Genomic DNA, 448,714 nt, shown 5'->3' with positions numbered 1-448,714 from the left:
CAACTATAGTTTAGCTAGATTTTTTCAGTACTTATTTTACATAAAGCAACAAATGGGTTATGTATTATTAATTTGAAATGTTTAAAGAAGCTTTATAAACTTTTCAGAATTTAAGATAACAAGTATGTATTAATAAAGACATAGGTTGGCAGGACCAGGAATTGGAGAATCCTCTTTTTTTTTTTTTAATTTTTTTTTTTTAACGTTTATTTATTATTTTTGAGACAGAGACAGAGCATGAACAGGGGAGGGTCAGAGAGAGGGAGACACAGAATCTGAAACAGGCTCCAGGCTCTGAGCTGTCAGCACAGAGCCCGACGCGGGGCTCGAGCTCACGGACCGCGAGATCATGACCTGAGCCGAAGTCGGCCGCTTAACCGACTGAACCACCCAGGCGCCCCTGGAGAATCCTCTTTTTAATGTTTACTTATTTTTGAGAAAGTGCAAGCAGGGGAGGGGCAGAGAGAGAGGGCAACACAGAATTTGAAGCAAGCTCCAGGCTCCAGAACTGTCAGCACAGAGCCCGATGCAGGGCTCAAACTCAGACCATGAGATCATAACCTGAGCTGAATTTAGACACAACCGAGCCACCCAGGCGCTCCAAAGGATCCTCTTTGTAACTGACAGCTTATTCCTAGGTTCCGGGTGGAAACAATAGGGCACAACCCTCTAAGAGCTTGTAGAACTGGGCTTATCCCATCAAAGCTCTTAAAGTCTGTAGTTCCTTTTGTTTTGTTCTTTCCTGGAGTGCAGAGACTGTTCTATTCACTGTTACCCATCTGTTCTGGTCTGGTATTTGAAGAATTGAAATAGCTGAGTTGCTAAGCTTTTATCAAGCATTTAGTCTATTTAGAGTTAGATGATCTTGGTAATCAAATATGCAGGAACAATTTTAGAATAGTGACAGCACAGTTGGCAACTACCATGTAACTAACTCTGTAAAGACCAATTTTTTGAAGTAAACTAGGTACCCCAAACAAAATAGGTACCAAAATGTGTTAAAATTGGGGCACCTATACTCCTTAAGTCAGGAGTCCTGAGGAGGCAGGTTAGGGAGGCAGAGGCAAGTGGAAAGGGCCAAGGAACTAGAGTGGCGGACTGAGTTCACATACACTGATGACTCGTGTGCCCGATGAGTCCTTTTGCCTCACTTCCCCCTTGTTATAGAAAGGGACCCCCGCATCTCACTTCAGGCTTTGCACCATGACAGATAGACCAGCACTTGTCAAGACTGCTGGCCTGTAAGTCTCCGGACGTGGCATAAAATAAAGACTCATTCTGTAACCCTGTGCTGGGTTCTGAGATATTGCACCTCACAAGCCCCCCACTGGTTCTGGGAAGTACACTTAGAGGAGAAAGCTCCCACTTCCCATTCTGAACAGTCTTAATTCTACCTTAAAAAAAAAAAAAAAAGGCAAACAAATAAAAGGCTTATAAGGAAACCAGCCTCTTGTCCCTTTGACCCTTGCCTGTTCCCATGCCCCCAGGTAGCCACTCTTAGCCCCCGTTCCTGTCTGTAAGGACTGCTGCTCTCTCATTGTTCATCACTTTTAGAACCCTTCTATTGATTTCCTATTTCAAAAGATGAGGATTTTAGTTCATATTCCTTCATTTTCTCCCTCCACCCTTCTCATACCTCAACTTTTTGTGAAATCCATTATTAGGTGTTACTATGTTCATAAATGCTATTTATTGCTCTAATAGACCAAATAGTCTTCTATGCTTACATTTTTCTTCTTGTACAATTATTTTGATTGTTTTATTGGAGTTTTATCTCTTTTAAAATATTTTCTTTGAGTATCCAACCAGCTCTGTTTTGTTCTTTCACTACTGTTTTCCCAAAAGCCAAAAATTTTTTCAGCTTTATTGAGATATTATTGACTTTTAATAGATGTAACTTTGAGGAGTACAATGTCGTGATTTGATACACATATATAGTGCAAAATGATTATCACAGTAAGGTTAGTTTACACCTTCATCCATCCCCTCACGTAATTACCATCTAAAAGCCAAATGTGACAGACAATTCACAGCTTCCATTTATCTTCTGAGACAAATCCCTTCTAGAATCCTGTCTCCTGCTCCAGTCTGGGCTCATGGCAGCCCTTCCTGTGTCAGCTCCCACCTCTCCACCATGTTTGGTCTTCTTTCCTGGATTCCGTGTCTTCTTTTATCTGGGTTAACAACTGTTAACCTGTTAGTGAACAGGATTTTCCAGTTGCTTTTCAAAGAAGAATGCATAGGATTCTTGATCGAAAATAATCTTATTTTTCTCTCAGAACTGGGAAGACCTTGATCCCATTTTCTTCTGCCTTCTAGTGTTTCTATAAGGAATCCATTCCTAGTCCCATTTCTTTGTATGTCACCTGTCATTTTCTCTGAAATGTTTTAGTCTTTATTTTTAGCCTTATTCTGAAATTTCATGGTAGTGAGTGGCCTTTTCATTCTGGAGATTTGTATCCTTCAGTTCTGGGAAATGATTTTTGGGTTTTCTTTGATGGTTTTCTCCCCTATTTTCTGTTTTTAATGGACCATCTACTATTTTATTATTTAGTTGTTGGGTTTTTTTTTTTTTTCCAAGAGTTCTTTCTTGTTCTTATGTTATTCCTTATATTAAGGCATCCTATTCTTGTTCCTTGGATTCAGTTTCTTATCATAGGGTATTTGTTTAGCACACTGTATTATCTGTACTTTCTTCTAAGTTTACATGTTTATATTTTGGTCTCTGTAATATTGGGATCATGCCTAACTACCAGAGATCCTACTGAAGAGTGAAGCACTAAATATATCAGAAGTACGTGCATGTGTGTGTTCATGCGTGTGTGTGTGTGTGTGTGTGTGTGTACAGGAGGTGGTTATAGGCTGGAAGATTCTACTGAATTAATTTGGTGGACAAATTATTTTCTCATTCTGTTCTGTTCTTAGTGGAACTTCTATTATTTAGATGATCGGCTAAGAGTTCTTTCTTCTTAACTTTATTTTCCCATTCATTCTACTGATTTTTTAAAAAATATTTCAATTGTCACTTTTTAAGTTGTTAAGTTCTACCTTCTTCTTATTCTATTTCCTTATATTGTAGTATCCTGTAGAGGGCATTAAGTTTCTTCAGAGAACTTTCTTCCAATCTTCCTGCAAGGTAAGCCTTGTCTTTTTGGTGTTGCATTTAGGAAGGGGGCTGGGAAGAAATAGTCTTCTCAGCCAGTATGCAGACTTTCACTTACTCCCTTGTGTTCAGAACAGTTCAGAGTTATCAGGAATCAAGGTTGAGACTTCATCATAGTCCTCCCCTGACTCTGCTGTCCCTGCAGTTTCTCTGGTTCTCTAAGGAATAAACCCAACAGTCTTCTGGGCAGGATGAAACAGTTATCTGACTGCATAAGTGAAGATGTAAACAGCAGTCTAACCACTCTCTATGCACTTTCAAACAATGCCTTTATATTTAGTCTGCTTTCTTCCCTTGTACCTGATGCCTCTAATTCCTAAACCTTCTGGGTTCAAATAGCCTTGCTACTCCTACCCTTTTCAAGTACTTAAATTTCACCTTTCTTTTCCCTGCTGCATAATTTTCCAATGTTCCATTTAGCCTCCATCTTCAGATGTTGGGTTTAGGTTTCAGATGTCTCCCCCTAGGTCAGACTGCTAATTTCCTGTCCAACTTCACACTTCTGAACTCAGATTTTGTTGAAGTCAGTGTGCCGTCTTTAAGATGCTTAGCTTTCCAGAGTTTTGTTTTGTTTTGTTTTTCACTAGGAATACTCATGAGATAGATCTGGTCCCTGCGATAAGAATGGAAGTCCTGGGTGGGTGTTCTTGGGAGCTTACTAAAGAAGACAATATTTTGCCCTTTCCTGCCCTTCTCATAAGTTCCTTCTTTCCTCTTTCTTCTTGAAAAGCAAAATGGCAGCTATCTTGCACAGACAAGGTGACCATGAGAATGAAAACCACATGTTCATAGTGAAGAACAGAATGATAGAAGGAGCTCAGCTCATTGGTGACATGGTGGATCTGCTGATATGTGTGTTTAATCAAATAGACATTGCATTAAATTACTGTGGTCACATTTCTGGTTCATTATAGCCAAAGTAATCTCCAACGCATACACTTCCTTTCGTCAAAGACGGACATGTGTTTCAATCTTCGTTTCAAGGTCATTATTTGAGTTAACAGGATTGAAAATCCTCCGTCATTTCTTTTTTTTTTTTTTTCAATATATGAAGTTTATTGTCAAATTGGTTTCCATACAACACCCAGTGCTCATCACAAAAGGTGTCCTCCTCAATACCCATCACCCACCCTCCATCAACCCTCAGTTTTTCTCAGTTTTTAAGAGTCTCTTATGCTTTGGCTCTCTCCCACTCTAACCTCTTTTTTTTTTCCTTCTGCTCCCCCATGGGTTTCTGTTAAGTTTCTCAGGATCCACATAAGAGTGAAAACATATGGTATCTGTCTTTCTCTGTATGGCTTATTTCACTTAGCATAACACTCTCCAGTTCCATCCATGTTGCTACAAAGAGCCGTATTTCATTCTTTCTCATTGCCACGTAGTACTCCAAAGTACTTCCAAAGAAACCACAATTTCTTTATCCATTCATCAGTTGATGGACATTTAGGCTCTTTCCACAATTTGGCTATTGTTGAGAGTGCTGCTATAAACATTGGGGTACAAGTGCCCCTATGCATCAGTACTCCTGTATCCCTTGGGTAAATTCCTAGCAGTGCTATTGCTGGGTCATAGGGTAGGTCTGTTTTTAATTTTTTGAGGAACCTCCACACTGTTTTCCAGAGTGGCTGCCCCAGTTTGCATTCCCACCAACAGTGCAAGAGGGTTCCCATTTCTCCACATCCTCTCCAGCATGTATAGTCTCCTGATCTGTTCATTTTGGCCACTCTGACTGGCGTGAATCCTCCGTCATTTCTATCTGCTTTAGGATCTCACAAAAGTCTAGTCTTCCAATTCCTTTTTTAACCCTCTGTCCCAGGCTGCCTTTTGCTATTTTTCTCACCAAGGCTTGACTTCCATGGCTGATCAGTCGAATTTCTTTTTCACTACACTCTCAACTTTCAAGCATCCTTATTCACTTCGCCCGTTGGACAAATACTTAACATTTCTCCATTCCTACAGCCAAAAGACTGAGCACTGTTAGAAAAAACTATAGAAGTGTAAGAACTGGTGTTTCTTCCAGTTCATGATCTTCAACTCAGATGCACAATCATTTATCCTCATGAGTAGTTTCTTTATTCAATCCATCCATAACTGTCACTACTTTCTTCAAATCGGCTACATCTCTCTACATCATCTACATCTCATCTACATCAGACTAAATCTATCTAACAGACTGTGGAAATCATATGACTATGTTTTCAAATGTCACTTCACACTTCATCTACTGCCCTCACTCTCAGGAGGCTACTAGCTCTCTTCCTACTTCATGAAATCTGGAAACCTATATCAGTGCTTCCCTCCTTCTCTCCAGTGAATGAGGTCTTCTTCCTCTTATTTTGAGGCCAACCATTCTATTGGAGATCTTGATCCCGTGGGAGAAAGTATGGTATAGAGGCAAAGGTGTGAGCTTTGGAGCCAGACAGTTGGTTAATATCCTAATTCTGTCACTTACCAGTTAGGCAAATTTGTTTAATTACTCTGAGCTTCTTTTCTTATCTATAAAATGTAGATGATGCCTCTTTCATGAAATTGTTATAAGGAGTCAGTAAGTTTTATATGTAGTATAAGAAAAGTAATGTTATTCTCATATCCTCCAGTACTTTGCTGCAACAACTCTCTCTGGAGGAATTCATGTGTTCAGGGGGAAAAGCCATTGGGATCCAGCTATGGAGCTGGGGCTTCATTAGGCAGTTATCAAGGAGGACAAGCTCCCTGTCCTCATGGAGTTTACAGTCCAGCAGGAGAGGAAGAAATCAAGTACTTACAGTCCTGATGTATAGTGCGGTGGAGGAAACATCAGGATGAGGGAAACAGGAATAATCTGCAGAGTCATGGAAGGCAGATCAAGAATGAAGGCCTGAATGAAATCAGGGGCTGTGGAGAATAAGAGGGAGGAATTGACAGAAAAGTTATCAAGAATGAAGAGACTGGGCTTGGGAGGAGGATGGGGAGAAAAGTAGCAGGGAATACGAGGCGGGGGTTCTGCAGAATTGAGGGCGGAATGACTGAAGGATGGAATGGATGTTGAGTGAGTGAGAGGTGGTGTTGTCCCAGGAGGGAGAGATCATTATATATAGATTTACAATGGCCTGCTTGAAGTGATGTTTATTTGTCGACTTTGAAACTATAAAGTCATGTGCTTTCTCTAGGCTCTTACAATATTCAATCTGGGAGAGACTTAGGTAAAGCAGTTTCTTCATGGCATGACTTCTCAGAGTGCATTATAAATCTCCAGTGATGCCAGAACTCCTTTTATCAAAGGGGACTCTCCTCTGGCTACTAGAGTAAGGAATTCAATTCCCTCTGGGAAAGCCCCATCTAGGAGTCCGGGTAGTTATGAAAAATGAAGGCTATTTTAATTCCAGGCAGCAGAGGGCAACGTTGGCCTCCTTATCCAGATTGATAGGTGCTTCAGACAAGGTGAAAGTTAAAATCCCATTAAAATGACCTTAGGGCAGGCCAGTTTGAACTTTAAAGGAAGATTCTTCTGTTTCCTCCATGGTTACATCCCAAGTTCATCTCCATTATTGCTGAAAATTAGCCTTGAGAATTGTTGAAATGAGGTGTCCATCGAGGTGCCAAAACAAACTCAGGTGGAGATACCTTTCTGAGTTGCCTGCTTACCGGGGAAGGGTAATGGAATCAAACAGCATTCTCTGATTGTTTACATCTTAAAACGGGACCTTGCACTGGTCATTCTCAGATGCTCCTTATTATAACCATATAAGATTATGTTTCATATTTGTAAATATTTATTATTGTAAGTTAAATGCAAGCTCATTTAGAAAAACTAGAAAACACATGGGGTGCCTGGGCAGCTCAGTCTGTTAAGTGTCCACTTCACTTCAGCTCAGGTCATGATCTCACAGTTTGTGGGTTCCAGCCCCGCATCCGACTCTGTGCTCACAGCTCAAAGCCTGGAGCCTGCTTCGGATTCTGTCTCCGTCTTTCTCTGCCCCTCCCCTACTTGTGGGCTCTCTCTCATGCACACCCTCACTCTCTCTCTCAAAATTAAATAAACTTAAAAAAAATAAAAAAAGAAAAACTGCAAAATACAAATAAGGAATAAAAGACTCATAATTTCATAGCGTAGATGATTACTATTATACTTTCTTGTATATCCATCCACACGATAGACTTATAGATAGGGATTATATGTTACCAGTTTAATTACCTGATTTTCACTTTCGATTTATATCCCAAACATCATTTTGATGTCTACAGAATGGACCGATAAATAACTGTAACATGTTAATTTGATCAAATTCCTATACTTTATAATTTAGCTTTCCAGATCTCTAAAATTATGTACAGGGATTTTGAACCAACTTGTAATGCAGTCTTCTAATTTATTTTTTAAAAGCTTTTTTTTTTCATTACTTCCCTATTCATAGATAGTCTACTTTTGTGATGGTTATGTTTCTCTCCATACCTTCCTCCAAATTCATACAGTAATGTACAACCATCTATGCACTTACATACATTTTTTTAGATAAACAAAAAATAGCATTATAGGATACACATCCTGCCATCCTGCTTTTCTTGACTAACAGTATACAGTGGCTACACCTCCAGTTCGATGGGTATAGATCCATTTTATCCTTTAAAAAAACTATACACAATTCCATTATATGTCTTTCTTACAGCTTTATCAGAGATTCTCTTACTGATGGAAACTTCAAGTTGTTGTTTTTTATTTGTCTGTTTTTGGTTTTTTGCCACACAAACTATGCTGCAAATGTCTTTTACATACACTCCTATATAAAGGCCCTCTTATTTCTGTAGAGTAGTTTCTCAGAAGTGGGGTTGCAAGGTCAGAGGATCTGTGTGTTTTTGTGTTGTAAGCTCTGTTTAGATGGCCTAAAATCTAAGAGATCCTTGTTCCACATAATCACTCACCTAACAAAGAAAGACAACTTTGCCAATGTGAAAGGCAAAAAGTGCTAACTCATTATTCAATGATTTTGTTTCTCCTAGAACTAAGATATAAAATTAACCCGTTGAATGACAGAGATGCGTGCATTACCTCCAATCTGAAGACAAGAGATGGCAGAGCCACGGCTGTGCCTGGGGTTTGGTGAAGTGTCAAATGGATTTGCTGACAGGCAGGGCAGCAGTGGATTGTGCTGTGCACCATGTCTGTCCCCACCTGGCTGTGACTCCAGAGTCATGCTTCCCATCCTGCTGCCTTGCACTGGTGTGCACGGTTGCACAGGCAGCTTCGCCTCACGGGAGCTCCTTCCTCTTGTCCAAACTTGGAAAAGGAGCAGCGCAGACAAAGAGGCCCAGCTGATGCTCAACTGTGGCCAGACAATATGAAATGACACAAAAGTTTATGATACATGGAGTTCCTGTTATAATAACTAACCGGAAGGAAACACTCTTTTTCTATGGCGTTATTCCCTAAAGAGGATCAGGAAGCCCTGTTGCTAAGAGACCTTGCAGGGACATTTTAACGTGCTCATTTTAGTTAAATGAGGGGATCAGTGACTGGGGATTAGCTACATAGGAATGGAAGTAGAGAGAGGGAGATATGAGAATATAAGGGCTTTAGGGTTTGGGAAACAATGCCCCTTTCTACCTCTCCTGGGTGTTGAACCAACTGAGAGAAACAGAGAGAGAGAGAGAAAGAGAGAGACAAAGTCTAGCAGCTGGAGAGTCCATTGTTACCTTTATCACTGATAAACTGTTCAGAGCACAGCCACATATCTGTCATGGCAGTGGGCTGGCTGTCCCTTCTCTACAGAGGTAGAAGTAAATTCCTCCATCCAGTCCAGGCAGAGCTGCAAAACCCTCTCCTGATAAAATGTGAGGCAAAGCATTTTCTGGACTCGTTGGTTCACAGTTGGTTAACTAGTTAGTTAACAGGAGGTGGCTCTTCCTCCTACCCACCCACCAGATTACTCCCTGCCTCCCCCTTAGAGAAGGGAAATGAAGATAGGTGAAGAGAGGAAGCAAGGGATTGAGTCTAAATAGGAGGAGGGAATTAACATTCTATCAACAGTTGTTGTTTAGACTCTCTTATTCAGAAATGCTCCAGCCACTCAGAATGCCCAGGTAAGTAATAGAATGCCCAGGGTGGGTGTTTAGGCTCCAAAGTCAAAGCTTCAGACTGGATCTCTTCTCTGAAATGTATATGGGACTCTGAATTTTTTTCTGTAGCCACTGTTTTCGAAAGTACCTCCTGTTTGGAACCCCACCTGCTCATAACTGACTGCATAGACCCATGGGCTTTGTTTATGTGATCTGGAATGAATAGTTTCCATACACCAGCAATTTTCAGCAACTGCTCATACTTTAACAGAAGAAACAGTGCTTCTGTTCTAAAATTTCCATCTGGGGAGGGGAGCCACTGCTGCCAAGTCCGGACCCAACACCATGCGCCTTGGACGCCCACCCGCCGATGTGCATTCCTGATTCCTCTTGGCTCTAAATCCAATATGGCAACTCTCAAGGATCAGCTGATTCAGAAACTTCTTAAGGAAGATCATAACCCCCAGAATAAGATTACCATTGTTGGGGTTCATGCTGTTGGCACGGCTTGTGCCATCAGTATCTTAATGAAGGATTTGGCAGGTTGAACTTGCTCTTGTTGATGTCATGGAAGACAAACTGGAGAGATGATGGATCTCCAGCATGGCAACCTATTCCCTAGAACACCAAAAATTGTCTCCGGCAAAGACTATCATGTGACTGCAAACTCCAAGCTGGTTATTATCACAGCTGGGGCACGTCAGCAAGAGGGAGAAAGCCATCTTAATTTGGTCCAGCATAATGTGAACATCTTTAAGTTCATCATTTCTAATATGGGTTGTAAAATACAACCTAAATTGCAAGTTGCTTATTGTTTCCAATCCAGTGGATATCTTGACCTATGAGGCTTGGAAGATAAGTGGCTTTCCCAAAAACCATGTTATTAGAAGTGGTTGCAATCTGGATTCAGTCTGGTTCCATTACCTAATGGGGGAAAGGCTGGGACTTCACCCATTAAGCTGTCATGGGTGCGTCTTGGGGAGCATGGAGACTCTAGTGTGCCTGTATGGAATGGAATAAATGTTGCTGGTGCCTTCCTGAAGAATCTGCACCCTGACTTAGGCACAGATGCAGAAGGAACAGTGGAAAGAGGTTCACAAACAGGTGGCTGACAGTGCCTATGAGATGATCAAACTGAAAGCCTATACTTCCTGGGCCATTGGACTGTCTGTGGCAGATTTGGCAGAAAGTATAATGAAGAATCTTAGGTGGGTGCCTCCAATTTCCACCACGATTAAGGGTCTCTATGGAATAAAAGATGATGTCTTCCTTAGTGTTCCTTGCATCTTGGGACAGAATGGAACCTCACATGTTGTGACAGCGACTCTGACTCCTGAGGAAGAGGCCCGTTTGAGGAAGAGTACAGATACACCTTGGGGGATCCAAAAAGAGCCGCAGTTTTCAAGTTTTCTGATGTTGTACCACTTCACTGTCCAGACTACAACCGGATTTTAGTTGGAGGTTGTGTATATTACCCTTCTTACCTGATCTGTTTCTCAAGTAGTAATATTAAAATAGCCTAGGAAAAACCTGTTTCCTAAAGTTACAAATAGGCATGGTTCACAAAACCCTGAAGCTACATCCTGATGCTGCATGAGACCCCTCTTGTCCTAAGTTGGTTAATGTAAACTAGCCCTACCACCTCAGAGGCACCACTGCCAACGCTGTGTATGCTGCTGTTGCTTTTCAAACCAGATGTGTATTTACTGTGTGTTATATTACTTCTGGTTCCTTCACCCAACATGCCCAGTCCACCTTTTTTTTTCTCCAGTCAATCACATCCTGGGATCCAATGTATAAATCAGTATTGCGTGTATAGTGCATAACTGTTCTAAAGGATCTAAAGGATCTTATTATGTGTACTATATATGTCAGAATATAGTGTACATTGCCTTATAATGTAAAAAGAAACATCTACATATAAACAGTGCAACCAACAATGTATCTAAGTGTCATACCAACCAACTAAACTACCAAATAAACTTGGAACAGTGAAAAATAAAATAAAATAAAAATCTCCATCTGGGATCATCCTGGGCGATGTGGAAGCTGGACGTGGGAAGGGGTGTCCACGGGAGCGGGAAGCTGAGGATCTGGGTTCCAAAATCCAGCTCTGCCCCAACTAGGAGTGCTTGCATCCATCCTCCCTGTGGGCTTCAGTTCCATTTCCTGCACAGGATGAGGGCCTCGAATATGGTGGCAACCTTTCCAACTTAACACGGGTTCATTTTTTTTTTTAAGTTTATTTTTTTAGCTGAGATAGAGAGAAAGAGGAGGAGAGAGAGAGCATGAGTGCACACGAAAGCAGGGGGAGGGGCAGAGAGATAGGAGAGAGGGAGAACCCCAAACAGGCTCTACACTGTTAGTACAGAGCCAGATATGAACTCAGGAACCGTGAGATCATGACCCGAGTCGAAGTTGGACACTTAGCCAACTGAGCCACCCAGGTGACCCTAAACACAGGTTCATTTTAAATATATAAAGGGAACACTCTTTACTAATGATACACCTATGTTTGTTTTTTAATTTTTTAAAAAAACTTTTTTAGGGGCTTCTGGGTGGCTCAGTTGGTTAAACGACTGACTTCGGCTCAGGTCATGATCTCACAGTTCATGAGTTCAAGCCCCCACATTGGGCTCTGCACTGACAGTGTAGAGCCTGCTTGGGATCCTCTGTCTACACTCTCTGTACCTCCCCAGCATGCTCTTTCTCTGTCTCTCTCTCTCTTCTGTCTGTCTAAAAATAAAGGGGCAGAGAGAATCCCAAGCAAGCTCCATGCTGTCAGTGCAAAGCCTGACTTGGGGTTCGAACTCGTAACCTGAGCCAAAATCAAGAGCAGGGAGCTTAACCGACTAAGCTCACCCAGTGATATGCCTATGTTTAAAAACAAAAACAAGAACAAAAAAACCTGGGCAAAGTGGATGTGATGACATATCAGATAAAGAATAAATGTTTGTAGATTACAGGATTGACAATTACTATTCTCCACCAGGATTCTTAGTAGAAAACCACAGAATTCCCTCCAGCTAGTTCAAGTGGAGAGGAGTTTATTAAAAGGATACTAAGTGGTTCACAGAGCCTGCTCTGGGGAGGGAGTCTACCCTCACATCTCCTTGAAGGTTACCTTGTAAAGCTGGGCATCCCTCCCCCACAATCCTCCGGCCTCTCTTCGGCAGCTGGATTCTCTTGGTGCTACCTTCTTCCCTGTGAAAATCTTGCTCCTTGTGCTCTAGCTTCGGGGGAGAGGGGTGGCTAGTGGAAGGCTTCCACCTTGAGGACGTAGCAGAGGGGAGAGGGGAAATTGTCCAGTGGTCGTAGGAACAGAATTCAAAAAGTATTGAGTGACAAAAAACACGGCAAATGTGCATGCCCACTGTTGCTATATTGTCCCACAGGAGACAGAAGACTGAAGACTAGAATTTTATGCATCACAAAGCATTTGATTTTCATGTGTGCCCACACATCAAAGAACCAGAGAACCATCCTATATTAACTTGGCATCACAGTTCTTGTAATAAGGACTTAAAAAAAAATTCAGTTCTGGCAAATGGAAATCATTACTTGTTCATGGCTCTGAAAAAGGACACGTTATGTTAAAGTAGCCATTGACATTAATTCAGTGTGAAGCTAAATGGAAAAGTTGAATTACCCTGTCTTCAAGAGGGTTTTTTGTGGGGAGAGGAAGTGGTCAAGTAAAGAAGTTAGCCAAAGAAGTTGTAGCAGGGATATATCTAGTGCCTTAACTTCAAGATAGGAGAGAACTAATTCTAGGCATTCTTGGGCCTGAATTAGAAAGACCACAAAACCCCACACAGCATCATTTGGCTAGGTCTTCTTTCTCTCCCTCCTTTGATCCCTCCCTTCCTTTCCTGAAAAACTCAGCCCAAATATTACTTCATGGGATTGAGCAAAATAGGCATCTATTGCAGGGGGTGAGGGGCAGAATTAAGGCTGGGTGTCAGAGCCTAAATGGGGTGAGGAGAGATGAGGTTTGTGGGGTAATGGGGAGGTTCATGGGGTCCGGAGTCGACGACCAAGAAAGAATTCTTGAAGACATCTGTGGTGCAAAAAGGTGATTTTATTAAAGCACGGGGACAGGGCCCATGGACAGAAAGAGCTGCCCTGGGACCATGAAGAGACACTGGTTATATACTTGGGAGGTGGGGGAGGTAAAGTCAAGGGTAAGTTTCCAATGGGATTTTCATATACTAAAGAAGACTCAGAATACTGGAGGCCTAGCTATTGTCAAGCCAAGGTTCTTTTTCCCCTCTAGCAAAGCATTAATAATACTAAGAAGGTAGGGAGTTCCTGGAGAAACATTTTGCTCTGCCTGCCTCGAGTATCTGCCAATGGGCTGCAAATTATAAGGAAATTTAATTTTATCTGCCATTTCCTTCTGTCTTTGTTTCCCACATGAAGGAAGATACCTGTGTGGGTGAGTGACAGGGCTGAGGCAGAGGCCCAACAACCCTTGTTGAAGATGGCATCCAGTAGGGGTGGTGACGGTGGCTCAGAGCAGGAGGTCTGAACACATGCGAAGTAAAGAGGCATCTGTGAAGGTGGGGGTGGGGTGACGGGAGATAATCCAAGAAGTAAATCCATGGAGGATGGTGGGAGCCAGGTTTCTCACAGTCCAAGAAGTGAGAAAACTCACATAAGCCCTGTGATATTCGTTTGGAATTGGAGATATCAGTGTGGATTCATGATTTTCAGTAAACATAGACAGAATAATGAATATAGATATAGAAGTTTATGTATACACACATACTCACACAGACGCCACCTTAAACAAATGATCAAAATAACATTACTAGTGAGGGGACACTTTGAAATTGTGTGCCACTTGATGAGATTTACCGAGAAGAACATAGCATCACTTCTGTGATACTCCTGTCCCAAACAATGACCTGAATCTAATCATGGAAAGTATCAGACAAATCCAAACTCAGAGATGTTCTACAAAACAACTGGCCTGTAATCCCCAAACATGTCAAGGCCATAAAAGTCAAGGGAGGACTGAGGAACTGTTTTAGACAGAAGGAGAATAGGACGACGAAATGCCATGTGTGATTCTGTGTTTTATCCTTTTTCTATAAAGGATATTATTGGAACAACTGGTGAAACTTGGTGTCTTTGGATGGGAGGCTGGATATGTATCAGTGTTGATTTCTTGACTTTGATGGTTGTTTTGCAGTAGGAGAATGTCCTTATTTATAGGAAATAAGTATTCAGGGAGAATGGGGCAATGGGTTGAGGGGGAAAAGTTCTTTGTACTATTCCTGAGAGTTTTCTGTAAGATTAATATTATTTTAAAAAAAATCTATTAAAAGATTTATGTATTTCCTTCAAACTGCTTTCGGGATTTAAGAAATTACTAACTTTTTAAAAAACTAAGTTACATACTGAAAATTCAGTCTTTTTGGTGGTTTAGTTCAATGAATTTTGATGAACATATACAGTAATGTAATCACTACAAACAGCATTTGGAACGTTCAGTGTGGAAAAAAAAAGGAAGCCTTAACTGTGGATGTTTCTTACTTTTAAAAGTGTTCAGGAATTAGTTGGGTTTTTAGAGATGCTTTTATTTTACAGGTATAAATATTAAACCTGTTCTTACACTTCTTTTTCAAATATTTAGATATCAACAGGTGATATGAAGCGATTTAAAAAACACTTTAAAAAAAAGGTTTGACTTAAAAAAAAAGGTTTAAAATCTTATAAACAAGCGAAGAGACGCGAAATAAGATCTTTCACTGAAGAAAGTGCTTACATTTCCTCTTTGCCTCCCCTGAAAGGTAGAATTAAGCACAATGTGCTTCTGCCAGGAAAAGCCTCATTAGTCCCAAGAAGGCCCACCCACCTGCCCCACTGCCTGCACTGCTCTCATGCTTCCCAGCCCGTGAAATACACCTACGTGCTCCGCGGTGGGCGATGGCACTTAACTTCCCTCGCCCTCAAGTTTGGCTGATGGGCTGTGAAGAGCCGGCTCACACTTGCTCTCATGAGACTGGGGTGCTGTGTGCTGGGGCTCAGATCTCACAGGGCCTTGGAGGGAAGGGGTCAGGAATGGATCACTGATCACAGGGGTCAGAGATCTCTTAATTCATTCTCTAGCTTTCCCCTGAGGTCCTTGAAGCAGGACAGAAAAATTCAAGTCTTGTCACAACTCAGAGGTGCAGGGCAAAGGAGATTTGCTCTACAGCAGTTTCTCGTGGGATACTAGGTGAAAATCAATTACAGCTCCACTCCAATTTAAAGCTTACTCCCTGTAAGTGGGGTTCAGCTTCTGTTAAGAAGATACAGTCCCTCAAAGAGCATCTCTTCCTTCACCCCTTTCCCTAAGATTGTGTCTGATATCGAAGGATAAGAGCTGACTTGTCCTTGTGGCTTTGGGGAGAAGTTGGGGTCCCCAGGGACCTCTAGAGATCTGGTGTTGCCCAGTGGATCTGGTTTCTGGATACTTCTTTTCCACCAAGTTACTATGTACCTTGCTGGTCCCCTGTGCCAACATCTGGGTGGGTAGTACTCAGGGTTGTTACTATTCCTTGGGCAATGCACCCAGAGGTGCTTACTGGGTAATCCGATTTCAACTTGGCTATTGTCGGCACCGTCAACTTGCTGACAGGCTCTCATTTGGCTCCTGTTTTTTGTCCTGCAGGAGTTTCTCCCAGTTGAGACAAGACCTGGCAATTTCCCTTAGGCAGACAGGCAGATAATTCCAGGTGCTGTGGACCTAGGACGCTGGTCAAAATGCTAAACCTCTCTCTGCCTGAGATTCTTCATGTATAAAATGACAATAATGATAAGTAATGTTAACTGAACACTTACTCTTTGGCACTTTTTAATGTGCTGTACACTGAAGGGTACCAGATAATTTCAGGAGAGCTTCAGTGCTCCTCAAGCTCTCTGTGACAAGTGATTACTTTTTTCTTTAATTCCCAGTTTTTCACAAGCTAGTGTTTTTGCAAGATACATAAAAAGGAATGAATGGAAAATTACATAAGAAAAAGGAAAAAAACTACAAAACTTGTACTACTTGCCCTATTGAAAGGGTATGTATGATTATTATAGACAAATATTATTATACTAATAATTTGCTATTTCACAATTAAAAGTTCACAAATAGTTATGAGTGAAATAGCAACTCTTACATTAAGGTTCTTTATGCATATCTTGAATAAATACATATACATCAATATTTAAAGTTTGTAATGTGACAAATGAGCTTTCTTTTTGTTTTTTAAACTCACTGATCCAATGAGATTTGCTTGACAAATTTCAAAATAAGTTCTGCCATACGTCATATTGATCTAGTTGCAGACTGGGACCAAGCAATCTGTGGACTGTATCGGTCCATAAAATACACATAGAACAGCCTTTTCCTACATGTTTCTACACGTATGAACTGATTTCATTCTCACAATAACTCTATAAGGACAGTATTATTATTATACAACTAGTGAAGGCAACTAGTAAGTGTCAGAGTTTTGGGACCCAGGTTCTGAGACTCCAAGGCCATAGCATGTTGTAGAGGGAAGGAGAGATGTGCCAGGTAGGTTTTCCTCATCTTGTAGACCCAGAGTGGAGTGAGCTAATGATCAGTAGGCTGTGGAAAGGGCATGGGATGGAATTAAAGTGAGCTGGAGGAGTCTGTGTCATCTAGGAATGGGTAAAATGGATGAAAAGGCTAAAATCAAATGACTTTAATGAAACATAAATAACGGGTAGGGGTAAAACTAACGAACTAATGGTGGGGTCCCAGCCTCTAGTCCTGGGGTTGAGGGGAGGCCTGAGAATCAACAGGCCCCTGTTGCTCAGTGTTTACTATACCCTTTAACCAGAAGATACAGAGTAAAGTGTGCAAAGTATTGCCTTTTATTCTGTGAACCAAACGGATGATATGGACAGTTGAATGTAGCTAGCAGAACAATGGGGCTAATTAACCACATGTAGTTGAAAGAGATGCTTGACCCAGTTCTTCGTCAAGAAGTGACATCAGCACTTTGTCAAGAAGTGCTGCCAATGTCATTTAGAAGGGGGGCTTGGCTCCTAATAAGTATTTCTAGAACTTTCTAGAAATTTCTTCTTTTACTGTAGTGTTTTAACGAAAAGAGGATAAAATTTTCCTAACATTTTATTTTACTCTTGTGACTTAAATAAGACCTTAAGGGTTTGGAAACATCTTCTTTATGATAAAGCAGATAAATAGGTGAAAGGGTGTATTTACTGAATTGTCTTATCAAAAAGGAGTCTGATTTAGAAACAGGTGATGCTATTCAAGCTATTCCTGCCAAATGTAGGGAGGTGAAGGAAACCAAGATGAGGGTAAGACGTGTGTGTGTGTGTGTTTCCCCACTTTGGCTGGCAGCTCTCTGGCTTCCTCACAAATATGCTCTCTGACCCAGGCTGGCTCCATAAAGAGGTAGAGGTGACTGTGGGGTAGCAGTATCTCAGTTACAGTAGACTCTCAAGGTATTAGGCATAGACTTGGTGAGGATATGGTTTGAGAGCTGGGCTACAGGTATCCACAAGTGTAGCCTACAAGTGGGCTATAATTTCTCCTCTGTTTCCTGGATGGGTCTTTCTCCAAGACCTAGTATCAGGCCATTTTAGGCCTGGAGTTCCTTTGGTCCAGTCCCTGTTCCCAACTACAGATAAAAAAAAAGAATACAACTGTTTAGCCTACAACACAGTGTCATCATATTATTCACTTGACTGAAACCCTTTGATGATCCCCTTCTATCCTTAGGCCAAAGTAAAGACTCCTCCACAAGGTGGCAAGGCCCTTTGTGATGTTACCCTTTACAGTTGGCATAGTAATGTCCCCCCAAAGCTTCCCATGTCCTATTCCCTAGAATTTGTGGATGGGTTAGTTTCATGGCAAAGGGGAATTAACATTGCAGAGGGAACTAAGGTTGCTAATCAGCTCACACTAAAACAGGGAGAGCATCCTGGATTATGCTGGTGGGTCCAATGTAATCACAAGGCTCATCGAAAGTCAAAGAAGGAGATGAAAGAACAGCCAGGGGGATGCCATGTGAGGAGAACTTGACCAGCTGGTGCTGGCTTTGAAGACAGGATAGGAACCATGAGTGAAGGAATGCTGGAAGCTTCCAGAAGCTGGAAGAGAGGCAAGAAAGTAAATTCCCTGATGTAGCTCCACAGGGGGTCCAGTTCTGCCAACACCTTGATTTTAACCCTATGAGGCCTGTACTGGACGTCTAACCTACAGAATTACACAATAATAAACATGTGTTGTTTTAAGCCATCATGTTTGTGGCAGTTTGTTGGAGGACTTAAGCTCAGCTTCCAGCAGGAAAGCCAGCAACATCGTTCTCTTTTTCCTCCCTCTTCTTGTGTCACTCTGTCCTGTTTCAGCGCTCTCGAGCACAGTCACATGAGAGAGACACCCTATAGCATGTTCTCCCTAGTACTAGTTGGGAGAGTTATCATGAGAATTATTCAAGATTATGAATGTAAGATGATTCCTTCCGGAATGCCTCAGTTACATGCAGCAGATGCTGTAGCAAAGGGCAGTTCTCTCCATTTAGAATTCCTTGCTATCCTGTAACCCTTTGGAGTTACAAGCCCTGGGTGTGGGTCCTGGTTTGAAATGCCTCAAATAGACTGACTGTAGAACCAGGGGTAAACATCAAATATGTGTTCATGTTTTGTTTTTGTTATTTACACAACAGATATACACAGGGCAGAGGAACCTTTGGATCTGAGGATGTGTGAGAGCAGGCTGAGGACATGGAATCACAGCCTAGACCCAAGGAAACCAGGCAGATCGTGGCTTGTCCTGCCTGAAGATGGCCACCACAAAGCCCCTAAGGCAAGTGCGCAGGGGTGCTGGGCAGAGCGCATTTCCCAGATAACTGTGTTCTCCCCTTCCTCTGCCTGGGACATGTGGTTTGGGAAGGTGTTCAGGACTGCCTGCAGATTTTGAGCTGGAAAAGGGAGGCATGGGGGAGGGGAACCTTCCTGACCTGGGGAGCTTGGCCAGGTCATTCTCCATCAGGGACTTGGGTTCAGTCCTGGGTCTGGGCCACGTTCTCAGGAGGCAGGGCCAGCTCAGGGATGATTCATCAGTCACAAGCTTCTCAGTCACAAGGAGAGAGGGCCATCCGACGCTGGATAGAAATCCAGACTGGGCTGAAGATGTAGCTTGTTTGATAACCTTTATGCATTGAAACATTTGGGATGTGGACCCTCAACTGTTCTGTTACTCCAGACCTCACAGGGGGGCAAGGCTAAAGCAAGCATCTCTTGGGGCCCAGAATGGGCAGGATAGGGTGGGTACTAACATTCACCTGGTGGAAAAACCCTCTGCAGCTTTAGAGAAAGCCTGCATGTGTTCCCCTCAGTTGCCGGGGCTGCAGCAGGCTGGGTCTGGTCCGGACTGGAGGAGGCTTCAGGTTAGTCTGAAGATCAGGAGGAAAGTCCAGTCCCCTCGGAGATGGCCCGGCTGTGCCCTTGGTCTCCCGCCGAGGTGGGTGAATAGGGCAGGATATGGTCTCTGCGGTTCAACCTCTTGTGCACTCCACTCCTCATCTCCCCTCCTGGATGCCCACAGACTCACACGCTGCTCCATCCCCGCCGGAGACAGGCTGCTTTCATGTCACAGAGTGTGACCTGTGTCTTTTCACCTCTGCCTCCCTCCTCTTCTCCTGCCTATTTGCTGCCTCCTCCCCCCCACCCCGCCCCGCCCCAGTTCCAACTTCTTGACCACACAGCCCTCCTAGAAATCAACGAACAAAAGAAAAGATGATTTCCACAAGTTGTTAAGCTCTCACTAGCTGGCAGACACCATGCCAGACGCTGCAATTCTCAGAACATATTGCCTCTATCACTCCCTTGCTTAGTGAGATCAGGAAGAGCAGAGGTTTAGATGCCACAGTGAGTGGTCAGCTGGCTACTGACACTGGACCTCAAAAGGTAGCATTTTGAGGGGATGGCTCAATCCTAATCTGAGTTCTGACCTTCCAGTTTGGCAGCTTTAGAAACTGAATTTTATCTGATTTAGAGGAATTGACTTATATTAACCAAGCTCACAGGAAATTAATGGTAAACCAGAATGTCAATTTATTATATTTCCAGGGGTACTTTATCAGTTAATGGTGATAGTTGTATCAGGTGGTGAATGACTTTCTATTTTGGAAAGTGGTGGGAAAGCACATGCAAACTTTTATCTTATGCTCTGTGAAGAGCCACTGACTTTTTTCTCCATGTTTTTCCCTGGAATAGATCAATGGTGTCAGTTGAGCCTCAGCTGACTTTCACACGTTGGCGTAACTAGACAAGATTTCCAGTTCCAACTCTTACTGCTTTGATTAGGGGAATGACAGCAAACTTTGTCAGTGTTCCATGAACTCACACCAAAAATTAGATACCAGTGAGCCTTTCTCCAATTAAAAGTAAGTGAAAGTAGGAAAATTTTAGAAATTTTTTTTCCAACACTTTTTCCTTGAGACATTGGTGACCACTATCCCTTCTTTGCAAGGAAAGGTTGGCAGAAGCCAAGACAAATGAATATGGAGCAAATACAGATGATCCTTCTGTTTCACTCAGACATGTGTGTGTAATTGGTATAACATATGTTGCAGAGTATGCATTGAATTGATTAACATTCCTATGACTGTTAAATAAATATAAGTAGACTTAGGGTAGTTTGGCTAAATCACAGTTCAAATGTTGGAATGAAATATTAATATCTCATGATATTCCTCTAAGAGTCACCACTGCCAACGTCTTGTCTCCGATATTCCACACCGGATATTCCAAAGCCTGAGGCGACTTCTACAGGTGGCAATTTCCATTCATCTGGCAATCTTACTAGTGGTGGGAACAAAGTTTATTAGTCCTGCTGTGCAACCTCTTCCTTATTACACCCCCAAACCAATGGCCTGCTGGAGGCAATTTGTGTTTTTTTCTTGCCTCTCAGCTTGCCTTCAGTCCTGACCCTCTGAGGATGGTCCTGTCATCGACAAGCCCATTCCTGGGTTTTATGTTGCCAGTTGAGGAGAGTGGTTAGCTAGACTCTGGCCTGGAGAAGCTGGACAAGTAGGGGAGGATTGGGACTTCCTGACAACTGTGGGAAGAATTAGGGTTGGACAAAATTAGCCTCTAAATGTGGGACTAGAAGGGAGAAGAAAAAATGGAAAGAAATATAGATGTAGGTTTGGAATTGCATTCCTTCATGTTTTTTGGGAGAAGCTAGCAAAGTTTGGAAATACTTTCCACTCGCTTTTTGGTTGTGGGACCATATTTCTTTCAGTGAGTCATTGTACTTAGACTGGGCTACTCAGATGACTTCTCCCTGTGGGTGATTTTTCTAAACTCTGATGGCTGGCTATTCTGATTCCCTATACACTAACGATTCTGCTTTGTGGAATCTTTTGATTTATTCCCTTTTGCTGTATTTTGATTTTTAAATTTTTTTAGATGCTTAGTTTAGCTCTCTGCTGGATGGCAAACTCCTTTAAGGTGGAGACTTAATACTTCTTTGAATTGATCATAAGTTAAAGCACAGTGCTCATTGCCTAATGGGCAGTCAATAATTAAAATCCTTAATGAACAAGTGAATGCTGCAATTATGCTGACACTAGGTCTCTACTTTCTTACCTGTACAGCCTTTAATGTCAGGAGGACCCCTCTTATTCACCAAAGACCCTAGACAAGATCATGCCAAATAGACACAGCCCAGAGGCATATCTGCTAAGTAACCTGCCAAGGAGCCCCAGAATATCCTTGTTTACTTGGCAAGAGTGGTATTTTTTCTACCTTGGACCTCAGAGGTCATGCATGATAGCCTAGCAATGCATCTTTGGGGAAGCTGGCCTGTGGAATTGTGTTGTGAAAATGTATTAGGAATACTATGGTACAAATGAGTTGTCAGTGAGATTTCAGCTTGGTAAGTATCTTGAAAAAAAAATTCCTACAATGGAGCTCACAGCTGCACCACCTCCCTTTCTGATCTCCCTGCTCCCAGTAATCTGACAATTAATTTTAATTGACAATTTAATTTTAATATGACAACAATTTTAATTTAAATGTAACCCTCTTGCTCCCAGGTTGTAATTCCCTAAGGAAGAAGGAGAGAAGAAATGTTTGTCAGCCTGCATCTTCCTTCCTTAGCTTCTGAGGTTCAGATGCCCATTCAGATGGCTTCAGATGCCCATGTGCCCGAACACAAGTGAAGGAGTGTTTTCTTAATATCCTGCTCTTTGGTGGATCATAGAGTCAATAAAGGGCAATTGTTACGTACCAGCAATACGTAACAAATTCATTTCCCAACCCATGAGGGTCAAGGAGAGCTAATTTAATCTCATGCTTCATTAGTTTATCCGTTGTCTGAAATCAAAAACAGATGCAAGGACAGTCAGCTGAAAACAAATTGCCATTTTGTGTGGCTATAGTTTTAAGCTGGTCCCCTGAGGTTCCACCCATTGGAATCCATTAACAATTATTTCCGCCGAGTTGGAGAAAGGTGTTCCTGTTTATTAGCTGATTGGCACCACCACTGTCTACCACTCTAATTTCTTCTCACAAGGGGATTTCTTTCCTGTTGAGAATCGGTGATTTTAAATGGGAAATACCAGCTTTGACTGTTGGCCAGGGAGGTTTGTGCAAATTTTCTCTTCATGAAGATAGCCACCAGGGGGCAGCCCATGCATGGCTAAGCCCAGGTTTGTGCCAGAGGCAGTAAGGATGACCTAGGACCATGGATGTGCAGGTCCGAGATGAGGCAACACTGGGAGAGGTTTGGGAGAGAAAATCAATTAGGAGACCAGGGAAATTACCCTTGCCCTGGAGAGCTCTAGAATCAGTCTCCAGAGATGCATCATGAAGAGGCTGTGTGGGAGTGGAGAAGCAAGCTCATTAGGCTGGCCGCCTGGGACATGAGAGAATGGAGGACACCCATGGCTGGCCTGGCTGTCCCCAAATACCTCCTCATTATGGGATAATAATGTCTCATTCCCTGGATTCCAGAGAGTTGCTGTTCTTGTTCCTGCCAATATTGATTGTCTCCAAGTATAATATTTTGGGTCTGGGGGCTCTAAGTATGCCCGAGTGTCATAGTAGCCAGACCTGTCATGTTTGGATGCTGGTGGCCTCACAGTTTACTGCACTGGGCCATGCATATACGACCATCTTTCTGTGTTTCATTCATGCTGTTCTAACTAATGCTTCCCCTGACAGATAAGGATCAAGCCAAAGTGACCTAATAAGGAAGCAGAATCCAATGATGAAGTGTGAGGCATTAACTTTGTGATCAGGAGACTCTCAAGGGGCTCAGAGATCAGGCAGGACATCTGGGGACCTAGAGGTCAGAATCTAGGGAGTGTCCTGAGAAACAGGCATTACTGACCAGCAGGAAAAATGGTGTTTTATATTGAGCCACTTGTACTCAGCCCTGTGACACCAAGCCACCATCCTGGGTTCTGCCCCAGCCAAGGCCAAACTGTGAGAGCAGATAGATCTTTGCAGAAGAATGGAATAGGCACTGGAGGTTCAAATGGGAAATGTGGAACGCTAGATTTGGTAAGGAAGCAGCACATTCAAAGTAATGGACACCATCCACCATCTTTCTTTTCTATGGTAATGTCAGGTGCCACCCTTGTGATCATTTCAGCCTTGTTTCATCTCCCAATATTCACCAGTTATCTTTGTTTGGGTTCCCCTAGAACCTGAGACAAGGACTTGGATAGAATAGCTTATATGGAGGGTGGTCTCAGGAAACAGAAGTGAGGGAGCTGGGAAGATGGAAAAGCGAACTTCAGGGTGTGCTATAGAAGTTGCTGCTAAAAAGGAAAAAAAAATGCTGGTTAAAAAAAAAGAGGTTGCTGCTGTGGGCAACAATGCTAGCCCCTCCTGCGAAGCATGGAGGGTCCTCCAGATTTGTCTTGAACATTTATCCACGATGTCCACCCCCACTGGTTGAGAGTTGCCCCCAGCAGTCTTAGCTCCTCTGCCTTTCAGAGCTGCATGTACGTGAGTGCTCTGGAGCAGAAAGCAACCAGATGTACAGCATGTGCTTGAAGCAAGATGACTCTAGGCTCATACAGAAAGAAAAGAAGGCTTTGGAAATGTGACATGGACAGCAGGGGTGTCTGCTGTATCAATCAATCAAGGTTAGATTGGAGCACTGGTTCTCAAAGTATGATTTCCAAGACTAGCTGCTGGAAACTTATTAGAAATGCAGATTCTTGGTCCTGAATCAGAAATTCTGGGCTCAGAGCCCAACAATATTTCATATGGCCCTTTCTAGTCAATTCCCGCTTTCGCCCAACCCCTAGAGGCAGCTATTACTCTGATTTTTTCCACTGTATATTTGTTGGGCTTGTTTTCAAATTTTATTTTAAGAAAGAATTATATAGTATGTCTTCTTTTGGGTACAGATTCTCATACTCAGCGTATGTCTTGAGGCCCTTGCATATTGTTGCATATATCTATAGTTTTTCCTTTTTATTGTCGAGAAGTGTTTCATGATATATCACAGCTTGCTTATCATTTCTGCTGTTGACAGACACCAGGATAGCTTCCAGTGTTGGCTTGGCTATTTTGAATAAAGCTGTATCCACATTCTTGTGCAAGATTTTAGGACTGGTAGTGTAGTTCTTGCAGATTAATGACAATGGAACACCACATGAATGCTTTACCTTGACTCTCATGGTCATGGAATGCCATGACCTGTGGAGGTCATTCTAACCCAATGTTCTCTCAGACTTCAGAATGTCCGTCACAGCCTTCTCGCACCTAGAAGCACCAGACGGCACTTCAGCACTATACTCAGAGGCCATTTTAGCCAGTGAAATCAACAAAAAGCACTAAACTGTAAACAAACAAGCATGGCACTAAATAGACCACGAAAAGAACACTTGTTTACTATACGAGAGCTGAAACAAGAAGGCAGAGCATCGCTTTGTGCAACTTTAGCTGAGACCATGCATGCAGGTGGCACGTATCCGTGACAGCATTGCTACCATTGACTTTAGAGTTGTGACTCCAAAATAGCCAATTCTCAAATACAGAATCTGTGAATGGTGAAGTTCTATTGTACAGGGAACTTGGGACTTGGTGCGTGAGGTGGTTTCAGAGCAAAGCCCCAGTTATTTGGCACCTGCTCCATTGAGAGGTGGGATTATGTCCTCTGCCCTTGAATGTAGGAAGAGACCTCACTAATGTGAGCTCAGCTCCAGTTTGTGCAGTAGTGATGGTGTTTTCAAGGGAGAGTGAGAGACGGGGAGAAGGAGTGAGTGGGGGCTTGAGCAGAGTAATAAAGTGAAAAATTACTAAAATTGGGTTAGTCAATGTCAATGTCATTAGGTCATCTCTCTCAAAGTGAGGTTTCTATCCTCCCACAGAGACTGAAAAACAGGCACCGTTCCATTCCTGATGATTGTATTTCAAAGGAATGGCTTTCAGTCCCAGAGAAAGACACTCCTAGGTTGTAGGAGATACATACATGTCTCAAATGGATGGAGAAAGGATTTATAGCAAGTTTTTAATAAATACTCTAAGAAAAGGGAAGTCAGGGGCCTATCCTCAAATGTTGGCTGGAACAAATGCTAAATTCTTTCCACACATTTAAGCTTTTCCAGACAGAAACTCAACTGGGGTGGGATGAGAGGTGAGGGTAGGGTGGGGTGTCCCAGGGACAAGGCCTTAAGCTGCTAGAATCCAGGCTAACATTTGGTCTATTTGGTCAAGTCCCTAAATGTAGAGCTTTGGACAGAGTCATTCATGCAAAGTTTTTGCAGTTCTCAACATCATGGAGCAGAGACGAATTATCTCTCTGTGAGCCTGCGTGCTGAGTCTCTGACCCGCAGAATCTGTGAGCACAATAAAATGATGGTTGTTCTTACACCACTAAATTTGGGGGAAGTTTGGGATGTGGCAATCGTAACTAGAAGATTGCAGCTGGTCCCCTCTGGCAGGAGCGGCCCCCAGCCTTCTGCCCCTGACCAGGGTAAACAAACCAGCTGGATGAAGTGCCCTGGATGGATTGCTCATCCCATCCTCAGAGTCATGGTCTCAGCCGTTGGCTGCCATGGGTTGAAACTGGAAGAATACTGCTGTTTTCCTTGGCATCCTGCCCATGACTGGTTCCAGGATAGTGCAGGGTGATGGGGTGAAGGGTGGAGTGGAAAAAGGAAGTCAGCTGCCACCAAAGCTTTTTTGACTGCCAGGAAAATTGGATTATCAAATAAAGAGCCTTGTGGGTGGGATTGCAGTGAGGAACTGTGTCGCACTGGAGGGACAGAGGGGGATGTCCAGGGGGATTTTGACAGTGGCCAGATTGTAAGGAATCATCATGTCACAGAATATCAGAGCAGATCTGACTTCAAAGAGCACTGAATTCAGCCTTAAACATTTCCACAAAGAACGCTGAGGCAGGAGAGAGAGGCCCAGGGGGGCTGACTGAAGTAGCCCCCACAATTGAGGAAATGCCCTTGAAGTTTCTTATTTTATTTTAAAGACTTATATTTCATACTATCCAATATGTGTTTTACTTTATTTAATAAAATTCATGTATTTTTTTGAGTGAGAGAGAGGGGCAGAGAGGGAGAGAGAATCCCAAGCAGGCTCCATGCTGTCTGCACAGCAGGGCTTGATCCCATGAACCACGAGATCATGACCTGAGCTGAAATCAAGAGTCTGATGCTTAACTGAGCCACCCAGGCACCTCGTACATATTTTATTTTAAAAAAAAAAAGCTTCTCTTCTCCCCACTTTGCATCAAATTGATAATTCAGAAGCTGCATCGTTTTCCCTGTGTTTTTTTAAAAATTATTTTGAGAGAAAGAGAGAGCATGCGAGTAGGAGGAGGGGCAGAGAGAGAGAGGGAGAGAGAGAATCCCAAGCAGGCTCCATGCTCTCAGTTCGAAGCCCTACATGGGGCTCAATCTTCTGGACCTTGAGATCACGAACTGAGCTGAAATGAAAAATTGACGCTTAACTGAACCATCCAGGCACCCCTTTCCTGTGGCTTTAACAGCCCTCACACACCCAGACTTGTTTCACAAGTAGAGCTGTCCAGGCAACTGTTTGTTGCACTTGACCAGGTATCCTTTCCATGTCAGGCATGGTGTTGAGAACTGGGGTGTTAATGACAAATGCAAAAATGACTATTGCCGTAAGGGAGCTGATCACACATCAGGAGACAGAAATGTAGGTGAATGCCGAAGACTTGCCCAAAGTCCACAACTTGGTGGTGGTGGAACAGACAGCACCCAGTTCTTCTGCTCCCAGTTTCGTATGTTTGGTTCCCACCACACTGCCTCTCTTTCAAACACTGGGAAGACCTCAGAAAGAGGATGAGTATCAGACACTAGTAAAGTGGAAACACTGGGCTCCTTAGCTTCAGCCCCTGGATCCTGCATGAAAGGGTGTTTCATGGGACACATCATGTTCCCAAATACCGCTACTGAAAATTGCTGGAATGTTTCAAGTCCCTGTAATTAATTGTTGATTACTAGCTAAGATGGTTAGTTTAGCTCTCTGTGTTGGTTCTGAATGGATTATCAACTTCCAGAATAATCTTTCATCTCTCAGCTGCTAAAAGACTTTCATGTGTCTTCCCAGATCCTTCACTTGGCATCAACACATTTTTGTTGAACACACACTGTGTGCTAGACAGTGAGCTAGGTTCCAGGAATAGAAATAACAAAAAATATTTTCCCTCCCTTCAAAGGGCTGCATCTAGAGGAGTGGTATGTTGGTAAAAGAATTGTAAGTAGATCCTAGTTAGCCTGGAATTAAGAATATAGTTAGTGATGGTTAAGAGTTTTTCCCTGGATCTGTTCCAACCTGCTCTGAGGGATTTCCAGACCCTGCAAATTCCTCTCTGATAGTTTGGGAGCAACAAGAGAATGTCTCCTGTGGACTAATTCTCTTAATGACTCTCTCCCACAGCTTATTATTTTCCTGTCCTGCCACAACACAGCTGGCTATGGGGATGTTTCCTAGTTGTCATAGCAGCCAAAGAGGATGCTGTGCAGGGATGGTGTCAGAGGCACCACCGTAGATGGCATTTGGGCAGAGGACCCCACCCCCCACCCCCCACCCCCGGCTGGCTGATGTCTGATGCCCAGCTCCAGGCAGACTGTGCTGCTTCTTTGGGAATCCTTTGATATTATGCTGGTGCCAGGCACCATATGCAGAAGCTGCAGCACTGTCACTGAACACCTCTGGTCCTGGCAACATCCCACAAAGCTGGTGATGGAGGTGTGCCAGGCTCTTCCACTAAAAAGAAGGGGACTGGGGTTGTCCAGTGAAGGTGTGGGCAATGCTTGGTTGGGGAGTGGGCACAGAAGGCAGGATCTCTCTCATTAACTTCTGGTCTTGTTTTTCTACTCTTCCTGACAAGTCTTTTCCTTATGATCTTAAAAAAAATATCTTCATGCCTGGGTGGCTCAGTCAGTTAAGTGTCCGAATTTGGCTCAGGTCATGATCTTGAGGTCTGTGAGGTCAAGCCCTGTGTCGGGCTCTGTGTTGACAGCTCAGAGCCTGGAGCCTGCTTCGGATTCTGTGTCTCCCTCTCTCTGTTCCCCTCCCCTAGTCGTGCTCTGTCTTTCTCTCTTAAAAATAAACAGATGTTAAAATAATTTTTTAATTAAAAAAAAATCTATCTTCAATTAGGATTTCTGGAAAAGGGACCATTTTTAGATAATACCTTCTCTGTTCCCCCACCACCACATCTCTTCCCTTCATGCTTTTACCTCTCTCCCATAGAAACAAGAGGACTCAGTGTTGGTAGTGTTGGGATATGCTTCTGGACCTTTATGACACCCTTGTGAAGAGCTCCTCCCAGTACAGGAGCGAATGCTGCCATTGGTGAACATTTAAAGGCCATGGATACTTTTATTAACAGGTTAATGGGTTGAGAGATCCACCTCTCTCTTTCTCTCCCTCTCTAGCCCCCATCCTTCTTGAGCCTGAAACCTGGAGATGTAGAGAAGAATAGGAAAACTCTTTTCCATCTGCATCTACGGTATGCTCTCTAAACCAGCTTTACCCTTAGTAAAGGTGTTAATTTGATCTGATTACGTCTGTTCTGTTTGGGTAGAAACCTCAGTTGGAGGAGGTTATTCCAAGTCCCCAAGATATCATTTTTCAATTTTATTTGCTTTTAGTTTACTGCCCCCAGCACTAGGATCAAACACCTGAACCCCCAGGGGCTGATTCAAGACTCTTGGAAATATGCTCACCATCCTTTCTCCCCTCCAACATTAAGATGCTTTTTCAAGCTAATGTGCTTTGAATCCTGATAATTTTTTTTTCTTTGAAGGTTTTCTGACTCACCTCATCGGTCCTTTTATGAGTTCTAAATTTTAGGGTGGGCTCAGTTTTACGCAACCCAGAAATGCTTCTACTCACTCCAGGGTGATATTGTTGTAGTACAGCTTTTCAACTTCAAAACTATTCACACTTTGAACCAGACAAATATTTATTGGTCAGGGGGCTGTCATGTAGAATGTTTAGCAGCATCCTTGGCCTCTACTCACTAGATTCTTATAGCACTTCCTCCCCTCCCAATGTTTCCAGTCATTGTCAAATGTCTCCTAGGAACAAAATCACCCCTGATTAAGAACTAGTGTTCCAGAGGGGAGCCTGGGTGGCTCAGTCAGTTAAGCATCCGATTTTGGCTCGTCATGATCTCACAGTTCATGAGTTTGAGCCCAGCATCAGGCTCTCTGCTGTCAACAAGGATCCTCTGTCCCCCTCTGTCTGTGCCTCCCCCACTCATGCTTGTGTACTCCCATGCTCTCTCTCTCTTTCTCTCATGGTGAAGGAGGAACAGAAAAGTGCCTCAGTCTTTCTGGCAGGGTTAGTGTAGGCTTCTTTGGTGAAATAGCATTTGAGCTGAGTTTTGTAGGATAAGAGTTACCCAGTGATTACAGAAAGAAAAGTTGTGTTTTTTTTAAATTTTTTTTTTAACGTTTATTTATTTTTGAGACAGAGAGAGACAGAGCATGAACAGGGGAGGGGCAGAGAGAGAGGGAGACACAGAATCTGAAACAGGCTCCAGGCTCTGAGCTGTCAGCACAGAGCCCGACGCGGGGCTCGAACTCACGGACCGTGAGATCATGACCTGAGCCGAAGTCGGACACTTAACCGACCGAGCCACCCAGGCGCCCCACAGAAAGAAAAGTTTTTAAGGTACAAACAAGGAGGTGTTCATGGCCCTCTGTGATGTCTTCTTGACCAAAAATGATTCCTACTGCTCCTATGCATGCCCTCAAACATCGTAGGCCTACAGATGCTTGGCTCTTGCCAGCCTCATTTTTACTCATTCCATTTGAATAAATTCCATGTCCCTATGTCCAAATTCTACTTTTGCTGGTTACACTTGCTATGCTAGGTACCATTTTGGAAAAAGGATTGGATTTCCAGAGCAAGATCCTCTAGAGGTGGGTTAGTTTCTCTTAAACGTTATGTCAACATGCTGGATAGATTGAGGGAATAGGTTATGCTGTGAACTGCAAGTCTGCATACACTGAGGACCTCTAGCTCTGGCAACATCCCACAAAGCTGGTGATGGAGGTGTGACCTCCATCAGTACTGAACCTGGTACTGAGGAGAATTTTAGGCATCACTTTGGATCATCATATGGTGGATTGTGTCAGCTGCATCAACATTCACAAGAAGGGACCTATGTTCTACGTCACCGGGGAGGTGACTCATCTGATGACATAATGATCTAGGGGTGGAGTAGGAAGAAATTTGCAAAGGAGTGTGGGAGGAAGAAGTTGACAGCATCCTCCTCCAGTTGTTAAATTCCAGGGTAATACTGGTGGGTGGTGGGACTCTCACGGCAGGAGTAAATGTATCACATGGAAACATCAATGAGTTTAGCGATTTTATTAATGCTACACGATAGCAGGCTATGATTACACTCTGGCTTTAAATACTGAGGTACCCACCAAGGTACCCCTAAAGGAGGCTGGGCCTGGCAAAACAGCATAGCATAGAGATGCAGGGAGAGCACATGGGTTGGGCCATATACATCATACAACCACTGTGGAGGACAGTCATGGGTAGAACTGTGCTTTGCCAATGATTTTTTTAATGACATAACTTAAAATAATGCTAACACTAACAATATTTGAATTTTCAATACAACAAAATAGGAGTAGCATCAAATATGTTGGCTAAGTTGTAGCACCAGGCAGTTCACGTCATGTGGTCTCTCCCCTGAGAGTGAATCACTGTGCACCGAGCAGCAAATACACTGTCCCAGGACTTCATCTTAAAGTCAGAGGGAGAAGAGCTAAGATTGGCAGTCTCTGGGGTAGCAGGGTGTAGATTTTAGAATTTGAAGGATTTCAGCCAATTGATTGGGAAATTATAGCCTGAAACAGCATAAATCTCTCACATTGGTTTCAGAAACTTGATGAAGTAAACATTCATTAAATATCTGAAAGCACCGCATTGGGATGACTGCACCAGGAAAACCCATTGTAAAACAAGTCATTTCCATGAAGAGGCAATTGTTTGTATCCACAAAATTATTTCTTTTTTTTGAAAAGTCTTCGCTGGTCTCTTGGAATATTTTCTCTTGGTGTGTTAAACTATGTTTCAATGTTCAAGAATTCAATTCACCCACAACTTTCCAGAGAACAGTGAACTCTATCACTATGAAAGACAATGGAAATAAACCAAACTGGGTTTGAGAACCTCACTGTATTTAAGCACCAGACCCTGCGGTGGCCCCTCTGGCTCATGGCAGATGTGTATACAGCATGTCTTGCCACACTTCTCACTTGCCTGTTCAAGGTGGGAAGAAAGGAGGACGTGCACTCAATAAATCAACAATGCTGTTTGATGTTGTCCCCTGTGAACATCCAAGGAATGGTGAAGGTACCATCTAGGTTCTCGTCTTTAGAGCCTTCCTGTTAAATCTGAGGCCTCTTTATGACTGCAAGCAGGGGGACCTGTCAAAACCCTGATGATCCAAAGCTGAGTGACTGTCAAGGTAACAACTGTGTCAGATGACTCTATCCTGGAGTACAGACTGACAGATGCCACACAACTATCTCACGACACAGCCTCCACACAGGCAGTGAACGTCTGTGATACATGATTAGGGGCTCATTTCCTGCCTTTAAGAAACTGGAGAAAGGCCTAGAATGGAATATCTGGCCAAACCCTCCCCACATGTCTATCATCTTCTCTGCCATGTGGGTCATAAATAACATGGTCCATTTCGTGTATTGAGAAATCTGGCCTAGTTGAGTTTGCTGAGGTCAGTAGGAATCCAGGTTTGTTCCTGAGTTCTGGAAGACTGGTCATACCCGGGTCTCTGATGGCATGCATAAACTGATGCTAGATAGTACAGTACCGGGTGAAGTTAAATCAACCCAGCTTGCTAAATTCGGCCCCCTGAAAGCCCACACTACACTTCGGGGACGGTCTCTGCAAACGGCCTCATTAGAAAAAATCAGGTTCTCCTCCACTCCTGTCACTAACCATTTAAGCCTCTTCTCTCTAAAACGTATTTCACCAATGATTGTCATCTACCAGCAGTGTTTGAATTCAAAGAGAGAGAACACAAGGCCGTTATTATTGAGAAATAACCTCCCTGGCTTTAGGTAAATGTTTCTGCTTTCCTCCTGTTTCTGCTCCTTCTTAAATTTCATCCCAACCCCAGTGTTCTATTTTCCACAGGAATTTATCAGAATAATAGACATTAATGGCTTGAAAGAAAATGAAAAAGCACATAATATAAAAATTTTAAGCTTCTAGTATCCAAGCAATAGAACTGGCATTGGCCAGCAACACCATCACACATTCAATAGATGTATATGGACTCGCCCACCTGTACATCTATCTATATGTTTATATTAGTTCTGCCACCATCTAGATATTAGCACCATTATTCAATAGCACCATTCTGCTGAACGGATAGGTAATCCACCAGAGCTATGGGACACTACACTACCTGTGCATGAGTCTGGAATGTGCTACCCATTACCTGAAGTCCACATCCCTGCTTCCCGCTCTGTCAAGAACTGGTTCTGAGGGCTGCTTCCCTTTGAGGCCCTCCCTACCCATCCACCCAGGAAACTTGCCTTGTATTTGAGACCACAGCCTCCTGATTGGTGGTGAGAATGTCCAGAATAAACATTCCAACATTCATTTCACTTTTTGGGTCTCTCCTGACTTGCCTGTTCCATCCCAGGAAACAGACCTTAAAACTAACTACTGGGTATACTGGGAAGTAGATCATCTTAACCTCACTTTTGAGTTTTTTTTTTTTTTTTTCAAGACTAGAGGTGCTTTCCAAGTTCTTGTACTTAATACAGTTTACCTGGTTCTTTGAAATATTTTAATCTTGAGCACCATTTTCTGTCCTGGGGGTAGGCAGGGGTGCGTTGCAGCCACAGACCTGTCTAGAGTAGCTGTTGTGTGTAAACCCCCAGCAGTGGAAACACAGCTGGACCTGAATTGATGACTCAGGCAGGGAAAGTGCTAGAGAGGAAACGCCAGACAGGAAGACTCATCTATTCTTCTGCAAAGGAAATGTATTTGCCAGGAAAGGGGGAAGAATAAAGACCCATGTTTCTTTTCTTATACTAGCAAGAATTTGATTTCTGCTCGTTTGCTTTTTAAGAGTTTTCATAGAAATTATCCTTGAGTCAGAAATGTCTTCTGTATAATGAAGCTAAATCTTTTACCTTTACAAATCTTATAGTTTCTGCCCATTTTCTCTTCTTCTTATATCTCCAGGCATGCAAGGGAGTCTAAACAGTCCAGATATGGAGTCTACAGTGATGTAGACGGAGTGATATAGCCAGCACTTTCTCTCCCTGACTCCAGTGAGTACTGGCTGAAAAAAGTGGTCCTCTGCCTGGGTGAAGTAAAGGAATGTTCCTGAAAGCTCTCTCCCATGACGTATTCAACAACAGCTTCCCCAAGCAGGAAGGAAAAAAAGGATGGTTTCACCTAAGTAAATTAACAAGATTATTTGTTACCTGGATACATCTGGTTCTGTTTCTTGATACTCCTGAGGTAGTCTGGGAAAATCCTGGTGTCTTTGTTTTTATTTTTAAGGAGGGGAAAGACATCATGTCACTGACTTAGCTAATCTGGCACCTTTCCTGGGAGCCAATCCCAGGAGATGCCTGACTCTCCTGGATATCTCACCTGCCTGTCAGGGAACAGCAAGCTATCACAGTCCCACGCCTTTTGCAAGGATGTTTTGTGGCTAAAAAACACAGTGGATTTTGTTTTGAGCCAAAGTTGGGCCTGAAAAACCTCAGTGCAGTGGTCCCTGGGTCTAGAAAGTATACCATCAGCAGGTTGCTGCAGTCTGTGGTGGAGGGTGGCTTCCTTCTGGACTAGAATGCTTTGGGGTTTTTGAGCGACTGTGGCTTTCTTGGCCTTTGGGTGCGGACGATGTGCGTCTGGGGACATGAAAGGCAGCACTGAGCCCTCACAGTGGGCACAGAACATTTCTTCATGGTTTTTAGTGTTTGGCAGAAACTGGCTGATAACTTGTCCTTGGTGCAAAGTAAATCTGTGGAAGGAGAGAAAAATAAGAAAAAGCAAAGATTATCCTTTGTAAGTGAATGAACACAACTTCTATTAATGGAAGATGTTATGCATCTACCAAGAAAGGTTTCATAATAATTCATAATAGTTGACATCCACAGAACACTGATTATGTATCAGACACTCTGCAAAGTATTTGTGTTAAACTGAACTATCAGCCACAATTCTTCACTCCTGCGTAGCAGTGTCATATACATTCCCACCCTTGCCATGGCTGCCTGGTGGGTGTGAATACTTCTCCATTGCTTAACTTTGGGTTTAGCCCTATGACTTGCTTTGGACAATGTGACCTAAGTGCGCATTCCCTGCAGGGCTTTGGGGGGTGCAGGAGGAGGAGCCTGCCCTGATGAACTTCTGCTATCACTGTGAGAAGGACATGGTTCATGCACCTAGTGGACCAAGGAGGATGAAAGATACATGGAACAAACCTAGACCGGACCTACAGCTTGCAGCCAAGACCAGCCAACCACAAGCTAGATCATCTGACCCTCCACTGATCTGTAGATGCTGAGCAAAATACACATGATTGTAGTCCCCAAGTTTAGAGATGTTTTGCTCTGCAGTATTGTTTTGCAACAGTTGAATGCAATGTTTCACATGCATTGCCTCATTTAATCATCCCAGCAGTACTGTCGGGTAAAAATGACTCTTTCCATTACACAAATGAAGATGGTAAAGCCTACAGGAGTTAAAAACCTGCACAATGTTCCCTGGCTAGTAAGTGGCACAGCCAGATCTAAACAGAGACAGTTTTGACCCCAGAGCTTATGCTCTTATCAGTCATATTACTCAGAGCACCAAGCAATCACCCAGCTAGCCAACTAACCAATGTGTTCTGAGCATAGCTCAGCACAGCAAAGGATACAGGTATACAGAATGTGGTCGCTGCCCTCCAGAAATGTACCCGGTAGATGAAGCCATAAGACATACACAAATAATTCCCCTGGATTCTAATCCTTGTTCTACTCTAACAGCTCTAGGTAATTAAGTTTCTCAATTTGTTTTTTCCTTTGGCCCTGCTCTCCTCATCCATGAAGCGGGGAATTTCTCAGCGACCATCAACACCACACACATTCTAGGAGCAGTATTCAGACTGGACTGGTCCATGCAGTCCTGGGCTGGAAGAAATTCAGTGAGGCCCCAAATAGCAGATTTTTCTTCTACAAAGTGAAATTGTTTCAAACTTTGCATGGGTGCCTCTCAGAGCTCTGGCTGCTTTTCCTTCTTCTTTCCAGAAGAGATTCGAATCATCTTGAAGAAAAACATTTTCACAAAGAGGCTGTTGTCCTTTGTAAATAGGACTGTCAGTAGAAATAAAAATTGAGGTAACATTGTCTTTACCCAAAATCTGTGACAGTATGTTTTCCTCTTTATACTGTGTTTCACCTTCAGGTCATGAAGGCAAAAAATGCTTTGTATCTCCTCATAACTCATCATTCCCTTGAATGCACCTTGTGTTTTTTTTCTTCTTGTGAAGAAATAAATGTCTTCTATTCGCTGTCAGAATCCTATTTTGTTTGCAAGTTTTAACAGCACTTGGGAATAGGCAACACACAATGTGCCTAGATCCCCCCAAAATCTTCACTGTTGATTCTTTTCTTCTTCAGGCCCCTTCCCTAAGCCTATTATAAAATTCCACAGGAAACTTTCTTAGGTGCGTTCACGTTTCAGGAAAGGCACACATTTCAGCCAGGGATTCCTACTGTGGAATAGGAATTGGAGGTCCTCGTCTCCCTCATCTCTGCTAGAGCGGCCAGTATTCTCCTTGAGGGCTGGCCCTCCATCATGTGGACAGCTGTTCAGAATGAGACAAAGATTCTTCTCTAGGCTGCTGGCTTTGGAACAGGGCCAGCATGGAAGCCTGGGTGTCCCAGGTCTGCTCCAATTTCTCAGTCAGTATCTCCTGAAGCCCTTGTGGACGGTGGATGGAAGAGGTGCATCTGGTGTAGCTCTCGGCCCCACGTTCTCCCTGCCACGGAAATGTGAGCACGGAGGTCACCTCGGGAAAGGAAGAAGACAGAGGAAGTGCGAAGGCTCAGCTTGCATCCCCTTTCTCCACAAAGCCTCTTTTGGCCATGCTGCCCCACGTGGATCCCTTCTGTCTCAGTCTCCGAACTTGTATTACTATTGCAATATTTGCTCCAACGTGCTACTACATTCCATCTTGAACTCTTCTATAGTGATGTGAGTCTTTTTTGTGAGGGCTAAAGTGTGACCTCTCAAGCATGTCTACCATTATAGAACAGGCTTCCTAGAGGCTCCCAAATCCCTTAACCTATTGTGGGCTGAATTGCGTCCTCCGAAGTTTTAGTGTCTCCCAAAGTTGGAGTCCTAACCATTGGTACGTGTGAATGTGACTTTGTGTGGAAATATTTCTTTGATGATGTAATAATGACATATATGAAGATGAGGTCACATCAGAATAGGGTAGACCCTTAATGACTGGTGTCCTTAGAAGAAGAGGAGACAGGTACACATAGTGAAGAGAAAACCACATGAAGACACTGACATCAGAGGGAATTGGCCATGTGATGATGGGGGCAGAGACTGAAGTTATGCAGCTACAAGCCAGGGAAAGCCAGGGATTGCCAGCAACCACCAGAAGCTTAGACAGAGAGCATGGCCCTGTTAAGACTTTGATTTTGAACATCTGGCCTCCAGAACTGTGAGAATACATTTCTGTTGTTTTAAGCTATTTAGCTCCTGGTAGTCTTTTATGGTGGCCCTAGGAAAGTAATACACCCCCCCCCCTCCTATGACAATAATAATAACAGAAATACAATTTATTAAGCACTTACCAGATTACCAGACAATATACTTCACATATACTGCCTTATTTGAGGCACGTAGAAATTTACTTGTAGGTATAGCTATTCTTCTTTTAAAAACAGAAGCTTCCAGAGAGGCTTGGTAACTAGCCCAACATTGCATAGCTGGTATGTAGATGGTGGCTGGAATTTGAATGTTGTTTCATTACTTCTAAAACTCGGACACCGAGGGAATGAATCTCTTGTACTGGTGATAGGGGAGGAGGAGGACACATGGACAGATCTTCCTTGAAAAGAACATCCTCATTTGCTCACACGGGGCCCCCTGTTGTCAGGTTAGGTCACCTATGTGACTGACAGAGGCTCAACCATGCCTGGTGTTCTTGCCTGATCTTGGGAATCAAGAGATCACAAAGTCTGCTTTTCAATGGTCTTCAGAACACTGGGAGCATGCTGGATCCTGGGGTGCTCCTGTTTGAGAGTGGGGAACTTGAAAGACGAGTGGAGGATAGAGGTGGCCTATATTGGGAGTGTGTTCCAGGCCTGTGTTTAGCAGCTCATTTAGATAATGACCATGAGCCCAACATCATGGCACGGCTTAACTGCACAGTTCTCTTTATTATAATAAAACAATGAAGGCTTGTTGTATTCATCAGCAAACTGGATCCTGGCCGAAGCACACACAATGCTTATAATTAGGGGCGGCTTGGAGAGGAGATCTCAATTTGCCTCTGCCTGTTCAAAAGAAACCATGCTTGGAAATTTAAAGGGACACGTATAAGCTTGTTTCTTTGTTGTCAGCTGTGTCTAGGTTGAAAGGATAATATTTTTCCCATAGAAGAAAGTTTAAAACGATTTCAGTATTGCTGACAAATTCAGTTTCTGTCAGAGTTTGGGTTCCTTGAGGCCAGGGGCTGTATTGTACTCATTTCTGTCCCCTCAGTTTTTAGCATTTGTCTGAGACATATGTTGTGATCAGTAATACTTGCTGAATAAATGAAAACACAAAATTCTATTCATCTGGAAGAATATTCTTGAGTAGAAAGTTTGCTGATTCAAATGTTCATTTGTAGCAACTCTGGGTCCAAGTACTGTCTTCATTACTTTCCTTATTCTTTTTCTTGCCTTCTCTACCCCTCATTCCCTCATTAAAAAACAACCCAGGAATGGTGCACATAAGAGCTTTGCTTTTGTTTTATAATCATTATGAATATAATGCCTAGAATATACTTGATAGTACATATTTCTGGATAAATTTTTAAAAATTTGTTAAATCTTTAATTTTTTTTTTATCTTCTAGATATTTAGAAAGGGTTTAATAGTCTCTACTATGGAAATGGTAGTTCTGATTTAGAATTTAAATCATTAACAATTTTGATGGCATCTAAAGGAAGTAAAATGGCCTGGAGGAAAGCAAACCTTATGTGGAATTCATACCTGATTCTACAGGATGGACACAGGGTGTATGTTTATTGTGATGGCTGGCTGACTGACAAGAATCCAGGCACCGAATGACTTATTTTCAAAGCATTTTAGAAGGCTCAGGGGTCAGGGTTGGTGGTAGATTCTTTAAATCAAGGAATTTCTTGAAGCTGCTCTTCATGTTGTTTCTGTATGAGTAAGCATGGCTCTGCCTTCAGGAGAAGCTAGTAATTATCTTTTGTTGCCCTGATAATTGTTGAGGTGAGTGGAATTCATTGCTATTTGCATCCACTGACACCCAACTATTAGTCACCATCTTCTCAGTGTGAGATTTCAAGATAAAAATACCATGTATGCATTTCACCTAGTTTTGATTATTGAAGATTGCGTTGTCCAGTGATAAGACAGTTAAAGACTATCTACATAGAGTTTAAAAATAACAGCCCACAACACTGAGCATGGTCAATCAAGCCTTTTTGCTGCTTCAATTATATAAAAATCAACACAATACAGACAGATACTATATCGCCTTAACATTTGAAAAACACGGTACCATAGAAGGTGATGAGATGACACAAAGGGAAGAGGGTCTCAAATTGGCTCCTTGATCTAGAACAGGGTGCTTCTCAAACTTTAATGTACATCCAAATCACCTGGGGATCTTGTTTAAGTGCAGATTCTGATTTAAATGCAGTAGATCTGAGGTGAGGCCTGAGACCCTGCATTTCTAACAAGCTCCCAGGTGATGCTGAGGCAGCCAGTCCAGGGACCAATAACACCTCTGAAAATGAGCGTTAGGTAGTAGCTTCTTTCGGAGTTTCAAATAAAGTCAATGATAGCCACCCCCAAATGCAAGTTAGTCAGAAAGAAGTTGCGCGTGACAATCACATCTAAAGCATTTTCTCCCTCAGTGTATTACATTCAGAATTTCCAGCTCAGATCTCCCTCTTGGCTCTGCATCTGTGTAGAAAACCAATCACAGGACACTCCTACCCAAATGATTCATAGTCACCTCAACAAACATGTCCTAAACAGAACTCATTTCCTTTCCTCATTCTCAAACCCACTCCTGGGGGGGCCTGTCTCAGTGAATGGCAGCCTCCTCTACTCAGCTGCCCAGGTTGGAAATCTGGGCTTATCTTCCCTGTTATTCCCCCAGGAACAGAGACTTGCCAAATCTTCCTGTCAAGTAGTTCCTGAATCCACTTACTTCTCCCTACCTGCACACCACCCTAGTTCATGCCACATACGTCTATGGCTTGGGGGACAGCTGCAGTCTCCTGAATGGTCTTATCTTCCACATGGCAGCTGGCATGACTTTCTCATCTCCATGTCCCTGCTTGGAATACTTCAATGCTCCTTCTGCTCTAGGATAAAGTCCACACTCATCCGCATGCATCGCAAGCTCCAGCTTTGCTTTCTACAGTTCCTAACTTCCCATGACCTTCATACTTGAGTTAGACTCCTGTGCCATGACATTGTATTCTTCCTGGTTACTGCAGAAACAGAAAGCCCCTCAGGAGCCTCTTGCGTGACCTGTCTACACATCGTTCACTTCCTCTACAGGTCTTCCCTGCTCTCCCCAGGTCCCAGTCCATGCCCTTTCCAAGAACTCCTGCAACATTCTTACCTCCCTTATCAGGGTCACTGGGTTGCAGCTTTGTTCCTTGTTTGACATTATGTTTAGCATGGAGTCAGTCAGGGCCCAACAAATATTTGCTGAATACCTGCATGATTTGTAAACACGCAACCTCTAAGGAAAATCTCAGGGTATGAATTCTAATGGCAGTCTCCATTGAATGCCAGTCCCCTCAGTACTTGGAAGGAGGCAAGGAACAGATGAACAGAACACAGGCTCCACTACCACTAATCTCTAACAATCTTTAGAAAAATACCACCACTGTGTCTGACCCACATGCTGGTTTTTCACTTAGCTAATGACGTCTAATAGTCAGTTCTATAAATAGGGACAGAGTAAATTCAGTCTGACCATCTAAATCACAATTTCAGGACTACATCTACAGGAGGTACCCTCCGCTTTGTAATGGATGTAAGTAGACTATCAAAAAATCCTCTCTTTGCCTGAAAATCTCCTCCCTAGGTTTTTAACTTAATTTTAAAATCTCACATATTAATGAAGCCTCAAATACCAATGAAACGGACATTAGAGTTCATGCTTATGCTTGAAGCCATTCATTCATAAGTGGATAGAAGAAAGCGTAGTCTATTGAAATGAAGTAAGTTGCCCAAGGGAGGTAACTGAACTGGTTTGTTGATGGAATTTTTTCTCTTTTTGAAGGCACTTAATACCTGCTGTTTAAAATCTTCACAACAACTTCAGAAAGCTTGTATTATTATTCTCTTTATATCCAAAAGGAAACAGACTCAGAGTGTTAAATAATTTGCCAAGGTCACAGGTAGAAAGAGGCTGCTACTGGATGCAAACCCATTGCTGTCTGATTCCAAAGCTGGATTCTTTTCACCCCGAGGAAGTGACGCATGTGAGGAGAAGACCTGGCTTGGTGCTCTGGCTCTGAAGTCAGCCCACTGGGTCTTCATGAACGGGCCACTTAACCTTGCCGGGCTGCAGCTCAGTGGACTTAAATGACGAAGGTGACCATACGTTATTCAGATCAGGATGCTTTCGGAAAGTGGAAGTTGAATGTAGCAGGTAACAGTGATCTTCCTCTGTTCAGGTGTCCCTCCTAATGTTTTTTGGTCCATTTTCATGTGTCACCCCAACCCCCTACGCTGCTAAGTCCCAGCATCCCTGTTCTGTAGCCTCTAATACCCAGTGATTCTTGCTCTTTTGGAGGACTGCCCACAGACCCTCCTGGAGTTGCTTTGTCTCTCCACGTAGAGAGCTTTTAAGACCTGCGAATTCACTTTCCCCAGTGTAGCCATTGGCCAATGTGAAGAGTGTGGGAGTGTGAAAGTCCAGCTCACAGGCCTCAGGAACAGACAGATCTGACACATAGCTTATACCCTAGAGCTTCCCTGTGGGACCAGTCTGAAACAGCAGCCTGGCTGTGCTTTAGCCCTCTTTTGTCTTGCTTCTCCTATTCCCTTAATGGTTTTCCTCGGGAGCACTTCCTAAATGAATCCCTTGCACACAAATTTGTACCTCAGAGCTGTTTCTGTGGAACCTGACCTAAGCCAGTGGTGCTGGATTGATAGAGACAGCCGTTCACCACTTGACTGGTTTCCTGAGAAAGGCTGGAGCATCTCTCAGAAATTTCTGAAAAAACAGAAGTGATTCTCATCTGTGTGGGATGACATCAGTGTGAACGTGCTTTGAGACGGGAAAATGAAAGAGATAATCCCTCAAGGACCACCAGATCAACAGACAGCTTGCTCTGAGTGGAGCTGGCTGGCCTCTTCAGCATTAAGATTCTTCGCTCAATAAAGGGGACTAAAATTATCCACAACCAATTCATACAGGACACCTTATTGATGAAATGTTCTCTCCCCCCTGGGCAAAGGCGTTCACCCACCAGCACTCTTCTTGCAGGCCTGCAGGCTGCACTTCTGGACTTCTGGAGGTCTGGCTTCGTGATCACACACGCATCGGTCTTCAGTTGTGTTGTCTTCTGAGGAGACACAATGCACAGTCCTCTTCTGAAAGCCCCCTCCACAGGAAGCAGTGCACTGAAAAAGAGGGGTGCACAGAGAGTCACGGTTCTTCCCTGGGACCACCAGGGGGACTCTAGCAGAGCACCTCTAGCCCCACCATACTCAAGGAGGGGACAGTCTCGATTATCAGAAATCGTTCTGAAGGAGTCAGAGAATAAGGCACTACAAATTTGGAGATGTGAATTTAGGCAGAGTCTATACTACTGACTGTGTGGATTGAATTTAACTTAATTGACTGTTGGGTTCTCTGAGGAATGTGGACAAAGTTTGAAATACAAGCAAAATAGAAAAAGATTTCATTTCTAAGCCCTGGTGCCTCAGAAATCCAGTTTCTCTGAACTAGATTTGACTTGGGGCTGGGAATCAGACATGAAGAAAGAGAAGTAGGAGAGGAAACCATGAAAGAATGGAGAGAGAATCTGGAATGGGTCCAGCTGGACCACGTATGGCCTCAAGCCACTCACAAGATTTTATCGCAGTGTCATCCAGTGGCTGCCTGGAAGCAGAAAAAATTTTTTATTTTGCCTATATATTATGAAAATATATAATATAAATGTATGTAATATATTAAAATATAATATATAAAATATTCATATTATATATATTAAAATATATATATAATATATACTATAATATAATATATTATACACACACACACACACATACACAACATAAAATTCATGATTTTAACCATTTTTAAGTATACAATCCAGTGCCCTAAGTGTATTCTCATGGTTGTGCAATCATCACTTCTATCCAGCTCTAGAACTTTTTTGTATTTCCAAATTGAAACTCTGTACTCATTAAATAAGAGTTCCCCATCTTCCACCCCCACCACTAGCCCCTGGCAACCACCAATCTATTTTTCATCTTTATGAATTTGACTACTGTATGTACCTCATATAAGTAGAGTTGTCCCTGGATTACTTCAGTTAGCATAATGTCTTCAAGTTTCCTCTGCAATATAGCATGTACCAGAATTTCTTTTAAGGTGGAATAATATTCCACTGTATGTATATACCACATTTTGTTTATCCATTCATCTGTGGATGGACACTTGGGTGCTTCCGCATTTTGGCTATTGTGGACCACAGATACTCTAATGACTAACATTCCATTTCAACATTTTCTTTCTTATATAATTAAACTTCCCAGAAGGCAGAAACCAGAAATAACTACTGAGCTGATCTTGAGTAAATAAAAGTGTGCAACAGAAGACAACAGGAAGAACAAGGGCAGTTAATCAAGCCAGAATTTGATCAAGAGTCCTGGGCCAGGATTCTGGAGATGGGCTTTTCCACTCACTGCATATTGTTCTGGATCAATCACTCAACCACTCTCTTTCTTCCTCTGTAAAATAAAGTTGTTACATAAAGAACAAATGACTTCCTTTCCTACTTTCTGCTCTAAGGGTCTGATGGAACAAGGCTGGGCTGGTCCAGGGTGCTGAAGTCCTGCTGGCCCTCTTGTCCAGGGCAGATAAAGATGGAAGAACTAACTCCAAGCCAAGCACAAAAGTGAGCAGAGAGGTCACTATCCATGCATTAATTAGTCAATTAAAATGACTTATGATAAAGAAGATGCATGAATTTGTGTTGTACTTAATTGGAGGATTAAGCAGGAAGCATGGTTACTGATTTGGGTTTTGTTAATTGTGGTAATGCGGTCAGTTTGGGGTTTTAGAGAGAAGGTACACCTCTTTTAATGCTGAGTTCCACTTCTTTGGAACCATTGATAATAAGGAATCTTTGTGTAGAACTGAGAACTCCAAAATAAGGATGCGGCTTAGCTCCCAGCTAAGGCTACTGAGTAACTGAATTGACCATACCCTAAGGTGAACTGCACACTAGTCTCATTCAGTCCTGGATGCCTTATCCAATCAGAGCCCAAGGGTTCTCTTCAGCTTAAGCTGGCCTGTTTGGAAATGTTGACTCCCAGGGCTTAGCAGATGATCAGCAAAGACTCACTCTGTGTGAAGCTATAAAACTCTTTTGTTGCTACCACTCAACCAACATAGATGGATTGGAGAAATATGAAAAGGAGGAACCATTAGTTGTTTCAAAACTAATGCAAGCACCTTCACTGAATAGTTTTCTTACACTTACTACTAATATATGGTAGGCACAGTTCTAAGTGCACAGGAAATATCCTTTAGTTCAGTCCTGGTAGCAACCATGTAAAGTAAGATTTTTTTTTTTTTTTTTTTTTTTTTTTGGCTTTTGCTAACATAGAAACAGGTCCACCTCTCTTCTGACTTTCCTTTCTCTTACAGAATTTAATGGGCATGGAGACTCACGTTCTTCAGATTTGGAAATTTTTCTTGTATTAATTCTTTGATTGCCTCATTTCTATTCCATCTCTATTCTCTCTTTCTGAAATCCTATTTCAATATCATACCTCCCGGTCTGATCCTCTAATTTTCTCATCTTTTATTTATTTTTTATTGCATTTTCTTTTTGTATTTTCTTGAGAGATTTCTTCACATTATTTCCCCAACCCTTCTACTTACTTTTTTACCTTTCTATTATAAAAATACTTAAGATCTCTTTATATTCTCTGAGTATTCCTTTTATATAGCTGCAATAGGAAGCTAGGTCATGGGTGTAGTCTCCTATTTCTCTGAAGAAATTAATTATAGTTTTTTTGGGGGGAAGTTTGATGTTATTTTCAAGGTCTCTGTTCCTTGGAGTTTCTTTTGTTCCGTTTGTTATTTTGTCCTTGGTGTAATAGATTTTCTTAAATGTCCAGTAATCCTAGCCTATCTACTTAAGATGAGGTAACTATGAGCTGACTGGAAGTTCTATGGATGGCAGTTATTGTGAAGTGGTTTTATATAAGGTGATCAGGAGGAGATCTATTATATGAATTTTTTTTTTCTCTTGAGGCCAACCCGGTCCCTTGTCTTTGTGGAGCTCTGTTAGGGAAAGGAGGACACAATTTACTGAGTGTATTTTCACGTAACCATTGGTGAGATGAGCTCTTTTGTTCCCACCAACTGTGACTGATTCCAAGGTCTCTCTTGGTTTACTTCTCCAGCAAGAAGACCTCCAGGCTATGGTCAGGAAGTAGGAAAGCTCTAAAGATCCAACTGTCTCTCTTACAAACTTTCAACCAACTCTCCATTTTCCCCTACCTTCACTGCTGCCTCAGAAGCTGCCTGGAAAATTTCTGTGCTATAGACAGTTTTTAGCTTTCTCTGGCATGCAAAGTCAACTATATGTTTGCCTATCTGGTTCTAGCTTCCAAAATTTTATTGATTCCTTCTCTGATATTGTCTTCTATCCTCTGGTCTTTGTGGATTTGAGGTGTTTTTAATTTTTTTCTCTTCTATTTAATGCAGTTTGGGGAAGAGAGGCAAATGTGTATGTTCAATTCATCCACATGTGTTCCCTGGGCTCCGTAATTCGTGTTTTTCACTTGATAATAGATCTCAGAGGTCAAGAGTAATTCCAAAGCCTGGCTTGGTAGGTGTTAGCCACCTTTCAAGCCCCCTATTCTTTGATATGCGCAATTGATGAATTTTTGACAAATGGCTCTTCCAAGGAAACTTTAACTCATGTCCACCTCCAAAATGCAGTAACCTCTAACTCTCTTTAAAGAAACTTTGAGGGGCACCTGGGTGGCTCAGGCAGTTAAGTGTCCGACTTCGCCTCCAGTCATGATCTCACGGTTCATGAGTTCAAGCCCCACGTCCGGCTCTGTGCTGACAGCTCAGAGCCTGGAGCCTGTTTCAGATTCTGTGTCTCCCTCTCTCTCTGACCCTCCCCCGTTCATGCTCTGTTTCTCTCTGTTTCAAAAATACAAATAAACATTAAAAAAATTTTTTTAAAAATAAAGAAACTTTGAATTTCTGTTGTTAGGAATTTTTACAACTCAGAAATATAGGTCTACCTCATTCTTAAAAGGGCTGTACTCTAATAAATTAATAGACTGACCAGTTCTTCTATCAAAGGATATTAGGTTATTTTTAGGAATTGCTGTTACAAACAACATGGAAACGAACATCTTTATCATCATCTAGGATTACGTTTGATGGAATATTTGTGGGTTAAATTACTACAGGTAGAACTGCTGTGTCAGTCTATGTAGTTTAAATTTCTCATTGATTTTAATACTTTCCGTTCTAACTCCAGACACATTATTATAAAAAATGTGCTGGAAATTTGACTGAAGAATAACAACCACACAGAACCTCACAATTTACAATTTAGCTTTCTCTGGCATGCTAAGTCAACTGTAAGTCTGCCTATCTGCTTCTAGCAGATACTACCTGAGTGCCAAAATGAGAAGCAGACCATATTATAGGTAAACGGATGGGGGGTGTTTTTGACAGTTTTCTTTCTTCACTTAGTTCCCTAAGAACAGGATATGCTTCACACATCATTATTATAATATTTACTGGGCTATCATTATCTTTCTTGCCAAAAAGAAACTGTTGAGCTAAATAATAAGGTACAAGAGCCTCAGGGAATTGACAGACTTAATTCATCCGTAGGGGTGCCTGGGTGGCTCAGTCAGTTGAACATCTGACTCTTGGTTTTGGCTCAGGTCATAATCTCATGGTCCATGGGTTTGAGCACCACATTGGGCTCTGTGCTGACAGCATGGAGACTGCTTGGGATTCTCTGTTTCCCTCTCTGCTCCTTCCCAGCTTGTGTGCTTTCTGTTTCTCAAAAATAAATAAATAAATAAATAAATAAATAAATAAATAAATGTTTTAAAAAAATGTTCATCTGTAGTTGTTAATCTTCTATGGGATTTTGTGTTCCTGAATGGGGCCAAAGTTATAACATTTTCATAATAGTTCACATGGTATGAATTATTTTCTTCTAATGGTCACATTTGATTTGATTAGTAATGTTTATATTGTTATATAGGGTTCCAGGGTATTTTTGAAGAGCTTAATCCTGAAACACATATTTATTTGTTGGGTAAAGTCTTTTCAGGTTTTGAAATCAAAGATGGATAAAGAAAATTGGTTTTGGAATAACTGAATTTCTAGTGAACAGGAAATAAAGTCATTTTCCAAGGGAGATGCCAAATGTAAAGTGATTAAATTATATTTACATGAAAAAAAGTAAAATTGCATGTGACATTTTCTGTTGTTCACATGGCCCATGGGGACAGGATGAAAGTCAGCTACTGGCCCTGGCACACAGTTTAGCAGGTTGCAAAAACAAAAGCTTGTCCTGACACCAGTATCTTCTTTGGCAATTCATTATGAATCAGTATTAGATGCCAATGAAGATAGGGAATCGATAGAAAATATGATGTGCCCTGTCTACCTACTGAAGTGGTTGACATCATTCTTCTTTGCCTACTGGAAATTTTTTAAGCTATGGGTATAATAAAATATGCATTTTTAATTTTTTGCAGGCTAAGTGATTAATGGACAATGTTCCTTTAGCAATAATAAATCATCTTGTTCTTCCTGGATTTGAGCAGGTATTATCCAGAGACCAGCACAATCTTGAGTTGGATGTACCAGTAGAAGCCTTTTTCAAGAGTACTTGCCAGAGTGTGAATTGATTATAGCTATGCAGGAGCAACTATACAGCAATGAACAGTGAGAATCACTAAGGATATAGCAGCTTAAAAATATGTGGGGGCATTACGTTTGTCAAAATACTGCATTGGCCTGTGTTATAACTATCAAAATATGCTTAAACAAGAACAAGTTTTACATTACAAAATATTAACAGTTGAGGGATTTGTATATCAGATCCTCTTGGCTCCCCTTGTTCCCCAGGTGTTGGCCATTGATCTGCCCCAGCTGAGATGGTAACTAACTTCATGAAAGCATAGTCTATTGGCCTGCACCTCCTATGCCCATGCTGTGTGCCTCTCACCTCTTGATTCTGGGCTTTTCTGGCTGAGACATGTGGGCTTTTCTGGCTGAGACATGGTGGGGCCTGCCCAATGCCCACACATGAATAGCCCAAGACAACAGGGGATATTAGCCATCTGAGAGAAGACTTTTTACTCAATCCTAAGAGATAGGAACCAGTAAATCATCTTCTCCCTTCTTGCCCCTGGACAAACTACCCTAAGAGAGTTCATATAGCTAGCTTTTTGAAGGGCTTCTTTTGAGAGCAACCAGTTGTTCCTGACACCAAGCAACAGTCAGTTAGGACAAGTGGTCAGTCTGGTAATGCACCACCTCATATTTGATCCATTCTTTCCCTGTCTCCTTCCTCTTTCCTATCACCCCTGATTTTCTGGTATTGTATTTCCTAATAAAGTGTTAGCTTTGGTCTTAGGACTCTGTTTTCTAGAGAATTCAGGATATGACAAATCAAAGTGCTGGGAGAATCTGTCTATGGGAGGATTTTCTTTGTTTTCAGGGTCACTGATACAGTTATTTTTATAACAAACAAACTTTGTGACAATAATAAATCTTTCTCTCATTTACAGTTTGTTTGTTTGTCTCTCCATCAAACAGACTGGCCATCTGGCAAACTGATCTGTGAATTGACAAGATCTGAAACTCAGGAAATCACGCTAAGCCTCCAGCTTCAGGGCATTAACAACTCCTGTTTGCTTCAGGAAAAGCCACAGGATCCAAGGTATTGAGACCCAAAACTGCTTTTTCTTGGGCTTTGTGCCTCTGAGATCATGTTGGTATTTGATCTGCTTTCTATTGAATGTATTTGAAGTTTTCTCTTCAAGACAGTAAACATTGACCACATGTCAGCAAGGATCAACTTTCAGCAGATTTAGAGGAATTAATGGCAGAAGAGTACTGGAACTAAATCAATGGATTTGCTGAACATTTTCCATGAATATATATTACCTTGTAAATCAAAAGAAAATAAATACTATTTTTTAAAAGACTAAAATAAATTGAAGGGACTATAACCGGCTCTTACCAGGTCCCAGTTCCCAGTGGCCCAATGACAACAAGGATGGCTGTTGCAGGGTGCAGTGGATGTGGGCCTTTTCGTCCAGTCACAGAGACCTCCTAGACAAATCACTCCTCTCTCCTGAACTCCACCTCCACAGGACCTGGAACACTGATACATCACAGGGACGAGGTTAGGTAAAGATCTCATGGTGACATTTTCAGTGATAAGAGAAGACCTTTTTATTATCATTTGTGTTGCGTACAGGATTGTTAAGAATATTAGTATATATATTGGAATCTGCAACATATATGCCAGGTTCCTCACAGTGACCAAATGGCAGTGATGAAATAAAATTTAGAGAAAGGAGATTGATAAAGGACATTCTAAGGATATGAGGAAGAGAAAAAAAATCAGAAGATGCCAAATAGTTTGATGGAAAATAGTATGCCAAACAGAAGGGATATTGGTTAAAAACCTAAATGAGAGGTCATGCCAGAATGGACATAATGTTATTTGCATTTTGCCTTCTGGCACAAGTATCTATAAACCAAAATGCAAAATGTAGATGTTTTTCTTGTGACTAGTTCTGACAGTCCAAACAGGGACACATTTGCAATACGATTATGTTAATCTCCTCTTATGATGGGATTCAATCTTCCTTACCCAGTACATAGAACTTTAGAACTAAATATGTCCATATCCAGAATAGGGAAATTGATGGGTTTGCCCAGGGGTCTGATGCATTGGCTGTCATGCTCACAAGATAAATTTGAGACGACAGGCTGGATTCCTAAAGGGATACAACTCTAAAATGTGTCAGGTTTTTGCTCACTAGTATAATTTTATAAGATCTATTGTCTCATTTTCATAAGGTTTCTAGGAGGAAATTACATAATCCACCAAGAATCTTTGAAAAATACTTTGAGGGGCACCTGGATGGCTCAGTCAGTTAAGCGTCCAACTCTTGGTTTCTATTCAGGTCATGATCTTATGGTTCATGATTTCAAGCCCTGTGTCAGGCTCTGCACTGACAGTGCAAAGCCTGCTTGGGATTCTCTCTCTCCCTTTCTCTCTCTGCTCCTACCTCACTTCTGCATGAGCTCTCTCTCTCAAAATAAAGAAATAAACCTTTAAAAAAAGTACTTTGAGGGATGCCTGGATGGCTCGGTCAGTGAAACATCTGACTCTTGATTTCAGCTCAGGTCCTGATCTCATGGTTTGTTTGGTGAGATCGAGCCCCACGTCAGGCTCTTCACTGACAGCATGGACCTTGCTTGGGATTCTCTCTCTGCCCCTCCCCTGCTCTCTCGCTCTCCCTCTCTTTCTCTCAAAAATAAATAAACATGAAAAAAAAATTTTTTAAAGAACCTTGAAAAATCTTTATTGTGTGGTAACAACAACAACAAAATAATTATGGTTGCCAACATCTCCCCCATTATATCAGGCATGACATATGTAGTGGTACCATAGGAAACAGGGTAATTACATATAATTAACCCTTTCTGTTCAATAAAAGAACTAAGCTATTGATTTCATGGTATTCCAACTTTAAGGGTCAACATGGATTTTTCAAATTTATTCTATCTCTTTTTAATCCTATCTGAGGAGAGAAGGGAGGGATTCCCCCATTGGAGATCATTCTACCTATATGTGTACATATAGATTCAGGGTCATCTGGCCAAGTAATATCTAGGAAAGGAGGTGAAGAAAGTGTAAACCAGTGATTCTCCAAGTGTGGTCTCCAGACCAGCAACTTCAGCATCTTCTAGATACTTGTTAGAAATGAAGAATTCAGGCTCCACCCCAGACCTCCAAACTAGACACTCTGGGAATGGGGTCCAGCCATCTGTGTATTAAGAAACCCCCAGGTAATTCTGAAGTGAGCTAAAGTTTGAGAACCTCTGGTGTAGGGACATTCCAACAGCTGAAATGCCTCTTCCATGCAGGCAGTATGGGCTGGCTGACATACCAAAGGGGCCCACAGTCTCATGATGGCAGTCTGCTAGAGAGTGTGTATAGACAAGGCAGCATCATGCATCAGGGAAAGCACCTAAGGGTGCTCAGACCCTCAAAAGCTCAAGAGAAATATTTTTGCATTTCCATGTCCTCTGCTTCCTCAGAGGGAAGTCTTCCAACTGTGTGGCTTACTCAGAACAGAATACTACTTTAGAAAGGAGGGTTTGGGGAGACCTTCAGGGAACAGTGCCTGATTAGGGCTCCCAGAAGCTACTGAGGAAGCATAAAGAATACATCTTTTTCATAACCAGAAAGCAGATCTGATTGCTCATCTTTAAAAACCTGCCGATGCCGTTTCTCTGACAAGGCGATCTGGGCTCCTCTGCAAATTCCTGGATTCTGAAAGCTGTATAATGATTCTGAAGGCTCATTATACGTGGAAGTCTTAGAGGCCTCAGTCCAGAGCATGGGAGTAGCAGGCACTTTATATGCCCCAGAGTTGAGCAGGTAAGGAGGAGAAAGAGGGGACAGTAGTGGCTGCTGCCCACCCCCCCAAAACACCAGGTATTGGCCCAGAGCCTCAGGAATAAGTATGGCTGCTTGACATTGTAGGCAGTAAGTAGCTGTAGGGGGCTCAGTCTTCTGTAAGCTTTGACTCTAACTCTGTGTTCTACAGTTGTAATTCACTACCTTCCTTTCCAGGGCACGTGGAAGGTTTGGTTTCCTCCAAAATAGTTATTGATTCACTCTTCCTCCTTAGTTTACTCTTTGTTCAGTGCTTATTGAATTAATGTCTATGGTAGAAAGCACACTGGCACTGGAGTCTACCTTATGCTTAAACAAATACTCCCCCATTTATTTTCTAGTTGTGTGACCTCATGTAAGTTTCTTAACCTCCAAGTCTCAATTTCTTCATCTATAAAATGGAATTAATAAAGCCTACCATTCAGATTGTTGTGAAAATTAAACGAAGTATTGGGAATGCAAACTGGTGCAGCCACTCTGGAAAACAGTGTGGAGGTTCCTCAAAAAATTAAAAATAGATCTACCCTATGACCCAACAATAGCACTGCTAGGAATTTACCCAAGGGATACAGGAGTGCTGATGCATAGGGGCAGTTGTACCCCAATGTTTATAGCAGCACTTTCAACAATAGCCAAATTATGGAAAGAGCCAAAATGTCCATCAACTGATGAATGGATAAAGAAATTGTGGTTTATTTACACAATGGAATACTACGTGGCAATGAGAAAGAATGAAATATGGCCTTTTGTAGCAACGTGGATGGAACTGGAGAGTGTTATGCTACGTGAAATAAGTCATACAGAGAAAGACAGATATCATATGTTTTCACTTTTATGTGGATCCTGAGAAACTTAACAGAAGACCATGAGGGAGGGGAAGGAAAAAAAAAAAGTTAGAGAGGGAGGGAGCAAACCATAAGAGACTCTTAAAAAGTGAGAACAAACTGAGGGTTGATGGGAGTGGGAGGGAGGGGAGGGTGGGTGATGGGCATTGAGGAGGGCACCTTTTGGGATGAGCACTGGGTGTTGTATAGAAAACAATTTGACAATAAATTTCATATTAAAAAAAAAAGAAAATTAAACGAAGTATGGTAGGTAAAATGCTTAGCCCATAGACACACTCAAAATATGCTGGGTTCCTTTTTTTCTCTTCTTTCTACCATGCATGGGTATGGTTGGGAGTTTTTTGTTTGTTTGTTTTGTTTTGTTTTGTTAGCTGTTGAGGTATTTGCATATTGGCGAATAAGATTATTATACTTCACCAAAGAACAGTCACTTTGTTTTCATGTGCTGAAGTAGGACAAAGACCCAGTAGAGCCTGGACCCTCACAAAACAGAGGACATACAGACAGGCACAAGCACACTTCCTTTTATTTGTGTAAACAATGATCTGGGCATTCAACTGAGAAGTGGAACTCTAAAATAAACTGTGTGTGGGAAGGACCTGACCAATACCCCCAATTCAATTGCAGAGGCCTAGGAGAGAGGCATGTGAGGCTCTGCCCTAAATGACTTTCATCAGAGTGGTCCATGTACATTTCCCCAACATGAATCTCAACTCCCCAGTATGTCCACTGGGAGACTGGGTTGTAAGAAAACACTGAATTATCACGTTTGAAACCACCAATTGTTGTGGCCTGTTGACCTGTTGTTGTTGTTGACCTGTTCAGCCTTCTCCACACAGCATTAGGCCACTGAACGGAGGCCAGTCATTGCCACGACGCACGCGTGGTCTTCCCTGACTTCTAGTCTCACATGGTAGCACAGGGATTCACATTTTCCTGGTTGTGTGGATGATGTGTCTGGAGGCCATACCTGGCTCCAGGGCTCCACCTGCCACTCCTCACAGGGCTCTATGTTACAGCTCAGGCTCAGCGGGGGAGGAATGCCGGCCAGGAACTGGCAGTGAAACGGCCTCAGGCTCCGGTGGTCCCGGCTGTCCACACATTGAATCTCCCGGATCTGGAAGCCCCCGCTGCAGTTTCTGGAGCACTGCATGGAGAGGGAGAGAAAAGGGGATACTTGAGTCCCTGGTGTCAGGCTTTGGATCCTCCATATCCCAGGGAGTTTCTCAGAGAGCCGTGAAGTTCCAGGGTTCCAGCCATGAAGAAGGATTAAGTCTAGCTCAAGTGTACTGATTCCCTCACAGGCCCTCTAGAAGGAATCACTTAAACAGCTCCCAAAGATGGGGCTCCCCATGTCCGAAAACACAGGCATGGCAATGTGAGAACCAGGTGGCGAGTCCAGTTCTGTCACTCACTTATTGTGAGATGTTGGGGAAGTCACAGAAAAATTCCAAGCCTCAGGTGTCATATCGAGAAACTGGGACAATAACTGTTATCTCACAGCACTGTCGTGAAGGTCACAGACACTGGGGTTAGGTGCCGGCTGGTGCAGTGTGTGCCCCAGTAGGCGGCCATTCCCTCCGGTGTGTATTCATCCGGGGTGAAGGGGAACTCTCGGCCAACCCACACCCATCCGCCCTCAGAATCCTGCTAAAAACCTGTTTTCTCCACGTCTCTGAAGGCAAGATGGGTTATGCTTTGTCAGATGAAGGGCCGACATGAGGGAAGTAACTGGAATAACTACTCAGTGGTTTGACTCCCAGAAGTGAGCAAACCCTGGGTTTGTCCCTACCACCCTCCTTCCTCCTGTAGCTAACATCACCTGCCTTCGTCACTGAGAGTTTGCTCAGCACAGGCCCCCTGAAAGCCATTACAAGGCTCTCCTCACTGCCCCCCTCCCCCATGCCCACACCTTGTGTAGCAGCCCCGGCATCCTGCTCAGTCTCAGGTCACTGCGGGCTGCTGACTCCTTAAAATCATGATCAACACTGATGCGCCAGCATCCCCCAAACCAGGGTTTGCACAGCCGATTCTGAAGTAGACCTACTCTCTGACCTCTCGGATTTTGGGAGCTATTCCATCCTCCACCTAGATTTTACTTGATCATAACTTGAGCTTCCAAGACTTGGTCTCCAATCTCTTTAGAATGCTAGTGCCAGCCGAATCCCTTCCGTTCATCTTGCCCCCATCTCCTAGTCTCTCCTGATCCTGTCCTTGCCTGGCCTGTCTTGTCACCCTCCACTGTCAGGTAGGGACTGGAGGTAGGAAGGAGGGGAACAGACCCCTGTGCTCCTCAGCCTTTTGCCTCCAACCTCTCTGTGGGTTAACAGTACATCCCCGTGGTCTTTATGTCCTGAATGTTCCTCCTTCTACTCTTTACATTACGCGCTACTGCTCTTCTTTTAGCCCTCACCTTAGATGTCATCTCCTCAGAGAGGCCCTCCTGGAATGCCTTTATCCGAAGGAGGCTCTCTTTCTTGTAATTTCTCTCAGCTCCTTGTCCATTTCTATCACAGGAACTTGAAATGTGGAACAATTTTTATTCATTCTGTGTGTCCTTTCTCTTACACTCTCACTGCCATGAAATCAGACCCCTATCTGCCCTGGTTCCCACTGTGCCCCAAGCATCTAGCATGGTGCCAGGCACAGAGGGTCCGTACAGATTTGTTGAGTGCATATATGAATTCCGAGGGGGTTTCCAAGTGGGCTAAGGAGACCCTGGTCACTGCAGCAATGAAGAGCACCTTTAATCTCCCCATCCTCCCATCTAGTATCTCATTAGCTTGGCTAAACTTGGCTGAGAAAGTGCACCAGCAAGAAAGTGTGTGCATGCTGTAAGGTATCCGGCCCCTCTCTACACAGTGAAAAATGGTGCTCTTTCTGGCCATGGTGGAATAGTGATAACTACAGGGTTTGGGATCGTGAAAGAAAATCCCTCAAACTTTCAGTAGAGGTACACCCCAAAGACAGTTCCCCCTTCTTCCGCCACCTGCAGATTGTGCTAAGTCACCTGACTTCAAACCTTGGGCTGTAACATAGAAAGATGCTGGCCCATGTGACAAGGGACAGACTGAGGCTCTAATGCCACCATAAATTGAGTGTTCAACTTCTTAGAGATAAACAATGCTTGCCAGACAGCACCCCTCCCCAAAGAAAAACAAGCCAATAACCTCACTTTCCTGCCATGTAGTGATTACACAAAGGAAAAAATAACTGTCAATTTGAAATCAGCCACAGAGCAAATGAGGGAGCCTGCTAATAATTTCCACACAAAGAGGTCATTTGTCTGACAAAACAGATTTCTGGGAAATAGCACATGGTGAAGTAACAGGACTCTTTATTAGGACAAGGGAGTTTTATAAGACATTAATTATAAAATTGGATTTTATTTTCCTATTTTTCATTCGTTGCTGCAATCTATTATTCCTAATTTAATTTTCAAGCTAGCATTACCCCTTTTGTTAGAGTATTCACATTCAATGGGAAATAAACTTTATTAATATGCTGAAGTAAATAATAAGGGAAGACACTCACTAAATCTCTGACTTTTCGGTTCCATTTTCAAAACAGCCTCTGATTCAGTTAGCAAGAAAGAAGTGGCAGGATATTAAATCACTCCACTTCTAATGCTGTTTTGCCTTGTATGCTGATTGCCAATTATTATATTAATTTTTTTACAGCCTTAGAGGAGGGTAATTTGTATTAATGTTTCCTCACCTGGAACCTGTGGCCTAGACTGAGGACCCGAGTCAGACTAATGAGAACAGAAAGCCTGGCCAACACCTTATTGTGACCAAACAGGCCTGACTGTTTTCTAGTTATGGCATCAATTTAACTAGTGTGATCTACAGACCAGATAGAATGAAAAATACCCTCAGCTTATAGGAGCCATTGGCAGAGATATGAAATGAAAGCACAATTCTGTGATTCTCCCTTGTGGTGTTTTTGATTTGTGGAGTCATCCTGATACCCTTTCCATGTTGGACTCATACAGAGTGCTCAGTCGAGTATAGAGGAATTAGTGAGCATAGCATTGGGAGGGCAGTAGGTTGCACTCAGGTGTGACCCCGAGAGCAAATTGCCACCTGAGTTCACATGGATTAATCACTTCTCTTCTCTCAGCCTCTGTTTCTCCATCAGTATGGAAAGGAAAATAAACTAGATGATTAAACTATCCCAACATTCTAGAGGGGTATACGTGTACGGGATCGCTGCATTTGTATTCTGTTTTGATTTCAGAACACTTTCTTGCTTTCCAAGTTGAACCAAATACTAAATTTGGATACAACTTTTTCTTCTGTTCCTTTACTTATGCTGAACAGATTCACAAGACCCTTAAGATTAAATAATTCATTCCAAAAATTCTAAGTTGAACAGCATGAAAATTCATCCTTCTCTTTCCCCCCTCTCACCCCAACTTTTCTTCCTCCCAGTTATTGGGCACATCTATGTTTCAGTCTCTGTATTTCTAGCAGGTGGGAAGAGTTACATAAATGAGTAGAAGGAATAATGATTATATTTAAATATAAAGATTACCTCATAAGTTGTTCATGATCTAGTGAGGGCACAATGGAGGATATGGTCAGTTTCACCTAAAGAAGTCAGGAAAGGACTAAATAAAGGAGCCAAGTTTTGAGCTGAAGCATATAGGATATGTAGATGCTTGCTCAGCCAGCAAAATAGGGTGGGGGGCATTCAAGGTGGAAAGAATGGCATGTATGGAGGCACAGTGCTATGAAACAACGAAGCTTGTTTGGGAAAGGTGCATTAATCAGAATGCTAGGGTAAAGAGTGGGATTGGACAGAGAGATGGGCAGGGGCCATCATGGAGAGCCTTGTGGTCTGGACATCAATCCTCAACTAGAGTGGTCTTGGGTTCATGTTTCCTGTGGTCCTAAATGCTTCTATTTCTTTGCCATTCCTTTACTTTCTTTTTAGGGGACCCTTAATCTAAAATATTCCGGGATGTCAAGAGAAGGTGACAGTTCAGACATATAACATATTATACCAAGAATAAATAAATGCAGTGATTTTCAGTATATGATGACCTTCCTGCTACTCATCTTTTGCTTTCTGGGGACACAAAATCCCTTAAAACATGCAATTCCATGTTTTCACGTTTGCATATCGGACTTTAATACATGTTACTGGGATTATTTTATATATCAAAGTTGGGGATGGTCTGTATTTAGCAAAAAAAGGAGCTCTTCCCCTATTAAATTCATTTCTAAAAATTCAGATGTAAAAAAAATGTAGAACTGTCATTGACAATCTATAAAATCTAATAAACACAAAGGCAAGAAGTAGAATAAGACAAAAAGACTAGCAATATACATGAAACACAAGACCATAAAGAAAGGCTGACACTTTCTCTTATTTTCCAGCAAGTCAACTACCGCTAAAATAAAATTGCAACGCTCCCTAGGTGGCAAGACAGAACATTCCAAGAAAAAATGTAAAACTGTTTCTGATTCATTTCAGAAATAATATCTGTTAGACTTAACCATGAAAAGGGAAGTGCTTGTTCTCAGAAAGCAAATAAAAGGGATGTAAAATCACCAGTTTACAAAACTTCAGAAGGTGCAACCATCAAGATGTTCCATCGGGCGGTGAATGGAGCTGTGGATGATGCATCGCTCTAGATGTCAAATGCAACTGAAGGTTTTTCAAGCCCCTTTTGTCACTTCTGCATTTCTTGCATCACACACTTTTTTTCCTCATACAAATTTTAATGCTCTGAAATTGGCATGTTTCTTACAACTGACGTACATATTTATTGTGTAGTGTTCTCTTTCTTTATGAAAAGCTGTCATAAAATTGATGCATCCCCCAGTGGATGTTTCTTAAAACTGGGAGCATTTGGTAACAGCTGTGTGATCAAACGTTAGTGATTTAAGCACTCTGAGCTTTTGTTGCCTCAGTGGGAATTATAAAGAAGGTCCTGTGCTGGATGAAAATGGAACTTATTATCTAATGCTTTTGTGTAATGTCAGGCACATAGTAGTATTTGGCGAGTGTTAGTGCTCAAGGTAGGTCAAGTTCTTCAAAGTTCATGGACACCAAGCACCTTGTCTGCTTAGTACTAAGGAGTGGACACCTGCTCGAGCCAGTCATTCTGTTGACAGAACTTTCTCCACTGTCACCTGTCCACAGGCCTTGCACCCCAAGTCCAGGAAGCCAGAGGTTAGTAAGCACCTAAGAACCAGTCCTAACTTTTATCTTGAGCTCAGAGTCTGCCCAGGGTTTCATCTAAACAGTCTTTTAAGGGGGCACCTGGGTGGCTCAGTCGGTTGAGGGTCCGACTTTGGCTCAGGTCATGATCTTGCAGTTCATGGCTTCGAGGCCCGCATCAGGCTCTGTGCTGACAGCTCAGAGCCTGGAGCCTGCTTTGGATTCTGTGTCTCCCTCTCTCTCTGCCCCTCCCCCAGCTCACACTCTGTCCCTCTCTCTCTCTCAAAAATAAAAATAAACATTAAAAAGAATAAAAAAAATAAAATAAACCAGTCTTTTACCATTTACAAAGCTGTTTCACTCACATTCTCTTTTTTTTTATCCTTGCAACAACTCTATGAGGTAAGTAGAGGCAATATCATCCATGTTATTTCTCAGAGGTGAGAGAAAGAACGTTCCGAGGGTGAATGGTCAGTGTCATCAGTGTCATATGCTCATCACGCCAGAGCAGGGTTGCCAATCCAGATGTGTCTGATCCACTGCCCAGCCCTGCTTCTAGGATTCAGTTCTACAGAACTGTCTTCCCAAGGATGCCTCTGGGACAGACCTGAGGACCACAAGCTTGAATTTACTTCAGGCAGATCACTACATGAAGCGGAAGCACACCATTCTGAAAGGCTACTTCTAGACGTGGTAGAGGGAGAGTCTGAATGTATAGTCTTATTCTACTGTCACACACATGGGGACATGTCCACAGCAGTGGTTTCAGGCTGCTTCAAGGAGCCACACGGTGCAGTAAAACAACCACAAGTCAGATAGCCATCACAAAGGTAGGGGACTGTTGGTGAGTAACCCCAAGGCATCAGGTGTGATACTTGTAGGCTCAGAGCAGGCTGCAGCAGAACTGAAGCCCTTTGAGATTTGAAATGTCTCTGGATTGGAGGTAGGGATTGGGGGGATAATGCAGAATTTCAAGATAAAATTAGAATTCTTCCCTCTGAGAAAGGATCTGTGAAAAGGCAAACCATCAATATAGCAGAATCTAAATGCTCTGGATATTTAAAGGCAAAACAAAGGGCCTACTTTCTTACTCCAGGTTTTATTTATTTTTTTATTATTAATCTAGTTATTTAAATTCAAGTTAGTTAATATACAGTGTAGTACTGGTTTCAGGAGTAGAACCCAGTGATTTATCACTTCCATAGAACATCCAGTGCTCATCCCAAGTGCCCTCCTTAATGCCCATCACCCATTTAGCCCATCCCCCAACCTACTTCCCCTCCAGCAACCCTCAGTTTGTTCTCTGTATTTAAGAGTCTCTTATGGTTTGCCTCACCCTGTTTTTCTTATTTTTCCTTCCCTTCCCCTATGTTCATCGGTTGTGTTTCCTAAATTCCACACGAGTGAAATGTATGATATTTGTCTTTCTCTGCCTGACTTATTTCACTTAGCATAATACACTCTAGGTCCATCTACACTGTTGCAAATGGCAGATTTTATTCTTTTTGATGGACGAATAGTATTCCAGTGCGTGTGTGTGTGTGTGTGTGTGTGTGTGTGTGTGCGCGCGCGCGCATGCGCGCGCCACATCTTCTTTATCCATTCATCAGTTGATGAACATTTGGGCTTATTCCATAATTTGGCTATTGTTGATAGTGCTGCTGTAAACATTGGGGTGCATGTACCACTTAGAACAAGGCTTTTTATATTCTTTGGATAAATACCTAACAGTGCAATTGCTGGGTTGTAGGGTAGTTCTATTTTTAATTTTTTGAGGAACCTTTATACTGTTTTCCAGAGTGGCTGCATCAGTTTGCATTCCCACCAGCAGTGTAAGAGATTCCTCTTTCTCTGCATCCTTGCCAACATCTGTTTTTGCCTGAGTTATTAATGTTACCCATTCTGACAGGTGTGAGGTGGTATCTCATTGTGGTTTTGATTTGTATTTCCCTGATGATGAGTGATGTTGAGCATCTTTTCATGTGTCTGTTAGCCACCTGGATGTCTTCTTTGGAGAAGTGTCTATTCATGTCTTCTGTCATATTTCTTTACTTGATTGTTTGGTTTTTGGGTGTTGAATTTGATAAGTTCTTTAAAGATTTTAGATACTAAGCCTTTATCAGATATGTCATTTGCAAATATCTTCTCCCATTCCATCTGTTGCCTGTTAGTTTTGCTGATTGTTTCCCTTGCTGTGCAGGAGATTTTTCTCTTGATGAGGTCCCACTAGTTCATTTTTGTTTTATTTTCCTTGCCTCTGGAGACATGTCTAGTAAGAAGTTGCTGCAGCCAAGGTCTAAGAAGTTGTTGCCTGTTTTCTCTTGTAGGATTTTGATGGTTTCCTGTCTCACATTTAGGTCTTTCATCCATTTTGAATTTATTTTTGTGTATGGTGTAAGAAAGTGGTCCAGTTTCATTCTTCTGCATGTCGCTGTACAGTTTTCCGAGCACCATTTGCTAGAGAGACTGTCTTTCTTCCATTGGATAGTCTTTCTTGTTTTGTTGAAAATTGGTAGGCCATACATTGGTGGGTCCATTTCTGGATTCTGTTTTCTGCTCCTTTGATCTATGTGTCTGTTTTTGTGCTAGTACCATATTGTCTTGATGATTACAGCTTTGTACTACAGATTAAAGTCTGGATTTGTGATGCCTCCAGATCTGTTTCTCTTTTTCAACATTGCTTTGGCTATTCGGGGTCTTTACTGGTTCCATGCAAATTTTAGGATTGTTTGTTCTAGCTGTGAAGAATGTGGTGTTATTTTGATAAGGATTGCATTGAATGTGTAGATTGCTTTGGGTAGTATTGACATTTTAACAATATTTGTTCTTCCAATTCATAAGCATGGAATGTTTTTCCATTTCTTTGTGTCTTCTTCAAATTCTTTCATAAGCTTTCTATAGTTTTCAGCATACAGATCTTTTACCTCTTTGGTTAGCTTTATTCCTAGGTATCTTATGGTTCTGGTGCAATTGTAAATGGGATAGATTCCTGGATTTCTCTTTCTGTTGCTTCATTACTGTTGTATAGAAATGCAACCAATTTATGTACATTGATTTTATAGCCTATGACTTTGCTGAATTCATGTATCAGTTCTAGCAGTTTTTTGGTCGAGTCTTTTGGGTTTTCCATGTAAAGTATCATGTCACCTTTGAAGAGTGAAAGTTTGACTTCTTTGTCAATTTGGATGTTTTTTATTTCTTTTCGTTGTCTAAATGCTGAGGCTAGGACTTCCAATACTATGTTGGACAACAGTGGTGAGAGTGGACATCCACGTTGTGTTCCTGACCTTGGGGGAAAGCTCTCAGTTTTTCCTTACTGAGGATGATATTAGCTGTGGGCCTTTCCTATATGGCTTTTATGATGTTGAGGTATGTTCTGTGTATCCCTACTATTTTCTTGAGGGTTTTTATCAAGAAAGCACACTATATTTTTGTCAAATGCTTTTTCTGCATCTACTGAAAGGATCATATGATTCTTATCTTTTCTTTTTTTAATGTGGTGTATCACATTGATTGATTTGTGAATATTGAACAAGACCTGAAGCCCAGGAATAAATTCCACTTGATTATGGCGAACAATTCTTTTAATGCACTGTTGAATTTGATTTGCTAGCATCTTGTTGAGAATTTTTGCATCCAGTTTCATCAGGGATGTTGGCCTGTGATTCTCCTTTTTAGTAGGGTCTTTGTCTGGTTTTAGAATGCTGACTCCATAGAATGAAATTGGGAGCTTTCCTATCATTTCAATTTTTTTTGGAACAGTTTGAGAAGAACAGGTATTAACTCTTCTTTAAATGTCTAGGGGCACCTGGGTGGCTCAGTCGGTTGGGCGTCCAACTTCAGCTCAGGTCATGATCTCGCGGTCCGTGAGTTCGAGCCCTGCATCGGGCTCTGTGCTGACAGCTCAGAGCCTGGAGCCTGTTTCAGATTCTGTGTCTCCCTCTCTCTCTGACCTTCCCCCATTCATGCTCTGTCTCTCTCTGTCTCAAAAATGAATACATGTTAAAAAAAAATTAAAAAAAAATAAATGTCTGGTAGAATTCCCATGGGAAGCCATCTGGCCCAGGACTTTTATTTGCTGGGAGATTTTTGATAACTGACTCAATATCTTTGCTGTTTATGGGCCTGCTCAAAATTTCTATTTCTTTCTGTTTGAGTTTTGGTAGTGTGTGAGTGTCTAGGAATTTGTCCATTTCTTCCAGGTTGTCCAGTTTGTTGGCATATAATTTTTCATAGTATTCTCTAATAATTGCTTGCATTTCTGTGGTGTTGGTTGTGATCTTTCCTCTTTCATTTGTGATTTTATCTATTTGGGTCCTCTCTTTTTTCTTTTTGTTAAATCTAGCTAGGGGTTTATCAATTTTGTTTATTCTTTCAAAAAGCAGCTTTTAATTTCATTGATTTCTTCTGGTGTTTTTGTGTGTTTGTTTGTTTCCATATTCTTTTTTTCTGCTCTACTCTTTATTATTTCTCTTCTTCTGCTGGCTTTGGGCTTTATTTGTTTCTTCTTTTATCACTACTTTAGGTGTAAGATTAGGTTGTGTGTTTGGGACCTTTCTTACCTCTTAAGATGGGCCTGCATTGCAATGCATTTTCCTCTTAGGACTGCTTTTGCAGAATCCCAAAGGGATACTGTCATGTTTTCATTTTCATTTGCTTTCATGTATTTTTCAATTTCTTCTTTAATTTCCTGGTTAATCCATTCATTCTTTTTTTTTTTTTTTTAAGTTTATTTATTTTGAGAGAGTTGGCATGAGCAGGGGAGTGGCAGAGAGAGAAGGAGAGAGAGAGAGAGAGAGAGAGAGAGAGAGAGAGAGAGAGAGAGAGAATCCCAAGCAAGCTCTGTGCTGACAGCGGGTCTTAAACTCATGAAATTGCGAGATCATGACCTGAGCTGAAATCAAGAGTTGGGCGCTTAACTGACTGAGCCACCCAGGTACCCCAATCCATTCATTCTTTAGTAGGGTGTTCTTTAACCTCCATGTATTTTAGGACTTTCCAAATTTTTTCTTGTGATTGATTTCAAGTTACACAGTGAAACTCATACCCAAACTTCTGGGTAGTTTTTTCTTTTCCCTTCTGTGTCTCAGCTGTCAAGGGAAACTGGCTCCCCAGAGTGAAGATGGGGCCTAAAGAGCATCATAGTGGGGTGGTGTGCTTGGCAAACAGAAGGTACACACACGGCTTACACCTCTGCACCTCCTCCTGCCAATCAGCTATCAAACTCACAACTGTGCAGTGTCATATAGCCTGGGTCTATCCCCCAGGGGCTGGCTCAGCCCCAGGCTAGGTTAGGCCTGGTTAGTGCCCAAAAGCACCAAGGCTAACAAATCCAAAAACCTGATACAGTGTCTCACAAGGGACCATGCAGACAACACAGCAAAATGAGTAACCATAGCCAGATTAGCAGAGGACAGCAAAACCACCTTGCAAAAAGATAGTAAGGGAAGTACACTTTGAGAGACCAATGTTTTCCTTGTGTCTAGCCTTCTTGTCATTTGGGTCTGGAAGATTGAAAAGCACATTTGCTTTGTTAGCAGCTGCTGCGTCATGACTTAATTATACATGTGATGATGTATCATTGTAATTATAATGGTAAATTTAAGTAACTCAGAAATAATGTTGCATGCTGGACAAGCAATTAATTACACAAGTTTAACTTTTTATGCCAGTTTATCTGGGGAGAGCAAAGACAGGCAGCTAATAACATGTGGTTTAATAAAAACTCTGTACTGGTTCTAAGACTATTGTGTAACTTCGAGTAGGCCTATGGGGATGTCTTTGATTACTCATCCATTTTAGCAAAGAGGGCAGAGGGAGGTAGCAAGAGAGGAAGGGAGGAGAGACACTTACTTCAGCAAATGCTTAGATAAGGCTGTCCCCCTCCGGAACACCGCAGAGCCAGATCAATTACCTTGCTCCAGTTCCCCACTTTCCAGCTGGCGCAGGGACGAAGGTGGCATCTCTTGGCAGGGTCAGGCCTCTGAAGGGCAGCACAGTCGGAATCCCTCTGGGTGCTGCATTCCACACTTCTCCAGTAGGCCCCCAGCCCACAGGTGGTGGAGCACTGTGTGGCGAAGGGGACAGAGAAGACAGAGGCTGAGGGCCACTTTCTCAGGTGTATCTCACAACACTCTGAAGTCCAGTTCTCCACCTTGGATGCTCACCTAAATTCACAGAGCTTTTTAAAAAATATCATCGCTGGGGTCCCGCCCTAGACAAATTAATCTGAATTTCCCTGGGTAAGGTCTAGGCACTGGAGTAAAAAGAAATGTCCCAGGTGATTCTAATAAATAGCCAGTGATGAGAATCCCGGATTAGCAGGTGGATTAGCAAGTGGATTAGCAAACCAGTGCAAGTGGAAATTTGCTTCTCTTTAAAAATTATCCTGGCATGAATGTCTGGGGGCTGTAGGCAAACTGCCCGCCACATTTCATACCAATGCTGCCGTTCATAGGGGATGTCAGATCCATACATCTCTTTCTTGACCCCCTCTCTCTGCCATGAGAATAAAACAGGGCCAGATGCCGGAGGATGAGAGATCATGTGAAATAGAATGGGGTCACCCAGCTGAGGCCACCCCCGACCAGCCGGCCTGTAGCTGCCTCCACAGCCTGTTATAACACCGCAATGACATTATCTCACTTCCTCTCCCAGACAAACCTGTGGTTACACTGGTATTGTGACAGTGTAGAAAAAAAACCCATGAGGCTTGGAGAGCTGGCTTGACAAAGAAGTAAAGCCTGGGGCTTTCTGCCATACACTGTCTGCTAGAGCAGTTCCTCTCAAACTTTAGTGTCCACAGGCATCACCTGGGACCTTGCTAAATGCAGATTCTGAGTCACTAGGTCTGGGGTGGAGCCGGAGGATGAGAGATCATGTGAAATAGAACGGGGTCACCAGCTGAGGCCACCTCAGATTCTGCATATCTGCCCAGCTCCCAGGTGATGCCAATGCTGTGAGTCCTCAGACCATGCTTGGGGGTTAGAAAGATGTTACAACTTAGTGCTTTTCACCACTTGCCCTATACGGGTACATACAGCCCATTCCTCATGTGATGTTTTAATTTATTCGTAATTCTTAAATACTTCAGGTATAGCAAGGGATCGCCTTGAAAACTACAGAAGCTTTCTTCTCCATAAGTTCTTTTATTCCATGTGCTTATTAATTCTTTCATACAGTTGGTTTTTCTTGCATCCCTTCTCCCCTACCCACCTTCAGAAGGAAGAGCTCTCCAGACACATGTAAAACACAGCTCTGGGCTAATTAAAAAAAAAACAAAACAAAAAACAAAGGATGGAGGTTCCATCTGTGACATTTTTGAAGGCTCCTTTTGATGAGTTACAAATAAAAACCAGCCTTACATTTTTCTCTCGCTGCAATTTCATCTTCCACATAATTTTGTGTGTCACTTTTTGCAAGTTCTTGTGTTATACACATATATAACAACAGAGATTCTAGATGGATAACTTTACTATAGCATCATAGAAAGGAAGAGTAGAAATTAGCCTAGGTCATCATTTTTCCAGCTGGCCCATTTATGGAGGTAATCTCTCCTCCTGCTTAAAGTTCTTTAGGATGTGGTTCGTACCTAAGTTCCTAGCCCTTTCTCCTCTGTACTACATTATGTATATGTGTAATAGAGGTAATAACAGCCGAAGTACACTGACCACTGTCATAGGCTGATTGCACTAGTGGCCCACATTGGACACACCATGCTGTCTGCAATGGGAATTTGCAGATCTTTTGTCAAGCGGTGGGATATACTTGCCCAGCTCTTGAATCAAGACTGTTCTTGTGAGTTTCTTTGGCCAATAAAATGCAGTGGATGATGTGCCACTTCTCAAGAGGACTCGCTAGTTTCAATTCTCTTTCTTGACCCCCTCTCTCTGCCATGAGAATAAAACAGGGCCAGATGCCGGAGGATGAGAGATCATGTGAAATAGAATGGGGTCACCCAGCTGAGGCCACCCCCGACCAGCCGGCCTGTAGCTGCCTCCACAGCCGATGCACGGCAAGACAAGCTGAGGTCAGCTAAGCTCAGCCCCAATCAACAGAATCTCTCAGCTGACCCACAGACTCGACGAAACCCTGAGGTTTTGTGGTGGTTTGTCATATAGCATTATTATAGCAATAGGCAATTGCTACAACTACATAACAGGTATCTTTCCTACATTTTCTTTAACCTTCTGAGATTCAGGGTACAATTACAGTTCTGCAACTGGCTAATTGTGTGGTCTTTTGCAACTTCCTAACTCCCTAGACTGTAAAACTGGTGATAACATTAGGACCACAGAAATTTGTGCACATGGTCAGGACTCTACAAATGTTACCTATTGAATACAACACAGCTGCAAGGTCAGCATATGAGTCTCACTTTCCAGATATCTGGGGCCCAGAGATAGAAGCAACATTCAAGGCCACATAGTGTGTTGTTAATTTCATATTATGACATAGAGAAAATATATTCGCCCCAATCCAGGAAAGGACCTAGTCAACTAAACTCCCAGGATAATGATAACCCGGTAAATCTCAAATGATGTCTATGATTCTTTGTACTGTATTTATGTGGCAACTAAATTCATGTTGTCTCTGGGGCTCTGAATTTAGTCCTAATAGATTCAGATCCCATGAGCAGACATTTAATTCTTTTTGAACACTTTTTTTCTTTTTATTCTTTTTTAAAAAAGTTTATTTATTTTGAGAGAGAGACAGAGACAGAGACAGAGAATGCATAGAAGGGGCAGAGGGAGAGGGAAGAGAGGGAGAGAGAAAGAGAGAGAATCCCAAGCAGGATCCGCACTATCTGTGCAGAACCCCATGTGGGGTTCGATCTCATAAACTGTGAGATCATGACCTGAGTCAAAATCAAGAGTTAAATGCTTAACTGACTGAGCCACCCAGGTATCCCAATTTTTTTTCTTGTTTTGACAGTTTCTATTGAGGCAGCAGACAACAGTGCAAAGGTAGTGCTGACAGGGGCAAATGCATGGGACACAGTACAAGAGACATGGAATGCCACCAGTTGTCATTAGTACGAGTTCCAAACTTGGAGTGGGCGATGAGACAAGAAAAAACCCTGGGGAGGTTGAAGGACAACTTCACTTTGTCCTGGAAACCTTCATCCTCATTACAGTTAGTGACCCTGTGGCAACCGAGGTACCAGGTCAGGGAGGAGGTTTCCGGATGCTCAGAACTGGAACTAACCAGGAGAGCTGGATCAGCATCACGTGACAACTGCTGTGAATGGCTGTGGAAAATCAGACTGTCGCTTCCATTTACACAACTGCACAGCTTACACTTAGCTGAGTGACCCAGGGGATCTGACTGGATGATGGAGCAATTCAATGAGAGGTGATTTTCTGACGAAATAGGAGCCATACCCTCGTACGCTGCATAGCACCTAGGTTTTCTGTTTTGCAAACAGATATCAGAGCAAACACTTACTGGGTGCTTCCTATGTGCCCCATACTCTTCTGAGTACCTTACACATTGTTAGTCCTTTCATCCCCTCACAATCTCTGATTCAGGCATTGACACTGTCCTCATCATACATGAAAAAACTGATGCAGGGTGAGGACATATATAGTTAGCGGGTGAGCCAAGATTCCAACCCAGAAAGTCTGGTTTCAAGTTTTATGTGCATTTATAGTGTTAACCCCATTTTTATATCAATTCCTTAATTTTTGAAATCACAATTAGAGGAACACGTTGTATACAATGGGAAGTGTGAAGAGCCCTTCCACACAGGACAGAAAAGCGGGAGGAAACGGTGAGAACAATTTTCAGTCAAACAATAAGGAACTTTAGAAATTACTTCCAATCTTAATGATCAGGAAAGACTTTATGGCAGCTCATAGCTTGGTCCTGAAGAACAGGGGAGATTCTAAAAGGCAAAGGAGGAGGGGAAGGAAATTCCAGGCAGAGGGAACAGTGTAAAAAAAGGCATTAGACTGAGAGGAGCAGGAGGCTTAGGGAAAACTGAGCAGTTTAGATCTGCTGAAGCTTAAGATGATGAAACAGAGTGAAGCCAGTGTGGTTTGAAAGCTTGGTTATGTAATGTTGTAAAGGCTGTTGGAAGTCAGAGTGGATTTATCTGATCTGATATGTAATGAAGAGACATTAAAGATTTGTGAGCGGGAGTTTGGAATGATTAGTAAATTCCTTCAGAAGACTAAGTTGGCAGTCTTAACGTCTCTTGTGATTCGTGGAATGCGTTACGGGGTGGGGGGGGGGCGGTGGTTGCTGGAGGCACACACACCAGATAGGAGGCAAGAACAGTAACTGAGGGTCCTCCTTTTTTCACTGTTGGGGCACTAACTGGCATTTTGCAGTGGACATTTCTTCTTTATAAGAGACTTCCCTGAATGTCGCAGGGCTTTTATCATCTTTGGCTCTCAATGTTGAATGCTGGTAGTAGCCCCTCCACCATCACTGTAGCAAACACAAGCATCCCCATCTTTTCCCAGTGCTTCCCACCATTAGATTGGAAACCACTGGCTCTAAACTAACAGGAAATAAACAGGAGATGATAGAAATGATAAGGTGACACTGACTTGTAAAACCGTTAAGGTTTTTATAGGGGGCTTGGGGAAGATTGGTATCAATGGGGTTTCTAAGCTGCAGTCATTGAGAGGCCGTCCTAAAGAAGCTTCAGAAATGGACAGAATAAAAAAAATCAGAGGATAGTGGGAAAACCAAAGTTTTCATTGTGAGTCCTGATCCTCTCTGACAATTCTCTGTATTAAACATTTTGTCTCAAAAGATGTGTAAAGAGAGCAGGCGCCAAACCCTATCACAAAGGGAATTTCTGCCAAATGTTGAACTCTGTTCTCCTAATATCCTTTGCAGCCCTGACAAACTGCCATCTGGACCAATTCCTTTTCTCCAGTCAAACCGCCTAGAATTAATAGCTCTCAATAGCTTCACCATGGTTGCCAATTCTTGGCAATCTATGATGTATTCAATAAGGCAGTTTATTTCTGTCAAAGTCAACTGATGACATTTGAGATAAATCAAGTGTGTCTTGATTTACTATAATCAAAATGTACCAATTGACTTCTGGCCTCCACAGTCACCAGAGCCAGTATGTACTTTTATGTTGATTTAGTTTATTTAGGTAATTCACAGTTAATGCCCATTTTACAAACTGGATAGAGTGGAGTTAGAAGGTGCATCATCCAGCTGACAGTTGTGTCCCTCGACAAGTCACATGACTGCTACAAATTTTATTTCTCTATTTGCAAATTGGCATAATGAGACCTCACCTACTCCTCGGGACTGTCAAAAGGAGAAAATAAGAGGCTACATGTGAAAGTGGTTTGGAAACCAACATGCTTTATAAATTATATGCACTGTTGTTATATTAGCTACAAATACTTCATTTCTCTTTAGCTAGGAGAGGAGTCATGAATTGTCATAAAAATGCTGACTGATGTAAGCATGTGACCATTTTGCCACAAAGTTCTCTTTTGAGTTGTCAAATTATTTTAACAAGTTCATATACTGTGCATTCAAAATTCAAATGGGTGAAAACGATTTTGATGCTTCAAAGGATATTAATTAGTTCTAGAAATGGAAAAACAAATATCTAGCCAAATTTCTGAAGCTTGAAAACAGAGGCCAACATTCTGTCGTCGTGTTTATTTTCTTCTTCCTCCACTTTCTAATTCTTTTAATGAGTCAAAACGATTTTTTCATGCAAGCATGCAAACAGAACAAGAAGAAAAGAAAATCATCGATAACACTGAACTAGAGAATGCTTTTAAGGAATTTTATCTTCAATTTCCACTCCAATTAGGATTACCTGACAGATTTTAACTAGAATCCCAAGATCAGCTGTCTCTAACGAAATGCAAACTCTGGCCTCTTCAGCCGCCCCTCCGCACCAGCTGCTGAGGTTTGTAGCTAGAGGGCGTGTTACAGGTGATCTACACCTGTAGACAAAGGTGTCTACTGTTTGTAGACAAAGAGCGGAGTCCAAAACATGGACTGAGTTCTCCGCCATCACACAGCTGAATCGCCCAGCCCTCCTGACTATACGCTTTATCTCACTACATTTGTCCTCCCTCCCTGGAGATTTTCTTCCCCTCAATTTAGGAGGTAGGGAGGACAGGAGGGAGGTGAGCACCTGGACCTGTTTCACGTTTCCTCCACATCGGGCTACATTTTACTCAAGTCCATTTGAAATCTACACAAGAATGCAACACCCCTACTACTTCCATGGAGACACAGGCATGGGGTAAGAAATGGAACTCCTACCTTACTCCAGTTTCCAACAACCCAGTATGCGGGGCTGCCGCTCGTGGACACCTGCTTGTAATTGGAAGCATTTAGCAAAAACCCCTCAGCTATCAGACTTTTTGCATCTTCCTCAGTCAGGACTGGTCCGGAACTCTGCGTCAGATTCATGTTGCTTGGGAGTTCTGGGGGGTCATGGTTTATGGAACGTTCTGAGGGTCCTGGCTGGTGGTCTCCTCCCAGAGGGAATGGAGTGTTTGCTGGCTTTTCAGTGAACATCCCCTCAGCTCCAGGTGCACCATTTTTGAGAGTAGCAGGCCTTTGGCTGGGTAGCAGTCCTTCCATCACCGTGCTGAAGGGTGGCCACATGGACGGCCCCCTGAAATAAGGTGTTGGTGGGGGTCCAAGGGGCATTTCTGTGCTTTGCACCACTGAAGCATCATTTCCAGGTACTCTGATTTTGGTCCACGTTATGGAGTTGTTTTCATTTTTGTCCTTAGCTTGTTCACTGTCTTCTCCTGAGCCACTGTGAATCTCCATTTCTGGCTCTTTGGTCAAGGTATCATAAAATGGAGTCACCTGCCAAGTCACAGGGCTGCTGGAAGATGGCAAATCAGAACCACTCATTGTCGTGGTTAAAAAGTCTCCCTCTGAGGTAGGACCAGTGTCTGAATTGGGAACATTCTCTTCATTTGGCTGGACACTCAAAGGCCAGGAAGTGATGATGGGCTGGGAAGTACTTCCAGTGGAAATGACATAATTGGAGCCCAGTTCAGTTTGGTTTGAACTGTTTTGCCACCATTTCCCATCCAGGTCTCCTTCTTTGGGATCTGGGGTAGGACCGGGGCTGCTGATGGCCAGGGCACTTGTACTCACAGACTGGGGCACTGTGGGTGTGCTCAGTGTTCTGGGACTGGACGTGGTTGGAGGGATGGGCTTTAAGGGGTCCTGCCCAGATGTTGGTGGCTTTCTCCCACTGGAAATTGTGCCTTTGTTGGGCTTCAGAACTCTTCGGCTAGATGGACATTGCTGGAGGCCACAAAGAGCCCGGCTATTGGGTTTCCTTGTTGCGTCACAAGGTTCATCATGGTTCTTGGCGCACGTGACACTGCGAATCCGCACTCCACCACCACAGGAAACAGAACACTGGAGAGAGAGACAGCTGTTACTTTAGTGGGATAGACACACTGGTTCTCATACTCAGGTCTGCAACAAGTGAGAATGGGCCCAATGGAAACTGCACTGTGCAGCTGAAACTTGTTTTCTTCTATCTTTACATTTGATTTCTGTGCTCCTCTAGTTTTCCATGGAAATATGTATCTCCTGGAGACCAGATGGGGCTCAGGACCAATCATTACCTTCGCAAACTGAAAATACAAACCATGACCTAGTAAAATGGAAGTCTCCCTGGGCTTTGAACATGGGGCACTGAATTCACAAACAGTGCAATGATTTATACAAGTCACCTATTCTTTTTAAGAGATACTAATATAATCTTTCCTAGGGTTGCAGTGCTGTTTAATGTAAAATGTTTACATATTTTCTGGAATCTATTAAGTTACTTATAATGAACCTTCCCCTTAATGTTTAGAAAATGCCAGGTATAACTAACATTACCTCACCCGGGCACCACAGGCTCCATTTCCACTTGCCTATGCCAGGTAGAATCAGATTAAAAGCTAGACAACTATCATACTCACACATGTACACAGATCCAGGACGTATTCTGAAATTTAAAGGTGGGTAGTTAATCAAAGGTAGAGAGAGATACCCTTTCCAAAGAGTGAGTCCTGTAGCATGGTGTTGGTGTGAGGGACCATGGCAAGTGCCCTTCTCTGATGTTCCCCCCACATTCTGTAGCTCATGCCAAAGCACAGGCAGAGTGCCTTTGGGAGATTCCTAACAGGGTTGTCTTTCCTCAGGATTCATGGTAAAGAATATTTATTTCCTCAGTCCCAACAGCTGCAAACCACATGTAGTTGCTACATAACACTAAATTTCTAGATGTTTTGAAAAATCTATACTTTTACCAGACAGCTCCATTTTTAGCCTTTTCTTTCTAATTTCAAGTCAGCTACCAAATATATGGCCCCTGAATGTGAACCATCCAGGGGTATTCACTGGCTGTTTCACATCTGTCTGTCTTATATTCCCAACCTCAAAGCAGATTTTTTTGAGGATGGGGTTCACATAATGACTGGCAGATTTCCAAATGTTCACAGCCATTGTTTTGTGCGATACTCGTGATAGCACTGTGAGATTTACAAGGCAGGAGTTATGATTCCACCTTCCACAAGAGAGGAACCTGAGACTCAGCGACCTGCTCGAAAGGCTGCAAGTCAGTGGCAGAGTAAGAATCAGATTTATTTCGCATCCTCCAAGAAATCTAGTGCAACACACTGGACAGTAGCCACCAACTGATTTCACTTCTTGACCTGACTACAGATGCTTGATTTCTGAAAAGTTACCCAAAGGCAGTTTTTTATTCATAACTCAACTCCAGGATAGTTCATGGAACACAGTGATCACTTAATACACATTTTTTTGTTCTTTTAAAGCTTATTTATTTATTTATTTATTTATTTATTTATTTATTTATTTTTGGGGTGGGGGGAGACAGAGAGAGAGAGAGACAGAGAGAGAGAGAGAGAGAGAGAGAGAGAATCCCAAGCAGTCTCCGCACCATCAGCACAGAGCCTAATGTGGGGCTCCAACTCATGAACCACGAGGTCGTGACCTGAGCCAAACCAAGAGTCAGACGCTTTATTGACCAAGCCACCCAGGTGCCCCAATATACACTTATTAAGTGACAATTTTACCTGGAAAAAAACTCAGGAATGGGAAAATTCTTCTGTGAGCTTATGCATTTTTTAGCTTAAGTTTTTTGCCTTCTCAAATCCTACTTTCAATTCCTTCTGTGTACAAAAATAATGTTGATGTATAAAACTCCCCCATTATTTTGTCACAGTCAAGCATAATCACTCACTGATGTCTGACAGTTCTGTGAAATCAGCTCCTTTGAAAAGCAGGAGACACTTATAAGCACTGGAGACAGTGCAGCCGACAGTGTGTTCAACTGCAGGTTGGGGGTTATCTCACTTTGGAGACTGCAAAGGGCAGGCTGCAGGTAGTTCTTTTCCTAGTTTACTGTAACGTTTCTGCCTTCTTGTGTGCAAAAATATTTTATGCTCCGTCCAGTTCATCCTCCTGACTTGCTCTCTGCTTGTTACGTTCTAATCCGAACCCCCTGAGTTTTCAAATCTCCTCTTTGGAAAAATTATCAGTCCAATCAAATACCCTTCATGTATGTCTGAACCCATTTGTGCACTGGCTGCCTCAGGCAGGCTAGGTTCTGGGAGCTGAGTCACAAAAGGGGCCCTGGCTAAGGCCACCTGCCCTCAAGCAGCAGGTGTCTCTCCCTTTGGGTATTTCTTTCCAAGAAATGTCAGAGTAGACATTTCTCTTCTTTCTCTTCATTCCATTTTTTGTTTGTTTTGACTTGAAATGCTTATAATGGCCACAGGGAAGTTAGACTTTACAACTTCATAAGCATTAAAAAAAAATCCAAAAGTATATAGATATGTGCCCTCCACCCCGACTTGACCTATGAAGCAAAAGAGCTTATAAAACCTGTAAGAAGCAATGTGAACTCCCCAATCTGCCATTATTAATTAGCCCCACACATGATAGAGCAACTAAACCTTAGCTTTCTCCTCTGGAAATCGAGAGAAATTAATACTCACCTTTCAAGGGGGCTGTGAGGATTACATGAGACAACAGTCTTAACACAGTGCACAATATATGGAAGACAATTGGCAATTGGAAGCTATTATTATCATTGTTATAATAATGATGCTGAAAATAATAATAGTGATAACAGCAAAGGGCTTGGGGGTCTCTGATTTCTACTATCCTTCTGGAGCACAGGGACACACACCTGTCTGTGGAAAGTATGAGGAGAGCAGCTGTCTGGGTGAAGTCGTTGTAGGCACATGCCTAGAAGATACTGTGGATACCCATACATCCCACTGGTTTATTGCTGAATTTTTTAAGACTGAGATCCCCTAGGGCTAACAGATGTGTATAATATATATGTATATATAAAATATATGTATATGTATATACATATATACACACATATAGAGAGAATTACAAATTACAAGTATTAAGCAACCTTTTTTACTGAGCAAATTTGCTCAACCTAAAAGAATAAAACAGGGCTAAATAATAGCTATCTAACTAGCTGTTTAGTTAAAATACATTAGATTTTCAGCTGTTATTATAAAAAACTTTTTTTAACATTTATTAATTTACTTTGAGAGAGAAAGAGAGAGCAAGCATGCGTGCAGGGGAGAGCCAGAGAGAGAATCCCAAGCAGGCTCTGTGTGGGACTCAGACTCGCGAATGTGAGATCACGACCTGAGCTGAAATCAAAAGTTGGACACTTAACCGACTGAGCCACCCAGACACTTCAGATTTTGAGCTTTTAAAAGTGAAGAGTATTCTAGAACAGAAATTCCAAAGTGGCAGCCTAAAGACTAAATTTGGCCCACACACATTATTTCTGTGGCCTCCTCAATCTTAAAACAAACAAGCAAACAGACAAAATACAAAAACTGAATTAGTAGCCAACATTTAAAAATCAGTAGATTTCATGGGGCACCTGGGTGGCTCAATCAGTTAAGCCTCTGACTTCGGCTCAGGTCATGATCTCACAGTTTGTGGGTTCGAGTCCCGCGTCGGGCTCTATGCTGACAGCTCAGAGCCTGGAGCCAGCTTCATATTCTGTGTCTCCTTCTCTCTCTGCCCCTCCCCTACTTGCGCTCTGCCTCTCTCTCTCTCTCTCCCCCTCTCTCTCAAAAAAAAAAATAAGCGGATAAAAAAAATTTTTTTAATTAGCAGATTTCATATTAAAATTACAGATTTTTAGCTTCTCTCAAAAAAGCGGATGATCTGCAACTATTGGCCCCATTCCCAAATGGCAACTCAAAACTTCATGAATGGAGACCTGGGTCTGGGAGGAGTTTATATGTTTTCCAGCACACCTACCCTTTCCTCCCCATCTGCTTTCCTTACCCAGTAGACACGGAAGCTTCCAAGTAACGGATGGATGCCACTCTTTAGCCCTGGGGCATATTGTGCCCAGCAGGACAGTGTTAACTCTCTGCCAAGTATATTGGGGCTAAAAACAAAGTTTCCTTTTTCTCCTCCTCAGACCAGAACAAGCAGCACTGTTTTGTGTTCAGCCCCATGCTTCTTCCCGTACATCTTGTAACTGTGTTTATCTCCTTAGGAGCTGTCAAGCCCTTCGGATGAGATAAATACAGGACACAATGCCACACTTAGAGCTCATCTCAACCAGTAGTTTGGGAACTCTCAAAACCAGTATCTGCTATGGTTATTTTATGCCCTTACCTTGCAATTTTGAACTCCGTACCAGGCAAGCAGCTTGTCAATCTGTTAATGTCCTCCCTGGGTGTCAATCTTGCTCTTACTTGCCATTACTTCAAGATTAAGGCCTTTGGGGAGCCCACTGAGAACAAGGTCTGCTGCTAAATGAGTCAAGCCACCCACCTGAGCGGCACTGTGGAGGAGGGGAGCTCACAAATGGCTCAGAACTATAGTGCTGAGAGTTTATTCAAAAACACAGTTGGGGCTTATCACAGAGTTAGGGCTAAAGGGCTGAGTAGGAAACAGCTAATGCTTTGCCATAAAAACATTAATTGTATAGTCTCAGGAATTTATAAATGAATGGTTGGATCTCATGCTAAAACCAGCTTTGAAAGTAAGCTGAAACACTTAGGTAGCTGTTATGGGTTGAGCTGTGTCCCCTCAAAAAGATATACTGGAGTCCTAACCGCTGCCTAACCCCTCCTGCTCCACCTCAGAGAGCTTATTTGGAGGTGGAGCCTTTGCAGAGGCAGTCAAGTACAAATGAGGACACAAGGTGGGTCCTAATCCAGTATGACCGCTGTTCTTATAAAAAGGGAAATTCTGATGTAGAGACACATACATCAGGACCACGCCATTGAAAGCAGAGATCAGGGTGTTAACATCTATAAGGAAACCAGAGGCCACCAGAAGCTAGAAGGCATGGAACAGAGTCTCCCTTAGAGGGAACCAACACTGCCAAGACCTTGGACTTCTGGCCTCCAGAGCTGTGAGACAATAAATGTTGTTAAACAACCAAGTTTAACATGCTACTTTGTCATGGCAGACATGAAAAGAAAGAAATATGAGATGAAATATGAAAAGAAATATCAGACGTGATGAAGAGAATCAACATGGTCCCGAGCTAGTTTTCCGTGAGCAGTTGTGTCAAACAAGGATTCCTGTATGTGTCCTCCAGGAAACCTGGCAAAGCACAGGCCGCTGACATCTGAGAAGAACTGAGATGTTGGCATGAACAGACATCCCGGGCCAAAAGAGAAGGTGGTCGAGCCCGCGTAGAAGCACCTTGGACCTTAACTCGACTGGGGACTACCACAGGTAAGTGCCTCAGAAGCGTCTCCTAGCTTCCCTGTTCTGTCTTCCTTCAGTCTGAGGGCATTTATTTTTTTTTTAATTTTTTTTAATGTTTATTTATTTTTGAGACAGAGAGAGACAGAGCATGAACGGGGGAGGGTCAGAGAGAGAGGGAGACACAGAATCTGAAACAGGCTCCAGGCTCCGAGCTGTCAGCACAGAGCCTGACGCGGGGCTCGAACTCACGGACCGCGAGATCATGACCTGAGCCGAAGTCGGACGCCCAACCGACTGAGCCACCCAGGTGCCCCTGAGGGCATTTCTGTGAGTCTTCGCACAAGAGTGTTCTTGGCTTCCTGCTCAGCAGGAGACCTGCTGCCAGTGTGTGCTGCAGGGTCTTCTGTCTCAAGAGCCAGGAGACCTGGTTTGTGAAAATCGCCATTTCATCTACCTGGTCACTCGGACACGCCAACACCCACAAGAGCAGCTTTGACTTAACAGATCCTCAGTAAGCTGGTTAATTGATGGTTGTGTTCATTTGTTTGTGTGCTTTTTGTCAGGCACAGAAAGGGCATGTCTGCTTTTGGAGGCTCTGCACCACACCCCATCAAATATATTAAAGGAACATCTCTAATCTCCAGGGAAATACAATCTTTTTCTCTAAAAACCCTCTGACAGGGGCGCCTGGGTGGCTCAGTCGGTTAAGTATCCAACTCTTGGTTTCAGCTCAGGTCATGATTTCACAGCTTCGTGATTTGAAGAGAGTCATGAGATTCTCTCCCTCTCCCTATGTCCCTCCCCCACTCTCACTGTCTTTGTCTCTTTCAAAATAAATAAATAACCTTAAAAAAATAAAAATAAAAACCATCTGAAAGGCTTTTTATTCTTTTGCTCTGAAAGTATTTGGGGAGGGCAACTCATTTAATTTAAGAGTGCCCTGAGTTCTCAGCAATCATTATGCATAGTCTGTGATTCCAGCAAAGTGACAAAAGCTGATCTAGAAATTGTTTCCAAACATAATACATTTTTTATGAACACTGTCATACTGTTATATTTTGCAGACGTTTGAGATGCATATGGCAGAGTGTTCACAGTACAAGTTCTGCTGCCTTCATTCAAATTCTGGTTGCCTTGCTTAAAGGCTGTGTGACCTTGGAGAAGTCTCTATGTCTCTATGTGTGTTTCTTCACCTGTACGATGGAGCTAATAAGGCTGTTACGAGGTATTGTGTTAATACCTATAAAAGTGTTTAATACATATGCTAAAAGCCCAACAAGTATCTGTCATTAATATGTAATTAAATATTGATTTCTGATTTTGCACTGTCCTTTGTTTTTATGGAAAGCATACAATAACCTTTTCTTTCAGGTCTCAAACATTTTTGTAGACCCTGACCCAAGCCCTGTGCTTACAGTGTTCCATGCATAAAATGGCCCTGAGCTTGGGGCGTGGGTTTAGATGAAAATGCAGGGGGGTAAAGATTGTCAGGGCATCTGGGTGCCACGGACTGACCATGGCTTTCAAAATCAGACTAGAATAGAAGACAGACACTTGTGTTCTTGCTTGAGAATGAAGTTACCATTTAGTGAACACTTACTATTTGTCAGGCACCATGCAAAGGGCTTACATGGATTATCTTCAAGCCTTAAATTAACCCTCTTTTTATAAATGAGAAAAGGCTGAGAGTGCTCTAACACTAGCTCAGGGCCATATAATTAGGGATCACCAAGGGCTTAAAAACCTAGGAAAATTAGTATCCCACTAAACTGCCAGGAGTAACGGGGGGAATTAATGAACAACATCAACCTCATGAAGTTATCTTAAGTGTTAAATGAGATAGACTCTATAGTGTGAAAAGCACTTAACAAATGATAGATGACCTTATTATTTCCATCTATTTACTCTGCTAAGAAATGCCTATTATGTTACAGGCACTGTTCTAGTAAGAAGTTTGGAACTATTAACTCATTTAATCCCCATAACTTCCCTTGAGTCTAAGTACCGCTGTTATCCCCATTTCATGGATGGAGAAAACACACTACAGAAAACTAAAGGTAATCACAAAGAGATTCAAGTCACACATCTAGTTAGTAGCAGAGCCAGGATTGGAGCCCAGGGCCCCAAGCTCTAGAGACTGTGCATGCCCTTCACCACTAGACTGGCTTTCTCTCACAAGGCCTGTCACTGAAGTGATAGACCTAATAAAAATGGGAGCCACAGAAACTCTGATGCTTTATGATAAACCAAGACCCCTTTCTTTACCCTGCATGCCCAGAAAGTAGGTTGGGTAAAAACAGAATAAGATTCTTGGTGAAATCTGAGATCAGGGTAGGAGTCAGTGTTCAGGGCATGAGCTTAGAGAGGGAGGGGCTGGTCATAGGGGCAGAATGCTCCCCTCCCCTTCCCCCTGCCAGCTGTCGCTAGCCCTCCTTCTGATCCCTGCTGGGTCAGGGATGAGTATGCTGGGACACAGCTGAGCCCACCCTCTCTCATTGCTTGGGTTGGCAGAAGTGCCTTGACAGGGAAGGGAAGTCAGCCCAGGGAGGACGACCCTACTCCTGCAGAGTCCAGGAGCTTCACAGTTCTTAGATCTTTGGCCCAGTTACCTCCTAGCTTCCAACTCATACAGGGTGACCCAAACAGCCCGGTTCAGACCAAATGAACTGTGCTGGAGCACTGCCCTGCATCAATTTATATCAGTCTCAAGACAAGATCCGGACCATAAATACTACAGTAGCAAGAAGACAGCACTGTATCATTTCTCTTATAAATGTATCTGGGCTTAGTTAGAACATCAAAGACAAAGACATTTCATCATATTCTGGCAAAGCTCATTACAGGGCTGAAGTGTGCAGGCATTAGTAAGAGAGCCGAGGGAAGAAAAGAAGACCCACTGGATGGATATTTTGATGCTGATTTAGCTAAAAGCACCTCTCATGACAACATCCCGTAAATGGAAGGCAGGGTCTCAGCCTTTCTGCTCAGCTCTATCAAGAGGAAGCTAGAGACTGAACTCTGTGTCTGCTGGCAATACACTATGCAATGGCCTGTATTTGCAACAACAGACATGAGTACTTGTCACATCGTGCCAACTTTTTGGTCCCCTGTTCCCCAGCTAAGGCACATCATTTTGTTCCCCACAAATAGGAGCATAATATGAAGAACTCCTCAGCCAAATATATAATTGTAGTCCTTTAAAAAAAGCATGAAGGATCTGGCAATTAGTAAATTCTACATGACAGGAAATATTGACTGCTTCAGATGATGCAGCCAAAACATTCCTGGTAAACAGATTTAATGGGCCAGTCACAATACCTCATTCAGCCTTATTTGGACAACACTGTAATTTACAGCAATCCAGGCTGGCTGTGGACTAATGCTGATATGTGCACACATTAATAGTACTCTATTAGTTTGCAGGTATGTTTTCTTTGCATGGATCCCTTCATATTTCTTTCCTCTTTCTTTCTTCTTTTTTTTCTTTTTTGGGTCCTATCTCTCCCATTTGATAGGAAGTTCTTACAACATAGGGACCGTGCTCGCCATTTTCCTTTTGTTTTCACTTCAATGCCCAAGACAGTATTCTGCACAGAATTAGAAGCTAAATAAACCTGAACTGTGACCATGAGGTAATGAAATAAAGTTCTGGAACTAAGGTTATCAGAGTGGCTCTATTCAAATGATTGTTTTTTGCTTTCAAAGGGTCAGCTTCAGAGATGGAACCTTTGCTTATACAAATTTTCAAATTCTTCTTTAGATACTATTTCATAGTACCTTTATGAGTACAGATAGTACTTCCTGCATTCTCCGAAATCCAGTATTTTTTGTTTCTCTGAAGGTGAGTCCTAAGAGGAGTTCCTATGATATTCTGGTCAATAGTAGCATTATTATGGAAAGCATGGGCCTTCCAAGGAAACTCATCTGTCCTTAAAGTCTGGACTGTTGGTTTAAAAAATCATATATTTTTTGTCATTCCTTAGGTCATTGAACAGAAACATGTATAGGGAAGCAGAGCAAGGCCCCTGGAGACTCCAGGACCCTTGGAGAACAAAAAGTCTCTACTTCGACGACAGACTGTAGGAGCATGAGTTGTGACACTACCAGGTTCCAGGTGACCTAAAGGCAAATGAAGCTTGGGAGTTCTTCTTAACCTTCTAGCCCACTGATTTCTAACTGCACTCAGAGAATTAGATCAGATTAATTTGGGGAAATGCAACAACACTTATTTGAATTTATATGGCTAATAACAGTAGATGTGCCAACTCTTGGTCAGGTCTGGCCTTGACCGATGCTGAATAGACGGATGATGTGAGGGGCTTTTTCAAGTGTCAAGTATACTGCCTATCATTCTACCATTTGAGTAGCACATCTCCGGTTTTAGTTAACTACAATAGTTCCAGTGAAACATAAATGTAAGCGTTTAACAAACCAGCTCTCGGGGTGGGTGGGAGAGCCCTGATTTGCTACCAGTGGTTTGACGACGGGACAATAGCAAAAATCCTGACAATGTACAAATTAGCTGTTGTGAGGGGCACCTGGGTGGCTCAGTGGTTAAGCGTCCGACTTCGGCTCAGGTCATGATCTCGCAGTTTCTGAGTTCGAGCCCCGCGTCGGGCTCTGTGCTGTCAGCTCAGAGCCTGGAGCCTGCTTCGGATTCTGTGTCTCTCTCTCCCTCTGCCCCTCCGCCGCTCATGCTCTGTCTCTCTGTCTCTCAAAAATGAATAAACTTAAAAAAATTAAAAAAAAAATTAGCTGTTGTGAGTCTGTGTAAGTGGGATTCAGCTCATCCCTGACTGGTATCTGATCACTGGACAAGTGAGAAGACCCAGTAAGAATGAAAAATAAGCAAGATAGGATATGAGGCAGTGGGAAATGCAGGAAACAGGCCAGAGGTGATAGACACTGGCGACTCTGCAATTTTCTCTAGGGTCGCTTTGGATTGGTTAATGGGTGGGGAACGGATGAAGCTTACCTCACTCCAGTTGCCTACTGTCCAGTCCGATGGACACAAGATGTCTCTGTTGCAGGAAATGAGGGTCTTGGGCTTCAGCAGGTGCTGGCAGTCTTTAGCTGGAAGAGCCTGCTCATCAGAGCCCATGGTCTGGACGCACAGCACCGTTCGCTTCTTCTCTCCATGGGGCCCACATGTTGCTGAGCATGCTTCCCACTCCCCGGCCCACCACCTGCAGACACACACGGACATGTGAGAGAAGATCACCAAAAGTATACGTGTACAGCCAGCCACTGGAAACAGAAACCATGTGCAGAAGCACAGGTTACAGAGCTGGGTGGTCCTCGCTGATACTCCAGCCTCCTAGAGTAGTCAGGGTCATGGCTGGCTTGTGCAACCACGCCTCAAGTCCAGTCAAGCATACAGCATAAGTAGATGCTAAATAAGAATGTCTCTGAATGAAAAACAATATGCCCTCTCTCTTTTCAGTCAAGAAAACTGAGGTCTAGGGGCACCTGGGTCACTCAGTGGGTTAAGCGTCTGACATTGGCTGAGGTCATGATCTCATGGTTCATGAGTTTAAGCCCTGCATCAGGTTCTGTGCTGACAGCTCAGAGCCTGGAGCTTACTTCAGATTCTGTGTCTCCCTTTCTCTCTGCCCCTCTTCCACTTTCCCTCTGTCTCTCTCTCTCTCTTAAAAATAAATAAACATTGGGGCGCCTGGGTGGCTCAGTCAGTTAAGCGTCCAACTTCGGCTCAGGTCATGATCTTGCGGTCTGTGGGTTCGGGCCCTGCGTCAGGCTCTGTGCTGACTACTCAGAGCCTGGAGCCTGTTTCAGATTCTGTGTCTCCCTCTCTCTCTGACCCTCCCCCGTTCATGCTCTGTCTCTCTCTGTCTCAAAAATGAATAAACGTTAAAAAAAATTAAAAATAAATAAATAAATAAATAATAAACATTAAAGAAAAATAAAACTAAGGTCTAGTTTTCTGTTGTACAACTTCAAGCAAGTTTGAGCCTTACTTTCCTCATCTATGAAATGAGTATAACAATACTGACTTTATATGAGTGTTGTAGGTTAAACAAAATATCAATTTATATATAGTGTATAGTACACAGCCTAACACATAAGAACTTGATCATTTGTTATTATTTGTTGTTATTTTTTTAAGTCTATTTATTTTGAGAGAGAGAGAGAGAAGGAGAGGGGCAGAAAGAGAGGGGCAGAAAGCAGGCTCTGTGCTGTGGGATGTGAGGCTCTATCCCATGAACTGTGAGATCATGACCTGAGTCGAAATCAAGAGCTGGACACTCAACTATCGAGTAAAAGAATCCAATAGAATCTACGTTCGTTCCCTGGTTCCTAATTGAATATTTTTCTACTCTAATGTGAAGCAGGTACTAAAACAATTACTAATTTTCAATTATTTAGGAGATGATCAATTGGGGGCATTGCCTTCCTCTTTCCCAACTCCTGCAGTCTACCTACTACTAGCTTCACTGGTCCCTTTGATCAGAAAGCAGCAGAAAAAGAAGAAACTTAAGATAATGTCTTACTTGTTAGCTATTCTTGACAACTGAAAGAACTAAAAGTGTTTGCTAATGAATACTCTGGATTCTCTGTGGAAAACAAGGATGTGAGCTCTTTCTCTACCTCTTATCATGGATGATTTATTCAAGATTCTAGAAGGTAGAACCCACGGAAACACAGAAAGAGCTTTTTAAGAAAAAGTTATTATTTATTTATTTATTTATTTATTTATTTATTTATATTTTGAGAGAGAGAGACCACAAGCGGCGAGGGGCAGAGAGACAGGGAAAGGGAGAATCCCAAGCAGGCTCCCCACTGTCAGCACAAAGCCCCATTTGGGGCTCAAACTCACAAACTGTGAGATCATCACCAGAGCCACAATCAAGAGTCGGATGCCTAACTGACTGAGCCAGCCAGGCGCTCCTAGAAATAGCTTTTGAAAGTGGTAGGGAACCCTCTTTTTTTCCCCTTCTCCATCATTGTGTGACTCTTCCAGGCCCTGGGCTCAGGAGCCAGTGTCAAGTTGTTTTCTGTTGTCCATTTCACTTTTTGGATGTCTGCCATAATGTCACCTTCCTAGGAGATGTACAATAGAATACTGTTTTTATATTTATAGGCGATCTGTGACAGGAGGCTGTTGAGATGTTCTGAGGGATTGGTCAGAAGAAAAATGTAATGCAAAAAACTCAGCAAGACAAAAGCCCAACCCATTTATTTACCCCGAAAAGACAACCTCTCTGGTTTAGTCAGCACAGAATTAACAACAGCCTAACCCGATTTGGTCTGTTTTTGCCAGTGATCTTTATCCTACAAGAACGCTGCTGGCATTTCCCACACAACTGGAGAACCGATTATGCACTGTCTCCTACTGTTCTTTAGTCCCCCTACATGAGTCACTGTACTGTCCCGGTTACAACGTAAAAGTCCTATGGACTGGGGCTCTAATAGTGATTCTCACTGTAACAACACAGTGGAAGGCTTTATTTTATTTTTTTTTATTTTTCAATATATGAAATTTATTGTCAAATTGGTTTCTATACAACACCCAGTGCTCATCCCAAAAGGTGCCCTCCTCAATGCCCATCACCCACCCTCCCCACCCTCCCACCCCCCATCAACCCTCAGTTTATTCTCAGTTTTTAAGTCTCTTATGCTTTGGCTCTCTCCCACTCTAACCTCTTTTTTTTTTTTTTCCTTCCCCTCCCCCATGGGTTTCTGTTAAGTTTCTCAGGATCCACATAAGAGTGAAACCATATGGTATCTGTCTATCTCTGTATGGCTTATTTCACTTAGCATCACACTCTCCAGTTCCATCCACGTTGCTACAAAGGGCCATATTTCATTCTTTCTCATTTCCACGTAGTACTCCATTGTGTATATAAACCACAATTTCTTTATCCATTCGTCAGTTGATGGACATTTCGGCTCTTTCCATAATTTGGCTATTGTTGAGAGTGCTGCTATAAACATTGGGGTACAAGTGCCCCTATGCATCAGTACTCCTGTATCCCTTGGGTAAATTCCTAGCAGTGCTACTGCTGGGTCATAGGGTAGGTCTATTTTTAATTTTCTGAGGAACCTGCACACTGTTTTCCGGAGTGTAAAAAGCGAAAGACGCTACCAAATGACAATGATTTAAAAAGACTTGTTAAATTCCTTATGCTTCCCTCTTAACAATAATCTTCAAATTGTTTGGAGGCAATTGCAGGAAATTCTGTTTCCTATATGACAGCACAAGTTGGGAGATAGAACGGGCTGTCTTGCTCCCTTGAAGTGCTCTGATGTGGACTGGCAGAGTGGAGCCGTGGAACTGATCACCAGCTCACTGAGAAAACCTGGGCCCCGGAAGATGCTGCACAGTGGCTGTCTGGCACCCAGCTCCTGCCTGCGGCCACGGCATCTCCTTTCTAACTACCGGGGCTTCATTGCTGATGGTAGGAGTGGGGGCTGTGGAATTGGTCCATTTCAAAATTTCTCTCCAAATCAACAAGCTGCATCCGTGCACTCAGCTTAACAAGCCTTCCAGGGGGAACCAGGTATCATTTACCTTGTTCTAGCAATGCTGCTTTTAGAACTAAGAGATGAAGAGATGTCAACTACAAAGCCCCAAGCAAGGCAAGAATCACAGGGACAGTGGCCAGGAGGCGGGACTATGGGCAAGGGGTCCAGATGCCTGGCTGCTGGTCTTGCCCTGACAAAGGCTTACCTTGCCAATGAATATGCATCTCATATAGCCTGCCTGGCTGCAAGCTTCCTTAGGAAGTGACAGATTTGTGCCATTCCAAAAACTCCTTTGCCACACATTCCAAGAAGCCCCAATCACAGGGTTTTCCAAGCTTTGGAGCTTCTATAACTTGGTTGGGGCATCTCCGCTCTTCTGCTTGTGTCACCTGCATTAGTTTCCCATAGCTGCTGTGACAAATTACCACGAACTTGGTGGCTCAAAACAACAAAAACCTGTTTGTTTGTTTGTTTTTTACTTTTTAAAAAATTTTATTTTACTTTATTTTTAGTTGTTTTTAATTTTTTTATTTATTTTTGAGAGAGAGAGAGAGCATGAGTGGGAGAGAGGCAGAGAGGGAGACAGAGGATCCGAAGCAGGCTCCAGGCTCCATGCTGACAGCAGAGAGCCCGATGTGGGGCTGCAACTCATGAACTGTGTGTGAGATCATGACCTGAGCTGAAGTCAGATGCTCAAACAACTGAGCCACCCAGGCACCCCAAAAAACCTGGTTTCTAATAGTTCTAGAAGCCAAATCTGGTCTCTTATAGTTATAAAATCAGTATTACTGGGATGAAATGAAGGCATTAGCAGCACCATGCTCCCTCCAGAGGCTCTATGGAAGATCAGTTCTTTGCCTCTTTGGGTTTGTGGTGGCTGCTGGCATTGCCTGGCTTGTGGACCATCCCTCCAGTCTTTAAGGTTACTGTCTCCAAATCTGTCCCTGTTCCATCTTCATATCACCTTCTGTGTGTGTGTGTGTGTGTGTGAAATTCCCCTCTGTCTCTCTCCTATAAGGACACTTGTAATGACATTTAGGGTCCAAATGGATAACTGATGATAGTATCCCCATTTCAAGCCCCTTCACTTAATAATGTCTGCAAAGACCCTTGCTCCAAATGAGGTAACATTTGCAGGCTCCAGGGATCAGGATGTCCTTTCAGCCTATCACAAGACTGCACTAAGGGTCAGCTTCAAGCTCACAGATCTCAGCTTGTATCACATAAGAATTCCTTTATCAAGGCTCCTTCCCCATGTCCATGGGCTGAAGGGTCAGCTCATCTCCTCCTGAAGAGTCCTTCAGCCTCCCGACTCTTGCCCAAACATCCTTCTCCCTCTAGCACTGGTAGCATCTTGTTGTAAAACTACCTCCAACTAGAAATTCTGAGAGTTGGAAGTGTGGAGGTGGGTAAGGTAACCACCTTTATGGAAAGTGAATTCTGAAAAGAGTGAGGCCAAGTCTTTAGCTACAGGTAAATAAGATGTCCGGAACAGAGGGGCGCCTGGTGGCTCAGTCAGTTAAGTGTCTGACTTCAGCTCAGGTCATGAGCTTGCAGTTCATGAGTTTGAGCCCTGCATCAGGCTCTGTGCGGACCGCTCGGAGCCTGGAGCCTGTATTCGATTCTGTGTCTCCCTCTCTCTCTGCCCCTCCCCTGTTCATGCTGTCTCTCTCTCTCTCTCTCTTTCTCTCAAAAACAAATCAACATTAAAAAAATTAAACCTTTCTTTAAGAGACAAAACAGACGAACATAAGGGAAGGGAAACAAAAATAATATAAAATCATGGAGCGGGACAAAACAGAAGAGACTCATAAATATGGAGAACAAACTGAGGGTTACGGGAGGGATTGTGGGAGGGGGGATGGGCTAAATGGGTAAGGGGCACTAAGGAACCTACTCCTGAAATCATTGTTGCACTATATGCTAACTAATTTGGATGTGAATTAAAAAAAATAAAAAATAAAACAAGAAGATATCCGGAACAGATTGATGTATGCTTTAAAACACAGAGCTGATACCAGAATCTTCTTTGACTGTGTTGCCTTTCTGTACATAGCCTGTGTCCCCAGCTCTACCTTGGCCTCAGCAGGTGACTGTCTGTATGAAGATCCCTTGGAACCCACCACACCTAGCAGCACGCTTGCTTTGCTTTAGACACAGCCTGGATAGGGGAGAGGTGCACACCTCTTTGGGGGATGTAATGGAGACCACAGGCTTATAGATAGATAGCCCCAGGTTCAAACCTCTGCTGTCTACTAGTTAGCTGCATGATCCTAAGTGAGGTAAGGAACAGTTCTTCCTCTATAGGCATGATAATAATTATTTTCCTCAGTAGTCGAGAACAATAAAGAGAATATATGAGGTATCTCTAAAACATCATCAAAAGTGAAGTAGGTACTTAAAAATCCCACTGTTTTCCTCTACTCTGATCTCACAATACTTCTGTTTCTTCTTCTTCTTCTTCTTCTTCTTCTTCTTCTTCTTCTTCTTCTCCTTCTCCTTCTCCTTGAATGTTTATTTACTTCTGAGAGACAGAGCATGAGTGAGGGAGGGGCAGAGAGAGAGGGAGACACAGAAACCGAAGCAGGCTCCAGGCTCTGAGCTGTCAGCACAGAGCTTAACACGGGCCTTGAACCCACGAACCATAAGATCATGACCCCAGCCGAAGTAACTTAGCTGACTGAGCCACCAGGTGCCCCAAGTTACTTCTGTTTCAACAAATGTGTGGGTTTTCCATACCAAGCAATTCTGGCCCTAACTGTTGGGGTTGGTGCAGACTGGGCAGGTTAGGGGCTGGGCTGCCCAGCACAGCCCCTATTGCCTTCCCTTCAGGTCCAGGTTGTCACCTGTGCTTCTCACCAGCTGGCCATGAACCAAGGGTTCCCACAATCCCAGCCAAGGGTTGGATACTTTGCTAGAGTGGCTCACAGAACTCAAGAAAACATTTTGCTTACTAGATTACTGGATTATTATAAAAGGATACAACTCAGGGACAGCCAGATGGAAGAGATTCATGGGGCAAGGTGCAGGGGAAAGGTGGCAGAGCTTCTATAACCCCCTTGGGGCACACCACCCTCCCAGCACCTCCATGTATTCAGCTGCCAGGAAGCTCTCCATACTCCTCCAGTTAGGGTTTTTTTGTTCGTTTGTTTGTTTTTAATTTTTTTTAATGTTTATTTATTTTTGAGAGAGGGTGTCAGAGTGTAAGTGGGTGAGGGGCAGGGAGAGAAGAAGACACACATCTGAAACAGGTTCCAGCCTCTGAGCTGTCAGCACAGAATCCAACTTGGGGCTCGAACCCAGGAACTGTGAGATCATGACCTGAGCCAAAGTCAGGTGCTTAACCAACTGAACCACCTGGGCGCCCCCAGAGCTTTTAGTTTTAAAATCATGATGACTATTGGATTTTATCAGAGGCATTTTTTTTATCAGATACCAAATATATATCCTTTATTGTATCACAATATCTCAGTGCTCAATAAATGGTAACTCTTACATGGCTATAATCACCACAGTATCTCTTATGGGAAGTAACAGGAGCTTAACAACTATTCATTGGCAATCGTAAGGCCAAGGGAGACTATGTAACACAATAAAAAGGAGAACCTGAACCCCAGGAACAAAATTAGAGCCAGGAAATAACCATCTATCATTTTAAGAGGATATCTAACCCACCAGAGCAAGTGGCTTTGAAAAGCAAGGACAGAACCCCGGGCACGCGGGCACATGTATCATGGCTGCTGTCTAATGAGCACAACAGGAATTTACTGGTACAGGGTCATCAACTTTGCGGGGGACTGGGGGTGAGGAAGCACGTGAGCCCTGCAGAGCTGTGGGCTAGTGACCAGCCCCCAGACATGACCTTTGCTTTTCTGGCTCACTCTTCCGTGAGAAGAAATTATAGAAAGTACAGCTGCAGATGAAACCTAGTGCTGGCCAGAGCTGCAGCTAGGTGAGGTGACCAAGGCGAGGTGACCAAGGTGAGGTGAGGCAGTGCCTCTGTCCTGTTGCCGCACGGCAGGATCTGGCTCCCGGCCTCACAGCCCACTCCTTCTCCACCAGAGCCCACAGAGCTGGACAGAGAATAAACCCGCTGACTCTGGCCTCGGGCCAGCCTGTCTGCCCCCACTAGAGACAGATATTGCTTGCCTTCACTGACTTGCCTAGACTCTTCTTTTTACACAGTTCTTCAACATTTATCACATTCTTCTAGCTCTTCTTTAGAGTTCGGTTCGTCACCTATTTGATTTATGATACCAACGAGTCCCCTCCTGTTTGACTAAACTTAGTGTGTCTTCTTAGGATTGGAATGAATGCCTGATGAGACTGGCAACCTAAATATACCCCTGTTTGTGGTCACTAGAAAATGAAGACACTCTCCAGAATTCATTCTTTCCTTCTTCCTTCACTTCCTTTCTTCTCTGTCCGTCCCCTCTCGCTTCCTCTCTCCATTCTCCTCCTCCTTGGCTCCCGACCTGCCCCCCCCCCCCCGCCTTTAACATAAGCCCCTACATTATAGCCACCTTCTGGGACTCCAATATCTAGAACCAATATGGTGAGCAGGAAATGAATACCTCTATAATGCTGCTTCTCAACCAAGGGTGCTTTTGCCCTTGACAAGACACTTAGCAATGTTTGGAGATGTTTTTGGTCGTGACAACCTGGAGGAAGGGGGGAGGTTGCTACTAAAATCTAAGCAGGTACAGGCCAGGGGTGTCACTACACATCATAGGGCGTGCAGGACAGCCCTGCAACAAAGAGTTATCTGGCCCCAAATGTCAACGGTGCTGAGATTAAGACAGCCTGCTCTGAAGACCACCCTTCCAGGCAGCCGTAAGTGCAGGTGGGCCCAGTGATCTGAAGGTGAAGGCTACTATTGCACCGGTCCAGTGCTCTTAGAAGAGCCACACCTGTTATCTGAAGAACTTTGGGGGATCCATAGAACATTCTCTTCAACAATGCTCTGAGACTTAGTCTTACCAAATAAAAAAACACAGAACACATCTTTGTAAGAAATACTGCTCTATGGGGAGAAGATGTCCTCACTCACAGGTTGCCACAGGCTCCAACAGCATAGCCACAGACACCTGTAAAAGTTTTTCTGTATTTATTCTAATGACAAAGCTTCCCAACCTCCTTTATCACTGAGCATTGGATTACTGTTACATCAGACACATAGAGCTCTTTTATCAGTGGTTACCTGGGTGGACAGTCCTTTTCATAGCACTTCTTCTGTCTCCCGTTGGGCTGTGTTTCTGGGTCACAAAAGGTAGCTTTCACCATCCCGTGGCCCTTCTTCACACAATGGGCAGTCTGGCGGCGGATACCTGGGGGCAGGGCAGAAAGGTTCACACGTGTTAAATCCCGAGCCCACATACCTAGTGTCAGGGAGGCCCCTGGTCATGGCAAGTGACCACGCTTATCACTGATGGGAAAGTTGTCCATAAGGTGTCTGGCTTTCAAAGTATGGATAGGGAATGGAGTCTCTACTTCACTCATGCTACAGCTCACAGTGGGTGGAAGATATCTTGCTTGAGAAGGACTACAGATAATATAGGTAGATCAACACACAATCTCATATACAGATTATAATGTAACTGTGGAGACAAGACCAATACATATATTCCAAATAAAAAAAAAGTGAGACTTAAATAACGAAAGCAGTTATTGTCACCAGGTATTATAACACAATTGCTATTAGCTTAATAAAGGAACAAAGCGGGTAGGGATGTTTATATTATTAGTAAACTCTGAAAGACAGGAATAAAATTCAAAAGAATGTTGTAAAGTTTGAGGGGTCATGTTTCTAAAGTAGAAGCTTTGAGAACAGGGACTAATAATACTGCTGCCTTCGGAGACCAGGTCGGTAATGTGAGTAAGAAAAGCACACGGCGGGGGGGGGGGGGGGGCGCCTGGGTGGCTTGGTCAGTTAAGTGTCCGACTTCGGCTCAGGTCGTGATCTCGCGGTCCGTGAGTTCGAGCCCCGCGTCAGGCTCTGTGCTGACAGCTCAGAGCCTGGAGCCTGTTTCAGATTCTGCATCTCCCTCTCTCTCTGCCCCTCCCCTGTTCATGCTCTGTCTCTCTCTGTCTCAAAAATAAACGTTAAAAAAAAAATTAAAAAAAAAAAAAAAGAAAGAAAAGCACACGAGGGGTGGCACGTTCTGTAGGCAGACCAAGAACACCTGTAGGCTGGGTTTAGCTTTGGATAAATAATAATAGTGAACACATGTAGCACTTGCCTTGTCTCAGGTGCTGTTCAGAACTGTATGTGTGTGTGTACAAATAAACAAACATATATGTACATATACAAATATATAATACGTAAAATGTATTACTTATTATCTATTTTGGTAGACAGAAACCCAAACCTCACAACAATCCAGTGAGGTCAACACTACCATTATTCGTATGTGAAAGATGAAATGGAGGCACAGTGAAGTCCCACAGGCTGACAGAGGAAAGGGACACAGCTTTTGCTAAGACATCATTACCAAGAGAAGTGAGGGGAGTGGCCAGCATGTCACGGATTGAGAGGTGGAGGGAGAGTGAGAAGGGAGTCATCATGTCTCTTGAGGGGGCTAACACTTCAATGCTGGATGTGAAATACTGGGGTAGAAGACTGAAGACTGGGACCCCACCCACCTTCTCCCCCCACCCTCCCCTGCCCACCAGGGGACAGAGCCATCAGCGTGCACACAGGTTGGTGCCCTGAACTCTCAGGGCATCCAGGCCTTGAGTGGGCTTGCTGGTGTACAGAATTCTTGAATCAGAAAGGCCACGAGTACACCGATAAGCTGGTCACCTCCTCACGTTAGCACACGGAGGGACTTCCCCACAAACACATAGCAGGCAGGACCCAAACTGGAGCCCGTTCTCCTGCCATCTGCCACCTCACACTGCTTCACACGCCCCGTTCCAGCATAATCTCCCAGGCTGGCTTTCATACTCAGATGTCAGTGATCACATCTCATCATTTAAAAATGTCAGAGGGAGTTGTCATACAGTAAGTGAATCCTTTTAAATGAATCGACAGTATTTTGTTGTTGACTAAAACAGTATTTTTTTTCTTTTGAAGAAGATAAGTAACCTTTCAAACACTCAGGCTTTCTCAACTGATAAGACTGTCTTATTCTTCTTTTGTCCTAGAAATAAAACACTGTCAACAGCTGGAAGCAACATTACAAAAGGAACTTCCGTGGCACAAGGAATGAGTCATTGTTTGGAAAGACACAAACACCTGTAGAGAAGTCTTGGACAATGTGAGTGGATAGAGACTGAAATGTGGACGCCAGAAACACTGACATGTACCTGCAGTTATAGAGCAGAAAAAAGAAAAGCTTAGATGCTTAGAAGTTTCATTGAAACTTTGGGTGGTTTGGCAAATTCTTAATGTCACAACCTAAAAGGAAACTAACTGTCAGGTGACTCTCAGAGGTTGGAAACATCCTCCCAAAAGGCTTGTTTCTGTGCAGGAATAGCAAAAATTGCTCCGTGCTCCTGACTCCAGCAGTAGCAGAAGGACACAAAACATAACATAAAATCCCTATTGCCTGGTTGGTCTGGTGGATCAGCGTGGTGATGAACATAGACTGGCCGGGCAGATACTGTGGGGCGCGTAGGGCAAAATTAATAATGATGTGTCAGAGTTCCTCCATTGAAATTAATGGTGTATGTATCACTATATGTCACTTGTCGTTTATCTTATAAATACTATGTGTTTATGCATACGATGAACTATATAAGCCTCGTTCCACAGTAAATGCTTAAATCCATCTCAACGTTTCTGTTATTTTTATGGTCCTAAATATTACAAAAGTCTTCCAGATATTGTTAGAGACCAGTATCTTCACTCGGTTGACCCTACCTGACAATTACAGTGGACGAAGTCAGATGGATTAGTACCAAGACGAATGCAATTTTAAAGGGGTCAAAGAAGTATCTGATTCTGATTTTCCAAAGAAGTGAATTGTCATCTAGATATCAGCCTATAGTCACACATCAGGGTCAGAGTGGAATGTGTGTCCCTATTTGTAATACTCATGCTTTATCAAGGATATGTGGACATATCTTAAATGTACATGATTATTTTGAGCTTTAGTGCTATTAAGGAAAGGTGTTCATTACGGCACTACAAAAATGTTTATAACTGACTGCAGAATAGTGTAATGCAGAAATAATTGTATATTCACACAGTGGGACGGTACGCAGACCTTCAGGTGAATGTACAAAAAGCTACTTTCATTAGTGTGGACTTATCTCAAAAGCATAATACTGAGTAAAACAAGATAGAGAACGATACACAGAGTATGACACTATTTATAAGCTTAAATGCCCGAGAAACAATATTTTTTAATGTGGATGAGTATTCACATGTATAATAAGAGTATTTAACGAATGCATGATAATAACAAATACTGGTTACATGACCCTGGTTAACTCTGGGGAAAAAGGAAAGGGAGAGGAGTCAGGGAGTGTTTATCATGTGCATTTGTGCAATTTCTTTTCTTTAAAAATGAAGATTGAAATAAGCATGAGTAATGGTAAGATCTGAGAAAACTGAGTGTCTGGCATGCAAGAGTTTGCTGTTACATTCTCCATTTTGCTAAGAGATTTATAATGCTTCCCAGTTAAAAAGTGTAAAGCTAAAATAATACAATAATAATAAAAACAAAACAAAACAAGACAAATAAAATAAAATAAAATAAAATAAAATAAAATAAAATAAAATAATTGCTACTACCTGTTTGCAAACTCTTTTACTATGGGAATCAATTTGGTAATAAGTTTCTTAACATTGCCATAATATTTATGCTCCTTTTTTTATTTTTTTTATTTTTTTTTTTTTAATTTTTTTTTTTTTTAACCTTTATTTATTTTTGAGACAGAGAGAGACAGAGCATGAACGGGGGAGGGTCAGAGAAAGGGAGACATAGAATCGGAAACAGGCTCCAGGCTCCGAGCTGTCAGCACAGAGCCCGACGCGGGGCTCGAACTCACGGACCGTGAGATCACGACCTGAGCCGAAGTCGGCCGCTTAACCGACTGAGCCACCCAGGTGCCCCTATGCTCCTTTTTTTAATGTTTATTTATTTTTGAGAGAGAGACAGAAACAGAGACAGAGTGTGAGTCAGGAAGGGGCAGAGAGAGAGGGAGACACAGAATCCAAAGCAGGCTCCAGGCTCTGAGCTGTCAGCACAGAGCCCGACATGGGGCTCGAACTCACGAACCGTGAGATCATGACCTGAAGCGAAGTTGGATGCTCGACCAAGTGAGCCACCCAGAAGCCCCAATATTTATGCTCTATGAGCCCAGAAATTCCATCTACAAATTAACACTAATGAAATCATCAGAATATGATGATCAATAAGAAATTGGCTAAAAGACATTTTGCTTTGTCTTGCCAGTGAAACATAATGTATCCAAAAAATGACAGCTATGAAGACTGAGTAACACATGGAAAGGTACCCATGTTAATGGCATTAAGTGAAAGCATGTGTATATGTACATAAACACATCCATATGCACATAACTATATACATCTGTAACTAGAAAAAAGCATATTGAAAGACAAAAAAGGGGCGCCTGGGTGGCTCAGTCATTTGGGTGTCCAACTTTGGCTCAGGTTATGATCTTGCGGTTTGTGAGTTCGAGCCCCGCCTCGGGCTCTGTGCTGACAGCTCAGAGCCTGAAGCCTGCTTCGGAGTCTGTGTCTCCCCCTCCTCTATCCCTCCCCTGCTCATGTTCTGTCTCTTTCTGTCTGTCAATAATAAATAAATGTTAAGAAAACTTAAAAAAAAAAAGAAAGGCAAAAAAGAAAAGTAGAAAAATGCTTTGTGTCAGGGTGGTGACTTTTTCTATTTCTAATTTTTCAATAATATTTTTAACCTACTTTTATAGTATAGAACGTTTTAGCTCAAAGCAACTAAAAATACACAGTTGACTGATTCAGTGTTTCAGGCGGTCTTCCATCTTTATATTTAGCAATGTGTGTCCTACGGGAATATTAGCATTTCACCCTCTGTGTCTGACAGCATGAGAGTAGATATGTTGCCTTTCTTCTCTGCCAGAATAAGAGCTCACTGTTGCTCAAATAGGCAGTGTGACTGAGATTCAGGTGAGCACATGGACACTGGCAGCTTCCTCATAGTTCCTGTTAAGGTTTAATAACCAGAATGACATTTGCCCAAGCAGGCCGAGGTGTTGCTGAAGGATCAGGCTGTATCAGAACCAAGTTCCTGATGCACATTTGGTAAGGGAATCTCATTTCCTAGCCAAGAGGATGCATCTCATCTTTACGAACACAGCACAATCAGTCATTTATCTTGTATTCCTATGCTCTGAAATATTGCATGTGTAATAATGCAAAGAATTCATCCCATGTTGAAACAGAAAAGAGGGGCAGGTGGGTGCTCTCCTGTTTTGTGGAGGGGCCCCTGCCCAGCCTGGACTGGCTGAGTTTTCACTCCTTGGTGTCCGGGGACAAAGGATTTCAGCTTAAAGCTTAAACCTGTACTTCACCTAAAGAAGAGAAAAATGGGGATGAGAACTCGAAAAAGTATTTGTATCTATAGTCCCCATGACCTCATTTTCCTCACAACTGCTCCTCAAGGAAATATTTTTCACCAACTTATTTTTTGTTTATGTTGCTTTTGCTTCTCGGCAAGCCCAGCCCCCTGGGCAGTGGGGCAGGACATCTGGAAATGCCAGGGGTAGCACTGGGGATAGCAGTATGACACCAACCCCACTTACGGCTGCTGCCACAAATCACAGCTTTGACCTAATGGATTTCCAGAGGACTAGGATTTTCAAAACAGCACACATTTTGAAATGAACATGATCCCTACGATTTCTAAAAGTCTAACTTGGTTTCTGTACTGAAGGAGGGGAAGAGAGAAGTTGGAAATACAAGAATCGTCAATTAGGTTGACAATGCGTGACTCAATGTCCATTGCTGGACCCCTTTCCAGGACTGCTTCCTGGGGCAGGGGGCACAGGTACAGGGAGGAGTGAGTGAAGGAATGGTGACGAGACAGAGTATATAAGAGAGAGGCCCACAGAGTAGGTGACTGTGTTCTTCTGGCCATTCACTCCTTCACTTCCATTCTCTTGGCTACCTCGCTGAATTTGGCACTTCCCCTTATTGCTGCCCTAGTTTTAAAGGCAGTAGTTACAAGCTAAAGGCAGGAAGTTCCAGAACAGACTTGGACATGATCCAGAAAAGAGAGGCAGACGCCTCATACGGGACTACTATTAAAGCCCCCCAAATGAGTGAAGAGCCCCAAGTACCTGACATACCCTTCCCCGCCCCCTCACCCCAGACCTTAGAGAAGTTCACCCAGCCTTCAGCCAAGAGAGTGGATGCCCTACAAATGTCCGTGCACTTGTTCACAGTTTCCAGCTTGTACTCAGAGGACTAAGGCCAACCAATGAAATGAAAGGTGAGCAGAAATGATCTGTGTCACCACCAGGCCGTGGCCCTTAATAAGAGCCAGTCTGCCTCTTCCATTTCTGTTTGCTGTGGGGCATGCTGGAAGCCACACATATCAGATGTCTTAGTTGCAAGATGAAGCTGGGCCACCCAATCTGCATCAGACTTACAATGGGTTAGAAATAAACCTTCCCTGTGTTGAAGTCCTGAGATTGTGATTTCTTATGGTAGCAGAACTTATTCCATCCTGATATACTTGACAGCAAGGAATCTGTCCAATGCTCAATTTTATGAGAGGAAACTACTCTCCTAGTAGATAGGAATACGTGGTAAATTGGAGACAGAAAAAAGAACACTAGGTTGGAATCAGGAGAGCCTGTTATGGTTTGGATTTGCCCATCATTTACAGTATGCCTCTGAGCCGGGTATTCGACTTTTGTTGCTGTTGTTGTTGTTTAAATGTTCATTTATTTATTTTGAGAGAGAGAGAGTGTACAGTGGGGGAGGGACAGAGAGAGAGGGAGAGAGAGAATCCCAAGCAGGCTCAGTGTGGTGCCCGATTTGGGGCTCGATCTCATAAGTCATGAGATCATGACCTGAGCCAAAATCAAGACTAGAACCCTTAACTGACTGAGCCACCCAGGTGCCCCGCAGGGTGTTTGACTTTTGTGAACTTCAGGTCCTCAACCAGGCTTTTAAGCCTTTCTGTTTTGCTTTTTAAAACACATGTAATACTGGGGCACCCAACTCTTGATTTCGGCTCAGGTCATGATCTCATGGTTCGTGGGATGGAGCCCCGCATCGGGCTCTGAGCTAACAGTGTGGAGCCTGCTTGGGATTGTCTCCCTCTCCCTCTCTCTCTGACCCTCTCCAGCTTGTGCACGCACTCATTCTCTCTCTCAAATATCAATAAATAAACATTAAAAAAGCAAAACACATGTAATACTGTATTGTATGCCTGAAAGTTGCCAAAAGAGCAGATACTAAATGTTCTCACCACATACACAAAAAGGTAACTTTGTGGAGTGATGGATATGTTGGCTGACCTTATCGTGGTAAATGTTTCACAATATGTACGTGTATCAAATCATCCGGTACAATTTAAATTTATACAATGTTATGATGTGTCACTTTTATCTCAATAATTCTGAAAACAAAACAAAATAAGACATGTAACCTTTTTTTCAAACAAACTCTTTCATGAACAACAGTATATAAAGCTGATACAAGAAAAACTGCCTCTCTCTTTAGACCATGGCCAGCATATTCACTCTCAGAGAGGCCCCGGGCCATGTTTGTGGAACCTGCAGACCTATAGGCACAGAGTATGAACCACTGGCTCAGACTGCCTCCGTGGCCCAATGTGAAGCTGACGCGGATTCAGAGACACAGCAGCTGTCTCTCACCTGTCCCACATGTTACACTGCACTCTGTCCAGTGGCCATACTGCCAGAAGTACACCAGTTTTTCCACGTCATTGTCAAGGCCATCTTTCCGGATTGTATACTCATATTTGATGCCAGGGTTAGTCACCTGGAACAGAAGCTAAAAGGCAATAGAGGGTTGACATCACTGTCGTGACTTTATATTACAAAACACAGTGCTATAATAACAAACGCTACAGAATGTCCATCATCTTAAAGTAATTATGAAGACATGCATTGGAGCAAACGCCAATAAATGAATATATCTCCACCTCTACTTCCACCTACACATCTATCTGTATCTATATCTATATGTATATCTACCTACATCTATACCTTTATCTATATCTAATCTCCATTTGATTATTTCTTGGCTGAATTCCCATGGAGATTTAATCTTATGGAAATTTCTCTGAGGGAATGGGGATAGTGTCTTTTCCAACAATAGACTGGTAGGTCACCTTGCACCCTTGTGTACTTAATAACTTTGTGATTACAGGTAAGTTACTTAATATCTTTGTGCCTTAGTTTCACCTATTTACAAAGTGAGGATAATAATAGCATGACTAATAGGGATGTTGTGAGAGTCGAATAAGTAAATAAATGTAACATAACTGGATATGAGTAGAATACAGGGCGTTGGGTAGGCTCAGTCAGGAGAGCATGCAACTCTTGATCTCAGGTTGTAAGTTCAAGACCCACGTTGGGTGTACAGATTAAAAATAAAATCTTAAAAAAAAAGATATGAATAGAATAGTGCCTCATATGTAGTTAGCATTCAATAAACATTAATTTTTATTATTGTTGTTGCTGTTGCCTTATGATGCTATTCTCTAGCTCTCAGGTGAGTTAATTCCTTTAAAGTATATAGTTCTGCAATAAAAATGGTCATGGGCTTTAGGCAAGGCATACCATTCTTGGGACCCCCCCCCCCACTTCCCTCTCCTACAGGTACTCTACTTACCACATATTTAAAATTGGTGGATTGGTTGCTCCTGGGATTGGGGTTCCTGTATGTAAATCCTTTGCCATGTAGGCAGGTAAGATTTCAGGTCTCAAGACATTTATGAATCATAGCTGTCAAGCCTTGACCTCCAGCTTTTATGAGTGCTCTGATCTCTGGCTCTGCAATTACCTCCTAACTTCTGAATATGGTTATATCTGACTTTCTCTTGGGCCATCTGTAATCCCCAACTTGCCTTGTCTCTACTGATATAATCCACTCCTTTTCTATAGTTCCTTGCCAACACGAAAGACAATTTACTTATTCAACTCTCACAACACCCACTTGTGCCTTCAAGGAGACATACTACATTCTAACTCCATTCTCCCCCAAGAGTTTCACAAAGTCAAACATCTTGTCTGAGGACAAACACATGATAACATATGAAAAAACCATGTCAGTCCATCACCATTGCTGGAAAGCTACTTGGAAACTCATGCCACACTGACATAGATTGACAGCATCTTTTTTTATACCTGAGAAACACCTGCAAATAAACAGCTTAGGTCAACCACAGTGGAAACTGAACTCAAAACTCCCATTAGAGGATTTTAGGGACCCCATCATTTCATTATGGGGACTTCAGAAATTTCTAGGCAATAAAGGATTAACAGCACAAGTAACATCTTGCTTCCCTCCCTGCTCCTTGCTAAAAATTTTTAAATATTTTTAATTAATGTCCCCTAGCAAATACCTTGGAAAAGAACATCATAAATGTCCTAACTAATGTACATATCATCAGCTGCCTTCCCCTCTGCATTACCTGGATCCACACTGACTCATTGGTAGGACCTGTGGCCATCAGTTTCTCCAGGTCTCCTTTCCTGTCATATTGGAAGATGGTCCCTGCCAGCTTGTAGTTTCCATTCCACTGGATAATAAATCCTCCATTGAGGTAATATTTTTTGGGGTCTTCACTCCTGATGGCCAAAAAGTTTCCAGCTCCTTCAACCTCCATTACCCTTATGTCCCTTGCTCCTTTTGGAATCAGTCCAATGTCAACATAACCTAAGGAGAGAAGATACAATAACGGAAAAGGCACAGTAGCTTAAGTGAACACAATCTGCTTCTGATCCATCATTCATCTCCATGACTTACTGCCCTTGCCTTCCTTTTGGGTGGTCATTGGGATTAGTGGATACACTAGTCATGGGGAATTTTAAAGAGCTTGGCCAGGAGTAGAATTTCCAGGGGCTCTATGACTCAGTATATACACAGTTTTATGAGAAGAGGTGAAATAAATGCAGATTGGACTATGAAGCATTTGTGGTTGACCCAGCATTGACATTTCTGTAATTTTAAGTTGACAGTTCAAATATTTACAGCCCTTAACTAGCTTCCCATCAGCATTTCTGCTCCCCCATTTGTTGCTGCTATCAGATTAATCTTTTTCAACATTACATTGGATACATCCTTCTGCTTATTCATCCTCATTGCCTCCAAGTTAAAGACAGACTCTTAGAAGTAATCTAATCATAGCTTAAATTCATTAATAGAATCCCAGGAGAAATCATGGATTGATTTGCCACCTGGTGCTCTTGAATACAACTTGTGATGAGAAACTCAGCTCTGAGTACAGCTTTTTATATTGCTGGACAATTCTATTCATTAGAAAGGGTTTTTTTTCTTATTTTTTTTTGTTATGCTGAAATATGAATTTATGTTCTACTCTCATGTGCTCTACTCCAACCTGAAAGAGCACAGAAGGCATTCATTTAAAGATGATGATCAATTCTAGCTACAGTCTTATCCTTGTATACTGGTAGTCATGGCAGGGGGCATACTGGGGAGAAAAGGAATTAACACATAATGGTTTCCCCTCTTTGGCAGACTCCATGCTAAGCACTTTATGCATTTATCCTGTTTGTGTTTCTTAAGAACCATCAGTGGGATAGAACGGAAAGAACATGAACTTTGGGGATGGCATGCAAACGTGTGGGGGCAGGGGAGTCAGAACACTTGAGTCCTAGCTTCTGCATCACCACGAATGTGTTTTATGACTTTCATGCACTTATTTAACTTCCTTGAATGTCATCTGCACAATAAAGGGGATTGAATAGATGATGTCTGACATTGCTGGCGGCTCTGATATTCATTTTTCTCTTTTCTAAGCGAAACATTCTTGTTCCTTTAACCTTTCTTTCCATGCAAAATTTGGTCTTAAGACCCTGATCATCCTGGCCATTTTCCACTGGACATGTACTAGGTTTTTTGACCCCAAGGAAACCTGCATCTCTGTCACCTGAAAGTACCTTGACTGCTCCCCCTCCATCAATGCTGAAGTAGCAGGGGGTCTTGGGAGCTAAAATCCTAGGAAGCCAGCAGGAACAATTTGCTTAGAAGCTCAGGCCACAACCTCAGCCCCATTTTTCAAACTGACAGCTACCATCCAGCAAGACCAAAACGCAGGTCTTGTAGCACCTTATTAAATTCCGTTTGACCCTCACAATACTTGCCTGAAACAGCTGATTAAAACTACAAATTTACAAGTAGCTCTAGGAACATATTTATCACATGTAAGTGAGGCTATTGCAATTTTCTGAAATGCCTTTGGAGTGTTGCATCCCACAGCCACTTTCTGACTTGGGATATTGCCTGCCTTCTCAGAGCAGAACTCATGCAGAAAGCTCAACTGGCATTACCTAGCAGGACAATCACCTTATCTCCTTTGTTTACAGACAAACAGCAAAACAATCCCTCCCCCCCCCCCCCAAAAAAAAACCAATGGGAACTAGATGGAAAATAATCCCGGAGTTTGCTTTTTTATCTTCCACTTAAGAAAAAAAATCCAAATTTAGAAATATTTGTCATCCAGATTCTGCAAACTTCAAAGGGGAGGTACATCAGATTTAAAATAAAAGCTTCCAGTGAATCTAAGTGCTGCTTCTAAACAGTCTACAGGCAGTTCACAGAAGATGTAAACTGAGATCGATTTAGCCATGAGCAAAAGTAATGCACATTTCTACCACGTATTTTGCAAAAGAATATCTGGGGGAAGGCCAAAGGATAAAATTATGGTAACTTGGAGTTAGAAAGAACCACAATATCTCTACCAGACTCCTTTGCACATGACAAAAAAGCCCATACTTGAGAAGAATATAAAATGAAAAGTAAAATGTTCAATTTCCCTTCACCCCCAGTCCTATGTCTCAAGGACAATTACAGTGAATAAGTTTCCTGGATTCTCTTCCAAAATCTTTCTTTGCATGTATAAGCACATATACACATAATTTTTTAAACAAGTGGGATCATACTATGTGAACTATTCCAACTATTGCTTTTTAAATTTAATATACCTTACATATCTTTCCATATTTTTTGAGCATTTCAACAACTGCAAAAATGACATAAACCCATTTGTTTAACCAATCTGCTACTAATGGACACTTAAATGGAAATGAATGGCTATAAATCTTTCTGTTTATCAAATGAGAAACCCGGGTTCCCACACAAAGAAGAAATGTATCCACATCACACACCTAGGTAGAAAGCACATACACCTATACCCAGGGTTTGCTAACCAATTCTTAATATATTGTTTTTAATAAGAAAATGTGGTTGGTAGAAAGAGAATATTCCTGAGTATCTTATCCTCAAGGGTCTTCTTTACAGAAATAAGAATCATATTAAAAAGTAAGGGTGGAAAGTTATTGAGACATTTATTCTGCATCAAAGGAAGGCTTTCAGGGTTGATAAGGCTTTTTCCAAAGTACTAAGAATGGTGAGTACATACATTCAGAAAGTCACTTTCTCCCACCCTCCCTAGTAAACATCAGTCATTTGCACCAGTATTGGGGTAATACCGAGAAAATGGGGAAAGTAAGAAAATGTAATCTTGACCTCAGAGAAGGAGTCTCTGGGCCCACGGAGATCACCTGGAGAAGCCAGCCTATCACTGAGTCCTGAGTCCCTTGAGCTGAAAGAATACTTGGGGTCTTTGAGGATGGGGCAGAAGACCGGCCCCGCTTCTGAAACCATCATTATAAGGGATAACAATGGATTATTGGTGCTAAAGTGCACCTTATCCAACTGTTCTTTGCAATTCACAAAACAAAATTTACCCAGTAGCATATTTCTAATAAAAATGTGCTCATAATGAGGTCAGACTATTAACCCCCTGACAATTTATCTAGAACTACCAGCTCATCTTTTTTTTTTTTTTCTTAAGATTTATGCTGTCAGTTTGCAGCAAGCAAGACAATCCTCAGTGCAGGCCCAAATCTCCTGGTGTAATGTAAGGAGGCTCTGGGAAAGGCCATCTCCTGAGGCCTGCCTTGACAGCAATGACACATCAGGGTCAGGTACAGGTATCAACCTGCACTTGACCTGCTCCCACATGAGAAGGAGGAAGAACTACCCATAAATATGCCCGGAAGATCTTCTGAAAAGCCCAACTGCCTTGGTCCACGTTGAGAGTTTTAGCTTCAATTATTTCAAAAAGAGGGTTATAAGGGCACCAGGACCTTGGAAAACACCACGAGCAACCACAACCCTCTTGCGAGAAGCCAGGGGAAAGGAAACATAGACGAGAGACCAGACATTGACGGGGGCTTCCTGACCCTAAATGCTTCTGGGAAAGGATGGCAGCCCTGAGCCCTCTTGATACAAAAACTGCCAAGTAGAGGGTCCCTTCACTCTCCTTCCCTTCTCATTCCTTCCAGCCTGGGATCTCCTGGAAAACATGATCTAGGATAGTTTCCAAGTAAGGTGATATTCTGGTTTCAAGAAAGCCACATCCCCTCTTTTTATTATGCCCTACCTTCTGCCTCAGGTTTCTAAGAAAATGTTCTCATGCTGTCCATGTGGACTCATCTTCTAGCACTGGGCTACCTACCCTGTCCGAGGCAATTGTGTATGTTTTGGCAAACCAGTGACCCCTTCATGTCATTCGCCCACCTAAAATCATAGAATGGACCTTATTCTCTCTTAAGCCAACAGCAAACAAACTGAACCTTGCAGAATTGGCATAGGAGCAGCTTTGAGTCATGAAGCCATGCCATTTGTTCCTAAAATTGCCTCTTCCTTCTCACTGCCCAGACTTGAATCGAACTTGCACACATACTGCTGTCACAGCTCCCTAACCTGTGTTGTGAGGTGTTGTTGATGGGTTCCATTCATTCATGCACTTCCTCAGCGACAGAAACTAAGTGGTCCCAAGAAAAAGTCCAGAATATGCCTCACTATGGGATTAAGACAGCAATCTTAATATAACTTGAAACTGGTGTCAATTCTTCACTCTAGGTGAATTTAATACAACCAAAAAGATCAGCAGCAGACACTCAGGAGCTACCGCTGGAAGAACTGAGCACATAAACACACAGGATTGGGAAGTGGATGGGTACCATGTGGTCAGGTGCAGGAATAATTCCAGGTCCAGGCAGTTGCTCCGCATACTCCATTCCAGGAATTTCCTAAAGGTGTGGACACTGGCAGCAAGTGTTTCTAGAAGAAACTTTCTGTGTCTTTCCTCTGCTTTCTAGGCTGCAGATTTTTTTTTCAACGTGCTTAATTGCGAAAATGAAATTGTGATGAATCTCAGAGGAAACCTAATTAATTTAAATATTATGCCAAGAGAGTTACAATAACTCTAGTATGTGCATCAAACCCACTAAACAGATATGCAAATATATTTGGTATATATTTAACAATATTTAAATAATATTTAATAAGGTGAATTTTGTATGGAAACTGTTCTAGGTCAATAAAAAGATTGTAAGGTATTTTTTTTAATTTACAGGGGTTTGCTTTGTTTGTTTTTGAGAGACAGAGAGAGAGAGAGAGAGAGAGAGAGTGAACAAGTGTGCATGCGTGCTGGGGAGGAACAGAGAGAGAGGGAGAGAGAATCTTAATCAGGCTCCACATTGAGCACAGAGCCCAATGCTGGGCTCGATATCATGACCGTGAGATCATGACCTGAGCTGAAATCAAGAGTCAGGTGTTTAACCAACGGAGCCACCCAAGTGCCCCATAAAAATATCTTAAAATTGAAGTCTGAAAACATTCCGGTTGTGATTAAATAAGGGGAGTAGGAATCAAGGCTGGTGCTTTGGGCACTGAGTTAAATGACACAATTTCCTGTATGAGAGTTCCAGGGCACTCAGAGAATGTGGTCTCTTGTTCCCAGCAATAGATGAAAGCAGCCAGTATGAGCAAGACCAGGAGCTGGTTTAGTGGTCACTGGGTCTGGCAATGGTCAACTCTAGAGAAGCCAAGCAAGGCCAGAGGAATCCAGAGTGGTGGTTTTAGGAAGTTAATGAATTAGTCCAAGAGGTTAAAACTGTCAGGTTTTAACATTTAAGACCAAGGTAGGTGAGTAATACAGAATCAAGGAAATTAGGCAGCAGTGGGAAAAAAAAAAAAAAAAAAAACACCCCGAAGCTGAGGAACTAGATGACAAAAGGTCAGGGTTCTAGGCCAAAGAAATTGGGCTATGAGAGTTTGGGATGGAAGTCAAGGCTCTGGGTAACAAGCCCAGGGTGCCCTTAGAAGAACAGAGCTTAATGTTCTATCAGCTTCCTTCCAAACCAGGCTCCTCATTTAAGTTGTGCCTAAGGGCCAAGTGGCAGAGTGGGGCCCAGGCCTGTTACCCATTAGGGTAAGGGAGAGAAGCTGACAGGAAGAGAGTCATTGTCTTATTCTTTCTTCTACCTACCCCATGCCAAGTACACAACAGGTACTTGATTAATGTTTCTCAAGTCATAGAGTGAATGAATAAATGAACGAGCAGATGATATCTGTACATAGCTCACTGTATTCTGGACCTAAGTTCTTTAATTTCAGACACGTCTACTCATAGTAACCATGGCACTATAGCAACATGCCAATTCTTTTTTCTTTCTCCAAGAGAGCAAATGGAAGCTATTATGGAGGGTCTACAAGAAAGTGGGCCTAATGTTCCTCAAGTGTGACACTAATTAAAAGGCATGACATGATGCTGCCATCTGGCACACAGCATCAAATCTACTAAATGAGGTCCTCTCCACAAAGAGAGACAAGGACTTAGCTTTTGGGATAGCCCAAGAAAGCCATGAATAAAGACATCTTTTCTTGGAGACTCTGCCCATCTTCAACACTTAGATTTCAATAAACATAGGATCAGCCTTAGGGCTAAGAGCAGGGGGAAGACAAAAAATACCAGACAGGGTTGAAAAGGGCCTCAGAAATGGAGGCCCAAAGGGGTGACTTCCCCATGGTCAATGGTAATCTGGATCAGCACCTGGTCTCTTGCCTCTCAGCCTATTTTAATTCCACATCATCCATCATCGTCTTTCTTTCCTTCATAAAAAAGGACAGGGGCTAATATTTCATATCTCCATAGTCAAAGGCAGCAGCAGCCAGAGAGGAGGATAAGATGGGTCCTTTCATGATGAGCATCTCTAATGCAGACCTTCTCCACTTCGTTTTAAACCTACTCTGTTAAAAGAAATCTATGAGCCAAAGTAAAGCAAAAAGGGAGGAGAACACAGGCAGACACATGGATCAGTTAGGCCATGCAAAGTTTGAAAGATTTCTGAATTCTTCTAGGTGACTGACTACATATTCGCATCACTTTTTAGTCACAGAGATGATCTTGCCTCAAGTGCTAGTTGTACCTGTTGCCCGAGTTCATCATTTTTCTAGTGTTGTCTGATAGTTGCTTACTTCTCTCAGAAAGGAGACACTGGGCTTTCTCTCAAGATCATGGTTGTGACAAGAGCCTGTAACAAGGCTCTGGAGATTTGATGACTAAGTGTAAAGCCATTTCCAACCACAGCTCCCATGTAACTGACTGCAGATATATACTTGCTCTGGGAATAATCCTCCATAAGGGCTCACCACGTGTCACAAATTCTTGAAGGCAAATGGGATGCCTTCTCGACCAGAGAGATGAAGTTACAATGGGAACGCCCCAAGCCAATCACTGCCAGCCACCAAAGTCCTCCACAGTTCTGGGTGGAAAGACAAGGAGAAAAGAATACTTCAGGATATTCATAAGAAGGGAAGGATTCTGAGATTTATGTCTGTGGGCCAGAATCAGAAAGTGACAAAAACCCAATATTACAATAGTGGTTTACAATATTACAAATGCAATATTGTACGAAGTCATGTAAAAAAAAAAAAAAAAAGAAAGAAAAAAAAAAAAGAGCTACAGCTAAACCGAAAAGGCCCATAGGCAGGGTATCACGGAGGGAAAATATCTGATTCAGATATGCCATCAGCATAACTGTTAATGATGTGGTCTCCTTTATTGTCAAAGGAATATGCAACCAACCTTAAGAAAACCATTTTTCATTCGAATTTATATAAGCGCTGACTGAATACCTCCTATAGATAGAAATTATGTTTGTTGACGTGGGGGTTGGGCAGGGTGGTGATAGAGCCTAAAAGATGATTCATCCCTCAGTTTATAACTGCACTAGAAAGAAAGAATACAACAGAAGCAGAAGTAAGGCAGCATACAAGACAGCATGTAAGTAAGCACAGAAAACAACTAACTATACCTTGGTTGTCTTCAAAAAGAGGTTGTTAAGTTCCCTCTTTTGACTTTGGCCCTTGGATGAATCAATCTGCCCAATGCAATCTAACTCCATTTCACAGAGTTTTGCATCACTTTGTGGTTTCATTCCCAAGGTGGGGTGGCGGCAGCCAGGGTCTTTATGATGTATCTAGCTTTATTAGGCACACAGCAAAGTTGGGACTTGCAGAAGGCCTGGTGGGTATAAGGAACACAGACCACCACCCAGCTGGGTGTCAACAGAGTCCAGAGTGAGATCTGGCTGGATTTCCCTACTGTGCTGGGGGTAGCAGTGCCAGAGGGCTTGGAAGCCCTGTCAGGATATGTACAATCTAAAGTGGACAGGGGCTCCTGGGTGGCTCGGTCAGCTAAGTGTCTGACTTTGGCTCACGTCATGATCTCACAGTTCGTGAGTTCGAGTCCCACGTCAGTCTCTGTGCTGACAGCTCGGAGACTGGAGTCCGCTTCAGATTCTGTGTCTCCCTCTCTCTGTTCTTCCCCCGCTCATACTCTGTCTCTCTCTCTCTCAAAAATAAATAAAATGTTAAAAAAAACAAAGTGGACACACCTCTCTGGGTGCCAAGAGCCATCAGAAGTCCTCGGGGAAGCAAATGAGAGAAGGAGAAATGAAAACCAAAGTCACAAGGGATGCCAAATGCTCAGTGGTAGGCACATGGCCAGCGGTATCAAGGTCTCTAAGGCAGGTGTGGGGGTGGCAGGGAGGCTCAAGATGCTTCTGATCCTTTCTCCTAGGAAACCAGAGTAGAGATGATAAAAACCCAGAACTAAAGCTTGATTTCCTAAGGGCTTACTTAAAAGGTTAAGTGGTGGAGATTCAAGAATGAAAGCTCTGCTTTTCAAAGGAGTTACCATAGTGTTAGGAGCACAGCATATCTGAAGCCAAAGATATGAGCCTCTACAGGCAAAGACATAATACTGAGGTTAAGTGTCCAAACATGATTTGAAGGGTTATTTTATAATCCAAGTAAATAAGGTCACACCTAAATACTGGAAAATACTTATGTAACAGCTTTACAAGATTGAATAAATATTACCTATCATAGGATGCTTGATCATAAGCCAAGACCTACTGGGTTATTATTCACATTCTTAATAAGTAATGCAAAGGATATGTTTCATGCATAATAAAGCCATCAAATAGACATAAAATATAATCCTTCAATGATAATTCTAAAGGGCAAGACAAGCATTTCACTTTACAATTTAACCTTATTAATTCAATAGTCAAAGCTCAAAAAAATAGGTGTAGAAATTAAACACATTTGGGTCATCCACTGTTATGTGTACTAAGGACCAATAAAGTATTTAGTCAATGCACCTGATACTTGAGGGCATACTCAGTTACTTCACCCTGGGTGATGAGCATGTCTAAAAGGGACGCATTACTTTGTTGGGACCCAGGAAAAGGGTGACCCACTACATCTGGGAGTCCCTGTCATTTCCCATCCTGGGTGTCACTCCCAGGGTGCCCTTCTCTTCTCAGGACCTACCTGGGTAGTGCACACTGGACTCCCTACTCCCAGCACCCAGATTTCTTTGGAATCCAGAGAATTAACAACCTAACTGTCCCCTCCCCAAAGTAGCCTTGAGCAGTGACCAGTGGGAGCTGGCATACATTGTCTCAGCTCTCTTACCCCTTGGGTGGGAAAACTCTCATATACAATTCTTTTTTTTTTTTTTTATTTTTATTTAGTTTTGAGGGAGAGGGAGAGACAGAGCGTGAACAGGGGAGGGGCAGAGAGAGAGAGGGAGATACAGAAGCTGAAGCAGGATCCAGGCTCTGAGCTGTCAACACAGAGCCCGAAGCGGGGCTCAAACTCAGAGACAGTGAGACTGTGACCTGAGCTGAAGTCAGACGCCCAACTGACTGAGCCACCCAGGCGCCCCATCTCATATATGATTCTATACTGGGTCCTACGTAATGGTCACTGGCTTACTGACACACCCTTTCTTGACTCTCCTCCTTTCCCCGTTCTATTTCCTGCATGCCCTACTGGCATTTTCCAGGATCCTCCGACCCTCAAATAAACTGCATCAATTTCTTATCTTAGTGTATTTCTGTGGGAGCCTGAGCTATGATACTCAGTTGTCTTCATCATCTCTGGGCCTAACTTAGACCTTCCCAAGACCCCTTCAGCTATATACAAATCACTGATGGTGCCATGGGACCAGCTTAACTGAAAACAAGTATGCAGGTCCCATAGCTGACTTGGGGTGAGGGTAAGCTCTTCATTCCCAAGGATTATTAGCAGCCCAGAGCTGCATAAAGAACAAACCTTGTGAAAGGTCATCATGGGAAAGGAACAGCAGGGTGTAGGTAAGGAGGGGACATCAGGTAGCAGCAAGCACCTGGAGAGCCATAGGGCACCAGTGGGTAGGAACCCCTTCCAGGGAGAAATGGGGAAGAAGAGCAAGCTGAAGTGACTTTGCCTTGCCTCTCCTTTGGCCCTGAAAGTACACTCCGAGACTTCTGCCATTAAGCCCACTGCTGGGCTTCTCTGCTCTCTTAGAGCCTGCCTTGTGTCTGCACCCTTCCCAGCACCTTCTGATCTCTCTCTCTCCCCAGGTTCAAGGTCTGTTCCTAAGCCATTGGCCTTCAGTCCTGGATGCTGTCACAGGGATCATACTCATTCCTGTTCCTGGGGACAGCCCCCAGGTCACTTTAGATCCCTGTGTGCTGAGAGGTTTCCTGTAATTGCCTAGCCATCAACTCCTTTCCTAAAACTGTCAAGGAGCCCTTATCCCTTTGTAGTGAAGGCTATATTCATGTTGAGTTCTTTGAAAGCTACAATCTGCTTTAAAACATAGCGATCAATCTTGCCCTCTATTCTCAGTCCCCTGCCACTTCAATTATTTGTTTGTTACCAGATCCTTCTTTCTGTTTAAACATCTTCTTCACAGTCTGGCAGGCAGAGCCATCCCCAAGGCACACACCGCAGCGATCCTCCGTGGCATTGGAGCCGATCTCATAGTCACAGCCGACCATCTGTGGGAAAGAGAGGCTAAGGGTGACTGATATAGACAGGGAACGTCACACCGGCCTTGGACATCTGACTTCTCCTTTCCCCCTTTGCTCTTGATGAGATCGGGGCTGGGGACAGATGCAAGAACAACAGTTCCTTTTCCTGGTGGCAGCCACAGGAGCATCCAAAGCATCCACTGATAGTAAAGGTTATACCTTTACCATCCAAATGCAAGAACCATGCAGATGCAAGAACAACAGTTCCTTTTCCTGGTGGCAGCCAGAGGAGCATCCAAAGCATCCACAGATGGTAAAGGATGGTTAGAGGGGAAAGAGGTACCCACTGAGTGGGTCTCCAATTGCCTCTGAGTCACAGGCAGAATTGAACACAGTTCCAAAAATTCAACATTGAAAATGTCTTGGAATCAGAGTTGATGGAGTAGTTAAATCCCCTTCCTATGTACAAACCTCATTCCCCTTCCTCTCTAATGAGAGTTTCCAGGGATGATGTAATTATTCCACCTATAATGTTCAGTCCCTTTACATTCCTCACTGAGGTTATCTCTGCTTCCTGTCTGAGCACAGCAGGCGAACCAGCAGCCATGGAGGAAGATCTGGCTCAATGCTGAGACTCCTTGAGTCCCACGAGGGATGAAATCAGTTGACCATCATCAGATTCTTTTGAGCCTCCTATCACCCCAGCCCCAATGCACTTCACACATTGCCATATCCCAGCCATTGAGAGCTTTCTCCTGTGAGCTGAGACTGAATTTACCCGTGTGCTCTGGACCTGATCCCTTCCTAGTGTTCTGCCTGCCGGCCCTTCTCAGTCATCTTCTTTCCCTCTCCATGGATCCATCTCCTCAGCCCATCATTATGGCCCACTCTTTCCCATCCTAAAATCCCCATGCTGGAAAAGGCATGTTCATCATGTATCATCAGATACCAAAACATCATGACACTTAGATAGAAAGTGTCTAAGTTGAAGGTCTTTGTTGTTTGCTCTCTGGTAAAAGAGAGAGGGGAAACGGTACCATATTCTACTAGTCAGATTGTTCTTCTCTGTTTGTGAAGAATTGTGCCTAGGTAGTCTTTTTCTTCCTCAAAGACAATTCCCTTTCTTGTTTTATTTATTTTTTTAAGTGTTTATTTTAATTCCAGCGAGGTAACATACAGCGTTAAATTAGTTTCAGGTGTACAATATAGTGATTCAGCACTTCCATACATCTGCTGGTGCTCATCACATTTCCTGTCATTTCTAAAGCCATCTCAAATCGACTGAAGGGAAGAACAGTTTGGGTTTTTAAATATAACCCTCCCTCCACCAGCTGAACAGAGGATTAATGGCCAGTGACAGAAAATAACTCCATTCCTCAAACTAATTGTCTCTTCAGGTCCAAGGACTGTGCTACCTGATCCGTTGGGAAAAAACAAAGTGCTAAGAGATTTAAAAAATTAATCATGCCAATCAGAGTGGGGAAAAAAAGGAATTTTCTGGATGTGTACTCAGTGGTCATGAATAAAATGTCAACCTTTCACAAGCGATATAGTTACATCAAGCTGGAGGGTCCTCTAATAAGCTGACTTTTACAAATAATACGCCCAGAGACTTTCATTCCTTCACTGATTAGGGAAGAGCCAGGGAAACTTACTCTGAGACAAAGAAATTTTAAAGGGTTCTTTTTAAATCTCTGCCAAACAGGGATAGATAAGAATGTGAAGAATAAAGGAAAGAAAACCAGAAAAACAAACACTTGAGCCCATCTTTCCTCTCCAGCAATATTTGCCAGCGTACTTGGGAGCGGAGGTGGGGGTGGGAGATGGGAGACCCAGCAAGTCAAGTGTCTCACAGAATATGTCCCATAGAATATTCAATGCATTCTTGTAGAGTCTTCACACCAAATACTTCGCCCATCAGCTGCACGCAGCATAATCAACACTGAATAAGTGTGTAACAGAAAGCCTAGGAGGGCATAAGTCAGCCTTCCTTGCTCCACATAAAACACAGGGGATCTCAGGGGAAAATAAACAGATTTCACTGTGATTTTTCATGCCATGTGCTCTGGCAAAAGGGCCCACAACAATATTGTCTTTCTGTTTTCAGGAGAATCAGTGGTGGCTCTCCTGCTGCTAACAAATGTGGACAATGACTCCAGCAAGACTCTCCTCTAATGTGACTGCTAGCATGCCAGACAGCCCCTCCAATGGGCAACATTTTTGAAAAAAAAAAAAAAAAATTGATTTCCCATAATTCCTTTATTTAAAAAACAGCTTTTGGGGCACTTGGGTGGCTCAGTTAGTTAAGCATCCAACTTTGTCTTGGGTCATGATCTCACGGTTTGTGGGTCCCATCCCCTGTGTTGGACTCTGTGCGGACAGCTCAGAGCCTGGAGCCTGCTTCAGATTCTGTCTTCCTCTCTCTCTGTGCCTCTCTCTCTCTCTTTCTCTCTCTCTCTCTCTCAAAAATAAATAAACATTAAAAAAACAATTAAAAGCAGGTTCGGGGTGCCTGAGTGGCTCAATTAGTTCAATGAATGACTCTTGATTTTGGCTCAGGTCATGATCTCACAGTTCCTGGAATTGAGCCCTGCATTGGGCTCTGCGCTGACAGTGCAGAACCTGCTCAAAATTCTCTCTCTCCCTCTCTCTCTGCCCCTCCCCTGCTCATGCTGTCTCACACTCTCTCTCTTTCTCAAAATAAATGAATGAATTAATTAAATAAATAAACAGCTTTATTGAGGTACAGCAGATACATAAAATACAGCACATCTTTAATGTAAACAACTTGGTAAGTTTGGACTTATACAAACACTGCTGAAACTATCCCTATAATCAAGGTAATAGGCATATCTGTCCCCTCCAAAAGTTTCTTTATGACTCTTTCTGTGCATGTGTGGTAAGAAAACTTGGCCAGTGAGAGGGTCGATCCCCTCAGCAGATTTTTAAGTGCACAATATAGCATGTCAACCATAGGCATCACATATACAGCAGATGTCTAGGACTTTGCCTCCTGCATAACTGAAACTTCGTACCCATTGAATAGCAACTCTCCATGGTTCCTTCCCCTCAGCCCTTGGTAATCCCTGTTTTAGTCTCAGCTTCTATGAGTCTACTTTAGATTCCCACAGTGGAATCATGTGGCATTTGTCCTGTGACTGGTTTGTTTCACTGAACATCATGTCTTCCAGGCACATGTCACGTGTGCAGGTCTCCTTTTTTTTTGGAAAGCTGAATAATGTTCCAAAGTAGGTATACAACATGGGATAGACCACATTTTCTTTGTCCACTCATCTGCTGATGGACATTTGGGTTGTTTCCATATCTTAGCTGTTGTAAATAATGCTGAGTACATGTGAGTACAGGTATTTCTTCAAGATCTTGATTTCAATTCTTTTGGATACACACCCAGAAATCCCATTTCTAGGTCATATACTTCTAGTTTTAATTTTTTGAGAAAACCTCCTCTACACTATTTTCTGTAACGGCTGCATGGTTGTACAATCCCACCAACAGTATACAAGGGTCCCAATTTCTTCACATCCTCATCAATGCTTATCTTTTGTTTTTTTTTTATATTAGCCATCCTAACAAGTGTGAGGTGATATCTTATTGTGGGTTTGATTTGTATTTATCTGATGTTTAATGATGTTGAGCACCTTTTCATATACCTGTTGGCCATTTATATATCTTCTCTGTAGAAATATCTACTCAAGTCCTTCACTCATTTCTTAAATTGGTGTATTTGATTTTCTGCTATTGAGTTGTAGGAATTTCTTACACATTTTAGATATTAACCCTTTATTATACGTATGGTTTGCAAATATTTTCTTCCATTCTGTAGGTTGCCTTTTTTTAATGTGTATTTATTTTTTAAAGAGAGATAGGCAGAGTGGGAGAGGGAGAGGGCCAGAAAAAGAGGGAGACACAGAATCCAAAACAGGCTCCAGGCTCTGAGCTGTCAGTACAGAGCCCGACACGGGGCTCAGACTCACAAGCCATGAGATCATGACCTGAGCCAAAGTTGGACATTTAACCCACTGAGCCACCTAGACGCCCCTATAGGTTGCCTTTTTTATTCTGATTATTATGTCCTTTCTGTGCAGAAGCATATCATTAATTCTTAACCCCATCATTTGGGCTGAGGAGCGTACTATCTTGGATATTATTTAGAGAAATCAGGTTCCAGTCTTTCACCCACACCTCCAGCCCTATTAGTGAATAAATAATATGTATTCTTAGCAATTCTCATATTTTGCTTACGGTTAACACTGTTTTACTTTGTAAATTCTCAAGTGACTGAGAACTGAAATACCAATTTCAATTACCTAATCCACCTGGAATGTCATCACTGCTTTCTACAGCCCTGTGGCAAAGGTAGAGATTGAAAGTACGTCTGGTTCTAAGATGAGACTCATTCCCAGCCTGTGAAACTTTAAGTGTAATGACAGGGCAGATTTAGGCTTAACTGAAAAGAACAGGTAAACGATACTGGCATTTGATAAAAGGGACAGTAGCAATAATGCTGTCCTCATCATAATTTTTGAGGGTTAGGATCTGGCATTCTGGAGGGAGATCTGGCCCGGAGAAACTGATATGAGGATGTTCAGCAAATCGCTGAAATGGCCAAAATGGCCTTAAGAGAGAGCAAAGAAAGTTCAGGACAGTTACTGAGAGAAATGAGAGAGGGAGCTCACTGAGGACAGGTAGAAAGACTGTCAGGTAAGGTGGAAGACTCGGTTGGGATTGAAGACCACTGACTTTAAGGGCACAAAGTCACAAAGTTGAATGTTTATTTTAAGAAGTGTTCAGTAGTTTGAGGGCTCTTGGGTGGTTCAGTTGGTTCAATGTCCGACTCTTGATTTCAGCTCAGATCATGATCTCGTGGTTCATGAGTTTGAGGGCTCCACACTTGGGATTTTCTTTCCTTCTCTCTCTGACCCCCTGCCATGTTCTCTCCCACTCTCTCTCAAAATAAATAAATAAACTTAACAAAAAGAAGTGTGCAGTAGTCTGATCATAAGAGCAAAGCAGGGTTGAACAGATCCAAGGTCCAGGGTGAAAGGTGATGAAAACCTAAGAGGAGAAGTCTCAGGACTTCTGATGTGATAGATCAGGAGACCTGGGCTGCTTAGGAAGGAAGTTAACCCAGAGCTATACTGACTGGGAGAGAGGAGAGAGAAGAAACTAAAGTTCAAGAACTGGTTCCCAGGAGAAACGGGTGAGAACTGAAGACTAGCAGACTGCCCTAAGATAGTAGGTGAAGCTGCACAGCCAGGCAAGCTGGGGGCAAGCATGGGACCATCTGCCCGTACATTTAAAAGCTTATTCCCTGTCATGCCTGTGATTAAAGATAGGAGATACCCTGAAAGGTCTAAGTTTAAATTCATATCTTTGATAAACAAGTTGAAAAGTTTACTGTAAGCTTTTTAAAAATGGGGAAGGGGCTGGGGTGCCCAGGTGGTTCAGTTGGTTAAGAGTGCCACTCTTGATTTTGGCTCAGGTCATAAGCTCACAGTTCATGGGATTGAGCCCTGGTTCAGGTTCTGTGCTGATAGCAGGGAGCCTGCTTGGGATTCTCTCTCCCTTTCTCTGCTCCTTCCCCGCTCATGCTCTCAATCTCTCTCTCAAATTAATAAAAACTTTAAAAACAATGGGGAAGAGGCATAGATAGTTACTCTTAGAACAAACTCAGTCCTGATCAAGACTAATTCCCTTAACAAGAGAATCTGCAAATCTAACAGGCCAAAATGCTGGCAAATATTATAACTGCAAAATATAACTGGCCGAATATATGAATATAAGCAAACATTTTCATATTCACAAAGAAGATAGATTATTAGACCCTGCTTATATTTTTTTCTGATGGTGTATCTTTTTATTTCAATATATGTTCAATTCCCTTTGAAAAAACTGTACTAATTAAATAAGAAGACTAACAGAGCTGAAAATAACCACAACCTGGATCCTTGGAAGGTAAATTGTTTTCAGGCTATTAAGGTAAATTTGATTTGACATAATCTTTCAGCTTAAAACCTTGTTCAGTGTGGTAAAGAGAGAAAGTGGGTAATTATAGCTTCTAAAAAGCCCTGATTTCCAAAAAGAGTAAGTCAAGCTGAGAGACTCCAGCTTATTCTATTAAGTTGATTTAACTGGTGTCAAGAGAGGCACCCAAGACCCCTTATGTTTTGTTCAAAACACCTGTGTTTCCCATGCTGTGCTAAAGATATTGTCTCTCTGCTTGCAAACATGTTTAGGTCTAACAGATAATTTTAGTATCACATTCATTCTTGGTGATTAAAGTTCTCAGCCGTAGCTCCATGTGGCAATTACCTGGGAAGTTTTTAAAATGTCAATGCCCAGGCCCCGAATCCCAGAGGTTCTGAATCAATAGGTTTCAGATAGAGTCCAGACATCACTAGTTTTTAAAGGGTCTTCAGATGATTCTAATAGGCAGCCAAGCCTGAGAACCACTGCTTTGGACTGTGATGGGGCTGTTTTGGCCCGAATTAGCTAGACAAACCTTTCCCCACTGTGGAGAATAGATCTAACCCAAATACATATTGATTACTTTTGGCTCTTTGTAGCTACAGTGATAATTCCTAATGAGTGTGAAGAAGGATTTCACGTGAGCTCCTTCTAATGTAGAGTATGACTGTGACTTGCTTTCAGCTCATTCATTCCCGGGAATCATCACGTTGCCTCTTATGCTTTGGTCCCTACTGGAATAAGTCAATAGGCAAATTGAAGGTAATAAATGTATCTTCCCAGGGTCCTGAACATTCATGGGCAAGGGCTTTCCATGGCAGCAACTCAGTCCAGTGGGGAAAAAATTATGATAAACATTGGCAAAAACAAATAAAATGCATTAAGAGTTTATTGTGTGTCAGGGGCTCTGTTAGGGGCTTAAAATATATGCCTTTATTCTTCTTGACACCAATGAGGAGGACACATTAACATCCCAATTTTAAGAAAAAGAAACTGAGTCTCAGCAAAATGTATAGAGTTATATGGCTGGTAAACAATGGTATTAAGTTCATATTCTAGAGCCTGAGAACTAAGCATTATGCTTTACGAACACTTAATTAGAACTTTATAACTTTTCTTTCACTGATTAAAAACACCTTTTCTTTAAACTGAGATTTATGCCTGGGTGTTGGATCACAAAACTTGTTCATCAGTTCTTTGCAAACCAGACCGCAAGCACTGGAAAGGAATTCTTCAATGGTTGCACAGATAAAAGCATTGACGAATCAGGTCTCAGTAATTTATAAAAAGGTGGAGTTGTGGGGCGCCTGGGTGGCTCAGTCGGTTAAGCGGCCGACTTCAGCTCAGGTCACGATCTCGTGGTCCGTGAGTTCGAGCCCCGCGTCGGGCTCTGGGCTGATGGCTCAGAGCCTGGAGCCTGCTTCCCATTCTGTGTCTCCCTCTCTCTCTGCCCCTCCCCCGTTCATGCTCTGTCTCTCTCTGTCTCAAAAATAAATAAACGTTAAAAAAATAATAATTTAAAAAAAAAGGTGGAGTTGAAAATGGAGTCAGTGTGGAAAAGTTAAACAGAAATCAGAAAACTTGGCTTAAAACTACCTGTCATGCCATTTCTCTTCCTGAGAAGACCATGTTGGCAATCAATGTAAAAACACTTTGTGCAAAACACTATACAAACCATTGTTAATTTCAGCTTTTTTCTCAAGTTTAAGTACTCTGCTGGCAAGTAACCAATGAATAATTAAGAAAAATTTTTTTGATGTTTGTTTCTGAGAGAGAGAGAGAGAGAGCGAGTACAAGCAGGGGAGGGGGAGAGAGAGAGGGAGACAGAATCTGAAGCAGGCTCCAGGCTCTGAGCTGTCAGCACAGAGCCTGATGAGGGGTTCAAACCCATGAACCTCGAGATCATGACCTGGATCAAAGTCAGCCGCTTAACTGACTGAGCCACCCAAGCACCACCAAATGAATAATTTAATACCATTCAAATAATCAGGGTTGCCTTTCCTAATAATTCTTCCTTGAATTTGGTTCTTCTTCGGTTTGGCCTTACTCTATGCCTAAAATAATATCACAGAGCACATCAACAAGTCAAGTAAGAAAGACCACAGCAGGAGGGAAAGTTTTCAATTTCAAATTGTTGACCCTGATGAACAAGTCTTATCTCATAGACCATATATAAAAGCCAGACCACATGCAATTATCATGAAAGCAAAAGCTTAGAACATCTGACTTCCTAAGTTAATAAAAATCATGATTTTATAAAGTTGTAGATGAAGGAAACATACCCAATACCTTACATATGCCATTAATACAGACATTTCTGCTGTTGCCGCCTTCAAAGCAAGGGGTACCATCAATGACAGCATCCAGCATTTTCTCGGAAAACTGGCCATCTATGGGTCGGCAGTAGAGCTCACAAGGATGTGCTGGAGTGAAAAAGAAACAAATCCTTGCAAGTTAGCATTTTTAGCTCAGCACCCTTCCTGCAGGATTCTTTTGTACATACAATGCCCCCAAGTGTTGTTCATCTGGAAATTCCCATCTTTCACCTTTCTGTGATGCATGCTGAAATGTAGGCTTTTTTCTTTATCCAGTTAAAGGGTTTTACAACAAATTAAATTGGGAAGATTGTAACCCTTCATTACAAATGATGAGATCTTTTTCAATCCAACACTGAACTGGGCTTGTAAAAATAAGATGCAGCGCTTCTGAGGTTAACCTAGAAGAGAAATATTAGCAACCAGTGCTGTACGACTCCAGACAAGCATTGACACCTGCCCACTACTTGCTGCAAAGTAAGTGGACCTCTAGGGAAGAGGGAGTCCCCTCCTAGTGGGCCAACTCCCTACTTAACACCACTGCCACAATCATGACCCCACCCCCAACAAATATCTTTCTTTATTCTCCTCAAATCCGAGAAGTCCTTGGACACAGATTTACAGACACGGAGAAACAGAAAGTCTGATTTTTTTTTTTATGCTGAAGCTGAAGCCTATAATGGTTTACCATAACGGTCTATCTCATCATGCTGGGTCCTACAATGAACGCATTCTAGGGTTGAATTTTCTACTCCCTTGTGAATGCGGATAGGGTGATTTCCAGCACAGGAATGGTTCTAAAGATTTACTTAATAAAATATGTACCTATACACAGGTAACTACAGTTATCAGAAAGATAGATAACTTTTAAAATACAAATTGCCTTAAGATTTTTAATAGGTAATACATGTATAAGAAGAATTCAAATAGTAATTTTCTTTTGAATATTACATCTTGTTTTTTTTTTTTTTCAAATGAAAAACTTGAGAATTTCTTTTTCAGAAAGGTCTTTCTAGGGGGTAACCCCTTTTGGAGCTGTTTATTGGGGGAAATCCTTGAATTTCCTCATGGTAAGACCAGCTTAGGGCTCAATGAGACCACCCACAGGCCATGGACCAAACCCATGTTGGATGGGCGGCAAACGCAAAGCCAGAGTGCTCAACCCTAGGCATGGCTTCTTGAGGATGCAATGATCCATTTGGTAAAGAAATAAAAGTATAACTAAGAGCAGAAACTCAAACACTGAAACCCTGGGCAAACTTTAGACAAAGGTCAAAAGCATCTGTTTAAAGCTTAAAGGAAAAGGGTAAAAGTAGATAAAGAACAACTAACTCATTTTATACAACGAGCAGTGGATAGGTGGTCTGAGAAAATGAACAAAGTCCAAATGAGTTGGAGAGATCACAGCACAAAGTGCCAATGGAAAAGGGCCAGAAAACTCCCGGGACCAGGTAAGACATGGGATTATTGTAAACTTCATTCCTGGCAGTGTGATTAGCTCTGTCACTGCCTGAACTGAGCCAGCAGTACTTACAGGGAGCCTTCTGGGCACAGCTCTGCCCTCCTAGAGACAGAAACATCCATCCAGGTGTGCTGAGTCGAGGGAATCATTTCGTGAAACACAGGGCTATTAAGTACTTGACAAGTTAAGTAGAAGGATGCAGGCAGGGAAACACTTTTAAATAAGACTTTGATTTGAGCTTTAGAATTTGGATTTGAGATTTTGTACTTGGACACATAAAGCAAAAATAGAAAGCAGCCCTGAAGAGTTCTGGAGCTTTTCTATAGGAGTTACCTGTTTCAGCCTGCAGGGAAGGCCTGGGACCAGAGAGGGGCCTACGGCACAAAATTTAAGAAGGCACTCACTGCCAGGAGTTGCATAAATGGGTCCTCCTAGCAAGTACATCTCCATCCAGTGGCAGATGTTGCAATGAATTCCAGAACGCTAAAGTTCCAATATTTGCCTTCATTTTACTCCCCCTGGGCTTGTGCTATTTGACTCCTTCCCCAGAGGAAAACACTACTAGGGACTTTCACTACTCTTATTTATATAGTGAGGTAAGAGGAATTTTGCTTAATAAAATAATAGCCAATATATCACTTGCACACTATTTCCCAGATCTGGTTGTTCTTCATAGTGGTTATCTATCTCATTTTAACAATCACAATCACCCTATGGTGTTAGTTGTTTTATTGTCACCATTTCATAGATGAGGCATAGAAAGATTAAGTTTCCCAAGACCTCACAGCTTGAGTGGCAGAGCTAACCCTGGTGGTTTAGCTTAGAGCCCACTTTACTAACCTCTAACCTACAGACACAGAATTTTCTTGAACAAAAGACAAATGTCTTTGATAAGCTCTCTAAAGAATCCACTCTTCATGTTATTAGGCAATGCATTTATTTACAGATCATATCTGAGGTGCCAACTTGGTAGAATTCCAGTGGGGCTCCATTTTAATATCTTCTCACAGTGCTTAAATATAGTGAGAATCATCAGACTCTGGAGCCATTTATTTCTACAGAGAGTATATGTAAAAGTTTTAGCTCATGAAAGTCCAATATTTCCTTGAGAAAGTTACTTAAGCTTTCTGTGACTCCGTTTCTTCATCTGAAAAAATGGGGGTAATAATATCTACCTTGCAATGTAACTGTGAGGGTTACGATGGAGATTGTATGTTGAGCGCTCAGCATGGTGCTTGATATACAGTAAGTGCTTAACAAATGGCAGTTATTATTGTTGTTTTCACCTCCTTATCATGAACTCGATAAATTCTAAAGATCCTTGCAGCTGCCCCACCACGCTCTGCTATCTAGCATGATAGCAGCCAAAAGACACATATTTTGTAATGCTGATTCAACTCTCATTCCCACACAGACAAATCTTTCCTGAAATAGCCTCTTCTCCTTAGATTATTCTGTTATGCCACTTCTAATCAATGCTGCACTAAATTCACACTTTGTTTCACTATATTCTAAACACTTTCTGTCTTGTTGCTATAGCATAAAAAATTCTAGATCCTGCTAGGTCAGTAAGTGGCTCCATGATCTCCCTTTACTGCCACTGTGGACCTGGTTCCAAGATGTTCCACTCATACAATAACTACTGAGGTCCTCACAGCTCTACACTTCCAAGACTATGAATTTTACAAGCTCCTCAACCAAACTGCCATACCCTCAAGGGCACTTCAGTCATTTGTGCATTGACCAGCTACTGCTGGCCAGCTAGCAGCTAGATCCACAGGGATTCAGTTCTCAGCCCTAACTCTCACATCTTGCCCAAGTCCTTCTTGGTCTCTAGTCTGCACAGAGGGGATTGGCAGAGCATAATATTAAAATCTCCAATGAGGTATTTGGCATTGAGTGGTTATTTAAATGTGGCAGTTATTATCATTAACCTTTCCTAGTGAATACTAGCAGGACATTATACCTAGAAAAGGCTCTTAACCCATGTTTACTAATTAACAAACATTATAAAGGTCAGCACTGTTAGGGAGAAAATTTTGGACCAAGTGGCAAAGAGATCATCTCAATCCTGACAGATAATCAACTCAGTCATAAAAATGAACCTTGACCTTAGTGATAGAAGTCAAGGATGCTGGGGCACCTGGGTAGCTCAGGTGGTCAAGCGTCTGACTTTGGCTCAAGTCATGATGTCGCAGTTCACAAGTTCGATCCCTGCATCTGGCTCCACACTGACAGTAGAGAGCCTACTTGGAATTCTCTCTCCCTCGCTCTCTGCCCCTCCCCTGCTTGTGCTCTCACTAAATAAATAAATAAATAAACTTAAAGTCAAGGATATTCATTGAAATAATGAAAGTTTTACCCAGAAAGAAAAGGACAAATCAATTTAGTTGTATTTACATAATGTTGTTTAGTATATTCACAGACTCACTGTGCAGTACTATGAGAAAGGAGGTAAGCTGTAATGCCATGACGTTCTGCTAATGAATAAAGAAAGCCGCAGAATTAGCAAAGTATGATTTCATTTGTGTGCAAACTAAAATCAGCTGTTAACAATGGTTGCCTCTAAGGAGTAAGTTAAGCATGATGGGATGAGAATTTATTTTTATTTCATTCTATTATGCACACTTGCATTTTTTTTAAAGAAGCATACGTTCCTTTCAAAAATAATGTCTTGGCTCTCAGACAGCAACACTGGAAAGGTCTCTTTTCTTCTGTGATAATAACACATCTCCATGGAGAGAGGCCCTCATTTCCAGACTTCATTTTGCTTGTGCAGTATGGGATTACTACGTCCTTCAAGGTTAGACAGGCTAGCTGACGTATACTTCATGTAAGAAACACAAATTTCTCCTGAATCTAAGCACAGTGGTCTCTGGTGTCTTAGGAATAATATAATAAATAATCTTTGGGCAACAACAATAATAGCTTACAGACCCACCTGTCCCGACTCCCCAAACTTGCACACCTATGACCTATAGGGGTGCCTAAGGCCTGAAAGAGCCCTGTACTTGAAAGCAGCCTTGGGAATTGAAGGTTCAAGGCTATTTCAGCATTTTAGAAGACTGAACCCCACTTCCCTGTCTTCTCCGCTGGCCTTTGTTTTTCATGGCACTCTGGGCATGTCATTAGGTGATCTATGATAGGGCTCTGCAGAAGGAGACAGGGGTAGCAATAGACACTCTTAGTTCTCAATGGTCATCATGAGTCTCAGGAGTCTGTCCCAGACATCAGCCTCAATGATTCTGTAACATCCACAGAATATTTTCACTGTCTCATATTTATTCATCTGTCCTGACACATCCCTTTGTCTGGATCATAGATTTTTTTTTTTCTCTACCTTTCAAGAGCTTTCAAATCTATTTATAATTCAGCTAAGTGAAACCTCTCAGACTCATTTACTGGTGAACTCTCACCCTCACACTGATTAATCCTCTCAAAGGAAGCTTAGGTAGCTGAATGAACTTACTGAATCAAAGGTTGCATTTTCAATTCTGGTGAAACAGGATGGCTCAACATTTTTGGATAATGATGTTAAAGAGTGGTCATTAGAAGTGAAAGATAAAACTTGGTACGAAGGATAAAAAATATTTCTTAGGTCAAGGAAAACTTTTGACGCATTTCACGTTCGTAAGTAGATTGCTACTGGAGTCTCACCATTTAAAAAAGTCCAGTTTCTAAAGTCCATTTGCAGGCAGGGCCCCATGGGTATGAACCCCATGCAGTTGGCCAGGGCTTCACACGTGGTCGAATGATCTGTGTCGCTGTCTTAAAGCTTTTAATTTTATATTTGAACTTGTGTTTTCTAAGTAAGGTCTGATGAGACTATGAAGTGTGTTATACCAGCAGAAGATGCATGTTATACACACACCTTCTGTTTCTTTTCAGATTTTAAGAAATACCAAACCTGAAGCAAAAGGCATAACTTAAAATGTTTTATTGTTGTAACAAGTAATATTTAACTTAAGACAGAAACTCAGTTTAATCAGCTGAGCTGAGCCTTTAGATCAGCTTGGAGGAGGGCGCCTGGGTGGCGCAGTCGGTTAAGCGTCCGACTTCAGCCAGGTCACGATCTCCCGGTCTGTGAGTTCGAGCCCCGCGTCAGGCTCTGGGCTGATGGCTCGGAGCCTGGAGCCTGTTTCCGATTCTGTGTCTCCCTCTCTCTCTGCCCCTCCCCCATTCATGCTCTGTCTCTCTCTGTCCCAAAAATAAAAAAAAAAAAAAAACGTAGATCAGCTTGGAGGAAATAACAAAAATATATGAAAAGTCCTGACCAAAACTCAACCGAAACTCAAATAATTACCAGGACTCTGTAACTTTCGCTAGTCTAAACTTGTATAGTCTTTTACCTTCTGATAGGGTAATATTACAATCCCCAAATATATCAAAGTATATATTAATTAAACGTAAGAAGGTATTAAAATTAATAAATTCTACAATAACCATGGAGGTATAAAAACCAAGAACAGAGCTATTTTTTTTAATAAATTAAACCTAGGGGGTGCCTCTGTGGCTCAGTTGGTTGAATGTCTGATCTTGGTTTTGGCTCAGGTCATAATCTCACGGTTTGTGAGTTCAAGCCCCACGTTGGACTCTACACTGACAGTGTAGAGCCTGCTTGGGATTCTCTCTCTCCCTCTCTCTGCTCCTCCCCCGTTGTTGCTTTCTCTCTCTCCCTCTCTCTCTCTCTCAAAATAAATAAATAAACTTTAAAAAATTAAAGTAACTAAACCTATTTCACTGATATCTTAGACTTTCTATTTACTATAAATTTTTGTGTTATGTTATCTTTTGATTATGATGTTTAAGAATTGTGATGATACATTTGGAATTGCAATTTAATTTATTTGAGAAATATAGTCATTTTGTGATAATGCTTAAATGTTGAGAAAAAATTGGTTTTCAAAGATTCAAGACAGATTAGTTGAACAAACCTAGCATTCATCATAATGCAAATAATTTTGGGGGCTCATCTACCCCCAACCAGAATTCCTGGGCCATGAAATCATCTGTTTTTTAAAATAGAAACATCATCCTTGGTAAAATTCAAAACCCAATGCATTGTTGTTAAGGACACAGGCTAATCGCAGTCTCTGTTTTACTGGTTAATATTTAGGCTGCGGAGTCGGGCCTGGGCTAACTCCTCCTGGCTCTACTGTATAGTCTGAGTTTGGGGAAGTCAATTCTCTACATCCACTAGCATGTCCATAAAAATTGGGTCAAAACCTTAAATTTCCTCACAGGATTTTCTTATGGAGATAAAATTAGGAAAATGCACATACCATACTGAGTGAAGTGCCTGGCACAGAGCAAACACTGACATAAATTTAATATAAGCCGTTCTCATTGTCAGTTAGGAATTTGTTTCATCGCAAATAGCAGAAAAATGTTGCTTCCTTGTCTTAAATAGACAGGAGTTTATTTCTCCCACGTGACAGGAAATTCAGAGGCAGTGATGAGTGAGCTTGGGAAGCTCAGGGCAAAATACAGGCTGGCATACACCCCCTTTCCCAGGTGGAATATGTGTGATATTCCTCGGACACTCCTGGCTGCCCAAGAGCAAAGTGAAGGGGTTTAAGTGCGTGTCATGGTGATGTGGGAAACTAAGACAAATGAAAAATTAAATTTCCTTACTGCCTACAGCCCATTGACAAGTCTTTGAGACCAGCAGAGTGACTTCCCTCTAGGAGCTCAGCTACCTTGATGATGACACTTTGCTGGGGGCAAAAGAGAATCTTAGCTTAACATTATCCCAACCTCGAGGATCCTGTAAGTCTACTTCCTTTATCTCAACTGCTTCAAGATATATGCTGACAATCATACTCCAAGCTTAGGCCGCGCCCCCCGCCATATACATCTGAAGGGTCTCATGACTGAGGTTTTATTAAACAGTAATAAGTGGTATTTCCCTAGCAACAACTGGCCCCTCAAAGTCCTGGAAACCTTGCTTCCAAAATACCTTAGAGTCTTACTCTATTCTTGACCCCCTTCCAACCTGAGGGTCTATAATGAGTTACCCGTCACAACCCCAGTGCAGCTCTTCCTGCCCACAGGTCCTGTCCCAGTGCTTTAATAAAATCACCTTTTCGCACCAAAGACGTCTTCAAGAATTCCTTCTTGGCCACCGGCTCTGGACCCCACCATCACCCCAAAACTTCATCATTAGGAGTATAAATCTCTCCTCCTTCCAGTCTTCCTGCTCAGCCATCTCAGCAGGGGCATCAGCTTTCTGGCTGCAGTGTGATCTGCTGTACCCCCAGACAGCAGGAGGGGGAAGGGTGCATGGCAGAAAGGTAAGGGGGTGAGGGCCAGCGGGGTCAGTGCCTATTAAAAGCCCTCCCAGAAGCCTTACCCAAGTGGGGACTCCATCTTTATCTCTTTGGTCAGGATTGGTTTTCCTGGGCATATGGGTTCCTGAGTCTTTCCGTTTTCCCTCTTCTACTGTAGAGGAAAGTGAGGGTGAAGAGGGTTGTGATTGGCTTTGAGATGTCTGCAAACATCATCCTTATTAGTCCATCATTTCCTCTCTTGAAGCCATAGGAATCCCTAACTAGTCAAAACAGGGGCTTCTGGCTAAACGATCTCCCAGTTGCTCCCCACACTTATATTCTCTTTAAAGATTGTTTCTCTCGAAATCCCAAGTATTCCTGTAATAAGCTCTGTGCACACCACCCAGGCCCTCCAGGTGCTGGGACTCATCCCTCCAGCTCCTGGGAGCACTGCCAGCACTAGCCCTGGGAGCTTCCTTACCAAGGACACTCACTCCTTCCCAGGGTGGACCACATGCCGGGACCAGTCCCTGTGGGGCATAAAGGTTTGGCTCTCCCACTTCAACCTGGCAACCCAGAAAGCCTGTTGCAGCCACAGAGCACCCTGCGGGGTAGGATAAGGCCTCTGCTGAGCCTGCACTGTAGCTCGGCTCCCCCTGCACACTCCCTCTTCCTTCCCTCTTCCCCCTCTTCTTCCACAGCTGCTGAACCTCCTGTATGCTACTCCTGTCTCAGAGTCTGCTTCCGAGGGAATCCTAACTGCAGCAACTCCTCAAAGGTATTCCTGAAGGATTCTATTCCACGAGGAGCAGATGTGGTTCAACTTCACGTCAGACCCTCCACATTTGCTGGGAACCTCACTGGCTTCAAGCATTAATAAGGCTTAAATATCTAGAAGCAACAACTGAAAAATGAGCCTAAATGAATTTGGGCTAAATTAGGTAGTCTGAGAAAACTGAAGACCTAAAAAGAGAGGGAGATTCCAGGAAAGTGATGACATCAAGATCAGGCTCTGGTCATTTCCTAATAGAAGATGCAGGATATAAACACATTTCTATTAACATAGGCCAATGAAGTCCCTGGAAATCTATACAGATTAGTTTAGGTCTATCTATCTATCTAACATCTATCATCTATCTATCTATCATCTATCTATCTATCATCTATCTATCTATCTATCTATCTATCTATCTATCTATCTATCCATCCTATCAGCCTCTTAGACTTATGCTTCAATTCCAGCTCCATTATATAAAGTCCTGTAACCTTAAATAAGTCATTGTCTCCTCTGAGACTAAGCTTCTTTATCTGTAAGGATGGGGAGGGGATAAGTGAGACAATATAGAGTCTCATGCTGATATAAATACTGGCTCAGAAAATGCAGTTGATCGTGGCAGCTCTTCACACCAGTGCCTACATGAAAGTGATCAAATGGAGTTTGGATAATTTTTTTTTTCCTCAGGAGTGTTGGTTAAGAGAATGTCTATATTGGAAAGGAAGTTGATCTAGATTAGCAGTTTTCAAATCTTTTAAGCAGAAGAATTAATTTTCTTTTTCCAAACAAGATCTTCAAATAAAGCAGATAAAGTCAGGATTTTATTAAGCATAAATGTTGTAAGTTCAAGTATATAGCGTTTAAAAATAAGTCAGTGGGATCTAAAGAAATTATTAAGATAAACAGAAAATTTTGAAATCAAGCTTATGGATGGCAGTTACAGACTTACACTGGCTGCAGCATCTAATTATTTTCTGTGAGTTTTTTGGTTGCACAGTATTGAAAAATCTTGACTCATACAGACAAACAATTGCAAATGAGAACAGGTTAAAGAAACTCAACCTACAATCCCAGGATATTTTTCAATTAAATTATGTTCATGAGAGACTTTTAAGGTGTGCAGAAAGCCAAATTAATTTGACTGTGTAACTTAGAGCATTGGTGGCCTTTCATATGTTAAAACTTAATATATAATAATTTTGAGTGTAAGCATTGCTCTATGGCACTTTTAAATGCCAGTTTAACATTTTTTTTTTGAAAAATGAAAGTAGAATCAAGCATTTTGGGAAGCGCTGGGATTCCAAGCAGCAGAGTATGAAAACTACAAGATTTGATGGAGTTTCTTCGATTATTCCAAATGTTTAAATCTATGACTCTTCTGTCATTGGCTAGTTAGTGCATCTCCTGAAGGTCACTTACCAAGACAGTTAACACCACCCACTGTGTGGGCTGAATACTCTGCTGTGTATTTACTTTATCCAATGGTAACTTCTAATGGTAAGGCTGGGAGGGGGAAGTGCTCAATGCCTGGCCTGGAATAAATGCTCCATACCTAGCTGTTGACATGAACAACCAAGTATACTTCTCTCTACTAGGGGTGCCCATCAACTAAGCAAATAAAAACTCTGTAGGTTAGAGTTTAATAAGGGAAGTAAATCAGTGTGTTGATCAAGGTAGTAGCTACTCGGGTGAGCAGCTAAGTCATTATGCTTAAATAATGGCACAGGAGCCTGCAAGAAAACCACCAGGATGGAGACAGAGGCTGATAACCCAGGTATATAGTGTTGACACTCAGCTTAATTCCCTCATATCAGCCTCAACGTCAGTGACAGATGCAAACTAACCACAACAAAGTAAGTGAAATTTATGTCTGCTTTCACGATTCATTTATTTAGTACCCATTGCTCTGCTATGTAATATGGAGGCATACGACAAACGCTTTTTAAATAAATGAAAAGCCAAGCCAAACCAAATATTTGTATTCTAAGCCCAGTTACTCAAGCTGTCAGAGTTCAGCACACACAATCCCCACCCTGCATCAGGCAGGGAGCGGACCCTGTCACAACCCTGGGATAGTTATGCTATCTTAGTTCTGGAAGGTTGCTCATTTGGGGTCTATAATACTACTGTCCTAAATAGTTCCAACATAATAGAGAATGTCAAAAATATAAATATAGATGGTACTAATTGGAAGTATCTTTCATCATTAGTTTCTTGTGTCTGTGCGTGTGTGTGTGTGTGTGTGTATGTATATATGTGTGTGTGTGTGTGTGTGTGTGTGTACATGAGTACACACATGAGTTTGGCTGGATTCAAATGTCAGGAACAGGAAGCTGAATTACACTAGTAACCAAATGACTCATCCCCCTAGAGCAATGAATGATGCTCAACAATGTGGGGGCAAGGAGAAGACATTGCTCGTGACAACCAAAAGCCTTCAGGGTAGTTTGGGGACCCAATACGGGCAAAGCACCGCTGAGTCTTTCCTTCAAAAGCAATTGACTATACCATTTTTTTAACAGTCCACATATGTAATTTTCATTCACTGGCTGACATCTATGATTCCTCTTGTGTTTTCAGAAACACAAGATGAGCACTGGGTGCTCATTTTTGGGATGAGCACTGGGTGTTGTATGGAAACCAATTTGACAATAAACTTCATATACTGAAAAAACAAATAAAATAAATCATGAAAAATTTTTTGGTTAGTTATTTTTTACTCCCTGACTCAAATCTCCTTAGCTCAGGAAAATCTTTTCTCTTTCATTCTCTACTTGAATAATAACACACTGCACAGATATTTTTTGATGCCAGTCTATAGCTAATGGTTAATGATTCTTCTTCATTTTCAGGAGAGAAGGAGTAACTGGTGCTGATACAGGGGTAGCATTGCCAAAGTTGTTGTCCCATTCTGCAGTTCGGTTATGTCACCATGCCCTGATGAGCATCCTTTAATTACTTCATTTTATTTTGTACCCTTCTTATACTGTCCTGTACTTTAAAAAAAAGTTTATTTCTGGCCCAGAGCTGGCTCTCACTTATTTCTGATGAAGGCATTCTTATCATCCTGTTTTTCCTTGTGCTTTTCTCCTGTCAAATGGAATTATTGACTCTATTTTAAATGTCTTCCCTTTTTCTTCTTCCAGTAGTAAGGCTTCTCATGCTTAAGAGTCCTCAACACTTCCTTAGAAGTCTTCCCTGAAATTAGTCCAAACTTACAATGACCTTTTCTGAATTTCTGCCAAAATTATAGTCAGTTCACACTCTCATCAATGAGCACTTTCATCAGTAATCAAGTACTTTCATTGATTGCTTAGCTGCACCATGTTTTGAAGGGAGCCACCATGTTTGATAAGCTTCTCTTTTATCTCCCCCAGAGCTCAGCACAGAGTTGGATATATTCAGCTTTCAACATTTGCTGATCAACCTAAGCAGGTCGTGTTTCCATTTTCAGAAGTATAAAACTCCTCATGGTACAATTCTCTCTTTATTGAACTTTGCAGGGCATCCCAGACATTCTGTGGTCTCCCTTGTGGTGGCTGCGGCCCTAGATCTGGAATATATTGTCATAGCTCCTTACCTGGATTAAAAACTGGAAACCAGTGGTAGAATTCATTCTTGTAGGGAACGGTGTCAAACTCACTGCACTGCATCTGCCGAAATGTTGGTGCATCTGGGCGACAGGGGTGGACATTGCACAAGCGATAGCGTTTTCTTTCTCCGGTGCAGTACTTCCCTCCAAACTTTGGTCTATGAATGAAACAGACAAATGGTTTTTTTAGTTTCCTTAAAGGCTAGCATTTTTCCTTAAACATCCCCTGGCATCTGGTCATGGCTGTTCTTTGCCAAACCATGTCCTGTTCTACCCTTACAACTCACCTTTTACATCAATTCTTCCAATTTCACACATTTTTTGGTTGTTGTTGTTGCCCATGACCATTGAGTCCCAGGTCTATAGTTGCCTAATTTGAAATACTGTGTGTATCTTTTTGACTTATATATCCTCCTGGCCTTCAAAACTCAAAATATATACTGAGAAGGGATACATCATATTCCCTCCAAAATCTGCTCCTTCCCTACTTCCTACTTAGCAAGTTTCAAGTGGTCAGATTTCAGAAGTCTCCATCCTTTGCCTTCCTTTGACCCCACTGTCCATCAGCCGCCCAATCATCAGCCATGTCTTTGTACTTGCTTCCTTCTCTTCGTTTCCACAGTCACCAAACTAATCTAATCCTTAACTCTATTCCTGTCTCCCCTCCACCCATCTTTTCCTTCACTCAATCTACTGTACACACATCTGGTAAATTTTCAGATTAATGTAATTATTTTAGTTTCTTGTTTCAACCCTTTTCACGGCACCCAATGACCACAGAATCAAGTCCAGCCTCTTCAGCTTAGTACTCAAGGCCCTCATGATCCTGACTTAATTCACCCTAACAATTACTTCGCACCCTCCCCTTCATTTGCATACTGTTCCAGTGAGGCAGGCTGACTTATTTTATGTTTCTTTTCTGTGCCTCTGGATAGACTTCCCCTCTGGTAAGTCTCTGAATATCTACATGCTACCTATGCTTTCAGGACCGAATAATGCTATGTCTCCATCATGAATTCTTCTTGGATTTCTGCCAGAAGTAGTCTCTTTCTCCTTTTCAGTGACACTTGATTGAACCTACTATCTACTTCCAGCACTTATCATTCTAAAACATAGCTCACTAATGATCCAATCCAAGTTCTATGTCATGTATGGTCTCTAAGTCATACTTTGAGTACAGAAGCCTCTTAAACATTCAATGAATGAATAAGTTAATCTTATTTTAGAATAGTGCCTGGGTGGCTCAGTTGGTTAAGTGTCCAACTCGATTTCAGCCCAGGTCATCATCTCACGATTTGTGGGTTCAAGCCCCGCATCGGGCTCTACACTGACAGTGCAGAACCTGCTTAGGATTCTCTCTCTGTTCCTCTCCTATTAACTCTCTCTCTCTCTCTCAAAAATAAATAGAAACATTAAAACATTAAAAAAATAATCCTTCTTAATCTTTTATTTCTTTTGCAATACACTTACGAGCAATAACAACCTTCCCATCAGGATCAATTATTTACTCAAAAACGGAGGAAGAAATATAAAAAAAGCTGCTGTCATAGAAGAGGAGGAACTCTCTGTCCTTTAAGAAAGTTCCAGACAGTCTACGTATGCCTTCTTATCTCCACCTCACTGCCTCTGAGATTAGGTATTGTGTCTGCTATTGCAGTGCAGCATAATGGGGTTAAATAGCCTGGGGTTTGAATTCTGCTTTACTTTGTATTTTAGTTAGATTATTTTGAACAAGTTACCTTAGCTTTTGTGTGTGTGTGTGTATGTGTGTATGTGTGTGTGTGTGTGTGTGTGTGTGTGTGTGTGTGTGTGAAATGAGCATGACAGTTCTTAACTCACATGATGGGAACACTGAGTGAGATAATGCACATATTTAGTAGAGTAGCTAACACAGGGTAAGAGCTCAGTAAATGACAGCATTTCTGGATTATTGTGAATAATAATCAACAAGTATTTATACAATACCATGTGCTCAACATCATTTTCAGGAAGAAGAGAGTACAAAAAAAGGGCAACCGATGCCGTGTCTCCTAGAAGCTTATAATCTTGCTGAGGAGAAAAAAAATATCATCTATATAATAAATGAGATAAAATTTAAGAGCAATTATGTATCCCTGACTGTAAATACAACGAGAGTTTAAAGAAGGGCGAGAACAGTGGAAATAAGACTGATTGGAAAGAATTCATGGAAGAATTGTCTTGGAGAATGTTCTTAAAGAATGCATGGAAGTGGCTTCTCAAAGCAATGGCAGAAAGCATGCCAAGTGAGCAGCCTAGATGAAATCACATTCTAAAGGCACAGGAAAGTAGGACATCTGCCTAAAGTGCCCAACTGATAGTGGGAGAGCCAAGATTTAAACCCTCATCTGCCTTAATCCACAGCCTGAGCCCTCATCCACTGTGTTATATTGCCTGACCATGCAATCTAGGGGGACAGAAACCTCAAGCCTTGGCATCTGGTTCATTTCTGGTTGCAGTTGTACTTCTCATGAAGTTCTTCTTGAACAACCATGAGGTTTTCTATACCTCCTTCCCCTCCTTTCTTAATGTGGTTTGGGTAGACTTCTGTTCCTTGAACATAAAAGAGCTTTGACCAAGGCAGTTCATAATCATTGACTCCATGTTGAAGGTTCTAAGAATTGTCCATGATATTAGATTGGTTTTCTATTCATGATGATGGAGTGATACTCTATGACTTAGCACCTCTCCAGTTCGTACCATCCAACAAACATCACTAAGAGCCTTTTACAAACCCAGCTGTCTTCTCACTAGGTATCTGACCAACATCAAGGATCCAGTCTCAATGTCCACTAGTCATGCTCTGACCTGAATCTGTGACCATGTTTCCATTGTCATTGTTTTCAATAAACTTAAGCAAACCAGCTACTGAGATCAAACATGGTCACTCACCTGAGGAGACTCTATGACAAATTATGGTCTCTAAGATGGGGGTTAGAGCCATTTTCCCCATTAAGCCAAGTTAGAGATTCATCCTATAGTCCCTCAACAAAGATGTCCCTTTCTGACAACCACAGATCACCAACCATCCAACCAAGAGGCTACAGATGAGTGGTTGCTGAAAACAGAGCACTGACAATAGGTCCCAGAGCAAATTGCCTGCATTTCCTCATCTTTACAATGGAAATCACAATGAAGATTTTCTGTAAAAATAAAGTACTCCATTCCTGGTTTTGATTTTTTGAAGTCACAGAAATTTGCATTTAAACAAAAGCAACTTCAGGGTACCTGGATGACTCAGTCAGTTGAGAGTCCGACTCTTGATTTTGGCTCAGGTCAGGATCTCATGGTTTGTGAGTTTGAGACCCATATTGGGCTCCTCACTGACTATGTATAGCCTGTTTGGGATTCTCTTTCTCTCCCTCTCTCTCTGTCCTTCCCACACACTCTCTCTTAAAATAAATAAATAAACTTAAAAAATTTAAATAAAAGCAACTTTTATCAAAGAGTAAGATTTAAGAAAAATTTTATCCAAGTTCCTCAAATATATACTTTTATGTGTGGTAAACAATAAAGATATCATAATAACTACTATAATATATACCATTTACTGACAGTTTAATGTAGTAGGTATTGCATTAATGTCTTTATTTATATTAACTTAATCCTTAGGAGAAATTTGTTACATATATTTATTAAATTTATGCATATATACATACAGTAATATAATTACTAATAAAAAAGGACAAGTAATATTTGGAACTGAGATAATGAGGACACTGTAATCACATTTATAATTAGTCTTTTAAAAAGTGTGACTCTTACCCTTCAATACAGAATGAAATTCTAGGCAAAAGAAGCTTAATATATTTTTTACTTACCAGAGGCATCATATGTACACTTCTTAAAAATTTTACTTGGGGGGCGCCTGGGTGACTCAGTCGGTTAAGCGTCCGACTTTGGCTCGGGTCATGATCTAACAGTTTGTGAGTTTGAGCCCCATGTCGGGCCCTGTGCTGACAGCTCAGAGCCTGGAACCTGCTTCGGATTCTGTGTCTCCCTCTCTCTCTGCCCCACTCCCACTCACACTCTGTCTCTGTCTCTCAAAAATGAATAAACATTAAAAAAAATTTTTTAAAAATTTACTTGGGAACTAGTATACCAAGAAATAATGAAGTTAAGAATGTAATATATGTTTGGAAAACAAGGGAATTTAAATGTAATTCATATATAGTATCATTATACAAATTTAAAATTTGAAAGGGTTAAGCACTTTAATTAAAAAATTGAAAGCTGCTTTGTGAAATAACTTCTATGGAGCCTTTAACAGGCTAATATGGAAGTCTATGGTTATAAAATCCTTATCTAAAACATTAAAAATAATTATCTTAAAAAATGTACTATTTTATTAGTTACTTAAGGGAAGAAAATTATTTTTCTAAAATTAAGCATTCATTATGATTGGAAAAGAGCTACAATCTTATTAGCAAAATTGAGTATAAGTAATCTCTCAGAGATAGAGTGATGTTATCTAGAAGGATTTAATTGCATAATCTCCTAGGACCTTTCACATAGATGATACTTTTGAAAATGTGCTTATTTCTCCAAATGATGGAATCAGCTTACTTATCCAAGTGCTAGTAAGAACCCAGTGTCTCACCAAAATAAAACAAAACAGAACCAGTTTTCTTCCACTCTCTAAGAATCTTCTGGTTCCCTTTTGTCTTTAGGAACCCATTTTATTTCCCTTAAGAGTCTTGGGGGTCACTGACATCATGCTATCCAAGATTGGTCTCAGCACTCCCGGAAGGAAGGGAAATATTTTTGGTTAGACTTACTCAGGGTTGTTGCAGAGCCTCTCTGCACTCTGGGCTCCAGCCCCACAGGTCCTAGAACAGTGGGACCAGGGTGACCAGCGGCCCCAGCCTCCAGCAATGCTCGCTGGTTTCTTCCCTACTGTGATACATTTGCCAGCCATACACCACTAAAAAGGGAAGAGACAGGACAGGCATACATCACAAAGGTTCCCATTGCGAGCTGAGCCAAGAACCCCAGAAGTCGAAACCCAATTCTCCCTGAGCAAGCAGGCTTCCTGTGGTCACACATCATATGGAGAACAAAGAGCTCACAAAAAATTTCCCCAAGAATCTTGAGTTTTTGAATCAGAGAATGTCAGAAATTGAATGGAACTTTACGGTGTCCTATTGTAGCTAGCCAATGCTACTCAATGTTACTCAAAGTGCATGCCAGAATGTAAGTCCACACACCTCCTCCTTCACTGAGAAAGTCTTGTTATGAAAAGCAGCTCAGTATGCTTAGGAACACAGTTGCTTTGTAATGTAATTGATTGACCTTCTGCTGCAAGTCCCTTATCTTGTTACAGACCATAAACAAACATTTTGCAGACTGACACTGTGGTTAACACTTCTCCATGTCCTCTATGGGTATTTAGTGTTCACAGCAGAGAACTCATACTCTTGCAAAAATCCACTCATTGTCAAAAACAAAAACAAAGACACTAGTTGAAGTGCTTTCTAATATCAAGAACAATTTTTGCTTTCCTGTAACTCGATTATTTCCAGTTCTAGCATTTCAAGTGGCTCAGAAAAAATTCCGTCCTCTCTCTTCAAGGCAATCCTTCAACAACTATCAGTTTAGGAAGGTGAACATACAAAAAAGAAACAAAAGAAAATGCGATTTGGTTGTTAGATGATTTGGGCATATTTTATCTGCTGCCCCCTTTTCCTCATTATTTCTGGTCACTGTGTGTTGTGACCAAGTTCTATAATTTCAGTGATGGGTCTGATGCCACTCAAGCTGCATAAAGATACCCAGTAAATGCCTAAATCTTGGGCTCACAACAAACACAACTGATTTTGGTGAGCAGCACATATTACCCTGTTCTCAAGCAGTCTGGAAGATTTCTAGCATCTGAATTCTTGGGTGTCTGGCTTTCCTGCTTAGTTAAATGGGAAGAACTCCAAGAAATGCAGTCAAATGAGATGATGAAAATGAAGAAAACCAGTGGCCCAAATCCAGCATCTTTGGAAGGAAGAAGCCACTGGCTTGCCTTCTCAATTTTAAAATGGGGGGGGGGGGGCGGATTCCAAATGAAGGCTGATCATAAGCTCAGCAGATGTTATTGACCACAAATTCCACCGAAGTTCATCAGGGAAATTTGGGATGGATGTTTTGCAAGTGAAGTGTAGAACTGGGTCTCAGCCCTCTCTCCTCCATCGTCTCCAGTGAAGGCTCAAAAGACATCATGGAAATAAGATCCTTTCCTCTGGCTAGTCTGACTGTGTGACCTCCATTCACCCAGACAGCTGCTCTCCAGGGCCCTCTCCCTACTCCTCCCAAGAACCCACCACCCTCCCACCTTCCTTCCTCAGCCTGCCAATCACCTTCTTCTCACCACATCGTGTCCCATCTGCAGCAGCGTCCAGCTTAGAGCGACAAAAGCCTTTCACTGAGCACCACAGAGTCTGGCAGACATTCTGGAAAACAAATGTGAAACTGTACTTTTTGCATTTTCAAAACTTGCACAAAAGCATTTCTGCAATGATGGTGAACTATACACTCAAGTCACCCACAAACTTAAAATAGTGCTACTGTTGTTAGTGAGGAAGAGTGATAAAAAGTGATCATTCGAGAACTCTCAATTCAAACTTAATTCGGATTTTGTCATCATTCACAAACACTGGTACGGTCTACTAAGTGATAAGAAAACAGGAGATAAAACACATTTCCTAAGAGTTGAGACTAATTTCTATAGGGGTGACACAGTCTCACTGACCTCAGGCAGAGTAACTGGTGACATTGGCCATGAAAGGCCAGCGCAAACTATGAATGAAGGAATCTGATAACAAACAGCTGGTGGTTATAACTTGAGCCTGCTCACTGAAAGCAATGGAAACTATTCCACCTACAAACCTAAGCTTATTTACTTATTACTCAGAGTAGCCAGCTTGTTTTATCCTCCAGGGAGTGAAATGAGTCTCCTCCTGGAGGAGGAAGAAGGGAAGGTTGAAAGATTCTTACATGCCATCAGAAATGGCTCTACTGCTCCTATCCAACTTTTAGCCTTTCTTCTATCCACTGGTCATCCATAATTCCATCTACTTAATTTTGCTCTAGAGTCACTGTGTTTTAAAATAAGATTTCAAGTATTTTTTTTTTTAACAATTTTAGAACATTCTCAATCGTTCTCTCTCTAAACTTTGCCTTTCCTTAATTACCACTATTCTCTCCTTCTGGAACTCTTGTCAGTGATGAGCCTTCCCATTCTGTCCTTTGTGTCTTAACTTCACTTTTATATTTTTTAACTCTCAATTTTCTTACATATGAAAGCTGAGAAAGTCTGGATTTCTATCAGGAAAAGACTAGCTTCTCCATCACACAGCTCTGAAAATACTTAAGTGACATGGGAAGTAGTTTTTTCAGCTCTAATTTCCAAATCTGCTGTTTAACCCAAACACGGAATTTAAAATCAATGATCATATTTTTCATTTCTAGAAGTTGTAATTATTTTTCATGTCTACCTTACAATTATCTTATAGTGTATTTTTCCTTTTCTCATATGTAGTTCTTCTTTACGTATTAATTTTATTATCCTTACCTGAAATACTTAACCATAGTTCTTGAGGGTTTATGATCTCTCCCCCACTTAGCTATAGATGGTTTTAAATTTTGAATTAGAAGCTGGTGAATTCATCTAATCAGAAGCTTTATCTATTGGATTTTTGTGCATCTTTAGCTGAGCATTGGTTTCTCCAGGGCAGGTTTTTAATCTTTGCTTCTACCAGGCATCCCATAGTTTTTTGAGATCAGAAATATGTTTATCTTATATTTTTTTGGCATGGGGGTTCTCCAGCCACACAAAAGTATACATTTGAACTCTGAATCCGTATGAGGCTGGCCTATGGTAAAGTATTTTCTAGTGAGATGGTTATCCACCAGCATCACTCCCCCCTCAAAACGCAAGCTGAGATAAGAGAAGCTTCTCTGCCATCTACCTTTGCTGGCGGTGGTTTCTTCTAGCCCCCTGTCTCATTGAGGCATAGCTCCTCCAGGCCCCCAGCTTCAGGAGGGGTCTCAGTTCCAGCTCCCTGCTCTGCTCCATGTGAAGACGTCATCATCTGTTGCCAATGGATGTTAAAATCAAGGCCCTTTGATTTTTCTCTGCATCAGCCTCAGTGTGCTTATCATTCCCTTTTAGTTTTTTCTCCCTGAGGATTTTTTTTAAAGCTTTCTTATAAGTTCATTATGCATTCATAAAGAATGATGTGCTGGGTAAAGAGTACCCAAGAACTCCCTGTACTATTTTTCTAACTTTTTTTGAGTTGCAAGCTTTCAAGATAAAAAAAAAAAAAGTTATAATAAAAGAGGATGAAGCTGTATTCTCTGGTATTTTAGGTGTTTTTTGTTTTTTTTTTTTTTAATTTAAAAGGATTAGGTTATCTTGGCTGCAATATGCAGGGATCTGAAGTCTTCATTCATTTATCTCAAGCCTTCACTCTATTATCCATTTATCTATGTCCTAGGCCCTGCTAAATGTGAGGAATGAAAGCTCCCTCAGAGAGCTTACATAAAGTAGGGGAGGGTACAGACAACTAGAAAGCAGCTACAGGGGTGCCTGGGTGGCTCAGTTGGTTAAGCGCCTGACTTTGGCTCAGGTCATGATCTCATGGTTCCTGTGTTTGAACCCCATGTGGAGCTCTAACCTGACAGCTCAGAGCTGAGAGCTGCTTCCGATTCACTATCTCCCTCACTCTCTGCCCTTCCCCCATTCATACTCTGTCTCTCTCTCAAAAATAAATAAACATTAAAAAAAATATTTTTAAGCAACTACAATATAGTCTAACAAAGTCTTTGTTCAAGAAAATACAGAATAAAATGTGAAATGATATTTAAGCTGATACCTAAAGGATGAATAGGAGGGGTGGTGCACAGGAACCAGAGCTCTGGAGGTGGTAGAGAACGCACAGCACTTTCAGGGAATGAGATTGTTTGGTATATGAATAAACGCAGAGTATAAAACAGTAACTGACCAGAGATAGCCAGAGTGGTCTGTTTCTAGTAAACCACAGGATACCCTGAAAACTCCTTACCTTTGTAAAACATATAAAATTGTGGATAAAATATTTTAAATATTTTAAATGCATTCCTGAGTTGGCAAGAAAGTAAGAGATATCCTCAGAGGCTAAACATGTAGCAGACATGTTGAGCATCTAGAGATACAAACCTGGCACTTAGATTATAATTTTAATGGTCACCTGAGTACTGGTGACAATGACCTGGGCCTGTGTAGCATGGGAAGTTGGACTGGAGACCTCAGAAAGACCATAACCCCAAAGGACTAGCTCTTGCGTGAAAGGATGGACTAAAAGAAACCTGGGGACACAGCCGAAAAATTTGTCTGTTTTGACCCTAACTCTAGAAGAAATAGTAAATGTTACCCCTGAGATTTTGTAACCATGACCCATGTAGTTGCATAACATCCAACCGATAATTTATTTTAACTAATCCCAAATCCTCTCTGCAAGAATATGAGCCTTAAGGAATAACCTGATATGAAGTTTCACAACCAAGAACTCACAATAAAACAAAAATCAAGAAAAGGAAATAATCTATAATAAGCAAGACATAGAAGAAATCCCAAATAGGAAAAATAGACCCACGTAGACTCTGGACATTGGAATTATCCAACATGAACTGCAAAATAAATGTCTCAAATATGATTAAAAAACAAAAGATCATATTGAAAGCCTGAATTAGAAACAAGAAACTATAACAGTTAGAGAAAACTTAGAAAAATAACCAACAGACTGTCACAAGTAAAAAAAAAAATACCATCAATGAAATTAAAATTTCAATAGAAAGGTTAAAAAGAGAAGTAGATGTGTCTGAAGAGAGAACTCGTGAGTCAAAAGAAAAAGAAATCACACAAACTGCAGAGACAAAAAATATGAAGGCAGGATCCCAAGATATGGAAGATTAGTGATTAAGACCAACATACATGCAACTGGAATTCTAGGTTAGAGAATAGAGAATCAAAACAATATTGTAAGAGATAAGGCCAAAGAACAAGAGATAGGATGATTCCTGAGGCCCTTTTGAAGCCATTTTAGAGAATTTAAACTTAATTGTAGGAAATGGGGAGACTGAAATATTTTATTGAGAGGAACACAATCCAATTTCCATTTATAAAGGTCATTTTGGCTGTATTTGGGGAGATGGATTAGAGTTGAGGGAGGTAGTTCAACTCCAGGAAAGGAGACCCATCAAAGACCTACTTCAGCCACCTAGGAATAGATGGATTTTTTTTAGAGATATTTAGGAAGTAGAATTGGCATAACTTGGTAACCATTTAGGAGTGAGGCGTGAGGGATTTCTGTCCCAACTTTCCCTTCTCTATTGAGTCTTGCCCATTCTGTTTAAGCACAGTTATTTACTTCCTCTTCAAAGGTCTTTTTACATGTCTCTTTTTGTGTTATCTCATTGTATTGAAATTGTTTTGTCTGCTTCCTCCACCAGAGCACAAGCTCCTTAAGGTGAGAGAGAATTTATTCCATTAATTTTTGAGGGCTTATTTTTTACCTTTTATTCACTAACAGCACAGAATCTGGGGACAGTTAAATGCATCTTGCCTTGCCCATGTCTATGTGTTAACACTGGTAACTTCACACGACAAGGGATGCACTCAGAGAATAGGTAAGGTTCAGATCACAAAGGAATGCCACACATAGGAGCTGGGGCTTTATGCCATGGTCAATGAACCCTAACAGTGGAGCAGAGCCATGGTTAGTTCCATGTTTTTTTGAAATAACCTGAGCAACAATTTGAATGGAGGAGAGACTGGGTAGGAGGTAATTACAGTTGCAAGGAGAGAAGATGAGAGACTGAATCAAAACAGTACAGTGGGAATGAAGACGACAGGACAAAGCCACAAACTCTTTAGGAGGTTAAATGTCAGGGCTTGATTTACTAGATGGATAATAAAAATAAAGGAGATGAATGAATTGGGATGAATCTAATTCCTACTTGGCATCTGGGGTTTCTCTACACCAGATGGGAAATTCAGGAAAGGGAACAACTTTAGGTTGCTACAGAGTCTGCAGGTGTACAATCGCCGTGATTCCTGAAAATCACTACAAAATTTTCTTCACCACCACCCACTTGCACAGGATTGCTATCTCCATAGAATACCAAGGAGGCTGGGTCAAGGAATGTAAATGACCCCCAACTTCACACCTTCTGCCTTACAAACACTTTGCCATGAACAGAAGGTTTCCATTTCTGTGTCTGGCTCTTCAGATTACCAAATAGTTCCCTGGCCCTTCCTTCAGCATGCTAGAGCCCTTAAACTCCATGCACAGCCACCAGATGCACAAAGATACCCAACACTTACTTCTACTTCCTGGCAGAAGGTGGCATTGGGGCCATACTGCAGCTGGCATTGATGATGAACATCATAGATCACTCCAGGAGCAATGACCTTGGACTTCAAGCCTTTCTTCTGGGGCATGTCATCGAGACAGAACCCCCAGCCTCGACTAAAATGAAAACAAGTTAACAGAAATGAGAACAGTTGCTTATGATCTCCTTCGTCTTTAGTCTTTCATTCAACAGAAACTTCCATCCCTGTAGTTTACTCTTTGTCCTTCAAGACAGCTTTATTTCCACAAGGCACAGAACCCTCTAGGCCCAAGATGGGAATGGCCTAAAAGGAACTGCAAATCACACCCCACACGATTACTTCAGGTATGGGCCAGGAAATACAAGCAGTAGAACAGTAGTAAATCATCAGAGGGATTTCCATGATCACTTATAACATAAGTCCTAGTTGTGCCGGCCAGTTTCCAGGGACTTAACACACACTCAGATCATAAAGAGTCACCGTGAGCAGAAGCAAGCAAGGGGATAGGATGTTCACCTGGCTGTGGCTGGAAGGCAGGACCCACCTACATCTCAGGGTCAGAAAGCAGAAGTGAAATCCACCCCTTCTGATGCCACCTGATACTATGACCTGTGAGAGGCACTGAGATTTTCCAGGGCCCGGGCAAAAAACTCAGACTGACTTCCAGTTTAAGGAGACCCAAGTGCAGCTGTCCTGAAAGGCGCTGTCACTTACTCCAGGAAGCGGGTGATATACTCCTTGCTGCACTTGGACCACGTCAGTGGGGTGGGATTGTACTGGAGCTGGCGGGACATGATGTATGGGTGCCTGCCCACGGGCTCACAGTCATTTTCCTTCCCGTCATGCTGGATGCCGAAGCTGCAGGAGGGCACAAAGCACAAGAACATTAAGGAGGCTGGCATGAAATAGAAAACCACAGTTTCTCCAAGGTGAAAATAACCCACCGAGAGCCACTTTTGTACAGAATGCATGTGTTTACCAAGGGGGACTGTGAAGGTGGAGAGGGATATTTTGAGCACGTCTTGGCCTCAAATATGCAACCATGGGAACCATGCAGCCAATTCCAAAACTTCTCTTTGGCTAGAAGCTCCCAGTTTGGCTTTCTAGGAGTCTGGAGTCAGGAGGGTAAACCCTGCCTTCAGCAATCTTCTGCCTCCTGCTTTAGTAACCACAGCTCAAAACCCCCAAACCTTCATCCTCCCTTTTCATCATCATTTGAGGAAGAGCATGAAAGGGTAAGCTTATGGGAGACTTTGTCAAAGGCCACAAGCTGTGAGTGACTAGATTTCTTTCGAGTCTTGTCATGGGAGTTCTCCAGTATCTGAGACATCTGGGAGACTTCACAGCCCAGTGATTAGAGCAGGGTTTTTGAAGACAGATGATCTGGACTCGCATTCCAGTTCTGTCACTTCGTGATCTGGGAGTTACTGAAATGGGTTCAGCTTCAGTTTCCTCTCCTGGAAAGTGCAGAGGTCTTCACTGTGCTAGGGTCAGATCTGAATGGATGAGTCTGAAAACCACTTGGCAAGTGCCTGGCATATAATAAGGGCTCTGTGAATGACAGGAATCCCTTATTGTTGCTTTTATCCTTGTCTAGCTTATTTCCCTTTTCTAGATGAGGAAGCTCAGAGTTTGAGACTTTTCGAAAGTCCCACAGCTAGTTAGTGGCAAGAGTAGGTCTGCAGCTTGCCCTGCTGTTGTAGTGTTCTTACCCAGGCCTTGCTCAGCCTGCTCCCTGGTCCTCCCACTGCCAGGGCTGACCAGGTAAAGCAGCCCTGAATGACCCAGAAGAGCTTGTCCGGCATGGCAGGGGTGCCTGGGTTGGAAGCAGACTCAGAAGTCCGTTTATAAGTTGAGTCCTCAGGATCAGCCCAATATGCCATCAGAGGTCCCCACAAGAACTCTGTCCACTGGGATCTGCTTACAACAGGCATACTTGCAACCCAGAGATGTTGGCTCAACTCTCCAAATCTGAACAGGGGAAAGTAGGACCTTTTACTCGGCTAGTGAAATTCAGCCCATCTGACAGGGAAGCTCATATGCAACTTTACTAAAATCTCCTGATCAACATTAGTGACTCTTACAGAAAATAGTCTCTGGGGGCTTTAGAGATTTCTTGTATTTTGCTTAATGCATTATGATGTTATCAACTTACTTACAGACTCCGATCACATTCCACATGAATACAAAATTCACAAAGGACTCAGAGAATTAATCTGCAAAACTCTTATCACCCAGCCACAAAGAATGCGATTCAATGAAAGCTTTCTTCCCAAGCAGGTCTTCCCTATGCTGTTGCAAATCCATTCTTATCTAGCTTGTGAAGTACTCCACAAGTTCACCTGCGGAATAATTAGTAAGAACCCTAAACTGCAAGCATGGTTCAAAAATATGCATGAATCATGGTTTTTCCAGCACTGGATATTCTAATACAAGAAGACATATTGCTGGATCTTATACACAGGGGCGATTCACACCTACACTCAAAATATATCAGTTCCCCCGAAGCTCATTTTGTTCCATCTAAAGTTTCTAACGCATTAGGATTTCCCCCCTCCAGCTTCATCACCCCTCTCTTCCCCCATCTTATGAGATAAAAGCAGTGCTACTGAAAATGTCCCTCTGGACTGTGTCTACTAGGTCTAAATGGGTGGAATGCTCCTGCCACATGGGAACAGAGGGTCAATGAGAAGTGAAGGCCAAGGAAAGCACATGGGGTCATAGGGATGGAAGGTTTGCCTCCAGGAAGTTACTTTCTAGCAGATGGGATGGACACTGAAGAGCAATTTGGAGGACAGAGCCGTCTACAGGCTCAAACAACTTCCTGGGCTGTTGGATTGGCCTGCTTTACCTCATGCTTCAGTTTCAACCCCTGTTACATGAGTTTGCCAAATTACAGATGTGAAATAGCAATTAATTCATTACCTGGGTTTCGGGGTATCCTTTGATGGAAAAGATCCATTCCTTGCCTTTTATTATTCATTTTTTAAGTATAGTTAACACAATGTGACATTAGTTTCAAGTATCCAACGTAGTCATTTGACAGGTTTATACTTACGCTGTGTTCACAAGTGTAGCTATACCATCAGCTGTCCTGATAACAACGCTATTACAATATCATTGATTCTATTACTTATGTGCTGCCTTTCATTCCTGTGATTTATTATTCATTTTATGGTGGAGAAGTAATGGCAGAGAACAAAAACCTCAAAAATATGATTGTGAGCTTTTAAAACCCATTTAGGGAATACCAATTTCACATATTTAACATGCAAAGGTCTGTAATGAAATATATCATGATCTAGAAGCAGGGGAGATATACTGGGTGAATGTTGCCTTTTAAGTGTTCATCTATATTGTTATATTTTCATTACTTAAAAGTGAAGGATGCTAGGTCTCAAATAAGTTTTTCAATTTCCTCTGGGGATTGTACCTTCATTGTTGGGCACTTACATAAGGAGTCTGATAAAGGTGGTGAGAGACTTCAGGTATAAATGGCTGATATAATCCAGGGTCTTCAGGAATGGATTTTCAAAAAGTTTTCTCTCAAAATAAAAGTGAAATTATTCACATAAGGCCATAGCACAAGTTAGTTAACTTTACTTTCTATTTTGCATCACACATAATCAGTAATGAAACAAACATGTTTCCAAGAAACAATGGGTTATCTTTGTTATTAATCTTTGAGTGTCTTTTTGGGATACTGGTTTATCAGTTTTGTTTTGTTCATTCTTGGAATGCTGCAGCCATTTCATTAATCTGCCCAGTGTTTCTCAGTTTGGTCCACAATTAGGACTATATAGCTAAAGAAAGAACTAAATACCCCAGAAGTATCTTTTACTATGAGCAAAAGTTTCTTAGGAAGCCCTTAAAGTCTTCTTTCATTTGGTTTTGTTTTGCTCAAGTATTTTTCTATCACTCAAACTCAAGCTTATGTGTTCCTTCAACTTTCTCTTTTTTATCAGTGACTCTAAACTTGTTTGGGGGGGGGGCATTTAAAAGATGCTGTTTTAACACAAATCAAAAGCACAATGAGATATCACTTAACTCTGGTCAGAATGTCTAGAATCAAAAAGATAAGATTCTCACCACTGGTAAGAATGTAGAGAAAAAGGAACCCTTATGCACTGTTGGTGGGAATGCAAATTGGTACAGCCACTGTGGAAAACAGTATGGAAGTTCATCAAACAATTAAAAAGAGAAATACCATGTGATCCAGTAATTCCACTACTAGGTATTTATCCAAAGAAATTGAAAACACTAATTCAAAAAGATACATACTTCTATGTTCACTACAGCATTATTTACAATAGCCAGGATATGGAAGCAACCTAAGTGTCCATCGATAGATGAATGGATGAAGAAGATGTGGTGTGTGTGTATATATATATATATATATACACACACAATGGAATATTAGTCATTAAAGGATGAAATCTTGCCATTTGCAACAACATGGATGGACCTAGAGGGTATTATGCTAAGTGAAATAAGTCAGACTGAAAAAGAAAAATACCATATGATCTCATTCTTATGTGGAATCTAAAACACAAATGAATAAACAAACAAACAAAAAGCAGAATCAGACGTGTAAATACAGAGAACAAACTGGTGGTTGCCAGAGGGCAGGAGTATGGAGGGTGAGCGATACAGGTAAAAATGGGTGAAGGGGAGTGGCGCATACAGACTTCCAGTTATGGAATTAATTAAGTCATGGGAATAAAAGGCACAACACAGGGAATACAGTCAATGATACCGTAACAGGGTTGTATGTTGACAGATATACTATACTTGTGGTGAGCATAGCATAACCTATAGAGCAGCTGAATCACTGTGTTGTACACCTGAAACTAATGTAACATTGTGTGTCAACTATACTCAAATAAAAAAAAGATTAAATAAAAAAAGTCTTTATTTAGGTTATCTGTATATGTCCTGATGCCTTTTTTTTTTTAAATTAAACTTTTTATTTTGAGATTATTGCAGGTTCAGTTGCAGTTTTAAGAAATAAACAAAGCGGTCCCCTGTATCCATCACTCACCTTCCCCCCAATGGTAACACATTACAAAACTATAATCCAGTAGCACAGTTGGGGTATTGATGCTGAGACTGTCCAGACACAGAATATTATCATCACCACATGGATCCCTCATGTTGCAGTTATAGCCACACCCACTTCCTTCCCTCTCCCATTCCATCCTTAAACCCTGGCAGCCATATATACGTTCTCCATTTCTACAATTTTGACATTTCAATCACATACAGCATGTAACCTTTTGGGACTGGCTTTTTTTTCACAGAGCATAACTGTTTGAAGATTTATCAGGTCACTGTATGTATCAATGAAACAGTGAAAAAAACATGTTTCCAAGAAACAATGGGGTATCTTTCATTTTATTGCTAACTAGTATTCCATAATATGTGTCCATCCCAGTTTATGTAACCATTCACCCTGTTGGGTTGACACCACCCCTGGATTGTTTCTAGTTTGGGGCTATTAAGATTAAGCTTCTATAAACATTCACGTAAAGGTTTTTGTGTGAACATAAATCTTCCTTTCTCCAGGACAAATCTCAGGAGTACGACTGCTGGATCATACGCTAGTTGTAGATTTACAGCTTAAAAAACCGACAAACTACTCTCTACAGTGCCTGGACCTTTTTACTTTCTCACCAGCAATGTCTGAATGATCCGATCCCTCTGCAACCTTGCCAGCATTTGGGGTCACCACTATTTTTTTAGTCATTCTGATTGTTGTGTGACATCTCATTGCGATTTCAATTTGCATTTCCCTGGTAGCTAATGATGTTGAATATAGTTTCAAGTGCTTATCTGCCACTTGTATGTCTTTTCTGGTGGAATTTCTCCTTTTTGCCCATTTTTTAATTGTACTGTTTGGGTTTTTTTACTATTGAGGTTTTTGTTTTGTTTACATTTATTTATTGATTTTGAGAAACAGCAAGAGTATGAGCAGGGGAGGGGCAGAGAGAGGGAGAGAGAATCCCAAGCAGGGGATTCAAACTCAGGAACTGTGGGATCATGACCTGAACTGAAATCAAGAGTTGGATCCTCAACCGACTGAGGCAACCAGGCGCCCTACAATTTGAGTTTTGACAGTTGCTTATATATTTTAGATGCTTAGTTCTACTGGACATATGGAGTATTCATTTCCTAGGTAGGTCATAAAAATTATTGTGAGCTTAGTGGCTTAAAATAACATAAACTTATTCTCTCACAGTCCTGGAGGACGGAAGTCTGAAATCAAGGTGTCAGCAGCACTCTGAACCCTTCAAAGTCTCCAGGGGAGAATTTCTGCTTGCCCCTTCCAGCTTCTGGTGGCTGCAGGCTTCCTGACTTGTGGCAGTACGACTCTAACTTCTGCCTCCATCTTTACATGGTCTTCTCTTTGATCTGTGTCCAAATCCCCCTCTCCAGTCATTGGGTTTAGGGCCCAACCTAAATCTAGGGTGATGTAGTTTCAAAATTATTAACTAATAACATCTGCAAAGATCCTATTTCCAAAACAGGTTACATTCTGAAGTTCATAGAAGCCTTGAATTTGTGAAGGGGAACACTATTAAAGCCACTACATAGGGCTTGCAAACATTTTCTCTTGGGCTGTGGCTTGTATTTTCATCCTCTTAAAAGAGTCAAAAGTTTTAATTTTGATGAGTCCAAGTTTTAAATGTTTCCTTTTATCGATTGTGCATTTGATGCCAAGTTTAGAAACTCTTTGCCTAGCCCTAGATACTTAAAATTTCCTATTTATGTCCCAAAAGTTTTTTAGTTTTACATTTTACATTTAAGTTTGTGTTCGACTTCAAGATCATTTTTGCATATGGTGTGAGACTTAAGTAGAGACTCTTTTTATATATTAAAAACCAACACGGGGCTTGATCTCACAACCCTGGGATCATGACCTGAGCTGAAACCAAGAGTCAGACACTCAACTGACTGAGCCACCCAGGCACCCCACACACAATCTTGATTACTGAAGCTGTATAATAAATTTTGAAATCTTGTAGCCTGATTCTTCTCATTTTATTATTCTTTTTCAAATTGTTTTGAAAACTTATTCTAGTTCCTCTGCCTTTCCATATACATTTTAGATTATTTTTTTCTATATCTCAAAAAGAATCGTGATGAGGGGTGCCTGGGTGGCTCAGTCGGTTAAGCGGCCGACTTCAGCTCAGGTCATGAGCTCGCGGTCCGTGAGTTCGAGCCCCACGTCGGGCTCTGTGCTGACAGCTCAGAGCCTGGAGCCTGTTTCAGATTCTGTGTCTCCCTCTCTCTGACCCTCCCCCATTCATGCTCTGTCTCTCTCTGTCTCAAAAATGAATAAACGTTAAAAAAAATTAAAAAAAAAAAGAATCGTGATGAAATTCTCATAGAAATATCATTAAACCTATATATTTATTTCAGAAGAATTTCATCTTTACTATGTTGAGTCTTCCAATTCATGACCATAATAGGTTTCTCCATCTATTAGGAGATCTCTATTTCTTTCCACAGTGTTGTGTAGTTTTCAGCATATGAGTCCTGTACATGTTTTGTAAGATTTAAATGTTTATAATAATTTTATACAAATATTTCATACTTCTGAGTGATTGTGAAAGGTACCACATTTTTAATTTCAGTGTTCACTCGTTCATTGTCTGTATATAAAAATGTGAGTGATTCTGTATGTTTATGTTGTATCCTGTGAGCTTATTCTAGTTTGTGTGTTTGCATAGATTCTTTGGGGTTTTGTACATATAAAATTATATTATCTGCAAATAGAGCTAGTTTTATATCTTCCTAATCTGTATGTTTTTTTTCTTGTCTTAGTGCACTGGCTAAAACCATACTCCTTTTTCTTTCTGTTCCTCAGACTTCAGCATTTACTTTGTCCTGTCTTCAAGTTCATTGGTTCTTATTTTGTCTGCTTATATCTGCCAATGAATCCCTCCAGTTAATTTTTTTATTAGAGTGATTGTACTTTTTAGCTCCAAAATTTCATCTTGGTTTCTTGTTAGATCTTCTATATCTTTATTGATATTGTTATTTTGTTCACATATCATTTCCTTTATCTTCTCCACATCTTCTTTAGTTCTTTGAGCATCTTTAAGGCAGTTGTTTCAAAATCTTTGTCTAACAAATCTGCCCTCAGGAACAGTTTCTGTTGATTTATTTTTTTTCCTTTGAGATCATACTTTCCTGGTTCTTTGTATGTTTTATGATTTTTGGGGTAGAAAAATGGACATTTGAATCTGTTAATGTGGTAACTCTGGAAATCAGATTCTTCCTCTTCTGTAGGGTTTTCTGTTTTTATTATTGTTGTTGTTGTTATTATTATTACTATTATTATTATTGTAGGCTGTGTCTGTGTCAAGGATCAACCTGAGGTAAAAATTTAAGGTCTTCGCAGGTCTTTTCAGAGTCTTTATCTGGGCACATGTGATCACTTTCTAATTTTCCCCATGTATGTAATTATTTTTGAAAGTCCTATTCTTTATTGTCTAGCTCTCAAAAGGGAAAAAGGAGAAATAAAAAGAGGGAGAGAAAATGGTGCTGGCCTCTTAAATCCTCTGGCAGTCACTCCAGTTTAAGGGGAGCTTGCAACAATGTGGAGAGGTGCAACAACAATGGCTGCCCCAACTTTGTCTTCACCTCTGTGATCAGAAGCAGCCATCAGCAACCAGAGCACAACTTGCACCTCCTGTTAACTGATGTTTGCTTAATGGTCTTCTCCATCGTATAGCAGTTTTAAATTTCTGCTTTATTCAATGTGTTCCTTCAATACATATAAGTAAAATGGGGTTAACAATGGTATCTATTTCATAAGGTTATCAAAAGGAATCAACAACACAACCCAAAATGGGAGACATAAAGGGTGCAAAAATGTTAATGTTTGTGACTTGTCAGTGATATTAATACCTCAGCATTTTATAAAAACTAAACAAGGATTGTTACTCCCGAATTAATCAAGTAAGTTAAAGCTTATGTCCTTGTCTGTGTTCAACCCTTTCTAATTCAGAAAATTGTAGTAGCCTCTTTGATTCTGTGGTGTAGTAGGTACAAGTGGTCAGGGAAGAAGAGACACTGAAATCTTTGAAGTGTGTGATTATCCCCACTTTACAGATGAGGAAGCAGAGGTTTAGGAGGGTGAGTCTCAAGACACAGTGTAACCCGACTCCTAATGCCCCATTTAAGGTGCTTGCCCTTCCCTCTACTGACATGGTGCATGAACATGGCAAGGGGATCTCAGTTTCCTTGGCCCTTTACCTGTGTCCGAGCTCATGGGCAATTGTGAAAGCCAGAGGGAGTCCAGAGTCTTCATTGATGTTACAGCTCCGGTGAGGCTGGCACATTCCTGACAGGTGGGACAGACCCAAAGTCTCACAGGGGCGATTGACACTAGCACAGATGTCTTTTCTGAAAGCAGAGAATAGAGATGCATAGGCTCCCAAAGAAACATCTGAAAAAATCCTCCTGGAAAAAATCTGGGTATTAGTTCACATTCAATATGGTCTGGAAAGTATGGTTAAACTATTTGTAAAACTCCATAGGGAGCAATTCACAATTCATAAGATTATTATGATTTCACCTCTAATTACTGACTCTCACTAACACCTAAAAATGTGGGAAAATATGACAATTTTTAATGTTTATTTATTTTTCAGAGAGAGAGAGAGAGAGAGAGAGAGAGAAAGCTCAAGCAAGCATGAGCAGGGGAAGGGCAGAGAGAGACAGGGAGAGAGAGAGAATCCCAAGTAGGTTCCATGCTATCAGCTTGAAGCCTGACATGGGGCTCAATCTCAAGAACCACAAGATCATGACCTGAGCAGAAATCAAGTTGGATGCTTACCTGAGCCATTCAGTCACTCCATGACAAAGGTTTTATTTTGAGTTGCTTTTGCCCTTAATCTCAGGATGCCAAATTATATTGTTTGGTCAAAAAGAGAAGGATTTGATTGAAAATTGAAGATTATTTGAACTTTTAAATAAAGGATGACCAAGAGTGGTTGAGCGCTTTCACATATGAAACCCCTTTTGGTCTTTCTGGGGTCTGTGCTCAAAATGCATCTGAGAACTTTTGCTTATTCATGAAAAAGGCAACTGATCTCATCAATCCATCTAGAGATCAAATCAGTTGGCTCTCCAGCCCCACTACCCTAACTATATGGGACATTGGAGGGAATGCACATACAAATAAAGACTCTTAGGATCTCAAAAAATACTGGTTATGGTTTTTAAATGTAAAAATATGCTTCCATACCTTTGTGGGGATTATTTCAGTCATTGACAAGAGTTAACTTGGTTTGGTCTCGTTTTCTTCAATTCAGAAAGAGCTCTTTGCCAAGAATAACTAGCATAAATGCCAAGAAGGTTCTGAGCTTGTTAGCTGCAGACCTTCAACTCATCAGGTTTGTGTGGGTACCATTTCTGGCAACTAATGATCTGTTTGATGTTTCCACTGGGCCATGGAAAAGATCCAGGCTCTGAAAACCCCTGCGAGTCCTCCGTTCTCCAGGAGGCAATGGCTGGCTGGGACAAGGGGATAGAAGAGAGTGGCAGCCCATGTCACGGCATGCCAACTGACATGATACCCACTCTAACAGCAATAGTTTTTGGGTAGATTTGTGTTGGAGAGCTAGATTGGATCAGACAGCCCAATCATTCTAAATAATTTCTGTGTCTGTGGGAGAACCAACCAACCAACGTTTCCACCTCTGCTGCAAAATGTACTTGTTACTATTTCATTTTTTTAAAAGTCTAGACCTGCTTGGAGCTGCTGGGAAAAGATTGGTGTCTACTGCTAATTCACCTGCTTTCTCATTCAGATGGGGCAGGTGTTAGGTCCATTACATAATTGTTTACTAACTGCCTACTAAGTATCTAGCACTAAAGAGGAAAAAGGGGGGGGGGTAATAAAAGAATTATAGAAACATGAGTCTTGCAGACAAGGAGCTTCTGCTCCCCAAAGCAGATTAGCTCTACCTTCACCATGCACTGGGTATTGTATAAGAGAAAACATGCCTTGGTATGCAGTTACTAGCCTTGCTTCATGTGGTATGTTTAAGCCAAATCCACCTTCTACTGAATGCAACTCTGCAGAGAACCCTGTTGAATGGATCTCAGCACAGTCATCCATAGGCAAGTCACATACCTCTGTCCCTGGTCCTGCCTGTTTTTCAAACCAGAGGTTCCCAACAGGGGTTGATTTTGCTCCCCACCCACTCTTAGAGACAGTTTGGGTTGTCACAACTTGTAGGAGGGTCTACTGGCATCTCATGGATACAGGCAAGAGATGCTGTTAAATATACCTCAGCACACAGACAGCCCTGCACAACAAAAGAATTACCCAACTCAAGATGCTGAGGATAAGAAATCCTGCTTTAGCATTTGAAATACTCTCCACTCTTCAGGAGTTGGTGAGGTTCATCATATACTGAAACCAGGTCCTTGTTTGAAGGAAGAAAAATTGTCATAATAAGAAAAAAAATATCATAAGAGAACAGATCCTTCATATTCTTATGGGTAATAGTTAAGAGTACAACTATTAGGGTCAAACTACCTGGATTTAAGTCTCAGCTGTACTTGTTAATAGAAATGAGATTTGAGGCAAGTGACATAACCACGCCTCAGTTTCCCCATGTATAAAATGGGAATAATTGATGGTAGTTCAACTACCAGACTTGTTGTGTAGATTAAATGGAATAATGATTGTTCTAATAGATGTAGCACAGTGCTACATCAGACACTCCACAAACGCCAGCTATCATTAATTCACTCATTTCCTCATGTGAATGAGAGAAGAAATGATATCTGCTTTCAGGGCAAGGAAAGAGAGGAAGCTGACACAGTTTCTAACAGTGGTCCTGAATCCAGGGTTCTTCCCTACAGCTAGGTCCTGCCTGGACTGAAGTCTTCCCCTGGCTTCTTGCCCAGGTCCTCAGTGTTCCCTGCCTGTGTGTTGCTCCCCCACCCCTTGCCCCCCACCCGGCCAGGGCCCCAGTGCTTTCGTTCCACACCCACACTAATCTGCCTCCCAGCAGAGCTACCGATGTCACAGACCCTAATATGAATCTAATGTAATAGGTTTATTCCACAAACTTCTTTTGAAAACTGCATTCAACTGAAGTTTTGATACTTTCATTCAAAAGAATGACTCTGATAGTCGGAGTGAAAGTTGGTTATCATTCTTTGCGGGCACCCCATGCATCGGGATACCAAAGGGACCAAAATGTTCAGGGGCAGCCTGCCCTCCCTGGGGAGAACACACGCGTGCACACACACACACACACACACACACACACACACAGGGCCTTCCAGTGCATGAGTTCTCTGTGGCTGCCAAACCAGGCTGAGCAGACTCTTCTATTTACACATCCCTGGATTTCCTGATGTCTCCGAAACTGCACAGGAGTTCCCCATGAGAATTTAACTCCCCCGTTAATGAAAGACTTCATTTAAAATAATGTCTGGAGGTGCCTGGGTGGCTCAGTTGTTGGTTAAGTGTCTGGCTCTTGATTTCAGCTGAGGTTATGATCTCATGGTTCATGGGTTTGAGCCCCGTGTCGGGCTCTGTGCTGATGGTATGCAGCCTGCTTTGGATTCTCTCTCCTTTTCTCTCTGTCCCTCCTTCTTTCTCCCTCTCTCTCTCTCCCTCTCTCTCAAAATTAAAATAAAATAAGATAAAATAAAATAAGATAAAATAAAATAATGTCTGATGCTTGGCAGGTGTTCAATAAGTATTTATTGAATCAGTGAGCAAACATAGCCTCCGAGAGCCTGGGTTGATCAGAAAAGTTCATTAGCCTTTCACAGCTATGAGTCTTGGAAGGTTGATGGTTTTTATTAGCACCACAGGGTCTGTCTGTCATCAGAACAAAATAGTATCTTCATGAGAATAAAGGGAGAAAAGTGTAAGCAAACTGCTCTGTGTATTCAGGGAAGGGCCGGCCGCCCATATTCTGTCCTCACCATCAGTCAGGGATGGGTTACAAGGAGGACTGATTTCTGTAGAGAAGGTTGCATGTTTCTAAACTGGAGTAAAAATTTTAAGAAGAAAATAAAGGATTGGAAAGCCCAGGCTTAAAAGTTACAGGAGTCTTTAACAAGGATCTGTAAACAATCTTCCTGAGCTTATAGAGCTGCATGAAAAAGCCAATTTTAAAGATGAAATCATCACTGGGATATGAAAAAGGCCTGCATTTTGCCAACAGATTTTTGCCAACAGTTTATTAACACGGAGAGTTTTGTCACACACGTTTAATAATTGCCCCCTCACTGGTATGGACATCAGGAGTTGTCTAGATTGTAGATGCTGCCTTTAAAAATTATCAAAAGTGGCAAAGAGTAGGAGACTCTCATGGGTTTGAATAGGGGACAACTCTTTCACCTGCCAGCCCCCCTGCTTCACAGCCCCTGGCTTTCTGTAGTCCCTGGGGTACCTGGTGAGGAGGACGGCCACGTCATGATGGGCAGGGTTAAGGTCACTCTTGGGATTGATGCTCTTCTGCCACTTACAGAAGCTGGACAGTGTCTTCTCTGCATGGTGAACTATTTTCAATCCTTGCTAGAGAAAGAAGAGGAAGAGATTGGCATGGGTGAGTTTGCTGTGCTCAGGACTCATCACAGAAGCTCTCAGAAGCAACCAAGTGTGACAAGCTCTGGGTGGGCACCTCAGATATCTGTTAGGCAGGAATCTGGCAGAGGCCAACTTACTCCCTGCTCTAAATACCATCACCCTCATGACTTTTATCAAAAGAATCTGAAGGGCAGAAGTGCAGGACAGAAATTATCACTGGAACAAGTAGCCCTTGAAGAAAAATTAAAACTGCATTAGCCAAGACCAAGAGCTGTTTGAAGTCACATCTTTAGCAGCACTCTGCTTCCTAAGCCACTACGATTCCAAAGAGCATTTTTACTTCTAATGCAACAACAGAAAATGATTTTCAACAAAAAGCTTCTTCCTTGCATGAGAACTCCTACAACCTGGGTTTCCATTTTGGTCTCACATCTGCAGATGAAGGGCAGAGGATGACATAATCTCTCTAGGCTTCTAACCAGTTGGAATCATTAGCTGTCTGACAACAATTAGGTTGCTGCATTGGATGCCCCAGCCTGCAATTTCAAGGGCTGCTGAGTAATCTATTTGGGCCATTGTTACGACCCAGGATGGGAAGAGAGGGCTTGTTCCAAATTAACTGGCTGAACACTTGTCAAATGGAGGGGGATAGATAATCATCTTTATTTGAATTTCTAAAGGAGATGTTCCTTTTCCTTTGCCCCATTTCTTTGGGGTCTCTATATCAAGCTGGCCCTCCTACAGGGTGGATTCTACCTGGAGAATGACTACTTCCATTGATCTACTCTAACCTGAGTCTATCACTCTGGCCTCAGTCCAAGAAGTTCAAGACAATCTCTACCTCAAACTATGAACTTGCTTCTCCACTACTCTGCATTTTGCTAAGGCCACACCCAAAGCAAACAAGGCCTGAGAGGCTTCAGTTGCCTGTTAAAGGCACTTCCATGTGCCCACCCACCCCCTCCACACACACACGCTAATTAACCACCACAGACCACCTGCCTTTCATGAAAATGCAGAAAGGTGGTTCATCATCAGACATGAAAACCCATGGAATTGCTTAGCATTATGAATTTAAATAGAAGAAACAGAGTTCTTAATTTACTAATCCTCACTGTTCTGTCATCCAGCAGAATCATGTATGGTGGAAAGGGAGGAGGAATTATGGGGGCCTAGCTGGGTACAGGGGTCAGCCTCCTATTCATCTAGTCAACCCTACCTAGTCAACCCTACCAGAACCAAGGCTTACACCCACCACAGGGAATTGGCAAGGGGGCATAAAGCAGGAATGGAAGGAAAGAGAATGGAAGGCACGAGAAAGAAAAGAGAAGTAAATAAAAAGGGAGAGAGGAAGGAAAGAAAAGAGAGGAAATATTTCTTGATCATTATGTGATCTTTGTGCCAGATACTTTCACATATATTCTTTCATTTCATTTAATTGCATCTTCTCGGCATTATTTCTAAAGAAAGCATTGTTATTTTCATTTACAAGAGGGAATTGAACCTCAGAGAAGTGAAAAACGAGCTGAAGGTGATTTGAGTCAGATACTGAATCAAAGACCCCAAGAACGAGGGCTCCTGGGTGAAGCATGGTTCCAGTGGGTGGCCAGCCTCATTAGAAGACAGCTCCTTCACACAGGAAGGTAGATTATCAAACAAAGCATCAACTACAATTTGATTGCCTTGAGGTCTGTTTTCAACCCTTCATTTCTTTGTTTGGTTATGGGCTTTTATTGTTTTGTGTGTGGGAGGAGGTCTCTGAGAGAATGCTCATTAATTTAAAAAAAAAAAAAAAGACCATTTAGAATTATTCCAAAGGAAAAGAACTACTTAGGCATAAGTCTAACAAAACATATGCAAGATCTGTGTCCTGAAAATCACAACATGCTGATCAAAGAGCAGAGGCTCAATGTAAATTTCACACTTTATACAAATACTGACTCAGATGGATCACAGACTGAAATGTAAAATGTAAAACTATACAACTTTTCGAAAAAAAATCATAGGAGAACATCTTGGAGACCTGGGGCTAGGCAAGGAGTTCATAGATTTGACACTAAGGACATCACACATAAAAGGGAAAACTGAAAAACTGGACCTCACCAAAATTAAAACCTTTTGCTGTGAGAGATAGCTTTGAAGGGAATGAAAAGATGAACTACAGAATGGAAGGAAATATTTATTAGACAAAGGACTTGTACAAATACATGAAGTTCTCTCAAAACTCAACAATAAAAAATAACGACAGAAAACAAACATGAAATCTTATTTCACTGCAGAGGATGTACAGATGACAAAAAAGCACATGAAAAGATGTTCAACCTCATTCGCCAGCAGAGAATTGTTACCTGAAACCACAATGAAATGTTACTACAGGCCTATCAGAACAGATACAATTAAAGACAGTGGCAGCGCCCAATCAATGGGGAGGATGTGGGGAAGTTGGCCGCAGGTAACACTGCTGGTAAGAGGGCAAGATGCTATAGCCACTACAGAAAACAGGTGGATAGTTTCTTTAAAACAAACAAACAAACATGCAACCACCCCCTGACCCAGGAATTGCATCCCTGGACATTTATCCCAGAGAAATGGAAGACTTGTGTTCACACAAGATCCTGTAGGAGAATGTTTATAGAACTTCATTCATACTAGCAAAAAACTGGAACCCAAATATCCCTCAATGAGTGAATGATTAAACAAACTGGTAAATACCGTGGAACGCTACCCAGCACTGAAATAGAACAAACACTTGAATGCATACAATTTGGATGTATTCTTGAGGGAAATACCTTGAATGAAAAAAATCCAATCTCAAGAGGTTATGTACTCTGTGATTACATTTATATATTTTTATTACAAATATATTGCAATATATTTATATTACAAATGACACAATTATAGAGATAGAGAACAAGCTAGTGCTTTCCAGGGGTTAGGTTGGTAGGTGGAAGGCAGGTCCAAAAGCATGGCACGAGTTGTCCTTGTAATGAAACTATTCTGAAAAAAAAGAAAAAAAAAAAAAAAAAAAAGAAACTATTCTGTATTGTGATAGTAGTCACATAAATTTACATGTGTTAAAACTGCATAGACGTAAATGCACACACACACACACACACTTACACACACAAATCAGTTCTTATAAAACTGATGAAATCTGAATAAGGTAAGGGTTTGTATTCATTTCTTGGTTATGATATTATACTAGAGTTATGCAAGATGTTGTCACTGGGAGAAGGTGAGTGAAGGATATAAAGGATTTCTCTGTGCTATTTCTTCCAACTGTATGTGACTCTATAATTATTTCAAAACAAAAATATTTTAAAAATATCTTAAAAATGATAACCGGTCTGAATAAAGGCTTGAGGGTTGCAACAGAAAATCTTACAATGCACTTTTCAGTATGATTCTATGTGGGCTACTTACTAGTTAGTCGTATGTGCAATCCCATAGCTTTGAATGAAAGGGAAGCTGTACTCTTTGAGATGGGTTACGGTGGGTAGGAAGAGCCCACACACTCACACACCCACACCCCGTATACTTCATGCACCTACGCAAAGGTTTAATTAAGTTCCCTGTTTAAGTAGCCATGAATATAAGAACTTATTAGGGTTAAGGTGACCACACAGACAGAAGCAGAGGGAGGCCATCTCAGAATATTCTTCGCCTCACAAAATCCCTGGTGGGGGCACACAGCTCAAAGTGGGATACCACCAGATTGGAAAAGCTCAATTTTTGCTTCATTATTGCCCTTTTACATGTTGGTTGGACTCACCACTTTGGAAGACTTACATACTAATCCGTGAATGTCTGTTTAAGGAAAAGTGAATGTTTACAAACCTCTACTCTCCCCAAGCCAAATTCAGTGTCAGCAAGGACACATCTTCATCGTGGGGAAAGCAGAGTCATTTTCCAGATGTTGAAGCATAAACTCTGCTTCCAGTTTTCCCATAAATTACTAAGAGCTCATTTCCCTGAAGGGCCTTAGGTATTAGGCATCCAATCCTCTCGCTTCAACAGTGAGGAAATGCAGGCCAGAGAGGGGCAGTACTCTAGCCAAGTCACACAGCAGGTGTTGGCAGAGCTGGGCTTCGACCCAGGTTTGCAGCTACTAGTCCAGGACTAGTGATTTCCAAACTGTTGAAGACTTCTCTAAGTCTAGAAACTTCTGTAAGTTTAGACTTCAAAAAGTCTAAACTTTTTGCTTGAACAATAGGAAAGATTTAACGATTAGCCCAGTGGATGATTTTTGCTTATTTCTTCTCCCCCAGGTCACACTGGGGAGGAGACAAACACAGGAAGAGATGCTCTACTTCTGAGACCCCCAGCTCTCCATCCTCCTCTTGCTCTCTGACCACTTCTCAGGCTCCTCCCAGGCTCTTCTGTCCTTCTTTTGGCTCACTGCTCATTTCACTCTCAATCACAGTCAGATTTTGGGACATCACCTATATGCTGCTGACTCTTGAATCTACATCTCATTCCAAACCTCTCTTAGAGTGCAAACTCATGCACCCAAATCTCTTGATGGACACCTTCTGGATGGCACCACTCAGCCATCCCTGAAATCCTCCCCCAACAATCTTAACCTGCTATTCTTCCTGCTTCCTCGAAGTTGAAACGCCATCAACTTAGTGGTCTAACCTTAGAAACACCGGTGTCCACCTGTTGGTCTCCTCTCCCTCCATATCCTGCTTCCCCATCTGTCCTCAGGTGCTGTTAAATCTACCTCCCCTCCATTTTTATTCCCAACTGCCCTAGCTGAAACTCTGATCATTTCATGCCTGAGTTTCTGTTTGCATCATTTCTGAACTGTTCTCCCTCTTTCTTTTTCATTCTTAAATCCATCCTCTGTTGTTGCCAGGCTGATCGAGTCAAAACCAGAGTCTGCCCATATCATGACCCATGGCTCAAGACTCTTCAAAGCCTGACCTCTAGGAAGCTCTCCCTTCACCTGCATGCAACTTCACAGTTTATGCTCTGGCAACAGACTACTGATATTACCTCCAACCCCCCTTCCCCCCCCCCCCCCCCCCCCCACCCCCACCACCAATTGCCACACACCATGGTCTATTTACCTTGCTGTTTTCAAGCTTTTCCTCTATCTAAAATGGCCTTCTCTCCTTTCTTACCCCTTCAACATATTTAACATCCATTCATTCTTTAAGACTCAATTTGAGCATTTCCAGAAAGCCTTCCTTGACCTCACTCTGGATTAGGGTCCTGCCAGTTTATCTTGCACATACCTGGCTCACAGCACTTGCTGCCCTAGGTTAAAATGATCAAATTGTGTGCCTGTTTTCCTCCTTAGCTTTTTCAGAACAAGGTCTGAGGCGTATTCCCCTACTTATCTTAGGCACTGCACATAGCCTGGCACACGGCAGGTGTACAGACTAAACTGAGGCTGTGCACCACCCCCCAAGGAATGGAGAAAAGGTGAAGAATACATCCACTGAGCCAGACAAAAGTGTAGCTCACATGGGTAAGAGGTTTTGTGGTGGATCAGTAAAGAGGAAAGATCTCCTGTGGATTAGAGAAGCGAAGAGAAGGGGTCAGAAGTGTAAGAACAGAGCAAAAACCATCTGTAATAATAATTTTGGTGCCTTGAGGTAGGAACTGCTGGGAGGCAGTTCTACGTGGATCACTCATGTTTCTTCACATCATCTGAGCAAAAGCATGGACAGCTTTTATATCTCCCCAAGGATGTTGTGTGGAAATAGACTTGAGTACAGAAAGAATGTCCCCCTCCACGGAAGAGGACAGATTTATTTGCTGTCTAGAATAAAAAGGATAATGACTCCCTCTGGGGCACAAGCTGACAGGTTTGCTCACAACCTCCTTTAAAGGACTGTGATAAAACCCACTGTGTGCACAGCATCCACCCAGGCTGCCCCTTTCACCCCCTTGAAGGGACAAGAGGGGCAGCTGCAAACATGAAGCTCCTGCCTCATGCTGTGCTGTGAGTAATAAAGTCCTCTATCTCCAACCCAGAAATCTCACATCTTCTCCCAGCATCGCATCCAGGAAAGCATGGCAGGATAACTGGTGAGCTCACAAGGAGAATAAAATCTAAGACCTTTCATAGTTCTCGACAAAAATGAGGAGAATGGACAAAAGGTGACTATGGAGTCATGAGAACTATGTTAATGTTGAACCATCTACACACATGGGTCAGCGCGGTTGTTGAGATTTGCTAGCTGTGGGACTACTGGCAGAGGGAGTGGAGGAGAGGAAAAGGAGCTGAAAAGTAGATGTCAACAATGTGTTCTCACATCCCAACATTCCTACAAAGCGATTCTGGAATAACCTGAGGGTTAGTCACCGATGAAAAAATAAAATGTTAGGAACTAAAGTCTTCCCCCAAAATTCTGCTTGCTTTCTCCCTACTGCTTTTGTCATTTTTTTTTTTTTTTTACAGACAAAGCAAGTGCATAATTAACTAAGTTGCTGATCATTTGCTAATCATTTGTGGATCACTGCAAGCTGGTACCTTGTCCCTGTGTAGAACTTCCATCTACAATATGTGATATTTAACACAAGTTCAGTAACGGTGTCGTCAGGATCCCTTACGACTTTTCTACTAAATGTCATGACTCTTCCAGGAGGTTTTAAGTGAGCACAACTTTTCTGCACTCCCTCAGCCTCTTACTCTCCAAGTCTCATAAGTCCAGGAAACACTCATTGCATTTAGTTTCTTGAATGCACTTGATCACAGGAGCCCCAAGAAGCATAATTAACTATGCCTCAAAACCACGAGCCCCAAGCATGCCCAAGACGCAGAAGAATTTTGGGGAGGTCATACTGGCTCACTGAATATGGGGAGACTTGAGCATGTTCCATAAAGCATCCTTGTAATTATGTGAGCTTGTCAACACAGACCCCCATCCATGCTAATTTACACCCAGTTTCCTCTGTAAACAAAAATAGATTTTCCTTTTTGTTCTTTCACTGTTTTTTCTTCTCACCGTAGTTTCTCAAATGGGTCCAACTTCCTCTTTCCTACTCGTTTGAGTACTCAACCCTATCAGGGAGAAGACCTCAAGGAAATCTGCAACAGCTCACAGAAACAGCCCCGAGTGGGAGACAGGAAATGAACCTGCAAAATGTGGCTTTTGCTATAAATTGTTCTCTCGGTAAGCTCTCTGTATAATGAAAAAAAAAATCTTGTATGGATTTCCTTGGAATTCCTAGTAACAGCTTGTGATTCAAAGCACAACCTGGATTATGTTCTGCCAGCCAGGCTTAGGTTCCTAAGAAAAAAGATACTGGACAGAGAAGAGAAAATAGTACAAAGTTTTACATGAAAACTAAGGAATAATTCACCTATCAGACAAAAAGTCTTGATTAAAAAAGAAGTGATGAGTGTATAAATTCTTTGCCAATATTTTTGACATTTATCCCAAAAGAGCTGTGATTATATAGCATAATACAGACCTAGAAATCCCCCTGGGGAAAGGGGAAATCACCAGCCTGAATTCCCAAAGCTAACAGGTCTTTAACTCTAGAGTGTCGTAAAAGGAAACCCAACATTAAATCACTTGGAGACCAAGAGGGAAATTCATTCTCTGAAAACAGTCACCATCTTCCTGTCTGTCAGCCCTCCCACCGCTCTTTCAAGCCAGCCTGACACCCTCAGGCTCCACCCCCGATGGCACAGTGACTGCAACCCATCTGACCTCATCCCAGCTCACTCCCACCCCTCTTTTTTCTCTATCCTGTTCTTAAAAGGAATCCCAGCTTATGACCCTAATCTTGTCCTTCAGATTTTCTATTTTCCTTCAACAACTCTGCATGGTTTCCTCATCTGTGAAATGAGCATAACAGCAACATACAGGGTTGTGGTTGGGCCTACGTGATGATGATGACAGGAAGAAGTATCACACCAACAGTAACATTTACTGAGTGGTTTCTACAAGCCAGATGCTATGCTAACTAATGCAGGAATTAACATGTCTGATTCTCACAGCAATCCTAGGAAGTAGATATTATTATCCCCATTTTACAGAATGAAGAAATGGAGGCACAGACGTGTCAAATAACCTACCAAAGATCATACAGCTGGAAAGGGGAGGGACTAATGATAAATCTGATTCTCTCCTTGATGTCAACTGCTCACAAGTGTTGGAGGGAGGGGACTAATCCTATCCCTAACCCTTGGCCCAAAAGGGGAACAGGGAGGCCATCGAATGAATTGGTCTAAAGTGGAAAGGGCTTGAGGCCAGGTCTGTGTCCAAGTACTTAAGGGAGAATAAAAAGTTCAAAGGATAGGATTAGGGTCATAAAATGACAATGAGAGCTTGGTTCAGGGCTACAGGAAAGCAGAATAGGAATCGAGAGCACATGGGCTCATATCTGAAGCTACTGTGATTTCATGGCCCACAATGTCTCAGTATGCCTGATATGTCCTTCCAGCATATTTTTTTGAGCACTTCAGTTTCCACTGGTCTGAAATATGACCACCTAGTCTTTGAGGAAGCCACCAGGTTGCTCCAAATTTAATACCGTCTCAGATCATTCTAGTTTATTCTCAAAACGTGATGAAAATCCATAGTGGTTTTTAGGTAGCAGTGAATGACAAATAAAAACTTCACTTTACACATCAACCATAGTGTCTTTTGAACCTACCACAAAAAATGAAGCCCCAAAATGGTGTTAGCTGTCAGATGTGATTAGAATAAGAAAGATGAGAGTTGTAGAAAGTCACTATGGAAGAGGCCTACCTCAGAGACCCTGCCTCAGTATTCCCTGATGTGGGAAACAAAGGCAGAGGAAAATGGCAGATAAAATTAAATTTCCTTATAACCTGCAGCTCATTGACAAATACTTGAGGCTGGCTGAGTAAGACTTTTCTCCAGGGAACTCCCTCCTATCTTAATGTTAATGTTTTGCTAGAGGGAAAACAACCTTAGCTTGACAATAGCTAGGCTTCCAGGATCCTGGGAGTCTTCTTTAGCATACGAAAATCTCACTGGAAACTTCCCCTGGACTTTACCTCCCCCAACTCCCAAATATATAAGCAGTCTCTCCACAGGGTCTGGGGCAGCTCTTCCTGCCCATGGGTCCTGTCCCCGGGCTTTAATAAAAGCATGTTTTTGCACCAAAGACGTCTTCAAGAATTCTTTCTTGGCCATCAGCTCCAGACCCCATGAAACCCACTATCACCCCCAAACCTCATCATTCTCCACCTCATATCACTTTCCATAGAGCCCTAGAACCATCTCTCTAATGACTTTCTTTCCATTTCATCTCTTAGTTTGAAACCATCCAGAAGCTCCCACAGAATTTGATCCAAATCCCTTTATATGGGCTCTATCCCTTACCAGGCTTGTCATAACAGCAGCTGACCCTCATCTTTGTCCTGACTGCTGATTTAATGTGCTCACTCTTTCCCTTATCTATTACATACCAATAGGGCTAGATGGTGAGCAACACCAGACCCAGCCTCCGCCTTTAAGTCTTACATACTAATGAAGGGAAGTGCATCAATCAGATGTAAAATTACAACTGTGATATGTGCTGTAAAGAAAAAATACATAGCATTGTGAAAGTGTATAATAGAATCTTACTGGGCATGGAGGTCAGGGAAGGCTTCCTCAGTGAACTGACTCTTGAGCTGATATCTAAAGGATTAAGGTGTCAACTAAGTGAAGACAGGAAGGAAGACAGTCCAGGCAACAAGACCAGTGGCAGGAGAACCATGACTACTGCTCTATCCCGAAAGTAAAGGGGGCATAGTAAGAGATGAGAGAGGGACTCATAAAAGCGCTGTATGGCTTTAAACCAGGGGTGGGGGCGGGGTGGAGAATGGATGCGGGGGGGGGGGGGGGGGAGTGGGTATGATTGGATTACCATTTTTCTTAATGTTTATTTATTTTTGAGAGAGAGACAGCATGAGCAAGGGAGGGGCAGAGAGAGAGGGAGACACAGAATCTGAAGCAGGTTCCAGGCTCTGAGCTGGCAGCACAGAGCTTGAAGCGGGGCTCAAACTCATGAACCGTGAGATCATGACCTGCGCCGGAGTCAGACACTTAATGGACTGAGCCACCCAGGCACTCCAGATTACCATTTTGACATCATCCTGGCGGCAATGAGAAAATGAGATCAAAAGGAATCCAAGTCGACCAAAGTAAACACAACTGTAGCCCAGGAAAAAGATAACTGTTTTTTTGAATTAAAGTGAGAAACGGAAAGAATCAGATAAAATTGGCCACCCCTAATGATGGACTGGATATGAGGGGTGGGAGGAGGTGACATGGTTGTCCTCTGGATCTCTGGCTTCCACACCTGGAAGGGCGACGATGTCAGCACAGAAACAGGCAAGAAACCTGTTGCATGGAAGTGAGCAGGTTGTGACTAGCTCTCCTCTCTCTCTCCTGTCCCCCGCACAGTCCTGTCTCCTTTTTTCACAGCAAGGTTATTGAGGCTCCCATTTCGGGGTTCATTATCAGTGTTCGCAATGATGAGTCCTCATATGTAAAGTGCTAGTTTAAGTGTTCAAGCTACTAACCACGCAGGTCCCTCTACCTGGAATGTCCTTCCTCACTGGTTAACTCCTTCTCCTCCTCTACAACCCAGCTTAGCCTCCCCTATCTGGGGTGCTCTTTTACTCTTTCTTATACTCATGGCAATCTCAATTTGAAAATTTCTTATTTTGTGCTTTTGTTCATTAGACTCTAAGCCTCTGAGAATCAGAAAATGAGACTCATATTTGTATTTGTATCTTTATGGGCCAACATAGCTTTTGACATACAGCTAATATGCCACAACTCTCTTCTGATTCACAGATGGAGAAAAACAGGGTATGGAACAGTGATGTCACTTCACCTTTGCAGAATTACCTACTGGATGAATGCACAGTAAGACTAGAACTCAGGTCTTCCTGCTCAGAGGAGTCCCCTCCCAATAGCTCACATGCCTCTGGCTGCTTCCCTGATGTCAGGTAAGGCTGGAATCATTGTTTGTTGTGGTTGGGGCTGCTCATTAGTCAAAGATTTGAAGAATAGCTTGAGCTACTATCTGGGAATCACAAAAATGAGAATTGCACATTGCAACTCTTCAATGAGCCAGCAATCCTACTGCCAAATTATGAACCTTGTACTACTTGGAGATTCTATAAAAGCCTGAATGAGGAAGATACTTGACAAGCAAAAGGAAGAAAGCCATGGATTTTTTTGTAGCAAATCATTTGTGTCTCTGCTCTTGCAAAATGAGGACAGGAAGAAGAAAAATAATGTAATTGTGATGGAGTCAGAGAGCAGCCAATCAAATTCTTTCAAAGGGTTCTGTAAGGGTTGCTTTTAGGTAACCAACTTCAAACAATGAAACCATGAGTAAGGTAGAAGGGCCCACAGCGACCTCCAATTCCCTAGCTGAATACAAACAGGCCCATTAGGCAACCCACCTCAAAATATCCATAAGCCCTGGATGACCAATGGGTCATTGGTAACCCATTGGTCACTTACCCCAGGACACAGATACCAAAAAAGGAAAATTACATATGTTCCCATACCTCCTTACCTTCTCCCTTAACTATAGCCCCCACCCCCCCCGCACCCCCACCACTGCCTTATGGCACAGAGTCTCTCCTTTGCTGTCCTGCCCACTGCTCCCTTGCAGTATATTCAATAAACTTCTATCTCCTTTGTTCTGCCTTGTGAATTCTTTTGCTGCCTGCACCTCCGGCCTCCAGACTATGGGGTCACCCCACATCCAGTCGGGAGACCTCCACAGACTCCAAGTGGCATTGTTTCCCAGGGACAGAGAGATGTGGAGCTGCAAGGGCCTGATCCATGGAAGCCACAATTTGAGGTCTGACTAGCACTACCAGTGGCACTGCTGAGGGGAAAGGTTTTCCCTTTCACATTCAGAAGAACCTTCTTCTTCTCTCTTTTTTTTTTGTCTGAAAACCCTAAACTTCTACATATTCTGCAGCTAAGCATGCATATAGGCTAGACCATTACACAATAGTGAAATTTTGTCTTCCAAAGTATCAAAGCATAATTTTTACAAAGTTAAAAATGTAATTCTCATACAAATATATAGTAAGCATGATAGGAATGTATTTAACTCATTAATAATAAGATAGACAAGATGTCCATGTTATGGAAACTGGTCTGGATCACCTGAAAGGGCGGGCCTACGCCGGCCGACTCCATCTTGTTCTGTGTCCTTCACCTTGACCACACCTCCTCCCCTTGAGTAACCCCCCCCCCCCACCTCGCCTGCCTGACAGGACTCGGACCCTTCCCCAGCCAATTGGCTGAGGCCATAGCCATTACCTCACCAACTGCCCCTAGGCCCCAATAAAACCTTTGTCCTTTTGAAACTCGCTCTCTCTCCCTGGTATCTCACTGCTGTGTCGGTGCAGGTAGGGGATTGAGCTCGAGCTAGCTCGAATAAAGGCTCTTTTGCTTTTACATCGGACTCGGTTCCCTGGCGGTATTTGGGGATCAAGAATTCTGGGCATAACACACCTGGCAGAAGAACCTAGTGGCACTCGGAGATCTTGGAAGGAAGGAGGTTTATTTTACACCGGTGGGCCCAGAGGAGATCATTCTCCAGAGATCTGAGCCCAGAGCATCAACAGAGGGGACAATTTATAGTCTGTGACTTCTGTATCCCTCATTAGTAGTAATTTGGCACCTGTGGCAAGCAGGGTAGGAAGGAAATCCCAGAAGGGGTGTCTTCTGACAAGGACTGGAATTCCCTTATCAGTCCTGCCGGCCATCTTATAACAGATTTTTCCCTAACATCCAAGCTAGTTCAAAGGCAGATATAGGAAAGTGATGTCACTATAGTTGGTGAAACTATAAAGAAAGAATGCTGGAATACGATTGCTAAATTAGATACAAAATCAGTTAATGTTCCAGAGATCCATAAAACCACAACTTTCAGAGTTCTCTTCTCTGCTCGACACAAATTATCCTCATCTCTACCAGGCAAGAACCATTTGTACCCTGTCAGTTAATACTTAACTTTACTGTCTGGGCCCTAATCAATAGTAAATAATAATCAAGGTTATAGTCTCATAGAATCAGATAGGTCATGTTAGAGTTGAAAGGATACATTGCTTTTGTTTTGCTTGGTTTCTAATCACTGGATGAATTTTCATAACAAAAGGTTCACAGGAAGGAAAATAATACATCCATCAATATTCTGAGATACCCAAAGTATGCTTGAGTGATTAGGAAACTGGGGGATGGTAGGGGAGAGAGAAAGGAAAATGGATCCAGGCTCCAGATACTATTGTTTTTTAAATCTTCTGATTGTGGAGGCCAGAAAACCATAAATCTTGCCTTGAGCATTTTGATCTCAGGTCTCTTGCTGAGGGAGAGTTGAATGATGCCATTCTTCACATATTCAGCTGCTGGGTAAGGTCTATAGATTGCAAAGACATTCCATCAAGTTGGTTGGTTCATTAACTCATTAAGTTTCACTTCATTCATTTGTTTGTTAGGTGCTGGGATATAGCTAATAATAATAAAGAAGGGATTCACATTCTGATGGTGGCTAAGATAAACAAGAAAAGGGTAAACAAAAACACAGAATATTAATGAATTGAGAGAGCAGTATCCATAAAGGAGTAAACTTCATTCTGTGATGGAGAAGACCAAGCAAGGTTGAGTAGGTTGGCCACTGAGACTTCTCTGGAGAGAGGCAGCAAGTAAACAGAGGTCTGACAGGTAAGAAGTTCCAGCCATCAGTAGGGTGAAGGAAGGGGTATTTCAGGCATTGGGTAACATAAGCACACAAGCCATGAGGCTGAAGAGGGCCTTGTGTGTTCCAGAACCTATCTGGATGTTCAAGTCCAGGGTGTTCAAGGGTGGGAAACAAGGCAGAGAGTGACATACGGAAAGACGAGTGGATGGAGGCATGATGATCATGAAAATCTCTGCAGGACATGGCAGAATTTTTTTATTTTGTTCTAAAAACAACAGAAAGCTATTTAACAGTTCTGTGCAGTGGAGCAACACAAATTTGCATTTAAGATTATCATTCTAACTGCTACATAGAGAATGGATTATGGAGGGCAAGTCTTAAAATAGGAAGAGCACTTGGGAGTTCACTGCAATAAGAACCAATAAGACCTAAAGCAACATAATGACTGTAGAAATGATGAACAGTGGGTGACTTTGAGATGTATTTTGAAGGTAGTCTTGTGGGCCTTGCTGTTGAATGTAGAAGAGAAGAAAAGCAGGATTCAAGACTCCTAGGCTTATGCTATGGTGCAGTAGCAAAATTTACTCAAATGGGTAACACAGAGGGTTGGAGAATGGGGTCAGGCGGAGGCAGAACTGAGACGATCGGGGCAGAGAGGAATCTAGAATTCCATTGCGGACTTACTAAGTTTGCCAGGACTATGGCCTGTCCAGGGTGAGATGGCAAGGAGGCAACTGGATGTGAGTCTGGAGCTCAAGTAAAAGGTCTCAGTTTGAAGTATCAGTTGAGAGTCTCAGCATGTAGAAGACATGTAAATCTCTGAGAACAGATGACATTTCCAAGGGGAAACGTGCAGAGAGACAAGACAGTCCAGAGTTGAGGGACAAGAATTAATTATGCAAGAGGTAAATAAACAGTATAAAGGGTTCAACATTTCCATGTTGCTCCCAACTTTTATTGAAACCATGCAACCATTTCAAGATTTAGTCTCTTTCACTGTGGAACACTCTTAGTCACTGCTGCAAACCTGATTTGTGTGTTACTAGATGAAATGACCATCAGATGAGTCCAATGACATATACCTCAGAAACATTCTCCATCTCCCACTCGACAGCACCAAATTCCCAAGAAAATAATACAGAAATATTATTTTCTTTCTTACTGGGCTTCTAAACACCCTTTGGTGTCCCGTTTCTCATCTCTCAAGAGCTCTCCTGAAAAAAGATGTAGGGAGGGTAAGGGTAAGGATGCAGGACAGTAGAGTGGAGAAGCTATTCCTTACCTCTTCTTCTTCAAGTAGAATGAGCCGAACCACAACAATGTGAATTGCATTGCCAATACTTGGGTTATGGAACAACCCAGTGACCTAGAGTCAGAAATGGAAAACCATTAGCTCACATGCATAGATAAATACCAGAGTAGGGGGGGAAATAGCACTGTGATGCACTTGAAATAAATGTTATTTTATAGCTTAGGAATTTTGGGGGGAGTGCAACAAAGAGTGAGAAATGCCCCCTGGCCCAATCCACACTATGATACTTAACAGCAACCTTTCCAAGGTGACTGACTAGCTGCGTGCTTGAGGGACTGGTGCCTTTCTTCCCTTTGACCCTTTCCCTGATCCATAGTCTTTCTCTCTTGTATTATCAGTTCATTAGTCAAATACCTTTTCCCGTCTCCATAAGACTAGCACTCTCTCTAACACTCTCTCTGGGAAGGCAGAAACACCAAGGATACAAAAGGGAAGTCTGGAATTAGGGGGGTCATTAACTTTATTCCAATTCTAATTCTAACTACCTTGAGGAAAGCATGTTCTAATTCTTTGCCTCAGTTTACTTATCTGTGCGCCAACATAAATTGATGAGATAAAGTCACACTAAAAGGATTGAGTCACTTGAGCAATACCCAGTAGAAAATATATGACAAATCCCAAATTTCCCTAGGATACACACCTTTAAGAGACAGAATAATTAGCCCTGAATTTCCATCCTTCCTCACCTAGGCAGGGAATAGATTCATATATCTATATCTATCTATATGTATATAGATATATATATCTATATGTATATATATCTATATCTATATGTATGTAGGTAGATATAGATACAGATATATGGAAAGAACAAAAAAGGTATCTCTTATTTTTGGAGGGTAGAGCATATCTAATGACACTGTTCGCCAGCTGCCTCTCCCCACTCCAGGGTCTGACATACCATGTTCATGATGGTGAGGATATAGGACTCCACATTGTCACTCCCATGATACTCAATCATCTTCGTGTCAGCCACCACCAGTGTCTCCACCCATCGCTCTTTACTGATGGAACGCCGAGACAGGCCTCTGCTGGGCCAGTGGTTCCTCTCCCACTTTTCTCGCTGTTGCTCTAGTGTCTGGGAGGTGGCAAGACTGTCTAAACATGAAGGAGAAGACAGTGGGCTAACTCTATGTATTCTCATATACTACTCACTTCTGCTTGTCAAGATGCAAGGCCATAAGTTTAACTTCTGTTTAACATTGTAGGAATGCAAGGTTCTTATATACATGACTGAAATGGAAGAAGAGATCAATTTAAATGATTATGACCAAGATAACTGGAATTTGCATCTTTTTCTTAAAGTTTATTTATTTTTAGAGAAAGAGAGACATCAGCAAGGGAGGAGCAGAGAGAGAGGGACAGAGGATCAGAAGTGGGCTCTGTACTGACAGCAGAGAGCCCGACGCGGGACTAAGACTCACAAATTGCCAAAATCATGACCTCAGCCAAAGTTGGATGCTAAAATGATTGAGCCACCCAGGTACCCCTGAAACTTGGATCTTATAGAGAGGTTCAAAGGTACTTCTCTGAAATAATTATTACCTATTTCATTAAATAGACTCCTCACTATTAAAAAGATGTTATAATAAAAAATAAGAACTTTTTCTTCTTCTCTTCCTCCTCTAAATATTTCAGTGCCTACTATGTGCAAGGCAGTGTCCTGGGTTTTAAAGCACCAAGTTGTTTATCCTCATGAAGGTTTGAGGGACGTGCTTCTATCTTTGTTTTGCAAATGTGGGAATTAATGTTCAAAATGACTGGTTCAATATTTTCCCCGAAGTCACATAGTCTATAAAGTCTGGAAGATCCAGGGTTTTCTATGCCCTAAAATCATGTACGTTTCATATATACCACACTGTCTCCCGCAGAGTAAACATGCATACAACCGGAGAACATGAAAGCTGGAAAAGCTGTATATACTGCAAGAAGGTATAAAGATAGAGTTGATTACCCTGGTTTGCTATGTAGCCCTTCTGGGTTCCTCAGTTTCACTATCTGTGTGAAGTTAGAACATACCCAGTAATATTCACCAAAAAAATGTGACATAATTGTAGGTCCAAATAATTTCAAATTCACTTCTTGTCAGCTTTACTTGAAAATAATAAAGCTGTACTAGGTATAGCACTTTTGGAAAATAACCCAGGATTGTGTTAGCCTTGAAGGGAAGTCTTGTGAAGATTTGCGAACAAGGAGATGGTTGACCTCTCATCTGCCTGTGGTAGAACAAGTTTCTATTTTCCTTCTCCACCTACTTTGCACGGATGAGTATGTCTTCCCTAAGAAACCTCTAGAGATGTTACCAATGGGTTCTGACTCTGCATCCTTACCTACCCCCCTGTCTGTCACCCTCTTTTTGAGGATGGGAACATTTCAAACTATGTTTCCAAATCTCTCTGTACAAGCCAAGGAGCAAGCCATACTCGAGTCCACGTGGGATCTGTGTTCTAGAAGGGGCGTTAGCAGACCAGGCCAAGTAGAGGAATCCTATCAATCCAGTTAGGTGTGATCTCCTTCTCTCAATCCCTCTTGTCCTTGCCATGTGGGGTGGGGAATCTCCTCCAAGCTGCAAGGATGACCAGTGCTCTCCATGACCTTATATATCTGGGCGAGCAGCTATAAGCATCTTCACCCAGTGCCCTAACAAAGCCTGTAGTCCTTGGTGCCCCCTCCTCACTTGGTCCTGTAGGCTCATCACCCACCCCCTCAGTGGGGGTCCTCTTGCAGAGGCTTCCGCTGGCACGAAGTGTGCATTGTGCAGCCCAGTCATTAAAGCAGGACCCCTTGCTCCAGGCTGTGGCTATGGACACCCCTCCTCTCAGGCGGCAGGTACCTAAGGTTAGGACCTGGCAGGAGGCTGCCACCCATAAGACGCTGGTAGGATAAAGGTGACTTCTCTGCTTCTCCCAGTCCTTGCTTTTCTTGTGTCTCTGCCTTTACTCCCCCTCCTCCACCTTTTATCTCCTCAGTGTTGAGCAAAAGAGTTTAAAGGGGAAAACAAAGATACCTTTAAAGCCCATGAAGTTATTTTCAATTTTTCCAGCAAATAGTCTGGTGAGTTCTCAGTAAACGGGCATGTAGAAAGAAACGTGGAAATGAGAGATGCAGGCTGGTAAAGACGTGTATCGATTTAACGTTTTCAACAAGACCTACACTGAGCACTTGCTAAAGGCCAGATCCTGCGCTAATGAAAATGTCTTCAGGTTTCACGTATTCCCCAAGGAGAGAGATATCTGTACTCATAAACAGTGCCAGAAGCTTTGCAGAAGTGGTAGTGGTGGGATTCCACCTGGACCCTGACGGGACCAAGCTGGGAGAGGATCGTATACACCCAGGACGACTCTGTCCTCATGAAGTCATCCCAAAAACAGAAAAATTGCTTCTGCTCAAGAATTTCAGACTGTACAAGAAGCCAGCCGTACACACTTCTCTTCAAGGCCTGGTGACAAAGCCAGACAGTTCTGTAGTGGCAGGTGAGGTGCCAACAATTCTGGGAGGCTCCTGACCTTGCCACCACCCCCCCACACACATACTTAGTCAGCTCAGGATGCAATAACAAAATACCAGGGCTTGAAGGACAGAAATGTGTCTTCTTCCAGTCCCGGAAACTGGAAGTCCAAGATCAGGATGCCGGCAAGGGCAGGGTCTGGTGAGAGCTCTCTTTCTGGCTTGCAGATGGCTACCTTCCCACTATCTGTTGACATGGTTTTTCCTCAGTGTGTGCGTGTGGACAGATTTTGTCTTCTTATCAGGCCACCAATCGTGTTGAACTAGGACCCCACCCTTATGACTCCATTTAACCTTAGTAACCTCCTAAAAACCCTGTGTCTGAATACAGTCACACGGGGTGGGGGGTGGGGGATTAGGGCTTCAACATGGGAAATTTGGGAGGACACAATTCCGTCCATACCCCACACATACTTTGTTCAGAGGTCTCTCTTTTGGGCAGGCCTCTAACTGAGAACTTCCACAGTGCTGTAGCTTCCTGCTCCTCGAGGGGCTGTCCAATGTTTTTCTTCTGACAAAATTCTTTAATAAAACTTCTAAAAATGAATATTTAAGAATTCTCTTACCTCGCATTGTTTTCCTTTTCCACCCCCAAAGAAAATACAAAATTATCAACACCCACACACATATACCCTCCAGACTATAGTGACATTCTCTACACAGGACTACATTAGAGTTTAAATTGGTGAAAAATCAAGAAAATTCCAAGAAGTGATTGCAGGGATGATTTTTTTTTCTTCAAAAAACAGCTGACAGAAAGTAAAGCAATTTAAGTAAAATTATTTTCCAAGGTTGTCAGAGGTTCTTGAAGTTCACATTTCAACTACAAGAAGAGAAGCTTGCATCAGAGCCTGGCCTTGCTGGCTTTGTAAAGGGCCAGAAGGCCATCTCCTTTCGCTTTATGACCAGTGCCTAATACCATGCCCGGCAAACAGTGGTGCTCAATAAATGTTTGATGTATGGGTGAAGGAAAAACTGAAGATGACCAGAAACAACTTATGAATCACAAATACTGAAGAATTGCAAGAGTTGTCTACTTTTCCCTATTGGATGGCTTGTGTCAATTAAAGAATGTTCCACACTGAGACTGTGAAGTGTCTGTTTGAAGCGGAGAAATGTAGCCAAGTGGGCAGTTTTGGGAAGGACAATATCCAGTCCTGACCCAGGACTGACTTTCCCAAACCAGAAGCCAAGGAAATGCAGGTATCTGTAGTGTCTGCTGAGGGGTGCAGGACACCCTGTGCACTAACAGAACAGAGGGCCTAGAAATCTCTGGGGAATACAAATAACTGACTTCTTTTTCCCTTCCCCAAACCCCAAGTGCTTTAGGCAGCTCTTCACAAAGCTCTGTCTCATTTAGAGCTTTCTTGGGTAGCAGAGCCCATCTGTCAGACTCAGGGTCGCCAGGACATCTGCAGGTAGGTTGAACCATGGCTTGAGCAAGTTGCATGGAGAAGACTCAAGTTTTCCCAGGGAGCAAGGAAAGTGAACACAGAGAGTGGAAGACTCAGAAAATTATAAAGTTTCTTGGACTCTAAGGGATGTTTTTTTAGCATGCCAGGAGCTTCTAGCATGGGCAATAAAGCCACCTCTTCCACTGAAGGACTTGCTCAAGGCTCTGTCTCCTATCCTGACTCAGCTCTTCCCTCACCTCAATTCTCTTCTGCTGCCCTATGCACAGATTTTTCAAAGAGAAGGAGGATTTCTCCCTGGCATGAAGGATTACCTACCACTGACTGGAAACTGGATGTTAACTGCACCAACTGACAGATTTGAGGCCCAGCTTCCCCCAAGAAGATTCTCTCCAGTTAATCTTCTCCAGGCCACACCCTATAGCTTCTAGACACCCATCTTCCTTCCATCAGCACGAGTGAGGTTCCTGAAGCACAATGACTCAGCAACAACACAAACACGGGCAGCCACCTATGATGGAATGCATAACAAGAGCCTGGTCTGTGATAAACACTTTTTTATTGGATAGTTTACTAGTTAGTTCTCAATAACCATATGAGATAAGTCTTATTATTGCTATTTTAAAATAAGAAACATGAGAGTAGAGCGTTCCGGAAGATGGCGGCGTAGGAGGACGCGGGGCTCACAGCGCGTCCTGCCGATCACTTAGATTCCACCTACACCTGCCTAAAGAACCCAGAAAACCGCCAGAGGATTAGCAGAAGGGAGTCTCCGGAGTCAAGCGCAGACTAGAGGCCCACGGAAGAGGGTAGGAAGGGCGGCGAGGCGGTGCGCGCTCCACGGACTGGCGGGAGGGAGCCGGGGCGGAGGGGCGGCTCGCCGGCCAAGCAGAGCCCCCGAGTCTGGCTGGCAAAAGCAGAGGGGCCGGACAGACTGTGTTCCGACAGCAAGCGCGACTTAGCCTCTGGGAGGTCAGAAGTTAACAGCTCTGCTCGGAAAGCGGGAAGGCTGGAGGACAAAGGGAGGGAGAGCTGCTGAGCCCCCGGACGGCAGAGCTCAGCTTGGCGGGGAACAAAGGCGCCAGCGCCATCTCCCCCGCCCATCCCCCAGCCAAAATCCCAAAGGGAACCAGTTCCTGCCAGGGAACTTGCTCGCTCCGCGCAAACACCCAACTCTGTGCTTCTGCGGAGCCAAACCTCCGGCAGCGGATCTGACTCCCTCCCGCTGCCACAGGGCTCCTCCTGAAGTGGATCACCTAAGGAGAAGCGAGCTAAGCCTGCCCCTCCAGCCCCCGTGCACCTTGCCTACCCACCCCAGCTAATACGCCAGATCCCCAGCAACACAAGCCTGGCAGTGTGCAAGTAGCCCAGACGGGACACGCCACCCCACAGTGAATCCCGCCCCTAGGAGAGGGGAAGAGAAGGCACACACCAGTCTGACTGTGGCCCCAGCAGTGGGCTGGGGGCAGACATCGGGTCGGACTGCGGCCCCGCCCACTAACTCCAGTTATACACCACAGCACAGGGGAAGTGCACTGCAGGTCCTCACCACTCCAGGGACTCTCCAAAATGACCAAACGGAAGAATTCCCCTCAGAAGAATCTCCAGGAAATAACAACAGCTAATGAACTGATCAAAAAGGATTTAAATAATATAACAGAAAGTGAATTTAGAATAATAGTCATAAAATTAATCGCTGGGCTTGAAAACAGTATACAGGACAGCAGAGAATCTCTTGCCACAAAGATCGAGGGACTAAGGAACAGTCACGAGGAGCTGAAAAACGCTTTAAACGAAATGCAAAACAAAATGGAAACCACGACGGCTCAGCTTGAAGAGGCAGAGGAGAGAATAGGTGAACTAGAAGATAAAGTTATGGAGAAAGAGGAAGCTGAAAAAAAGAGAGATAAAAAAATCCAGGAGTATGAGGGGAAAATTAGAGAACTAAGTGATACACTAAAAAAAAATAATATACGCATAATTGGTATCCCAGAGGAGGAAGAGAGAGGGGAAGGCGCTGAAGGGGTACTTGAACAAATTATAGCTGAGAACTTCCCTGAACTGGGGAAGGAAAAAGGCATTGAAATCCAAGAGGCACAGAGAACTCCCTTCAGACGTAACTTGAATCGATCTTCTGCACGACATATCATAGTGAAACTGGCAAAATACAAGGATAAAGAGAAAATTCTGAAAGCAGCAAGGGATAAACGTGCCCTCACATATAAAGGGAGACCTATAAGACTCGTGACTGATCTCTCCTTTGAAACTTGGCAGGCCAGAAAGGCTTGGCACGATATCTACAGTGTGCTAAACAGAAAAAATATGCAGCCGAGAATCCTTTATCCAGCAAGTCTGTCATTTAGAATAGAAGGAGAGATAAAGGTCTTCCCAAACAAACAAAAACTGAAGGAATTTGTCACCACGAAACCAGCCCTACAAGAGATCCTAAGGGGGATCCTGTGAGACAAAGTACCAGAGACATCACTACAAGCATAAAACATACAGACATCACAATGACTCTAAACCCATATCTTTCTATAATAACACTGAATGTAAATGGATTAAATGCGCCAACTAAAAGACATAGGGTATCAGAATGGATAAAAAAGCAAGACCCATCTATTTGCTGTCTACAAGAGACTCATTTTAGATCTGAGGACACCTTTAGATTGAGAGTGAGGGGATGGAGAACTATTTATCATGCTCCTGGAAGCCAAAAGAAAGCTGGAGTAGCCATACTTATATCAGACAAACTAGACTTTAAATTAAAGGCTGTAACAAGAGATGAAGAAGGGCATTATATAATAATCACAGGGTCTATCCACCAGGAAGAGCTAACTATTATAAATGTCTATGCACCAAATACCCGAGCCCCCAGATATATAAAACAATTACTCATAAACATAAGCAACCTTATTGATAAGAATGTGGTAATTGCAGGGGACTTTAACACCCCACTTACAGAAATGGATAGATCATCTAGACAAACAGTCAATAAAGAAACAAGGGCCCTGAATGATACATTGGATCAGATGGACTTGACAGATATATTTAGAACTCTGCATCCCAATGCAACAGAATATACTTTCTTCTCGAGTGCACATGGAACATTCTCCAAGATAGATCATATACTGGGTCACAAAACAGCCCTTCATAAGTTTACAAGAATTGAAATTATACCATGCATACTTTCAGACCACAATGCTATGAAGCTTGAAATCAACCACAGGAAAAAGTCTGGAAAACCTCCAAAAGCATGGAGGTTAAAGAACACCCTACTAACGAATGAGTGTGTCAACCAGGCAATTAGAGAAGAAATTAAAATATATATGGAAACAAACGAAAATGAAAATACAACAATCCAAACGCTTTGGGATGCAGCGAAGGCAGTCCTGAGAGGAAAATACATTGCAATCCAGGCCTATCTCAAGAAACAAGAAAAATCCCAAATACAAAATCTAACAGCACACCTAAAGGAAATAGAAGCAGAACAGCAAAGGCAGCCTAAACCCAGCAGAAGAAGAGAAATAATAAAGATCAGAGCAGAAATAAACAATATAGAATCTAAAAAAACTGTAGAGCAGATCAACGAAACCAAGAGTTGGTTTTTTGAAAAAATAAACAAAATTGACAAACCTCTAGCCAGGCTTCTCAAAAAGAAAAGGGAGATGACCCAAATAGATAAAATCATGAATGAAAATGGAATGATTACAACCAATCCCTCAGAGATACAAACAATTATCAGGGAATACTATGAAAAATTATATGCCAGCAAATTGGACAACCTGGAAGAAATGGACAAATTTCTAAACACCCACACTCTTCCAAAACTCAATCAGGAGGAAATAGAAAGCTTGAACAGACCCATAACCAGCGAAGAAATTGAATCGGTTATCAAAAATCTCCCAACAAATAAGAGTCCAGGACCAGATGGCTTCCCAGGGGAGTTCTACCAGACATTTAAAGCAGAGATAATACCTATCCTTCTCAAGCTATTCCAAGAAATAGAAAGGGAAGGAAAACTTCCAGACTCATTCTATGAAGCCAGTATTACTTTGATTCCTAAACCAGACAGAGACCCAGTAAAAAAAGAGAACTACAGGCCAATATCCCTGATGAATATAGATGCAAAAATTCTTAATAAGATACTAGCAAATCGAATTCAACAGCATATAAAAAGAATTATTCACCATGATCAAGTGGGATTCATTCCTGGGATGCAGGGCTGGTTCAACATTCGCAAATCGATCAACGTGATACATCACATTAACAAAAAAAAAGAGAAGAACCATATGATCCTGTCAATCGATGCAGAAAAGGCCTTTGACAAAATCCAGCACCCTTTCTTAATAAAAACCCTTGAGAAAGTCGGGATAGAAGGAACATACTTAAAGATCATAAAGGCCATTTATGAAAAGCCCACAGCTAACATCATCCTCAACGGGGAAAAACTGAGAGCTTTTTCCCTGAGATCAGGAACACGACAGGGATGCCCACTGTCACCGCTGTTGTTTAATATAGTGCTGGAAGTTCTAGCATCAGCAATCAGACAACAAAAGGAAATCAAAGGCATCAAAATTGGCAAAGATGAAGTCAAGCTTTCGCTTTTTGCAGATGACATGATATTATACATGGAAAATCCGATAGACTCCACCAAAAGTCTGCTAGAACTGATACATGAATTCAGCAAAGTTGCAGGATACAAAATCAATGTGCAGAAATCAGTTGCATTCTTATACACTAACAATGAAGCAACAGAAAGACAAATGAAGAAACTGATCCCATTCACAATTGCACCAAGAAGCATAAAATACCTAGGAATAAATCTAACCAAAGATGTAAAAGATCTGTATGCTGAAAACTATAGAAAGCTTATGCAGGTAATTGAAGAAGATATAAAGAAATGGAAAGACATTCCCTGCTCATGGATTGGAAGAATAAATATTGTCAAAATGTCAATACTACCCAAAGCTATCTACACATTCAATGCAATCCCAATCAAAATTGCACCAGCATTCTTCTCGAAACTAGAACAAGCAATCCTAAAATTCATATGGAACCACAAAAGGCCCCGAATAGCCAAAGTAATTTTGAAGAAGAAGACCAAAGCAGGAGGCATCACAATCCCAGACTTTAGCCTCTACTACAAAGCTGTCATCATCAAGTCAGCATGGTATTGGCATAAAAACAGACACATAGACCAATGGAATAGAATAGAAACCCCAGAACTAGACCCACAAACGTATGGCCAACTCATCTTTGACAAAGCAGGAAAGAACATCCAATGGAAAAAAGACAGTCTCTTTAACAAATGGTGCTGGGAGAACTGGACAGCAACATGCAGAAGGTTGAAACTAGACCACTTTCTCACACCATTCACAAAAATAAACTCAAAATGGATAAAGGACCTGAATGTGAGACAGGAAACCATCAAAACCTTAGAGGAGAAAGCAGGAAAAGACCTCTCTGACCTCAGCCGTAGCAATCTCTTACTCGGCACATCCCCAAAGGCAAGGGAATTAAAAGCAAAAGTGAATTACTGGGACCTTATGAAGATAAAAAGCTTCTGCACAGCAAAGGAAACAACCAACAAAACTAAAAGGCAACCAACGGAATGGGAAAAGATATTTGCAAATGACACATCGGACAAAGGGCTAGTATCCAAAATCTATAAAGAGCTCATCAAACTCCACACCCGAAAAACAAATAACCCAGTGAAGAAATGGGCAGAAAACATGAATAGACACTTCTCTAAAGAAGACATCCGGATGGCCAACAGGCACATGAAAAGATGTTCAACGTCGCTCCTTATCAGGGAAATACAAATCAAAACCACACTCAGATACCACCTCACACCAGTCAGAGTGGCCAAAATGAAGAAATCAGGAGACTATAGATGCTGGAGAGGATGTGGAGAAACAGGAACCCTCTTGCACTGTTGGTGGGAATGCAAATTGGTGCAGCCGCTCTGGAAAGCAGTGTGGAGGTTCCTCAGAAAATTAAAAATAGACCTACCCTATGACCCAGCAATAGCACTGCTAGGAATTTATCCAAGGGATACAGGAGTACTGATGCATAGGGGCACTTGTACCCCAATGTTTATAGCGGCACTCTCAACAATAGCCAAATTATGGAAAGAGCCTAAATGTCCATCAACTGATGAATGGATAAAGAAATTGTGGTTTATATACACAATGGAATACTACGTGGCAATGAGAAAGAATGAAATATGGCCTTTTGTAGCAACATGGATGGAACTGGAGAGTGTGATGCTAAGTGAAATAAGCCATACAGAGAAAGACAGATACCATATGGTTTCACTCTTATGTGGATCCTGAGAAACATAACAGAAACCCATGGGGGAGGGGAAGGAAAAAAAAAAAAAAGAGGTTAGAGTGGGAGAGAGCCAAAGCATAAGAGACTGTTAAAAACTGAGAACAAACTGAGGGTTGATGGGGGGTGGGAGGGAGGGCAGGGTGGGAGGGAGGGCAGGGTGGGTGATGGGTATTGAGGAGGGCACCTTTTGGGATGAGCACTGGGTGTTGTATGGAAACCAATTTGACAGTAAATTTCATATATTAAAAAATAAAAAAAAAAAAAAGCAAATTGCAAAAGGTAAAAAAAAAAAATAAAAAAAAAAAAATAAGAAACATGAGATTCAGAGAAGTTATAAAATTTGTTCAAAGTCATATGGCTAATAAGCAGCAGACCAGCATTTTAGATGAGTCGGTCTGAATCTCATTCAGATTGGTGCTGTGGGGATAGAGGTAGTGTTCCTGGGAAACCTCTGCCTGGAAACTGCAATGTGCGGAGTAGAAAGGGTTAGCTCAAAACAATCATCTTAGCAGAAAAGCTGGATCAGGCACCAGCTGGCCCCAAGCTCCAAGTCCCTACTAGTCCCAAGCAACGCTTGAAGGAAATATGTCTAGGAGAAGCTCAATAGGTAATATGTGATCTTTTGAAACTGGCTTTCTGGAGACAATGTCTCACTTCTCTTGTATAATCCAGACACATGCTACTTAGAAAAGATGTCTTGGATCCAGAGTTGATGGTTAGAGAAATGACACCGGGAAAAAAGAGGAATATCTTAAGTCTGATAGGACCTAGAAAGCTTTGGTTCAGGTCCACCATTGACAATTGTTTCACTCCCCATCCCTATGACCTTGGCCAAAACCACTTCTGCATTGAGCCACTTGTAAGCCCCATGACCTTGGGCAGGTGTTCTCATCACCACCCCTACCCCACAGCCATGTAATGGGGAAATTGAACTGAACTCCTACGTTAAAAATGTATTTTATGGGTATCTGTCTAGCTCAATCCATTGAGCATGCAACTCTTGATCTTGGGGTTGTGAGTTTAAGCTCCATGTTGGGTGTAGAAAGATTACTTAAAAAATAAAAAAAATAAAAATGTATTTTAGTAATGAAACCCTTTCTTCAAACCAAAATTATGCAAAAAGCAAGGAAAAGAAACAATCCCAAAGCAGATGTGGCAGATGGTACAGAGAGGGACTCCACATGGCAGAGCTTTAAACCACCAGAAGACACCATATCTAAGGGTCTTTTCAGCCCTGGTGTTGTTTCAGTTGAACAAACACACCTTCCACTGCCCACACAAGTCAGCATTTTGCTGCTATCACACATTTGCAACCAGATCCCCTTCTTGGCAGAACACTGCTGCCTTTCCCAACAGAGCTGAACATCAGTATTGGAGCTCATCTCCACTAGCAACAATAGTTGAGCTGCCAAAGGTGTCCATCTCTCTGGGCCAGCTTCGGGTAGATTTGAAATGTCCCAGCCAGGGAGCTCATTTTCATTAAAAAGAAGTATATCTTACTCACTGTGAACCAAAACTATTTTTGTCCTTAGGTAAGAGACTTCTCAAAACTGGCCACTGTTAAAGTGAAGACATATGTCTTTAGAGATAAACAAGTGAAGAAACAGGAGTCTAAGTGTTAGTAACGAGTAGATGTCAAAAGCAAGTATTTCCCAGGGTTAGGGCTGTGGACCAAAGTATCAGTATGCGAAAAAATGAAAAACTATATATGCTCCCCACAGGCTGACTGGTCCTGGCTGATAACACCCTCACTTCATTGAGAACATGTCAAAAAGGTGGGAGAAAATGAGAAATCATTTTTGAGATGAGAAATCTCCCAAAATGATAAAACAATTAAATCAAGTACAGGTAAAAGGGAAGCTTTTAAATCTCTCCTGAGAGCCAATATCAGAATCAGAATTTATAAAACAATATGATCCATTATTATCTTACTTTAAATTGTCAATTTTGTTCATTGCTAACACACGATGACAAGCAATTCCACTGAATTGAGATCTAATCCCACACACTTTCTTTTCCTTCCTCATCTTCTGGCAAAAATGTGCTGATGAATTTCTCATAATGAAGACAAATGTGGAAGAGGCAGATAGGGGCAGAAGGAAGACCAAAAAACTCCCAAACTTAAGTAATCAACCAAGTAGGATAATGAGTCCCAGCAAGCTGAAACACTGATAGAACTCTAATGACACACTTTCCTTAGCTTAGTAACTGAGGGACTTCCACACTTCCTCCAAGGCACTGTGAAAGGCTTCTTATACACAGCCTCTACATCCTCAGTGGTGAGCTCTCCATTTCTGAAGGTGTTCAGAAAGAGTTTATTCCTGCACAGTTACATTTTCATGTATAATGTAGAATCCACCAGCTTATAAATAACTAGCTATACGGTAATACAAGCAGGGAATTTAGTACACTGTTTCCCAAGCTTTCTTGACCTTGGGACTTGTTGCTTTCAGAGCTCTCATTAATACGTAGTGTTCCATGGCACATCACTTAGGAAATACAGCTTTTAAGGATTACTGGCTCAGGAAGGAAATCAGATTAAACGACTGCTAAAGCTTTTTCAGATTATAAGGACCTGTCATTCTAAGATGATCTGTATGGAAATGAAGGGGAAAAACATGTCTTTTCCAGGAGCTACAGAGTGGGAATGGAAACCTACGGTACCTGTTTCTTCAAGTACTTTATGCTTTCTTCCTAGGGTTCTCCTTGGTCTTAATGAAGGTTTATATCTTGATGGATCAGAAAGACCTATTACTTAAGTAGAAAGACTGAGAAAATGGGAGAGGCAGGAGAGGAGCCTCTTGAAGAATGGAGTTCTTTCATCTGTGGGGAGATGGGTGATGGACCAGTATGGGGCATCTTACCAATTACCTAGGGCTGATCCTAAGCTTCAGCAAGACCTTCCAAGAAAAGGCTCACTCTGAAACTCCAGGTCTACCTATTCTGGCAGTACTTTTAAAGATTATCAAATGCTACAAACATAGTACATGTTCATTAAATATGATGCTAACGGCTTAACAGGATTTTCTTAATGCTCACAGGGACTTCTAGCCAACTGTTGTCACAAGAAGGAAAAATGAATCAGTCCTATCTAGATGGATCTAGGCCATTCTAAGGTGGTGGGCCACCTAAGGTGGAGACCCTCTCAGCTCAGTGTCCCTTTCTCATCTGCCTAGGTTCCTGTCCAGTTGTTTATATCAAATCCCCAAAACTATCATACAAAATACTGAACATGCATAAGGCAATTTGTGCCTGCCTTCATGATGACTGTGTCCGGCCACCAGTTGTCCCAATATTTGCTTTTCCTCTTTGATTTTTTGCTGGGCACACACCCTCCTAGAATACAATAACGCAGCATCCCTTGCAACTAAATTCTGACCAGTGGGACCCAAGGGAAACCACCACGTCTACCTTACAGAACTTAAAAGGAAGACCCAGGAACTTCTTTTCTACTTCTTCCTTCCTGGCCCTGAGTGTGGATGGACAAGAAAGTGGAAGCCAGACATCACAGAAGATAGAACAAGAGAGAAGAGAGGCAACAGAAAGAGTCTGAGCTCCTGATGATGGTGCACTGCACCAACCTTGCACATTTTATCTCCAAATTTCACTTATGTGAGAGAGAAATAAAAGTTTACTTTTCAACTAGAATAGAAGAGGGCTGTTTTGTCTGTTTTGTTCACTCTTCTGTCTAGACTAGTTCTGTGCACGCAATAGCAATATCTCAAATAAATACATCTTCTTTGGGGTTTTCTGTCACACATAAACATATAATCCTGAAGGATATGATGACTTAACCACCCTCTCCATGTCTGTAAGTGCTATCTCTTCTTATCCATAACCCTGAGGGGGTGTGTTGCTTTCCTCTCCAAGTGGTAGCATTTGATCCATCTCCTCAGATGGGTAAGTTGATTGAGTGTAAATAAACAGAGGGTTCGCTTTTAATACCTCCACTGTATAAATAGCAGGAATGACTGACCACCCCAAATGGCTTCCAGAAATAGCATGATCAGAAACGGCTTTCAGAAATAGCACGATCAGACTTGTGTCCTGGGGAAAACAATGCCATGAGTCCCCTGTATGGTCTTCTTTACAGATCTCAATGTGCCAAGGTTTCGTGGAAAGAGAAAGAAAACACTATTCATGCTTGGGAACCTCAATTCTTACATGCTTTTAAATGAAGCAAGAAAATTCTTCATGACACCTACTGGGTTCACTATTAGTATTCTCTCCAGTCATCAAAGGCTGAGCGTGTCTGTTAGAAAGAAACCTAACAGTGAGCTACTTTTGCTGCTGCTATCCTCCTAGTCCACACATAACTGCTTGGTATTTCAAGTCACCAACTTGACTCCAGGGCATAAATAGATCTAAGCTCTTCTGTACCCCCAGAGTCCCTCAGAAAATGGATATCCTGAGTAATAAATGTTAACTTGGCAAGACAGCAATTAGTCAAGCTGCAAGTTAAGATCAAAGAAACCTTTGAGGACACCAATCAGAGAGCTATCTCCAGAGACCAGAGAAGCCATCTGCCCTATCTTTGAGCCGACACCAAAAGAACAATGCCACCCTGATGAGACCATTTTTTAAAAAGGTGAAAGAGACCATATTTACATATGGTCATACTGACATATATATATATGGGTATATTCTACACATACATATATAATGGGTGTGTTTACATTCTCTACTTAATGCTTAATTTCACACCAATACAACTTCTTCCATGTCCGTTTATTATTAAGTACGATATTTATTAATATAAGTTTCTCTTCTTCTCCTAGCATATATGGCCCTCCTCTACCCAGAAACTAGACCAAAATAGGTGCATTTCTTTACAGTTCTTCTCTGGGATATTTTTTGTTGGTTGATTGGTTTGGTTTGATTTCTAATACACCCCTTCACTGAGAATAACACTTTTTCCCAAATTTCAGCTTTATTTAGGTGCCTCCTTCTGGCTGTCCACTTTCTATGGGCTCAGAAATTTGTCCCAGTTGCTCACAAACGGATTCTTAAAATCCAGAGTATAGAGCTCCAGGAAACTATCATCTTTGTCTCTAGCATTTGGTTAACCTCTGCTGTCTGCATTCCCATCTTTCTCCCCCGTCCCTCCTCTTCCTCCTCCTCTTCCTCCTCCTCCTCCTCCTTCTCCTCCTCCTCCCCCTCCCCCTCCTCCTCCTTCTTCTTCTTCTTCTTCTTCTTCTTCTTCTTCTTCTTCTTCTTCTTCTTCTTCCTTTTTCTTCTTCTTCTTTTAACCTCTGAAAGCTTTGTTCATGTTCATGTCCACTCTACTATCTGCATTTAAAGAAAAGAGATTTTTTAAAGCTCTTTGTCCAGAATTTTAAAGTTCTCCATACTGTAGGGGAAGGATTTCCCCTAAGGATTTAGAGGCTAAGGATTTCTTAGGGCTAAGGATTTCTTGTCTATCATATTTTGTGTTCTTTTTCATGGTGAAATTCAGCCCCACTATATTTACAAATATAGTGTATTGAGTTTACAAAAATGTTTTTGTAAAGTAGGAAACGCTATAGGGTGTGGAGTTTCCCAATGTGTTATAAGAATCTGGTTTCCTAAAGAGTCTAAAGGCACTGGAGGCACTGAATGTATCATCTTTTATTAGGCTTCAGTGACACATACACTTGACACAAGAAACAAATTACAGTCGCAGGGGACATTATATCTGCTGCAATCATGGATCACTTTACTCTTGTGACAACTGCCAAAAAGATAGATTGCAGTTTGCTTTTTTTCTAGTAAAGGTCAAGATGGTATTATTATTGTTATGAACCAAAGGCAGGATTTTATCTATTCTCAAATGTAGCAAATAAATGGATTGTCTTAGCTCAAAGCTCCATGTTTATCTTCTGCGTGGGTCATCCTGCTGGCATGGACAGCATCTCCCTGAGGGGGAAGGCTTTCTTTACAAGGGAGAACTGGACCAGTGCCTCAGTCACTGTGTTAACTCAGCACTCAGCATTGAGCCTGGTGTCTTCTAATATGCAGTAAGTGTCTGCTGAGTGAGTATACGGATTCATTTGCTTAATATTTATTTGTGGAGCTTGGATGTTATATAGAGCATTAAACAAAACAAAAAAAGTGTTCGCATTTTAGTGAACCTAATCTGAATTTCATTATTCATTCATTCCAACTTCTATACTTTGCTCAACATATTTACTCACTTCCAACCCCCAGTCCCCAAAGTAGAGTGCTAACAACAAATCACGCATCAAAATCGGGCAAATTTTGTTTCCTGAAGGAAATGCTATTCTGAACAAAGGTGCCCTCCTGCTCCGAAGGGACCAGGGAAACCACAAAGTAATGAGGCACTCCCATTTCAGCTCTCAAATTTCTTGGAAGCTATGACAGAAAGTGGAATTTGGCGTAATTTTTTTTCTTTAATCCACTTTATTGTAATAATTTTCTATGTTATTTTTGTAGTTAGAAAAATAAACTTTAAAAAATGTGAAGACACTTGGGGCACCTGGGTGGCTCAGTCGGTTGAGTGTCTGACTTCAACTCAGGTCATGATCTTGCAGTCTGTGAGTTCCAGCCCTGTGTTGGGCTCTGTGCTGACAGCTCAGAGCCTGGAGCCTGCTTCCAATTCTGCATCTCCCTCTGTCTCTGCCCCTCCCCCACTCATGCTCTGTCTCTCTCTCTCTCTTTCTGTCAAAAATAAACATTAAATTTTTTTTTTAATATGAAGACCCTTTACTTTGATATTCTTCACATTTATAATTTAATAGCAGCATTTTTTTCTGAGTTCTTTATCCAATTCTCTTGTTAATGTTTGCCTTTTTAACTAAGTAACCAGAAGCTATTCTCCCCAATCATTTAAAATGACTCTCTAGCAACAGCAATCACACAGTAACCTATGTAATTATTGAGAAATATAAATCTACCCAATTTGTATATTCATTCATTTTCTGGTTCTCCAAAGAAAGGAAAATTGACTAGGGTGGGGGAAGATGCAAACTTAAGGAGGAAAAAAAAAAGGAATTATTCCCTCTAAGTTAGCAGCCATTCTTCTATGAAGGCATGTGATGGCAAAGAGCTTTGAAAATGGGAGCCAGCATTTTGTTAAGGAACTAGAGACACATGAGGTAAACAGGAAGACATTGAACTTAGCCAGATAAACACACTTCTGGAGCACTGGAAAGAACACTATGGTCCAGGGAAGCCCAGGACAATCCATAGGCCACCAGCCACATGTGGCGCCAGAGCATTTGAAATGTGCTGTTCATGTAAAACACACCCTGGATTTCAAAGAGTTAGTATAAAAAGAGAGAGAGAGAGAGAGAGAGAGAGAGAGAGAGAGAGAGAGAGAGAAAGAAAGAAAGAAAGAAAGAAAGAAAGAGAGAGAGAGAGAAAGAAAGAGAAAGAAAGAAAGAAAGAAAGAAAAAGAGAAAGAAAGAAAGAAAAAGAAAAAGAAAGAGAAAGAAAGAAAGAAAGAAAGAAAGAAAGAAAGAAAGAAAGAAAGAAAGAAAAAGAAAGAAAGAAAGAAAGAAAATGTAAACTATCACATTAACAATTAACATTACATGTTGAAATGATATACTGGATATTGTGGGCTAAGAAAATTATTAAAATAAACTTCGTCTGTTTCTTTTTATGTTTTTTTTCTTTTTGGCTTCTACAAAATTGAGCACGACATATGTGATGTACATTAGATTTTTATTGCATAGAACTTCTTTAGAGCTCAAGACCCTTGGTTATTAATCCAGGGTCTCCTAATTATTTGTCCCAAGTTTACCTCACAGAACTGCTTTATAGAAGGAGTACATTATAACGTGGGGGGAACATCAAGTATGATACCCTCCACATACTGGAGTCATAAGTGTTATTTTGTTTTCCTCTATCTTATCTGCAACTCAAGATATAATATTTGTGATAGGTCAAAACCTCATTCCTCTTGTTTTCCATTAAATTTATTTAGTTTCACTGATTGGGGAGAGCCATGACTTTAACCAGCCTGGCTGCCTCATCCCTGTCCTCACCTTATGAGACATCTTTGTTCCTCATGCACTAGAGCACAATGACAAGGAAGCAGCATTAGGAGGCAAGTGACTTTACTTATTCTTTTTTTCCGTGCTTTTTTTAGGAGAGGGAGAGAGATCAGATAGTTCTGACACTTAGATTTATTCTAAAAAATGACTTCCTGTCCATTAACAGATAAACAGATAAACAAAATGCAGTGTATACATACAATGGAATGTTATTCAGCATTCTGACACCTGCTACAGCATAAAGGAGACTTGAGGACTTTACGCTAAATGAAATAAGCAGTCATCAGAGGACAAATACTGCAGGAAGCCCCGTACAGGAGGCACCTAGAGTAGTCAAATTCATACAGACAGATAACTGAATGGTGGTTGCCAAGGGCTCCCAGCGGAGGGAAAGTGTGAGGACCTATTGTCTGATTGGTATACAGTTTCAGTTTGGAAAGATGAAAATGGTTCTGGAGATGGATGGATAGTGGTGATGGTTGCCCAACAATGGGACGGTATAGTTTATTTTATATAGATTTTACCATAATTAAAAAACGAAGTAAAAAAAAAGGTAACCTCCGTGGTAGATGATGGATGTTCAAGTGAACACCGTTCCACCCAACCTCCTGCACTTTCTATGGCCACATCAACAAGTCCCAGAGTGACCTTTAGGTCCCTAAGGAGACTTCAGCACCAATCACTGTTTCACAATCACTAAAGTGTGCTTACTAAGGCATTAACATTTCGACAAGTACAGCTGTCAAAGTAAGACTTTTCTAAATAAACTTTAACATTTTAATTAGCCAGAAATTCCATTTTCCAATACAAATGAGGTTTGGCAATAATGTTAAGTTAAAAGTTTTCCCTGAAATTTTCCGGGGCTTTTGACTGCAGCCTTGCTGGTCCCACCGTCCGTGATTTTTTCCCCTTGTCCTAGAGCTACAATCCGCCCATCACTGCAAGACAAGCTGGTTTTGGCTGAACCTTTATGCCTCTGCCCACTTCTGCCCTCTTGAGGCTATTAAAAGATTTCTAGGCAGCTCTTTTTGGCTTTATATTGTCAACTGGAGATGTGTCCTTTGTAGATGGGCTTGCTTTGTTAGACTATGTTTCAAACGTACAATTTTTCCTCTCTAATCTTCCACCTAACTCCTTGTTTACACAAGAAGGGGACTCTGTCATACCTCTTTCCACATACACTCCTCTCTGAGATGTTGCTTTGGGCCCCCCAGCTTTAGAGATAGAAAATCTGGAATTTTCTCAAAAATAGGGTAGTAAATTCAATTTGTATACAGATCTTCCTTGACTTACAATGGGGTTATGTCCCAATGAACCCATCATAAGTTGAAAATATCATTAAGTTGAAAATACATTTAATACACCTTACTGAACATCATAGCTTAACCTAGCCTACCTTAAACATGCTCAGAATACTTCGACGAGCCTACAGTAAGGCCAAATCATCTAACACAACCTATTTTATAATAAAGCATTGACTATCTCATGTAATTTATTGAACGGTACTGAACGTGAAAACAGCATGGTTGTATGGGTATAGAAGGTTGTAGGTGTATTTAGGCTGTTACCCCTAGTGGTGGCGTGGCTGACTGCGAGTTGTGGCTCCCTGAGCTTCACTTAGGGGTGACAAAAATGTTCTAAAGTTGACTATGGTAATGGTAGAACCACTCTGTGAATATACTAAAAGCCATTGAATTGTACACTTTAAATAAGTGAATTATATTTATTTGAATTATGTCTCAACAAAGCTGTCATTTTTTAAAAAGCCTATGTGAAGAAGATGAAAAAACAAGCTGCAGACTGGAAGAAAATATTTGTAAACCACATATCCAACAAAAGACTGGTATAAAAAAATACATAAGGAATTCTCAAAACTCAATAGTAACCAAAAATCAAATTAAAAATGAGCAAAAGTACTCTCAACAATAGCCAAATTATAGAAAGAGCCTAAATGTCCATCAACTGATGAATGGATAAAGAAATTGTGGTTTATATACACAATGGAGTACTACGTGGCAATGACAAAGAATGAAATATGGCCCTTTGTAGCAACATGGATGGAACTGGAGATTGTTATGCTAAGTGAAATAAGCCATACAGAGAAAGACAGATACCATATGGTTTCACTCTTATGTGGATCCTGAGAAACTTAACAGAAACCCATGGAGGAGAGGAAGGAAAAAAAAGGGGGTTAGAGTGGAAGACAGCCAAAGCATAAGAGACTCTTAAAAACTGAGAACAAACTGAGGGTTGATGGGGGGGTGGGAGGGCGGGGAAGGTGGGTGATGGGTATTGAGGAGGGCACCTTTTGGGATGAGCACTGGGTGTTGTATGGAAACCAATTTGACAATAAACTTCATATATTGAAAAAAAAAAGAATGACTAAAAATGAGCAAAAGAGTGGAGCCTGGGTCGCTCAGTCAGTCAGTTAACTATCCAACTTCGGCTCAGGTCATGATCTCATGCATGGTTCATGGATTCCAGCCCCGCGTCAGGCTCGGTGCTGACAGCTTGGAGCCTGGAGCCTGCTTAGGATTCTGTGTCTCTTCTCCCTCTGCCCCTCCCCCCACTTGTGCTCTGTTTCTCTCTCAAAAACATTAATTTTTTTTTTTTTTAATGAGCAAAAGACAGAAACAAACATTTCACTGATGAAGACATACAGATATCAAAAAAGCACATGAAAAGATGTCCAACATTACCTATTGGGGAGATGAAACTTAATGAGATAGCACTACAAGGAGATAGCACTACATATCTATCAAGAATGCTAAAATTAGGGGCACTGGGTGGCTCAGTCGGTTAGGCATCCGACTTCGGCTCAGGTCACGATCTCACGGTCCATGAGTTCGAGCCCCGCATCGGGCTCTGTGCTGACAGCTCGGAGCCTGGAGCCTGTTTCAGATTCTGTGTCTCCCTCTCTCTCTGACCCTCCCCCGTTCATGCTCTGTCTCTCTCTGTCTCAAAAATAAATAAACAGTTAAAAAAAAAAAAGAATGCTAAAATTAAAGGGACACCTGGGTGGCTCTGTCGGTTAAGCATCCAAATCTTAGATCTGAGCTCAGGTCTCCATCTCAGGGTTGTGAGCTCAGGGTCCGCATTAGGCTCTGCTCTGGGCATGAAGCCTACTTGATTTAAAAAAAGAATGCTAAAATTAAAAATAGCGACAGTATCACTATTGTGATATTGGATGCGGAGCAAGTAGATCACTTATGCACAACTGGTGGGGATATAAGATGGTATAGCCAGTCTAGAAAACACTTTGGCAGTTTCTTATAAAACTACACGTGCAATTGCTATGTGACATAGAACTGTACTCTTGGGCATTTATCCTAGAGAAATGGGAACTTATGTTAACCCAAAACCAGTACACAATGTGTAGAACAACTTTTCTTTTTTTAAAAAAAAAAATTTAATGTTTTATTTTTGAGAGAAAGAGAGACAGAGCATAAGTAGGGGAGGGGGCAGAGAGAGAGAGAGAGAGGGAAGCAGGCTCCAGGCTCCAAGCTGTCAGCACAGAGCCTGACGAGCAGCTTGAACCTACGAACTGAAAGATCATGACCTGCGAAGTCAGATTCTCAACAGACTGAGCCACCCAGGAGCCCCTAGAGCAACTTTATTTCTCATAGCCAATAACTAGACACCATCCAGCTGTTCTTCCATATGTGAAAGTTTAAATAAATTATGGTTACATACATATCCTGGAATACCACTCAGCACTGAATGTCTAGGGAATTATGTTGAGTGAAAAAAATCAATCCCAAAAGGTTACATACTGTATCATTCCACGTACAGAACATTTCAAAATGAAAAAAAAATTAGAAAATTTTTGAACTGCTTGCGGTTTGCCAGAGGTTAGGAATGAGGGATGGGGAGCATGGTGGTGAGGGAGGTGGTGTGGTTATGAAAGAGCAACATGAGAGATTCTTGTGGGGAAAGAGCTATTCAGTATCCCAACAGTGTTGGTAGATGCATAAAACCACACACGTAGTAAAACTGTGTAGAACTAATATCACACATAAACACAAATACATAAGTACACGAGTACAAGAAAGTTGGGAGAATCTGAATAAGATCACTGGGTTATGTCCATGTCAATATCCTGATTATGATATTGTACTATTGCTTTGTAAGATGTTACCCTTGGGGTAAATTGGGATCTTGTCCTATTGTATCTTACAACTGTATGTGAAGCTACAATTATCTCAGTAAAAACTTCATTAAAATAAAATAAATTCTTTGTCTGAACTCACACAGTAGTAGCAAAAGCAAAAACTAATCTTCAATCTCCCAATTCCTAGTCCAGAGTCAGTGACTCGCCTCTACACCTCTGGCTCAGACAGCCCTTCTGAGCTCCTGATCTGTGTTTCCTGCTTGAGTGGACTTAGCACCAGGAAGAGCAACCTCTGAGGAATGGAGGTAGGGTAGGGAAAGGGAAAGTGTCTAACAACAAAGGCATGCATGATATAATCCCAGGAATGGGAATTAGAGATGTGTGCATAAATAAATAAAAACACATAAGATAAAGTTAATCAAATACAGTTAGTCTGGGGCGCCCAGGTGGCTCAGTCATTTGAGCATCCGACTCTTGATTTCAGCTCAGGTCAATCCCAGGGTCATGGGATGGAGCTCTGCGTCAGGCTCCAGGCTGAGCAAGGAGCCTGCTTAAGATTCTCTATCTCTCTCCCCCGTCCCTCTCCCCTGCTTGCACATTCCCTCTCTCTCTAAAAAAAATTTTTAGGGGCACCTGGGTGGCTCAGTCTGTTAAGCATCCAACTTCGGCTCAGGTGATGAGCTCCCAATTCGTGGGGTCAAGCACTGCATCGGGCTCTGTGCTGACAGCTCAGAGCCTGGAGCCTGCTTCAGATATTGTGTTTCTCTCTCTCTGCCCCTCCCCCAGTTGCGTTCTCTCTCTCTCTCTCTCTCTCTCTCTCTCTCTCAAAAATAAATAAAACATTAAAAGTTTTTTAAAAATTTTTTAAAAATGCAATTAGCCTATAAAAAGGCTTAGTTAGGTCATTACCTTTTGGGGAATTTCTCCAGATTTTGCTTCCCAACGTCCAACCACCCTTAGCACCCTCATCTTCTGGTGTTCCTGGAGAGGCAAGACTGTTGCTGTCTTCCAAAATCTGTTCTTCCTTCCTTCCTTCCTTACTAGCTGGGTCTGTGGCTGCCTGGCTCCTCCTTTTATTAAGTGTGACCCAGATACCACCTTATACCTGTCAGAATAGCTAACATTAACAACTCAGGCAACAACTGATGTTGGTGAGGATGCAGAGAAAGAGGATCTCTTTTGCATTGTTGGTGGGAATGCAAGCTGGTGCAGCCACTCTGGAAAACAGTATGGAGGTTCCTCAAAAAACTAAAAATAGAACTACCCTACGACCCAGCAATTGCACTACTAGGCATTTACCCACAGGATACAGGTGTGCTGTTTCAAAGGGACACATGCACCCCCATGTTTATAGCAGCACTAGCAACAATAGCCAAAGTATGGAAAGAGCCCAAATGTCCATCGATGGATGAATGGATAAGAAGATGTGGTATATATACACAATGGAGTATTACTCGGCAATCAAAAGAATGAAATCTTGCCATTCGCAACTACGTGGATGGAACTGGAGGGTATTGTGCTAAGTGAAATTAGTCAGTCAGGGAAAGACAAATATCATATGACTTCACTCATATGAGGACTTTAAGAGACAAAACAGATGAACATAAGGGAAGAGAAGCAAAAATAATATAAAAACAGAGAGGGGGACAAAAGAGAAGAGACTTAAGTATAGAGAATAAGCAGAGGGTTGCTGGAGGGGTTGTGTGAGGGGGATGGGCTAAATGGGTAAGGGGCATTAAAGAATCTACTCCTGAAATCATAGTTTCACTATATGCTAACTAATTTGGATGTAAATTTTAAAAAATAAAAAATAAAATTATAAATAAATAAATAAAATAAACGTTAAAAAATTTTTTAAAAAAAAGTATGACCCAATGAGCTCTAGCTGCATGCATTGTGGACCATACAGACCACCGTCTATTTCTTTCTTTTGAGCTTTCTTTGAAACTCAAAAGGGAATAGCATTGACAACCACCCCACCTGTCCCAGCACATCCCCTAGGAGCAGATCTGGGTCAGTAAGAAGTTATCCAAATGTGGACGTCTAGAATTACTAAGAAGCTCTCCTCATATTTTATATGTTTAAAATATAAAGTAAGATTAAACAAAATTAAGAAGGTCATCCAGGCCATGGCAAAGGTGCTCTGTGATTGCCATACAAAGTGGGAGCAAGCCCCAAGACTTGACCTTCCAAATAACCACTCTCAGAGTCGGCAGTCAGGGCAGGGACTCTAGTGTTCCAAATCCTTTACCAACTGGAGACTTAATTTGTGGGGATAAAATTTGAAGATACACACCACCTAACCACGGGCACAATACCTTCTGTCTGAAGCCATTTGAAATGAACATGGAAAATCTCCCAAAGCCACAAAGCCCCCAAATTCCTATCATTTTTCTTTTTCGAGTTTCCTGTCAATGTCAACTTAAAGGATAGTGACAGCCACCAATGACAACATTTCAAGGATTTTTGTAGTGCATGCACTGGATCAAATGGATTTTCTGGGCATTCACAGATGGCTAAAAACAGATTAAAGTCTCCCATAACCTATCCCACAGAAAAAGTGTTATCAACGCTACGCTAAATGACTTTGTTCATAGAACCTTCATGAGCACAAAGTTCAACCTGATACATAACTAGGACTGCATTCTCCCCTTCTGCACTCCAAATAATAAAGACATTGATAGTAATTATAGTAATTATTTACAGTAATTATTTATAGTAATTATAAACAGCAACTTCCAGCATTTGTTCTAGAATCAGCCCTGCTTCATACAGGATACTCTCTTTTGCTACAGTATAGCATGGCATTGATGATGATCATGAGTCTGTGAAGATCAATACATGCCTTCTCAATCATCACAGAAATCCTTGTGCCCATCTGAGTTCCCCTATTGAATCATCTTCTGCGTTTTTAAATGCTGAGGATACACGGTGGCACAGATAAGAGTGTAAGTCAAACAGACGGTGCAGTTTGCCTGAACCCTTCATCAGCTAATGTTCTATACAAAATAGAGCTTCATGTGAACTTACCAACACAAAAGCGGTGCTAGAAGTGCCTGTGAGTGGTGAATGGCACTGAGTCTATTTTTCACCTCAGTCCCCTCAAACCTTCCTAGGTGAGACTTGTTTACTTTTACGAGCCCACTATGCATTTCTATTGAGATCACAGAGTTTCCCTAGTTGCTTTTCATGGTACTGTTGCGATTTGGAGGGGCTGGTGGTTTTGATGTTGGTTCAGTGGAATCAATGAGCTGAAACCTGCAGTTTTGCAATGATGTTGGCAAATGACTTAAGTTTTCTATCTGTAAAGAAGGCTAACAGCACGATCTACTTCAGGGCTATGTCCAGCACAGAGCCTGATATCTAATAGATGACAGAGACGAAATTGGTAACTCCTCCTTTCCTGAATTCAAGAACTTCGCTCCTTTTGAAACTACCCAATATCTCTTTTCTCCTGCCTATGTAATTTCCCAGCCCATCCCCTTATGCTCTCAGAAGTCCATCCCCACCAGCCTCACTCTGATTCTCGAATACATCCTGCTCTGTCTCACCTTAGGGTCTCTACATTTATATGGTGTTTGTTCTACCTCACACTCTCTTTCTTTCCTTCTTCATCTCACTGACTCCAGTCTTTCTTCAGCTCTCAGCTCAAAGGTCTCTCCTCATGGACCCTTACCCAACCTCCCTAACTGAAATAACCCCCACACCCCCATAAAGGTGCTCACGTGCCACAAGTTACTCCCTTTTCAAGCACTTAACACACTTGTAATTTTACATTTATTTGAGTGTTTTTACATTAATGTCAATCTCCACCATTAGACTATAGGTGCTCTGAAAGCAAAAACTACATTTGAAGGCAAGGACTACACCTTTTTTTTGGGGGGGGGGGCTTTTTTAACTTTTCATGTTTTGCATCAAAACATCTGCAAAAATAGTATTGAGAGGTACTGTATACGCTTCACCCATCTTCCCCATATGTTAATATCTTATCTGATTATAATATAACTGTCAAAGCCAGGAAATTAATACCGTTACCTAATCCACAGACACTATAAAATTTGGCAAGGACCAGTGGACGTTCTTCATCTATTGTAGGCTCTGATACAGAATCCCACGTTACACCGAGCTGCCGTGTTTCCTTAGTGTCCTCCAATCTCACAGAGCAATTCAGGTCTGTCTTTCATGATGGTGGCACTTTCAGACAGACCCAGCCAGTTATTCTGGTTTCTTTAGGAGTAAATCAGAGTATGTTTTTTTGGCAAAAATATCACAGACATGACACCATGCCTTTCCAGTGCATCATATCATATCAAGAGATACATGATATCCATATATCTCATTATTGATGATGCTAACTTCTATCACTCGATTAGGACGTTATCTGCCAGTTTTCTCTACTGTAAAGTTACTATTCGTCCTTTCACCACTATTTTTTCTATTATTTATTTATAACAGTTAGGGCTTATGAATATTTGTTTTGTTCTATAGATTCATTATATAACTTAATATTATCATCATTTGTTTTATTGTTTAAATTGTCCCAGCTTTGGGCATTGGGGGGTTCCTTCAAGTTGGCTCTGCGTACTTCCAATATGTCCAACATTTTAAATGGTTCCTTGAGCACCCTAAACACTCCCAGTTCATCTTGTATTTTCTCTGCCCTAGAGATAGAATCAATCACTTTATCAACAAACCCAGTTTCCTTTTATTGGAGAATGGTATTAGAAACCACGATTTGGGTGCTAGGTGTACTTGTTGCTACTGGAATGTCACATGCTTTCCCAGCAGACAGAGCTGGGAAATAAATGTATGCACACATATGTATACACATATTTATACCAACATCTGTATCTATGTGCCTATTAATCAATCTAACCATCCACCTATCTGTCTATCTCTTAAAAACCATGAATTCATACTAATGCCTCTGGGTATCCAACATCAAAGAATTTACCTTAGCCTTCTTTCTTTTTCTTTATAGCTTCCTTTTCAGGTTTCTTCATTGAGAAACCTGGTTCTTATTATCCACAATAAACTTACTAATTTCTCAGTCTCCCCAAGAATGTAGTTTCAGAACTGCTAACTTGTAATGCTGTGAAAAACAAGTTTACTAACTAGAGTACAGTATTTCTCTATTTTTTTTTTTTTTTGGTCGTTAGCCTTAAAATGGTCAAAACACTGTTTTCTTGTATTAGGTTAGTTCTTTTCTTCTGCACCCACGTCACTGTAGTTATGGTGTTCATTTATAATACAGTTAAGTTCATTTGCCACTGTTTGTATTGTATTTTGGTTCCCCCCACATCCCAGTTGATTACAGTTCTTTATTTTTTTGAAAATATAAAATATAATCATGGCTTTAAAAGTCAGACTAGGGGCGCCTGGGTGGCGCAGTCGGTTAAGCGTCCGACTTCAGCCAGGTCACGATCTCGCGGTCCGTGAGTTCGAGCCCCGCGTCAGGCTCTGGGCTGATGGCTCGGAGCCTGGAGCCTGTTTCCGATTCTGTGTCTCCCTCTCTCTGCCCCTCCCCCGTTCATGCTCTGTCTCTCTCTGTCCCAAAAATAAAAAAAAAAAAAAAAAAAAAAAAGTCAGACTATACAAAATGGCATTCCCAGAGGAGAAAGTAAAAGGGCCTTCAGGGTCACATCACCAACAGCGTAGACAGGATGAGATTAAAATTTGGGGCCATAAAGGGAATCAATCTACCATAAAAATAATATATAAAAATAAACAAAACAAATATTGTTTGAAAAAATGTAATAAAAAGAGCAATCCATACAAACCATTCATCCTGTATTCTAACCCTAACCATATGACACTAGAAAAGTCTCTTAAACTCTCTGAGGCTAATTCTTCATCTCTGAAATGGGAATAAAATTGTGTGCTTGTCACTTCCCAGGGTCACTGTAGTACTGAAAAGATATAACAGGTATGACCATTCTGCCATCCTATGAAAAATTCTGTGTACATATTAGGAATTAGTAACTAATATTACTTCAGAATTCTTCTTAAAGATTTGCATTTTAAAAAACCATGAAATTTCTGGAAGCTCATGCAGCCTGTTAAATCACTGGTCAGATCAAGCTTCTGCTTCTTCACTCAGGTCTACACCCCAACCATCATCATAAAGAGAACCAGAGAATCTGCATATAGAAATTATCTTGATTCTAGTTTCTGTCATTGGAGCATATAGCCAAGGAGCTGAGGCCATCTGTCGGATCCCACCACAAAACATTCCAGGGGCTCACCACCTCCCTTTTCTAACCCAACTGCTAAGTCTCCCTCCTCCCTTTGATATAAACATTTATTAAGCATCTACTATGAGCTAATCGCTGTACTAGATGTTGAGAAACAGCAGTGTGCAATAATGACATAGTCCCTGGCCTCATGGAGCTTGGAATTGAATAGTGAAGAATCACCACAAACAAGTGAAGACGGTGAACTGTCTTCCAAAGCCAGAGGTTGTGATGTACCAGGAAAGACATAGATAGACTGCTGGGATAAGTGAGGCAGGGGAAGAGTGTATTCCAGCTAGACTGATAAGGAAAATACACCTCAAGGGAGGGACATCTAAGCTGAGATTCAGATGGTGAGGAGCCCATGTGCAGACACAGAGAAAGAATATTCCAGACAAAAAACAGCCAGTGTGAATTCCCATGACAAGAGCAAGTCTAGAGGGGTACTAGAAACTATCAGAAATATTGAGTGGGACACAGTGAATGTGAGGCAAGTCACATAAGAGAACATCCTGAATAGACAGGCAGGACCAGATGATACTTGGCTTTGAAAGATGACAATCACGGGGAGCCTGGGTGGCTCAGTCGGTTAAGTGTCCAACTTCGGCTCAGGTCATGATCTCACTGCTTGTGGGTTCGAGCCCCATGTCAGTCTCTGCACTGACAGCTTGGAGCCTGGAGCCTGGAGCCTGCTTCAGAGTCTGTGTCTCCCTCTCTCTCTGCCCCTCCCCTGCTCACTCTCTCTCTCAAAAATAAACATTAAAAAATTTTTAAAAAGGATGACAACCAAACAGGCATATTAGAAATGATGTGATCATTTTTGCCTCTTCTCTCTTGCACTGAAGCATCCAGCAAAAACTTTCACCACTTTCAAATTTCACGTTCTGTCCCCTAAGCTGGTTTCATACTCTGACCTAGAAAACACCCTTCACATCCAAAATCCCACCTGGTGAGTAACTGACTTGTCCTACTCAAATTATTCCCAGCATCCTGAACCTTGCCCCACTTCTACACTCACCCCCCCCTCCCCATCCAAATTAACATGGAACTTTCCAAGGCACATGGTTACCGATCTCAGCTGGGGGTGACAACCATTGGTAACCTGGCCCCATGGTTAGATATCATACAATTTTTACAGCTGACTTACTGTTTTGCTTTCTTTTCAATTATTATTTTGAAACACACATGACATACTTTGGATCCACAAGCGGCTCAGGAAATTCTAAATTAAAGCCCTTGCGGGGCTGCAGCTGGTGTGGCCAGGCCTCCAGGATCTGGGGTCCATGCTACACAAACAGATTTTGGCGCCCGTCTGAACACACTGCATGGTCCAAGCACCACTCCCCATCACTGCGCTCTGAAAGAGGAATATTTCAACAGACACACAAGCAACATCTTGCCACAGAAGCAAAATGTGAAACGAATGCCACAAGTGAACATCACCATCGCCTCCCTCACTGCTTTTGAGTCTCCTCTCTGAAAATGTCTACAGAGTGAGAATTGTAGTATTAGTATCTTTTCAATTACTACTTAAATACAGAGGATACAAAGAGCCCTGGAGAGACGGAGGACCCTGAGGACACCAGCAGACAGAGATGAGTATCTGGATCTTCATTTTGAGCACAGAATGAGGTCTATGTGCGATGAGCTTCAAAACCAAAGTAGCACCACTTCTTCATAACTCCCAAGGGAGTGTAATTTACTTTTCTCTGCCTTAGTTTCCTCATCTGTAAACTGAGAACATATGGGAATTTATCTGATGGAATTTTACAAGCATTAAAGGAGTTGACGCATAAAACACCTATTACCGTAGCTGACACACTGTAAAAAAATGTAATAAATGTTAACTATTACTATTAGTGATTGATTCTATTAAATAAAAACTGGCTGGAAAACCTAGAGTCACTGTCAAATCACAGCAAAGTTAGCCTCAGGGCTGTGGATGATAAGAGGAGATCTCAGCATATCCCCCAAATGCACACAGAAACCCAGAGAGTTAAGCTTGCAAATTCTCTTCAAAGGTAGGCTTCAAATATAGACAAGGGCAAACAGGGATGGAAAGGAACTGCATAGAGAAGGGAAAGCAGGTTGTGAAAACAAAGCTGCGAAATCCTCATCTTTGTTTTGGATTTGCTTCCTGGTTGGGGGGGGCGGTGAGTTTGCAGCACTAAGCTACATGGAGTCAGTTGGGTGTGAATGCGAGTGAAGTTACCACAGGCTTTAGGGGTGTCAGAGGTGGAGAAGAGAGTGAATGAGGCTTGATAAGGTAAAGGACAGAGACGGGGCCAAGTCTAAGGCCAGTGAAGTGCAGGAGAAGCTATGATAATTCACATAATAAACTGGCAGAGATGAACCAGTTTGGCCTCTCAACTCAAACCCTATTCCTCTTGAGCCTACTGAGGGTCCCTCTTGTACAAAGAGATGGGTCCAGATGAGATAAGTCAATATAATGTCCTCCTTCTGGACGCTAGGGTTTCGGCTCACTCAACCAAACATCTGGCCTTGGGGCTGCAGAGTTTCCTGGGGACCACTGGCTGGATCGTGGCCTGGACCCAACAGCAATTCAGGTCATGGCAGAACATAGGGATCTGGCTAGACTTCATGTAGCCTGGCCTCATTTTAAAGTACCTTTGGGATCGGGGCGCCTGGGTGGCTCAGTCGGTTAAGCGTCCAACTTCGGCTCAGGTCATGATCTCACTGCTTGTGAGTTCGAGCCCCACATCGGGCTCTGTGCTGACAGCTTACAGCCTGGAGCCTCTTCAGATTCTGTGTCTTCCTCTCTCTCTCTGCCGATCCCCCGCTCACACTCTGTCTCTCTCTGTCTCTCAAAAATAAATAAACATTAAATAATAATAATAATAATAATAATAATAATAATAATAATAAAATAATAAAACACCTTTGGGATATTATTTTAAACAAATGCTAGTCAAATACCCCAAATTCCACACTGGATTTGTAAATGTGGAAGGCATGTAATCTGGGGTCTTAACGCTCTGAATTGATGTTTCTGAAACTAAGGAGATGCTTCCCACTCAGTTCTTAGAGTTTCATTCATAGCGTGCGATGCAACAAAGGGAAAAATCAGTATTATCAAAAGGGCCAATCAGGGAGCTATAAACTCCTCAGCACATAACTGTTTTATCAAGATGGATTGTATATGGATGTGTCCAGTCAGCAGCAACAGTGACTGCTATTAGCTCACTGCTGAGGAAATCAAATTCTAGGGAAGCCAAACAAAACAAAGTAAACAGAAGCCACCAACATACAAAATAATGTCCTTATTAGCTCTTACAAAGAGCTTTTTGAAAGCACAGACTTGAAGCTAGAACATCTTTTTCTTATTAATTTTAAAGCACTTTTGATCTTCAAAACTACAAAAGGGCATCGGAAACTGGAAGTTGAAAATGGACCCAGTAGGGGACTTTGATCTATAAATATATGTATAAATTATATAGTTCCGTTGGTTGGTTTGAATATGTATCCGTGTTTGTATCTCCACTTGTGACCCCGTTATGGAGGTGAAGCTGCAAGTTCCTGGTATGTGTAAATGTAAAAGAGATGTATGCGGCTGTAGTCGGGGGTCTTATCGCGTTCACGGACTTTGCTTGCATGTTATGGTGCTCCTCTATAACAGATGGCTCTTAAACCTTACCTCCCAGTTGTCACTCTGAAATAGAAATTAGTTACTTTACTTAAAAGTTATAAATGAGTGGCTGAGATACACTGAGAACAACAGTGTCAAACAAGTATGTGTATAAAAATTGTGTGTGTGTGTGTGTGTGTGTGTGTGTGTGTGTGTGTGCGCAAAGTCATGGGATGTGTTTTAGTTTGTCCACGAAAAAAGAAAGTATCTCAGTGTTACAGTAAACTACCTGGCTATGCTAGAATGTCAAAAAAAAAAAAAAAAAAAAAGATCAACAAAAGCCAAAACCTGAATGGGAACAGGATGTAGTGGGTTCAATGAAAAGAGAATTTTATTTGCCTTAGTTTATGAACCTGCACATTTAAGGCTGGAAAGAAGAAATTTGTTAAATGCTGACAGAGCTGGCTGTATTTTCATTACCAAAAATACTGAGGCATTCTCTACTTTCAAATATCACATTAATGCAAAATTAGAGTGTGGTTTTCTTTCCATGAAAATGATAAATTGGCCTTGGAGTATTCAGTCTGCTCTTAATGATAGGTTGTTCTTTATCTTCTGTGTTATTTGTCCAGAGAGCAAGGTCTTGCTTCTCCCCAGAATGCTTTTTGTGTTGTGTGCTGACTTTGTATGTCGTTGATTAAAAAATAAAGAACAGGGGCACCTGGGTGGCTCAGTCAGCTGGGCTTCTGACTCTTGATTTTGGCCCAGGTCATGTACTTACAGTTTGTGAGTTGGAACCCCGCATCAGGCTCTGTGCTGACATGTGGAGCCTGTGTGGGATTCTCTCTCTCCCTCTCTCTCTGCCCCTCCCCTGCTCGCACACATGCACTGTCTCTCTCTCAAAATAAATGAAAACATCAAAAAAAATTTTAAATAAGAACAGAGAGCTGAGTGGGTGGAAGTTCCTTATATTATTCTTGACATATTTATTTCTGAATATTGGATTACCACTCTGGTAAACAGGTGATGAAGCAAAGCCATTTATTGTTGTTCAGCACTTAAGCTTCAGTTTGAATAAGTACCAGCTCTTCTTTGATAGCTCTGTTTAATATCGCCTTTTCAAACTACAATCCTAAATTCAGAAAGAAAAATAAAAGGTATTTCCAAAGTATTTTGGTATTTACTTATATCACAAAAATGCCCACAACCTACTTTTTCACTTTGACCCCAATGCCATATAACCCTCTGTTGGCAATATAGTTATTTGCATAAGATTCATTAAAAATCTGTCATTTTCTGGGGCACCTGGGTGGTTCAGTCAGTTAAGCATTCAACTTTGACTCAGGTCATGATGTCACGGTTTGTGGGTTTGAGCCCTATGCCGGGTCTGTGCTGAAGGTTCGGAGCCTGGAGCCTGTTTCAGATTCTGTGTCTTCCTCTGTCTCTCTGTCTCTCTGTCTCTCTCTTAAAAAGAAATAAAAACTTTTTTAAAATCTGTATTTTTCTTTTACACAAACATAATTGAGCACATTAATTGATTACTAAGCTTGGGCCACACCTGGAGTGTCATACCTGAGTTAAATCTCATTTCATCTTGGTATGACAAGCCCTCTTTAAGCAACAAAGTTTGGGCTTCATATGCGGAACTAGTATCTACAAAACCATCCTTGGAAAATGGTGTGTATCTATTCTGGGGCTTACAGGGTTCCAGGCTTAACAGGCAGTAAGGAGGATCACTATCTGCAGTCTTGAAAGTTTAGCAACTTGGGAGCATCTTGAGAACAGAAGATTTCATATGCAGTTGTAGGCACTATGGGTGAGACCTGGGAAGAAATGAAACTCTTAATTTTGTTTCTCTAGCTTTGGAATAAATTTGCTTATAAGAAGGATTAAAACAAACACTTGGGGTGGTGATCCTTGGAATAACAGAAGTTACTGAGATGCAATCCCAGATTGTTTTTACAAACTTCCCAGACCAAAGCTATTTATTCCTCTGGCTTCTGTAGCTGCCTAGCTTCTCGTGGCTGTATATTTGTTGGCCATACAAGAACAATGGTTTGTGTTGTGTATACTGGTCCTCTGCAAATGAAGCAGGCAGAGGACACAAACCACAATGAGACCAGCCTTTTCTTGTGATCAAAATAATCTCAGGAGACTGTTTAAGACCACACAAGGGACTAGTAACAAAACTTGGAAGGAAGGCAAAAAGATAACTGGCTAATCTTTGTTTTCATGCAGGAAGTTGTCTGACAAGCCCACCCAAGGTTCATCTGACTCTCCAGGCTCAGGGATGCAACTTTGTTTGACTTACAATTTACCACTGATAAGGACCTAGGCATTTTACAACCCTGTAAAGATAGATGTTACTTTGTAGAACACTTACAAACTACAAATGCTTTCTGTCCAGTAGATAAGATAACCCAAAGGTTATAGTTTTACTGGCCTATGGAGGAAATGAACTAGTTATGTATCTAAATTAGCAATGTTATTGCAGTTTCTTCTTAACGGAAGTGTTCCTTTTGTTTTCCCTTTATTGCCTGCATACAGGTTAGTTTTTCATGTCATGTCATGACATCAGCTTTGTCTTCTACTGATCCCCTCATTACTGTGGCAATTAAAACCTAGCACATAGTCGCCAGAATTTTCATCAGAACTATGCTTTTTTTAGTAATTGAAAATTGTATTTTGATATGAGCCAGGAAACACGGTTGGGCCACAAACAAAATAAATTTAAAATAACTTTAATAATTTACTTGTAAGGATGAATCATCACCACAATCATCAATCTCTTAAACTCTATCCCTCTAAAATTCCCCCAAAATCTCCTCTCACAACCCAAGCCCACAGGCTTCAGATTCTCCTCCACTTTCACTGTCCTCCTGCTTCTCCACTATAAATGCCCCAAAACGCTAGTCTAGAAGGACTAAGCCCTATTCAGAAGATACAGGAGAGTCACTGAGCTTGCCAAACAGAATCCTTGTATTTTTGGTTTAGGGACAGGAACGTCTAGGGACATGCACACCATTTCAATTTTGGTTCTACCACAGACTTTAAAAAAAAAAAAATATATATATATATATATATATATGGGTTTAGAGGCTGGCAAGTCAGGTGTAAGTAGAAAGTGATTAAGAGGGAAATTATGCATTCTTTGGCTTTGTTGTGTGGTGTCACAGAAGAGAGGTGTTGTTAGCCAGGAAAGAGTACTCTCTGCCCTGGCATCAGGGGGTTTGCATGGCTTCTATTTCTTTGCTGAAGGTTCATCAGATGAGCCATGAAGGGAAAGAAAGAAGCACTCATGTTATTAGCCACAGTGTCCAGCCAATGGGTGAAAAACTGAGGCTCTTGCAGGCAATATTTTTAAATAGATAAGATAAAATGTGCACCCTTCCCTTGCTAAAAGGTACCATTTTGCCTATTTTTTTTTTTTCAGAAAGAAAAGCTCTGTCTTTTCAAGTAAACTGCCCTGTGTACATGTCAATTTCAGCTAGTTTTATGAAGGCAACTCAGAGCAGACTCTTCATCTTCTTGTCCAGTGGAATAGGTAAGTGCATTGAAGAAAAGGAAACAATGAACTAATAATGGTCCTGAACTAATAATAATAGCCTGGCACCAGGTCCTATTAGGAGTGCTTTGCAGATGTGAAGTAATCTACATGATAACTCTGTGACATACATACAACTATTACCCCCATTTTAGAGATGACATAGTTCCTTACCAGATGTCACAGAGGTAGTAAGTGGCAGAGCAGGAATTTAAACACAGGCAAATTTGGCTCTTAACCCTTGCATTGTCTCATAAATACTCTCCTCCCTCACTGACCACCCTGTACCAAGGAAAAGACCTTGGTCGCCGTGAATAACGTATTGGTTCTAATCTTAATATGTTCCTCATTATACAGGCATTCTTCAACCTACCCAATTTGTCTATTTGATAAGTCATTATGAAATTAAAAGTATACATACATAAGCCAAAATCCACAAATGAGAGCTTAACAGTTCTTCCATTCTACTCGGGTTTTCATTCTTAGGTAGGAAGGTAGATGCGTTGAGGAGGTAGATGAAGGAGAGAGATGAGTAAGCTGTGAAAATGTGCAAGATAGGGGCCATAAAAAGGAAACAGATCGATGCTAAGGAAATGCAAAGTGGAGCTGTAAAAGGAGGCTCTAAAGGGAAACCAAGAGGGATTTGTTTTTGTGGCAGGTTTTAAATGAGATGAAGAGAAAAACAGACACTCTTGGATGGTCTGGACTGAGTGAAAAGTGATGTAACCTCTGTGGACCACAATTTGGTAGTATCACTAACATTTTCAAATATCCTTACCCTTTGACCTAGCGATTCCATTTTCAGAAACTTAGCTACAAAATAGCTGCACATGTGATTCGCTTGCTCCTCGGACCAGGGAGTGTTAAGACAGTCAGGTGGCACAGCCTTCTGACAAGTATCGAGTATTTACAGTGGTTTCATAGCACTAGTAACTTCTAAGAGTCTGAAGGGGGTTCCCCATGCCAAGCGACATCTACAATCCCTTCACACCAAATACCTTACCCATAAAACAAATGCTCCTCAACTCCTAGACACTGGCTTTCATCATCTCACTGGAGATGGAACTCACTGGAACTTAAGTTAACTTATGAGTAGTGGGCAGCAATTTTGCTAGTTCTCTTAAAAGCAGAGAAGTTACTATGCAAGATGGATGTTATTTTTTTTTAAGTCTTTTGTCCAAAACCCAATAAAAAGAAAAAAAAACTACTGAATAATTATTGAAAGATAGAAGCTAAAGAGAAGTATTTGGGGAGTGGGGGAGGAAAAGAAAAGTCAAAGCACTCATTTTTATCTAATTTAAATTTTAAAACGTTCCTGTTGGTGTATTTATATGGTTTTACCAAAAAAAAAAAAAAATTGTATAATGTTATCCATCTGGATCCACAACCTCAAATCCAAAATCTTTATTAAAAAATTTTGCCAAACATTCCACAAGAAAATACAGTACTTGTAAAAACATCCAAACAAATATCCACAATGGAAGTTATCCAGAGATTTCTAAAATTGTGAGCAACTCTCATCCAATTGGATAGTGACATTAAAATAAATTCTTCAGTGAGAATAAAAGAGATTTCTGGCATAAACATATCAAGCTTCTTAAATAGGCTCTTGATGCTCCCCTCACCCTTCAAAATGTGATTGCCAATCCCAGAAAGTAGCTTTATGTTCCAATTCCAGTCTAAGTATTTTTCCCAGATTCAGGAGTAGGCATTCCCAGTCCTTCCACCCTTCTTGCCATAAATGGGTCATGGAGATTGAGTCTTTCGACAGCAACCATGAACAGAAAGATGCTCAGCAGAATTCTTAATGGTCTAAGGAAAACCAGAACCAAGGATATGATTTGTGTTTCCATCACTAGGAAACGACTTGACGGCTCAAGGAAACATCTCATGAGTCAGACTGAGGGCAGCTGAGGTGAGCAGGAACAAAAGAATGCTACTTGCAAAAAGAACGCTAAATTGCCTAGTTGAAGTAAAATTGCACATTCCCTGTTACATGTGCTTATTCTGTATGCAGTCATCCTGGCCCTAGAATCTAGGGAAACAAAAGGTGAATGGAGAGCAAATGGTACCCCCCCTTACAACCACTTTATAAAACTGACCGAATCAACTGAAGTTGAAGGTGTGCATACTGTATGACCCAGAAATCCCAAGCTGTGTATCCCAAACACACACACACACACACACACACACACACACACACCCATAATGTTCACAGTACCATTCACTTGATGGACTTCTCTACAGCAAAAAATAATCTCCAACCACAGGCAATATTATGGCTAAATCTCACCAATGTCAAGTTGAGGGAGAAAAGTCAGGTTCAAAAGACCATATACTGAGTTATTGCACTTTATGAAATACCAAAAAAGCAAAAGCAATCTATTCTGGTAGAAGTCAGGGTAGAACAAAGGCACGGGAAGGTGTCTAGAGGGCTGGTCATGTTCTGTTCTTGATCTGGGTGTTAGTTACATGGGTGTGTTCAGTTTCTGAAAACTACAAACTGCACCTATATTTGATAACTTTTTAAAGTTGAATGGATGCAACAGTTAAAAAAAAAACCATATCCAATTGGAATAGTGTTCAGATCAGGAGACTGGGTGGAACATGACAGGAAACCTTGCCTTTTCTTTTCTAGAAAGTTTCAACATGGCTGGAGAAAAAGATTCCATGACCTCCCAGTACGGAAGGGGTTCCTTTTCTCTAAACCTGGATTTCTACCTGCAAAATGTTAAGTGTCGGTAATTTAAAGACTTCAAGACTGGTAGTAAAAGAGAAGTGGCCAGGACAGAAGATGTTGCTGAGATAGCAAAGCAAACACTCAACCCAGCCATTCGTGTCAATGCCAGAGTAAATATTTTAATCCCACGTCCTGAGTTGGATTTATCTCAGCTTTCCTGGGTCTATTCCACGGCCTCCCCCTTCACCACCTGCATCTCCCTTTGTTTGTTTTCAAGCAGAACCTTTGAGAGGGAAACTCAGCATCTCAGCCAACCATCTCACTGAATTGAACTGCCCTTCTTGTAATAGTCCTCTGAGCCTCCAAAGGCCCAGGCCCAGTGCTGTGGTGTCTGCTCACAGCGATCTAAGGCTGGGATTTCTCTACACAAACAAGCAGCAGGGTGAGTATATGAAGGCTTCTTTTCATTCTGATGGCAGTGTGACAAGATTTCCCCCTCATCCTGGCTTCAATAAAACTTTCCCTTACAACTTGAGATTAAAGCATTCCTTTGGTCATAATATTCCCCATGCAAGAGTATAAAAGTGCAGTCTGACCGACGCTGCAACATTTCCATCAAACTCAGGAGATATGCTTTTATATCTGAACCTAATGAAATGCTCTTATCACCAAAGTAGCAATATGGTCCACCATAAATATTTGCTATTAGAATATAGCAAAGCAGGGGGCACCTGGGTGGCTCAGTCGGTTAAGCATCTGACTCTTGATTTCGCCTCAGGTCATGATCTCACGGTTCATAAAATCGAACCCTGCATCAGGCTCTGCACTGGGCACAGACCCTGCTTGAGATTCTCTCTCTCTCTCTCTCTTTCTCTCTCTCTCTCTCTCTCTCTCTCAAAAAAAAAAAAAATATAGCAAAGCAGGGTATAGATAATCACACTGGACAAAACAAAACAAAACCACTGCCACTACTGACCCTGTATAGTGTATTTGTGTGCTTAGTAACAATAATAATGATGGCTAGCAGTTACACCATTCTTATGACAGTTCCAAGTGTTTTACATCTATTAACAAATAGTAATGCTCAGAAATGCTGGAGGAGGCAGAAATTTCTGCTATCCCCATTTCACAGATGAAGAATGAGTGAGGCCCAGAGATTAAGTAATCTCAGAGTCGGGTAGGTGTGGAGCTGGATTTGAATGTAAGCAGCCCCCCTCTCTCCCCTAAAGAAGGCTGAATCTTCCTGGTTTTTTTCTTAGGCCAAATATCAAACTAAGTTTGATTCCTGTAAGTGCCTTTTTGCTCTGCAGATATGAGGACTAGCTGGGAGGACAGAAAGAGTATCGAGGGAGAACTACTCCACGAACAAGCCAGGGGGTAGAGAGGAATTCATCAGGAGTGATTTAGAAGCAGGTGAGTCAAAGGCAGGTGACCGAAGCATCACTAAGAACAATAGTCCAGGCAGTGACCACCAAGGTCTGACAGAACTCGAATAGCCAACTGGTCTAGACTGGGGCAGGGCAGGGTTGTGAGCAGAGGGGAAGTTCCCAACAGGCAGCTGCAGGAGCAAGAGGGGAAGGATAGCAGAACACAGAAGCCAGAGAGAAGCCAGGGAGAGCATACTCATAATCTCCAGTTTGTATATAGGCTTTGGAAGGTTATCTCCATTCATCCTTATATTTGCTGTCTATAAATTACTCTCTTATTCTCCCTTTTGTACAAAAGGAAGAGACACAATCCCATCTCTTCTGGTTGCTAACATTTTATCTGTCCTTGTGATCCTATGTTCTCACTAAGATCTTACCAGTCTTCCTTTCAACCTCCTACACTTGAACTTCCTGTCTACCTGTTCCTGCCTCTCTGCCTTCAAAGTGCATAGGGCTGTCCTACCTCACAGCAACCTGGCATTGTCAACCTGGCACTGTCATCATCTGACACATCTCTCTCTTTCCCTAACAGGAGAGGAAGACCAAGAGTGCTAATCTTAAATCACAGCTGGATTCAAGGGCTGCCCACATCAATTACAACCTAGGTGACACTGGCCAAGTTGCTTATCATCACTGCTCTTGAATTTTCTCCTCTAGAAACTGGGAGATAAAGACAGCACAGGACAGAGCATGTGTGTACCCTCAAATCCTGGGCCAGGCAGAGGTACTCAGTGCTCACCGAATATTTCATGTGCTTTCCTACGTTCCCAGCCTCCCTTGCGGTAAGGTTGGGCCAACAGCCTGTGCACAGAGGGGACATGTATTTTCAGCTGCCGTCAGAGCCAGTGTGCCACCTCCTTCCCTCTCTCTCCCTCCATAGCACTTTTGGAGACCTCATGTTTCAGGTGATAATGATGGAAGATGCAGGAAAGTTGCCTGACCCCTTCTGATGTCATTTAAGAGAGAAGATACATTTACTGGGTACACTAGTAATTTCACTGGTGACTTGTGGCTGGGCTCGGTGCTATTCTCCTGACCGCCCCAGGGGCATGCAAAGGGTGGTGCTGGAGTGAGTCATGCACTTGACCCTGAACGTCTTCTCTGCTATAAACCCGTGTGACTGTTGGCAACTGCATCACCTCTCTGGACTTCAGTATTCTTTTCTAAATGGAGATTTTTAAAATATAGTTCTGGATTTTTAACCCTTTTCAAAACATAAAGCCCTTGCTACACTGCAATTTTCGTTACCCAGAACTCCCCCCACCTTTATAATAGCAAACTCTGTTGTCATTCCAGAGCCCAAACTCTGAAATATTTAAAGCTCTCGTGTGTATAAGCTTGCCAAGCTAGAGGAGGGAGGATGGGGGCTCAGAAGAAGCATCTGAAAATAGATCACATGGACCAAAACACAGAATCAGGAGCTGGGCACCTTTTAGAACCCCAAGGAAACAGGAATGGGAGCTTCAACTGGGAATGACCTTGCCAGGTAGGTCAGTGAGGAGGCCTCTACCTTGTGAATTTTGCAATCATAGCTATAACTCAGCTTGAAGATGCCTTGGGAATGTCTCAAAGTATACTCACTCCCAGCACCAGCAGTGGCAGTGTCCCCTGGGAACTTGTTAGAAATGCAAATTTTTGGGCTCCACTCAAGACCTACCAAATCAGAAACTCAAGACAGGCACCCAGAAATCTGTGTTTTATCAACAAGGGATTCTGGTGTGCAATCAAATTCGAGAAACACTGCTATCTTAGAAAACACATCCCAGGGGCGCCTGGGTGGCTCAGGCGGTTAAGCGTCCGACTTCAGCTCAGGTCACGATCTCGCGGTCCGTGAGTTCGAGCCCCGCGTCGGGCTCTGGGCTGATGGCTCAGAGCCTGGAGTCTGCTTCCGATTCTGTGTCTCCCTCTCTCTCTGCCCCTCCCCCATTCATGCTCTGTCTCTCTGTCTCAAAAATAAATAAAACGTTAAAAAAAAATTTATAAAAGAAAACACATCCCGAACTCCTGCATTTAGAGCTGAGGAAACAAAATAGAAGCCTAGAGAGGCTGAGTCCCTTGGTCCAGATCACACAGCTTCGAAGTGCCAGGGCCAGGCCAATAAGCCAGGTCTTCTGTGTCCTGATCTAGGTCACCTTCTACTACTCAGCCGGAGCAATAACACCAGACAGACTCGGTGTACACAGTAGTCACCAAAAAAAGTCTATAAGCAAGGGGCTTAAGGCAGCAATCTGGTCACAAGAAAGAGTGTCCAGGGGAGTAATGTGGAAACTCCTTCACTGGGAAAGTGCATTGATTTCCCTCACACTACCTGCTTGTGTGAGGAAGTCTGGGCAGAGGATTGCAGATGTGGGCTCCTAAAGAAATTCAGTGGCTGAGCCCCAAGTCTCTGTGAGGTGACCACCTAGAAGTCATCAATTTGTCTTCAGTACTGTACTAAAAACTTATCCTTACACTTTTTTGGCACTCTCTACTTTGCACTCTGAAGCCACATGAATTCACCCTTTGGAAGGGTCCAGAAATCTGCTCGTCAAGATGGTACCTTCATGACTTGATCCTCACCAGCTGCTCTTTGGCTCCTCCTGGCTCCAGGGGAAGGTCCTGGCTCTAACCAAGTCAGCTGGCCACCCCCTAGCAGAGGCTCCCACAGAAATTCCCTCTTCTCTCACTTCCCCTGGAAGGGCAAGTTCCTGCCTGGCCTGCTGGAGGAAAAGGGCTATGAAACAAGGAAGCAAGACAGAGTTGGGTTGGGGGCCATGAATCAAGGTTTCCCTGGTCCTGTAAATCTGGGTCGAGGTCAGGTCCAGCCTGGGGTCTGGCCTGGGAAGACAGGCACACCTACGTGTCACTGCATTGCCAAATGATTTCTCAGTTAATCCAAGAGCAGCTATTCAGGCTTGTGCTTCTGTTCTTTCTCCTTGGAGGCATTTCACAGTTTTGCGTCCGTTCTCCAGAGGAGAAAGTTAAGAGCAGTTTCCTGACTATAAGCATCTCTGCTTTGAAGAGAGCACAAACCCAAAGCAAATCAAACATTTGCTTTACAGATCGTCCTGAGGTCTGTTTCCTGGGCATTTCCATTTTCCAGATATTCCAAGGCCTTGGATTATTATAGATACTTGACTGATAGTCCAGGGTTTATTTCAAGGGGCTCCTGGCTCTCACTCCAGGTTCCTTCCCTTATTGTCCCTCTGGCCACACTAGCCTTCTTTCAATTCTTCAAACAAGCCAAGCTGTCTGTGCTCAAGGCCTTCATGCATTCTGTTCCCAGAACACACGTTTTCCTGGATTCTGAGTGGACGAACCCTTCTCCACCTAAAATAGGCCATCCTATCATTCCCTTAGTCCTCTGTTGCTTTATGCTGCTAATTCCATTTCTGTTATGTACTAGTTTGCATTTATTTTTGTTTATTTTTCATATTTATCTGTTTCTTTATCAGTCTTCCTGTGAAACAGTGGGCTCCCTGCGGGCCTGCTGCCTGCTCTGTTCACACTCTAGCCTCAGCATCTAGAATGCAGGCCCTCAATCAATACACATCTGTGCACTGAGTGAAAGCTCTGAGATTGCAACCCTTTATTTTCTAAAGAACAAATACATTTAACAAAAATGGCCTAAACACCTGGCGTGTCCGTGAAATGCTCAGGTAGAAGCTAAATGAGTCTTGGACACCTTGCCCCCCTCCCAGGGCAGCCCTGAGCCCCATCCTCCTCCCCCAGAAGGAGGCCCCATCTCTCTGTATGCCGCTGGACTCCCTGGGGCTGGAGGAAGTTACTGCACTTGGGATGTTTACTGAAATAATACATTTCAGCTGAAAATCCCCAGGCTAAAGAGAAGGGAGAGGGGAGGAGCAGAGCCAGGGCACTGACTGGGAAAAAGAGCCCATGAGGAAAGCCTGGGGGCAGAGCCAGTCTTCCCAGGAACTGCCTGCTGCAGGACAAGACGCTCACGCTCCAGGTCCTTGGTGGCCCAATCAGCCACAGGCTGCGAGGTGAGGAGAGTGAGTTCCCAGTGCCCACAACCTCCAGCTCTTCCCCTGTCCCTCCACAGAGCTGTGACCATTAGACTCGCAAGCCTTCTGCCTGGTGGCCCTCACATCCTCTCATACAGAGTCTGAATGCCAGCACTTGGTGGGATCAGCCATCCCTGGACCCTCTCTGCCCAAGCCATTTGCTCTTTAAACCTTACTGCTTCTTGCTGAGGGTAGAGCAGTGCCCACACTAGCAGGGTTTCAGACCATCACAGGCTCTTTCACAAACCCCAGGCTGGCAAAGGCCACCTAACCTGCGGAGAGCTTGGACAGCGTGGAGTAGAAGAAAGGCCAATTAGAACAGGGATCAAGAGAAAGCATTTCTAGAATTAAATGACTATCCAAGAATGTCAGGTATGGCTAAACAAGTCATTTAACCTCTCAGTTGTGAGGATCTCACTCATAAAGTATCCCATTACAAAGTAATATGTATCACATGTATGTGTGTGCATGTGGTTGCATATACACGGACATGCACGTGTGTGTACATACATGTATATGTGCATATATGTATGGGTGCATAGGAAAACTGATGCACGTGACATAAGACATGTTAATATTAGCTCTGTGTGTTGAAGAGTACACCGATATTTTATATTCTTTATACTCGTACGAAGTTTCCGCATGTTGTATTACGCAGACATAACTTACACAATCAGAAAAAGTTTAATAGGAAAATAATTTCCAGCCCACCGAGTGCATGGGTAGATATGAGATCCAATGGGATCATGCTCTAAAGTACTCTGAAGAATCAGAGGCACTGCCCAAATGAACATCTGGGATTGTGGCAACTGGCAGGTCAGACAGATCCTGCTTGTTAGCCAGTGGCCTAATCTCCCCAAATTTCCCTCTAAATGAAAGGAAGCAATCCTGGCAGTTGTGAGATCCTTAACACCTAGTTTCAACCTTGATTCCAAAACCAGACAGAGACCCCACTAAAAAGGAGAACTACAGACCAATTTCCCTGATGAACATGGATGAAAAATCCTCAACAAGATATGAGCTAACCGGCTCCAACAATACATTAAAAAAATTATTCAATACGACCAAGTGGAATTTATACCAGGGATGCAGGGCTGGTTCAATATCCACAAAACAATTAACGTGATTCATCACATCAATAAAAGAAAGGACAAGAACCGTGTGATCCTCTCAATAGATGCAGAGAAAGCATTTGACAAAATACAGCATCTTTTCTTGATAAAAACCCTCAAGAAAGTAGGAAAAGAAGGATCACACCTGGAGATCATAAAAATCATATATGAACAACCCAACGCTAATATCATCCTCAATGGGGAAAAACTGAGAGCTTTTCCCTTAAGGTCAGCAACAAGACAGGGATGTCCACTCTCGCCACTGTTATTCAACATAGTATTGGAAGTCTTAGCATCTGCAATCAGACAACACAAAGAAATAAAAGGCATCTAAATCAGCCAGGAGGAGGTCAAACTTTCACTCTTCACAGATGACATGATACTCTATATGGAAAACCCAAAAGATTCCACCAAAAAACTGCTAGAATTGATCCATGAATTCAGCAAAGTTGCAGGATATAAAATCAATGCACAGAAATCAGTTGCATTCCTATACACCAACAATGAAGCGACATTAAGAGAAATCAAGGAATCAATCCCATTTACAGTTGCACAAAAAGACCCATAAAATACCAGGAATAAATCTGACCAAAGAGGTGAAAAATCTATACACTGAAAACTATAGAAAGCTTATGAAAGAAATTGAAGAAGACACAACACCTAGTTTCAGACAGTAGAGCAAGAAGGTTCTCTGTGTGTGTGTATGTGTGTTTTATAAATCACTAGTACAGAATGTGTAGATTTTCAAATAGCACTTATTAAATACTCAACATTTTAAAAATATACAATAATTTAGGGGATGTCTATGGGCAAATGTACAATTCTGAACTCCAAGCGAAAGTCAAAGAGTAGAAGTCTCCTTTCCTGCACCCTGGTACTCTTAGCAATGTCCTTTACCACCTACACAGGGTTAGGGAAAAAAACCCTCCTAGCACAGCGTCAGTGTGAATCTTTCTAGGTGAAATGGGATTAGACACAGTTTATACCAATAGTTGCAAAAACAGCATATCAGTGACATTGTACTAATAGTGTATAAGGCCACAAGATGGCGATATTATGCTAGTAAAGTCTGTTAGAGGGGTGTGTGTGTGTGTGTGTGTGTGTGTGTGTGTGTGTCAATGTCTGGTAAGAGTTAATCTTTTTTGGAAGGGGAGGGTGGACAGAAAGGTAGGAGGTAGGAATGACCACAGAACCTGTCTTTTTCCTCCATCTCCTTCCCTATGTCTCCTGCTCTTGCACTTGCTTCTATATGTGGTTAAAATACAGTTTAAGTGTACCTTTTAGCTTTTTGCATAAAATTTTGATGTTATCTTAATCTCTAAGGGGCTGGATTAAAAATCAATAATTTTATTATTTTTCACTAAGAGGAAAATATACTACAATCAGTCAATGGTCTTCCAGAGGCCAATTGACGCCACTGATGTACAGGAAGCAAGGGTCAAAAGACAGAAAGTTCCCTCTTCCATCTCATTAGACAGGGGGGTTTGTTTCAGTGGGAGCCTCTACTTCATATAGTGTTTTCCACATTGGTATAAGATCGTTAACTCCATCGACGTGTTTTAACAAATTCCCAAAAGTGGCCATGAAAGATAGGCAATTCTTTGCATGGTCCTTTAACTTTGCACATTTAGGATAAGCTAATTATTTTCCTGAAGCTCGAGCAGTGGAGGCCCCCTGCCCTAGCATGGACGGTGGAAGAGTGGAGCATAATGGTAAACAGCTCAGGAGTCAGGCACATCTGGATCGAATCCCGGCTCCAGCTCTACCTTTACTACTTGGAAGAGCTCTGACCTGCCTTGGTTTTCTCACCCGTAAACTGGGATAGTAAAAATGCTCTCATTGTGAGAATGAGATCCATGATATTTGCAGAATATTTCACTCAGTCTCATACATACAATAAATGGCAATTTATTTTTCAATCACTGTTATTATGAGTTATAAATTCGTTTCCCCTCTGCTTGTTATCTTTCTTTCCTCTACAGTACAGTGTGTCTTGGAACAACGAGAGCTCCTGCTGGCTGATCATGCAATCCCAATCTTCACCCAGATGTGCTGACAGATCCAGAATTGGGGCTAGCTAGAAAGGCAGCACCAGTGATTGGAATCAGATGTTCTGTCCCAGCAGAGGCTGTCCAGTGGAAAGATGCCAGAAGTCTGTAGATGGCTCGTGACTCTGACTGAGGAATGTGAAGACTGTATCTGATTTAGGAGCAAGACTGAATTATTCCAAATACAGAAGATTTATAGGATACGTGGGAGTTTAAAACTACTCATCCTCATTGTCAATATCAGACAACGTTCTTCAGTAGAGATGTCAAAAGGTAAAATCGTATGTTTCAACTCTGACCCACACTGGTAGTGGCTAAAGCTGCATCTGCATTGAGAAACACTCTGGGGCTGCCTCCCGGCAGAGCCTGAGAGAGTGCTGTGATAGATTAGTGATGTCTGCCCAGACATCAGGAGGCAGAAGTAGCAATACATATACTCACCATCTCCCTTCTCCAAAATGTAATTGTGAGTCACAAAGGAAGTACGAGCAAAAAAAAACAGCTGAATATTGACCTGATACTAGGATGGGAAAATACTCTGTAAGCATAAAAGGAATGAAAGAAATTGCAAAGAAAACCAAACATCTCAACAAAAATGTAAAATATAGAAGCATCAAAAAATATTAAAAATAAAAAAAGCAGGAAAATTTTTTTCACAAACAGGACAAAGACATTACAAATTTATTTATGAAGCTTTTTATGAATTATTAAGAAAAATACTAATGATCCAAGAGAAAAATGACAAATAACATTTCACAAAGAGATGTCTTCTTAAGGAAGAATTTTAAATGACTCAAAAGCTTAGGTTACCAATGTGCACACTCATATTCAAAGAAATAATACAAGAACTCATGAGATCACATTATGTACATATAATCAGAGAAGAGAGTAATATATTCAAAGCTGGTAAGAATATAAGTGGAAACTTTTATATGTTGCTTTTAGAAATATAAATTGCTTTTTAGAAAATACTTCTAGTAATTCATTGATAGGATTCTAATCTAATATTTTTGAATGTGGGCAAAATTTGCAGTATAAGAATAATGATCACACAGAGTTATATTATAACAAAAATCTTTTTAAAAATAGAAATGTACAAATAAAATTTGATCTATGCAACAGTAGTTCCAAGAAATCCTTAAAATTGTTTTGAAATAGTTTTAATAACTTGAAAAAGATTTACTTCTTCATTGATATTATCTTCTTCATTTATATTTTTCTATATTTTCTGAGTAAATAATATATATTCATTATTTCTTTTATTTGGAAAAAATTTTAATCTAATTTGATTAAAACTGTCACATGAAGTTTTTTTTCAAGCAAACTGTCAACAATAGTCCTAGAATATGGTGGGCCAGAAGGCAAGTTCTATACTCACACAGACCTTTGTCACTTTTAATAATGTGAGTGTGGGTAAGTCACTTAAGCTCTCTATGCTTCAATTTTCTTGCCTGTGAAATGGGCATAATAATAGTACCTATTCATAAGACAGCTATGAGTCTTTAGTAAGAGATACTCTCAAGTGGTCAGCATTACACCCGGCCCATAGGAGGTACCTGATCCTGATCGCTAGCTGGTCTGAGGGGAAGAGGTGAGCACCAGCCAGTGAAAGGGGCTATGGCATCCCTGCTTCCTTGCATTCCAAAAAAATGTCGACATGGTCATGCTTTGTACAAGGCCGGGCAGCTTTGTGGTTGGCCCAAAGAACCAGTGTGGGCTGGAGTTTCCTGAGAATCATCATCGACACCATCTCCTAAGCCATCATTACACAATGCAGCCAAGGAGACTTAGTGAAACACAGCTGCTACCAGCCCCCACAACAGAGGCCAGCACTTACTGAGTCCTTCATTTTCCCCAATTCATACAGAAATATAGCCAAGCAAGAACCACATGCATTTTACAGATGAAGACAGTGAGGCTCAGAGAACTTCAGAAACTCATCTGAGGTCACAGCGCTGCTCCATGTCAAGATTCACACCAGCCTGGAACTCACACACACACACACACACACACACACACACACACACACACACACACACACACACACAGGCACACTCAGCTCTTAGCGTCAGGATACCTCTAGAGGATGGCTGTGCAGTCAGAGAGAGCATGGCACCGAGCAGTGGCCAAGCCATCAGAAAGAATGGAGAGGCCCTGGTCCTCTTGTTCCTGTCCCCCCCTCCCACCCCCACCACTAACCAAGGGGCATGCTCCCTGAGTCTCCTGCAAGCTCCTGGAGACCAAGTCCCTCTGTCTCTCTAGTGAGTGGCCATCTCTGTCACTCCTGGTGCTCTGGAACGAAAGCTGCACCCTTAGACAAAGTGGGACTTCTGAGGCTCTGCCTGAATTGCTCAAAGTGCTTCCAGGTCAGAAGGGAGAACACAACCTTGCAGAGCTGGTCCTGAGGAAGGACAGAGACACAAAGCCTTGTGGAGAGACAGCAGCATCGGCAGAAAACCGCAGCTACCAGAAGAACTTACAGCTTCTCTTGACCTCAACCAACTTGAGACATCATCACCATCTATTTTTGAATAACAATTACAAATTTTAAAAATTATAACAACAGCAGCTAACGTGTATCACACGTTCCGTTTAATGTACAAAAACATGTGTAGCTTTTTGCATTCCTTACAACAACCCTATCCCCTGAGAGTGATTTTTATGAGCCCAATTTCCAGAGAGTGATTCACCAATAAAGTACGCATGCTCATGTTCAGGGTGGGTGAGGAAGTGGGGCGTTCACTGCTCTGAAGGATGAAAACCCCCAGGGGCCTGACAAGGCAGGGGAAGAAGACTGGAAGGGCATTGCTTTGGAAGAGAGATCAGCCAAGTACCCAGTCAGGGCTGGAGAGATGCCCCAGGCTGGCTGGGGGATGACTCGTGGGCTACTTTGACAGGGTTTGGAGCTCTTGGCCCCCAATTTCCAGACCAGCATGTCTGATTTCCATAAGGACATTCCTGCTATAAAATATCTTGATGATTCCTGCTATAAGATATCCCTGATGATCAGATCTCTGTTGGGTTCTCTTGACTTTTAATTGACCTGAGGCCTAATAAAGTGTTTTTTAATAACAATAATAAATTTGAAATAACAACGGCTGACATGCATTCAGCATTTAATACATTGTACGTGTTTTAGCTCTTTTAATGACCTCAATAAAACCCTTACTGATGAAAAACCCAAGGCACAGAGAGGTTAAGTAGTTTGCCCCAGGTCTTCTTTTTGTAAAAGATAAATGAATGAACTAATGATGAATGGCTGCACCAATAGTCTAGATCAGTGGTTCCCAAAGCTTTAGCCGGAATCAGAATTGTCTGGAGGGCCAGTTAAGACACAGATACTCCCAGAGTTTCTGAGGATTTGAATTTCTAACCAGTTCCTGGGTGATGCTGATGCTGTTGGGTCCAGGGACCACACTTTGAGAACCAAGGGTCTAAACGAGGGAGTCAGCAATTATTATGAAGGATCATAACAGTAAATGTCTTATGTTTTGTGGATCAAAGGCAAAATCAAGGATATTATATAGGTACTCATAGAAAGATTTTAAATGTAACCATTTAAAAATATAGAATCCATTCTCAGCTCCCAGGCCACAAAACAGATGGCCTTGTGGTATAGACTCTAGACTAATTTCTGGTCTTGGTCCCTACATTCCCACCACCCTACACCTGTTTGCTTGAGGTCCCAGCTGCCTAATGGCCGAGTCATAAAAAAACACTTGAGCTTCAAGCTGCGGAGAGTCTGAGCAATGTCCAGCATAGGCCACAAAGCAGCAGTAATTGTGGTAACAAGGCCATGAAGGAAAAAAAAAACTCTGCAGCTGGCCCCAAACCTTGGACACTCACGGGCATCCTGGTCACCATGGATTTGGAATGTCCCACGTGGATGTCTGCAAACTGATCATTTGTTTGATTTTTCCAGGGCCCGATACCATTTAAAGTTCTGTATTTAGTGTTGTTTTCTTTGGGAGTAGAGGATTCTTATGGCTTTTTGAAAATAGTAATGATGATAATACACGTCCAAATCAGTGCCATCTGCTTTAAAAGTATGCAGCTCTTTACATAGTGTGGAGAACTCCAAAGTGGAAGATCTTGTATCAAGGTTATTCTGTATGTATCAGGAGTTATCCATCAGAGGGTTTCATGTTCTGAATTTTTGTGTTCAGGGGCTTTCAATTTTTCAAACATCCGCTTTTTTCCTAGTGATTAAAAACAGGGGAAGAAACCACAAGCCTCCTGCAAAGAACAACCCCTCCATCTGCCCCCAGGATGGTCACAAAATGAGTGGTGTGAAGGAGACATTCCAATAACGATGCTCAACCACTGCCGGGTTTTCCAACGATGACCCTGTGGTCCTTGCACAACTACCAGAGACGGACTCATCCAGTTATAGAACACATGACTCAGAGCCGGTCTCTATGCTGGATCCACTGGGAATAACAAGGTAAGCATCACTGCTTTTCATGCCATGCCTGGAGAGTTCTGCAAAATGCATAAATCCAGCATCGAAGGTCTCCAGCGGGGCCTACATAGGCTGGAGGCACCTTCCCCACAGTTCAGTCTGCAGGAAGGTTTGGATGGCACAGAACTAAAGAGCTGACACCACAACCAGTTGCCAATGTGTGCCACTTTACTGACAAAAAAAAAAAGATAAATATAGGGGAAAGGAAGAAAAAATAAAATAAGATAAAAACAGAGAGGGAAACAAACCGTAAGAGGCTCTTCACTATAGAGAACAAGATGAGGGTTGCAGAAGGGAGGTGCGTGGGGGCATGGGCATTAAGGAGGGCATTTGTTGGGATGAGCATTGGGTGTTATATGGCAGTGATGAATCACTGCATCCGCTCCTGAAATCAATACTACATTATATGTTAACTAACTTGAACTTAAATAAAATAAATAAGCCAATAAAAATAAAATTTAAAAAAATGAGATTGAGGGAACGACTGGGAAAGAGTGTATTAATCACTGCATTTGAGCACCCACACTCTGCTATTAGTCAGAATCCCGCAGATCTTGTCCCTGGTGTTTTGCAATCTTTCACACATGGGCACCTGATGCTGGCAAGGGGAGAGCTGTAGCGGAAAGATCCCGGTACCATCAGAGGAACAGGGCTCTTGGAGACTGTCTCGCAAGGTGGTGACTGACAGATGCTGGCCATTCTTCTTCCACAATTAAGGTCCATGATCCCTTCTTCAAAACACTTGGAGGGGCGCCTGGGTAGCTCAGTCGGTTGAGCATCTGACTTCAGCTCGGGTTATGCTCTCATGGGTTCGAGCCCCACATCAGGCTTTGCACTGATAACTCGGGGCCTGCTTTAGATTCTCTGTCTCCCTCTCTCTCTGCCCCTCCCCCACTTGCATTTTCTCTCTCTCTCTCTCTCTTTTAAAAAAACAAAGACTTAAACCCTTTGGGGCCAGATATCCTGGAACTCAAAATTTTTGCAATTATAAAAGTAACTTGGAAGGTAGAATGGTGGTTAGTTGGGGAGAGAGAGGAGGGAGTTGTATAATGGGTGTAGAGTTTCCCTTCTGCAAGATGAAAAGTTGTGGAGCTTGATTGCACAACAATGTGAATGTACGTAATACTACTGAATTGTACACTTAAAGAGGGTTAAGATGGTAAATTTTATGTTACACATATTTTGCCACTTTTTTAAAAAAGTAACTTGGGCCATATATTCTATATGGGTCAATATTCTATATTACTGAACGTCCCTACAGGGTCTAGGATAGTAAGTACGCTAACGTCAAACACGTGGACAGCCTCTACGACAAACTGTACACCTACTCCCACTAAGATAAACAAAAATTATTAGCAGACTCACATCAATTCAGGTTGCATTTTGCCGTCAAATGAGGTTGCTAAACACTAAAATAAATAACTTTTGGTTTTTAGAGTTCTCTGGAATTTGGACTTGCAGCTCAGGAACTGTGAGCCTGCCTGCAGCTCTCACTGATCCCACCCTACCCCATCTTGGTATGAAATTCTCGTTATTCACAGTTTACAGATGAGAAAATAGAAATAAGAAGTAACAGGAGTAGGAAAATGGTCACCGGCCCAACGGCCAGCCAGCAATGGAATCCTAAAGAAGTCCCCTGAAATGTGAAGAAAGAGTCCCAGAGAGCTCTTCCCAGTATGGGTTTTAGTGGAAGGTGCGTGAGATGGAGCCATTTGGGGGTTTTGATAATGGCCTCTCCCCCTGGGAAGGCCATGACTGCTCTCACCATGCCATGATTTATGTCATCCTCTGAGCCAGAACCATGAGCAGGATAAACCACAGTTCTGTCTCCAGGGACTGTCCTTTGATCTTTTGTTACCAAAGTACAGAATATCCCCAACCACTGGACTTTGTCCCCCCTTCCCCTCAACACTAATAGTGTGCTTTCAGTTGGGACTGTTCCCCAGAAACAGAAGGTGTGCAAATGAAAAGGGTCTTTGAATCTCTCAACCGGGCACATCTCCTGCATATCCCCTAGAGAAACAAGACCAAAAGGGATCCGAAGCTTGACAGAACTAGCAAGATAAAAGCTTTGGCTCTCCTCTCTCATGGCTGAGGTCGGCTGCCCTGTCCTTTGGTGAGGGGTGGTTCTTAGCTACGGATGTATCCATCTGTCTTCCTACCAGACCCACATTCACAACTGCCTGTCTTCTGCACACCAACATCAGCACCCTGGGTTAGCCACTGCTAGATGCCACACCATGGTGCTGAACTGGCCGGGGAAGGACAGAGCCATGCTCAGTACCACAGCACTTGCTGGTCCCACCAGGAGAAAGGTCTGGAGTTCCAGAGGAGCTGGTGGGAAGGGCTGACTCCCAGCTAAATGCTTCCTGAGGAGATGGAGTGAGGGAGAGGTGGCTTCCTAGAAAATGAAGCCCCCTTCTGTGAAGATTCAGTGGCAGAGATGCCCTCAGAAATGTGGCTGTGGTGCTGGTCACCGGCACTATTCTTAGCACAACCTCTCAGCAAGGAAAAGCCTTTTTCTCAGGGGCCTGGGCTCTCCCTCAGTTAAATTAAACAAAGAACTCCTGTATTGACTGAGAGAATACATTGGGCTTTCAACATGGTATAGTTAATGAGAATGGAAAGAACTTCCATAAAATCCTGAGTCATGACAGCTGAGCAAGATGTCTGCCTCCTGGAGCCACCAAGGTGCAATATGTGCGTTTAAACACATATACGTAAACACACGCCTACAGGTACCACGTAAGCACACACCACACATAAACATGCGCCCACACCACACACATAAACACATGTACACATGATACATAATCACACACACCACATGTACACACACCACATAAACACGTACCCACTCAGGTGAAACTCAGCTAACACATGAGGTCCTGAGTCTAGAATAACAATCCCACTGTATTTGACACACTCAAATATATGTGGAGCCCTTTTAATCAAGCACCACATTTCAAGAGAAATTGTGTGTGTGAGGGAGAGACAGAGAGAGAGAAAGAGAGAGAGAGAAGGAACCTGGATAAATAGGTTCTCTAATCTTACTGCAATCTTACTCAACCTTACTTGTATTCTCACCTCTCTCCAAGATGTTAGGGATCTTGAGTCTGAATGCAGTTTCTGGATTGAAACGGCCACTTCTTCCCTCTGATGCTCCAACTCCTGCTGATGGATCAGATGCATCCACCAACTCGGGGCCCTGAGATTCTGCTGCCTCTGTTACAGAGCCCCTGAGATGGCAGCCCCAGCTGGCGCTTCTGAGTCAGCAGCCTGAGCTCCCGAGTTTTAGGTGTGGCAGTTGGGGACGGGGCAAGTGTGCAAAGGAGGCAGAAGGCCCAGAAGGGGAAAGCACTGGGCAGCCGTGCCCTGGGGATCCTGGAAGGATGGGTCAAAATCCTTGCCTTTTATGTGTGAGATGCCAGTGTATGCAAACCCACTTGACAGATTTTAAACCACACTGGCATGAGTAAAGAATGTCAACACTGCGTTACTTCTAGACACTGCAGAATAAAAACAGAAACAGACTCACAACATACGAGAGTAGAAAGAATCCACAAAGATCTTCCTTCATCTTACTGATGAGGAAATGGAGGCCATGGTTCCTATACTGTGTCCCAATTAGAGAATGACCGAGGGGGCACAGAATGTGGCTCTCCTGATGTCCACACCATCCCTCTCTAAACTCTAGTGTGAGCAAAAAATGTGAAACCCATTTATTTATATATGAGCAAAACTAAAAACAATGATTAATAACAATCACTTTCCATCAATGGTTAATTCTACCACAATCCCAGTCATCTCGTTAATATGTGTCAGATACACTTTAATTTTTTGCCAGCAAAGTGAATGAAATCTAAACCCAGGGCCATGATTCTCAGAATGCAACACAAAATGAAAACACAGGGCCCTGGGCATGGGGCAGAGAGGTCAATCTTTCCTTTATGGCCTGTGACCCCAGCCCACCCAGGTGGGTGAACCCATGGAATTGCAAACACCACACACTTGGGAGCATAAATATGTTTAGTACCTGAAGGGAAGTGGATAAGCAGTCCCCTCGAGGTCACCTAGCAAATGCCAGCTTAGGATGGAGGGGACTGCTGCCATCCCTCATCCCAAGATGCTGTAGGACACACACTCAATCCTGAACCTCATGTGTGTGCACAGGCTTCCACTGGTGGCGGAAGACAGCCACAGAAGCAGGCCTTCCCACACTGCTGTGCCCTGGTCACTGCCCAGACAGGGCCACAGAGGTAGCGGAGTCATAGTGGAGAGTAAAGGGAGGTGGCAGGTGGCAAGAACACGTAAGAGCTGAGGCTCCAGGCCCACAGCACACGCTCCACTGTCTGATCAGACTTCACTTACAAAGCACGAAGTCAAAGATAAAATCATTAAGAATATAATGCAAAGCAAATTAAGTCAGTCAGTGAAAGAAAAATGATTTCACTTCACTCGCATGCGGAATTTAAGAAACTAAACAAATGAACGGTAAGGGAAGGAAAAATAAGATAAAAACAGACAGGGAGGCAAATCATAAGAGACTCTTAAATACAGAGAACAAACCAAGGGCTGCTGGAGGAGAGGTGGATGGGGTCGTGGGCTAAATGGGGGATGGGCATTAAGGAGGGCACCTGTTGAGATGAGCACTGGGTGTTATATGGAACTGATGAATCACTGGATTCTACTCCTGAAACCAATACTACACTGTATGCTAACTTGAATTTAAATAAATAAATTAGAAAAAAAAATAATTTCAAGATGGCTACCACAGAGCACTGCTTTTCTGAGTATGGCCCTGTGCGGCTGCACCAGTTACACACTTTAAAGCCAGTCCTGACTAAACTTCATTTTGTGTGTACAGTCTTCTGTTATTCATGCAGCATAACCAACTGCTCATAGCTTGAAAGAACCAGAGGATCACTGTGCAGGTAGGCTAACAAATAACTGCTGTGTTAATCTGTTAGGGCCGCCATAACAAAGTACCACAGGCTGAGTAACTTATGCGACAGAAATTTATTTCCTCACAATTCTGAAGGCAAGAAGTCCAAGATCAAGGTGTCAGCTGCCTGCTTTCTTTCTGAGGTATTTTTCATTGGCTTGGAGATGGTTGTCTTCCCCTTGTGTCTTCACATGGTCTCCCCTGTGTGTCTGTGTCCAAATTTCCTCTTTTTCTAAGAACACCAGGCATATTGGATCAGGGCTCACTTTAATGACCGTATTTTAATTTAATTGCCTTTTTAAAGAGGCTATCTCCAAATATAGTCACATTCTGAGGTACCAAGGTAGGAACTTTAATGTAGGGAATTTGAGGGGACACAATATAATCCCTGACAGGCACCATTCCTCAAATGCTAGATGTTCTGTAGAAATGATCTTGGGGAAAATGGCTCCCTAAGAATTTATAATTTTTGTTAAATTCTTCTCCTACAATCTTGTAAGTCCATGAGGGCAGAGTCCAATTTGGCATGTTCAGAGCTGTTTAAGTTAGTATCTGGCCCACAGAAAGCATCAAATTAATATTTCCTGAAGGAAGGAAGGTCAACCAATGACACACAACCTAATGTAAATCAAACTCTGGAACTTCCTAATCTTTGGCTTATTGGCCCAGAAAGCACCCTAGGGATCCACTTCTCTGCCTTTAGAGGAGATTTGGAGCATAAAATGTATTCACAATTTCCTAAAATATTTTATTTCAAGTCTAACAAGTAAACTTCCTTCCCCACAGAGAAACAATTTCGTGGTTATTTATGAGACTTCCAGCTGCTGCACAGAAAACCAGGATTATGTGGGGGTGTGAATGCTTGTTTTCCCAAACACCAACATTAATCAAGCTGTGGGACAAATACGTGGTTAACATGAACTGCTGTCCAGTGACTCAGAGCACCCCTGGAATGCTTGGACCCCCACCCTTGGTAAGATCAGTGTCTGCTGACACCTGCAGGACCCCGCTGCAAGGACGTATCATTCACTCGCTCAATGGACAAATATTTATCCAGAAACAACTATTAGGCATCAGATACTAGGCTTGACATTTAGGACACAAGTATCCTTGGTACTTGGGATACAAAGACGAGCCTAGTGGTGGAAACAGAATACAAGTTCAATGGGATAATCACTAATGAAGCTACGATTCATTTATTGATTTACTCATTCACTCAACATTTTCTAGATGCTCACTATGGCAGGCTCTGTCCCAGGCAGTGGGGATTCAGCAGAGAAAAAAAGTGAGGAAGTGTTTGCCCTCATGGAGCCTACATTCTAGTTGGGGGAAGACAGACAATTAACTGATACATAGATAAAGAACATCAGGTGATGACAAGTGCTGTGAAAAGACAGAAAGCAGGATAAATGGTTTACAAAGTGACAGAAGAACAGCTATCTTTGACAGTGGTCCAAGAAGGCTTCTCTGATTGGGTGAATCCGAGCAGAGACTTGAGCAGCGGAAGAGAAGAAGCCATGAAGAAATGGGGTGGGGGGTGGGGGGGCATCCAGCATGAGGGAACAGTGAATGCAAGAGCTCTGAAGTGAGCCCATCTGAAGGAACATCTAGGAGATGGGGAAAAAGAAGGAGATGGGGAGGCAGGAAGGTAGAAGGCTACACTTCAAAATGCAGAGTGAGCTCAGGAGAGGGACACATCAGTCCTCCTAGGGCTGAGCATGTAGGGGAAGGGGACCTCACAAGGAGGCAACTTTTGAAATGAGTCTGAAAGGAGGCCAGAAATTTGCCTCACAGACCGGCTGAGAACTGTCCTCACAAACTCTCTACAGGAAGCCGAAAATCCATGTGTCCTTGGCTCAGAGGCCAGTACTCGGGACACTAGTGACTGACTCGGCCCTCTCATCTCCAAGATATTCACTCTTCTTTACCTCTGCCTAGGGAGCACACCTCTCCTGCTTGCTTCAGGCTCTCTCAGACCCCCATCGCCACATTCCTGCCTGGGTCAGTATCCTGCTCACCACTGAATCCCCAGTTCCTAGAACAGAGTAGGAGCTTGTTGAGTAAATGAATGTCACTTGCTTTCTCTTATGCATCCATCCATCTATTCATTCATCCATCCTCTTCTTTTTTCTAAAATAAAAATTTGAAGTATTCACTTTCAGCTACAACTTCAGGCCAAGAGTCCCAACCGCTGCCATATTGTCTCATGCACACTCCTTTCAGAAACCAGGCATCAGAGTATATGCTAACTTTCTTCAGGAAATTGTGGGTATTCTCAGAGGTTAAACTGGTTCCATAGGGGAATATAAGTATTTAATAAGCTGCCAAATTCATCATAGATGGTCAGTAAGCTCAAAACTTACGATTTCATTGTTTCTGAGTTCCTATCCTGTAGGGAACTCTGTCAGATCTTGGACACACGCCTATGAATAAGCAGACGTGATTCTTGTCCTCGCTGAGTTTACAGTATAGACTACAAAGGACACAGACAGATACTCATCATCTTATAAAGCCTAAAATAGGTGAGGTAGCTGGTGTTAAAGTCATAGGAGAGGCATCTAACGCAGATTGAGACAAGAAGGTCTTCTGAAGGAAGCCATGCATGAGTCCTAAAGATGAACAGAAATAACTCGGTAAAGCTTTTGGGGAAAACAAGTTTCAGGCAGAAGGAACCTAAGCGCAAGGGCTAGAGGCAATGAAAAGCAAGGGTTATTTGAGTAATAAAAACTAGTTCAGAATGTCACAGGCTATATCTGGAGTGATAAGAGACAAAACAGGAGGGAAAGGCAGGAGTTGCACAGAAAAGGCACTCCTGAAACAGACTAAAGAACTGGGTCTTTACACTGCAGGCAGATGTTGACAGACTTTCAGCATGAGAGAGAGATGACCTGATTTATACTTTAGAAATAACTTCTCTGGGGTGCCTGGCTGGCTCAGTTGGTTAAGCGTCCCACTTCAACTCAGGTCATGATCTCATGGTTTGGGAGTTCAGGCCCCATATTGGGCTCTGTGCTGTTGGTGCAGAGTCTGCTTTGGATTCTCTGTTTCTCTCTCAAATAAATAAAATAAAACATTAAAAAAGAATACTTCCTCTAACTTCTAATAGGAGAGTTCAAGGGCAGAGAGACTAGTCAGGAGGCTCTGCTATTATGCCGGTGAAGTTATGATGCTGCAGCATAGTAATGCACTGGGGAAAGGCAGACAATTTAGGAATCTATTTAGGAGGTGGAAATGATAGGACTTGGCCATGTGGGTTGACTGAAGACAGGAATAAAAGAAGAAAAACCACACCAGGAGTGTGTTTGCCACACAGGGCTCTGAAGCTGGAGGTCAAGTCATTCATTTTTTTTAGGGATGCCATCACTATGCTGTTAGGGCCATTGATGGCTCCAATGATGAACAGACCAGAGCAGGATGAAAGGATCAGACAGCTTTCTCAGGTCTCTGCAGGCAGCAGAGGGAAGCCAGAATGTTGGTCAGGATAGGATAAGCCACCTCTTGATCCCACCAAAGGTATGTGGAAGCACAGGAAGGGCCAAGGGCAAAGCCGGGATGTACCTTGTACATTTCTCTAAAGAGTTTTGGGAAGTGCAATAGAGCTTAACAGCTAACATCTCAAATAGCATGTCTTCAGGACTGAGACTTTGTGCCCTACAACAGATTCATCTTTCGGTCGAAACTGATTCTCTGCTCATATTGATCCAAATCCCCTTCCTGGCCTCAGATGCACTCCCCAGACTTCTGTGCCCTTCCAAATTTTACCTGTACTTCAGTGCTGTCCTGGCCACTCTGACAGCACGTGTTTGGCACACAGCATCCTGAAGGAGGTAAAATGAGCAGTTTCCTGTTTGAAAAGTGGGAACCTATGGCCCTGAAATGATGACAGAACAAGGCCAGGAAACATCACACAGTGAAGAAATACAAGGCAGGGTTATGTGGTGAGGTCTGGTTAATGAGTAAAGGCTTTTGACTGGATAAGTGAGCACCTTAGAGCTACAAAGCTACCCCAGTGCTGAGGCAACTGTGCTTTGAGTTCCCATCATCTTGGATTTAACTAAGCAAACAAAGCTAGCCACATTACCAATTAATCTTTCCTCACATTTACATATTAATGTATTTCCCCCAATTCTCCCCAATGGTCTGCCCATCCCTCTCATTGGTACAAGCTTGAAACACTTTACCAATCTTCCCACCAGCTCTGAAAGTAGATAATCAAAAGCAATATGCCATCTCACTAAAAAAAAGGTACAGAATGACACTTCAAGTGTTAACTACCTCATAGCAAAGTAAGGTATGGATCACTATGGAGTGGCTCTAATCATAAGACAATCAGGTAATCAGGAAATTCAAAACAAGTCTCAGGCAGGTTGTACCAAGAAAGTTTGTTATTGGCCAAAACAAACAAACAAACAAACAAAACTTGTGTACTTTAGACTCAATATGGAGTATGGCAATGATTTAGAATCAAGTAACTGGGCTTCTGTAAAATCAGAACTATAAATAACCCCCTCAATCATACCACATCAATTAGTGATCTGATATGCTAATTACTCTTTTTTTTTTAGCCATTTTATTTAATTTACCTTTGTAATTTACATCCAAGTTAGTTAGCCTATAGTACAACAATGATTTCAGGAGTAGATTCCTTACTGCCCCTTACCCATTTAGCCCATCCCCCCTCCCACAACCCCTCCAGTAACCCTCTGTTTGTTCTCCATGTTTAGGAGTCTCTTATGTTTTGTCCACCTCCCTGTTTTTATATTATTTTTGTTTCCCTTCCCTTATGTTCATCTGTTCTGTGTCTTAAAGTCCTCATATGAGTGAAGTCATATGTTATTTCTCTTTCTCTGACTAATTTCATTTAGCATAATACCCTCTAGTTCCATCCATGTAGTTGCAAATGGCAAAATTTCATTCTTTTTGATTGCCAAGTAATACTCCATTGTATATATATACCACATTTTCTTTATCCATTCATCCATCAAAGGACATTTGGGCTTGGGCTCTTTCCATACTTTGGCTATTGTAGATAGTGCTGCTATAAACATGGGGTGCATGTATCCCTTTGAAAGAGCACACCTGTATCCCTCAGATAAATACCTAGTAGAGCAATTGCTGGGAATAGGATAGTTCCATTTTTAATTTTTTGAGGAATCTCCATACTGTTTTTCAGAGTGGTTGCATCAGTTTGCATTCCCACCAACAATGCAAAAGAGATCCTCTCTCTCCACATCCTCGCCAACATCTGTTGTTGCCTGAGTTGTTAGTGTTAGCTATTCTGACAGGTGTGAGGTGGTATCTCATTGTGATTTTGATTTGTATTTCCCTGATGCTGAGTGATGTGGAGCATTTTTTCATGTGTCAGTTGGCCATCTGGATGTCTTCTTTGGAGAAGTGTCTATTCATGTCTCTTGCCCATTTCTTCACTGGATTAGTTGTTTTTTGGGTGTTGAGTTTGAGAAGTTCTTTACAGATTTTGGATACTAACCCTTTATCTGATATGTCGTTTGCAAATATCTTTTCCCACTCCATCAGTTGCCTTTTAGTTTTGCTGATTGTTTCCTTAGCTGTGCAGAAGTTTTTTATTTTGATGAGGTCCCAATAGTTCATTTTTGCTTTTGTTTCTCTTGCCTCCTGAGACGTGTTGAATAAGAAGTTGCTGCGGCCAAGGTCAAAGAGGTTTTTTCCTGCTTTCTCCTCGAGGATTTTGATGGCTTCCTGTCTTACATTTAGGTCTTTCATCCATTTTGAGTTTATTTTTGTGTTGTGGTGTAAGAAAGTGGTCCAGGTTCATTTTTCTGCATGTCGCTGTCCAGTTTTCCCAGCACCACTTGCTGAAGAGACTATCTTTATTCCATTGCATGTTCTTTCCTGCTTCGTCAAAGATTAGTTGGCCATATGTTTGTGGGTCCAATTCTGGGTTCTCTATCCTGTTCCACTGATCTGAGTGTCTGTTTGTGCCAGTACCATACTTTCTTGATGATTACAGCTTTGTAATACAGCTTGAAGTCTGGGATTGTGATGAAGTCTGGGATTTGGTTTTCTTTTTCAAGATTGTTTTGGCTATTCTGGGTCTTTTCTGGTTCCATACAAATTTTAAGATTGTTTGTTCTAGCTCTGTGAAGAATGCTGGTGTTATTTTGATAGGGATTGCATTGAATATGTAGATTGCTTTGGGTAGTATTGACATTTTAACAATATTTGTTCTTCCTATCCAGGAGCATGAAATATTTTTCCATTTTGTTGTGTCTTCTTCAATTTCTTTCATAAACTCTCTATAGTTTTCAGTATATAGATTTTTCACCTCTTTGGTTAGATTTATTCCTAGGTATTTTAGGGTTTTTGGTGCAATTGTAAATGGGATCGGTACCTCGATTTCTCTTTCTGTACTTCATTGTTGGTGTATAGGAATGCAACCGATTTTTGTGCATTGATTTTATATCCTGCAACTTTGCTGAATTCATGGATCAATTCTAGCAGTTTTTGGCGGAATTTTTTGGGTTTTCCATATAGAGTATCATGTCATCTGTGAAGTGTGAAAGTTTGACCTCCTCCTGGCTGATTTGGATGACTTTTTTTCTTTGTGTTGTCTGATGACTAAGGCTAAGACTTCCAATATTATGTTGAACAACAGTGGTGAGAGTGGACATCCCTGTCTTTTCCTGACCTTTGGGGGAAAGCTCTCAGTTTTTCTCCATTGAGGATAAAAGAACAGCAAATAAAACCCAAAACCAACAGAAGACAGGAAATAATAAAGATTAAAGCAGAAATCAATGCTATCAAAACCAAAAACACAGTAAAACAGATCAATGAAACCAGAAGCTGGTTCTTTGAAAGAATTAACAAAAGTGATAAACCACTAGCCAGTTTTATCAAAAAGAAAAAGGAAAGGACCCAAATAAAATCAAGAATTAAAGAGGAGAGATCACAACCAACGTAGCAGAAATAAAAACAATAATAAGAGAATATTATGAGCAATTGTATGCCAATAAAATGGGCAATCTGGAAGAAATGGACAAATTCCTATAAACATATAAACTACCAAAACTGAAACGGAAGAAACAGAAAATTTGAACAGACCCATAACGAGTAAAGAAATTGAATTAATAATCAAACATCTCCCAAAAAACAAGAGTCCAGGGCAAGATGGCTTTCCAGGGGAATACTACCAAACATTTAAGGAAGAGTTAACACCTCTTCTCCTGAAGCTGTTCCAAAAAATAGAAATGGAAGGAAAACTTCCAAACTCTTTCCATGAAGCCAGCATTACCTTGATTCCAAAACCAGACAAAGACGCCACTAAAAAGGAGAACTACAGACAATTTTCCTGATGAACGTGGATGCAAAAATCCTCAACAAGGTTTTAGCCAACCAGATCCAACAATACATTAAAAAAATATTCACCATAACCAAGTGGAATTTATACTTGGGATGCAGGACTGGTTCAATATCCACAAAACAATCAATGTGATTCATCACATCAATAAAAGAAAGGACAAGAACCATATGATCCTCTCAGTAGATGCAGAGAAAGCATTTGACAAAATACAGCATCCTTTCTTGATAAAAACCCTCAAGAAAGTAGAGATAGAAGGGTCATACCTCGAGATCATAAAAGCCATATATTAAAGAACCTATGCTAATTATTCTAATGAGATTTTTGTTAATGTTATAACATTTATAATATTTGTTAGTATTTAATAATGTCTGTGCATACCATTTAAAAGGCAACTCAAAAAAAAAACAAAAAAAAACAAAAAAAAACACAAAGAACACCTTGGTGGCTCAGTTGGTTAAGCGTCTGACTTTGGTTCAGGTCATGATCTCGTGGTTCTTGAGTTCGAGTCCTGCATCAGGCTCTGTGCTGACAGTTCAGAGCCTGAATCCTGCCTTAGGTTCTGTGTGTGTCTCTCTCTCAGCCCCTCCCTTGCTCACACCCTCTCTCTCTCTCTCTCTCTCTCTCTCAAAAATAAACATTAAAAATAATAATGATAATTAAAAAAATAAAAGGCAACTCAAAAATTTCCAAATGACTTCAATAAGAAATCTACTCAAGACTGATTTCTTGCAATATGGCAGACCAGATACCCTAAAAAACTCTCCCAGTGTTAAGTCCCCTAATTAGCATTAAAAAAGAGGGAAGAAATCCTCAGAGGCCAAAAATAGAAAAAAGAAAAACAAATACAAGTAAGTAGAAATTCAGAGAGAAAAGCGAAAGATGCACTGTGATTATCTTTTTTTATGTGTCAATTTGGCTAGGATGCAGCCCCCAGTATTCAAACATTACTCTGGACGTTGCTGTGAGAGGTGTTTCATAGGTGTAAATTAAAGTCCATTAATAAAGTCAAAGTAAAGAGAATTATTCTTGATAATCTGTAGGTCTGATTTAATCAGCTGAAAGATCCTAAGAGCAGAGCTGAGACTTCCCAGAAGAAATTCTGCCTTGGACAGCTGCTTCAGCCTAAGCCTGAGACTTGCAGCCTGCCCTTCCTCACAGTCTGCCCATGGATTTTGGATTTGCCTTGCCAGCCCCCGCTATTGTGGTAACCACTTTCTTGCAATAAATCTCCTAATGTATATTTCTTACTGGTTCTGCTTCTCTGGCTGAACTCTGATTGATGCACACAGCCAGCTGGGGCATCTACTGCTCCCTACTTTTGCTCTGGGGAACAATGGTAAGTTTAAAAGTCAGATTAGAGGGATGCCTGGATGGCTCAGTTGGTTAAGTGTCTGACTCTTGATTTCCGCTCAGGTCTTGATCTCCCGGTTCATGAGATAGAGCCTGCCATTGGGCTCTGTGCTGACACCATGAAGCCTTCTCTCTCTCTCTCTCTCTCTCTCTCTCTCTCTCTCTCTCTCTCTCCTCTCTCTCTGGTCCCCACCACCCCCCGTGCCTCTCTCTCTGTCCCCACCCCCATGCATGCACTTGAGCCCTCTCTCTCTTTCCCTCTCTCTTAAAATAAACATTTTTTTTAAAAGTCAGATTAGAGAATAAATGAAAAACTGAACCAGAAAACAAAGAAACTAGTAAGCAAACTTAAACTTGGTTCTCCAGGCTTGAACTCTGGGACAGGAGAGAAAACTATTTATGGAGAATCTATAGCCACAAGCCATAGATTTGGGGTCCAACTTCATAACAAATACGTTTGTTAAGTTCAACACTAAGCATAGAGAAATACCACTTCATATCCACCAGACCAGCCAAATATAAAAGTGAGAATAGCAAGTATTGGACAGAACATGGAACAGTGGGAACTCTCATTTACCATGCTTGAATATCAACTTTGGAAAACAAGTTTGCATCATCTGGTAAAGTCAGATGTTTATAGACTATGAGATATTCATTCCACTATCTTTGATAAGGACTTGAATCCTAAGAAACATGTATAAGAACAGTCTTGTTTTTAAATTTTTATTTATTTAAATTCAAATTAGTTAATATACAGTGTAGTATTGGCTTCTGGAGTAGAACTCAGAGATTCATCACTTCGGTATAACACCCAGTGCTCATCCCAACAAGTGCCCTCCTTAATTCCCATCATACATTTAGCTCATCACTCCACCCTCCCCCTCCACCCTGCAGCAACCCTGTTTGTTCTCTATATTTAAGAGTCTCTTATGGTTTGCCTCCTTCTCTGTTTTTATCTTATTTTTCCTTCCCTTCTCCTATGTTCATCTGTTGTGGTTCTTAAATTCCACCTATGAGTGAAATCATATGATATTTGTCTTTCTCTGACTTATTTTGCTTAGCATAATACACTCTAGTTCCATCCACATTGTTGCAAATGGCAAGATTTCATTCTTTTTGATGACAAATAGTATTCCATTGTATATATATACCACATTGTAGGGATTGACTTAGTCACAGAGACCCTCCATCCTGTTATCCTTAAAGAAAGCTTCTGAGATCAAAAAGCACATGAGTTTTGCACAACTGCAGAGTCAAATGTTATCCAGTTCAATGTAAATATATACCACATCTTCTTTATCCATTCATCAGTTGATGGTCATTTGGGCTCTTTCCATAATTTGGCTATTGTTGATAGTGCTGCTATAAACATTAGGGTGCATGTGCCCCCTTTGAATCAGTATTTTCGTATCCCTTGGGTAAATCCCTAGAAATGCAATTGCTGGGTCATAGGGTAGTTCTCTTTTTAATTTTTTAAGGAACCTCCATACTGTTTTCCAGAGTGGCTGCTCCAGGTTGCATTCCTACCAACAGTGCAAAAGGGTTCCCCTTTCTTCATATCCTCGCCGTATCCTCTTGTTTCCTGAGTTGTTAATTTTAGCCATCCTGACAGGTGTGAGATGGTACCTCGTTGTGGTTTTGACTTTTATATCCCTGATGATGAGTGATAGTGAGCATCTTTTTAAATGTCTATTAGCCAACTGGATGTCTTCTTTGGAAAATTGTCTATTCATGTCTTTTGCCCATTTTTTCACTAGATTATTTGTTTGGGTTTTGAGTTTGGTAAGTTCTTTATAGATTTTGGATACTAACCCTGTATACAACAGATCATTTGCAAATATATTCTCCCATTTCATTGGTTGACTTTTAGTTTTGTTGATTGTTTCCTTTGCTATGCAGAAGCTTTTTACATTGATGAGGTCCCAGTAGTTCATTTTTGCTTTTATCTCCCTTGCCTCCAGAGACATGTCTAGTAAGAAGTTGCTACAGCCGAGGTCAAAGAAGTTGCTGCCTGTTTTCTCCTGTAGGATTTTGATGGTTTCTTATTTCACATTTAGGTCTTTCATCCATTTTGAGTTTATTTTTTGTGTATGGTGTAAGAAAGTGGTCCAGTATCATTCTTCTGCATGTCACTGTCCAGTTTTCTCTTCATTTGCTGAAGAGACTGTCTTTTTTCCATTGGATACTCTTTCCTGCTTTGTTGAAGGTTAGTTGGCCTATATCATTGTCCCCAACTGGGAGCAGTTCAGATCTACACACAGGAGACAGGATCAGGTGGAACATTCACATAATGAAATGCAGTGATAGGGAAAATGAATGAATTATAGCTACATGTCCTGGCAAAAATACAAGGTACAGTGACAAAAATCCCAATTCATGCATAGAGGTCCCATTTTCCTTCATGGTCTTACCAGATACTATAAAAATAAAACTAGGACCAGATCCCGACTTACCCATGTCTCACATCCAGGCTGTCAGCTCTGAAGACCAAGAATTATATCCTATTCACATATGAACCCACAGAACCTAGGGGAGCACCAGACATAAAGAATGTACTCAGGGCACCTGGGTGGCTCAGTCAGTTAAGCGTCCAACCTCAGCTCAGGTCACACCGACAGTACAGAGGCTGCTTGGGATTCTCTCTCTCACTCTCTCTCTGCCCCTCCCCAGTTCATGCTCATGCACTCTCTCAAAATAAATAAACAAACATTTTAAAAAGAATATACTCAATATATAGATGTTGAATGAATAAATTTTGAACACAAAAATGCATGCCAGGAACCAGACCTTATGTTCCTAACCTAGAATACCTAATGCATCAAATCCCAAACTCTGACCTTACCTGCCTAGACCTCTTCCCGCCATTGATAACCCTGTAGCTGTTAGCATCAGACCTATCTGACTAGTGTTAATTCTCCCCTTCCCCAGTCTCCTAAAACCATAGTTCCCCCAGATATCCATGTAAAACCCACTCAAGTCCCAGTGTGATATGTTCTCGACAAAAAACTTCAGGTAAAGGAACTTGTCATTGTTGGTAAAATGAACTTTTAGACCATATTGATAAGGGACCCATTGTGAAATTCCTGAACACCTTTCTACATGGGAAATAAACATAAGTAAAGGGACACATTTTAGATGAAAATAACTGATACATTTTCTCTCTTGAACTACTAGAGCATTTTTAAAGTACATCTTTTTTTTCACTACCAAGGGTGTTTCTGCCTTGAACATTACAAAGGCAGAACATGTTACACAAGTAAAGGTGATCTTTCTTGATATAATCACAGTAATTCAACCTCGAAACACCAACTGACCTAAGTATGAAGTGTACCTTAATGTTGGCTAATGACATGGCCACTGTCAGTTAATTCCATCATCTCGGCAGGGTAATGTGACATAAGAACACCACAATTACCTTGTTTAGAAAGACCAAGTACATTTAAATAAAGCAAGATTTTTAAAACTTGCTTTGTCATATATATTTTAAGAATATTCACAAGCACATTAGATTATTCTTAAATCTCTAGCTGTCATTTCGGCATTAAATCATATTGTTGTCTTAGGAAGGGAGATGTTCACAGAACTGACACCTTCTGAACTTCTAGAAAATACACATTTCTCTTTTCTTTCTATCAGTGTTATGCAGACGAGAGGCTAGTATACTCTAGTCTCATCTATCTGGCTATGAATCACTACTTCATTCCAATGATTTACTAAATTTCTAGTTTGCACCTCCTACTATGTTACATACTGTTTGGGAAGGGAATTCCTACTCCAATGGGGCTTTCAAGACTGTTGATAAAACAAGATTTACATATTCAAAGAAGACATAAGAATAAACATGAGGGAGTATAAAGCCCAAGGTATAATAGAACCTTGACTTGTAAGCTTGGCCAACTTCAGAACACCTACTGCTTTGATGGCTTTGAATGTTCACTCCCTTCACCAGAGCACCTGAGTGGCTCAGTTGGTTAAGCATCTGACTTCGGCTCAGGTCATGATCTCATACTTTGTGAGTCTGAGCCCCACGCCGGGCTCTGTGCTGACAGCTCAGAGCCTGAAGCCTGCTTCGGGTTCTGTGTCTCCCTCTCTCACTGTTCCTCCCCTGCCTGTGCTCTCTCAGAAATAAATAAGTATTTAAAAAGCTTTTTTAAAATAGAAAGTTCACTCCCTTGTCTGAATCACATTGCATCTTTGGTGAAAAAAAGGAGCTGCATTAGGCATTCTGAAAGGTCCTTCCAAAAGAGCTGTTCTGCTCTGACAGTGGGAGGTTTTAAGCAAGTTTAAGAGAATATCTTTTAGAAGATATGTGTGGAGAAATTCACAACACAAATATTTCTCCAAGTAGGATTAATCAGAGCAGTTTCCAAAGTAATGGTAAGCCTTAGGGTTGGTGGGGAAACACAATAACGAAATGATATGACAAGTGCCATAGCTGAGGTATTGTGCGTGACCTAACAAGGACAAGACATTTGTAAACCTCTCTTTTCCTATCCATCCTTTCTGCCTTTATGACTAAATATGTGCCATTCTCAACTCATTATTAATGAACTCTACCTCAACAGAGATATGTTCAAGGCAGGTGGATGAGGATTAGCCTAACTCATTTCACAGAGCAACTGTGGCTACAGAAGTGAGTCTCCAGGCAAGTTCACTCACTGCCCTAATCACTCTCTCTGCCATAGTGATGACCCAGTGATCTAAAAAATAGTAAATCACACATACAAGTGTTATCCTATCATCCAGTGTGTAATAGGAATTGGGAAAGTCTTCAAGTGATTAGATCAGAGCCCTAAAATTTCACACTGAGACTAGGTTATCTGAATTAGTAATTTAATCAATCAGATCATCCAGAAGTATCTTCTCCCAGTTCTTGCTCGAAGGAGATTTAGACAGTAAGTTTTCCAATTAAGGACAAAGTTGGAATGGCTTCCTAAAGTTAAAGAATTTAAGCAGCTGTCCATTTTCATGTAAAAACACATTATAGACTCAAAATTTCTTATTGTTTACATACTCTGCTCTGCTAAGATTACAGAAGAAACTCCCAGGAAAGTTACCATCTATCCCAGGGTCTGGGTGAAGTCTGTAGAGAAATTACTTGTACCCTTGTCCTTTCCTTCTCTTGCCTGCAAAGCTCAAGTTCTGAGTCCTCTCAAACCATGATCAGAATCCACCAGCGCTAATTCCTTCACTATCTATTTTCTCATTGAGGTCCATGGTTTCCAAATCCTTAAGACATATAAATAATATTAATGATTCCTTTTGTTAACTGGCCCCCGGCCCATAATTTTTTTCCTCTGAAGAAAGGAGAAACTATGCAATATTTAAGAAAATGTTCCCATTTCCAGGGGCGCTTTATGCATAGATTATTATCTTCTACAAATCAAAGAGAATGTGGGAATTGCAAGTAAATAACTTGGGTCAGTTTACCTCTGAAAACTACCTGAAACTGTTTAGCACAAGACAGAGAGGACCAGTTCAGGTCACTCCAAGGTCCAAAGGTCAGGAAACATGTCAGTGAACTACAAACAAAAGGCAGCCAAAAGAAGCTTAGCTCAGTTCATCATCTGATGAATATCTGTTGATGTATCTTTCAGTTTATCTTCACACATCATTATCAGCATCATCAAGCATTTAAATCTGCCTTCCAAAGGCAGATATGACAAGCAGTTTGGTAATATTCCACACTATAACTTTGTTAAGAGTAGAAATCATTGTCTTTAATTTAAACTATCTTCCTCTAGAGGATTCAAAAAGTTTAAAAAAAAAAAAAAACAGGGGCACCTGGGTGGCTCAGTCAATTAAGGGTCCAACTCTTGATCTCAGCTCAAGTGTTGATTTCAGGGTCATGAGTTCAAGCCCCAAACTGGGCTCCACCCTGGGTATGAAGCCTACTTAGAAAAAAAAAAATTCACCATTGTGCATATCATGTAAGTATCATTGATTAATGTGGCAAGGATGTAGAAGATGCTTTCTCCCCTTCCCATTAAGAATATGAAGAGACTATGGAGAAGTGAAATGATTCTACAGGGGCACATACTTTGTGGCAACAGAAGAGTGGGGAGGAGATAAAAGATTTGAGTAAGAATAAGTCATGATGTAATAAAACAATAATAGAACCAAGACAAACTCCTAAATGCAGTAAGGAAATTTAAGTCACAATACCCTTTAATCCGCAGGTTGGTTCCTTCTGCTCTGGAGCTCTCTGACTCTGCCTCCTGTAAATGATGTGTGGGTGGTGCTCTCCCTCAGTCAGTGGATGCTTTTTGACAGGCTCAATGAAGAAGTCTCCATGCGGTAGATGGAAAAATCCAGTCTGTAAATACACATAATGCAAAGGCCTATTTGAATCAATTCTGTATCTATGTAAAGACAATTAGTAAAGTGAAAATTACATAGATCACAATGATCCCTAAAATTCATAAAACCAATGCTTTTATAGTCTGCCATCTGATGTCCCAGAAAAGCTACACATAAATAAGTTAATGAAATGTCATAGCTTATAGTCATAGTTATTCAATGTTTTGGGGTCATGGATCCCTTTGAGATTCCAATGAAAAAAGTATACCATACACATGTAACCAAATGTGGCACACAATTATGCAAATTCATCCCCCTGCCCCTAAAACCCATTGCTGGGTATCTAGGAATCTTAAGTTAAGCACATATGCTTCTCAGTTGCCCTGTTATGGAGTTGGTACCTATACTCCATACTCCACTGAAAATTGTTTGGAACGTTTACCTGTATGTGGGTAGCCCAGCCTCATGTTCATATGGCTGCTTGACTTGAAATGATGCCATTCTGCTCTCAAGGAAACAAAGAACAGAATGCTGAGTCCCTGATCTGAGACTGAGTTTCCTGGAGTCTACAGTGCAAAGTCCTCTGTCAATTTCCAGGGGAAAGGGGCCACTCTCATTTCACAGTTATGGGAATCAGCAATATGCTGGAGAACGCCCATCAATGAGTAACTTCCTGGAGGTCAGGTCTAGAAGTGGTATATGCCTCAACTCTCTTTTCTCTTCAGGAAGTTTTCTTGGTCCCCATTTGAGATGTTTAGAAAACTCCTTTGCCAATGATCTCCTAGGATGGACTTAAATCTAAGGATCTGAGTTTTATATAAATGAAAAAAAGAGCTTGCCCTAGAAGACCTGCCTAAGGCATCATACTGAAGTGACCGGGAGCTCAGACTCTGGAATTTTAGTGGGTTCAATCCCAGCTCCTCCATATATTAGCATCGTGACCTTGGGCAAATGACTTGCTCAGTTTCAGCCTTCTCAAGTGAAAAGTGGGAATAATCAAATGTCGTTATGAAGACCAAATGAGTTAATGTATGCAAAGCTCTTAGAAGAGAGCCTGGCTCATAGTCTTATTGAACATTAAGCGTTTCCATATTTTATGTCATCTCATTGTATAGAATCAATATAGCCATTTAGTCAATAATAAGCTTGCAAAAGTAAACCTGGAAACACTGGAGGCTTAGGGAAACAGTGAAAGCTTCCAAGTTCAAGCCCCTCACTATACCTCAGCAAGCCAGGGCTGCCCTGCTCTGCAGACAAGTCTGAAGACTCTCTGAGCAGCCTCCACAGTCAACAGGCAAGAGGCGCTCCATGAAAGGAGGCTGCTCTCTATGGCCAGTCTCTAACTTGGGTGTCTTTCCAAAATATTTGCTTCATTAGACCAGTAATATAACCAGATCTTAACATAAATGTCACAACTGGCTTCCTGTTTTGATTACTGATGTTAAAATATCTTTAATAACAAGGGGAATAGGAAAAATGGCACACTTAACTGGCAGTCATAAGAACAGCTGTGTGGCTTTGAATAGGTCACCCAGCCGGTAAAACAGAGATAATGCCTACTACCTCACAGGGCTGTTAGATGAACCAAATCAGCTAAGGCTTATAAAAGTGCCAATGCAAAGTGCTTTACAAATGCAGGGTGGTAATGCTTTAACTACCACTAAATCAGCGGTTACATGTGACTTCAAATTTCTGACCTTTCTTAGGAGACATGACTTTTTTCTCAGAATCTTTCTCTGAGGCCCATGGGATTGAGAGAACTAACAAGGTCCAGACTGTAATAAAATAGCTGTAAACAGACTCGTGCAGTGCTGAGATTTGGTTCCATTTCGACACTGAGACAGAGAACAGGGACATGAGGAGAATGTGAGCCTGTTGCTGATAAAGCTCATTTGTTCCACAGAAATAAAAACTCAAGGGGGGTGCCTGGGTGGCTCAGTTGGTTGAGCGTGCGACTTTGGCTCAGGTCATGCTCTCACAGCTCGTGAGTTTGAGCCCTGCGTTGGGCTCTGTGCTGACAGCTCAGAGCTTGGAGCCTGTTTCCGATTCTGTGTCTCCCTTTCTCTCTGCCCCTAACCCACTTGTATTCTGTCTCTGTCTCTCTCAAAAATAAATAAACATTTTAAAAAATGTTTAAAAAAAGAAAGAAAGAAGAACTCAAGGACCCCCGAGGGAAAGCTGATGTGGGGTCCCTTTGTGCAACTGCTATCAACTTAATACTGATGTCCTTGAAGAGAAAAAATTCACCAACAAGAAGGATTTATTGTTATTTCTTTAGCCTTACATTTGGACTCAGGTAGTACAGAAGAAACAAATGGGGCTCCAGTTGAGAATATATAACTATTTACGAGTAACATGAATGAGAATGCACGCAAGCCAAACAAGCATTTTCCCAAAGCACTTTTATCTGCATTCCTCCACGAGGCCAGCCTTGCCAGCCTGCACCCGGAAATCACCTGTTCAGTCTAAATATTCCTCAGAAGCTGGATGGTGACCTGAGAGAGCTGGCTGACTCACCAGCTGGAGGGGAAGAAGGACACCTGCTCACATGCATGGACCCCATGTGTGCGTCACACAGAAGAAGAGGGGATGAAGAGACATCCACTGGTTTGGAGGAGAGTGTGGTGGAAAGATTCCTAGCTGAGCTCTGCACCTCTCTCTCCACCAACACATAAACATAAAGCTGTATACAACTGGTATCCAGGTGGCTACAGTTTGTTGGTCTCTTCCCACCTAACCAGAGCCAGGTCATGCTGGAAGAACTCATCTATGGTTTGCTTTCCAGATGAAATACTGGCTCCATGCTTTCCTGAAGCTGAATGCCCAAGAGAATCACCTTCTATTACCAGTTCTGGATCTGAGCCAAAAAAGTCACTTTTCATTCCAAGCTGCTCTGTAACCTGCTCACCTTTCTTAGATCCTTGAAGGAGAATGGGAATAGACTCAAAAGAAGTATGTAACTCACTGGGGACTTGTACTCTGTTCCCAGAAACACCAAGGCAGAATGAACCCCAGACATAAGCTCAAAGAAGACAAATTGGCCCTTTCTCTCCATTGTTATCTACTCTTCCCCCTCGGCATCCAGTAGTCTCAGCAAACTGCTAACTCCCTTTTGGAAACAGGCTCATGTCCTTGTTTTAACTAAGTTATAAATATCTATGAATGCTTCCTGAGGCTATCTTCTAAGAATTGTTTTAAATAAACTTTAATTTGAAGATTTATAAACATATGGAAAGATATACAAATCATAACTGTAAAGTCCCATAAATCTTTCACAGATGGAACACCTAAATAGAGAAAAAGAACATTCCCAGCAGCTGAGAAACTCCCTGTTCCCTTCCCAGTCAATACCATTCCCCAAGGGTAACCATTATTCTGATTTCTAACACTAATAAATTAATGTTAAGCCTATCTTTAATTCTTCACAGGAAGCATTACTTGACACAAAAGAAAAAAGTGTCTACTAATTGGTTTAAACTGTTAGAGACTGAACAAAGGAAAAGATTTTAAGGCAGGTGGATGTCTTAAAGCCTATTAAATCAGACTCTTCATATTGCTTTATGCTTGTCAGGCAAACTCAGCTGGTGGTGATGAGACAAGGGGCTGAGCCACCTTGGCGTGAGTCAGCTGTCATTGAACCTCTACTACTCTCTGCTAAGGAAAGGTGGGGAAGGACCTTCACAGAATCTTTGGATCCAATTTACTTTCCCTAGTCTCAGACTGAATAGTTGTCTACAACCTCTTCTCCACCCATCAAAAGTGTTAGTCGTCTTGATGTAATTGACACCATACTTTAGTTACTGCAATGATTTGGGCCTAGTGGGAAACGGGCAGTGTCTCACAAGGAATTTGTGAATGGGGTGTTCTAGAATCACACAGCCTAGACACCCTGAAGAGTCACCTAACCTGTGCTGGCATGCTTTCCAGTTTTGCCACAGGTAAAACCCTGCAGACTGAAGAGTAACAACAATGGTATTGCAAATGACATAGGAGAGAACTGCCAAATCAGTTCCATCCCTCAGGACGCTGTGTAGCACAGTGGAAGCGGGTGCTATTCACATAGGAAAAAGCTGTGAATGTACTCCCCTGGAGCTGTGCAATGGAACAATCCTGCCAAAACTCATCATCCTGTCCTGGAAGGAAATTCCTTTTCATTTGAAAATTTCAGAAGTTACCAGATCAACTTTTTCTTCCCATGGTGACAAAGAGAATATGAGCAACATAATGGTTTGGGATAAAGAGGCACCCAAGGTATTCGGGTATACTGCATGAATCACTGGAAAAGATACCACCTGTCCCCCATTATAATACAGAGGAAAAGGATAAAAATGCATCCCCGAAATCATCCTTACAGATTATAAATCTATATCTGTATCACTGGGCCATCCCTGTGCTAAGAGCTCTAAGAGGGGTAGTGACTCCTGCCCTCAAGGCTTATAATGCAGCCAGGAAGACAAGACTTGATATAGAGCACCCTCTAGAAAGGTGTGTATTGGTGAGGGGTACCTCCCTAGGTGCTAGAGATTCCAGTGCTGGGATTCAGGGAAGATGAAGCCCAGTGAGGGCGAGTGCTTTTAATGTTTATTCATTTTTTGACAGAGACAGCATGCTAGCAGGGGAGGGGCAGAGAGAGAGGGCGAGACAGAACCCAAAGCAGGCTCCAGGCTCTGAGCTGTCAGCACAGAGCCTGACGCGGGGCTCGAACTCACAAACTGTGAGACCATGACCTGAGCTGAAGTCAACCGCTTAACCTACTGAGCCACCCAGGCGCCCCTCGAGGGCGAGTGCTTTTAAGAGGGCAAAAATAGAAGACTGCACTTCTAGTCTACAAAACACTTGGCAGAGCCCTAAAGCCATGACAGAACTATTAACATTTTTGTTGCTGGTCTGCAAGAGGCAGAGCGTTTTATCATTTAATATGTAACCAGGACCCCAAGTGAGAAGTCAAGAGATGACAGAAGCCACAAAATATAGATGTAAGACCACTGAGAAGATTCCTACAGGAATATCCCACCCTCTGCTGTGATCCCAAGAGTTCCCTGACATGGCTCCATGGAGCCAAAGGGGAGAGTGACTGGTAATGACATAGACTCATGAAGGCTGTGCATATTAGTCTTGGCAGCACTAGTAATTCATGTGGTTTGAGGAGATAAAACTCAAGCCAAGAAGACATTCCCTGATGCATCCAACCTGGTAATTACCATATGTCAGGCAGATATTATAACAGTACAGATCTGGTCCCTATCTCCTGGAACTGTTGCCAAAGAGAACTTCCTGTGATGTGGAGATGTTTTATATCTGCACTGTCCAATTTGATAGCCATAAGCCTCATTTAACTTTTTTTAAAATTAAAAAAAAAATTTTTAATGTTTTATTTATTTTTGAGAGAGACAGAGACAGAATGCAAGTGGGTTAGGGGCAGAGAGAGAGGGAGACACAGAATCAGAAGCAGGCTCCAGGCTCTGAGCTATCAGCACAGAGCCTGACATGGGGCTCGAACCCATGAGTTGTGAGATCATGACCTGAGCCAAAGTAGGATACTCAACCGACTGAGCCACCCAGGCCCCCCTTTTTCAAAATATTTTATTTGAGTAGAGTTGACAGGTGTACAACATAGTGAGTCAGTAAGTCTATACATTATGCTATGCTCACTACAAGTGTAGTCACCATCTGTCACCATACAACGCTGTCACAGTATCATTGACTACATTATCTATGCTATACTTTTTATTTCCATGACTTGTTCATTTCATAACTGGAAGCTTATAGCTCCCACTCCCCTTCACCCATTTTTCTCATCCTCCCATCCCCCATACTCTCTGGCAACCATCAGTTCTGTCCTCTGTATTCAAAGGTCTGATTTTACTTTTTGTTTGTTTGTTGATTCATTTGTTTTGTTTTTAGTTTCTACATATGACTGAAATCATATAGTATTTGTCTTTTTCAGTATAACTTATTTCACTTAGCATAATATCTTCTAAGGTCTCTCCAAGTTGTCACAAATAGCAAGATCTCATTTTTTATGGCTGTGTAATATTATTCTGTGTGTGTGTGTGTGTGTGTGTGTGTGTACATCTTCTTTGTCCATTCATCTATCAATAGACATTCAGGTTGCTTGCATATCTTGGCTATTGTAAATAAAGCTGTAATGAACAGAGGATTGCATGTATCTTTTCAAAATAGTATTTTCATTTTATTCAGGTAAATACCCAGTAGTGGAATTATTGAATCATAGAACAAAGCTGGAAGTACCACAATTCCAGATTTTAAGATACACCATAAAGATGTATTAATCAAAACAGTATGGTACTGGAATAAAAACAGACACCCAAATCAATCTTAGAAATAAACACTTGCTTATATGGTTAATTAATGTATGACAAAGAAGGCAAGAATCTACAGTGGGGAAGGACAGTCTCTTCAATAAATGGTGCTGGGAAAGCTGGACAGGAACATGCAAAAGAATGAAACCGGACCACTTTTTTACACCGTACACAAAAATAAACTCAAAATGGATTAAACACCTAAATGTGAGACCTAAAACAAAATCCTAGAAGAGAACACAAGGAGTAATTCCTTTGACATTGGCCATAGCAACATTTTTCTAGATAGGTGTCCTCACACAAGGAAAACAAAAGCAAAGGAAAACCATTGGGACTACATCAAAATAAAAAGCTTCTGCACAGTGAAGGGAAGCCACCAACAAAACAAAAAGGCAACCTACTTAATGGGAGAAGATAGTTTCAAAAGATATGTCTGATAAGGATAAACAAACACATAGAGAACTTCTACAACTCAACACCAAAAAAATATGATTAAAAAAATGGGGAGAGGACCTGAGTACACATTTTTCCAAAGAAGACATCCAGATGGCCAACAGACACATGAAAAGATGCTCAACATGACTAATTATCAGGGAAATGCAAATCAAAACCACAATGAGATACCACCTTCAACCTGTCAGAATAGCTACTATCAAAAAGATAAGAAATAGCAAGTGGTAGTGAGGATGTGGAGAAAAAAGAACACTTGTGCACTATTGGTAGGAATGCAAATTGGTGCAGTCACTAGGGAAAACAGTATGGAAGCTCCCCCAAAAATTAAAAATAAAAATACCATATGATCCAATTTTATTTAACTTTAATTATTATCTTGAATTAAAACAGCCACAGGTGGTTAATAGCTACCATATTGGACCCGTATTTCTAGAGACTGGCTGACTAACAAAGGAGATCCACAGCATATGGATCATACAGTGATGAGGGCTGTAATCAAGGCAAATATGAAGACCTACTTTAAAAGAAAAACAGACAAGGGGCGCCTGGGTGGCTCAGTTGGTTGAGCGTCCGACTTCGGCTCAGGTCATGATCTCGAGGTCTGTGAGTTCAAGCCCCGCGTCGGGCTCTGTGCTGACAGCTGGGAGCCTGGAGCCTGTTTTGGATTCTGTGTCTCCCTCTCTCTCTGACCCTCCCCTGTTTGTACTCTGTCTCTCTCTGTCTCAAAAATAAATAAAAACGTTAAAAAAAATTAAAAGAAAAACAAACAAATGTGACATTTCACTATAACAGTTTGTTTTTCGAGATCAAGTCAATCAGGAGTCAGTTTGAAAACACCAATGTACTGCACACAGACTTCGGAGAATTGAGAGAGAGAAGTAAGTATTAAAAAATGCAACATTTGCCAAAATTAAAATGAATCATCAAGAGCAAATTTGGCAGGAGAAGGACTGTGAGAGGGGGCTGCCATTGTCCTGAGACCAGAATGGAAGGGGCGTGGATGTCCCAGCAGGAGCTTGGGACTGGAGTCGTGATCATATAGAATTGGAAGCCAGGCTCCACTTATAGAAGGAGTTGTTCCTCTGGGAGCTCTGGAATGTCAACCTACATGTCCTCACACGTCTCCCATGCCCTTCAGAGAAGCCTGCCACAACCCTAACATACAAAAGACCAATCCCACTCACTGGCTGGCAATTTGGAGTCTAAATAGTAGGAAAAAAAATCCCTTCACTTAAAAAAAGTTAATGAAATGGATTCCAAAACAAATATAAGATGAAAAATCCATTACAGGGTTTAATGGAAATAGCATGAGCTGTGTGATCTTGGTCAAATTAGTCAATACAGGGAGCCCCAGTTTTCTCATCTGTAAAGTGGGGCAAAATCTGCCTTAATTTGCAGGGTTGTATCTATCAGAGATGTCATATGTAAAGTTCCCAGCAGAAGGCTTTACCATATTTACTGGTACTCAATAAATGCACTGTAGCTGTCATAGCATCATCCACAGTAAGCATAATAATACATAGTGGTGAGGAAAGAAAGTCTCTCAAGTCTACCTGCTTGGTTTGTCTCTTAGCTGCAAGTAACTTAACTTCTCTCTGGGCCTCAGTTTGCTCATCTGAAAAATATGCATAGTGAGAGTAACTTGTTAACTTATTAAAACTTATTGTGTATATTAAATGAGTCAGTATAAAGCACCTGAATGAATGTTAGCACATAAGTGCCTAATAACAGTTAGTATGATAGCCTACGGAACATTTCCCACAGATGCCTGACGTGATGGTTAATTTTATGTCTTGACTGGACATGGAATGCCTTGATTAAATATTATTTCTGCATGTGTCTGTGAGGGTGTTTTCATATGACATTAGCATTTTAATCAGTGGGACCCAGTAAAGTAAAATGCCCTCCCCACTATGGGGTGGCCATCATCCGACCCCTTGAGAGTCAGATCTTCTCTGGCCCTCAGACAGGAACTTATACACCATCAGTTCCCTTGCTTCTCAGGCCTCAGACTCACACTAAATTATGCAATGGTTTGCTTGGTTTTCTAGCTTGCAGATCGTGGGAGTTTGCAGCTTCCATAACTGTGCAAGCCAATTCTTGACGATAAATCTCTATATGTACGTATGTCTATATTACACTAACTAGGGAAGAATCAGTGGTGATGGGGTGTACATGGAGTTATGTGGAAAAAATCTGAAAGGAGACAGAATTAATAGATTTCACGTTCTTCCTTTGCTGATAGTCTGAGAGCTAGAAGTGATGGTGGAGGCCTTCTAATCAAACCTGTGACACATCACAGGTTTGTCAGCCTGGAAAGTCGATTCTCGGGCAGAATCAAGCTTAATTCCCAAAATGGGATTTCTCCAAATGAATTAAGGCCGAAATCTTCAATACAATTAATTTCAAGTCTCTAGGTCAACCATGGATGCCAAGTCCTGGCCTCTTTTCTCCCTGAAAATAGTATCTACAGCACAGGTTTTCTGCCAAACTTTGGAGACAAGGCTGAGTGAACAGTCAACTCCAGCACTAACAAGCAGTGGAGCTTTGCACAAGTAATTTGGTCTCTCTGAGACCTCGGTTTCCTCATCTGTAAAATGGTGATGACAACATGTTCTTTGCTGAGGAGACTTAGTAAGAACTGAACAAGGTAATACGTGAAAATTACTACAAACAGTGCCTGGCCTTCAGTAAATGTGGCTGTCTCTTATGGATTTCCTCAAGGTGATGGTATTGGGACTCTTCTCTGTGACTAAGTCACTTCTTCATCTTGCAGCATGGTAAACACAGTGGTTGACTTTGAAAGTACTCAGGTTTTGGTTCCAGAAGTAAGGGTAGAAAGGCTGTCTCCCAATTCGTGTTCTCACCGGATAGTACCGGGAACTAAGTACTTTTATTCCATTATAATTTCCAAGCGTTGTTCACATAGATTCCCTGACTGTTGTTCTTAGGGAAGAAAGGCTAAGTCTCTGACAGAAGAAGAGACATTCATCCCACTAAAGTGGATCTTTAGAAATAAAACTGCAATCACCAAACAGAACAAGACATCAGATGACCTACTGATTTCTAATTTTAGTGTGCAAAGGAATCATGGAAAGCTTATTAAAAATGCATATGCCAAGGAGTCTTGACCAGAGATTCTCATCGGTACGTCTAATATGAACCCAGGAATCTGCATTTTAGCTAGCACTCTGGGATTTTTGGTAGAAATAATCCATGTATCACACTTTGGGAAACATGACACTATTCTGTTAGATGGTGCTTGATTATTTTTCTCTTCTTCCACCGTCAAACCAGTATAACACTAAGGTTATGGAGAAATATTAGCAATGACCCCAATTAAACACTGAGTTCATCTCAATTAAAAGAAGTTTCAGCTGTAACAATTGTTGATTGCAGTTTGTGGAAAATGTTCCCCTGAATCTGAGGTTCACAGACAATGCCCATAACATCTTGGCAGATCAGGGTGATAAAAAAGGTCAAAAAAATTTAAAACATTCTAGGAAGTAGATTCTCTAATTGAATAAATGTTTTTGGATTTGAAATGTGGGATCATTTCACATTAAGAAGAAGCTTCCCTGACAGAAATGCCGAAGAACCCTTCCAAACCTGTTATTCTCGAAAATTAAAAAAGGAATTCGTTACATCTCAAACCATACATCCCTAGATAAGCTAAGACAACCAAGGAGCACCAGCTAAGACACACTGTAGCAACCAAAACTCATCAGAACTCTTCCACACTGCCTTCAGGGACAGGGCGGGAGCCTCATGGATGATAGTGACTTACAAAATGGTCTCAGTCCTGAGCAAAAAGAGAGATGCCAGAGACTTAAGGTCATTTGGGACTACTTCTCCTTCTCTCAATAATCTTCAATCAGATAAATATCCTGTTTCTCAGAATTTCTCTACAGCTTTGCCTCTGGGTGTGAGGAGGGGCGGCTCTAAGCAGCCATCCATATTTGCCATCACCAGAAAATGAGGAGCCCGACTAAAAAGAAGTGGGGGGAAACTGCCAGCATATTGGAGGCCCAGGAAACATGTTATTAGGGAGAACAACAGGGGAGAACCAGCTTCGCGGCAGTGGGAGCATTCTCTCCCATGGAGACCAGAAAACCGTGATGGCAGATTTAGCCAAGATACAGCATTATTTTGTCATGATGTCCCAGCAGGTCACCCTTCTCAGTCCAGAAACCATCCTCCACGGGAAGGATACAAAGCCCTTCCTGGGCCGTGGAGAACACGGCCCTGGTTCTGCTTCTCCCACCATGATGGGCAACAATCCCTGCCTGGGAAGTGCTCCGACTCCTGGAGGAAAAAGCAAAGCAGCCAGCCAGGACTGTTGCCATGGCCACCAAAGTGGTTTTGGTCTGATACGTACCATTCCGGGGACGTTTAACAGTGGCTTAGAGCCAAAGGTGGACGTCTTCTCTGGTGAACTAGTGATGGGAATAGGCAAACCATGAGGGAATGTGATAGATGTTAACTTCACTAAGCGCCACAGCAGAAGAAGGGTTAAAACAGGAAGAGGAAGAAGGTCTAGTGTGAGACGTTTATATCCTCATTACATCTCTAAAATGAAAAGATAAAAAAAAAAAAAAAAAAAAAAAAAAAAGATTTGCCTTCCAAGGGCTCTTTCATTAAAGAATAAGTCCACACTCACTGTCTCTGCTTTCTAAACTCCCCTGAAGTCACAAATGTAGCAGAATGAACTTTAGTTATTCCTAATCCTCCACTGCCCTGTAACAACAGGTCAAAAAGTAACTAACATTTTTAGCCAAGGACACACAAATTCTTCTTTCTCAGTAGAGCAGAATTTTACATCCTTGAAGACAACATTAAAGTGGTAGGGGGAAGGGGAATACCAGCTCAGAAAAATCCTAAATGACTGTGCTTCAGAAAGAAGGGAGTAGGGGCACCTGGGTGGCTCAGCCAGTTAAGCGGCCTACTCTTGATTTTGGCTCAGGTCATGATCTCAAGGTTCATGGGTTCGAGCCCCGTGTCAGGCTCCACGCTGACAAGTGCGAAGCCTGCTTGGGTTTCTCTTTTTCCGTCTCTCTCTGCCCCTCCCCCACTTGTGTGCTTGCATACTCTGTCTCTCTCTCTCTCAAAATAAATAAACTTTAAAAGAAAGAAAGAAAGAAAGAAAGAAAGAAAGAAAGAAAGAAAGAAAGAAAGAAGTAGTTGAGAGTCCTGGAAATAATCCAGGTGTAGAAAGCAGCCCCTGGAGGGGCGCCTGGGTGGCTCAGTCGGTTGAATGTCTGACTTCGGCTCAGGTCATGATCTCTCAGTCTGTGAGTTCCAGCCCCGCGTCGGGCTCTGTGCTGACAGCTCAGAGCCTGGAGCCTACTTCGGATTCCATGTCTCCCTCTCTCTCTCTGCCCCTCCCCTGCTCTCTCTCTCTCTCTCTCTCTCTGTCAAAAATAAATAAACATTAAAAGAAAGCAGCCCCTGGAGATGGAGGGGCTGGAAGGGAAAGGATCCGCAGAAGATCCAAGATGGAATCATTTCTTCATATGAGAAATGGGGAATGCCTACTTGATAAAGAATAAAGGAACCATTATGAAGAACCTATTACAACAGCTGGCACATAGCATTAATTCAGAAATAAGAGTGGCTTTCTCTAAAATCAGAGAATCTTATCCTAAGACACTTCAAGGATTCAATTTTTCAGCTGATACTGGAACTATGTCCTCAACTCCACTCATCCACACCACAAATGCTCTTCTGCCAAGGAGAGATAAGTTCCTAAGGTATCCACTTTGGTTAAATTATTTTAACTATTAGAAATCCTTTCCCTTTGTGGTGTTAGAAAATCTGTGTCCCTATAACTCCCACTCATCATCTTAGTTCTGCCTTCTGGAGTCATACCGGAATATGTCTATATCTTTTATTCATAGTATCTATGTAAATATATTGGATACCATTCGTCAGGTGCCACTAGGACGTCTCTTTTCAGGGTACATATTTCCATTTCCTTCAACCCTTTTTTACTTCCTGTTGTGCCAATCCATCTGGTAAACCTCCCTGCAACCATACTATAGCTTGTCAATATTTCTTTTAAAATTACACAAGAATTGGGCATGGAGAGTCCAGCAGTTCAATGCCATCATCTCTGGAGAAATAAAATAGTGGGAAAGGTATATTTTTTTCCTTCACAATAATCAAATTCTTCAGGGAAGAAATTAGTAAGGCAAAAATTTGGTCTAATAAAGGACTTACTTCTCTTACTAGGGCTTAACAAAAATATCTATTTTCTCCATGGTATTACATGGGGTCCAGGAAATGAGCTCTAGAATTGAGCAAAATACATCGTGACACCACTGATGATAGAATGCCTCAGTGCTCGCTGACGTTTAATGACTTTTTTTTTCTTCAACAGGCCCTGAGCTGACCAGACATCTTTTTCATTAGAGTTTGATTTCCCTGCCATTCTGCCCATTCCTTCAGCATCGGAGTGGAGAAGGCCCATAACCAATTAATGACGGTGCTGTCCGGGGTATGAAGACACCACACCAAAACCAGCCCTCTGCAAACAGTTCCAATATGTCTGCAAAATGACAGGCAGTGCCTGGATATTACATTTCAGGGCAAAGGTTGATTTCGAGAGTACATAGCAATGATTTTTTTTCCCCCAATGTTTTATTTCAAAGAATTTCCAAAGTACAGAGAATTCAAGGATTAGTATAATAAACACCCATATGCCACCACCTAGATTCAACAAATACTAGTATTTTTCCTCCTCTGAAATGGACATGCTGCATTATTTGAAGATAACTTGCAGAGACTGTGGGAATCCAGCATTAAATACTTCAGTACGCTTGTCCAAAGAAGCAGACATTCTCTTATTCAATCACAGTTCCATTACCTCACCTAAAAAAATTCGTAACAATTCCACAACATAACCAAATTTTCATTCCACTTCCAAATTTCCCAGTGTCCCCAAAATGTCTTTTAGAGCTATTCACTGTTCGTTTGTAATCTAGAGTCTAATAAAGTTTACTACAATGCATTTCGTTGTTATATAATAAGTTATTTTTTTTAATACTTCATATTACCCCAAGCACATAGCTTTAAAAAGTAGAATATTTATTAAAAGCCTGTTACGAAAAACAAGAATCTTCTGCTCTACTGCACCCAATCCCCAGAGGTAATGACTTTTGGCTTTTTTAACTTTATTCTTCTGGAAGCTATCGCTGTATTTCTAAATAACATGCTGTGCTTTTTTTTTTAAATCAGTTTTAGACATTTTCTGAAGTACTGTGCCTGCCATAATAGATGACTCTCTTACACAATTCCTCTGCCATTCTCCCAATATCATTACTTCCATCAAACTAATACATACAACTCTATTTACATTATTAAAACAGCATCAAGACAAACCTGGTCCTCAGCCAGTATGTACTGATACAACTTGCCAGCCAGTACTATTCTCCCAGGTTGGTCTCTATGCCACACAGGTACTAGTAGCTTCTTTCTTGTACAGCTTTTGCTTTCCTTGGAACTCTTATCTTTTCTTATTGCATCACCTCCTTTGTTACTACAGTTCATCTTTTTTTTTTTTTTTAATTTTTTTTTCAACGTTTTTTATTTATTTTTGGGACAGAGAGAGACAGAGCATGAACGGGGGAGGGTCAGAGAGAGAGGGAGACACAGAATCGGAAACAGGCTCCAGGCTCCGAGCCATCAGCCCAGAGCCTGACGCGGGGCTCGAACTCACGGACCGCGAGATCGTGACCTGGCTGAAGTCGGACGCTTAACCGACTGCGCCACCCAGGCGCCCCCAGTTCATCTTTTTAAAATCCCCAGCATACCAGGCATTATTATATGGAATTCCCTTTTTTTTTTTAAATTTGTTTTAATGTTTTATTTAGTTTTGACTGAGAGAGAGAGAGACAGAGCATGAGCGGGGGAGGGGTAGAGAGAGAGGGAGGCACAGAATCTGAAGCAGGCTCCAGGCTCTGAGCTGTCAGCACAGAGCCCCACGCGGGGCTGGAACTCACGGACCACGAGATCATGACCTGAGCCGAAGTCGGACAGTCAACCAACTGAGCCACCCAGGCGCCCTCCCCCCTTTTTTTTTTTAAGTTTATTTATTTATTTTGAGAGAGAGAGAGACCGTGCACATGTGAGTGAAAGAGCAGACCTAGGCCGGCTGACTAGTGACTATGTCCCCGACATGGCCACAGAAAGAAGTTCCTGCTCAAACCTCAGAACAGGCCTCCTCCCCTTAAGTAACTTACCGATTGATGCCTTCTTCCGAAGTCTGAGGTGGGAGGAAGGGGAGTGTGAGAGGCGTGGAAAGTGTGAGTAGAAGAGAGAGGGCTTCTCTCAGGTAGGGGCCAGAGGCAGGAGCCCTCAACCCTGTCCAGGCTTAGAATGACCCGGGAGCATTTTACCCCTCCCCAAACCAATTAATCAGAGTCTCTGGGGATGGTGTTTGGTGCTAGGTATTTATATAGCACAGCAAGGCTGACAGCCAATGGTTAACAGGTGACCAGTGAGAAATGTTCTGTATACACTGAGGCCAAACATGTTAGATATCCTCAGACACAGTGGTTCTTAAACTTCAGGTGCATCAGAATCTCTTGGAAGACTTGTTCAAACACAGATTGCTGAGCCCCACCCCCGGAGTTTCTGATTCAGTGGGTCTATGACCACCAGGCCCAACATTTGCATTTTTAACAAGTTCCAGGTGACGCTGATAATTGCTGATCTGGGACCACACTTTGGCAGCGAATCGGCTGAGTCCACGACCCTTCCCCAGCCAATCGGCTAAGGCCATGATCCCTATAAAACCTTTGTGCTTTTGAAACTCCCTCTCCCCCTCCCTCTCCTCCCTCCCCTCCCTCCCCTCCCTCCCCTCCCTCCCCTCCCTCCCCCCCCTCCCCCTCCCCTCCCCTCCCTCCCCTCCCTCCCCCTCCCCTCCCCTCCCTCCTCCTCCCCTCCCTCCCCCCCCCTCCCTCCCCCTCCCTCCCCCTCGGGTATCTCACTGCTGCGTGGGTGCAGGTAGGAGATTGAGCTCGAGCTAGCTAGCTCAAATAAAGACTCTTTGCTTTTGCATCGGACTCAGCTCCCTGGTGGTCTTTGGGGATCACGAATTCTGGGCACAACAGTGAACAGGGGGTGGGAGCAGAGAGTGAGAGACAGAATCCCAAGGAGGCTCTGTGCTGTCAGCTCAAAGCCCTACTCAGGGCTTAATCTCACCAACCGTGAGATCATGACCTGAGCCAAAATAGTCAAAGGCTTAACTGACTGAGCCACCCAGGCATCCCTGGGGCTCTCCTTTTTCTTGGAAGTCTTCCCTGGAGCTCTTCATTTCCTTGTGGCTCCCAGGCCAGCCCCCAGCCCCCAGCCATCATCCAGGGACTCTGTGTAGGGCACCTCCAAGTGAGATCCACTGATTTCAAGGCTCTCATATTGGCATGTCTGCTTTATCCAGCATGCAATTTTTAAATTGAGAAATCTAATCTTTCCTGACTCTCCATCCTTTTGGAAGAACCTCCACCTCTCTCCCCAGAAGGTTCAGGAATCTTCTCTTTACCCACCCTACTTGGAAATTTCACAATGAAGTACCTTTGAGGGAGCCTTCTAACACCCATTGTACTCAACACTCAATGTACCTTTCATTCTGGACACTGTGTCTTTCAGTCCTTCAGTTATGAAAAATACTCTTGGATGTTAGACCCCCTGGATTTCTCTTCTATATCCTGACCATTTATCTCACATTTTCCAAGCATCTTATCTACTTTTTGAGAGAGTCTATTGGCTTTATCTTGCACTATTTCTATTGGTTACTTTCTAAATTCAATCTTTTTTCCCCGTCCAGAGAGCTCTTTTTTTGGCCTCTAGTTTTCCTTTTCACAGGACCTTTTTCTTGTTCTATGGATACAATCTAGTCTAGAATATTTCCACGAACACTAGCTAAATGTTTTGAGGTTTACTTTTTTTGTTTGTTGCATTCCTTTCTGCTTCCTGCATTATCTGATTTCTCCAAAGTCAATTTTTCCTGTTTATTTACTTTGCTCTACCTCTTTTATGCATAACATTTTCCTAAAATGTCTTGACATCCTTGCTTCACCATCCATATCTCTGAGGGGTGCTGAAAAGCTGGTGATATGCTCTATGTAAGCATGGAGGAATTCTCATTTTTATGCACATGTTTATTCATTTTTGACAGAGAGAGAGCAGGGGTGGGGGAAGGGGTAGAGAGAGAGGGTAATAGAGGATCCGAAGAGAAGTCTGCACTGACAGCACTGAGCCCAATGAGGGGCTCAAACTCACGAACTGTGAGATCATGACCTGAGCTCAACTGACTGAGCCACTCAGGCGCCCCAAGCATGGAGGACTTTTGACTCTTCAAGCAGAGGTCTGGCAGGTACCTGATCTTTATGGATGGAGCATTTCCTAAATGCCAGGACATAAATGTCTTTTTTTTTTTTTTAATGCTTTATTTATTTTTGAGAGAGAGAGAGAGACAGAGTGTGAGCGGGGGAGGGGCAGAGAGAGAGAGAGGGAGACACAGAATCCACAGCAGGCTCCAGGCTCCACGGTTCCAGCACAGAGCCCGACGCGGGGCTCGAACTCACAAACCGTGAGATTATGACCTGAGCCGAAGTCGGCCGCTTAACCGACTGAGCCACCCAGGCGCCCCAATAAAGGTCTTTTTTTTCTGGACCGTTAAGTTCCTGCAGAGAAAAAAGCTCTAGTCTACTGCTTAGGGGATAGACACCTGGCAGTGTATAATCCTGCTGGAGATTGTGGAAGCACACGGCCATTCTGTTTTCAGTTCCAGCCTCCAGCCTCCAGCCTGCCCTCTGTCACATCTAGAATCTCCAAGTCCCAAACCTCTCTGGGTGCTCCTGTGTCAAATCAACTTTCTTTCTGTCTATAGCCCACCAGTGTGCACACTCTGAGGTGCAGCTCACATGGCCATGAAACACATGGCCATGGTGATTTCTCATCTCACTTCATCTTCTAGAATGTTGTCAAAATGTCATATACTAAGATGACTCCTTTATTCCCTTACTGTTAGGAAGGAGACTTATTTGTTCCACCTGTCATCTTTGAAAATGTGTTGATGGTTTTAGAAACAATTGAAAATAAAAATAATTAGATTAATTAAACATATTTCTAACAGGTTTAAATACACAATGAATTAAACCTTCTCACTGACACCAAAGAGATTATAACATTAAATTCAACCTTTTTAAAACTTAGAAAAATAAGTCTACTTCTTTTTTAATTCACAATTTAAAACTGTTTATGCCCCAAATAGTTCATAATAGAGAAATAATGAAGGGCACAAAACACAAAAAATCCCTACTAATAGAATAATTATACTCCAAAACATCACAACATCCTTGTCAAAATCTAAATAGCACAAATAATTTACTCAATTCTGGAAAGAACTTTCTGAAGCATCTGAATGACAACTGAAGGTTACCCACCATTCGTGATCTTTTCAGTGACCTCAACCCTGAGGAGGGAAAGGTTCTTGGATAGGGGTTGGGCCTGATGCAAATGCCAACCTGTTTGTCACTGAATACATGACCCCTGAAGTTACTAATGAATAGTAATTGTTAAGCAAAGTACAGAGGTGTCGAGAATTTGTGACCACAGCAAAGATACCAAGATGAGGGTTTATACACAACACATATGTATACATATATGTTTGACGTGTATTCCTTTTATAAACAATTATTTTTAAAAACTTGCCAGTGGTTATCTCTATGTGACCCATTTATTTTAAAAGATTAAAGTACAAACTACTTCTGTCAAGAATCATTATAGACATTTCTGTAAATATTCTTTCCTCCAGGAGGTGGAACTTAACCTCTGAACTTAACCCTACCCTTTAGTGTCAGCTTTGTTCAGTAACTTGGTCCCACACAGCGGGGTACTGAAAACAGAGAGAACAAATGACTTTACAATGGAGAAGCATGGCAGACGCTACTTCAGCCAGGTGATCGAGGTTAGCATCACTAGTGGTAGGTCACGTCAACATCACGTGCCCTTGGTACGATGTCATGACAAGGGCACTTTACTTCTGTTGTGTTCTTCCCCAAGCCTCATAACCCAAGTCTAACCATGAGAAAAACATTAGACAAACCCAGGTGTTTGGAGACGCTCTCCAAAACACCTGACCACTATTCCTGTAAAGTCCTCAAAAACAAGGGAAGCCTAGGAATGTCATAGCCCAGAGGAGACTAAGGACATGTGATAACTAAATGCAAAGCGATGTCGTGGGTGGGATCTTGGAACAGAAGACTGACACTATGGAAAACTAGTGGACCCTAAAAAAAGTGTGTAGTTTAGTTAACAGTAATGTGCCAGTGTGGGTCCCTGAGCTGTGACAATAATACTACAGTTACCAGATGCTAATAATTAGGGAAACTGGGTGCCAGGTATATGTACACAACTGTAGGTGCTATCTTTGCAACTTGCCTGTAAATCTAAAATTGCTCTAAAAAAAGAGTCTACTTAAAAAATTACAGATCATTCTTTTTTATATTAGTATTAAAATTGATGGAAGCTTAATCTCAATCGAAATCTGAGAATTGAAATTAAAAATCTTCCACAGTAAAACTGTGCAATGATTCTGTCCACGGAGCCACATCCTAATATGGTCAGAGGAAATCTCACACGCCTCCAGGTACGTGAGGGAGGACTGCTTCTCCCTTTGGAGACAATCTGCATCAAAAGCCTCAGAAAAGAACATTTGTGACCCCAAAACTCCACTTACAAAATTATTTCCAAAAGAACTGATCCAAATAAAGGAAAACAGTTTGTGCACAAAGACATCTATCAGAGCGGTATTCCCAATGATGAATAACAGGAAGCAATCTATATGACCAACAACAGAGGACTGGAAAGGAAACGGGGTAACATTTGCACAACAGGATGTTATACAGCAAATAAAAAATATGCTATGTTTTTAATGATATCAAAAAATGTTCATTGTAAGAGATTAAATAAAGGATAAGAAATTATATGTTCAGTATGATTCCAATTATTTAGAAATATAGAGAAAATAAAGAAAAAATATATGCATATATATTGTTAACCATAGTCACTTCTGAACCTGTTGCTGGACAAGGGTTACTTTCTCTTTTATACTTTTGTTGAAAATTCTGAATTTGCCACATTGAGTACACATTTATTTTATAACAAAAATAAAGTTATCCTCAAAATATTTCCTAGTGCTTTTCTTTGTGAGATTACACACAATTTTTATTTTCCTCTCCGTGCCTTTCTGAATTATTTGAAGCTCTGTATTAGCATGTGATACCTTTAAAACCAGACAGAATGTATAAAATGTTTCATTATGCTTTGGTAATTCAATGCCTTGAGTGGTAACTCATGTTTTAGGTAGGAAAATAATTTTAATAGTATCATTAAAAATGATCTACACAGATCAAGCGTGATGTATGGAGGCTATTTATTTACGAAGCATGATTTTAATTGAAGTGCTTTTAATATTAAAAAAATTTTTTAATGTCTATTCATTTTTGAGAGACAGAAAGAGACAATGCAAGTGGGGGAGGGGCAGAGAGAGAGGGAAACAATCCAAAGTAGGCTCCAGACTCTGAGCTGTCAGCCCAGAGCCTGACGAAGGGCTTGAACTCACAGACTACAAGATCGTGACCTGAAAAAGTCAGACGCTTAACCACCTGAGCCACCCAGGGGCCCAGGAAGTGCCTTTAGAATACGTTCTGTTCCTGATATCCTGTCACCAGTCTGTGCAATCACATCGCTAATCAGGGTCCATAGAAAAGCAGCTGGGAGCAGGGAAGGGGGACACTCAGGTTGTAGAACACTGACAGGAGAGAAACGATAAATACACTGGATTAGAAGAGAAGGGGAAAAGAATAACAGAAAAAGCAGAAGAGGGAAAAGGAGGAAGGATGGAACAGGAGCAAGGAACAGGCAGGAAAGGAAGAACAAAATCATGTACTTAGTAGGAAGCTGGAAATGATAATGAAAAAAACTCACTAAAGGGTAACCGTACAGGGTGAGAGATGTTCTTAATCAGTAGATAAACTAGCAGGGTTCGATCAACACCGATCGATTTTCTTAAAAAAAAGGTTTAAAAGCTGTAAGAAAGTGTTCTGAGAGGCAACCATTCATGCCAAGTCAGTGGCAGACAAGAGTGCTGTGCATATCGACACACAGGCATCTCTCCGTTGTCCACACGCACTGTGTGTTCATTCATACTCCAGGCCTCCCTGCCACCTTCACTTCCTCTTCTTGGTCATTCATTGTTTACTTCATGGCAGAAGAGGGAGAAGGGCAGACAAGTTTTTGAAAAGCATATCTCCAAAGCCTGGGGTGGGGGTGGGGGTGGTTTGAATACAACTCCAGTTACAGGAAAAGAACACCATTAAGCTTTTGGAAGCTTTAGGGTTATCAAAGCCCTTCTGAACCAGAAAGAAAGGAAAATTCTTATTGACCAAGTATTCTATGGATGTTTGCCTTGCCAAGTACTAGTTTTGAATCGTATTTAAATGATGTAAGTTAAAACCGTACTTTGCCAGCTTTATAAACTTAGGTAGATGAAAATGCAATATGTACTTATCAGACAGAATACATTCATCTTTGTTTTACAAGGTCTATGGTTTAATATTATCCTAACTAATTTAAAACGTTTTTAAATGTCTGTACTTTTATTTTATATAGCATACTGTGGGTTTTATCTATAATTTATTTGGTTCATATGTTGCTTCTGGGAAAATAGGATCCCACTCACTACAGTGTTCAGGAACATTTAGCGTCATGATAGACTGCCCAAATTGTTATATACTAAAATGCATACTGTTAAAAGGAGACAACTAGAAAAGAAGATAATATATGTGTGGTAGGCAGAATAAGGCCTCCCAAAGATACCCATGTCCTAATTCCCAGAAATTGTAACTAAGTTAGATAACATGGCAAAGAGAAATGAAGAATGCCAATAGACTTAAGGTTGTTAATCAGAGATGGGAGATTAGCCTGGATTATACAGGGGGCGGGGGGCTGATGTAATCCAAAGGACTATTATAAATGGAAGAAGGAGCTAGCAATAACTAGGGAGATGGCAGTGTGAAAAAGACTTGGCCCAACGTTGCTGGCTTTGGAGATGGAGAAATAAGGACATAAGCTATGAAAGGGACTTCTAGAAGCTAGAGAAAGCATGGAAATAGTTTATCCTCAAAGCTGCAGAAAGGACGCCACCCCACTGTTGGCTCACCAAGATCCATGTCAAACTACTGACCTCCACAACTATTAGATCATAAATCTGTGTTGTTTTAAATGACACGGCTTGTGGCAATTTGTTAAAGCAGCAATAGGAAACTCACACAACATGGTTACACACATCGAGTGCAAAAGGAGAGAGTGCCAGCTCTAAATAAAAGAAGATTACCTAAATTTAGATGGAAGTTAGTATCCAGCCCTCGGGTGGATGGAAAGGGCTAATTTTGCTCCCTGGGAATTTTAGCTACTTGGTCCAGACTAAAGAGTTTGAAAGAACTTAAAACGAGGCCATTGTATTCACCTTAAACCAATTACAGTGGTGTGGGTTCATTTCAGCCCCTGGAGTTTCTGCCAAATCAGTGCAAAGAAAATGCCAAGTTTGTTAGGGTCAAAATACAGTTCTCTTTCTATTGAGAAGAAAAATTAGAAACAGAAGGCACTGAGATATTTAGTTGTCTTTCTAGAAATCTTAACGTATGATTTGGGACTCTGAGGCAAAATACAAGAGGTGAAATGGAATAATGTAAGGCTACAAGGAGATACAGAGTCTTACCCTGGTATGTGACCACATGCAGTCACTGAATCTCTTGGATCTAAGGTTTTTCAGATGAAAAATGAAAATTCTAATACTTGCCCTTACTTCTTCCCATGGGTATAGTGAAAAGCAAATAAAACTATAGACATGAATCTGCAAAGGACATTTGCACATCCCTCTATCATTTTCAGCTGAATAATCACAGACTTACTTTACTGCAAATCACAGTTATACTTTCCTAATAGTTTTCTTTCAAATTAACACATGCCTGGGATGGTGGGTGGTTGTTTTTTTTAATAATGTGACAGTCTCATCTATGGAAAGCATGAGCTCATGGTTTTAAACACATTTTCATTCCAAAGTTTCCAAAAAGACCTTCCCAGAACAGTCTGTTTGACCTCAAGGGCATTGAGGAGGAAACAGTCTTGTGCACTGGGACCTGGCTGTTGCCGACAATGAACTGAGTTTAGGAAAATCTGAAATCTGTGGGGAACAAGAGATCCCATTTGGATCAAGTTTCAACCTTCCTAGAGTCTCCTGGGAAACTGTGGGGACATTGCTGAATCCTTTCTCACTATTTGTAACTTGTACTCTGTTATAGGTTCCTTGGAGAAAGGGAAGTCTTTAACTGCCTGTGATTCAACTTCTCCCAGGACACATTAGGAACTCCAAATAAGTCCAGCTCTCATTGATTTTATGTTCCCAGCTTTATCTGGGGGTTCATGGCAATATAAAAACGTTTTAAAAAGTGTTTCTCAAATCTAACTGAAATATGCATTCAGAAAAACTCAGGGGTTCAAGCAGAGTCCACTTTGCATTAGGTCTGGGGGCATAACTGAAATCATGTGATTTCAGGGTCTCTGCCTTCAATTTCTGCCCTCATTCCTTTCCTCAGACAGTTCTCCTCCTTTATTCCTTTCCACATACACTTCTCACGTCAGCTTCTAGAAAGTCCTCCCCTGACCATGCAAACAAAAATGAGTGGGTCTCTGTCTAAATGAGCGGGTCTCCATCCTTTCCCAGGAGCAGATCCTAATAAATCACAAGAAAACAAGACGAGAGCCTCCATGATTAAGTGAAGAGGCATTCACCAAGACACCAAGTCCCGTTCTGCATGATATTTTCCTCTTTTTTACTTTCATGTATATTCTAAATCTTCTGAAGTGATTCGTTTTTATTACTAAAATTTTAAACTGGAAAACAAGTATCCATCCAGCAAAAAATAGATACATAGGGGGTTTCTGGTTTCCCATTACACATGTAAGGAGCTAGGAAGTCACCATTCTATCCTAATAAGCAAAAACTTCAACAGACTGAAAAATCAACAACTCCTCTTGGATCCATAAAAGAGGGGAGGATACAGGGGGAGATACCCCCAGGCCTTGAGAGACAGACTGGTGAATATAGGAAGTAGCAGCTTACCGAAACAGAGACTCACGTGGAAAACACCATGGGGATGAGAACCAGTAAAATCCGAACTAATTTTGACACACTGCTGGAGGCTCAGCATGGACACACCTCTGAGAGCTAACTCCAATGGGACTCATTTATAAGGGACCCCTACAAAACTGAGATTTACCTCAAAAAACTGGGCCAAATCCCCACAATAAATATTGGGGAAAAATCCCCTCATTCTTCTGGCCAGAGTATTTTGAAATACTTTAGAACCCTATGTTCTTCACAAAACTGTCTTCAGAAGAAACTAGTTAGCCAAAGCCTAATCTGCTAGGGAATTATCAGAATCTGACTTACCTTGGGGAAAGGAAATACTGAACTCTAAATAGCTCTAGCGTTCCATATGGGAGAAAGGAAATATTGAACTCCATTCTACTCAAGCCATCTTTTCCCATCTAAAGGGGAGAAAAAAACTGAGAAATAGCTCTGAAGTTCACAGTCCAGAGGCCAGGCTCACTAAAACACTGAGACCTAATCATAAGACTACAGAACACCTTCCCTTCCCCTGAACCTCACCACCACATTACTAAAGGCCCATTTATGGCAGTTCCTTTTATGTAGTATATCATGTCTACTTATCAAGAAAATATTATCCCCCAAAATGGTAACTATGTGAGAAGATAGATATGTTAATTATTAGCTTGATTATATGGAAATATCATGTATAAACATATACAATTTTTCTTTAAAAAAAACTACAAGGCATACAAAAAGAAAAAAAAAAAACAATTTGAAGAGACAGAGCAAACATCAGAACCAGACATGGCAGGGATGTTGAAATTATCAAACCAGGAATTTAGAACAAATATGATTAATGTGCTAAGAGCTCTAATAGAAATGTAGACAGCATGCAATAACAGATGGGAAATGTAAGCAAAGAGATGTAAATCCTAAGAAAGAACCAAAAAAACAAAATACTAGAGATCAAAACCACTATGACAGCAATAAAGAATGCCTTTAATAGGCTTATTAGCAGATTGGTCATGACTGAGAAAAGACTCTTTGAGCTTGAGAATATACCAATAGAAAACTCTAAAATTTAAAATCAAAGAGAACAAAGACTAAAAAAAAAGGAATAGATTATCCAAGGACTGTTGGGGCAACCATAAAAGGTGTAGCTTACCCATTATGGAAATACCAGAAGGAGAATAAAGAAAGAAAGGAACAGATGAAATATTTGAAATGAAAATGACTGAGAATTTTCCCCCAATTAATGCCAGAAACCAAAACACAGATCCAGGAAGCTCTGATAACACCATGCTGGATAAATGCCAAAAATACTACACCTCAGCATACCAAAGAAAAAAAACTTGATAAAAAATATCTATAAAACCCATACAACTAACATCATACTTAATAGTGAGAAACTTGAAGCTGTCCCACTAAGATCAAGTACAAGGCAAGTATGTCCTATCTTACCACTGCTTTTCAACATTGTACTGGAAGTTCTAGCCAATGCAAAAAGTCCAAACAAAACAAAACAAAACAAAACAAAAAAGAAAGGAAGGAAAGAAGGAAGAGAGGAAGAAGTAAAAGGTACACAGATTGAGATGGAAGATTTGTTTATAGATAACATAATTTTTGCAATTTTTTGTTTTTGTTTACAGATCACATAATTTTTGTTTACAGATAACATAATTTATTTACAGATAACATAATTATCTACATAGAAAATAAAAAAGAGTCAATACTACCCAAAGCAATCTACATATTCAATGCAATCCCTATCAAAATAACACCAGCATCTTCACAGAGCTAGAAGAAACAATCCTAAAATTTGTATGGAACCAGAAAAGACCCTGAATAGCCAAAGCAATCTTGAAAAAGAAAACCAAAGCAGGAGGCATCATAATCCCAGACTTCCAGCTATACTACAAAGCTGTAATCATCAAGACAGTATGGTAATGGCACAAAAACAGACACTCAGATCAATGGAACAGAATAGAGAACATAGAAATGGACCCACGAACATATGGCCAACTAATCTTTGACAAAGCAGGAAAGAATATCCAATGGAATAAAGACAGTCTCCTTAGCAAGTGGTGCTGGGAAAAATGGACAGCGACATGCAGAAGAATGAACCTGGACCACTTTCTTACACCATACACAAAAATAAGCTCAAATGGATGAAAGACCTAAATGTAAGACAGGAAGCCATCAAAATCCTCAAAGAGAAAGCAGGTAAAAACCTTTAATCTTGGCCACATCAACTTCTTACTCAACACATCTCCAGAGGCAAGGGAAACAGAAGCAAAAATGAACTATTGGGACCTCATCAAAATAAAAAAAACTTCTGCACAGCAAAGGAAACAATCAGCAAAACTAAAAGGCAACCAACAGAATGAGAGAAGATATTTACAAACGACATATCAGATAAAGGGTTAGTATCCAATATCTATAAAGAACTTCTCAAACTCAACACCCAAAAAGTAAATAATCCAGTGAACAAATGGGCAAAAGACATGAATAGACACTTCTCCAAAGAAGACATCCAGATGGCCAACCGACACAAAAAAAAAAATGCTCCACATCACTCAGCATCAGGGAAATACAAATCAAAATCACAATGAGATACCACCTTACACCTGTCAGAATGGCTAACATTAACAACTCAGGCAACAACAGATGTTGGCAAGGATGCAGAGAAAGAGGATCTCTTCTGCACTGCTGGTGGGAATGCAAGCTGGTGCAGCCACTCTGGAAAACAGTATGGAAGTTCCTCAAAAAACTAAAAATAGAACTACCCTACAACCCAGCAATTGCACTACTAGGTATTTATCCACAGGATACAGGTATGCTGTTTTGAAGGGACACATGCACCCCCATGTTTATAGCAACACTATCTACAATAGCCAAAGTATGGAAAGAGTCCAAATGTCCATCGACGGATGAATGGATAAAGAAGATGTGATATATATATATATATATATATATATATATATATATATATATATACACACACATACACACACACACACACACACACACACACACACACACACAATGGAGTATTACTCAGCAATCAAAAAGAATGAAATCTTGCCATTTGCAACTATGTGGATGGAACTGAGGGTACTATGCTAAGCAAATTAGTCAAAGAAAGACAAATATCATATGACTTCACTCATATGAGGACTTTAAGACACAGAACAGATGAACATAAGGGAAGGGAAGCAAAAATAATATAAGAACAGGGAGGGGAACAAAACATAAGAGACTCTTAAATATGGAGGGTTACTGGAGGGGTTGTGGGAGGAGGGATGCGCTAAATGGGTAAGAGACATTAAAGAATCTATTTCTGAAATCATTGTTGCACTATATGCTAACTAATTTGGATGTAAGTTTTAAAAAATAAAAAATAAAATTAAAAAAATACAAAAGAAGCATCAACAACAACAACAACAACAACAACAACAAAACCCCTGGAACTAATAAGAATTTATAGCAAATTTGTAGGACACAAGTTAATACACAGAAGTCAATTCCTTTCTTATATACCAGCAATGAACAAATAAAATTTAAAATTAAAAACACAATATCATTTAAATTAGTAGCCCCAAAATAAAATACTTGGGTATCAATCCAACAAAATAAGCAAAAAGTCTATAGAGGGAAAAACTCTGATGAAGAAAATCAAAGAAGTAAATAATTGAAGAGATGATCCATGTTCATGGATAGGAAGACTCAATGTTGTCAAGATATCTGTTCTTCCCAACTTGGCCTATATATTCAACTCAATCCCAATAAAAATCCCAGAAAATTATTTTGTGGATATTAACAAACTAATTCTAAAGTTTATATGGGAAGGCAAAAAAAAAATAACCAACACAATACTGGAGAACAGAGTTGGAGGACTGACACTACCCAACTTCAAGATTTATTATTAAATGGCTGCAACAACCAGACTTCCACATGCAAAAAGGAAGAAAAGGAATCTAGACACAGACATTATACCCTTCACAAAAATTAACTCAAAATGCATTACAGACCTACATGTACAACACAAAACTATTCAATTCCTAGAAGATAACATAGAAGAAAACCTAGATCATCTTGGGTCTGGCAATGACTTTAAGATACAATACAAAGTCATGATCCAGGAAACAAATAATTGATAAGCTGCCCTTCATTAAAATTAAAAATTCATGCTCTGTAAAATACAACATCAAGCCAGTGAGAAGACAAGCCACAGACTGGGACAAAATATTCACAAGATACACATCTGATAAAAGATTGTTATTCAAAATATAACAAGAATTCTGAAACTTAACAATAAGAAAACAAACAATTCAATTTAAAAATGGGCCAAAGACCTTAAAAGACATCTCACCAAAAGAGATACACAGATGGCAACTAAAAATATGAAGAGATGCATCACATCATATGTTATTAGGGAAATACATATTAAAACAACAAAAAGTTATCTCTGTACACCTATTAAAATGGCCCAAGTCTGGAACATTGACAACATCAAATGTTGATGAGGATGTGGATCAACAGGAACTCTCATTCATTGCTGGTGCAAATGCAAAATGGTACAGCCACATTGGAAGACAGATTGAGTTCTTACAAAACTAAACATACTCTCACCATACAATCCAGCAATCGAGCTCCTTGGTGTTTACTCAAAGGAGTTGAAAACTTATATCCACACAAAAACTTGCACTCATAGCAGATTTATTCATAATTGCCAACCCTTGGAAGCAAACAAGATGTCTCTCAGTAGGTGAATAAATGAATTAACTGTGGTACATCCAGACAAAGGAGTATTATTCTGCATTAAAAAGAAATGAGCTATCAAACCTTGAAAAGACATGGAGTAACTTAAATTCACAATACTAAGTGAAAGAAGCCAATCTGAAAAGGCTACATACTGTATGATTCCAACTATTTGGCATTCTGGAAAAGGCAAAACTATGCAGACAGTAATAAAATCAGTGGATGCCAGGAACTGGTGGTGGGGCGGGGGGGGGGGGGGGGGGGGGAGGGGGCGGTGGGAGGACAAATAGGCAGAGCACAGAGGATTTTTAGGGCAGTGAAAATATTCTGTATAATAATATATTAATGAATACATGTCCAAACCCATAGGATATACAACACTAAGAGTGAACCCTAATATAACTATGGACTTTGAGTGAGTATGATGTGTCAATATAGGTTCATCAATTGTAACAAATGTACCATTATAGCAGGGAGTGTTGATAACAGGAGAGGCCATGTATATGTAGGGGCAGGGAGTATATGGAAAATCTCTGCACCTTTATCTTAATTATGATGTGAACCCAAATCTTCCCTTAAAAAAGTAAAATCTTAAAAAATAAAGTTTGTTTAATAGTACAGAGTTTGGGGTGCCTGGATGGCTCAGTTGGTTAGGCATCCAACTGTTGATCTCAACTCTGGTCTTGATCTCAGGGTTATGAGTTCAAGTTCTGCACTGGGCTCCACACTGGGTGTGAAGCCTACTTAAAAAAAAGAAAGAAAAAAGTAGAGAGTTTCAATTTTTGCGAGATGAGAGGAGTTCTGGGGATGGATGTATCCCATTCTTAATGTACATATATTTAATTGCACAGAACTGTAAATGTAGAAATGGTTAAGATAGTAAATTCTATATTATGTGTATTTTACCACAATATAAACAAAAATTGCCAAAAAAAGGAGAAAATATATATCCATGGTCCTTAAAATGATAATATTGCCAAGGAAAATTATGTTGCAGACTAGATACCTTTTGAGGTCTCTTTCAATAAGTAAATTCTGTGTAACTTTAATTTTAGATTCTCAGGAGCCATTTCCTTGTACAAAGCTAGTATAATCCACCTAGACCAGAGATGGCAAAAAACATGGTCCACATGGCCCTGTACTGTGTCAGCAGACACTACTATTCATTTCTGGCACACTCTCCACATCTTCTATGCCCCTTACAGATCCTCTCAGCAAGCTAGCCAGGCATCCTCTACCAATTAATAAAACTTGACATTCTGAAAGGAAACTTATATACCATTGTGATCTAGACATAACCCCTCCTAAGATGTTCTATTATTCATTTAGAAAACATGGGAGATCAGAACATGGCAGAATTAAAAATATATATGTTTCAGGAAAAGAAATGGAGACAGGTCCCATTTGTGACTTCATGCATACATAATAAAGTATATACATGAATGAAAATTGAGTCGTCTTCTCCAGGATTCTTGGAAAGAAGCCACTAGACTATTGCTTCATCCCTTTGCACAAAGTTCTGTCTTAAAAGACAGGTCTGTTTGACTCTTTTTTTTTTTAAGTTTATTTATTTATTTTGAGAGACACAGACATAGATCGAGCAGGGGAGGGGCAGAGAGAGAGAATGCGGGGCTCAAACTCACCAACCATGAGATCGTGACCTGAGTCCAAATCAAGACTTGGATGCTTAACTGGTGCCCCAGGTCTGCTTTACTCTTAAGAGCTGAGCTGGTACATACTGGATAAGTTTTCATTAGATTAGATTTATTTTGAGCACCTACTATTTGAAGTGCATTAAGACAAGCACCACCACATGTGATGTACATATGAATAAGGCTTGTATTTTGCCTTCCAGATACAGGCACAAACAAGTCTAATACAAAGTGGGCAGTGAGAAGCAACAGATACCACGCTGGGGAAGTATAAAGAGAAAGACATTAATTCCATCTGGGAGGATTTCATAAAGGAGGTATTTGTGATCTGGGCCTTCAAGAATGAATAGTACTTTACATTGGGGAGAATAAACTTGTAGACAAGCGAAAACACTGCACAAAGCCCAGATACGAAAGGTAGAAGGGATATCCAGAATTCCAGAAAAAATGTGAGCTGTTCTTGATTGATTGAATCTTCCGTTCCAATTCTTCTTCGTTCTTTTAAGAAAAACATGTGTCACTCATCTTTTTGTTCAGTTATATTTCAGGTTCCAGGGCCTGTCTCTTCTTGAATTTGGGCTCAACACAGTATCTCTTTGGCCAACTTCTCAATAACCGGTCTACTTGCTACTAAGAAAGTCATGTTCTCGATATTTTGGTTGGAACTTGGTAATAGCAGGCAGAGAAGTTTTCACAGCTTTAAGAACCATGCCCCTCCATTTTTTCTTCTTCTTACTTAGAGAGCTTAAAGAGACCCCTGGCTGCTTGATGGGTGAACTATATTCTCTACAAAATGAAAGCCTGCTCTCAAACAGTTGATGGCCTGGCATCATGTGTGTCACCCACAGAGCCTATGTCATAGCTTGTCATAGCTACACCAGTGTGGCCATCAGTACGATAAACTAGGGTCTGGTTTTCTATGTAAATTCTTAGTCATTGGACTCAGAATTACCCCCAACTCCCTGTCTTTGCATGGACTTAACTATATGCATAAAACTGGGTAGAAGAAAGATCCTGTGTATCAGTTTTCTTTGTCTACCCTACACCTTGTATCCTGCTCAACCCCAACCCCAGGCCTTGATGATGTTGAATGCCTTCTTCTCAGGAGCCCAGCACAGGGCCACACACATTGAGCTACTAAAAAAAGAGCTTTTTTAAGGATATTGATGATGGCTGATTTTTCCTGAAGACACACAATCCTTTATTGTGAAAAGGGGAAAGGGGACTGAGATGGCCCTTTATCAAGAGAAACACTGTTAAGAAGCAGCTGACCATCAAGCACTGCCCAAGAAAAGCAGGTGGCTGGGTTTCCTCTGAATCCATGATGTTGGATTTTTGTTTAACTTCACACTAACCTGGTCGGAGATCACAACTTTCATTCACCCAATCAAGAAGCATGCACTAGGGGTTTCCTGTGTGGCAGCTTCTCCTTCAAAGCCTTGAAAATACAACAGTGAACAAACTAGATCCTCCTGCCCTCGTGGAGTTTACACTCCAGTGAGGAACACAGAGAAATTATAAGCAACTAAAGCATATTGTAATAAAAGTCCTGATAAGGAAAGTGTAGGATTCTGTAAGAGTACATGAGAACCTTGGAATTCCAGAAAAGACTCTCCAGAGGAACTGACATTTAAGCTAATTTGGCACCAAATACATTTTGGGATTGCTTGTATGGAAGTGAACTATGCCAGTTTTTTCCTAAGCGTGATTGTACACATTACGAAAAACTATCAAAATGTTTGGAATAATGCAAAAGGACGGTAGCATTTCCTTTTGACTTCATACTAACACACCAACAAGCCCACTAAAAGGCCAACTCTCTAGAAGAATGTGTTCTTACTTGAGTTACAATTTACTTTTTTTTAAAGATTTTTTTTTAAGTGATCTCTACTCCCAAACTCATGACCCTGAGATCAAGAGTCACATGCTCTTCTGACTGAACCAACCACATACCAGTGTTACTATTTACCTTTGATAAGAGTCCAGACCCTGTGAAGTTACGGTTAATTTGTACAAGACTGAAAAGTTGAAAATGATTTTGCCCAGCAGAAATGCAAATGGCTACTGCCCAGTACAGAACATAACCCTGAAGGTTAGTTTTTATTGCCTCATATAACATTAACCCATTTTGTGTCTGACCTGGCACTCATATCCCAGCGCTCTTACTTATTAATTGTTCCTTGTGTTCTTCTTATACTAGAGTTACTATGCTGCCGGTTCCCTCTTTAATGAATTAAGCTTGCGCGCGCGTGTGTGTGTGTGTGTGTGTGTGTATGAAAATCGTGTTTTCAACTTTTGGAAAATGATACCATGACACTGAAACTCACCAAGGGGAGGAAAGAGAGGCATGCTGTAAAAATTCAGATTCTGAGTCTCCAGCTGAAACCTACTGCATCAGAATCGCTGGGTGACAGGGCCTGAGAATCCTGCCTCTTCTACTCTGCTGCTGAAAGTCAGTGTGATGGTGTTTGGGAACCGCTGGAGGAAAAGCGCCAAGAATGTCCCCGTGCTCAGAGAAAGCACTGTTGGCACATCAACGGAACCTCTTCTCTTTATCTCAGGGCTTTGGGCCCCAGGAAATATGAACCCCTATTGAGGATGAATAATTAAAACTATTTGTACTATAAATTGAAATCATTTATACTTTGGGGTTGTGGAGGGACAGGGCAGCAAATGGAGGAATATGAGAGAATAGGATTTCTGAGGTGGATAAAGGGCCTGAGGAGAGACTCAGGGTGGGGGTGGGAGTGAGGAGGCCGTTGAGCATCAACGAAAACAATGACATGATCACCGTCACTATTTTGCTTGCAGCCACGGACAGAGCATGACTTCTTTTGAACGTATATACTGCTCATCGCCAAAAGCATGCAAGGATATTTCTAAAAAGAACCCACACATACAAGATAAAGGTAGAAAATGAAATCCATGAAGAAGGGTAAAATTCAAGTACCTTTACCACGAAGACTGAAATTGAGCGTGACTACAATTAATAAATTTGCCTTGAGCTTTCCTGTTGGCCAGTTATAAAGGAGATCAGATGATTTACAGGATTCTTGTTCTCTGTAAGAAGAAAGTGCACCAAATTTTAAGTGACGGAAGATTCCTTCTGATACTGGCAATCTGACACACCCATGCAGAGCACAGTGAGATGCTTACGAGATATGGGCTCAATAGTGTGTTGATAGACAAAAAGCACAAGTGATCATCATGTGGCTGCTTTCTTCCACCTCTCAATAAAAACTGAGGTTGTCCCATGAAGGTAAGGTTTTGACAGGAATTGGAAGAGCTGAAGGAGAGTAAGCTAAGGTGATCCCACAGACCGACAAGAAAAGAAAACAGGACTGGGGAGTTTCCTATGTAAAGAAAGATCTTCTGGAAAAAACAGTCTGAATTTTCATTTATGCCACCAAATACTAATTCTTCAACGGTATTCAGGACTTCATCAGGCTAATATACTCAAAATGTTTTCTAGGGGCAGCTGGGTGGCTCAGTCGGTTGAGTACCTAACTCATGATTTTGGCTCAGGTCATGATCCCAGAGTCCTGCACTAAGGGTGGAGCCTGCTTAAAATTCTCTCTCTCTCTCCCTCTGCTCACCCCTCCCTTTAGAATAAATAAAATAAAATAAAATAAAATAAAATAAAATAAAATAAATTAAATAAATTAAATTAAACTAAATTAAAATGTTTTCTAAATCACACTGCTTCAAAAGGTGACAGCTAACTTCCTCCCTCTGGGTCAGGCACCTTTTGCTGCCCAGCTGACTTCTTTATTTTTGTAACTCCTTCTTGAGCTGCATATAATAAATATAAAAGTGGTCTTTCCCCTTCTCACTGCCAGCAACATGTCAGGAGTTACTGGAAGTCATGCAGTAGGAGTAATATCATCAGAGAATCTCCGTGGTAGGACAGCAGAAGTTTCCAAAGGTAAAACTTGAAGTTTCAAGGTAAAAACTGACAAACACCTTCTCTTTCCTTCTTTTTTACTCTCACCAAGAATACTGTAGCGGCAGGGGCACCTGAGTGGCTCAGTTGGTTAAGTGTCTGAATTCGGTTCAGGTCATGATCTCACAGTTCGTGGGTTCAAGCCCTGCATTGGGTTCTGTGCTGACAGCTCAGAGCCTGCAGCCTGCTTCAGATTCTGTGTCTCCCTCTCTCTCTTCCCCTCCCCTGCTCTCTCTCTCTCTCTCTCTCAAAAATAAATAAACATTAAGAATACTGTGGTGGCAGATGTATCATACTTGTTGCCATAATGCATTAGGAATCTCAAGTGTTTCCTGAGATTAAATCGACAGCACAGGGGCGCCTGGGTGGCTCAGTTGGTTGAGTGACCAACTTTGGCTCAGGTCATGATCTCACAGTTTGTGGGTTCAAGCCCCGGGTCGGGCTCTGTGCTGACAGCTCAGAGCCTGGAGCCTGCTTCTGATTCTGTGTCTCCCTCTCTCTCTGCCCCTCCCCCACTCATGCTCTGTCTCTCTCTGTCTCAGAAATAAACATTAAAAAAAAAAAATTAAATCGACAGCACAGCCATAGCCACAGACCTGGGTTCTTGGGGACATTTAGCCTCTCAGACTGTATGCTGTAAGGTTACAAGATGGAGAGTCTCAATTCATATATACAGCAAATAAAATTTTTTGAAAACCTGAATCAGTAGTTAAAAATATCCCACAAAGAAAAGTTTAGGCCCAATGTCTTCACTGGTGAATTCTACCAAGTATTTAAGGAAGAAATAATACCAATCCTATATAAACTCTTTCAGAAAGTAGAATAGAAGGTAAAACTTTCCAACTTTTTCTGAAATCAGTATTACTAGGACATTAAAGTTAACAAAAACTTCAAGAAGACATCACAAGAAAACTAAAGAATAATATTCCTCATGAACATAACTGTAAAAATGTTCAAAAAATTCTTAAAAACTGAATTTGGCAATATATGAAAAGGTGTATACACCATGACCAAGTGGGATTTATTCCATGAATGTAAGGTCCATTTAATTTCCAAATATCAATTATTATAAAATATCCTGTTAATAAAATAAAGGACAAAAATTATATGACCATCTCAACAGATGTAGAAAAAGTCCTTGACAAAAATCAGTCACCCATACATAACAAAAACTCTCAATAAACTAGATATATAAGGTATATTCCTTGACATGATAAAAAGAATGTTTAAAAAAAATCTCTACAGCTAGATTCATAGTTAATGGTAAAAAACAGAATGCTTTCTCCCTAAGACTGAGAACAAGAAAACATGTCCCCTCTCATTAGTTTCATTCAATACTGTACCAGTGGTTCTAGCCTGTGTAATAAGATAAGAAAAAGAAATTAAAGTCATACAGATTGGAAAAAATTAAAATTGTCTTCCTCTGAAAACATAAACCTGTATTTAGAAAACCCTAAAAAAAAACTTCAAAAAACTTACTATTCATAACGTGTGAATTTAGCAAGATTTCAAGACCCAAGGTCAATATAGAAAAATTAACTGTATGTCTATACTAGAAACAAAAAACCCAAAAAATAGAATGAAGAAAACAGTTCTATTCTCAGTAGCAACAGAAAGAATAGAATAATTACAAGTCAATTTTTAAGTACATATGCAGGATTTATACCCTGAAAGCTATAAAATTTCACTTAATTAAAGATTTTATAAAAGAGCTCACCAAACTCCACACCTGAAAAACAAATAATCCAGTGAAGAAATGGGCAAAAAACATGAATAGACACTTCTCTAAAGGAGACATCCAGATGGCCAACAGGCACACGAAAAGATGCTCAACATCACTCATCATCAGGGAAATACAAATCAAAACCACACTCAGATATCACCTCACACCAGTCAGAGTGGCCAAAATGAACAAATCAAGAGACTATAGATGCTGGAGAGGATGTGGAGAAATGGGAACCCTCTTGCACTGTTGGTGGGAATGCAAACTGGTGCAGCCACTCTGGAAAACAGCGTGGAGGTTCCTCAAAAAATTAAAAATAGACCTACTCTATGACCCAGCAGTAGCACTGCTAGGAATTTACCCAAGGGATACAGGAGTACTGATGCATAGGGGCACTTGTACCCCAATGTTTATAGCAGCACTCTCAACAATAGCCAAATTATGGAAAGAGCCGAAATGTCCATCAACTGATGAATGGATAAAGAAATTGTGGTTTATATACACAATGGAGTGCTACATGGCAATGAGAAAGAATGAAATATGGCCCTTTGTAGCAACATGGATGGAATTGGAGAGTGTGATGCTAAGTGAAATAAGCCATACAGAGAAAGACAGATACCATATGTTTTCACTCTTATGTGGATCCTGAGAAACTTAACAGAAACCCGTGGGGGAGGAGAAGGAAAAAAGAAAAAAGAGGTTAGAGTGGGAGAGAACCAAAGCATAAGAGACTGTTAAAAACTGAGAACAAACTGAGGGTTGATGGGGGGTGGGAGGGAGGGGAGGGTAGGTGATGGGCATTGAAGAGGGCATCTTTTGGGATGAGCACTGGGTGTTGTATGGAAACCAATTTGACAATAAATTTCATATATTAAAAAAATAAAATAAAGTTAAAAAATAAAGAATTTCTAAATAGTTGAAGAGACATACCATGTTCAAGGACTGAAGACACAGTTTTGAGAAATTCTCTCCAAACTGATCTATAAGTTCAATATAATCCTTGTCAAATTTTGGATTTTTTTTGTAGAAAATAATCAGATGATCCTAAAATTTATATTGAAATGAAAAATGCGAAGAATAGCCAAAATAACTTTTACAAAGAAGAACAAAGTTAAAAAGTCACTACCTCATTTCAAAACTTATTGTCAGGCTATCATAATCAAGACAGTGTGGTACTGTTGTAAGGACAAATACACACGTCAATGGATGAGAACAGAGAGGTCAGGAATTAACTCTTACTCTTAGGTCAATTAATTTTTAATGAAGTAGCCAAGGCAATTTAATGGGGACAGGGCAGGGAAAATGGGAAAGGAGATAGAGTTGAGACAATTGGATATCCACATGAAGATGGAGAGATCTCCATCTAAATGCAAGAGCTAAAACTATACGTAAAGAAAATCATCGTAACCTTGGATAAGGCAACAATTTTTCTTACATATGATACCCAAAGCACAATACATAAGAGAAAAAATTGATAGACTGAACTTCATCGAAATTAAAATTTTTCTCTTTAAAAGATCTCTTTTAGAAAAAGAAAAAAACATGACACAGAAAGGGAGAAAATATTTATAAAACATCTATCTGATAAAAGACTTGTGTTCAGTATGTTCTTACAACTCAATGAGAAGACAAACCAATTACAAAGCAGACCAAAGATTTGAACAGACACTTTAATAAAGATATGACTTGTCACTAAGCTTACAAAAAGACGTTCAACACCATTAATTATTAGGGGAATGCAAATTAAAACCATAATTATATACCAGTATATATATCACTATGTCCCCATTTGAATGTTTATAATCTAAAAGGCTAGCAATGCCAAGTGTTGGCTAAGATTTGGAGAAACTGAAACCCTCACATATTGCTGGTGGGAAGGTAAAAAAGTACAATTATTTTAGAAAACAGTTTGGCAGTCTTTCAAAAGACTAAACATATACTTTTTATATAACCAAACAATTCCACTCCCAGGTATCTATTCAAGAGGAATGAAAGCATACAGCCACATAGGACTTGTATGCAGTATTCACAGCAGCAGTATTTAAAGTAGCCTAGAGCTGAAAGCCAAAGCTGGAAATAATCCAAATGTCCATCGGCTGGTGAATGGATGAACAAACTATGATATATCAGTGCAATGGAATATTGTTCAGCAATGAAGAGTGAGCAACTTATATATGCAACAACATGGATGAACCTCAAAAACACTATACTAAGTGTAAGAAGCCAGACACAAAAGACATCTTGCATGATTCCAATACATTTCTTTAAAATGTATTCCAATATATTTCTTTAAAATATCTTTAAAATGTCTTGAGACACAAAGAACAGTGTTTGCCTGGGGATGGGCTGGAAAAGCTGCCCCATTCTTGTCCCTCTCCACATTCCAGTCCCTGGGGGACCCTCAGGCATGACTGCTCCTAGGAATACTGACATCGCTGTGTGGGGTTACAGAGACCCCCCCCATATAAAAGGAAGTGACTTTTCTCCCAGATATTTACAGAGGGGCAGGGAAGCAGGACAGGAAACAGAGCTGTTTTCTCCTGACTCTTTCACACGAATTAAACAGACACCGAGTGCCTATCATGTGCGAGGGAGTGTTTCAATACCAAACAACAGAAGACAAACATAACACAGTCCCTGACACCAAGGAGCTTCCATTCTCACACAACAGGAGGGAAAAGGCAACTCTTCATCAACTTTGATCAAGATGATCTCATAAGGATGCCAATTAATTCCAGAACAGATGGGCACCCCTTCCCTGCCTTGATCACCAGCTAATGGTTGTGGAGCACATCCAGACCCTTTTGCTGCAATCTGTTCTGTAAAAGACACCTGCCCATGAGTGGCTCCCTCTGAACAGCCACAGTGACTCCCATCATTTAGCAGACTTCACAGACCTCGGAATAATGTACCTCCAGCTGAAGCAAACAAGCAACTCTGGGAGAGGTCTGGCTCTCTCTCTCTCTCTTTCTCTCTCTCTCTCTCTCCAATAAATAAGTACATATCCAAGGTAATAAATATATTAAATATGATCATGATTCACTGGAATGGTATGAAAATGTACCAAGAAGGGAGGAAGAGGGTGGGAAAGAGGGGGAGGAAAAGAGGGAGGAAGGGAGGGAAGGGAGGAAGAAGGAAGGAAAAGTAGGACCATAAAATATACCAGGTAGAGGTACACACACACACACACAAAAGTTTTGATAATTGATAGCTTATGGGATTTTATTTTCCAGGGCATCCAGGTGAGTTGGTGGGGAAAGAAATGGGCATGTTTAGGAGAAAAGCCGGAAGCAGGTGCACCAGGCAGCTATTTTGAATTTCTCCCAGTTGTGAGAGAATCCCTGCATTACAACCTTAAAGGAAGAGAAGGTCTATTTAAGAGGAGCAAGTGTTTTATAGGCAAACTGTATCCAAGAAAGCCCCACTTAACATTTGCAGAACACTCCACAGTTTCCAAAGCAGCTCTGCGCACGTTCTCCTTCGCCCCTGCAGGAACTCCGCTAGACAGGCAGGGCAGGGACACCTGCTGGTGCAGCAACTCCGTTTCCTCCAAATCCCCCATTTCTACAGCACTCTGCAGGATGTACTTCACTCCCAGGAGCCTGGGAAGTCCTGTCTCTCAAAGAATGAAATCCCAGTTCACTGAAAATGTGATTCAGGGCACAAAAAATCACACACACACACACACACACACACACACACACACACACACACACACACACTCAAGATCACAGGGATCCTGTAAAAGGAAGCATGGTCTTGCTCTGTAAGTAAACAGTCAAGATCTATGGGAATATAGGAGATTTAATAGGTTGTGGACATGGTGTGAGTTCCCTGCAGGTCAGAAAGGCCACACATGCTGAGCAAGGGGACAGCCTGACAGCTTCCATGTCTTGGGTACAGAGCCTTGGATCCCCAGAGAACCAGATGCTGCTGTCATGAAATGTGGACACCAATGCTCCTGTTAACCAAACAGCAGCCGGTCCTCCCCACACATTCTGTCCCCCAGGCTGAGACCAGGCCACAGCCAAGGGAGGTGAGGGACGGAATAGCCTCTGTCACCCAGGGCCCCTGCCTACTATGCAGCACGCTTTGGTCATCTCTCCTTTATTCTATCAGAAAAAGCCAAGGGAGGTTTCTGTGGCTGCCCCTACTGGCCCCTCACACAGGAAAGCAGAAACTCATCACCGGGTCCACTGAGGGGGGAGACTGCTGGGGGCTAAGGGCGGCACATTAGCCGCATTCCCAGCGGGTCTGCCAAGAAATGATGAACGTGTTAGCAACAAGGCTCCTGACATCCTGTCGCTGGCATTGCAGAACTGTGCTTTGCTTTCCTTTATTTTGAAATTACTTGCTGTTCGTGACAAACTGGCCGACTCAGGAAAAAAGTCCATTCTCCCACGGTGCTCTTAAGCCAGCACTGGGTGCAGGAACACTGTGCTGGCTTTGCTGCCTCCTCCCTCTGACTGGCCACCTCAGTCTGCCCTCGTGTCTCCTCCTCTCCAGCAGACAGTAGGTCCATGCTGGTTGCTGCAGGGTTTTCAAACAATCTCAGCACCAGGCCATTTCATACGCAAACTACACTACGAATCTTTTTCAGTTATGGACATTTTCAAGCATAAGCATTGTGTCTTTAGCACACCTAACAAGGGTAAAACATAATTTGTCGATTTTTGAGAAAATGGCAATTTTCTCAAAAAAAAGCCTCTTTACAGCTCATGTGTTCAAATACAGTGCAAAGAAGTTCCACACTTGGCATGTGGTTGTTTTGTCTCTCACTTCTGTTTCATCCTAGATCAGGCCCACCCACTTTTCCCCCCTGCCGTTGGCTGTGTGCAGAAACCAGGTCTATGGTCCTGTAGAATGTCCCACATACTGGGTGTGTCTATTTGCTTCCCTGTGGTTTTCTTTAACCCTGGCCTCCTGTAAGCTGGCAAATCCAGCTAAAAAGTTGACTAGATTCAAGTGTGGTGTGTGTGTGTGTGTGTGTGCATACATATGTGTATACACATACATATGCATGCGGATCAAATCAAGCTTCTAGCTCCATAGACATGCATACATATGCATATTGATATATATACATATCTATGAATAAGGAGTAGCTATCAGTTACCTTTATAAAATACACACACACACACACACACACACGTACCTGCATATGAAAGAATTATTCCTATAAACAGGAATACTTCAAAGGCCGTGCTGTGTTCTTCCTGCTGTATCATACATGAACCTGACATCTGGCTCTCCCACATGTAGAGATACTAACATATATCAGGGGATCACCTGGTGATTACGATCTCTCCATTGTAAAGTGTGGGGTCAGGCTCTCATGATAAAAGCAAACATGCCCAGATTTGAAAGCATTTCGGGAGATGGAGGCCGATGCCTCCGGCGTAAGCTCCATCCCTGGTCCCACCTAGTCATAGCTTCTCATGTGCACAGCAGCACAACTGGCACGTGGACTCTGGAATTCTGCAAAAATTACCTTTCTACATAAGCTACTGGCTTGATCCTACAGGAGTGATGGAGAGTTTTAAATTTTTGAACTACGTAAAGAAAAGGGCCTGGGCCGCATAGAGTACCGAAAAGTTTGAGATCCTAAACCTGATCCTGATGTCCGCAATTCAATTTATCATTGTTTATGTGATATTTTCAAACTGGGCCCTTTTCTAAATGAATCTCAAAGTCTGGTACTATTAGCAAGATAGTACCAGCAATAATTATTTATTGCATGATCTTGGCTCTAATATAGAGAAGCAGATAGAAGCTTGACTTCTTACACTGGTGGAGAGAGAACACACCTATCAAAACTGACCAAGACCAGGGCGCTTGGGCGGCTCAGTCAGTTAAGTGTCTGACTTCGGCTCAGGTCATGATCTTGTGGTTCATGGGTTCAAGCCCCGTGTCCAGCTCTGTGCTGACAGCTCAGAGCCTGGAGCCTGCTTTGGATTCCGTGTCTCCCTCTCTCTCTGCCCCTCCCCCACTTGTTCTCTGTCTCTCTCATTCTCAAAAATAAATATTCAAAAGAATAATAACAAAATTGACAAAGACCGATTATGGAGTGCGACATTATTAGGCATCAATAATGTTCATATGGAGGCACCTGGGTGGCTCAGTCGGTTAAGCGCCTGACTTCAGCTCAGGTCATGATCTCAAGGTTCATGGGTTCAAGCCCCACACTGGACTCTATGCTAACAGCACGGAGCCTGCTTCGGATCTTCTGTCTCCCTCTCTCTCTCTGCCTCTCCCCTGCTCATGCTCTCTCTCTATCTCTCTCTCTCTCAAAAATAAATTTAAAACCTTTTTAAAAACAATGTTCATATGGGACAAAATCAGCAATGCAGGACTCCTGGCAGGCAGGGGAGGGGGTGAAACCCAGAAGAAGCCTTGAAGGAAGAAGAGAATTTTAAAAGTGGGAAAGGGGAATATGAAACAACAGGAACAACTGGATTGAAGGCAGACAAGAATAAATATTTGGGCTTGACTGGAGGAGAAGAGGCAGTCAGAGGAGTGGAAGGAAGTGTGGGAACAGACTAATATGAAATCAGCTGCAGTTGTCTTCAATAAATTCAATACGCATGATCAGGGGGAAAAGTTGACCAGTGTATCAGAGAATCCTTCACAGTGATTCTCCAGCTCAGTGTACAATGCATTTGCCTTCCCTCTCAGCACACTTCTAACTTGAGGAGCCACGACTCATGCGAGGAATATGAGCAGAACAGTAGAACACAGCGCATAAACAAGGGTCCGGATGTATCGCAGACTTGGAAAGTTTGAAGAAAGGACAGATAAGTGTTTTCAGAAGAGTCAGAGAAGAATTCCTGTAAGAGAGGAGACTCGGCATTCTCCTTTGAGCATCCTCATTATTCAAAACGTAAAATTGAGGGCACTCCAAGCAAGATGGTGTTGGCTGGGTGAGGGAGGGAAAGCCCGGAGAGACGCTTGCTTCTTTGGATCCATCCTGGTGCAAGGGCAGACGCTCACCTTGCTGCACTGCCTTTCCTCTTTATAGTGCAGCCACTCAGTTAAGTCAATCAAATACGTAAGGTCCTCTGACACTGGAGACAGTGGTGCTGGTAGGAGCAGCCGACAGCCTCGCTGACACCCTTCCTATGCTCCGTTTTCCTTCGGACCTGCCGGTGTGGGCGGCACGTCAGTAGCAGAAGGAGCAGTGGCCACACAGATGTGAGCGTGTTTCAGCAGCCTTTGGTCTGGCAGGCATCTGAGGTACACACACACCTGAGCATCTTCCTCAGAGTCTGCAAGGGGCCAGTGGGAGAAAGAGCAGACTCCAGAGCTTGAGGGAAGAGCAGGGAGGCAGGGCACTTCCCCACTCTATGAATCACGTCATGAGCTGTCACCTGTAAGAAATTCAGCTCCAAAAATAACCTCATTGGCAGCCTGAAAGATTCTTAAAAGGACAACTCTCTGATGATGTCCTTTCCCTCCCAGAGACACCATTATGTACATTTTTTTTTTTAGTAATTGCAAGTTTGAAATGTTTGAGAAAGACACTTGAAAAGTGTAGTATTTTCAAGCAGCTGGTCATAATAACAGACTTTCATGTACAGCAAAGTCTGGGTTTTATTTGGAAACTCTAAATGCACAGGAGAGGAAAGCTGGGAAAAATTCTCTATATTTCTGGCCCTAAAGTCAGCACCATATGCACAAACTCCTAAAGCTCCTTGCTGATATCTCCAGTGTGGAGGCAGGAGAGCTGGGAGCTGGGGGGAGAGGGGTCCAGCGGGGATGTGCAATGTTCCTCTTCCTCAAGAGCAGTGAGGACCACTTCAGCGCAAATATGGAGGGCTCTAAAACTTGCCACTGTTTCCCCCACTGATTGAAATCAAGGCTGAAGAGAATGAAGGAACCAAGTGTCTTAGGCCAACTGCCTCAAAGGCAATTAAATGCTGGAGAAGGCAGAGGAATAACCACAACAAAGCCCAGGAAAACCATCTAGAAATTCCACTTGGAGAACCACTCTCGAGACTACAGTCCTGCTGATATTTCCATTGGGACAAACAGAATCTTTCTGGGAACATGGAGAACTTCCAGGCCCCACAACTTATTCTCCATTGTTGGTACAAGAGAAAAACTTACCCAAGTGCCCAGAGATACATGTACAGTGATGTTGCATACAGCATTATTTGTAGCATTTAAACATCTCATCAATAGGCTGTGGCAGGTACCTACAGTGGATATGCTACAAAGTGGCTGCACAGAATATGCCATTAAGGCAGAGCTTCCACGTCCGTCTTATTCACTCCTGCACCCAGCACAGGGCCTGGCAAATAGCAGACACTGGATTCATGAATCAGTGAATGGAATCAACACACTACTGTGCAAACTTTAGAAGAGACAAGACTTTTTTATATACTGACATGGAAAGATGTCAAGGTATATTGCTGCATGAAAAACACCAAATTATTGAATGGTATGGCTCCATTTTCATTGTTAGTGATACATATACATTTATTTCTTTATATAGTTTTCATCTTAACATTATGGGTATTCACATAGGTATGCAGAATTTATATAGATCTGTGGTACCTATAAATGTGTTGCTTGCTGATATCCAGTACCCCTCTCTTTCTAGACACAAGGAAAGCTGAACTTCCTGGCCCCCTAGCTGTTGGGTGAGGCCACAGGTCTGGTTATGGCCAAGGAGTTGTGGGCATAGGTGATATATGTCACTTCCAGGCCACAGTGTTTACGTACCACCATGTGCCTCGGAGCACTCTTCCTCTCCCAAGTTTTTTTGAAAGTATGTTGAAATCAAGCCTCTGGCAACTTGAATCCTGGGATGACTATGAAGAGAAGATCCCCTAGTCCCATTTAATATGGGAATGAGAAATTAACTTTTCTTGTACTCAGCTGGGCTTGGAGTTGTTTATTACCCCAGCATAACCTAACCTATTTCTGACAACTACAACACACACACACACATTCATATATATATGCGTGTATATATACACACACGGACACACTTGGCTAAATATGCATGTATACATATACATGTGTGTGTATTTACAAATACACACATGCAAATATCAACATGCATACATCTACAAAAACAAATGATGGTCAGATAAGATGAGATGAAGGTGAGATTAGGGAGAAGGCTTTCAGTATCTATTTTATGTAATTCTCTATTTTAAAAATTAAGTTTTACGCTAAACACGATCACTTTTGTAATTACTAATTTTGATCGCTACCTGTGATTGACTTGTCTGTGTGTAAGGCCAAATCAGCCAAAAGGCGATCTCAAGCTGTAGATATCATTCAGTTTCTGATGCCTTCATCTCCTGGCATCAGGTGACAGTACAATCCCTGGGAATCATTTAACTGGGTGCGTTAAAATGGGAGGAAGCTTTCTCACTGGACCAATCTAGGCAAAAGTGAGACCTGAGAAGCCTGTCTTTCCTTCAGTCAGCTGTCTCTTCTGTGTCCTTCCTCTTCCCCTCTGTTCCCTTTTCTTCCCAGCCTACAATCCCTACTTCCAAGGTACCCAAATATTCTATGCTTCTTCTCCAGCCCCTCCAGCTCCAGCCCCTGATCTTCCATCAGCACCTTCCTCTATGCCATTGATTCTCAATCTTGACTGTTCTTGGGAGTCACCTGGAGAGCCTTAAAACATCCCTGTGTCCAAGCTGCAACCCAACCAGATGAATCCAAATTCCTGGTGGTGGGACAGAGCGGCACTGGTAGCTTCCATAGCTTCCCAAGCACCCGTAACATGTAACCAAGGTTGAGAACTGGCTTATAGAAAGGAGCAAAACTGGTAACAGCGTTAGCAGTTTTGTGACCCCTCAAGTAGGAAGCAAGCATATCTGAACAGGGATCAAAATGGTAGGTTAAAAGACTGGACCTCAAAGGGATAACACAAAATGGAGCTCCCCCCTCCCACCCCACCAAAGTCTCCAGAAACCAAACCTTGTCTCTCCCATCTCTCTTTGAAGAATGGGAAAGGGAAAATGGGAAGAACTTCAAGATCAATTATTATGTCTCTATATCTGTCTGACCATGAAGAGGCATCCCAATGAGCCAAACTCTGCATTCTACAAACTGGAATCCTTTTGATTGTACATCATTAAGCCTGTCAGTTCCAACTTTGTAATTGCTAATACCCTGAGTGCTACTTACCATTTCGATTCCATGACAAAGCTGCAGTGCAAGGAGCAATTTCAAAAGTCCACCCACAGCCCAATCTCATTTCCCTCACTTCATCATTTTCCTTTAAAGGTCATAACTAGAGAGTGGGCAGAATGGGTGAGGCAGCTTAAAAGGTACAAACTTCCAGTTGCAAAATCAGTAAGTCCTAGGGATGTAATGTACAGCACAGTAACTAACTATATACTTAGTGACAACACATTGCATATTTGAAAGTTTCTAAAAGAGGAGATCTTAAAAGTCTTCCTCACAAGAAAAATACTTTTTGTCACTAAGTGCAGTGACAGATGTTAACTGGACTTATTGTGATCATCACACAGTAATATACCAATATCAGATCATTATATTGTACACCTGAAGCTAATATAATATGTCAATTATGCCTCAATAAAAACAAATAAGTAAAAAAAATAAATAAATGAACATCAAAATTACATGATTTCAAACAGAGCTGTGGGTTTAAGTGCCTTTGGGAATGGAAGACTAGATGGTGTATGAACTCTGACAACTGATGACAAGAGATTCCTTCAAGGCAACTTCCTTCTTTCCAGCTGTTATAGGATCAAATCATGTCCAAAACGAAAGGCAGAATATTCATTCACAGAAGGCAGGATTGAAAAGAATCTGAGAAGCCTTCTATAAAGGAATCTCCAAATTCAGACATGAGAAGGTAACCTGACAACAAGAGTGTAAACAAGCAATCATTTAGCTTATATTATATCGACAAATTTAAATACTTAGCCTGCCACAGTCCTAGTACCGGTTGCTAGACAAGGAGAACTTAGCCTTCGCTTTTATACTCTAACAATGGTCAAGGGTCTATAATCTTGCTGGCCAACCCTGTTGAGGAGGGTTCCTGCCCTACAAAACTCAAAGCAAAGGCATTTATGTTGTAATCTATTTAAATGCTATCACCTGGAAATTCACCTGCCTGTTAGGTGAATCCTCCTAACACCTCACACCTGTTAAGATAACTATTCTCAAGAAGATAAGAGATAATAAGTTTTGCAGAGGATATGGAGAAAAGGGAACACTTGTGCACCGTTACTAGGAACGTAAATTGGTGCAGCCACTATGGAAAACAGTATGGATAGTCCTTGAAACATTAAAAACAGAAATAGCATATGATCCAGCAATCCCATTTCTGGATATGATCCAGAGAAAATGAAGTCATTATCTCAAAGACGTATCTGTACCCCTACATTCATTGCAGCATTATTCACAATTGTCTAGGTACAGAGATGATCTAACTCTCCACTGATGGACAAATATAAAAGAAAATGTGTGTGTGTGTGTGTGTGTGTGTGTGTGTGCGCGCGCGTGTATACCCACACACACAATGGAATATTATCCAGTTTAAAAAAAAAAAAGGAAATCTTGACATTTGACATTTGCAATGACATAGATGAACCTGAGAGACATTATGCTACATGAAATAAGCCAGACTAAAAAAAAATCCTCATGATATCACTTTTATGTGAAATCTAAATAACAAAGAGTCAAACTTAGTAGAGAGTATTTGGCAGGGGCTGGGAGATGAGAAAAACAAAAATTGGTAAAAGAGCACAAGTTTTCCATTAGATGAATAACGTCTGAAGATCTCATGTATAATATGGTTACCATAGCTGATAACAACATTGTTTTGTATGACTGAAATTTGCTAAGAGAATAGAACTTAAATGTTCTCACTCTTCAAAAAAAGTAAATATGTGAGGTAACGGATGTGTTAATTAACTTGATGGGGGGAATCCTTTCACAATGTGTACATATGTCAAATCATCTGATAGTACACTTTGAATGTTACAGTTTTTTCAATTATACCTCAAAAAAGCTGAAAAAAAAGCTATCTCCTAGAGCTATAGGCAATAGAGATTAGTAAACACCGGGATTAAAAGTTGTAACAGCATATATAACTGCTAACACTTCGATAAGCCTTCCAACTTAAAACTCCCCTATAATCAGTGTGGAATAGAATCTCACAGGAGAAAGATTCCGGGACCCAGAGGAACACAGCATCACTGACCCCCAGATGACCATGGCTGAGCACAGAAGCCAAAGTGAACCCACTCATAATGCCACAAGGAACTGATGATGGTGGGTCCCACAAAAGCAATTCAGCATATTCTCAACCATTTAGACTCAGTGTGCATTTTTTGTAAAATGGGAATAATAACATCTGCTTTATTGATTTGCCACCGTTTGTCAGGCACTTTCATTCTCCAGCTATTTTACTTGAACGCTAACTGAATCACTTCTTTGGCCATCTGTGAATCTCATCATCCATAAGATGGGGTTAATACCCCACTGGGTAGGTTGTCAAGGGGATTAAATAGAAAACTATGTTGTATACCCCCTAGTTCACTGCTGTCAAATGGTAGATGTTCAGTTAATACATCTCTTGCCTCTTTCTCTCTTTGCTGGTTGAAATGACTGAGTGGACACCTAAAAGCAAGATTGAGGGGACACCTGGCTGGTTCAGTAGGTTAAGTGTCTAACTCTTGATTTGGGCTCAGGTCATGACGTCACAGTTGTGAGATCAAGCCCCGTGTTGGGCTCTGTGCTGAGCATGGAGCCTGCTTGGGACTCTCTCTCCCTCTCTTTCTGCCCCTCACCCACTCACTCTTGTACTCTGTCTTTCTCTCTCAAAATAAATAAATAAATATTAAAAAAATAAATAAAAGCAAAATTATGGATACTAATCAAGGGGGTCATGCCAGAGTCAACTGCCCTGGGTCCAAACAAAAGACCAGGAAGGCATCTCACTTCTGAGGGTGTCCCTTCTACATGCTGCATGCACCATCTTCCCCTCAAACCAGGTAAATGGGAACTGAGGCAAGGTCCCTAAATGAAGAAGCAGAAGAGAGCAGAAGTCCAGAATATGTTTTGGGGCTAAAGGGATCGGTGACCAAGATTCTTAAAAATGTCCTTGGCACCAGGATTATGACGTCCTAAAGGGACCCAAACAACACTAGCTGTGCCAACCAGGCACTGGAACCAAGAGAGATACCAATATGATATAGTTTTTGGTAAATTTAGAGACACACAAGGACTGTTCTAGTCTTCACTCATTCCGTAATCTTACACTCATATGTGCGTATACATGCTGCACTATGGTGAATGGCTCAGTCAGTCAGTACATAAAATAATTATGGAGGCATTAAGTTCAAGGCACTGTACTAGCATCGCAGGATTGGGTGAAGGGAGAAGGTGAGGGTAAAGAGGAAACTTCACACAATCCCTGCCCTGAGAGCCAGTCTAATGACACAGATGAGACAAAAGATATGAGGGGAAAAAGCCAAAAAACAAAAGACCCAGGACTGGAAACTTGATTTGAGAGGAACATCCAGAAAGAGTCATTAGAGATACAGGGGTTTGCCAAAGAGCTCAATACTGTACAAACTTTGGCCATGACCCACTGGATTCTCTAGCAAAGCTGTTATGAGTTTTGAGCATGTCCCTGAGCATTTGACTATTTGTTTCTACTACAATTCTCACAGTCTGAAGGTGTTCCCTACAAGCAACCAATCAGAGTGGTTTTACATTAACTAGCTTTTTACCTTTTAAGGTCTCTTATAGTCAATGCAAAAGTATTTTTAAACACTGGCTCACACTGGTTTGCACCAGACTAAGGACTGTTGAGGATATAAGCTAAGAAGCAATCTCAATCTTTTCCCACAAGAAGCTTACGTTGAATGGTGTGTTACAGTCCCCTTGTACTTGCTTGCGAGGACCATTTGCTAAACATTCAGGACTATGAGAGCTGGTTGTTAAACCAAGGTGTGATTCCTTGAATAATGGTTCTCCAAAAGACATAATGTCTTAATTCCCATTGCATGTGAATGTTAATTTATATGACAAAAAAAGACTTTGCAGATGTGATTAAGGATCTTGAAATGGGGGGATTATCCAGATGGGCCTTAGGAGGTAATGTGACCCCCCAGGGAGAGAATGGAGGGGTGTGGCTACCAGCCAGCAATGCGAGCAGCCACCAGAAGCTAGAAGAAGCAAGGAACAGATTCTCCTCTAGAGCCTCCAGAGGGAGCCTGGTCCTGCTGACACACTGCTTTCACACCAGTAGAACTGATTTAGGACTGCTAGCCTCCAGGACTATGAAAAAATAAATTTTTGTTGATTTAAATTTGTGGCAATTTGTTACAGCACCCATAGGAAACCAAAATGAGTGGGTAGTTTGAAATCATCCATGGTGGAATACTTATACCACAGAAATTGGCAATGCTACAAAACAGGGCTTTTGGTTTCGGAGAGCTGGTGTATACTTTCATTATAACTGGGTAGTGCAGCCTGAGAGAAACAACTAGAGAATGTCATTTCGTGGTATGACATGACGTGATGTCCTGTGCAGTGATGTAATACACTGGAGAGTGCACTTAACTGTGGCCAGGGCTCCTCATTCTGATTCTTCCCCAAATAGATTCCATGTGACCTTACACAGATCTCTGCTTTTCTCTGTGGTTTCCTTCCTGAAAATATAAGAGCCTCAAAACAATAAAGGCCTCGTTCAGTCTAGAAACATTTACTAAGCACCTACTATGTAGCAGAAGCAGTGCTGAAGGTACAAAATGAGAAGACATGATGCCTGTCATTGAGGAGGAAACACTCATTGTTGACGTCAGATAGCTAAGTGGCCAAAAAATACCAATGTTAGGTAAAGGTCAAAGGTGACTGTTGAGATGTTCCCAATCTCCATGATTTTCACTCTTTTTGATCCCAGCGGCAAATGACTGAGTTATTTCGTCAACGGGAAGTAGGAGATGTTTTCCCAGATGAATCAAAGAGCTTTCTCTGAAAGGGGCTGAGCTGGAAAGTTTGTTCTTCGTTGAACACATGCCCAAATTACTATCTCCCAGCAAAGCTTCACTGGACTAAGTAAAGACTGGATTCTAACCACAGGCAGATAGCATCCATCAAACAAAAGGACACCACCCACGGTGTCACCATGGGGATGGTGCTCATCACCAAAGATGCCTCTGCTCCCACCAATACTATGGTAACAGCAACATGCAAACCATAGCTCCAATGGCCACCTGGGGCCCTATTCTCTCCATCTTTTCCAAGTACTTCTCATAACTGTCCTCACCGAGTGCCCTGCTTAAAGTTTTGATAATATTTTGGACAACTTCCTCTGGTGGCATCTGAATATAACATCCAGGGGTAGCTTACAGAAAATAATCTAGCCTCTCCTTTTTAAGACACCACATCTCTAAGTCTTTCTCTGCCTTTCCTCCACCCCATGACTGTAAACCTCTTGAATAGTCTTCCAACAGCCAGGCAGTGCAAATATCCCATGACTTGTCTTTTATGGGAGAGGTAGTATATTTGCTATTATTAGACAGTTTACACCAGACACGTTTACTCCTCCAAGGGTGGTACCTAGTTGGAGCAATCTTTTGGCTATTCCTTCATTTCAGAACTGCTTATTGAAGCACTCTATATGCCAGACATTGATTGAACTAGGTGTTAGAGGTCCAAAGACTGTTAAAAAGCAACTCCTGCCCTGAGAAGGAGACCTACCCATAATCAGCAAGTGTCACTGGGGTCATAAGCTAAAGGTATCCAGGGTACAGTAGGGGCCAATGGAGGTGGTGGTCTGTCACTCTGGGGGCCATAAACGATCAGGTGTACAGATTCTGGGAAGATGGAGGCACTGATGGTATTGTTTTTGAATCTGTCCAAAATTCCCCCATGAAAAGAGATGAATGGAGTAGGATAACCAAACAAGAAACCCACGGACAAAACTACCACAAACCCCACGTGCTGGGGACAGACAACTGACAGTATCAGAAACATTACCGGAGACAGGACGTAAACCCTATCAGTGAGAAGCTTCCAATTAGAGAGACGGACAGTGGAGAACACTATATGCAACCTAAAGCGTGAAGTGCTATAACTGGGAAAAGGCCAACGGGTAATTGGTGTTGAGAGAAAACTGAGGGCCCCACCAATTCACTCTTAGTGCATTGAAGTTTGTGAGGCACTGGTCTGAACCATTCCAGTTTGAGTACCCTTCCTTGGGATACAATCACCAAACAACACTGAGAAATACCCACAGCCCCATGCACGTTCTCTAGTGGTGGTCCAGAGTGCAAAGATCTCTGTGGTTCATGAGAGGTCAGGTGGGGAATGATACAGAAGAAAAAGACAGGAGCCCATCTGTGTCACCTACTGGTGGTCGATCCTTTACCAAATGTCTTTAACCTCCTGAAGCCTTAATTGCTCATTAAAAATGGAGACAGATACAACAGGTAGTTCACAGGGCCATTGTAGAGGCTGAATGGGTAATTGTGTGCATAAGTCTTTGGAAACTAAAAACTGCTCCCAAATATCCATTATTTTCATTCAGAGCCTGCGGCAGATTGGGCTTTTCAAACATATTCTCTCCCTCCCCACACAAAGAATACGGCTCTCTGCCCCATGACTTTGGGCTTGTCCACATGACTTCTTTTAGTGAAAGGGGTGTTTGCAGACCTAATACAGCCGAATATGTGAACTAGGCTTGAGCTGTGGTGCTCACCTCGTGCACCTCTGCCATTGCTCTGGGAAAAGTTTCCACCAATAGCGGCTGGCCTCAGAAGGATTATACCTGGAGCAGACCTGAGGTCGAACCTGCATGGGGAGCCAAGGCCAGCCCACTCCACGCTGCCCTGCGGACGTATGGGCAAGAATCAATGACTGTTAAGCCACTGAGTTTTTACTTCCCTCCTTAGACTAAGAGATCCTGAGAAAGTGACCGCACTCTAGAAGCCATTTCAATAAAACGCAATTCAGGAGTGAAAGGAAGAATGTTTTGTCCGAAAGGAGGTATTGGCCTAAGGCAGTTGAGTAGGGAAATGAAGTGTTAGAACCACCGGGAAACTGCAAACGACACCCACCTGACCTGCTCAGCATCCCCACTCTCCCCAGTTTTTGTCAGATTCACCAGCCTGGGCAGGGGGCAGATGTTGAACTCCAGTGAGTCATAGAAAGATCACCATGGGCTACAGAATACAGAAATACTTGGAAGCCAGTGGGAACTGGCAAAGATGAAGTTCCCATCCATTACATGTACTTTTCCCTCCACAAACAATATTTGACTGGTGCCAGTGTAGTCATGAGAGGAGCATTATGACGGCTGTAATTTACTGTAAAATACTACAGTCTAGTCAGTATGATATTATATATGCACTAAAGTTTAAATTCTTGTTATTAATTTTTAATGTTTATCTTTGAGAGAGAGAGGGAGAGAGAGAGAGTTCACTAGGGAGGCACAGAGAGAGAGGGAAACACAGAATCTGAAGCAGGCTCCAGGCTCTGAGCTGTCAGCATGGAGCCTGGCGTGGGACTCAAACTCACCAACCATGAGGTCATGATCTGGGCTGAAGTCAGACACTTAACTGAGCCACCCAGGCGCCCCTAAAGTTTAAATTCTAAGATTGATGAAGCTAACAATATGCTTGACGCGCAGCCCAATGGTGGTCAGCTAGCATTAAAATAAAAAGAGGCACAGTCCCCACATGGCTCCCACAAATCCTACTATGTAGGTCGACATCAACAGTCTACACCTTGCTAATTAGGATAGTGCATATAAAAACATTTTGATGAAAATCACGTCTTGCTAATTACCATAATGAATACTGAAATGTATTCTCGCTGAAGAAATTGAAGATGTTCAAGTTATATAAACCAATAAGACAACTGAGCATCCCTCTCCATTCTTGTATGAACAAGGTATAAGAATCCAGCAAGGCTAAAAACCTATACAGGGCATGTTAAGTCTTAACCCTCAATCAGACCCACATCCAATCCCTGACTGCACAGCATCCTGCCTACGAATGTGGCTATGTGTGCCTCAAATGAGCTGTTCCGTATTGGGTGGCAGCGGGTGGGGGGCAGGGGGAAGTGCACCCAAGAGGAGAGACAGGAGGGTTTCATCAAGTTCACGGAATGATCTGTGCAGTGTTCTGTGCCTGCCGTGTGTTTTTTTTTTCATTTTTTTAAATTTATTTTTGAGACAGAGAGAGACAGAGCATGAGCAGGGAAGGGGCATAGAGAGAGGGAGACACAGAATCCAAAGCAGGCTCCAGGCTCTGTGCTGTCAGCACAGAGCCCGACACGGGGCTCGGACCCATGAACTGTGAGATCTTGACCTGAGCCAAAGTCAGACACTTAACTGACTGAGCCATCCAGGCGCCCCTGTGCCTGCCTTATTAATGAATGCTTGTTTAATAAATGTCTGTATGTGTGACAGAAAAAAAGAGGTTATGATGTCTATGTCATAAAAGAGAAAAAGCCTTTTCTAATTTGGTAAAAATAACTTTAAAAAATATAAATTACATAAAATTTAAAAATAAATTAGATAGAATCATGCTTAGTTAGAATTCATTGCAGCCTAAGGGGAAAACATATACAAGTGTCTAATATTAGATGCTAGAGATCTGCTGCAAACCTCAGCTTTCTCATCTGTGATACAGAGATCATATAGACCTTAAAGAAGTGCTGTATCAAATGGGATCATGCATTATAACAATTACAGAGTGCCGAGTCCTTACAGCAAATCTTGAACATTGGAAGAAACACTGCATTTTCAGAAGATTGTTAGTTCCCTCTCTCACCTCACCTCCGATATACAGAAGCTCCTGAAGAACCTAGAAATGTGTTCGGTATATACACAGGGATGTACTTAATGAAGCACAACCTCTTAAGAATGGAAAAACCATTTCTGATGACGGCCTAGCTGAGCACCTTCTGAATGCTGGTCTACAACGTGGATGATGCTGGTCTGCTATGGCTGAAAGTAGTTACAACTTTTTAAAAACCTTCCATGGAAAAGTAAAAACATCAACAACCTCAGGCCAACCTTTTACTTTTTAAAAAACTATTCACTGGAATCCAAGCCAAGGAGTTCCAGGTCAGATCCAGTGAAGGAGCTGCTGCTAAAACTCCAATTCTCTGTGGTTCCTATCGAGAGGACATTTCAGACTCTACTTGAGTTCCAATGTGCAGAAAACATTACTGAGGCAAAAGCCCTGAGGAACTTTTCACCTTGTGACCATTGTTTTTTTTTTCTTCAGCTAAGACAGAAGAAGAGATGACTGATTGTATACATCTTACATTTAGCCACAAATGAAAACAGAGTTAGTCCCAAAAGTCACAGGTCTAGGGTGAAGGTCTAAAAGGGACTGTTTTGGCATGAGCAAGGTGTATCTCTCAAAGGTGGTGGTTGCAATCAAATGGTGATGGATATTCTAGATCCATTGAATCAAGTTCTAGAAAGTAGGCATGTAGTCCAGCAATTTGTACCAGCGTCCCTGGCTTTCTTTATTTCTGCTCCTGTGGCTTCCACGGGTACATGAGCTAGCAGTTTACTTGGACCTCTGCCTCATCTTTCTTCTTTTGCACTTCAGCCTATGCATTTGCTGCTTCCACAACTTGTCTCTCATGGTGCAGAGGTTTCCAAGAAGATAGAACTAAGGCTGGGAGAGCCTTGCGACCATTTTTTAAAGAAACTTAGTTTTTAGTATAGATTCTAGATTCTAGATCCTCTAAATGTGTTAGTCCCTACAGAACTTAGGGGGAAAGGTCTACAGTTCTTTTAAGAAAATGAATACTCTCTTGTTAGAGATTTCCAATGTATCCTATATATTTCAAACATATTCCACAGGAAGAAGCACCATCTGGATAATCTTGGACAAGATAATCTTGGACTTGGTGCTTCCCTTTATACAATGGAAACTGACAGGCTGTTGACTGGTCCATACCGTGGAAAGCATACTGCCTGGAGTCTGGTAACCAGGACGCTGGTCCAGCCTCACCCCTGAATTCAATTATGTCATTTAAAATTATGTGACCCTGGGGACACCTGGGTGGCTCAGTCAGTTGAGTATCTGACTCTTGATTTCAGCTCAGGTCATGATCCCAGGGTCGTGGGATTGAACCCCATGCTTAGCATGGAGGCTGCTTCAGATTCTCTCTCTTTCCCTCTTCCCCTCTCCCACTCATGTTCTCTCTCTAAAATAAATTAAAAAATAAATAAATACATAAAATGATGTGACCTTAGCAAATGCTCAAGTCCCAAGTCTCAATATGCAATAAAAGAAGAAGCTGATTGAGATTGTACCTAATATTCTTTCCACCACAAATACAACATAAGAATAAATTGGTACAAATAGCTACATCCCATTTTTGGCCTATTCAACCCGGATAAATATGGCTGATGATGACTCTCTTTGAATACCACAGAATTTTCTTTCTATTTGCCCATGCCCTGTTATGTACGCCCTGATCTTTCAACGGATACAAGTGATTTACTGTCTATTTTTTAAGTGGTTCCATATTAATTAATTAATTATGTCATCATTTTTATGACTGCATTTGACTTAAATCCAGAGAAGCAAGAATCAAGCCAACTGAAGCTGACAATGATGACAATAATCAAATCAAAAACACAATAGCAGATTTTTATTCAATGCTTATTTTGTTCCAGTCTTTCAAATAAGAATTTCACATCTATAAATACTCTTTTTTTTTCATTTTTTTTAACCTTTATTTATTTTTGAGAGAGATACATAGTGTGAGCAGGGGAGGAGCAGAGAGAGAGGGAAACACAGAATCCAAAGCAGGCTCCGGGCTCTGAGCTGTCAGCACAGAGCCCGACGCGAGGCTCGAACTCACGAACTGTGAGATCATGACCTTAGCTGAAGTCGGTCGCTCAACCGACTGAGCCACCCAGGAGCCCCAAGAATTTCACATCTGTAATTTTCTTTCATCCTCACAGGTACCCAGTGATAAAGGTTCTCCCATTATCTCCATGTTATAGACGAGAAAAACAAGGATTACAGAAATTCAGGCTATTTAATTAGGGTCACACAGCTAGTAAGGGATGGAGCTAGAACATGAAGCTAAATGTGTCTGGTTCTGATGAATAGACACTTCTCTAAAGAAGACATCCGGATGGCCAACAGGCACATGAAAAGATGTTCAACGTCGCTCCTTATCAGGGAAATACAAATCAAAACCACACTCAGATATCACCTCACGCCAGTCAGAGTGGCCAAAATGAAGAAATCAGGAGACTATAGATGCTGGAGAGGATGTGGAGAAACAGGAACCCTCTTGCACTGTTGGTGGGAATGCAAATTGGTGCAGCCGCTCTGGAAAGCAGTGTGGAGGTTCCTCAGAAAATTAAAAATAGACCTACCCTATGACCCAGCAATAGCACTGCTAGGAATTTACCCAAGGGATACAGGAGTACTGATGCATAGGGGCACCTGTACCCCAATGTTTATAGCGGCACTCTCAACAATAGCCAAATTATGGAAAGAGCCTAAATGTCCATCAACTGATGAATGGATAAAGAAATTGTGGTTTATATACACAATGGAATACTACATGGCAATGAGAAAAAATGAAATATGGCCTTTTGTAGCAACATGGATGGAACTGGAGAGTGTGATGCTAAGTGAAATAAGCCATACAGAGAAAGACAGATACCATATGGTTTCACTCTTATGTGGATCCTGAGAAACATAACAGAAACCCATGGGGGAGGGGAAGGAAAAAAAAAAAAAAAAAGAGGTTAGAGTGGGAGAGAGCCAAAGCATAAGAGACTGTTAAAAACTGAGAACAAACTGAGGGTTGATGGGGGGTGGGAGGGAGGGCAGGGTGGGTGATGGGTATTGAGGAGGGCACCTTTTGGGATGAGCACTGGGTGTTGTATGGAAACCAATTTGACAGTAAATTTCATATATTAAAAAAGAAAAAAAAAAAAAAAAAAGAAATGTGTCTGGTTCTGGAGTCAAGCTATGGTTCATCTCTGATGTAGTCTGGGTTTTAGATGTTTCCTTAATGAACAAACATGTAAATGTTCACAGGTTGGTCATTCCTTTTTCTGAACGTTGTTTCCTTATGTGCAAAATGACTGTTTCCGGTAGAGACAGACAAAAAGAAGCAAGTGCAAAGGCCCAAAGGCAGAGGGAATGTGGAACCCTGGAGGAGATAAAAGTCCAATATTGTTGAAAGAGAAAGAGAAAGGAGAAAAGAGACGACACAAAGGAGCCAAAGGAAAAAGAGCCATGGGAGCTAGGGGAAGAAGTTCAGACTTTATCCTGAGGCCATGGAAAGCATTAATAGGTTTTAAACAAGGGAAAGACACTAGCAGATGTACATTTTTCAAAACATCACAGAGGCAATCAAGTGGAAAGCACAGGCAAGGGTTAGAGCACCAGCAGGGAGCAACCTGGAATCTGCAGTCACCGTGTGGCCGGCTGGACCGGAGCACAACAGGGAGGGAAGATGTGACAGCGAGAGGAACATGAAGGGCAGAACCAACAGGATGTGCAGACGCACTGGCTGCGGGAGATAACAGAGGAAAAGGTCAGGAGCATGTATGGCATTCTGACTCGTGCCACCCAGTGATACTGGTGCCATTTAGTGAGACAGGGACACTGGCAGAGAAACGGTTAGAAAGGAAAATAAATATGGTTTGGGACAAGCTGAGCTTTATGACATGCACATGGAGGTCATCGGTAAGCCCTTGGAGCTCAGGACAAAGATTTGAGGCCAAAAGTAGAAATGCTCAAGTTGTTTCAGGCAGGTAAAAATGGGGGAAGATGAGGCAGACAGCACGGCATGATGATGAAATAAAACATTTGGAATTAGGCTCTGAGGAAGAGCAAACCCAGTGAGAAGGAGACAGAGTAAGTGACATGAGTAATTAAGAGGCAAATTACAGAAGTGTGAAGTTACTAGACTGGCAGTGAGGAGAGCACAGGTGAGGGCATCACGTGCTGTTGGGAGTGCAGGCAAGGTAAGCACTGAATTGCGTCCACTGAATCCAACAGTCTAGAAGGCACTGGGGATCTTGATAAAAACAGTTTTGACAAGGAGGCAGGTGTGGAAGGCAGAGGACAGCGGGTTGATGGGGGACTGGTGTTGGGAAGAGGGTAGCAGACATCTCTGTTCACTCAAAAAGTTTCACTTCAAAAGAGGGAGGAGAGGTGAGATAGAGGAGGGTTTTTTCCATTGGTGATTCGGGCTTGTTTACACGCCCAGGACCACGGGGACAAAGGCAGCCACACAGAGCAAAGTGAAGTGCAGGCCAGAGAGGTGACAGCTGATTCTACACTGTTCCCAAGGAGGTGAGGATGATAGGATCCAGGGCTTAAGAGGAGAAGCAGGAACTCTTAGACAGGAGGTAGGACTCCTTTTCTGGTATCACCAGAAGGAATGTATGTCTTTACATACACAAGTGTGATTTTCTGCAATGGCTGTGGAAACACCAAAAAGCAAAGCTTAGGAAAAGTTATTTCCATTTGCAGAGATGTTTTAGGCACAGGGAGTCTCTGTCAGCAGTGGTTCTCAAATTTGACTAAGCTGTGGACTCCCTGAGGAGCTTTTAAAAATCCTGACCTCAGGCTACATCCCTTACCAATTAAATCAGGATCTCCAAGGTGGAACACAAGCATCGGTGATTAGGAAACAACAACCCAAGAGAACCCTAACTGCAGTCAAGTTGAGAACCAGGTATCTAGAGATATTATATAATTTAACATCTACCATTAAGGATTAACTACATATGGTTGGAACCAAAGAGAACTTTAGAGAGCCTTCAGTTTTAAAGCATACCAGTAAATGTATAAAAGAAAAAGAAGAGGAAATATTCGAGGGCACTGCACATACAAAAGGCAGGCATCATTCTGATAAACATTTGTTTACTGCCTAGATTCATATGAATGAACTGGGTCAAGATGAATGTATTTCTTATTAGGGGTCAGAGTCAAAAAAGTTGGAAAACCAGTGACCTAAATCAGCTCCTTTCACAGATGAGAAAACTGAGGTTCAGACAGATTAAAAGTCTTCCTTATTTTATTTATTTTTATTTTTTTAATGTTTGTTTATTTTTGAGAGAGAGAGAGAGACAGACCACAGGAGGAGCAGAGAGAGAGAGAGAGAAAGGAAGACAGAGAATCCAAAGCAGGCTCTGCACTGTCAGCGCAAAGCCTGATGTGGGGCTGGAACCCACAAATTGTGAGACCATGATCTGAGCCGGGGTCCCTAACCAACGGAGCCACCCAGGCACCCCTAAAAGTCTTCTTTAAAGTCACACACACACACACACACACACACACACACGCAGTCATTTCCAGACTAGAACCTAGTTTTCCTGACAACTACTTCCAGAGCACCAGTGATCGGTTTCCTGCGTGTGCTGGTTTCCCTTCTCAGCCCTATACTGTAGATTCCCGAGGGTAAGGATCGTATCTTCAATTCTTTAGGATTACTGACGACAGCGGCCAATTTATTTCATTCCCATATTACCCTTCTTTCCTAGAGTTCAATTTCCTTCTTACCGACATAATTTTATAGCAAGCTTTTCTTAGTCTTTGAAAATGGTTTTGTTTTGATCTCACTGTGAATGATAATTTAGCTCAGGAATTCACAAACTGTGACTGTAGGAGAACTCCAGCTTCCACTTGGGATGGGATGAGGAGCTATTGTGCAGGGCTTTAAGCAGAAAGTGACATAAGCAGACTTCTTTTCTTTTATCTTTTTTTTTTAGCAGACTTATTTTCAAAGGACCACTATGACTGCCATGGAGGGGAGCTTCTTTTAGAAACAAGGAGGCAGGTTAAAGGTTTTTCTTCAATAAGCCTCGAAAGAGATTACACAAGGGTGTAGGCATGAGGTGTTACCAAGGTATTGGCGCTGAAATTAGTAAGAAAAAAACTGAAGTCAGGATATTCCAACTATCAGCAGTCTTCTTAAAAAGCAGAGCCATGTAGAGCCAACAGGATTCCCAGTGGTTTGTATATGAAAACTTAGAGAGAGGGGTCAGGAATGACCAAGCTTTTGGGGATAAGCCACCAAAAGAATGAACTAGCCACCAACTGATGAGGAAAGCTGTGGGTAGAGTAAGTTTAAGGAGTGAAGAGGGGGAAGATCCAGACTTCAGTCTTGGGTGTATTGAGATTTCTGGTAGACAGTCAAGTAGAGATATTGAATGATCAATTCATGAACACAAGTCTAAAGTCTGAGGGAGAGAAATGTGGGCCTGAGACCCACAATGTGGGGGTCATTGGCACCCATCAGTCTATATTGTGACTGGGTGCGACCAGCAAGGGAATGAGCAGAGATAGAGGGGGGAAAGTTGGCTAAGAGGTGAGCCTTGGAACACACTTACTTTTAGAGGTCAAGAGGGTACCAGCAAATGAAACTAAGAAGGAGTGACCAATGATTGAGAAAGGAATCCAGAAGAGTCTGGTGTCTGGTAATTCTGTGAATCCAGTATATCAGAAAGGAGAACAGGATAATTTGTGTCAAGTGCTGCTGATAGGTTCAGTAAGATTAAAACTGAGAACTGACTTCTAAATTCATCACAGTGAAGGTCATATGAGAAATGGGTCATTACAAACCCCACCCCACAAAAGAAGAAACAGGGTCATGATTAGTGCAATGTAGGAGCCAGGACTCCAGCGAGGGCTTCTTGGCTCTCCATCTCTCACCGAGTATAATCATCCTAAGTGAGAACTCAAGGTCAAATCTCGATCTGACTCCACAGTCATACTCAGTTGAGATGACTGAGGACTTTGTAGCCTTTAAAACATTTTAGGCCTGGCACCGGGGGGAGTACATAAGAAGTGGAAGACATTTCCATCCTTAAGAAGATGAAGTTTAAGTGGGAAAATCAGGTTAGAAGCACTGAAGAGTGTGACGTACCAGAAACTGTGAAATTACGGGGTGCTAAGAGTGCTCGGAGTAGAAGCACAACCACGATCCTCATAATGCAAATTTCTCTTCCCTGAAAACTCTACCCAAGCATTCTGCATTTTCATGTCTAGGGAATGATACTGGATAAATAGAACACTCATTTGGTAACAGAAAAAAATGCTTTAAAATAGGTCTGTAAAGATAAAAATCCAATGTCCCTTAAATAGGATCTGTGTGGTGGATTCCTCTTACCCTTTCATTCCCCTAAAAATTCCATGTGCCTATAACCAAATATTGAGCATGTTTTAATCAGGCAGTAACTGCTACTTTCCATTTTCTCTTCAGCTTCCAGGATGATGAAAACCAAATGTTCCAATCACAGTAAATTCACTAGAAAAAATTTTTTGGCTCATTACATCCTCCCGCCCCCACATAATGCTATTTCTCTTTATGTTTATGCTATTGGCCCTATTAAGTTGTGACCTATCTCTTATCTATTTAGAAGAGACGTTGAAGAATTAGACCTGATTCTCATGTGAATCCCATGGAATATCTAAGAGCCCTGAGAGGTCTGTGGGCATCAGCAGGACAGAGGGTATAATATCACAATCCAGAAACTTTGCCCTGAACTAGGGATCTAGTCACTAAAGTAACTGCCTTCCTCCTGCTCCACTTTTGGCCTCTGAACACAGAATAAAGCCAGGACTGTCCTTACTTGACTCCACAACAGCCCTTGGGGACAGTTATCTCCTAGCCAGGCTCTGTCATTTTTATGTCCACACACTCACCACCCCTGTCTTGCTTCATAACTAAATTAAGTCCCAGTCACGCCCTCTGCTCTCTGGCCTACCTCGTCCCTGAGCTCTCTCCAGTGCCTCCTCTGCCATTTAGCTACAGCCTAGGGGGTGATGTGTGATGGCAGAAAGAACAGTGGCCCTGATGTCAACTCCAAGACTTGGCCCTACCACTTTCCAGCACCCTGACCTTGTTCTCTAAGCCTTAGTAGCTTCATCTGTTAACAAGAACAAAAGGTTAGGGGCTAATAGTACCCGTTCTTTCAACTCACAGGGTAAAACCAGAAGCAATAATGGGACAGAAAATCACTCTGCAACCGGGAAGATCAGAACCAGAGCTTCCCAAACTTTAAGTTGCTTTAAAATTCCCCAGGGAGTTTGTATAAAGGGAAAGACAAATAAAAGATATATAATAAATAAGGAAAACATATAGTTTGTTAGAAAGCAGTAAGTACAAAAGTGAAATTCAAAGCATGGCAGAGGAGTGCAAAGGGAGGGTGATTTTAAATAGGAAGGTCAGGGGTGCCAGAGTGGCTCAGTCGGTTGAGGTTCCAACTCTTGATTTCAGCTCAGGTCATGATCTCATGGTTCGTGGGATCAAGCCCTGTGTCTGGCTCTGTGCTGACAGTGTGGAGCCTGCTTGGGATTCTCTCTCTCCCCCTCTCTCTGTTACTCTCCCAATCTCTCCCTCACTCTTGATCTCTCTCTCAAATAAATAAATAAATAAATAAATAAATAAATAAATATTTAAATAGGGAGGTCAGAGTAAGTCCCATTGAGAAAGAGAGGTCTGAGAAAAGAGTTAAAAGAGGTGATGAACATGTAGCTATAGGAAGGGAGCGATCAGGAAAGGCAAAGACTCAATGGGGAGGGGTATGTGTGCAGCTGTGTTCAAGGAACAGCAAGGGGACCAGAATGGCTGGACAGGAAAGCATGCAAGAAAAGCAGAGAGGACTTGAGACTGTACCCTGCAGACCCTTCAGCTGCGTTAAGGACTGTAGCTTTTACTCTGAATGAGGAGCGGTGCTAAGAACAGCCTACAACAAGGGTGAAGGTGGAAGGCGACAGACCAGTTAGGAGGCTATGGCAATAACCCAGGGGAGCAAACAAGGTGGACTGAGACGGTTCTAGCAGAGGAGAAGGAGAGTGGGTAGAAACTAGACCTTTGCTGAAGGTAGAGCCAACCAGATCTGCAGATAACCTGGCATGTGAAAGGGAGAGTGAAGCCAGGGATGACTCAAAGGGCAGAGAAGCTGCTGGGTCAGGTGGGAAGACTGAGTAGCACAGGTTCTGGGAGCAGGATGAAAAGTTCAGTTTTAGACAAGTTAGTTTCTTTAGCTCAAGTGAACATACAGAAAAATGCACACAACTTAGGTGGACAGCTCAGTGAATTTACACACAAAGGACATACCTAGGGTAACCACTAACAAGGTCAAAAGATGGAATATTTTTGCCAACAGAGAAACCTTCTTCGTACCCCTCTTAGTCACCACTCATCCCAAATGTAATAACCGATTCCGACATCCATTCACCACAGATTCGTTTTGCCTGTTTTTGAACTCCATATAAATGGAGTCAATATGAGCTCTTGTGCCTATTTTTTTCATTCACTATTAACCTGAGAGAAGCATCCACCCTGATAAGCATAGCAATGGCTCATATTGTTTTCACTGTTGTGTACTTTTTAAAAATACTTTAACATTTATTTATTGAGAGAGAGAGAGACACAGAGACAGAAGGAAAGGGAGACACAGAATCCAAAGCAGGATTCAGGCTCCGAGATGTCAGCACAGAGCCCAACACGGAGCTTAACTCATGAACCACAAGATCATAACCTGAGCTGACATCGGACACTTAACTGGCTGAGCCACCCACGTGCCTCTTCATTGTTGTGTATTATTCCATTGTTTGAATACATTACATCCATTCACTGTTGACAGATATTGTTTCTAGTTTGGGGCTATTACTGATGCTGCTACTGCAAACATTCTTGCACATGCCTTCTATTGCATATATATATATGCATTTCTCTTGGGTACGTATCCATATGTCCATACATATACTGCCTCCTGCCACACGGAACCTAGCCACCATGTCACAAGGCAGCCCAGGAAGCCACATGGGAAGATTCATGTGGAGGAGAATGAGGCCCCAAGCCAAGAGCCCAGCTGAACTCCCAGGTGACATCCAGCACCAACTTTCAGGCCATGTAGGTGGTCTTCAGAGCATGCCAAACAGATTTCTGAAGTTATGTATTAATTTATGTTCCCACCAGCAATATTTAAGAGCTCATATTGCTCTACATCCTCACCAGTGGCTGTACCATCGAATGTGTTTGTTTTTCACTTTAACCATCCTGATTGATGTGCAGTGATATCTTGCAATTTCAACTTGCATTTCTCTGATAATGAATGTGATTGACATATCATCATGCCTGTTGGTAATCTGAAAAGCCCTTTTTTGTAAACTACTTGTTCAAGTCTTTTGCCAATTTTTAAAAATCAGATTATTGTAGTGGATTAAAGATGGCAAAAACTCATTATAACCATCCCCTGAACACAATGTAAGATGCAATACATTTCTCCACCCCCTTGAATCTGGGCTGGGCCATTGACTACTTAGATCAATAGACTACCACGGAAGCAATGTAGAACCAGTTGTGGGCTCAGCCTTGAAGACAGACAGCTACTGTGTCCTCTCACTTGGAACTTGGCCTCTGTGCTCTAGGAGCCCAACAAGCCATTTGGGAAGGACCACATGGAGAAGAATTAAAGTCTCTGGCAGCCAGCCCAGCTGAATTCCCAGGTGACAGCCAGCACCAACTTGCTGGGGCAGTGAATGATCTATTTTGCAAATGGATCCTCCGGCACCACTCAACCCATTTTGCCTGATACCATGTCGAGCAGAGACACCCTGTCACCACTGAGCCCTGCCCAAAGTGAAAAAATTGTGAGTAAATAAATGATTATTTTTTTAAGTCACTGATTCTTAGGTATTTGTTATGCTGCAATCAATAAGTAAAGCATCCTTCTGTCTTATCAATTTTTAGGAAACTCATTCAATGTATACAAGCCTTTTCTTGCATGTATGTTCTGCAAATACCTTTTTCTAATCTGTCGCTTGCTCTTTCCTTTTTTTAATGGTGTCTTTCAATGAACATAAGTTTTGAATTATAATGAAGTCCAGGGGCGCCTGGCTGGCTCAGTTGGTAGAGCCTGCAACTCTTAACCCGGGGTTGTAGATTTGAGCCTTAGGTTAGGGGTAGAATTAAAAATAAAATCTTAGAAACCATGAAAGTGAAAATAAATAATAATGAAGTCCAATTTTTCAATCTTTCTCTTTATCTTAGTACTTTTAGAGTTTTATTAAAGATACCATTCCTTAAGCCCAACATTGTGAATATAGTCTCCTGTGTTCTCTCTGATGGTTTTACCCTTCAAATTGAAATCTGAAGTTCATCTGGAACTGATTTTGGTTAAGGAGTGAAATGTGGGTTGGGATTCACTTTTCCCATATATACGCCACTTTACCAACACAAACTCCTACAAGGGCCATCCTTTCCCTGCCCTTTAATAGCACCTTTGTCCTAAATCAAGAGACTGCATGTGTGGAAGTCTGTTTCTGGACTCTCTCTTCTGTTGCATTTCACAAGTTAAATTTAAGTTTTCGATCAGATCTCCAAGTGGAGAGATGAATTATGCAATGAGACACATGAATGTGAAATTCAAGGGAGAGATTCAAGATGGCAATATAAAATAGGTGATTACATGTGTGTAGGTTTTATTTAAAGAAATGAAACTAGGTGAAATCACCAAGGGATTATAAGTGTAGGTGGAGTAGAGGTGAGGTCCAAGCACTAAGTCCCAAGACTCTCCAACATTAAACGGCTGGGAAGAAAATCAGCAAAGGAAAACCAGCAAAATGGAGAGGAAGTATACAAAGAACAAAGTAAAGAAAGTTCTTCCAGGAGGACAAAACAATCAACTGTGTCAATGATGCTGATAAGTAAAGCAAGAAGTGAGAAACCACTACGGCTTTATCAATGTGGAGATCACGTGACCTTGACCAGAAAAAGTGACATGACACCCCTTGAAAGAAGGTGTGGCAGAGGCAAACCCCCTGGAAGAATTTAGGAAAGAATGGGAAGAGGGTAATTAGAAACAGTGAGTTTTAAATATTTTTTGTAAATAGAAGTTTTGTTGTCAATAGGAGCAGAGAAATGGGCTGCTAACTGAAGGTGTTGGGCTCATCAAGAGAGGTTTTTGTTTGTTATTCTTCAATATGGGATAAATAAGGCAAGATGGTATGAGGAAGGGGAAATTAATGATGCAGGAAAGATAATTTACTGCCACATAGCAGAATCAATGACTTTTGGGGACTTGCATCTCTACTTGTGGCCTCAGGGTGCTGAGGGAGATTAGCACAGAGGTAAGGGAAGTTTTTGGAAGATCTTGCGAACAAGCTTGGGTGGGACATTAAAGATGAAAGTCTTGCACAATGAGGGAGGCAGACATCCTGGGGTCCTACCAAATGGAGAAGAGGAGAAGGCATGGTCCTGAAAGGTAGGAAAGATAAGTTTTACCCAGATCCATAAATGTTTCTATGACAAGTCCTAAATCTAATCTCCTCTGAGTATCCAGAAATGATTCATCTAAAGTTCTTATGATATTACTGAAGACCCGTCTTTCCTCTCTTTCCTCTTATAGCTGCTTTGTGCCAGTACCCATCACTTTATACACCAACAGGACATAAATAGACAAATATCCAGTACCCTCTCATAGATCCTCCTTATCTCAGTATGCAAACTAATCACCAATTTGCCATCCTGTAAGTAATAAGTAATGTGATACGCTAGAAAAACCATGACCGCCGGGGACTGAGTTCTAGTCTGGTTCTATTACATGTACCTTTGAACAAGTCAATGGACCTCCCTGGGTTTCAGTATCCGTAAGTGAAAAGCAGACTGTGAACTGCCTCTAGGGCCTACTCCTGTCTGCTAATTCTGTTTTCCTCATCTTCAGGATTGCAATATTCCACATGCCTCCAGGGACATATTATCTCTTGTATCCTATCAGAAATGACTATGAAACACTTATTTGCTTAGTGTTGTGCTAAGTGCTGAAGTTACAATAAGCAAGTAGATCATAGGCTAGTGGAAGGATTCCAGTAAGAATACAAAACCAACTGAAATGCTAGCCTGAGGGAAATACAGGGTTTCCTGGGTAAAGCTGAGGAAATGGATAGCAGATGAGGAATGAGTCAACAGGATTATTCTGGATCAGCTTTACCTTAGTGCCTACTGGTACATCCTTGCCTCAGATACCTTTAACTCTTTTGGCCTCTGTCAGTACTGAAAACTTTGCACACATAACACTCTAATTCCCAAGTCTTTCAGATGGGAGGTAAAGTGTCTGAGCAATATAAACCATTTTTCTTCTCAGTAAGTGTCTGTGTGGTTTTCAGTGCTCCTTTCTTGTGGTTCTGGAGTCCAGAATGAGAAACAAACAGTCACAAAGTCTATGAGCTGATCACAGTGTGTGCTTTGTTAGCCAACTCAAACTGAGCTCTTAAAAAATACTAGACTTCTTCAGAAAGCATCTGCTTGGACGACAAAGGAAGGATACAATTCTGCCATTTCAAAAAGGTGATAGGAACATAAATTCATACTGCCACAAAAGAAAATAGTACAGAGGTTGCTCAAAAATTAAAAATAGAACTAGCATATGATCCAGCAACTCCACATCTGGGTATTTATCTGAAGGAGACAAAAACTACTTTCAAAAGGACACTTGCACCCCCAAGTTCACGAAAGCATTATTTATAAGTCACGATATGGAAACAACCTAAGTAGCCATTGACAGATGAATCAAGAAAGAAGTTGTGTGTGTGTGTGTGTGTGTGTGTGTGTGTGTGTGTGTGTGTAATAGAATATTAGCCATAAATAAAGAAGGAAATCCTGTCATTTGTGACAACATGGATGGACTTTGAGGGAATTATGTTAAGTAAAGTAAGTTAACAGGAGAAGACAAATACTGTATAATCTCACTTACATATGTAATATTAAAAAAAAAAACAAGTCATAGATACAAAGGACAGATTGGTAGTTGCCAGAGGTGGAGGTGTAGGGAGTAGGCAAAAAGGGTGAAGATGGTCAGAAAGTACAAACTTAAAAAAGAAAAAGAAAAAAAGGCTAGTCATACAGCAAATTCAAAACATGTTGGACTCAGGAGGCACTACAAACTACAATGTTGAATAAATAAATAAATAACCCCAATCTGAAACTACAGGTGCTAACCAGGCTGTGTCTTACAGGAGGCACTAACTTGGACTTCATTGGAAACTGCCCTGCACCAGAATCAGAATAATCAGGCTTGGCTGTTCAGTCATTCATCCTGCAATCTATCATTTAGTGAATCCAGAAAGACTGATGATCCTACACGGTGAGATTTTGCTCACCCTATCAGTCCCCCTCTCTAAGCCCTGAGTACTCAAACTGGAGTTCTCGCTTTCCCCATTGAACCCCCGAGTAGGAGTCCTTTAAACTTATATGATCCAAAATAGCAAACATTGCAAAAACAGAATAATTCAACAAACATCCACATACTCCTCACTCACTTTCAATGATTACAAACCGTTAGTAATCAACTAAATCTTTACCAATTAAATCTTATTTAATCCACATAGCCCACCTACTTCCCCACTCCATGCCTTGGATTATTCTCTAACAAATCCCAGACATCAGTTAATTTCATCAGTAAATATTTTGTATACATCTTTAAAAAAAACAGTATTATCATGCTTAAAAAAATGAATCATAATTCTTTAATTTTATCAAATATTCAGTGTTCAGATATCCCTGATTGTCTCACTCTCTTTTTCAGCATGACTTTTTCTCCTCCTTGTTTTTTTCTAATTTAATATTGTATCATGAGAAACCATTCCATAGTATTATATATATTTTAGACAGCCATTTACTATAATAAAGCAGGAGGCTTTCCCATGTGAGAATAAAGCTTCATTAGCCAGACTGTTTGTCCATAGATGCTCCTCTCAGAAAAATCAGAGGCGCAAAGCCTTCCCCCACTAAGCAGCCAGGGGCCATCCCACAAAAGAGTCATCGGTAATGTCCTTCCTATTCTTGACTTGGATGGGAAAGGCAGAAGGGCAGAAAAGAGAAAAGAAAGAGAGGCCAGACAGAGAAGCCCTCAGGACTCCTATAAAGCTAAAAGTTTACCCCCTGGAAAGGGAAAAAGGAGGTGTTACCATTCTCTGGCTGCCATTTTGTATTTGAAATTATCTAGTGTAATTTCACAAATCCTTTCTGTTGGTAGACCACATATGCAGGCCGCTCAAGATGCTGTTGGGCATATGGGCTGACGTTTACTTAGGCATCTCTGGCACTCACTATGACCCTGGGGAAATCACTTAATTTTTCCAGTTCTCAGTTGTATTATCTGTAAATTTTGAGACTAGGATATATAATCTCAAGTGTTCTGTTAAACTCTAACATTGTTTTCTTTTTTAAAACATTGAAATAAAAAAAAAATGAAATCACCAGTTATTTGTGATATTTAGAGTATAAAAAAAAATATCTGGGCTTTGCTCCTTGCAGAGGGCACTTTGCTCTTTGAAACCAAGAGCAGATTTAAATGAAACACACAGCAGGGGCGCCTGGGTGGCTCAGTCGGTTGGAGGGCCAACTTCGGCTCAGGTCATGATCTCACGGTCCGTGGGTTCGAGCACGGGTTCGAGCACTGCGTCGGGCTCTGTGCTGACAGTTCAGAGCCTGGAGCCTGTTTCAGATTCTGTGTCTCCCTCTCTCTGACCCTCCCCCGTTTATGCTCTGTCTCTCTCTGTCTCAAAAATAAACAAACGTTAAAAAAAAATTAAATGAAACACACAGCAGACTGCTAACAACAATCCAGCTGTTACCAGATCAGAATATTGAAGGAACCCCATGGATTGTTTGCTTCTAAGAAAGCTTTATGTGTGGCATGTCCAGGATCTCCTAGAGAAAGACTCTATACAAAGCTTTAAAAATGTGTTGTTTAGTAGATCATGTGTGGCATCTGCACAAGATGTTAAGATAAATACAAAACAGTTAATGGGCTGAGGATATGATTCTGTAGCCAGTAGAACTGAGGCCAGTTTCAGCTAAGAGAGGAAATTTCTGTTTGATTATGGGGTTGGGTTTTTAATTACTAAATGATAAATTTGTATTGCTAAAGTACAAATACAGTTTGGAACATAGACATTAGGAAAATATTATCAGGTGATTATTAACACCAGTAACAACCAGTGATGACAATCTTATAGCTTTACTAGTATCTATTAATCTTTATAATTTAAAATTGTGATTCATGTTCTTTTCACATTTCTTTACCATCAAGTAATATTCGTCCAAAATATTGAAAATGGCTACATACCTTTCCATTTTACAAAGGTACTCCGTTTGAGCATTTCCTTATTGGGCATTTGGTTTGTTTCCAACTTACGTTTTTTGTTATGATGGCCAATGCTTCTGTAAATATCCTGCTAGCTGAATTTTAGAGGGTATACTGGAAATGAAATTCTAGAAATGGAATCTTTAGGTCATAAATCATGCAAATTTTTGTTTTGATCTGTATCAACACACTGCCCTCTGAACACACTTGTGCCACAATCCATCCCAACCAGGAGTATGGGAGTGTGCCCTCTCCCTTACTACAGTCAGTACCCATTAACTTTCAAGTAATTGAAAGCTGATGCGCAATAAATACATTTTACTGAAATTTTTAAATGAAGTAAGAGGGGCATTAGGTGGCACACTGGGTTAAGAATCTGACTCTTGAGGGGCGCCTGGGTGGCTCAGTTGGTTAAGCTTAAGCGTCTGACTTCGGCTTGGGTCATGATCTTGTGGTTTGTGACTTCGAGTCCCACATCGGGCTCTATGCTGACATGTCAGAGCCTGGAGCCTGCTTCGGATCTGTGTCTCCCTCTCTCTGCCCCTCCCCTGCTCATGTTCAGTCTCTCTCTCTCAAAAATAAACAAACATTAAATTAAAAAAAAAAAAAAAGAATCTGACTCTTGATCTCAACTCAGGTCATGATCTCACCGCTCATGAGTTCGAGCCCCAAACTGGGCTCTGTGCTAATAGTGCAGAGCCTGCTTGGGGTTCTGTTTTCTTCTCTGTGCCCATGCCTTGCTTGTGTGATCTCTCTCTCAAAATAAAATTAAAAATTTTTTGAAAGAAAGAAAGACCCATTCCTGCAGCTCAACTACTGTAAGCCATATTTTTATCAAATCCATCAAATTTTGGAATTTTTCTTTTTCTAGCTCTGAACTTGTTCCGCAGATCCTGATAACCCACCTTCACTCCTTCAACCCCTTTCCTGAAGATTCAATAAAATAATAGATCTCTGCCAACCAAGTCATCAATTACTATATTCGGGTTCTTCATTTATAATTGCTGAATTTTCGATTTGCTAAAACTGTTTGCTCTATCCAGACTGAAATAGTAAGACTTGCTATTCCAAGTATATCTGACCAAGATTTAGGAGTCCTCAAGTCATGTTACATTTTGTTTTTACAAGTCTCTCTCTATAATATTGCTTACAACAAATAACTATTATATTTTCCTCCATCTCTGATCCCCTCTGTATTCTTGGAATCTACCCTTATTATCATGGAATATCCCACTTCCACAATTTATTACAGTAATAATTATTATTTACAGTAATAATTATTAATTACAGTAATAATTATTGTAATAATTACAATAATTATTACAGCCTTTCATGGCATGCCTTAAACCTTGATTACTTTCATTTTAATGCCTGGAAAATAAGAAGCCACGTGAGGCTCCATATGGTCTCTAACCCTGCTCTCCAAGCAGGCAAACCTCTTCCTGGGGCATCCAACTGTCTCCCCGAACAGCCAGAACACTGAAGCACTGCTCTGGGAGGCAGATTTAAGTCTCAGCTTTGGTTGTGTGATCAGAATTACTTTTTCTTTGGGCCTCAGTTTCCCTCATCTGAATATGAGGGAATTGGATTATATTCTCTGTAAGACCTCTTTCATCTCTATGGTCTTCTCCAAAAGTTTGTAAGTTCCCAATGAAAAGAGAATTTATAGACATCACTAATTTTTAAATGTCACTGCACCGCAATTAAATTCAATCAAGAAAAATACAAAGCCCTCCTTCAGACTGCCCATGACATTTGTTGTACTATCTATTCTAGCACATCATTATATTCAATTGTGAGCCTTCCTCCCCAAGTAGCAAGCACAATTGCCTTCAGGGGCCAAACTGGTAATATAAGGGAGTGAAGCATGCTAGCTTTTATTCTTCCAAAATTGGCACATGCTTTATTCTCAGACACATGAAAAGTCTTCACTTTCACAAAGAATTATGCTTTCTCCAATTTTCCTGATATATTTAACACCACGGTCTATCTTTTGTTTTCCTCTTTTTTTTAAATATAGTTATTCATGAGAAAAAGAGTGTCACTCAACAATTATAAAACAAAGGTACAAATACAATGATGAATAATGACTGCCCCAACCCAGCCTTAGTGTCAGATGAAACACAGGAAGTGGTGGGGGCTGCAGTGAACTTGATAGGACTCACCTATTCAGGTGAGAGGAAGACGACACCCCCAATGTCTCTGGCCCCACTGGCATGCAGGCCTAATGTTGTAAGATCTTCTTGTTTTTTGAGGAATGGGATCTTCACATTTTTAGTTAGAAACCCCTGACATTTTACTTGCCAGCTTTGGTTTATTTACAGTATTATGCAAAACAAATAAAATATGTCTTTTTGCAGTCAGTTTTGGATCTACCCTGTTGAAAATAATGAGAAGGAACCATCTGATGAGACAAAGGTCTAATTTTGGAATCAAAAAGTGAGGGTGAATGGGGGCAGGAAGAAGAATGAAGAAAAGCAACCTCCAAGGTTTGAAATTATTAAAGATTCCAAAGCATATCATGGTCATGAGCCAACTCACCAGCTGAAGACGGTCCTTCATTCTCAATAATAACAGGTAACAATAACAAGAATGAAGATATATTCAGAACTCCATTCCAGATTCTGGGTTAGGGCTTCATATGGTTCATTTCATTTAAACCTTAAGATCTCACTGCTCCAAGTGTCTCACCCAGGACTCAAAGCCAAGACCATGCTCTTAACCTCTGTGCTCTACCCTATGAAGCCACGGGTCTGAGGAAGGGAGCAAAGCTGAACTGGTCACTTGTAGCAGCCTCATGGAAGTGCTACAGGGCTTCCTTGGAGGAAGTCTCCCTTCTACTACACAAGATCATTTATCAGTTCATCTTAGCAGAGAAGGCTGCCCCCAAGTTGACATCTTGGCAAGTTTCAATGGGGCAATTTAGTCAATAGAAAAATAAAAAATGAATAATAATAATAATATAAACATGCCTGAAAAAGTCGATTCCCCCACTCTAAGTTACTCAGTGTTCATCCAGAGCAGAGGCAGAGCGGGAAAGGGCCCTGCTTGTTGCCTAAGAAGAAGAGCTAGTTAGCAAGCATTTGTTAAACTGAACAAGGTGGCGTAGACTCAAGTGGCTTGAATGCCACGGCGGCCTCCATGAGCAAACCAAAATAGCCTGTAAGCACTTCGAGGTTACGAAATCAAAACCTAAGGACAACCAAACAGCCAACTGGGCTTTAAGCTGTAACCAATCAAATATTTTCCTTTCTTTGCTTCTGCACCTTACCCTGATTCCTGTCAGCCTGGTGCTGTTAACCACTTCTGTTTTGGCACTGCTTGATTTCAATAAATTTTGCTCAAACTCTTCCATAATTTTAATATGCCTCAGTTTACCTTTTAACACTCTGAAGAATGGTTGTCTAGGGACCGGCCATCAGTTCAGGAGTACAAATGAGGAAGAAAGGCTCCATGATGGTATTTGTAGCTGTACCTGCCTACCTGTTCACCAATCCCATTTCCTCTTTCTGGACACACAAGACAACCTCACTTCCTGGCATCCCTTGCTCAATAAAGTTATGCAGTCACAGCTAGGACGACACTTCCTGACCTAGCCCCTAAAATCTCCTAGGAGAACATCAGTTAACATCTTGACAGCTTTCAATAGCTGGGGTGAGTGAGGGACTCCAACACTACAGAGCCACACAATGAAGGAGCTTAAATTCCTGAGTCACCACTGGAACGGGAGCCATTTCTTAGAGGAGAGCCATCCAGAAGAGATGCTGGCCCAGACCTGGCTATAATGTGAATTAGAAACAAAATTTATTATGGTTGGCCTCTAATATTTGGGGATTCTGTGCTAAAATAGCTAACAAGCATATCCTAATAGAGTTCCCAGAAAAACTAGGGTAGTTTCCTCTATGCTTAACCAAGGGTCCACTTTGCACAACCAAGGCTGCCTTTCAAGTCATCAGAGAGCTTATGCTTAAGGAAGTCCCCAGAGACGACCCCCCACGAAATCTGTTGAAAATCTCCTTAGCTGTGGGAAAAGTCAAGTCACCTATTACAATTCCAGAGATGACCTCACGAAATCTGTTGAAAATCTTAGCTGTGGGAAAAGTCAAGTCACCTATTACATACAATTCCAGAGAAGCCCTCTTGGCCTTATGTAATGACAGAGAGTACCTTAAAAAGAACCAGCTGGTGGCCGGGAGTCTAGTGATAGTTATGGATGCACTTCCTCATGGAGGGAAACTGAACTGGACAAACCATTTCACCGGACAGGAGTTTTAACCAGTGGCCAAACTTTCAGCTGACAAACACGGCAAAGAATGTGGGAGAGGCTCCGGCCATGAGAAACATTTACACACCCCGGATCTGTGTTTCAAATGCCACACAAAACCAAAAGGAGTAGTTGTTTTTTTAAAGCATTCAAGTCTCTTAACTCCATAGTCGTATCAACCTGTTTGATCAATATATAGTGCTTTAAAATTTTTATGTGATCACAACTGTTTTGTTTTTGCAAAGAAGGATCAGATGATTCCCAGTGGATAATTCTAAAATGTACAGGTTCTGCTAAGCAAATTATGACTGAGGTAGAAGCAGTAAGTGATTACATGAAGACTCTTTGGAAGTGGGAAAGAAAGCTAGACCAAAATGAAAGCAATCCTTCCCTGTGAGTCTTCCCTTGCCTCTTCCATGGAGAAATCGCAGGCAACATTCTGTCATGCAGGTCCTGGATGACGTAACTTGAAGAGTGAGTCCAAACTATAATCAGGCCTAGAGTACGTGGCTGAGCCAGGTCCCTGCTGCAAACTGGGTTTAGAAAACACCACACTGGAACATATTCTTCCCTTGCCACAGCTGAACAAGTTGGACAAATCATTCGACTCACTCCTCTAACTGCAGATTGGGGCGGGGGGGGCGGGGGGGGTAATTAAAAAAAGCTGCCTCTTAAAAAGAAGGAAGATGAAAATACATGGTATTTTCACCTGTATATTCCTAGATTATTTGTTGGTGATAAGAGTTAGAGACATTTCTATGGGAAGTCAAGAGATAAATTGGTTTTTCTCCTTCTTCTCTTCTAAAAGTTTATATTCAATTTATGCCTCTTGATGAGATCCCACGATAGTGTACTCAGAAAGAAAAAAAAAGAATTTTTTTTCATGAGCCATGGATCTGAAACTTTTTTTTTAATGGCCATCTACTCAGTGGGTACAGAAGATTCACAGCTCACCTAAATCATCTATTTTTTCTTTAATTTTAATGGCAAGACAGTGCTACAGTCCTAGCAATTCTGGAGAAGATGACACACAAAGGTTTGAGCAACAGACCTTTGCTTCTCGATATATACATCCACAGCCATGCACATATAAATACATATATAATTTACGGTCTGTTTGAAAACATATGTCAACTACAAAGAACTGATGGTGACCAGATGGGCAGTAATGGGGGGGGAGGTGGATTACACAGGTGATGGGGCTGAAGGCATGCACTTTTTGCGATGAGCACCTGGTGATGTATGGAAGTGCTGAAATCACCACGATGCACACCTAAAACTAATGTTACGCTGCACGTTAACCAGCTGGAATTTAAAGACAAACTTAAAAAAGTATTTCTGGCGACAATGTGTACCACTACACATTATTACCTGGTTAACTGTATCACAAATGACAAATTAAATTAATAATAATAAGTGTAATGTGTGACTAAAAAGCAAGAACAGTAGTGAATAAAAACAAACAGCCAAGTACCACTCTGGTGGTGAACTGGTAAGAAGCTTCTGCCCAAACCCCGCAGAACCGCAGCCACCCCTGTGTTTAGACAGCAGCGGGCTCTCTGCCAGACATTACAGGGCAACTGGGCTTATTAGCAAAATACCAAATTAGAGTCCATAATAAGCTCCAGTAATGCACCAATTTTAGTTTATGAATAATAAAATGTAATAACCCTGAACAACTCACATAATTAATTGCTGTTAAATACCTCTTAGTCATCCACAAAATTAAGGTCTATGGAACTGTGTACACATCATTCCCCTCATAAAGACCTGGCCCCTTTCTCAACCCATTAGGAGGCCATACAATCCGCATACGTCATTCTGCCCGCAACTGCCGGCATGTCAACGTTTAGCTACTGTTTTACGCTTAGGCTTTTGCGTTGTGGCTTACAAAAATTAGCTTGTGAATTGTTAGGAGCTGTGAAACAGCAGAGAACGGTTAAAAACCAACACTAGATTCTGGCACCGGGTACTGAGAACACTTGGTTTCAAGGAAAAGTCACCCCAATATATAAACATATAAAATAGTTTAAAAAAAGAGCTGCTTGATTGAAGACATGGTGGCGGGCCTGGAAAAACACTACATGACACACACATAACTATGAAGGCATTCTTTAAAACCTGCGGAAAGCGACTGGAAGCAGGAAGTCCAAAGTCTGAATGCTAGAGGACTTTTTCTCTGATTCTCACATGCATTATTATTCTCATCTACTATTCTAGAAAGGCACAAAAGTAATTAATAGCAATAGCTGTTGGGCACCTAAACCCCTGATATCCCTCCTAGAATAAATGAAGATAAACAGATGGTTTCCCAAGTCACTCTGGCTGCATAAAGTCTTTTCCTCACCTCATATTTTTACTCTGTGCATTTTCCAAAGGGACTACTTTGCAAAAAAACGGATAGGCAGATGTTATGCTTGCTTGATAACTCTTGAGAGTGGACTCAGGAGGAAACCTTGACATCTCAGGCAGAATCTTTCTTCTGCACTGTCAGGAGAATGAATTTCTTTTTTTTTTTTCCTTGTTTTTTTTTTTTTTTTTTTGAGAGAAAGAGTTGGGGGGGGGGGGCAGAGAGAGGGAGAGAGAGAGAGAGAGAGAGAGAGAGAGAGAGAATCTCAAGCAGACTCCACACTCAGCAGAGAGCCCAAATCAGGGCTCCAATCCCATGACCACAAGATCAGGACCTGAGCTGATATCAAGAGTTGGATGCTCAACCAGTTGAGCCATCCAAGCACCTCAAGAGGCTGAATTCCTAATGCCAAGGCAGGCAAGCCCTAGCCAAAGATAATGCAGACCAAGGCTGGGCACCAGAATACTAGGAAAAGAGCCCCAAGCTAGAAGGACCTGGAAAATGTAAATGAAAATCTACTCTTCAAAGCCATTAATGAACAACATCAACCCCACCTTGGGGGAATGGACCTGCCATACTTGGCAAGCTGTTGGGAACAGATGAGACAGCCTGACAAAATCAAATCACTCATAAGAACATGTGTTTTTGTGGGGTTTGGAACACTGACTTCAGCTAGATAAGCCTAAGGTGGCTTCCTGCATAGCAAGAATGCACACAGCTCATTATATTCAAGGCAAGATTGGGTTCTTCCTGGTGCATTCTATGATATATTTACTCCCAGAGCAAGTCAAGATTTAAGATGCAGATGAGGTCTTTGCAGGCTAGGAATACTAGATGAAGAAACTATGAAGAAAGAAACACGAAAGCCTTTTCTGGAGGTGAAAGACTCTAAAAGGAATATCTGATCCCCAGGTCAGTGTGGTAGGCACACTTCCAACATGGTCCCAGTCCCTGTTATAATCACAGATTCTCCCAGTTATTCAATGGAATGCTAATCTAGGTGCTGCTGTGAAACAGCGTAATTGAGGTTATTTATGATAATTAAGGTTATCAGAGTGGCCATGATCTAATCACGTGAGCCCTTTAAAAGCAGAGTGTCCTCTGTCTCGTCACTGGAAAGGAAATCAAGAGATTAGAAGCATGAGCATGCTGGCTTGAAGATGGAGGGAGCACATAGGAAGGAATGCAGGTAGCTTCTAAAATCTGGCAGTGTCCCTGGCTTACAACCTGCAAGAGAACAGGGACTTCAGTCCTGCAACCACAGGAAACTCAGCTTAGAGGCAGACTTTTCCCCAGAGCAGCCAGACAAAAACTCAGGCACCTAGCACCTTGATTTCAGCCATGTACTACCCTTGGCAGGGAACCCAGGCACACCCAGGCTGCACCAGATTTCTCACCTGCAGAACTGTGAGCTCAGGAATAGGTGTTGTTGAAAGTCGCGAAGTTTGTGGCAATTTGTTTTAGCAACAGAAAACTAACGCCTCGGCAAATTTCCTTCTATCCTCATTCTTTTCTCATTCCCCTTCACCCACAGTCAAACTGCTGCTGGGGACTAACACATATCCTTGAATTTGTATGTGTCTCAGAAAAATATACATTCTTGTGTGTCTATATTCTAATTTACTTCAATAGTATTGTGCCATGCACACCACGCTATTTTGGGTTTATGTGTTTTGGGTTTTTTTTGGTTTTTGTTTTACTTAGATCTACCCTGTTAGGATCTATCCATTTGCTGTATGTATATCTAAGATTCCCTTCTAATTGCTGCAAGGTATTCCATAGTGTGTACCCACTAATTTTTATTAATGCATTTTTCTAAGTTGGTCTTCACTTCCCTGCCTCTAAAACCAGCACTGTGATAAGCATCTCTCCTGGAAGTTTCCTCATGACCCTAAGAATCCCTCCAGAGTGTACACCCATGAATTGGATGGATAGGTCACAGAATATATGCATACTTAATTTATCCATGTGCTACCAGATCATTCTCTTGAAATAGTCCCAACTAGGCTACTCCCCCAACAGTGAATGGGACCATGTTTTCTAGCTCTTCCAAGATGTGACATTACCAACTTCCTAATCTTTTTCAGTCTCCTGCATATAAAGCATAAGGTGTTGTCTAGTTATTTTGACTTGCATTTCTCTGAATCAATGATTCTGAATGTTGCTTCATGTATTTATTACCCCTTTGGATTTCCCCCTTTGTGAACTGCTAGCTCATGTACTCTGCCAATTTTTCTACTATTTCCCATCTTCTAGATTTGATTTGTTCTACATATTGACTTCTAGAAAGTCCTCCTATCTTTTGGATACCAGACTCTTCTGGTATCACCCAATGCGGTATCTTCCTGTTAACACAGGAATCCTTAATTTTATAACTTCATTCATCAATGTTTTGCTTTACAATTTGTGCTTTACTGGAATCTTTATTAAAAAGTTCTTCTCACCATTAACCCACTAAAATGTTACCCAGTATTATCTTCACTTGACTTCATATTTTTACCTTTCACATTTCAGTCCTTAATCCACGTAGGGCCCAGATTTGTAGGAGACTGTAGTCAGAAAACTGGAGCCAGTTTTCTTAACACCATCTGCTCAACAATCAACACTGCATAGAGGTAAGATGAGAAATGTGGATGTGGACTGGGCTGGGAAGCCAAAGTGATCCCACCATTCTCTGTAGGAGGGCATTAGGTAGTCACTCAAGATGTTGGTCGTGGGAAGAAGTCAAGGGAAGGATCTGCCTCAGTAGATACTGTTCTGAATGTCCTCTTCAGCCCATGTATTTTAAATACTAACCTCTGATTTATCTCCTTTCCAGTTGGGAGGGTGGTAGAGAAAGGGTCATGCTGACAAATACCATGTAAGCCCTGATTACATTAGCAGCTGGGATTAACCACCCTGCTCTGGATATGTTCCATTCCAACACATGGCCATCCCCTCTTAAAATCTTTTTCATCACAAAATTGATAAGGCCCAAAGAAATAAACAAATAGTCCAGTTTGTTAGGCCAATGATGGGAGAAGAAGCCACTAAAAGCACCACACTCCTGAGTTCTGCCTCCCTAAGCTGGCACCCCCTGAATGTAACACGAGGGAAGACTCTTAGGCTTGCAAAAGACTTGGTCCCAGACATCAGGCACCTTGACCTACCTTGTTAGCAAGACCTTCATCAGATCTATCTTTTGTTGTATACTTTAAACTCACTGCTCTTCTTAAAGGTTGGAGGGAAAGTTTTCCATTCCTCTTCTCTTCTCATTCAGCCAGGGCCTTTCTTCCCCACCTCTCCAAAGTAGCCCACAACTAACTTTCTGCTATATTCATTCCCCTCAACTTCTCATTCAGTTTGGAAGTTCAGAAGTCATTTCCCAGGAACTGCATGGAAGGAGGATCTGACCTTTGGCCTATAGAATGCCCTGCCTTCTTTAACTCCCATGAGCCTTAATAATTAATTCCTCCTGGGGCCTCTCTGTTTTCTTGAACTCATTCCCTGGAAACAATTCCCCTATACAGCTGTGAACAGTTCACTGAACTAAGCAACTATGGTCAGTAAGTACAAAGCCTCTCTTAGTATGGGCCCTTTCCAGTCCCTCTCTAATGTCAACCAGCTTTCCTCAATTCTCAAAGAATTCAGTCTCCCTTTACTAAGGAATCCATTTGGCACCAGGGATGGAAAGTCCATACGCCCACAGGGACAGCCAATAGCTTCAAGGCTCCTCAATGGCATTCAGAAAGCCCTCCCCATTACCTTCTCCACTAGCTTGCAAATCTGACTCAGTACAATGTTAGTATCTCGAATTCTGACATGAAGGAAGGTAGGTAAGACATCCCAGAATGGAAGAAGGCTGGGGTCATTGAATATAAATCAAAATCAAAATGAAGACAAGGCAGCCGTTTCTGGCCACCCCGTGGGAATGGGACTTTGATGGATTAGAAGAGAAGAAAGGGTGTAACAAGTTTGGAGTGAAGACCAAGGTTCTATGAGCAAGACAGACCAGAGTGAAATGGCCCAACCAAGGCTCGTGAGAGTCACAGTGCTTGGAGGGCAGAGGGAGGGAGTTACACAAAGGAGTGGGTAGAAAAGGGGCTAGGACAACTGGAGAAAAATGTGATCTATTTCACAATTTAGCATAAGGTCAAACCCAACTACACAATTATAATCATACTGTTGGCACTTGCTGACTCGATGCCTCTGATTCCTGATTTAAGTCCATTTTCAAAATGATTTACATTGTGTCTATGCTACAGACTGTTACCTTATGAAGTATATCCACACACACACACACACACACACACACACACACACACACACACACACACACAACTCAGATAGGACACACCCAGTAGCAGAGAGGAAACTAATTGTAGTCATAGGAAAAGAACAGATAACATTTACTACATTACAGTCACTCTGTTAGCACACAACATATGAACTCACTGAGTCCTGTAAAGTCGCTGTTATTTATATCCCTATATATTGAGGCATAGAGTAATTGAATATCTTGTTCAAGATCATACAAGGAGAAGGGGACAGAACTGGGATTCCAATTCATGCATTCTGGCCCCGGAATCCATCACTAAAACCACTCCACCACCCTGTCTCCTAAATAATGGTAACTTATCTGCCCAACAAAAGTAAACAATGACCTTAAGTGGAGCTTTCCTATGAACGATTCCCCCCTAATTAGCCCAAACAGTAGTACAGCAGCTAAAAGCAAATATTTTGCTTTGACACTGCATTTTAAATGACTAATTGGAAGAGGCACATCATTGGTCCCAATATAAGGGCCCTGGTTCTGCCTTCTGGTTGGTCGTCAGCCTAGATAAGTTCTCACTCTTCAAACCACATGGGAGACAGCACTCTGAAGCCAAGAGCTTGCCTCCATCCCATTTACTATGCTGCTTAATTAATAACAGAACAACAGATGCAAATTAAGCTTGCCCTTTCATTATCTCCTTTTTATTCTGGCTACTTTTCACAATTACTATCCCATCTGCCTTCCTAGGAAATGAAATATATTGCCGTGACAAATGATTATCTCCCCAAGATTAAAAGTCCAGGTGACAGAGACAGTAATGAAAGCCTTGCCCCACAGCTAAGGCCAATGCAGGGCCTCTCAGGTATCCCCTGACACCCAGGGTGAGTCCTTCCAAGAATGATAAAACAAGAGGTACTCCCCATTAAGAGACAGGGGTTCACAGGATCCCTGAAGGGTAGCTGGTAGCAAGCATAGTTCTTTCCCTTCTGAAGAACGTACCACTTTCCAAGGTTTCAGATTCATAGTTCAGGTGATCACAAAGACTGCCATTTGTGACTTTTGCTGAAATTATCTGGAAAGGTTCAAACAAAAGAGGGAGGAACAGTGTCTGGAGTCTGCTTTCTAAAGGTAAAATCTTGGATTCTATGGGTTGAAGTAATTAAATAGTAAATGAGACCTCTATTCATTTGTGAGTTGTGTGCCCCGACTCACTGTGGAGCTTCAACAAAATCTAGAAACTTACCATCCCTCAGTTTCCTCATTTGCACAATATGACAGGATCCTACCTAACCATGCGCTTTGCAAAGAGAGTGACCCACTAACATACATTTTGCGATGCAAGAAAAATAAACCTTTTGGCATGGGCACTGTACGCCTATTTAAAATTATATTATTCATTCATCAGTCCATAAACACTTGGATGGTGAATAAAGAAGATATGATATATATATAAATACACACATATACATACATACATACATACATACATACACACAATGGAATATTACTCAGCCATCAAAAAGAATGAAATCTTGCCATTTGCAATCGCATGGATGGAGCTAGAGTGTATTATACTAAGCAAAATAAGTCAGTCAGAGAAAGACAAAATGCCATATGATTTCAGTCATACGTGGAATTTAAAAAATAAAACAGATGAGCATGGGGAAGGGGAAAAAAAGGAGAGAGAAAAGCAAACCATAAGAGACCTTAACTCTAGAGAACAAACTGAGGGTTGCTGGAGGGGAGGTGGGGGGGATGGGTTAAATGGGTGATGGGCATTAAGGAGGGCACTTGGGATAAGCACTGGGTGCTATAAGTGATGAATCACTAAATTGTACACCTGAAACCAAGTTTACCATATATGCTAACTAATTAGAATTTAAATAAAAACTTGAAAGAAAAAAAGAAAAGAGAAGAAAAAAGAAAAGAAAAAGAAAACAATAGGAAAGCCAAAAATAATCAGTGTAGTTGGAATCTTTTCAAACACAAAATATAACCTTGTCTTGCTTAAATGAAGTTCCATTCAACTGCTGTGCAGGCAAACGCGTTAGACACTAAAAGTCCTACAACACACATAACATGTACAGTTTCTATCACTGGTCATGACACTGGCTCAGAAAGAAAATTTCCACTGAGCACTGGAGGGGTGCTCGTGTATTCCTTTGGTATAGTTTGATTTGGGGACAATGACACATTTGAAATGAAGATGTACAAAAGAGCTGGATTCCCCCTCCTTTAAATAGAAGCCCTCACTTTGCCTCCATTTTTATCAACATAAATATAAGGCTCCTCCTTCTGTCTCTCACACACGCACCAGAGACAACCACAGAAGACAGACACCAAACGGAAAAACTGGCCTGACATCAAAAAGTTAAAAGAAGTACAAACTTCCAGTTATACCAGGAAATACGGAAGTCCTAGGTACAACTAGGAATCTATAGTTAATAATACTGTATTGTAGGGGCACCTGGGTGGCTCAGTCGGTTAAGCGTCCAAATTTCGGCTCAGGTCATGATCTCATGGTTCATAGGTTTGAGCCCTGTGTTGGGCTCTGTGCTGACAGCTCAGAGTCTGGAGCCTGCTTCGGATTCTGTGTGTCTCTCTCTGCCCCTCCCCTGCTCGCTTTCTGTCTCTCTCTCTCCAAAATAAATACAACACTAAAAAAATTAAAAAACTAATAATAATACTGTATTGTGTATTTGGAAGTCGCTGATAGAATAGATCTTAAGAGTTCGAGAAAAAAAAAAAAGAAAAATTGGTATCTATGTGTGGTGATGGATGTTAACTAGATTTCTTGTGGTGATCGTTTTGCAATATATACAAATATCAAATCATTATGCTTTATACCTGAAAGTAATGTAATGTTATATGTAAATTGTATCTCAATTTTTTTAAGATAAAAAAAGGGCCATTTTCTTTTTTCTCCATCTTTTGGTGAACCTCTTCATCTTCCTTTTTTAAAAATTTAATCAATAGAGTCCTCTTATTTTTTTTACTAATAATTTTTTTCATTTTATTTTCATTTTTTTTCATCATGATAAATGTACTCTTTAATCCCCATCTCCTATTTCCCCAATCCTCCTGCCCGCCTCCCCTCTGGTAACCATAAGTTTGTCCTCTAGAGTTAAGAATCTGTTTCTTGGTGTGTGTGTGTGTGTGTGTGTGTGTGTGTGTGTGTGTCTTTTTTTTCCTTTGTTCATTCGTTTTGTTTCCCAAATTCCACATATGAGTTAAATCATATGGTATCAGATGTTCTGCTTAGCATAATGCTTTCTAGCTCCCTCCATGTCGTTGCAAATGACAAGACTTTGTTCTTTTTGATGGCTGAGTAATATTCCACTGTGTATATATTCCACCTCTTCTTTATCTACTCATCAGTCAATAGATACCTGGGCCAACTCCCAGTTTGGCTATTATAAATGGAACCCTCTTACTAGGACAGATTCTAGGAACACACTGGCTTCTCTCTAAACCTAGATCTCTCAAGAGCACAACAGCTATGAATAAAAGTAAAAGATGTGAGTCACTACCCTCATAATTTTACAAAAGCACACACAAGTTAGCATGAGATGATGAGCATGAATAGCTAGATGGGGGCATGATGAGGAGAAGAGAAAAGAAAATTTCTGTTCACAAAATCTTTGTTCCAGTAAGTTCCAAGTATGCCTCAGGCCACAAAGCAGCACTTGCTTTTCTTAGTCTGTAAGCTGCTACATAAATTGGCTTCTTTGGACTTCAGCTTAATATAGGTGGTGGGACAAGGGATGAATTTCATTTTTCTATTTGTAATTTTTGTGAATGTTTCAAATATTCTACAATAAGATGTGTTACTTTTATATTTAGAAAAATAATAAAGGTTATTTTTAAAACAAGTTCTTAGCATTCTTAAGAAACACAGAAAGGCTTTCCTGCAAAGCTGCATACTTCACAGCGAGCTAACTGCCAGGTATGTGTCAGGGAATGACTTACTTCTCACTCAGGAACCCTTGGCCGTCTATAAACTTTTGGCTTACATTCCAGGAGGCCGGGGCCCTGCCCTTCTCCATAAAACTTCACGGGAGGAGTCAGAAGGGAGAAGCCCATCTGCCAAAGTCAGATCAACCCCTGTTAACTACCCCTTCACACACAAAGATTTCACCCAAGTTCCCTGGGCAGATAGGAATTTAGGACAAATGTCACCAGTTCCCTGGAGGATTAGGACACTCTGTTCCGACCGTGCATACACTCATGCTACTGTTGGCCAAGAACAGCAGCTTGCTTGAAATGCTTGCTTGAACATACATAGTTAGGTCACAAGTAAAAGGCTAAAGTCTTACTGATTCACAGGAAGCCTGGCGATTCCAACTCCCCTAACATCCATGGGAGCAGTGAAGTCCCAAGTGGCCCCTGGGAGGAAGGGGGCAACCAAGAAAAACGCAGAGAAATCATCTGTCCTGTGACAACACCTGCCGCAGAACTAGCAATGGAACACAAGTACCAGTCACCGTCTCTTCAGCACATTCCATAACCCGTGAGTGGCGCTAAGCGCTTCTCAAATGCTGTCCCTTTAATTCTCAGGACGACCTATGAAGTCTGCTGTGTTTCTCTCAAATGAGGAGACAAAGAGAAGTTATTTGTCCAAGGCTGCAGTTTGTAACTGGCTGAGCCAGGACTGGAGCCCAAGCCTGTCTCCAGAGCCCCCATTCACAAGGACTCAGCACCATAAACTCCACACAGGCAGGGTCACGTCTAGTCTACCATATCCCCAGTGGCGTCTACAATAAGGATTCACTGAATAAGGAAAGACGACCACACAGCCTGCCCCCCAAATTAGGTGCATTCACAGAGAACCACCATTGCCAGGTAAGGCCTTGTCAAGCATTACCCTCAGTCCTTATGCTAACTTCGCAAAACCAATACTACTTACTTACTTACTTACTTACTTACTTACTTATTTATTTAAATCAAAGTTAGTTAACATACAGTGTAGGATTGGTTTCAGGAGTAGAACCCAGCGATTCATCGATTCATCAGTTACATGTAACACCCAGCACTCATCGCAACAAGTGCCCTCCTTAATGCCCATCATCCACTTTGCCCATCCCTGCCCCTCCCCACCTCCCCTCCAGCAACCCTCGGTTTGTTCTCTGTATTTAAGAATCTCTTACGGTTTGCCTCCCTCTCTCCAAAACTGGTACTATTATCCCCATTTTAGAGTTGCGAGAGCTGGGTCTTAAAGAAATCAGATTATGTACGACATTGTCAGGATTAGAAAATACAGAGCAATGTAAGATTTTCCCTGCCTGCAAAGAATTTATCATCAAATTAAGCGTGGCATCCATCCATTATCCATCTATCTCGGCAGTTTATGCAGAGACCCAAATGAGAGACACGTGTGGCAGAAGCTCAGTACATGCATAAACATTCCCGGTTTTGTTTATGTGTTCTTGAGGTTTACCCCCTCAGTACATTTAAATTATCACAAAGCACTCTCCCAAATGCGAAAGCCAAATGAATGTGAACGCAGAATCCTGAAACCATGCCACTATGCCTGCTGTGGTCTGGGTCAGGGGAGAAGGGTGTTCACCAGCCGCAAGAAGACTTCGCTGGCCTACAGGAGTGGGCGGGGCCAATCTGGACCGGCTTGAAAGCAGCCAGGCAGCCCCTCCACCCCTAGAAAACGTCCCTCCTCTAAACCCTGACATTCTCCAATGGGTGATTCACTCTCTGTGTTGGTGCCAGCCCTCTCCAAAAATCCTCTTTAATATGCAAATACCCAGACAGGAGTGGCACATTACATTTCTAGGAGAAGATAAAAACCAGTTGGACAACACAGGAGGCTAAAAACAACTCCATTCAATAACCTTTACTTAATACTCACTAGATATTAAGGATAGAACAGGCAATAAGAGTGAACAAGACAAGGAATCCCCTGCTCTTGGGCAAACTTCCATTCTGCGGGAGGAAGATAATGTGGGTCTAAGGCAACCACAAAAAAAGCACAAATTATAGAAAGCGCTGGGGAGAGGGCCGCCTGGGTGGCTCAGCTGGCTGAGCATCTGACTCTTGATTTCAGCTCAGGTCATGATCTCACAGTTCGTGAGACTGAGCTTCATGTCAGGCTCTGTGCTGACAGTGCAGAGCCTGCTTGGGATTCTCTCTCTTTCTCTCTCTGTCTCTCAAAATAAATAAATAAACTTAAAAAAAAAAAAAAAGAAAACACTGGGAAAGAGAAAAATGCGGAAACTTTGGAATGGAAGATAATAAAGTGGGCAGACACTGATTGGAGAGGTTGGCTGACTCTCAGAGGCTGTGAAAAGTTAGCAAAGAACTGAAGGAACAGAAGGAGCCACATGCAGGTAAAGAATGTTCTGGCCAAAGACAACAGCACTTGCACGGGTGGGAAAGAGCTTGAGGCATCCAAAAACATCAAAAGCAGGCAAGGGTAGCTATGTCTTGAGGACCACAAGTAGACTGGGAGGACCAGAGCCTGCAAAGAGAGGTCACGCCCAGCCTCTCCAACAGTGTGGGTTTTAGCCTAAGAGCTGGATGGGCCTATGTGCTCCAGACCAGACCCAACTTATGTTCTTCAACAGTGACTCTAACTGTTCTGTGTAGAATGAATCATATAGCAGCAAGAAAAACAGGAATGAGACCACGTAAGAGATGGGGGACCTGAACTACAGTGGGCATGGAGCAAAGACAAGGGCTTGATCTCTACTTTGGAGATAGAATCAACACGACTGTGGATAGACCTAGATGTGGTGGTGAGCACAAGGAGGGAAGATGACATTCTCTGGAATTAGGACAAATATGTATTATAAGAAGGTCATCAGAAGAGCTCTGCTCAAGACACCCACATGAACAAACAAATTTCTCTGATGATGGTCCAAGTCGGGTCCACCAGGAAATTCTTGAAAAGTATCCATTTCTTGTAGAAACCTGACCCTGTATGGTAGGGAATGCCTTTGTTTCCAGCTGAATGGGATGCCTGGCTTAGGTAGAGCTCTTCTGTTACCTTCCCAGCATCTGCTGTGGCTTTCCTGCTTGGTACTTCTTGGAGAGTACGATTATTCTGTGTAAGAAAGCTTGAAAGAATGTGTGGAACATGATAATAATGCAACCCAGGAGACAGGTCAATGGCAGTGAATATCTGGATTCAGTAACAGCGTTACTCAGTAAACACTTCCTACAATGAGAACACTGCTGAGAATTAATTATTGAAGAAACCTCACTTGTAACTTTTTACCAGGGAAACAAATTTCCTATTGAGGAGGGCCTGCCTTTGGGAAAACTTACTTTCAAGAAATTTAAGAGCACCTGGGTGGCTCAGTCAGTTGGGCATCCAATTTTGGCTCAGGTCATGATCTCACAGCTCGTGATTTTGAGCCCCACATCAGGCTCTGTGCTGACAGCTCAGAGCCTGAAGCCTGTTTTCTTTGGATGCTGTGTCTCCCTCTCTCTCTGCCTCTCCCAGGCTCACGCTCTGTCTCTCTCTCAAAAATAAATAAACATTAAAAAAAAATTTTCAAAAGAAAACTTACTTTTAAGAAATTTAAAAGTTGTATACAAGACAGAGTACAATATGCAAACTATAATTTACTATGAATATTAAAACATCACAGTAAAATTAGATCAGTATTTGTGGTTAAGCTTAATGTCTCTCTCATTTTTTTAAAGTAAGAACCATCGTCAGGAAACACACTGCATTTTAATTAATCTCTATAACATTACCACAGAAAAACTTCCATAGAAATTCCCCCAATGCCTCATGTGGACTCACATGGGTGTCTAGACTTCTAGGATGAGCAAGACTATACAAATTTAGAAAATATACAGCAACAGGGTCATCTTTCAAAGTTTAAAGAACTAAGGATGTTCCATCAAAAGAACCATGTCAAAAAAAAAAAGAAGAACTATGTCAATTACAGTTTCTTAGATTCCCCAACAGCCAAACTCATTGGAGTCAAAGTATATAAAAAAAAAAGCTTAAAAATTGAAAATGATAGTATTTAAAAAAAGAAAGAAAGAAAATGATAGTATTAGAGGAGAAGGCGAGAAAAGAAAAGGGAAGCTAAATGCAGACCAAGAGAATTATAGGACATAAAAGTATTGGAGAGACAGGAGTAGGAGGGGTGAGGCAAGACGCAGAAAGAAAGAGCATGGGAAAGATGGAGAGAGAAAAGGATGGGGGAGGGGATGAAAAGCCAGAGTATAGGAAGGAGAAAGCAGAAAGAGCTCACCACAGAATAAGGTTGGTCATTTCCTAAGAGAAAATGTGTCCCTAAGCTAGACAATTAACTAAAACACTTGGAACTGATAGTTACAGTAACTTCCTCTTCTGACTGAAAAACAACTGGTCTCAGAATGTCCCAACTCTAAATTAATCTGAAGTGCTCTTTCAACTCTGAGTACAACCTCCCTGGATGGCAGGTCTCTCATCTATAAAGTGAAGCTCCTAAAACAGGCCTTTTCAAACTCGACTCTTCTGTGACTTTTTTAAAAAATATTTTAATATTTAATTTATTTTTCAGAGAGAGAGAGAGAGAGAGATTACATGTGGGGGAGGGGCAGAGAGGGGGACACAGAATCTGAAGCAGGCTCCAGGCTCTGAGCTGTCAGCACAGAGCCCGACGTGGGGCTCAAACTCATGAACTGTGACATCATGACCTGAGCCGAAGTCCGGTGCGGAACCGACTGAGCCACCCAGGCACCCCGACTGTTCTGTGATTTATTTATTTTTTATTTATTTTTTAATTTTTTTTACATTTGCTTATTTTTCATAGAGAGAGACAGAGCACAAGTTGGGGAGGGGCAGAGAGAGAAGGAGACACAGAATCCGAAGCAGGCTTCAGGCTCTGAAGCTGTCAGCACAAAGTCCAATGTGAGGCTCAAACTCATGAACTGTGAGATCACGACCCAAGCCGAAGTCGGACACTTAACCAACTGACCCACCAAGGTCAGACCCTCTTCTGTGATTTTTTTAAAGGGCAGAACAATGCTGAAATTAAGACCACAGAACAGGAAGTAAGCTTCTTCAATTTCTTCTCCACTTGGCCCTTTAGAAAGTCACTTAACTTTGTGTGCCTCAGTTTCCTTGCCTATGAATGGGAAGAGATGATACCTATCTTGTAGGGTTCTAGTAAAGATTAAGTCAGAACAGAGCCTGGGAATATAAGTGTGAGCTATTTATTAGCCGAGATCTTTTATCCCAAATTTGAAGTATCCTTTATAGGCTAATCCATATGGAAGTGTTCGTGGACTAACCACAAATTACGCCACAATTTTGCTGCATGCTACTTAGACATACAATTACACTAATTGATATGTGCTCTTCCCAAGTCTACACATAATTCAGTCACACTGAGGCAAGGTGCTTTCCTTTCTTTAGAGGATCCCAAGTCACTTCCTTTCCCAGCCTGATGTGTGGTCAGCCCCCTCCACGCTCCAACCCTGGGAGAGAACAAGAGAATGGAGGTCTGTGGTCCATGCCAAGGGAAGGAGGCTGAATGGGGGGGGGGGGGGCGGGGGCGGGGTCCTTGCTTGGTTCCCACTAAGGTCAAGCTTCTTATCTTTTTACTTCTTTGACCATCTATCTGGCCACTGCAAAACTCCTTCTGTGCTCCCTATCTCTAACATCTTGCTCACTCTAAAAGGTTATATGGAGTTCTTTACTGAAACACAAGCAATGAAAACATAATAACTTAGCCCTGCTTCCCTGCTTTTGTCCATCCTATCATTTATGGTTCACTATAAATAATCTACAGTATTTAGCTTGGTAGTTTCACGAAATAGAAAGAAGAAAATTCTCCTGTGTTTTCATTACTAGCTAAGGGGTAAAAGACACTGCAAAATGGAGATAGCTTTGGAGTTAAAGAGTTCAAAGCTATTTCCTAAATGTATTTTGATGAAAAGATGAATTTTTCTAAGCAAACCCCTAATTCCCCATTCACTGACATCCCTTGACAAGGCCTAAGTGGGCTCCACTTGTAGAAAGATGCCAAACCTCAATGAAGGGATAAATGCCCTAGAAGGATGTTTGCTTACTTGTTTTTTCTCTAAGGCTTTACAAAAGCAACATGATCCAGATCCAGCACTCAAAAGATTAGCATGACCTATTTTATTCCTGTCATTTCTTCATCTCCTTCTTTCTAAGAGCTTAAGTAAAAACAATAGTGCTTGGGCTCCAGGGTCCCACTGTCTTGCCTTCAAATCCTTCTCCCCCTCACTAGCTGTGAACTAGGCAGACTTCTTACTCCCTTCCTTGCCTCAGTTTCTTCACCCCACCCTTAAAATGACCATGGTTAATATGGCATTTTAAGAGCTCAGGACCAGGAACCCAACATAATAGCCTGGGTTTAATCACGGTTCAGTTGCTTACCAGATGCAGAAACTTGAGCAACTTACTTAACTTCCCTGTGCCTCTGTTTCTTCTTCTGAAGAGTGCAGGTCATAACAGTACCATGGAATTAAAAAGTAAAGCACCTATTACAGGGTCTGGCACTCACAAGTGAAAGTTCGATTTAGTAATAACGTGGTGGCAGTACCAGTACCAGCTCCCTTCCCAAGGCCCCAAGAGTGCAGCAAGCTTACTACAGCCCTAGTCCTCCGTCACTTGAGACCCTGGATCCTCAAGGCAACCAGCAGGGGTAGGAATGATCTTCAGCTTGCAGACTCAGCCTCTGTTCAGTTTTTGATCTAGCCAGTGTATCAGCCTCAGGCTCCCAGCTACCAAAGCCCAAGGTCTAATGCAGAGGTTCACGAGGCTAGAACCTTCCACGTCTGCTAAGCTGAGCTTCCTCCATACCCAGTCCTGTCCTGTGCACCCGGTCTTTGTGGCTGACCTTTAGCACAGTCTCTTGGCTCATCCACCAGCATTGGATTTTCACCCTGAACTCCAGAGTACTCAGCCAGGGGATGATAGCCACGGCCCTTACCAGTTTTGTCCAGGGTTCAGAGGCTCCAAACACCGCTAGAGCTGCCTTCACTTCCTATGCCCCAACCTGGCACTTCTCTGCATCTCCAGCCACCTTCACTTCCATCCTCCTTGTATCAGCAAAAGGGATCCAGTCCCAAACCCATATTCCGAAAACCCTCTGCCTGCTCCTGGACATCCTGGAGTCCAAGCTTCACCCCGTGATCACTCGCCTGTATAAAGCCTATGAGGAGCACCTGCCAGCCAGCCAACCAACTAGCCTCGTGGGCACCATGCTGGCCTGCGGCCCATCCCACCGCCAGGAGCGCAAGCGCGCCCACCGGCAGTATATCTACCGGGCTGGAGCTGAACGCGGAGGAGGTGTAACACTTTCCTAAGCTGCCCACCCGCCAGCCCCTCACCTACCAGCCCAAGCAGCTCATCGCCCTGGAGATCCAAGTGGAGGAGACGTGGTGGTGAGAGGCCTTGGCCAGGGCTGGGGACGACCCCCAGCTGGACACGTGTTTTTCCCCCCGGGGGTCGAGGATCCGCTGGGGAGCGTTGGGGAGCAAGGGGCCCAGCCACGGGCTTGGCGCCTGGCGAAGCCACCAGCAGTGACTAGAGCGCCTCCTGAAGAGAGCGGCCCGAGGAGCAGCCCGAGAGGGATTGCTTCCGTCTCGTGGTGTCAGCAAAGCAGCGGCCGCAAGCGCAGAGGACGCGGACCTTGGGACGGACGCGGCGGAGCAGTTGCACTGACACTCCTGTGGGCAGCAGAAACGTCTGGCTCGGCTTCAAGGACGGGCCTCCAACACCGCGGAGCGCAGCCTGTCATCAGGGACCTGCGGTAGCCCGAGCCCATGCCAAACACCCCGAAACCGCGCCGAACGCCAGGATGCCCCGGTTCCACACCGGATGCCCCCATCCACGCCACACACCACACATCCCGGAACCACGCCAGACGCCTCTCAGCCACACCGAACATCCTAGAACCACCCCGGAACCACGCTGGAAGGCCCGGAACATACCAGATGCCCCCGGTGTCCGTGTAGAGTCAATTCCAATGTAGTCAATTCTTTTTGAAGAAAAGAAAAATTACAGGTCAATGAATAAGTAAAAACACTATAATAAATAAGTATGAGCTGACTTTTTCTTTTTGGAAGTTGGGGGAGAGACGGGAGGAGCCATGGGGAACCAGAGGTTAATTAACCCTACAGAGAAAGGATCCACAGGGGACGACCCTGAGTCACATCAGATGCCTGGCATCCACGCCCGATGCCCTGGAGCTGTAACCTCTTTTTAAAACTGGTATCGGGGCGCCTGGGTGGCTCAGTCGGTTAAGCGTCCGACTTCGGCTCAGGTCACGATCTCGCGGTATGCGAGTTCGAGCCCCGCGTCGGGCTCTGTGCTGACAGCTCAGAGCCTGGAGCCTGTTTCAGATTCTGTGTCTCCCTCTCTCTCTGCCCCTCCCCCATTCATGCTCTGTCTCTCTCTGTCTCAAAAATAAATAAACGTTAAAAAAAAAAAATTTTTTTTTTTAAACTGGGATCGTGTTCTGACAGAGCCGAAGAATGGAACCCCAGAACAAGTTTAAGGGCAGCACAGGCACCAAGTTTATTAGGGAGAGAATGAAAAGAAAAAGACTGCCGCTACCTGGAGGGGCGCCTTAAGGAGGAGCCCCCTAAGGCGTCTGAGAAGGAAGCCTCTAGCCCTTACAGTGGTGGGACCTTTTGAGGGGGAGTAAGTAACTGTGCAGCTGCTGAACCACGATATGGTCCGGGTGGGTTGTTCCAGGGAGTGGGTGTTGAAGAAGGTCCAGTACTTTCTGCTCCCTTGTTCACAAGGGGCCTCTTATCCCTGCCTGCCCAAGGTCAGTCTGTCTCCTGTCTCAGAGCCACACTAGAAGTCCCAGAACCAGGCCAGAAGCTGTGGGATCCATGCCGAACACCCCAGACTCACGGAGTGCACTCTGGGGTTCATGCCCGAGGCCCCAGATACACACCAAGACCCCTGATCCACATCCAGTACTCCGCATCTGCACCAGACAGCCCGGGGCTCACACTGAACTCCACGGCCTTGCTTTCTCTCCGCGAAAAAATGTACAAAAGTACAGACACCTTTGAAAAATATTTAGCAAAGTCACACCTTAAAAAAAGTCCTATGCAAGGCAAAGTCTTCTCACTGTGCCCTGGGACTTGGACACTCTTACTTACTTCCTCCTGACCCTTGTTTGAACAACTATCCTTTCTCTGTAGGGTGAACCTCTGCTTCCCCATGGCTCCTCCCGTCTCTCCCCCAACTTCCAAAAAGAAAAGTCAGCTCATACTTATGTACTATAGTGTTTTTACTTATTCACTGACATGTAATTTTGCTTTTCTTCAAAAAGAATTGACTACATTTGGAACTTTTTTCTATCTCCATACTTTTCGGCATAGTACACTGTGGTTTCTGCCCGCCCCACACCACGGTTCATTGTGCTTGCCGTGACATTGTAGACCCTGACACATCTTCATGTTTCTCTTCTACCCTCCCCTCTGACTCCATGATCTTGAACACCTGTATACCTGAATAAACGGTGTTAACAACACCCATGCATCAGATAAGACTCTGCTTAACTATGCCTCATCAATGCCTTCTCAATCCCCAGAACACAATGATTATGATTTTACTTTGTTGGGATATCTATGTATAGAAGTACAACAGGTAATTGGAAATGTTCACCTGTGACTTAACAAGAGAGAAAAAAATATTTGGTAATCCTATGCGCAGAAGTGAAATGTGTTCTCCTGGTGCTTGTCAATCATGCCTGTGTTCCTTTTACTGATTCCCATTCTGTCTTTCCAATGCTTACATGAATTTAAAAGATGCTTTACTTAGAGATACATTTCAAATTATACAGCTGACTCGATGGTAAAATAGCATGTGCTTTGGGGATGACTTCACTGTAAGTAAACTTACAGAGTCGCACCTATACAAAGGGAGGCTTAACAAAAGTATAAGTCACAGTCTCGTAAAAGCTTTTTAGAGCAAAAGGAATTTAAAACAGGAGTTGTCCACACTGAAACTCTTAAACAGACCTTTTCACACCGAAACTAGCATAAAGTTTACATAATATCCACAATGTTCCATAAAGAACTATTGATAAAACTCCATGGGCTGCTGGAAAAACACAGGGAAATAGGAAGCAGGCATGGTGCCAACCACTGGGGCAGTCTCTGCAGCAAAGCCCAGCTAACAGTTAGTGCAGAGGCCCTGCAGATAACACATCCAAGGACAGAAGACTCCAGGAAACCAGTAAAGTGGGCATTACATCAAGAACTAGGGTAGCAGGTGTGAACACAAAGGCAGGAAGCAAAGGCAAGGACAGCAACCAAAGGCAGAGCCAAACTTGGTGGGCACGGAACAATTACCAAGGTAGAGCTGAGGATCTGTCACCAACGCAGCATGGAATCACAGAATATCTGAATTGGAAGGGCACTGGGTGATCACGCAGACAAACATGGTCAAATTATAAGCAAAATGACCTTCCCTCTCCCTATTCTTCCCATCTTGAACAATTCAGTTCGAAAGCCCTTAAGTAGGTCAGAGTGCAGTAGGCATCTGTATGAGATTGGAGTAGTGATGTCAGGGTTCAGGGAGCATTTAGGTGGAACAGAGCAGAGCATCAGTGCCTGAGTAGAGGAAAGGGATATCTGCATAGGGGGAATGTGTGATGCAGGATACCAGAGCCCAGAACGAAAACAAGGCAAAGGCAAAAAGGGGAAGTGATGCAGTGCTGGGTTTTTCAGTGCTAGTTTCTGGGCTCTGACAACCCCACAGGGCACCAGCCTCGCTAGAGAATCAAAGCCCCATGGTCTGGCACGAGGGGCAGAATCTAAGCAGGATAAGGGCAGCAGCCACACGAGGCAACTGGGGGAAACCAGCACGGAACACAGAAGCCCAACTGACGTGAGAAGGGCATCCAGACAAGAAAGATGGTTGTAGCAACGATAGCAATGGGGTATTGGTTACAAACAAGGGGAGTGATCAGATGAGAAAATATGCTAAGAATAATGGGAACCAGTTTTGGCATTGTCAGAGAAGATATTTTTACAAACTTGAAAAGACAGAAAACCAGAATGAATCTGTGGTGTTGGACTGGAATTGAATGTATTGGTGTAAATTTGTAATTTTCTATATAGATAGACTAATAACTATAGATGTAATTTGTGTTTTGATTTAGGGCCTGGAATAGCGACACCCAATAGCAACAAACTATCTATCATCTAATACCAGCAGTGAGGCACAACGACAGCACTCTTATATTGCAGATGCTTATTAATGGTAGCAATCAGATGCTGGTTATTTGCACTTCTCCACGTAAGCACTTGAATATTACCAAGGTGGACATTAACAAAATGCACAGAGGACCTATGGGGAGCACTCAAGGAGTCATTTATTGTACTTAAGTGTCAACACTAACTCCCTGAAGCAAGCTAGAGTCACAGGAGGGCTTAGAATGCAGATCTTCTGGCTCCACGCTCAGAGCTTAGTCCTACTATGCCACCAGGGTACAGCTCTGGTCTGGGAATTCTAAATTTTTTTTTTAACGTTTTTTATTTATTTTTGAGACAGAGAGAGACAGAGCATGAACGGGGGAGGGGCAGAGAGAGAGAGGGAGACACAGAACCGGAAGCAGGCTCCAGGCTCTGAGCCATCAGCCCAGAACCCGACGCGGGGCTCGAACCCACGGACCGTGAGATCGTGACCTGAGCTGAAGTCGGACGCTTAACCGACTGAGCCACCCAGGCGCCCCAAGGTCTGGGAATTCTAATTTACATTCCCAACTTCTGTTCTCCACACAGACACCGAAATTTTTAAAGTCTACACTAAAAATTTCTGTCCTATTTAACATTGAATAATAACCTAAATTGTTATATATAATAATCTATTATCTATGGGCGCCTGGGTGGCTCAGTCAGTTGAGCATCTGACTTTGGCTCAGGTCATGATCTCTTGGTTAGTTGGGTTAGAGCTCCGCGTCAGGCTCTGTGCTAACAGCTTGGAGCCTGGAACCTGCTTCAGATTCTGTGTCTCCCCCTCTCTCTGCCCCTCCCCCACTCACGCTCTGTCTCTGTCTCTGTCTCTCTCTCTCAAAAATAAATAAGCATTAAAAAAAATTTAGTAATAATCCATTAACTAGATTAATAACAATCTACATTTAATTCAGTCTCAGAAAGACGAATACAAATGGCCAACAGGTAAATGAAAAGATAGTCAACATCACTAGTCATCAGGAAACGCAAATCGAAACGACAATGAGATAACACTTCATACCTGTTAGGAAGTTATTATTTAAAAAATTAAAAGCTAACAATTGTTGGGGAGGATGTGGAGAATTTGGAACCCTTATACACTGTTAGAAGGAATATAAAATAGTGCAGCTGCTTTGGAAAACAATATGGAGTTTCCTTAAAAAAATTAAGAATAGAACTACCATATCATTCAGCAATCCCACTTCTGGGTATACATTCAAGAGAATTGAAATTAGGATCTCAAAGAGATACCTACAATCCCATGTTCATTGCAACATTAGTCACAAAAGCCAAAACATGGAAATAATCCAATGTTCATCAGTAGATGAATGGATAAAGAAAATGTGGTATACACATGCCAGGGAACATTATTCAACCTTAAAAAAGAAGGAAATTCTCCTATTTATGACAACATGGATACATGGATGGGGCTGGAAGACATTATGTTCAGTGAAACAATTGAGTCACACAAGAACAAATGCTGCACGGTTCCTCTTCTAAGAGGCATCTAGAATAGTCCAGGGGGTAGAAGTGGACCATAGAGTGGTGGTTATCAGAGGATGGGGGAGAAAGATACGGGCAACTGTTCAATGGGTGTAAAGTTACAGTGATACAAGAGGAGTAAGTTCCAGAGATCTGATGTGCACATAGTGCCTGTAGTTAACAGTAAGGTGTCATATAGTTAAAAACTGAAGAGGATAAGTCTCATGTCAAATGTTCTTACCACAAGAAAGAAAGAAGAAAGAAAGAGAGAGAGAGAGAGAGAAAGAAAGAAAGAAAGAAAGAAAGAAAGAAGGAAAGAGAAAGAAAGGAAGAAAGAAAGAAGAAAGAAAAGGAAAAGGAAGAAAGAAAAATGGGCACAAGGAAACTTTTGGAGGCAACAGATATGTTTATGACCTGGATTGTGGTAATGGTAACATGAGTATATACATATCTCCAAACTCACCAAACTGTACACATTAATTATGTGCAAGATTTTTTTTTTTTTTTTGGTATACCAATTATATCTCAATAAAACCCGATGGGGAAAAAAAAGAAAATTCTGACACATGGTATAACATGGTTGAACCCTGAAGATATTATGCTAATTGAAATAAGCCAGTCACAAAAGAACAAGTACCACATGATTCCACTTATACGAGGTACGTAGAGTAGTCACCTTTAATTAGACATAGAGTGAAATGGGGGTTGCCAGGAGCTGAGGGGAAGAAGCGAATGGGGACTTACTGTTTAATTGGGACAGAATTTGGGAAGCTGGAAAAGTTCTGGTGATAATGGTTGCACAAGAATGTAATGTACTTAATGCCACTGAACTTCACACTTTAAAATGGTTAGTTTTGGGGCGCCTGGGTGGCTCAGTCGGTTAAGCGGCCGACTTCGGCTCAGGTCATGATCTCACGGTCTGTGGGTTCGAGCCCCACGTCAGGCTCTGTGCTGAAAGCTCGGAGGCTGGCGCCTGTTTTGGATTCTGTGTCTCCCTCTCTCTGACCCTCCCCCATTCATGCTCTGTCTCTCTCTGTCTCAAAAATAAATAAATGTTAAAATAAATAAATAAATAAATAAATAAATAAAGTAAAATAAAATAAAATAAAATGGTTAGTTTTTGCTATGTATATGTCACCACATACAACAATATCCATAATAATACCGTTGAAGCCTAGGCAGAGGAGTTGTTCTGAAAAGGTGAGTTGGGAGTCTAGGGACAGACATAAGTTGTATCTTTAAAATGTTGCAGCATGTAAATGGATTACCTGCTTTAAAAAACATTATAAATGGAGGGGGAAATCTGGAGTCCTCTCCTATGGTGATTTGTGCTCTAGATTATTTTTTCTTCCCCTGGATCAGTAATAAAAGGTGAACATGGGGAGAGAAAGAGTGAAAACTTTAAATGGCCAAGCATTTTTCTACCTTAGTAGAAAAATGTGATTAAGAAAAAAGAAATAATTGAAATGTTAACTTATTTCGTCCAAAAGACTAAATGGTGAATAATAAAGTATATGTTAATTCTCGGGCACTGCAGATAAATGTGAATATATAAAACTATTTACTTGAACATTGGAGGAGATATTTTCTGGAGGACTGAACCCTCTAGTTATTCTGCAATTGCAGTAGTAACATTAATAATAATTATGTAGCAATAATAATTAATTAATTAATAATAACAATAATAAGAGCTACATATACATAGTTTCTTGAACATATACTCTGTGAAAAACAGTGTTACACACTTAATATTTTATTTAGTCCTCACAGCCAACTAATAAAAACAGTATTATTAGGTAAGTCGCTATTTACAATCTAAGAGAAAATCTGCCCAAAGTTACAGAGCTTATGACCAAAGTCTATCTAATTCAATAGCCCACCAGGCTGTAAACACTACATGCCTCTCATCAAGATGACCCTGGGAAATTTCCAGGGAAAATTATCACAAGAAAGGCTCTGACATCAGCATCCTCCTTCTGCCACCATTTCCCTAGCACAGAATACGTCAGTACCCACCCCCTGCACAACTTGGGCTAGAACAGTCTTTCTCACTGTCACATTTTTGATTTCTCATTTTTCAGATTCAGTTTTCAAAAGAGAGGTTTTCACCTAGACATGACTCATCATCATCATCATCATCATCCCATTTTTGCACACATTGCCATATGATGGCACGTGCCTTGGCCACAGATCAGTCACAGTGTCAGAGTGCCTGAGTTTGATGAGACAGTAGAAACTGCTCACCCTTCATTTCACAGGTGAGGAAGCTGGGACCACAGGTGTGAAGGAACTTGGGGCTCCTGCGAGCCAGGGGCGGTCAGACATAAAGCACAGGTCTCTCAACTCCAGGCCCAGTACTTTTGATTAATAAAAGCCTAAATCTCAGGGGACTGGCCTAGAGATTAGAGTAAAAAGGAAGAAAAGCCTCCTTATCAAACTTGTCTCTCTCTATTAAAACAGTTTAATGTAAATAGAATTAACTAGTAAAAGAACAAATCCTTTCCAGAGAAAGGATGTAAAGCATTTATCAGTGGATCGCAAATCCTTTCCTGGTCATTTGCCATGGTCATTACTGCCTTCACAACCTTCCAGAGAGAAAAGAATACTCACTGAAGGGAGACTGGATGCTTGCCTCCCATCCATCATCCAAAATCAGATGTGCTGTCTGCTCTGATGCAATTTCAAATGAATGAGGGTCAAGGATATTTTTACACCTTTAACTATAATTATAACTGATTTCAGCCATTTCTTCTGCAACATAGCTTCATATAAAAACCCCTTTCTGTGGACTTATTCTGTATTAGCTAACCCCCTCCCCCACTCCTAACGCACGCACACACACACACACACACACACACACACACACACATACACTGCTCCTGCCCCTGCAATAAACTCTCTCTTATCTGGAAGTTCTGCTGTGAGCAGCCTATTCCCACTATTCTTTCTCTATCAAGCTGCACAGAGATTGGAAAGGAGATAAGACATATTTTTTTAAAGTTTATTTATTTATTTATTTGTAAGTAATCTCTATACCCAACATGGGGTTCAAACTCATGACCCCAATACCAAGAATTGCATGTTCTTCTGACTGAGCCAGCCAGGTGACCCAAGATAAGACATATAGTTTAATATATGCTATATATGAGATAGAATTTCATGTACTTTAATTAAATTAATATATATACTATGTATTATATATGAGAGATATAACTTATGTAAATTATATAAATTAACTGAAAAGTAATATGTAACATAATATAAAATATAGATTATAGGGGCACCTGGGTGGCTCAGTTGGTTAAGCCTCCGGCTTCAGTTCAGGTCATGATCACATGGTTCGTGAGTTCAAGCCCCACTTCGGACTCTGTGCTGACAGCTCAGAGCCTGGAGCTGCTTCAGATTCTGTGTCTCCCTCTCTCTCTGCCCTTTCCCCGCTCATGCTCTGTCTCTCTCTCTCTCTCTCTCTTCTCTCTCGCTCTCAAAAATAAACATTAAAATTTTTTTAAATCTGTATTATAAAATATATAAAATATAAAATTAAATAAGTTAAATATATCTGCTTTGTAAGTTAAATAACTTGTACATTATATAAGTTAAATAAGCCTCATTTTAGCTAACAACTCAACTTTTTGTGTTTCTGCTGCACATATGCTAAAAAACAAAAAAATAGTAAAAATAACCAAAATGCAGCAAAAGCAAGAAAAAGAAAGGACAGCCAAAGAGAAAGCCCAGAAAATCCACCGCCACAGTGGGGGGAATCAGTCATCAAAGATAAGCTGAGAATGTTGGGGGATTAGAAAGAGAAAAATGCAGCTGCAACTTAAAAAAGAACAAAACAAAACAACAGAAAACAAGACTTGCAGGAAAAAGGGGGGGCTGCTTGGAAGAAAGATGCGATATCTGATGACCCAGTCAGAGACTGTGGAAGCTGTGCATTTTTAAACTGTGTGACTCATTCTCTAGGGCCAAAGCAGAAACCAAGGGAGGAAAAAATTTCCAGAGAAAAATCTGTCTGCAAACAGAGTGGCGGTGGTGAAGGGAGGGTGGACTGGTGACGAGGGGAATCAATGACACCAAATGGGACCGTTCAGTATGGCACACTGTAGAACTCTGACAAATCTGTTTCTCAGAATAGCTTATTGCCTCCCAGGCAATTTCGCTGAGGAGCCCTGAAGGAATGTGTAAGTGGGAATGAAACTGAATTAGAGACAGTGGGTCTGGTACAGGACACGCTGGGGTATGAAAGTCACTTCTTTTTTTTCGTTTATTTATTTTGAGAAAGAGAGCAAGCACAAGCAAGTGGGGGAGGGGCAGAGAGAGAGGAGACAGAGAATCCCAAGCAGGCTCTGAGCTGCTAGCACAGAGCCCCACTCGAGCCTCGAACTCATGAACCGTGAGGCCATGACCTGAGCTGAAACCAAGAGACAGACGCTTAACCAACCGAACAGATCAGGTGCCCCTGGAAGTCTTTTTCTTTCAATGAATACTTCAAATGTCTCAAGGAGGGAAATAAACAAATACAACAACATACACTATTGGGAAATCTCAGAAGATCGTATTTTTGTAACGTGTGTGTTTAGAGGAAGATTTTCCGTGTTTGACTATTTTGAAAAGTCTTAAAAGCAAAAAACCAAGTGTAATCACTGAAGAAGGGGAACGGGACAACTGTGGTGTTACCAGATGGTTTGTGGGGAGTAGAAAGAGAAGCATATGCACAGCTTCTCTAAAACCCCAGTGTATTTAGTCAAGGATATAGAACTTAATGGAAGTAAGTGGTCTGGACCAGGAGTGGAGTCCAGGGCTCCTGTCCCTGTTGACTGTGGGGTGCACTGACATAAGTGGTCCTCTCTGCATGGATAGTGTCCTCCCAGGGCTGAGAGGAAAGCCCCATCTTTGCTTTGCCATGCCCTTTTATTCCTAGACTTTCCTGAACATCCTGGAAAACTCCACACTCACAGTCTCTTAAGGGAATATTTATAAACATTAAGGTTTCCTCGTTCTTTACCCAAACTTAGCATCAACCAGGCTCCATCCCCTTGGGAGTGGAAATGAAAGTCTAAATGTATTCGTTGTTATTGTCCCTCCTAGCCTTTGGAGGGCCCAGAAAGCTTCTTCTCAACAGCTTAGATGAAGACACCAAAACAAAAGATTATTGCTTAGCATACTCACCAGAGATGAGATCAAATAACCTGAGAACAACTGGAAGCTGTCCTGGTAAGAGCTGTTCATGTCAAGAACAAGTGTTCTAATAGAGCTAAATGCTGTGGAAGTCAGAAGAGTAGCAAAGGATGATGGAGAGTATATCTGGCCACCATCACCTGCCTCATTTGGCTCCCAGGTCTCATGTATCTTTTCAGTCTTTTTTTGAATCGCATTTTCTAAGATTCCTCTTCCACCCTTCTATCCATCAACATTGATTAGAACAGCAGCATCCCCCCCTACTGTTTCTAAGCTTCACTAGATATTTGGGCCAACAACTTGCAGGAAGGATGCAATATGTAAAAGGGTGAACTCAAACAGAACTAGTATCTCTGGGTTTGGTGAGTCAATGCCTGTCAACTTTTACTGCACATACAAATTACCTGGGGCTCTTATTAAAATGTAGGTCTGATTCAGCAAGTCAGGGTGTAGGCTCTGAGAATCTGCATTACTAACAAGTTCCTGGGTGATGCACATTCTGACGGCCCATGGGCCACACATTTAGTAGCAAGGACCCAATCCACTCAACTAACAGACCCAAAAAGGCAAAGGATCTCAACTAACATCACATCGTTAGTTAGTATTGAACTAGGACTTGAGCCCAGCTCCTCTGACTCCCAAATCCAGTGGGACTGCTCTGTATGAAAAACATGCCAAGTCTCCACAGACCTGCTATGGCTCTCTAACACAGACCATCCGGCCAAAAATAAATTAGTTATGTCACACTGAAAAACCATCTCCAACAAGCAAGTAAAATGTTTTTCAGTTACAAAACCTAAAACCCAGGCCTCCTATTTTCTCATTTTTCAAAGATCTTATTAATATCTGTTAGTCAATGGAGATGTTTTTGAAAGGAACTAGAGCTTTCTGAAAGCTAATATTTAAGCTTCCTGGACCTGTGACTCGTACGCGATCAAAAAAGAAGAGAAATATTAATCTATGAACATCAAGTGGGAAACTCCGGACACCCAATCTTCAGTGTCTGTAATGAAAACAGAAATGAGGTTCAAAATAAAGACTTCAGAGAAGAGATATACAGGAGAAGGGAGTGACATCTGTATCTGTATTTGTGTGGACCCATAAGTCAAGTAATTAACCCAATAACAAACAGAGCTCTGGCCTCTTATCTCCCATAAGATGAGGGTCATTCCTTCTCCTGACCTATACCTGGCCCACAGAGAAGGTCCCTAATTCAAGATCCAGCAAAGAAAGAAAACAATGCTGCTTCTTGAAGTATACGTTCTTCAGTTCTCTCTCTCATTTCCAATCCATCATGCTGGGAACTCACAAGATGAACCTGCCAAATTGAAAAGGAAGTGGAAAGATGAAAAAAGAGGAGGGGAGAAAATAATGCTCATGTTTATGAGCCTGTAACACAAAGCACCAATAGGGACAAATCTCCCGCCAGCCAGTTCCAAAGTCTCACGTCTGAGTAATCATGGGTCTGACCAGGCAACCCCCAAACGTCAGGGGTCACAAGGAATTCCTCAGCCTGGGAGCAGAGTTAGGGGATACACAGAGCATTACTTTCCCTCCCTCCTGGCGAGGAGCACCAAAACCTGACACACAGGCATCCCACAACTCAAACGACTGTTTTCGGCAAAGGAGCCACAAAGTTCCAGATCAGGAAGCAAGGCCAGAAGCCACTCTGGGAGTTTTCCCACAGAGTTCTGCCAGTGGATTTCATTCGTCAGCTACATCACCCTGGGCTGCAGCCGGAGTTCAAGAACAAGAGGGCAGAGATGGTTATGTTATTTGCTTGTGTGGAAAAGGAACTGGCAGAACTTTCCATCTGGGCCAAGAACTGAACTGCCTTTGAGGGAGTAATGTGGAGTGAAGCGTACCCCTCTCTCAATGGAGGCACCATCATAGAGCATAGAGTTTTAAATGCCACTGATCTCATTTACAGCATTCACACAGCAAAACACAAGAACACCTAATTCTAGGATTTGGGGAAATTAGAATCTAACAACGTTTACAAAGGTAAAATGATGTAACAGCCTATCCCAGCAAAAACTGGTATCTTTCTAGTAGAAGCTAGACAATTCCAAAGCTTCCTACTGTGCTACATCCTAAGATTCAATTTCTTTTTGGAGCATACCTTCCGTTTGTTTGGATGACAAAAATTAAAATTCTCTTCACCTCAATGTAAAGATAGCTAAACAAGGAAACAGAAGGATGCCTTCAGAATCGCTATTGGGCATATGTTTCAACAGAAATGTTTCACTATAATTTGTGCATTTGTATGGGAGAAATTGTTTTTCTCTAGACAGCCTGGTAAGATCTGAGCATTTATGTTAACTCTCTCTTCTTGAAAAGGCCTCCTCCCTTGTCTTCCAGCTCAAGGAGTTGTTCACTGCAGATCAGAAACAAAGAGCCCAATAGTTTCAGGAATTAGACACAGACTGTTCTTCACCTTGAACTGAAGGAGAGATTGGGAAAAAGCACTGGTCGAGACTTGCGATACCTCAGTGGAAAAGGATCTGTTATTAATGCACATAAACTCCCCACCTCTCCATCCTGTTGCAAGAAACCGAGTACCTTAGGCTTTGGGAAACATGCTGGTGATGGATGACTGTGTCCCCATGTGACTGTCATCCGGGAGCCACAGAGCCAGGCCACAGAGCCCTGTGGGGAAGGGGCTCCATGACTATTGCAGTAGCACACATGTATGCAAATTGCAAGAAGGTGTGCAAGAGAGACAGATGAAATTTTAAAAGGTGTCCCTCTCAGACAGATGAATTTTAAACGGCACCCATCTAGGTAGACAAATTACAAAAAGATGCTCCACTTTGGGCAAAGGGTTTATAACAAACCCTCTTTTCGTCTTGAAACTGGGATTTGGTTCAGTTGGCAGAGCCTGATCTGGATTTCAGGCCTCCACCCTCCCCTTGATAGGGCACTTTTGTGGGGTTTACTATGTACAAACTACCCTGTGGGGCCCAGCTGCTTTAGATTGGGGTTGCCCATGAAGCAAGTAGTGATTCCTTGCAGGAAACACCTGAGAAGAAGCACGAGAAACAAAGATGAGACTCAGCCTAGGGTGGGGAAATTTTCCTCCTTTCTCAGAGGCTTCATGATTGGGCCCAGGACTCAGTAAAGAATTCTGTTTCAGTGCACCCTTTTGCAAGGAGATTGCTGGTGGGGTGATCTTTGCTACGTATCAAAAGGCCAAGTGCTTGGTTAGAGACCCTTTTGAAACTCAGCCTACACTCAGCACACCCAAGGTGAAGAGAAGTCTTAAGTTGTTATTTGTATCGTACCTTCCTTCCCTTTATATGCAAACTTTCCAAAAAGTCTTACTGATAATTACAGTTTGGAATCTGATGTGCTTTACAGAACTAAGAAAAGGCCTGACCCAGGCTCAGAAGAGAATAGCAAAGTTGATAACAGTGTCCTCTTCCCAAAGTCAACATGATAGTGGCAGTCACAATGCTCTTAGGGTGATGAACCCAAGAGGGCCATAGAGCAGAGCAACATCACACTGCCACAATGAGCCAGTGCCCTGGGAACCCACTAGAAGTGATTTAGGGACCATTTAAGCAGACTGTACCATAGAAGTCAATAGGTGGTGTTCAAGTCATTGTTTGGGTAATTGAGGAAATATAATCTCATTGTGAAGCCACAGCCTGGGGGGAGGTCTACAAAAACTTGAGGCAGTAAAAGACTAAATGCTGAAACATACACATCCATCCATTCAGCCAGTATTCACTGAAGGTTTACTATCTAACATAGCTAAACATGTGTGAACAAGACAGGGTGAGGAAAAGAAAAGTTAAGCAAAAAATAAAAGAAAACATCAGGTATCATAGGATCTTTTTAAAAGTAAAATGGGCAATGTGGTAGAACACTGGAGGTTTCTACTTTAGATTCAGTGGTCAGGGAAGATCATAAGCTGGGATCTAAACAACGAGAAGGAGCAGCTAGGTAGAAATCTGAGGGAAGAGTGTTCTAGGCAGAGGGAACATGAATGCAAAGGCGATGAGGCCAGAGTGTGCTTGGTACGTTTGAAAGACAGAAAGGTCAGTGTGGCTGGAGGGCAAGGTGATGGGGCAGGAGGCCAGGGAGGTAGACAGTGATCAGGCCAGAGGGATATTGGAAGCTAAGACAAGACATTCGGATTTTATTCTGCTATGATGGGAAATAAGTAGAGATTTTAAGCAGTAGAGTGCACTACTCTAGAAATGTGTTTAGAAGTCCAATCTGGCCACTACGTGAGAAATGGCTTGCAGGGAATTGAGAGGAAGTGGAGGAACCACTTGGGAGGTCAATTCAGTGGTGACTAGAACTGGGGCAGAGTTTCTCAACCTCGAAACTATTGACATTTTGTACCATAAAATCCTTTGTCGGGGAGGGTCATTCTGTGGTTTGTAGAAAGTTTCCAACATCACTGGCCTTTACTTACCAGAAGCCCAAAGTAGTCATCCCTTCCCCAATTGTGACAGCCAAAAATATCTCCAGACATTGCCAAATGTGCCCTATAGGACAAAACTACCCCTGTTGAGAATGTGGAAGTGATAAGAGGGGTAGATTCTGCACATAGTTTGAAAGAAGAGCTGACAGGATTTGCTGATAAGAATAAATACAGAGTAGGAGAGAAAGAGATGAGTCAACCATAGGATGAGTCCATGGGTTTTGGCTGAACAACTGAAAGAATAAAGTTGACACGTACAACAATGGGGAAAATGGCAGGAGGAGGGAATCAAGAGTATTGCTATGAACATGTCAAATTTGAGATTCCTATCTGGCATACATGTGGAAATGGCAAACACAGTTGGAGTTGCAAGGAAATATCAGAGTTAGATACATAAATTTAGTAGTTATTCACATACATGTACAGAGATAGAGCTAGATGAGATAGATAGATAGATAGATAGATAGATAGATGATAGATAGATGATAGATAGATAGATAGATAGATAGAATAGATAATTATACAAATAGATGATTAGATAGATAATAATGATAGATAATGAATGAACAGAAGGACAGATGGTCAGATAAACTGACAGAGGAGTAGACAGCATTTGGGACTGGTCAGGATCACCTAATAGAGGATGAAGTTAGAGAAGAGGGAGCTACAGACAAAGCCCTGGGACACTCTAGTAGTTAAAGATATGGAAAGAAGCAAAGGATGTTGAGACAGAACTCTTAGGGTGGTAGGTAGGAGTAAAACCATAATAATGCAGTACCACTTACGCCAAGAGAAAAAAATACATAAAAATAGAAATTGTGTCAAACGGTGCTGAAACATAAGTACAGTGAAAACAGAGAGGCACCCACTGGCAACACAAAGTTCACTGATGACCTGACTAGAGCAGTTTTAATGAGGTGACCCAACAAGGTAGGTGAAGAGATTCAGTTACTCCTACTAAGCCAACAAGAGAACTGGATACTTTTCAAAAGTAGTTAGAGCTGTTATCTACAACAGCATGAAATAGGCAGGGCTGACTAACATAATTATCCATGTTTTTATGTAGGAATAGTTTGCAAGGGGGTTAAGGCAGTCACTGAAATGAAGGTTCTTGCTACAACTTTTGAGACAGGTTGGACACTTAAAAACCTATAAACAGTGTTTAGACACTAGAATTCTTCTAACTGAAAAGAAATCATAGATCATACTAATGAGGCATAGAAACTTAGGCCACAGCACAGAAGACTCTTCTCCAAACATACTGTGAATCAATAAACAGAATCTCACCTGTGAATAAAATGTGGTCATCCCGCCAGGCGCCATCTTTCAGCAGTGGGGGAGACAGTGAGGCTCAGCGCAGAAGAAACTATCATCCTATCTGATTTAGAATCAAAAAACTCTCCAAACCAGAATACTTCAAGAATAAATATGAGTAAACAAACAAAGGGAACAGATTTGCAAAAACGGTTTCACTAATTTTTCCCCAAATAAATTCTCTGACCCAGAAAAGTAAATTAAAAAAATACAAAGCAATTATTACAGTTCGTTTAACAGCCTCATTCTCTATTCACGCTAACTACCCTATAGGTGGGATAAGCCCGCTGGTCCATAAGGATAGCCCAACTAATGGGTGATACATTCGAGGACAATGTCTGGGAGATTTCCTGGTGAGAAATGCCATCAGAGTGAGATTTAGAATCCCTTCTAAGGAGCTATAGAATTCTCACCTTGGGAAGGAGAGAAAACCAAGCATCGTGGACCTTTTACTCCAACCAGTCAACCTGGATAGGTCTCATGGGAAGAAGTGGAAGAAACTTATCCTGTTCATCGACTGGACTAACTGTAACAAATGTCAATTCTACGAGTTTATATATAAGTTTATATAATTCCTACCAAAATCTCCGCAAATTTTTGTGGTCAGACTATTCTAAAATTTATATGGAAAGGCAAAGGAACTAGAATTACAAACACAATTTTGGGAAAAAATAAAATGTTAGGAATCAGTCTACTAGATTTCCAGACTACTTATATAGCTATAGCAATAAAGATGCTATTGATGGAATAGAACACAAAACTCAGACTCACAAAAATATCTCCAAATGAATTTCACAAACGTAGAAACAATTCAAAGGAGGGAAGTTAGCCTTTTTAAAACAAATGGTGCTGGAGCAGTTAGACACTCATAGGCCACAAGAAAAAAAGGGAGAGAATGAACCTCTACCTAAGCCTCACATCTTATACAAAAATTTACTCAGAATGGATTATGACTTAAATACAAAATGTACACATAAGGAGGGAGAGAGGCAGGAAGGAAATGGGTACGGCTGTAAAAGGACAACATGAGGAACTGTTTGTGATAGAAACGTTGGGCATCTTGACTATATCAATGTCAAACTGCTGCCTATGATACTGTGCAGTAATTCTGTAAGATGCTACCATTGGGAGGGACTGAGTCAAGGGTACATGGGATATCTCAGTATTTGTTCTTACAACTGCATATGAATCCACAACAACCTCAAAATAAAAAGTTTAACTAAAAAAAAAAAAAAAATAAGAATAATACCTCTTTGAAAATTGTAATCCATCATTGAGCTCAGATCAAGAAAGGAAATCTCAAGGTGCCAAAAGGGAAAAGGAAAGAGAGTTGAGGGGGAGTTGAAGCTGAGTGGCCCCCGAGAAAGAGAGCTATTTGGATTTGGGTCAGGACCTAATTCTCCAGTAGGGGTGGGAATTGAGGTTAGGGTTTAGGATAGAGCCAAAAACCATATTCACTTTAATAAAGCCTGAGCTGAGCAATACTGTCTCTGACTGTGAACAAAAATTTAAAATATTTATTAAAATAAAAACATTACAAATATTTACTGACTCGGGTATCCAGGAGCCTAGACTGAGTCCTCGGTGGAGGTGGGGTACCCATGAAGAATCTGAACCCCAGTCCCATATCATACACAAATGTGCAGGATAACATTTTGCAGAAAATCTCAGCTGAAATACTAACAACATAGCCTGGAGCAAATCCGATAGGGTCCCTGGCAATAGCAAATCCAAAACCACCCCACTGGAATTCTCACAGGTAATGACTCCCACTGAGGATCAATTCTAAGTCTAATTGATTAAACAACACAGTCTCTCCATCAAAAAACTTAGAATGGAACAAATCAACTAAACTGTTCAAAAAAAAAATTCTGTAACTTTAAGGTTATAAAGACTTCAGAGGAGAGGGTGGTGAGAATGTTAAAGATGACCAAGGAGGGGCTGCTGGGCAGGACATGGGCTGACTGTCTGAGAGCAGCTCCCAAGAGGATGGGGACCAGAGGTGTGTGGAAGGTATTAAATGGAGGAAGGAGGCCATCCCACACCCTGTCATGAGTGACCTTTCTTGGGTCTTCAGTCCGCAACCATCTGAGCCTGCTCCAAGGGACACTAAATAGACCTTAAATTTTAGGCAACTCTAAGAGAACACAGTCTCCAGCATTACCATGGCTATATCTAAAGCAAAGAATATGCCAGCCCTGAGCCAGAGGAAGGAAAAGCTCATGTCTTGTTCTACATGACAGTGTTTTGTTCCTCAGAAAGCTTTCTCAAATGCCACCTCTGTCCTTAGGAATGGTGAGGGGCTTAAAAGCCAATATACATCCTAAGCCTGCCATCCTGTGAATTTGAGTGTGGGGTCGTTTTGGTGAAAAGGAAAATAAATATCCCAGAGGTCAGATCCCAGACAAGTGATCAGGGGAAACCAGACACAAGGCCAACCACTATCCTTTTGATGAGAAGCACTGACGATGATGGCACACGAGCAAATGAACTTGAAGCCAGCCAGTTCGTATGCTCACAGAAAGGAAGGAAACTCATTTGGATTTTACAGCTTATTTTATAACTATCATTAACTGTTCAATTCTGTGTGAAAGGCACAAAACTAATCCCAGTAGATTGGTTCTTCTGACAAAATCATTTAGTGATTTGAATCTAAAAGTTTCCATCATCCTGGCTACCACATTAGTCCATTAGTTAATATTTGCTTCTTTGTGCTCCTGTACTTAGAATGAATCTGGAATCTGAATCTGAAAATGCCCACATGGTACTTTGCTCTGCTCCCTGGGGCCATTTGAAATTGAAAAGCTCCCAGCATTCTGTTTCCAAGCCTGACATAATGCTAACCAGTGTGCAATCTCCCTTAGAAAGCACAAGAGGAAAAGAGGGGGCAATTGAGAGCAGCGGTTCTCAGCCCTGGCTGCATGTTAGAATTACTTGGGAAGAGCTTTAGAGTAATATTGACTAATGTTGCTAATTAATACCTGCTCACACTAATTCATTGGCTGTCAACATTTACCACACATTAGAATTTTCTTGGGAGCTTTAAAAAAATACTGATGTCTGCGCTTCACCCTCAGACCAGGTAAATCAGAACATCTGGGAAGAGGGGTGGGGAACGGGTATTTTAAAAGCTCCTGGGTTGATCCTAATGTTCGATCAGGGCCAGTGCTTCTTAAACTTTACTGAGCATCAGAATCTCCTGAAAAGCTTATTAAACCAAGGATTTTAAATACGCAGGCAACAGAGACAGAAAGTAGATTAGTGGTTCCCCAAAACTAGGGGAGATGAGGGGATTGGGGGGTGCCTGGTAAGGGGTAGAAGGACTCAGCCTCAAAATAACTGCCCAATAAAGTTATTCAACTTCTCCAAGCTTCATCATCTAGAAAAATAACAAAGATGGGGGGTTGGGGGGTAGAAGAGGACAATGTACATAAACCACCTCATAAATGACACATTCCAGTACCTGGCATATCGGAAATATAAAAAAAAAAAATGATAATGACAGCCAACATCCATTGACTGTATTATTTACCAAGCGGTCTTCTAAGTTTTATATATATATATATATATATATATATGTATATATATATATATATATATATATATATATATAAATTCATTTCATTCTCACAATACTGTACTATAGGTGCCGGTAAATTTTTTCTGTAAAAGTCAGAGAGCAATTTTTGGGCCTCGTGGGCCATACAGTCCTTATCCCAACTACTGAGCTCTGCTGTTGTAGTTTGAAAGCAGCCATACACAGTATAAACACATGAGCTTATCTGTGTTCCCATAAAACTTTATTTATAAAAAACAAGAGGCAGTCCAGATTTGGTCTGTGGGCCATACTTTGCCAACCCTTTTTCTATGAGTTGGGTACTGTCATTATCTCCACTTTACAAACGAGCAAACAAAGGCACAAAGGGATAAACGGACTGCCTAACTTCCCACACCGAATCTGATTACGAAGTACACATAGTCAGCCATTATGCCATAGCAGCTACTCACCACTGGTAAGCCTCTCAGTCCAAATTCAGGTTTTCCTAACTCCAAAGGGCCGGCCAGCCAGTTAGTCACAATACCCTCCGAGCCGCTGCAGAGACTGAAGACCCACCTCCAATCCTCCCCTCCTCCCATGCTGTTCCCGGTTGAACCCTCCCTGCTCTGAACCCTCAGTGCCTTGACTCTCCATACCTCCCAGATCGATCCACTTTTTATGTGATTTTCTGCATTTCTCCCCAGCCCATTTGGCAGCCTGGACCACGCTCATCACAAGTGCTCAATGTGTATGTGCTGAATGTGTCTGTGAACCCACTGGTGCTGGACGTGCAGGACGAGCCTATAGGGGCCTGGGGACAGAGAAGGGAGGTAGGTGATGGACCCGGGCACTCACCAGTCCCTGGCAGGCACTGAGTGCTGCAACCCCGATTCTGGTGCCCTGTTGCAGAACTGTGCCCCTGAGATGGCAGGGGGGTGCCGAGGAAGCCACCATCTTAACACGGGAAAGATTTCCGTATCTCCTCTCCACGATATAGCTTTTGGAAAGAAATCCCTGATTGACTGACAAGTTGAAGAACAGGTCCTTCTCCTCGTGGGAAATTCTATAGTACACCCGATCCTCTGGGCCATCCAAATCTCTCTTCCTCCTGTCGCTGGTGACGGGATGGCGCAGGCCATGTGATAGAAAATGCCCACTGGCATCTACGCGGACAGGAGCCACCACGTGATATTCTGGCAGGGCCTTGACAAAATGCGCTGAAAGAAAAGGACACAAAAAATAAAACCGAGGGAATTCCCTGATGAGTCTACGGCAAGGTGAATGCTCTGCTATTTGGAACTTAGACTTCAGCTCGCGGATCGCAAAGTACCACTGCTGACTTGAAGTTTACAGATTGTGTCTACCACGCATGTACTGTCAACAGTAAATTCCCTGAACGACTCAAACTGACTCGGGGCCCCTCCTTGACGACACGTGGCAGTCTGCACCGACACAAAGGCACAGCTCTGGACGGCAGATGCTTTGCCGGAGACAGATTAAAATGAGAATTAATGCCTGAGTACTGTTAGGAAAGGGGCAAGGTCAGTATAAGGAATATTTCATATTTCGAGGCTTGAGTTCATTAGTACAAATCACAGAGCTTGGCTGTTTGTTACAAAGAGCTTAAACGCCTCAGGAACTTCCCATTAACTCAGGTTAGAGGGAAAATGAAAAAACAGCTAACCCACCATACACACTGACAAACTTCACACCCATTGCAGCCTAAGTGTTCTGCAACGTAGCAAAGGCTGCTTAAAGAAACTTGGATGTTTATTTTTATTTTTAAAAAACGCACAAAATAAAAGGGTAAGATGAACCCTGCCACTTTAAAAAATGCTAGACGGGAACACTCGTCTCTGCCACACACAGGGACACACGCCTTTTGACTCGTTTGTGTTTAAAGTCCCCGCCCCCTCCTCTTCATTCTGATGTTTGAGAATAACAAGGAGTCTCTCTAGCAGGGGCTAATCATCACTCGGGATTACAGGCTACTTCCAGCAAACCAGTAGCCACTTAGTAAAAAAACTAATCTTTTGCTTTAGAGGGAAAAAAAAAAAAAGGAAAGAAAAGAAAAGAAAAGGAGCAAGGGAGGAAGAGAGAGAGAAACAAATTCCACTTGCCACCTCCTAGATGGATTTCTTGCACTTCGAGCTCACATTGCTTTGTTCGTATTACCACTCCCAGCTACAGTGTCTTTTGCACTTTCTACCAATACTCTGTGCATTCCCATGTATGTTTTAAGTCTCAACTCCAGTTCCCCCTCTTCTTTCACTTAAAGTCCCTGGTTGAAGTTCTTTCTCCCTCCTTTGGACCCTCACCCAAGGCCTTACTTCCTGTAGCTCCCAGAATGGTCTCATTTTACAAGGCCTTTTGTTCATCGCACTTTATTCCCAAAGCCTTTGGAGCCTAGAACCTTGCACGTGGCAGCCTGGCTTGTAACGTGTTGCTGTATCAGGGAGTATGTTTGTGGCTGGTTCATTATAAGAACTGGGCTTAATAGAATACATTTATAAAACAGCCTCCCCCCACCTCACCCTCCCCCTGCCAGACAACTGCCTTCAAACACACTTTGTGAAATTGTTCACTTCTGCCTTGGATGAAATATGGGCAGAGCAGAGTTTTCACTCTTAGGTACTAATAAACAGTCTCAATGTTTAGGTATAAAAAATCCAGACCCATTGCTTCTAATTGCAACACTTAGGAGCAATAGATCACATAGCAACATGGAGAAATCTTTAAAAACAATGTTCACTGAAAAATAAGAAACAATACAAGTGAATGCAGAGCCATCTACATCAATGGAAAATACATGCACACAAAAACAATAATACAAAGTCTGCCAGAACATATGCAAAAAAATACATATGGAACCCATTAAAATGGTTTTCCACGAGGAGGAATGGGAGTGGGGACAAAAATGCATTAAAAAATAAAACCAGAAAGGGGTTTTGCACAAAATGATGACGCTAGTGTGCCATGACCTAGGAGTCACAATGACTCAGTCCTCTGTACTGCCTACTCCCCAAGGAATATCTGGACATCTTTAATATCAGAGTTTCACTGCCCTTCCAAGTTCAGACCTTAGGAGAGGATAGGCCAGGTTAGGTGGGGCAAGGGTAGATGTGGTTGACTTCCACAGTATTATTCTCAGCTACTCTTCTCTTCTACTACTCATGGCAACACCTCTGACTACCCCAGGATGAGCAGTGGACGGAAGTTAAGGGCAGAAAAAGTCTTATTTAACGGTGTATAGCCATCATCTTGCAATGGGACCAGCAGTCCCATTGGACTGGTCACTGCCCAGATGCTGACTCTTCTCAGGAGAAGTTCCGTGTCCCTTATAAGACCTGTCTCTGAACATACATCTCAAAAAACTCACCATGATTTTTGAAAGTATAAAATGAAAGATAAAGGTTGCCTAAGCTCTAGCAACTATTGTTCAAGGAATAAAGAAGCAAACAAATTTAGAGCCTTTGACCTAGTTGCTTTTGATCTAATGGATTTTGATCTCATGGATTTTTGATCTAATGGATTTTGATCTAATGGATTTTTAGGAGAGCCAACATAAGCTGGCTATATAATAATGTAATGATAATAACCACAGTAACCATTTCATGACCACCTGCTATGATCCAAGTACCACAGGTCTCTTCTCATTCAGTACTCACACAACTGTGATTCACAGATTCAGTGAATTCCCTTTTCATAGATGAAGAAACTGAGCCTACGAGAGGGCACAGAGTCAATATGCAACATTATCCATATTGAAATCTCATGGTTCTTATTTCAAAGCCACGTTCTTAGCCACTTCCCTTCGCGTACATAAACAGTGCACTTGGCAGAGACTATGACCTAGTAGAAGTGATACTACCACCGCCCCCTGCCCCCACCCTTCCCCAGGGATGATGATCTGACAAGAAAATAATGGCTTGACTTCTTTAAGACGCCTCAATTTGCACAGCAATAAATGGAGATAATAACTGCCTATTTATCAGGTACAGTAATAAGAGATAAGACTAGTTTTGCCTCTTCATTTGACTGCAAACCAAGTAGCGAAGCCATGGCAGCCCATAAGTGTGGGCAGAAATAAGAGGCCACGTACATAAAGGGTGTGACTTATGTGGTGGCCCAACTGCACTTGCCTCACCTACACAAGGGCGTAATAACAGTATCTACCTACCTTCTAGGGTGGTTTTGAGGATCCAGTGGATTAATATATGTAATGGATTTAGAAGAGTGCTCGACAAATAGCACTCAATAGCTACTATTAGTATTAAAGATAGAAACTTGGCCACCAAGGATCACCATGGCCATAAATAGATGTAACCTCCAAGCAGAGACAGGGGAGAATCCCATGCTCACCTTGGCTTCCTCTCGGTAGGTACTCATTTTGGAAGATGAGATAGCTACGACCTTGGCCAATAGAAAGCCCGGCTCAGAGGAGATATGACAGGAATGGAGAAATAAGATGTCAGGAAATAATAAGAGCTCCTCATTTTTACCATTTCTATGGTTAAGCACAGCATTTAGAGTATATCAACTTGGTCTTGTCTAATCTTTACAGTTCTCTGGGACAGGTATTATTAAGCGTCCCTCATCTAGCCTTCATTCCCTCCACTGTAAAAAGACAATGAAGAGGGGGGCGCCTGGGTGACTCAGTCGGTTAAGCGGCCGACTACGGCTCAGGTCATGATTTCGCGGTCCGTGAGTTCGAGTCCCGCGTTGAGCTCTGTGCTGACAGCTCAGAGCCTGGAGCCTGCTTCAGATTCTGCGTCTCCCTCTCTCTGACCCTCCCCCGTTCATGTTCTGTCTCTCTCTGTCTCAAAAATAAACGTTTAAAAAAATTTAAAAAAAAAAAAGACAATGAAGAGGGGTGAGGATTCATTCTGGGGCAATCTGACCCCAGAGTCCACCCTTCTAACCTCTGCCTTTGCTGCTTCTCAAGCATCTACCACTGAGACCAGATGTCAAGGTGGGGCGTCAACAGGGCTGGGGGGAGGGGCGGGGACTGAGACTCACTGTAATCACATTACCATCTGCAGGTTTATGGAAATACATTATAAGCCCTAAATACTTGGATTTGCCTTATTGAAAATTAGACTTGAAACCCTTGGTCACAAACATGGATGATACTTCATGAGAAATCTGAGTGAGCCTGTTGGCACAAGTGCTTTTGAAAATACACAACACCAACCGATCTTTCACCCTCTGCTTAGAAAGAAAGGAAAGAGGTGAGAGAATATTTACCTGCCAGATTTTATAGCTTAGGTTAAATCTATACTTACCCTTTACTTTGATTATTTCCATCTTAGAGAACAATAAATTTCTAAGACTCTTAATAAAAAGCACAATGAAATTCTGTAATAGTTCATTTTCATAATTCTCTTTCACGGGTTGTTGTAACCTTTCAAATATACTTTTATCATAGAAAACTATATGTGTCAAAATGTGGAGAACAGTGTTGATCCCATCAAAGTTGTAAAGTACAATACACAAGGTTGGATTTTCTCACGAACCCTACGACAACTAACCTCCAGACCATAATTGCTTATGATAATTAACACAAATAAAATATTAAAACTGTGAAGTCTCTTCTTTCATTAAGAGAATATATGAGGGGCGCCTGGGTGGCGCTGAAGTGTCAGTTAAGCGTGCGACTTCGGCTCAGGTCATGATCTCACAGCTTGTGGGTTCGAGCCCAGCATCGGGCTCTGTACTGACAGCTTGCTCAGAGCCTGGACCTTGCTTTAGATTCTGTGTCTCCTTCTCTCTCTGCCCCTCCCCCGCTCGTGCTCTGTCTCTCAAAAATAAATAAAATTAAAATAACTAAAATTAAATTATAATTTAAAAAAATTTTAAAGAGAATATATGAAATAATTTCCTTCCTTATTTTTTCAAAGAGCATAGATACATGACGAGAACATTTGTCTTGAAGTACGCTTGAAACGCTTGTCTTGAAACACTCCTTGTGTTCTTGCAAAACCCATGCGGCAGAAAGCATATCTCCACCACGGGATAAAGTGCCTGCCCTGTTGATTTCAGAGTCGCCAGGAGCAAAAGAGACCACAGAAGCAGCTAGTGACTTGCAGACTGTACAAGGGATAAGGACCCCAAGGGGCTGTCACTGGCTGTAGAAGAGAGGCAGTATGCTGTGTACAAGAGCAGTATTTCCCATTGTTCTGATACTTAGTTGGGAACCAAGGCATCTTGTGGAAGGCACTGCACGTGTATCTATATCACAAGTGAGCGATGTGGAAAGAATACTGGGCAGAGTTTGTCAAATCTGCCATTTTTGGTCCCAAGAAAGATTGGATTTGCCTTCATGCTCCTTCCCAGGGCTAAAATCCTGCCTCTGCCCAACCCTTAGAACTAGAAAGAACGTTAATGATTATATGGAACTAGAATGTTTCCAACTGTGGGATGTTGTGTAATTCCTTTCACCCCTCTGGTGACGTGGCATTTAATAGGTGCTGACAGACTCATCTCCTAGCCCCTCCCCCTCTTCATCTGTAAAAAGAAGGATGGGAGACATGATATAGGAAGTGATTTGCCAGTTTAAAGGTTCTGAACTTGGGTGCGATTCAAAAATGTTGTCAGAGTAGAAATGGAAACTGGGAGTTTGGCTCATTGTGAAATGGCAGGCTGGTCATTTGGGGCAAAAACCAGGTCATCCTATTACCAAGAAACCTTAGAATTTTCTCATCCCTTCCCTCTACCTCTCTCCTTCTCTACACCCCCCCTCCCACCTCAGTTTTTCTCCCTCTCTCCACTCAGTTTTAAATAAAGCCTGCTTAGAAATTTCTGTTGTACCAAATGCAGATTACTTGTAAATCCACTGGTGAGTTGATTAAAAACAAATATTCTGGAGAAAAGTCTTTTAAAAACAAATTGCTTTTAAAACCTAAATATCTGCACATCGCTAATAAACTCAGGGCACTTCACAGCTGTTTTTCAATATCAAATACTCTCAGCACCTAATCCCAATGGTAACCAAGGAAAACAACCACCTCTCACCTTCCAGGCAGGAAAGAGCAAAGCCCAGTAGTGTCTGCTCTATACTAAGCTGAATTCGCTTACAAAGTAGATCTGGAGCAAGGGGAGCTGCAAACCAACCCAGGAGAATGTGTGTCTTTGAACCAAATCATCTCCAAATGCCCTGGGAAGTGCTCACAGGCTTTGTTTGTGCTGCCAGAAGAGAGACTTTTCACAAAGGGGCTGTTTTTCAAAGAAAAACAAACGCTGCTATTTTAAACTTGGGGGTGGGAGATTGTATCTGGACCGTTTACACAAGCAAGTGCTGGCTGATTGACATCTAACCCCGGTGGTGTTTGGGCTCCAGCTTCCAAGGAAAGCAAAGGGACTTGTTTCTGATGGCTCTTGAAGTCACAGCAGATGAGCTCTCAGCAGTATTAGAACTTTGCAACGTAGGCAGAACGCTGTGTGGAAATCCTCAACAAAGACAAGCTCGTGATGTCTGCCACCCAAGTGGTCTTGGGGATTAAGGGGGTCAGAATGCTAGGGAAGCTTCTCGAGACTGGAGCACAGTCAGCAAACACAGGACTTAATGGATGTTAAAGCAGTGCTCTGTGTGTGTGTGTGTGTGTGTGTGTGTGTGTGTGTGTGTCTGTGTCTGTGTGTGTGTGTGAGTGTGTATGTGTATGTGTGTGTGTGAGTGTGTATGTGTCTGTGTGTGTCTGTGTATGTGTGTGTTGTCCCTATTATTGCTGCGAGGCCAGCCACTGAAGCCAGGCTACCTGGGTTCAAAACCTCACTCCACCGTGAGCTGGGCCAATAAACTCACCAAATTTCCTCATCTTTAAAACAGAGGCAGTAACAACAATCCCTGCACCCCAGAAGGCTGTTGTCAGTGGTTGCTGGGCTGACACATACAGGGTGCCTTAGCAGTCTTGGTGCAGGGAACTTTCTCCAGCCACTCAGGCCTTGATGGAGCTCTGTTTCTCCCAGACGGCCCAAGGAACTCCCTACCAAATGGGAAAGTGTCTCTGACCCTTCCAAGTCCAATAAAAAAGCAGAGGCAGCAGTGTGGCTCTGCTCTAGGTGTTAGGCTTAAATAACACCAAACTGTCATCACACCCTCTTCCAGTGTTTTCTATAGCATTATGAGTTTCATGACATTCAGGAGATGCAGCCAGCTGTGATCAGGAAGGCAGGACAGAGAAAGGTGAGCCCCTAAGGTGGTAAATTCTCCCCCAAAAGAACAGTTATTTTTAAAACACAGGACTTAATCTTTCCAGGAAACCAAAACACAGCCAAACTCACTCAGCAGGGGGCCGGAATCACATTTCCCCTCCCCTGTCCAGAGTTGAAACTAACCAAAAATACTGCAATGACTGCCAGTGGTGATTGGAACTCAAAAAAAAAAAAAAAAAAAAAAAAAAAAAATCATTTTCCGTGTTCAGAATTTGAAAAATAGAGGATTGAAACACTGCAGCATTGAAAGAGAAGACAAAAGGCGGGGCGTTACCAGCTATCACTTGGGTCTTTCCTGCCTCAGCGTTGGTGTGAAAGAGATCCGGGATACTCGCCTTTCAGTAAGAATTAAGGAATCACCACCTTCAACAATGAATTCCGAGACACCCTATGTCACTGAGCTCCCAGCCTAGATTTCCTTACGACTCAGCCAAACGGCTTTGCAGAGTTCAGCCAGTGGGGGAGGGGATGGGGAAGCAACCAACTTTCCACGCGTCTCACCACCACGGTTTTCAAAGGAGATAAAGAAAAGCCACTAACCTTGCCTCCTGTCCGGGAAGTGCACCGGGCCTGGCTGAGCTTGTGTCCCATAGCAAAGGGCCCCAAAGTTAAGGAGGTGAGCTACAACGGAGAGGTTTGCAAGCCAGCTCCTCTGGGCACATGGCATGATTCAGTTGTTGGGGAGAAGAAAAGTCGACGAGGTTTAGCTTTCAGCTCAAGAAATCAAGTCCTCGCCCGTGGCCGAGCAGGAAGATGCAGGGGTGCATGGTCCAGGAGTGGGACGGAGCGGCTGCGAAGCTACCCACGATCTCCTTTGGCTTTGTTAAGCAGAAAGGGGCTAGTTACCTTGATCCCCCTTCCCTCCTGAAAGGGGAGCGATTCGACTGGCAGCGCCCGCTTTCCGCGGGGCGTGGAACGGGTCAGGGCGGAGGGGGCAGCCCACCCAAGATCGCCACCCCTCCGCCTTCCGCGCTCGGCCTCGCAGCCAACTCCGCGCATCTTCCTCGGGCCTCCCACCCCCGCGCTCCTCCGGCCCCGCCCAGAGCCCTGCCGCGCGGGCCAAATAGGGGGAGACCCGGGAGAGCCGCCCTGGGCGGGACGGCGAGTGAGAGGCCCCCCAGGCCGGCCCTCCCTGGCTGAAATACAGGCCGAGAGTGCTGGGCGCCGAGCTGGGGCACGGGGGACCCCACTCCCTCACCCTCCCCAGCTCAGTGCTGCCCCCTTGGCTGCCCTTCTCGGCTCCGTTTCCCAACTTTTCCTGACCTGGCTCTACCAAGACCCCTCGCTCAGCCAGACGTCTCTGGGATTCCCTTCCAAGGCAAGCTAAGACTTCCATTTTAAAAAGTAATGGGCAATTTCTCTCTTTGCCAAGTCACGCAGAGGGAAATGGCCTGAGCTAAGCTTCTAGTTCGACGCTTGACAAGTCCCTTCTTCGCCACAAAGACGTGACGAGACCAGATAATTATGAGCCACGCTGGGTCTGCAGGTCTCTGGTGCTCTTCTACTTTTATAACCCCACCTTTCCTAGCCCACCTCCACTCACCCGTAAGGAGAGTGGAGGAAATAAGCAAGCCGGAGACCATGTGAAGGTAGCGCTCCAGTTTACCTGCACAGGCTGCCCACGGAGGGGACATCCATTCAGAGGCTCAAGCTGTACATTACTGAGACAATGCTGCAAACCAGGGAGCTTGCCAGGCATCCTGAGAATTTACTGGAATAATCCAGCCAAGATTTCACACCTCTGGGCTGAAACAGGCCTCCTTACACCATTCAGGAGGAATTCGGCTCCATACTGGTTCTCCATGGCTTCCAGCCAACCATATGTGTTCCTTGAGAGGCTGGGGAAACCGACTCATTCAACCTCTCGCAGGCCTGGGCAGGAACGTCAAAGCGGTGATCTAAGTGCAAGGTGGTTCTCGCAGGTTTGTGGTGGGCATGGATCCTTCAGACTGGATACATATGCGCCACGATATTGAATTAGTTTCCTATTATTCACGTTACAAATTCCCATAAACTTGGTGAGTTAAAACAGCACAAATTTAATATCATACAGTTGGAGGTCAGAAGTCTGAGATAGGTCTTACTGGCTTAAAATCAAGGTGTAAGCACAGCTGCCTTCCTTTCTGGAGGCAGAGAAGAGTCATTTTCTTGCCTTTTTTATCTTCTAAGACCACATTTCCTGGCTCCTTGCCCTCTTCCCCCATTTTCAAAGTCAGCACTGGCCTTTGAATCTCTTATAGGGCATCATCCTGACACTATCTCTTTTCCTTCCCTTTTCCATTTATAAGGACCCTTGTAATTACAATTTGGGCCCACCACCAAAACTTCGTATTCTGTCAGCCCTTCCAAACCTTTGTACCCAGTACCCTGGGTCTTCAGCCTAGTAAGGACTGCGTATCTCCTGACCTCTCCATCTTTGGTGGTCCCATAGTCTTTAAACATCTCTCTGCCATTACCTCCTTTTCTGCCTATCCACAGCCTATGAGTCATCTCCTTAAATCATCTCTCACCAGCGCCTTCAACACCTCTTCCTCATCAAACTCTAACCTTGTTTTACCCTAACTGCCGATTTTCCCTGCTTTTTATTTCCAGGTGCTGTTAAGACTCACCTAACTGCCCTAGTGGTGCAACTATCAATTCATGTCTCTAAATTCAGCACGTTTTCAACATGGCTCAGCACTATTCTAAGTTCCTCCTCCTTTTTCCAGAATTTACAAAATACCCCCAAAGCCTGGTGTTTCCTCTGGGTAGAGGGAAAAGTTAATCCCACTCACCTTTTCCTCTACTCATTGGAAAAAGGTAACAAATGTTCTTGGTGACAAAGGGTGGTAGCAATAAAAAAAAAGCCAACTACATTTCCTGATATGTCCACTATAAACACCAGACCTGTGAATCACTGCAGTGTCCAAAATATCCCCGAGCCAGCTGATACAAATATACTACCATTGAAAATAAGACTTTAAAAACATGAAAATCCAAGTGCTGAATAACAGCGAAGAACAGAAACAATAAAATAGACTACACACTGACTATACATCAAGCACTCTGCTAAACACTGTGTATCTGCATTACTTTATTTAATCTTTACAAAAACCTATTAGGCAGGTAATATTACTATCCTTCATTTATAGTTGAGAAAACACTGAAAGGCTATACAACTTGCCTAGGATCACATCAGTACAAAGAGAAAAACCAGGATAAAGTAGTGAGGTTCAGAAAAAAAGAAAAGATTCAGTCAAGCCACCCAACAGAATCAAACACAAATCCATCTTACTAAAGACCCCTTGTGATGCTGTCATTCACAAAGAGTGGAAGGACTAAGAACACTGATATACAGACAATCTACAGACATCACCATAGCATCTCAGGTAGTGGTTTAGTTCTTTATGGCGAAGTATTTTCTGTACAAAAATGCAAATTGTGACAAAAGATATGAGATGCTTCACAAAAAGCTCCCTCTGTTTCATGAGCAAAGAAGGCTTTGGAAGTTCATACTTTCCAACTAAGCCTATAGAAGCACAAGGGATAGCTGACATTCAGGGACTGTTAGTCCCTGCATTTTTCAGAGCTGTCATTAACACTAGAAAGGCAAAAGAAACTGACTTCGACCAAAATCAAAACCAAAACCAAAACAACCCGGACTTTGCCCCAAGAATCACAAATGGGCATGTCATAAAAATAGACCTTCCATCTGTTAATCCTGCCTGAGTACCACAACCACTACCTCGTAGTAAAAATCAGTGTATCACGCTTTATAGTTGGCAAGCTGCTGTTCCTAAGTCAACCCAAAGGATGGAGAGAAGAGTCTTCCTCTGAGGTTTTCAAGAGTAGTCGGATCTTACCTCTACTTGAAAGTGGAAACAAAACATTGTTTTCAAAAGTCATACATTTCAATATTGTTGTCACATATACTACTTTCTTTACTTTTTTAAAGTTTTCATTTAAATCCCAGTTAGTTAACACACAGTGCAATATTAGTTTCAGATGTACAATATAGTGATTCAACACCTTCGTACATCACCCGGTGCACATCACAAGTGCATTCCTTAATCCCCATCACTCATTTCACCTATTCTCCCACCCACCTTCCCTCTGGTAACCATCAATTCATTCTTTATAGTTAGGAAAGAGTGTGTTTCTTGGCTTGCCTCTCTCTCTCTTTCTTTTTTTCTCCTTTGCTCATTTGTTTTGTTTCTTAAATTCCACATATGAGTGAAATCACATGGTATTTGTCTTTCTCTGACTGACTTATTATTTCAGTTAACATAATACTCTCTAGTTCCATCCATGTCATTACAAATGATAAGATTCATTCTTTTTTGTGGTTGAGTAATATTCCATTGTGTGTGTATGTGTGTGTGTGCATGTGTGTATATATATACATATATACACACACATATACACACATATACATATACATATACAAATACATATACATACCACATATTCTTTATCCATTCATCAGTTGTTGGACACTTGGGTTATTTCCATAATTTGGCTACTGTAGATAATGCTGGTATAAACATTGGGGTGCATACATCCCTTTGAATTAGTATTTTTTGTGTCCTTGGGTAAATATCTAGTAATGCCATTGCTGGGTCATAGGGTAGTTTTGTACTATTTTCTTTTAAACCTTTCTCCAGTCTTAAAAGAATATGGAGCTAAGTATTTGTAACTCTTAGAAGTGTAAGTTCACTTTTATTCTTCCACCCAGTTGTATCCAATATGTAGGTGGATGGGTAATCAACACTGCCTACTCCATACACTCAACCCCCAGAGAGTTTGCCTTCCTGGCTCAATCTGAAGATTCTGGAATCTATGCATTGTAGATTTTGTAAAGTTACCTGGATTTGTATCAAGTGGGTTCCATTTTGGACCATTCTTCTAATGTAATTAATCAACTTAATTAAATAAACAATGTCATGGCAATGCCCCTTTGAAAGCCATGGCTGAGAAGGCTATGGATCCCTGATTAATGAAATATACTATTGGCTGAAAGAAAACAGCATATTTCAGAAAAAAATGTGTAGCACTTAAATAAAAATGTTGCAGTAAACTGAAACTAATTTCAGTTTGTAGATCATCTTAAGCCTAATCAAAATGAAATGTAACAAGATTTTACTGGGTTAATGGAGGGAGACTCATATGGGAGGTCTGCCAGAGGGACTCCAAGTTGTGTGAGGGGGTCAGGGAGCAGCCTATTACAAAGGTGTCAGAGCCTCAGCAATGTAAAATCGTTATCCATGTAAGACAGCTGCCCACTGCATGGTATCAGAACCTGAGCAGAGTGAGGAGGGCATCCACCTGAGAGGGAATGTCCCAGAAGGGTGCTGAAATACTGGCAGGGTAAGAAAGGGTGGGGTGGTGGTGGAAACGGTTGGTGGTGACTGGAGATCTGTTACATACAGGGAAATTCATTAAATAAGTAAACACAGCAAGGATAATGGGAGTCAAGTTTCTCACTGCCAGTGAAGAGAATTACCAATATGAAAAGAGAGAGAGAGGGAGAGAGAGAGAGAGAGAAGTAGAATAAACTCTGTGTTGGACTACAACTGAAGGTAATTGGTATGAACCCAAAGTTGCTGATGACTGTATAGATGCATACAGAAATAAAGATATAAATAGGCCTAAGAACTAGGACTCCTTAGAGAAATGACTTGATTTAGAACTAGGGCTTGAGAGATAGAAGATAAGCCAGAAGCATTTTATTGCTGAAAAACAAAAACAAAAACAAAAACAAAAACTCAAAGAAAGATGAGAGCTTGTCAAAAGGAGAGAGGAGTTAACATGAAAAGGCACCCACTGGCCAAGTCTAAGGAAGTTTAAGCAAAAACATATAATAGTAATAAATCTTACAATAAGATAAGAATCAATGAATCCATATTGATACAAATAGATAAATGATAAATAGATAAACGATGAAGAACGGGAACTTTATACAACTTTATACAATTTTAAATTATCTCCTCCCATATATTTATTAAATATAAAGGCAAAAAGAGTACTTTAGAGTGAACAAAGCTTGCAAATATCCCTTTAATCAAGTAAACAAAGAAAACAAAATCAGTAGTGTGGATAATCAAAACTATGTGCTACCTGATAGGCTCCAATAAGAACACCATCACTCTGTGAAATATCTGCCAAAGATACATAGTCTGACTCTAATCATGAGAACACATCAGACAACCTAAGTTGAGGCACCTCAGCTCCCTCAATAACTGCTGGTGGTTTTTTTTTTTAATCTGCAAAAGGCTAAGAAAGTCAAAGGAAAACTAAAAACCTGTCCCAGATTGAAGGAGACCTAAGAGATATGACAACTAAATGCAACACTTAATTCTAAATAAGGTCCTTTTGTCACAAAAGACACTGTTGGAATAATTAGTGAAGCTTGAAAGGAGACAAAGAATGTAGTGTTAGTATTGTATCACTTAATTTCCCGTTTGTGACGGTGTGACTTATGTAGAACACTGACCTTGTTTGTTAGAGATACACATGAAAGTGGAGGTGAGGGGCATCTAGTTGACAATTTACTCTCAAATGATTCAGAACATAAAATGTTCTCTTTAACCCCACTTCCAACTTTCATGTAAGTTTGTGGTTGTTTCTAAATAAAAAAAAATAAATGTAACAATTTGTTGTTATTCTGTAAAATAATTTAACACTTGATGAAGAAAGATGCTATCGGATTGGAAATTAGAGAAGCCTAATAATGAGAAGTGAGTAGCCAACTGAGTGCCCGTGCATGGTGGTCTCTGAGTAACCATGTTGGCAACTTCAGAGGTTACCATTATCAGATTGGTCCTGTGTTAGTCCACGTGGGCACCAGTCCCTTTCTGTCATTCTGCCTTAAAGATTAAATCTGAATTAAAGAATGGTGTGCCCATTGTTCCCAAGAAAAGGAAGAAATTAGGGATGGGATGTATCAGGGAATATTTGAGCGCTACTGTGTTAGCAAAAAGAGAATACTCCGTGTGTTCATTCAACAAATATTTGTTGACTGCTTCTGTGTCTAGGCATTGGGGGTATAACAATGAATAAAATAGTCAGAGAATCTTTCCTCATGTTTTCATATGTCCTGGCTTGAGCCAGGGGGAAAGAGAACAAACAAGTAAATATATAATATGTAAGACAGTGGTAAGAGCGGTGGGAACAAAAACAGGCTAAGGAGGACTGAAGTATTGAGAGGAGTGGGTTCCTCTTTTATATAAGAGGGTCAAGAGTGGCCTCCACTAAGGTAATTTTAAGGAAGGAATTAAGAATCTGGACAAAATAAGTATCTGGAAGAGAGCATTCCAGTCCAAGGAGACAGTAATAGGAAAGACCCTATTGGGGAAAGACCTTATTGGGAATAAATAGGAATATGCTTAAAGAGCTCAAGAAGAAGCAAAATGTTTGTCAAGTGTGTGGACAAGGGGAGAGTGGTGATGGAGAAGGGGAGGGAAGGTCACAAGGCCCTTAGAGACCACAGGGAAGACTTTGGATTTTACCCTGAGCAAGTAAAGAAGCCATGGTGGGTGGGGAGTTGAATACAGGATACAGAAGTGACACGAAATGACTTAGGATTTATAGGGTGTCCTGGGCTGCTGTAGAGAGGGAAAGGGAGGAGCATAGAGAGCAGTTAGGAAGCCACTGAATTAACTCAGGTATCAGATAATGATGGGTTACATCATGTGGTAGCAAAAGACATGGTGAAAATCTATCAGATTCTGGATTTATTTTGCAAGTAAAAACAAGACTTTCTAATAAATTGGATGTGTGGTGTAAGGAAAAAAAAAAAGAACTCAAGGAGCGTTTCAAGGTTTAGAGTTGCCAATAATTGAGATGGGGAAGATGGAAGGTAGAATAGAATTGGTGGGGGTGGGGGAAATCAAAAGTTCAGTTTGAAACATGTTAAGATATCTCTTAGATATCTGAAAGGAAAAGGCAAATAGGCTAATGGATATACAAGTCTTGAGTTCAGAGAGAGGTTCAGGATGACGTTATGCATTCAGAAGTCATCATAGGTATTTGGATGATATTGACAGCCTTGAATGGAATGAAAGTATCTATTATGAGAATGTAGCAGAGAAGAAAACAAATGTGAAGCTTGTACTCCGGGTATTGTAGACTAAATATCTGTGTCTTCCCCCAGACACACACACACACACACACACACACACACACCATATGTTGAAATCCTAAACCCCAATGTGATGGCATAGGAAGGTGGGGCCTTTGGGAGGTGATTAGTCCATGAGAGTGGAAACCTCATGAATGGGATTTGTGCCATTCATGTGTGCTCTCTCACCCCTTCCACCACGTGAAGACACAGCAAGAAAATAGCCGTCTGTGAAGCAGAAAGCAGGCTCTCACCAGACACTGACTCTGTCAGTGCCTTGATCTTGGACTTCCCAGCCTCCAAAATTGTAAGAGATGAATTTCTGTTGTTTACAAGCCACCCAGTCTATGGTATTTTTGTCATATCAGCCAAAACAGGCTAAGACATTGAGAGTGCTCCAATATTTAGAGTTCCAGGAAATAAAGAAAAATCAGCACAGGAAACCAAACACTAGGCAACAAAATGAGAATGGAGAGTGTGGTATTTGCAAAATCAAGTGAAAAACGTTTTCAAGGAGGCATTGTTATTCATTAGCTCAAACTGAGGTAAGGACAAGAGAAGAGTCCAGGCTTTGCATACTCAGCTGCACAGAAGAAAAAAATGGAAGAGAAAGACCAATGATAGAGTTTGGTTAACAAACAATAATTCCATCCACTAATAAACGCAGCTCAACCAAGGTCTTTGGAATCTGACCAGATCAGAACTTCTTTCATGGAAAGTGGTGTCAGGAAAGTATGAAAATACCAAGGAATGTTCACAATCCTAGTTTACTGCACTTTTAATATTCTCCTAACCCACGGAGCTCAATACAAGCCCATGAATAGCCTGGGCTGGCATTCTTCTCAGAGAAGCAGGAGAGCAGCTGAGTGTCAGGGCTTCTGCCAGGCTCCTGTCAGGGCCACAGCCCCGATATTCATCACTGCTTTCTGGTATCCTCCTGGGGTCATTGAGAGCAGATCAGCCATGCCCCAAAGAAACTTTGAAGTGAGTAAATGAGATTTTGCTCAGGAGGCAATAAGGATATACCACAATAATACCCTTTCTTTTGCTTTATTGAGGTACAATTGACATACAATAAACTGCATATGTTTAAAGTGTACAATTTTATGCATTTGCATGGATATACACACCTGTGACATCATCACCACAATAAGTTTTGACATATGTGTGTGTGTGCACATGTGCGTGTGTGCTAGTGTGTGTGTGTCAAACTAGAAGATTCCCCCATCCCTTTGCAGTCCCCTCCTCCTGTCCCTACTTGTATGACCTCCCCCCAACTCTCCTGCTGTCTCTGGAGACTCATTAGCAATTTCTTGAATTACACATAAAGGGATTCATACAGTATGAACTAATTTTTGTCTGCCTTCTTTAACTCAGCGTAATTATTTGGATATTTTGTGTCCCAGTACTCTTCTCCTTTTTATTTCTGCATAGAGTCCCATTGTATGGATCTACCACCGTGGGTCCATCCATTTACTTTGTCACTAACTTATCTGTTGACCATTGGAAAAGCGATGGAGATAAAACTTGGTAACCGACACCCAGCCTAAGCTCAGGCAGATGCATGCATACCACCAATTCCTGTTAAAGATCTTTCCTTGAAACTTATGAAGCAAGGCCCCTAAGTCCTCCAACAATTTCATTTCAACAACTCGTGTATACTTCTCCTCATGATAAAGTGGCTCTTAAGGATATACATGAAAATAACAAAAAACCAGCTTTGAAGTTAACCCTGGATAAAGATAAAACTTCTCTTCATGGTTTTGCACTTTTATTTTTTTATTTTTTTTTTCATGGTTTGCACTTTTAACATAGCTTGCCTACACTGCCAGACAGAGATGTAGGTTATCTCTACAGCCACAAGATGAGTATCTGCGGCACTTTGAATCTTCAGAGCGTAGAAAGCCAGACTCTGTGCTCTCGGAGACACTTTCACGAAGCCCAGGGGGCAGCTGGCCAGGTGCTAAATGCCTCTGCGAGCACCTTTGTCTACCTTGGCCACACTCTCCAAATGTTGCCTGCCAGTATTGCCTCCTTGGCAACAAGAAGTCCTCCTCTGTTGCTTCCTAGCCTCTCTGAGTGTAGCAGGTAACACCGACTCACACTATTAGTTGATTGTTTGCTGTCCTATTAAATCTACACCAAGTCTCCTGAGAGGCCTCCAAGAGCAAAGGGCTCTATTGATTCAGCCACTGCTTCCTGCAGTAAAGCAGTGGCTGTGGTCAGATTAAGGTGCTATGATTCATCTTTTGAAGGTGAGAGGACTGATATGTATATGGATAAAATTATGGAGTCTTTGAAACCCAGTGTGAGAAAATGGAGTACACAGGATATGTTTATTGAATGCATGGGTTCGTATGTAAGGCAGAGAGAACCCTGTGAAAGACTCACAAAAAGAACTGATGTTGTCAGTGTTGAGTTAGAAAGCAGGCAGCCAACCTGAATTTCATGCAGTGAGAGTCAAGTTAATGAATCTCATGATTCCTTAACTTGTAATTGACTTTCCACTTGATTATAAACTGTGGGCACAAGGGCTATGTTTTATTTATTACTGCATTTCCCTCAAAGATAAAAAGGACGAATAAATATTTGATGTGAGGGTGGATGGCTGGGAGACTTAGTGGGGAATGTTCTGGGAATAACCTGCTTTGAGACCCATGGACACACCTCTCTATTAAAGAGTTGGCTTCCTCTCTTAACTCCCACCTGGAGTTGGGAAACAGAGTCTGGTTTTAGTATTAGACTACTCATTCCTCTCTTTGCCCTCAGAAATAAATATTCTCCTTTATGAATATTCTGAAAGCCCCCTGAGCAACCCCACCTTGGGCTGCTCTGCTCTTCTCTTGGGACCTCCTCCACCCACCTCTGTATGAGCCAACAACTAGAAGGTTAATCCCTGATATAGCAGAAGCTGTCTGCATATTTCTGCTCTTATCTTTACTATTCCCATACTTCTCCTTTCTTTGGAATGAAAGTATTTATCGTCCTCTAGTATTTTGAGTTTGAAGCTAGATGTTTAACCTTTCTTTTTAAAAATATGCACTTACAGCTATAAATTTCCATCTAAGCACTGTTTTGATTACATCCCACAGAATTTGATGCCATATTTTACTATGATTTATTTTAAACTGTTTTATACTTTCTTTTATAACATTTTATATTTTAGTTCGTCTTTAATCAGGGTTGTTTAAAATATGTGACCTAATTGTGAAACATTTGAGGACTTCTAGTAATCATTCTTTTGTTGATTTCTAGTTTAATTCCACTGTGCTTAAAATACATGGTCTGTATGATTTCAATCCTTTGAAATGTGTTGAAACTTGAGTTTGGCCCAGCATGTGGTCTATTTTGGTGAATGTTCTATGCGTATTTGAAGGAAGTGTGTGTTTTCTGGTTGTTGAGAATAGAGTGTAGAACTTACCCTTAGGATGTGCCTCTTTGGGGGTTTGGACTGAAAGCCTGGACTGCTTACTTAATATTCCCTTCCATTTTACTAGGCTTTAACTTCAATCTTTATTGTCCCAGCACTGTGTCGCTGTTGAGATATCGACTCAGTTGAGTAGGTCTTCAACTCCTGTTTCCTGCTGGGTATTGTGGCAACATGCCCTATTGTGGTAGTCAGCTTTCAATATAGTCCCATGATCTCTGCTGCCTAGTAATCATATTCCTGTGTAACTCCCCTCTCCCTGAGTATGGACTGGACTTATTGACTGGCCTCTAAAGAAGGTGATGTGGCAGAAGTGATAGGAGTGCCACTTCTTTTACTAGATTATAAAAACACCACATAGATTTGATGCCGATTCCTCTCCCTGCCCCCCCCCCCCCCCACCCACCCATTACCCTGCCAGAACCCAGCTGCTATATTGTGAAGCAACGCTGTGGAGCATCTCACAGAGTGAAAGATCAAGGTCTGCCAACAACCTTGTGAATGAACTTAAAGGCAAATTCCCCTCTCTACTGCTAAATTAATTAAATAAGACCACAACCCCAGATGACAGCTTGACTGCAACCTCATGCTAGACCTTGAGCCAATGACACTGTGCCGTGCCTGGGTTCCTGAACTACACAGACTGTTATTTTAAGCCATAAAGTTTTAACATAAATTATTATTCAGCAAGAGATACCTAACACAGAGAGAAATTGAAAAATAGAAAGAAGTAGGTGGATTCAGGAATTTGGGGGTTTTGTTTTTGTTTTTGTTCTTGAGAACATGCTACCAAGACCTGCTACATTGAGTTCAATTAAGTGTAAGGGAAAATGAGAGGTAAAGAATTACTCTTGGGTTTTTTTTAAATTTTTTTAAGGTTTTTATTTTTATTTTTGAGACACAGAGAGACAGAGCATGAGCAGGGGAGGGGCAGAGAGAGAGGGAGACACAGAATCTGAAGCAGGCTCCAGGCTCTGAGCTGTCAGCACAGAGCCTGATGCAGGGCTCGAACTCACAGACTGTGAGATCATGACCTGAGCTGCAGTCGGACACTTAACCGACTGAGCCACCCAGGTGCCCCTACTCTTGGGTTTCTAGTTTGAATGGTTATGTGAATAGTAATGCCATTTACTAAGATTGAAAAATCTGAAGGAAACCGGCAACCATGTTGAAGCATCAAGTAACAGTTGGATATGCAACTCTAGAGTTCTGGGGATAAAAGGCTGGAAATCAGATCTGGGATGATAGTAGTATTAACCTCACTTGTGTGTATTAGGTGAGATAATGCAGACAAAAACCTTTGCACAGTGGACACAGTTGTTACGTGTAGTGGGTATAATTGTGTCCCCTAAAAAGATATGTTCAGGTCCTAGTTCCCGGTACCTGTGAATGTGACCCTGTTTGGAAATGTAAATATATAACTTTTGCAGATTAGGATGAAGTCATATAGGATTAGAGTAGACACTAATTCAGTGACTGGAGTCCTTATATAGAGAGAAGACGGAGACACAACAATACACACAGAAAGGAGAAATGCCATCTGAAGACAAAGACAGAGATAACAGTGATACTGTTACAAACCAAGGAATCAACATAGACTCACCAGAAGTTAGGAGAGAGGCATGGTATGTTTTCTCCCTCAGAACGTCCAAGGAACCAACTCTGACAACACCCTGATTTCTGACTTCTAGTGTTGAGGATTTTGAGATAATAAATTTTTGTTCTTTTAAACCACCCATTTTGTGATAATTTGTTACAACAACCATAGAAAAATAATAGTTTCCAAATAAATGTGAAATATGAATGGTTATCATTGCTTTTATTATTATTATTATTATTATTATTGTACCATTGTTGTTTTTGTTGTTTTATATCCAAACACCTAACACATTGATTTGTGCATATTAGGAATTCAATTCATAATTTTGGTAGAATAAAATTCTGTGCTATCTTCAGACTGAAAAGAAATAATTCAGAGCGAAGATTATCTGCACATATTCCAAAGGAATCTTGAAAGAATAGATTCTTTTCTCTTTTACTTGAAAACCCACTTTTCTTTGTAGAATCCCAGACTCAAGAATTTCAGATTACATATATTCTCTCTAACCTGACTCCTGTAATTTCCTGTCTTCTCATTTAGATCCAGCTGAAGTGTTTCCATCTTGCTACAGTCTGCCCAGAACAAACTATCCATGTGATACCAGGCTCCCTCAAACTCACATCCTAGCCTTTACTAACTTGTTTGTCATATATTACATTATTTGGATTATGATCTTGTATAATTAAATGATACTTGACCACCACTGATACGTTTCTCTCCTTGAATTTTTTAGATGATGTTTGAGAAAAATGTGGCCCATATTTTTAGGATAATGGGTCTAAAATGTCTTTAGTTAGTGTTGGAAAAGAACTTCTTTGAAAAGGGATTTTTGCTTCCATAACACAGGCTTAGTTAAGTGATACTATAAATTGTTGTACATGATCTCTGGTTCATTTTCAGAGAGCAGATTCAGAAATGAATATTCTAGCATTAGAAGCATTCTGGCTGAATTCTTGGAGAGTCGCACTTGGGACAGCCTCTCCCGAGGGCTCAGTCTGAGATGTGCTGTCTGACATACCACAGGAGCACATGGCCCTCTCAGTCCCACAATGAAGCAAATGTCATTGTTGGACCCAAATGTGATTTTAAGGAAACGTGCCAAGACCTCTTTCTCTTCCTTTGTTTCCAATCTTAGGGTGTGATAAACCACCACTGGACATTAATTATTTTTGGGGACTTAATATTTTTTTACCTGGAAAGTTAGAAAAGAAATAAAAGTCCAGATATTCCCAAACGTAGAAAAAAATTAGTATCATCTGGAAGAATGCATTTAAGTTGTAGAGTCTTGGGGCACCTGGGTGGCTCAGTCAGTTAAGCGTCCAACTCTTGATTTCAGCTCAAGTCATGATCTCACAGTTCATGAATGCAAGCCCCACATTGGGCTCTGTGCTGACATCTCAGACATTACTTGGGATTTGTTCTCCGTCTCTCTCTCTGTCCCTCCCCCAGTTGCTCTCTATCTCTGTCTCAAAATAAATGAAAATAAACTTAAGCAAATATACAGTCTTGGATCCTTTTCCAAATCCACTGAGAATCAGAATCTCTGGGCCAGCATAGGGCTGGGAGGAGAGTTGCAACTTAAATTTTTAGCAAGCTCCCCACCTGACTCTGATGCCACCTACTTAGCATCTAGCCTCAGAATATTTAAAAACTGTAATTCCTTCCATATACAGGTGTGAAAAACAAGGCAAAGGATTGTCAGAGTATGCCATAGGCTTCCTCATTTTTCAATAGCACCTTGAAATATTTTTTTAACTTTTTTTTTTAAATAAAGGAGAGAGAAAAATTTGATGGAGAAAGAATTAGTAAAACATGAAGTGAAGAGTGAGCTTAAAGATGAGGATACTAAAACAGAGATAAGAGGTGTCCACAGAGGCAACTTGTGGATTGGGAGCAATAATCAGAGCTGGGCTGAACTTCTCCAGATTAGAGCTGTTCAAGGTGGTTGGTTTTGATTTGTTTTTTACTAAAGCCCTGACGCCCTCTAGCCGGCAACTGGAGAAGTCCAGAGTGTACAGGGAAGCATGTTCTCTGCTTGGAACTGGGTTCTTGCTTTGGAATCCAGATTGTTTCAGTTTCCCTTCATATGGTTTGGGTACCACGTTTCTTTTTTAACTATTTTACTATCTCTGCTGCTTTAAAGCCACATCCTCTTGATCTCTGTAAGTAAAGTCGTGAACTCCACAGAAGAGAGGACAATTATGCTTAACATATTTTTGTCTCAGTTTAGGCGGGGACAGTGCAGAAAACATTTCAAATTTCTTAATTTCACCCTAAGAAGTATAATTTACATTGAGCAGTTGAGCTGGCATTTAAATAAACTGCGATTTGAGAAGTAATTCAAATGGTTTACACTGGTTCCCCTTGCCCAAAGTAACTTAGAAGATTCCTCAACATTTACTTCCATTGGTCTGAAAAACACCTGCTAAAGAGTTTTGATTATAATCATAGTGAAAGTAAGGGGCTGGTGGTCCAAAAACAGCCTCATAGAATCCCCTATTTCAACTGCATCAAGGTAAAGAGAATGCATGTGAGTAAGCAATTTGTGAAAGAGCTTTGGGCTGAGAGCTGGATGGGAGGTATCTAGTGTCTGTGAAGTCAGCTCCCCAATTGTATACTCTCTGCCTAACTTCAGTTCTTAGTACATACCAAAGGCAGAGGACAACACTTGAACCTATAGTTCTGCTATATGAAGAAGCTTTGAAAATCGTGACAATCACAGACACCAAGTAAAGTGGTTAGATAATTAAAGAAGGGGACGTGGAATTTGTGTTTATCCAGTAAAAGCCCATCATCTGACTTGGGGTCTGGGCATGAAAAGAGGCCACTACCGTTGCTTTTAAAAATAAAAATGGGTAGGAGATCTTGAATTTTTAGAACCATCTTTCATCGAATGGTATCATTTCAAAGATAAAGTGAGAGTAAAGAAGAAAGAAAGAAATTCTAATACCTGTAGTTATGTTTGGGAATAAACAAGAAGAAGGGAGAGCAAATCAAAGCCGACTTTCTCCAGAAACATAGGAAAATAAAGGGTTACAACCATCTCCTTCTGAAACTTTGAAGAGGAACAGGAGAATCTTCTGGTGGGCTCTCCCTGCCGCCCACCGCTTCCTCCTTCCCGAAGCGGGCGTGGAGAAGTTCAGCACCTCGGAAAGCGCCCCCTCAACTCGCGCGGGGGTTTACGCATGCTCCCTGGGAGCCCGCAGCCTAGGTTTTGCGGGTGCGAGTAGAATTCCGGTGACAGCGGCTGACAACTCACTGGGAGCTGACAACAGCGGAGAGGTGGAGGCGCAAGGCTGGGAGGATGACTTCGAAAGACCTCCGGAGAGTCAGAGCGAGATAGATGGAACTCCCCTCTCTTTTTCCTCTCAAAGGGCAGAAACCTCGTCCAAGCTGCAGCAGCAAAGGAAACCGACAAAGGTATTTGAAAGAGAAGGAGCGGGCCCCCAATAGAGGTCCTGAGGGGTAGGGTGGGTATAGCCTAGTGCCCAACAAACGCAGTGCGGGAACGTCTGGATCGTACAGCAAGGATCGTCCGAGCTCAGCCAGAGAATCCTTGGACGCCCACCGCTCGCCTTCGGAGCTGCGCTGCTCGGCTCTAGAACTCCGCTCCAGAACAGACACGGAGACCAACTCTCGCGCCCCAACGCCGCCGCGGGCCAGAGAAGCTTTTGGCACCCAGTACCCAAGAGCTATGTGCAACCGCTGCCTTGAAAGCTCCCACGAACGCCCTGCGCCCTCGCGGGGACAGAACCCCCAGCGCGTTGGACTCGCTTAGGTCTTGAAGTCCTCCTGGAACATGACCTAGAGGCACCTGTGCCTGCAGGTACCTGTGCCACGGCAGTCACTATGAAGAAGGCGGCTGGCGGAGACGAGCTCGCAGAACTCTTCAGTATGATCCCGTACCTTCTGCAGGCGGCCAACACCAGCGGCAACGCGTCGCTGCAGCTTCAGGACTTGTGGTGGGATCTGGGGCTAGAGCTGCCTGACGGCGCGGCGCCGGGGCATCCCCCGGGCACGGGCGGGACAGAAAGTGCAGACACCGAGGCCCGGGTGCGGGTCCTCATCAGCGTGGTGTACTGGGTGGTTTGCGCGTTGGGCCTGACCGGCAACCTGCTGGTGCTCTACCTGATGAAGAGTAAGCAGGGATGGCGCAAGTCCTCCATCAACCTCTTCGTCACCAACCTGGCGCTGACAGACTTTCAATTCGTACTCACCCTGCCCTTCTGGGCGGTGGAAAACGCTCTGGACTTCAAATGGCCCTTCGGCAAGGCCATGTGTAAGATCGTATCCATAGTGACATCCATGAACATGTACGCCAGCGTCTTCTTCCTCACCTCCATGAGCGTGGCGCGCTACCACTCGGTGGCCTCGGCTCTTAAGAGCCACAGGACCCGAGGGCACGGCCGGTGCGACTGCTGCGGCAAAAGCCTGGGGGGCAGCTGCTGCTTTTCAGCCAAAGCACTGTGCGTATTGATCTGGGCCTCCGCCGCGCTGGCCTCGTTGCCCAATGCCATCTTCTCCACCACTATCAAGGTGATGGGCGAGGAGCTGTGCCTGGTGCGCTTCCCAGACAAGTTGCTGGGCGGCGACAGACAGTTCTGGCTGGGCCTCTACCACTTGCAGAAGGTGCTGCTAGGCTTCGTGCTGCCCTTGTGTATCATCAGCCTGTGCTATCTGCTGCTGGTGCGCTTCATCTCCGATCGCCGAGTGGCAGGGACCGAAGGAGGAGCCTCGGCTGGCCGGGGCAGCCTGGCCGCAGCCAGCGCCCGGAGACGGTCCAAAGTCACCAAATCAGTGACCATCGTGGTCCTATCATTCTTCCTGTGTTGGCTGCCCAACCAGGCGCTCACCACCTGGAGCATCCTCATCAAGTTCAACGCGGTGCCCTTCAGCCAAGAGTACTTCCTATGCCAGGTATACGCGTTCCCGGTGAGCGTGTGCCTGGCTCATTCCAACAGCTGTCTCAACCCCATCCTCTACTGCCTCGTGCGCCGCGAGTTCCGTAAAGCGCTCAAGAGTCTGCTGTGGCGCATCGCGTCGCCCTCTCTCACCAGCATGCGCCCTTTCACAGCCACCACCAAGCCAGAGCCCGAAGATCAGGGGCTGCAGGCCCTGGCACCTCTCCACCCGACCGCGGAGCCTGACCTGGTCTACTACCCGCCTGGCGTGGTGGTCTACAGTGGGGGGCGCTACGATCTGCTGCCCAGCAGCTCCGCCTACTGACTCAGCCCAGGGTGCGCAGTCACCGCAAAGTGGCCTTCCCCGGGTGGGGAAAGAGGAGAGCGGATTAGGAGATGCTGGGCGCCCGCCGGATCGAGAGGTAGGAGGGAAGAGGATAGGGAGGGGCGCAAGGGAGCCGCCACTGAGAAGACGAGGGGGCTGTCTCCGGGGAGGGAATGCTTCCAGACAAGGTGGAGAGAGGAAGCTGGCAAAGGGGCCCGGGTCAGCATCGCAGAGCCAAGCCACCAGCCCGCGTCCCCCTTCTCTCCCCCCACACAACTTCCTCTCCTTAGGCTGTCAACACTGGGCAGGGTAGGGGCGCCCAGAAGCGGAGAAAGGACTCAGGAATGTAAAGAAATTGGGGCGCGAGGAAGTGGGGCTCAGCCAAGTGGTGCGCAGGCAATTGAGCGCATTTATTCCAGCGACTTTTATGGAGCTCTTGAAAGGGTCCTAGCGACGCGTCCAACTGGGGGAGCCTCCCACAAAACCTTTCCTTCGCGCCTTGGCAGGCGAGACGGCCGCAGCGCCGTCTGACTTGCGGCGTGGCTGCGCAGAGAGCCCGGTTTGGGAATAAGAAACTTTTTCGGAGTTGGAAGAAAGTAGTGACGGTCTTGATCCACATTCAAGAGAAATGCACCGCGAGAGAGGCATCTCCCGTGAGGCCATTGTATCATTTACCATCGCGGACAGGGGAGTGGGTACGCGGGAGCCGGGCCGCGACTCTGCGCTCAGCGGTCACCTGAGACTAAATACTTGCCTGCAAACGCCGCGAGCGATTCGCTGGGGAGTGGCGTCCTTGAGGGAGGGAGCGGATGCATTGTGATTAGAGGGACTGAACTGAGACCTTTTCAGGCTCTCGCCTCTGAAGGAAAAGGGGAGCTCGCGTGCTCCCTTAGTAACCGAGCAGGAAGAGAGGGCGCCAGGTGCCGGAAGCCTGGACTTCCCAGTTCCCCGGGGAGCGGCGTGGGTACTGGAAACCCTGCGTGCTCCTTTCTGCGCGCGGCAGGTGAGCTGTGCCCTGGAGCAACTTGAAAAGGTCTGAGTAAACACGCTACTGGGCGTGGGGACTTTTCTGTAGCCTCTCCTCCTTCACTCTTTGGGACTCCGGGTGCCCGTTTGATAGAGGCTCTGGACCAGCCTGTAGAGGGTCGGCACCGCCAGGGCTTCTGTAGGCTCAGGACAGAAAACTAAGAGATGCTGTAGAAATGGGGGAGCGGGGCGGGGGGGGGGGGGTTAAGGGAGACTTCTGGAAACCAAACTCCTAGAACCAGATTTCAACAGGAGGCGTGGAGTGGGAAAGGGAATGGAAGACTCGAGTAAAATCTATCCCAAAGGGAAGAGAGTACAGAGAGCCTATTCTGAGGGGATCATCACAATTTCTGCTGAGGGGTTCTCTCTTTCTCATAATATTGAGAAGACAAGGTGGGGAGTAAGACTTTCCACAGGATACTGTGGGACTTCAAATGGCTCTTTGGCCAAGTTCCATTCATTCTAAGGAATGCTCTGCATGGTGAGCGTGAATTACAAATTCTTCCTGAACCACCAGGCAGTCTATGGGACCATCTCTGAAGAATGACACGTTTCTTAAGACAATTCTGTCCTGGTCACAGCAATTTAGTCCTTTCTTGAGGCTGCTTAGAGAATAGGGATCAAACATCAGCCTACCCATCCAACTGCCAGTTTGGACAGAGGTGCTACTGTTCTCTTTGGGTGATCTAGTTTGGGATTAAAAAAAAAAAAAAAAAGCAAACCTGGCAACTTGGGCATCTATTGTTGTGGTTCTTTCACAATAAATAATCATTATACAAACATGTCTGCTTAAACAGCCTCTCAAACTAAATCTTTTTGTACTTTTGTTGGAAATGTCCTGTAGTGTCTGAGATTTCAGGCTCAGTGGGAACACCTGCAGCCCTAGCATCCCTCGTCCTGCATTCTGTAACACAACGCAATGTAATTACTAAGCATTCATAGCTTTGCCACAAAAACGAAAGCTTCCTGATCTCCTCAATCCTGAGCAGTCCTGAGAAGTTAGCTTTTTAGAAAACTGAATAATGCTTTTGTTTTAAAGTAGTCAAATAGGGATGCCTGGTTGGCTCAGTTGGTAGAGCATGTGACTCTTGATCTCTGGGTTGTTAAGTTCAAGCCCCACCTTGGGTGTAGTCTACTTAAATAAATAAATAAATAAATAAATAAATAAAGTTGTCAAATTAGTCTTTCTTTGCTCTTTAGGAAGAAAAAATATTGATACTGATATCGAATAGCAATTGCTATTATTAGCTATTCGAATAGCTAATAAAAACTGAACGTCAACCCCCTCCAAGTCCCCAAAAACAAAATAACCAAGCAAGAAACACCCAGAAAGAACAAACAGTAGTAGCATGGCAGTGTATCCATGTATAATGTTGATATTAGCCTCTCGTGGAGAGATTCTCTTTGTTACAGGAACTTGCCATTTCAATTTTGACAATAAGATACTGGGTTGGTTCAGGTTTTTAGGGAAGTATGTTGAAGGGTGTGCTTCTGCCATGATGGGCCCTAGAAAAATAGAAGGGGCTAAGGGCAAGGCCTTCATGAAAGAACTTTGTGAAAAGAATTCACTTGTCCCCATCCAAACTTGAGGGCTTCTGAGAACATGGCTAGAGAGAGCCAAGACTATGACTTCTGTTTACCACAAAGACAAAAAAATAAACCAGGAAATGGCCAAATTTATTTTATTTTTTTTGAATGCCAGTTGTGTGCCAAGCCCTGTACTGGGTGCTGAGATCACACACATCAACTAGACACATTACCGACTTGTATATTTAGAAGGAGACACAGCCTTGTACACAAGGCAACTAGGTCATGGAACAGTGAGTTGAATCTCATAATAAGGCTAAAAGAAAGTGCTATGGGAATACAGGGGGCAGAAAGCTTGGTTCTGCTGGAGGATAAGAGACTTCGTTATCAAAATAGTATATGAGATGGACCTAGAAATATGGGTACAAGTTAAATGGGCAGGGATGGCAATTTAGACAGGTAGTGGGGACACAGGACATTTGCAGCTGAGGGAAAGCAGTGATTAAAGGTTTGAGGTTGGAATGTCAGTTGCATGGTGGGGGAAGCAGCAGACAAAGCAGTTTGGCTTTCCTTTCTCCTACAGGATTTCCTGGGATTTCTGATCCGAATTTAGGTGTACCTGCATTTGCTTTATTTGTCTGGGAATAGAACATTACTGTCCGAGAGAAACAAGAGAACAAGTATACTGAGAACAAGTACTCGAGTGCCTAAAAGTGCTTAAAGGCTTTTAAAATTGGATTCTATCCACTCATTCAAACCTGAGTGGAGTCGAGTTAAGAGAGCAGAGTGTTTGAATATCCAAGTGTGTGTATGAGTGCATGTGTGTGAGGGGATTTAGGGGTGGTGGTGAATGCATGCCCTAGCTCCTTTCTTCATCCCAGCAGCCCATCTAGTCCTTCAGCTGAAAAGAGCTTCCCTTGCCCTGTCCTCGGCCAGAGACGACTACTTTTAACTTCTTGGGGTCCAGGTAAGATGGTCCTTAACTGCAGGTCCTTCCTACCTCACCCATTCATTGATTTCAAAATCTTCAATCACCAGAACAGTCCTTGGAGAAATGATCAGGAAATAAACATTGAAGTCTGCAAATAATTCTACTTTTAAACTTTGCAGACGCCAAGGACAGGTGAATTACAAGGGAGGCGTTTCTTTTATAACACAGGGTTCTGGGTCACATGGGATCCTCTGAGCATTTGCTCATCATCATCCCACAGTATAGCCTAGAGAGCAGGTTTCTCCCTGATCACTCCTCTGAGTCAGTCATGACCTCGCCACTCTACGATGGATAATGTGAGAGGGAGGAGGGAGGAAGGAAGATGGAGTGGTTTTGAGTGTTGACTATCTCATGTAATTTACTGAATACCATACTGAAAATGGAAACCAAAAACAAAACCAGTGGAGCTGTATGGGGACAGAATGGTGGTCAGTGGACCAGTTGTTCACCCTCGGGATGGTGAGACTGACTGGGAGCTGTGGCTGCCGCTGCCCAGCATCACAAGGGCATGTATCACCCAGAAAAGATCAAAATTCACAATCTGAGGTATGCTTTCTACTGAATGTGCACTGCTTTCCAACTATCGTTAAGTAAAAGAAGATGAAGGAGAAGGAGAAGGAGAAGAGGAAGAAGAATTGTAATTTGAACCATTGTATTGTAAGCCAGGGACTGTCTGTATGAGTAAATGAAGTATGAATTAAATATGAGCAAGCTAATATCATAAATCATCAGCAATATTTTGAGTATTGGTGAAATAATGAAAAGTATGACCCTCCGATTAAATATAGACCTCTGGTTAAGAAAAAAACAACACATGATAGAATAAACACCATTGTCCTGTGTAAAACTAGTCGGCTTCTGGCGTTTTGTCAAGGCCTGGAATGTCCTGAGATGCAGTAGGAAGGCGCATAGAGGCGCCATCTCCCACAATTAACCTTTGCCACCGGTGAATGGAGGCAGAGCCCAGTCTTTCCGGAGATAGATGATGCCTAAAATAAGGAAACTGCTGTGCAGAGGTTTGGCAGAAAGTGAGGTGCAGGCAGATCACTGTAGCAGAAGTCATAACGCAGGGCAGCCAATGGGCAGACCCCAAAGCTGCAGAGCCAGAGGACAGACTGATTTCCTACCATGCCCTTCACTGTGTTGGAGGTTAGGGATGATGTCTCCCTATTGACCTAATCCACATATCTTACGAAGAGAGCCACAAAACAGCAGCCGATCATGGCCACCACAGAGGCTGTGATTACCACAATGACGCTCCCAGCCTTGTTGACCAGGAAGCCCAGGCCACCTCCAACCAGGATCTGAGCCAGCTGCACCATGCAGGTGAGGACCGCGCAGTCCAGGCCCTGCCCTCTCTCACTGCCGTCCAGACTCCCTCCCGGGGCCTGCTGTCTCTGCAAGGGAAACACAGGAACACATTTAATCTACGCGAACAGTACTTTAGGGCAGAGGTCAGCACACTATTTCTGTGAAGAGCCAGATAGGAAACACGTTCAGCTTGTGGTTCCCATGGTCTTGGTCGCAAGCACACAGCTCTACCATTGTAGTGTGAAAGCAGCTACAGTAAACACACGAGTTGGCGTTCCAATATAACTTCACAGACATTGGTATTTGAATTTCATGTAATTTCCACTTGTCACAAACGTTATCCTTCTACTGATTTTCTTTTTAAAATTTCATTTAAAAATATTAAGAGAATTCTTAGCTCACGGGCTGTACAAAAACAAGTGGCAGGCCACATGTGGTCAATGAGGCTTAGTTTGCCAACTCCTGATTTAAGGTCACCGAGAAGCTCCAAATTCGTGCCTGAGGCTGTTTTTCCTACCTGCCACCTACCTTCAATTCTCCTGTTAGTGCCCATGAAGGTTAAATGATTAATATATGCAAAATTATCTCTTCCTAAGAAGTCAATAAATAAAATGGAATGGAAACTCAATACATACTCCCTTTCTTCCCTCCTTAGTGTTAAAATTTCAAATATGTGTAGAAGGATGTTGAATCCCAGATCTACACAGGAGAAACAACATAAAAAAAAAGTCAGCCTTTCAATATGGTCGATATGCGGCCTGAATCGGTTGATAATGTCGCCACTTATTGGGTGTATTCTTTATGCTAGGCCTGTGCGAGATTCTTCAGCATATGTCGCTTCACGTCTTCCTTCCCTCCTCCCTGGATGCACGTATTACCATTATCCCCATATAACAACAATAATACTAACTACCTTTTTTGGAGTCTTTGCCAGGTGCTAGGTAGGCATCACGCTAGACAGACCACCTGCACTATCTTGTGGAGTTTCATTTTCCAACAACTCTATAAGGTGGGCATATTATTCCCATTTGCTTGATGAGGAAGCTCAGGCTCTGAGAGTTTGAATGATAATTCCTATACTAGTTAGGTTAAAAAACAAAAGCATTGTGCAGAAAAAATGCACGTTATGCTTTGCATAAGACAGGGAAAATAAGAAAACAGATTCATACTTGTCTGATTTTCATTTTAACATACTGGAAAGATAAACAAAAACCTAGTAAGAGTGCTTACTTGTAGGCCCCCTGGGGGGAAATGGGGAAATGAGTAGGTGGGAGCCACCTGTCAGTGTGTATGTGTATATTGTGTATATTGCTGTGATTGTTGAACCATGTGAACATATTGCCTTCTCTAAAAATGAACTCGTTCTAAGTGATATTTAATAAATAAATGGATGACTTCCCCAGTGTTGCACAACTGCAAAGTAGGGGCAGCAGGATTCGAACCCAGGTTTCTCTGAATGCAAAGCTTGTGTGTTTTTGCCCTAGCTTTCTCCTAGGAGGTTCTGTTCTTTGTGATAACTGTCTCTTTAACAGCAAAACCTGTGTGTGCATCGAAACGTTAGTGACAATGTTTGCCAGGGGATGAGAGCAGCCACGGACTCTAATTTGGAAGGTTTTAACTCCTAGAGCAACTCTGCCCTGCGGCATTGGTCAGAACAAATGATAGAGAAGACTGGGGTTGCCCGGGCACATGAAAGGGTCCAGTGTTTTTGCAGCTTCCTGCTGGGATGGATTAAGCTTTATTTCTTTAGCTTTTATATCACTACTCCAGGTAAGGAAATGTAAGTCTATTCTCATGGAGAAAAAGTGACATGTTTTGAAAAGAAGAGGTGGTAATCTTAAAGCAGAAAGACCCCACCCACTGTTTTTTTAGGGCAGCCTGGTGCCTTCCCCTCCATCGTGAGCTCCAAAGGCAGAGAAAGGCAGCCAGGGAGTGACCACCTGCAACCCCAGCTTTCCTCCCTGTGCCCAGGGTCTGACTTACTAAAACCTGGACTCCAAGGGAATGTGGGCTAGGAATTTCCTACCTTTAATCAATAACTCCACCACTGCAGCCATTGGGAGTGGGGGACCCAGAAATGCTGCAGGAGCACTGGACATTGGGGCCGTTGTCAGAATCCCCAGGGTCCCCTTTCTTTGTGTGATTGTAGGCTGGTTTCTCAGCATTCCTGAGCCCCCTTTTCTTAATCAAATAAATGAGAGTAGCAGTACCTGCTCCCCTGTTCTCCAGGTACACAGGGCTTCAGAGTGAGGAGGAGGGTGTGGGCTAGGAAGGTGGTCATGCTTCGACCGCACCGTCATTACATTTGGCTGGGCATTTGAGAGCTCCTGTTTTAAGACTCTTGTTTCCAGCCCTGCCCTACACTTTCCTACCAAATACCCCCAGCCTTCAGGTGAGGTTCAATGACGCACCTTCTCTTCTTGCTCCTCGCGGTGGTACTTGGCAATGAGGTTAAAGGGCACAGTGTACAGAGTGCTGGACATCACACCAAACGAGGTACACAGAGCCAGGGTGGAGTAGACATTCGGGAAAAGTCCAACAAATCCTGTCCCCAGGCCAAATAGCAAATACCCCATGAAGTAAAGACCCTTTAATCCAATGTAGGATACCAAAGATTTCTGAAAGTCTGTGGGGAAAAGAAAGAGAGAAATTGCAGCTGACGGTGTCAGTGATAATTTCAGACAATCCTTTCTTTTGAAGATTCACTTTTTTTTAGGAGCCTTCCTCTGATACTGAGTCAGGAACAAAAGAATCTCCTTATCTGTGCTTAAAAACAGCTGGCTTTTGGAATCAGTCTTAAATCTTGTGCATACAGAAGAGCTGGAAATTGCCTTGCTAGGTTGATCTTGTTTTCCACAGGGAGGGACCAGGTGCTGTTCAGCAGGCAGCTGAATACCAGCGGGATGAAAAGAAGTGGAAAAGCCCATTTTGGCTATGGGACTGTGGGGGCGCAAGACATGGAAGAAAAGTGGGGTCCTTCTGGTTTACAGCAGTCTAACCTAACAGGATACAAACAACAATCCAGGCGTATCTTGGCCCCACAGCCCCAAGTCAGACTGGAGGAAACTGAAACAACCAAATTTAAAGAATGATCCAGGTCATCTGGTCCCTTCACTCCCATCTGAAGGCCGTCTGCACACCTGGGAAGGAAGTGAAGGATGCCCTTTATCTAAAGACAGGTTCCCTGACTTGCCAACACTTCCCAGGCTGGTGAGGGGCTCTCACCACACCCAGAACCTACCTCCCCATTGCTGGCTCCCTCACACTCGGTCCATTTCTGTAACTTCTCAAAACCTCAGCTTCCTCATCTAAAAAAAACCCCAAGATTAATAAAGCCCTTCTTTGAGGCTGTCATCAGGATCAAATGAGATCCGATGCTTATGACATCACTTAGCCCAATGCCAAGCACAGAGAAGACATCCGGTTAATGGTGACTATTGTTATTGCAACAAATACACGCTTGTCTGAAGATCGTTGTCTCTTAACGTGGTTCCCCTCCCAGTCAGTAAACTTGGCTTGCTCATAAAAGCGTTGTAGTAGATTAGTAGAGTTCATTTTTAAAAATTGAAAATTCTGTTTTAAAATGTTTTACTGAGGCGCCTGGGTGGCTCAGTCGGGTAAGTGTCCAAGTCTTGATTGTGGCTCAGGTCATGATCTCACGGTTGTGAGATCGAGCCCTGATGTGGGATCCATAGGATTCCATCCCTCTCGCTCTGCCTGTCCTCTCTCCCTCTACTTCTCTTTCTCTCTCTCTCTCTCTCTCTCTCTCTCAAAAAATAAATTTTTTAGGGGCGCCTGGGTGGCTCAGTCGGTTAAGCGGCCGACTTCGGCTCAGGTCATGGTCTCACGGTCGGTGAGTTCGAGCCCCGCGTCCGGCTCTGTGCTGACAGCTCAGAGCCTGGAGCCTGTTTCGGATTCTGTGTCTCCCTCTCTCTGACCCTCCCCCATTCATGCTCAGTCTCTCTCTGTCTCAAAAATAAATAAACGTTAAAAAAATTAAAAAAAATAAATTTTTTAAAGGTTTTACTATGTTTTCCAACACGGTAGGAAAATTCCCTTAGAAACCTTGATCTTTCTTTTTTAAATAGCTGTTCCCAATCCACATGTTCCCTATCTTTCCCCTGCCCATTCTGCTGGAACCCATGAATCCAGGGGGTGAATGATAGAGACCTCAAATGTGTCTATTCAAGAACAAAATTTTCCATATCTGTTGGAAATAATGGTTGGATTTAATTCACCTAGACAAGAAATCTAATCTGTATTACATTTAAATCAATTATGGAAACTAAACACTGTCTCAGGTCATCTGATGGAAGTCAGAGCTCTGAAAATGACAAGTGGGAAACGTTGTTTCCTCTATTAAATCCGTACCATCCCTAGAAGGGCTGCTGTCAAGGTTGAGAGTGAAAGCTGTAGAGAGCTAGGAGAGTTCTTGTTTGCTTAATGATTACGTTTATACAAAAAAATGTAACCTAGGTGCCTCAGTACCTAAAAAGACACCATCAGTATTCACTGGGGAAATGCTCTCAGCCAAGTATATAGGCCAGCCAAGAAAAAGGCAGAGAAGCACAAAGAGATATTTGGAAACATAAGTAACTTCAGTACAAAGACGTCAGGCAAAAAATCCTCTATTCATGAAGAGACTCAATAAGTGTAAGGGCCTGATACCCAGTCGTGGTTACGTCTTCATACTATGTCTTTCATCAGTACTGGAGGGAATGACTGATTTAAGCACCCACTATGAATAGTAGCGTATGATATGAAAAATTGGCTATATTTCAGTATTCGATATTGCTATTTTCATGGATCTAAGTGTGCTTGCTATGTAAAAGGAACCTGAAAATACCATACCTCACCCTCCACCTCAGCAGCCAGAATGCCCTGCCAAACTCCATCTGGATAGAAATTCTGGGTCTGCATCTGATGTTATATGATGAGTCCAAAATACAGGATGTACTCTGGAATTAAAGGAAATGATTGATTCTGCCCAGGGTGTTTTGGAGTGCAGAGGGAAAGAACTTGGAAGATTTAACAAGGTCATATTGGAGCTGAGTCTAAAAGCTTGAGTAGCAGTTGTCTAGATGTGGAATTAGAAAGAGCATCTGGTAGAAGGAAAAACCAAAAGCAGTTTGAAAAACACAGAGCTGAGAAAGTCTGTGTAGTGAGTCTTCAGGGGGAGTGAATCTGTGTGGGAGTGACAGAGGTCAAGGTGTAAACCAGACCAAGCTGAAAATCATGGAATGCCAGGCTGAGGACTTTGACTTTATCTTATGGGCATGGAGAGACCCTGAAGATCCTTAGGGCTGGTTGGTATTTTATAAATAAAATTTTAGTTCTAATTCAAGTGAAAGGGATCCCATAGATCTACACATTAACATAACTTTGGAAAACTATTCAAATAATCGTTTATTGTATACAGAGCTTTTAACTCAAAACGGCCTAAAAAATAACATGCATTTTAATTTTCAAATACCTAAGAGTAGCTCCTAATGGAATGGTCCTTAGTAGGGATTCTTTGAGAAAAAAAAATATTTTTAAATGTCACAAAACTAAAATGTTAATTACTTGTGGAAAATTGGGCTCCTCTTACAAGAATGAGGTGGTATAAATAGTCCCCCCACCTCTTGATAGCACAAAGGGATTGAGACGAATGACTTATTAGTCCCTTTTAGTCTAATGCTCTCTGATTCTATTTTAAGTACTTGAAAACTTCCTCCTGGAATTTTCTTAGTTCATTCACCCTAAAGGGAAAAAAAGGAGTTTTGCTAAAGAAATATAACTTTTAAGCCACCATTATTTGGTTATCATAAATTTTAAAATAATAAATTTTATGGTTTCGTGGTTATGGGACTCATGAATTCCTTATATGTTTGTATTAGGTCCCCTTTTCCCACTCGTGCTATATTTTGAAGATATTTTTTTGATCTTGAAGCAGGTTTCCTAATGTATTATGGCTGGTTGGAGGCCAGATCAGGTGTCATTATACACATTCACTCTCTTCCCCCTCAGGAAGCACACTTCAGTGGCAGAATGAGTGCCCCCTGGGAATGGTGACAGGGATTGTCCATCACTTCCCCCTCTCCCACCTGGGCCATAACCCTGCTATCCCCTGGGTCTGCCCAAAGCCTAGAGCTCCGAGTTGCAGGCCAGCTACTCTCCCCACAATCCAGGAGGAGCTTCCATTATTATTAGAAGCCCAATTTCTACTCCAAATGGGGGACCTGCATACCTTTTATCAGCCAGATTATTTCACTTAATTCAATGTATACAGAGCTTGGAGATTTCCATACACATTGGCAGGCACCACATGAGACTAAGGTTATAATACATTAGTTTGGGGTTGTTTAAAACCAATCACAGAAATCTCTTTGTTTGCAGTGTCCTTACAGCTGAAACTTAGCTAACGGGGGTTAATGGACTCCAGTCCCTGTGGAAAGCTGGTACCTTAGGAAAAAAGTTGTCATCTTCAATCCTTGAAAAGTGCTCCTGTGACATTTCACCCTGCCTACCTGAGCTAAGCTAACATTTTGCATGTTAATTCTGTCACCCAGCATTTTAAGCATCCTTCCTATGTTCAGTCATTTATAGTTCTAATAAACATATCTGTGAAACTCCACCAGTGATCTTACTCCAGTAGAACACTAATCAATACTCACTGTTAATCAATACTCTCTGCTGGGACTCTAGCCCTTGTCCATACAATACTTCTCCATCTTGTTTACAAGATTTCCTTTTATTTTCCAGGGAACTTTGATCAGGTTCCCATAGATTCCAAGGAAAAAAGTGATCAATGAGAAAAACAACATAGAATTCAGTATGGAAAAGGATACTTCATGTGGTCCTTTCTAAGGGACTAGTCTTTCCTGATCTCCATATATTTATCATGAATCTTGTATTTTAAAGAGCAAAAAATAAATACAGAAATATAAAGTCCAAGATTCTTCTAGACCAGAACCCTTTAGAAGATACCCTCAGGAAGAAGAGACTTACAAGAATAAAGTGAGGAGAACATGGAATTGATGCACAAGCCCCAACATCCAACCTCGACCCCTCTTTCGTAGATGAGAAACTCTGTGGAGTTGTGTGCAGCATAGGGATCCCCATGGTACACAATCTGAAAGAGATATTTGGGGCTGTTGAAATGCAAACGCAGTGTGGTAGGGACCCCTTTCCATGCGCTCTGCTTCTCCATCTCTAGGGAGTGGCAGTCCCTGCCCAAAGGGCCCTTCCCAGGACACAGAGCTCATTCTCCCATGACTACATCACCCCTTTCATCCTTTTATACTTCTACTCAAGGACCATCAGGAAGTCCTAATGCCATCAAGTCTAGACAACATCTCCCTAGATCATTAACACCCTTCCTTCCACGTAACATCTGGCCCGCAGCTGACTTAGACAACCCTGTCCCCCTTCTGGTACAGCCAACAGGCTTCTGACTCATCTCTGCACATGCCATTCCTATAACTGCTTGAATTATTTTCTCTCTTCTCTCTTTCTCCAGTTCCTATTCACCTTTCAAGGCCTGGATCATACTGTGTCTCTTCTATTATGCCTGCCATGACCACTGCAGCTCACATTGATTCTTTCTTCTTTGTTGTATTTGATCAAGTACTGGTCCCATAGAGATGTCTAGGGTGTAATAACTTGTCTCTGGGAACTGTCTACAAGGCAGCTCTTTGAAAGTACTCCTTCTCACACTCTTACTGTGCCCATCTTAGGAGTTAGCCCAGAAGGCACTCAACAGGTGCAGAATGAAGGATTAATGTGCAAGTCAGTGAGTGTGTGCACACATTTATTACCTGGCCCATGAAATCCGTGAAGAAGAGCATGTTAGACAGGAAGGCAGTCCATCCAAAGAGGTGGCTGATGCAAAGACAGCGGTAGTGGGGAGGCATATTCACCAGCTCCTTCAGCAGTGATTTCATGGTCATTGCCTTCCTAGTCTGGAAGAAAACATGAAACAGGTGTGACCTTCAGTGCAGACATGCAGCCAGCTGTGTGAGCCAGAGCACACAGCCATGTTACATATCTGTCAGTTGACTACCTCAGGGTCACGCTTTCTGGTCATGGCACCAAGGTATCCATGGAGAGGTCTTATAGGAGGGGTTCTGTTAATTGTGTGTGGATATTTAGCAGTTTCAGGTCCAGAAGAGGCTTTGGAGACATAAGGGTAATGGAACTGGAAATAGGGCTTGCTTTGGGTCAACATGCAAGAGATATCTAGCCTCCTATCTTTGAATGACAGAACCACTGCACAAGGACAGAGCTCACAGACCTAAGCTAGCCCCGAGATTATTATAATTCTTAGATTTCTTGACTCTGAAAGTGTGATAGACCAAATTCTAAGATGGCCTCATGATCTCTGTTTCCTGGTGTTGCATGGCAGAGGGATTTTGCAGAGATAATTAAGGTTACTAATTTGTTGACTTTCAGTTAATCAAAAGCAAGATTATCTGGGTGACCCTAACCAAATCACATGAGCCCTTTAAAAAGCAGAGAGTTTTCTCCAGGTGGGAGCAGAAGAAGAAGCCAGAGTTTCAAACACAAGCAGTGTTGGCTTTGAAGGTGGAAGGGACCACACGGAAGGGACCTGAGAGTGAACTGTAGGAGACGACAGTGACTCCTGGCCATTAGTCAGCAAGAAAACAAGCACCTCAGTCGTACAACAAGGAATTCTACCTGAATGAGGCTCAGAAACTGATTCTTCCCCAGTTGAGCCTCAAGATGAGACTGCACCTCCATCAACACCTTGATTTCAGCCTTGTGAGACCCTAAGCGGAGAACCCAGTGGAGCCCACCCAGACTCCTGACCTACAGGACTGTGAGATAATAAATATGGCTTCAAGCTGCTCAAGCTGTGGTAATTTTCTAGGTAGCAATACAAAACTAATACAGAGCCAAACAGTTCCCTGTTCTTGACCAAGTATCTCTTCTCAGTTTATTTCCCTGGATCTTGCGATGAGTCAGCACATATAAATGAGCCCTATGTGGAGTCAGAAGTGAAAACAATATGGACACACACACACACACACACACACACACTGAATACACATGCCCATATTCTTTAATTTAGACTTAAATTATGTTAAAACCAGAAGCTACACTTTCTTTTTGTATCAGAAGCCTTGAGAAAATGAGAATTTTGAACTATTGACACAACAGTTTTGAATACAAAGCGTCAAACAGACTTTAGCATCTAGTTATATAAGAGAAGAAAGAAAGCTTGAGAATATTGAGCAGTCAGCCTGCCCTGAAGACACTGAGACTATAAACATCAATCATTGTGGGGTGATGGGTCTTTCTTGTCATATCTTTATTTAATCTGAATCTTGACATAACGAAATTGAGTCCTGGCTAGTTTATTTATAAGATGGTCTCTGGGGAATTTCTATTTTCACTATAACAAAATATTGTTTTTATAACTCTACACTTTATATGATAATGCTTTTTACTTCTTTGTTGTGGAAAATTATATTTACTCATTGTAGGTTTGTTGTATAAGTTGACTTTTTAAGTTGTCAATTTTGTAGTATTTAACCAACTAACCATGACTGAACTGATTTTCTTATACAGTCATCCCCACCCTTATCCATAGGCAATACATTCCAGGACTCCCAGTGCATGTCTGAAATTGCACATGGTACCGAAACCTGTAGACTATGTTTTTTCTTATACATACGTACCTGTAATCATGTTTAATTTATAAATTAGGCACAGTAAGAAATTAACAACAATAGCTAATAATAAAATAGAACAATTATAATAATATATGCTAATAAAAGTTATGTGAATGTGGTCTCTTTCTCCCAAAATATGGTATTGTGTTATACTCACTCTTCTGGTGATGATGTGAAACGATAAAATGCCTATGTGATGAGATGAAGTGAGGCATGGTGACATAGCATTAGGGCTACTACTGACCTTCTGATGATAAGTCAGAAGGATCATCTGCTTCCAGATGGCAGCTGACCACAGGTAACCGAAACGTGGAAAGTGAAACCGCAGTTAATTGGGGACAACTGCACTTAATCAGTATTTAAAAAGTATAGGCATTCCTTTGGAATTAGAAAAAAATAACTGTTTTTGCATGTAAAATATGGTAACTGTTAAAATAAATGCTTACTGTAAAAGAAACTCAGTGCAGGATTGTTACTTTTTAGTAACCACAGGAAGATAAAGGGGTGCCTGGCTGGCTTTGTTGGTAGAGCATGTGACTCTTGATCTCAGGGTTGTAGGTTCAAGCCTCCTATTGGGTATAGAGGTTACTGAAGAAATTAAAATATAAAATAAATAAGATAAAATAAAAAGCCTGGGTTTCATGCCACAGACTAAGTGATTTATTTTTACTTTCCCTGTTTTCTTTCCAAAAATGCAGAATTTTTAAAAGTGAATGTGGCCAGCAAGTATTCATCCTCACTCCAAATATTAATTTAGGCTTCTGCCTTATACATAATTTTCATTCTACTTTCATTGTTAATCTAACATTTTCTTTTATCCAAAAATAAATATGAGCTTTCAAATTGTGCCTACTATTTCTGTAAAAGCTGGGAATGTGAATATTCAAAGCCCTTTGGGTATTTTAACTCAGAATGAAAATTCAGCTGGCATCTTATTCCCTGACTCATCAGCTCCCTTGGTGAAGCCCTTTCAATGGTTTTGAGCCCTGAGGAGTTACTCTACTGCATGTATTGTGCTCCTTTGTCAGCCCGAGATTGGGTGGTGGTAAATTTATACATGAGAAAGGCAATATTGGGAAGAGAGCTTCCTAGTCTCAAAAGGAGACTATTGAAATGCTGAAGTAAGCAATGATGGCATGGAGGAATTGCAGATGGATTTTATGGGATCTAGTTTGAATCCTGAAATAATTTAGGCTTCTTGCCATTAAAAAAATAATAATCCCAGTTATCAAACTGCACAGCCACCCTCATTTTGTAAAGTAAGTATATTCTACCTTGGAAGATAAGTATTGGTAATAAGTATTGGAAAATAAGTATTGGCTTATTATGCCCCCTGGTAGGGTTGTTTAAGTTCTTGAGCATAGGAATGGGACATTAGTCAATTTTATGATCCCTAAATACCTGGTAGAGAGCTTTGTACATACTCCGTACCCAAAGTAGTTTGTTGAGTGAATACTGACTGTAATATGCTCATAGACTTATATAAAGCTTAAAAAGCACCGTTCCCTGCTTCATCTCAGTTGAACATCCCAATAACCCGAGAATATAGAGAAGACAACCCAACAAGAGAAGTCAAGCTCATAGAGATGAGATTCACTGAGCTTGTTTGAAAGTTCTGTTAGAGCACAGATGAAGTCTGTTCTCTATTTGTGTCTGGACTGCTCAGCATTCTGCCAGGCTCATAATAGGCACCTCTACCAAACACCTCACTATGTGGTAGGAACCGCTCTAAGTAACATTGCATGGATTCTCTCATGTGATCTGCACAAAACACTTGAAGGTAGACAGAATCACTTTCTCATTTTACAGGAATGTAAATGCCCAAGGTCATGCATTCCAGAGCTGGTAGAGGCAGGATCTGAACATTTGCGCTTTTAATCTTTAGGCTCTTTATAGCAAATGCCTGATGGTTGTTGAATGAATAAAACAGGTCAGCCAGCTAGAGGAATCAAAATTTAAACCCAGGTCTTTCACAACCTCTTTGCCAGTGAGGAAATCCTCTGTACTTCCATCCCTGAGGTATTGCCATCAAAGTTAGCTTGAAGGAGCATGCAGCTGTGTGTCAGTGTTGTCCAACAGAACTTTCTACAATGATGGAAATGTTCCATACCTGCACTGCTTTGTACTGTAGCTCCTAGCCCCAAGGGGCTATTAAGCCTTGGAAATGTGGCTAAGGCAACCAAGGAACTGACATTTTAATTTTTTTCATTTTAATGAATTTAAACTTAAATAGCCTTATGGGACGAATAGCCAATATATTGGTCAACATAGCCCTAGCCTCTTCTCTCTGACCATTTCCTCCTAACCTAATTTCTCTGTAATTTAGTAGAATTTTCCTTAAATTCTAAGCTAATTAATTCACTGACTAGTTCACTGAAAATGGCCTAAAATTTTTTTTCAAATCAGTTCATTAGACACGAATTAAATATGCCCAGCCCAGTTACCAACCCAGGGATGCTATCATTTGGAAGAACAAATTTATAATCCCAATCTAAGAAGTAAAGATATTTCTTAAGGCCTGAAGATGGTTCCAGGCTTCTCTTACGGTCTAACATTTTGGAACCGGCTTCATCTTCCCTAGTTTGATGCTCTGAAAAGAGTAAGAGGAAGACCAGAGGAAAACGCACACAATTTTTTTTGAGGTGCAAATTTTAATTCAAAGGGAAAAGAGCTATAGGAGACTGGAGAATTCAATTAGACTTCACATCAAATTTTCATATCAAAAAAGCAAACAAAACCAAGAATAATAAACAAAATAAGAAGGGTAAGAACAAGGATATTTTTCCTGAGTGAAGAAAAAAGAATTTGCATCTTACCTGTTCAGCAGGATTTGGGGGTTTTTCCCCATGCATTGCCAGCTCCGGGTTTACATAACCATTTTTAGCTTTCTCAATAGACCCATACTGGTACATTTTGTCTGGTGACAATGGAAAGTCCTGGGGGGCTTGCTGTGGGGAAATGTCCTTTATAACATCTTTAAGTGGGGCTTCAGGGATACTGCAGAGATGAATAGTAAAACACAAAGTGAGCACCAAGGCGGAGAAGAAGAACATGACCTGGAATTCTGTGCCCAGCACTCTTCCTAGCTCCAGATGGGCCCAGTCGATGGCACCCAAAAGGTAACCCAGCGTACCTCCAAAACCTGGAAAGCAAGAAAGCTGCATTAGCATATTTAGCAAACTGCCTTCTCTTCCCATGGTGCCCAGGCCCTCCCCTTCAGTGGGAAAGCTCCCTGAAGCCAGCAGAGTGCCTGGTTATGATGGAGAGTTAACACAGCAGCAAGCCAAGACATCTGCAACCGGGAAACATGGGTTCAAGGTTTGGTTCTGGCATGTACTTGCTGTGATTTTGGACTTCCTCACTCATAATATGGGGTTGATAATAAAAGAGTAAAATGGACCGGTGCCAGAAACGAATATTGACACCAACAGAAGTCCTGTGGCCTTGCAAACTGTACTCTCTAAACTGCTTTGGAACTAAAATTCCTGCCCTTAAATAGCCCCAGAGAAAACCAACCTCTGGTTGCAATAAAATCATTTGTAATGTCGTCTATCTATTAATAAGCTTCCTAGCACGACACAAGTTTGCAAAGATGAAACAGCTTTGCACTCTGTCTTCATTCCTTTATTAGAAGCTAAAGGAACTTGTTCCTAGTTGATAGCCACAGAACAAATAACACAAGTTGAAACATGAATTTTTAAAAATCGTATTGTCATGTCACAGGACCTGGACCTTTCAGGTCCTTGTCTTTCTGTTGCTTGTTTTACCTGCTTTTGCTGAAGACGGTGTGACTTGAGGGACACTGAGAAAGGACTCCCCCAAATCTATCCTGCCTTAATGGTATAATAATTGAAATCCCATTAGCAGTGATTCATTCTCTTTGGATTTTAAATACAAGTGCCCCTCACCTAAGCAGGACACTGTATTTGTTCATCGTGGAGGCATCAGTGATCCTGAGAATGCAGGGATGAGAGAGGGGCACCCCCCAGAGGTGGGAGGGTACCCAAGGATGTGAGTAGATGAATGCCCAACACACCTCCTACCTGAGCCACGAACTTGTGTAGGCTGATCAACCTGTCAGACACCTTTAAATGTCAACCTCCCATCATGTCTCACCAAACACAAATATCTACCTGGACAGAAAAGTTTTGTTTTTGGTTTTGTTTTTCTTGTGTGAGTGAAGTCTCCATTTTATTTCCCAGATAAAGACAATATCCTCATAAACCAGGGAATCAAGGAAGAAAACGGAACTTAAGGAATTCTCTTTCTCTAACCCTGAACACCTAATATAAATCCTGACTCCAGGAACACAAATCTGAATATCAAATGCCATGACTCCTAACTTATCCCAAATGGTGGGAGAATGGGTGATTCTGGTCAGTCTACATTATGGTTACTTGCAATTTACTACAGAGGATATTTACAGATGACCAACTGTTCAACCAATGATTCCCAAAAATAAAGCATCATTGTCATGCCCTGAGTGTCAAAGCATTATAAGACAGCATTATGGGAAACTGTGACAAATGGATGTGAAAAAGTTAAACTTATGTCTCCTGCCAACAGGAATATATGGTCTAGTGATGGGTGATGGGAAAATACATAAATAGACAAATGACACATATAGTGACCTGTCTTAGATGGTAGGTCCCAGGCTTTGAGAAGAAGGAGAGGCCCTTGAGCCAGCCATACTTATGATTCAGAGGGCAGTTCTGGGACAAGTGGTGCCTCTGGATCACTATCAGACAATGACTCTCCTTATCCAATCATGGAGATGCCATTGGTTTCAGAGGTCATGTGCTGAGCCAAGCAATCAACCAATAAAGATGTACTAAATTCCCAGCACTATTTGCGGGCCTATCCAAATCAGGATTTCCCAATTCTGGCACTGCTGACATTTTGGGCTGAAAGATTCTTCGTTGTGAAGGACTGTTCTATGCGTTATAAGATGTTTAGCAGCATCTCTGGCCTCTACCTACTAGATGCCAGCAACGACTTCTCCATGAGCAATGACAACCGAACATGTCTCTAGACAGTGCCTAATGTCCCATAGGGGGCAAAATGTCCTCCAGTTGAGAAGCCCTGACCTTAATTAATTCTATGAAAAACTTACACATTCCTTTTTTGAAACTACTTATAATTTATAGCCAGGTCAATGGTTGTCATTTGTCATTTCATTATCCTGTCATTTATGCCTCTTTCCTTCACATTTACCATTCCACTGAACAAAGAAAATTTGGAGCAAAAGACCCCTGCCTATTTAAAATAATTTATATGTGGGGCACTTGGGTGGCTCAGTGGGTTAAGCATCTGACTCTAGGTTTCAGCTCAGGTCATGATCTCACAGTTTATGACTTTGAGCCCCACATTGGGCTCTGGCTGCATGGAGCCTGCTGGAGATTTTCTCTCTCTCTCTCTCTCTGCCCCTCCCCACTCACGTGTGTGTGCTTATTCTCTCAAAATAAATAAACTGAAAAAAATAAAAGAATTTACGTGTGAAATAAACCTTCCACGTGCAATAGAATGGTGGTTTTATTTTATGAATATAAATGTATGGGTATAAATCTAATAATGGATTGATATTAGATATTAACTAGAATTATCAAGTCCTGCAGTTGGAGGGTTTCCTAATCTCTTTTTATGTCTGCTGGCTTAGTGTACTTCAATAGGTATTAGTGAGCACTGAATATATGTGAAAAGCTCTCCTAGTTTCTGGGGATATGGATCTAAATAAGACACTGCTCCCCGTCCCCTTTTCCCCAGAAGGAAGTTCCAAGTGGGAGAAGCAGGTAAGTAAACAACTACTTTAATTTTTTTTAATGTTTATTCATTTTTGAGAAAGAGAGTGTGAGCAGGACAAGGACAGAAAGAGAGGGAGACAGAGAATCCCAAGCAGACTCCGTGCTCTCAGCACAAAGCCTGATGTGGAGTTCTGACCCACAAATTGTGAGATCATGACCTGAGCTGAAGTTGGACACTCAACCGACTGAGCCACCCAGATGCCCCAGTAAACAGCTACTCAAAACAAAACAAAACAAAACAAAACAAAACAAAACCTATAGTTGAGGAGGTCACTTGTTGGGATGAGCACTGGGTGTTGTATGTAAGCCATGAATTACAGGAATCTACCCCTAAAACCAAGAGCACCCTGTATACACTGTATGTTAGCTAACTTGACAATAAATTTAAAAAATAAAAAATAAATAAAAAATAAACTACAGTATTAAAAAACTGTAATAAATGATGCTAAAACTGTGACCTGGGTATTCAAAGATGATAGAGGAGTCTCGAAGAGTTTATTTGTTAATAACCAGGGCTTAGCTACTGGTACCAAGATGATGTTGATTTTTTTTATTTAAAAAAATTTTTTTAATGTTTATTTATTTTTGAGTGAGAGAGAGACAGAGTGTAAGCAGGGGAGGGGCAGAGAAAGAGAGGGAGACACAGAACTCAAAGTGGGCTCCAGGCTCTAAGCTTCCAGCACAGAGCCTGACATGGGGCTTGAACTCATGAACTGTGAGATCATGACCTGAGCCAAAAAAGATGCCTAACCAACTGAGCCACACAGACACCCCAAATATCTTTATTGATTATTTTTGATTATTAATAATTTTTATGGGATTCCTCTTAATTAGCAATGAAGTTCATAAGAGTTCAATATATTAATGGATTCAAAGATTTTAGAGGTGGGAGGATGTTTGGAATTCATCTGGTTGAATTCAATCTGAAAGCCACAGGCTACAGTGGTTAAGTGACTGGAGACAGCATGGAGAGAAGGGGTTTGGAATTTTCCCTGATTTCAGTTTGCATCTGTGTGCTTTCTAGTCATGTGATCTTGGGCACTTCTCTGAGAAGTGGGGGTCGTGAGGCCTCCATGTATGAGTTTTGTGAGGGCTAACACGACAACACTATGTAAATGATTAGCACATACAGTGGCAGAACAAGGGCCCAAAAATGAGAGCCCTGTAGACTTGCTACAGAAACCCTAATTCCAAACCCTTCCCCAGAAGTGGGAGAAGACAGTTACTGCCTTCGGGTGACAAGCTGAGTAGGGCTGGCTGCAAGGACTTGGTCATCGAGGCCCAGTGATTAGAATCAGGGATCATTCTGGGGGCTGACTTGGGCCTAGCGCTGACCCAGTGTGGCAGAGAGCGGCAAGTATTGTGGAAGAAAGATGTATCCCAAACCTGGAAAAAGTAACAGTGGCAAGTGCCTGATTTACAAAGTATCAGTCTAGAGCCATGCTTCTTAAACTTCAAGGTGTGCCTGGATCACACGGATGTCTTATTAAATTGCAGATTGTCTTGGTCTGTTTGGGCTGCTATCACAAAAATACCAGAAGCTGTGTGGTTTATGAGCAGCAGAGATTTCCTTCTCACACTTCTGTTGTCTGGGAAGTTTACAACCGTGGCGTCCGCAGACTGGGTGTGTGGTGATGCATGCTTCTTGTTGATGGCTGTCTTCTTACTGCGATCCCACTTGGCATAAGTGGTAAGGTAACTTTATCAGGGCTCTTTTTTAAGAGCTCTAATTCCATGAATGAGGCCTCATGACCTAATCACTCCACCTCCTGATAACATCACATCGGGTATTAGGTTTTTAGCGTATACACAGAGTCATTCAATCTATAGCACAGATTCTGATTTTAAAGCTTCAGGGTACGGCCTGAGATCCTGGATTCTTTTGAGCAGTTTCCAACCAACCTGGTCCACCCTTATCTGACATTCTTGGGAAATTGTAACAACAGTTCTTTGTTGTTACAGGATATTTGACCAACAGTCTAAAACTGACAAAGCACAATGATGTGTAGTTCTATAAATTTGAGGTTAATTTGCAGACATTATTAGGACTCTATGATTTGTATTCTGTTTTTATAGCCTAATAGACAAGTTACAAACATACTTGTAACAAAAATATTACAGAGGACTTATAGTTTTACTGACTTGTAGAAGGCTAATCAGATTTATATCTAACCTACCACTTTTTCTTTTGCTAATCACACACACACATGTGCACACACACACACACACACACACACACACACATACACACTATGCAAGAACTTGGGGGAACTGTTCTTTATGTCTTTCCTGTCAGTTCCCTCACGAACTGGTCAAGCAAAATTTTGACACCTGCTTCAAGGACCTTGGAGAATTTCCAATCCTCTTAGGGAGGGGAGGAAAACAAAACAGGCAAAACTGTTTTGTTTTTCCCAAAGCTATTGGGGGATGTTGTAAATGTTACAACAAAATATGCCCTGTGAAGGAATAGTGGGCCATTGGGTAATTATTCCATAGACGCCATATTAAAACTCTGTATGAAAACATTTAAATTTTATCTATTCACACCCTCCGATATGATAAGGGCCAGCAGAGGGCTGTAGGAATTCATGGAAGGCTTTCCTTTCTGCTGCTTTTGCTTAAGCTAAGGATTTTATCTTCAGAGATAGTCTCAAGACAAAGCCCCATCATCTTAGCTGCAACAAAGGCCAATAACAACTCCCACATCTACATCCAGACTGCATTTATCTCTTTTCCAACATCACTCTCATTGGGGCCCTGGAATTAATCATCAGGCTATTGGCCAGACCATAAGCTGAAACATCCACAGGACATCTGCTGATGTCAGATAACAGGCCTTTACAAAGAAGAGCCCATAAATGATCTAGCTGGCTCCTTCACATAGCCAGGCCATGTTGCAAACTCAGACCATAGCCAACCTCAGAAGAACGAACGGCTTGACAGATATATGTTGCATTTCATAACTTACGATGTAACTCCAACAATGGCTCATCCTGGAAGAAATCCAAACACACTGAAATAGGGCTGTTTTTCTTTAGTTTGCAACTATAATAGGTAAAATGGGTAATTCGGGGGAGTTTCAGTTCTAGAGAATCTATCTGAGTCAAACTCCACATCTGCTATGTACCTATAGCTGTCTCTCTGCTTCAGGGGTGTGGCTTAACAATCCATACTCTGCTGGCAAAATAGCTTAAGTCAAGAGAGCTAACAGTGTGCTGCCAGCTACTTCACTTCAGCAAGAGATCAGACTAAACCCCCCCCCCCGCCGCCCATTTCCATGGTGTTCATGAGAGAGTGATTTTGACTCTATTCTATATGCTAAGAAAATAGCCATGAAAGTGTTTAATTAGGTATATGGTTCCTACCTTCCCCCAATATATACACACTAATCCTGGAGAATTACCATAAGTACCAGTTACTGTGTGTGTGTGTGTGTGTGTGTGTGTGTGTGTGTGTGTGTGTCTCCTCAGACCTATTTGTTTATCAGTAAAAATTGATGGAGCATCTACTCTCCAAGAACTGTGCTAAGCACTGGGGACACAGCAATGAATAAGACAAACATGAACTGCCCTCTTGGACGCTGGAAGTACATGGAAAATCAAACAGACACATATACTCTGGTCAAAGAGAGAAGACACAAGCAGCTTGACATTTCTTTAGATTCACAAGGCAGCTTTTCTCCTAAGAGATGGTGAGATAACATTTAAAGTGTTGACCACTGTTTCCATCCACCCACCACTACCTGTGGTCCTGGGGTATTTCCTTATATCTTTGTCCCTTTGGGCCCTTCTTCACATTCAAGCTGAGCCGCAATACCTCATTGCTTTGGGGGAAGGATATGAAAGTGGAAAGCACAGAAACAAGAATGTGTCTTCTTGCTTCTGAGTTTCAAAAGCCCTTAGGCTCCAAACACATAGAAGGAAGATTCAGTAGAAAATGGGATTTAAGAGCAAGGCATTCATGCTGGGTGCACATATACCGGTGAATTCCTAAGGCAGTGGTTCTGCTCCTCTTTCCTAGGGTCTAGCTCGAATTGGGGGGGGTGGGGGGTGGGAGGTGGGGGGGGTAGGTAGAACCACCCCCAAATGACTAGGGGGATCCCAGCACAGAAGGGACCAACGCCTCATGCCCTGGGTAGACCCCAGGGAGGCAATAAGACCTCGAGGAAGAAATGGCTTGTGGTGGGTCTAGATAGAAGTGTTTACCGTGTCAGTCTCTATTCCAAGTGCTTAACATATATTGGCTCATCCAATCCTCACAACAACCTTTCAGGAAAGTACTGCAGCATATTAATTTTTAAAGTTTATTTATTTATTTATTTATTTATTTATTTATTTATTTATTTTGAGAGAGAGAGAGAGAGAGAGAGAGAGAGAGAGAGAGAGAGGAAGCAGGGGAGGGGCAGAGAGAGAGAGAGGGAGAGAGAGCATCCCAAGCAGGCTCTGCGTTGTCAGCACAGAGCCTGACATGGAGCTCAATCTCCCCAATGATGAGATCATGACCAGAGCCGAAATCAAGAGTTGGACACTCAATCAACTGAGTCACCCAGGTGGCCCTGCAATATATTCTTATTATTAGTGGTAGCTGTGTTCTTGAAAGTCACCCCAAACACTGAATTAGCAAGTAGCAAATGACTCCTCTGAGGAGAAATACGGGGCTCAGTTACTGCAAACTTCTAGTCACATCTTCAACAAGTGAACAACACAGTGCTTTTCCATTTACGCACACGGTGTGCTTCCATTTAAAGATATTTAGTATATATTGTTGCTTCATTAGCACTGAGCTCATGGGCAACAGAACTATAACTCATGCCTGAACAAAACTTAACACACATATTTTCTCCACAAGGCACATCACAATGTTCCTGCACTTTTGAAGGCCGGACGGCACTTGAGCACTACATCAGGGACCATCTTAAGCAGTGAAATTACACACACACGCACACAAATGCTAACAATTTGGTACCAAATACACCACTAAAGGACAATTGTTTACAGAATGAAAACCAAACAAGAAGGCAGAGTGTTACCTGGACCTACCCCAACTGGGCATGAGGCTGTGGGTGATTCAAATTGCCCTCCTACACTCTGCACTTGTTTGCAAATGACTGGCAATGAGCTAACAGTATTGCTTTTGATGTTACAAAGAAATTTTAGTGAGCGAATTTGCAAATAAAAACCCACGAATAATTGATCAGCTGTATTTTTATCTCTATTTTAGAGAGGAGGAAAGCAAAACACAGAGTTTGCAGCTCCCAGAGTTCACCTCACCCTGGCCTGGTGTGGGAAGAGCAGAATGGCAGAGGGGGCTGAGAACCCTGTGGTTCTGCAGGGGCCTTACAGATGAGAAGAGATGACTCCACTGTGACCACTTCAGCTTGGCCGAGATGTGGTGGGACAATGGACATCTCAGGAAGTGCCAGGGTGAACAGATGACATTGAAACCCAGGGACTCTATGCCCTCAAGCCCTTGCACTCTAAGTCCCCAGGACTTCGATGCAACCTTTGGGTAAAGGGATGGGAGAACATTCCAAACTGAGACTAAATTTCCACCATCCTGTGGTGATGGGGCTCAACAAAGGAGCAATTAAATTAAGTTTGGGGTTTAGGATCCCACCCATTTGCGACATAAAGATTTATCTAACGCTTTCCATTATTGGGCATAAGCTATGCTGTAGGCAAAAATATTTGCAGTAAAGCAGTGCCAAAATCATATTCTTCTCCACAATTAAACAAATAAATGCAGAGAACTGGAGTAGTGTGTTTGCCAGAGGTCAAATGCAATTTGTGTTCGTGCTGAAAGCTACTGATATGTACTAGTATGTCTAATGCAATAAGGCTCACATAAAGGTATATTCACTTGAATTATCTCACCATTTTCCCAGAAACAAATTTCTTGATTTGAGCATATGCATAACCGTTGCTACTGTAGTTCAGATAAGATTCCTGAAACTTCTCATTTCCTGACATGACACATAAATCCTGACTCTTGTTTCTTTTCTTAAGGATTAGAAATGACTGCAAGGTCAAGTAATTAATTGGCCGGGGTCTGGAGCCACTTGTGATTACCCTGAGTTTTCTTTAACTCTGCAGAATTAATATTTTAGTTCTGGGTTGCAACAGCTCATTTTACCATAAGTACTATAAGTACTATAAGTGTTCATTTTACTATAAATCACTGAGCACTTTGCAAAATGCTTTAACCCTTCCAATGTCTACTGAGTAGCATGAAGCACTTATGCTAGAGAGAAGAAGCTCAGGACTAGATGCCATGAACTGAAAGGGACAGCCCATGTGCAATACAGCCGGTCTTCTCAGCACGCCCCCCCCCCCCCCCCCCCCCCGCTTTCTCCAACAGCTACTGCAGTGGCCAGTTCCAAACCAGTTTTGACCACCTTTTTTCAGGTGCATCTGGACCCACACTCAGGTCGGGGTCAGCACTCACACAAGTGAGGTTCACACCCATGGGACCACCGTTGGCCAGTAGAGACTGGAGCCAATGGATTAATCCCCCTTCTTGATCCCCTCAAAGAGAAAGTTCTGAGATGAACTACATTAGGCTCCTAAGAGGGTCCTGGTGAGATGGACAGTCACCTAGAGCAAAGGCCAACTCTGCAATGCTTCTTGTATTCTTTGGTCTGTTCCACTCCACCACTCCCTCACTCTCACTCTCTGGAATCCTTTCTGCATACAAACTTTCTCTGCATACAAACTTTCTCTGGGGTCAGCTTTTAGGGGAGCCTGGACAAAAACATGAACCATGTCTTTGGTTGGCTGATTGGTTAGTTGGTTGGTAGGTTGGTAGGGCTTTTGCCCCTGCTCTTGTCTACTGCTACCTAGCTGTGTGACCTTGGACTAATCACTTTACCTCTTAGTAACACAACTTCCTCAAAGGTACAATGAGGATCCTAAAATACAATATTTGTCCCACCAATAGTTCTTGAGCATATTCCGGGAATAGTCTAAAGACTGTTGCTATAGCAACGAATAGGAAAGATAATGTTCCTGCTCTCAGGAAGCTTATATAGGTCAGGTACAGAAGCATAATATACACAATAAACAAATGAATAAATAATATAGTCACGTAATGATAAACACATCACAGAGGAGGGGTCATGTGACCAACTTGCCAATGAGCCAAGTTGATTTGGTATCTGGGGGAAGAGCTTTCAAGGAGAGGACAGAGCCAAGGAAAAATCCCCTCAGGTGTTTCTTTAATCTGCCTTTGAGATTCTTTGAGACGTATGTTGCTCACACTTGAATGGAAAAGAAATGGCAATTTAGAGACATTGTTTTGCTCTGAATCATCCATGTTGCCCACAAAGCTGAAATTCCTGTGTCCTTGGCTTACTCTCTAGCCACATCCTTCCCAAGCTAAGTGACTGAGGAGATGTGAAAGTCCACGAGTGACAGAAACTTCAAAGGGAACCCAGCTGACACAAGAAAACCATTCATGCGGCAATTACTCAAGGAGAAACCATTCAAACAGACTTTAACATGAAACACAGCATCTTTTCCACTTGTGTGAAAGATTTGCTCATAGGAGCCCATGTCTAAACTTCATTTTTAATAGTCTTTTCTTTGTCCTTAATTACTCTTAACCAGAGCATTTGTAACCTGAGATATTAAAAAGCTAGAAAAATTAAAAGAGGTTGTGCTCCACAAGCTACCCAATCTTCTTGCAATGATGTACCTGGGGGCAAGTTCCTCTCCGAGTCACCACAAAAAAACTTTGATGGGTTCTACAAGCCCAGTGGAAACAGAAAAAAATGAACTAAACACAGACATTTGGTGTTTGATCCTTTTAAATGATTCCTTGCTCTGGGCATTTGGCAGGATATTAATAACTACATTGTGTGAAGATTCACAACCCTGTGAGGAAACAAAAGTTCAGAAATACTAAAGGCACTCAGCAGTTAAGAAAAGGGGCCAGGATTTGAAACGGGACAACCTTTCCCATCATGCTTTGCCCTGGCCACCCCCTGCTGGATAGAGCCAACTGCTAAAGGTAGCAAGGCCTTAGGTTCAACTTAGCAGGTATGTGCTCAGTTAGAAGCATTCTGGCACAAAGAAGGAATTCTTTACTCGTGAATGTGAGTTCTGCAGGCCCAGATGCACCCGGAGGTGAAGGCATGGGGTAGCAAGACAAGGGTGTATCTATGAAATACACCACATATGTCAGGGATGGAGGGAGAGTAGGTTTAGTTACCTTTAAATATAAGAGAGAGAAGAAGCCGGGGAACTAAAATGTTCCCCTGGGAGCCAGTGGAGTCTTTTCTTAAAAAAAAAAAAAGTCAGAAATATGCTGGGAAATATTTTGGCAAGAAACCCTTTGACATTTTTTTGCAAAGCACTTGGAATTGTTGGGCCTAGGCTAAAATGAAATAAATAGCTCTGAAATAAATAAGAAGGATTTCAATTTACTCAGATGATTGAATTCCTTGGGTGAACGACGTCTTGCTGATAATGAAAATCAAAATGGGCTCTGACACTGAACAGGCCTTTATCATAAAATGCCTGATGCAAGGAGTATGCTTTAGATATCTCTTTGCCAGGTTCATGTACATTCAGGAGATCTGGCCTGTATGCAAAGACAGAGAAGTATGATAATGTACTGTTATTTTTCACTCCATTTTCCAATGTGGTCTTCCATTCAGAGCAAGGACACTATGGTGGGGTCGCACATTCATCTTTAACTGAGCATTTGACAGTTACTATTCACACTTTGAAAAGAAGGGGAGTTGGGACACCTGGGTGGCTCAGTCGGTTCAGCATCTGACTGTTGATTTCAGCTCAGGTCATGGTCTCACAGTCGTGAGATCAAGCTCCATGTCCGGCTATGTGATGAGTGTGGAGCCTGCTTAAGATTCTTTCCCTTCCTCTCCCTCTGCCCTTCCCCTGCGCACTCTCTCTTTCTCTCTCAGAAAAAAAAAAGGGGGGGGGGGAGAGAGAAAAGAAAAACATTCTAAATAATACAGGTGACCCTATCTTCTATCTCTTTCTTTGAGCCCATGTCCAGCAGTAAACATTAAAGAGCAGATGTTTCTGCAGATATATTTATATGTATATCCGTCACTATGCAGGTCTGTGCATACAAACAAGGCAAAAAGGTATACTGTATTTTATGTGTGATCTGAGAGATATTCATGAATAATGTAGACTCTCTGTGATTATCACTTAGGCATGGACTTCTAGAATCTAAGTTTTAAATGAGGTGAGACTTTACTGTACTGTTTTAGAAAAGGAAGATGTTTTAAGCTAATTTTTCTAATAGGAAAAAAAAAATTTGCTTTGAGCTATCCACACACTCTCAGGGGTCCCCCTATAACTAGAGACAGTTGTCTGGGATTCAGAGTTCAGTGTTGGTCAGGAGACAAAGCAAGGTGATTAAATGAGCATATTCATCTGATTGATGCAATTTGCCATGCAGTTCAACCTGATGTAAAACTGCATGAAACTTAAGGGTTATGAAAGGGTTATAAAAGTCTCCTTTTATGTAACTAACATTTCTAAGTACCTGCTGTCAATGATGCAACAGGTTAGAAGCCATGGGGAAGAAAACACTCATGTTTTTACAAATGTTGTATTTTACAAAATCTTGTAAAAGAGAAAGATAAATACACACTTAATTATAATACAGGGGAGAATGTGAACAGTACTATAATAAGTGTGGTCAGGTAAAATTGTGAACTGAAGTATAACTTTAAAATATAATTACCTGTCAATTATTCCTTAATAGATTGGGCTTTGAAAGCTCTTTCTTACAATAGTCTTGGTCTTTAATTTTTCTCATTAGGCTAATACTCAATCATGCTTATATTCTATGTGATATCTACCAGCTTTGGCCTATTTGAAAATAATTACCCTTTCCTCCTGGCAAATAGAACCCAAATAGAGAGGATCTGCCTCTCCCACCCCTGCCCTAAACCCTCACTTTCCCAATATCCTAATTCTGTGGACTAATTCTGTCCAATGAGAAACAAGCAAAAGTCTGTGTGAGTTTTAGGAAAGCTTTGCTTTCTACCTTAAAAGAGAAATATGTCAAAGTCCTAGGCCCCAATGTGACTATATTTGGAGATAAGGACTGTAAGGAGGTAATTAAGGTTACATGAGGTCATAGGGTGGGGCCATAACCAATAGGACTGGTGTCCTTGTAAGAAGAGGAAGAGACTCCAGGAAAGGTGTCTCAGGAAAGGCTGTGTGAGGACAGAGTGAGAAGATGGCCAGGTACAGACCAAGAAGAGAGGTCTCACCAGAAACCAAGCCTGCTGTCACCTTGTTCTTGGACTTCCAGCCTTCAGAAGTGTGAGAACATAATTTCTGTTGTTTAAGCACCCAATCTGTGGTATTCTGTTACGGCAGCCCAAGCAGATGACACGGGCCCCAAGGGCAATGAAGTTCAGGATATGTATGAGATGAACTGTTATCTTACCATCTCTTCCTGCTGAAGTTACCCACCTCATTCATACCTCTATGTTCATCTACTTGATACTTTTGCTTTGATCAATTTTTGTGTGGGGTCCCTGACCAAGTTAGAAGTTGTTTGACTGCAATTTAGAAGAGAGGGGGTCTTCTCCCTGGGAAGGGGGTGGAAAGTTTCCATGCAGCTTTGATTTCCAAAGGGAGAAAGGGGTAAGGGAATTTCAGCATGAGGAAAGACCCAGAAGTTGGAACAGAAAGGACAGCCTCTTTTGTTTGTCCCATTAATATTTATTTTGAGCACGTATGATGTGCCAGGCTGTATTGAAGGTGTGATGGATGCAGTGAGTAAAACAGAGCTGGCCTCTGCCCCTAGGAGCATGTTGGGAAATTATTCAAAGCACAGAAAATGTGGAGGAAGTAATGAGAAGTAAAGCTTGAAGAGTAGGATGGAAACAGATTATGGGGAGTCTTGAATCCTGTCTAGGAATTTGTTCTTTACTCAGCAGGCAAATGGGGAGTCACTCCAGGTGATGGAACAGGAGAGTGCCCTGGTCATAGTTTGCTTTTAGGAGTATAAATCTGGAGGCTGTGTTTTGGTTCAATTGGAATCGGAAGAGATTAGAGACTAGAGAGATAGTTAAGGGAAAAGTACTAAAGCTCAGACAAGATGTAGTGGGAGCCTGAACCAAGGTAATATGAAAATTATACCATATTTGCTGAAACCACCATACACTAATATCGACAGAAAACGTCAAGATATTTTCTCAGATTTATAGAAAAACTACCATGTGTTAGCCTTTGAAAAGTTCCCCAAGGACCAAATTCAATCTTCTAATATCCGAGACAACAAAGCAGAGACTGTTTAGCCAAGACTAACAGGGACATAAGCCGGGGGGGCGGGGGGGGGAGGGGGTTGCTGGGAAAGGGTGGCCACATTGCCCACAGTACTTGAAAAGCAGTAAAACTCTCAATGTGTCAGGTTGGAAAGCCCAAGAGTCTCCCACTGTTGCAATTAATTTCAGCAAATTATGATCAAGCAGAAGGAATTATGGGGTTTAAGTTAGGAGAATGCAGTTTGAATCTCTCTTGTGGGACCTTTTAGCTGCAGACTAGTGTGGTCAGGGGTCACTGACAGATGGGCAGGACTCTGGCTCCTCCATCTTCCCTAAAGCAAGGAGGAGCTACTCTCTTGGCTGTGTAGCCCCCTTTCTTCCAGAGTTCACCATCTAGATGTTTGCTCAAACATCAAATATTGAGCCAGTGGCTTCAATGGGCAAGCACTGCTCTTGGCTGTGGAAAATAAACTGAACAAAACTCAAGATCCTGCTTCTCATGGGATCTACCTGGCCATGAACAGAGACAGAACATATCAAAATATGAAATAAATATATCGGCTGGGCCATAAAGACATCAAATAAGGTGGACTGATAGAGCCCCACCCCTAGATATAAAAACACTCCCAGGACAGGATCATGTTGTAATTTCATGTATGACCCCCTCCACTTCCCAGTCCTAGAACAGTCCTGACTGGTGTTCTATAAATGGATATTGAACATTGCTAGCATTGCTGTAAATGAATGACTCAACAGCAACCAAAGGAGCCTGCCAATAGCCCCAAGAATTGAAGAGAGCCCCCCATTGTCCCTCAGGCATGGCCTTTTTCAAAGCAGGAGGTTGAGGAAATGCCAACTGTTTATATAACTAAGAAATCTCTAGGACATGTGGGATTTTTTCATTTGCTTGGTTTGTTTCTATTTTTGTTTTAAAATGTGGTTGTTAAGTCACTTGCCACAGAATCATCCAGGATACTTATTAAAAATGTAGACTTCTGGGCCCCACCTCAAACCCACTGAATCAAAATAACTGGAAGAGAGGCCCAGGAAGCTGCATTTTTAACAAGCTCTTAGGTAATGCTGATGCCACCTTAGTGATTTAAAAACAAAAAACAAACAAACAAAACAAACAAAAAAACACCAAAAAGCAAAGTGCACAAGGCCTCTTTTCACTGCAGTTGTAAATGTCTCCACAAATGACTCTTCAGAAAGCTCTTATGTAAACTTCCTTTGCAAAAACTCCATAGCCTAGTCACAAGCTGATTTGTCTAGAGAAATGCACTGAAACACAGAGCCCGCGTGATGGGAGAATTCCATCAACAGATCCATTCATTCAAAACTCTGACATGCATAGACACTGGATGGCATCAGAGGAAGCGCCTCCCTGTCTGGGGAACTTAAGGAAAGACTTTCTGGAACATTCCTTACCCGTGAAGAGGGCATGGTAGTGGAGGCCCCTCTCCTTATCCTCATGGGAACAGACATCAAATAAGTAGGCTTTAATGGGCCCATCAATGAAGTCAGCAGCAAAATCAAAGAGAACTACACCTATCATGGTGATGGTTATGGCCCAAATCAGCCTCCTCCTTGGATCAGCAATCAAAGCTAAAAAGGAAATAAACATACATCACCTAAATCCAGAGTTAGGATGATTTGCATTTTTGTTTCCAGTAAAATGTCCTGTCATCAAATTATCTTCCTTTGCTTTCATTTTGTGTTGCTTTTCCAAATAAACATAGCTTTACCATTTTTTCAGGTTTTCAAAATTACACAAGTGAATGCCAGAAAGGGCAGATCTATAGAGACAGAAAGTAGATTGAGGGGTTGTTTACACCTGGTCAGGGGGAGGGAATGCGGAGTGACTGCTAATGGTTGCTAGGTTTCTTTCCGGGGTGATGAAAATGTGGTGCAATTAGATAGTGGTGATGGTTGCACAACCCTGGGAATATACTAAAAAGCACCAAGTTATGTCATATCTCTTTTTAAAAAGTTGTGTAAAAAATTATACATGTTTATCGTAAACCATTTCAGTGATGTAGAAAAGCTGGGGGAAATGTTTCGTCCCAGCCCCTACTGATGATCATTCTTCAGATATCCCTTTATGCACTTACAGACATACAGGAAACGGTGTATACAGGTGCCCTAATGCAGTACTCCTCAAACTGTAGCATCCTTAATCATCACTTGGACAACTCGTTAAAACAGATAATCAGAGGCGTGCCTGGGTGGCTCAGTCAGTTAAATGTCTGACTTCGGCTCAGGTCATGATCTCACGGTCTATGAGTTCAAGCCCTGAGTCGGGCTCTGGGCTGGCAGCTCAGAGCCTGGAGCCTGCTTCGGATTCTGTGTCTCCCTCGCTTTCTGCCCCTCCCCTGCTCACTCTCTCTCCCTCTCTCTCTCTCTCAAGAATAAACATTAAAAAAAAATTTAAAAAAACACAACAGAGTATCGGGCTCTGTCTTCCACAATTCTCCAGTAGGTCTGAGGTGGGGCTGGGCATTTGCATCTCTAACAGCCCCCGGATGCTGATGTCCTGGGTCTGAGGACCACATTTTGAGGAGCACTAATGGGATCATGTTGGATACGTTCATTTATAACCAACTCTCCTCATATCTTTGTATTTCACTTAACGGAGAGCAACTGCACAGTTTTTAACAGCCGAATAATATTCACTCTGTGGACATGTCAGAATTCATTCACCCTATCTCCTATTAGAGAGAGCAAAAATGTTCCCTTGCTTTCAGTTTCACTTGAGAACAATGTGTAACTTATGCACATTAAAAAAACAAACTACAGTATAAAAATAAGTGGAAAATAAGCCTATACTCCACTTTTTACCTCCAAGTTCCTTTAGTACTCCTCCCTAGGGGAAACCATACTTACCAGGGGTTTTTGTAAATACTTTGCAGAAATAAATCAAATTTATGTAGTTATGCCCACTTTTAAATATATACAAATGATGGGTGCCTGGGTGGCTTCGTCAGTTAAGTGTCCAACTTCAGCTCAGGTCATTATCTCATGGCTCAAGGGTTCAAGCCCCACATCGGCCTCTGTGGTGACAGCTCAGAGCCTGGAGCCTGCTTCAGATTCTGTGTCTCTCTCTCTCTCTGCCCCTTCCCTTTGCCACTCACATTCTCTCTCTCTCTCTCTCTCAAAACTAAATAAACATTAAAAAATTATTTAAAAAATACATACAAGGGGCGCCTGGGTGGCTCAGTTGGTTAAGCAGCCGACTTCGGCTCAGGTCATGATCTCGCGGTCCGTGAGTTCGAGCCCCTCGTCGGGCTTTGTGCTGACAGCTCAGAGCCTGGAGCCTGCTTCAGATTCTGTGTCTCCCTCTCTCTGACCCTCCCCTGTTCATGCTCTGTCTCTCTCTCTGTCTCAAAAATGAATAAACGTTAAAAAAAAAAATTTTAAAAATTAAAAAAAATATTTAAAAAAATAAATAAATAAAATAAAATAAAAAATACATACAAATGATAACTGATTATCCTGCCTCATTATAATCCATTCTGCTAGCTTGAGAGTTAATGGCCAAAAAATGTGTATTATTTTTAACGATTCTTTATTCAATGAAATGAAGTACTTTTTATGTACTACCACCAATTACTGATTAACTGGTGGCTGATTAATGGCAAGAAAAAGTGCTCACCATCAGGGGTTTTTTGGTCCAGCATTTGCAGTGCAAAACTGTGCCCTTGAGCTGACAGGCTGATGCCCTGCACCCACTAAAAGACTCTACCTAAAGCTATGAAGAAAATTAGCCCTTATTTAGACATACAGGTAATTTATTATAAGTATTTATGGAGTCATTTGGCAAATGGTTAATTCAACAAAGTACTAACTAAAGCCGAAGTTCAAAGAACACTGCAATTAATAAATATGTAAAAATATTTCATTTGATAAAACAGATAAAAAATTATTCCGGGGCGCCTGGGTGGCGCAGTCGGTTAAGCGTCCGACTTCAGCCAGGTCACGATCTCGCGGTCCGTGAGTTCGAGCCCCGCGTCAGGCTCTGGGCTGATGGCTCGGAGCCTGGAGCCTGTTTCCGATTCTGTGTCTCCCTCTCTCTCTGCCCCTCCCCCGTTCATGCTCTGTCTCTCTCTGTCCCAAAAATAAATAAAAAACGTTGAAAAAAAAAAAATTAAAAAAAAAAAAATTATTTCTACTTTGCAATCCTCACAACAATGAAACAACAACAGCAATGGATCCTGATGCTCCTAAAAATGAAGACTCCCCAACCACAGAATTTGGGTCCTTCCAAGGTGGAAGTTTATTTTAACCTAGGAGAGATAATCAGTTTAACCGGTTTCCAATGAAATGTCACATAAAGAAATCCGCATTCTACTCCTATTGAGTTGCATAATGGGCCCCTTTCCCCCGCCTGCCCGCCTGTGCAGTGCACTGACCTGTTACTACAGCGTCCCCGTTGAGGTACAGAGTCATGCCCAAGAGCATCATGATGACCAGGATGAGGATGTATGGTCTTCGCCGGCCCCACCTGGCCCGGCAGTGGTCGCTGGCTGATCCCACCACAGGTTGCAGCAGAAATCCCAGGATGGGGCTGAGGAGCCACACCATGCTGTACAGACTCTTGGGCAGCCCCACGCTGAGCAGGACTGGGGTCACGTAGGCCGCCTCCACTGCGTAGCAAAACTCCCGGCCAAGCATGGCCATGCTGTGCATGATGAGATTGCCGGTGGGTCTTTTGGGGGGCTCCTCAGGGTCCAAGGGCTCATCGTCAGCTAGGGACTCGTAGGTGCGACTGCCAAGCTGCCCGATGTTGCCGCCCATGGCCACAGGGTGAGGAAACTGCCTGCAAGCCCACCACCTTCTGTGTGGCCCTCAGGTTTCTGCCCCAAGCCGGATTTGACATGGAGCCTGACTGAGCAGCCAACGGAGATGGTCAAGCTGGGGGAGGGGCTCAAATTCTTTCATGCTTCTAAGATCACAAGTTATGATGAGAAGGAAGGGGGTGGGGTCAGGAAAGCATGAGGGAGATTAGCTGCTGTGAGCCCTCTGGCTCCTTAGAATGTTTGTCTAAAGCAATCTTTCCTTCTCTGTTCTTTCTGTTCTCTCTCTCCATTTCTGTCACACACATGTATCTATACACACACACTCTTACACACAATCACATGCACAGCTTTGAGACAATGAAGCTGTATTATGCAGGTCGTAAGTCAAAACATGAATAAATACATCAATATCTTCTTCTAAACTTTGTCTAGATATAAATATTCTGTATTTTCCTGAACGCAAGTTTCTGCACACACACCTCAAGAATCAGCTAACTAGACTTACAGCCGTGAGAGGCTGCACCCTTTCTCCAATCTCTAGCCTGTCTCAGCACTGTGATATTTACCTTCATTTCATTTAACACATTTTCCAACTAGATAATTCTGTGTTTATTCTATTTCTTCTGTTAGTCTTTGATACCTTTAAGAGCAGTGATCAGGTCCATTTCTGTCATTATGGTAATCCCCAGGTGTAGCATGATACCTGGCACCTAGTAGGTCCTCAACAAATATTTGCTAAAGGAATTACTGAGTGAATAAAGTGCATACATGAAATTCTGTAGAACCAGTCAACAGCCTGTTTGCTCAGGTCCATTCCCTGTTCCTCCTCACAGGCTCTGTATCATAAGACACTACACTTCCCAGGTTCCCTTGCTTCTAGGTAGATTTGGCCAATGAAAGGCATTGGTGGGAAGACTGGGGGCAGGAGAGAAGATCCTGGTATTTCCCTCCCTCCATTTCTCCTTCCTGAGCTGTCTGTGGTAGTGGCTGCATCTCCACGATGGGTCTAGCTTCCACCAAGCAAACTTAGCTTCAGGATCCCGGTAACACTGCCTTCGCCATTGTTCCTGCAGCCATAGGAGTGGCCCTGGCTTCCCATTGCTGTTTATATCTGGGTTGCTTCACTGTCCCCTGGGCTTCTCAGCACTTATGTCACCAGTGTAATTCCCTATATTAAATTTCCTGATTGATTGATTATTTCACCCATCCCCCCACCCACCTCCCCTCTGGCAACCACCAGTTTGTTCTCTGTATTTAAGAGTCTGGGTTTGTTGTTGTTTATTTTTCTCCTTTTTTCTTTGCTTTGTTTTTTAAATTCCACATAGGAGCGAAATCATGGTATTTGTCTTTCTCTTTCACTTAGGACTATACCCTATAAGTCCATCCATGTTGTCGCAAATGGCAAGAGTTCATCTTTTTTTGTTTGTTTGTTTATTTTTGAAAGAGAGAGAGTATGTGCAAGCAGGGGAGGGGCAGAGAGAGAGGGAGACACAATCTGAATCAGGCTCAGGTTCTGAACTGTCAGCACAGAGCCCAACACGGGGCTTGAACTTATGAACACGGGGCTTGAACTCATGAACACTGAGATCGAGACCTGAGCCGAAGTTGGACGCTTAACAGATTGAGCCACCCAGGTGCTCCAAAAGTTCACGTTTTACATGGGTAATATCCCATTATATACATATATATGCACGCACACACACACACACACACACACACACACACACACACACACAAAATCTTCTTCATCCATCTTGGCTGAGTTGCTTCCATATCTTGGCTATTATAAATAATGCTGCAATAAACATAGGGATGCATATGTCTTTTCAAAGTAATGTTTTTGTTTTCTTTGTGTAAATACCAAGTAGTGGAATTACTGGATCATAAGGTAATTCTATTTTTATTTTGAGGAAACTCCATCCTGTTTTCCTCAGTGGCTGCACCAGTTTGCATTCCCACCAACAGTGCACGAGAGTTCCTTTTTCTCCACATCTTCTCCAACACTTGTCATTTGTTGTGTTTTTGACTTTAGCCATTCTGACAGCCGTAAAGTGGTTGTCTCAATGTGGTTTTAATTTGTATTTCCCTGGTGATGAGTGATGTTGAGGATCTTTTCATGTGTCTGTTTGCCATCTGTATATCTTCTTTGGAAAAATGTCTATTCAGGTCCTCTGCTCATTTTTAATTGCATAATTTCTTTTTTTGGTGTTGAGTTGTATAAACTGTTTACATATTTTGGATATTAACCCTGTATTGGATATATCATCTGCAGATATCTTCTCCCATTCAATTGGTTGCCCTTTTGTTCTGACGATAGTTTCCTTTGCTGGGCAAAAGCTATTTATTTTGATGTAGAATCAATAGTTTAATTTTGTTTTTGTTTTCCTTGCCAGAGGATACATATCTTGTAAAATATGTCTACAGCTGATGTCAAAGAAATTACTACCTATTTTCTTCTAGGAATCTTATGGTTTCACATGTAGGCCTTTAATCCATTTTGAGTTTATTTTTGTTTATGGTGTAAGAATAAATTTCCTCTAATTTAAAGACTCTGAGTGGGTCATATTTTCCTTGCTGGATCCTGAGTTCAAATGAAAAGTTCCTGTGGCAAGAGGAACACAATCTTATAGGAAGGGCCTTAAAAATGGTATAAGAGCAAGACTCGGAGTCAGAATATGAAATTTTAAATTCTGGTTCTGCCTCTTCCTACCAGTATCTTCCTGGGCAAATCACTTAAAACTGGTGGGTCCCAAACTGTGTGCCAAGATGCCCCAGGCACCACAGTGACCTCAAAGGGGTGCCTCAGGATATTTAAAGTTTTGAAGATAGTAAACAGAGTGAAACTCAACACCTGTCAGATACCCCATGAACTATCAGTGAGGTAGTTCATCCTTTCAACCTAAGATTGCACTACAATCCTTTCAATGATTACGTATTTCTGTGAGGCTGGATTTCCCACAATCACGATAAAAAGCAAGTACTGTATGAAAATAAATATGGAACAGAAAATGAGGGTAGTGGTGCCCAATATTATTTCAAGGCATGAGAAGCTGCATAGTGTCCAACACATATATGACCTATAAGTAAGAGTGTTAAAAATGAAATAAAAATAAAAGTGCTTTCTCTTTTGTATGTGTGTTTTCTCAAACAGTTAGTTATTAGGGCATAAATAATTAAGCTGTTGGGACCTAATTCTTTATAAATGGAATGGTTAGATATTTCTTTTGGCCAAGAGGCACCATGAAAAAGTTACTCAGACACAAAGGGAGATACGAACTAAGAAGGTTTTAAGACCATCTGAGCCCTGTGTTCTCATCTGTACAATGAGATGAGAACTCATTGTACCCCTGCCTCAACTACCCCTGTGACACTTGTGTCTCCTTTGATGAAGCCTAAAATGTGCACAGAGGCCTGGATGCAACCAGTCACCTTATTCCATGTCATTTGATTCATCGCCATACAGTGTGTAGCATCCCATCACTTCCTACATTGTAGGATCAAAAGTGTAAATCAGTGTACATTGAACTACACATGCAAGAATAAAATTCCTATGTATTCAAGAATATAATCTGTCTTTCACTAGAATTTGCCATCTTCAATTGCCTGCTAGTCCTCCATCCTCCTTAGAGCCTCCTATTTTCTTCTCACCTACACTCTTGCCCATTTCTAAGTCTACAGTTTGTCAAAAGATAACCAAAGAGGAAGTGTACATTTTCTATACAGGGTCTTAGACTCTTCAGAAGAAAAGTATGGTCATTAACAAAATCTATTAGCCTTATTTATATACCTGTATTCTTTAAAAAGTATAAACTACAGAAACCAATTTTTTCATTCAAACATTTGGTATAAAATCAATTAATCACAGATATCAATATTTTGAGCTAGCCCATCTGCTTATTTACAGATTTTTGCCAACTGGCTTTTATTCTTTCCCTCATTAACCCTTCAAGAGATATTTTTTGAGCACCTATTATGACAGTAGCAAAGGGGAAAAGACTTTGTTCATATCCATTAGGACAGTGGCACTCAAAGTGTGGTCTTTTTTTTTTTTTTTTTACATTTTTTTAAATTTATTTACTTATTTATTTTTTTACAACACCCAGTGCTCATCCCAAAAGGTGCCCTCCTCAATACCCATCACCCACCCTGCCCTCCCTCCCACCCCCAATCAACCCTCAGTTTGTTCTCAGTTTTTAACAGTCTCTTATGCTTTGGCTCTCTCCCACTCTAACCTCTTTTTTTTTTTTTTTTCCTTCCCCTCCCCCATGGGTTTCTGTTACGTTTCTCAGGATCCACATAAGAGTGAAACCATATGGTATCTGTCTTTCTCTGTATGGCTTATCTCACTTAGCATCACACTCTCCAGTTCCATCCACGTTGCTACAAAAGGCCATATTTCATTTTTTCTCATTGCCACGTAGTATTCCATTGTGTATATAAACCACAATTTCTTTATCCATTCATCAGTTGATGGACATTTAGGCTCTTTCCATAATTTGGCTATTGTTGAGAGTGCTGCTATAAACATTGGGGTACAAGTGCCCCTATGCATCAGTACTCCTGTATCCCTTGGATAAATTCCTAGCAGTGCTATTGCTGGGTCATAGGGTAGGTCTATTTTTAATTTTCTGAGGAACCTCCACACTGCTTTCCAGAGCGGCTGCACCAATTTGCATTCCCACCAACAGTGCAAGAGGGTTCCCGTTTCTCCACATCCTCTCCAGCATCTATAGTCTCCTGATTTCTTCATTTTGGCCACTCTGACTGGCGTGAGGTGATATCTGAGTGTGGTTTTGATTTGTATTTCCCTGATGAGGAGCGACGTTGAACATCTTTTCATGTGCCTGTTGGCCATCCGGATGTCTTCTTTAGAGAAGTGTTTATTCATGTTTTCTGCCCATTTCTTCACTGGGTTATTTGTTTTTCGTGTGTGGAGTTTGATGAGCTCTTTATAGATTTTGGATACGAGCCCTTTGTCCGATATGTCATTTGCAAATATCTTTTCCCATTCCGTTGGTTGCCTTTTAGTTTTGTTGGTTGTTTCCTTTGCTGTGCAGAAGCTTTTTATCTTCATAAGGTCCCAGTAATTCACTTTTGCTTTTAATTCCCTTGCCTTTGGGGATGTGCCGAGTAAGAGATTGCTACGGCTGAGGTCAGAGAGGTCTTTTCCTGCTTTCTCCTCCAAGGTTTTGATGGTTTCCTGTCTCACATTCAGGTCCTTTATCCATTTTGAGTTTATTTTTGTGAATGGTGTGAGAAAGTGGTCTAGTTTCAACCTTCTGCATGTTGCTGTCCAATTCTCCCAGCACCATTTGTTAAAGAGACTGTCTTTTTTCCATTGGATGTTCTTTCCTGCTTTGTCAAAGATGAGTTGGCCATACGTTTGTGGGTCTAGTTCTGGGGTTTCTATTCTATTCCATTGGTCTATGTGTCTGTTTTTATGCCAATACCATGCTGTCTTGATGATTACAGCTTTGTAGTAGAGGCTAAAGTCTGGGATTGTGATGCCTCCTACTTTGGTCTTCTTCTTCAAAATTACTTTGGCTATTCGGGGCCTTTTGTGGTTCCATATGAATTTTAGGATTGCTTGTTCTAGTTTTGAGAAGAATGCTGGTGCAATTTTGATTGGGATTGCATTGAATGTGTAGATAGCTTTGGGTAGTATTGACATTTTGACAATATTTATTCTTCCAATCCATGAGCAGGGAATGTCTTTCCATTTCTTTATATCTTCTTCAATTACCTGCATAAGCTTTCTATAGTTTTCAGCATACAGATCTTTTACATCTTTGGTTAGATTTATTCCTAGGTATTTTATGCTTCTTGGTGCAATTGTGAATGGGATCAGTTTCTTTATTTGTCTTTCTGTTGCTTCATTGTTAGTGTATAAGAATGCAACTGATTTCTGTACATTGATTTTGTATCCTGCAACTTTGCTGAATTCATGTATCAGTTCTAGCAGACTTTTGGTGGAGTCTATCGGATTTTCCATGTATAATATCATGTCATCTGCAAAAAGCGAAGGCTTGACTTCATCTTTCCCAATTTTGATGCCTTTGATTTCCTTTTGTTGTCTGATTGCTGATGCTAGAACTTCCAGCACTATGTTAAACAACAGCGGTGAGAGTGGGCATCCCTGTCGTGTTCCTGATCTCAGGGAAAAAGCTCTCAGTTTTTCCCCATTGAAGATGATGTTAGCTGTGGGCTTTTCATAAATGGCTTTTATGATCTTTAAGTATGTTCCTTCTATCCCGACTTTCTCCAGGGTTTTTATTAAGAAAGGGTGCTGGATTTTGTCAAAGGCCTTTTCTGCATCGATTGACAGGATCATATGGTTCTTCTCTTTTTTTCTGTTAATGTGATGTATCACGTTGATCGATTTGCGAATGTTGAACCAGCCCTGCATCCCAGGAATGAATCCCACTTGATCATGGTGAATAATTCTTTTTATATGCTGTTGAATTCGATTTGCTAGTATCTTATTGAGAATTTTTGCATCCATATTCATCAGGGATATTGGCCTGTAGTTCTCTTTTTTTACTGGGTCTCTGTCTGGTTTAGGAATCAAAGTAATACTGGCTTCATAGAATGAGTCTGGAAGTTTTCCTTCCCTTTCTATTTCTTGGAATAGCTTGAGAAGGATAGGTATTATCTCTGCTTTAAACGTCTGGTAGAACTCCCCTGGGAAGCCATCTGGTCCTGGACTCTTATTTGTTGGGAGATTTTTGATAACCGATTCAATTTCTTCGCTGGTTATGGGTCTGTTCAAGCTTTCTATTTCCTCCTGATTGAGTTTTGGAAGAGTGTGGGTGTTTAGGAATTTGTCCATTTCTTCCAGGTTGTCCAATTTGTTGGCATATAATTTTTTATAGTATTCCCTGACAATTGTTTGTATCTCTGAGGGATTGGTTGTAATAATTCCATTTTCATTCATGATTTTATCTATTTGGGTCATCTCCCTTTTCTTTTTGAGAAGCCTGGCTAGAGGTTTGTCAATTTTGTTTATTTTTTCAAAAAACCAACTCTTGGTTTCGTTGATCTGCTCTACAGTTTTTTTAGATTCTATATTGTTTATTTCTGCTCTGATCTTTATTATTTCTCTTCTTCTGCTGGGTTTAGGCTGCCTTTGCTGTTCTGCTTCTATTTCCTTTAGGTGTGCTGTTAGATTTTGTATTTGGGATTTTTCTTGTTTCTTGAGATAGGCCTGGATTGCAATGTATTTTCCTCTCAGGACTGCCTTCGCTGCGTCCCAAAGAATTTGGATTGTTGTATTTTCATTTTCGTTTGTTTCCATATGGAAAGGAATGGAAGCAAGAGAGACCATCACATAATTAGAAACTTGAGTCAGTCCAATAGAAAGTGCTGGGGAGTAGAGATGGGACTGAACAGCTAGGTAGAAGTCTTATTATAAAAAAGGGTTGATATGCTACATAAATGGATTTGTATTTGTTACCTAAGGAAAAGAAAAGAGAACCATTGAAGAATCTTACAGGATGAAAAGACCAGTTTGATGTGGTAAAGATTACCAGTAGAGTAACAGGATAAAAAGAAGAAGAAGAAGTAGAAGTAGAAGAAGAAGAAGAAGAAGAAGAAGAAGGAAGAGGAGGAAGAGGAGGAGGAGGAGAAAGAGGAGGAGGAGGAGGAGGAGGAGGAGGAGGAGGAGGCGGCGGCAGTGGTACTGGAGGTGTAAGTCAGGTAGGCAAGCAGAGCAGTGGTCCAGGAAAGAGGTAATAGGGGTCTGAATGAAGTCAGCAATGGATGTTGGGCAGAGCGGATCGGTATGGAGCCATGAAGATGAACACTGACAGCACTTCACTATTGAGATTCACTTCTTTAATAAATATTTACAAAGTTTCCACTATGAGCCAGGCACTGATCTAGGAAGTGAGGATTTAACAGTGAACAAAACCTATAAAGCCCTTCCTAAAGCTTCCATTCTAGTGTGCACTGGTTAAGAGATAGTTGGTTAAGAGGGCTGGGGTTAATCAGTATAATGTCAGTAATAATACACGAGGTGAAGAAAAATGAAACGGGAGAGGGGAAAGAAAGTGATAAAGTGGCTGCCATTTTAGGGAGGGGTCAGGAAAGGGTACTCCCTAAGGTGACATTTGGGCAGTGGCCTAAATGAAGTGAGGGGTAAGCCATGGGCACACTGGGGGCAGAGGCAGATGTGATGGGAATTGAGGCCAGAAACCTGTAAGAGGAGGAAGAGTCTAGCAGGATTGTCTGATGGTGGCAATTTACTAAGAGACATGGTAGGTGATGCTAAGAGGCAGCCACACAGAGCCGGGCTCTAGTCCTGTGGTCTAGCTGGACAGTGGGGGTTATCTGAAGGAAACATCAAGAACATTTTCTAAAATTACAATTCAAAGAGGCTGGCTGAAAGATTTTCTTACCACATTAAAAGGATCAGACTTTTCTAAGGACTTCATTTTGGTAAATAGTAGAGCCAACGTTATTTAAATGAGTCACAAATTGCTTTTTAAGTGCTATTTCAAGGACTTTCTTGAAAACTTTTCAGAAACTTAGAAGCAGAAGTAAACTTTAGGGGGGAAAGGCTTTATTTAATAAAAACCATTATATCCATCTATTGAAAGTATATTATTCATATCTTAATATTAAAAATATAATCTATCAAGTAAATTGAAAAGCAGAAAAACTGCCACAATTTAATATTAGTAAACTAAAAACATTCCTAAATCAATAATCATGTTAACCATTTTCAGAATTCAATCATTACTGTGTACTCACAGTCTTGTTTCTTGATTAGAACAGCTGGTCTACCAGGATGCTGTTCCTTCGTGTTTCTGTGCACACAATTTTATGTATTATCCCACACTGAACATGTAATATTCAATTCACTTGAGCTGTGAGGCCTGGAATTTAGAGATTAGCTTGTGGCTTATTAATTTCAATGATTTTATCTGAGGCAAGCTGATTGATCTCTACCTGACTGAACCCAAACTCTTGAAGTATCTCTTCAGTATGTTCTCCTACAAAAGGATCCCTCTTGGAAGAAGGGAGAGCGGGGGTGTCTGACAGCAGAGGTGCAGGGCGGGGACTCACATTCTGCTCCTCATCAGTGATAAATGAGCCTCGTTCTTTGTTATGATCATGCTGGGTGACCTCTTCAAACGTCAGAACTGGAGTCACACACGCATCTGTGCCATCGAAGATCTGACACCACTCTTCTTTGGTCTTCTTTGCAAATACCTCTGCGAACCTCCTCTTCATTTCTGGCCAATCAGTCACGCTCATTTGATTAGGAAGCTCATCAGACTTTAGTCCAAGTCCTGAGAATAAAAACACAACTTCTTAAATTATTATGCTTTGGGTGGAGTGGTTATAGTCAATAAAATGAGTTTTGACCTCACCATAGTGTCCCAAATAGGGTGTCTTTAAGGGTTTCTCAGATGGGTCAAGAGACACAATTCAAACTCAACTTGGAGCCAGTAGCCGGAAAGGGCAAAGGTAATAGGGTAGCAAGACTGAAAACAGACTTCCTACTGCCAAGATTTTATTATTTACATTTCACCAAAAGTAGTCTATCTGTAAAGGTCTAGTTTCCAGAAATTGATTTTTCCCTGAGTAGGTTTTCAAAAAGAAATTTCCTCAAGATGTTATTATCTGTCATACTGATTTCAAATAACCCCACATTTTATATAGTGTTCCCAAACCCTACGAAATATAAAATTTAAACAACTTTACACATGACTACCCCAGTTTTTAAGGAAGAAGCCTGAAGATAAATGATTAAATTCAAGATTGCAATTTAACATGTAATATTCATCTCCTTTTATTTTGGACAAATAAAAGAGCTCTAGTTAAGCAGTGATATTTGACTCATTACCCTCTTACAAAACTGCTGTGAACTAGGAACAAAGGATTTGTAAGGTACCCAAAGACCCATGCAAAAAATTGTTCCTACAGCAAACAGGACAGAAAGTGGTCAACCAGTCAAATCATGAACGGGGCACACAGACTTTTGTGTCAAGCATGAAGGGGATCATGAAAAGCTCATCAACACATAGTGGAGAGAAAATGAAAGCATTCAGCTGGGGATTTAACAGAAAGGATGGCTTCTTGGCCCAGGACCTGCTCACTGCTTCCTTTATTAACTACAAGCACCTACCCCTGCAGACACACCTGAACTCCAGTGCTGATTAAATTATACCCCAAAAGCCACTTTACTAGAGTTTGGTGTAAATGTCATTTTCTATTCCCACAAGGAAGAGAGTTTTTAAATGTGGATCTTAGAGTGGAATAATCATGAAAGGACCTTCGTATGCATGTGATTTTGCAGAAGTTCAGTCAAGTTAATCTAATAATTCTCACTTTTGTCATCCTTTCCTTCCCTATCATGTAGAAGAACGATGACTAATTAATTGCATGTAAGCTGCTTTGAAGAAGAAAATCCCTATAAAGGAAAGTAGATATGAATACTGCAGGCCCTTCTTAGGGTTTTGGGATATATAAGGAAATAAGGAGAACTCACATAGTTCTGGATAGTTGTGAAAAGACACCTGTGGGATAAACAAGTAAATTTTCCTCTGACCCATTCATATACGAGGAAAAACACTGAGCCATTACTTCAGCTTTATCACTATAATCTACACACACACAAAAATGTTCCTAAGGATGTCTTTTACTTTTCTTCTTTTTCCTGACTACCCCAAACTCTGTGACTGAAAAACAAATAAAGTGTCCAGTTAGCCAAAAAATAGTGATTTAGATCATAGCTACTGTTATAAATATCTTTGCATGCTTTTCAGGTTTTTTTTTAATCAGAATGTGATCAGAATCATAATACTAAATAAAATTGGATCTCCCTGATAAAAGACATTATAAACAGACTAAATAAAATATGCTCTCCCTGTAACAGACATTATATTTGAGATTAATGGTCTCACAGGTTAAAGTTTGTATACTGGAAAAAATACTAGAAATCAAAAGACTCCAGCTCCTACCCCTAATTCTGACACCCTAGCTTTTCCACTGTCTTATTATCCTTTCTCAGCCCATAGTTTCCTATCCTGCCCATCACTCTGATCAAGGCCACAGAACTAACTACCAGTGGTTTAGGATACGCTGTTTCTTGTGCTCTTGACATTCCTGTATGGTACTCTAAAACCACTCCCCTACATGAATATAATTGTAGATTGCAGCTAGTTTTTATAGCATAATCAATTATTAAATTTAAACAGACTTTTAAGGACTGGCCTGTAGACTCAGACTATTTAAAACCTGGGAAAGTATGTTTTGATTTCCAAAAAGTGATCTTATATATACATGTAACACATACACATACATACACACAATTACACAAAATACTTATTATTTTAAGTACATGCCATAAACTTTACTGCTCTGTAACACAATATTAGGCATATATTAAACAGTTAAAAATTCATGTTGTAAGTATGCAATGATACATGTACAAAGATTAATGTTTATTAGTAAATAATAAATATTTGTTACAATGCAAAGCTGTGGAAAAAACATAAATGAACTTGAATAAGGAAACATTTAAATTTTAGTACAGGCGTACCATACAGTTTCATATGCTGCTAGGTATATCATGAGGGTGCAGAATTTTTGTATTGCCAAGAAAGGACATCTTTAGTATACTGTTGAATACAAAAAGACAGCTATTAATTGTAAGTTTGGATAATTTTATATTATATATAAATACAATTTATAAATAAATAAAACAACCGTGTTGGTATGTGCACAGAAAAAGTTCTTGAAAGCCACATCCCAAACTTCCCCCAAGTGAAAGAACAAGAGAGAATTTTTACTTCTTTACAAATTCTGTATTACATTCTTTTCTAAAACACATATTATTTTGAATTACTTTTAATCTTTTAAAAATTGTGGTAGCATAAAATTTATAGTAATTCTATTTAATTTTTTGAGGACCTGCCATATTACATTCCCACTAGTAATGCACAGGGGGTTGCAGTTTCCTCACAACCTTGACAATACTCGTTATTGTCTGCTTTTCTTTTAGTAAGATTTTGAAATTTTAAAACAACTTAAAAATTCTCTACTACTTATCTGAATATACTTGTAAGTGTCTTGTTATCTCAAAACGTCATGAAATTCTCTGTATTTACAGATTTTTTTTGCCCCAGAAAGCAGCAGACATGCAGTACGGTAGAATTTTTACCTTATAAAAACCTTGTGTATTATGTTAAGATTAAAGTATGGTCTCAAAGATCTCAAATATAAGGTAAAATGAATAAGGTAATAAAATCAGTCTAGATGTGGCAGCTTGTCCAGCTGGGCCTGAGAGAGAAGTAATGTATATGTGATTAATAAAAGTAGTACTTTTGTAAATAAATCTTGTGAAAGAAAGAAAATGCTGTGGCATTTTGGCATGGACTATATAGATTCACCAAAGCTGGCTTAACATGTTAAGCCGGCCTGAAGCACAAACCACCTGTCAGCCAAGGATCCCTCGTGAACTTTGAACGGAGAGAGGAGGTTAAGGACACCATACAAGGCTGTGGATACAAAGACAGGAGGCTGTAAAAAATCAGAGTGGTTACAGAGTTTAGACTTAAAAAGAGAAAGCCCAGGAGAAAGTGGTCAGAAGATGAAGGGCTGGAGCAATCAGCCTGCTAGAATAATGTCTCGTTTCATTTTCAGTATTTCCAGAAAAACTCACTCCTTGTGGTGGAGTGTGGATGTTAGAAATGATCATTCCAAACACATATGTTTTAAGATAACAATAAGACATGCCAAGGAGGGAAGTTAACTTCTGGAATGGCAGAGCAAGAACCTTCAGAAACCTGTTCTTGCATAAAAGCAACAGAACCCTGGCACAAACTGTCAGAATGAACTTTTTTGTAACTCTGGAAATTAGAAGTTTACAACAATCCAAAGAGCATTTATTTAGGAAAAACAGCTGCATCTCATAAGATCAGTAAGCCTTGTGGTATTATAACTTGCACTAATTTCTCCCTCTCTCCCCAGCTCTGTGGTAGTCATGAAAACCAACAGGCTCTCAGTCACAGCTCTGTAAAACAACTAGCAGGATAACAGCCACTTGCAGGACGGAAATGAGTTGAGAGCTTCCCCCAAATCCCATCCCCCAAGAACTGCCATTTGTCTAGCAGCTCCCTGAAAGGCTCCATTCTCATGGCTTGTCTTTATTTGATCTGACTTGGAGCTCACAATGCCTTATTTCTGGAACACTGTTAACATTTATCAAAAAAAAAAAAAAAATCAGTGACAACTATTTAATATCATAGCTATCTGAGGTGGCATTCCCTGTTGGGATAAAAAGAAGCTGACAAATAAAAGAAAAAAAGTGGGGAATAGGATGTTCATGGGGGGCTTTGAAATGCTCCAACATATTTCCGGGAATTTAGAAGGCACATATATAGGGCTATGAGTATGCCCAGGAAAGATCTGAGAAGGTCCTAATCTTTCACCTCTGGCTGACCCTGAGTCTGTACAAGCAAGAAGTAAAGACACAGAAAAGGATGGGAAATTTATTGGTTCAAGGCATTTAAGGACATCTCTATCCAATTATTACCTGATGACCAAGCTAACCAAACAGACTTCTGTGACTGCACATACCAAAGAACACAGATTTAGTCCAAGAAAGTCATTACATAAACAAATAGCAGCAATAATAAATCCAGGATAGGGGAGAGGGAAGGGAAGTGAAGACCTGATTTCCCAAGTGGTCATTTTACATTATTTCAAATATCCAATTTCAACAAAACTTGTGAGACATGCAAAGAAGGAAGCAAATGTGGCCCTTACACAAGACAAAAAGGAATCAACAGAAACTGTCCCTGAAAAAATCCAGATACTGGACTTACTAGACAAAGACTTTAAATCAACTAGTTATTTTAAATATATTCAAAGCACTGAAGGAAACCATGTCTGAAAAGTTCAACAAAATTTGAGAATGATGTTTAATCAAAGAGAATATCAATAAAGAGTTAGATTGTTAAAAAAGAAGCCAAATAGAAATTCTGGAATTGAAAAGTATATAACAAATAAAACTTTCATTAGAAGGACTCAGCAAGGGGCACCTGGGTGGCTCAGTTGGTTGAGCATCCAACTTTGGTTCAGGTCATGATCTCGCGGTCCGTGAGTTCAAGCCCCACGTTGGGCTCTGTGCTGACAGCTCAGAGCCTGGAGCCTGTTTCAGATTCTGTGTCTCCCTCTCTTGCTGTGCCCCTCCCTCATTCATGCTCTGTCTCTCTTTCTCTCAAGCATAAATAAAACATTAAAAAAATTTTTTTTTAAAAAGAAGGACTCAGGGGCACCTGGGTGGCTCAGTCGGTTAGGCGGCCGACTTCGGCTCGGGTCATGATCTCGCGGTCCGTGAGTTCGAGCCCCGCGTCGGGCTCTGCGCTGACAGCTCAGAGCCTGGAGCCTGTTTCGGATTCTGTGTCTCCCTCTCTCTGACCCTCCCCGTTCATGCTCTGTCTCTCTCTGTCTCAAAAATAAATAAACGTTAAAAAAAATTTAAAAAAAAAAAAAAAAAAAAAGAAGGACTCAGCAATAGACATGAACTGACAAGAGAAAGAATCAGCAAACTCAAAAAGAGGTATACTGAGGAAAGAAATAAAAGACAATAACAAAAAGAGAATAAAGAAAAGTGAACAGAACCTCAGAGACCTGTAGGACACCATCAAGAATACCAAAATATGGAGTCATCAGAGCTTCTTCCAGACATGCGTCTTCCCTTGTTTCCTGGACTCTCTTCACAGCATGGCCCCCAAATGCCAGTCTTCACTCTCACCTCAAATGAAGAAACTGAGACTGCCTCCTGCCTCCAAGCCAGAGGAGACAGCACCCTCTCAACCCTTGCCAAAGGGAGAACAAGAACAGCCAACAACTGAACATCCTGATGAAGACAAATGGAACAGACAGACTTAATGAATAAGCCAGTGAGAAGACTTTGAAAGTAGAACATAAATATAAGAAACTCTGCCAACCATTTTTTCAGAAGTTGGAATCGACTGCCAAAATCCCACAAGGGGGTAACAACCTTTGTCAACCACCCACAAGTGTCTGCACTGCTTGGGAAGGAAGATGAAGAGGCACTACATTACTTGACAAGAGGTGAAGTGACAGCATTTGAAGATATTAAATCAAGTTACAGGACAGATTTTTATTTTGATGAAAACCCTTACTTTGAAAATAAAGGTCTCTCCAAAGAATTTCATCTGAATGAGAGTGGTGATCCATCTTCAAAAGCCACTGAAATCAGATGGAAATCTTGAAAGGATTTGATGAAATGTCCAAGTCAAATGCAGAAGAAAGCCAGCGGAAAGAGACAGCATGAGGAACCAGAAAGCTTCTTCACCTGGTTTCCTGACCATTCTGATGCAGGTGCAGATGAGTTAGGAGATGTCATCAAAGAGGATATTTGATCAAATTCATTCAAGTACTACTTGGTTCCCAATATGGATGATGAAGATGGGAACGGAGAAGGAGTGGGGGGGGAAGACTGGAAGATACTGATGAATAAGGAGATGAGGATGAAGGTGATGGAGACGATGACGAGGGGGAGGAAGGGGAAGATGACTAATGGAACATTAACAGGTTCCAACCTTCCTTTTGGGATTTTCTCCAGTCCCTGGGAGCAAGTTGCAGTCCTTCCCCCCACCCCTACCTTAGCTCATTTGTCCTGTTTTTTTGAAGTCTCTTTTCTCTCCCATTACACCATGGTTTTCAACTTATTTGGGGGGGAAATACCATGAGCAGAATACAGTGGGAAAAGAATCTCTACCCCTTTCTCTTCGACATTCAATTTTTATCCCTTCCTGTCCCAACAAAAACTTAATGGAATCAAAGCTACTGTGCTCTGTGGGAAAAAAGAAAAATTTTCTACTCCCTTAGCTCTGCTGGAAGCTGGAAGGTGGTAGGCCCCTGTGTAGTAGTACATAGAATTCTAGCTTTTTCCCTCCTTTCTCTATTGGGCTCAGAGATTACTCTATGTCTGTATATGAATATGGAAGGTTAGCATTTACCAACATTTATCTGCCTACTTCCTCCTGTTTAAAAAAAAGAAAAAAGAAATTTAAAAAATGGGGTTATAGAAGGTCAGCAAAGGGTGAGTTTGAGATGTTTGGGTGAGCCTTTTGACAACATGGCTTCTCCGCTGGCATGTTTAATTATGATGCTTAACGGACATCTTTGCAGTTTTAGATGACATTTTTAAAATAAAATTCTCTCCTAATGATAACTTGAGCCCTGCCACTTGAGGGGAGAATCAGAAGAACCTGTAGGATCTTATCTGAAATTGACATTGTCTATTGTAATTTTGTTCCCGTTTATTTTTAATTTTTCTTTCTGCTTCACTGGAAAGGAAAGATGATGCTCAATTTTAAATGGTAAAGTCCACAAGCTGTTTTGTTACAAGAAAGCTAAATGTGTACATACACACACACAAATACAAACATAAGCATTAAGGGAGTCTCACAAGAAGAGAGACAGAAAAAAGGCAGAGAAAATCCTAGAAGAAAAAATGTCTGAAAAATTCCCAAATTTGATGAAAAACAAATTACTTGCACATGCAAGAATCTCAAGGAAATCAAGCAAGATAAACTCAGAGATCCACACTTAGAAGAAAAATGAGCTCAGTGAGGTTGCAGGAAATAAGATCAATATACAAAAGTAACTACTTACTATGTATTTCTATACACTAATAACGAACAATGCAAAAATGTACCATTTACAATTGCATCAAAAATAATAAAATTCTTCTAGAAATTTAGCAGAATAAGTGCAGGTGTGTGCACTGAAAATTACAAAGTATCATTGAAAAAATTCTAGACCTCTATAAATGAAAAGCATCATATATGTTCATGGGTATTAAGGCTTAATACTGGTAAGATGGCAATACTCCCCAGACTGATGCACAATTCAGCACAACACTTATCAAAATCCCAGCTGCCTTTTTTGCAGAAATTGGCAAGATGATTCTAAAATACATATGGAGGGGCCCCTGGGTGGCTCAGTCGGTTGGGCGTCCAACTTCACTTCATGTCATAATCTTGTGGTTCATGGGTTCAAGCCCCATGACAGGCTCTGTGCAGATTGCTCAGAGCCTGGAGCCTGCTTCAGATTCTGTGTCTCCCTCTCTCTCTACCCTTCCCTGACTCACACTCTGTCTCTCTCTCTCTCTCAATAATAATAAGCATTAAAAACAATACATATGGAAATGGAAGGGACCCCGAATAGTCAATCTTAAAAAAGAACAAAATTGGAAGACTCACACTTCCTAATTTCAAACCTACTACAAAGCTACAATGATCAACACAGTGTGGTACTGACATAAGGGTAGACATGTACATCAATGGAAGAGAACTGAGTCCAAAACTAAACCCTTACAATTATGGCCAACTGATTTTCAACAAAGACGCCAAAACCATTCAATGGAGAAAGAATAGTCTTTTTGACAAACAGTGCTGGGAAAACTGGATAGCCATATGCAAAACAATGAAGTTGGACCCCTACCTCACCCCATACAAAAAAATTAATCATAATTTAACAGAGACCTAAATGTGGATGTTGAAACTATACAAATTTTAAAAGAAAAAACAGGAGTGAGACCGTAAAATTGGGAGTTCTCTGAATAATTTCTATGTAATATTTACTAAAGGCTAAGTATAAAAATGTGCTAATAGATCTTACATATGTTATTAGAACTCAACAATAGCTGTAGCAATTGTTTAGAACTCAAACTAACATTTGTTTTCTTTTTCTGTTGATTTATTTTTGAGCAAGAAAGAGACTGAGCGCAAGCTGGGGAGGGCTAGAGAGAGAGGAAGACCCAGAATCTGAAGCAGGCTCCAGGCTCCAAGCTGTCAGCACAGAGCCTGACAAGGGGTTCAAACTCACAAACCATGAGATCATGACCTGAGACGAAGTCAGATGCTTAACCAGCTGAGCCACTCAGCCTCTCCTAACAAAATTTTTTCAATGAGTTTATTTTACCATTGTCATTGAGAATTGCCTGTGAATGATGATGACAAAAAGCTGACTGATGGGCACCTGGGTGGCTCAGTCCGTTAAGTGTCTGACTCTTGATTTTGGCTTAGGTCATGATCCTAGGGGCATGGATTGTGCCCTGTGTTGGGCTTTGTGCTGAACACGCAGCTTGCTTAAAATTCTCTCTCCCTCTCCCCTTCTGCCCCTCTTCCCCACTCACACTCTGTTTAAAAAAACAAAAACAAAAACGGACTGAAGTTTAGTCAATTTTATTATTACGTTTAAATTCTCTATAGACAATGCATAAATATACAAGATTTATGTCAGGTACAAACTTCACCTTGCTATATCCCTCCTGCCTTCTAAGGCCCTGCACCACCGAGGAAAGGGTGTTGATCCCTCTGTGTTCAGCCCCTCATATAGCATTGTTCTGTCCCTAATTTTGAATTAATACCTTCCATTCTTAGTTTTAATTTTGGAACAAAAAGACTTTTATGATCTACATAAACCATTTTGTTGTTTGTTTTTCCAACTATATTTAAGTTAGTGAAGTTAATATTGTTGATCATAAAACGCTTTCTGATGCTAGCAAAAAACAATGATTTCAGCTATATGCAAACAACTTTGAGTAGTATATTGCATCTGAAAAACTACAAAACATAATGAGACTCCAACCGTGAAGTTGAAAAGACAGACACACCATGACCAGCTTGTCATACCTCTTCAATGTATATTCTAAAACTTCTTAGCTATTCATTTACCTGTAAAGTAAACTTCAAATTCAAACATGTTACAGGAACAAAATGTTAGTCTGATTGTTTAATTAGAGAAGAAGAGATCGCAAATTCTCCTGCTAACTTGTGGCCACATACAAATGAGACAAGAATCTGCAAGAAAGGTAAACTGTAGAAGCATCGAGTGATAATAACATATTCCAACAGAATCTTATTCACCGAAGTCACTCTGTGCTCTGGCACCCCATGGGGGCATCTATCAAGGAATAAGAACTGGCAGAACCAGCACATCATTTCTGAGAATAAGACATGGGCACGCAAGGGCAACATAAATATCTAACACTGCTGAGTATGAAATTGAACTCGCATAAAATGGATTATTTTTTAAAACTCTGAGCTATTTTATAGACTTATGAAAGTATCTGTCAATTTAAACATAAGGGAAATGCCCCACAATATAATTACAATTATAATCATAAAGTGGATACATAATAAAAGACATAATGAATTTAAAAGGCTTGGGGCGCCTGGGTGGCGCAGTCGGTTAAGCGTCCGACTTCAGCCAGGTCACGATCTCGCGGTCCGTGAGTTCGAGCCCCGCGTCAGGCTCTGGGCTGATGGCTCGGAGCCTGGAGCCTGTTTCCGATTCTGTGTCTCCCTCTCTCTCTGCCCCTCCCCCGTTCATGCTCTGTCTCTCTCTGTCCCAAAAATGAATAAAAAAAACGTTGAAAAAAAAATTTTTTTAAAAAAATAAAAGGCCTAAAATCGAGGTTAAAGAACACCCACAAGAAAAGGGGAGGGAGCAGGAGAGGCACAGGAATATTACTTACCTTTGATTAGCAGCTTGTAGAACTGGGGTTCTATTGCTCCCACAGCCATGAAGCCCCCATCTGCTGTCCTGTAGGTTGTGTAGAAAGGTGCTCCACCATCTAGCATGTTCTGTCCTCGAGGTCGTTCCCACAGTCCTACTTGTTGAGATTTCCACAGAAAAGAACTTAGGTATGCCGTTCCTTCCACCTTTGGAAAAGAAACAGTATACAATATGAATCCAGACATTTAAACTATAAAACAACAATTAATTTCCACTTAGTTTTTTTTTTTAACATTTGTGTAACAATGTTTCTTAGAGTACAGGAAGACTGTATCTAATTACACAACTTCTTGATATTTCAAGAAAGTGTGTTAGAACAGGTTTATGATAGAGGGTTTCTCCACTATTCAGTTCAGAAAATACAGTTCAGAAAAGACTTAGAAGGAACTACTTTTGTTGTTCTTTTCAAATAAGACTGCCAAATGTTGATAATGTTTGAAGCCAAGTGAGGGTACACGGAAGTTCATTATATATTCTCTCCATAATTATATACATTAAAAACTTTCAGGATAGGGGCACCTGGGTGGCTCAGTCGGTTGAGCCTCTGACTTTGGCTCAGGTCATCATCTCACAGTTTGTGGGTTCAAGCCCCGCATCGGGCTCTGTGCTGACCGCTTGCTCAGAGCCTGGAGCCTGCTTCAGATTCTGTGTCTCCTTCTCTCTCTGCCCCTCCCCGGCTCATGCTTTGTCTCACTCTATTTCTCAAAAATAAATAAATGTTAAAAAAAAAAAAAAATTTTAACTGTCAGCATAAAAAGTTAAAAATAAAGCAAAGAGCTTTTGAAAAAATCTTTCTTTTGGTCTCAATACCTATAAACACATACACATAGGTAATAGGAAACTATCACATTTTAAAGGTAAACCACATTACAGTTAAATTTAGCATACTCTAGCTTGACTCCAAGCCAAAGAAAACTATATCTGAATATTTAATATACCTTAACAATCACTAGAAAGTTACACAATTAACATAAAATATGAGCAGCAGATATACAGGTTTTCTGAGTCCAGACAAACTAGTTTGGGAATGCCAACTTCCCACTGAGTTCTGAAATAACAGGAATGGATTCACATCTTCAGGTATAATTGTCACAAGGCTGGATGCATGTGGCTCTCCAGAGAAGAATACCTCCCTACCCTCATGGCTTTATGATCCTAATGATTCTCGAACCCCAAGGAGAAGGCCAGCAAAGCACCCTCATATCAAATAGCTGGAATTGGGGGTCCACGGAGTTTCTCACAGTTACTGGCTATATCTTTGGAGACATCCCAACTTTCCCTTTAAACTTGAAATCTCACACACACCTGATTTTATGGCTCTGACAGCTGACATACCAAATAGTATGTCACAGGGGCGCCTAGGTAGCTCAGTGGGTTAAGTGCCCAACTTCAGCTTAGGTGATGAGTTCACAGTTCGTTAGTTTGAGCCCCATATCGGACTCTCTGCTGTCAGTGCAGAGCCTGCTTTGGATCCTCTGTTTCCCTCTCTCTCTGCCCCTTCCCTGCTTGTTCTCTCCCTCTCTCTCTCTCTAAGATAAATATTAAAAGAAAAAAAAAGATCAATCACACACCACACTTTAGAGATGGACACAGAGGACATGCAAATGTATCCTGATAAAAGTATCAGAAGGAAGAGAAATAGCACAGGGTTTAGCCTGTGAGAAGGAAGCATAAGCCAAGCCCCCAAGATAAGGGCCATGGAAATGGCTTTTGCAAAAGGTCACCAATGACAAATCCAATTTACAGTGTTCAGATCTAAACTCTTGAGGCCGGTAACTGGGAGGCTCAGTCAGTTGAGCCTCTGACTCTTGATTTCAGCTCTGGTCATGATCTCATGGTTTGTGAGTTCAAGCTCCATGTAAAGCTCTGCACTGACAGTGTGGAGCCTGCTTGGGATTCCCCCCTCTCTCTGCCTCTCCCCCGTTCGCTTTCTCTCTCTCAATAAATAAACTTAAAAATATATAAAAAATAAACTCTTGAGGTCTCTACTGACACCTGACCCTCTGACCATTCCTTTTTTTTTTCTTTTAGCACTTTCTTTATCTTTCGTTTCCATGGAAACACTCCTCGGTTCTCCACTTTGCTCTCCTTATGCCCTGACTTCTCCTCTACTGCCCACTCTTCAAATATGGTGCTCTGTCCCCTTCCTTAGAGGACCACACGGTCTCATGTGGCTTCCAAATGACAATAAAACCTGTTTCTAGTTTCTAACTTCGAGTACTCACTCTGTGGGGATATCTGAAAGAGACTTCAAACTTGAAATGACCCAAACTGAATTCCTCTTATCATACAAGAATAACAACAACAATAATACCAAGTTCTTACATAGCACCTCCTCTATGCCAGGCATTGTTTACACACCGAACAAGGCATCAATTCGCTTAGTTCTCTAACAATGCTATGAGGCAGTTACCATTACTGTCTCCATTTTACAAAGAAGAAGCCGAGGCACAGGGAGGTAAGTAACTCACCCAAGTCCCAGAACCAGTCAGCGGCAGAGCTGGGGTGGAGGAAACAGGTGCCAGAATCCGTGCTCTTAACCACTGACCCATACTGCCTCTTCCATTGGCAGTCCGCCCCCAAGGTGCCAGTGATGCCATCCACCAGGTCATCCAAGCCAGAAACACGGGAGCCACCCTTGACTCCTCGCTCCCCCTTCACTGCCAACGCGTCACCAGATCCTGGCAATTTTATGTCTCCAATAGCCCTCAGATCCAGACCTGTTCCACCATCAATGACTTTAGTACTTGCTTGTATCTCCCAGCAACAACCCAGTAACTGTCCCTCTGCCTCCAGTCTTGTCTTCCTCAAACCCATCTTCCTTCTCCCTCCAAAGATCTGTCCAAATGCAAATACATATGTAGAATGCTGGATTGGGCTCTTATCAACTGGCTGTGAGAACTTGGGCAAATTTCTATGCTTCAGTTTCTCCTTTCTTCAAATAAAGTATTCCAACTGGAACTGGTGTTTTGAGGATTAGGAGAAATCGCACAGGGAAAGCGCCTAGCATAACGCAAGGCACGTACTCAGTGCGTGACAGTGAAAAAACTGAAGCTTCGTGATGTTGGAGTCTCCCCTGCAAACTGTAACAGGAAAGTCTAGACTGACCCAATTTTACTCTAGCACCCTTAAGAATCTTCTCTGTCTGCTAAGGGGGACTTCCTTCCCGAGCCCAGTTTTTAATGAAGATTGCTTGAAAACTGTATTCTAAGCACAAGAAATGGCAGGCGAAGATTGTTGAAACCAACGCAGGAATCAGATGAGTCATGAAAAGTTTAGAAAACTGATTCTACAAACAAGATACTCAATGAAAGGATACGAGGCTATTAAAAAAAAAAAAAAGGATATCCTGGATAATTTGGATTCAAACTTCAAATCTCATTTATCTCTTATTCACAAAACAATCTGAGGCAGCCGCCTATCATACTTAGAACAACTGGTAGGCTTATCACCTCCCCCAGTTAACACTTACCATGCTGGCATCAATGACCTGACCTTTGCCAGAGCGTGTGCGTTGAAAAAGAGCCAACAAGATGCCCAGTGTGCATATGAGGCCACCACCACCAAAGTCAGCCAGGAGATTCAGCGGTGCATACGGATTCTCACCACTTCTGCCAATCTTTGACAGAACACCTACATAATTTAAAGAAATCAAGGAACACGAAATGTAAATTTAATGTCACTTTTAAATAGATACATGAACATCTTACGAGGAATAACCAATCATTCTAGTTGCCGACATGGTGAAAACCGGTACATGATGCTTTTCTAAATCTAAACCTAGTCAGCATATTTATAAACAGGCTTTTCCCCCAACAAGACTCCTTGTTTTGTTTTGTTGTTGTTTTCTCTCTAAAACTTTATTCCAAATAACACTTTCAGAATTTTATTGCTAAGTTTTTACTCACTGAGTTTCGAGGAAAAAATTATTGTTAGCAATTTAGATTATGGCTTACCAACAGTTATGACCCACTTTCAGTCTTATTAGAGATGCAAGAAAATAATCAAACACAAGAAAAAATAAAGTAATTCTATTTTTAAATAGATGGAAAAAACAATTCTACCCACACTCTTATCCTCAATCTTTAAATGTGTACTCACAGGAAATTTGAGGCCTTTATTCAACAACACACAATTTCTTAGAATTCTAGGATCAGGCCATTCTAAGACCTGTTCTCACAGGCAAAAATTCTAATAAAGTGACAATATGACCTGAAAGCTACAGGTATTCATAGAAGTCTAAAATGGTGACTCAGGCAATGATTCAGAATGGAGGTGGAAAGGGGAGTTCAGATCAAACTCTATCAGCATTTTAGAATTGTACAACAGCAGGTGGCTCCATTGCGCAATGGATAGCGCATTGGACTTCTAGAATTGTACAACAGCCATCCCCATTACCACCAAGGCTCTTACTTCCTGGCAGGGTCTTGCCTGAGAATTGTAGTGAGAAATGTAGTAAGTAAATGTTACTAGTGAGAGTATATTATCCCTCAAATGTGTCAAGTCAGAGGGAAAGGGGTTGGGAATAAGTGTTCTATGACAAACCAACTCTTTTCAAACCATGCTCTCCTTATTGATTGTGATAAATATTTAAATTTTCACCTTTAAAAAATTATTTTTAGTTGGTGTAACTGTAAATCTTGACTGGGAACAAAATAAAAGGTGTAGAGAAATTATTTTGTCAACATACCTGACAAAGCCAAATAGTTGATGTCATGGCCTGCTACCCCGCAGAATCTTCCTGACTGGCCAAATCCACTCAACCTGGCATAGATGAGCTTTGGATTCTCCCTCTGCAGAATCTCCGGGCCTAGCTGGAGTTTTTCCATAACACCTTAAGAGAAAGGGAACAAAGATTTTTTTTTTTTTTTTTTTAAGAGGGATGAATTGAGGATAGGAACAATCCTCTCTCTGTGGCAAACATAAAATAGCACTCTTCCAAATCATACCGATAACGTTTGTTGTGGGTTTTAGCACGTTTCCAATAATTAAGGACACAGAGTGAAGCCACCATTTCTGGAATGTGTGACTTCTGCCCCCAAATCCTATTTCCTTCCAGCCCCACCTTAATTCCCTTCAGGCATATCCAAGTTCCTGCAATCCCCATAGTGGGCCATTCCTTCCTTTAGTCAGTGCCTTTACAGTTCCCCAAATACTCTCCTTAGTAATTTATTAGAAATGGCTTGTTCTCCTAGAACAGTTACCCTGGGGCTGAATTTGGTCAAAAATTCACTTTCGAAAGCCTTTAAGGTGTTTTCTTTTTCTGTGCCCCCATCATCCGCCACCTTCTACCTCACACTGTGCTTTTGTGTATATATTCCATCATCTTCCCCTCAGTTTAGAAGCTCCTCTGGCAGGATTCACACCTGATCTGTTTCCATGGGTCTCTGAAGTGCCTAGCATGGGCATCTTCACAAAAAAGCTCACCAAAATGTCAGTGATAAAATTTGCTACAATACCATCTAAGAGCTCTTATGAATAAGTATAGTATTTATTGCACAAAATCCAGATAACTAGTATTTTTAACCTCCTGGGATTAAAAATAATGAAGACTATATATTTACAGTTTTGTCTTCCTAAAGCTATAGTAAATTACAGAAAACTCTAGTCTTCTACCTAAACACCAGCCACAATCCTCTCACCTGGCAGCTACATCTGTATTCACAGCTCCATTTTCCTTCTTTTTTTAAAATTTTTTTTTAAATGTTTATTTATTTTTGAGACAGAGAGAGACAGAGCATGAACGGGGGAGAGTCACAGAGAGAAGGAGACACAGAATCTGAAGCAGGTTCCAGGCTCTGAGCTGTCAGCACAGATCCCGACGCGGGGCTCCAACCCACGGACCGCGAGATCATGACCTGAGCCGGAGTCGGATGCTTAACCGACTGAGCCACCCAGGCACCCCTCTATTTTCCTTCTAATTGCAAGATCGTGGAGTCAACCATGTCGAGCCTCTATCTTTAAATGGGGCATTATTAAATTATGATATAATCCTAATTATTAAATTATTATCATCCTCCAATCTGGCTGTGTGAATAAATGATTTAACATTTAATATGCCTGGTGCCCCACAGATATTCAATTCATTCACCAAACATTTACTGACTTCCTACTATATATCAGGCAAAGCTTTGGATTTGTACGTTGAGCAAGATTGCCCTGGGAGCTGAGAATGGATCCAAATTGTGCTAGACCCACACATCATCTTTAAAAAGGCTGCTACAACAGCGTGAAGGAAGCTACAGAAGCTAAGGAGGATTCCTGATAACTGAAAGCAAATGCAGTTAAGAATATTTGGAGTCATGGGCAGAGTACAGGGTTTGGATTCAGGCAGCTGGGAGGGTACTGGTTCCATTTAATGAGAAAAACAACACAGGAGGATGGGAATGCAAGCTAGTGCAGCCACTCTGGAAAACAGTATGGTGGTTCCATGAACTAAAAATAGAACTACCCTATGACCCAGCTATTGCACTACTAGGTATTTACCCAAGGGATACAGGTGTGCTGTTTCAAAGGGACACATGCACCCCCATGTTTACAACAGCACTATCAACAATAGCCAAAGTATGGAAAGAGCCCAAATGTCCCTCGATGGATGAATGGATAAAGAAGATGTGGTATATATATAAAATGGAGTATTACTCGGCAATCAAAAACAATGAAATCTTGCCATTTGCAACTACGCGGATGGAACTGGAGGGTATTATGCTAAGTGAAATTAGTCAGAGAAAAGACAAATATATGACTTCACTCATATGTGGGCTTTAAGAGACAAAACAGATGAACACAAGGGAAGGGAAAGAAAAATAATATAAAAACAGGGAGGGGGACAAAACATAAGAGACTCAAATATGGAGAACAAACTGAGGGTTGCTGGAGGGGCTGTGGGGGGTTGGGGGTGGGCTAAATGGGTAAGGGGCACTAAGGAATCTACTCCTGAAATCATTGTCGCACCATATGCTAACTAATTTGGATGTAAATTTTAAATAAAAATAAAAATAAAAAATAAAAAAATAAGTAACACAAGAGGAGATGTTATTCTCGGAGGTAAGATAATGTGCTTGTTTTGGGATTTATGGAAGTTGCAGTGCCTGGGAGATAAGACAGCCAGTTAAGACACGTGCACAGTCTGTGTATTTCAGAGGTCTATGGCTCTAAAAGACGGAGGTACGATTATCAATTTGGCCATCATCTGTCTATAAAAAGGTGAAAACAGTGGGGATGGAAAAGGTGGCTCCAGGAAGCAAACTGTAAACCAAATCGAGCTGAAGCTGGAAGGAACTTGGAACACCAGGATTTACCGCAGAGAATGTTAGCCTGGGTCTAGATGCTTTAGAGGGTACACCAACCCCCAAAACGGTAGAAAAACGACTATGTACCTACATGCAATTTTCCAGGAAGGCAATCTTTGGCTTTCCTTAGATTCTCACAGGATTCGGGACTCTCAAATAATTAAGACAAGCACAAATGAGTGATTAGAAACAAAGAGAATCTGGGGGAGGGGGCGGAAATGGGTATAAGGAGAACAGGGGCAACCTCAGTATCTGAGATTCCAAGTATAGATCATCTCAAGGGGGGACTGATCAACAATAGCAAAACGCGACAGAAAAATCTAGAAAGGCAGTGACAGGAAAAGGTTCTGTCGGCAACAGAGCGTAGATGTGACGGGCTCGTACGGCCCAGCCCCTCCCTTCGGCGGGGACCTTTCCGCGTCTGGTGCCCCGTCGGAGCCACAGAGGAGCCTGGGGCTCACCGTCGCGGAAGGGCTCCAGCACCACGTCCGCCTGGGCGCACAGGCGCCTCAGCACCAATGCCCCATCCGGCCGCTTCAGGTTCACCGCCAGCGAGCGCTTGCCCCGTGCCATGAAGCTGACGTCCCCTCTGGCGCCCGGCCGGTCCACACGCACCACCTGGGCCCCGAAGTCCGCGAGGACCATACCGCAGAACGGGCCTGGGGCCAGGCCGGCCAGCTCGAACACCAGGATACCCCGCAGCGCCATGGGACCCGACTCTCCAGGTGAAGAAGTCTCAGGCGGCCCAGACCGAGCCTAGACCGCCCGGGAGGCGGGCCCCAAGCGGTCCCTCCCTCCTGCGCCTGCGCAGGGCCCTCCCTCCTCCTCCTCCTCCTCCTCCTCCGGTGCAGAGTCTGTACATGCGGAGGATCCTGGCCCCGCCTCCTGGCTAGTCCAATAGGTGGTTTTCCTTTCCGTTGGCTGCTTTCCCTTTGAGGGGTTGCGTGCCACTGGGTTCAGGCAGGCATTCTTTGCCTCCCTCTGCAGACCTTCTGTTAGAAGTTAAAGTAAGGCTTGTTAAACATTTTAAGATTTCTTTCTTTATTTATTTCTTTCTCTTTCTCCCTTTCTTTCTTCCTTCCTTCCTTCCTTTCTTTCTTTTCTTTCTTTCTTTCTTCCTTTCTTTCTTTTCTTTCTTCCTTTCTTTCCTTTTCTTTCTTTTCCTTCCTTCCTTCCTTTCTTTCCTTTTCTTTCCTTTCTTTCTCTTTCTTTTCTTTCTCTCTCTTTCTTTTTCTCTTTCTTTCTCTCTCTCTTTCTCTCTTTCTCTGTTTCTTCCTTCCTTCCTTCCTTCTTTCCATCTTTCCTTCCTTCCTTCCCAGCAAAATCTAGTCTAACCAAGCAGCACCAACAAGGAGGTGGTTAGGAGCATTCTACCCCCAGGAGTTGGGAAGAGGCTTATATACACAAAAACAAATAAATCATTGATTAGCTCTAAATAGATTAAAGTCTACTTGGCTGTTTGTGATGGGTTGTTCTTAGTTTCAATTTCATTAACTGAGGCATTTACAGGGTTAGAATTTGGTTTGCTTAGTAGGTTGCCAGGGCATTAGAACCACATCAGTCTAACAGCCTCCTTGTTTAATTAATACAACACTTCCTTGTTCTTGT

General features: G+C 41.9%; 5 protein-coding genes and 2 pseudogenes across 5 annotated transcripts; 3 read left to right on the top strand and 4 right to left on the bottom strand.

Moving 5' to 3' along the window:
* Window positions 1-9,603: 9,603 nt before the first annotated feature.
* On the top strand, window positions 9,604-10,651 carry LOC122198519 (annotated as a pseudogene).
* A 20,178-nt stretch (window positions 10,652-30,829) lies between these two features.
* Window positions 30,830-338,040, bottom strand: ADAMTS12 (ADAM metallopeptidase with thrombospondin type 1 motif 12). Its single transcript, XM_042903184.1, has 24 exons — window positions 337,816-338,040; window positions 337,485-337,676; window positions 244,011-244,161; window positions 172,654-172,850; window positions 171,723-171,806; window positions 156,651-156,775; window positions 152,479-152,628; window positions 143,929-144,072; window positions 143,206-143,350; window positions 138,200-138,292; window positions 136,634-136,779; window positions 131,826-131,995; window positions 119,714-119,847; window positions 111,343-111,463; window positions 100,726-100,970; window positions 98,942-99,080; window positions 91,308-91,434; window positions 82,599-82,809; window positions 71,183-72,307; window positions 64,836-64,988; window positions 53,721-53,897; window positions 49,449-49,592; window positions 42,441-42,594; window positions 30,830-34,721 (listed from the first exon to the last, which is right to left on the bottom strand). The coding sequence occupies exons 1-24, from the start codon at window positions 338,038-338,040 to the stop codon at window positions 34,543-34,545; spliced, it is 4,731 nt and encodes a 1,576-aa protein (XP_042759118.1). The 3' UTR covers window positions 30,830-34,542.
* A 20,061-nt stretch (window positions 338,041-358,101) lies between these two features.
* Window positions 358,102-366,412, bottom strand: LOC122198505 (A disintegrin and metalloproteinase with thrombospondin motifs 12-like). Its single transcript, XM_042903175.1, has 2 exons — window positions 366,052-366,412; window positions 358,102-358,517 (listed from the first exon to the last, which is right to left on the bottom strand). Exons 1-2 carry the CDS (start codon window positions 366,176-366,178, stop codon window positions 358,102-358,104), a joined length of 543 nt encoding a protein of 180 aa, XP_042759109.1. The 5' UTR covers window positions 366,179-366,412.
* A 16,073-nt stretch (window positions 366,413-382,485) lies between these two features.
* Window positions 382,486-383,862, top strand: RXFP3 (relaxin family peptide receptor 3). The gene has a single exon (XM_042908100.1). The coding sequence runs from the start codon at window positions 382,486-382,488 to the stop codon at window positions 383,860-383,862; it is 1,377 nt and encodes a 458-aa protein (XP_042764034.1).
* Window positions 383,863-387,753: 3,891 nt separating this feature from the next.
* Window positions 387,754-420,243, bottom strand: SLC45A2 (solute carrier family 45 member 2). Its single transcript, XM_042908088.1, has 7 exons — window positions 419,859-420,243; window positions 416,878-417,054; window positions 401,211-401,536; window positions 396,517-396,660; window positions 395,708-395,831; window positions 391,129-391,343; window positions 387,754-388,803 (listed from the first exon to the last, which is right to left on the bottom strand). Exons 1-7 carry the CDS (start codon window positions 420,241-420,243, stop codon window positions 388,582-388,584), a joined length of 1,593 nt encoding a protein of 530 aa, XP_042764022.1. The 3' UTR covers window positions 387,754-388,581.
* A 7,711-nt stretch (window positions 420,244-427,954) lies between these two features.
* AMACR (alpha-methylacyl-CoA racemase) lies at window positions 427,955-447,889 on the bottom strand. Its single transcript, XM_042952398.1, has 5 exons — window positions 447,568-447,889; window positions 444,505-444,648; window positions 443,287-443,447; window positions 439,774-439,960; window positions 427,955-429,538 (listed from the first exon to the last, which is right to left on the bottom strand). Exons 1-5 carry the CDS (start codon window positions 447,812-447,814, stop codon window positions 429,129-429,131), a joined length of 1,149 nt encoding a protein of 382 aa, XP_042808332.1. The 5' UTR covers window positions 447,815-447,889; the 3' UTR covers window positions 427,955-429,128.
* Window positions 434,862-435,873, top strand: LOC122227727 (annotated as a pseudogene).
* Window positions 447,890-448,714: the final 825 nt, after the last annotated feature.

The sequence above is a fragment of the Panthera leo genome, chromosome A1, assembly GCF_018350215.1.
Source record: "Panthera leo isolate Ple1 chromosome A1, P.leo_Ple1_pat1.1, whole genome shotgun sequence".
Lineage (NCBI taxonomy): Eukaryota > Metazoa > Chordata > Mammalia > Carnivora > Felidae > Panthera > Panthera leo.
This window is presented reverse-complemented; position numbering and strand designations above follow the sequence as displayed.

What these genes read in the sequence shown, in the direction of transcription:
- ADAMTS12 (XM_042903184.1), bottom strand. Translation starts at nt 338,040, where the DNA reads ATGTTCGGTGTGGCTGAGAGGCGTCTGGCGTGGTTCCGGGATGTGTGG. An exon ending in GCGATGAGCTGCTTGGGCTG is followed by an intron (nt 244,162 to 337,484) that starts GTAGGTGAGGGG and finishes GTGTATTTACAG; the next exon opens with ACTGGATTTTTCCATCTACC. An exon ending in GGCCTGCAAGAAGAGTGCTG is followed by an intron (nt 34,722 to 42,440) that starts GTGGGTGAACGC and finishes CTCCTTCCACAG; the next exon opens with ATTTACTTTGCACCAAGGAC.
- RXFP3 (XM_042908100.1), top strand. Translation starts at nt 382,486, where the DNA reads ATGAAGAAGGCGGCTGGCGGAGACGAGCTCGCAGAACTCTTCAGTATG.
- LOC122198505 (XM_042903175.1), bottom strand. Translation starts at nt 366,178, where the DNA reads ATGCCATGTGCCCAGAGGAGCTGGCTTGCAAACCTCTCCGTTGTAGCT. An exon ending in CTTCCCGGACAGGAGGCAAG is followed by an intron (nt 358,518 to 366,051) that starts GTTAGTGGCTTT and finishes CTTTTCTTTCAG; the next exon opens with CGCATTTTGTCAAGGCCCTG.
- SLC45A2 (XM_042908088.1), bottom strand. Translation starts at nt 420,243, where the DNA reads ATGGGCGGCAACATCGGGCAGCTTGGCAGTCGCACCTACGAGTCCCTA. An exon ending in TCACGGATTTCATGGGCCAG is followed by an intron (nt 395,832 to 396,516) that starts GTAATAAATGTG and finishes TATCTCTTTCAG; the next exon opens with ATTGTGTACCATGGGGATCC. An exon ending in GCGAGGAGCAAGAAGAGAAG is followed by an intron (nt 388,804 to 391,128) that starts GTGCGTCATTGA and finishes TTTCCCTTGCAG; the next exon opens with AGACAGCAGGCCCCGGGAGG.
- AMACR (XM_042952398.1), bottom strand. Translation starts at nt 447,814, where the DNA reads ATGGCGCTGCGGGGTATCCTGGTGTTCGAGCTGGCCGGCCTGGCCCCA. An exon ending in GCTGGAGCCCTTCCGCGACG is followed by an intron (nt 444,649 to 447,567) that starts GTGAGCCCCAGG and finishes CTTTCTCTTAAG; the next exon opens with GTGTTATGGAAAAACTCCAG. An exon ending in AGGTCATTGATGCCAGCATG is followed by an intron (nt 439,961 to 443,286) that starts GTAAGTGTTAAC and finishes TCTTTTCCAAAG; the next exon opens with GTGGAAGGAACGGCATACCT.